Here is a 568638-nt window from a genome sequence, read left to right as displayed (position 1 = left end):
GGGAATCCAGAGAGCGCTTGGTGGATCGTGGTGGAGTTCGCCTGCAGGATTCTTGGTGTTTCTACAGCAACAGGTAAGAAATAAACACAAACAGAGAAACAAAACTAGATTAACGTGTGTATTGTTTCAGCGTGGGTGGGATTTAGCTCTTTGGACACACAGGCACATGCACAACAGACTCCAGATGCTTTCTCTGCAGTCAAAGCGAACAAATTATTGTAACAAATATTAACAAGGACTTAAAATTCAACTTAATTGGTCTGGAAGTGTATTATTTATGCACTTAATCTTCTGCAAAGTGTTGCAACCTGTTGTTTAAAGCTGATTATTGTCTCTTTGTCTGTGATGAATTAGCTTTTGTCCCACTAAATCTCCAACTTTTTTAAGCCTTCATGCAGGAGAAGCGTTTTCCAGCTGGGCTTTTTAAGGATTTCACAAACCCACAATGTTAGAAGGTCAGACTGTGATGTTAGTCGAGTGTATTCTTGACTTCTAAGAACAAAAAAGCACCTTTTGGCTGATATATAGCGCATATAAAAACATACATGATCATGCATAACCTCTCCAGTGTCGTCCCTCTTCCTGTGTTCCCCTCCTGCACACAGGGACAGATTGCACGCAGCTCTCTTAGCCACATTAAATCAAAACTGGGGGGAATAGCTCTCTCGTTGCTGCCTGTTTCTTAAAATATGGGACCCCCCCCTCCTTCACTTTAAATTCAAACAGCTGCAGACGCTGAACATTTACCGAGAGACATGTGCCTTACATCGCACCACAACCAAGTCTCTGCCTCCAGCTGGGTTACTGAGCTGATGTGTGCACAAGCTGTGATATGTTTACACCTACAGGAGCCTTCAGTGCATTGTTTCTATACGTGTGTGTGTGTTTGTGTGTGTGTATGTTTATGGGATTTCTACGTGTGCTACTGTCTCGCTGTCTGTCTGCCTCTGTGTGGGTTCTCGTCACAGACAAACATGCTGCGGGGTGGTAGCACACGTATATGTTAACATCCAGCTGGCCTATATGCAGCGTTAATTCCTCTCACACTCTATAAACTACCAGAAACCTTTGAGCGACTTTCCCCTTGATTTCCCTCCGGTGCAGATTCTATCTTTGAGTTTCTGGGTAGCATGACAGAAAAATAGCTTCCATGTGTGTGGTGGCGATTACCACCTAACCATGCTAGCCTCTTTTATACCTCACAGGGAAATGATTGGTTAATAAAACAGGCTTCTCTTTATTTGTTGAGACTTTGTTTCACATTGTTCCATTTGTGTACAATTGTGTTTTGCTGTCAGCACTTAGATTTGGCGACTACTCTCCTTCCTTTCCATCCATTAGGCCTATACAGCCAACAGCTGGTTAGCTTAGCTTAGAAACTGGAAACAGAAAGGAACAGCTACCCTGGTCCAGCGCAAATGTAACCGACCCAACGGCACTTGTTGTGGTTTGGAGGGCCAGTAACTTCCTGATGTCTCAAACTTTTACAACCGATCTTGCAATATCAACAAAATAATGGGAATTTACTGTTTCTGTTACTCTACATTGCCAAGAAATGCTCTGGCACCCAACCCTTCATAAAGTGGCAGCTTGTTGTTGACAAGGTAAAGTCAAGCTAGCAGATGTAAGGTGTGAATAGGCAAGCTTTAGATTAGCTAATAGGTAGATTCTGTTACCTTTAGACAGACCTAGACTAGCTGTATGCCTGGTTTCCAGTCTTTGTGCTAAGCTAAGCTAACTGGCTGCTGGCGGTAGCTTCATATTTACTGCACAGGAGAGTGGTAGAAATCTTCTCATCTAACTCTTAGGATGACAGCAGATACGAGCCCTGAATGTTGACTCTTCCTTCTAATATTGGGAATTACAGAAGTATCGATTAAAAGTGGTGTGGGCAAATTTGGAGACGCTAGCAAGAGTAAGCTACATATTGAAAATATCCAACCCAGAAATGACAAAACCAATTCTACCTAACACATGAAGATCGACTGTCGTCTCACTACTGGTGCAGGACACATCTACGTTGTCATCTTTAACCATATCCATCTTCCTTCTCTGCTATTCTTGTGCAACTAGCTTGCTAGCTTTAACTTGAGCCTTTTGTGTAACGAGCGCATCAACAGAGTCGGTAGGTAGGTAGCAGAAAGGTAAACAAATCAGTGGTTGGACTTATTACAGGCCTGGACAGCCACAGATACTGGATTTGATTGCATTTGATAGACCGTTTGCTGTCGGGATGTGAAGAGCATTTAAACAAATATAGCAAAGAAATGGAATCTAAAATTCAGTGTATAAGACGCACTTTTAATAGCTTACATCATTTTTCATCTAAAAAGAGGGCTGCGTCCTTAATACAGGTGCGACCACTTTAGTAACATAAAAAGCTTCGTCATGATCGTCAGTGCAGCCGCCACCTTCTCAACAAGCGACGTTACTGTAAGCTGAGCTCAACTACTGCACCGCTAGCCAACAGGATTGCAAACTCGACATGACGAACAGATGGGAGGCTAACGTGTGTGTTTGTGTGTGTTTCAAATGAAAATAAATTGAAATACTGTTGAAATAACGTATTCAAGCTTTTATTTATGAATAGCTATAGAAAACATTTTTCTCTCAGGGGTACCCCAAAAAAAACGACTGCATCTTATATTCCTGATTTTACGGTAAATGTGACGCCTACCCTAGCTTAAATCAGATTAAATCACTTTATTGATGTCTTGAGGAGAGTTTTTATTGACTTTTCCGACAGAAGTAAGGTCAGAGGTTAAGGGCAGCTGTAGAAGAGAATTAGTGCTCTGCTCAAGGGCACTGCAGAAAGACTGATCGTGCAGACAAAGAGAAATAAATCTGCATTCTTCCAGCTGTGCAAGTGTGTGCTTTCATTAACATGGAGTAAATATAGATGTAAACAAATAATTAATACAGTTCTGTATCTTTTATTCCCATAATTAATTTCCTATAAGTCAAAATATGTAGCAGAACGACTATCAACAAACCTTGAAGTCTTGTGATCACTTCAAACACACGTAGTTTAACTGTCGTGATCCTGCTCTGTGAGGGTCTGCTGTGTTTTAAGTGTCCACTCAAATAATTTAACCGGCCTGCCAGCAGTGATACGGTGATTACACGCATGAGTTAGCTATTAGCAACATTTTGTAAACATCACGGAAACAATTACAGCAATTACTTTAATAAAGTGTTCTTTAGACATCTTAATGTAGTGCGTGTCATCGGTTCAGTTCTGTCCCCTTAAGTTTGGGAGAGCTCAGGTCAACTCCAATCAGTCTGTGCTGCATGATGAGAGGAGAGATGGTTTTAAAGCCAGGACTCACAACTACAAGTACAGCTACAAGTAAGATTGAAATTACCCTAAAAGAATCAGACCATGATTTACACTTACACACCAGAGTTTACACAAGCTTACCTTCTACTGCGACCCTGCCTGCAGCTAACTTTAGAACCATGAAGTAAGTCTGACATCTGGTGGACAAAATCTGCTCACCAGAAACTCCCAGAATAAATCAGAGTCATGGTTAATGGCCAAGTAGGTTCACACATACAGGTAATGTGTCTTTGTGTTTTTGGTGCATCACAGCAAACAAGAACAGAAGCTAGGAAACAAAGTAAACAGAAGTACTCTTACTGTCAGTACACTTAAATAGAATAAAACAATATACTTTTAAGGGCTGCACTGTGGTGCAGAGATTAGCGCTGTCCCCTCACAGCCAGAAGGTTCCTAGTTCAAATCCCAGTTTGGACATAGTGGGCCTTTCTGTGTGCAGTTTGCATGTTCTCCTCGTGCATGTGTGGGTTCCTTTCAGGTACTCCGGCTTCCTCCCACAGTCCAAAGACATGCTCGTTAGGTTCATCGGTGGCTCTAAAATTGCATGTAGGTGTGAGTGTGCGTGTGAAAGGTTGTCTGTCTCTATGTGTCAGACCTGTGATTGACTGGCGATCAGTCCAGGGTGTACCCCTCCTCTCGCCCACTGACAGCTGGGATAGGCTCCAGCCCCCCGCGCAACCCCGAACAGCAAAAGCATTATAGATAATGGATGGATGGATGGATATACAATTAAAAGAAAATAAAAGAGTCTTACATGAAATATGTGGAGTTGTATAGTTTGTAAATAAAAGAGAATTATGTTTGTGTTTCCTTTCCAGTGTTGTGTGCTGTTGGAGTGGAGACTCTGCAACAAGGAGAATTCAACAGCCTCGGCATCTACTTACTGTAAGTTCTAAATTACTGCTTGTTTTAAATCTGGCTTTTATTTTGGAGTAATGTTACAGGCTGATGTTTTATTACATTGTTTTTAACCTCTGTGTTTATTTTGTCTTATTTTACTGATTTTTTTAAAGATTTTGTTGCTTTTATTGTTGTAATTTTTTAGCCTTGCAAAATTGAATCGATGGTTGTCAATTTTAGTTCAGATGCTCCGTCTGTTTGTTCCTATATGAAGCACTTAGGGTTACATGTTTGTATGAAAGGTGCTGTATAGATGTAGATGAGTTGAGTATGTAGTCGACCTGCGCTGTTTGGTTTTAATACCTACTAAAGCATCTTGACTCCGGCCTACTTCACAGTAAATTGCTGACATTCCTGAGTTACTTTTAATATGGTTAAGAATGTGTTGCCTTAGGGCTTTTAAAAATAATCACTATATTATACCAGCCGTCATAATCACTCATGCATTTTATACACACACTTGTAAGGAGCTTTAGGGAAGGACTCAGAGGGATGAAGCGAGGTGCAGAGGGCAGAGAGGAGATGAGTCCTTCAGTGCTACTTCTTATCATCTCTGAGGCTCGAAGCCAAACTCCCACAGAGCGACAGGAAAACATCTCCCAGAGGAGATCAGAAATGCACAAATGTTTATTTTGTCAGTTCACACAAATTCAGATAAAAGCTACACTCACACGCAAAGAGAAACAGGCAACTCAGCGATAACTCTTCAAAGAGGGCAGAGTATGATGAAGGTTACTCTATTTTTCTGGTCCACTGCATCAGATGGTTATCAGATTATTTTTATAGAAAACAGAGAAGGGGACATCAACTGATCAAAGATAAACTTCACCACATGAAGGCGATACAGCTTGTTTTTGTTTATGACTGGAAAAATCCTCTCACTACCCACATTTTCCACATTAGAAATTGCAACCTTCACCCACAGCGCTAGATTAAAATACACAGAAGCTGACATACTTAGCTGTAGTTTACATAGTTTGCAACCAGACTGTATTGGATTCATAAACTTATTTCTCCCTCCAGCGTGTCATCTGTTGGCATCATGTTGTTCGAGCTGGCCTATTTCCTGGACGCTCTTCTGTTCATGTGTTTGCCGTAAGTACACAACACTCTGCTGAATCCTCTGCAGCATGAATGCACATATAAAGAAACACAGACGGTAGCTTCAAGTCTCACTAACTGTGAGCTTCGTCAGGTGCAAAGCAGGTCCAGAAACCAAAATCTAAAGATGGATCATATTAGTCTATACTTTATAAAAGAAGGGGACGTAGTGCCTTAAACCTGCGTTCTCTCTAATGACCAGCAGGGGGGCAGCTCCACAGGTTTCAAAAATAAGCCAAATCATATGATGAGAATTGATCTTCATCTCAGTAAACATTTTCCAAATGAGTTTAGCTTCTCAGTCACTAGTTTCAAGCTTAGCATAATTAACATTTAAAAAACTCATCATTTTTCTCACACTGGTGCTCTGTGCAGGCCTCTGTCTGAAACGACTCAGTCAGCTCTGTCCCTTTAAGAAACCCCACCCCTACAAGCACACTTTCTTCTGATTGGCCAGCTCTCCGAAGCCTGCTGAGGCTGCACTTTGTGATGGCACAAAGTGCAGTGTGTAGTAAAAACTGTGTGAAACCTGGCGTTCACAGCAGCCTGCAGACTGAGCTGAGAAGCCTGGGGATTACTTCGACATTCTTTTACCTTACAGATTTGAAACTTCACCCACGTTTAGTCTGAGCATCCAACATTGTAACATCATATATATGTCTTAAATTGTGACACAGCATAATACCCCCTCTTTAAGGCATGGCTGGTGATTGAGAAATTACTTCTATGCCCTCCTGTGAGCCAGTATAGGTCACTTCTGGCTCCCCAACAATAAAAAAAGAAAAGAAATGGAGGCGGCTAAAATACCAAATATGGAGCTTCTAAAGTGTTCACAAACCAATGGGCAAAGAAACAGTGGCTACACCCTCTTCTGTTATACAGTCCACGTGTCTGCACCATCAGAATCCACATATTTGGCTGTCTTTACTTCTAAATAGAATCCAGGATTTTCAGAGCATGACTTTCACTCTTTGTTTGTATAAAGGATTTGGTAGAATCAGCTTTAAATTGAACCAGGCTGGCTGTTTGCATGGGAGAAAGTTTTTTCTTCTGCTTCCTATTTGTCTCCACAGCTGCCCCCCAGACTGGCAGATCTTTGTGCTGTGGGGGAAGATGGCTCACGTCGGAGGCTTTCACAAGTTCCTCTACTACTCCATCATGTCAGTGGTCTGCTTCCTGCACCCTGTGTTGGTGTGGCATGCAGTTATCCCAGGTAAAACAGTGCCAGCAGATACAATTATACGACAATAAGTTCAGACCAAGTAATCTTAGTGGACAAGAGACATTCCATAAGGGCTGATATAGAGTACAACTGCACTTTTTAGGATGTGTATCGCTCTGACTACCGCTAATTAACATTGAGGCTAACCGTCTTAAGCTGGTACATCAGAATCACACAGGCCACCAACGCAACTGTCAACAGACTCTTATTTCACTGGTTTATAATCAATGAAAACAGAAATACTTGTACATAAAACAAAGTAGCTGGTCTGCTGAAATCTGTAAACACACACAAAGTAGCCAGAATGCTGATAATGTTTATGTGTTGTTTGGTACCAGTCCAGTTCCAGTAAAGATGTGTTTGCCACTTGTGTAGGCTAAGCTACATGGGGGATTAAATAAACAAAAAAATAATAATCTGTTGTTACTTATTACTTTTGACTACTATATGCCACTTCTTGAACTGTTGCATAAAAGCAGTATCACACTGGAGGTTGTGCTGTTGTACTGAATATCAGCACGCTGTGTTTGTCTTTAACACTTGGCGTACGGCCTCACTCCTATGACCGATAAAGTATTTCCCTCTCAATTTCATTAATCGAAAGTATAAAGTAGAAGAAAATATTTAAGTAAACATACTTAAAATGTATTAAAGCACAGTACATGACTGTTACATAACACCTATGAGAATAAGTATGTTGCTATTAAAGCAATATCACACTTGAGGTTGTGCTGTTATACTGAATATCAGCACGGCTTTGACACAGCCGTACTGATATTCAGTATAACAGCACGACCTTGAGTGTGATATTGCCTAATTGAAGTAGCATTGCCTTTTTTTAGCAGCAGACATTTTGACTATCAGGAAAGTCTCAGGTGTAGATGATAACATTAATGATGGCTCTGGTCTATTCAGCAGCCCTAATAAGCCATGACATGCTGACAGTGACCCAGCATGCACAATACCAGGACCTTAACACCAAAGCCGCCATTAATGTCTGCACCTGTACTTTTCCCAATCTAACATGCTATAACGCATTTTGTGTAAAAGAAGTGCAGAATGAGAATATATGTTCTGATTGCAGGGATGATGCTCCTAGTGACGGCCTCTTTCAACTTCATACTGAGCAAGAAAACAAAGAAGAGTCCCAAAAGGCCTCAGGAGAGCCGCAGCGACCAAAGCCCGACCACCGTGTGTGTGACGGAAGGGGCTGCCTCGGACAACACCTCTATCTCGTTCCTCCACGTGCTGATAGGACGGAGAGGAGCGGGACCGGCTCTCATGACCAGAGACCGCTGCCTCGGCCCGGCTGAGAGAGGAGAGAGCGAGCAGGCGATGCTGGAGCTGCAGCAGACGACGGCACCTAAAGACACAGACAGAGAGAGGAGGAGGTGGAGAGAGAGGGGACTGATGTGCTTCAGAGGGAGGGAGGAGCCGGTGGAGAGAGAGATGGAGGAGATGGACGGGTACTGTGAGCCGGAGCCAGACACAAGCTCAGACACTGCTCCTATGATTACAGACTAGAGCTCCTTAAAGATACGACACAAAGGAAAGTAATGTATTCATACTGACTGCAACTCGCTGGTGCTACATTCTGCAGGACTGCAGGACACAATTTTAGAATGTCTGACCCGCCAAAATAAGAGTTTTAAGCCTTTTCGAGTGTTCAGTGATAGGGTAATGTCTATTTTATATAATAACACCACTTAAATATGAAGATTATTAGATTTTTTTAATGAAATCTTCGACTTATTTCTATATCTTGCACTTAAAAAAGATCTTTTTGTACATTACGATTCAGAAAAATTAAGCATTTGTCTACATGTGCACGTTATTGGCGGTTTTAAGACAGATTGCCTATTTTTTTTGCAGATCCAGCGCTGATTGACAAGCCGACATTAATGCAGAACAATCCAATCCACTTACTGCAGCATGCATTATTCATGAGGTCATAAATTAGATCAACTGTTTCACTCATTCAGCGTCAGAGGAAATAAAATGTGGCTCAGAGAGGGGCAGGCATTGTGCAGGTGCGTGTGCTCGTCTCATTCAGGTCTCGTCTTTGTGTGTTTGTCGTGTGTGAGCGGTGACCATGGAGACGGAGCTCGGGGAGGAGTGGTCATGTATTATGGTGATGAGAAATAGATCAGATTAACCACGAGAGCACCACCATAGGCTTACAGTTCAGACATTTTTCAGACAAGAAACAGAACGTATGTGTTCATTTTGCAGGACTACACGATTCAAATTGTGTTTTTATGCATTATGCATATTAAAAAGGTTTGTGGATAAGACAAAAACTCTATAAATACCCTTTAAATTAGCATGTTTGTGATATAAAAGTGAGCATGAGAAGACTGCATTAATGTTTTTCCTTTTGTTTTATCACACTATCAAGAATTCAGTTCTGCATACACACATTCTTTTTTCAGCGTCATAAATCAATGCAGTTTTGTTCTGTCAACAAACGCACACACATTTACACGCATTGCATACACTGTATTCCTCATCCCTTTGTTCCCTAGTCTGTGGATACATAACCGTACATAGCCTTAAGAGGCAATCTCTGTGCAGCATCAAAGCTAAAGAGAGAATCAATAAAAGCAGAGAGCCTCATTCATCAGTGAGAGCTGGGGTCAGACTGCAGACACACACGTGGTAACACACTCACACATAAATAGCCTGTAGGTTAAACAACCAGTCTGTTCATGACACACATTACAACCCCAGCAGCTACGCGGTGTCGTATATTCTTTCAGTACAGACATGTGGATCCTCTGAAGATGTTTCATGGGGAGAACAGGGAGTCTTTGTCCTCGCTGGCCCACAGTCGGAGCCGTATTATCCTCGTTACAATGATTTCTGCTCAATTAGCAGCACAGTGACCTGTTATAAACAAAAGAGGGGAAAAGAGCGTCAGAGTTTCCAGTCCGCTTCCTTAAATGTTCCTGCAGCTTTGTCACATCCACATCCTTTAGCATGAGCTGTTCTCAGAGGGGGAAGTTATTCAGCTGCTGGAACAACTTACTTCCTCTTTGCAGGTTAGAAATCATAAATCCTATTCAGAGAGACAGACAGAGAGAGAGAGAGGGAGAGAGAGAGGGACTTCCTACAGTTACAATAGTTTCCTAGACGGCAGGTCCAGGCTCAACAACAGGATGGTGAAATAAATCTTATCAGCTCACATGTGCTTCTTCCTTTACCGCTGAGCTGGAAAAAACAGGCTTCAGTGGAGGCTCTGCTGAAGGAATTTCTGATCACCTAATAAGACAGACACAAATGTAGATGATTATTCTTTGTATAGTTTTTTTGTGCCGTTTGATTTTATTTGCTCAAATGACAGCTACATAAGACAAAGCATAAGCAAAAACAGGAAGAGGTTAAATGCAAGAAACACAACAAAATATAAAAAGCATCGCAGTGGTTAGCGCTGTCGCCTCACAGCTACAAGGTTCAAATGCTGGTTCAGACGAAATGGGCCTTCCTGTGTGGAGTTTGCACGCGTGGGTTCCCTCCTCGTACTCCGACTTCCTCCCACAGTCCAAAGACATGCTCGTTAGGTTCATTGGTGACTCTAAAACTGGCCGTAGGTGTGATAGTGAGTGTGAAAGGTTGTCTGTCTCTATGTCTCAAGGGTGTACCCCGCCTCTCGCCCAATGACAGCTGAGATTGGCTCCACCCTGGACAGGATAAGCAGTATAGATAATGGATCGATGGATCTTAGACGAACAGTGATATTCATAAAAGGATAAAACACTCTAAATCAGAATTTTTACTAAATTAGACCACAAAGGTCAGTAAAATCCTTCAATCATCTGTCCATAGAAAAACAGAAAAATAATCTTATTTTAAAATATAACCTTTTGTACTAAGAGTGTGCAACAATTTGTGGTCACTGTACAGGATACATATGTAAAGGAAAATGCAAAATGTTGAGAAGTGGTTCTTTGTACTGTTTCACAGAAACTAATCAAAGCAGCTGCATGAACATACAACTCATTACATTACAATACATCTCCAAATATTCACAATAAAAGTCAAAACAAGGGGATTTTAAATTAAATAAAACACAACAAAATATAAAAAGCAAAGAAGTAAACACTAAAACACAACCAAATTATACTAACTATGACCAGAAAGGTCCATCAGGTCCTTCATCTTTTTGTCTACAATAAAAATAAAACAAAATGTAATAACTAGAATTATGTTTTAAAACATAACATCTGGTTGATTATTTAAAATGTTTTACTCAGAGTTTGCAGCTGTATGTGAGCAACAGTTTTTCTTTCTTTCTTTTCTCTTTTTTGCATTTTTGTCTGTTTGTTTGTTTTATTTCTGCATTTATGTCTGAATATTCTGTAACTCCACCAACTCCATCATGTTTTTCATGTATTGTGAAGCACTTGTGTTGTCATCCCATTTTAACACAATAAAAGAAGAAAAAATAATGTATTTCCTACATCCAAAATAAACATGTCAATATTTGTATATTTGCATGAAACACATATATGTACACATTTCATGTGACCTCTAACCTGAGTGTCCTGGAGATCAAAGGTCAAACTCACAAATTCTTTGGATTTTCCGGCTGATTTTGTTCTGTTTTTGTGCAGTGAGGACCAGATTTAAAGACACTTGTGTGACAGATGAGACTGAGGCACACACGGGCACCTTGATCAGGAGGAGAGAGGTATGCAACCCTGACTCTGTTCGTCCCGCCCCCGCTCGACGCTGATTGGCTGAGCTGTATCAGCGCGTCCTTCTATTGGATCATCGTGTTGTCAGTTATTATCTTTCAGCTCTGAATACCGCACAGCCGGGGAGGCATGAAGACTGAAAGATAAGCGGGATACATCGCTGCTGGATACACGGAAGAGGACGGAGGACGCACTCTGATATGGTAAGACCCGAAAACAAACATTTACTGAAGGATGTTTAATTTAAGATCAACAAGCGGTGGATTTAGCGAACATTAATGTGGTTTCACTGAAATCAACACAAAGCCCGCGTGACAAGTGGTGTTTTAGAAGTTGGATGCAGGTTATTAACTGTGTAAACTGAGTTTTTTGCATTTATTGATATTGATCTGGTTTAAAACTTTCCTTTTCGTCCGCTTCAATCCGCATTACTCCTTCAAAACAACATTACAGTAGTAGCTGCAATAGAAAACGGTAATTCTTCAGCAAATTATGTCCTGTTAAACGCCTTTCTGCCGATAGCGCTTCCCTTTAAATCTTAACAAAGCTTCGTGGCAAAATAAGCATCGTGTGCGTCATTTGGAGCTCTCCTGCAAATTTTTACGCATGGGAATGGGTTGTCTTTGGGCGCAGCTGCCACAGAAGGTGCGATAATTGGATACGAATCTCGCGATGATCAAACCAATTAGCAGACCTGCAATGAAGCTTCTTTGTCCACCGAGGGAGCTAACACTCAGAGGAAATGTGCAGTTTAGAAACAAGAAAGGAGGAAGGAAGAGAGGAGACAGATTATGTAAATGAACCTAAATCTGAGTGACCCCATCTTCTCTAAGCCTTTGGTCCATCTCCTGTGCAGCATGTGCAGGGCTGAATAATTCATAATGATGGTGACAGACTGGAATCCTTTAAGCAATGGAATATTTATACAGCCATTATTGTGTATGAATATGTATTAGAGATGGACTGACCATCACATTATGGAGCTACAATGTCAGCAGTTTCCTTGAATGAAAGTGGAGGAGGGCAGAGATCAATAAAAGATAGAGAGGGCGGCTGATAGGTAATGTAATTGCCCCAGTTATTCAATACCAACTGAAGGAAGTTGAATCTAGTTAAATAACGAGTGAAGATAGTGTGAGAAGTAACTATTGGACAGAAATGTTAAAGCTCACTTCCCAGTCAGACGGCTGTGCGGTCAGTACTGGGCAGCCTGTTTCCTGGTTTTTGTGGCGACCGTCTGCTCATGCAAGCATTTCTTTTCTTCCTTAAGTAACTTTGGTTTCAGCTGCAGGAAATGCAAAAGAATCACTTCCTGTGTAGCAGAGCTTATTCTCTGGGATATATCTGCCTCATTTGGCTTTAAGAATAGCAACTAGCAAGGGTTTGATGAACCAGGTTAAGTTAATCATGGACGTGTCTGTAGATAGATTAAAATAGAGGGATTTAAAGGGGAACTGCATGTGCAAAGTCAGACATTATTCCTTTAACTGATTCAGATTATTTTGTCATCCTCATCCTTTTGGTTTTTGTTATGCTTGGGCTGAACCCAAATTGCTCCCAAAGGCACACCAAGCACATCAGGTATGAATGTGCATTGATCCTGATTGGAGACTGGGCATTCTTCCATCAGTGTGTGAATTAGTGTGAAAGAGTGATATGACATATAGTGTAAAAGCGCTCTGTAAACGCAAACTGTTCCAGAAGGTGTATCATGTTGGGATGTGCATGAATGTTGATTGGAAATTTGCACTTGTTATAGCCGTGTATGAATGTGCGTGTGAAAAGGTGAATGTGACATGTAGTGTAAAAGCACTTTGAGTGGTCTGAAGACTAGAGAAGCATTATATAAGTGCAGTCCATTTACATTTGATCATGTGACCAAAAGATTCCCTGCTGCTAAATGGATCATCTCAGAAGTATTTCAAGTTTAAACCATCAAAGCGAACTTGTCCTCGATCCTGCGGTGTCCCTGCAGGTGGTGTCAGAGATCATATTACTGTGGAACAGAGTCAAACAGAGGCTCTTACCACTGAGTCAGACGGAGCTCTGCTGCTCGACTTTACAGATGAGGTTGAAGTTCAGTGTAAATATCGATTTAGTCAGCAGATGGCAGCGTTATTGCACAAACACCGTCTGATGGATCATTGATAGAACTCAAGTGTAAACATTCAGTGTGTTCAAGGCAAAGAGTAGAACGGATAGAAGATCAGATGTTCAGTTTAATGAGACTTTATTTTCGCTCTCTATTCCTCTGAACTGCTGCTGACTCGTTACGTAGGTTTTAATCAGAAAACAGGCCGGCCGCAGAGAAGTGCAAAGAAATGATTGTAAACCCTGATGGACAGTCATTGGTCGTTGAAGAGTTTTAGAGCATGTGATTAATGCAAACTCTATTTTCATTGGTGTTTTCGTGAAAAATGATAACATAAGTAACCCCTTGTTATTAATGATCGTGTAAATAGTATTTTACAGAAATGGCTGTATCTTAAAAAGTACAAGGATTTTAATCAAATGCTTGGTATCATTGGATGTGAAACTACTTACATGTCAATAAGTGCTTTGATCGAGTGTAAATCGGATATTCAGCTTGTCAGATAAGTCTTATATTTGTGAAGTTGTTTGCATTTTATTGTAACGTGTAGCCAAATGTCTGTAAAGATCATTTTGTACTTCCACCTCTGAAAATTGTGCGACTTTTACTTAACATACTAACTATAGTAGACAGTCTTTAAAGGGTTAATTACTGTAGTAACTAACTGCTGACATAGACATATTCAGACAGATGACAAAAGTGGCTAATAATGTAAATATAAATAATCTGAATCATATTTCCTCGTAAGCATTAAACTTTTATCTTAGTTACCACAAACATCAGAGTTCCCTACAGATCACAGGACACTTACACAGAGATAAGAGGATTTAAAGATACACCTCTATACATAAGGTTTAGTTAATCATTTACCTCTGCAGATCAATGATTAGTACTCTTTATTCTGTGGATACATTTGGAGAGTGGAAAGATGTGTGTGTCGTGCAGTTTAAACAGAACAAATGCATAAACAGGAAATGAAATAACAAAGATTTAAGTAACAAGAAGAAACAGACACATTCATTCAGAAAAATTCAGTTTCTTTGCAGACAAAGCCTCGCACACCCCCGGTAAACTTTGGCGCCCCCATAAGTGGGGTCCGGACCCCACCACTGCTTTAAAGGACCAGTTCGCCGATTTTTAACCTCAGTCCTATCATGCTATTATGAGGAGCTAATGTCGTTATGGCAGAAATAAAATGCAATTTCCCTCTGTGCCTTTGGAGGACGCTATCCGCTTCTCCAATGGGCCCTGGAAAACTTCCGCCAGACTACGTATAACGTGTTATCTGGCGGAGGCCAGGGAGCTCGCTAAACTACACTTCCTCAATGTAGGACGCCCCCATGTCTCGTTCAAAATCGTCAGGTTTGAAATGTAGGCTGCAGACCTGAAGGGTTTTTAGACGATCCACCGGTATGAAGATGGAGCTACACCTGCACCATAAGAGCAAGTTCTGCAGTGTGCAAGTACATTGTTCAGTAGTGTGATAATGATATGAGTGTGATAGCAGTCTGTCTGCTGTTCTGCATGTTTTACACAATGCCTGTGTTTGCAACATGTCCTTTAATCCGTTATTAACCCAAAAAGCTGTTTTTATGCACCACTGAACTGACACCAATTGATCTGGGGGTCGCTGAGCTAGCTTGGGCTTCATCTGATGGCATCAAATGGTGTGAAAGCACGGCCATTATACCCAGGGCTCCAACTAAGGAGGTTCCTGTTGGTCAGATGTCTGTAACAAGAGTTTCTAAAGCTGCATCGTGATACTAGCATTAATTATTGACTCGGATGTCAGCCTGCTGCTCTGATTGTATTCAACCGATAACATTCCTGGTATGGAAAAATCCCAGCCTCTGACAAAGGCCACCTTGTTCAGCAGTTTACTTTCACTTTCCATCTTACCACAGTGCAGTCAAACATTAAGTGATGATGGGATCACATATCAGTTTAGCAAGAGTCCATATCTCAGGGAGGGTGTTTTAGGTGAAAAGCAGGACAGGTTAGCACACGCCTCTGTTATTACCTTTCCATTACACAGATCGAGGGTGGCCAGCAAAGTGTTTTTCTTTGCCTCTTTTTTTCTCTCGATCTGATCACATGATTTACAAGAAACCTCTGTGAGTGTCGCCATCATAAAACACTCCCTTTCTCTCCGTCCGCTCCTTTTATGTTGATAGTACAACAACAAAAGTCCATAAAAGTATGAAGCTATAAACTGAGATGTGCACCATTAAAATCCAGCAGATGCTCTCACACTGATGAGGATGTTTCTTCCATTTAAAGAGATATTCGTACATCCACATTATAATAAACCACACAGTTAGTTTCTGTTCTACTTCTGAGATATTTGTACAGATGTTTTGAGTGTTTGCTGTGTGCCTGCCACTGACTCACATCCTGTAGTTTATTAACTAAAGCTGAGGATGTTGGTTAGGTGACCTCTCATATCCTGCCAAGGAAGTGGTCCTGTTTCCCATCCTTCGGTTTAAAGATAATCAGGAGTCTTAACAAAAGAACAGCGCACACACGACACGCTCACACTCTTTTTGTGATATATTTATTTAGAAAAGGTTCTTACATCCATACAAAAATAAATAACATACTTGCTAGCTTAGCACAGAGCTACATATAAACAACACATTGACCATTTAACAGAAATCTGAAACAAGCCCCCAGGGCTTTAACATCACATCAGTCATTTGCACTGAAACGTTAAACCCCCTCCTGTTCCTCGCCTGGAAGGAGAGTTTGATTTAAAGCCCAGAAAACAGTTGAGAGGAGCCCGGTGGAGGGAAAGTGGTAGAGTGCTGTTTTTGAACTGTCTCTGGTAGGGCAAAGTGAGGCATGCACACACTTCTCCCCTCGCAGTAGCTACGGATCAGGTGTCAGTTTGTTCGACTACTGGGACTTATGAGAGGACGAGGCTCTCCTCATCAGGCCCCGGCTCCTCTGTTGACTCCTCAGGCTCCGCTGACCTCCTCCTCCTCTGCCTCTCCTCTTCCTCTTCAGGCACAGCTTTGCATCACGACCCTTATTATGAGCTCTGGAAAACACAGAAGAACAGACATTTAGCCCGGTAGTTGATTGAGATAAGTTAATATGGTTAGATATTTGGAGAAAATATGTTTGCAGAGGCTCAGATAGCTTCTATGGAGGAGTCCTTTAAATACACTGAGAGAGGAAAGCATGAAAAAACTAAAATATGTAGTAATAATACAAAATCAGTTGATTTCCAACATGTCTAAGGCACGATCTGAGATTGTTTTCTGTTTCTAAAGTAGCAAAACATGTAGCGGAAAGATCACGAGACAGCTCAGCCAGGTTCTATGTTGGGACATGACCTGGCTTGGCACCAAGCAAGATACTGATGGTTGTGATTTCCAGGAAATAGGAACCTATTATGACTCGCTGCTTAAATATTCTGCAGTATTTCGCGTAATAAGAAGATTTGTCACTGTTTTGCTGTTGGTAATCTCAACATAAAGATGACAAGATAACCTGAGTGACTTCTCTTAAACCCTCTTAAAGACGAGGTTTTCAGGACGCAGTCTCTATAAAAGATATTAGTTCTGTCTCCTCGTTCACTGATAGCTGAACTGGTCGTAGCTCTTACCTGTTCCAGCAGCGGACCAGCTGACTGCCCATCGGACCCTCTGGATTCACACACCTCGTCTCGCTGTTCTTCAGTGTCACTCTGAAAAACACGTGATGACACACATTAACTCACACTCATCCCTGCACGTGAGTGCATGAAAGTGTTAGTGCAGGATGTGGCACTCACATCACTGTGATTTTATTGCAGCTGCCGCTCTTTGGGATGACTGTGAGATCTTTCAGTTGACCTCTGACCCTGTCCTGCGTCTCCGGGCACAAACATCTCCCTGGGACGAACGTGCCGTTTGACTGTCTCACTGCACAAACACAGAGACAGACACGGTAACAGGATTAACAGGTTGATTCAATACAATGCAACACGAGCAGAACGTATTGCAGGGTCACATGCTCAGACAGCTTTCCTGGATAGAAACAAATATACTCTCACTCATTCAAACCAGTATCAGGTTTTTCCTTCATAAACCGCTTCCTTTTTATTGTCTCTTTTTTACTTTCCATTTCCTTTATCTGATTATCTAACAGCACTTTTTACTTTTACAACTTTTATTGGCTTGTATCAGTCACATTTGAGTCCAATATTCTTTCTCTGCTTACCCTATCTTTGAAAATACTCTTAACAGGTATAAAACAGAGGAAAACATAGACTCTTACCTGTGACGAGCACACAGCAGAGACTCAGGAAGGCGAGCTGACACGCTGACAGAGGACAAAGCTTCATTCTGGAGACGAGCTGAGCGTTCACTGTGAGCCCCTCTCTCTCTCTGCCATTGATTTATACCCCAAAGCTCCGCCCCCTTTCTCCTCGCTCTCCTCGCTCACTCTCACTCAGGCTTGGGCTTTCCACAGGAATTCCCCACGGCTTTTCCTTTTTAAATATAAGGACACAGGAATTAGGATGCAGGGATCAGGGTGACCATTCCTCTTGTTGCCCTTTTGTTTTCTGCGCAGTAAAAAGACACAGACGAGGCAGGCTGGTTGTTTTCTTCAGAAACCCTGAGTCATGTTTCTTATCATTAGGATGATGCTAGTTGTTCAGAAGAAGCCCTCCACAGCGGCATGCAATGACACAGAAGTGTTTCTGTCACCAATCTTTTTTTATCTTTTCATTTGAAGGAGCTTTATAACCTGAGTCTGAGCCGATTTTATAAGATAAGATAAGATAATCCTTTATTGATCCACTGATTTTTATTGTTTTATTTCGACCATTTATTGTTTATTTTTCAGTCTTGCAAACTTATTGTATATAGTTGGCAGGTTTTGTTCTTATTTCCATCTGTGAAAGCGTGTTTGTCAGAAAAGTGGGTTGTAAATAAAGTTGAGTTGAACATGTGGAGCTTTGCCGCTACCTGCTCTGTTGGCTCTGTGTCAACAGCGGCATGTGATCTCTCCTCATTCCTCGTCCCTGATTTTCCCACAGGGGACATTTATTTAACAGAATTCGATTTAAAGAAACATTTAAATCCTTAAATTGAATCAGACACAAACTACACAAGCTAACGTGCACATTTTAAACAATCGTTGCTTTTGTTGTGTGTTTTTAAAGTTCAAATGAATCTTCTCTCTTGGAATAATCTGTACATGCACATCCACATGTTATACTCTCATAAATAAGCAGTATCTTGACATAATTTAAATGTTTGTGTCATGTTTTTCTACCAAAGCTGTTCTCTGGTCAGAATGGATGAGCATCAGACCCACGTGAAGCTCAGCGAAGAGAAACTTATACCAAAGTGAGTCATTTTACTTCCCTCACTGCACAATAAAGTAAAACCAAAGTGGTTATTACGCGTATTAAATTTCATCTTTGTTTGGTGTGTGTCTGAGCTATCAGGGCTAATCTTTCCTTTGTGGTTTGTGTTCACATCCAGGTCTGACATCCTGTCGCTGCTGCGGACGTACAACTGTTACCACGAAGGGAAAAACTTCCAGCTGAGGACTCGAGAGGTAAGAAAAGCTCGGCCGCAGACGTTATCAGCCGACACGAGGCCGAGCTGGTGGAAATCAACAGGGAGGGATGTTTGTAATTGCTTCCCTGGTGTTTGTGTGTGTGTTTTGTGTGTGGGTGTGTTGGATTGCAGGACAGGCGGCGTTGTAAAATGGGTCACACTCACATACCAATACTGGAACCAGTTAAACCAGCACTTTGACCAAACAAGCTGTGCGGCTGCAGACCTGCAACGTCTGGGCTCTTTTCCAACACAGACCACAAAAAAACCCTTTTCCCTCAAAATGAAACTAGAAATGTTGGGAGGGAGGGGTTCCAGGGTTTTGTCACACATACTGTGGCCACTTAGCAAAGTATTTCCACAGCAAGCATTTTGCTGTCTGCAGGAGTTTGGAGATTTGTTTGAAAATCATCCTATGGCTTTTATGGTTTGGAGTTCCCCTTTGTGTTCACCAGCACGGTTTTACATTGTCTGTGTGAGTGTGTGTGTGTGTGGGTGAGGATATGTTTGTGTGTGTCAGTGAGTGCAGGGCAGGGTGGGTATGATATGTCCTTCATTTCTGTCCCCCCTAGCAAAACCAACTACATTGTCTCACATCGGGAAAATCCACCCCAGCCACAGACATGATACGAGTACATGCGACGGACACAGCGTACATGTGATGTCACTATATTGGCAGAATATTCCCAAGAAATAAGTATGAAGAGGTTTCGCTTTTACTGAACATTCATATGTATTAGGAAGATATGAAACAGTTTATTATAAACCACAATGACTCCACACATTGCATCACAACAGATCTGTTCAATTCCTGTTTTGCCAAGGACCCAGATTTGTCATTTCCTATGTCTGACCTTGAAAGCCAAGAATATAAATGCGTCACCACTGCAACTTTTTAATCCTAAAACAAAACTGGTTTGCTGTTTTAATTCACACGCATTCAACACCTTAACATGTCTCCTAAGTCTCTCTGCTTAAACAAAAGGGGGTTAATAATCACGTCCCTCTTTTTAGTAGTAGTAGTACGTAGTTCGAGTTGTGGGTTTTCCACCTGGTTCTGAATGTTCTCTCTCCACGCTGACACACCGTGTTCGGGCTGTTTTTAATGCGTGTGTGGCAGTGTTAAGTTTGGCAGCTATTTTAGATCTAGTCTTAGTCTTCAGATAAAAATGCGTCTTAGTTTTAGTCACATTTTAGTCATTTTAGTTTTAGTCTAGTTTTAGTCAATAAAAAGTCATCACATTGTAGTCATTACTTTTGGTCAGAAGTGTCCCCCTTCTCGTTTTTGCCTGTTTACTTCAGGTAAAATTAAGACTGATTTTCAGCAGATCATCAATGCAGTAAATGAAGGATGTAGACACCACATCTGAAGATTACTTTTCATCATCGCTTCTCAGTCAAACAGTCTGACTGAAGCGGGCAGCAGATGATCGCTCCTTTTTGTGCGGAAGAAGCATCAAAAAGCCTGGGTGACACAGAACGTTCATAACCACCTTTGTGACACCTGTTACCCAGTTACAGGAATGAATTGCTTGTATTTTGACAGACAGGTCAGATGCACAGTAGGGGAAAACATGCATTTTGAATGTCCGACAGTCCACCCCGAACACTTTAGTTCTGTCTCGTCTTTTTAACGAAAACGAAACATACGTGCTAAGTTTTATTATTAACAACCTATTTTTAAGCTTCTCAACGTCTCGTGTTCGTCATGGAAAGTAGATCGTTGAGGAACATTTGTCATCATTATTTCCGTCGAAACCGGTGTGTGGCTGAGCGAGAGAGAGACTGATGGTGAGTCGAGCAGAGCAGAGAGTCAGAAAGTCGCAGTTTATATTTAACTTTAAATACTGTCTAATGGTCTGTCTAAAAACAGTCTAACGGTCACTACCAAGGGAAGCGAAAGTGCAGTTACACAACTGCCGTAACCTAGCAACAGTAAGCGCTGGTGAGAAGCGCTCTGAAAATTAGGTTGTGGGCGCTGCCAGCGCGTAAAAAGCCGTCAGTGGACACAGGCCCTACGTCCTGATGAATAAACATTCTGTTTAGCCAAGATGTTGCGCTAACCAAAACACACATTTAACTTGTGGACAAAACACATTGGAGGTCTCAGGTGGGCTCAGCCGGCAGCAGAACAGCTTCTTGTACTGGTCTGAAGCAGATCGTCACGGTTATGGAAAGTTCAATGACTATATGATCTTGTTTTAGTTATGTCTCCTCTAGCTGTTCCTCCTCTACTCAGCTACTCAGGAACAGAACGCTGCAGGAGCCGGATTTGTCCACAGAGCTGTCAATCATGAAGTTACACCCCCTTTTTACAGCATCAAATAACTAATTAAAACTAAACTAAAAATTGGACTTAAATCAACATGAGAGGAACTAACTATGATGACAGAAACCATCTTGTTGCACTGTTAAACTTATGACTAGTTTACTTGTTAGTAGTTTGTAGTTTAAAAATGTCACTAGTAGCTGGCTTTAAAGAACAACAGTGTTGATGTCTTATCTCTGTGTCTAATTAATGATCTGCAGGTTAGTGTGTTATCTCAGCATGTGTAGTTTTATTGTCTTGTTTGGCGCCTTTGTTCATCTCTTCCAACTCGGTCCTGTTGCACTTCATTGCAACATCATGGTGATGTAAGTACAGTCGAGCAGAGACAGGAACTACACTTTTGGCAAAAGTCCAAGAATAATCATCTTCTGACATAGGGAAACATGAAAGTTGGAAGCACACTGTGAAGTGTCAGGAACTTATTTTAAATTGAGAGTTTGTTGTTGACCTTGGACACAGAAGCTGACAAATAAACTCCCAGCAGAGTTCATTCAGGAGCTGCTCCCCAAACAAAACCCAGCCATTGTACGGTATCAAGGTGGTTTGTTTGGCTTGGCAGGAGGGTTTAGAAAGGGTTGGATGAGGATGGTGTACGTGGGAGACCAGAGTTGAGCAAAGATGGGATGAAGGGGGTTCTGTGCAAGGATTGGCTCAACTACTGGTTTCTTTATTGGGATTTTAGGGGGTCAAGAGAAAAGGTTAGACACCCATAAATATTTATAAAAGATGATGAAGTAAGTGCAAGAGAGGTGAGTGGTCCTTTTTCCTGAACCCTTCTCATAATTTTGTTTGTGGAGCGTTTGAATGTCAGAGTTCAACATTCAATTTCAGGATTCTGCCTTTTCACAAACTAAAGAATGAACTTAAGGGTCAGTTATAAAAACCAACATGGATGAGGTGTCTTAAAATGCTCAGATACATGTTGATTGAACATCAGCTGATGCCTGACAACAGTGGGATATCACCTGCTGGGGAAGATCATGTGACTTGATCGAAGCTTTGAAAACCAAATGAGCTTCATAGTTACAGTGTTATTAGTGGAGGAAAAGCTTTCCAACAAAACACGAGTGGGCAGGATGACAACTGTAACAGTGAATGTAGGTCACACTATGACACATTACGGGGCTGTAATGGATGAAGAACTTGTTGACTTCTTTAAGACTGACTCAGTAGATATCTTGTGGGTTTGAGGGTCAAAGCAGCGACAGTCTTTGGATGTAAGCTGGCCTGAGATCAACAACTGGAAACTCCTAATGTAAATTTTAGATTAAAAACAGTGACTTTGTGATTTAGTTTAAATGAAAACAAGCTGCAGACGAGCACCATCATTTCCAGACAGAGCTTTACTGTGGTCATGTCATAGTAAGTGTAAATAATGGATACAGCCACAGAGACGTCACTCAATCGTTTGTTGACCTTTCTGAAGCTTTGAAGCCTCGAGGTATGCATTTTGGCCGTCGCATTGTTTGTTTTTTGGTGCCAGAGGTGACCATATTGGGATGAAAGGTGTTAGAAATGTCAAGTTATAACAGCTGCACAGTCTGTGTCCGTGGCTAATTCATTAGCTGCTAATGAGCCAGCTGACCATCCTATTTCCCACAGAATTAGATTCTATTATTGGTTTCAGCTGACCAAAGTTGCCTATTCATCAGAATAAAAAAGCTAAAAGGGCTAGTGGAACATAGCATTGCTGTTTGCTTGCCCATACCACAGTAGAGAGAGAGAGTGACAAATGAACGACACAAAAAACAGGTTATTTAAAACAATTGGCCTTCTCATCACAACGGCACTCCTCAGGGAAAAGCCAAAAAGGATCTTGACTCCCATGAACGGTCCGCCCCAAATAAATCAATGCATGAAAGACACTGAAGGAGCTAACGTGCTAAAATTTCTATAAAATAACACTTGAATTTCACTCACCAAAACAAATGGAGCACAGACTTTTAGGACCATCATTAACCACAATTAACAACACAGTAAGCTGTATTATTTTCCAATATTATTATCCAATATTTGCCTGAAAAAAACCCCCAAAAAGCACCAATAACCGAAAAAATGTACTGTTAATAAAAAAGACAGTGACACCTAGCAGACTGCGAGCAGCACCTGTTACTCGCAGCAACCGTTCCCCTCATTATTCATAACTTTAAGTAAAGGCTTAAACAGGTGAAACAGGTAAAATTCACCCACATTAAAAATGTCATTTAAAGAGAAATGGCAGTTAAACATGGGGCCTAATGGGCATTGACTCACGTTTGGAGTGGTCACTCTTGGAACTGCAATTTTTGGGACTCCAATGTTGGCTTCATTTTGTCTGTCTCAGAGGTTGGCTCTTGGGTTGAACCATGCTAACTGTTACCCATTGTTTCATGTCCTTGTGCTAAGCTAAGCTAACCAGCCACAAGACATATAGGATAAGAAACTGCAGTATTGGCTTTACTTTTCAGCCGCAGTCGTTGGTGAAGAAATAATTTTTCCACAATTCTCTGTTGTCTTGCTCTAATAAGTTAAACTTAACATGACACTGATTTTCTTGCTGAGTCCAGAGGTTACTGCGGACTGACTCATTAAATATTTGTGGCTTTGAGGGACAAAGCATTACTCAGCAGTGGGAAGCTAACCTGAGACAAAAATCTTGAGACTCCTGATGTAAGAAAAACAAGCTTTAGCCAAACGCCATCATTTCCAGACAGAGCTTTACCGTGGTCGTATATCCCCGACATGTCTGAGTATTTGTTTGTATGGGTGGATTATTGTTCTGTGTAAATATAGAAGTTTGAAGGTGCGGTTGCATTGAGTTTGGGGACCTGTATGTGTTTTTTATGATGACATCATGGGTCATGTTCTGCAGGTGTAGTCAGGTGAGGTGTGTTAGTCATCATGTGGGAGGACACATCAGGTGTTTTGTAGTTCAGCACCATCCCCGGCTAACTAACTCTAAATATTTGAGGAGAAGACATGCTCTCACATGTACGCCCACTGAGAACAACTGTATAAGGTGTAATCATGTTTCTACTTTCACTTCTTTGAGCTTTGTTGGAGCCGTTGGGGCCTTGCTGAAGAGCACTGCAGCTCTGTCAGAAAGGGCTGTCAAGCTGATTAAACAAAAACATTTGAACCTCTAATCATTTTAACCACCTCCTGCTTCAAAGCAATCTGTTCAGATTATAATGTGATAAAGTCAGAAGGTTTAAAGCTGATCTAAGCTCATTGAAACACAGGAGTGGCTGACGGAATTTGCCCGTGCTTGTCTGTTATAACCTCAAATATCAATCTATAAGCAGGCAGCTCCCTCTAGTGGCTGTTTCAGGTACTTTTTAGTTTTTAAAACACTGCTGTAGCACCGTTTATTACCACTAGATGGCAGTGTGATGCTGGGATTTCTTTTAGACGTAGGCTCTGCTGTGGTTGTTTTTTTAGCGGTGGTAGGAGAAGTATTCAGATTAGAAATACTCCATTTACAGGTCCTGCAGTCCTTACCCTTACTTAAAGTAAAAGTATAGATATATAATTAGCCAAATGTACCATTATGAACTAAGAATACTTATTAAAATGGCCCCTTTCCTGAGTGTAGCTTTTATGCCATAGCAAGTTAAAGGAGGTGATTTTGACTACTTTATATTGTTGTGGGAATGATCAGTAAAGGAGCATAACGTTAGTCTAGGACAACATGTTACATTGCTAATTTTACTTTACAAAAATACAACAGTATTAGCATAGAAATAAACTATGTTTCAGCACAATACTTTTAGGACTTTAATTTCTATAGCTAATATACATACACCTTCATTAAATATTGCAGCTGGTGAAAGTGGAACTAATTTCACTTACTTTATGAAGTGCTGTGTTTTTTTGTTTGTTTGTTTGTTTGTTTATGAATGTGTGTGTGCAGGCTGCACGGTGGTGCAGTGGTTAGCGTGTCGCCTCACAGCTAGAGGGTTTGTAGTTCGAATCCTGGTTCAGACGTAGTGGGCCTTTCCGTGTGGAGTTTGCGTGTTCTCCCCGTGCATTTGTGGGTTCCCTCCTGGTACTCCGGCTTCCTCCCACAGTCCAAAGACATGCTCGTTAGGTTCATTGGGGACTCTAATATTGCCTGAAGGTGTAAGTGTGAGCGTGAAAGGTTATCTGTCTCTGTGTGTCAGCGCTGTGATTGACTGGCGATCAGTCCAACGTGTGCCCCGATATCATTTCTTATTATGTACTTACTTATTTATTCATGTACTTTATTGGATGGGCGTAACAAGTAGCCACAGTTATCAAGTACAAGTAGTGAAGTTAACAGTGCAGCACCTCCCTCTGGTGTTCATGTAAAGTAGCTCAATTGTGCTTAAACGTGAGTAAAAGAGCATATTTACCGTCCAAACAATGGCTCATACAATGGTTTGTATGTAAAATATGGTCTAAGAAATAAACAGTAATACAACTGTAGTGGAGTATAATGTGAAATGTTTGCCTCTGAAATGTAGTAAAGTTGAACTATAGTGGCATAAAATGAGAAGTACTCAGATACAGCAACATTTAGTATCTACAGTATTTGAGTAACTATGTACCACCTCCCAGTCTGTCAGTAGATGCAGCCTGAGCAGTAGCATCAACTACAGCTGCATCTTTTTGTCTTATTATCAGTTCATCTTATTGATTGTCTTTTAAGTTTAATTTTTAATATTTAAGAAAATAGTTAAAATGTCCATCACAAGTTCCCAGATCCTTTGATGATGTGTTTAAATGTCTCAGAGAGTAAAAAGATCTTAAACAAAATCTGTAAAGCAGAAAATGTTTTGCTTTTTTTGCTTGATAAATGACCCGGAGGATTAAAAGTTCTCTGGATTTGAGTCGCTGATCTGTTTAGTTGAGTAACTATAGAAACAGTAAATAAAAAACATGTTCGTGATTATTTTAGTATTTTATTAAAAACAACATAATTTACATCTTTACAAAATAAACTATGTAAACATGTAGACGTCCTCAGTGCAAATACAAAAAATAAATAGATCTTCACTTTTCTCTCCAACATAAAAAAGTCCCATCATGCATTGCGTTGTATTAATCTTCATAAACAGAGCCGGTCCTTCCATCCGTGTTTGGTTATAACAAACTCCTCCACGCTGCCTTCAGGGCTCTTCAAAAACAACGTCTCGCTTTAAGTCCTCATCTGCCCAAACAGCCAGTCCACGGGGTCCTTGCCCCTGCAGTCTCTCTCCCTGCTCATCCTCTGGGAGAAGTCCTCGGAGCTGTTCAGACTCAAACCGTAAAGTCTGGAAGTCCTTAATGAGCGAGGAGAGCCGCGAGGCAGCGCGTTAGACACGGAGAGCTTCATCTGAGCCTTTGAGAAGTTCCTCAGCCTGGGGGACCTCTGGAGCCGAACGGGGCCGCAGCTGGGGGGCTCGACGGGCAGGGCGAGGGCCTGGATGCTGCTCATGTAGTCCTCCAGAGACTGGGAGCTCTGGGTGGACTGGGAGGAGGAGGAGGAGGAGGGATGAGCGGGCAGGTCCTCGAGTGTCTCGGTAATAGTCGGTAAGAGAGGCAGCGAGAGCAGCAGCCGTCTGTGTTTCATGCTGCAGGGAGAGGAAAAATAACACAGTTAGAGTTGTGTTTACATGTAAACATAAAATAAATAAAGCTGTTCGATTGTTTTTGTCTACAAATGTAACTGAAACAACTTAATTAGAATGTTACTAGAAAAAATCTGGATCTTTATTTTAGTTTCTTATTTTAATTTAACGTCTTTCTTTTTAGATACACTGATTAATTATACACACACATAATTGATAGCGTAATTCAATGTTAAAACCTGTCAAAACTTCTATAATTTTAAACTTTTATGTTTGATTTTTAACTAGAACAATCTGGGTTGTTGCTACAGTTCCTTTAAGATGAACCTCTATTAAGCTAAAGAAGAAGAAAAGAGTAGAAGAAGAAGAAGTGCTCTCACCTTTGATGCTGCAGTTTTAGGATCGACACGCAGAGTGAAAGAGAGTGATGTCTCGTCTGCTCAGCTGAGTATGAGTGAACCCGAGTGTGACTGGAGGCTTTATAGAGGCACGCTGAAGCACAGCGATTAGCCGCTACGTCCAAAAATAACTCTGCTGACCTTACTCACATCTAAGTGAATGTGTACGTGCTCGTGTGTGTGCATGTGTGTGTGTTTGAGGGTGTGTTCCTGCCTGCTCAGGAAGCTGAGGAGTGGCGGGTTGGAAAAGTTCAGCGCTGCAGCTGCTCCCAATGTTTATATTTCCAGAAACAATGAAGCCCTGGGAGCGATGTCAACTGTAAAAATTTCCATGTTCTGCTTCTGTTTCTTCATTCCTCTGATGTTATACTTATAAAACACTTGTTTCTAATAATAGTGTATTGACAATATTCAGCCATTTGTACTTTTCTCACTGACAAACTCCGTGTTTGATCGCACCGCTTTACAACTGTGACATTACCATTAAAAACATCAAGATGAAACTTGTCAGTGCAAATCAGACCTTTCACAGACTATAAACATGAAAGGCCTACATTTACTGTAAAGGTCAATATCGACCAATAATCTAACATAAGTCTCCTCTTTCTCCCAACTTCTTCCATGCAGAGTGTGTGAGAGTTTTCAGTGATCACATGCTCCAACAAACAGGATGATATGAATACTTGGCCGTATTTCAGCCTTAATCTCAATTTGTACAGTTTTTACCCGCAATTAAATCCAGTCAGTTTTCCACATTTTCTAGATGCTAGTGATTATTTGAGTTCCTTTGGGGTCGTTTCTCTGTGAGACAAATTGTTCAGAATGTCACTTTTCATGACATGTTTTTGAACAATTTTGTTGTGCGGATGTGTTCAATATCTTGTGCCAGAAGCTGAATGAGGCCAAATGTTTTTATTCTATGAAGAACTCTCACTTCCTAATGGAAATCTACCTGTTTATAATGAAGGCGTGGTGAAAGAGCCGCTATAAAATTTGATTTAATCCGATTTATAAACTTTTTTTGGAAACACAAAGTGCAGAAAACAATGCTTGGGGTGATAAACAAATGTGTTCATCCTGCAAAAGCCTGCTCCTTCATTCACAATACTCTCAGCACCGTCTGCTGCACATGTAGCAGACGTTCATTCCAGCTCGGAAATTCCTGATTTCAGCTGCTTTATTTGTCCAATATCCCCGAACAAAGTACTCTATCAAATTTGTAAATTTGTAATAATGTAATACATCCTAAAAATATATCTAATTTCCTACAGGAGCAAAATGAAAATGATCACAATCTACTTGCCAATTAATTTGTATTTGTTTCCATTGATGTCTCTCTGATGTGTATCCCATGAGGTGTATTTCCATGTATTCATGTGTTCACAGGGGAAGATTTTTCCATTAAATTACTTAACCAAAGATGCTACAGGGTGACCACTGTCGCTCCGCTCGAAGCGTGTCAGCTGATCAGTCTGACCACTGGGACTTAGATTATTGTAATGATACTTTTCCTCCTCTGAAGTGAATTACTTTGCTTTGAAAACCTCTGTGACATATTGCATTTAAGAGTTTCCATCCAGCCTCAAAGATCTGCATTGTTTTCTGCGGCCTCACATTAGATACAGAGGTGATATAACAAGATGTTTTCGATGGAGGGAACCTGCTGTTTAGCCAGATTTTGATTTGCTACTGTTTTTGTTTGTTTGTTTGGAGACTTTAATGTGTTTGTTTTTTACATTTAAAAACCAGCGTTAACGATCTAACAAGGTGACACAGCTTCTTCTCTGTACTCAGAACCGAAGCTTTTGTACATTATCTTCTAAAATTTAGAGTTTCAGTTTTGTGAAATCAAAACTTTTCCCTCTGCGTGTACGTGACCCAAAGCAGGTATTCTTTGTTCTCATTATTGCTGACTTCTCAGACGTGACTTCACCCGTGCTACTGGGTGAAAAAGGGGGGGTCAAACCTGACGGGGTCTCTCCAAGATGGGGAGGGTTCGCCCTGTAGCTGTTAGCGACTGCGTTTCTGCACGTACACCTGATATTGAGCCACCTTGGCGGGCGGCCAGCAGGATATCCCCTCTGACCATGAGTTCTTACAATTATTGTTATCCGTGTGTGTTTGTGTCTGTAGGAGGATGACGAGCTTATCCTGGAGGGGTTGCTGAACATCTACTGGGGTCTACGCCGACCAATCAGACTTCAGATGCACGACGACAATGAGAGATTTCGTCTCAACAGGTACGAAAAACCAAAACGAAACTGACACAGACATTAAAAATGTATGTGCTGATGCACTGTGTAATACTGTCAACTTGTTAAACATATCCCGTTCAAGTTAAAAAGTTGTGATTGGCCCGATCTGAGTCATCACTAGGGATATATTTGTTTGAATCCCAGGTGACAACCACAGGCGGATTACCGCATGGGCAAAGTGGGCACATGCCCAGGGCCCTTGGCCTTAAGAATAAATATCTACTTTTTATTGATAAAATATTTATGTTTTGAAAATAAATGTTATTTTGACAAACACAAAAGTGCAAAAGATTTTTAGATGACAAAAATGATGTCCGATTTGACCTGATGCTTTTCTCTGCCGATCGTGTACACTGTGTTAAGACTGTATCTGAAGCTTCCTGTCAGCAAGGAAGAACCGTCCTTTTCACAAATGGCCAGGATTAAAAATGACCTAAGGCCAAAGATGACACAGGGACGCCTGAACATGCTGTCACTCATGAATCTGAACTTGATTCAACGACCACGAGAGTCTGTCTGTAGGACTTATTGGTATTTGGCTGAGATGTGGGGGGTGATGGTGGTGAAAGGGATGATATGGATAGTGCGACATGTCAGGGAGAGAGCAAGTCAACAATATAACATGTCAAAATAACAAATATAATATCTGCTGCTGTGTGGTTGTGGGTTGCTCCATGCTATTGTGCAACCAAAAACTATTGTGCTTGATGAGGGTACACGCGGTGCGTTTGTACTTGCTGTATTTGCGTTTTTATGTATTTGTGCCAAGGGTCCGTTGTCATGATAATCTGTCCATAGTAACAACACATCTCCCAGGGCAAAAAAACCCCAAACAAATAAAAATGATCTCGCTGATAAGTCTCCTTCCGGTCCAGATTTTAAGATTTTAATTCACATTCAACAAACAAAATGAATTTATAAGATTCACTGTGATTTATCATCAAAATAATTAACATATCACCAGTAAAAGTATTGTAGAGGGCAGACTTTATATTATATTAAAATTATCTGCTTGAAGAAAATGAGTCTTGTTCCGGACATAAAATAGGCCACACTTTGATCTAAAGGACAGTTTATTAAAGCAAATAAAGTGTGTCTAATAGTTTGAAATATACCAGTGTAGAGCAGCGATAAACCACATTGAACAAGCGGTCCATTATCTGTAAGTACATTCAAAATGTTTAGCTTCAAGGCTTAATTAGCTTAGCCTTGAATAAAGAACATTAGCAGCAGGGGAACAGCTAGTTGTACTCTGTCCAAAAGTAAATAAAAACTTCCAACAAGCAAGAAAGAAATAATATATTATTTTGCAAACTAGCTTGTTCCAATCTTCGAGCTAAGCTAAGCTAACTGTCTTGTAGCTGTAGCTTCATATTAAATGGACAGACGTGTAGATCATATGGTCTAACCTTTGGCAAGAGAGGGAATAAGCTAATTTCCCAAACTATCACACTATGCTTTTAACCCCGTCCACCCACCAGCTCTTCTACAACTGCATCAGGATAAAGACTTCTATGTGGTTGGAGGCTCTCATAAAAAGCTTGCAAATCGACCTTGAGCTAAAATCTGCAAAATGTTATTTTTTGCAAAACACCTGGTTGAATTTAAAGAAGTTTAAACTATAAAGAGTGTTAACAAAATAACATTTCTCCTCCTGCTTTCCACAGAAACGACAGGTCTTCTTTGTCAAAGCCGTTATCAGAGGAGTCCAACAATAATTCAGTTGGCAGTGAAACTGGACCACCTGGTGAGTCGCTTACACGTGGCATCATTCTCCTGCACAGCACACCTGCTGGATTAATACAGATTACTGCACACACACATGCTGAAACAGATTAGAGCTCCACAAGTGCTTCGTTCAGCATTTCCAATGGAAAGGTGTGCGCACGTGTCGAGCACAGATTACCATGAGAGGCCTTCTAGATCAGATCACTCTATAAATAACTCGTGTTAGAAAGGCATTAGCTTTTTAAGCAGTTTTTGTGAAATGCTGACATTTCACCGAGGTGTTTCCTCGACCACAGACGAACAGCTGCAGAAATGTGACTTTTCTTTTGCAGACAAACGTGATCCCCCCTTCTAACCAAATCATGGGGTCTGAGTTTCACTGTAAAGTTTAGTCACGTGTCGATGTCAATGCTCTCAAAGAGGATTTAAAAGTTCAGTGGAAATGCTGAGCAATTGCAGCTATATTTTAATTTAATGCACACACTCCAGATCTCAATTTGAGTGCAAAATCCTCTGGTAATATGTCTGTAAATATTACAATATAACAGTTAAAAATATAGTCATTTTATTGGCATCTGGGCTAAAACAGGCACACAGTATAAGAAAAAATATATAAACATGATTTTTAGGTTTTTGAAACTCTAGAAACCGTTGAACCATTATCAAACCTCTGTTGTGATCCGCTTTTGATACTCATATAATGTCTAAATATATGTGATGGAGGATGGTAAATATTTTTGTTCGATGCAGACACATATATACACATTTATGCACAAAAAGGAATCTTCAAGAATGTTTTAACAACATAAAATATGTTGACTGTTGTAGTATCTAGTCAATATATATGTGTTTTTTTTGTTTGTTTTTTTTTACAAAGAAACTATAAAATAGCCCCAAAAAACTAATCATTTCCAAATAAACTAATTTGAAGAAATTGATTCAATTACTTCAAATAGTATGGACTCATTTAATCATCTTTTTTTAAATTCTATGTTTCATTTTGTTAACTTGACGTGTTCTCTAAACTACGGTGGCCCTGAAGTGCAAATCACAACGGCAAATCAGAAAACATGACGGCAAAAGACAAAACACACTCCAGTTTGGTTAATGCCGTTGTGTTTTCTGTTTTGCCGTTGTGATTTGCACTTCAGGGCCACCGTACTAAACACATGATTACCCAAATTATAGGTCAAAAGCTTAAGGCATTATAAAAGAAGTGGACTTAGCTTTTTGTTTTATAAAAGTGAAGCCCATTTGGAAGTGCCTTAAACATGCATTCTTTCTAATGGCCTGCAGGGGGCGACTGCACTAGTTGAAAAAAAGTCTAATTGTAAAGAAGCAGATGACCAAATGACCCCACTTTATAGTTCCACTTAGAGTACAACTGACAATAAAACAGGCTAAGTTTTAGTTGCTACCACTGCGGCATGCATATCCAATGCGTATCTAACCCTGTCGTAAAAACATGATCACTTCTTGTTCCGGAAAAAAAACAAATGACGGCGGCCAAAATGCCACACTTAGGGCTTAGAATAGCAAGGCACAAACCAATGGGTGACATCATGATGGCTGCTTTAGCCTATACCACAAAATCAGCCCAGAAAATGCTGATGTTTATTAAAAACATGTGCTAAGTGATGCAAACCGTAAAAGAGGTGTGTATTTGTTCACGTGTATCCCTCAGGTGATGACCTCGGTGGCTCAGAGGAAGAGGATTCTCCACAGCTGCTGAGGACCAGGAGTGATGCGTCCTTCATGAGGGTTCAGAGGCGGTCAAACACACGCACTGCCAAAGACCTGCATCGCCTGCGCACACACAGATTCTCCATCAACGGACACTTTTACAACCACAAGGTACAATGAACAGATGTACAAGCACACATGAGGGCATCCCGTCGTTGAGTTATGGTGGCATGTGCAGAGGGGCAGAGGTTTCCTGTGAGGGTGTGCCTGTCATTTCGTAATAGCCTTTTGTGAGCTGATTTCATTACTGCGCCTGAGCACAGGGTTACACTCAGTCTGTTTACAGTGTGTGTGTGTGTGTGTGTGTGTGTGTTATTGAACTGATTCCAGCTGCAGATTGAAGGATTTCCTTTGCGTTTGAGTTTTCCGGTTCAAAATGTCCAAGGTGTTCAAGTACAGGAATCCCTCCTCAATGTTGCAATTGATGTTGAAGTAAAGTACTTTGTGTCCACTCAAGTTTTCTGCCTGTTTTTTTCCCCTCTAGACTTCTGTATTTACCCCCGCCTATGGTTCAGTCACTAATGTACGAGTAAACAGCTCGATGACGACCATACAAGTACTGAACCTGCTGCTACACAAGTTTAGGGTAAGCAAAAAGACACTGGTAACACCTAAAGTGTCATTGTAGTAAAATCTAAGACTAGAATTAATCTGTATTTATAAGATAAGATAATATAAGATAGAACTTTATTAATGCTGAAGGAGAAAAACTTCTAGAGCACAAGTTTATGAATTATTAAGAAAAAGATTATATTGCCCCTGATACTGCACATAGTACTAATAAATAGGCATAATTATTGCACATGGTTATGCATTCTATAAGTATATAAGAAGAATACAAATATAAATATGGCCAGAAAAGTATTGCACATAATGAACATAATATAGCCTTATTTGTGTATTTGTGTTTTTTAAGGTGGAGAATAAAGCTGAAGAGTTTGTGCTTTATATGGTCCACGAGTCTGGGGGTAAGTTATGTGTTATAGCACAAATTCATAGCCCAAACTCAGTTATACAGTAGCCTAAGTCATAAAGCTGTCTTCCAGTTTACAAGTAATGGCAAATTAATATCATTTCAACACTTGCTGATTGATCAACAAGTAAAAAGACAATTTTAAGTTAAAACAACATATACTATCAGACAACAACTATCATTAAACCACTTCTAAGCTAACACCATAGTTAGCTTAACTGTTAACAGTTAAGCTAACTATGGTGTTACAGTGTGTACAGTAGCTCTAACGCTACAGTTAGATAGTGTTACATGAATTGAGCGGAAAGTCTTCATGCCTTGCTAACGTTACTGTTAGCTAGAAACATAAGCTTTTTCTATTGTGTATTTTTTGGCAAGCGAAATTGTTAGCATAGCCTACTTAGGTGGCAAGCTAATGCACTATTACTGTACTAGCTAACAGTGATGTTAGCAAGTTAGCATGCCTTTCCTGTTGTTTTTTGTAACACTAACAAACAGTCATGTTAGCTAGGAAGTGTTGATGCTAACGTTAGCTTATTTCTAACTGTATCTTATGATCAAATTAATTGTTTTTATTTGAAATATGTCCCCCTGTCCCTTCAGATTTATCCTGTCCGTCGTCTTTTCAGTTCCAGGATTCATCTAGAAGCAATGAAAGGATAATGATTTGTCAGATTTACGACGTTTACACAACTTGTAACCTGGAACCACAATAGTCTTTTAGCTTCCCACCCTTAGCCTGACATCACAGGAAAATTGGCACCGTGTGAATGTGGTGAATTGTATTTTTGTCACTCGTGATGTTTTGTGTGTGTGCTTTTTTGGTCAGTAGTGCTCTTTGTTTTTGACCTTGCAGAGAGGACCCGACTGAGGGACGGCGAATACCCGCTGGTGGCCCGCGTGCTTTACGGACCCTGTGAGAAAATCTCAAAGATCCTAATCACAGAGGCCGACCTGGGAGAGGAAGTCACATATGATGTGAGTCTCCTGCCACGCCTCTCTCTGTTCTCTCTTTTATTTCCACAATAACTGACCTCTTTTTTTATGTTTTGTCCACAAAGACACACAATGATACAATGGTTGGTTGGGTTAAATTTAGCAGGCTGAGGAAAGCTGTTCTGTTTTGGGACTGATGTAACAATAGGCTGAGATGAACGACTGTTTGTTGTGACTGAGCTCAGTGATATAAATAAACCAGACTGTTGCAGGAGGACTTTTATGGATGGTCTATGATTGGACTCTCAGAAATAAATAAATAACTCCATTATACAAGCTAAGGTCAGTTCAATCACATAACAACAAAAACAAAATACTGATTTACCGTTATTTGTATCCAGACATGATCTTGTTCTTGTTTCTGACTCAACTCCAAAATAATGGAGGTGAATAAACTGTGTTTGTGTTCTCCCGAGCATTAAAAGATTACAGTTGAACTAATCTACAGTAATGTGTCCTTCCAGGACTAAACTTAGGGTTACCCTGGATTAAACACAGAACTCGCTTCAGGCTGTTTTTGTTGGAACTGCTACACTGTCGTACTTTATGATCAGTGCATCTATGGATTATTAACAATAACAGAAAAGATGTTTTTGAAAGCAGAATGTCCTTTTAGTATTTGAATATCTAATTTACTAGATGCATTTTTCTTGTTTTATTTTGTGTTTTTGTTTTTAGTCAATGTAGAGAACTGACCCTTTAATTATTAGGGTTTAAATCTCTACTGGAACAGTATCATCATGTTCTGAAGAAATTAAACATACTTCATCCCTGAATATTTTATGTAAATAATGGCATTTTTATTGCTTTATTTTTTTAGTTGGACATAGAAAAGAAGCTTTTTGGATGTATCTACTTGAGAGGTCCAGGTAGCATCATAAAATCCAGTATGTGTCGCCTGCTCGTGCTGATATGTCTGAATCTTTTTCCCCCAGGTTGCCCAATACATAAAGTTTGAGATTCCTGTTTTAGACAGCTTTGTGGAGAAACTAAAAGAGGAAGAGGAGCGTGAGATTAACAAACTAACCAAGAAGTAAGTCAAGAGTCTCTCTACTCAGCAAACAGAGAAACAAAACCAGTGACAAAGCGTTCTTTAAATGACGTATCTATTTCGTTATGTGAGGCAAATATGTGCGTGTCCTGTTGGCATTACGGGATCAAAAGAAGGAAGTCAGTGAGGACAGAGTCTGTGTGAAACATTCCTCTCTCACGGTTTACAAGATCGTTGATCATATAAATTTAGAAATGGCTGAGATTTAATCCCGAGAGAACTGAAATTGGGTTTGCATGTGGGTGTGTGTGTGTGCTCGTGTGAGTTTGTTTATGTCAAGGTGATCGTTCACTTTCAACATGTGGGCGCAAACGTGAGGTTTTCTGGAGACATATTTAACATTAATCACAAAATTTTTGTAGTTGATAAGCGAGGTGATTGTTTTATGTCATTCTTTTTCCCAAGAAAGTCCTTCTAAAAGTGTAAAATCTTGCATGCTTCTTTATAACACTGAACATGGGAACTGTCCGACAAAGCCAAAAATATTCACTAATAAGTAGGAAATAGCACTTAACATATTAACTGTTTATTCTTGTTTGAGTAACATTAATTTAAGACCTCAGTACCCTGCTGTGTGAATGTATCACAAACCTAAAATGTCAGCCATTTAAAGACAAGTGCTTTGGGCTGAGAGCCACAAACGGAGTCAGGAAGTGGACAAAGTAACAAATCAATATATAAGTATTTTTGACAATAAGAAAAACAAATACTTTAAAGCAGCCGTATCAAAGTCAAAAGGCAGGACCCAACCTTTAAACACACTAATAATTTGTGGGCCTATGGTAATGCAGTGCAAATAAATAACCCATCCACACATACCTAACAATTTGTTAAGCACAATCATTTTTTTTTTTTACTAAATTTAATTGTAATTGTTAAACTGAGAAATAAATTTGTTTTATTTATTCTACACGACCTCTTGTGGCCTACTTGCAGTACGTTCAAGGACCACAAGGGGGCCACATCACAAACTTTGGGAATCAAAAATAGATGTAGCTGATGTTTGTAAAAGCTTTGTTCGTTGTGCTCTTATTATTTCATTAATTTGTGATATTTTTATATTAATATTACTTCAATGTAATTAACTGTGATGAGTGTCTGTCAGTGTAAGAGTCAATCATGTGTTTTTTTCCCACCTCTGCAGGTACAGTGCTCTGAAGTCTATGATACAACATCAGCTGGAAGGAAAAACTCACACCAGTGACAGAGCATGAGTGTGTCTGTATGCATGTCTGTTTATGTTTGTGTGTGTGTGTGTGTGTGTGTGTGTGTGTGTGTGTGTGTGTGTGTGTGTGTGTGTGAGAAACACTAATGATTGTTGCATTATGTAGTGAATGTATAGGTTAAAGGATAAAGTAAAGGCTGCAATAGAACCATATCATACACCAACGTGCTTCTACTTTACAAATCTCAACAGTTTGTATGATCTGTTTTTTAATGTTATTACTAAGATTTGTATCACTGCTTTGATATCTCTGCTTTTAATATATTCACATTTCATATGAAAATTCTTACAGCAAATAAGGATATTTATACAAGCTGTTTTTAACAATGTTTTGACTTGGACCTTTTTCTGTAATAAATCAGTTTTGGTGTGGCCTTTATAAATGCTGTTTAATCTCTGCTGTCACCGAACATAATACCCAGCTCCGACTTCCCACAAAGAAAACAGCCATTTTTATTATTTCCTGTACTTCCACCGAGACTGGAGCACAGATTAGCATTGTTTTACTGAGAGACCCTCGCTGCCAACCAGTTCCCATGAGCTTTGTGTGTGTTTATTCTTGTGTGTGTGTGTGTGTGTGTGTGTGTGTGTGTGTGTGATCAACATTTCACAATGGTGTTATCATGAGAGGAGGGCAGTTTCTTTTTCCCACAGTCTGACAAACAGAAAGACTGTTGTATCAGCCTTGACCTTTAAACATTGACTCACAGTCAGTTTACCATTATGATGGATATTTGATTAATCGGATAATAATAAAAATAATAAAGCCGCCCTCTTAAACACACACACACACACATGCATGCACACATATCTCTTGTGCACAGGCTCTCACAGCCAAATACAAAGAAAACTGCAAATGTAAAAAGCTATAACCTCTTTAGAGATGTGTTTTGCAATATTTGTGACTGCAGCAGAAAGTTGGGCAGCAAGAAGGGCATTTGAAGTCTGAGTTGTTGATGCATCTATGTATCTAAAAATGTCATAATGTGCATTTTAATTAACCTGCTTTTGTAGCTTCCTTTGTAACTGTGACCTTCAGTTGTTGCTTTTGCATCAGTCACAAGTTGTGCAAAACGTCTCTTTTTGTTTGGTTCCTACCTGCTTTTAGAATAAACACTCATAATTCCCCCGAAAAGGTAAGATGTCTAATGACAGTAGGCCGGTCACTTTGACCTCATTGACAATAAAATGCTCTAAAGGTTAAAACCTAAATAGTTTATGTAAAACCTCACCTGGCAGAACCAGGGTTGGAAATTAGCATCCACCACCAGCCAAAAGCCGGTAAAATATATGAAAGATTCTGGCTTCTTTACTGTCAAGTTTTGTGTGTTTTTGTGACCACAACTCTGCCCAAACTTGAAAACTGCTTGATCAACTGTTGAAGGATGCAAAGGACAACTCAATTCTTCTTATTCTTTGATTTTATTTTCTTAAAGATGGTTCGGGGTTTGATGGTTTCATTGGACATAAACAGAATGATGGAATAGAATAGGTTGATAACCAGTTGCGTCTTCTGATTGATCAGGAGCTGTGGTCCTGCCTTGTTTTCAGGAGCAGGTGAAAGGGCTAACTGAGCTACATCCAAACATTTCATGCCATGCCTATCCAGTAAGTGCGCAGGTGAAAATGGTCCCTCTGAGCACTTGCAGAGAGTTTTGGTTCCACCAACCTCTTTTGTGTGTGTGGTCGCCCTCTGCAGGTTTGGAGTGCATCAGAGTGTATCTTGTGAATGTGCTCTTGTGAATGAATTGGGATCTGACACAACATTTACCATTGATTAGCTTGTGAATAGAATTTTTTTTCTTTCAGTGACTGGTAGATGTCAACATTGTAATAAGCTTATACCCTTTTCAACTGAACGCAGATGTTGCTTCTTCTGTCCTCCACTACGTCCTAGAACATCCTGAAGGTTTAAAAAACCCGTAAGATTTCTGTACATTGACACAGTTTAGACATTCACCACTGTGGCAGTAAAACAGGAGGCTAAACATAACCAACTAGATCTGTGTGAAGCAATCTGTGTGTACATGATTTGCAGGCTAATGATGATTTCTAATATAACAGAAGCCAAAAACAGTGTGTGAAATAATTATTCATCAGTTACTGTAATAAACAAAGGTGTTTTACAGCCTGTTTATACTGTATATGACTGCATTAATAAATGTGACAAAAACAGATTATTACATATGTAAATGACAAAACCATGCTTTCCCACACTCCCTGTGGAAAACAACCTCTCTCAGCCAGCTACAAAACACATGGAGTAATTGTCAGGGTAGTGGAAGTTTTAAATATCTTGCCATACAGACTTAAAAGTCAAAACAAAGGCTCTTTTTCTTAAATTATTACAGTAGATCTAAAAATACTTATGCCAAGATAATAATAATACATTTTATTTATATAGCGCTTTAAAAGGTACTCAAAGGCACTTTACATCAATGAAAGAACAGAAGCAACAATAGCAAAGACATTAAGAACATATACAATGAAAAAACAGTCAAAGCACAAGACCTACAGTTAAATAAAATATATATTTAAATAAAATATGTATATAAAGTATAGTATATAAGTAAAGTATATAAAGTGTACCGCAAGCATCAGGTGAGCAATTTAGTATTAAGGCTCTTACCACTCGTTTTTATTTATTTATTTAGGGGGTTTTTTTGGTGGAGAATTTTAACTTTCAACAATGCACTAAGTTATGTCTCTTTAGACTTGTTTCAACAAGCGGAGCTTAATCTCTTATTCATACATTCTGTACTGGTACTGGGCATGGGGGCAGGTTGCAAAAGGCCTAAAAGAGACGCTAAAAGCGTGTTGTTTGTACTGTTAAACCAGCAAAGAAATCCAGTCAAAGAACAGACAAAAAACAAGAAACAAGGCAAAGTCAAAAACCGTAGAATCAACGCAAACAAATTGCCCGAAAGTGCCAAAGAAAGAACAAATAGACAATCTGTCAGGGAAGCTGATAAAACAGCGGTGCATATTAACAGGGCTCACAGGTCACAAATTCACGGGCTGTTGAGTGAAAACAACAGGTGCACATTACATTCAAGTTCCCAGGAGACACGAGGAAAGGAACTGATATGACGGAGATTGCGGTCTTTCAAAATAAAACAGGAACAGCATTGCGTAAGCGTTTGACTTTGTTGAAATGAACACTTGGAAGTTAAAAGATCAGTTGATTTCACATACATTTGTTCTGATATTCAACAGAGAAGATTAGTATAAGAACCATTTAAAATTACAAGCGGAAAAACAATCTGTTACAAAAGTTGATAAGGGAAGCAAATAAACAGCAGTTGAGAAGTTGGATAATTGTTTTTCTCTTGATATGTGATAATTATCTAGTAAAATTATACACCCTTGAGCAGAATGGGGGAACCTGGTTCATGAAAACTGCCATAGGGCCACAACCAACTGGGTACACCCCCTTTTGAGCAGCCATATAAGCTGACCTATATTGGCACTGTTACTGTAACAGTGGTAGATCATTAACGAACCATCATTAAAGACTTTGCAATTATGTAATAAAAGTTGGCACATGACCCAATAGCCTGTATTTGCTCATGAGTGTACCAATAAATGTTGAAGTAGTTTAACTGTAAGTTTGCCTACTTCACAGACCAAGTTAAAAGCATTGTGGAACATTGTGTCCTTATTTTTAAACTTATATAAACGTGTCGTTTTTTGCTGACGTATTCTGGATAATTTTGGATTTTGAGAAACACAGGAAAAACCTCAATTTGTCTTGTGCTTTTTGTCCGTTCCAGGCACCGATACCATAACAGCTCAAGTAGGCACACCTCATATTGGCACGCATTAGTGTTGGGAATTTCGGCTCTTTGAAGGGAGCTGGATCTTATGGCCAAAACATCCAAGGTGAGAGAGTGGGCGGACTTGCGTTCTCCTGTGTCAACACACACACACAATATTTAATATTCTGCACTTTTAAAGTGTAAAGGGAAACAGCAGAATAATGTAGGGACAATTAATCAACGTCATTGACTTGCCAATAATCTATGATACAACTCTGTATGACTACAGAGATGTCAACAGAAAAACAACAAACTTGGCAGAGGACTATAATGTTGCTCACCGTTGGCACTATGTTGTGGCGACAGGATTCCGCTGCACGTGACCTATAGTGGAGATACGGTTGAGAAAAGCTGTCTGTGGTAATTCGGCATAAAGGGGAGTGGATATAGGGCAGGCACAACTTTAAAAAGGACGCCTCTCACCCATCGTTCGCACCAAAGAGCCGTTCAAAAGAATCGGATCGTTCGCGAACGTTATAACACCAGCAAGCATCCAAGAGATCCAAATCTAAACGACGGTTAGCCTAACCGCAGTTAATACCATGTAGGGCTAGGTAAATGTGATGTTCGATGTTGAAAGATATTTTTAGAAGTCCTTTACTCAAAAATGTTCTCAATTCAAACAGTAATGCTGTGGTTCTATTGAGAAAATTATAAACGCACCACACCCAAGCATTACGGGCTAAAGAGCGTGCTATAGGAAATAGCCTACATTGTTCTTATCCGTGTTCATTTGTTAGGTTCAGTACTTTGAATGTTAGAGTCCGGGGGCAGTTGACAACAGAACACAGCAATATCAAGAGGTTATGCAATCGTTTACGTAAGCTCTGTGTTGACCTGTAGACTAGTCGCGATAAACTGTGTCAGTCGTTGCATTCAGAGTGAATATGGCTGCGAGAGCGGACGCAAAGATTGTTATTATAGGTTGTGGAATTTCGGGTATATCAGCTGCACACAAGCTCGTTAATGCTGGTTTCCAAAATGTGCGGATACTCGAAGCGACTTCAAGAGCCGGAGGACGAATTAAGACTGCGAAACTGGGTAAGAGACTCTGCTCGTTTCTACTTTCATTTTACTGTACTGAAGGGAGTAAAACATTTTGGTTATATTCATTTCTTTGTTTCTCTTCCTGTTTTATTCCTCGGCAGGTAATAACATTGCAGAGATAGGTGCGAGTTATATCCACGGTCCGTCTGAAGAGAATCCCTTATTTTGCCTGGCTCGAGATTATGGTCTCTTGGATTCGAAGGCTGCCAGCCCAGAGAACCAGGCCATGGACATCGATGAACGTCCTCCATGGGTCCCCAACTTTTTCAGCAGCTCAGGTAACCCACACTTTTATCATCATCATTCATTTCTTTAAATCGTTGAAAACACATTACGATAGTCCTGAGATACAAACAACAAAGGAGCAGACACAAATAACATAAACAAAGGAGGCTAGGCTAGCACAAAGGCAGAAAACATGAATAATAAAGAAGAATTCTAAATATAAATGGGTAGAGATAAAGGAATTTGCAACAAGACATATAAAATACTCAAAAAAAGCAATAAGAACAACTAAAAGATTTAAAGCCATAATTACTGTATTTTCTAAAACAAAACGCAAGGGTATAATGGTAAGTATACAAGTATTATCATAAATTTTTATCATAAATTAAGTACTTTATGAACGAGAACTAACAGTAGTTCATGCATGACATGATTTACAAGATGTACACGACTTCTTCTTTGAAAAGTCCACAGTTACAGGGCTGTGACTGAAACTAACAGCAGTTCACACGTAAACTTGATTAGTCAAGCAGAACTTCTTGAAGACTCCCTCGTTTTTCTGGTTAAAGAGATAAAGTGGTGACTGGGAAATACCAAATGACTAATGGTGTTGCTTATGCATACATGATTAATCTGTTTTTATTTCTTTTCCTAGCTTCATGTGATGGTTGAAATGTTGCCCAAAATATCTAATTTGTTGGTTTTCCAGATAAACAGAAGGCTTTATTTGAAGGATAACAAATATGAAGAAGAAATGTTTAGTCCATTGCGAACTATTACCCTTACTATAAAGTGTTACCCTGTTATACTATATAACGCTCTAATGTGTGTTTCTGGGTGATATGCAGGTCAGAGGCTGAGTGCTGAAGAAATGAATCCTGCTCTGGAGTTGTTTAATGAGTTAATGGAGGACACTTCACAATTTGGGAACCTCAAAGAAAAACCCTGGCACAGCGTAGGACACTTCTTACAGTCAGAGGTAGGTCATCTTTGAGCGACAAATTATTTTCCTGAAAGTCTGGGAAGTTCTTGAAGGCGAAGTGGAACCAGTTTAAAATGTTTAATTCATGTCTGTGGCTGTGTCTTACTGTGTGCAGGCTCGACAGAGAGCAGCAGTAAGGTGGAAAGATAAGGATAAAACCACCCAAGAACAGCGGCTGTGTGCGGTCAGTGCCATGCTGAAGGGGGAGTGCTGCAGCAGTGCAACTCACACCATGGACAACATAGACCTGGTGGGATTTTGTATGTACAAGAATCTATCTGGACTGGACTGCACATTTCCAGGGTTTGTACTCCACCTTCTCTTGAACTTATTCAAACAAAACAAAAAAAGGTACCTGCCCTGTTTTTCCTCTTGCTTTGTTTGGAGAAGCAGGCAGAGTGTTTTTGTCTCACCAAATACTCTCTTTGCTAGAGCTTGAGGGATATACTGGTCGGCCAATAACATCAGGCTGATATGGGCCTGCTACAGATATATCAGTATCTGTGTATATGTTTCCTAAAATGTGCTGATATCGAAACCTTTTTCATAGAACAATTAATGCAGAAAACGGGGGAGATTTAGCAATTTTAGCAGTAGAGCGTGCTTAAACACCATAGTTTACTTAGACTTAGACTTAGACTTAGACTCAACTTTATTGATCCCTTTGGGATGACTCCCTCTGGGAAATTCAGTCTCCAGCAGCTTATACAGTACAATACAATAGGAAAGAATCAGCACACAGAGGGTAAAAAATAAAGATCAAAATATATATATCTATCTATATAGATAGATATATATATATATATATAAAAAGTACAAAATTAGATAACAAAATATATAAAATATACACTCTTAGAAAATATACAAGTAAACAGTGGGTAATTGACCTGGTATTTAGTTCGATTAAACTAAATTAGGTTATTGCACTGTGGTTGAGAGATTATTGCACATTGACAGATTTTTATTGCACATATGACCCTTTGAGAAATAAATAAATATTACTATTGAATAAAAGAAGATAACTACTATTAACTTACTATTAACAAGACTGTCTGCAGCACATGTAGCAGAGCATCACAGCTGGTCCGCACTAGAATTACTTCTCTGAAAAGAAATCTGAATTTTACCCCTTAAATTGCTGTAGTTATCGGCTCAAAAACCTTATATTACTCAGGCTCTAGTCTCTACACCACTGTGGCTAAGTGTTGCAAGCAGAAGCTCCAGACTATACCAGAAAAAACACTCTTATTTTTTTGTAAAGATCCTTTCATCAGGTTCAAGAAGAGACATTTCTTTGACAGAATATCACTCTCCTTTTCTCAGAAATCACGCCTGTGTTTACTCATTAGCGACTCCCTGTGTCTTAGTCGATGCTCAATGGATTACTCAGAAGTGAGCAGGAACTCGAGGTTTCAGGCACCTACTCATCACCATCGTTTGCCGTCATCACTGACAGCTGTAGAGTATCGTAGCATATTGTAATGAGGGATTGTGAAAAGAAAGTAGGACTGGTACTTATGTTTTGTCCCTTGTGGTTTATGTGACGTCATAATATAGCACAGACGTCTGCACACTCAGAGTCTGCACTCCAGACAGTAAATGAAGCACTATAGTTGGTGACAGACGTATGCAGCCATATGAAGCTTTCAGGCTGACCTTTGCTACCACCACATCTCACTTATATTAATAGTTTTAGTTTTAGTATGTGAGCAATAACAGTCAAAGAAAAGCCTTCATGTTTAAAATGATCTGTATAGATTTTTACAGAAGTTTAGCACTGAATAGCAGATGGATATTTATGTAAGCTTAAAATAGTTTTGCACTCTTGAGTAACAGTCTAGATAATATAAAATAATTTTGCTCAAATGAAAAATAAATTTACATTTCAATGTTAAACTTTGTACAAGTAACATAAACATAGATAGTTACTGGAAGTGAGCAGGAAATTGCTTAATCTACAGGGTTGTAATTTGAATTTAGTAATTTTAAGGCTGAGTGATAAAATAATTTCTCATCCTGTTGGACTCTTGGTCTTTCCATACGTCCCCATATTTGTTACTTACTCTTTTCACTTCTTATTCCACATATGTGCCCAGATTAGCTGTTAAACTATTTAAACCGCAAATAAAGTTCTTTCCAAAGCATCAGTTACTTTTGAAGCTTCAGACATCATCGTCACGTGATATTATTCCTTCATTTTTACACGACTGTGTAAAACACTTGATTCTGATTGGTTGGCTACGGCATTCCGAGGTCTGCTATTTCTCGATAGCAGACGGTTGCTAAGAAGAACAGACCGTTGCTAGGGAAGAGGATCTAATCTCATAATCTGGAGGACTAGCTTGTAAACATATCAATCCGCCGAAAGAAGTCCGGTAAATTTGACGTCCATCTGTTTACAGAGGGAAAAACAGAAAAGAGACGAAAACAGTGGAGAGAAAGCAATAAAGGTTAAATACTCAAAAACTGTAGGAACCCATGCAAGGTTATAAGAGGCCTTGATAACAACCTGCGCAGTAGACATTATCCCTTACATATAAGGAGTGAAACCAGCCTTGGAGCTTCAGTATCATCCTCCCTTCTCTAACTGTGGGTAATAGGGATGACACAGCCTCTGTTTCATTTACTTCAGTTGCAATGTTCCCTGTGAACTGGTCCTCCTCCAGGTGTTGAGTCAGAAAATTACAGAGATAGACCAAATACCAAAGTCCAGTAGAGGACTATAAATGTACATGCAGGTAACTTTTCTGTATTCCTTTCTTGCAGTGGTTTTGAAGGCCTGGTGAAGAACTTGATGGTGGAGCTGCCTGCGGGTCTGGTCTCATACAATCATCCTGTGCGATCTGTTCACTGGAACAAAACAAAGAGCAGAGAAAACACCGTGACGGTCGAGTGTGATGACGGGGAGAGGATCGCTGCTGATCATGTCATCGTCACAGTGCCTCTAGGTAGACTTCTGCACACATACTGTACCAGAACGATGACCTCAAATGATACTGAAACTTGTGTGAAACTTAACGAAACATATTAGTTCTGAGACTTTGTTAATTTTGGCTATACTAAAGGAGTTGTCAATATAAATACAATCCTGACTTGCAGTATATGTATTTTAACATCAGGATATAAATATACATTGTGACATAATTTACAGATTTTTGGTCAACAGATTGTTAATTTTATTTTTATTTAACTTTTATTGAGATAGATAATCTCTTTGAAGCACAGGGTCTCATTCTCAAGAGAGACCCGGTCAAGAAAATAGCAGCATATAAACACAAAACTACAGAGAGGACAATAAATACACTGACAAATTAGATTACAAATCATACAAAGAGAAGTACAAAATTGGCAAGTTCAAGTCTAATTTTGTTGGGAATAAACCCCAGCATTTCTTGGTGTAATAACCAGATCACAACCACTGTTTTTGTCCATGTAAGCCAATTCCATTTCTGACAAATCGAGGTGATGTAAAATGCCATAAAACAGTTCTTCTTGTTGATTAATTTGAACTCTTAATGGCCTGATATTACCAGATATAATAAAAGGAGTTACCTCAGTATAAATGGCCAAATCTCTGGAAGTTTATATCGTCTCATCTGTCAGCCCTCTTACACAGCATATAAACACAAAAAGTGTTTTTTATTCTCAGGTTATCTTAAGAAGCATCATTCAACGCTGTTCAGTCCTCCTCTCCCGGCACACAAGCTGCGCTCCGTCCACAAACTAGGATTTGGAACCTGCAACAAAATATATGTAGAGTTTGAATCGCCATGGTGGGATGAAGACTGTGAGGTCATCTACCTGGTGTGGAACGATGAGGTGTGTAGCTCAGGCATAAATCACAAATACATTTACAGGCATGCACCGAAACAGTGTCTAAATGTTAGTTAGCAAGAAACTAACTTTGATTTACTTTTTCATGTGTTTCTCTCCAAACTTCATAAATAACTTCCTCTGATAACTTTATTCTTTAAATTGCCAGTAAGCATATTGTCCTGCCTATTTTTTTTATCTACAAATAACCTTATAATCAATAATTAATAACTAGAATTACTCTAAAATGACGAAGCCAGACTTTAAATAAACTTCTGCTCACATTAATTCTGTGTTTTCCTCCTTTGTGTCTCCAGGAGGACGTCGTGGACCAGGTGTCAGACATAAAAACATGCTGGATTAGAAAGATGTCAACGTTCACTGTGCTCAAACCGTCAGAGAGGTCAGCAGCATATAAGACACATGGCCACGTTCTGTGTGGCTGGATCGCTGGGCATGAGGCAGAACATATGGAGACACTGAGTGAACTGGAGCTCAGGCAATCCGTCACTGAGCTTTTCCGCGCATTCACAGGTGAGTCTGAAGGTATTAACCTGTAGCTGCTCCGAGTGAATGGAAAAATATTATTACCTTATTATTATTTAATATTTTTTAAAGATTGAATTAAAATCTCCTCTACAATACTGAACATTACATTGTCGACATGAAAGGTATAAGAAAGGAACTTTGATATAATTAAACTTATATGTACATCTTAATGAAATTAATCAGGTGTTTGGACGAGCACCACAACAGATCCATATATTCTGTAAATACTCTTCATAGACACTGAGTCAACTATTAAATAGGAGGACCACAAAAAGTGTTAATTGGTTAATAAATCTATAAAACACCAAATTATAACCCTGTGAAATTAGAAGAAATATAAAATAAGTGTTACTATTATTAATACTAGAACCACTAATGCTAAATAATAAAGCTCACTGAGTGAGTTCCCAACTAGCATGCAGCTACCACTGTATAATAGACAGTTTGTTGCGTGCAGCTTTCATATAGGGGGCATTAGATAAATAAACATTTAATTAGAGGGTAAGTATAACCTTCATTTCTTTACAGTTCACGATCCCTCGCTGTAATTACCACAAGGTTATATGACATATATGTTTGCATCATAACAATTTACAGCTTATAGTAATGACATTATAAGTCTACCGGTTAAGGGATCCGCCCGACAGGCGGACTCTGAGGTGTCCTTAAGTGGCCACTGTAAAGAGGATAACACCTTTGGATTCAAGACCAAACAGAGATTTATTTTCTTTGGCGCCATCTTCTGGTCACACTGTTTATGTGTTGAGTCACTACTTTGAAGAATAGCAGAGCTGTTTCTTCTTTAATAACTAATATATACAGTGATTATTCAGCCGTTGAGGGCCACATGTATAGCTCTAGAGTTTTAGTGTAATGTTGACAATGTAGGGACACTAATTAAAGTGATGTCAGCTACTGTATAAGATTTATTTTTCTGTGTGTTAGAGGATCTCAAGATGTTGTACATAAGGAAAGTTATTCATGCACTCAACTGTTAATTAAAGGAATGCTAAATAACTCTCTAATAGCTCTTTGAAGAGAGGGAGCAAATAGCAGTGGGTGGCTGTTCTAGCTTCAATCTCTAAAACTTTATCCATTAAGAACAAGCTGTACCGTATAATAACCTTTTTGGCTTGCTGTTTCTTAGCTTATTATGATAAGGTAAGGTAAGGTAAATCTGCTACTCTTTTATTGTGAGCACTTTACTTTTTGTGTTATTTGAGAAAATGTGTCTGCGCTTTGGTCATTAGCAAAAAGTATTTGATAGACAGACAGACGTCTAACACTAAACATGTAGGCACAAACGAACTACACATAAAAATACTAAAAGAAGTTTCTAAACCAGACTGAAACTTACAAATAAGACACTAAAACATACATGGTTAACAACATACATAGCAAACATGCTACTAAGACATGGTGCATGTCACCCCCCACTCTCTCCTCCCCATAATGCCTGTCTGTCTTCAGCTATACTATATAATAAAGACAAAACCCCCAAAAAATCATCCAAAAAAATCCAGTGTAAAAAGCTAAATATGAATATATACATACAGTGCATAAACACAAATATATACTGTGTAAAAATAAAAATATGTACAGTGCATAAATAAAAATATGAAATAAAAATATGTACAGTGCAGTGCATAAACACAAATATATACAGTTCAAAAATAAAAATATGTACAGTTCATAAATATAAATATATACTGTGCATAAATATATACTGTGCATAAACACAAATATATACAGTGCAAAAAAAAAATATGTACAGTGCATAAATATAAATATATACAGTTCATAAATATAAATGTATACAGTGCATAAATATATACTGTGCATAAATATATACTGTGCACAAACCCAAATATATACAGCGCAAAAATAAAAATATTTACAGTGCATAAATATAAATATATACTCTGCATAAACACAAATATATACAGTGCATAAACACATATAAACAGTACATAAACACAAATATGTACAGTGCATAAATACACAAATGCATGTATAATATAAGCATATGCAACTGTTTCCTACACGAGTCTACATTGTTGGTTTATAACTGCTCTTTAAACAGTCTGATGGCAGCTAACAGAAAAGACTTCCTGTAGCGTTCAGTCCTGCACCTGGGTGGAATCAGCATACCTGATTATAGCTTAACTGTGTTTTCAGGAGACCCGTCTGTAACACCAAAGAGAATCCTGCGCACACAGTGGTTCAGTGACTCCTGGACATGCGGATCATACTGTCACCCAGCGATAGGCTGCTCAACAAAGGACCTGGAGAACATGATGGAGCCTTTACCTACGAGGGGATCACATTCAAAGGTACACCCGTTAGCATGGTTTATTCACACATAAACACACAAGTGCACACAAATCTCTGTTCTTACCGCTTGCGTCTGTTTCAGCCCCTGCAGGTGTTGTTTGCAGGAGAGGCCACTCATCCTCACTTCTACTCCACCGTCCATGGAGCTCTCCTCACAGGCTGGAGGGAAGCTGATCGACTCATCACGCACTACTCCACGTTCAGCTCGCGTAGCCATCCACATAAAAGAGAGACAAACAAACATAGATAAGCACATGTCATAATGATGATGAAAGCACTTTACAAGATGGCTCATGATTTATTTTGCACATTTTTGAAATGAACTGTAGTTTTCTTGTCGATCCTCTTTGTTCTTTCGTTCTTTTCTTATTCTTTACCTCCTTGGATGAAGATGTTGATCAGGAAGAGGACAAGGAAGAAACTGACTCCTCATTTCTTCCTGCTTTTAAACAACAAAGGAACGTTTTTTGATGTGATTTTTCAGTACTTTTTCAAACACAAACACTACTTAAAGACTTTATTATAATCTTCTGCAGAATTACTTGTGGTAAAGCATTTAAAAAGATACTTCACTCAAGATGTTCTGATTATTAAATAATCACAAAGTGGAAGCTAAAGGGTTTGTGTAAAATATTTCAGTTTTCCACTTGTGATCAGTTTGTGTGTACATTTCACAATGACAATTAACTACATGAGTTTTATTTACCAAAATTAGGATTCATTATGTACAGTAGTTACATGTATACACGTTAATTCAGACCTATAAAAGTATGAAAGTTCACCAGTTTAAGAAGTTTGTTTTGTGGTTAGTCATTGTAGTAGAGAGGGAATACTTTGTTATTTTAAAGAGCAACCGGTGGTTTTACATGATACCAAAAAGATGTTGGGGAGATATTCTTCTGTCAAGATGGTATTACAAGTTTTAGCCACACACAGTGTCCCTCTTTTTGGAAATTGTTTTTATATTTCAGAGTAAGCTACCTTGTTTTATGAGCGTGATAATAAATACTTATAACAGAAACTCCTAGGCCACAGACAGCTTTAAAGCAGCAGCTGCTGAACCACAGTAATGAACATTATCCAATTCATAAATCTAAGACGGCATGCTGCTCAATCAAAGTGATCTTTACATTTATACCATAAAGTTTAACCATGTAACTCCACAACAACGTTCTTTTTAATCACAGTAATCTAATGGATTTTTTTGCAGTAAATTCCAACTTCAATACCTTAACTATAACATCATTAAGTCTGACCAGCATAAAACCTTTCAAAGTTTGTGTAAGATTTCAGCGCTGCCTTAGATTCTTACTTTAACAAAAGCAGCCCAACAAGACTTTAACAGCATTAAAGCTAAAACTTCTCTTTTACAAAGTGCAATATATATGTAAGAAACAATTCTAATTGAATACTAATGCCTCTAAATGATCATCAAGAGCAAACCAGACCATCAGCCAGAAGATTGACAGTTTCAATATAGTTATTTTTAATGCCTGTCATCACTACCACCAACAAAGCAATTTACATTATTCAGACCAGAAGGGCCTTTGTTTACATTTTCTTCAACTAAGTTTCACAGTGAGTCGTACTTCAGACACTTCAAAGGAAGCAGGGTGAGATTAGTCATCCGTCCTTCTCATCCAGTCTCCTCTGTCATCATAGAATTCCTGAAAGCCGTCTCATTCTTCAGTTACTTTTCTTTCTGTCGGGGTGGCTCATGTAGTGAGCATAATCCTGAATCCTGGGAGAGAACAGTTGCCTCTGTTGGATGCAGCAGACCCGTTAAAATTCTCAAGCTTCCAACTGTTACAACAGCTACACACCTGCAGACATGTTTTAGAAGGTAAAAATACAATTTGCAGGAGACCTTATTATAAGTATTGCCTTTCCTTTTGTTAGATTTACCTACAACTATCCAGAAAACACGAGAGAGTGAGTAAAATAAACAATGTTTCATGATCAAGACTTTTCTTTAACTAATTACGTAACCTTTTTTAATATGGAAATATACAGAACAGTTTAACAGACTGATTAAGTCATAACCACAGAGCTCAAAGTTCAAGCTTAAAGAACATTGCTAACGTTGTTTGCTCGCTGCCATCAGTGTGTGTAAAAGAGAGGCACATCAGAGAGTGCATTTAATAAAAGCACCACATAAGTGCAATTAATTGAAGTGTCCTATATACATTACCATTCAAGGGAAGTGTTGTTGAAATGGAAAGTCAATATAAAAAGGCCCTGGTGAAGAATGCAGACTAAGCAAGCTAACCTTCCCCAACAGACGTGTAATTTATACGGCTTTATAATCCTGTGGAAAACAGGGCTGTCAATCAGACAGAGTTGGTGACTTTAATCCTTCTTGAGTACTCAAAAGGACCCGGACAGTATGTCCTGTTTGTGACACGTCGAGGTCTTCAGGTGAAGGAGCCGACACCCTACTGTACCACATGAATCCTTAAGCCACCACTCCACAACAGGCCTTTTTAGCAGTAATATTTATTATTTGCAGTTCTGCCTGTTATTTTATTTTGAAAAGAATGAGAATAATTTCATGCCCCATTTATGGGACAGTTAATGGTAACCACTGTTACTTTGTTTATCATTGGTAAATTGATTGGTAACAGGTGTTTAAAAGTTGTTTTACCTGCACGGTTATTACCCAACTAAAAGGCAACACTCTTCAGCAGGTGTCTACTGAAGTCCATTTTTCAACTCTTCAGTTTTCCACAATGGTTAAGTAATCTAAAAGTTTTGTTTTTCAATCACATCTGTTTAACAATAGATTATTTTCAACGCTACAAATCTCCAAGAGAATTGATCTGTAATTGATCGAGCGTCAAAGTTCAAGTGCTAAGAGAGGGAGTGCCAGTACATTAGTCTGCAGTCCTTAAATTACCTTGTTTGTGGGGTCATTATTTTGTTTCCATGTCATTCAAGTTTGCACACAAAAAGAAAAACATCACGCTGTACAACTTACCAGATTTGGCAATAATCATGCAAATATCTCAAATCTTAATTTGAAATTGAAAAAACAAGTGAAAGTCAGAAAGAGAGTGCACGGAGACTAACAAATGAGATCAGTTGTCATACTTTTTTGTCTACAATATGTCAATGTGTAACTGTGGTTTTCCACTCCCTCTAATGACTTTCAGAGAAGACAATGTTTTTCACCACCTGGAGCGTCAGTAATGATAAAACACACGACATGGTTAATATAAACCTCCTGTCAGTCAGTCATTGACATAAGTTTAAGAACACATTGGTGCATTTGCTGTTTGACTTGAAGTAAGCCGACTTTTGTTGCTTAGATAGTTTGGAGTACAAACAACTTTAAAAACATTCTGTATGTCAACAAAGAAATTATGTTTGTTATACACAAGCAATTGTGTAAATTTCACATTCACTTTTCATATGCGTACATCTCCATCTAGGGCAAGCAGGCCAAGCATAATTTAAAGAGTACATCCATAATAAAAAGCAGACATTGTCTCCAAACTTTTCCAGCTTTGGTTAAGCAAATCAAGTAATTTACTATTAATATAGTGTTATAAACCCATGGTGGAGTAAGGGTCACACAGTAATCTTTTGTTTATTTAATACATTCACAATTAGAGGTCATGTGTGTTTGCGTCACATCACTGAAACTACCCAGATAGAGTGTAAAGAAGAGAACCAGCCATGTTGCCACCATGTTGAAGGAGGATTGCACATTGCCCTAATTAATTCTCCTGCAGCCCACATTTATAAGCCCAGTAACCACTTTCATTGTTTGGGCAGGTCATATTAGAGCATTTCAGTTATGTAAGTAAAAGCATTTCACTTGTATGTGTGTGTGTTTGGCTTTCAATATAGTAGGCCTGTTTGAATAAGTTTTGTTTTATATGTGTACATGAGGAGGAAAACAGTTCAGTGGTTCAGCCAAACCCTGGGCCTATATGGGGCTGGGGGAATGCTTCCATGGAGGCACGGCAATAAGGCTTATATGCATTATTTTTCGAGCCATTTTAATCCATACATAATATAATTTCTTTTTTTAAAAGTTATTTTTCATTATGTTAGGCCATTAGCTTTCTGGATTTTTGACTGAATTAAACGACACACACAGGACAGCAGATGGCGACATTTTCCCTGCAATAAAACTTTTGCTCCATTGATGTGTTGCTTGAGTAACACATTTATAATATAATATTTTAAGAAAACATAAGGAGATGGAGTCCCCGTCACACCGATGCTCACAACTTCTCCTCTGATCATTTACTAACTTGTAAATATGAACCGTTACTGACCGTTACTGTTACTCGACCTTTATTTTGAAACACCCAACCGGAAATATTTATTCCTCGTCGCCTATCTTTATAACAGAGGAAGTCCAAGCCAGTTGACCACCCTAGCAGTGTCTGCTATTGGCGTAGTAAACCGCGTGAGCGCGGTACCAGCCAGCTATGGCCAGGAATATGGACCGTATAGTCAGTGGTGTTGACGCTAAAGTCGTTATAATAGGATGCGGGATATCTGGTCTGTCAGCTGCTCACAGGCTCAGTAAGTCTGGATTTCAGCATGTGCGGATACTTGAATCGACTTCAAGAAGCGGAGGACGTATCAAAACCGGAAGATTAGGTAAGAGACTGTGTAACGTAAGAAACTAGTTCCAACTTCTCCACAGTTTCTGTCTATGACGTTGCAACTAGGAAGTCTGTTTTAGTGTGGGATATAAGATGTTGTAGATCTCGTGTCTTACCAACTGCTTTTTTTTGTATCATACCAACGCAGCTGTGAGTAAATGTGGTAATAGAGAGTGACTTAAACAAGACAAGATAAAGGAAATTATAGTGCCAGATGGCTCCAAAAAATACAGTATAAATAGGAGAAATACAAAAAACAACTCAAATATCAGTAAAAATATAAGATGTAGGCTATGTACAAATAAGAGAATCTCAAATATCAGTTCCTACACCTTTTATTTTTATTATAAGGATTATTCCATTATAATATCACAGAAATAAGCAACAGCAGTAGCCAAACATGCCATGAAAAGAAAAACTACTCATGTTAAATCCTTTTCTGTTTTCATCTGCAGGTGATAAAGTTGTTGAGATAGGTGCAAACTGGATCCATGGACCATCCGAGGACAACCCAGTGTTTTGCCTGGCCCGTCAGTATGGGCTCCTGGATCCAGAGGCCCTCACCCCAGAGAATCAGGCCATTGATGTCGGGGCTAATCCCCCCTGGATCCACAATGTCTTCAGCAGTTCAGGTGCACAAATGTAAAAAACAAACAAACCCCATAACCTTTCTGACACACTGAGCGAATGGTGTGAGTTGTTTCATTAATTTGCAATTGTAAATTGTAATTTGATGATGAAAGGTGCTAAATGGGAATTAACTTAAATATTAAAGCATCTGCGAGACAGTATTCAGTACAACAACACAACCTTGAGTGTGATATTGCTTTTATACAACAGTTATTTAATCGGCTTATCATAGATTATGTAATAACAAGGTTGATGATAATAATGCTTGGGCATGGAGAGGTCGAAGGTCTTGCGGTTAGCGTTTTTGGGAAGCTTTACTGGGAATCCGCTGTAGCACCCGGGCACGACGAACCCCTTCAGGGCCCTACGTAAGAGGACAAAAAGAAACAGAAAGAGAAAATGGGAGGGGTGCAGGATACGAGAGCAAAAGAGGAGGAGAGGGTTACGTGTGAATTTATGGGAATGCTGGAAAGGCGCAGTGTTATCCTGCTCCTGAAACTTTGCTCTTTAGCATCAATTGGCTCCACCAACACAACTGGTTATTTGCTGTAAGGTTAATCAAAGTTGCAGACAACACGTCTAATGAAACCATGAATGCTTTTTAAAGTAGGACAGTTTGAAACCAGTATTTATTATAAACTAGTAAACCTGATGATATTTCCCTAAATGATTTACTCTGGGTTTTGTAACGTGTGCAGGTCGGAAGCTTACCTCTGAGGAATTTGATCCTGCTAAAGAGATGTTTTGTACACTGCTGGAGGAAAGTTCAGAGTTTCACAGTGGCGGAGGAGAGCCCCGGGCCAGTGTGGGAGACTTCATACGCTCCGAGGTACATCTCTTCCAGTGACTTAATAATACAGGCAGTTTCTTTGTTAGCTACTAAAGCCTGCTTCTTACCAGAGTAAAACGTGTGTTTGGTTCTGTTTAGGCGAAACAACAAGCAGCAGAGAAGTGGAAAGATGTTGATGAAAACACCAGATCTCTGCGAATGTGTGTGATCAGTAACATGATGAAGGAGCACTGCTGTGTGAACGGGACTCACAGCATGGATGAGGTCGGCCTGGGGGCTTATGGTTTATACAAAACTCTACCTGGACTGGACTGTACCTTCCCAAAGTAAGTATTCCAACAACACCTACATACAGTGCTGCAACTAACAGTTATTTCAATAGTTGATATTAAAGCAAATTAGTGTTCGCGAATGATCTGATTCTTCTGAACGGATTTTTGGTGCAAACGACTTGAACCGAGTCGTAGGTGAGAGCCGTTCCTTTTATAGTTGAGCCCAAATTTCCCTGCCTGTCCTAGATCCACTCTCCTTCATACCGAATTACCACAGGCAGCTTTTTTCAACTGCAACTCCGCTTTACTAGGTCATGTGCAGCGGAATCATGTCACCGCAACATATTGCAGACAGTGAGCAACATTATAACCCTCTGCCGAGTTTGTTGTTTTTTTGTTGACATCTGCAGTCATACAAAGTTGTATCCTAAATTATTGGCAAATCAAGATTAATTGTTTCTACATTATTCTGCTGTTTCCTTTTAAAATTTTAAACTTGACACGGGAGAATAGAGTGCAGGCACGTTTGGGAGTCTGACCACTCTCTACCTCGTAGTGTTGTGACGCTCACAGATGGAGCCAAAAGCTCCGGCTCCCTTCAAAGAGCCCAAACTTCCAACATGACAGCAAAAATCCTAAAATTACATGTTATATATTTTATATGTTAAAGTGCTTGTCTAAACAGCAACCAAAGGGCACACAGAGGATTAAAGGACAAACATTCATATCTCAGTTTGTGTTGTAGCTGCTCTTGACTAAAGAATTACTTCAGAGCACAAAGCTACTAGTCTCACCTTGTTTATGATCTTGATTAATTTATGTAAACATACATACACAACATGGTTTGAGTTCAGAGCGTGTTAGAAGTAATAAGTCTGCTACATTACTGAGAAATCCGGCATTAATGAGTTTTTAAAATATCTATTGAACCCTGGCTAGCATAAAAAATGGCTAACATGCTAATCCTAATACTTAGCCCTCGGTTAACTTTCCAGCTTCTGTCCTCCAAACCATACTAGGGTTTATTTGGGTTGATACAGTTAGCTTGAGTCAGGCTCCTCGCTGCTGTCTCGCTGTTGCAGTCTGACCAAACTCTACTAAGAAGATGGAAATGAAAAGTTGTGATTTAATTAGTACGGAGCTTTTGCTTCCCTCTTCTGGCAGTGAGAGTAATTACACTGTTGACGCATACTTGTAATGAAGCCCACAACTGAGCTTGCTGTCTTCTTTCCCATCCACAAGAACGCTCTCTACAAATATTCCCGTCCAAGTATGGGAGGACTCTGCGACTAACCAGCCGATGATAGCCTGACGAACAATTTCGTCAACTATTTAGGGCAGCCCTAGTGTAATCGTCTGATTTTATTTTCCCTCTCGTGCAGGGGCTATGAAGGTCTAATTGAAAACCTGATGGCGGAGCTCCCCAGTGGTTTGGTGACCTACAATCGGCCTGTGCGCTGCGTGCGCTGGAACAACAAAGACAAGAGGGAAAACACTTTGACGGTCGAGTGTGATGATGGAGAGAGGATCACTGCTGATCACGTTATCATCACAGTACCTCTAGGTAGGGCATGAAATATTGAGGTCACGCTACAACTTTGAACAGTTTGAATCGTGACAACAAAAGTTCTTACTCTTCAGTTATCTTCAGCTTTTAATTTGGTTTATGACAGTCTGAAGACCATGCACATGTAGAGATTTAAAGAACAACATAGACATAGACAGGGGATTACATAAGATCAAGAAACTTTATTATGCAATATGTCATAAAAGGTGTAATCTCTTCCACTCACTGTAAAAGTTATCGTGTCCCGGAGCACAGTTCAAAGGACGCGAAAACGATTTCTGTATTGATTCTTAAAGTAATAATCTTGAAGATTTTCATGTAAATAAATGTCCGTTAAGTCTAATCTATCACCGAATGAGGTAACACAACGGTGGTTCAGCCTATGGCCCACTGATGAAAGCCTTTGCATTTGCAGAATATAGTAGAATTACAGACTGGGTGTCTGTGGTGACTTAAGCAGAAAAAATCACAAGCGGCGCCCAGTTAGTGACGCGTTTTCCATCACCCAGCAGTGGTTGGTCTGCCAGAGAGGGTAGGCGGAACTAAGCGGCTGCTTTTCTGGTCTCTGCAAGTGTTGCGAGTAAACAGTAATCTACTATGGCTGAACAAACAAAGAAAAGAAGGATGACTACAGATACAACTTCAAAAATAAGTGACAATCCAAAGAAAAAGAAACAAATTCGACGCTCAGATGAAGCAACAAAAATTGACGTTACTTTGTACTGACCGTAAACTTACCTGTGTGTTTTGTTGCATCAGGGTACCTGAAGAAGCACTGTTCGGCCCTGTTCAGTCCTCCTCTTCCTCTGCACAAGCTGCACTCCATCCAGAGACTCGGATTTGGGACAAACAACAAGATATTTGTGGAGTTTGATTCACCGTGGTGGGATGCTGAATGTGAGGTCATTCATCTTGTATGGGAGGATGAGGTGAGCAAATCAATGAAAAAGCTTGTGCAGTCACAGTGGAGGAACGAAAAAATAGTAATAAGTATATGAGCCAGTGTTTCTTGCACACTCCTCCTCATCATAATCCAGCATGAGGCAGTCTCATCTAGCATCAAGCCACAGCGTTGAATCACAGGTTCGAGATGATTATCCATGACTACAGCAGAGTAACCATTTTGTCTTATCCGTTGCAAAAAATCGAACGCATACAAAGACTTGAACTGTGTGTTTTATCTGTTTTCATGATTCAGGATGACGTCGTGGATCAGGTTCCTGATTTACAGAGATCCTGGATAAAGAAGTTGTTTGGCTTTACTGTCCTCAAACCCACTGAAAGGTCAGTAAACACGTCAGCCACACAAGCGCAAGCTTGTTTATGTTTTATTAAATAGAAAATAATATATTCAGTAATTTGAGATGCAATCCTGCTTGTGGGCCAACTTTCAGGTATGGCCATGTTCTGTGTGGCTGGATAGCCGGCCATGAGTCAGAGTATATGGAGACACTGTCTGAACAGGAAGTCACACAGAGCATCACACAACTCGTCCGCAGGTTTACAGGTCAGTCTAAATACGAAACATTGGACAACATTGCCTCCATTGAGAGGACAGAACTTTCTGAGCAGGGTCTTTGTATTTTCTAAAAATGTTTTTAAGCCTGATTTGGCTGGACTGTTCAAATCACTGTTTGGGAAAAGAAGGGTTGGACTTGCATTTTGTCCGTCGGATCTCAAACAGCTTCATTGTATGCAGAGCAATGCAGGAGCAACCACGTGTCACCAGTGATTAAAACCAGTAAAATCCTCAATAAGGAAGTTTTACATAAGAAAAAATGTGTTTCAGTTCTCTGCTTTGAAATTTAGATAACTTACAGAGCTATCTTCCAACGTGTTAATGTACATCTCTGTTATATACATCACTCTTTTCAGAATATATACAAAGTAAACATTTAATAAGATGTATATTATGAAGGAAAAGGTTTAAAGACACAAGTGTATCTCCTGCAAAAGCATTCTTTACTGTTGACCCTGAATGCTCCAAGTAACTGCACAGCTTTTTTCTTTGTAATTAGTGTTCTCCACAATCCTTTGAAAAAGGAATTACAAAACATCTTCAGCTCACTAGCTTGCTGAAAACTGTCCTCTGCTTAAATGATATAGTGACCTCAAACTCATAGAAAGAAGTCGGGTTGAAATGTTTTAGTCTGGCCTACAGGCCAACACTTCTGGAGAACTCTTACTCCATGCTACCACCACTACTACTATAAAATATACTATAAATGAGTTAGGTGTGGCACTGAGCAAAAAAAAAAAAAGAACAGACAGTTGGATACAGCCCTAGAGCCTGATTATTTTATAATAACCTTCTTTGGCACTAACTGTGTGTGTTCAGGAAACCCCACCCTCACCCCGAAGAGAATCCTGCGCTCCCAGTGGTTTCATGACCCCTGGACAGGCGGATCGTACACTTTCCCCGGTAAAGGCTGTTCAGCACAGGACCTGGAAAACATGATGGAGCCCCTGCCTACGAAAGGATCACAGGCACAGGTACCTACATGTTCATTATCAAACATAAATGTGTGCAACAAGAATACATACCAGTTCACACAAAATTAACTAAAATTGTACTCTTTGTTGTAACTATCTGGTGTATTTCAGCCCCTACAGGTGTTATTTGCTGGGGAGGCGACTCATCCCTGCTACTACTCCACCGTCCATGGAGCTCTTCTCACCGGTTGGAGAGAAGCTGATCGGCTCATCTCTCACTACTCTTCCATCAGTCCATCTCTGCCAAAGTCAAACCTTTAAAAGAACAATGTTGCCTTCAAATCAAAATAAATCTCAAGGCAGTCTCCTTTTAAAACTTTAAATGCAATTTTTTTTACCATGTTCATGTTGACCTTAAAAAAAATAGTCTTGACACATCTGGGCTTGATGCTGAAACATATTGGAGTTTGTTTTAAGGTCTAGTTGACAATACCTTGACAAAAAAGAAATTGTAACAGTTCAAAAAGAGAGTGCCTTTAAGTGGAAGAGTATTAGATCTGTACCTAAGATCTGACACTTTTTTAAACTCTGATCTCAGGGTTTATTTGCAGGATTGTCAGGGCAGCAGCTGTTTGGATCCTCTTCAATGCATCAAAAAACAAACTGGGATCCTTTGTAAATATTATGTAATAAAGATTAATGAATAAAGTATGACATAACAAATGTTATCATTTTTAAAAATCAGCGCAATAATGCAAGAATTAGCTGTGATTTTGTAACATTATTCCCTTTATTTACACAAATTAAATTCCATACTGTTTTCAACTTTACTTTTCAGCTCAATCGTCCAGTTGCCTTTGGATTGAGCTTAAAATGACCATGACCTGGATGACTGAGAACCTTCAATTATTTCAACTTTACTCTTTTGCTGTTATATAATTTTTCATGCACTGATTGTGATTACCATCACATAAGTTTAATAAAAAAGAAATGTAGGTATTAATTATTTAACATTTTTATTTGAAGTCAGTGTGTAAATTATTTCTTCATCCATGTGCAAACCATTTTTTTAATTTTGATTTCTTCTAAATGGTCACTTTTGTTAGATCTGGAGGTCTGTAGTTTTTCTGTTAAATTTTTCTATGTCCAATAACATCAGATTACGACAGTAGATTCAGTTCCTATACGATGTATGTCCAAGAGAAAGTGTTTAAATCATAGGCTTAAATCAATTCCGAGTGTTTTGTCAGCAAAAAACATAAAACGCAGAAAAAGAGGGACGTTTTTTATTTTGTTTTTGACCGCGGAACCCTTTTAACGGTCGGACTGCAGTTTCTAGTCGGCATGTAAACAGTGTAGCACAGCATCAACACGTCTAGTGCAGAGAAGCTAGTTGTTAGGCGGTCAGAAAAACTCTTCCATTAACAGAAATGAATCTCAATTCAAGTCTATTTTAAAATAACGGCAGCCATGAAACTGTACCAGGCTCTCCGTAATGTCGCCAAGTTCAGAACCATTTTCGATTTCGGTGAACGGGAAGTGGCTCACTGGTTCCCTGGACACATGGCTAAAGGTGACATTTTGGCTTAAAGTTATCAACAGAATATTTAAATGTGTGTAATTCGTATATACATGTTTGTGTTTTATGTAAAACACGCAGTCATATATGTAATAAAACTTAATCGTCGTATAGATGGTGCAACAGTTCATGTGTCTGTTACAGGTCTAAAGCAGATGAGAGCCAGTCTGAAGAGTGTGGACTGCATCATAGAGGTCCATGATGCCAGAATATCCTTTTTTAGAATGTAGAAGAAACAGTGCATTCTTTTTTAAAATAACATATTTAACATAATTATATATATTACCTCATCAAATATTAGTATAATCTCCTGGTAGTGCCTGCCAGTTGATGCCTGCTGTTATAATAACAATATATATTTAGCACCTTTCCCAAAACAGGTTGAAAAAGTCATGGTTTAGTAGAATAACTAATCACAAATTGAAAGAAATCAGTTTATCATAGTAGAGAGAAAGCATAAAAGAGTTGTCAGATATCTGTGAGCCTTTCCGGAGTTTACCTGAATTGTTTTTTTTTTTTAGAATTCTTTTAAAATAGTTCTTTTAAATTAATTTGATTTATTATTCTATTTATTTATTTATATTATTATTACTTATTTATAATATCTGCCTGTGATCATGATTTTATGACATGTCTGTTCTGCTTTGCTGCCTTTTAAAGCACTTTGTTACTTGGATTTTGAAGAGTGCTCTTGAAATAAAGGTTAATATTATTATTCATATAACTTTTTTTTGTAGACCAAGTGTGCCATTGTTCAAATATGTTCCTTTAATTATTTTCCTAAAAGTAGTCAGAAGCTATATGAAGAACTCACTTATTTCACAGAGAGCACTTTAAAATATTTTTTAAATTTCATTATTATTTTAGTTTTGTGCTTGTATGCTTGTTATTCCTAAAAAATGTTTTAAAGCATTTTACGACTGAAATGAAAAACTGCTTCTTCTTTAACATTGAGCACATCCCCTTATCTGGGAGAAACCCTGTGTTTCGGGAGAGTCTCGATGTCAAACCACATGTGCTCATTCTCAACAAGATGGACCTTGCTGATCTGTCCAAAAAACAGGTAAAACATCTGGCTGCAGTTTTAGCAGTTTCCCATCGTCAAAATCTTAAAATCTTTCATGAAATTATGACTTTACGTTTATGTTGCAGCGAATCCTGAAGAAGCTAGAGAAACATGGGATTAGGAATGTTCTGTTTACAGACTCTTTAAAGCAGAGGGACGACAATGTCAAAAAGGTAAAGGTCATCTTCACTTAAAACTGTAGTTTGACTGTTTGCATCAGGTGATGTAGAATAAAGATTATGAGCATGAATGTGTAATTTGCTTTCTTTGTAGTTGGTGCCAATGGTTGTGGAAATAATTGAGAGCCAGCCACGCTTTAACAGAGAGGAGGTATGCTTTCACGTTGGTCTCTATAATTTCTGTTACATAAAGCTCAATATATAAACCAATAACAACAATTCCCTACATGTGGTACAGGACAAATTCCATATTAAATCTTTTGTTTTCACCTTTATATGTGTTGTATTACTTGCACCATTTAGATTTTTGAGTTGATTGAGTATAAAAGCTAAAATATTAGCCGTGCTCTAATGTTGCTATTTTATCTTTCAGAACACAAATTTGTGCCTGATGGTGATCGGAGTGCCCAATGTGGGGAAGTCGTCTCTTATTAACTCTTTAAGAAGAACAAACTTGAAAAAAGGTATGTGTAAAATAAAGTAGTTGACAGATTTTTACACTGACATTAAAATAAATTAAAATTTAACATGTTAATTTCACACCAATCTCAGGTCGTGCATCTCGAGTAGGAGGGGAACCAGGTATAACTAAAGCAGTCCTGACTAAAATTCAGGTGAGCATGCTTGTGTGAGTGTGTTTATTAGTTCATTTTGTGTGTTTATCTCTACAGTACACGTAGCTGTCTTTGTCCTCAGGTGTGTGAGCGACCCATAATGCACCTGCTGGACACGCCCGGAGTCTTGCCTCCTAAGATTGAGAGTGTAGAAACTGGCATGAAGCTAGCTTTATGTGGTGAGCAGAACTGATGTGTTCCAACATATCAATTACTGTTATTCAGGAAACACCATGTAGAAACCTCGTCGTACTCTTTAAGAGGTGTGTTAGATATTTTTTCTTTCCCTCTCCAGGAACTATCCTGGACCATTTAGTGGGTGAAGACATTATCGCTGATTACTTACTTTATTCGCTGAACAGGCTTGAGAAGTTCAGGTGCGATTTTTTTCCCCCTACATTATGATGATGAATTAACTTTAACATGAGCAGTGTCCTCCTTTTGCTTTACCTTACTGTGATTGATTACTGTATGTGTGTGTTTTTGTGCAGTTATGTAGAGAGGTATGACCTCCAAGAGCCAAGTGACAACATCCAGCATGTCCTTAAACGCATCGCTGTAAAACTTGGAAAGACTCAAAGGGTCAAAGCCATTACTGGAGTGGGTAAGGAAGTTCTTCACGTATGGAGAGTCCTGCTACATACATTATTACTGACTAGCTGGTTATTAGTTTAACTGATTTAAAGGAACAGACTGACATTTTGGGAAACACACTTACTTGCTGCATACTTAATCTACGTCAGTGAACCTATTCACCTATTTTTAACATCTTTTCACTGATTTGACTCAGGTTTTACTTCGCTCTCTATGTACAAGCATTAAACATTAGATATTGAACTAAAAACTACAAGCCTACATTAAACACTAAACAAGCTACGAGAGACAATAGTGCAATGATGAAGAGTGAAAAGGATGCTGAAATAATATGAAAAATATATATATAACTATGCTACGGATGACATGAGGTAGATAATGATCCTGATCTGTACATGTTTGTGTAATACTTTCTAACGAAAAATCTTATATTCTGCCTTTTAACTGTCTAACGTACAACTTTGCTAATGAAGAAGTAAACAAGGGGTCTACGGTCCTTGGCTGTGAATCATGTAACAGAATCTGACCTGGTGACAGCAGTGAGAGGCATTAAAAATATCCTTAGGAGCGCTGGTTCAGTTTAATGAATAGAGCAGGCGCCCCATGTACAGAGGCTACAGTCCTCGACGCACTGATCGCAGGCTCGACTCCCGGTCTGCCGATCATTTGGTGCATGTCATCCCCCACTCTCTACTCCCCATATTTCCTGTCCATCTTCAATTGTCCTATCAAATAAAGGCCAAAAGTCAAAAAAATAAACATATATATATACAAGTCAATCTTCAGGCTGATGGTCTGGTTTGCTTTTTGAAGTCATCAGTCATTACCAAATCTCCTTACTCCTATTCCTTAAACATCAAGAAAGACCTTTAAACATATTGCTTTGTCTTAATATGCACCATATTAACATATCTAACTAGTGCTAATGTAGGAACCAGACCTGCTTGTAAACATTTGGGCACTCTTAATTCAGTTTGTTTTTTTCTCCCTCAGGTAACATCACTGTCACCGTGCCAAACTACACAGCAGCTGCTTACGATTTTATACGAGCCTTCAGGAAAGGAGAGCTGGGGCAAGTAATGCTGGACTGAGGCGGAGACTTTCTAAGGAAAGTAATCGAATAATCCATGACTGTTTCTGGCTTTGGACTAACCCTGGAAGAATTTATTTTCAACCACATAAGTGTCATGCCTTTGAAATTTTGGGACAAGATTAAACGTGTTTTCTAAATGAATGACGTAAAAGTCACCAAAGCTCTGTATCCACTGTAAATAAAATAAATTAATTTAATCCGTGAAAGACATTTTGTTCTCAGCTTTACTTTTTTGATACATGAGGCAAAAATCAAATAACACATGGTGTAAACAGGATATTTATTAGCATAAAGACAGTGATAACAAACTCTTTAAATATTATGTACATAAGTTTTGTAGAATATAACAGAGTGCACTTGTAGATGTGGAACAGTCTGTTGCTCCTGAGTGTCTTCTGCATGTAAAAATCTCCTCTGGGATGATGGACAGACTTTGGAAACCTTAAGAAACATGAATAACAGTGAGAGCAGCAGTTTGTTTGCTAGTGTCCCTCTCGGCCCTGACAGGGTTTGTACACAGGTCGGAGAACTGAGTAAGCTAAATTTCAAGTGTTATAAAAGGGTATGAATTGCACCAAATTTGAAGATGATTGTGAAAAATGCAGTTAAGCTTTCCAAATACTCTTATTTTCCTTCTTCTTATATTCAGTGTTGATATAAGTTTTGTTAAAAAAGAAAAGAGGTGGGGGAATACAAATATAATTTTCTAAAAGAAGAGAGTCCAATTAAATATATATTTTAAAAAATAATGTGGCAGTTTTAATCCCGTGGGAAGAATAATGCTGGTGCCAACTAGTACTTTCTTTTACTCTTAATCATAGAAACTTTAAGGAATGACCGATCACCTGACAAGTAAAATAATTTATCTCAGCTGTTCTGAGCAGTCATTCACTTCACATTTTTTTCTATAAAAAAATAAATATTTTGGCACACTATTGAGTTTGGCAGTAGAATTAAATTGGCAACCAGTAGAACAATATCGCTCTTTTTAAAGGCTATTTAATATATTCAAACGGCGGCCATTTTCCTATGATGTCACGTTTACGGTGGTGGGCTCATATGCTTTTGTACTGCTGTCTGTTAAGTTATCTGACAACTGTTACTGTCAGGAACTGAAAATCAGTTTGGACATGGAGCTACATTTCAAGTTAAAACAACATTTTAAATGACTCATTGGCTAACTGGCATTCAACCACTACTTCGCTAACATTGTCACCTCAGCTTTAGCTACACCATAGGATGGGAAAGGCGTAACTTCATAAGCTTAGGGTAGAGCCCCCTTACTGTTAGCTCGCTAACAAGATATGTAGGAATTTGTGGAATGCTAACATTGGCTGTTTTTGACTTAGCTGTCGTATGTGGTTTTACCTTGAAATATGGCCCAATTTTAATCTGGATTTTCACTATGTAATGTCTTTTGTAACTGATCTATTGTGAATTTGAGTTTTTTACTGTTAAAAGATTTTTCCACAGTGTTAGCTCCACACAATACGATAGGAAAGGTGTGAATTTCTAGCTAACGGTAGAGTTAGCTGGGTAAGGTCAGGGTGCTATAGCTGTTGTGACCTATCTGTCTGTACCAATGACTGTATATATAGATCTACACTACCAGTCAAAAGGTTGGACACACTTTCCCATTCACTTGTATGAGAAAATGTGTCCAAACTTTTGACTGGTAGTGTATATCTGTAGATATCTTTTTATACAGTCCATGGTCTGCATAAATACGTGGTTTTTGACTATAAGCTTTGCAAACTGTAACATTATAACAGCATTTTAGCTTCCCACCCCGAGCGTGAGGTCTGGGAAAAATGGCCGCCGTGTGAATATGGTGAATTTGATTTTTTTTCTGGTAAAGACATTTTCCGCTGTTAGACGTGGGAAAAAGCTATAGGCAAGGAGACTAATATACTTGTTGAGTTCACTCCAAGTTTTCTGTCACATTACGACTGACGTAGGTTTGAAAAAGGCGCATTCGCTGAGAAGTGAAAAGTCACATTGAACACTGTGCTGGTAATGTACATGTTTGTTTGTTGGTTTAGATGATTATATGTGTAAAAACATACAGTACAGTGATGGTTTTCTGTTATTGTTTTGTCTTCACACCACTGTGTTGCACCTCTAACTGGTCTTCTCAGTGCAGATTTCAGCCAGTCCCACACGTTATAGTCAAATCCAGGGTAGGCTTAGACTGAATCAGGGATTTATTCCCAAAATAACCTGAACTTCTACAGTAAACTGTCCAGAAAGAGTCCATACTTTTGGGTAAATGTTGCAATAATGATAGAAACCAGCTGGGAGAGAGACGATCCATTTTGAGTGGAGCCTGACATCAGTGCATCAAAGTAATTGGTCCTGTTGTAGTAATCAAGCTCTTCGTCTGAGTTGTCGGCGTTGCTGCGGCGGTAGGCAGAGGCGTACCATTTATCTGCTGATAATGCCACTGCTGCCCCTGCTGCTGCTGCAGCAGCCACCCTCACCGGGGATGACCGCCCTGCTGCCCTGAAGCGGGAGCGGGTCCCACCGTAGGCACCCCCTCCCCGGTAAGTCCCCGCGTTGGAGCTGCGGGAGGAGGTGCCTCGGGAGGAGCCCCTGGAGCCTCCACGACCGCCCTTGGACAGGACGGGCTCACACAGGAAAGCAGAGAGCAGGAGAAAAGTCCAGCATGTTGCAACCACCTGGTTCATTCCTGGCATCTGTGCATGAAGGAGACATAATGGAGGATGACATTTTAGGCTGACCTTTGCTGGATAACCTGCACCTTTAATTGGTGAAATGAAGAAACCATCAATCAAGCTTTTAAACACAAAGAATTTTCATTTGTTTTCAGGTGGCAGGACACTACAGAAAACAGCTTCAGCTTTCTACTTGCTGGTCAATACCGTATAAAATCCCTCTCAGCCATTGTGACATAACATGGTCTCCCCACATAGAAGAGCTCAGGTTGTTCTCCTGATCAACAAATGTGAGATGTCCGTGTGATGTTCAGTGTTGTTTTTTAATATGGACTTCAGAAAGACATCTTCATCTCTGTGTTGCAGATTGTTGCTCGGCATTAAAGTGGGTCATGTAAAAATAAATATGCTCACCAGTGAAAAATGCAGTTGGCTCTTAGCCTTAAATGTATGAAAAAATGTCCATGTATGAACGATTACAAAGAAAAGGCAAAACATGGCATTTTGTCAGTAGTAACAGGCCATCATTTGACAGCATCGTTGAGATCTCACAGGCCATCAAGAAGAAATATACATCATATTTTCATTAGTACGATGTAGATAAATGTTTTGCAAATGCATCTACAATTTAAATGCATGCAGGCAAAATATACATCTCACATTACTCTCATAAATTAGCCTGTGTGCTACTTTAATGAATCCAGAAGGAATCGTCATTTAGAATCCAAATGAAATGTATGCATATACAACAATGATCGTGTTATTCAATATTTCCGAATGGCTTATTCTTACCGTATTTCCGTGTGTTTTTATCCTTGCTTGTATTTTTTGAGGAGGAAAGATGAAAGGAGATTGTCACAGACGATGGAGGCTCGTGCACAGACAGGACTGCGAGAACGCGCAGCGCGGTCAGGAAGAGTCTCATAGGAGGAACATTTCTGTCAGTCACGAGCTTATTAAAATCTATTCTTGGATTTTATAGCCTACCTTTAATATTATTTTTTTGAGATGTTCTGGTTGATTTATTTCTTCATCTCCTTAACGCAAAAGGTGCTGAGGTTACCTTGACGATAAAATGTTGCTAACGCTAAGGCTTCGTGATGATTAATAAAATAAAGATGTAACAAAATAAAGGAATTTGATATAAATATACATGGACCTTTTATGTTATAATTTTGTGAGTAATCTTACCTTGGTATTTTTTGGACAATACCCACTTTACCAAATCTGCGTATTTCCTCATACTTTCACAAAAACCTTAAAAATGTGTAGCTTTTTACATTATCGATTTTTACGGTGCACGGAACATGTTATAAAGTACCACATTATCTAGATAATCTTGATAATAATTTATTTTTAGTTATTCATTTTGTCAATTTTACAGGAATGTATGTTTGACAAATATTACGAATTTGAATCGTGCTTCATGGTAGCTTTAATACAATCTCTATAATATAGCCGACAATGTCTTATAGTCGTTATGGATTTATATATCTATAATATCTATTAATAATGAGCACTGAAGAGTACAATAAAGGAAGAAATCGATAATAATATTAACTGCTTTCCTTAACTCAGTTCTTATTCAAATAAAGATTCGATTTCATTTTATTTAAAGTAAAATTGTTCAATAAGCCTAGCAGGTAATTCCACACTGCTCTGCACGTCGCGGACACCAGATGGCGCTAATGCGACTTCCTTAAACATTCCTCCTCATAAAACCACCAACGAAGAAGACGCAACAGGAAAAGAGCTGCCAGCGATCTTGGAGCAAGTTCACTCACTCACTGTAAACAGACTGCCTTCGTCGCTATCATGGCTTTCCTCTGCAGAAATGCTGCTTTGCTCCTGAAGTCCTCCAGAGCAGCACCTGCCGCCCTGTCTGCTGCACGTCTCTACAGCTCAGGTGTGTTTAAAAACGAGTGCAGGGTCAGTTTATTGTCGATTAGATTAAATAGCCCTGCCACAATGTCAAGAAACCTGCGTCACTAAATGTGCGACGCACGTGAAACAGGTAGACTGCAAGCGCACTAAGTTTGCTGTAACATTTTTACATGTGTGTATATTGTTATGCACCACAAAACGTTTAAATGCTGAAATTAAAGGAAGATATTTTCATGACGTGTTGTTGACATGAGGGACGGTACTGTGTACAGGGAAATTCCACCCTAAAATGGAATTCACAGGTGTTCATTATAGTACAGTTCAGATATAAGATTTGGATTTGAAGCTGTTCAATTTGATGTATGATTTATTTATGGATTGCATAAGTAAAATAATCAAAGTTATAAGTAAACGGGTAAACACTTATTGACAGTATGGTCCCAAGATGTTAGAATACAAAACAACAGACATACAACTTAAAACAGTAGTTAGAATATAACTCAGTCAAATGTTAACAACTATATGTGACAGCGTTGATTGCCCATTTTCAATTAATCAGCTCCCAAACGTGTCACCAAGTAAGTCTTGATTGATTTCCATTTCTTTGACAGACTTGTATGGTTGCCTTCAAGGCCATACATACATAAATAAGAGTCTTGATTCTGTATCTTTTCTCCTCAAGACCTGTCAGGGGCCTCAAAGGTCTCTGTAAGGCCTTGACACACGGCTGTTACAGTTGATCTTGCACCTTTTCTTGAATGATTAACCTGGAATTGACTGTGCAATGAGGATTAGACAGCTTAGCTCAGACCACTTTCGTGACCTTTCACCTGGTTGAGGCATAATTTTCATATGCTTCTTTCAAGTGCTTAAAAAAAGTTATATTTTTATGATAACAATAAATCTAGATCATACTGTCCATACTGGTTTTCAATCATACTTTGATACTTTTGTCGGTATTAGAATGAAAAAGGTATAAAATGTATGGTATTTAAAAGGTCCAAAAAACCTTCAAAACCTTGGTACCTTATTACCTTTATATATGCCATCATGTTTGTTCTCTCTCCATGTAGGGGGTCAGTATGAGTACATTTTGGTGGAAAAGCGAGGTGAGAAGAGTAACGTGGGTTTCATCCAGCTGAACCGACCCAAGGCTCTGAACGCTCTGTGTGACGGGCTGATGAGGGAGGTGGGACAGGCTCTGGATGCCTTTGAAGCTGATGGTGAAGTTGGAGCGATCGTCATCACAGGCAGTGACCGAGCCTTTGCAGGTAGTGGAACAGAGTGTGTTTTCGGTGCTTTGTATAAAGTTTTAGTTCTATGAGAGTGTAAAATAATGTGTTTATTTTGATTCTATAAGCTTTTTTTGTGTTTTCCAGCGGGGGCAGACATTAAAGAGATGCAGAACCGAACCTTCCAAGAGTGTTACGGTGGAAACTTCCTGGCTCACTGGAACAGAGTGTCCACCGTCAGGAAGCCTGTGATCGCAGCTGTCAATGGGTTCGCTGTGAGTGTCCTATTTTATTTAGTTTTTCTCATTTCTTTTTTTAACTGAGGAGAGTTACTTTGTCCGATTAAAGATAGATAACATAATTACGAAAATTGTTTTTGTACATTAGGCCACAAAATGTAGCTCAAACACTATGTATGAATTATTTGATCAGATCAGGATGAACAAAATGTAAATAATCTATTTCTCTCTCATACAGATACTCTGTATTTAATACTGTGTTTTTTGCTGTTGCAGCTGGGCGGAGGCTGTGAGCTGGCGATGATGTGTGATATCATCTATGCCGGAGAGAAGGCACAGTTTGGCCAACCAGAGATCCTGCTGGGGACTATTCCTGGTAAGAAGATTAATTTACTTTTCCACTATTCTCCTCTACAGACTTCACATCCTTGTAAAAATGTCACGGGTTGTTGATTTAGAATCAGCTGGTCATGATGTCTGTCTCCTTGCAGGAGCGGGTGGCACCCAACGGCTGACACGTGCTGTGGGAAAGTCTCTGGCTATGGAGCTGGTTCTTACAGGGGACAAAATTAATGCACAAGATGCCAAGCAGTCAGGTAACAGCAGTGATGGAGGCTGTTGGTGCTGAAAGTCTCGAAGATTTTCATTTAAATAAATGTCTGTTTAGTCACTATCTATCACCAAATGAGGTAACACAATGGTGATTGAGCCTATGGCCCTCTGATGAAAGCCTTTGCATTTGCAGTATTACAGACTGGGTGTCTGTGGCGACTTTCGTGGAAAAAATCACAAGCGGCGCCCAGTTAGTGACGCGTTTACCATCAGCCAGCAGTGGTTGGTCTGTCAGAGAGGGTAGGCGGAGCTAAGCGGCTGCTTTTCCGCTCTCTGCAAGTGTTGCGAGTAAACAGTAATCTACTATGGCTGAACAAAGAAAGAAAAGATCGATGACTACAGATACAACTTCAAAAATAAGTGAAAATCCACGTTCCACGCTCAGATGAAGGAAAACAGTCTGAAAAGGAAAGTGACCGTCAGCGAGGAAAATCAAGAGTTACAACCGGAGCCATCTGGTTATATTGGGAAGTGTCCTCCCGCAATTAATGTATATTGCCATTAGGGGGCGCCCAAGAGAACGAAACAGAAATCAGTTTAAATGAAAATCTTGGAGATTATTACTTTGACTCAAGTAAGGGATTTGAATACTCTCTCCACCTCTAACAGAGATGCTAGACTTTTAGCTGCGTACATTTAACCAAAGATGAGACATGTGCTTAGTTGATTCCGTGTTTCTGTGTGTTTCCCAGGTTTGGTGAGTAGAATTTTTCCTGTGGACCAGTTGGTGTCTGAAGCTGTAAAATGTGGAGAGAAAATTGCTTCCAACTCCAAGCTGGTCTCTGCTATGGCTAAAGAGGCTGTAAATGCAGGTGTGTAAACTGATTACAAAAAGTATAATATCTTTAAACCTGCAAATTTGATAAGTTTCAGTTTTATTTGACCTGTTCCTCTGTGTGGTTTCAGCTTTTGAGCTGACATTGGCTGAAGGAAACCGTTTGGAAAAGCGTTTGTTCCACTCCACCTTTGCCACAGTGAGTTTAAGAGCCCATTTGTGAGCGGGTGAGGGGGGGATGACTCTGATTTCTACAGTCCAGTCATGATGCTTCTGTCTGTGTTTTTTCCTGCAGGATGATCGTAAAGAAGGCATGACAGCGTTTGTGGAGAAGAGAAAGGCCAGTTTCCAGGACAAATAGAAAAAAACATCAAGTTTCTGCCAAAAACACTAAGATGCTGAGATCAGTGGGTCACTGCTTATCTGCAATAAGTCGAATGATGCAAAAATCCTGATTGTAGTGAAACATGCAAGCTGTTTAGGATTTGGCACTGAGTGAGTGCACAAGAGTGTCTTATCACAGCAAAGCCCCGCCCATAACAGAAAAGAAATGCAGTGTGGGTGCTGGAGTGCTGGGGTTTGTATGTGAAAACCTTTGATAACTGTGTTATAGTCGGTGTGTAATCAGAGTAATCGGTCATGATGCCTTTTTAATTTCACTTTACAACATTTGTCTGCACTTTGTTGGCAAATCATTTCTGTGTACATTTTACTAATAAAGCTCCAGAGTGGTTTTCAGTTGTGTAACTGAGACATGAGGTTTAAAAATCGGAAGATTTGTCGGCTGTATTTATTAACATGCTGCGAAATCAATCAATCCATTTTTATACTTAGCATCAAATCACAACAAAACTGACTTCATGATACTTTACATAAAGATCAATTCTAGATGGTACTCTTTGTCCCTTTGCTTGCAGAGAGCCAACCAGCAATGAGCAAACATGGAAAGGCAAGAAAAAATGTCTTTAAACAGGCAGAAACATCGAGCAGAACCAGGCTCATGGGTGGACAGCCATCTGCCGAGCAAGTGGGCAGAAAGAGAGAGATGGAAAAGGAAAAGACAAATAGACCAAGAGTGCAAAGTACACACTGCAACAAAAATAACTATATATATATATATATATATATATATATATATATATAGAGACTAATGAAAGCAATTCCAGTAATAGTATTAGAAATATGACGTTAGCAGCAGGCGGTCTTCAACAACGATTCACGGGAACCTGCAAGACATGGGGGAACAACAACTCCAGGTAAGATATAAAGTCAGTAACATGCATTAATGGGACATTAAGCTTAAGATAGAGTGTTCCTTAACTGCGTTTATAATATAAGATGATATAGAGTGATGTAATATATTCCCATGTGTCTTTTTGAAACTTTGATTTCAAAGGCAAGTTTCTAACATCTCTCTGAAATCCATTAAGTAGCTACAAACCTTAAACTTAAAGACCTAACTCAAAGAACAAGTCGATTCAGTTGCGTTCACCTTGCGTGTACCCAGTGTTCTTACCTCACACCACTAGATGGCGCCATTGCGCTGTTCCACAAACAAAGGTGCAGAAACTGGACGGGAACAATAAATAATACGAGCCTGTTGCGTTGACATGCGCCGGGTTTTATGCAAAAGAAAAGAGTGTAAAGTGACACGTGTTGAAATACTGTTAAAAAATAAATAAGGAAAACAACACAATTACCAGTAAGTATTTTGTTTTATAGCTAAATAAGAAACTTTATGTATAACAAAGAAAATCTGATTCTTAAATGTTTAATCAATACGATATTATGACCAACAATTTCTGCAAGTTGTATCTTTTACATACCAGTGAAGATGATTAATTGGGAAAGACTGCACCCTTCTCTAACGGGGGGATTATTTAGAGGAAATTATAACTATCTCAAAAAGTTACTGAAAAAACGTGTTTGGTAAATGAAAATAAAAGCCTTGGTGATCTGTAGCCTCTGTTAAATCTCGCTCATATTGGCTGAAAACCATAATTCTGACTTCAAAGAAAACACCAGAACAAATTTGGTTAGTGTGCGGCTTTCTTCCGCCGCTCCAATCATCACGAGGCACCTTTTTTCTCTCTGATCTTCACACGGCGGCGCCCCATATCTTCACAAGGCCATGGCCTAATTGATTTTTATTTTCATTCAATATTCCCCCTGGAGCTTGCTTTCTTGTCAGACCCCTGGAACAAAACTTTAAAAAGGAGGAGAGAAAAAAACTCGTCTTCTCTCTCCGCGGGGAAGCACAAAAGTCTGCAGAGAGAGGCCGAAAAGAAGCTCCTCTTTGAGGCTACCGAAAGGTCAAAATAATAAATGTAGACTCAATTGAGGCTCTCCACACGCACAAAGGGGGCAAAACGTTACATTTTGGCAGCGCAGACCCTCATAGCGTGATAAACTCATTTAAAAAAGCTGAAATAAAGAGAGAGCAGCATGGGTCCACAGAGGGAGAAAGGGGCTTTCAGCCCGGCAGACAGGCCTGGCTCCGGCGAGGGCCTTTTCTCCTGCCCAGCAGACTCCCGTCACTCTCCCGAAATCCCTCACATTGCCTTTTCCTGAACTACACCGCCTCTTTGCTTTTCCGTGCTGCTGAATTTGTCTCTGTTTTTACATCCAATTCACTTGTATTTTTAAAAGTTCACAATTTCCTACAAAGAAGGCCAAAAAGTGATGTACGGGAAAAATAAGCTATAAAACAGCCTACTGTAATGTTAAAAATAAAAAATACAAAAAATATAAAATTGTTACTGTAATTTGATGTTGGCTTATTTTTTCATGCACATAGCAGAAGGACGTAATATATTTTGGGTGGCATTAGGTGAAGAAGTGAATGTTAAAGAGATAAACAACAGTGTAGGTCTGGAGAGCAGAACTGTTATAAAAAATATGTTATACATTTTTGCAGATTAAAAACATGCAATAAAGTACCAACATATTTCTGCTGTTCATTATTGACTGCAGCTGTGTGAGGATTGTAAATCCAGTAGGGCCACTAGCCCGCTCTGCTAAACAGTGACTTGACTCCTATAAAAGCCTTTTTATAAGCAGATCTCCTGCTATTTTTTACAGGACCAGGATCTGCGGTCATGGAAAGGATTCCTCAGCATTTTTCTGCCATCCAGCTGAGAGTTTCTCTGGCTCAGATGGGGTGGTTTTCATCTGACAAATATTTTCATTATCTCACATTCTTGGCACCAGAGACTGTGTCGGAATAACACATTCACCGGTGTCTGCTTTGAATTATGCCCACCCAAGGGTGTCAGAAACAACACAGACTGAGGATTAACAGACTTTGCAGCCTATTAGACAAATGACACTATAGACTTTTTTAATAGCTACAAATAGGCCACTTCAAAGTTATTAAATAGGGGGGGGGGGAAGCCACTGCACATTTTGGGCATTAATTGAACCCAAAACATAAATATTTCCCAATTTTTAAGGCACATCATACAGCACACATCACCTGTCCTTTTACTATGCTTTTTAAAAAAAACATATTTTCAATTAAATAGCAATATATAATAATATATCTGTTTATTTGTGTTAGAAACAGGGCCTACATATAGAACATTTAATGTGTTTAAAATAAGGTTTGGGGTCTACAATATATTTTTTTTTTATTTATGTTTTTTGACAAATAGAATGGCACACTCATAGAAATAAAGAGTGATGTAAAGTCTGATAATATTAAGAAATTACAGGGAAAAAAGCTAACATTAACGGAGTCTCGTTCGTAGTCCTTCTAACCAATCAAATTAGGGTTCCTGATCACATGACGGATGTCCGCGCGTCTACAAAGATGATGACGTTTATTTCAAGTGGACTAAAATCCTTCGTCCGACCGACCGAAACATTAAACAGTCTGAAATTTTGTTTAAGGAAAACATAATATACCAATCGTACACGGTGTAAGACTTGTAACTCTAAAAATGACGCTGTTCTCTTATAAAGTTAGGCTTATCGGCGAGCATAGTTGGTCAAGGCGAAGACGGAAGTACGCTGCAGTAGTACTCTTGCTTCGCTTCAATGCTCTGCACTACTTTCTTCTCTGAAGCTGTCAGTATGGTCGTGCTGAAAGGAATCCCCTCTATTTTGTCACCTGAACTGCTGTATGCTCTCGCTAAAATGGGCCATGGAGATGAACTGGGTATGATGTTTAATTAAGTACACAAAGCTTGCGTGTTCTGTTGGATGTGCTGGCAGTGCTAGCTTAAAATGTTTGTAGTCACTGTAGGGCAGTAGGCTAATGCAAGTTCATGTTAGCACTAGTGTAAACAATAACCGAGCAGGACTTGTCTTACTGGATCATTAACCTGTATCTACAATGGAAAATCACTTTTTTTTTCAGTCCTTGCTGATGCAAACTTTCCAACATCTTCCATTTGTGCTTGTGGTCCAAAAGAGATAAGAGCTGATGGTATGTAAACACATCTATCTGTAAATAAAAGTGTTGGGTAAGTGTGTGGTTTGGAGTGAATTTATACAAGATTGTTCAAACTGTGTCTAATATTTATGTATAGGTTTGGGAATCCCACAGCTTTTGGAGGCAATTTTGAAGCTGTTGCCTCTGGATACTTACAAATCATCTCAGGTAAGAAATCATTTTCAGTGTCCCTAAGGGTACTTTGTTTTTTTCTTTTATTTAATTCTGTTCTAAAATGTTACCACAGGCTACAGTCATGGATCTGGTAGACAGTGACAAGCAGAGGGGTTTAGCTGTCCCCCTTTGGCTCACCTACGGTCAACTCATAGCTATGTCTGGATCTCCGGTAAAACACACCAGCCACCCAATGTTTAAAGAATTAAATAAGTGAATATGTGAATATTTTGACACTTTGTGTGTTAATTTGTGTTTACATGCAGGCTAATATTGAAACAATGGAAAGGTTTGCTTTCTACGAACGAGCCAAGAAAGCCTTCGCTGTTGTGGCAACAGGGTGTGTGTATTTTCTTGGCCTTTTAAAAAAATCATTTGTTAAATGTTTAATTCTATGTGTGCAGGAAGTGAAACAAAGCATGTGTCACTTAGGAAGACAAGGGAAACATTCTTTACCAAAGACGCCTCAAGATTTCATTTGATAGCCTTTTTACTGTCAGACAAGATACGAAGAAACATGCATCTGACATAACAATCACAGAACACAGCTTTCAAGGCCCTTCAACATACTTTTGATCTGGGTTAAGGCTCCGTATTAAATTTTAGGTGTGACTGGTGTACAAAAGAGTTTTTCAGTCTACAATCTTTTCAGCAGATTTTCATTGGGGTGTGCGGTTTTGACTTTATATTAGTGGGCATGCACTTACACCATTTGTTTTATTAATGTAGGACATTTTATAATCACCAAAGTAAAAAACAAGAGACAAAATTGTTTACTCGACAGAGGAGGAAATTTGTTTTGTCCAGGATAACAAACGGTCGATCATTACACACAAGTGTTTCTAATACAAAACCTGCTTGATTTTACATTATGGAATACAACAGGAGCTTTATTAGAGTCAGTTGGTGACCAAATACAATTTCCTCTGTGTTTTTGCATTATCACTCAACTCAAACACTTTGTTTCCGGCAAGTTTGTGCCTTGAAATTATTCAGAAATAATCTTCCCCGGTCACAGAATGTGAAATGTGTTGATAGTAGGACTTAAATGCTATTTTTATTTCACTTGATTTACTACATCATTTTCTGAAAATGTATAAAACGTGTGTGTTGATTCAGAGGTCTGGATCTAGCCTTATTTTACATACTATAATAACTTGTGTCTTTAATAATGCAGCTGATAAATATAAATACTGCCCTCTGCTCCATCTACAGGACAACAGCTCTGTATGGTAACCTGATCCTGAAGAAGGGGGTCATTCCTCCTGAGCTGCTGGAGACGTACAACAGATTTTAAAGTGATGATCTGTCAATATTGATTTTAATCACAGCTTTAATTCCTTCTAATGCAAATCAGGGAAAGGTGAAGATTTTTACAGAAAGGTAATTTATATTTTTGTTTAATTTCTGGCTGAAGATTTGAATTTAAAACATTTTCTTTTTTTATTTATTATAATTGTGATGTAAGTATGATCTAAGATTCTTAATTTCCTGTTTACTTGAAGCAGAAACACTTTTGTATTTTTGTATAAAACCTCTAAGTTGTATGTTTAAATAAATAAAGCACATGAAGTCTTTGATAAGTGTGTTTGAGTATCTTTATCATCAAATGACACTTGTGATTGTTTACCTGTTGCAGCGACACTGTGTTATAAAATCAGATTTTAAATAAGATCTGCACAGGCTGAGTTGTTGTTGAAGGATCACTGGTGGTAAAGATCATCCAGGTCTTCCTCTGGCTCGCTGTACTTCATCTGAGACGGCAGATCGACAGCAGCAGCAGCAGCTTTATCATCATCCTGATATGGGACCGGCTGCAGGAGGTCTTTGTGGTACAGCTCGTCCATGTCCTCTTCTGGTTCTGAGTATGAAACATGGACCTCTGCACCAGCTTGGTATTCAGCAACAAGTGGGGCCAGATACCCACCCAGCTGCTCCATCGCTTTGTGGTAGACTTCATCCCAGTCCTGCTCTGGCTCTTGGGCCACCTCAAAAACAGGATGGTCCACGTCGTCCTTATCCTCCTCTGCTTGCACAAACTTTGCCGGGACGTCTGCAGCAGGGAAGGCATCAAGGTTTTGGATTTGAACTTTAAGGAGATCAGCCATTGAAGGGTGGTACAGCTCATCCAAGTCTTCCTCCGCCTTCAGGTGCTGTTTGTCTCCTCCTCTGCCCATCATACTCTTCCAGATCTTCATGCTTGGGTCAACATCAAACTGAATATCATCCATGTCCTCTGGAGGCTCCACTTCCACTCCCCAGGACATTTTTCCATCCTCACCTATGGACCTGAAATAAAAACAATGTCAGGAATCTTAGTCTGCATTTCCTCCAGTCCCAGAGAAAAATATCCACTTTCATTTTAGTTAACGGAAATGACAACTTACATAACGGTGTCCAGGAATGCTTCATTTGTAAATTTATTCTGAGAAAAGAGGACAAATATTATGTGACCGCTGTTCAAGTACAAGTTAGTGACCAAGCAAACGTTCATCAGGAATAACTCCAGATTACATCAGGACTCTTTATTTAATTTAGTAGAATAAAATACTGAATATATAATGTGATTTTTATTATTTTCACACATCCAAAAGCTGTTTTATTTGTATTTTTTCCTCACATTTTAACCCCTGTAGCATCCAAAGTCAAAAATTCCCCTGGTTGTTTGTAATTTATTTATTTTAAACATTTAACTCCAGTTTATTTTCACTTTTGAGACTTTTTATTTTATAGCTTGTTTACATTTTTTTATTGAACAGACCGACAAACATTGCAGATGTCATACATCATAATGTATACAGATGAAATGATGATATGACTCTATGTTAGTATTTTAACATATTACAATATGAAATAAAGACAAAAATATTTTTTTATTTGTAAATAATTCAAGTTAATGCATTAAATAAGCCTATAGGAGAGCAAAAGTGTCAAATAGATAAAATTGTAACAATTGTAATTTTTAATCCTATTTTCTTTACATTTCTATTCTTTTTTTAAACCATTTGAATCAGTTGAAGTTAAAGTGATACTATGTTTTATGATAAAAGCAAAATCTACACATTTCCTGAAAAACAAATGTAAGTCTACAACGTTGAGTCTACAGAGATTATAGATCATCTCAGTACGTACCCCAGCTTTGTACGGCTTTGCTGTGATGCCGATAATCAAAGAAACACCGACTATGAGAGAAAACCTGCAAGAAAAAGACTTTTAGCAACATAACCTGATCCAGTCAAAGAACCAAACAGGATTTATACTCTGTAAAACTTAAAAACCTGGTTAAATAATCTGTTGTTTTCTTACCTGAACATGGTGTCTGCTTTCAGATTTTGTATCTGAACGATAAGAAATCTTTCACTTCAGTTCACCTGCTGTGGATATAAAGGGCCAAAGTCCCGGCAATAAAGCAGTCACATTATCTCGACCTTTGAATCCTCTGAATACAGAAACGTCAGCTGTAAGTTGTTCTGTCTGGTCAGATAATTCAGCTGCCTTTAGAAACATTTTGGTAACATATTAATGTCTTGACTGTTGGATTACAGTTAAATTCCTCTTTATGTCTATTAATGTTCTGTTTTTTTACTGTGTATATCTAGCCAGGAAATATCTGACAACTGCTTTTGTTGTGATTAATCCCCTTCTTCTGCAATCAGCGATCACGTGGTTAAAATGACCTTTGACCTCAGAGCTGAGCTTTGATATTTAATCCTGAGTCAAACATTATCATGCAGTTAGAGTTTGTCTTATCTCCTAAAGGGATTGTCCCTATCACCTGTGCAATCTAAATAAGGTCTATATTTATTTTAAAAATCCATTTAGCAGAACAAGGATCGTTGAGTCAGTACGTTTAGTTTTATCATATTTAAATTACATGTTTTTGCCAGCTGGAACTCAGATTTATGACCCTGTGATGAGTGGAGAGTTAGCTGGCTCATTTGTGCCGAAAACACGAAAAGAAAACTGAAATTTCAATACGCTACTACCTGTATACAGGGGATCACATTATCTCTACAGTCGATTTTTACAGTTTGAGATAATACTTTATCTTAAATCATCTTTTAGTATTTATAAGCCTTATGTAGTCACATATAAACACTGCGATATAAAAGTATGTTGGTGTGGAATCACTGGATTTAACTTCGTCACATTGCTGTTATATTGCATTATGTTTCAGTAGAATTTATTTAAATATCTATTTTAATTATTTATAACTGCACTTATTCTTTTATTTTAAAACTCTTATTATATTCTGTTTTAGCCGTTAATATTTAATCTTCACTTTGCTTTTTAATGTCTTGTTTTATAATGTGTGTCTTTGCTTTTGTTGTGTAAAGAACTTGTTGCTGAAATGTGCTAATAAACTTGCCTTGCTTGACTGCTGTATGGACTGTAAAAGAAGTGGAACTTGGAACCAACAACAGAACCAAGCAATTTATTGGAAATGTACACTTAAAATACGATTTTAAAATACTGTAAATGTGATTTTTTTTAGGTTTAACCATTACAAACCTACAGCACTGTAAGAAAGGTGGAATACAAATAAATACAGAAACATTTTACACATTTTTTTGGACTGAGCACAGTGAATAGTACTGTGTACTGTGTATTAAGTACTGTGCATAAGACCAAATACAAGGTACTTCTACTTTGAGTTTGCATGCAACTTTACATTTATCCTCCAAAAAGACTCGGACCTTTTACTCCACTTCTGCTCAAAACCTTTTTTCTCCAAATTGTTTTTTAATGGGCATTTTTCCAACAAACTGAAGGGTTAAGTGTTTCAATAAGACCTGAGAAAAGTTAAATCTTTTCCTGAAGAATATGATGCAAAGAATAAACTACCCAACTGTATATAAGTCCACAACAGCAACATACAACTTACTACACATTTAAAAAATGGATTTGGAATGTGTTTATATGCCAATTATTTATTTGTACAAGTGACAATGTGTGCATAAAATGTAATTTATTTAAAGCTACAGTGAGAAATGTATCTTGGCAATCTTGGCGACATCTGTAGACAAAGCAGTTTGTCTTAATGGTAGCGGTAACGGGCATTAAAAACAACTCGATAAATATCTTGTGTCTGATGGTCTCGTTTGCTTTTGTAGCTCCTATAGAGGAATCAGTATTAATTCCAGTCTGTTTAATCACAAATCAAGTCTTGTATATGTATATTATTACCATGACCCAACAGTAACTCAACATGCTTGGCTTACTGTCACAGGAACTTTCTCAGACGCAGACAGACTCCTCACTGTGTACAGCTTCAATCATTTAAAGTGACTAATTACCCTCCACGTACACACTCGCTGTACGAGGACAGATTGGAGGCAGATGATCGGCCTGTGATGTTAGTGCCAGGCACCACACTTACTGAAGACACTGTTAAATATGTCAGCTCTAATCTATGTTCATGCATAGATTATATTTCACTGTAACAATCAGTATTTCAAAATAAAAGAGCTTTTTGGAGCTTTAAGTACAGAATAACTCACTTTGCATGCAGCCCAGACAGAAAACATTTGTAAGATGCAATACACAACCATGCACTAATTTAAACAAATGTAAAATAAAATAGAAAACTTTAAAGAATGTGATTACAGCTCAGTGTTTCAGGGCGTCCCCTCAATCAAGCTGCTGTGATGCAGCTCAGCTCCTCCTCTCCACCTCTTTCTGTTCATACAACAGTAGGAGAGTCATTATGTCGACATATGTCTCATGACAACAGGATTCAGCACACGTAGACACATAACATACAGTAGGACAGGAGCAGACAGACACGCCACACACTTCCTGCTCTGTTTCGGGGATGGCTCCAGCGTGTCTGCTGGTTATCTGTCATCTCTATCAGATCCATATGTACGAGTCCAGTGTTACCCCTCGACCAGCCCCACTCCCAGGTCACTGAGTCATCTACTGTCTTCCACCCACAAAGGCTCTCCCTTAGCAGACGTCTTTAAGAGAGAAATGAAATATCGACACGGAAACCACTACTGTTTGATTTGGATTGAAACTACTGTATTCAGTAGAGATGTTCTGCACCGAAACCCACATGTAGACTTTAGATTTGGCCTATGCTAAGTACCTATCCAATACAAGTGCGATTAAAAAAAAAATAGCTATGTGAAATAATAGCGATCATTTTTGTATGGCCGGGCTCAGAACACAGGGAAAGCAAGCAGGCGGAGCAACTGCAAAAAAGCTGAGCTAACGTTAGCACTAGCTAGGCCTCGCAGCCTCTCCTGATGTCCTGTGTCTTGTAGGAGAAACCCCTGCTTTTTAAAACAAAACTTTTACATTTTGTTTTCACCAATTTTATCCTTATTTTGAATAAAAAAAGACAGCCTTTAAATGTGTAATTTGAAAACACTGATTGTGGAGTGTTTGCTAGCTTAACTAATGTTACATTTTGCGCTAGCAGAACATTGCTCTTCTTTGCCACGCTTAAATAGTTGCTAGTAGCAGCCATAATGTATTTTAGTGCTGAAAAGCTTGACATTTAAGGAAATTCTTGTATGCTCTTTCTGTGTGTAAGAGATAGACGAGACGATTGATAGCACTTTCATGTTTGTGTGCTCCATATGAAGCCACAGTTAACACCCGGTTAGCTTAGTTTAGCATAAAGACTGAAAGCAAGGAGTCTGTTTCAGTCCAAAAGTATCCGCCATTAAACCCCAAATTTGTTTTTTACAGCTTTAAAAAATTAAATATGTGTTTTTAAGAAAGATTAAGAGGTGCTTGTTAGCTATTTTCGTTACTTTTGGACCGAGTCTGGCTACCTGTTTCCTGTCCTTATGCCAAGCTCAGCTAATCAGCAGCTGACTCAAGTCTGTATTTAGTGTACAGACTTAAGAGTGGTATCAATCTTCACATTTCTCAGCATGAAAGTGAATAAGCACAGTTCAGGAAATATCCATATCTAATACTTTAAATACGATTGTCTTCATTGCTTCATTGCTGTTACGAACATGGCTGTAAAACTGACATTGAGGCCTGTAGCAGTCAGCCATTATTGAACTGCTCTGTCCGTCTCCCAGAAACCACAACCCTGGGAGAGGTCGTACCGCTCCTCCAGGCCTTGAAAGTGAGGTTTGATAGATAAAGTGAGCCGATACTTCTACCAATCCACCCCCTTGTGTCCTGAACGGAGGGGGCTTTCATGTAAAGCTCAGAGGCCCAGCTGCTACCAGCACAGATTAACCACAGGACTCTCCTACCTGATCTTCTGATGGTCCCACACACTAACAGGAAAACACGATTCTCTGTGGTTCAGCCAGCAAACGAGTCAATCTCCACTGGACTGAATTGTGTCCCGGTCACTCCACTAAGGTGATGAAGTGTTGGAAAGTTTCAAGGCAGTAGAGCTATAAGTAGATTTTAAAACGAGAATTAAGAGGCATTTTGAAATATGCCCTGTTTTCCGGTATTAAAACTTTTTCAAGTAATAATATTAAGTCATGTTAATATTTTAGAAAAATGGGTAACAAAAAAATAGCTCATACATATAAAACCCCACAAACAGATAATTGTCATTTCTAATCATTAATGTTTTTGCACATAAAAAAAAGCGCTCCAGAGGGTCGTCAACACGGCCCAGAACATCATCGGCTTCCCTCTTCCCTCCCTGGATGAGCTGTACAGCTCTCGCAACCTCCACAAAGCCCACAACATCCTCAGAGACCCCTCACACCCGGGTCACCACCTGTTTGAACTGCTGCCTTCGGGCAGAAGATACAGGACAATTAAAACAAGGACAAACAGGTTAAAAAACAGTTTTTATCCAAAAGCAATAACGGCACTTAACTGCAATAAATAACGGCACTTAACTGCATTACTGCACTTTATTATTTATTTATTAGGACTGGAACATGCCCTGTATGTGTGTGTGTGTGTTTTTATGTGATATATATATATTTTTATATTTTTTTTTTTATATACTGTTTTTACTGTTTTATGTGTTCTGTCTGCACAAATAAGGTTTGCACTCAATTTCGTTGTACATGTACAATGACAATAAAGATATTCTATTCTATTCTATATTCTAAATTTAGTTTTTGTACTTTTTGCCAAAGTCGTGCTCTTGATTCCTGGAGTTTCCTGTCTTGACGTTAAACCAATCTCAACAAAGCTAAGCTAAGCTAACTGGCCTCTTGCAGAGCAGAATTCTAACCGCACAGGTAGAACAGTGGTCTTAATGTTCTCATCTAACTCTTGCTGAGAAACAAGTTGGTGTTTCCTTAAATGTCAAATCCATGTTTCATTATAGCTACATACACTTTTGTCTCGAGGGTTAAAAACAGTAAAGTATAAAGTGGAAAACATAACCCTCATTAAAACAGAGTAATAAAAATGTATAATCAACTTGAACATTTATTGCTTGCATGCATTTAATACCCCACACACATTTAAATGATGTGGTTTCTCCCTGGGATGATATATGGCCCATGTGAGTTTACCTATCTGTGGTGGTGAAGAAGTTTATGTAGTGTAATTATGAAGCCTCGAAGCAAAACAAGCATTAGAGACAGAGGGATATTTCTTAATGAGCTTCTAACACCCCTTCGGCTTCAAACCGCCTGCAGGTGATGTGAGGATAATTGAATCATTAAATGTGGCGAGTACAGATTGTGCTATCAGAGGACTGGTTTGATCTGCCAAGTGCGTCAGCAAATATGTTTTCCTCTTCCCGTCACACTGCATCCCTCTGCTTGTATCCTGCCATTTGGCTGGTGTGTGTGTTAACGTGCATTGCTCGTGTGAATGCGGAGCCTTTTAGAAAGTGTAAGGGCAACAATAAAGACCAGAACGCATGTGAGTTGTCAGCAAGTAATGAGTGCTGCCAATAAACTCTAAAACACGCACAGTCACACAGTGTTATTGCACAAAGTGCAGCGAGTGAGCCAAGAATAAATTGCCTGTCTGTAACTATTTAAATGCAGCATTTAGTCGTGATTTATGGGCATAAATCTGTGGTTGAAAACATGCTCCAAATGTTGCAGCCTGCAGCCATTTATGAAGGAAACCACAAAAGTGAATATTTCATAAATTTCCCATTTTGAAAAAAACAAAACAATCTTAGCTTTATTTTGCTTAATTTTTGTGCATGTGTTCGAGCAGTCTGGATTACCACTGACGCACACACGCGCAAATTGTGCAGCCAGATACAGCAGATTAATATGTCATTTAAACTGATGACAGCACTTTCTTCAAATTTTAAGTGCAAGATTTGATGTCCTGGCTTTGCCCCAAAACCAATAACTGCTCATTACGGTTAAGACTTTGAGGAATGCAGCCGTCATGTTTCTACTTGACTTAAAGTAGCATCTTTATCAGGACTTTCTCCTGGCAACGAAACAAGTAGAAAACAGAATATTTAACAGGCGACAACCAGCTGGAGACATCAGACTCCACGCTAAACCTCTACACATACTGTTTTTCTGTTTGAAACGTGATAATGAACATATTGTACGCCTCATATGAAAGCATCTAAAACAATCATCAGCACCAAAACCTCCTCATCACCGTCATTACTATCAGTAAATCCCATAAAGGTCGTCCCGGAGCGCAGGCCTGTATTTGAGGCTAACCACCGCTCTGTCTTCACTCACAGTCTTCCGTCATATCCCCCACACTCACAACATTTAGGAAAGCTGGGGTTTTCTTAATAACTAAAATTAACTCAATGATGTACAATTAACTTAATTGTTGCCTCACCAGCACCCATTAAACACACATTAGACAGCTCACAGAGGAGTTTAACCGCGTGAATTACAGGGCTGAGGGGAAGGACCTCCATGGAAGAGCGGAGGCGAACATGAAATGTTGTGACGATGGTCTGGTGAACGGGGGAGCTGTCAGACTTATGAAGCAGCCGCAGAGAGAATTAGCGAGCCAGCTGCTCGACAGTGACATACAGGAACTAGTGCTGTTGACACCGACTTTAACATGTTCCAGAGGTGTAACAATACTTGTTTTTCCTCCCCCATATTGATTCAGATAACTAAATAATTGGCGGATATCAAGTACCGTTCCAATACCACTGTAATTAAAAAAATGTCCACATTATAATTATCTTTTGACAACTGTATATCTATCTGTATAACTATCCCTGAACGGATGTGCTATATTGCTGTCATTGTTGTATGGCCTGGCTCAGTACAATGAAGGAATCCTAACCTGAAAACAAACCAAACACCTGTAAAACACGCTGAGCTAACATTAGCAGCAGTGCCATTCTCTTCGTGACGCACTATGTCCATCGACAAGTATCATAGAAACAATGATTTTTGAAGGCCGTATTTGAAGGCCGATTGCGTCACAGGAGTGCATCGAAGGCTGTCCCATTTCGAAGGCTCCTTCAGATGCGTCCTCATTTTTCTTGGGCCACAAAGGACCAATTCAAACAAGATGGCGGACTCTCAAGCGGCCGAGGAATACACTTTAAATGTAAACGTTTTTGGTTTCGACTCAGTGGAATAGCTAGCGATACAAATGGCCCTTAAAACAAATTATCTTTATCCTACCTAGTTAGCCCGCTAGCTACCTGTTGCTAGGCGACAGGAGTGGCATTTGGTGACGCAAGAGTATGGGCGGGAATAGCTGGTGACACAAACAGGAATCCTCTGTATCCTCATTTCAGTTCAACTTTGGCGATCTACACAGGCTATGAATGGAGCATTCTCTATAGACCGCCTCCTTCGAAGGCTGCAGCCCCTGAATTGTGTTAGCAGCGCACTGTTGTTGTTTGCTAACGTCAAATGATAATTTACTTGAAATCGGTTTGTCTTTGTTGCTTCAGAAATACTGATTTAAAACATGCAACAGCTTTATTTTGTTTTCACTGCTTTTTATTATCTCAAATTTGAATTGAAAAATAAAGATTTAAAATATATGATGGGAAAACATTGCTATAACTGTGCTAGCTTCGGGTAACATCACACTCTCAGCTAGCACCACACTGTTGTTGTTTGCTAAGGTCATGTGATAATTGACCTGAAATCAGTTCTTCTTTCCTGTTCAAAAAGTGAAGTTGCTAGTGGCAACCATAATACACATTACTGCTTCTTAGGCTACTGTTTTGGAGAAGAAACAGCAAGCAGAATTTTTAGGGGGCTAAAAAGTATGGCATCGCCAATACTTTACCACAACCACTTTTGTGCTAATGCTTCATAAAAGTCACCTCAATGAACAGGTGGGATTTTAGGGGAGTGATGAGCCAGTCAGTCTGGGGCCTGGACCCACCTCACTATCTGGCTCCACAGGGTTATAATGCCTGAGATAGCTTTTCGGCAACAATGGCTCTGATGACAGCAGAGGCAGACGAGAGGAGACAGACAGAAAGAGGAACTTTCCCCTCTGTCTGTTATGTAAGTGATGACAGATAACTGGGGAGCTCTTTGTCTGTTTGAGAGGAGACACAGAGGAATATGGTTGACCTTTTTGTCCAGGGCAGCTAATCTGAAAGGCTCATCTGAGTCAGCCATTAGCTGCTCTAGCTGCCTGAGCAAACGCAGAGCCATCAGTTTGCTTTAACTGTGTAGCTTCAATAGAAATATTTCATTGTGGACACAAAAATGAGAAGGAATGCTCAGGTGGTCCCTCTTCCTTTCTCTTCACACACAAACACACAAACTGTACACCCTCATCCTCCCTCCATCACACCCCTCATAAACCCAGTAAACATGTGGGAGCTGTTAAAGTAAGTTTAATGGCTATTTACTGTGTTTTGGACGCTTCTCATTAAACACATTTTCCACTCAAGGAGAACTAATGTTTTGGAAAACTCTGCTAAACGAAACACACTTCATGCCAAGCCTTGGCACATGTGGCTCATTAATTAAGAGAACCGCCCTCTACAGGATGAACTAGGGAACTGCAAATTTGACTACTTGCACTCACAGCAGTTACACACGTACAGCTGTATCAGTTGATAATCATTCAGGCCCTGCATCTCCTGGGGGCAGCAGAAAAAAGCAGACAGATCACCAACTTTTAATTTGACACTAGAGAGCAAACTATCAACAATCCTACTAATACCAATATAAGCTATTAGCTGAAGTGTATGTTTCTGGACACCTGATCAATGCAAGCACTATATCCACTCTGTTTTCCACTCTGTTAGCTACTTTCTAACTTTTCGTTTAGCTGGTGTACAGTGGTGATTAAAAGCTCTTCCACTGAAAACAGGTGCCTTTCAAGGTCAGAATCAACACTATGATAGCAATGAAAGTGAACCAAAACAGCAAAGCTGCTGGCTGGAGAAGGAAAATCTATGAGCCCAAAACAATTGGCTCTCTCTGGGGCTAAAAAAATAAGCATGTGCAGAAGTGCCAAAAAACGCAGTTCCTCCAGTAATAAAATGTCCAACTTTATAGGAGAAATAAAAATGTGTAAAACCTGGTACAAAAATGGGTTCTCAAATATGGCCTCTTTTGGATTAAAAAATGGACACAACGCTTAGGTGAGTCTTGAAAACAGCAGTCCATAAACCAATTATTGGTGTCATGATGGCTCGTCCATTTTTTATACAGTCTGTGGCTTCAACTCGCCATAAAGCTCAGTGTGCGGAACCCACACAAGTGGGCAAGGGCTCCGTTGTTCATGTAAAACATTTGATAAGAGCCACGTTTACGTAAAGAAAGAAAGAGTTTTGACAATGTTTTTTCTAACATCTGAAAACAGTGATATGCCAGTCGGAAAAAAGAAGGCCTCAGGGGGCGGAGTACATCAAACAAGACAAAAAGACCAACAACTCCTCCCCTCCCCTGCCTCTCACTCTCCCCCTCCTGCTCCAGCCACTGAATGCCTCTTCACTGGAGTCCACTGCGGCCCTGGATGCCAGCTGTAGTACCCCTAACCTTTAACCTCTGACCCTCAGCACCACAGAATTCATCCCAGACCCTTCAGCTCAAAGGACTCAGCAGGGAGCGCATCCTCTGAAACACCGTCCAAGACGACACAGAGTACAGGTGTTGTCAGTGAGTACAGGTGTCACAGATGTCCTTTACACCACCCTTTCCTCTGATATTCACATCACACTGATCACATAAGATCCCAGAAATCCTCTGAGTGTTCGTCACGCTCTGATTTGTGTCTGTGTGTGTTTGCATGTCACGGCCCCATCAGTCCTGATGCTCCCGGGTTCAAGAGAAGATCCTGCTGTTCCTTGATGGAAAGCTGCCTGCTACAAAGAGATCCGGTTACAAGAGCGCAGAGCTTTCATCCTTATTAAAGAAACATGTTTTCCCTCTGTGCAGTTATGGCTACATTAAAAGTTTTAACTCTTTTTTATGCTTTTAATATTTCAAAAGAAATAGGGGTGTAAAAAAATATACAAGTTAATGTGATTCTCGTTTTTGTGCACCATCATACTTCAAATAACAATAGTTTCTTTGTTACAAAGTCAAAAGACACTTACAGACTCCCTGGTGACAAAAAATGTCAAACCCAGCTGGTTTAATTAAAATAACTACTTAAAGGGGCCATATCTTTTAAATGGATATTCTCATATTTTGATGGGTTTCACATGTTTGTGTGTTTATTGTTCACAGTGAAAAAGTGAAAACTGCTCAATTCGGTGTTTTTCCAGAATGACAAGTTTAAAAAGGTCGCCTCTGAAACGGGCCGTCACTCCAAATACTGTCAGCCAATCGTGGCTAAGGTCTGACCTTTGAATAGCAAAACAGCTTGTTCGTTTCAGGAGGAAGGAAAGGCTCCGAAAAATAATTACATTAAAATATTTTATACAACTTTAAAAACGAAACAAACTTTACCGACATGATTCAAAAACACATTAGAATAATAGTAAATTGATTGCATAGCTGAAATATGTCCCCTTTAATCTTTGGGCCTCTTTATTTATCCACAACAAATTGGAGCGCTGCTACTAGGGTTGTTCTTATGTGCAGGTTAGGCATCCAACATGCAGGGTAAGTTTGTCCTAAACCTTAATTTCCCCAAAATCTAAGAATTGAATATAAGTTTTAGCAGCCATGAGAAAGAAATTAGCATCAACACACTCTCCCTGATGTTAAGGTTATGGCAGAGAGGACAATGATTAAGTGGCAGGTTTTACTGCAAATGTTTTACATCTTTCTTCAGAAAAGAAGAATCACTTTATAATTCTTAGTCAAAATCTGTTTTAAAAGAAAATTCCCCAAAATAAGAAAATAATGCTAATCTAATAACAAATGATCTTTAATTTAAATATACATGATGTTGTATATAACTCAATTTAAGTATTCCTAAATGCTTCTGAAGTGTCAATGTAAGGCAAATGTTGGAACATAAGGGGCTAATTTTGATCTTTTTTTAAACAATAAAAACCAAAAATAAACATAAAAAGACTCAAAATGTTTTTTATATAAAACAAGCATATAATCCAGTACGTACAAAATGTCTTCATCATCTAAATCGCCTCTTTTCTTCAAGCTGTTAACCGTGACAATATCTACTTGCCATTTTGTTTAATTGAAAGAGTTGTTTGTGATTTGTGTGCTTTGATGTTTTATAACCGGACCACGTCCAAAGGACAATTTATTCGGATTAGAGGAATCTTGTTACATGTAACGCATCGTTCATCAGCTGAAGCTGCAATTATGATTCATTCAATCATGTCAAATTTGCAAAGTGGTTCACTACACATCATTCAACACCACAAGAACTATCCTTTGCACAGTCAGATGGTGTGAGTCAGACCTTTGAAACGACGGTACTTACAGAATCTGTTTTGGTCAAGATGACTGTCCCTAAATGTCTGCCTCTCTGAAGCTTTAGCCGGCATACAGCCACTGTTCTCGCTGACCTTCTCGACCTGCTTTGTTCCCACGTTGTGCCCTGTAGAAAGTCTGGCTCTGACCTTTTCAAACCATAATTACATACCTGCAGACAACAGCAGAGAAAAGAGGGACATGACGATGAAAAGGGTCGACATTACTGATACATAACTTCCTGCCACTTGTTCGCTGCTGGACCGAATTTGTGTAAAGTGCTAAAAATATGTTTTTTGAATGCATTGCTTATTTGCTAAAATAAACTTTTATTAAGTAATGTGTTTTACTGAGCTCAGGGGTAAATGTTGAAGCTCAAAGCAGCAAAGTTACAACTGAAAACTCAAAAAAGCAAAGATATTATTAAGTATTTTTTGCAATATATGAAACACTTTCCAAAGTATTAAATAAGTATTTTTACCTCAGTAGAAAGCGCTTGGTGAACACGTATATTTCAGGAAGTATTCATATGTCAACAAAGAGAATAACATGTTGTACAAGCAGAGGTTAACCTCAAAAGCACTCTTTGCAAATTAAACTTACACAATATTGATGCCCACTGTGTCGTCTCCAAACAAACCAACGCAGGATGAATCTCACTAAAGACTTTAACATTCCTGCTTCACGTAGCTCTATGAACTTATCCCCGTGGAAAGACGCATGCCAGAATGGGATTTTACTAATGTCCCTAAATCACTCCCAGCTGGTCTGGCTGCAGGAAATGCTTCTTTCTTCCCAAAACCTCAGAGCAAATAGTACATGAAGCGTGGTGCATTCATGAGCATGTCTGTCTTAACTTATGTTGAACTGTCTGTCCCGGATTTCAGAGCGTTTAATGTCCTCCAGAGCTGCGGTCACAGCCTGATCTGCTGCCATGAGAGCCCCTATTCACCACTTAACCTTTTAAAAGTGGTCGACTAACTTCAGAAGGAAAAACGCTTCCTGGTTTAAGAAGGTGTGAGGGATGCCAGATCAGCGAGCGTTGAGTCCATAATGATGGCAACAACCGCCGAAAGGTCAGCCGCACAGTGACTGCAGGCCTGAACGGGGGTTTAAAGGGTCTGAGAGACATTTGAGCAGGTTCGGTCTCATGCTTGTGAAAGCAGTTTAGCAAAGAGGTAAACAGCCCGGGGCCAGCAATAACAGAGTGGAACTGATTAGAGGAGGAGGAGGAAGAAAGGAGGGAGAAAGAAAAGAGAGGAAAAATGAGACAGGGACTGATAGCATCTTCATACCCAACTTAATTATATAAGACCGCTAAAGACGCCAAAATCTCTCAGACGAGCGTGTGTTTAAAATCTCATGTGAAATGCAAACAATAACAAGAGAAATGTTTCTGTATTTTAGAGCAGGGACAGGAAATATGAACAAAAATATAAATTACTCTCACTGTGATTCATTTTGATTGTAATTTTGCAAAAGTATACATTTTAAGATTATTTTACGAAACATATACTTTTTAGAAACATAAAGAGACAATTTAAACGATTTTGTGGTTTTGAGCACCTCCCACTGGGGATAATCGGTAATTACGAGAGCACTCTTCCCAAATTAACCAGACGTCTTCAGCTGGCTCTTGATTTTCCTCGCTTTCGTTTGTAGACTGTTTGCCTTCATCTGAGCGTCGAATTTGTTTCTTTTTCTTTGAATTTTCACTTATTTACGAAGTTGTATCTGTAGTTATCGATCTTTTCTTTGTTTGTTCAGCCATAGTAGATTACTGTTTACTCATTCTTACAGAAACCGGAAGCGCAGCCACTTAGCTCCGCCTACCCTCTCTGGCAGACCAACCACTGCTGGCTGATGGAAAATGTGTGTTACTAACTGGGCGCCGCTTGTGATTTTTTCCGCGAATGTTGCCACAGACACCCGGTCCATAAAAATACGATATACCGCAAATCCAAAGGCTTTCATCAGTGGGCCATAGCCTCAATCACCATTGTGTTAACTCATTCGGTGACTTGAAAGACATTTCTTTAAATGAAAAAGTTTGAGATTGTTCTTTTAAATAATTCAAACTAATAACTACCCAGCCCATGTAGCCTATACAGAAAAAACACTTTGGCCACATTAGATTACACTCACCATCATTTCTGTGAGGAATCTGGCGAGACAAAACTCACTACAGCAAAATAAAAAAGGGTTTGATAAGGAGCTGTATCAGTTTAAACTCACAGCCCAACAGCCATACTAGCTTTCGCCTCTTTATGCTAGCCACCCTGCCCACCCTTGCCCCTTTCGAGACCTCAACCCGTGACTCGCTTACATTGGATTCTCAGAACAAGCCTTTCCACTAGCTGTTTGCATGTGCCAAGGTTATTTTCTGATTGCACGGGGGTTTTACTGTCTGCCCAGGATGACAACCTCATTGCCTGGGGAGAAACAAAATGCTAAATCCAGCATTTCCACAAACTGGACCCTGCTTTACAAAAACAGAACAAACATTGCCCCTCTTTTCTGTTCTTCACAATATGTCACAGCCCATGCCCATGCCTTTAAGAAACACTGGTATCTTTGATTAAGATGGATAACACTCAATGGCAGCTACATTTTGCAGTTTACCCCTAATGCTTGTGTCAGGAATGTAAAGTGACAACATAGGGAACATACTACTATGCTCTCAAATGACCCAAAGGAACAAGAAGAAACAATGATTATATTATGACAGAAGAATTCACGTACAATATAATTAGTTAGACAATAAACAATACTGGTCCATTAGTGCAAAGTCATAATTTATAGGCAGAGATTCAGGCTGTCAGACTGTATTTTTGTTTCTGTCCCTGGTTGACAGGATGAGGACAAGCTGCAATTACCAACAAAGAGAGAGGATAACCCTCTTCCCCTTTCCTTCATCGCTCCTCTATATCCTCACACTTCTAAACCCTCCTTCTCCATCTCTCATCCCCTCCCGCACTCTATCTCTCCGCTGCCAAGTCTTCATATGTCAGTGAAAGCTGTTGCTAATAAAAGTTAAAAAGGCAAACTATGAAAAGGAGGTGAGAGGGAGCAGAGGGAGGTGCATTCTTTCCTGGCTGCATGGGAAGAGTTTTGTCGGAGCGAAAGGGAGATCCAGCGGTCTGGGATAAGGAAGGGTGGGGGAGGAGAGAGGGGAGGTGTGTTTAGGATCTCCATCACCCCAGGACATGGAAAAAACATTTTGTTTCGTCAGGTTTCAAAAGCAAAGCAATTACATCGGAGACGCAGGATGACGGGACATCCCTAAACCGCTGAGGGTAAAAAGCCACGCCTTCGAAAACTTAACAGGGGGAACTCATCCTCTCCTCTCTTCTCTCATCACCTCTCCTCGACATGGCTATAAGAAACACTAAAGCAGCACCCCAAAAGCTCATCTCCATCTTCTCTGTGTCCAGAGAAGGCGGCCATTGTGTGTCCATTCCTCTCTCCCCGAGTCAGTTTCCTATTGAGGCTCTGAAAGGGCCTTTGAGGGGCCCTGTTTTTGGCTGTGCAGCTCACCTGCAGAGGGGAAACTATGGGTCTATTCTGAAGCCCAGCAGCTGCCAGGGCAGAGAGGCTGGCACCCAGTGGGAGAGAGAATAGTGGCTGCGGAGCCTTTCAATATGAAGCCACTTAGTAACAGAAGGCATGTGCCAAGCCTGCAAAGCCAGAATGAGGAGTCACCCTTTGGAGTTCACTAAATATCAGAAAAGTATGAGACCCATCTTTCTCGCTCGCTTATCCACTTTTTTTCTGTCTGCTTTTACGGCCTCTCTTTTCATGGAGTAAAAATCAACAGGTAACAGGACAGAGAAAGAGATGAGTGCAAAATAAAAGAGCATTAACCCACATTATCTGGATTATTATCTCTGTTCACTGCACATTATGTCTGTATTTCATACAGTTAACTTTTACACACTACCATGGCACCATCTTGCACATTTCTGTATGAAATATAGGTCTCTTTTTATACACAATACACTTATACATATTTTATATAATAATCTATAATATTTACGTTGGTAACTTTATTCTGATTTATTACGTTTTCTCGACAGGAGTACTGCTGTTCACTTTGTTTTCTATTCTATTACTATTATGATAATGTGATTCACAAAAAACACCAAGACAAATCCTTTGTATTTGTAAACCTATACTTGGCATTAAACCAAATTAATTTATTCTGAAAACAGCCTTAGATGGATTGGATGGAGTTTAAATAGTTTAAAAGGTGTTTTGATAAACACAAATTAACAGGGAAGATGGCAGAATTGGAGGCATAAGAATTACTTTCGTACATGAAAATGCTGCCGATAAAACCCTTCCTCCATGTTCAAGAAAAAACCCCAGATCTTCTTGTCGTGTGACACATCGAGCTCTGACACCGCTGTGAAGATCTCAGTGTCTGCAGGCCTGTGAAGAAGCCTTTATCGCACAAAAGCCCCCTTTTCTGTCAGCAGGCTAGCTCCCACACTGGCGCTAATTTACGATGCCCTCACAGCGATTTCCACAGTCAGAGAAGTTCAATTGTGTTTTCCAGCTCATTAAGCATCAGCACAACAAAGCTTTCATCTTCTCCTTCATCTACTTCATCCCCCTCTTCTGTCCCTCCACACATCTTCCTCGCTTTATCTGCCTGTCTGCTAATGTGCCCTTTCCAATGTAAAAAGCAGTGAAGGTAAAATGAGCCTCCTTATTCGAACAATTTTCTCCTCTCCCTACTTTTAATTCTGTCTTTTTTGTGTGTGTTGGTTTGTTTAAAGCATGGCCCGAGTCTGAAGCTTCTCTTATAGAGGCGTAGGGAGAATTTAATGGTTGTTTATTCAGGGGCCTCCGCTGTGCCCTCCCATCTCTTTCAGAGCTTCAGGAGACGACGTGGAACCTTTTGTAATCTCAGAGGAATCAACTCAGCATATTTGTTCAGGTTGTCACTGTGCTGAGATCACAGGCCCGCACTCACATTCTCACACAAACGAAAGTTAGCACCCTAAATTTATTTTAATTAAACAACATTTTTATGTGGAATCTGTATTCACGCGACATCTGAGGAAGATGATTTGCCTAAAGTTGGAGATGTATGTGTGTGACCAGAACATCAAACTGGCTAAAATCAACTAATGGCTGGAGAAATCTGCATGAATGCAAAGGGCAATTCCCACCATTACAAGCTAAGGCAAAATGCCCCTAAGCGAAGTATGTAACCCCCATTTGTTCCAGTTTTGGCTCTTTCATAGTTCGAGTACACAATGATACTATAATTTATTGACACTATTAAATTGCCCAGAACATCTTTTGAAGTCAGCGAGTCACAAGCTCATTTGATGAGATATGCGTCTAAAATATGGACCAGTCTTTTATGAAACTTGTGTGATATTGCTTCAGATAGGTCTTCAAACGCACCGCAAGTACTTTTATAATGACAAATGCTCCTGTGGATAATAAGATCAGTGTCCTCTGACTGAATATCTTGTGTTTTCAACAAGAGAGCTAAACAAAACTAAAACAATAGGGGCTTTATTGGTCAGATCAAGCAGAAAATTAGATTTCCAACAACATATCAAACATGAAAAGATCGTACTTTTAGCTGTCCTTAAATAAAGGAGTAGCTTGGAATTGAAATAAATATGCTTATTTGCTTTTTTGCTGATATTAAACTTAGATGAATACCACCTTTATTTATTTTTTTCATGTAGCTACAGCCAGCACAAAGACTGGAAACAGGACGTAAAACTATGGCCAAAACAAAATCCATCATCTAGCACCACTGAAATTCACTTTCATACTATGGAATGTATCTTTACTATGAACAAAAATTACATTTAGCCTACCCCTTTTCGACCAATGCGAACCTGGTTCTAGTTCTGGGCTGGTGCTTGTTCGGAGGTGGTTAAACTTGCGAACCAACTCGGAAACAGTTTGTTTTTCCACCTGCTAGAGCCCGTGTAAGAGCCACGTCATGACGACACACTATACGTGACTCTATACTTTTCCCAGCAGCACTAGCTCGAACTTTCCCTCACAATAACAACGACGACGGACTACATGGCATGTTTGCTGGTGTTGGAAGGAGGCAGCTTGTCTCCTCGGCCGACCACTGCTTCGCCTTTGTATCCATAACCTTCCCTGTTTTGTTTCGCTGAATGTATAAAAATGGCGGACACTCTCGTTTGGTTTGTCTTTTTGGTCACGGCAACCCCGCCCCTCGCCCCTGACGTAAACGGTTTATGGTTCTAGATCAGCAAAGAGTTGGTGCCACTCTGGAACCTGTTTTCCTAGCTGAGAGCAGGTTCTTTCAATGTCGAAAACACAAAAACATGGTTCTCAATTGAGCACCGGCTCCAAACCGGCCCTGAAACTGCCTTGTCGAAAAGGGGTAACTGTGAGAGCAGATTTTGTTATCTTTACCTACAAAATGCAAGGCTAGCTGCCCCCCTTCCAGTCTCTACGCTAAGCTAGCTAAGCTAAACAGTTTACTCCTAGCAACAAGGAAATAAGCTTTTTTCAGTTATGTCAAATTTAATTTAGTCAGTCATTTAATCAGTTTAAATTGTCTCAGCATCATGCAGTGCAGCTGCCATCACTTGAATGCTTTTAGAGAAGCAAATTCTAATAGGCTAATGTTGGAAAATGTTTAACCTAATTTACAAATAATTGCCAACAGCTGTTTGACTGCACAATTTTCAGCTGCACCAAACTGCGTTCAAAACCGTGTCCCACTGTGATGCGGCCTGACTACAGTATGAAATTCATTGAGAGTCAAAGTATTAAACTGTTGCTGTTCGAAACAATTGGGTGATTTAATTCACTGTAAATTCAACAAGTGATTTAAGATATATTAAAACACCGAAAACACACAAAACTACAACTAGCTATAGTATGTTAATTAAAGACTAGCTTACTTAATTGAACTGCCAGTTAGCAGGAGTTACTTTAGTTCAAAATGTATTTAAAACACAAATTATATCAAAACATTTCAGCAGAAACTAACCGTGTGCCTCTTCGGGGGTGTTACTCCGTGACCTTTCATTTTACCGTTTCTTGCGGTTTCTAGTCACTAACGGTTCTGTGGCGATCGGCAGGAAGTCTTTCTTCAACCGCTGTCGTTTCAAAATAAAAGCACATTTCGTCAAAACAGGAAGTAAGAAGACAGGAGGCTTAAGGCAGTAAAAAAAAGGCAAGATTAAGCATCTTAAATTGAATATTTATGAGACTATCTTTTCCAAAGAACTTAAACATGAATTGGGGGTTTTTACACTTTATTTATTCAATGTTTTGGTAACATTCTCCAATCTTTTAATCGACCACAATATTGCCACAAATACTGCAAGGTCATACCAGTCTTTTGTTTCCCACCTTCAACAGATGAAGAGATTTTCTCATTAGACTGTTTCAGTAGTTTGTAATTGAGCTTCTCTATATTTTAAGACTCAGACCCTGCATGGGGAGAGCTGCACCTCTGAGTGTGTTTCTGTGAGTGTGTGTCAGGTTTCTCTTACGTTACTCCTGTGGTGTCCCCTACTCCTCTGCTGTCATCACCCTCATACTAACACCGACTACATCTGCTATCATGGCCCGACAATAAAGAGCCTATGATAATTTGACATCCTTAGCCTCTGTTAGTGGGTCAACATCATCATCGTCACTATCATCACTGAGTGCAGGCTACCATCTGAGTTCCCCCCCTGCTGTCAGCGCCGTCAACTGAGCTCACCCTCACCACTGGCTCGCTCCGGGTCCAGAGAGGGTGTCCGGTTGCCTTTATGTCCCTCTGTTCCTCTCAGATCACAACAAAGCAGCAACAATATCGCTGTGTTCACCTGTTAGCACCTGGCACCGTGGGGAAAGACTCACAGGCGAGCGCCCATCAGCCAACCACTCTGCTCGGCTCTGTCAGGCGCCATGTGGAACGCGCCTTCCTGTCACCAAACCCAATATCCTACATACAAAACACACAGAGGCATAAGAACCCGCTCGCTGCAGGCCTGTCAACACTTTCCCCCAGCAGCCGAGTCATGCTAACATACAGAGGATAAATGAAAAGCACTTAACCAATCAACAAGCCATCAGGTAATTACAAAGGATTCAAGCATCATCTGCCATATGAGTCCTCAGTATTTCGTCCTAGAGAAGTAAATTATTATTTTCAATTGCATGAATTTACAAGATCCTGTTATCAGATGTTACTTTTTCTCAAGCTTGAAACAAAGGCTGTATGTTGTGACTTTTTAGCATTCGCTGTAGTCATTCAGTAGGTATTCATAGGTGCGCTAAGTAGAGTCAGTATGTTCAGTCAAAGTATTTTTGGATGCTTAAACACATTCTAAAACTCCGCTCCACACATTTTTTGTGAAGCTGGAATTGGAGAGACCGCGTCTGACAATTTAAGTATTTTTCTAAAACCAACAATTTTTCAGCCACCTCCAATTCACGCGATGATTAGCTTAGTCTGTGGATGTGAGTTTGAACTTCTCTTGAAAGATTGCTTTATTTATTCTGCACAGAAGTCTCCCATTGCCATACAAACAAGTGCAACACCATGAATTCCTTTGAGGTTACACTTTATCCAAGTATAACGTGCAGCTCCCTTGTGTTAATGGTAACACATGGTAATTATGCCTCCCCCTATACGACGGCAAGCCTTATGCCCTGCCTACGAGTAGGGCACTTTGAAACAACTATAAACATTTTCTTTTCCTCAAACTTGGTTGTATTTATTTTTAGCACACCTCAGACTTGGTTCTTCAGTGGCCGCACAAGGGCAATTACCCTGCACAAGCCTAGAAGTAGAAACAGGCTGCAAATTCAGAAACTAAAGGCAAATTCAAAAATGCAGACAAAAGTCTAAAACAACAACAACAACAACAACTTGGCGGACAAAGCGTTCTGCCCAAGGTCTATTTTGTTTGGGAATTGTGGGCCGATATTGTGTAGTTTGACTGTGCCTTAAAGCAACCTCGGATGTTCGTGTTTGCTGTAATGGGTAAATGTGAGGTTAGGTCACAAAGAGAGTTGGCGTGATGTTTTACTCAAATCGGGATAAAATCGCACACTTTTTCCCAAAAGGCATTATTGCATTTGTCAAAATAACAAGGGACATAATTCATTGTGTAAAGGAAGAAAGCTTGGGAGATGAGTCCAAACACACACAGGGTTAGAAAGGTGTGGGTTGAGGGGGTTACAGACACTGTTCAACCATCTGACAAGCACTTCAGTTAAAGCTTACTGATTCCTTAAGTGGCCTTTACTCACTCTAGCAAAGCCTTGTGTCAAGTTTTACTCTGTGACACCTGAGGCAGTTTGGAAAATGAGAAAATTTAAAGTTAAATAGACAGCAGGACAAAACTGACCTTTTTGGACAGGTGAGACCTTACCTGGAGTGGGCGGAGAGAACAGCAGCTCACATGACATATGGTGCTGACGGTGGGAAACATGAAAGAACAAATCAAAGCTGACGTGTTGTTGCAGTTCCCTACCAGCTCAGATCAGATAAGGAGAAAACATCAGTGTGACGACCTCAGGCCCTCAACATCCTCTCTGACATGATTGGCATGACTGGGCCTGAGTGAAAGTGAGCCAGAGCCAAGTCAGTGCGCTTGACTTTATTATTTCAGTAATTAATGTTACACCTACATCAATCATGCCAACTTGCAGAGTGAGTGCTGTAAGCCTGGTGCTATAAATGATAATGGTGGATTATAAGTAAGATTGACTAAATAGTCAGCATTAAGAGCTTTCAGGGAAGCTATAGGGTAGATTGTGTTAACTGTGTCTCCTTGATTCTGCCTTGTTGCAACCATCAACTGAACAATCTCTTTTAACAGATATCACTATTATTGCTAGTGTGTGAAGCCCTCTGGTCCATTGGTCTGAGTATTGTTGTCCTCTAGTGTTTCAGAAAACTGTTCACTATAACGAGTCTTTCTTCCCCAGCAAAAAGGAAGTCTTTCTCCTGACTTTGATGTGTTCCTAAACTTTAACAACATGGACGGAACAAAGATAATATGTTTGTATTTTTCTTTTTAGGGATTTTTTGGCCTTTTGCCTTTATTAGATAGGACAGTGAAGAGCGACATAAAACATGGGGAAGAGAGAGTAGGGAGGACACACCGAAGGACCTTAGTTGGAATCGAACCTGTGGCCGATGCGTCGAGGACTTTGTCTCTGCACACGGGGCACCTGCCCCACCGACAGAGCTAAAACGGCGCCCCATTATACTGTACAAAAAACTAAAATTAATATGCGACAGATGAATAGATAATAAAAGTTTCTTCCCATGAACACAATATTTAATTTCATCCAAAAAGTTTTGACTTGGATTTGATGTGAGTAAAATAAGGATGTGACAGGGTAGCTTTGATTCTAATAAGAACAATATATGCTATTAAAATGTCTGAAAGATATGTTTTATTTCCTACATGTTAATGGTAATAATAAACTGTAATATCTAAAATTAAGACTTCAGTTGTGACTGGAATAATAATGGCATTTGGATGGGAATATGAGAGTGGACTTGTTTCTTGTGTTTCAAGGCAAAAGACTAATTTAAAGCAACCATGAGGAACTTTATTTTAGGTCGATTTTGGCGACCCCTGTTGACAAAGCGACAAAGCAAAGACGTCTTATCTCTTTGATAATCCTGTCCTGTACATGCATGTTATTATTCTCTACAAATAAATCTTGTCTTGCGTTCTTTTAACAAACTACTTACTGTTAAACTTCGCTGGGGGAAATGTAAACAAAGGCTCTTTCGGACTGCAGGATGTAAAACACATCACAGGAGTGCGACCTGGTGGCATCAGTGAAATGCTTAAAAAAACAACTGTATAGGAAATCAGCACTCATCTTGCTGACTTGACTGTATTTCTGCATGAAACAGGCTGAATCATAAATATGATACTTTAGCGTGTGACAATCAACACCTCATTTTGTGGGTGAAAATAAACAGAATTCATATAGGGGGGTGATTTATTGTAAATGTCGGCATGGAAAAGAGGGTTTGAGATCTTACATCCACTGACATTTTGACATACGAATGTTGGCAGGTCCACTCAGACACAGGATAATGTTCTGTTATGCTTCACCAGGCAGGCCTCTCGTCTCTTTTTAAGACGATACACTTTGACCGCAGAGTTCCCCGCTGTGCGTTTCATAAATGTTTATCCCACATGACTCCAGCCCCCTCCCCACAGTTTGCTTAGGATAACTGCAGGCCCTGCCAACTCTCATGAAAGAGGAAGATTTTAAAAATGAAATATAAAGAGCCTGCCTCGACATGTTTGGTTGGAAAGGAGAACTCTTTTGGAAACCACAATCAGCTCCTTAAACATTTCTCCACTTTGGCAAGCCAGCGGGTTCACAGAGGTGTGTGTAAATGTGTGTGTGTGCGTGGTAGTGGGCTGGTTGAAGGCAGTTGAAGCTTCTCAGTTTAAGTCCTGAGGGAAACAAAAATAACTTTATAAATATAAGAATAAGGTATGGATGTTCTCAAAGAAACTTGTAGATCTTTCTATGACAAACTGAGTGTTCCTCGAGAGCCTACAGCAGGTCTTAATTAATTAATTTATTGTCCACTATTGACTCATATATACAAGGTGCTGAAATATTTAAACTAAGGGCGTAATATACATTGATAAGGATCGATACATTCAATGACATTATTCGTTATCCTTAAGATATGACGACTGATACAACGTACGGTGTATACATTAAATTTATTTATTTTTCTGTTAAAAGAAACAGATTGTTTTCATTTAAACGTCTGAAAGAGTTTTCTTATATTATTGTCACTTAATCTTTTAGAGTTTTTGGGGACTTCACTTAAATGTAAGTTATTCTATTATAGGTGCCTTTGATCTGGTTTCATATCTATCACAGGCTCCTGAACTGATTTGAATCAAAATTGTGTCTTTCTGATATCATAAAATATCATATTGTTGTCCATAGAATTGATAAATTATCACATCAAACTTGTGATTTGCAACCTTTGTTACAACCTCATGACTTTGGTGACTTTCTATCTTTTGCAACTTTATCTCAACATTAAAATGTTGAAAAGGCATAAAAATGTGAAAAAAACACAAAAACATTTGACGTTTCCAGACGATGAATATAACTATGATCCCTTTACTTTTCATCTATTGATATCACCAGGTCAAAGTTCAAACCTTTCAAATACTTTGTTTTATGAACGAATACCTTCTCAGCTAATGGCATTACTCTGTTTACATCATATTATAAAATGTTAGCATGCTAACAATTCGATAAAACTATAAAGGTAAGGGTTTGGAATCCCACATAAGAAAAAAAAAAAGTTGTAAAAAAAAATCAAACATGTTTCAGAATTAAACGTTGCTGCTGCAACCATCACAGCCACATTATTGTTTGTTGGTAGTTAAAAAAAATAAGTAAATAAAAAACCGAAACCGAAACCGAAATCAAAAGAATACATCCGACTCTAATCCAGTGCCAAATAAAACTGTAACAGTTAAACAAGCGGTAAACACCCGTAAACAGTAATAATCAACAACAGATTATTTTTTGCTTCACCAACTGAACTAGTTCCACAACTTAACTGAAGCTGCACTTTGTTGCTAAGCAACCCAAACATTCTCCTGCACTCTGTGTCTACAGGTTACCACAGGTCAGCTGTTTTTAATCATGTACATTTATCTGTAGGTTTTAATTGATCATCAGCCAGTGAAAGAAGAGTCTGCTGTGTGATTCAGAGGTCCCAGCTTGATCAATGTAGACATACACGGTCTGCTGTGATGTTAATTAACAGTACTCAGAAAAACCTGGCTAAGGCGGAGTGATACACAGAGTGAAAAGTCCCAGTGATGTTGATGTATCAGCACTCATAGAATGCCTCTTATCCAATCAGATTACTTGGTTGAAACTAACTGTTGTGTAACTATTTATAAAAGTACATTAAAATGAAATACATACAAAAGAGGGAGATGCACTGTTCTATATGAAAACTGTGGTGCAGCTACTGCAATATAAATAGATGTCTATTTCTCATACTAAAATACTCATTGTTCACCCTTCTAGTTTGAGCATGCTCAGAGAGAAGCAGGAAACATCATGTACTCATTCATTAAAAACAATGGGAGTGAAACAAAACATTACAGACAAACGTACATCCCTTTTCAAACAGGAGGAGAGTGAGAGTGGTGATAATCACAGAGACTAGCGTAGAATGAAATGTTGTTGGGCACTAAATTACAGTCATTGAAAGCTCGTACTGCTTCCCAGCGATCCATCACTGTCACACAGAGCGCGAGAGGGGGAGAGAGAGCAGACAGGCGCCAGGCGCAGCAGGATCAAAGCAGAAATGTACCTCGGGGAGAGAAACAGTTAACTCCATTTAAACAATTGTCCTACAGAGAGACAGTCAGTGAGCTGCTGCAGGCCAAACAACAGTTCTCATAAGAGAGAAAATACTCTCACATATTGAGTTTCACTGAAAATGATTTGATTTGAAGAGCTACAAAACAAAAGCAATTTGGACGGGCCTCTTCAATGAGCCTCTGTGACATTAGTTGTGGTTTTACTGTCTCTCCAAGGGATTACAGACAATGAACACAATAGGGTGAATTATAGGCAGTACACAGCCGTAGATAATTTGATTACAGACCACAAGATAGAAATCTTTAGCGATAATAACTCTGAGGAGTATAAAAAGAATGGTAAATCACAGCCTGGATTGCCTTACTGCTTTAATGAAAGTGATAAACTACTGTCAAAGAATTCTCAGGCACGACTTTTCAGACGAGAAGCGACGACTAACTGCAGTATGGTTTTAGCAACCTAATGAAAACAATTCTTACAATGACATTTTCTAAACTGAATCCCCTGTGAAACCGCTCTGGTTATGGTTTTAGTCATTTTTGTAAAATCTGCATACTTTGATTTGCTTGTTTTAGGCCACTGTGAGGCATTAGAACAAGTTGTAAACACATGAAAACACTGACATATCGGCTCAGGAGGAAGAGATTGGCGGTTTCATCGCTGTGTCTTTGGGCAAGAAAATGAACCCCCAAATTGCAGAGTGTGTGTATGAATGTGTGTGTGAATGCTGACATGTTGTGTAAAGCAATTTAAGCGGTCAAAAGAAGAAAGGCTTCATAGAACTCTTCCAGATTACAAAAAGCAACATTCGCTCCACTTTTAGACAGTTTTGGTCTCCACCAACTCCTGGGGGTAATAGCTGTCTCTTTAGTTGCTTAATTATACAATATGTTCAGCAGCTAGTCGCGAACTTTGGGTGTCGAGCATTTGTTGGTTAAACAGCTACCTGTTGCTGCTAACAACAAGGTAAATGGTAGTGGTGAAAGTGAATCTCAACAGTGATGTTGGGGCAGTAAGGGCAAACAAATGAGTTAAAGGATGCTAAAATTTGATGTACAGTTCATCTAATAATATTGATTATAGCAACAGTCTCTAATTTAGACTGATATACTTATATATACTTATAGTAATATAAAGTTTTGAGAAAGTGCAGCTCAGTGTTAATTTGTAAATGTCATAACTTATAGCAGAAGCCCCTATTAGCAAAACAATGAGCAACATTTGTGAAAATATAATAACAAATGGGTCCATTCAAACATTTAGATTATTAACTTTATCAACATAAATTTATGTCTCAGGCAATATTGAGACCTTGCAAAGAAGTTTGCGATTGAAATGTATGAAAGCTGTCACAAGTGATATCTTACAAAGTTTAAGTTTGCATAAATTAAACCCACTGACTGCTGTGTATCAATACCTTGAAGGAAGATGGTGCTGATGTAGGAGCCCGCAGCTGGAAAAGGCCAACACAAATTCCTGAGTGGAGGAAGAGGGCGACAAGGGAGTCCAAAGGGGGCATATTTTGGGGGTGGGGAGAATGAAAGTGTTGTGCTTGTCACTGCACCACAGGCGCGTGAAGAAGACCAAAACACTGTCGTTAAAGCCTGGCCTATAGGAACTCTTCAAGACGAGTCACGTGGAAACATCGACACACTGATAGGCAGGCGGCAAGATGAGAGAGAAACTTCAGGCACTTCACTGGAGGAGAGGCAAGTCCGTGCGTAAAAGTGAAGTTCACCACGCAGCTGCGCTACAGCAGAGGAGCCCAGGCGATAACACAGATTTCCTCGAGTAAAAAAACACAACAACAAAAACAGACACGGAGAGAGCGGCAGGAAAATTGATTGTATGGCACCTCAGTCGTGCGAAATGAATCCTGCGCAAGGATCACCGCCCTCGGCTGCTCCGGGGGAGACCTCTCCAGAGGACCGAGTCTCCGGTGGCATGGGAACAGACGAGCTGGACCTGTCATCTGTCAGGAGATGTAAAACCAAAAGTTTAGATCTGCCTTTCAGCGTAGAGTCCCTCATATCAGACAGGACGCCGGACAGAAGTCTCCACTCCCCCGAGCCTGGCTCAGGGTGCGTCCGAACAGAAGAGACCGAGTGTGAGTCACCGAGGGGACTTTATCGTACCAAACCGGAGGCGGTGGAGCTCAGTGACAGGGAGACGAGCTCATGGTTCCAGGCTCCTTACGCATCCCCTCCAAGTGAGTAAAGGATATTGTTCTCTACTACTGAGAAATATGGGCTATTTTTTAATATTTCAACGGTCTAAAAGATGAGGGAATTCGATGCAAAAACAAAAACAAAAGGAATGTGATCATGGCGAGGGATCTGAAAACTTTGAGATGTGGCTCCCGTAGCTTCAATATTCTGTTTGATATTTACTTGATTTGACATTACTTTTATGCAGAGATATGATAGAATATATGTTTTTCATTTGTATTGCTTTATTGCTAACGGAATTTACTTGTATCGAGTAAAACAAAAATAACACGCACTCAAAAGAAAACAAGTACATTCAGTGCAGGAATGTTTTAGATCTTATAGCACATAACAGATATTTTTGCAAATGAAATATTTTAAACAAAGAATATTATTGCACATTAAATATTATTGCCCATTATTGCATGTTACTACACTTCAACTGCAAGTCCTGTTATGTGAAGAGTTGTGAAGATGTTGGGGGTGGTGGGGCAGTGTAAATTCAACCAGTACATTGAGTAGGCCTTTATATTTTGTTATGCAATGAGGTGACTTTCTTAATGTACTTCCAGGACTCCCCAGCCCGATCCCGTGCAATCTACGAAAACACAAGAACAACAGGAAACCCAGGACTCCCTTTACAACCTCTCAGCTGCTCTCTCTGGAGAGGAAGTTCCGGCAGAAACAGTACCTCTCCATCGCGGAGAGAGCAGAGTTCTCCAACTCTCTCGGCCTCACAGAGACGCAGGTCAAGATCTGGTTTCAGAACCGCAGGGCCAAGGCCAAAAGACTGCAGGAGGCCGAGCTGGAGAAGTTCAAACTGGCCGCGAAGCCGCTGCTGCCGGCCTTCGCTTTTCCGTTACCCCTGAACGCACCGATGGGCGCACCGTCCCTGTACGGGGCCCTGAACGGACCGCGGCCTGCCTTACACGTCCCGGGACTTTTCAGTGGACCCTATGGGATGTACTACCTGTCTTAACCCGCGCTAACTTTGAACTGCAACACCGGGAAAGCTGCCTTAAAAATGCCTTCATATACAGAAAATATCGACACTGCAAAGATGTCCATTTTAAGAGCAAATCTGCGTTTATTAAATGTTGTGTAAAATATTTTGCGTTTTAGTCAACAAATTAATGACGTGAGAAAAAAGAATTTGGTAATGGGGACACGGAACAAAAAAAGTGAAATATTTCCACTGATTATGATCCATTTTATACGTTTATTTTATATGAATAAAAACCTGATTTATTTTACAGTAACTTATTTACGCATGGTCTTTGCAGTGTTAACGGTTAAATCATTTCTGTTATGACGAACTCGTTCATCATTTCAGAGGTCATTTCCTGAACTTTTCATTCTGTAAATACTTGAATCAAAGTATTTTAAAGTTGTAAAAAAAAAAAAAAAAAAGATGAGATCATTATTTAAATGCTTGTCGCTTCGGGTTTAAAGCAATAACTCGTGATGACTGAAGTGTCTTTTTCCATTCCAGAGGCCTTTAAAACGTTTGATCTTACAAGGACAGCGCTGTAATTTTGGGGTTTAAAGAACACATAAAAGCACCATCAATAACTCATCAGCATGTTTCAGCTGTTTAACTCAGAACTGATAATATTGCTTTAAGTCAGACTTTCTTTGTGTACACTGAAGTTGGAGGAAAAGTCTGATTGTTATATGGTACCTAAAATTAAGAGCAAGAGTTATAAAGGGCATTTCACAAATAAACACAATAAGTGCAACAGAATATTCATATTTATCATCATAATAAGTGTCATCTGTAATAGCATAATCACTAACAAGAACCATCAAGAAACATACTATAATTTACATGTGTTTTTGTTGCTGTTGTAATGAAAACAAGTCTGGAAAACAAATTAAGAGTTCGTCTTCAAAAAGTGTTTTCTTTTGGCATTTCTACACGGCGCTTTTATATTGCAATGTGACTTATTTTTAACGTAAACTATGAGCAAATAGATATGTCAAAATGAATTTACTATTACAGTAACATCTAAACCACATACGTCATGTTTGTTTCTAACTTCTTAATTTTCCTGGTTTCAAAAATACAAACATTTACTTTAAAATGTTTTACTTTTTTTTTTCTTCTCCAATACCTCAAAAGGAGATTTTTTTTGCACATATGTTCAAAGAGCTCTTAAAAACCCAAGACCACCAGTTTCATCATTTAATGTAAATAAAAGTCATCACCTATTTTTGCAAACGCCCAAAATGCTCAGCATGTCTGATGGACTCAGATCAGTCATTGATGTACAGAGTATTTTATATGTGATGTGTGAAAAGCTGTTTTGTACATTATTAAAATCTATTATGTAAATTGTTTGTTTTTTTTCTTCATAAAATCTTCCAGTGGACCAGAAACCTTCCACATCAAGTGTAAATTAAACTTTACACTGAGCTTCACGGCATCATTCTTTTCAAAGTGCAACACATTTAATTTTTTAGTCAACCTTTTTTCACGGGTAAAACAAAGTTAATTCTTTTAAGTGAACTTATTTTCAGATAAACTGATATAAAAGTAAAGTTTCATGTAAAGAAAGACAACATTGAGGCTGAGATGTGAGTAGGGGAGTCTGGTTGCAGAAAAACAACTACTTAACCAAAATCATTCTTAATGGTCTGAACAAATACCTTCACACAACACATTTATTTGTACAAAATAAACTTTATTTAAAATTAAGGACACATATGACAGTAAATATATTTTGTTACACGACAAGGGTATAACTTAACACATCTTAAAGGACAGAAAATTTGATTTTTGTGTTTCATTTCCTCCTTCCTCGCCGCCCTCTGAAGCCTCGGACGGAGCCGTGACCGAAGCACACGGTTGGAGGGACCCTGTGAGACGAGAACACGGATGTTGATTTGAATCTCAGAACACAGTGGTAAATGTTATGAAGCTGTCAACTTACATATAATTTAAACATGTAAAATTGAGCTTAAGTGATAGAAATAAACAATTTTATATTTTCCTTAACCCAGACTTAACTAGAAATTGCAAAGTTTTACCTAAAAAACTTGCCCTTGATTCCCAGAGTTACCTTTGAGTCTTCTTAAAATGGCTTATCTTTTAATAGGGCTAAAACAGCCTAAGAGAACCCAATGTTTAGCAGCAGACTTGACTCACCTGTAGGAGTATCGTGGTTTTAGTTGATCACACTCTGTATTCCCGGTGCTGTGAGCAGCTGCAGAGAGATCTGTGTGCTCCTCAGCAGAAACAGAGGCTGTCGTGCGAGCGGCTTCTTCCTCAGACACATGTGTCTCCATGGATTCCCCGTGCTCGGGTTGGTCAGACAGCACATCACACATTACCTCACACACACCCTCAGACTCACACACATTGTCCGCTACCTCCATGGATGTGTCTTTCTGCTGCTGTCTCTTCAAATCTCTGTTTCTATTAACAAAAATATGATATAAGTATGATATAGGAAATACACATACTTTTATTTAAGGATATATAGTGGTATTTTTATGTTACGTTTACGTTACGTTGTTATCGTTAAGTTACACCAAAGTTACACCACAGTTACACACTGTTTCCAATATGGCAGAAAAGAGAATCTTACTCTATTACTTGCCTTAGAATAACAAATAAATCAAATTAATATAAACATGGCACCAACTTTGCAAGAAATTATCAAAAATATTAAATTCAGAGGCAAACATCCTGTTTACATTAACAAACATGGGCTCTGCTAGACTGAGACATTGCATAGAGCAATATTCCTACTGACGTTTTGCTGCCATCTAGTGGACAAAATGTTGTAAGTGCAGTCTTACCCTTTGTCCTTTTTGGGTTTGTCAAATCTGAAGTCTGGAGGATACTTGTGCATCGTAATTAGATGGTTCTTCCTGTGTTGACAAGTCCTGAACTTCAGTCCACAGCCCTCCACCAAACACTGGTACTAAAATATAAAGGAATAATGAGGAAAACGTTAAAGCCATACTGTTCATCTTTAAAGTATGTACAAATTGAGAGAGGTTTTTTTTCATTTGACTTACCATATCTTGCCTCTGGGCGAGAATAGTGAAGAGAGAGTCGTGCCACTCCTGAATGTGAATGTCAAGGAGCCGGGCACTCGGGAGGGAGCGCCGGCAGGAGCAGCACACGTGTCTGTGCAGGGAGTTGTAGTGGTGCTCATACTCCTCTAAAGTGCTGAAGACTGCACTGCAGCCAGAAATGTGACAGGCAAACTCTGACACACTGAGAAAAGACAAAAAAAACAATATTGACATCACAATGAGCTACAGTCGAACAGGATATAATTCACAGCTGTTGCTAAGCAGGAGCCACTTTGTTGTTAGGTAGTTTATTTTCCTATTTCAGGAAATAAGTGGACAAATATATATGAAATGCCACACATGTATACATTTGCATTGTACCGTAGTTTGATGTAAGAAATCAAAATAAAAGCCTATCTGATGGCTTCTTTAGACTAACCATTTTCCACTTGGTTTAAATAAACCAACATGACTATGTTGTTGTTGTTGTTGTTGTTGTTGTTGTTGTTGTTGTAGTATGAATGTGTGAAGTTAATGCTTTCCGCTTTTCCAACAGGTCATTATCTTCAATGACATGAAGTGAGATACATATAAATAAAGTTTGGTCTGCTTGTTAGCTAGCTTTATGCAGCCCACAGTAACACACTAGCAACTACATAAGGTGAGGCTTAATTAAAGTTCAAATATAACTGGGTTGTCATACCTGACAGTTGGCTTGTCGTCTGCCTCTGAGATGTAGAGGTCTTGCAGGTACATGTGTCTCTGAATGTCCCCATCCTGTAAAAGCATTCACATACAGTGTTAATTTACGTTATTCAAGTACTTCAGCACGAGTAACGGTCAGTAGGTTCAGTTTATTGTTAACTGTCAGAACGTTTAGTTTGTTGTTGCTAAGTTACCTCAAAGAGCTCGTGGTCCTTGTGCAGGCGAATGAGCTGTGGAGTGAAGCCGAACGGGTTTTCCTCCTCTGCCTCACTATGCCTCGGCTCCTGTGTGCTTCCTGTCGGACAGCTTTTTACTAACACATGTCCCTCTGTCACAAGTTGGACCAAATCTGGTTGCAGCATCGTTTTAAGATTTCATACTATTCTAATTATATCTTAAACAAAGTACTGTCGCGAAGATGCTTATGTTTTGGTGGTAGTAGTAGTTGTCGCAGAATAGTGACGTCATTAGCTTTTTGGCGGTTATACAAAAATGTCGTCGTTGTCGCCACCAAATGGTGTGATTCGACATGAACACTTAGAATCGTTATATACTGTACCTTTAATTTATCTATTACTATTATTATAATACTATTATTTATTTGTCTTTTAATTGTATTCCGTTTGGTTAATTATTTGGGGGTTTTTTTGTTATTATTACTTTTAATTCTGTTTTCTTTTACATTTGATTATGAATTATACAATTATCTTTTCTTTTATTGTGCCTTATGTAAAAAAAAAAAAAAAAGGATTTTCACTTTTGTATTTCCATGCCATGACGTTTATAAATGATAATTTTGAAAAAATAAAAAAAATAAAAGAAGAAGAAGAAGAAGAAGAAGAAGAAGAAGAAAGATTCGACATGGAAAAAAAGTTCCGTTTTATTCACCTACCAGAGCCCAAGTTATGAATAAAGTATCTTTGACGTGAAGCCCCCAGGAGGAGCAACACGGTCATGAATCTACGCTGCTACCAACTGGACAACTGCCGCGGAGCAGGCCTACGATGGCCCCTGCAATGGCAATTAATGTGATGTATTTTCATTATTGATTGCAACCCTAACGAACATTACTAATTACACTGTACTTTACTTAACTTCTTACCCTATATAAAAATCTTATTGACATTATTTAGTTAATTTTTTGGCTTACAATTAAAATATTTAATATTCCAAAACACACGCAGCATTTTCAACGCAACATAACAACTGAGCGACTGTGATTACTCCCCCATTTTGCCGGTAGGTGGCGACAACGGCCATTAAGGAGGTTTTCTGGGTCAGAGGGTGGGCTACTTTAATATATATATTTTTTTGTATAACTTTATCTAAAGTCATTTCTGTTAATCTGCAAAGTCAAGTGTTTCTATGTGTAGCTACTTCAGCTAATTAAGCCTACATTTGTCATAGAAATATGACCTATGAGTCAACTAGTCACAAATGGTGAAATAGGCCGTCCCCGTGTGTTAGTCAAAAATAACACAATGTCCCTCGGTTAATCATTTCAGTTAATTAATTTGACTCACTCAGCACTTCATTGTCTTTTTGTTAAGAGCAGCCTTTAACTTTTTTTACAGGCTCGGGTTGTGACTCATGTGGTCAGCCTCAAATGGTGATTTTCAGGATATTACACAGCAGAGAGGGGCGGAGAGCTCAACATCCTCCTCGGTTTTCTCCCTCAGACTGCCAAGCAAGCACACAATGATAGAGAGCGTCCGGTAGAGCAACATGCCATATACTGGATTTTTTATATGGATTATCTTCTCCTCATGGGGTATGATTTTCTTTTTCTTTATTATTCTGGGGTTTCTTTTTTCTTCATTTCTTTCTTTCTATCTTTCTTTGTTGTTCTTCCTGCCCGTGTTTCTGTCTTTCTTTCTTTTTGTCTCATCAACAATCCTGATATCTTTGCAGGAATACTTGCCGGCAGTGTGAGGACTCTTCCTCATGTGATGAAGTACCAAACAGCGATACCTCAGAGGCTGAAGGATTCATCTCACATTAATGATGCTGCTACACATCAGGTAACACTCTCTACTGCTCTGTTTTATCAGATAATTTAAAATATCCCTTAAAGAATACATTAACGTGTCCTCTGCTGTTTGTGTGTAGACATACCCTGATGTGCTCCAGTACTCTTTGACGATTGCAGGACAAAACTACACTCTTCACCTGGAAAAGAACAAGTGAGAAACTTAAAATGTCCCTTCGATTTTTAGTGTGTGCTATATATTTTTACACACACTGTGCTTTCTTTCTCAATCTGTTAATACTATTGACATTGAAAAACTGTCTTCTTTTCAGATATCTTGTCGGGAAAAACTTTTCTGTGACACACTATTCTGATGAGGGCGACCAAATCACAACGACTCCAGATCTTGGGGTATGTAGCTTTGTATTCTTTCATTGCTTAAATCAACATAACCTCTGCATTCATTGTCATCTGCTATTATAATTCGGTATATCTTTTATTATTAAATTTGAAATGATAAGATTTAAATGGATGCTTAATTTTCTTGTGAAAAATGTGATTCTTTACTTGTGTACTTGTTGATAATCAGCCTGAATCGCTGTGTTGTTCCACTTCATTCATACGGTTTGAATAGCTAGAGACGGGGGCGATTCAGGTGTCTGAAACCAGGCTGGCATATACCACATTTGCCTGTTGACATTTGCAGTCTAAAATCAAAGCCACAGCTCTTAACTGTTAAATGGAACAAACAGGATGCAGATCCAACATTGAGAAGTTTGACCTACTTATGTGTCAATTATTTCCAAGTGTTTTATTCTTATTAGTCAAGTTTTTTAAGGGCTGTATAACACACTCTTACAAGTAAGTAAATAATTCATAGTTTAAGATCAGATGTCAAATACCAAAGTTTCTCAATTACCACAAGTTCCTCATTTTGAGAGCTGACACCATTCACTTGATTCATGAGTAAATGTGGAACAGGAACTGACATATGTGGTTAAACTGTTGTCTTAGTTTGCGGTGACTCATCCTGTGCAATGTCTTCTTCCTTTAATAAGACCAGATTTTAAACTAGGTTTAAGATAAGTTTAATTTACACTCTCTAATCTGTGAGAAATAATGTGTGTGTTCAGGTTCACTGTTACTATCATGGACACGTCGTTGGCATGGAGGACTCATCTGCCAGTGTGGGACTTTGCTCAGGGATAAAGTGAGTAATGTTGGATGCAATTTCCTTTAATTTAGTATCTAATTACAAAAACATGATCATTAATTTCCTATATAGAGTTTATATTTAATCAAGGATTTATTCCCTTGATCACAAAGACCATTAGAACTGCACATAGATCTGTGTCTAAAACCTGTAACCCAATAGATGAAGACCATGCAACCTCTGTGCTGCTGCTTCTGTCGGCTATAAAAGACATTTCTGTTGGTGTAAAAAGCTGTGAAACTTTAAAGTCACACAAAACAAAAGAAAGTGTTATAATAAGTTAAATGTTTAAGTGTTGCTGAAGTTCTTGTTCTGGTCTGCAGGGGCTTCGTGCGTCTCCAGGACCAAATGTACCTCATCGAACCTCTCCCTGCTGCTGAGGCGGGACAGCAGGACGACTCACAGAGCCCCGAACCTCACAGTGACGAGGGTCTCCATGCTGTTTACAACTACAGACACCTGAGGAAGAAGAGGAGCTCTTGTTCCCATGGAAACACGACCATTTTCTACGATCATGGAGCTCAAGCGTCTGGACTGTTCAAGCTCGGCAGCCTGGTGAGGACACACAGCGATGACAGATATACAACAAGGTTTAAAGCCTTCAGCTGATATCAGAGAGTTTTGTGCTGCAGCCTTATAAGAAAACAAGAGCAGTAAAGTACTACTGTTAACTGTTATCTGTAAATGGCATGTACCTACTATAGTTCTGTATCATAATAAGTCTGTAATGATATAAAGATATTTAAAATACAAGAGCCAAAGAATTAGTTTAACTAGTTTTTGCTGCACTTAACATTGCGATTAAGTTAAATTGGACAAATAAAGGGAATGAACTAGGAGGAACATGATGGTGAAAAGAAATAGGAGAAAACTATTACTGGCTGGGACTTTTAGCTTCAATGTACTAACATGACATGAGCATATTTATAGTTAAAATCATTCTTGAGCATCAAAATAATTCTGCAGGATGAGCATCATGTCCACATTGTTATTACAGCCCACCCCTGCTCTGAGTCCATTTTAACTATAAATTACTAAAACAACATTAAAACAATATTGATTACTGGGCTCTAACCAGCATCCTTCAACCAAGGTTTTATTCTTCCAAACGTACTTTGTTTTTTATTTGGTTTTATTTTTTTATAAGTCAAGTTTATTTATAAAGCACATTTAAAAACAAGTCATGTTGACCAAAGTGCTGTACAACCAAGAGAATCCAAGAGAATCCAGAAATACTAAAATAAATAAAATCAAAGAATAAAGCAGATAACAGCAGAGATAAAACAGAAAATAAAGAAATGCTGGACGGTAAAACAGGAAGAGTCGAGCTCAAGAGGAATTGAAGGCCATTGAGGAAAGATGGGTCTTTAGCAGGGACTTAAAAACTTAAAGCGACTGCATGGTTCTCATGTGGATAGGTCGGCTGTTCCACAGCTTACGAGCAGCTACCCAGCTACACGATCCCCTCTGTTTTTGAGTTTGAGTTTTTGAGTTTGCTAGTGGGAAAGGCTACAATTGGCATTCAGACCCGGGTCAAATTACTCTGCAGTACACCGGGGGAATTATCCCTTCCGCGCCGCCCCCTTTCCGGCGTGATGCACTTCTGCGACTCCTTGTCATCTCAGCTACAAATTCTGCCCATCTCCATCCAAGCAGCACTCGAGCATTGTTCCAAATTTTTCTGCGCCGAGTTAGATAAACAGACTGAATGATTATAAAGTGTATTATTCTTATAAAACTCATGTCCAACCATAACAAACACATCTGCTTGAGAATACAGTTTCACCATTGTTAATATTTTCTCTTCTTGTGTCATTCAGAAAAGCAGAGCTCAGTCCAAAGACCGTTCAGCGAAACCCAGGACAGTGGAGCTGGTTGTTGTGGTCGATAACGCCGAGGTTTGACTCCATGTTTTTCTCTCTGACTAAGTTTCTTTGTGCAGATGAAAGTGATCTTATATGTGACACACTTTTCCCCTTAAATCTTCTTATATCTGAAATGTTGTTAAATGTATTACTAATTTAGATAATTTTTCCTTTCAGTATAAGAAGTTTGGCAGTAGGAAGACAATAGAGGCCAGAGTGCTGGAAATAACCAACCATGTGGACAAGGTATGATTGCTTCTCTGTGGTCTCTCAGTAAAAACAATAATCTCTAAACATCCGCTGATGTTGGAAGGAGAGCCAGAGCTGTAAATAAGAGCATTATAAAGTTAAAATCGCTGTTAAATGTTAATTTTGTTCAATTTTAGGCAATTTCCCCTCTGAGCTTTTTAGTATTCCATCTATTTTTGCAGGTAATTTAGTGATTAAGTGTATTTTCACTGGCAGCAGATGAGACTTACATTTTTTCTACAGCGCAGCACAACCACGAGTAACAAATCTGTCCTGATACTATTTGTTCTTTTCTGACTGGAATCTGACCAGTAAAAGGAAGCAAAAGTTCTCTCGCTGTGAAAATCTAACTTTAACTGTGAATCTTCACACCCAAGCTGAAGATTTTCACACGTATCACACTATCCTCTTTGCATACTCTCATAGAGCAGAGCCAACATGGCTGCATCCTCAGACAGCACTAGACCCAACAGTGGTTTCCTGTAGTAGCAGAAGCCTTGGTTCTGTGATTGTAGCCGTACTTCTCTGACTGATTTGAACCGTTTACCTTTTTACGTTTTATTCAGTTTTAGCGTCGTGTTTTGTTTCAGCTGTATCGGCCCTTGAACATTCGCGTGATGCTGGTCGGTGTGGAAATCTGGACGTACAAAGATCAGGTAGAGGTCAGCACCACCCCCGAATTCACCCTCAAACGCTTCCTCGAGTGGCGCCAGCGATACCTTCTGCCCAGGAACCCACACGACAACGCACAGTTCATCACGTAAGACACAGCCGTTTTTACCCAAAAACAATGCCAATGATGTTTTGAACTGTCAAAGCTGATGTCTAAACATTGCTTCTCTTCTTTATTCAGAGGTGTAGATTTTGATGGCTCCACTGTCGGTCTTGCAAACACCAACGCAATGTGTACCTCTAACTCTGGAGCTGTCAATGAGGTAACTTTTTTGGTCAAATAAGTGTAAAATTTATCTTTGAAAATGTAGAAAATTAACTCACAAGATCAATGGAAAAAGAGCCACAAAAATATTAAAGTCAACACATTTTGTTACCACTTGATCTTCATCAGGTGAATAATAGAAAAGATCCAAGAGTAATCCAAAGAGTTCGAGCTTGTCTTTTTTCATCGATGCTGTCGTTCCAGTGCACCTACATGATGTGTAAAACTACCCTTCTTCTTCTGTTCCCACAGGACCACAACTCTAACTCAATAGGAGTGGCCTCTACTATTGCACACGAGATGGGTCACAACCTGGGCTTGTCCCATGACAGTGAAAACTGCGTCTGCGGCTCCTCAATATCCAAGAGAGGCTGCATCATGGCCGAGAGTGTTGGGTAAGTTCTGTTTCTCACCTGCACAAACGACTCTTCGTAAAGCCGCTTTTACACTGGTCAAAAAACCCGCTAACATCCGGCTTTTTTGCTTAGTGGGAAAGGTTACATTACTGATGACTCTGCAGTAGGCCCGGGTAATTATCGCCTCGGCTCCAACCGGCAATGATGGGAACACAAAACCTGGGTCAACACGCTAATCTCTGCTATCATATCAGCTACAAATTCTGCCCGTCTCCGTCTGAGCAGCGCTCGAACATCGTTCAAAATTTGTCGGCTCCGAGTTTGATACACAGACTGAATGAGGAATAGATTCAATAAAGACCAAACCACCGTAACATCTTCACTGGCCTCCATGCTGCTTACCAAAGCGTATAATGTAAGTTATATTATAAGATGAGTAATATTATCCTTCTCTTTTTCCTGTGAACCTCCTCCTTCAGCTTTGTGTATCCAGAGCTGTTCAGCAGCTGCAGTCAGCAGCAGCTCAGCAGGTTCCTGGACGAGGTCAACCCTGCCTGCCTGTTGGACTCTCCGTCTACTGATCGCATCTACGGAGGGCCGGTGTGTGGAAACGCCTTCCTGGAGCCTGGAGAGGAGTGCGACTGCGGCACTGCTGAGGTATGTGCATGTTGTGCTCACACGGGTTGCTTATACGCAATCACATAGCCAGAGGTTGCAAATACGCACACATTCTTTATTGAAGTAGAAGAAAGGATACTGTAGAAGTAAAAAAGACTGAAAGTAGAATTGAATGAACTTTTTTGCTGAAATAAATGTAACAAACTCAACTAAAGTACAGTAGCAAGTATTTGTACTTCCCACCTCTGCACATACAACAAAAGGGAAGCTGGGTTTTGATATTCTGCACCCCTCCGTGTGTCTCATAGGAATGCAAGAATACCTGCTGTAATGCCACAACCTGCAAACTGAATGCAGGAGCCGCGTGTGCAGAGGGAGAGTGCTGCCACAACTGCCAAGTGAGTAACACTATGTCCTCACTAGATGCACGAAATCACACTGCTTCTAATTGTGTTACCATAAAGCTAGACGCTGTCTGCTGTGCCGTCTGGCCGGTTATCTGTGAGAGTATATATTTCAGTAGTTGGTACATCCCCATCTGTGTTTCTCTCCGCTCTGCAGCTCAAACTAACAGGCAGCGTCTGCCGGCCAAAGACAGGAGACTGTGACCTGACAGAATACTGCACCGGATTCTCCGCCTCCTGCCCGACTGACGCCTACACCCAAAATGGCCTGTCTTGCAACCGTGGAAAGGGATACTGCTACAATGGACAGTGTCCATCCCGGCAGGAACACTGCAAGAGACTTTGGGGACCAGGTAAAACACCTGAGAAGTACATCTTGGTTTAGGCTTGCTTTGAGTTTTATATATCAAGACTTTTACATCTGCAGCCATCTTGTCTGTTATGATCCTGTTTAGATGCCGATGTAGCGGCAGATGCTTGTTTCTACCAGCGCGGAAACTGCAGAAGGACTGTGTTTGGCCAGAAATGCTCAAGGTATGTAATCAAGGAGAAAAGAGCGTTATAAAGCTGAAGTGTTAATAGCTTTATGTGTGAACATTGATTTGTTTTGTGGTCACAGAGATCAATCCTGTGGGACACTCTATTGCACCGGGGGCTGGGAGTTTCCTGTGACATCCAGGAAGTCCATCATCGAGTTAGGCAATGGAATCTCATGCAATGAGGCCACTCTGAAACCTGAAGATAACTACCCGGCAGATCTCGCCAAGGTGCCTACTGGTACCAAGTGTGGCAACAGCATGGTAAGAAAACTGTCGATGTTGCTAAGCCTTCAAATCTGTGAACCGTGCCAATGTCCTAACTTTGTGTTGATCTGTCTTCAGGTTTGTTACAACCAGCGCTGTCAAGACATCAGAAGCATCAAATCGTACGGCACAGACGACTGTTCAGCCAAATGCAACAACAACGGGGTACGAGACTTCTTAATCCTAAAACACTTAAGAGAGCAGAGACAATAACGAGAATAATTTGAGACTGACTGTGAGTGTGATACGTTTCAGGTTTGTAACCATGAGCGGAACTGTCACTGCGACCCCGGCTGGGCCCCGCCTTTCTGTGACGTGCAGCACTCAGAGCTGCCTGAAGGTACTGTAGTCATCATCTCTTCCTGTGTGTCTGCCTCTTTATCTGTTTGGCCTCTTAACGGCCACGCTTTGCTTATGACTGTGTCTCTGTCTTTCACCAAGATTTAATACTTGAAGGAGACGTCTCATGGACTGTCTAACAATAAAGCTCTGTTCAGATGAGCACAAACAGACACTGATTTAATGGAATTCCCCTGTTAGTCAAATGAAGTAATGGCGTTACGGTGCATTTTGTTTCCTGAGCAGGTGACGTCTGTTAGTACAAGCTCACAAATAAAGCTGGCAAAAGTACCCACATTCTTTACTCGAGAAGAAGGATAGATACTTGTGTAAAAAATACTTTGGTGAAAGTAGAAGTTCTGATTAAACCTCTTTACTGAAGTAAAAGTGGAAAGAGTACAGGCTCTGAAATGTACTTGCTAACTGAACCTCCAATTATATTTGTAGGACAAATAAAATTAAATTATTTTAACTCAATGCACTAAAAGAATGAACATTAAATTTAATCAGTTGGATGGGGAATGTCATGCTGCTCTCACTCTTCTCATAAGTCATCTGCAACGTTAGCTGGTTCTTTTTCATCCATGAAGCTGCTTGTAAGGTTGAGTTTCCCTCTGGTGCTTTTTGTCTTCATACATCTTTGACGTTGTTTTTGTCATGTTATGTCCTTCATGCAGGATATTGTTTGTGTTATTGTCCATTTATGTTGAAATCTGAACATGAAAAATACTCAATAATTTCCCACATAAAAGCTAAAGACACAATCCTGTTTTCAAAATGTTCAGAGTAGAAATTACAGATATTTGTGTTAAAATGTAAATGATCAAGTAAGTAATCAAAAACAGAACCTGTTTCGTTCTATTGGGCGCCCCCTAATGACAATATTAACTAATAGCTGGAGGACACTTCCCAATTTAACTACACGTACACGGTTAGCATCCTTTGTCACATTTGTATCTCTTGATTTTCCTCGCTGACGGTCGCTTTCCTTTTTCCTTTTGCCTTCATCTGAGCGTCGAATTTGTTTCTTTTTCTTTGGATTTTCACTTATTTTTGAAGTTGTATCTGTAGTCATCGATCTTTTCTTTGTTTGTTCAGCCATAGTAGATTACTGTTTACTCGCAACACTTGCAGAGAGCAGAAAAACAGCCGCTTAGTTCCGCCTACCCTCTCTGGCAGACCAACCACTGCTGGCTGATGGAAGACGCGTCACTAACTGGGCGTCGCTTGTGATTTTTTCCGTGAATTTTGCCACAGACACCCAGCTCATAATAATACTATATACTGCAAATGCAAAGGCTTTAATCAGTGGGCCATAGGCTCAATCACCATTGTGTTACCTCATTCGGCGATAGTGACTTAACAGACATTTATTTAATGTTTTTTCTTTTTTTTTAACTTTCTGTTTGTGTTGATTTTGGCGCCCCCTGTGGACAAAGCTGTATCTCTTATCTCTCTGCTGATTTTGTCCTGTCCAAAATCTCATCTTGCTTTTCTTCAACAGTCATATGTATCTCTCACTTTAAATGTTTGTCCTGGAAAATGTAAACAAAGGCAGCGTGCAGTGAATTGCTTCGTCTGACACCTACCCCTCCCCAGCAGTTTCAAGCATCAAAAATAACTATATAGAAATAATCAATCTTGTCGCTGATGGTCTGGTTTGCTTTTGTAGGTCATATTGAGTCATCAGAATTAATTTCAGTCTGTTTCATAACCAGCTAAAAAATTCCTCACCAAAGCTTTAAGTACGGTAATGAACTGTTTGTACTAACTTCCATCCTCTGGCTATAAAAGAATGTTGTCATGATCAATGTGTGTATTTGTGTGTGTGCAGAGGCACGTGCGGTGGTGTTTGCTGTGTCCCTGACGGTTGGCTGTCTCCTGCTCTTGGTCCTGGTTATCGCGAGTCTGATGTGCTGCGTGAAAAAAAGACGACCTGCAAAGAGGTACAGAAAGAAGTAATCGAACATTACACAGCAAATATAATTATCTTTATCTCCTCCATCTTTAACTGAAGCTTCTGCGTGTTTCTCTACAGATGCAATCAATCTACCTCAGGACAATTCAACCCGTTGTTTCGGTCCAGCAGTACGCGAGGCAGCCCTCGGGTCGGGTCCTCGCAGATCAGTAAGCCCATATTTGTGGGGTCTTCAGCCACTCAAGCCTGTAAACCTCTGACCTCTGCTACCGCCAGATCACACACTGGAGCAGTGAAGCCCAGCAGAGTGGCTCCAGAGGTGAGCGACATTCAAGCATCAGAGTTTGTTACATTATCACTGTATGCATTTATTGCTTTCTGTATATATAAGATGTGATATTTAGAGTGTCTCTAATCCACACACCGACAACAATTAGCAGTTGGGTGCTATTTTCATATTTAATTTACATTTTACCCAGGGTTTTACTTTTTTATCTTTGTTTTTCTTATGTCTTCCTTTTCTATTTATTAATTACAGTGTGTTTTATTGTTGAGTTTTTACTTTTTTAATAAGAGCTTTACAAATAACCAATTATTTTAAATCACAAACAGGCCATTATTCCAATTAACCTGCAAAAAACAGTAGTATCAAGCTTTTGAAACACTGTTTTTGTCTCTTACAGCCTCCTAGGAAAGCTGTAGCTGATCATCAGCCATCAAGGACGCAACAGGTAATTAGGGCTACTGTTTTTTCTTAATTTAAATGTGGCATTATTTGTATGTTAAGTTGCAGTCCGATTTGTCCGTAAATTTAATCAGTAAATGTATGTTTTCTTTAGGTTTTAAGGCCCTTCATGCAGTCACCAACCATTCCAAGCAAGCCAATCTACACAGAGGTAAACTACACATTTAATTCACGGTATTTCTTTTTTATTTTCTTATTTTTTGCTGTTAAATTGTGTATTAAATGTTTGGTCTCTTTTTTTTTTTATCAGAAGAAGCCACTACCTCCCTCCAGACCTCTGCCACCACTCACAGCAAAACCAGTGAGTCCCCTTACAACTCATTTAACCTTCAGTTCTCATGTTTGCTTTAACATGTTTGACTGTTACTGCTCTGTGTCTGTAACTTGCACATCTGCCCTCTACAGATCTCGAAGCCAAAGCCTCCGATGCCCCCAATGAAGCCGAAGCCGTCTGGCGCCTCGTCTCCGCTGCCGCACACTCTGCTGGTATGTATTCAGACAGCAGTCTCCTAAAAAGTCCTCCAAATCCCGGCATTCAGACATTCCTGATGTTATTCCAGGCAGTCACGTTTCTAAGGAGGTCTGTGGTTGTGGACATTGTTCCAACATAGCAGTGAAATGAACAAGCTGTGGCTCAGTGTTAGTGAGTCAGTGAGCTCATAAAGTTCTCCTCGCTGAAGAAGTAAAACACAGACAGACAGAAGTGGGACACGACAGATCACAAAAACTTAGTTTACTTATGTAGGGTTTACAAGTATCTACACTTTACTTAAGTTCATTTATTATTTATTTTTACTTCTACGCCCAAAATTGATCACAAATATCTGTACTTTCTATTGCTTACGTTTTGAAACAGGCTTGCTACTTTGACTTTAATGCCTTTTAGGGAATTATTCATCATTTTGCATCATTGAACGCCATCTTCTTAACATCAAGTCTGGTGGTTACAAACTGATGAGACAATAACACATTGAAAAGATGATTACTTGGTGTATCCATCAATGTATATCACACATTACAAATATAACATGATGAAAACAAAGTAAAGGGAATTTAAATATGAAAGAGAAATCATGCCAAATCACAACAAAAGTTATCTCATAGGCCTTTATCTATAGAGCAGGACTTCACTCTTTGTAATATTATTTAGTAGAAAGTACATACATTAGTTAAGTACAGATATCTGCCAGCCCTAACGTTTTACGCCTGCTCCTAAAGTAGAGAAGGTGTCTGCCTTCAAGACCCGAACTGGTAGATGATCCCACCGGAGAGGGACCTGATAATTAAAGGCTTAAAAATAACTTTATTTGTATAGAACCTTTAAAACAAGAGTTTACAAAAGTACAAAAGGGAAAAAAAACAGACAATATGACCTTAAACCAAGAGGACAAAAGATGGAAAAGCGCAGCAGAGAGGAAACAGAGTAAAAGCAATAAAGAGCAATAAAATGAAATAAATGAAATAGGAAGAGATAAAAGCAAGACAACATTGCAGATGTCTTCTGAGAAGATCCAGAGCAGCAAGATATTCCCCATCCGACTGATTTGCACATTGTTGTTTCTTTTTTTAATTTTGAAGTTAAGGTTTAAAGATTTAAGTTTAATAGTCTCCAAAATATTACGTGAGATCTGGTAAGCTATGAGAGTAGAAATTTCCTTCAGGGGGCTACTTTTATACTGTGACTACATTTCAGTCTTTTTTAGGCGAGTGTCTGTACTTCCACTTGAGTAAAGAATGTGTGTACCTTTGCCACCTCTGCAGACAGATAAGCATGTTTGTTAACAGTACTTGTTTTTTTTAGCTTGCAGGCAGAGCTGCCCTGATGCCCCCCAGCAGGCCCAGATGACAGAGGGAATAATTTAGCCTGGTGTGAGCACCCTGATCCTCTTTCAGCAAACACTGCTGTTGTCCCACCGAGAAGGACCTAAAAATCCTCTCCGGAGACGCTCGTCTGTTTTTTAAGTGGAGACAAGATCCTCTGAAGGACCAGCAACAATAAGTGACAGAGCTTTTCTGTCAATTATCTTCTCCCTGAAGATCACCGCCGTCTGTGTCTTGCTTATGTAAGCCTTCAGTATGTTGACGAAAACCTGAAGCCATGATTGACAGACTCAACGTCTGTGCTTTATAAATGACAAATGGCTATGCTGCCATAATGATGTTTTTTTCTTTAAGGGAAATGTCTCTCTGCCTTGATCCTTATATGTGAATTATTTATGAGGCAATTGCACTATCAATGCTGTTACTGTTTTACTAACTGTTAGTATTCCAGCACAGGTACTGCTTTTATAAGAAATAATGTTAAGGGATTTTGAAATGTTGCACCAACGTAGGCACTTTAAAGATTTTCTTTTTAAGGACAGAGAACAAATGTTGTGACTTCTTATTGAACTTGTTTGTACTAACTTGAGTATGCTTGACTTTGTTGGGCTGAATTATTACATGTTTTGTGTTTACTTGATACATGTTAATGTCTTCAAGGGATTTTATATTGTATTTTCTATGCAGCAGACGTGATCACACAGTTCTCTCCTTATAATGCCAATGAATGTGGCCTTTCCTGCAAACTTTGAACTGAAAATGTATTCAAAATGTTTTAGTTTCTATTTATTGAGATCCTCTTTATGTCTGTAAAATACAGCTCACAATAAAAGCCAATCACAAAAAGTTATGTTTTTGCATTTTTGTACGTCTTTATTATCTGGACGCCATTACCTGCGTTAGTGGTCGCCTAGCAACGCCTCAAACAACCAGCTGCTGGGGGGAGTTAACAAGCTAGCTAGCTCTGTAAAACAGTTTGGATCTTTACAAAAATACAGATGTTGCTTTAAGAAAAATGGAAAGAGAACTGAATGAAGAGGAACTGCAGGACTTGTACGCATGGATAGACAAAATCCCGCTGTCCCGACCCAAAAGACACATCACACGAGACTTCAGCGACGGAGGTAGTAAAGTTAGCATTTTGGTTTTGCTAGCATCACACAGGGAGGTTGTTATTAGCTAAACAAGTAACAGAGTAAAATTACCTCGTTACCTCACGTGTCTACTTTCTCCAGCTTCAATCCTCTTGTTTGGTTGTTTACTGTGTGTGTGTGTGTGTGTGTGTGTGTGTGTGTGTGTTTATTTACTTACTTGTGGCCTGACTGTGCCTCTCATTGACCCCCCTGTAGTGTTGGCTGCAGAGGTTGTGAAATGTTTCTTCCCAAAGCTTGTTGACCTGCACAACTATGTTCCTGCAAACTCCACACCGCAGAAGATCAGTAACTGGAACCTCCTCAACAGGTAAGACGGATTATTTATTTTTTTAACTTAAATTGCATGCGAGAATCTAATAAAGGGGGCTGCACATAAAGACTGGAACCTTCATTAAGAAGACACAGCCACAGAAAATATTTCATCTTATAGACGGGATTTCTTTTTTTTTACCCTTGATTGTATGTCTGCACATATATCACTCAAGTTATTTGATATAATTAAAACTAAGCTTTAAAATTTCCAGAACACCAAACTCTGGACCAAGTGGGTTAAACATGCAAGGCCCCTGTGGACAGATTTGGTTTTGGTAACTAACAAAGCACACTGTGATGCTGTCTTATGGGAGCAAACCTTATTCACTCTTGTTTTATTTTCTACTCAACATGTTTTTCATTACTCTTGTATACACACTTTATCGCTCCCAAGATCTATTTAGTTCTTAAATCTTAAAAACCTGAGGACTGCAGAGGAAATCAAACTGTTTTTGTCTCAATTTTTAGTAGTGTAAACCGTTGTCCAAAAACAAAAAACAAATCCAGAACACCATTATTCTACATTATGTTTGGTATAAAAACCTTGAATAACAATATCAAACAGCATAACATAGCCTATGTGTTATGTAGATGCAATAAATAAATAAATATGCAAGATTCTTCATACTTAATACATGTAATATCCAGTGGTTAAAGAGTGGAATGTGTCAGGAAAAGCTTTCCTAGTTGTCTGGCAAAAAATAAAAGACTACTAATTATTGAATTGTATATAATTAAATTAACCTGTATGAATCAGTGCGAACTAAAATATTTAAGGAGCCAGCACAACATACAAAAGTCTCCCCATGCTTGGCTCTTAATTTCAAGTTAGCATTGTAACTAAAAGTGAAGGCCGAATAGCAGACATTAAGAACAGAAACAAAGGGCAAAAAAAAAAAGGCTTACTGAAATTGTCGATGTAAAGGCAAGGAATAACATGTGGAATAGTCCACACTGGAAACAAGGTTAGAAGACAACAACAAACGGGTAAAGAAACATGGAAAGACAAAGACTAAATATACTGGGAAGCTGAGGGCAATCAGAAACAGGTGAGACAATCAAAGACCAAGTGAAAACGATAAGGGCGGGCGGGGCGCACAATCAAACAAGTGGGAGAGATACAAAGGCAGGAAGTAGAGCAACATACACAAGAGGGAAGGTTGAATGACAAAATAAAATAGGAAGTGAAAACTGAACATTGAAATAAAGATCCAGAACTTAACAGGGATAATGCATGCATATCTAATATGCATATTTAACAAGTACGCTATAGGATCACCCTTTTAAAATGGAGTTGGCTACGCTTGTTCTCTTAAAGGAGCCGGACGCCAATTCCAACAACCGACACATCATTATTCCCCCTCAGCTGGACAGATTTAAAATTCACAATCTGATTATGTTAATATGTCCACATTTCCCGAGTGTTCTTACACAATCACAGGCTCAACAAAAAGTTACAAACCCATTTGATAAATAGTTGCTTTTCAGTACCATTTTTCTTCAAACCCTTGAGGCAGAGTTTTGTTGAGGGTTGCGATGGGGCCTCTGCATCTGGCCGTGAGAACCAGTCCAACACACACCCACTCATCCTCTCCCTTGATAAAGATATGGCTCACTGCCAGCTGCAGATTTATGGCTCATCACTGTAAACGCATTGGCCTCTGTGGTGTTTGTCATCACCAGTTAAATCACTTTCAATCTGCTTCTCCTATTGTGTCTAGCTTTGTCAATTAGAAACATATGTGTTTATTATTAATTTATTTGTTTCGTGCACAGGAAGGTGTTTTCCAAGCTGAACTTTCTGGTGCCGGAGGAGACAGTGAGGAGGATTGTACTGAGCACCGCAGGAGTGATGGAGCCTGTGCTGAGCGCCCTCAGGGAGAAGATAGAGAAGAAACTGGAGCACTCTACAGAGAATATACTCATTTGTAATGTATGTTAATGCTAAGAATCACTGTTTTGTCTGCCTGAAAGACACTTATAAAACCTCACTGGTTATCCGTCTCCAATGTGGATCATAAAACGTTCTACAGTATTTGTGGGAAAAAATGCTCAAATATGGTCACATTTTCTTTTAATCTCAGGATTTGGAATACTACGACCACAAGAACCAAGAGAAACATCATCCAGGTAGAGAAGCTGCTCCCTGTCATACATTTCATGATCTCACCCATGACCCAATTTTTTTCATTGGGTAAACTTGTATCCTCTGACTGGCATGACTGTTGTCATATTTGACCTCACACCACCTCCCAGGAAATTGATGAACATTTCTTCCGGAGTTACAACAAGAAGCGATTGAGTCAGAGAAATAAGGAACTTAACGAGAATAAAGAAACAAATAGCGCTCAATTAACAGGAATATGATGACTGTGTTTTGACTTCATGCCTCCTGCAGGATAAAACCTGATGTTGATGTCATCTGTGGAGTGAATTAGCTGACACAGTCGCTCTGTAACCGAGACTGAAGCTGCACAATCCAACATTTAAGGGTTTTTTTTAGAACAGGGAGGGAAGTAGGTGTAATTTTAGACAGTTTTTAAAGTTTCTTTATCTGCTGGTCAGCTGATGAAGACAAAATCAGCATGTTTAAGACAAACAGGAGTGTTTTTTGTGTCAGAGAGGTTATTTGATGACTGCTTATTCTGCTTCTAAAATGATATTTTTCCAAGATCTTATCTGCTTCTCTTGTCTGCCCTGATATTGTTTGTGCCCTGTTAACAGTTCTCAGTGAATGCTAATCTGTCTCAGAGATAGCGGTGACCACACAGAGACACAAACATACCTACATCAACTCACCACCACGCAGGACTGATTAGAGAATACCAAGACCTTTAGGGTGTGCCTCTCTTCCGTTTCCCACACCTCATCTGTCCCTGAAACCACCCTGTAAAGCTGACCTCAGGCCTGCACCCCCTCCCTCTGCTCTTTCCTCTTCTATCTACACCCTATCCGCTCAGACGCATAGCTAAGGTCGCTCATATCAGCCCCACACATCACCAGATGGCCTTTATCTGTGCCCTGAGCTCAGCACTGCTGGACTTAAAGGCCTCCTCATTTTTCTCTTTCTCAATCTAATCTTACCTCCCGGTTTCTCCCTCGATCTGGATCCTATCCTCCTCCCTTTACCCCAGTTGTGTCCATTAGATTTATTGGATGAATCCCTGCATGTTCCGAGTTTTTAGTCATTATTTTAATATAATATTAAAGTTGTAGAAATATTACAGCTTCCTTTTATTGCCTGCAGAAATTCGTCAGAATGAAGCAAAACTTCTAGTTCAGCAAGCAGGAGAAGAGATGAAAAAAGATGAAAAGACCAAAGTAAAAAACTGGTATGACCAAATTGTTGCTTTAAATTTTGATTAAATTAGTTATTTGCAGCTTTTATAATAATAATGTGTCTCTGTTTTCTTTTATTGCACAGTAAAGTGCAGCAAACAGCACAGTTTTACCCAGACATGGATCCTGCTTTACGGCTAATCCTGCGGGAAAAAGAGAAAGCTGTCATGGCTTTGCAGGAGACCGTGGAGGTACACACACAAGCACAGACACACTAACACACACAGTGAGTTGAAGTCCGGGAAACACTCGGCTGACTGCTTGAACATCTGCATACAAAATCGTTTTTCCGTTTTGATGTCCTGCAGGGGAAGAGCTTTGTCACACACACACACACACACACACACCACCTGTAATATCATTATACATGTGTGTGCGTGTCTGTGTGAGGGAGAGAGAGAGAGAGAGATGTGTGCGATACATGCGTCATGAGCTCTGTCAGCAGTGGTCAGTGAGTCAGTACCACCTCACAGGATATAACTGTTTTTCCTTCTCTCTCTGCCTTTTGCCACATCGGCACATTAAGAAAGAGGCAGAAAAAAAAAATGACACAAATGTGCGACAAAATTCTTTAAAATTTTCTTTCAACAGTGAGATAATTCACAGCCCTAGAAATAAACTTTCTCTAGCTTCACCACGTCCGTTTTTTGTGTCCTCGTATGCAGATCCTGCAGATGAAAGTGGGCCGGTTGGAGCACCTGGTTCACCTGAAGGACATGCGGATAGACGATCTGATGCGGCACTTGGAGACGTACAAAGCAAAAGGCAACAAACACTGACACAAACATGTGCAACAGCAATTGTAGCTGCAAGATGTAACTCCAGTAAACTCTAAATCTGTTACAAAAAACATTTAGTCTAGGTAAAGGATCAGATTATGAAATTCTAAGATTATTGTCCTTGCAGCTCAAATGTGTCACACCTGTTGAAATGCATCAGCAGGATTACACATGTGCTGTTTCAATACTCTCCTGTTCTCAAAGGAAAGGTACTAACTACATTCATGTTAATATTATCATAATTTAACTACAACTTTTTCCTCTATAATAGAAATATTTTTGCATACCTGTGGATATCGCATAGCGTGTTCAAATTTCTTCCAAGGAGATGCTACAGATGTAAATGTTTTATCAGCCTATTTTATGTAAATTTGCGTTGTTTTATATATAAAAGTTTTTGTTGTGTTTGTGTATCTACAGTCTTCTCTACAAGCAGAATGCAGAGATTAAACTAGGTCAAATTATTAAGAAATTAAACTTCTGCATAACATGACGTGCAGCTTAAGGTTTGAACAGTCACTTCCTTTGAAGTCTAAAATTGCACCATTCATGTTCTACTAAACTGCTGTTCCTCTTTATGTGTGAAGATTGGTTAAATATGAAATGCAACACCTAACTTTCCACTATTTAAAGCACTGACAGATGACTAAATATGGTAAAGCACAGCTGACACCAAAACCACAAATTACTGCCTGTGTTCTGCCTGTCCATATATATAGTTTACATCACTTCCTGTGGAATCAGGTCATGCCAGAGGGACGGGGTTTGGCCTCCATCAATCACCATTATCTAGAGTTAAGCAGTACAACACTCAGGTACAAGCCTTATATGTTGTAGCAATGATAAAGGCTTGGTGTTATGCCTTATTAGGGGCATGCTCATAATTAGTTTGTGTTACAGATTGCTGCTGCTAGCTGTCTGCTAAATGTTGTTGGTGCTTTTGGGAGATTTTTTCCTGTAAATATTGGACAAATAATCTGTCTTTCTGAGCAGTTTTTTATTCTAACAGGGCGTCCAAGAAGACTAATTTTGTGGTACTGAAAATGACGTATTATACTGTTAATATACAGTATATGTTAGCATTGATTAGCAGGTATCGGAGGGAACAATCCCTAGCTTGTTAGCTGTTAGTGTTTGGTGGTGGCAATAAATCAGGGTTGTTGTTGTTTTTTCCTGTAGATTAGACAGTGGGCCATTGTGATGAGAAGAGCTGTTATTTTATGTTACCCGGCATGTGATGTTCACCAAACGCTCTCTCAAAGGAGATGTGGTAGAGCGAGCACTGAGTCAGCTGCGTTTCACAACCTCTCTTAACTTCTTAAATCTTTTAAATTAACAACTGCGGTCCGCAACCACCACAAATAGATTCTCTAGTTAACAGATTAACTATCTAATTTGCAGCTAATGCAGCTAATGAATTAGCCACAGGGATAGACTGTATAGCTTGGCAAACTTGATGTCTGAGGACCCCTTGCTGCTCTCTTGCCCTACCCTGTTGTCCAAATATGGTCACTTCCGGCTCCAGAAAACCAACATGGCCGCTGCCAAAATGCTTGAGGCAGTCGACACAAGCAATAACTGACTTCACTGTGGCTATATCCATAATTTATACAGTCTATGGATGACACATAGCTAATAAGCTTTGATGAGCTTCCTCTATAATTAACTCTTCGACTCTCTGGTCCTTCAAGTGACTGTCAAGTACTGTCAACACGGCTTGCTGTTTCTTCAACAGCACAAATTCACAAGTCAGAAGGTAAAAAATTTAAATTTTATGGACTTAATTAACCGGGCCGTAACTCAAAGTACCTTTCATGACATCACCAGGGTTACTTTGAATAAACTGACCTTTGGGTGTAACATTGGCGGAGTAGCCCTTTAAAATCTGACTGATTTACAACAGGAACAAAGTATGAGTAAGTTCAAGTTCCAACAAGACAAAAAAAAGCTCAATCCAGAGAAGAAGTGCAGAGAAGTTAAGCTGATACTCTTTCTGTGAGTGTGTTTTGCACCAACACACACAGGATAGGAATGTGTGAGAAACAGAGCTGCTATTGATGAATCATATTCAGTATCACGCTGCTGTTTGGGGAGCAGATTTTTACACCCAGAGAGGAGGAACCACACCCTCGAATCTCTGGGGAGGGACAGATCCAGGGAGGAGTCGAGGATAGAGGGATCATGATCATGCAGGATCTGTCTGATGATTGAAGACTAAAGGAAGGAAGGAGAAGCGCTGGCTCATCCAGGAAGAAGCAAACCCTGACCTTGACCCACTTCCTGAGAGGGGAGGGCTTTAAACTTGATGACTGTGTACCCCGAATCAGACCACCCATTAAAAGGAGCCCAGACATCCACAGAAAACTCCCCCGGTTAAGAAAACAAAACGAGGATGAGTGAAGTTTATTTTCTCTCACAAACATGCTTTATGATCCTATTTCTCACAAATCCTGACTCCAGATTAAAACAAGATCAGACTTAAACTGAACCCCCTCCCTTAGGAAGACTGCTCATTTAGCTGTGGATGGACACCAGAGATCCCTGCCAGGACTCAGAGGTCATAAGAGGAAGTCATCCCTCATCTGGTCATTCAGGCAGCGGTCACACGCACTCACACGCACTCTGAATGCTTCCTGAAAATCCTCTGTGAGCAGCTGACCGGCCCGGCTGAGGGCACGGCTCGACGTTTAGACTCAGTCTCTTGGGACAAACATTGTACAAACCCAAGACAAACACATTGCTGTTTTTCTAATGTTTACAACACAATATGTGGGTTAGAACAACAGGGACTGTGTGATGGATTGTGTTTGTATTTTCTGTAGCTGTTCACTGAATCATCCTCGTGTTTCTTGCACCACCCAGACATCCAAATAAGTGATGAGCCAACACGTGCAAACTGAATCAAGTCTCACTCTTTCCAACAAAAATACTGAGTTTAATGGAGACTATAATGCATTTGTGAACTGAGAAAAGCGTCTACATAAGAAATGTTTGTTTGTGAATTAATACAAAAGTTTGTAGTTGCTTAAAAAATGTCTGCATGAATTGTCGGCACACATTATATCAAAGCTTTGTCAGAGTTTTAACTTTTTTAACGTTCAAAATGAGGCCCTAAAACTTGTGTGTGCGTGTGTAGTTCAAGGGTCCCAAAGAGTGTGGGAACTTTGATATTCATATACTTTGCTTCTTGAAATCTGTACTCTGACATTAACAATGTGCTTTTTCCCCCCTCAATCTTTGTGTAGCTCGCAATGTATTTAAATAGTTTTATTTCAACATCCTGAATATTTCTACTAAAAGTCTCTTTTCAAAACATTCACAAACTTTCTAAGAGAATCGTCAATCACACCTGCTCACTATCATTTTCATGCATATTTGAGCTTGTAATTTTGTCTTTATTCTTTTATTTTCCCACTGTTCAACCTCTTTGTCTTTCAATCACCAGCATATTTTTTTGGCTGAACCAGAATTCAGTATTTTACATGGTGTTAGCTCTCCTCCTGTTGGCATCAAAGTGAACTACACACAGTTTCCAAAAACAAAGCAGCACGTGAAGAAGAGAGTTACCAAAATAGGTTTTATTTTACATAAGAACATTGTCAAAACTTGAAAACATTTCTTTTTTTGCATATAAACCTTTTAAAACAAGGAGACAATGTTTGAATTTCACAGATTGTACAAAATATTGACAGAAACAAAATCATCGTATTGAGTGATTCATGCCCCTCTGTTGCATCTTTATTTGAACCCACCACCAAAGCAAATGCAGAGTGCAGCCATTCAGAGGTCAAGTAAACATCACGACATCTTCCAAAACTAGTATTGTCCACTGAAAGTTCTGTCCTTCTCAGTTAGAGTCTTCGATGAGGCTGCAGTGTACAGTCATACAAGCTCTCAAGATGCCTCACAGTTAAGTTTAAGTGGAGCTTTTTATTTGTAATTATTATTTAAGGCTTCAATTCTCAATAGTGGAAGTATTTCAATGTTTCTCAAACTGAACTGAACAAAATCCAAAAGCTTAAACACACAAAGATAAAAACTAGCACCTACTTGCATCTTGTTTAAGCCCAAGCTTTACCGACATTCATCGTTAAATAGATCAAAGCATGTTTCTCATGTCGTCACACTAAACTGATCAGAGGTGAAAGTAATTCTCGTTTAATTAGGAGCCGTGTGTCGCTTGTGTTTCCATTTACATCCTTTAAAAGATCTCGTTTCGGACAGATGAAAAACTCTGCCGTCAGAGAAATGTAAACATCGACAGTGGAAAGGAGCTTTTGTTTATATTATTTCTACTTGGACAGACCAACGTCCTCGTGTTATTCAATGTCCTAAGCGTCTACTGTAAATAGATGGTGCAATAAAAATGTCACTTTAAGGAGACGCAGATTGATTCTAGTTGTAAATGGTGTTATTTTAAGACAATGGACTTTAATATGAACTTAAATCATCGCTTTCCTCATACTTAAAATAAAAACCAATGACTGTATATATAGATGGACGACGCGTCTCCGTCTGCTCTCATTGTTCCAAATTGAAGCCAAAATAGCCCCCGTGCAGGCGCTGCCTTCTTGTGATGGTGACATCATTTGGAGCTAACCAAAGGACACACTTAAATAACCGGGAAAAAACCATCAAAGATCGCTCACGTCGGCGTCTTTGACAGCTTCTTGTGTTGGTCTGAAGCAGACGTTCACAATTATGTAAACTTTAATGACTGTCGTGATTGTTTTAGTTACATCTCCTCTCGCTGTTTCTCCTCTACTCCGCTAATCCGGAACAGATCGGCTGCAGGAGCCGGATTTGTCAACAGAGCTGTCAATCATCTTTTTTACAGCATCAAATAACTAATTAAAAATAAACTTGTCAGAAAAACACTTAGAAATATAGAACTAACTATAATGACAGAAACCATGTTTGAGAAAAATTTATTTGACGTATTTTTAATTTTATAGTTTGACTGTTAACATGGAGGAGGCGGGCTTTATGACCTATACCGCAGCTAGTCAGCAGGGGGCGCTTGAAACGTTTTGGCTTCACTTTTAGGGAGCTTTCACGTAGTCCATCTTTTTATACAGTCTATGATAAAACCAAATATTTTCTGGTTGTTCCAACTTAACTTTCAACCCCTTAAAGGTTTCATCAGTCAGAAAACATCAAAATTGTGGATTTGGACTTTGACAGAGTGCACGCTCTGTCGGTCATTGAGCAGCTGTTTCATTAAAATAAAAGTCCATTTCCTGAGAATTTACATTGAATCTAAATAAGCTGTATGAAAACAGAATTGGCAGACAATCGCAGGCACTACTAATCATCTGAATCAAGCCTTAACACACATGCATGGCCCTGATCATCAAAATAAAGTGGAAGAAAAAGTTCTCGACAAGGAAGACAAACCACGACTTCCTCCTGTGGCACAATTATTCAACCGCTTTACTTTTACGCTCCAAAATGTACGACCTTGAATAACTTGAAAACGCTTCGAAAAGCAGAAGAGGTTTCCTCAGCGCTGCAGCAGGTCTTAAAGCAACACCTCAAGTCTTTCTGTTGTAGCTGCACGCTCAACTAAAAACAGCAAACTATCACCAAGCTAACAGGAAATAAAGTACATTACTACCAAACTGACACCACTGTATAATAACTATAGAAACTGAACAAACGCTGACAGCCCTCCAACTGTTAAGACTTGAGGATCCGTAGAAAAGTTTTAAACTTCATGCAGGCTCTGGTGAAAATTAACAAAGTCAGGCCACTTATTTCTCAAGCTAAAAAACCTTTCACAGCTCAGTTTGAATGCAGGAATGACTCTGCTGAAATAACCGCGTGTAATGCTCAAACCGATTTCATCCACAAGCAGCATTTTCTATGGAGGTGTAATAAACAGCCCTCATACTGACTCGCATTGAGAGAGAAGAGCCAACCAGTGACTTAGTGTAAAAGAAGATGGCACAGAGATGACCTACCCACGTCACACACCTTACAGAAACCATCACGCTTTTAATTAGTGTCACCTGTCGAAAATTCCAGTTCAAATAAACCAGAAAGAAATTCTCAAAAATCATTTTCACCACAAATCACTCCTCTTGCATACAACAAAGAAAATTAATGCAGATCCAACAGCAAAGTTAAACACTGCACTGATTGCAAGCACGTGTAAATTAGGGCGACTACTTGCTGTCGCCTTCCCAGGCATAAGCATTCATTATGCTTCTGATTTTAAACTATGGCATCATTCCTAGCGCTCACTTCTGCTTGTCCTTAAATTTCCACACTCCATCTTTGCCATTTAGATTAAGACTGAAGTGTGTTGTTCAGCACACTAGCTGCAAAGCTGTCCCGCCCGACATCTTCAGTTCAGTGCTCTCCGCCTCACAGACAAAACGGGTCCTCAGCAGCTTCTCCTGTCCTGTGCAGAGGCAGAGCTGAGGACTCACTTCTGCTTCGTTTTCAGTATGTCTGCTTGATCATTGGGCAGGTTAGAGCGTGAGGACTTCGGGGGGCTGTTGTTCCCCTCTACAAACATGTTTGGGATGTCCTGGCCAAAGTAGATCTTACTGTTACCGGCTATGGCCTGGTACTTCATCAGCTGCAGGTACTCTGGGGTTAACTTCAACTGTAAAGATTCAGGAGAAAGACAACAGTATGAGAGGATTAGATAACTCAATAAAACAATCCTGGAATGAATCTTAATATGACAAGAAAATGTTTAAGACCCCCTCCAGTGAAAATCAAGTGTTTAACATCTTAAACATCTCCATGTGGTGTTTCTCATGTGGCACAAAACATATCAGGGACAACATCAGTCATCTCCACGGCTGGGCCTGTCTGCTTTTAAACTGCAGTGTACCAAGAACAGGCTGAACAACACGTTTTCAGATTGGCAGGTTTGAGACGTCACAAATCTAAGGAGCCAATCCCGTTAATGGACGGGGGGATGCTATGCATATCATTATGTGCAACCCATGGCAACCACTTCGGTCATTGTAATTTTTGCAAACTCACTACTGACTACTAACGTTACTACTGCTAATTACTAAATTTCAAGCTGGCTAAGTTTCAACAAGTTGCCACTAAACGATGGCAGAGACGTGTTTGGTTTTCGCGGCAGAGGGGGCGATTGGAAATTTGCATAATGGGGGAAGACTATGCAGATTCAGGAATTTTTAATGAGGCAGAAGGAGGAGATGCCTTGGGAGGATATTTACAAGTTAATTAAACGTATTTTGCAGGAAAAAAACACATCAGACACAATTTATTATTTCAAGCAGAGCATTTTATATGTCTGAAAACATGACTGGAGCTGCTCTTTAAAAAGATAACATTTCTGCAGTCTTGGCTTTGGGGAATTTGGCTCCAAGAGATGAGGAAAGTAATGTCGACGCTGTTATTTACATTAAGGCTGTGTGTCCACCCGAGCGTTTTTCCAGCTGATTTGTTAAGTTTTGAAATGTTTTTGTTGCATATAAACACTTTGCCTAAAGGCCAGCAGTGTGACATGGTTCTCAGTGTCTATTCTGCGCTCAGAGTTCCACATTCACTCACTTCTTCAACATTGGGTCAAACACTTGTTCCCTTTTAACCCGCAGTCAAATCACAGCAGAGACCTAATCCCAATCTCCACCACGAGGCTTAAGCACTCAACCCTAACCGGCTAAGCACATGTCAGGTGTGCACAGGATGGGTTCATGGGGGCTTTTAATTGTATAAAAAGTAAAAATGCCTGGAAAGACATGAGAATTAATAAAGCCCAAAGATTTTTACGTGACTCAGCAGAGATGTATTAAATCATTGCCCTGGATATAGAGAGTAGGCGGCCCCTTAAAACTAGCCCAAGACACGTACGCGTTCATACTGCCAAATGAATGTGGATAAATGCGTCCCGATCCACCTACAAATGTGGCCTGATTGACCGGATTTCAATGCCTCCCGGATTCGTCCACACCTGTACTTAAGGCACTCTGCTTTTGATCAGATCCCTTAGGAAGCATTTTAATACCAGGTGTAAACATGGACATTTCAGAGAGCTCTGTCCCTGCCGCATCTTCCTGTGAATCCACCTCAGGCAGAATAGATTGGCTGGCTGTTTATACTATTATATTACAATCATATCGTGACAGCTTGCAACTTTAGGATATTACATTCAGGCCATTAGATAGTATGTTGTATGTTTATGTATGAGACTGTGTCAAAATCATGTTTTACCTGATTCGCTTCTGCAAACTTGGCAGCGGTGTAAAACTCTGCATCAGCTCTAGCCTTCTCCCTCGCCACGAAAGCAGCATCTGAAACAAAGAGACAGTGTTGAATGGGACAGACACGAGACGGTGCCAGTTGCCACCACGTTCAGGAGACGCACAAATGCATCTCACAGGAGAGAACTGACCCTCGATTTCAGAGATCCTCTTCTCCGTCTCCTTCTCCATCACCTTCTGCTGGAACTGGATCTCTGCGACCTGGGCCACTTTCTGAGCCTCTGTGGGGGGGAGACACATGTTAGCATGAACAACTTTAAAGAGGGCAGAGGTTGATAGTCAGGTTACACATGAGTGACTGAAAGAGGGAACTGCTAAAATTGAAGTAATGGTTTTAAATGCAAATGCAAACACTGGCTGATTTACAGTAAAACACCACCACATTTACCAATGATGGCCTTCTTCCTCTCAGTCTCTGCTTCCTTTTCCACCACCTTCTGAGTCTGAGCTGTGATCAACAGACGAGTCTTCTCTGCTTCCCTGCACACAAACATCGAAATAGAAAAAAATAAGTTCTTGCAAATATTTCCCTTTCTGTGTGGTCTTGCATGAACTGAGTGGGCGGGTTGCAGGAGAGATTTTAAAACATGCACCGAGGCTGCGCACGCCAGTATAAAATTTACAAACTTACATGAGTTCAAAGTTCCTCCTGATAGACTCGGGGATCTTTGGCTTGGTAACACGGACTGCCTTCATCCCGGAAACGGTGCAGAGGACAAAGAAAACAAAGAAAGGGACCCTTTGTTCACAAGAAATAATATTTACAGAGCGGAGACTTTACAACAAGTTACAACTGCTCTATTGGCATCCACAGTGAATTAGAGTGAATGATTGACAGGACAGATGTATTTTGGATGTAGTTGTATCGTGCTTATGCCATTTTCCCTACAGTAGTATTCTTAACTACACATTTTAATACAGTATAACTGGACCCAGGTAACTTCATTAGGAGTCTGCTGCAAACAACATAATGTGCAGTCGCTGTTAAATGTTCCTTCGTTTACTGTGACAAATTGGAGGTTTGCAGTGTAAAAGGCTTTGCTAGACATTTGTTGATGAAATAGAGATGCTGAGTCTTAATGCCAGATAAGCATCAGAGACTTGTAGGAAAATGGCAGAAGCCCAGGCTGACCAATCACAGTTGTTGCAGTTTTAAAATAGAATCTTTGTGGTCAATTTGGGCCTCATCTTTAATCAGAGTTTTGAAGCACAGTCTACAAAAATGTTCAATATGTCAATTTATTTGCTGCAGTCCATCACAACATCAACATTGACTGCAACATTTTCTAACACTTAAAACAACACCTTAAACTCTTTGTTAGGTCTGTACTTTTAAAACTCCCTCCTCAATTTGCTCCAGTTGAGAGATGTGTGTAAGCAGCAAGTTTATAATTAAATTTTTGTTAACGGTCTAATCTCGAAGATTTTCATTTACTTAAATGTCTGTTAGTCACTATCTATCGCCGAATGAGGTAACACAATGGTGATTGAGGCTATGGCCCACTAATGAAACCTTTCACGGACAAAAACACAAGCGGTTTCCATCATGGTTGGTCTGCCAGAGAGGGTAGGCGGAGCTAAGCGGCTGCTTTTCCGCTCTCTGCAAGTGTTGCGAGTAAACAGTAATCTACTATGGCTGAACAAACAAAGAAAAGATCGATGACTACAGATACAACTTCAACAAGAAGTGAAAATCCAAAGAAAAAGAAGCAAATTTGACGCTCAGATGAAGCAAACAGTCTAAAAAGGAAAACGACCGTCAGCCAGGAAAATCAAGAGTTACAACCGTTACAACCGGAGCCAAGCGCAGACGTCTGGTTATCGGACATATGCGCCCTCAATTGCCTTTTATCACCATAAGGTGCCGCCAAATAGAACGAAACTGAGAACTTCGAGATTATCACAGTAATAAAATATTCCATAAAATGCAACAGTCATATAAACATAAACAGAGTAGCATTCATAAACGTGCCTCCACCACCACGAAAATAATCTAATTCTGTAGGAAACACTGCCCCACTACGCACAACCAGAAATCTAGCTTCAGTCTTTTCTTATTTTGCAGCCTTGAGCAAACCAGACTCTTTAAGTTGTCACTGTGACTTAACCACCGGCCTTCCTACTTACTAAGCCCCTTCACTGCTCTTGTTGTGTGTGTATGTGTTTACATACCTGTATTGTAAGTCCAGGTGCCATACAATTTAGATCTTTCTGCAATGCTGTCTTCAGGTTCTCGTCAATAATGTCTGCAAGACACAAAACAGAAGCTGTTTGAATACACAACATGGCCGTTGTCACATTGTAGGAATTTCAGGCATGAACACACGGAACAAGTTGCCCACTGTGTATTGTATTTAAACAAAGTGTGCTCACCAAACAGCTCAATGTAGACCTCCTGTAGTGTGTGCACACTGCAGAACTGGTTAAGCTCATGGTGAATCTTGTTGAAAATTAGAGTTTTGTCATAATCAGCAGTGTAGTTCCTCACAATGTCCACCACTGCAAATGAATGAACAAAAGCAGTTATTGTACCGGCAGGCAGCTGGCAGGGTCAGTCAGTAAACAAAATAAGGAAGTGGTGGAAAACATTTTGTACCTGCCAACGGGACAAGCATGTTGACAACTTCTATCCTGTCAAAGTAGATCATCACACCACCGCTGTGATGAAAGGAAATATGTTAAATACATAATTATTACCATGAAAGGAAACATTTTTTAACAGCTACATCAATACGTTCAGTCTTACCTCGTTCCACAAGGCACATTCTTGATCTCATCAGTTTGGAGCGTCGTCTGAAACACAAAATTCAAACAAGATTATTCTCATGCTACACAGACCTTTCATAACCATATTGATTCAACACGAGAAACGGTTACGAGTTCCTAATGAACAAAAGTGTGCAGCATTAGATAAAGCAGTGCATGCTAGTTAACATGTTTCAATAATACCTACAAAATAAATATGTCTTAACTTTATTGTGCATCATCAAAGTCAATTTTTTACCTTAGAAATTATAAGTTTGACAAAATAGTTAAAGTTCCCATCTTAACTAATGACGACTAAACCTTAGCTTCAACTGTGAGCTGTAGTAGAGAGCTCAGAAAAAAGATATGAGTGAAGCTATATTCAAATTATTATATTAACCCTTATATATCACACACAGGTTGTGGTCACTAGTTTAAAAACATATTTGTAATCCACATTTATGATCGATTAGATATACATTTCATTTGAATTTATAGTCTGGGACTAAAGGTGAACTTGTTTTAGTTGTTTTCTTCATTAGGTTCAGGTTCAGGTTCAGGTTAGGTTAGCTAATGGGGATGCAAAAAAAGAACACATGTAGGTTAAGAAAACTTATAGCTGAATGATTTATCTAAACAAAAAAATAAGCAGAGTATTTTAATTATTGACTTTAATAGAGAAAACTGTTTGTGTTTAAGATACATTCATACGATGGCATTATGGGCACATGAGCAGGGCATAATATAGATCTAAAGTAAAGCCACTGCAGCCCTGGTTGGTCGGCAGCTGTTTATGCTGCAGCGGATTTATTTATAGAAGATCTTATTCTGGTTTTCATGTGCAGCGCCTTCAACATGCCTCTGCTCAAAGGCATCGTTTCAGGGCTGACAGGTCACTTTACCTGCACTGATCTGTAGGTGGTGATGAAAGGCAGCATAATGTGATATCCGGGACCGTTGGGAGTGGTCAGCAACGCCCCACCCCTGAAACAAATACAAACAAATAATTTGGTCTGACTTCTCAGCATGAAACCAGCTACTGATAACATTAGAAAGATAGCTGACAAAAGAAATAAAACGGAGATGCATTTATTCAGGTGTAGGAGTGAGTCATGAGGGTGTAGTTATGTTTTTGATTAATATTGTTGTATTATATTACAGGGTGTTTCTATTATATTTTCCTTCTCATGAACATTGTCAACATTTTAGGATGAATATCCAAGTTGTGTCCCATATTTCATACTGTCTAACTATAGTTTAATATCCCATACAGTCTTTCCTGCAGGGACCAGGAAAGTGTAATCTTAATTACTGTTGTGAATCAGCGGTTGTTTTCTCAGGTCAAACAGGTTTGAGGCATAAACACCTTGTTTACATTTTCATATTCAGGCAGAATTCATTATCAGGAAAAAGGTCTCTTGCAAATAACAATATGCTCTGCATTTGTTTATCAGACAGAGAAAAGGTCAGTGTGTGTTGAGATACCTGTAGTAAACAGCAAGGTGTCCTTCTTCTATCTTGTGAATGGAGGAGTGCAACATGATGGCCATCACTCCTGCTATTGCAGCAAATACTGCACCTACATGCGGCATCGTCATCCTCACAAGCACTCACCTACAGGCAGAGAAACAAGCATTTGCATACCGTTTTGTAAACTCATTGGCATATTTATACAATATGATGAATAAGTCTACCATCAGAGCTCAACTGTAACTGTCAGCTTCAGTGCATCAAATCAGTTTTCTTGTTTATTCGCTAAGCCTAGCAGAACTAGTCCAACAATACAGCCCTTCAAAAAATCCCACATTCAAAATGATTTTAATGTTCAGCTCTGTTTAAACTGAATGAGAGATTTAAATAATCATACATTTTAAGATTCAAACTTAATAGGTTTAAAGGCAGAAGTGTTTGAGGCTGCAGAACTGTACTATTAGTCTACTGTCAATTGGAGTGGATAGAATGAAAACAATGCTTGTTCCTTTTTGCTTGGTTTTATGTAGATTCTTTGTTTCTTTTTTTAAATTGCAGTTAAAAAAGTCTAAATAATTTACCCATTACGCCATCATTAGGTGGCATTGTCAGTTACCTTTACCAGAATGATAGGAAGGTGCTAAATAATGTATCCTGACCCAAACATAGGTGAACCCAGGTCAAAAAAATGTAAATTCAAGGCAACTCATAGTCATTCAAAGTGCTTCTCTTTAACATTTAGAACTCCTACATTATATATACATTTATTGTGTAAATTACAACCCTTAAGTGTCCGTCTTAACGATTACCATGTAAGGCACATAGTCATAAGTATGACACTGAGCAGTTCCTCTATTGGTGCACTTCACAGGTGGCCAAATGTTAACGTAAAACAGCTAAAGCTAACATGCACGATTAGCTCGCAGAATGACTTGTAAGGAGACAACTGGTTAGTAGTTCCTATTTCAGTGCAGGAAGCAACGTGTGTCTACTACAGCCATGTCCCCTTCAATATAACAATCACAGTCTGAATTATTTCTCATCAGAAATAGCAAAGGCTGACACATCAATCCATTGGAAACGTTAACCTAGCTAGTCCGGCTAGCTGGCTAGCTTTCGCTACAGGGTGGGTTCGGAGGACAGCAACTCCGTCAGTTTCTTGTAGCTTAATGCTAACATTAGCATGCTATGCTGCTAGCTTAGCTAAATGTAAGGTAACTCACCTGGCACTGCGCTTAATGAAATTATGTTTATGTAGGCGATAAAATAAATAGCTTGTTTATGATGAATAAAATTACCACAGTAACGAACCGTCTTCCCTTCTGCTCTTATCATTCAACGACCCATCCCCCTCACCCCGCCTCCCACAGGTTTCGCTCTCGCTTTTTCTAGTTACACTATGGTGCCTTCAGGTGCAGTGGGAAATAATAGCAATTCTGGAATTAATAGGGCAAATATTTAAACTATTTGGTCAAATGAGCATGGCACAACAAAATGTCTTCATAAAAAGTAAATAACATTCATTATACTTAAAAAGAATAAAGAAAAAGTCCTTGAATCACTGTAATTGCACATTTACAACTGTGAAGACTAACACCTAGATTAACCCAGATTAAAACCTCTACCTCCATGTAATGTTTGTTTACATTTATGATATATCTTAGTTTTATATTTTAGATTAACATGAGTCGGTTTACTTTTCAGATATGTTGAGAAATGGGATAAAATAAAATCTTTTTGATGAGTGCCGGTTGCAAATCTAATTAATAGTTATATTGATACAAATTCCCTGTTTGATAGATGAAATTCTAGTGTTATAAATAAATTATGTTATTAGATGAAATATATGTGTATATGTTATAAAATGAAGTATAAAATAGTATAATTACATGACAGTGATTATATTGTTCGATAAAAATATAATTTAAAATATTTATAAAATGTACGTATTATTGGTTACGGTAATGTTACTTACTATATTATTCAGACCTCCAACTGAAAATAACAGTGAAACTCAATTTTTAATGAAAAAGGAAGGCAGACTGCCACGTGCAGCGCCGCATTTGGATGTGTCTGAAGCTTGGAGCTTGACTTCCCTACGTTTCTCCTACAAATGGGCCTTGAGCTTGTTTGGAGGTTCTAGCAGGGGAGCGCAGCTACTGGTATACCGATGGATGGTCGTCCGCCGGGGGGACGTCGTCCTCTTCCACCGAGCGCGGAGCTTCGGGAGGGACACACATGGAGCGGTGAGGGAGGAAGGGGACACCCGCCTAGCCAGCCAGATCAGCCGAATCAACCCTAGCGATCAATGGGGTGACAGATGTCGCAGCCAGATCGCCCTCACATCCAACTCTTCACTGTTAAGTCACGCCGTTATATATCACAGCGCACAAGAGGCGTTAGTTACCATGGTGTCGAACTTCAGCATGTTCTCTAGAACGTTTATTGTCCGCTTGCTTCATTTATATGCGCGAGAGACGCTAACGTTTTTTGTCGACCGGGGTTGTAGTGTTCTTCGTATGCGAGCAATTTGTAGGTTTCCCATGATGTTTAGCGGCAGTATGTTTATGAGCCTAGTTTCTATTGGTCGTACTCTACCAATCACAGCATCAGCACGTATTTCACGAGCTCTCTTTCTCTCTTACATTTTACGTTCTCGGTTATGGTTGCGTTTCACGAAGGTAAATAGTACTTTATGAAACGGTTTACTTATAAAACGTGTCACAGAAGTGTCCTCAATGCCATATATTTCCCCTCACCGATAGTTCACTAGTATTGTTTTGTAAAGCAATGATCAGCGGAGTCATTTCCACCCACGACAAAAATGCACCCAAGTAAAAGAGCGAAGAAATAAAGGTTTTGACTCAACATTTTAGGAATCTTGCTGTTCGCTTCTTGCAGCTGTTCGGACTGTAAGCATGTAGCCTACTATATACGGGTTAATTAAGTGTGTCTAATTGTAATTGGAAATGAGTGAAAATGCTATATCTAAGGTTATAATCGTTGCTGTATTTTATCCACCAAACAAACAAATTAAATGAAAATTATTTTATAATTATTATTTCATAGGACATGTTTCTATTATGTTTTAAAGACAGCAAACTACTAAAGTAGTTTTGACAAAGAACATACGTAGGAATACAATGCATTTATACGACATATTTTATACAAATGTACCAATAAACTAATCTACAAATACAACTACTTCTGATAATCTATTAGCTATTTATTTATAACCAACAATATACTGTATATTACCTAAGATCTTATTACATACACCCAAATATTAATGAAATAAACATTAATTTCAGGCTGGTTAACACCTTGGGATTTAAGTATAATAGTGTGCTGTTATTTCAGTGTCCCCTCAACATGAAATTGCTGATGCTCTGCTTTGTATTACATTGATTTTAGTATCAAAATGTTTGCGTGGTTTGCCTACACAATGGTTTAAAAATGAAAACCTTGAACTATAATGTGGGTATAATAAAATAAAACAACAGCTGAAGATAAAGTATTGCTCTGTACAGGTTGAATTTAGCTTAACAGATCTTCCACAGGACAGGATACTTACTCCTTTAGAGACTCATTTAAAAAAAGCACTGCCTTCAACAATGCCCGACACTTGATTTTTACTCATTTCTATTATTTTGTTATTGTTACTCGTTATATCTTCCTGCTGTCTGGATTTCAGCAGCTCCTGAGAGAATCTTGAACCCAGGGTCCTATAAACAAGTAATTTCCTGTATGTGTGCAGACAGTTGTCTGGTCCACTGAATGTAAATAACCAGATAACTACTTTCTTCAACAGTTTATCTCTTGCAGAAAAAGACAAATTGATTACAACAGAATCCACAGCTCAAACAAAGACAAAGCATGTTATTTGTGCAGTACAGTTAAAAAAAAAATTCACATTCCTTCATGCATACTAGTGTGAGCAGCAGCTTTGTTTTCCTCTAATCTATAATAGTAATTAAATAAATAAGTCCTGGTTACAGCTTGTAATAGCTTTTAAACTTCAATAATACACATTTAAGTTAAACACGAATAGCTTACCAAATCTTGCTGTTTCACACATTGTCTTGCAGCTTTACATGTAAAAGACACAGAATGGAATCACAAAGCTCTCAGATAGTGTAGCTCTGATAAGGCACTTGTTTACAGCATTTGTCCTTGACTGATAACACTTTGAGTCTTTGGTCGTTTTCTACAGCTTCTGAGGTTGAGCTTCCACTGCTTCGTACTGAATCCAGCTCCAGTCCTGATCCTACAGAGAAAACAAACACATCACATTTATACTAATAAATGTACAGCTCTGCATCAACCATCTACTTTAACATTTTCCTGCCACGTTAAAATATAACCTTGATGTTGAACAGGTGAACCTGCATGATCACATCATTCTGCTTTATCTGCTTATAAAAATAATTGCTATTCAAAATCATTCATCCTCTCTATAATCAGATAACTAAATGTAGGTTTGCTTGACAGACTTATTTCAACCTTTTATAAAGAATAAGTTTAGATCTTATTCTGTACTTTAAGTCTTACTTATAATTTATTGCTGTCTGTACGTTGTTGTTCTTTTATATGTTTTTTTATGTACAAGCTGCTCTAGTAAAGGCTGAGTGCAAGAAGGGAAAGATGCACAATAAACTGCATAGACACTAATATTTGCAACAACCAATCAACAATTTTCAGCATTGAAATCACATACAAGCTGTTAATCTAGGAGTCTCTTTATATGCACAATTTTTCTCCCTCACACCTGTACACCGTACCTTGATACTGTGCTCCATCTCCTGGGTGGCGTTTTGCAGCAGGGAAGTAAGCAGACTCTGATAGTGCTGATTCTCATCCAGTAGCTGATGAACAGTTTCACTGAAAGAAGGCAAATATTCTGAATGGACTTGAGAAATGATTGTCAATTCATGTTAGGATTATACATATTATAGAGAAATATATTATCTTCCAGACTTCTGAGACTTCAATACTGTTTAATTCAATAGTAATTGATTAGATTGTGAGTGCTGCTTCTATAAGCTACAAGACTTCAAAGTGCATGCGGTGACATCTTGTGGCAGCTTTGTGTTTTGCAGCAGCTGGCTATTCAACCATTCAACTCATTATACACAGTGAACATTAACACATATTATATAGTATAGTACATACACCTGAAATACATACTAATCTCTATGAAACTTTTGGCAAGGAATTAGGACTTGCACAGATTGTACCTGTCAGTGGGTCGTTGCAGAAGTGATGGTGCTGGAGAATTGTTCTGGGCCTAAACACACACACACATACAGTGCATTATTTAGCATATACATTTAGTATTACATTACTTTAATCACCATCAATATCACTGAATGCTAAGGATAGTTTTCAGTGATGCTATTTGTATTTTACTCACACAGGCAATCTTGAGAAGGTACCAGAACTCTTTCTGTCTTTTCATTTGCATCTGCATCACAGCTGCCTCTGCAGTTTTTATGTTCTCTACTGCCCTCTCCAACTTTGGGAACAAACCAACGATGCGTTGCTTACACACCAAAATTGTACTACGGAGAGAAAAACAATAGAAGGAAACCGCAAATGTCACACAGAGAACTGTAAAATGATACTTCAGCCGGTTTGGAATACACCTGTTAAAAGGTTACCTGAGGTGGGTGTACAGATCTTTGAGCACTCTGTCCTGGTTTTGAACCATTTGGAGGATGGTCTTCACCATGTCTGAGCTGTCACTGTAGCCATGTGGAGGGTCAGGACCTGTAAAAACACACACTCCTATTATCATCCGTGTGCTATCATCAGACTGCATCCCGCCTCGTTATTCCCATTCACAGCCATGCTAAAATAAACAATGGGGACCTCTGTGTCACATTTGTTATGCAAATTTCATCCATAGCAACAAGCGTCATTAAATTCCTGACTGATGTAATGGCTAAATACAAAATTACAATTACTACCTTGCTCTTCAATGACTCAGAAAACAATCAAGTTGCAGTTTAGATCCACCCATGTGTTAACCCCCAGTGTTACTGAGGTTAGGACGAAGAACGTATTTATGTGAAAATATTTCAAGAAAACTTTACCCTAAATACAACACAATGCCATTAAGCCTACTTTAAACACAATATTTTACAAGAGGGAGCGAACAGGTTTGCAAAGGGTAGAGTGAGGGGAGATTTTCCCATAATTGATCACTAACGGCAAAGATAAAAAACAAAAAATATACCAGATGTAATAAAATTCTCTCAAAGTGTTGCACAGTTGTTGCTTTCACAAAAATGAACCGACTGATTGATGTAAAAAAAAACCAGAAAACACAAGTAGCTTAAATAAGCAGGAGCTCCTATCACACATTTCTATCATTTAAAATGCAACGATTGTACTTACTTTTGCATTTAGCTTTCAGCTGCTTGTAGAGTTCAATAGCCTTTGCCTCACTGAAAAAAACAAGAGAGAGTTAAAGGAGCAATTCGCCCCTGGAAAAAGCCCGTCAGTCAAAGCTGGTGCTCTCTGTAATCGATTGAGGCAATAATATTTGAAATTGATGCCATAGCTGTGGAGAAAGTTGTACAACCAGCTCGTAGTTTCGCCCATTCTACATTCCTACAACACCCAGCTTGCATTGTGCCCCACCCTTGCGGCCCAGTGAGAGACACTGGAGTGCTATACTACCATTTTCCAGTCAAGGACATTGATCGCTGCAGGCAATGGCTCAGAACGGTACAGAATCCAAAATACGACGAGAATATACCGGTGGATCGTCTAAAAAATCTGCGGGTCTGCAGTCTACATTTCAAACCTGACGATTTTGAACGAGACATGACAGCGGAGGTGGGCGTCCTAGATTGAGGAAGTGTAGTTTAGCGAGCTCCCTGGCCTCCGCCAGATGACACGCTTTACTTTGTCTGGCGGAGGTTTTCCAGGATTCATTGGAGAAGCAGGTAGCATCCTCCAAAGGCACATAGCAAAATTGGATTTTCTTCTACCATAATGGCATTAACTCCCCATAATAGCATGATAGGACTGAGGTTGAAAATTGTCGAACTGGCCCTTTAACGTATGTATGGCACAGTTAAGGTTCAAGTATATGTTTAAGTTGCATTAAAACATGTCAGGTGCTCATAGGTTGCTGTGACCTTCCTTCTGTTCACAAGTACCATAAAGAGGTCCCTTTTTAAACGCTTTACAGAAAGGCTACAGGCCTGGTTCTATTTACAAAGATAGTCTGAAGTTTATATGCTGTAAATATAAAGCTTCAACAGTCTGACTTATTCACATCAAGTGGATAGCTTCTTAAATCAAAGTATGTTCAGTTCCAAATTCTTGTACTTCCGTAGACAGAGTTTCCTTGCTGAGCTGTAGCAAGACAGTAATGCCAAGAGTTCCTTATAACTTATATCAAACACTGTTTCACGTATATCGGCACCTGGCTGTTGTTTTAAGACCAACCTGCAATCACAAAAAGGTGAAACTGAATTAATTATATTGTAAATGTAACGAGATACTTACAGCTGCTCCATTACATCCCCCTGTTTTCTGGCAATTGGGCTTCTCTGCAACTCCACGATCTCAGAATGTAGAGCTACTATCTCTTCATCCAGATACCCCACATCTGCAACCTACAGCGGAAAACACTCTGAGCACTTACTGTGTATACTACAAGCAAGTTTATGAATTAAATAACTGTCCTACCTTCATAAACTCGTCGGCTTTCTCTTCGTTTTCCTGCCAGGTTTTCAGCAGTTTTTCAGAAGCTTCACAAAAACACACAGCAGAGTCAGTACAAGGCTCCAGTTATGACTTTAAAAAATGTTTCCCAGCAGGAGATTAACATCCACTCACAGATGCCGTTGTGTGTCTGCTTGGTGTATTGCTCGAGGTCGTGCTGGATGCTCGTCTTAAAAAAAGCCAGTTTGGCTTTAAGCTGCTGCGACTGGGAGAACAGCAGGTTCTTGAACCGTGTTAGGTTGGTGTTGTATCGCAGCAGGCTCAGCCTACACATGCACAAACACAAGGTGAGAGGTAAAGATATTTCAGAGTGTGTGGGTGTATGTATACGAGTGTGTTTGTGCACTTACATGGCAGCCCGCTGTCCCTGGTACAGGCGAAGGTAGTCCTCTTTCAGTCCGCAGACGTAGTGGACTGCTTCCCCCCACACTTTTCTTAGTGCAGACAATGGGAGCTGCGTCTTTGTCTCCCTGACTGAGATAACACACAGTTCACAAAGACACAGGATCCTCACATTAACTGTGATAACAGAATTCAGAAGTAGAGATGTTACAATACCAGTATCAGAAATGCCCCACAAAAAAAATGGGGACTTTTTATTTTGTATTACTCCCAAACAGTAGCCTACACAGCAACAAAATATTTACTGTGGGTGCCACTAGCAACTACTGCTTTAGAGCAGCAAAGATGATCACTTGATGATAGTAAGGAACAGTACATTTCTAGTTGAGCATGTAACATTAGCAAAAGCTAGCAAAATGCCAGCAGTGTTTTCCCATAACATATTCTTAAACTGAATGAAAGTTAAGATTAGTTAAGAAAAAAACTAAACAAGAATGCAGGTCAGTGTTAAAAATTTCTTTGATGCTCTTTGTTAGTCTGAATGTCATGAGGTACCACGAGCCGAGCTACCGCTAATGTTAGCTCAGTAGGGTTTTTACATTAGAATTCAGAACACTAAGCCAGGCCATTCAACAATGATAGTAATCATATCACATTCATACACTGTTTGTTGTATATAGCTGTTAATAATATGTATATTTTTTTTTATTGCAGTGGTGTTGGAGGGGTGTTCAGTATCTGCCAACACTCCAGTTTAGTTACTGGAATCGGCGCTGGGAAGGAAAAATATGGTATAGAAAGATCTCAATTTCAAAATACTTGCGGTTTCAAAAAATATCAACAAAGAACCACATTTTTCTGACCCAGAACTCCCTGTAAAGAAGGAACTATAAATCTCAGTGTTGATCCCCCTTTTCCACTTAATTTTCATATTCCAGAATATTTGTCTATAGACCTTATAAAATAACAATTGGAAGATCTACTAATTGTTGTTGGATCATTTTACAGCTTGGTATACATTAATATAACTCACCTATAAAGTTGACACTGTCTGGCAGAGGTCTGGCAGTCAGCGGTCCAGAGTATTTGGTCAGGCTCTTATCAAACAGGAAGACTATGCTGCTGTCCCAACCACGCTGCAAAGCAGAGAACCTAACAATTATAATGTTTTCAAACATGGATATAGAAAACAACAGGCCTCTGCTGCGTTTGCACTTGTGGCTGGGCTTGTTGACATTTGATTTATTGTGTGTGAGTCACATACCAATCCATCCGGCAGACAGTGTGAGGGTGGCCAACGTGGGTCGAGGGAGATTCCCGTCTCCAGCAGCAGCTCTTGACTCAGCGGGGGGATGTGCGTTTGAGTGTTTTTCTCCAGGCGAAGCTGCAGGGAGTGTAAGCTCTCCTCAGCACCCAAAACAAGCGAGTGCAGCTGTGCTGATGTCATGTCCAACACATGAATAACCTGCAGAAATAAAGGCACAAAGTGAGGAGGTTTGCTTCCTAACCTGGGATAGATTAAACCTTAAATATCAAAATAACATCTGTTTTAAGTGAGTTTAAACACAGGATAGATTGAGGTTATTAACCTTCATGTTGAGAATATTCTGTAGAGCTGTGTAGAAGCACGGCTTGTTTGTGTCAGGATCCAGCCCTCCACCTCGTGCACTTGGGTCCCACAGTAAGAGCATCTGCAGAAGAGACTCAACTGGTTCCAGCAGCGGTCTATAAACACACACACAGGTTAGGTGCGAGTCAGAATAAGCAATGCTTGGCTTGCAGGTTAAGAAAAAGGGTATTTTCTGTCTCTACCTGCTGAGATTGTTGGGATAAGGGAGACGTGTGGAGAATCTGACTTCTCCATTCATGTCCTCAACTGCCATGATGTCTTTGGGACCTTTGTTCTTGACTTTACTCGTCCTACAAAAGCCAGTAAACATGCACTCAGACGGAGCAGGGGATAAAGCCAAGAACAACAGCACTGGATCCAAGTGTACCAAACATAAAAAAAACGGTATAAATTCTTGTTACTTTTGTCTCCATCTCCAACACACAGATATTATACAGATAAATAAAGCGTGCAGTCGCCGAGTTTGTTTACTGTTCATTCATTATCTGAATTTAGTCTGTAGTGCATTATAGATTTCATATATGAAGTAATAAGAGAATGTAAAAACTGCAGAAAAGAAATGCATTGCCGCCATGTTGACTCACCACTGTACAGGCTGCATGTTGTGTAAAAAGGGGCGAAAGCCGCAAGTGCATTCAAAGATCACCGTCCCAAAGCTCCAGTAGTCCACAGTTACAGTGTAGGCTTTACTCTCAAACAGCTCTGGAGCCTGAAACACATTCAGATTGATTCATAAAGCGTTGAAATATATTTTAAAAACATTGCTTCCAGAGAAATGGGTTACTAATTCAACACTCACCAAATACTGCAGAGTCCCGACAAAGGATGTACAAAGACTTGCCTGATCTAAGTCTTTTGCATAACCCAGATCTATGATTTTATGGACGAGCTGGAGGAAAGTTTCATAATGAGAGAGAGGCACAGAAAACCACAGAACATGAAATTACAGATAACACAGGCTGTATGTATGTACAAAGGAAATGAGTTACCTTCCCACCAACTTCCTGCAGAACGATGTTCCCTGGTTTGAGGTCTCTGTGAATGATCTTATTCTCATGAAGATACTGGATAGCAGAACCTGTGTATGTAGAATAAAAAATATTCCTTAGACATTACGCATCAATATTTTACTTATTGTAATAAAAAATAAGATGAGGAAAATACTACCTATGTCACTGAGCAGCGAGAGGACTTCACTTTCCTTTAGCCCACAACAGTTTTCTGGTTTACTCAACACCTAAAGAAAGATGCATAAGACGTTAACAGGGCAATGTTTGATGAGACAACAAATGGTCTGCGGTCCGTAGAAAATACCCACTTTGTACCTTGCGTAGGTCTCCTCTTGAGCAGTACTCCATGGCCAGTGGAGGTAAGTCATTTATAGCGATGGAGCTCAACTCCTCTGGCACTTCTCTGGCCTGAACTACGTTAAAATGGTTCAGCCTTTAACAGAAAGAGAGCCAAACTTAATATGCAGAAAATGTGCAGTGAAGTTTGTTCTTGGGTTTGTTAACACAAGTGGATCATTTACACTCACTTCTTCATGATCTGAATCTCTCTGCTCCAGCGGTCTTTATTTTTGGCGTTCAGCTCCTGGCGGCAAAGTTTCACAGCAATCTTCTCTCCCAACTCCTGCTCCGAACACATACAGTGAATAAAACCAAGCTGAACACACACTGGGGTCTGGGCTTTATATATTGTGTTTTAGCAGAACTTACAAGATGCTGGCAAAGGTAGACATGCCCAAAGCTTCCCATGCCAAGTTTCTCCTTTATCTCCCAGGAGCCGCACAGCTGGCTCTGTCTGAGGGCAGCCCGCTCCATGGTGTGACTGGTGGAGCAGCTGGGCGAGAAGGTAGTTTGCTACAGACCTGAGACAAAAAGACACAAAATAAAAAAAGATGTCACTGTCCAGAAACATTATGTGAATCTTTAACAAGGCCTATGAACCACAAGTCGTTTTATAGAAGCACGTACACATCTGTCCTCTGTGCATCTGTAAGGAAAACAGGGTTACAATTGACAGGAAATGTTCTCTAGTACATATTATAATGGTTTTCTTGCTGGGAGGATATCACAATGTTAGTAAACCAGTTCACACTCTAGTTAAAATAGTTATATTTATACCAAACACCTTTTAAATCCCAGTGTTTACTTCCCACACGGATGAACAGTTCAGTCGTTATATAGCTTTGGCCTTAGCTGTCCAAGTGAACCCAAGTTTAAGAGCCATTTTTTACCATTAAATTATTTATTCATTACCAATGTAAGGTTCAATGAAGTCAAATAACTCAAATACTGAACAGTCTACTAAAAGCAACACCTCACTCAAAACACCTAATAAACTTACCTGTCAAGAAGGTCCACAGTTGACTTACTTTAGATGTCAGAACATTGTTGCTTTCAGTTAGCTAACCGTGTTGTTTACGGTTCTTTTCGTATTTATTGTGTATAAAGAAGGTTAAATCGGCGATATAATTCCTTCAACCTTTACGGGTAATAAAATGTTGCTTTTAATTCAAAGTTTATGACGTGTTTTCGTTATATTTTCGGTTAGAAAGGCACAGCGAGAGACGTACAATCGACTTCTCTGCTCAAAGTGAAACCCCGCATTCACGTGGTGTCAGAATAATCGGAAAAATCAGTTACCCACTCGGAAAATTCACGCGAAGGCTCCCTCAAGGCTGAACACCAACTCGGAAAGTCGGAGAAATTGTTGATACACGACTTGATATGTTGACAGACGTGACGTCATAATACGCATGAATACGGCGTAGCAAAATAAATGTTTGATTGATGGTCAAAATGATTTGCATATCAATTTTGGCGTAATTGTAATTTTGTATATAGTATTAGGTTGTAACCATTTGTTGATGTCTACTTGGAGTGATCTAGTTTAGTACTGAACAATAAAATACAATTGTTTTTGTATCACTACTTTAAATTCATGGACACACCTTAATCGAAAGAACGAGTTGCCAACACGGGAAATGGGACCCTCCGAGGAACACGTGAAAGCAGCAAAGTGTAGGTTGACAAGCAAGACGTTGTGTCTGCGCATGCGCGTTTCCTTCAGCAAGCCTTTCTGCAGGACTACTCCCTCTGTGGGGGGATTTCCCATCCCAGCAACACATCAAGTAGCTGAAAACATTGTTTATTTAAAATCAGCGGGAATTTAAGCATTAAATGTAACTTTTTTTTCCATTTTGTCCTATCATTCCACCGCTGCTGCTGAGAATATTTCCAAAACCTTGATAATGTCTTAATATTTTTCACTAGATGGTGCCATATGCACAGCTTCAGTCATGATCCAACTTCAAATACAGTACTGCACAGCATACAGACTGAATGGGTCAAATATGAAAGGCTGTGTAGTAGTTAGAAAATGTACACAGATATTCACATGAAGATCAAAATGTTCTTCTTAAGAGAGGCAAATGCAAACACACAAAATAAAACCATAAAACATAAATAAACAGCAAATAATCTTCATATACACAATAGACATGAGTTCACCTGTTCAAAACAACAACTTGCCTATCAAGTGTTTTTTTCTTTCATTTTTTGCGATCTATTTTTTTGTGTGTCTGTAATAATTTATGGTCACAATAGTGTGACTCATCAGGGATAACTCATAATTTCTCAATCTATTTAACTAAAGATGACATCACAGTTGGCCATGAGAAATTAGTCAAAAAGTGTGACAACATATTTAAAACCTTAGTGTCTTAGTGCTGATGCAATGAGGGCCAGTGTTGTTGTTGGTAACTTGGTAACAAAATACTCTAGAACTGTCTTCTGTGGCTTTTGTTGTGTTTGTGAAGCAAGACGGGCTTCGGGGCGATATGCAAAAGTATAAACATACAATTATAAAACCTCAATTCAGTTTGTTGTTGTCTGTTGCAGACTTTTAACATGTCCAGCTGAATCTGAAAGTAATTGAAGGTTATAATAAACAGAGTTGGGAAGTAACAAAGTAAAAATCCGCTTTACTGTACTTTTTTTTTTCAGGTATCTGTACTTTACTAGAGTATTAATTTTTCTGACAACTTTTTACTTTTACTCCCTACATTTGAACATAAAAAATCTGTACTTTCGACTGCTTACATTTTCAAAACAGGCTCGTTACTTTAGTTTTAATGCATGTTAGGAGAATTATTATTATTTTTGGTCTCTGCACGCTGCCCTCCCAACATCAAGACTGATTTCAAAGCTGTAAAAAATGATCCAGGAGCTCATTTGGGACCTCAGTTCAGTTCAGTCTTTATTATTCTGTCTGAAATTCAGCTTGCAGCAAAACCAGACAATGTCCAGTATTAAAAAACAAAGAAAACTATCATAGTGTGCCGAGGACATTTTTCGTTTTGTCCAGTTATCAAAAGAGGTATCGTGTATTGCTGACGTTCAAAATTCTGGTGTTGTTACAACTCTAGAACAAAGTTAATGTTCATTATTCGCAGTTTATAGTTTTATTTTATTATAAGTTTAAGTTTAACCATCTTTGAATTATTATTATTATTATTATTGTGAGGTTTAGTTAGCTTTGCACAGAAGTGGTCGGTAAAATGTCCTTCAGAGGAATACTTTTTACTTTTGTACTAAAGTACATTCAGAGCCTGTTCTTTCTTACTTTTACTCGAGTAAAGGAGTTGAATCAGTACTTCTACTTTTACCAAAGTCTTTTTTTTGCACAAGTATCTATACTTCTACTTAAGTATAGAATGTGTGTACCTTTGCCACCTCTGATACTAAATAACATGTTACTGAAACCAATAAAAGGTGTATGCATGCACACCAGCACTAATCGCAGCTTCTCTAAACCGCTTTCACAACTTTACAGCTTTATTTGAAGGAATTCCACTTTTTCTCAGTTCACTGGAAAGGAGAAGCAGTCAGGTATCTTGTGATTAAAAAGAGAAGTTGAAAACGTGTGATTTTAAATTCCCATAACTTGATTGCAGCCCTTGAGGCGTGTGAAAATAAAAGATCTCAGTGGTTCTCTGTCTGTTTTACCTCCACTGGTTTTGTGTTTGTCCCTTTAGGACCAGGAGCCAGAGGACGGCTCAAACGGCCATCAGGGTTTGAGTTGAAGACTTTACTTTCTAATGATAAGAAGAAGAGAACATAAGAATCAACTTAACTACTTTCAGTTTCAAGGTTCAGTTTCACAGAAGATGAAATAACCACACTTAAATGAAGAGAGCAGGCACTTTAAGGAAGTTTGTTCATATCTGTCAAGGTAAATTGTGTCATATGATGCTTAAAGATTGAATGTGACTCATAATCTGTAGCTTCTATTTCTCATCTTTACTTCCTCATTTTCTCTGCAGTGATGTCATCCTGTTGTGTGCAGACTCTCTAGAAGCTCCTACATGTTATAACTGTGCACTGACCTGTCACAGGAAATCACACTTAAAAGCCGTGGTAACGCACACGTACTTTTAACTTGTGTGTTTCAAGCCATGCAGAAGTGCAGCTACAAATTCTTATCCATACCTTTGTGCAATCTCTTTTAATCTTTTCTTCAGTGAAATAAACCTGTAGTAATTTTTGTTGGTGTGATATCTACAAATGCATCATTACATTGGGTTGTGTGTTTTTTTGTGTGTATTTTTATGTGGGAAAAAAAAAGATTTAATCATACTTTTTGTGTTTTTAAGCTCCATTTCCATCAGATTTGTTCCGTCAAAGATTATTTTGAACAAGATGCGAGAAAAGTTTGGATAAAAAAGACAAAAAGGAGTTAATTATGTTCATTAAAGACAGAGAACAGTCAGCTGATAATGTAATAATTAAGACAATGAGTTTTCTCTTTAACTTAAAGGAGCAACCTTTTCCAAGAAATTACTATTATTATCTATTTATTACTGTGGTTCTGTGAAAATATTTGTTGTAGTTTTTAACTTTATCATGTGTTTTGGTTGCTTCACTGACACTTCTTTGTACATTTGTGCAATGAAGTCATTTTTCTAACTGGGAGAAATTGACTGCTTTTGCTGTAAAAGAGGATGACGCTACCTTCTAGGGACTCTCTTTGGACGATAATGGGATTTTTTAGAAAAAGATAATTTATTGCCCTTTTGTCTTTATTAGATTGGATAGTGAAGATGGACAGGAAATGTGGGGAGGAGAGAGAGGGGTTGGACGTGCTTTCAAGAAGACTTACTGGGAAGACATGCAGAGGTGACTGTCAGAGGCTACAAAGATTTAGTACCAAGTTATATAAGAGAGCGCTGCAGTTAATGATTTTTAATGCAAGATGGAATCATGGCTAAAATCAACCCAATGTACCCATCACACATAAACGCAAACAGCTGTTGTGTTTGTATTGTGTTTCCTGCCCTTGGATAACAAATGCAAATGAGCTTAGAGCTAACTCTGGTACAGTTAAGAAGCTGTGCATTGTCCCTGTAAGATAAACAAATAAGTTTAAAAAAAAAGGGGCCATAAGTAGGAGTCAAACCTCGGCCGATGCTTCAAGGACTGTAGCCTCAGAACATGGGGCGCCTGTTCTACCAACCTGAGCTAAACCAGCCCCTATTAGTGGACGTTTGACATGATATATGAGGATTGTTCTTAAGCAAGGTGCCTCAACAGGGGCTTCTTTTTATTCTCTCTGCTTGCCCGGTAGATCATGTTTGAGGCCTCTAGCACGGCACTTCCTTATACAGAATGATCATCACTCCTCTTTGGTAGCTGTAGAGATTAAACAGAGTTTATAGACTTTGTTCATGAAGATAGCAGGAACTCAAAGAGGTGAGTTTGGAGTCTAAGAGAGGAGAATAAGGAGGGTGAATTGTGCAAAGACTGTAAGAGTCAAAATGACTGAATCAGACACTCCAGGTTGCAGCTGTCTTCAGACACAGACGTCTCGGGTTTCCCCGAGTTGGCTAATTTCTGTGCAATACGAACTTCTTTTAATAAAACACCTGTGTGAGTTGAACATTAATCTATGAGATCAGACTACCAGACTCAATATATTAATGAAGATGTTTGTTCAGTCGTTTCATGCTTCCTGACTTGACATCATGCATGATTTACTTATCTCTTCCTTTAAAGATTTCCTGTCCACACAGCCTGGCACATATCTGGCTATTGTCAGAGCCATAGAGGCGGAAACATGAGTAACACAGGCGTCAGAGATTTTTGTCTAGAAATCCCCGTGTATAGTCGAGTGTCTATTGTTTTGGGGGAAGTTTTGTTGCTGGCATAAGATGTGCAAAGAATGCGGTTTTATTAAAAGGCAGCTGCTCTGTTATCCCATCCAGATTTAGGAATGAAGAAGTTGTTTGCGCTCATTCATCTGTTTAAAATTCACATTTCTTTAAATGTCAGGAAAACATGCTTTTAAGTGGTTGTGATTAAGGATGCAGCTGGTTGCACGTTGTGACTGGCAGGTGATTCAAGAGGATGTATACGTCACTGATGATGCAGTGCATGGCCTTTTTATGGATTCAGGGATTTCACCGAATCCTTTCCTGCGTAGATTTAATAATCACATCCATCGCTTTTGTTATTTTGTTTGTGTGTTAAGATTTTCTGGTCTTTGTGCTATAAAACAAGCTGTAAGGGTTGGGCGTCTTAAGTATTTTTTTGTAGTGCCTTTATTAACAAGGTCAATAAGTGTTGCAAAAGCGAGAGGAACAAATCAATAAAAACAACAACTGAGTAAAAGCATGAAAAAATAAAAGAAAGACGGGCATCATTAATAAGACTGAAATAAAAGTAAACTGTTGATTTAACTTGTTCTGGCCAAAAGCTTTGCAGCTTCATTTTCTCTTTAAATCTGCAGTGTAGTTTTTATCTGAGTTTTTATCATTGTTTTGGTTTTGTTATTGTCTTATTTAACTTTTTCTCATTTTTATTCAATGAGTTCACTTTATTCCCCACATTTTGTTGCTTTTATTAGTCTTGTATAATTGAATAGTTTGTTGTTAACTTGTGTTTTTCTTTTCTGTCCGTTTCAGATACATAAATTGATTGATTGATGTGCAGCTCTTACAGCTGCATGTTTGTACGACAGCTGCAACATAAATAAAGTTGAGTTGTAGCGGCTGTAAAAGGAAGACATTGCACTAAAATTTTCCAGACAATGAAAATTTGGGAATTTACTAATGCTTCATGATCATTTGTCTTTGTGATTAATTATCAGTGAGCCGAGTCATTGTGATGATTTAAAATGAAACTACCTGCACAGGAAGTCCCATCATGGAGCGTTAATGATGAAAACCTCAGGACAGTTCCCTTACTATGAAGATGCATCTATACAAAAAGGTATAACAGAACAACTTTAATGTAAGTGTTTGACTGGAGCATTGGACCAAGCAAATACAGAAAAGAATCATAACACGTATTGTACGTTTAAAACACGCTCTCACAGCTTGTTGATGGGACATTTATATGGAACATGAAGGATCGAGGAATCAAAAACCAGTTTGAGTGAGTTTAACTCGAGTGTGCTAAACATTAAAATAAACTAAGGGTAGATTTTAGTGTCTGAATTCACGTCATGGGAAACATGTTCAACTTAACTTCGTGGAAAAGTTGAATTTAGTCATCTTAAAACCTGTAATTCTTCCTGTGAATAGGGCGTGCTCTTGTGTACCGACAGTTGACCGCTTCACACATGACCAATTATGGATGCATGTATTTATTCTAACATGTATTACTGTGGTTTCAGGGGGGAGGAGGGGGCGTAACATGTGACTGTATCAGAGGAAGTGATGAATTCTTTGGTCAAGACTTCCTCCATCAGTAACAGAGATCCAGTGATGTTTTCATATCTGCTCCTAAACCCCTCCCACTGGAGTCTGTGTGAGTTTAAATGAGAGGATCAGCACTGCAGGCACCAGAGTCCTCCTGACACAACACAGGTACAAAGCAGAGGATACAGAGAGTCAGCTCAGCGGGAAGAAGAGCTTCATCAGGAGATCAGAAAGGTAAATACATCTCTCATAAAGCTTCTTACACTTAAGTCAAATATAAGTCTTTTTTATTTAAAGTGCTAAATATCACAAGTTGCATTAAGGAGTTTTCAATCTGTACAGCATCCGAATCGTCTGTCCTTAGTCCCTCATTTCAGGTGAGGTAAAATATACTAATACTTTGTCAGGGGGAAAACTGAATACATTTCAGCAGGAGCAACAAAAGATCCCTCTTCCAGGACGGACAGACCTGCTATAGATGTGCACAGACAAGTTACTGTACAGACAATAAGGATGACAAAATAATAGATCGATTTCAAGCTAATCGTTTGCAAAAATTGGAGAAAGGAGATGCACACATAGAGGGACTAATATTTGATTGGAGAAAAATGTAATTAAATTAGATTCAATGGGGGTTAAAGTAAATAAACGAAGCATAAGTCTGTGTTGATGCAGGGCATGGTCTTCTCATAGAACAACTGGGATCTCTTTATCTTGAACAGATAGATTCAATTCTTTTATATTTTGTTTGCATGTTTAGGTTTTGGGGTCTAACTGACATTTAACGAGCTTCAGTGTTGAGCTTCCGGCTGTTTAAGAATGATGATTATTTATTACACTGTGGTCATAGGGTGGTCTTTCTGGACAGATAGGCATGCATGAGATGTGTGCAGAATAGAACAAAGACGTACAAACTTAAAAAGTGCAATATGGATGACATTATATAAATTTAAATCATGTCATCCAGACAGGAAGGACAAAAGGGACTTATATTTCAATGTAGCAAACTATATAGAGGCGCAGACATTTTTTGTTAGAAATTTTGCGTTAAAAGTAAAGTGTAAACCATTTCCTTTTGTCATTATCAAGTTGATTCTGTGTCCTAGTTTTATCTCCACATTTTATGTTTGAACTGTACGCTCTGCAAGATTAATGTGGAATAACGGCCTTCACACGCCGTGCAGCAATCCACTATGCTTAAGTGATACAGATGATGTTTACAGTACAGAGTGCACAAAGTTGGCATGGTCTATCTGGAGCTCTCACTTTAAAGACCTCCAAAGCTCTGTTTTTTCCTCTGCAGTAAATGTACAAGTGTAATCAGCAGACATGTAACTGTGTGTGAAACATTTAAACCCAGACAAAGACTCCACGTGTCCGTTCAGTACTCACATTGTTTCTCTCCTGTCATGTGCTTAAAGATGAAGTCCATATAAGGGCATTGGGGATTTCGATTCAGGCGTCCAGCTGATGTTTTGTCCCATTTCTGTATTTTTTTTAGATCATCTTCGGACAAAAATATCCCAAATAAGCAGAAGCAAAACAAGAAGTGAAGATGAACCTGTTCGTCATCCTCACCATACTTGCAGTATTCAGTCTTGATGTGGTAAGCAAAAATTAAAGGAAGTAACTTGATGTCTAATAGTCCTGGGACTCTGAAAGGTTCAAAAAGGTGTCTAAACCGTGTTTCTCTGTGCTCTCTTTTCTCAGGCTTTTTCACGAAGATCGTCCAAAAGGAGATGGTCACCTGAACCCCGGGGCAATAACAACCGTAAGCTAACTTTCAAGGCAGCACATATTCTTAATTCTTCTGTATGACAGACATTAAATGTTCCCGTCTCTTTCTGGAATGTGATCTTCAGAGTGTCGGTCTGGGGATGGGAGCAGCTACAGGGGATCTGTGTCACAGTCGGCGAAGGGCCGCAAATGTCTCAACTGGAACTGGTTTACATCTCCTAGAGGAGCATCAAAGGGGCTCGGCGACCATAATTACTGCAGGTATACTTTCAGTCACCATCACATATTTTAGTGCACAGCATTCAAATCCAACAGATTTACCCACAGGGACATTATATTGTATCTTATTTTGTCTAATCTTACAGTATTGCATTATGTCATGATGTATCGTATTGTATCGTAACTTATCGTTTCGCATCATATCTTATTCTATCTTACAGCAACGCGTTGGCCTGTATGGCATCTTATCATGTCATATGGTATCTTATCGTATAACACAGTATATCGTATGTTATCAGATCGTATCCCATTGTATTGTTTCTTATCTTGTCTTATCATGTCGTATTGTATCGCATCATATTGTATCCATCGTGTCCTTTTGATCATATCATATCATATTATATTGTATCGTTTCTTATGTCGTATCATATCGTTTCTTTTCCCATCTTATGTTAGAGTATCGTATTTTATTGTATTGTTACGCTTTGTATCATCGTATCACATCCAATCATTTCTTAACGTTTCTTATCGTGTCTTATCTTATCTTATCTTATCTTATCTTATCTTATTGTCTCGTATCTTATCTTATCATATTGTATCGTATCTTGTCTCATCTTGTCGTGTCGTGTCGTGTTGTATCGTATCATATCGTGTCGTGTCGTATCTTGTATCGTCTCGTCGTGTCGTGTTGAAACTGGAACATTTTAAACAGGGACAGGTATCATTTGTTTCATATGATTTCACTTGAATTTTAGGAATCCTGACCAGAGCTTGATGCCGTGGTGCCGTGTCCGAAGAGAAGGGAGGATTGTGAGAGACTTCTGCGATATTCCCAGATGTAAGTTAACAATTGGGAATTTATTAAGCAGAGAAATACTGTACGTTTTGTTTGGATCTTTTAAATGATCTCTTGTTTCTGCAACCAAACAGGTTCCACAACAACAGTGAAACCTCCACCTGCAGTGGATACAGGTAGATTGTTGTTTGAATACACGTTTATATGTTATAATGTGGATTTCCTCATCAGCAGCACTCACCGACTCTTCCTGTGTTTCCCTGCAGAGCTGACATGTGGTGAGAGGTCTGAGCGGAGGGAGAATAAAATTGTAGGTGGTTCTTTCACACCTATAGAGTCACACCCATGGGTGGCTGCTCTCTTTCACCAGCGTAGCGGTTTCCTGTGTGGTGGCTCTCTCATCGCGCCTTGCTGGGTCGTCACGGCTGCACATTGCTTCTCTGATGGGTGAGAACGCAACACACACTATCATTTCCTCTATCAAGGCAACATGACTCATAGGGGTATGTAATATGTTTACACTCATGTGGGACTGTGTTAACCATTTGTGTTTGGTTATTGTTCAGCACTGAGACCAACATCAATCGTCTGTCTGTGTACCTGGGGAAATCTGCCATCAATGAAACACATGCTGACAGGGAACAGAGCTTCACCGTGGAAAAACTGATCATCCACCAAAAATACAATGAGTCTGAGGGCTTCAACCATGACATAGGTAAGCACAATCACAGGAACTTTCCCAGAGACTAGGACGTACTCGGTGTGTTTCCAGGTTCTAAATAAGGTCCCAGGGACTCTATTTTATCCCCGAAATCTGTCCCAGCTAGGGGGTAGTACAGTCTGAAAGTACAGGGACTTCGGGCCTGGAATTTGCACAGTCCAACGTTTCTGATTGGTCGAGTACTTGAGTACAAGTTGACTCACAGCTGTGTTTGTCTTTGCATTTCAGCACTGCTGAAGATCAAAAGCAGAAGAGGAGGATGTGCGGTGAGGTCAGCGTCTGCTCGGACCGTCTGTCTTCCTCCTTTTCACACCCAACTTCCTGCAGGACTTCAGTGCAGCATCGCCGGTTTTGGGTTGGAGAAATCCTGTATGTACTGCAGAACCTCTAACCTATACATTCATGAATAATCTGTCAGCTGTTTCAGTGATTCTTACATCTCTAAAATGTGTGTTTCTGCAGCGGCGTGGCATTACTCCCAGTACCTGAAACAAGCTAAGGTGAAACTGATCTCTCGGGCTGAATGTAGAAGTGAATCGTCCTATGGAGAGCTCATCACGAACAACATGTTCTGTGCTGGGAGCCCTGACTGGAGCACTGACGCCTGCAAGGTGAGCAATGAGAAGGAAATACACATAAACAGTTTGAATCATAGACGGCTCACAGACAATTTACAGAGAGAAGAACAAGAATGAAAGAAATTTGTAATCTAACATACAAGTATAAAACATGTTTAAAGCTGTGACTGACTCTAACATCCTCTCCCTACAGGGTGACTCCGGCGGTCCGCTGGTGTGTGAGGTGTCCGGTCGGATGTTCCTGTTCGGGGTGGTGAGCTGGGGTGAGGGCTGTGCCAAGAAGAACAAACCAGGTGTTTATACGCAGGTCTCCAACTACAACACATGGATCGCGGCAAATACAGGCCTAGACAAATTCACAAAAGGACTCGTGTATCCACAAAAATGAGGCTGTGGCAGGAAGTTACTTGTTGGGCATTTAAATTCTTGAAGGAAAATTTGGCAGCAGTTTTGTCTCTCTTTGTATGCAGGCAGTTTGCTGGTTCACTGATATGTGTTGCTGTAAATGTACAGAGGATGTTTAGATTTGCACAGTGAAAATGTACCGTAACACCTCAGAGCGAATGTTTGTTGTAAATAGTTGTGTAAATTATACTTTTCATAACTTGTGCACGAAGCTTTCATACTTAAACTGTGGATTTATTTTAAAACAAGCTATAAGTTTATTTTCTTATTTAATTTAATAACTATTTCCTCTTATGGAAGGCTGGCCCTGCTGTTGAGCACTTTTTAATAATAAATAAAGAATTTGTATTACATTTTTGTCATGGTCATTAATCTTTGTGTTTCTGTCTCTCCTCTGCATGTGCAAAGTCTTGCTAGCTTTTACATGTATAAATACCGAAGGACGGGGCGCTGGTTTAGCTCAGTCGGTCGAGCAGGCGCCCCATATACAGAGGCTACGGTCCTTGACGCACGTATGGTCTCTCCTCCCCACATTTCCTGTCTCTCTTCAGCTATTTTATCTAATAAAGGCAAAAAGCCTAAAAAATAATGTTTAAAAATAAAATCAACAACAAAGGAGACAACCAGGTGAAATATGACATATGATATTAACGGCAGACATGACCACTGGAGGGCGCTGTTGTTTTAAAAATACATACAGGCAGTTTAATGACATCGAACATAATGAAGATCATATTAGGACATTAGAGCAGAATCGGTATCTTCCAATCCGGATGTAGTTGGACTTTTAATCCTCACATATGGAATTTATCAAAGACTGAATTAAATTAGATATCTCCTTGTGTGGAGACCCAATTTTACAGAGCAGGACCTTTCGATCTTAAAAACTGTAATTGGAATCAAACTAGAAATCCTTCCATTCATCTATTACCTATAACGCTTATCCTGCTCAGGGTCGCAGGGGGGGCTGGAGCCTATCTCAGCTGTCACTGGGCGAGAGGCGGGCTACCAAACTAGAAATGCGAAATCTAAAAGTAATGAAGTGATTTCAAACTTTTAAAAAATAATTTTCAAGCAGATTATTATAAGTCACAATCTTTATTTAGTTCTGCTGTCACAAATAAAGCATTTTGTAGTGCTACATTAGTAGCTAGGCCCATATAACCAGTAGGAAAAACATCCTATTTTAGGTGTGCAAAAACCAGTCACAGACTCACCCGGACAAGTAATTATTTTGCTTCTATGCAGCAAAAAAATGTATTATGTGACTCAGCAAGAAGCTTCTGTTTCATCCATATGCAGCAAAGTACTACACATGGTTTTGCTGCAGTGTAGACGAGGCCGAGCGTATAGACGGACGACTTATGATTCCCAGGAAAGTCTCAGCGTGAGGGAGCGAGTGTTTACGTGTTCAGTTGTCCACTGACTCGCACCTCTCTGTATGAAACCCTCAACACCCACACCCCAACCCACCCACAAAAGACAGCATGTCAGAGGAACACTCAGTCCATCAATAGAAAAATAAACCAAGACAGAGACTGTATAAATAATGACGTAGTCACCGTGACGTCCCCTATTGGTTTGACCGCCATGTTGATGTATTAGAAAAAAAATTACTTGCTTACCCAAGTCTCCGGTGAGAAAGTGGCAGACGAACGAAATAAACCAGGTGACTTATAATAACCAATCCTCTTGTCATTACTTCTCTACGGGTAAAAGCCATAGATTGTATAAAAGATGTCCGACATAACAGCTCCCTAAAAGTGAAGCCGAACCCTCTCTATCACCCCCTGCTGACGGGCTGCAGTATAGGTCATAAAGCCCGCCTCCTCCATGTTAACAGATGGGACATGAGTCAAACTATAAAATCAAAACACACGTCAAATAAAATTTTCTCAAACATGGTTTTTGTCATTATATTTAGTTTTTATCATGCTGATTTAAAGTGTTGACAAATACGGCTCCTGCAGTTGATCTGTTGCAGATTAGCAGAGTAGAGGAGGAACAACGAGAGGAGACGTAACTAAAACAATCACTACAGTCATTGAAGTTTCTGTGAACATGTGCTTCAGACCAACACAAGAAGCTGTTCTGCTGTTAAAGACGCCGAAGGGCGGTTTCTTTGATGGGGGGGTTTTGGTAGGTTTGTGTTTTGGTTAGCGGAAGTGGACAGAAATAACTAAAAGTTTGAGAAAGAAAAAGCAAGCTAAGAAAAAAGGTACAGTGAGGGCAGATGCCAATAGCTGCTAATTATTGCTAAAATAACACCAGATTTTCTCTCACCAAAAAAACTTCTTGGCCGACTTGTTGATAAAATAAACCAAAGAACAAGATATATTATTCTTCGGATATTTGCATGAAAAAATCCCCAAAAGTTACCAACAACACAAACTAGCAGACAGCTAACGGCACCAACCTTTCACTCAAAGCGCCCACGGCCCTTATTATGCATAAATTTAAGCCTTTACTTAAACAGGTGAGTTATAGTAAAATTCACACATGTACAGTTGTCATGAATAGACGAATGAGCTATAAAGAACAAAACTGTTCAATTCGGCTGTACAGTTTGGCATTCTAACATGGGGCCTAATGAGGGTCGACTCGCTTCTGTAGCCAGCCTCATGTGGCCACTCGAGGAACTGCAGTTTTTGGCCTCTCTGCATTAGCTTCATTACTCCGTCCTGAAGGTTGCCGCTTGATTAATAATGCCTCTAAACCTCTAAGCAACCTCCTGCAATGTTTTCTATCACAGTCTGTTTGGACAAGTCCACATATACAGATAGTTTGCAGCAGTGCTTCTGAGGCCAAACACTGTTCATCCTACCCCCCCTCGATTACTCACACAGACCAGTTTACTTTACTGCCCCTCCACTCTGCCTCGATCCATATATGGATTTGAGATGCTGCGAGTTTGAGTCTTACTCCTCTTTAAGGACAACTTCTGAGGAAGAGGAGAGGAGAAACGAGGAGAGGGCAGTAAATGTTCTTACTAAGATGACCAGAGAGTCCAGTCTTGCCTGTTTGCAGCCTCTTGCCTACACCCACATTAAGGACACACAAACACACAGGAGGGTCTCTTGGCTGCACACTCTTTGGTCAACACCCGTTCTCCGGGGTATAAATACCTCTATTTTAGCTGCGGGGTCTCCGGTTTCCCCAAAACAGATTCAGATCTAACAAGCAGGAACAGAATCTGATTTGTTAGGATACATCAGATAAGATAATTCCCCCTGAATTACAACAGGAAAGAGATAACGCACAGATGACTTCAAGTACAACCTGTCAGGTGGGTGTTAAACCAGCTAATAGAAGGAAGTAGTTGTAGAAACCGCGTGGTGTGGGTGCAGTGCAGGATCTGTTAGTCTTCCTCCTGCTGGAGGGACTCCTCCAGCCAGCACAAGCAGCAGCAAGCTGAATCCTCGGTCTTTATTTAGACCTGGACATTTAGGTCTGGAGACATGAACTCCTGACCCACCTTTTAATGAACACAGATCATATGTCAGATGCAGGTTGGAAGCCTCGGAAAAAAGCAACACACCAACACTTTTGTTCAACATTTCAGGCCCTGGTGCAACACCTTACTGCACCAAAACAAAACAGTATATGAGCTTGTACTACACCGCCAATATTTTGATATCTTATAGGGCATTATTTTTATATATATTTGCTTTGTGTTTCTTTTATCGACCTCTTCGAGTGCCTTCATGTTCAGAGTATTTCTGTCAAACCTGCTGGGATTAATAAAGTCCTCTATCCAACCATTATCTCCAGGCTTTATGACCAGAGTGAGTAAGTGAATGTATAATACATTTTAAACTTACAAGTAGTTTATCTTCTCATTCTCATCCCTGGTGTAGGATGCAGACTTTAGGCTTCATTTACTCAATGTCCTGCTTCTATAGGCACAAAGCTGTAGGCCGAGTGCTGAACATTATCATGGCCGTGCTGATATTCAGTACAACAGCATGACCTTGAGCGTGATATTGCTTTCATACAACAGTTTCACAAGTGGCATATAGTGTTAAAAATAAATATGCAACAACAGACTATAATTTGTGGTAATTTAATCATTCAGTTGACTACAACGACACAACTAGTTCCCCAACTTGACTGGAACTGGAGTGTTGCAGCAACCCATTATGCGTACATATTAACGCATGAACTACTTTGTATTATATATATCTGTGTTTCCATTTATCATGCCCATTGACCTTACTTATGGTGGCATGTGTGATTAATTAATCTAGATAAAGACTGTCTGCTGTAAAGTTAATTAACAGTGTTCAGAACATCTTGTTCAGGTGGAGCGATACAAAAAGTGAAAAGTCTCAGTGGTGTTATACTCTATATCAGCACTCTTGGAATGCCTCTTGTCCAATCAGATTACTCGGTCGGAGCTAACTGTTGTATAAAAGGACAACAGCAGTCCACCTGTTTTTTTACATTTCAGGTACCTGTGCAGCACCTCGTCCTCTCTCCAGTGTCCTCTGTGGTTTCACAGATGTGAAGATGACCTTCATCATCAGGCTGCATCCAAAACATAATTATGTTCGCTACCTTTCCTTGTTGTAGATAAGACCCCTCTCCCTCCTCTGATTGCACCTATCTCTGAATCACAATCTCTTCCCATTAAGTTGCCCCAACACTTGCCTTTTTGGGGCTACTGGCATGTATGACGTCATTTGGGAAGAGCTCTCACTTGCAGAATGTGTGTGTGCATGATGTGTGCGGTGCGTGCGTGTGCGTGGGGGGCGTCAGTGTGCACCAACACCAACCCGCTTGGCAGCTGTATTCCTCGGCTGTGATTGGGCGGAGGGCGGTGATTCCGTCTGTCACGATTTGGGTCGCTCCCACCGGAGGACACCGACCGTCTGAGTCCAGCTTTTACCGAGGAGCTCACCGGGAGGAGAGGCGCGTAAGGGATCCGTCCCTGGGGCTGGACTGACAACTCGGGATTTGTCCTCCTGCCGGTGTCGGAGAAGAGAGAAGGAGGAAGGAGAGAGGAGAGGAGAGAGGGGGATCTTCAGTGCTGGATCTGGAGCGACCAGCCGCCTTTTCTTCAATCAGGGCTGCGGTAAAAGTCGTTCACGATGCCGGTGTTTCACACCAAGACCATCGAGAGTATCCTGGAGCCGGTGGCCCAGCAGATCTCCCACCTGGTCATCATGCACGAGGAGGGGGAGGTGGACGGTAAAGCCATCCCGGATCTGACGGTCCCGGTGGCCGCGGTGCAGGCGGCTGTCAGCAACCTTGTGCGGGTGAGTCCCAGGGCGTCACTTCACTCAAATCTCAAAGTGCACGTGACATTTATCATCCAAACTTCAAAAAACCCGCTTAAACCTTCTGCAATCACTGTTTTAATATAATTAATTGCCCAGTACAGCAGGTCATCACACTGCACATGGAGCGGCTAATTATTTCTCAATGTGGTTTCCAGGTAGATTTATGCCAATCCCATCATGATCCTTGCTCGCCATTAAAACGATATAAAACTGTCACACACCCAGCTGAGGCTCGTGCGTGTTTCACGAGCTCCTGCAGCAGTTTTTTTCCCCCTCACAGCAACACAGCAAACATGTCAAACTTTGCTAAGATTGATGATGTGATTGCCTCTGAGCTTTATGAAGTTTGTGGGGCGGAAGAAAGTAGTGCAGATTTAATTAACAGGATGCAGATCAGTTGGTGGGAAATGTCACTTGAGGGGTACTGTAGGTCTCTGTGCATTGGACTTGGAATATTGCAGAATGTGCAGTTTATGCTACAATGGACTCTGGTCATTTATCAGACTCCTACCTGCTTCCTACTTCTTGTCACTTCCCTCCTCTTTCCCCTTTTCCAACTTCTTTACCCCCTCACTCACCCTGTCCCACCTCCTCTGCCTCCTCTCTTCTCCGTCATATTGTCTCTTCATGCTCACTTTATATAGAAAGACCCTTATGTCTCCTCTGTGTGCACTGACCGGAAAAATCAATACGAGTCACATCATTAATGGCAATTCAGGTCGTTGTAATTGATGCAGAAGTGACCAGGCTACACTCAGTCAGGAGAAATCAGCAGCAGATAAAACACTCTTTCATTTGCTCTTCAATAATGGAGTGAGAGAGGGAGAAAAGAAGCGCTTGGCTTGTTAATTTGAGCCGAAATGGATCTGAAAGTGTGGGAGTTCACACTTTGTGAAGCTACGCCATGAAAACTGTTGATACAGGTTGTGTGGCGGACCGAGGAGCTGTCTGTGCTCTGATTTAAACAGGTTTAGTCTGCATCTCTGTTTTATTATACTCTGTCTTTATGCAATTTTCTGTTCTTTTTAGCCTTTGTGCACATCACTTTGATGCTTTTCCAGCTTTGCTTTACTTCAAAAACAAGATTCATGTGTTCTCTAGCAGGACGGACCATTTGAAATATAAACATAGTTGTTATTTTGATGTCATTATGGGATGTACTAAACTGCTGTCTTAATCCAGAAAATGTTATGTAAGGGCTAAATGCATTTTCTAATATTACTAAGCATGTTTTAGGGTACGTCAGTTGGATTTGGAAGTAAGACAAGTACATTAGGATTGTGCAAATCCATATATGGAGGGTCGTTCATATTTTGCACAGTCAAAAAACATCAAATCAAGTAATTTAACTTTTATAACATGAAAGATAGTCCACACTCTGACAGAGGAAAGGGGGAAGTTTTTAGTGTGAATTGTCCCTTTAAAATAACTTCTCAAAAAGTTGTCTCATAAACTTTCCCATCTAAAACTGCTTCTTTCTTGTACAAGGACACTCAAGATCATTTTGATAACTATCTCATTAACTGATAACGAAAAAGGGCCACTCAGAAAAATCCCCCTTTTCTCCGATACAATCCAGCTGCACCGCGTCCCTGAGATCCCATCACTGCCCGGCGCTCCTCTCCGTCTTTCTGTCTCTGCTCCTCCTCGCTGATCCGCTCAGACAGAGAGCAGAAGGAGGCTAACAGCGGCCTGGGGCGTGTCGCTCGGGTCACAGATGATGGAGATGCGAGGAGAGATACGGGCCCGAGGACACTGCGACAATGGATGGTGTTGGACGGAGGAAGTGTTTCTAGGATTGTAGGGAAGACAGAGGAGGGAAAGGAGGATGCACTAAAGAGTTTAAAAAGGCGCTTTATCTCTCCTCCGCCTGTGCTCGTTGCATTTACTGTTATATGAGGCTAATTGTTCTTCCAGATAACACAGCTCATAGTCAACACACACTCAGAGGTGGGAAGTAACAAAGTACAAGTACTTCTTACTGAACATAAGTAGCGTTTTAAGGTATCAGATGTGGTTGATGTGAGAAAGATTTAAAGCTACTGTGAGGAACTTTCGTTTTGTGTCGACCCCTGTGATCTTTTCTCTTTGCTGATCCTGTCCTGTGCAGGTGTAAGTGTCTCAGATAGAAAAATGTTATCCTGCTTTCTTTGCATTTTTTGGGTGTTTTTATTTATAGGACAGCTGAAGAGAGACAGGAAATATGGGGAGTCAAACCTGTGGCCGCTGCGTCGAGGACTGTAGCCTCTGTACATGGGGGGCCTGCTCTACCCACTGAGCTAAACCAGTGCCCCATCCTGCTGTCTTTAATCTCTATTAACAGATTCTACGTAGAAATGTAGAATCTGTAGAATCTGTAGGCAGGTACGTGGATATTTATTACGGGAAGTGTAAGTGTTAGGGTAGTTCTGTTTTCGGTTTGTAGTACGCTCGTAGTCTGAGTAGTATTGACCAATCATGTATCAGCAGATTTCAGTGTATGCAGGAAAAACCGTGTGGAGAGCAAAAGCAGGCGAAGCGTAATCCACTGTAATGACATCCCGGCCCACATCAGCGGTCATCTGATGATGATTTAGCGTCTTATTAATCTCTATAGACAAACATCTGCATGCTAACAGCTAACAATCCGTTCTAGATCAAAAATTCAACTTGAGATAAATTCCCTTGACGTTGTGTCACGAAAGCCGTTCAGCGTTCAGATTTCCCGACTTCCTCGAATGCATCAGAAATGATCGCTCCGACCTCCTTTCAAGGAACGAGCATTTTAAAAGTAGTTTTCTTCTCCTCTTGAGGACAGACCTGACAAAGCTTCATTTTGACTTGTTCCTAATCTGCATCATGATGTTGTTATTTCAGCAAAATTAAGACCCGTTAATTAAAGTCAATCACAAGAAAATCTGTTTCTAAGTAAGCCAGAGTGCAGCCTCTGTGTAACTTAGTATTTACCGTGAAACTGAGACTCTCCAGAAACAGATGAACGGGCGCTCCACCGAGGGACTTAAGGCCAAGAAATGACGCCCTTTATCTTGATGACCTATCTGGAGGGGTGAACTTTGCTTCACTTTTGATCTGAACACACGGTCGCTTATCAAGTTGCTGGCTGGACTGTAAACATGCAGCGCAGGGAAAAGGAAGTCTTGGTCTGGAAGTCCTTATCGCTTAACGTTGGCTAAACCGGAATGCTTGCAAAATTCAGCGTCACTCCCAGAGGTTACATCTTCGTCAGACGATGGCCGATGGATTCTGAGATTGTGCTTTCTTTTAACCGTGAAACGTATCACTCACCGTAAAGCTGTGGAAAATGTTAAAGGAAAAGGAAGTTGGGCAGCGTGCTGTTAATCGCCTCATCTGACACCAACCTGGTAGCGGCTTTACAGGCCTTACAATTTCCTATATAGAAAAAGTGTGCCTCCTCGCTGATGGTCTTTGATGGTGCTTTTGTAGGTCATAGAGAGGCATCAGTATTAAACCAGTACTTCTACCTTCTACAGTCTATTTTTAGCACATGTGTACTTCTACATGAGTTAAGATTGTGTTCTTTTGCCACCGCTGCATATGAAGGTGAAGAAGAAATGATGAGTAGTTGAAGAGCGCGAGTTAAGAAGTGGTTTCTAAGGAGGTGTTGAGAGCGAGCACAAAGGGTGCTTGAGAACAGAGCTTGTAAAATCAGCAGCGGTTTGTTGCCGGGTAGATAAACGTAATTGGATGTAAAGTACACCTAAAGCTCGAGTGCACACACTTCTGAGGACACATGCTTTAATTTAGAAAGCTGATTCATTTCTACACTTGAGCTGAGATGTAACATACAGCCACAAGAGTCTAACTGCACGCTGATACAATTACACAGTTAACCCCGTCCAGGGTGGGCTGTGTGGGGGGCACTTTAAAATCTAGGTCACCGAGACACTTAGACACTCGCACAAGATGGTGTCAGTCTCAGTCTGTCAGAGGTTGTGCGTGGGTTGGCGCTGATTCGACTAAAGATCTGAACGATGCTGCTGCTGTAGTTGTTTAAAAGTGTGTGTTGCTGGAGTTGTGCTGATGAAGGAGCTGTTTGTGAGGAATCTGCTCCTCAAGGAGTCAACATAGATCCTGAGTATGTCTGAGGGGGAGGGGGAGGGAGGAATAAATAGATTTACCGTTGAGTGAAGTAACTACACCCTGACGGAACGAGACGAGAGGGAGAGGGAGTCGAAAACATTGTGATGCAGGATGAGGAAAGGAGCGATGGAGGAAACACTTTGGGTCTCGAGGGAGGGAAAGTGTCTCTGTCGTCTTTAGACCAGACTCTGCCAAGTCCCAGTCCACTCTCACACCTCCGTCTCTCTGTACACACACACAAAAACACACACACACACACACACACACACACCAACTGTTCTCAGCCTGCTCCTCATGTAAATATGCTCCATCTCTTCTTATTCAGCGGCAGACTGAGGATGAGTCTCCGGCTGTGTGTCCACTCGGCCCCTCTGCTTCTCAGTCTGTCATCAATCTACTCCTGGCTTATATTAGAATTATAATTTATTATATTTTAGATTTTTTTTTATTGTGTTTTCAAGGCTGAAATGGTTAGCCAGAAAAAAGACCAGTTGATTGGCAATACTCTATGCAACTGATGTCTTTATAATCTCTACAAGCAGGTTCTGCATATGAATAAATAACCAATTGTTAAAGGGGGGTATTGTGCTAATTTCAAGCTCCATATTTCACTCTGTGATACCTGTGGAGTAGCTCAGCGTGATCTACAGTTAAAAAAATCATTTTCTCACACCGGTGCTCTGTGCAGGCCCTCATACATCCTCTGCCTGAAACGTCCCCTAAAGAAACCCCGCCCCTACAAGCCCGCTTTCTTCTGATTGGCCAGCTCTCTGAAGCCTGCTGAGGCTGCACTTTGTGATGTCACAAAGTGCAGCATGTAGAAAAAACTGTGTGAAACCTGGCGTTCACAGCAGCCTGCAGACTGAGCTGAGAAGCTTGGGGATTACTCCAGCATACTTTTAACTACAGATTTGAAGCTTTACCCATGTTAAGTCTGGACATCCAACATTGTAACATTATATATATGTCTTAAATTGTGAAACAGCATAATACCCCCTCTTTAAGAGTTCTTTCTGGTTTACGTTTGTAGTCTGAGTAATATTGCCCAGTGGTGTATCATGGAGCCCATCGTGGGTCATCTGACATCCATTTAGCTTCTGGTTAATCTCTATAAACAGACAGACATCTGCAGGTAAGTGCAGCTCACCGTCTGGTCGTAGACCTCTTCTGTCCAGTCCAACTCAGTTCTTGCATCCCAAGTTGCGAGAAGTCACATCAACTTTGTTTTTCGCATAAAAAGCCCTCAGGAGGTGGTGGAGACCAAAACAGAGCTAAAAGAGAGAAAATGTTGACCTACGTTTGAACCCTACCATTAATCAAATGAATGCCAATGTTGCTCTGTGTCTTCTGTATGATTTAATGTGCAATTTTATGCTTACAGAAAAAAAAAAAAACTTTATAAAGCCGTAATGTTTTTGATATTTAGTTCATTCTGGCCCAAGTGTTAAAAGTAAGTGCAGCTTTATGATACCACACATTATCTTTGAGTACTGTTTCACATAACTGAAGATTCTTTACATGGTTTCTCTGGAGCCTGTCCTGCACGTTATTAATGATTCATCGATTAATATTAAAAAATCATCAAAGGGATTCTTTATATGGGGCCATTTTTCATTGGATGGATAGCAGACAGCAGGAAGGTGACAGGAAACAAAGGTTAGATGGAGGAGGGGCAGCATGCTACAGCTAACCTTGAGCTACAAATATGTCCATGTTGGGGTCAATGTCCTTGAACCATAGACCTTGAATTACCTGAATTTCTCTCTTATATAAAATCCAAAAGGAGTATAAAAGCTGTACCCTGTTTAGAGCTGTCTAATTGTGCTGCGTCAGCTTTGATTGACAGCTGTCAGTTTCCTGCTGAAGCAGTCACTCCTCTCAGGCTGTAAAACCACACACACATCACTCCGTCACTGTGTCCAAAAACCACTTAATGTATCATCAAATATTTATAGAATAATCGATGCAGAGTGTTGCTGCTTACAGGAAACTCTCTCACAGCTCTTTGATCCGTCACCTGATGTGACTCTGAGAGCTCGTCGGCAGGGTTGCATCAGGTGCGTTTTACCTGCAGAGCTGCTTTCCTCACATTTTACAGCCGGACATCTTCCTGCGTTTTTAAACAAGGAAACTAACCTGGACACATCAAAGCCCTCAGATAGTTTTATTATATCTCTTAAGACACTTTTACAGTGTTTGTCAAAAGTCCTGAAAAAGTTGAAGCTTAAATCTGTATTCAAAAAGATACGAAATGTGTCTTTAGCAGTTGAATGGTTGAATGCATCTTATATTTGTGTTAGAGCATTTTTTAAATACTATTTTTGCATGTTGTCACTGTATTTGCTGCAAATGGATTAAAGGGTTTGTTTATGCATTAAAGGAGCCATACCTTTTGAATGGATATTCTCATATTTTCATGAGTTTCACATTTTTGCGTGTTTATTGTTCACAGTGAAAAAGTGAAAACTGCATAATTCCGTGTTTTTCCAGAATGACGTGTTTAATAAGGTCGCCTCTGAAATGGGCCGTTCAGAACAGCTGCAGGTTTCTACATAGAACCTTGCTGTCGCTGAAATCGACCAATCATCATTCACCTCAGGCTGCCTTCTTACACAAGCTTGTAGTCAAGTCTTTGTCCAGATTTCAGCTTACCATTCCGATACCTCCTGGCGAGTCTGGCTCGTACATTAAAGGCAGAATAACTGATCCTAGAGAGGCCATGTTTTCTACAGCTTTGGAGTGACAGTGCAGTGTGGCAGCTGGTGTGCGATCCCACGTGGGGGAGCGGCTACGCGTTTACTCCAAATACTGTCAGCCAATCGTGGCTAAGGTCTGACCTTTGAAAAGCAAAACGGCTTTGTTTCAGGAAGAAGGAGAGGCTCCGAAAAATAAATTAAAATGTGTATACAATTATTAAAACGAAACAAACTTTACCAACGTGATTGAAAAACAAGTTAGAGTAGTAGAAGATTGGTTGTATAGCTAAAATATGTCCCCTTTAAGACTGAAGATGGTTTGGTCCCTTCAAAATAAGAGTTTTTTCTTGCTTGCATTAGTTGCACAAAGATAAAACGAGATGTCCTGTTTCCATGGTTCATAAAATACAACCATTGATAAAGACATTGATGTATTATTTGCACAAAATAGACAAACGTAACATTGACTGGGATTGGTTTTCCTGCTAAATGTTACCTGTGACCTCTAAGAAAAAGAAAAGTCTTCAGGAGCGTCCATCATTTTTAAACAGTCATAAAAATCTTAAACCTCATGTGAAGACCGGTGTGTTTAGATCTCAGTGTTTTTGTTTGAAGGCGCCGTGTGACGGCGGCCTCCTCCGTCTCTGGAGCCAGAAAGTCTATTAACCGACATCCATTGACGCAGCCGCAAGAGACTGATGACATCAACTCGCTGTAATTGCATCTCAAAGTGTGTGCGTGTTTATTGTATGATGTGATTTGTGTGTGAGGGATGTTGTTCTTACACCAGCTGCATCACTACATGAACTCCTGCAAAAGACGAGAGCGCCGTCACCCTGCTGTGTATGTGTGTGTTTGGAGAGGAGCGTGTGTGTTTGTGCAGATGTGTTATGCAACGGGACTTTCTGTCTGCTTGTGTGTGATTTGATTTCTTTGACGAAACAGAAGCGATAAATTAGCCTCTATTATTTAGCAAAATAAGATATTTGTAGTGCTGGAGGTTTTAAATGAATCACCTGTATGGAAAGAAAACCAAAACGACAGAGGATAAAAAATAAAGTGGCTCTAATAGGAAAATCAATTCTCGCATTCATGACTGTCGAGTTCAGTTTGTTCAGTATAAAGAAAACATACAATCAGCAGGTCCAGCATTTTATTTTGTGCAAGCAAACACTTCCTGCTTCGTTGTCATTGTGCTGAAGATGACGACATGAAATCAGCTCTACACACCTGTTTCCAAACCTTCATCAAAGCACCTCAACTCTCAAAACACAGACTCAAGGTGCAGATAAAACAAGGACAAGACAAAGCACTGATCATTTATTCATAAGAGCACAATAATTAATTCATGATCATGGTTTAAAATGTCAAATATATAAACGTTCATCTCTTATAAGGAGGCAGCTGTATCAGAGCTGGGATAGGTATCGCGTAGCTTCATCTGCATGTTTGACACAAACAAGTTAATTTTTTCTCTGCAAATTAATTTTTACATAAAAATTTCTTCAAACAGCTTGAAAAGTTTTGACAGTCAGAAACATTTCACTCGCACTGCACCATCAAAGGTCGCAAGGCATCAAGCTTCTTGTACACTCTGTAAGCGTGCTTTCTCTTTGTTGGTTAGCAGGTGTGCAGTATTCAGAGTTCTGAACAGAGACCCTCATTTACTGCAACAGCCTTTTTACTTTATGAATTTAAAATCTATTGATCGTTGAGTCCAGACCATAGACTGTATAAAAAGACATATATATGCAGTCATTGGTCCAGATGGTACAGAACTTTTGTACCAGCTGTTGACCACAACCAAAAAACACAATCACATCGCTCCTGTTTCCGCCTCCTTACACTGGCATCTGTATGTTTTAGTGGTCTTTCTCACAGCTATTTCTCTGACCTCTAATTACAAACAGGTATACGTACATTGAAATCCTCAGGCAGACGTCTTTTGTCCGCTGAAAGAAAAGAGGACAGACTTTCCTGATTTTAACTGTAATTCATCGGTTTTAAAGTATTTTTCATTTCCTTGACTGCTTTAAGAGGCTTTTTAAAACTCATCTTTCTAGACAAGCCTTCTTGTAGATCTCCATCCCTGTCTTGTGTTTTGGTTTGTCTTGGTTTGGTCTGACTCTTATTATTATGCTTTAATAATGTTATAATATATGGGTTGCTGGTTTAGCTCAGTTGGTAGAGCGGGCGCCCCACATACAGAGGCCTCAGTCTTCGACACACTGATCGCAGGCTCGACTCTGCTGGTCTGCTGATCCTTTTGTGCATGTCTTCCCCCACTCTCTGCTCCCCACATTTCCTGTCTCACCTCAGCTGTCCTATCAAATAAAGGCAATAGCCCAAAAAAGTAAACAAAAAAATAATGTTGTAATTTATTTATTTGTTTGCCTATTCCTGTGTTTGAGAAGCACTTTGAAAACGTGTGTTAATAAAGTACTCGGCCTATATAATTATAGCTTCACTTCCTATTTTTTTGCTCACACTGTCTTTTTTTATATTAAAACCTGATGATTTTAAGCTTTGTCTGTTTTGTTTTGCTGCCTTTGTGAAGCACTTTGAACCTCTTGATCTCAAGTCTCCATAAATAAATAAATAATAATTAAATAAAGGTTCTGGGTGCCTGGTCGGCAGCGCTGGGTCAAATTAGAGCAGCGTGTCTCCCCTGACCTGCCCTCATGCTGAATACCAGACGACCAAGTCAATCGAAGCTCGGGCTGCTTCCCCCGAAAGATATGACATGCACGCACGGTTGAAATAGGTGTGAATTGATGCACACCCGTTCACCCTTCAGTCTATTAATAGAGCTCTCTCTTGAATGCTATTTCCTGTCTCGCTGCAGCTAATGATAATGTGAAGTAAATGATGGATCTGTGTGTGTTTGCAGGTGGGGAAGGAGACGGTGCAAACCACCGAGGATCAGGTGATGAAGAGAGACATGCCTCCTGCGTTTATTAAGTAAGTCTGTCACAGAAGAGCAGCTCTTGTTTACTTCCACAGCTCCCTCTGTCACACCCAGAGGAGGAAAAAAAAAATGTAAATGATGCACTTTATCTGGGCAGACAGAGAACTTGTTAAAAAGAGGATTCCAGGCGGTTTAATGTTTGGAAATGTGGCGGCGTTCCCAGCTGCAACAAAGAGCCGCTTCTGATGTCCAGCTCCAGCATCCGGACCGCTGAGAGGCTGCTTGTTGTTTTCCAGCTTGCATCCAAAGAGCTGACATGAACTCTGAGAGCTGCTTCTGTGAAATCACGGGACTCAGACATCAGCTTTGAATCCATGCTTGTGTGTTTTCACACTTTCTCTGTGCACTTTTCCCTCCTTAATTCCCCTTTTATGTCATTTTTTTAAATCCCAATTAGATTTAAAATGTTAAGTACAAGGGTCCAGACCACAAGCACATCCACACAGAGCTCCAGCAGCACATACACGGGCCATTACACCATAAATCTCACTCACGGGGCTTAGGAGGGGGCGTGTGGGAATGTGAACCAGCCTAAATATAGATGAACCAGCAGCCATCGATACCATGACCAATGGGGGTCAGAAAGAGGAGTTACTTGGGTTTATTGAAGTGCTCTTAAAAATCCATCACCTTCTTCAGGTTAAATCATTGAGCCTTCAAAATAAAAGCCTCACCGTTGGAGCATTCTAGTATCGTGCAGGAGAAAGTGGCAGATTTTGAGCTTTGTCATTATTATGTTTATGTAGGAGATGACTTTTTTAAATGCAGGATTTAAGAGAAAAATCTGTGGAATTAAAAAGCCTTTATTTCACACAGCCGTACGTATGTAAAGAGACAAACTTCTATCTTCATCAGGGCCTCGTTAGAGATAAAAACGTTAAAGGGAGTAGCTTCTCAGAATGAGCTGCAGATCTTTCTGGACGTGAGATCCGATCTATTTGTTTACAAGGTGATAAATTCCTGTTCCTGCTGAATGCATGTGCTGAGTTTGATCTTGACTCTTTGTCTTAAGCCGTCTGTGTGTTTCAGGGTGGAGAACTCGAGCTCCAAACTCGTCCAGGCGGCGCAGATGCTAAAAGCAGATCCATACTCTGTCCCCGCACGAGATTACCTGATCGATGGATCCAGAGGGATCCTGTCGGGGACGTCCGACCTGCTCCTTACCTTTGATGAAGCCGAGGTTTGTGTGTGTGCGTGCGAGTGTCCTGAGAATCCCTCTTACTTTAGAGGTGTGGCATCTTTCAGGGAAATAAAGCTTTATTTAGCTGAGCAGAGGAAGGAGGATCTCTGTAATGGAGTCTCAGATGCAGCCAGATCTAATCACTGAGATCAAATGACCTCCCTCTGTCGTAACGCAGGGTGTGTGTTTGTGTGTGAGGCCTGCTCCGTGTGTATATGTGTGTGTATGTGTGAGGATATGGTATGTACTATTCTGCATGGTGTGTGTGTTTGTTGATCGTTTGAAGCCAGCTCAATAAGTGGAGTCACATTGGGCACGTGATTAAGCGCTCACCACGTCTCATCAGTAGCTTCATTTTTTAAAAGAGCAGCCCTCACAGTCACAAGACACACATCACAAGACTGTACACACACATAAAACACACACACACACACTAAACAAGATAAAAGCCTAACTTTAACTCTGTCTAAAAAAAAACTCACACATTAAATTTTGTTGTCATAATAAATAAAAACAAGCGTGTATACATCATCTTATTCTTGCAATTAGACTTAGACTTAGACTTAGACTCAACTTTATTGATCCCTTTGGGATGACTCCCTCTGGGAAATTCAGTCTCCAGCAGCTTATACAGTACAATACAATAGGAAAGAATCAGCACACAGAGGGTAAAAAATAAAGATCAAAATATATATATCTATCTATATAGATATATATATAAAAAGTACAAAATTAGATAACAAAATATATAAAATATACACTCTTAGAAAATATACAAGTAAACAGTGGGTAATTGACCTGGTATTTAGTTCGATTAAACTAAATTAGGTTATTGCACTGTGGTTGAGAGATTATTGCACATTGACAGATTTTTATTGCACATATGACCCTTTGAGAAATAAATAAATATTACTATTGAATAAAAGAAGATAACTACTATTAACTTTGTGAGGTGAATTAGTGGCTACCGCTTGTGAGAGAGTCTGTCCCTGTTACCTCCTCCCCCTAAGTGAGGAGTTGTACAGCCTGATGGCATGAGGGACAAAGGAGTTCTTCAGTCGGTTAGTCCTGCACTTTGGAAGGAGCAGTCTCTCACTGAACAGGCTCCTCTGGTTGCTGATGACGGTGTGCAGAGGGTGGCTGGCATTGTCCATAATGTCCAACAGTTTGTTCGGTGTCCTTGTCTCTGCCACTGTCACCAGAGGGTCCAGCTTCATGCCGATCACAGAGCCGGCTCGCCTGATCAGTTTATCCAGTCTGGATGTGTCCTTCTTGGATGTGCTGCCTCCCCAGCACACTACAGTGTACAAAATTGTGTGTGTGTCTGTGTTGTGTCCCAGGTACGGAAGATAATCCGCGTGTGTAAAGGTATCCTCGAGTATCTGGCGGTCGCTGAGGTGGTGGAGACCATGGAGGACCTCATCACCTACACCAAGAACCTGGGACCAGGTCAGCAGCAGCGTCCTCTTTCAAAACCTCCATCTTTAAAGCTGCTTTATCAGTGCAGTCGACTCCATCCAAGACGAATTTTCATGTCGTTATTTTTATCAATAAAAGAAGAAAGCTTTGAAAACTTTCATCGATTAAATAGTTAATAAAAGGAAAAGTGTGGAAATGGGGAGGAAAGAGAGAGCAGCAAATGTCCTCAGCCAGGCTCATACTAGAGATGGTGAAAGGGACCCTTTATTAAACACAAAAAAGACGTTTGACATCTTCAATTTAAAGTAAAGAGGCACCATTTTAGCTCAGCGGTTACATAGCGTGTCCCATATACAGAGGCTACAGTCCTCGATGTGGCGGCCCCGGGTTCGACTCCCACCCTCTGGCCTTTGCCGCGTGCCATCCCCACTCTCTCCTCCCCTGTTTCCAACACTACCCACTGTCCTCTCTCTCTAGATACCCAGCTAGCGGGGAACATTCCCATAACATTGTCTAACATTACCTACAGGTTCTAATTACATTTGAAAGAAAACGTTTTAATCTAATATTAAAAGAATGTTTTAAATGTTTATCATTTCAAATAATGTTCTTGTAACGTTAAAACTTACTAAGGCCAGGTCTACACATACACAGGTATTATTGTCACCTTGGTTTCCAAAAAAAAATCCCGTCCACACAAGCACGGTTATAAAAAATCCCCATCCAAACGTAAAAACACAACAGAAACGCTGTCATGAGAATGCCACACCAACAGGCAGCGATATAACCCGGTCATGCAAAAAAGAAGAAGAAGAATCGCAGCCAATCAAGCGTTTAAAAAAATCTATCCCGACGCCTCTGTTCCTCAATATAGTAGACGAGTAACGAGTATGTGTAAACATGTAAAAAGTCCCGTTAAGCATCACTGTTTATGTCACGTCTGTAATTTTGCAAGGAATGTCGCCTCATTTGTGACGCTTCACAAAGGAGATAACGGTGCACAGCCTGACGCCACGAGCCAAAAATGCCGAAATGTATTTGAAAACCTCCTCCATACTACATACTGCAGCCAAACGCAGTATGCAGTATATAGCATGTAGTATATAGTATACAGTATGTAGTATGTAGTATCTAGTATGTAGTATATAGTGCGGCATTTCGAACACAGCCCCCGTCTACACGTCTCCACGGAAACAGAGTTTCCAAAAGTCTTCACCCTGGCCGGAGTTTTACAAATGATCCGTTTTCAGTGACCTAAAACAGCGTTTGAGGAAAGGCCGAAACGTAGAGAAAAACTACGTTTTGAATAATACCCGTATACGTGTGGACATGGCCAGAGACAAAACGTTTTAACTGCAACACTCTGAGGATATTTTCAGGATGTTATTGAGGCCTGGGATGTCAGAACGTCATTTATAAAACATTTGCTCGATGTCATTTATAAAACATTCCTGAAATGTGATTTGCTAACAAAAGAACATTCTCACTGCAACTTTCTGAAAATGTTTTCGGAGAACGTTCTCCTAAGGAACATTCTGGGAACAAAGAAAAACTTCCCGCTCAAAACATCACCAGAACATTGCCCGTAACATTCTCAGAGCGTTCTTAGAGCAAAGAATTTCCAGCTGGGTAAAGGCATAAAAAAAATCTTTTTAAAAGTAACTCAGTAAACAGATACGTCATGTTTTGGAAGAACAGAATTTACTTCTGAGTCATGTTTTAAAACCACGAGCTTTTACAGGAAATCAGTAAAACAACTATTTTAGGAGGCTCAGCAGATCTGCAGAGTTTCAGCGATGGCACAGTTCTCCACTTATGAATCAAACATGAAAAAACATTGGCTAGTGTTTTTAAAATAGTTCAATCCTCAGAGCAAAAATGCCCCCAAGTTTCAGCCTCTAAGTTGTGAGAATTACCGTCTCCTCTTTGTTTTGTGTGATAATATACTTTGAAACTGTTGATCAAACAAAACAAGCATTTAGAAAATTTGACCATGTACATTTTGGTGTGTATATTTATTAAATAAATAGTGTATTAAAAGGCCAAGAAAATCAACTGCAGATGAATTAATAATGAAAATAATAGTTTGGTTTCACTGATGCTTCGGTAGCACATAGTATTTGTTTAAATCAATAACAAATGCACCAAATCCACGAGTTACAGTCCTAAGAGCAACCGAGTCTTTTAATTTAATAATCAGTTTAAATATGCGGATGTTCTTTCTAAAACATGAACCTTACAGTCAACCTGTGTGTTTAATATTCTCCGGGTCAAACATCCATCCATATAATGAAAAACTAAATGACCTACTGACTGATGAACTCCTCTGAAGATGCTGTGGTGAAGTCTTTTTATTGGGACAGACTATAAACTGGCCATTTATCATCAGAGGTGAAAGGTCAATTGTGTGGTCAGCGCACTTTATTATAATGAACTGGAGGAAACACGATGCCAAGGTCTTCTTACACCCGACGGATGCTTTCATGGTACAAAATCAGTGGATCCTGAAGTGATCTGTTTTTGTACCTGCTTTTTAGTTCTAATTTTGGTGACCTTTGACCTTAACAGCACAATAAATTACCTCTATTTCTCTCCCTTTTCCTCAGGCATGACCAAGATGTCAAAGATGATTGAGGAGCGGCAGCAGGAGCTCACACACCAGGAGCACAGACAGATGCTGGTCAACTCCATGAACACGGTCAAAGAGCTGCTGCCTGTTCTCATATCAGGTGTGTGTGTGTGTGTGTGTGTGTGCGTGTGTGGGAAAACCACAGTGCAGGTCACTGAGCGGGCCTACTGTTGTTATAGCAACATTCATAATTACAGTCATTAGTTGGTGGGGATGTCAGACTGACTACACACATCGCCCCCACAAGCTGCTCTCTTACACTGTACTGCAGAGGCCAAAAAAGAAAAACACTGTCGCAGCTTTTGCAAGAGTACAATGAGTTTGGACCAACAGAATCATGAAGCATTTTATAAATTAAAGCTGAAATAGTCTATATTTTTATGGTCCTGTTACACACTGTAGGCTGTATTAGAATTGGACGTAGTTTTTAGTATCAAAAGTGAAGCCATGGGGCGCTGGTTTAGCTCAGTCGGTAGAGCAGGCGCCCCATATACAGAGGCTACAGTCCTCGTCGCACTGATCGCAGGCTTTTTTTCTCAGCTGACACCAGGAGGGCTCCGTAGATTTATCACCTAATGAAACATTTTCATAATGAGTTTATGGTGACTAGTTTCAAGTCTTCTTTAATACAGCCTGGTGTTCATTTAGTAGATAAGGCCACAGTAAAAGTTAAATTGCTTCCTGTGATTGAAGAGTTACTACCTCAGGAACCCATTAACCAGGACACAGATGTAACAATTTCTATCCATTCGGTTTTAAAAATATGGTCACGTCTGGTTCCAAAAAGCAAGATGGCGACAGCCAAAAATGCCAACTTGGGGCTTTAACAGAAGGTCCTCAAACCAATGGTGACATCACGGTGGCTACGATCACTTTCTCTATACAGTCTGGAAGTCGCTGGTAGTGATGAACCCATATAAAATTAGCTCTCCAGTTCCCCTCAGCTCTACAGAGCACTTTAGCGTCTTTAAACTCTTTGCTTTTGTTTTCCATTTTGGTTTACTTACCCTTACCCCTTATCGGGGTAGTTTTAGGCCAGTTCTTTTTCAGTCAAAAACCTCAAATGGCCATCTTTACAAAGTCCAAGTTAGTAACTAAATGATTGACAGGGCAGAGAATTTAACAGCGAAACTTCATCCAGTAGCTTTAGGAAACCAAAGCAGACATAAAAGGAGTGTGAAGATGGATTAGTGGCCATGAGTGTTATTTTGGCTTTGTATATGTTGGATTTGAAATAAGCAACTGTTGGCTAATAAGTTTGCTGAGACCCCTGAGACCCTGCGCCCTCATACGGGGACATTACATTTTGGCTTCACAGCACCATACTATTTAATTCTGCAAAACTTAGACCCGTTGGTCTCATTCATGGACACTTTGTCCACCAACCTGTGATCACAAAAGCAAATTACACTGATCAGTTTACATTCAAGATGGCCGTGATCCCGACCAAAATGTGTTACAGTCGGTCTCTACAGAAAACTCAACCAGGTACAAAACCTCTTCAGATTTTACGATTGAAACTTGTTTATTTAATGCGTATTAACAGTTGTAGCTTGATATGGCCGACAAATTTGACTAATTTTATCAATAGCAACAAGCTACAACACCGTTACGACAAGGTACTCACATGAGGACATGGGGACTTCAATGTAACACAAAGACAGTTCTTAGGTTTTATACTTATTAGGTCCTATTAATCCCCAAAAGGTAGGAGAAATTAAAAATGCATACCAAACAAAAGCTCGGGTCTCAGGAGGTGAAAGAGTGAGATTATGTTGTTTTCTGCTGCCCCCAAGTGGGAAATAAAGCTTCAGAAAGAATTTAAGTGTTTATCACAAGTTTGGCGTTACTTTGAGTGCAGATTATTTATTATTATTATTATTATTTGTTTTGTAGGTTTGCCACAGCTTTGTCGATACTAAGGGGGAGAGCATTTCAAATTAAAAGTCAATTTAAAAACTGTTTTAATACATTTTAAAATGAAAATGCTTCTGTTTGATTGTAATCATCAATATGCGTGTTTCTTAATTTAGCTATAAAGATTTTTGTCGCAACAAAGAGCAGTCGAGGTGCCGGCGTGGAGGAGGCGGAGAGGAACAGAAGGTTCACCTTTGAAAAGATGAGCGCCGAAATCAACGAAATCATCAGAGTCTTACAGCTCACCACGTGGGACGAAGACGCCTGGGCCAATAAGGTACGACCTGCTGCACTTATACCCCAACCCCCACAAAAACCACTAAACACCCCCACATACCTGAATCAGATGATCACTTTTGCTTTGTTTACACACAAATATCCACACACTCTGTCCACACATCCCTCTGAAGTATTCACTCTTTACTTTCTGTTTCCACTTTTCTTTTTGGTCACTAGTATAACTCCTGGTTTTTCTTTTTCTTTTCTTTCTTTACCTTTCTCCTCCATTCTTTTCCTCCCTGTAGAAGGTAAGCCTGTTTCTCTCCCCCTCTGCAGTTCCCAGCATGCACCTGTGTATGTGTGGTTGAGAGAGAGAGAAGGAGATAATGTCCTTGTGCCCAGATGTGTATCTGTCATGCTGGTATTTAACAGCATAAGTGTGTCGTGTGTTTTTAAATCCACTGACTGTTGACCGAAGTGATGATGCTCAGTGCAGATACGTCATCCTTATGTTGTCATATGTGCATCTGTTTGTCTGTAGATGTCCATTTGAGTCAAATGGTTTGAAACAGATGAAGGTTTGTTGGAAGTTTTAAAGGCATAGTTCAGATTTTTGTGTGGGGTTGTATGAAAGACTTATCAGGAGTTTGTTAGTTACAGTAGATAGCAGTCTGCATGGCCATGTTTGGAGATGTACGACACAGAAGCTGGACGGGCTTCAGAGCAGATTGTTTTCAAACCACTTCAAAAGAAGTCCCACCTAACAAATCGATATAAGCTGAAGAGTTTAGGAGTATTTTCACCTTCACCTTGTCCTCAAACAGCCCTCTACTTTGGCGGTATGTTTTTCTCAACCGTACAAGTTTCGTGTTCACACGGACATCGTGAGCTGTATTAAATCAGTTATGTGGGTAAGAAGCTCAAACTGAAATCAAACTTCACTTTTCTACAGATTTCAAAGATGGTACATGCTTGTGTTTTTACTAGATGTTCAAACAAACTGTGTCCTGGTCACCTCATCATTAGGATTTTACTGTGTGTTCTTTGAAGTGAAATTGGTGTTGGACGGCTGTGAGTAGCTGCACTAAATATAAACATCAACACTCAACAAGCAACACTGAGTCAACTCTGTGTTTGCTGGGTTCATTTTCCAAGTGAAGACTTTGTGTTTGTATGTATTTATTGCTGAACGTAGCTGAATGTAACTTAACGTAACGTGACTTAACATAATGTAACTTAACGTAACTTAACTTAATGTTACTTAACATAATGTAACTTAACGTAACTTAAGTTAATGTTACTTAACATAATGTAACTAAGCGTAACTTAATGTAGCTGAACGTAACTTAACGTAACTTAACGCAACGTAACTTAACGTAACTTAACGTAGCTCAACGTAACTTAACGTAACTTAACGCAACGTAACTTAACGTAACGTGACTTAACGCAATGTAGCGTAACATAGCTGAACGTAAAGTAACTTAATGTTACTTAACATAATGTAATTTAACGTAACTTAACTTAGCGTAACTAAACGTAACTTAACATATGAACGTATTGCAGAATTAGCAAGCTGGACACTTGCTGTAGAGCATGCTGTATCCATCAGTCAGGAAAGAAAGCACGAAACAAACAAATAAAAAAAACAACCACAGAAGTGTCCTTCTCGCTCTGTTGGACTGTTTCCCTCTGCAAATTCTATAAACCGCAGACCGAACAGCTGATACAGTGTGCAACATGTGCAGGAATACAGACATATGGTTAAAACATAGTGCCGAAGGAAAGAGCTGTCTGACGTCAAGGTGAAGCGCTGAAAATATTCTAAAATAAAGCTTACACTTAAAGTTAAATACATTTTTGTAGGCTGGACTTTTTGAGTGGCTAAAGTACATTTTAAAGCAAACTCTGTGAGCAGCGGCACACAGCTTAGCTTCTGTCTCGGTACTCTCAGCTTCAACAAACAGGGTCCATGCTGAATGCCATCTTCTGTAGGGAATAAACTGTGTATTCACGTACCTCATACAACCCCACTTCAAGAAATAAGAATTGTCCCTTTAAGCTTGATTACATATTTTTTAACAATAAGTGCTTCAGAGAATAAAACCATCTTCAGTCATGGTGTTTTCCCTCTCGTGCTGCTAATGCTAACGCTAACTGTGTGTTAGAGACGTCACAAGCACAATAAGATGCTGTTCTGGGCAGATTATTTACTAAGTTTGAAATATTTTGGGCACATAATTTGGAGAATGTGCTATGATGTTCTTTCCTGGTAACGATCTGTTTCACTAGTCTAACCTGTAACCCTGCATGTTTCTCTGCACACAGCTGCCTCAGACAATGACCTGTCTGTTTGTGTTTGAGTGTGTGTGTGTAAGCGTGTGTGTGTGTGTGTGTGTGTGTTTGCTGTGGACATACTGCGCACCTTATGTGTGAGCTGTGATAAGCACTTACTGTCAGTGTGTGGGGGAACCGCTGGCATGTGATGACTGTCCTCTCGGGTCATGAATTATAGCAATAAGCTGGTTGGTGTCCGGTCTCATCCATAATAGATGGGTTGTATTGAACAGTTTCACTAAAGTGGTTCAGTCTCCAGTCAGCTGGAAAAAGTCTGTTTCCCCTTTAACCTGTTATAAACCAATGAAAGAGAATGCAAGATGTCTGTATCCTCCTTTAAATGTCTAAAGTCTAATTTCCTCCTTTATGATTAGTGTGTTATTATTTTAACATTTGATAAGGGGACTTCCCATAAAAAACTTTTAAATAAGTAAAATAATATATAATAATAAAATGCTTCTTTTGTTACCAAGGACTTAAATAAATAACGTATCACTGCTTTACATAATTATAAATGGTAAGGGACTTTCGGGTTGCCAGGTTGAGAGCGCAAAATTAAGTAAATATTACGTGCTGACTAAATTATACATTTTTGAAATCTTTCACTTTATAGGAAGAATTTGGTGATGTATATTACTTTTTTTAGATTATTTTTTTGGCCTTTTATGACGTCGCCTAAGAGAGAGAGGACGGTGGATAGTGCCGGAAGCAGGGGAAGAGAGGGTGGGGATGACCCGCGGCAAACGGCAGAAGGTTGGAGACGAACCGGGGACCGCCGCTGCATCGCGGACTGTTTCGGGATGCATGATTTAACCACTGTGCTAAACAGACAAACAAAAAAACAATACATAAATTCTATGTTCTAACAAGTATTACTTTTGTTACTAAAGATATAGAGTTAACATACAAGCATGATGATCAATCAAATCTACGTCTTCCTGCAGCTGTATATGTACCATGACTTGTACTGCAAATCTATATCATTCCGCCACTGAAAGTAGTCCACAACCGAAACACCATTTATGCCTTTTTAAGGGAACAAAAATAAACCTACAGCTTGTGTTTGTGACTCATTTTTAAAGATATCGATCATTGGTATTGAACTATTTGGCAGAGTGCGACCGGCAAGACAGGGTAGTTTGAACTTATTAAGAGGAAGGTTGTTGAATGTTGTCTTTTGGCTTCGCTTATAGTAAGAAAAACTAGAAAATTAAGTCAACTACCTCCCTAAATGTGTGCTTAAAATCTAGCATACTTATGAATAAGTCACTAAAACCTACAAAAGCAATTACTAAAACCTGTATTAGTATGCCAAAGTAAATCAATATCCCACTGCTGTTTGGGCAAAGCTACATAAAGCTGTGTTTTCTCTTCACCTCAGGATATGGAGGCTTTGAAGAGATCTCTGGCTCTGATTGAGTCAAAGATGGCACTCGCCAAAAGCTGGCTCAAAGACCCCCACGGACAGCCAGGTAACCGGATCTTTAACAAACACTCAATCAGCTTTAAAGATGTTATCCAACAAGCTCATGCTGTGGTGTGTCGTCATCCCCAGGAGACCCCGGTGAGGTCGCCCTGCGTGTGATTCTGGATGAAGCTGGAAAGGTGGGAGAGCTGTGTGCCGGGAAGGAGAGGAAAGATATTCTGGCAACCACGAAAGCTCTGGGACAGATGACTGACCAGGTCGCAGATCTACGAATCAGGTAGAAACGTGGACTGTACAAAAGAAGTGGACGTGGCCATTCTGACAACACCTTTTAGTTTGTGAGCACTCCTTTTATAGCCGGGAGTTTGGCAATTTGGTTGGTGCCATCTTGTTTTTTGTTTCTTTTTAACCAGAAGTGACCATATTTGGACGACAGGATTGCTACACATTATTACGTCCTTATCCTGATTGTAAGGTCGCCTTTGACGCAACTTGTCAATCACAGTTAGCCGCACCCCCACGAATACCCTCGCTTTATCATTGATCTTATTCCACATTTACTAAATTAACATCATGCTGGAATAAAGAAGACTTTAAACTAGCAGTTAAGAACATAAACTCATTAAGAAAATGTTTGCTAAGATATTAAATCAACTGAAAAGAAGCCTAATTTTCCAATCTGGCATCATACAATCAGATTGTTCCTACAACCATTACAGTCGCCCCCTGCTGGCCGTTATTAATAATGTAGGTTTAAGGCACTTTCACATTGACTTTTGAAACCAGTAGGCTACGCATACTTCTTATATACAGTCTATGGTTTAAAATAACGTGAGTCAAACAGTTTTCTTCTCTTTCTATATGTTTAGACTTTTGTTACCATGTGTCAGCTCCGTGTGTTTCTCTCTTCCCTGACAGAGGCCAGGGTCCGACCCCGGGGTGTGTGCAGCGTGCAGCCCAGTGCTCACAGGGCTTAGACTTGTTATTTGGCAAAGTGGACAGTGCAGCTCGCAGACTGGAGGCTTTAATCAATGCCAAGCAGGCCATTGCCAGGAGGCTGGATGCTGCACAGGTCAGATAAAGCAACAACAACACAGTAATCCATGTAAACCCAGGAGACCTCCTCGCTGCATTACATTTACCCTGTGTCTGATTCTTTTGGTCTATTATGCTTATATGTTTACATGTATTTATATAGTTTCTATATTTATTTATAATGAGATTTTTAGACACTACAAGTCACTTTTGCACACTGGGTATTTTATTATGTATCACAAATATCTTTTATTGTCTTATTTGTAAGTTTTAACTCGTTTTACAGACTAACTGTTATATTTTTGTGTCTTATTTTGTTCCTAGATGTTTTTATGTTGTGTTTTTACTTGACTGAGATTATAGCTGCTATAACAAAGTTATCTCCTGTAAAGGATTAATAAAGTAACATATCTATTTATCTTTTTATTTCGAGTTGTTTCAATGTCCTGTAAATAATTGAAAGCTTCTGTGGATAACAACAACAGCTTTTCCCGGTCTTGCAGCTCTCTTCTTCTTCTTCTTCTTCTTTTTATTCAGATTTTGTTGCCTTTTAAATCAGATTAGAACAAAACCATCCATGTTTATTTTCAAGGCCTGGCTTGCTGATCCTAACGGTGGTCCTGAGGGCGAGGAGATCATCAGAGCGCTGCTTGCGGAGGCCAAACGTATCGCCGACCTATGTGAAGACCCCAAAGAGAGAGACGACATCCTGCGCTCCATCAGTGAGATCGCAGGCCTCACAGCCAGACTGGTGGACCTGCGCAGACAGTACGCTCTCTCCTTCCTCTCTGACACATGCATGATGATGTTTTTTAATGCATAATGTAATTCTTAGACCCTCTTTTTGTAGGCTCAAACTGCAACCTCATGCCAATAGGTGGCATATTTTACCTGCATGGAAAATATGTTGTTGCCTGTCAACCCTGGGCATCAGTCTGACAATAAGGTTTCTAACTGTTTGAATATGGTGTGATGGGGTTTTGGTAGTTAAGCGGAGGCTCTGTGAGAGTTTGAGGATCATCCTAAAGGAAAATACCACTAAATTCAAGGCATATGCCACTGAATTGTCATATTTGATGCCGTCTTGTGGGAGTTTGTTGGGTTTAGAAACAGTTAATTCACTAAATGGTGCTTTAGTTCAGTGAATCACTGCCAGATGAGTCACCGTTAGGCACATAAATCTTCTCCTCTTTAACTACATGTACTGACCATAAAAGGACACCAGAGATAAACACGACAAAGCAAAATGAATGACCCAGTCATTTCCAAATACGCAAAAATACTCTGAACTTTTAAAGGACAAAAATGTGATTCAACTGAGAAAACTATTTTATATAAGCAGCATCAGCCTGACAGTGGTATTTCCCTTTTAATGTGGTGTTCTTGGTATTACTTTAGACACTGGTTCTTGGGTCTATACATAAAGACTAATCTCTACACCATGTGGTATTAACACATTATTTCCCCCCCTCGAATCACCTCTCTCTGTTCCTGTCTCAGGGGTAAAGGTGACACCCCAGAAGCCCGTGCGTTGGCGAAGCAGATCGGCGCAGCGCTGCTGACCCTGCAGTCCAAAACCAACCGGGCCGTAGCCAACATGAGACCGGCCAAACCTGCTGTAACTCTGGAGGGCAAGATGGAGCAGGCTCTCCGCTGGGCGAACAACCCCGGAGTGGACGACAGAGGAGTAGGTGAGCGGGGTTGGATGACGGCTCCGGGGACGGATGATGTAGGAGTTTGGTTTAAAAATACACGCTGTGACCTTCCATGACTTTAGTCAGACTATGTGTGGGTGGATGGAGAGAGAGTGAAAGTGGTTAAATCACAGACTCTTTTATGAACAGCCTGCAGTTCCTGAAAGATGTGAGGTGTTTGTGGTCAGTGGGTCATTTTCTACATCTCTGATGGTGCGGGCCAACAAAGGGGTCAATGTATATAACATATAATATCTGCCTTGCCCTGCTGGTCGTTTGTAGCCTTGTTAGAGTGTTTTATTTATGAAAAATCATCATTACAAAACTGTTTTCTGAAACATGTGGTTATGACATAAATAAATAAGAGGGCAACATCTAAAGTTCTGTCTCCTGTTTTGAACTCAGCTGCTAATAACTGCATGAAAGATACTCTTCATGTAACTAAGAAATTTGCTCAAAAAAACATTATTTTATACGGCTGGATAATTAAATTACGATACAATTATCTTTAGTCTTTCTTTGGCATTTCCTGGTTGCCCTCACAGCTGTTCAGAAGGCACCGTTGCTGCAATTCGATCGGCTATCTTGACATGAGAAACATCTGAATTTGTCCATATTTCATGCCCATTTGTTGCACCCAAAGCTTGCCCGGTATCCCAGCATGCTTTGTGCAGCGATACAGCCACCTGAAATAGACACTGAGTAGTGACTAATCGTGCCAGTCGGTGCACATGCAGTGGGCATGCACCATGGATGTGGCACAAAAATGACCCTGCTGTTGTCGGTGCCATTTCCTTAAACACCCACAGAGAGATGTCTCACGCCTGAATCACTGAATGACTAACCTGTCTCACTTAATCATCCTTTGTATTGTTTTTAACGCTTTGTTTGATGCCTGTCGCTGTATTCCTGTTGTGTCATTTGATTGTTTCCTATTTTCTCGCATGCTTCCTTATGGGAGCAGAGTGTGAGATACTACAGTGGAATGAAGGTACCTGTCATCTTTATGCATTCTTAGAGGATGTAACCAAACAGTTTATATATATATTAGAAACGTTGAGGTCACCATGTACGACAAAACGCAGCATCTTCTTCTCTAAGTTACAAGAACAGATAAATAACCCACAGTCAGTTGTTACTGCTTGTGTTCCTTGTGCTTTTTGTCACTAATAAATCAATAGCTGGATTGCAAATTAGAGTTGATTCATGTCTCAATGAAGATCTGTAATTGTTGTACCTGGGTAATAATGTTGGATTGACTTCCTCCCTGTGTCTCCTCCCAGGCCAGGCAGCAATCAGAGGGATGGTTGGAGAAGGGAGGAGGCTGGCAGGAGGCCTGCTGGGCCCGTACAGACAGGATATGATTGGACGCAGCGACCGAACAGAGGGTCTAATGAACGCTTTGGCGGACATGGCCGGCAGGGGCGAGGCCGAGGCGCCTCATGCACGAGCCACAGCGGCACAACTGCAGGACAGCCTCAAGGTAGCTCAACAGGCTCACAAAAGCACACATTGGTTATGAATGAATCAAGGTACTCTCATTACAACTTGTGTTGTGCAGACAAACAATGCTCAAACGGATGGGTTACCATGGGTCCCGAATTAGGACCAACCAACAGAGCTGCATCAACTGAACGCCGATGCACATAGGGGGTCAAAAGATCTCTTATATATTAGGACAAGGCCATTTACAGCTTAAAAAAAAATCTTAAACTCAATTAAGAGAGGTAAACTATATTGGTATTGGTATAAAGTGTTGGTGCAGGGCTCCCCCTAGTGGACTGATTGCAACATTCTCTGTTTCTTTCAGGACCTGAGGCAGCACATGCAGGAGGTCATGACCCAGGAAGTATCAGACGTTTTCAGTGACACCACCACCCCTGTCAAACTGCTCGCTGTGGCTGCAACTGCCCCCCCTGATGCCCCCAACAGAGCGGAGGTCAGTGTCATAGAAAAAGTCTGAGATGGTTATAAAAAGGTTCCCAATGTTCTGCACCATTAAGATGTTCTGTCTATAGTCGGACTGTACATGTATAAATGTTTGTTGTAGGTGTTTGAAGAGCGTGCAGGGAACTTCGAGGCCCACGCAGGTCGACTCGGGGCGACCGCGGAGAAAGCTGCTGCAGTGGGAACAGCCAATAAGAGCACAGTAGAGGGCATACATGCTGCTGTGAAACATGCTCGGGAGCTCACACCACAGGTGCGGGTGTTTGCTTTGGTCCCTGATTTGCATGATTGCATACATTGATAAAACACGCAGCTGTCAGAGTGTGTAAAACATAGTGTGACTGTCTGTTAATGTTTAGGTGACCTCTGCTGCTCGGATCCTGTTGAAGAATCCAGGAAATAAAGCGGCGTACGAGCACTTTGACACCATGAAGAACCAGTGGATTGACAATGTGGAGAGACTCACAGGTGAGGATTTTCTCAGCAAATTGTCTGCTACCTAAGTTATTGATTTTGCAACAAAGAGATGATTTAAAGATAAATCTGTGTATGTGTGTGTGTCTGCATCTTCAGGTCTGGTCGATGAGGCCATCGATACAAAATCTCTGCTCGATGCATCCGAGGAGGCGATAAAGAAAGACATCGACAAGTGCCGAGTGGCGATGGCGAATGTTCAGCCCCAAATGCTTGTTGCCGGGGCAACGAGCATAGCGAGGCGAGCTAATCGGGTCCTGTTGGTGGCGAAGAGGGAGGTGGAGAACTCTGAAGATCCTCGGTTCAGAGACACAGTGAAACACGCGTCAGACATCCTCTCACACACCATCTCGCCCATGGTGATGGATGCTAAGGCTGTGGCTGGAAACATACAGGATAAAGGTGCAGAACTACACAATGCAAACACATGTTAAAGATGCTATTAGATACAGAATGACACAGTTTATTCTTTTTTATCTTCTCTTACTTTCCTCTGCAGCTCTACAAAAAGCCTATTTGGACTCGTGTTTGAGGATTTTGGCTGCTGTCGGAAAAGTCAGAGAGGCCTTCCAACCTCAAGAGCCCGACTTCCCTCCTCCACCCCCAGACCTGGACCAGCTCCATGTAAGCTCATTCAACAGGACAGTCTTTTGAGTCTAAAACTACGATAGAATATTTAATTTGATTGACTGATTTAAACTGATTTAAAACAACTGAAGCCTAGAGGTTTGTGTATAGCAGTCGTTAGTGTCACATACTGTCAGTCTGAAAATAGTTCTATTTGAGTAATCATATGTATTGTTAAAAAAAAAAGCCAGAATAGAACAATAGAACAAACTAGTTCTGGCTGCAGTTCTGCAGGAGGGCTGTCAGTGTGTCCAAAAATCAAGTTTCAATCATGTGCTAACTTCCTTAATAGCTGTATTAACTCTTATTAAACATACCTCAAATCCTTGATTATAGATCTTGCTGTTTTATCAGTAAAGATATTTATATGAGCGGGTTAGGCTGAGTGTGCAAAATAGTCAGGAGTCAGACAACGTCTACGCTTGCCTCTGCTGCCTCCCTTGGTTGACAAGCTAGCAGGTAAAGTTGTGAAATCCAAAAACAGCCTTATCTTTTTTAGTTACTCTACCGTCCGCGATGTAGAAACCAAAATACTTCCACACACTGTTTCTTAGAAGCTTTAGTGTCGCAGCTGTCTGCTCAGGAAGAAGAGATCGGCCTCCGCTGGATCACACAGCTTCTTCAAACCGTCAAACCATTAGTGCTCATAGAGAGTAGTTTTGAATTCCGGTCATTAAAGCTCGAACATCAACCTTAAATCTATTGCTGACATACAGTTTGTATCTATATGTGTGTATTTTCCAGGTTACTGATGAGCAGGCGCCACCCAAGCCTCCCCTGCCAGAGGGTGAGGTGCCCCCACCTCGGCCGCCTCCCCCAGAGGAGAAAGATGAAGAGTTCCCGGAGCAGAAGGTTGGAGAGGTGGTCAGTGAGCCCATGATGGTGGCCGCCAGGCAGCTGCACGACGAAGCACGCAAGTGGTCCAGCAAGGTCAGTTGAATGTGTCAGTGTGTAAATATAAGAGAGTCATTTATGGAGAGAAAATCCAGCCTCTAATACAGAAGACGAGCACTGTAGTTGCAGTAAACTTTTGTATTCTTTGCACCTGTTGTTTTCTGTGTCTTGTATCTGTGTGTCTAAGTGTATTTTGTGTGGAGGAACTGCGTATAAGAACTACTTTTCTGGGGGTAAATAATGTTATCCAGATATAATGCCCTCTTGCTCTCTTTGTGAAGCACATGAACATTTCCAGTCTATAGCTTTTTCCACATCTGTTTGATGATCTTTGCATCAGACATGTCTTTGGAAACCAGGCACAGATGTGTTTTAATGGCTTCACTATGGACCCACTCGGTTTCCCAGCACACTGCTAGACTCTGAAATACACTTGCAAGATGCGAACCACTGGCTTTAGTTAAAGCTAGTTGACTGCGCAAAAGCTTTACAAACTGTCAACCCAGCAAGGCACATCATCCACCTGCTACCTGCCCAAACCAGCACCCCTTTCCCTTCTTTTGTTCCCATTTTTGCTTGTGCGTGCAGTTTCACCTCCCCTCTCCCTGCTCCTTCTCAGTGCTTGTATTTGCTCCTTCTCCCTCCTGTAAATCTCCTGTCCTTTTTTCTTTCATACTGTACTAAATGCGTCCTTTTCCCATGCTTCCCTGGCTTTCTTCTTCCCCTCCTTCCCCACATTCCTCCTTTTTTTCTCCTCCTCCTCCTCCTCCCATCCCCTTTGCCTCCTCCCTCCCTACCCTTCCCATCCCAATTGCTCCCACTCCTCCAACCACCACCGCCAATCCCCCTGCTCCCTCGCCCTACCCAGCCTGAGGATGAGGAGGCAGTAGAGGAGAGGGAGGTAGATGAGGAAGATGAGTTTACTGATGGTGAGGATGACTATGAGCCAGAACTGCTGATGATGCCCTCCAACCAGCCTGTCAATCAACCCATTCTGGCAGCTGCCCAGGCTCTCCACCAGGAGGCGCGCAAGTGGTCCAGCAAGGTCTGCGCACGCACATGCACATGAGTGCACACACAACGTGGGTCAGAAAGTGTTTCTGAAGGGCTCCCACACACACACACACAAACTTCCACGCATGCAAACAGATAAATCATCATACAAGGAAAAGCCCTGCAGGACAAAGAAACAAAGCAACGCTCTGCATCTGCAGCTATCATGATGGAAAACTACAACCAGCTGTGGCCGTTTTACTGCTGCTGCATCACAACATGACATGATTTACACACAGTAATGCTGACACCATTCACCATAATGACACAGCGGCCATTTTCCTATGATGTAAAAGGCAGAGGAAGTTCAAAGGTGTTTATTTTAAATTTTTTATAAAGAATAATGTCCTTTTGCCGTGTTTTTATGGTTGCAAATCGTTTAAACAGAGGGAGTCTGACTAAATGTTATTAGTTAGCGAACTCCAAGCCAACAATTACCCTTTAAAAGTTTTACATGATAGAATTGAAATGGAGTATATTTCTAACTAGCTAACGTAACCAACTGTAACATCATGTTACGTTAATATTAGCTACTCACAGGTGTTATTAACATTGATGTTAGCTAGCAAAATTAATATAGCTAACTAATATTAACATTAGCCAGCTAAGGTTAACGTAAATGTTAGCTAGCAAAATTAATATAAGCTAGCTAACATTAACCTTAGCCAGCTAAGGTTAATGTTAATGTTTGCTAGCTACCATTAACTTAAGCTAGCTCACAATACCATTATCCAGCTAAGGTTTACATCAATATAAGCTAGCTCACCTTGACATTAGCCAGCTATGGTTAAAATTAATGTTAGCTAACAAAATTAATATAGCTAACTAATATTAACATTAGCCAGCTAAGGTTAACGTTAACGTTAATGTTAGCTAGCAAAATTAATATAAGCTAGCTAACATTAACATTAGCCAGCTAAGGTTAACGTTAATGTTAGCTAGCAAAATTAATATAAGCTAGCTAACATTAACATTAGCCAGCTAAGGCTCACGTTAATGTTAGCTAGCTACCGTTAACTTAAGCTAGCTCACAATACCATTATCCAGCTAAGGTTTACATCAATATAAGCTAGCTCACCTTGACATTAGCCAGCTATGGTTAAAATTAATGTTAGCTAACAAAATTAATATAGCTAACTAATATTAACATTAGCTAGCTAAGGTTTACATTAATGTTAGCTAGCTTATGTTAATGTTAGCTCGCACAAGCTATTGTCCAATGGTACTAGGTTATCGATTATGTTGTTTTACCTTAAAATATGGGTAAATGTCCTTCCAGATTTTCACTAACTATTATCTTTCAGTTGCTGATCAATCTGCGAGTGTTGAAATGATAGTGAAATGATAATGATTATATGATTTACAAACATGGAACACAGACTGTATGACTTTATAACAGCATTTGAGTTTCCCAAACTGAGCATGACGTCAGAGAAAAATGGCTGCCGTGTAAAAGGATGAATGCTAAAGTTGTACTTAAGGGCAAATTTGTTTGTTGCACCACACGGATAAAGTAGTACCGACTTCACATGTGCCTCCTTTATATCCATGATCAGGTAAAGTGGTTTAAAGAAAGCACAAGGCACTCAATCTCGCTACTGTTGATCACTTTTTGCCTGACCAACCTGTGAAGCAAAGGAATTCCCTAAAGACTTCTGGGTTATGTAGTGTAATGCTAGACTGCCTACTTGCCTGGAATGATTACCCACTTCTGCTTGTTAGTGTCAGGATGTGAAGTGATCGCTCCAACACTGGGAAAATCATCTCATGGGCTCTAACCTCTAGGTGACTGTGATGTGAGGGAGATTGTGAAGGCTTCTAACACTGTTTTCCTCCAAAACTACAGAGATACATCCCTGAATTATTTTGGTTTAGGTTTGTAGAGCTTGCAATGACACTGCATGCAGCTCTCAGCTTTACATGTATTGGCTTTTTTGCTTTTTTCATTCAAATACATTCAAATAAAGCATTAGCATATGTTTACACTATTTCCAGTATCTTAATCTTTGATAATTAAAATGAATGAAAATGAAAAACCTCTTATCCAAAGCAATGCTCCTCTTCAGCATCCTGCTCACAGCTCTCCCACCCCCTCCTCCTCCCTCTTCACAGGGTAACGACATCATAGCAGCAGCCAAGCGGATGGCTCTGCTGATGGCAGAAATGTCTCGGCTTGTGCGCGGTGGAAGTGGAAACAAACGAGCGCTGATTCAGTGTGCTAAAGACATCGCCAAGGCCTCAGATGAGGTGACGAGACTGGCTAAAGAAGTGGCTAAGCAGTGCACCGACAGACGCATCAGAACTAATCTGCTACAGGTAAACTGAAACACACACAACATTCAGAAAAGTCCTTTTTGGTATATAATCTATATGTTTTTCTCCTTTGAAAGGTGTGTGAGCGGATCCCCACCATCAGCACTCAGCTGAAGATCCTCTCTACGGTCAAAGCCACCATGCTGGGACGAACAAACATAAGTGAAGAGGAGTCGGAGCAGGTAAACTTACAAAACTGCATAAAAACCTATTGGGACTTGATCCTACTATTACTCCTCCAATACAAATACTTCACCTCAGAGTACCTGCCCATACCAAGAATTTAATACCAGTGGTCTCCAGTGGTACCTGTGGTAAATACTCTGATGTTTTTCTTAAGACAAGTATGCACAAGTTACAAATTTAAGTACTGCATTTAAATTTTTTTAAAATTTAAGTTGTTAAAGTACAAGAGTAATAGCATTAAAGTATACTTAAAGCACCAAAATAAAAGTAGTCACTATTCAGCACCCTTGAGGGCCCATTTCAGAATTAAATTAGGAATCAATTACATTTAGTGGAATAAAAAGCGTCCTCTAAACGGCCTTCATTTGTCTTCATTTTATCCCATCTCTCTTGTAATTTAACCCCTAACTGCTTCAATTTTAAATGTTTCCCTGCCCAGGCCACAGAGATGTTGGTCCATAACGCCCAGAATCTGATGCAGTCAGTGAAGGAGACGGTCAGAGAAGCAGAAGCCGCCTCCATCAAGATCCGCACAGATGCAGGATTCACTCTTCGTTGGGTTCGCAAGACCCCCTGGTACCAATAAGCAAACCTGTTCACTGAAGCTAGCAACACTCTTAACGAGGCACTGATAGCACACATCGTGAGTAAAAGTAGCAAACGTGCACTTCTTCAAAGAGGAAACTGCAGGTGATTTTAGTCCATCCTTCACTGTAGTTATAAGACAGGAACCATTAAATTTGGTACCAAGCAGGTTTTATTTGTTGGAGTGAGTTCAGCTTTGCTCTCCAGTTCCCTTTATCTGTAACTGTGGACTCCCGCAGGCCCATCAGAGACAGTTTTTAATATATATTTTTGGTATGTTGTGTTACAAGAGTTTATCCAAATCCCAGGTATATATATTTTTTGCATGGAAAGTTTTTCTATTTTCTAAAGGCAAATAATGACATAAGATACTTGGCTCTTAAAGGACATTTACTTTAATTCATTTTGTTTCTTTTTGTCTATTGTATATACAGCAGTTATTTGTTTTATGGACAACACTCAGCTATGAGCTTTGTACACTGAGTTTGACACTAAAGTGTGGAGTCTTGTATGGGCTGATGAGCCTCTTCATGTTTACGTTTAGAAATATCGCTGTTCTTAACTGAAGATCTATGAATTCAAAGGCAACACATCATCACTGCAGTCCACAGTGATGTTTATACTTGAAGAACTAAAAAGTCTTCTGGATTAAAAGTGCTATGACTTAAAGGCAAATGGTACAGCTTCGAGGGTGATTGAAGAAATATACTGTTGTCAATAAAGTTTTTTTGTTGATTGCAGGAAGGTCTTGCAGGAAGCTGAGATGTTTAAAATGTGAGTTTTGTGTTCTTTGTTTTAACTTTATTTAACTTTCACAGTGAACAATGCCAAAGGTTTTGTTTAACATTACTGTAAGCTTCATGAAGTTCTCTGAAGATTTAAAATCCAGGTTATTGCAAATAACAACAATGACAATTTTCTTTGGAGAGCCTGCAGTAGGCCTACTTTTAAGGTTGTATTTTTTATTTAAACAAAAAAGAGAGTATGTTTTCTGCATTTTTTTAATGAATTGTTGTGCTTTGTTTCTGCACTCTCTCTGTAACAGTTGAACTGTTTGGATTTATTTATAAAAATGTATCAAAACCAACGATTATTGACAGCCATCTACATCCTGTTTTTAGACTTTTCTCCATGTGTGAGCTCAGTACTTACACTCCCAGATGACCCAGGTGGTTTGAGAACAAAAACAACCTTTTTCATGTGATTTTAGGCACGGATCCCTTATTTTAAGTTTCATATAAAACAGTTTAAAAGGGGTGTTCTTATCTGGAATCATTACACAGCATTTGAATGATTCATAATTGGTAATAAATATTATATGGAATCAGCATATTTTCATTCCCCAACAAGAAGTTCATCAAATTTTGTTACATTTCTCTTAATAATATCTGGGCAAATTCAATTGTTCAATGGAGAATCCTTACGTCTGTGTGTATGTATGAAGCCTGTTCACTTAAACAGTATTAATGAGCTGTCCCCCATGAATGTTAGGGACAGCAGCACAGAATGTTATCTGCATTTTCATATTTATTTGGGCCTACTGAGCATGTAGCAATCTCTGACCCTCCCTAAGAGGGACAGGGTGTATACTGTGTGTATTTGATGTGTTCATCCACACCTTGAATGTATTCTGATAGCTTCTAGCCCTGCCAACACATCTGCTGTGCCTTGGAAGAATAAAAGATTATAATGATGAGTTGATTCCACTTCTTCTTTTACCTTTACAAGTCACGTGTACCACAAATAAGTCTATAGCTACATGCTAGCAGCTGTGAGGCGATACTAAAGCACACTTTAAGCTAAATTCTTTCATCAGTATGCTAACAAGCCCCCATGACAATGCTAGCGAGCTGAAATTCAATATATATTATGTTTACCATGTTTATCATTTTTAATGTTAATCATCTTTATTATTTTTATGCTAATACCTTTGTGAGGCCGTAAAGTACAGTTCAAACAAAATGCTAATGTCAGTATGCTTACAAGCTCCCAATGACAAAGCTAACATGCTAAAGTTTGGCCTATTAATGTTTGTCATGGTTGTCATCCTTAGTGTTCACAACTTTACCATGTTTTTTATGCTAGCATCTTTAAACCAAACACTAATGTCAGCATGCCAAGCTCCCAGTGACAGTGCTAGCAAGCTACAGTTTGGTATATATTATGTTTACCATATTTATCATTTTTATTTTTTATCCTCTTTATAATTTTTTATGCTAGCAACTCTGTTAGGCCATGAGTACAGTTCAAACCATAACTGTATGCTTGGGTATGCTTACAGGCTCCCACTGACAATGCTAGCATGTTAAACAACTTTACCCTGTTTTTCATGCTAGCATCTTTAAACTAAACACTAATGTCACCATGCTAAGAAGCTCCCAATGACAATGCTAGCTGCTAAAGTTTAGATGCACTAGCTAATAAGGTGCACTATGGTTATATTTTGTTGAGTCTGTTAGCATTCTAGCCTTTTCTATTAGCCCTAAAGAGTCTGAAGAGAATTTAGTTAGTTTAGTAAACCAAAGTATTGGACAAAATAAGTTTATGACCTGCAGATGGCGCTAGATCTGTAGTTAAGGGATCAGCAAAGGTTATCATAATTATCCCTTAGGGGATTATAAAGGTCAAAATTGAAGGCATTCCTACCAATTTACAGTAAGATTGTGCCAATGCTAATGTCAGTATGCCTACAAGCTCCCAATAACAATGCTAGCATGCTAAAGTTTGGTCTAATAGTGGTTACTGTTATATCATGTAGTTTTTTGTGTGTAGCATGCTAACATTTGCTATTGGCCCTCATGTTTATCATCATAGTTTAGTGTGTTAGCATGCTAGCATTTACTATTTAGCCCTAAAAGACCAATTATTCTGAAGCTGTTCATAATATCACAAGTCTAATAAACCAGAGTCTTGACAAAATTAAAATATGACCTTGCGTTGACGTTACATTGGAATTTAAGGGATTGGCATGTTTTAAAATTGCAGTTTATACTGAGGGAATATGAATGCCAACATTTCATGGCAATTGATCCAATTTATTAGGCCAGCTGTTCAACCCTTAGAGCCATGATTCTAGCATTAATAAAAAAAATGACCACACATTATCTCAGTTTTAGGGCTTTTATAAGACATCTTACACGCTGACATACAAACTCAACTTCATACATGTGCTTTAAGTAGTATTTTCCTGTGGACAAATGATTGTGCAAATCTTCTGCTGAGTGAAGAGGTTGCATTCAAGATTATGTGAGATTTCTGTGCTTTTTACACTGCTCCCCCCCAAAAAATATATTCGCTTGAATCTCGGCCCTTGCAGAGAGTTGTACAACCCCTCTAAGTCAAACTATGTACCTTAGTTATAAGACTTACACGAAAGTATCTTCCCTCTGGGCTCCAAAGCGTGCGGTTTGTGCGGTGATATGCAAAGCATTTAAAGGCCACATTAAAGAGTGATTGTGTGCAAAAATACATGCACTAAAGACAGTGCCTCAAGACACTCTGCAGCTACTCAGAAGTAGACAGGATGTAAGATTTTTCAAAAAATAAACATTTATATAAGTATGTATAAAACTTGCTACCTTACTTGTTTTAAAAATGTTTCAAAGGCTGCTTGTTCTCAGGAAACATGCAAATACGATTGTACAGGTGTGCTAAAGTAGTGAGGAGCAAGGCAGTGAGCTGAGAGTGTCCCTTTCAACCCAATATATTCCCCTTAGGCAACACTCAGAAGGTGTTAGATGAAAAAGGAAGTCCAAAAAGAAAGAGGAATGGTCCATACAATGCAGTACAATTAAACTGAATAGAAAGTAATAGCACTTCAACAAGGTCACATTGGTTATTAAGGCTTCCCTTTACAGGCTACAAATACCATCGAGGCGTTTATACATAATGCCAAACACATAATAAATAACTGTTAGAAAGCAAAAGAGCCAGAGGAAAAGAAAGACTTATTGGAGGGCTGACTCAGTGAGGTGGTAACCTTGCCCCCTATTTGGCACATTGGATTGTTGACCTTTGGCTTTGTCATCACTCAGGTCCGCACTTGGAATTTCCCAGCTTTAGTCAAATATTTGACCCCTTTAAACGGCTTGTACTTCTCTCCGTACATGTCAAGACGACTCACCTTAAGACCTGTACAGAAGGGAGAGAAGTAAAGTTTTAAAAGGAACACGTTTACTACGCCACTACCATAACTATTCACAACCTCGACAACTAAGGTAGAGAGAAAGAATGGGGCTAAAATGACCAGTTACCAGTTTTGGACTTTAAACATGACTTGGTTAAAAGATTAAAAAGTCATGCAGAGAAGATTACCTGATATGGCCAGCTGCTGTATCTTCAGGTCAATGTTGAGTGAAGGGTTATCTTCAGGTTTGGGTGCCCCGACCTGCGTACTTAGACTGCCCCGCAAGTTAGGAAGCTTCTGAGGGTTAAGTTTCCCAATGTCCCAAACCAGCACCTTCCAAATACAGACATAAAAAGTGATGACAATAAAAATATTGTTCTGACATCTCATTTAACACAGACACTGGTGGTAGACATTTCTACTTTGCTTGCACCCTTGCATGGAGGGTTCAGCATATTGAGTGCAATCCAAAACCACTAAGCGGGGAGTGAGAGTGTTATAAAACCTTCCAGCAGAGAGTCTAAGCTGATGTTGACTTACTGACCATGTGAAACGCTGAGTTTTTTCTGTCTGTGCAAATAAGTTCAGTGCTACTCCTGGTAAAAATGTAATGCTCAAACTAAGATAAACATTAAATATTATCATGCAGATGTTAACTTAAATGTTACATAATATATAGAATCAAATATTTGATTGAAAAGTGTTATAGTCTATATTTACGGGGACTTTTGCAAAAGCCAGCAGTCTATAAACTTCAAATCGTAAAACTACATGATTTTTACAGAATAATTTAGACAACAAATAACCTTTTTGCCCTCCTTCTATGGAGTGAGTGTGTCGGTCTGCCACCTCTCTCTTCACACTGTGACTTATGGAGACAGTAGCCCTTTTTACACTGCGGTTCCGCCTCAGCGCCATAGCGAAGCTCCACCGTCATGCAGCCTTTGCCTTTTAAAATTGGAAAACAACGGCGGTGTAAAGCCACCCCAATGTGTGTTTTTACATATCGCTCCAGAAGAAAAATGTGCGTGAAGTGTAAACATACACGCGTGTTTCAAATACACACACACATGGCGCTGTCCCGCCCTGCCGGCTCCACTGTTTACACAGACACTGTTATGTCTCTGTTACTACCTCCGATGCCGGCTCAGAGGCGGAACAACTTCGCCCCACCATTCTGCCTCCGTACGTTTTACATCGAAGACGGAACGTAACAGAGGCATAATAATCCCGCCTTGAACTGGCAGTGTATAAGGGGCTGGTGTGTGAGTAAAGGGGGAGGGTCAAGTTTTAGAGAGGACCCTAATGTATTACTACAAAGAACTAAGAACAGCATTGTAAACAGTAGTTTACCTTGGTAGTGATGTCGTATGTATAGTTTCCCTGTGTGGCTGTGAGGTTGGCACTCAGCACAGTTTTAGGCATGTGAATGGTGACCAGCAGGCTCTCCACCGTCTTCCCCATGGTCTGCTTTGGTCCGATGGTGATGTCCAGGCGACCACAAGGTCCTGTCTCAAAGAAACTGATGCTCTGCTTCACATACACTGGGATGGCCACGAGACTGAGGACAGAGGAAACAATAAACAGTGAGATTCAGCAGACAGACGGTGTTTGTGTTTACAAGGTAACAAGGCAAGAAGAGGAGATTGTGAATCCTTATTGCAGAAATTAAGGCAGAATTCCTCCTCCACACTAAAACCCAATAACAGAACAAAGATTTTATTGTTGCTCATCAAATTAATATATAGGTCATGCCTGCTGAATATACCAACATATGTAACAAATATATTTCTTCAACATGTTAAGGGAGTTCAGTCCAATCAAGCTCAGCATCACGAAAGAGGAGGATTGGCTATAGTGTATATTATTTCACATATTTAAAAATTAGACAGACAGACGGTTGTGCCTGTGCTTACTTTTGAGAGCTGACATGATAGTTCATGAGTGTGAAGTTTCCGTCTGGTGGGATGAAAGAGAGGACACGCTCTGACTCCCAGCGCTTAAACCGAACACACGGGTGGAAACTCACGTCATCGAGAAGACGAGGATTCTGTCATCAAAAAACAACAACGATAGTGAAACTAAAAGCATACAAGGAAACCACAAAAGCAAAAAGTTAAGAGGAAATGAACTCACCATAAAGGACAGAGTGAGGTCAGGCATCCCAGTGAGTCTCACACAGGCTTCAATTACACCCTGGATCTCTGCAAATACTGGCGAACCTGAATAACAAAGATTGAAGAAGATGCAAGCATGTTTGAAGGTGACTCTGATCCAATTATATTATATTACAGAAAAAAGAAAACACTTATAACTACCATGGAAACACTCGTATTTCAGCTGTGGTGATCAAACATGTGGTTGTTTGTACCTGATTTGTCCAAGATGGCATCTATTTCCTCTATCACATCAAAATAAGCCTCATTATTGGTGTATTTCACACCGGCCCGCCTCCATGGGATGTTGGACAATTGACCTGTTGGCAGCGTGTCTCCAACGTTACTACCTCCTGGAAAACATGAAAACAGAAGCAAAAACATAAATTTACACATCAACCTTACAGATTTGGTTTTGTTAGGCGAAAAAGTAGACGGAGGGGTGGTACAGTTCCGACTGACCTTTAACCCCAGAGTCAGGGAGACCTCTGTTTACCTGTGAGCGTGTTGACAACTGTTCGCAGGATGGTGGGAGGCCTGATCATCTCTTTGAGGACGTTGGACTCCGTTGCCAGTGGGAAGCCGTTGTCCAGCATCTCCTCCAGCAGCTCGTACACCGTGACCACATTGTCTTTGATGACACCTTCTGAGCACTCTCCAAAGTAGTCCTGTCAACAGAAAGACACCTGTTACACTACAGCAAACACTAAACTTACAGTAAGTTGCTGCATACATTTGGAGAGACATTATAAGGTATCTTTAGAATATTTTATAAAATGTGTAAGAAAATGTTTCTGCAGTGAGTACTCAAAAAAATCTACATATTTTATTGATGTACCTAATGGAAAGTATATCTGCACCAACAGGTGCTAATTAAAGTTTAACTTTGGGCGGCCACTTCAACTTCACAGAGTAACACCATCTGCTATTTGTGTTAACAAGTTGTGGTTGTGAGCAGTGCCTGCATTTCCTTTGTGAATTACATTGTGGGTTCTGTGCAATGACAGCAAACTCAAAAATCAACCAACTAACATTTGCCTTCTCTTTTCCAGAGTGAACACACCTCAGTGCTGGGTTGGAGTATGAAATTAAGGCTGCAGTTCCTGTTTACACTGGACAATAAAAAGCATCCTGGGTTATAAAAAAAAAGAGTACATATAAAAACACATATAGTTACACTGCAGATAATCAGCGTAGCCAAGGTTTATTGAGGACACACTGGGATCAGTTCCTGCATTTTAAGTAACTTGTAAAACTCCGTAGTGTGTATAACTCAACAAACATTGCAAATGATGAGATACAACTTTAAAAAAGAACAACAATTTCCTCTCTAGTTGTATGACCAAAAACAAATTTGAGTTTTCTCCCAAATACATTCTATTAGTACTGAGGCTCACGGAACAATTATACATTGTATCTGTGAGTGTGAAAAAGTTAAGTAATTCTGGAGGGAGGTGATCAATAAAATCAGGACCATCTTGTCTATGAATCTTCCACTAGACTGCAAGATGATATTGCTACACATGTATCCAGGAGATCTCGACTTGAGAACCAAAGAATATAAACTTATCGACTATGCTATACTGCAGGCAAAAAGAATAATAGCTTTTAACTGGAAGACAATGGTTGCACCTACAATTGGTGCTTGGATCAAGAACATGGCACAATGTATGGCAATGGAAATTGAAAAATAAATTGGGTGTTTATGAAGGAATCTAAAAACCATTCAGTGATTTAAAAAAAAAAAGTGGAAATATTGGAAAAGAACCAGACTCTTAAAATATTAATATAGTGGTAGACCCCAGAAGGGGGTGATGGCATGTTTTGGAATTTTCTTTTTGCATTGGTGTAATTTTTTGAATCTTCATATGTATTCATATATATATATATTTATTAGAGGTATCACCGAATGTACAATCGTTAATGTGACAAATGCTTTTGCTTTCGTTTTCAAAAGATACTGTCGCGGGCCTGGTCACGCTGATTAAACCTACTTAAACACTTTTAGAATTGATAGATGGTATACCATAAAAGTAACGCAACTGCAGCCCAGAAGTCTGGTTGTATTTATTTTAAGAAATGTGTCACTCCACCTTCATGCGGGTGTCAGAGTCCCTGAACAAAGTGTGGTAAAGTGGGAGGGGGTTTTGTTTTGTTAGAGGAAAATAGACTTAAAAGTCCTAATGAATAAAAAACTCTGTTAATTCTTTATATGGACATGAAAACACACTGTGTTTATCTGGTATCATTTCCTGAATTTTTTGAAAGCGCAATAAATATCACATCAATATCACAGAACAAAAAGATATTGCAATGTCAGTTTTTTCCAACATTGTGCAGCCCTGGTTTGCACCCTTGCATGGAGGGTCCGTCATACTGAGTACCATCCAAAACCACAAGGCAGGAAGGGGGAGTGTGTTATAAACCCTCCAGCCGAGTCTACACTGATGTTGATCATATCTTATATTGATTTTGGCTGCAAATGTAAGGGTGATGTTAAGAGAGAGAATAAGTGGGTATATGGGGGAGGGTGGGTGTGCCGAGGGGGGTATTACTGTCTGGCAAATTAAAACTCTCAAAGATATATAAATATAAATGCATTCTATTACACATTGATTTTAATCCCACCTGAATTGTGTCTGCCACTCTGTGCAGGAACTCAATGACAAACAGCGGGGGGACTTCAGTCTGGATGACAGACAGGAAGAAAAGCTTGCCCCTGTATATGGTGATCAGATAGTGGTGTGGGGTCTGCAGGACAGGGGGCACATTCTCCGGGTCCGCTGCCTTCTCCTTCGCCTCGAAAAAGTAGTCACACACACTGCGGCCGATGACACTCTTCCAGTGTTTCTCCAGGAAGATGTCTCCCGAGTGATTAATCAGGAACAGACTGTGGATCATCTCAGCTGCAACAATGAAGAGGTTGTTTTTGTCAGTACTGCTCTGTCATACTGAGAGACAGAAACTGACAGGGAAATAAAATCAGTTCCGTATCAATTATTTGATTCCCCTCAATTAAAATAACGCAAGATGTACGTAAAGCAATGCTACTTGTTAACAACATTAACCAACTGTCTATATGTTAAACTAACTTCAGCCTCAGCAGGTAAATGAACCGTCTGGCTAGAAAGATTGTCAACTTTACACGTTTAACATCTGCTTCTTAATGCAAAGAAACACATTCACTTGAAAGTGAGATGCGTAAAAGCGACATTAAATCTCTAAAAAGAAGATAATTCATACAAAGTTTTACTGATGATTAAAAGTTTTACCTGCTTACTCCAGTTGACTGTGCCAAGAATATAACTTGATGCCAATATGGCAGGATTGCCTGCTGAAGAGACGCCTGCAGATCTATGCACACGTAAACACAACGAAGTCACGAGAACATATCGACAAATAAAAAAAGTAAGGCCTAAATACTATTCATAGAGTACTGAAATATTTTGTGGACGGTTAAAATGTCCAGTGGCTCAAGTCTCAACCTGATCGATACTCTAAGAGCAAAGTTTTAGACTTTTTAATCAGGCAACATTTGCGGGCAGCTAAGACCCCGCTCTATGATCTACTCTTTGGAATTTGGTTGCCCTGAGTGTAAACTTTCAGGTGCTAGTGCAGCTAGAATACCACAGATTTGATCGGGGGCTTAGATAAAGCACACCCCAAAACTTTTAGACTCATGACAAGTTTCAGATTTTTTTTAAGTAAGCCCAAACTATACCTCTCTCGTGTTCTACAGGTTAAGACTTTTAAATATATAATAAAAAATTACAATAAGCAATATGTAGGCTTAATATGAGTCTGGTGGTGATGTTCACACAAATGTACGTTTCCTACTCAATTACAGTAAAAATTGTTTTTTAAAGATGCCTGTATGAACCTTTGCATTTACTGAAGGTGGAAAAGGGGGAACCCTCACAAATAGTAATGTGAGCCATTACTCATATAATAATGTTGATTACTGCAGCTAGTATTCGTACAAGAAGTTTGCCGTTTCATTGGTAGATATGTTAGGGTGTCGCACACAGCCAGGGGGAGGCAACGGGTTCCTGCGAGGTTGTACTTAGGGAACAGCCTATCTGATCACTGTTAGCCTAGTACGACCGCGTTTTCACACCGGCTAAGGTGAAGCAACGTGCCCTGTCGGCAATGGCTTCTGAAGAACCTAAAGCTAAGAAACAAAAGCTTTCAGAAGAGGGGAAGACAGAGGAGTCCCCGACCAAAAAGACTCCTGCAAAACTAAGGTGACCCAAAAAGAGCTAACAAAAATGCATCTCTGGTGCGCGAGGAGACACGACCCTCCTCTATGTTTGAATGTTTGTCTGTCATACCTACAGTTTACAGTGTAAACCTCTATTACGTAACATTATGAATGTGTGCATGAAAGTAAGATAAAATAAGTAAAATAAGGTTGGAAAAAATTGGGGTTTCTTGTGAGCATTAAATGGTTTTACTCGGAATCACCACGGGGGGAGAAGAGGTCACTGTTTACAACGGCCAATGTAAAGTCCTTTGATATGGTTATAGGTTAACTTACAGCTACATACATTTGCTAACGTTATCTTATAGCTAGTTACAACTAAGTCAGGTGCGTTCGTGCACTGCTGTTGTCTTAACGCATGTTTGCAAACATGTTAATAGAATGCTGCATTCGAGTGCTGCTCGGAGTTCCCAGTTTTCGTGCTCATGTGCTTTCACACAGTCTATGGCTTTAGGTCATGGAAACAGTCATTCAGAAATAAACCACCTACCTCTACGAAGACGAACTAACGCGTACAGTCTTATACCATATGACAATTGACAAATTAGCTAATAAGTCCATTTTCAATACATAAAGCAATAAAAAAGTTTTTAACTGCTGAGCTAACGTTAACGTTTTTCCGCAATGTTTCTGTGCAATTTAACTCTGCAAGTCCTGTACCAACATTTTCGCCAACTTTCCAAAATCAGAATCGGGGATTTATTGCCAAGTAGGTTTAGACATACAAGGAATGCGTTTGGGTGCAGAACATTTTAACTAGAATAAATATTATGAAGTTAAATAGAACAGGTTGAAAAAAGGCAATAAGAATAAATTTATATATATAACATTGCGTATTATACAACATATGTATTCCTAGTTGTGTTTTCGACTTGAGGCAGCATTCACGTGAACTTTTCCTGTAGGAAACAATTCCGACACAACTTGAATGCATTGTAAATTCGGCATGTCCACCACCTGCTGCCCCTGTGTGTTCAAAAAGAAATACTTGTCTGATCGGGACACTCAGTTCATTCGGTGCCAACTACAGAGAAAGCTTGCCTGCTTACTAGCTCTCAAAGCAGTGAATTGTAACTGAATTGTTGTCGTGAAAATGCAATGTTTTTGCAATGATGCTTTTTTTCTGCGACTTAAATATGCATCAATCGGCGACATCCCTTAAAACATGCTTTGGTACATCGTGGTATCTCAGCTGCAGATTCGATCATCAGTACGCTTCTCACGGTGTTATCTAGCTTCAAACGAGTGAGTGGATTAAGGCTGTAGTCTGCAAAGCAAGCCAATCACCAGACGGAGACAGACCTTGGCCCTTCCTCCGTCAGATCAGTCAGCCCCGAGTAGGAGGAGCTGTGGTTGCAGGGGAAAATCGATCTACCCGCACACTGGGCTGAAAATATGAAGTTTTTGGATGCTTAGCTCTTTCTGAGCCGGTTTAGGTTACTCAACAGGTCTGTCAGTTTCTAGCTGGTGTACACAGAGAGAGGAACACCATGTCTTCTGCAAGGTAAGAGCACATTGACATAAAGAGAGAGGCTGGCATGGGCTCTGGTGTAGTGTAATTGGCTGCATACTGGCAGATGTATGCACTGTAGCAAATGATATTTAGGGTGTGGCATCTGCTAGGTTCTTTAGTCACAAAATACTATCTGTGTAGCCTAAGTCACCAGGCATGTCTCACTACTCTTTGCTTTATCAAAGCTGTTTTTCCGCATTTCTTATTCTTGCTGCATAAAATTCTGTTCGAGTGTTGAAAGGAGGGAAAGAGGGGAAAACATGTTCGCTCATGTTCATGTGGAGAGGTGGCATCTGTCAGGGAGACAACACTGGCTCAATCTGTGGCTTTCCCAGAAAACACAGAGAAGAGTGTGCTGACATTTAAGAATGGCATGAAGGAAGGAAGATGACACGTCAACAGACCTGGGTGCACGTGTTTTAACATGCTACCACCATCTCATTGCAAAGCAAACATTGCAGAATAAACAAAAAGCAGAAGTGTCCTGTTAGTGTTTTCTAATTTTTTTTATTTTTAAAATGTGTTTGGGCATCACAAGACTATGATTTGTGATTTTAATCCACTCCTGCACTTATTGTTTTTGCCCCAGGAAAGAACAGATTGCACACAAAGAGACAGACACATCCTGCTGCTGCCCTGATGTTGCCCTGCTGTTAATGCCATAACACGGTTACACGCATGAGCGACTGGGTGTTCCCCTCAGACGGAGCATATTCATATTCTTCTGTAATGTTTCTTGAAGAGTCATGTAGGTTTCCAAACTATGACTTTTTCTACTTCTGCATTTCATTGTGTGAATTGAAGCTTTTAAGTCATGTGGTTGAAGTCACATGGGAAGAGACTCAGTGGAGTGAGCAAACATGAAGTCTATGAAGTGTGCATATTAAGATTTTTGCAGGGCTGGAGGGCTGTCTGCTCTTTAAATGAATCAACCAAATTCAATTGCAAGAGAGGACAACAAAGACTCGGCAAAATGGTCGTCTTTTTACTGTCATGCAAGTTGAGTTAATGTAAATGTTTCTTATTTTAACACTTTTCATCTTTTTGTTTCAGCCCTAATTTACTCTTTGGGATGGGAAATCCGCTACTGGACATCTGTGCTGTAGTGGACAAAGACTTATTGGACAAGTAAGTTAGAGGATTTACATGATTGTATTAAATCTTATCACCTAAGTGAACACTGCTATCAGTTTCTGTACTTCTCTCTGCAGCTGAAATGCTTAGAAAATCTTAAAGTGGTTGTAAACTATCACCTTCTAGTTGCACATGTGATTCTGACATAAATGTACATATTGTGACATTTATATTGACCACAGAAGAACCATAAGAGAAAGAGGTTCTATGATGTAATTTAATCAATGCAGGTTACGAGATAAAGGTGATAGAAGAGAGCAGAGCTGACAGATCAGTGCCAGCAGATTTCTTGCTTTAATATATTCTGAAATGAGACAGTGTATGATTAAATCACAGTGAAAGATGCAGTCTAGCTGAGAAAAACATCTTTTTTGTCATCATGTTAACTTTATTAACAATCGTTCATTAATGTACTTTTACCGAATCGGCAGCAGAGCATAAGAAATCCCTGCATGACTCAACGTTTCACCTTAATTTGAAGTTAATGAAGTTCCTGTAAAAGCAATGAGCCGTAGTAAATAAGCAATTATAAGGATATTTCTTTATCTTTCTACCTATTTATTTATTCACTTTGTATTCATTGAAACAATTGGAGCCATTAATGGAAACCAACACAGTCATAGTCGCAGTTTTCTGGTCTGTCCATATTCTGTGACACTGAGTTGACCAGGGCAAAGGGATCCAGCTCAGAGTCCACTCTCAAACCCCTTGCGTAAACTCCTGGATTAGTGCAAAACCAGCCAGCCAGTTCTAATTCTGTCTCTCATTGATTAAAGCAGGACAAAGCGTGCACCTTAATCCTTAACCTATCCTTGCTTTCAAAGAAGCTAGACTCTAATTAGCAACACTGACCAACATATTGATCAGGAATGAATGTTAGAAGCTCACAAAGGCACTTCTGCAAAGATTCGCAAAACATCTGGCTTTAATTTAATGGTTTAATGATTTAATCACATTTTCCATAGAAGAGAAGAACCAATTTTAAAGCCACAGCATTGTGAATGTTTCCACATAAAAATAAACCAGATTCTTGTCTGTTTTGTATGCACTATTTTTGAAAAGTAGTGTTTTTTTAAGATTATAATAACAGCAATTTGATGTAGAAGATGTTTCCAATAACTTGATAAAACTAATGTCTTTTTTTTCTTTAATTATTTGCAGATACAATCTGAAACCCAATGACCAGATCCTGGCAGAGGACAAACACAAAGCACTGTTAGTATCTCCTACTTCGCAACATTTTCTGTCTATATAGGTTGCTGTACAGCTGTAACATATCTACTAACAGGGTTTTTAGTCTGTACATTGAGAACTTAATATGTCTCAATTCGTACCAAGTTTGGTCCTCTCTGTTCTGGAGTGGGCCAGTCAAAACAGGCGCACACCAGAAATCAACACGAATGACCTCCGTTCCTATATAGACAACCAATGGCAGCGCAGCAGATCCAGCACAGAGAGCCAGTCTCAGCCAATAGCAAACCAGGACACTTCACCTCCCAGTCCCTCTGAGACCAGAGCCAGAAAGTAAACATTTCACAGCAGGAGATAAGAAAGTCGTGTGTGACTGTGTATGTGTGAGAGAGGATGAATTCGGACTTCCACAATTAGAGAGCCACATGTTTAAATTAAAAAAAGAGAGCAAACTTTTATGTAAATCCTCAAAACAGTTAAGCTCTATAAATATTACCTTTTTCTCCCTCCTTCCCCTATGGAACTCCGGTCTTTCTTGTTTTACTGCACTGTGGTTTGAGTGCCACTATGTTGGGAAATTTCCAACTGCTGAAAACACAACAGAGGCTGTAAGCAATACTTAGAAGTGAGATTCCTACAGTTGACAGTTTCCCCACTCCACTCTACTTGTTTCTCTCCTCCCAGATGTCTCCCCCCTCTGCAACCCCTGACTTAGTCTCAGGACCTTTAACAGCAGTCAGCCTGTTACACTTTCCAATGAAATATTGGAACATGCCGTCTCCGACACTCACATAAATCACACACAACACATGTTGTGTAGGATGATTAGACTATATTTAGACTGCACTACATGACAAATTGGGGCTGCTTTAGCCTTGAGCAGAATATGTAAGCGCTGCTTCTGCCATATGTTGTGTAATGGGCATAAATGGTTCATATATTCAGGGAAATCAGTCATCTGTGTGGTGTTTGTTTTACCTGGAAGGAATACAGCTTCTCTAGATAGTACAATGCAACACCAGATGACGTTACAATCCATTAAACCACACCCATCATTATACACACGACAGATGTGGATACAATAACAGCAACTATTATGCAATGTTATACAAACAAATACGCGAGACATGTGATAAACATATCATCCATGAGGATTTTAATGTGAAACTTGTTTGCATGCAATTATTTATTTAAATTTTAAAGTATTCTTTAAGCTGAACGCCTTCTTTAAAAAAGGTCAAATGAGAAGATTTGTACTGCACTTGTTGTCCAAAGTTTAAAACATCGCCCTCTAGCACCACTAAAGCTAACATTAACATGTTCTGTCTTGTTTGTTTATTTTGGACAGAGCGTGAGCATCTCTGCCATTTTCAGATTTGGCTAGTTTCATGTTTATCTTCTCATTTAATTTGCTGCAAAAAAAAACCAAGTACTGACAAAGACAAACAGCCACAGTTCGGTAATCTCTCAACATGTTTTATGTTAAAGTATTAATTCATGACTGAGACAGCTTTGCTTTTGTCTTGCACCAATCACCAATCACCCCCAAGAAAGATGCTGTTGGTCTCAATCTTGCAGAAGTGAATTAACTTCGGGGTGACCCGAATGCTTCGAAGCCTCAATTGTTGCCATGGTTAACAACGGCAAAAATCAGTATTCAAATTTCTTTCCTTTTTAGCCACAGACGTTAGGAGATGAGCAGATATAATTCAGATCTGTGCGTTTCTCAGGCTCTGTACCTGGCTCAATAAGGTCCCAATCTGTTCCGTGCACAGTTCCATAAAGTATGAAGTACGTCTCCACATGCTGTGAATGACAGGAGCAGGAGCTGTAACCTGCAATCAGTTCATCATAGTTTATAATAACGCAGGATCTGTGTTAGTCACGCGAATCGTTCTGTCTGCTGTCGTTCATATGTTTCACTGATAAACCACAGAGCTGTATAGGAGCATCAGGCTTCATGATCAAACATTGTTTTATATCACATCATCACTTCAGTCCGTGATCACCCGCTCCCTCCCACCTTCCCTCCCTCTGTGCTCGTGAATCTTCTTTTGGAATAATGAATGATTTCAGTTGCATGTTTTTGTCTGTGTAGATTTGAGGAGATTGTGAAGAAGTTCAAAGTTGAGTACCACGCTGGAGGCGCCACACAGAACTCCATAAAGGTTGCACAGGTCAGTCACGTACAACGCCTTACTTCCTGTTTTGTCACATACATCACTCCTCTAAATTTTAACTGTAAATGTTGGCATCAGTGAGTAGCAATAATCAATTAATCAGAGCTGTTGTCACCATCTGTAGTGGATGATCCAAGAACCCCACAATGTGGGCACGTTCTTTGGCTGCATTGGCAAAGACAAGTTCGGAGATATCCTGAAGACGAAGGCACAGGAGGCTCACATTGATGCCCACTACTATGAGCAAGACGAAGAGCCCACAGGGACATGTGCAGCATGCATCACCGGAGATAACAGGTGAGTTATTAATATTATAATAATATGCATATATTTACTCATTATTATCTCATCCATCCACAAGTCATTTATCTCTTAACTGCTTCCTCCTCACAGGTCTCTGGTAGCTAACCTAGCAGCCGCTAACTGTTATAAGAAGGATAAGCATCTAGACCTGGAAGAAAACTGGGAGCTAGTGAAAAAAGCTAAGGTCTACTACATTGCTGTAAGTAGAAGTTACCAAATTACTAAATGCTTTGTTGTGCCATCTAATATTTAAGTCAGCACACGTTCTCGCTTTTCTTTTGTACTGCGTGTGATTCATTAGAGCCCATCAAGATATAAAAAGCAGATCAGTGTTGACCCAATGTCGCTGTTTGCTTCCAGGGTTTCTTCCTGACTGTCTCTTTGGAGTCCATCCTGAAAGTGGCGAAGCATGCGTCTGAAAATAACAAGCTGTTTTGCCTGAACCTCTCTGCGCCCTTCATCTCCCAGTTTTTCAAGGATAACCTCATGCAGGTTATGCCCTACGTCGACGTGCTGTTCGGAAATGAGACAGTAAGCCAGACTTTCACAGTTCATCCTTTGGATTCTCTACATTATGGCTTTACATGTTTTATGTTTTGGGGATTATTGCATGTTTGTGTTAAACGTTCTTTATTTGTTCCTCAGGAGGCTGCTACATTTGCTAAAGAGCAAGACTTTGAGGTGAGTAACAGTCACATTTAGCATTTAGCATTTGCACATGATAAGAGTTGATTTGTTCATGTATTTTGTGCATTATTAACTGGTTGTATTCATGTGTATTTTATCTGTAGACTGAGGACATAAAGGAAATTGCAAAGAAAGCCCAGGCTTTGCCCAAAGTAAACAAGAAGAGACAGAGGGTTGTAGTGTTGACCCAGGGGAAGGATGAAACCGTTATGGCCCAAGGTAAGATTATATTCTTCTTTTCTTTCCTTAAGTTAAAGTGATCATCTTGAAGATTTCCATGTAAATAAATGTCTGTTCAGTCACTATTTATCGCCGAATGAGGTAACACAATGGCGATTGAGCCTATGGCCCACTGATGAAAGCCTTTGCATTTGCAGTATTACAGACTGGGTGTCTGGTGCGACTTTCGCGGAAAACATCACAAGCGGCGCCCAGTTAGTGACGCGTTTTCCATCAGCCAGCAGTGGTTGGTCTGCCAGAGAGGGTAGGCGGAGCTAAGCGGCTGCTTTTCCGGTCTCTGCAAGTGTTGCGAGTAAACAGTAATCTACTATGGCTGAACAAACAAAGAAAAGATGGATGACTACAGATACAACTTCAACAATAAGTGAAAATCCAAAGAAAAAGAAACAAATTCGACGCTCAGATGAAGGCAAACAGTCTAAAAAGGAAAGCGACCGTCAGCGAGGAAAATCAAGAGTCACAATTGGAGCCAACCGTGGATATCACACATGCGACACTGTTTTGATATCTGGGAAGTGTGCTCCTGCAGTTACCGTTTATCGCCATAGGTGCTGCCAAAGAAAACGAAACTGAGATATTCAAGATTACCACTTTAATCTTTTATGTCCTTTGTCCTTTGTCAGAGGTGTATTTTAAAATGTTTTTTTTTCTTCTCGTGTTTAGGTGACAAGGTTGATGCATTCCCCGTACAGAAGATTGACCCCAAGGACATTGTTGACACAAACGGTGCAGGTGATGCCTTTGTAGGAGGTAAGAGTTTACTGTGTTTTCGTTACCTACATTTCTTAGTTGCTTTTTTTTCTTTCTTTTGTTTAGTGTCGATTTTGTGTTAAAGCTTTCTCTCTGTGGTGCAGGTTTCCTGTCTGAGCTGGTCCAGGAGAAACCTCTGGATCAGTGCGTGAAGGCAGCACACTACTCGGCTAATGTCATCATCAGACAAGCAGGTTGCACCTTCCCAGAAAAGCCTGACTTCAAATGAGAATTCCAGGACAGCTTTTCCTTCAACCTGAAACCTCATTATGACCCTGCCATACTAAATTCAGACCCATGAATTTTTATTCTACATTCTCAAAGCCCCCTTTTTTCTTTCAATCAGACAACCGTCCATGTTCTCTTTCAATTCATCCATCCATAATTTGTCACCAATTATTAGCTGGGTGCCTCCTGACATGTGTGCCTTTCTCTGTGTTCTCCACTTGGGGCCGCTAGAGGATCATGTAGCCCAGAGCCGAGGGAGCTTTAAATGACCATAAAGGAATCATGAAAACACTACAGGATTTGATCATTGTGATTTACATGAAGGATCGAAATGGGAAATCTTATTTCATGGACTTTTTTGGGGATTTGTTCCAATTGAATTTTGGCTCTGAGACTGCCAGCGTCCGGCTGACATAAAGCCCATCAGACTCTGCTGCAAGTAGTCAGGTTGAAATCTTAACAGTCTGTAATTTCTAAGAATTTAATTCTTCAATGGGAGGACTCATTATACACAAACAAAGGACTAAAGAGAACATAAAACACTGTAAAAGAAGGTTTTTGATACTGCATTTAAATGATTTGTTTTGTTTTTTGATTAATTATTCCTGATTATGACTTTGTGACTGTTTTGATTTTAACAGGCCAGTTTCGAAACCAAATGGTTTTCATTTAAACGCACAATTTGTATTGTCAAAGTCTCAGCCCACTACGTCACCTGTGTCAACGACATTCAGGAGTTACCTTCAGTCACCATTTGCGTTTTTTTTCCTCATGCTGTTTCGGGGAAGGTGCTTCTAGTACTGAGTGCCTTTTTTCCTTATCTTTCTCTGCACGTGTTTCAAAGTGTGCAGAGGCCGACAGATGTGAACCTACACTTGTTGATTTTGGGAAACTTGCAAGCTAGATCAGTGTGTGCAACTGGTGGCTTGTGGGGAGGAAAATGGACACACTACACCTCTAAATGCATGTAAGGTAGCTGTTATTATGATATAAGATCATATTTTAATGTTCTTTCTTAGAGTAATGCAGTGGGCTTTCTGTGATGAGAGTATGTTGATCTCTTCCAATATCAAAGAATATGTAACCCAACTTCAAGACTGTCCGCCTTGCTAAATCAGATGTGATTTTCAGTCATATTTTAATACAACACAAGCTAAATTATGGCTCAGGCCACACTTGTGATATGGGGCCAAACATTTAAAATCATCAGTATTTACCTAACAGCGTGTTATGTTGTGGTCTAAGCAACAATAAATACTTGAACATAAATGTCAACTGTGCAACTCCAAACATTTCAAAATGCAGTGTGTGCATATTTCTGAATACTACCAGTGCTGTATTTGTATTAACAATTATGGTGCATGTTGTCCCTCCGTTAAATATGTGTCCAGATACACCAAAAAAGCCTTATGTAACATTTTGTTCCTTGTTTCAATGCAACTCACGTTGCCCATGTCTGTGCTAGACTGGGATGACTAATAAAACATACCAGGTTGATCATATTGCTCATTCATTCTTCTGTTTTGAGTATATTTATCAAATATTTACCAGATTTTTCCAGATATAGTTCTTAAATCCCCCAAAGAATTTCTTCAAATCATTGTTTTCAATCCAAGATAAGAAAATGACTAAAGTCATGAAATTGTGATCAGGGGGTAGACTGAGGGGGAATTCAGCTAAAAGTAATCGTTGAAGTGTTAAAATGGTTACGTTTTAAAATGTAGTCTGTAACCGTTAAACTGTTGAATTAGTTAGCTAAACTAACAAAAGACGACCTAATTAGCTTAAACAGCTGAAATAGTATGCTGAAGTAACCGATAAACGGTTGAAATAGATATGTGACGGTTTAAGCAAGTAATGGATGAAAGGTTGTAATCGTTAACTGAAGTGGTGGATAAACAGTAAGTCAGCTATTATATTGGAATAGTTAGCATATTGATAAACGTTCGACATTTTTAGCTAATGTTGACAGTTAGCTTAGGTAATGGATAATAAACGGATGGTAAACTTAAGTACTGGATAAACGGTTGGGACATTCAGCATCACTGACTTAATCATAAATACTGACACTTTATTTGTCACTTTTATAGCCTACAGTCAGTTGCGTTATACATTTAGGACACAATTCGTCCATAAGAACTGTGAGGGAATCACTGGCCTAAATGAAAAACTAAAATAAGCCCTTAGGAAACCCCCATTCTTCTTTAAATTTTTCACATTGACATGATACAGTTGATAAAAAACGCAAAGTAGAGTTTAATGATAGTTAAAGAGTTACAGAAACATAAACAACAATTTTGTATTCCTGAGATGAATTCAGAAGAAAACTTAACTATTAAAACAGGCATATTATCTATTGATTGTGCATTATTGGTCTTGCATTTCTCTTTTTAGTCTCAGCCTCTCCTCTTGTAATGTGATGTCCAGGGCTCTGAGCTGTTTCAGGAAGCCATGATTGGGCAGGATGCAGCGGCGCTGTCGCACATGTTCAATAGCATCCACCACTGTTAAACTCTGTTTCATCATCAGGTATGCCAAGACCAGAGACGCTGACCTGCTCCGACCCATCACACAGTGCACTAGCACCTTGTCTACAACAAAATGAAGTAAAAAAAGATGTCTTAGAAACAGTGAAGCTTAATCTACTAAGAATAATTTCAATTAAAGGTTTTTATTTGCTTCAGGACTTACTCTCTGGTTGACTGAGGGCCTCATCAATGAATTGGGTTGCAGGGCGGAAGAACTGGGAAATGTTGAAGGTAGGTTTGTCATCAGCCTCGACACCGAAGTACTGAATGTCCATGCCACTGTAGTATTCAGCACCAGTCAGCACATTGTTCCACTTTCCCTCTGCAGCATTAAGGACATGTGTAACACCCAGATCCCTCAGGCCAGACCGTTCCAGAGCTGTTTTCCTGTTTATTTATCAACAGACAGACTCAATATGAAGCTGCAATCTTTAATCAGACCTCTTGTACCATCTCTGTTTGCGCTTACTCACTCATCCCCGATGTAGATACTGGGCCAGACCTGGTTAACATGCGCATACTGCGCCCCGGTGCCAGACCAGAACAGCTGCTCCAGGTCTAATGTACCTGGTGTGATGTAATCACTGTCTGGGTCCACCTGCACTGCGGCGTATGGGTTCCTGCTTCTGGACTTCACCACACAGGACGACATAGCTCACCTCTGCAGCCCAAAAACACACACACAAACACTTAATCACAAGCTGTAGAGATGTTATTTTAACACCTATACACCAGTGATAATTTGCTAGGCTTGAATCTTAGAGCTGCAATGATAAGCGAATTAATGTATTAGTCAATTAATCAATGAATTGACGATCAGAAAATTATCCTGCAACTATATTCTTGAATCTTTTAGTCAAATGTGAATACCTGTGTTTAATATCTTCCTATTTCCTTGACAAAACCTTAAATTATTTGATCTGCGGATAAATTAATATTAATGTATTATTGGTTGTAACCCTGTACAGTTTGCTGGTTACCTATGGAGGGCGCTAAATGCAAATGGTTATATTACATTTCATTGATTCATATGTAGTTTTAAGATAATCATAAATTACTTTGTTTATACATAAAATCATTTATTTACATTATTGTTGCCTAATGAAAATTTTAAATATTGAACTTGTGAGACAGAGAAAATCAATTAACTGAATTTAAGCTAAACTTTAGGGAACTATTTTGATTGCCGAATCAGTATTGAACATGCATTTCTCCTAAACAACTTTAATGTGACTCATTTGGTTCTCTGAGGTTTTTTCTTGGGTGCAAAACTTCACATATCAGCTGTCTGATGTAACTAGAGCTCTCCATGACTAGCAGGTGTCCCTTCTTTGTAGACACCACAGACAAGTTTAAGTGACAGGCAGGGAGAGTAATGGTGAATTGTCATGTCAGGTCAGAACAACAAAAAGTGTATTTTTATTTTAATAATAATAATAATTATATTTATATACACATTTATTATAGAAATTATGTATGAAATATTCCATGTGGAGCAATGACCAGGTGATAAAACACGTACAAAAAGAGAAATCCTGTCAGACGCTTTATGAAAACTAAAAACATTTTACATTTATTTAAAATCTATAGTGAAATCTTTCAACAGAATACAGTTAAATAGTATTCGTTAATCACTTTGAATTATCAATATAAATATATATAAATGATCTCATGCATTAACTTCGGTTAGATTAACTTAACTTGTATTAATCTCTCTGCTCTTTTCTCATTTATCACTAATAAAATTCTTACTATTTTGCACAATGGCAAGGACATTTTGGTCCTCCAGTCTTTATTTCATTATTAAACCTCTTTGTATCTGCTCCACTTTCATGCTTGTTTTTATACCAAATCTTATTCTGAGGTTTGGTGGTTTGGAGTCACACAGTGTCCCAGGATAAACTGAAGCCTGACATTGTCGCTTCCGTTTTTTTACTCATGACTGTTTAACTATGAGGCCAAAAAATTACTTTGTTGGTTATTTGTTATGATAAAGAAATATTGTAGAAATAATAACTCACCTCTTTCCTGTAACTGTTTAAAGCTTTAAATCCGCGAGCAGGATGGCAGACCAGCATCTGAACTTTTCCACAGCGGACATGTGTGAACTGTGTGTATGTGTATGTGCGTGTATCAACAGAGACCTCCCTCCACAGTAAGCATGGAGACAGAAATACAGATCTGGAATAGTGACTGCTCTCTCAGGCTCTGTGTTTAAGATGATATTTTTAGGCGGCTGGGCTACAACACCTGACCTCAACAACGTGACACACTCACACAAACACACACAGATGCTTTCCCACAGCCTTCCTAATGTGATCAGAGTCCTCTAATGTGGCAGAGATTACGTTCTTTCAGACCGTAGGGTAAAGAAACAAGCTGAATCATGGGAAATAATACCAGATAACAAAAAGAGGTGTAGTTAAAGTGTTTTGTTGCATCATTGCTGTTGTAAGAATGTCACTCATGTGTGGACAGGTGTGGGGATCAGGTCACATTTGTCAGTGCAGTTATTTCTGGAGACATAAAACTTAAAGCATTTCGTTTATATGTTTGACAGATTGTTGCTGGAGCAGAGATAATCTAAGAGACTGTTTGTCAGTTTGAATAAGTTCTGTTAAAAATTAGCTCTAGAATTAAACAGGAGATGTTTCAATGTGTCCATCATTATCGTATCAGTCGTCCTCCTCTGTCATCTCTCTGCTCTGTGGTCTGAGGCTCAGCTCGAGCTGCCTCAGCTGCTCCAGAAAACCAGAGTTGGGTCCAATGTCTCGGTTCAGACGCACAGCGATGATGGCGTCCACTAACGACAGGCCGTGGCAGAACATCAGATACGCAAGAACCAGCGCTCCAGAGCGACTCAGGCCCATGGCGCAGTGCACCAGCACCTTCCCTGGAAGATACAGTGATTAATACAGTTGATAACACTAACATCATGTAATGACTGTATTGTGTTAAATTGATATTAATCTAATTTACAATTAGATCTGATCTTTGAATTTAATTCAATCCTTTTGATTTTGTCACATTCAGTAACACAAACTGGAATAGTCTCTGTCTGCTGCATGGCTTTAGTGCGACGTAAGCTAATTGAATATAATGTAATCTCATTACAGTAATCTATTATCGTTGATGCAATCTGTGATGTATTGAAATTGAATGTTATTTATAGATTGATGTTCTTTTATTCCAATATGGTATTATAGTGTCTTTAATGTAATATAATCTACTTTATTGTAATATTATCCTATTAAAGTAATGTATCTGCTTTGTTGTAATCTAACCTAACTGAATGATATGCCCCTGATGTGATGTAGTCTTCATTTATGTGATATAATCTCTTTAAAGTAATGTAATTGGTTTAATGTAATGTTTTGTCATTTAATTAAATTAATAGATTTAATGCAATGTTCTGTCTTAAACCTGATGCTGTTATTTTTTTAAAGTAGTGTTTTGCTTTAGAACTTACTTGTACATTTTTACTAAATTCTTTAATCTAATTGATTTTTAGTTTTTTTCTTTTTGCTTATTGTCACATTAATGTTCTTAATGCTCTGCTTTTGATTGTGTAAAGCACTTTGAATTGCTCTGTGTATGAATGGTGCTCTATAAATAAATGTGCCTTGCCTTGCCTCAGATGTAATTTACATTACTTTAATGTAATGCATTTGATGTAATTCATTCCTTATAAATGAAAAGCAATCTCTTATTTTTTTTAAGCGTTAATAGATGCAAACCTTCAGCTGCTTCAGGTTTCATTTGTAATTCAAAACTACCTCTGTATTACACACTCACATACATATAGAAACACGCCAACACTTATACTGAAAGACACACACACATACTTAGTCCCAATTATGTAACAGGCGCTCACGGGAGGCCTATGTTGGTGCTGCAACTTTGAATTGCACTTCTGCAGGAATTGCATTTTATGTCACTTTATTTCTCCTGTACTTTTCCTACAGTGGTATGTCAAACCTGTAAAGGGATTTTTGTGCAAAAAACTTGATTACCAAATAATCAAAATGATACACGTCTTTATTCGAAGCCTTCAAACTATAAATATGCTTAAGATTGCCAAACACTTTTCAAACAAGGAGTTAAAGATGATATTTCGCTGGTTTTAATTTTTAATTCGTATTTTTTTCATCTGCGTACGTTTTATTTTGTTTACAAGACAAGTGACAAAATTAACAAACCAAGTTGGCAGAAAATGTGTTGCATTAAGAATACATGAGGAAGGAAAATCTAATGCCTCTGTCAACATTAATAATGAATGAGCTCCTCTGCAATCCCCTACATGTTTAAATAATTAAGTATACACAGAAATAAAACCAAAATAAGCTTGTAATATCTATGTCAACACTGTCTGTGCTCTCAAAAAGGGCCTTTATGCTACGCTTAACATTATGAATCCGCTGCTGTCATATTTGCAAACTGACCGTTTTGTTCCAGAGCGTTGTTTATGAACAGTGCAGAAGAGTTGAAGAAAGGTCGGAGGTCAAACTCTGGATGGTCTGCAGCTTCAACACCATAGTATTCCACTTCAAGGTCACTGTAGAACTGCTGACCTGTATTGATCCTGTGTCGTCCAGCTGCAGCGTTCAATATGTGAGTCACACCCAAAGACGACAGCAAGGTTTTATCTCTCGCCACAGACCTGCAGACACACACCACATACAAACTGATTTAATGCAACATGTTCTGATGACATTTCAAGCTATTGGTTGTGACGTTTCCACTCACTCATCCCCGATGTACAGGTTGGGCCAGACTTGATTGACAGGTGCCACTGGCTTCCTGTTAGTCCAGAGGATTTGCCTCAGCTCTAACAGAGGTGGTGTTTCCTCCTCCAGGGCTGAGTGACATCTATAGCAATAAAAATGTGCATGTGTATGTGTGCATATGTCGATGTTTATGGCTCTGTGTGTGTCAGTGCATGTCTTTACAGAGTTTGGGCCTTTCGTCGCCTCCTCCTCTCCCTCTCCAGGCCTCTGTCAAGGCTGCGGAGCTGCTGCAGGAAGCCAGGGTTAGGGCAGATATCTCTGTGAGGCCTGACAGCAGCCACCGCCTCCTGCAGCCTCAGGCCCTCAACTATCATCAGGTAGGCCAGCACCAATGTTGAAGAGCGGCTCACACCCATCAGGCAGTGGACAAACACCCGTCCTGAGACAGAGACATATCCTATTATTCACACCAAATTGTGACGTCATGCTCAGGGCGGAAAGCTCGGATGTTGTCATAATGTTGTAATTATGTATTCCAGTTTGAAAGGCCAATAAATGTGGGGCAGATCATTATCATTTCACTACTTTACAACAAAAAGCTGAACAGACAATCGATATTGAAAATCCAGTGTTGTCAATTAACCCCAGCACAAGATATGCAGCAAAATATATGGTACATCCAATTACACACACTAAGATATCTTTAAATGTGGCTAACTTGCCTCCCATTGCCAGTGCAGCTCGGATGTATCTTGCTGTTGGGTAGAAGAAAGGACTAAGGATAAACCCTATTGCATCATCAGCCTCCACCCCATAATAATCCACTTTCATGTCTCTGTAGAAACGTGGGCCAGTTTTGACGTAGAAACAAAGTCCTGGGCTGGGGTTGATTGGTCCATGAGCAGCATTTACTATGTGAGTTATGCCTAGACTGTGGAGCGTGCTCTTATCACGAGCTGCCACCCTGAAACACAAGGGTCTGTGTAAGTGAAGGAGTGTTCATTTTTAGTATATGTTGTTGTGTATAAATTTGGGTGGCCCTGAAGGTCAAAACACTACAAAATTTCAGAGACCATTACAACATTGACAATGTTTCACAAATTGTGACATTTCAGAAAATGCAACATTTCACAAATAGTCATTTCTTTTTACTTTAGATTATAGGTAAGGTAGGACAGCACTTTTTTTTGTGAAGTGTTGTGTTCTGTGGAATGTTCTTGTATCTTGTATTTCAAAATCTTGTATTTCAAAATCTTGTATTTTCTGAAATGTTGTTGTGTTTTGTGAAATGATTTTGTGTTGTGAAATTTCATCGTGTTTTGTGACATGTTGTTATGTTTTGACCTTCAGGGCCACTGTAGAAAACTCACTCGTTGCCTATGAAAACGTTCGGCCAGACTTGATTGACGTGTCCAGTAGGTCGTCTGTCTCTCAGCAGGAACTCCTGCAGCTCTGACACAGACGGAGGTTCATATGGTGGATCTCTAAGAGACATACTGACACACACACAGACACATACACAAAAGACACACACTGGGCTTTCACTTTATCTTAAGTATGTTATTATGTTATATGTTAAGTTATTTACTGCTGCTTTTCTTTACTAACAATGACCTAATATGCATAAAATCATCTTCATTCCTATAGTAAGAGATGACACACTGTGCAAACCAACCTTCTGACTCTGAATCATATAAACTTACCTCACTTTACAGCAGTGCAAACTCCTCTCCTTCCATGCTCGCTCTTATTTCCCTGCGAATACTCACACCCACATATGACTGTTCCCTTTTTAACTCTGTAATCATACACTCGTAGGTGACAAAACATCCTGTAGAGAGTACTTATCAGCAGTTCAGCCACTTCAAACTCATTTAATGCATTTATCCTGTTTCATTTTAATGGGCATAATGTGGCATCACCCTGTGAACTTTAACATGAGCTCACTGGCTTACTTTCCATGATCCCAGACTGTTATGTAACACACCACTAGACTGCCTGACTCTGTTGCCACCCGCCTGCTGCTCTGCTCCTTTAAGAAATATGATCTGTTAGTAACATTCACCAGCGACATGTCTTAAGCCTCATTTGTTGTGAATTAATTTTGCATAAATCAAACATGTAGGTTTTGATCGGTTTGTTACAAGAAGAAAACAATGGCCTGGACACAATACTTAAAGATAAGTAGGAGGAGGTTCAGTTCTGTTTTTATTCTCCTTTAAATGACAACGGTGATGGCCAACAAGTTGGAATAAATCTTCAAGCCAAATGTCTTTTGTTATGAGTTTATATACAGTGTATTAGATAATAAAATAAGCAATTAAATATTGAAAATAAATACTATATTTATACCCTATATGTTATTATTCACAATGGTAAATAGTTCTTCAGACTCTGGTTTATAAGGCAAACAATTTGTGTTAAAGTGTAATGTGCATCGTCTTGAACAATATAGTTTACTACTCATTTACAGTATCAATCCAGGTCAAAATATTTCAACAAAGTAACATAAATGTTTTTAATGAATATTCACACAAGGATGTATTTACAAAGCTCGTGGACATGCTTGACAATACTGGATTTTTGAATATGAAACAAAGAGAAATATGACACAGTACTTTGATATTTACAATATTGCACAACTATATTGCTGCTGTACCCAAAAGTAAAACCATAAAATACAAATATGGAATTTAAAGATTCACCAACATCAAACACATTCTGACAGCAAGTCATTTTATACAGGAGTTCTCTATACTGATAAGAGTGGAGTGTAAAGCAAGGAAAGAGAGAGATGGAGCTTGAGGGAGATAATAAAGAGACAGAGGCATGTCAGAGAAGAGGACACAACCTCCGTTTGAGTGTCAGCTGCTCATCAAGCCTGAGCAGGAATGACAGGAAATTACGGTTGGGGTAAATAGCTCGTTTTTGGACGACTCGCCTCAGAGCATCTCTCAGAGAGAGTCGCTGCCGCAGCATCAAGTAGACCAAGACCAGAGTGGCCGATCGACTCACACCCATGATGCAATGCACCAGCACTTTACCTGGGGGGCAAGATGGAGGAAAAAATGAGAAAATGTAAGGTCAAAAGCATAAATGTTGGACAGGACATGACCATATTCACACGGCAGCTATTTTCATCTGACGTCGCGCTGAAATGTTATTATAATGTTGTACTGCTGTATTCTAGGTCGCAAGATATCGGCCTATAGACGTGGAGAATCTGACAAATGGATGGTGAAAATCAGGGGGGGCATAAGGCCATATTTAAAGTTAAAACAACATATTAAGTATAACTTATTTTGTGTATTGTCTTGTCTTTCTATCTGGACCTCGAGTCTGTAATAACGTTTGAATTGAATGACTCATTAGTAAACAGCTAGCATTAGCAATCAACCATCTCCTAGCTAACATTATCATTTGATAGTATTATATTACCTGTGAGGAAAGGCCTACTTTTTTTGCTAATGGTAATGTTTTCTAGGAATTAACACCTCTCCATTTACCTGGCTTTTTGAAAAGCTTACATGTTAGCTTAGCCTACCTAGTTAGCAAGCTTACCTAACAGAAGCTAACGGTATTGTTAGCTAGGAATAACTGTCTCTGCTTATCTAACTGTTAAGAAAGCTTTCATGTTAGCATAGTCTACCTAGTTAGCAGTCTTACACCATTAAAGCTGAGGGTAATGATAGCTAGAAATTGTATTGGAATTGTATTCTTGTATCGTGTCACACTATCAAATGGTAATGTTAGCTAGGAAGTGTTTTTTTGCTAATGGTAATGTTAGCTAGGAAGTAGCCTAGTTAGCAAGCTTTCAAGAGATGGTAATCTTAGCTAGTAATTTATTCCTTTCCTACTGTATTGTGTCACACTTTCAAAATGGTAATGTTAGCTAGGAAGTAACGCTGAGGAAGTGGTTGAATGCTAACATTATCGTTGTCTGGCGGTAAAAATGTTGTTTTAACTTGAAATATGGCACAACGTTCCTCCACATTTTTAATATCAAATGCTTTTTGAGTGAGTTGAATGAGTTTTCAGATACCCTACATTAAAAAAGTTTGCAACCTGGAACACATCAGTACCACACTATAACAGCAGTTGAGCTTCCCACCCTGTGACATCAGAGGAAAATGGCTGCCGTGTGTGTCTCATTCAAATACTCTACCGTCTTTGTTCCTCAGGGCTTTGTGTATGAAGTCAGCTGCAGGTTTGAAGTACTGACTGAGGTCAAAGTGGTCTGAATCCTCTGCTGGGATGCCAAAGTAAACGCAGGTGTTCCCGTAAAAACTTTGATCCCCGATGCTGCCTTGCTTTGAGTGCGCTGCGTTCAGGACATGATTGATGCCAAGCTTATGTAATGTCTTTCTATTCTGTGCTACAGCCCTGGAAAACACACAAGAAGAGACAGTAAATGAAGAAGAAACGGGTGAGACAGTTGCACGATGCACTTATGCAGGTTTTGTACCTAAACAGGCTGATCAATTCATTGTCCATAAAGCTTATGAAGGTGCAACAAACATGAGAAACTCACACATTTCCTATGTACAGGTTGGGCCAGACTTCATCCACTGGTGTGAGCTCCAGTGTGCAAGAATCCAAGATGAGCTCTAGTTCTTTGATGAGCACCAGGTTCAGTGGCTGCTTGCTTCCTGACATTCTGCTGGACACAGAGCTTCTCATACACTGCTCCTGTCCACCGTCCCCTCACCACCACAGCTCACTGATGGACATGAGCAGGTGGTTGTTTGAATGCCGTTTGGCTCCCAAATTAGCTCTCTGTGTTCAGTGAGTCCTCTGTGACTGGATGTGGAGTTATTTAATATTGTTGTTGTATTGATTGGTTTGTTTAATGATGACAAAGGTCCCGGGGGGTATGAGACGGGGACGAGTGTCTGTCCCCACTGAGGTCACATGAGGAGAGAGCGAGGGAGGGGAGGGGTGGACACAGTTCAACTTTGTACATACAGTGAAATGGTGCTAATGGTGACAGCCTTGCTCTGGGGTAATGAGGACAGTGACTTCTGCAGACTAAGGGAGAGTTTTATTGCTTTTCCCACTGCAGGAACTTTCCCCAGAGACCATGTTTGAAGGTATTCTGTGAGTCTCACTTGCAGGTGCCAGGGTCTAAATAAGGGATTTTATTTTACCTCTTCTCTTTAGGGGAGTGCTTTCCAAAAATACAGGGACTTTCAGGGGGAATCTTGCAGCGTTAAACATCCTTGAATAGTCCTGCAGTATTTAGAAGACCAGCTAGGCAGCAAGTGTTTTGATCATCTGGATGTGTTGCAGAGCTACTGTCCGACTTTCCTTCGAACACAGACAAAAAACACATTTATATCTGTGTAGATAAATAACTAGTTTCAGACAAAATGTGTTCAAAGTGGCTGTTCTTGTAAATTTGCAAACACTATAAGAACTCCCTCCCAATATTTCTTAAATTACAACAAAGATCGGACAAACAGAAATGTTGCTTTATTAATTCACTTGTAATGTTGAAAGTATGTTGGAGTTCTAAGTACTTAAGTGTCAGCTTTCTTGATGTAAAATAGACCTAGCTAGCTTGTTATGTAATCAGGTTAGTAATATCAGTCATCAAACACAGGTCAGATGAAGCACACACTTTACTTTAAAGAAATAATCTCAAAGATTTTCATTTAAATCTCTGTTGAGTCTCTATCGATCCCAGAATGAGGTAACACAATGGTGATTGAGCCTATGGCCCACTGATGAAAGCCTTTGCATTTGCAGTATTACAGACTGGGTGTCTGGCGACTTTCGCAGAAACAAATCACAAGCGGCGCCCAGTTAGTGACGCGTTTTCCATCAGCCAGCAGTGGTTGGTCTGCCAGAGAGGGTAGGCGGAGCTAAGCGGCTGCTTTTCCGGTCTCTGCAAGTGTTGCGAGTAAACAGTAATCTACTATGGCTGAACAAACAAAGAAAAGGTCGATGACTACAGATACAACTTCATAAATAAGTGAAAATCCAAAGAAAAAAAAAACGTATTTGACGCTCAGATGAAGGCAAACAGACTTGTAATGCTGGTGGTACTAAGGAGTTAAAAAATAGAGTTCTGCAGCTGTGGCTATTTTTACTCCTTCAAATAGATAGCATGGGGGGTATAGCCTGTGTGTAGACTTGAGTAAAACAATATGGCTTTTTCACACCTCAACATACTAATTGGCCTAATCTTCACCTGTCTTTAGACCTCAGTAAAAAAATAGCAGACAACAACAGCTTGAAGGAACCTTGTAGTAGCTAATGGGACTAAAAGTTCTTGCTATTTTTGGTGCAAACACAGCTTTAGCATTTACTAGAGTTGTTGCTTGAGTTATTTTATTTTGTCTCATTTGACCGATCATCTTGCAATTTTTTGTCCAGGGCTATAAGCTGTCGCTGGAAGCCTCTGTTTGGGAAAATCCAGCGTTTCTGCTGCACACAGCGTGCAGACGACAGAAGACTGAGGTGGTGATGGATCATCAGATAGGCTAGGACCAACGCAGCCGAGCGACTCACACCCACAGCACAGTGCACAAACACCTTTCCTGGAAATCACAACAAAGACACTGAAAATAAAATGTGTTTCTATTTTTAGTGATATGTGTGGCAGCTGATGGTACCTCCTGATGTCAGAGCCTGGTGAATGAACTCAGCAGCAGGGTAGAAAAAAGGTGAAAGGTCAAATGTTGGCAGGTCGTTGGCTGGGACTCCGAGGTATTTCACTGTGGTTCCATAAAAATCGTCGCTGCCCTTGCAGCACAGTTTCCCATGAGCTGCATTCAGCACATGAGTGATGCCCAGCTGCCAGAGCCCCAGCTTATCATGAGACATGAACCTGACACAAATACAATGTATTATTTATGTATTTCAGACACATACAAACAAGGCACAGGGTACGTACTCACATGTCTCCCAGATACAGGTTCTGCCACACCTCATCTGCGTGGCGACAGGAGCGTGGGGCTGAATATAAAACCTCCTCCAGCTCCTGCAGAGACGGGGTCTTCCCTTTTGAATCCTCTGCAGCACATTTGCACTTTTCCTCCTCTTCTGGGTCTGTTTTGCTGGCATTTCTCGACTCAGATTCTTGTTCATCACACCTTTCCTCAGAGGCAGCACCTTGGATTGGTTTTCTGTCAGTCATTTGAAAGTTTAGAAGTTGTAAATGATTCTGTTTATTCCCTAAAACTGTATCATGCTGCTGTCCGTCGCCTTTGGCTTCTGACTGTTTTTGACTGTCATCAACAGGTGGTGCGGTTTGGCTTCAGACTCTGAGCCAAACTCTAACTCATGGAAATGTGTTTACAACAACATGTCTGTTCTTGTTTTGTCAAATTACAACCAAAAAGTCCATGAAATCGACCTTTCTTGGGGAGATATACAGAAACAAAAACCGTGTTTCAACCAAAAGTACCTGGAACTTTTTGTCCAAGGTGTTCCTTTTCAAGGAACTTTTGTCTGTTTTTCCTCCTAGGTCTATAACCCGTGAAGATTAGTCTGTTGACATGTGAAAAAGCCATAACTGCTTTAAATGTTCAGTTCTTAAAGGCGCACACAAAAGTCCATGTACTAGAGCAGGGCCCTTTTATGGGGTAACATAAATATTAGTCTGGGGGTGGCAGTTTAGCTCAGCTGTTAAAGTGTGCCCCCCGTGTTTTGAGGCACAGTCCTGCCGTCCTGGGTTCAACTCCAACCTTCATCCCTTTGCTGCAGGCCATCCCCACTCTCTCCTCCCTCATTTTCGAGTCTATCCACTGTTGGCAAAGGCCAAAAAAAACAAGATATATTAGTCTGCCGACAGGTGAAAAAAAGACCCAAAAAAGACTTAGTGCTAAAAGACCCACCCAAAAGTCTCTGTACTAACCGTAAACCGCTAGGAGTTCCCAAAGTTCCTAGGACTTTATTTAGACCCTGGTCCCTGCAGTGGAAACCCATTGAATTCCTCCAAAAGTCCCTGTGCAAAGTTTCTGCAGTGGAAACGCAGCTATAACCTTTACAGATTCCAGTTTGTCCCTTATGTGGCCAGCAGATGTCAGTGTGTTTAAACTAGCAGCCCTGAATGAGTCCAGCAGCTCCTCTTTACTGCTGTTGTTCAGTATTGTCTCTTCCTGTTTGGTTGCCTAGTTTTCAGAAACATGTTGGTCAAGAAATACTCCTACGAGACTGCTCACCCACTCCCTCTGACAGCTCAGTGACAGGGGATTTCTGGTAAGAGACATCAACTGTTTTCTATCATCTTTTGAAGATAGTTTGAAACCACTAAATGTACTTCCTGTGACTTTGTTTGGCCTTATTTGAACATGAACTCTTCAACTTTGTGTTTATGTCAAGAAATAACTGTTTCAACTCTTTCAAAACGTCACGAAAACTCAATTTAACCCCTCAGAGTTTATCTCAGGCTAAAATGTGACGTTTCATTGTTTGTGGTGGACAGACTATGAGCCCTTTGTTAAACAGTATCTCTCACACACACTGCAGGTCTTTCTCTCACACACACTGTGTGTCAGAGCTCACTGTGACTCACTGTAAGCCGGCCAACCAAGCTGACCGAGCACTTATGAATCCCCAAGTAAAGCTACTGCACGATGATGCCAGTAAAATCTAGAGGCTAGTTAAAAATAACTTATTTCTCTCTGAGGGGACGCAGCAGCAGGTGAGTAACTTTAACTTTCAGACATGAAATATTGACGAGCTGAATGTTAAACTTATTGGTCTTTATGGATCCTTCACTGGCTGCTAGGCACGAAAGTGTTATTGATGTTATTAAACAAACTTTAGTTGGTAAGATGTTTTCACTTTTCACTTCCTTCCTTAGCTCTCACTGGGATACATTCAAGCAACATCACTAATGCTACCTTTAGGATCAGAATGTTGTGTTTAGGTTATATTATACTGTAGTTTTACATCAATTGTCAGCACTTGAGTCCCTTATAGAAACACACTTTAATGAACAGGCTTTTAAATGAATCTCCTTCGTCTTTCTTCTATTATCCTTTCCCTTATTTTTTAAAGTGTTCTATCCCACACCTGTATTTATAGTTTAGCTCTGTTCCTTATTTGTATGTCTGACTTTTAATTGCACTTGCTCACCTCATACATTAGCCATCGTTTCATCCTTGCAAATCAGTAAATCATTTATATATCAAGCTTAATCCAAGAGGCAGAAAGTTGTAGACGTTTCACCTCTCATCCGAAAGACTTATTAAGGATTAAACTTCATATTACCATGATCTGAATGTCTGAAGACCTTCACAGACATTCATTTATTTAGAATTTAAAGAGTAAATTAATTCAATTTTTTTTAAATTAATCAATGTTGGTCCTTTCTTAACTTATCAGTGAAATCTCATCTAATTTTCTGCTCCAGGTTATTTTGTTGGACCAACAGTCCAACGTAGAAAAATACACAGTTTACTTTATTACAAGATGACAAATAGAAACATTGGAAATGCTGAAACAATCAGATGTTTAGATTTCTTTGCAGAATCAATTAAGAAAGTACTTGCAGATTATCATTTCGTCCATTTACAAACTGATTAATCAACTTGTTATTTCTGCTCTAGAGAGGATGCACTGATTTTCTTGTTCATAACAATAATCATGTCATTGATTTAATAGTGGCAGATTAGTTTATGTTTAAATACAAACTAGTTGCAACCCTTTAATTATAGTTGTAGTTCCCAGATTCCATTAAGTAATCACAGAGATTTAATACCAGTGCTAAATACTAACCTGCTCCTAAAATACTGTCTCCTTTATGTTTAAGAATTTATCGTTTTCACATCACTTAATACGTCTCGTTCCTCCCTGAAAACCTGCTGCTGTGCTGTCATTACTGATAACCGAAAAACCGCCGACGTGTAATTTTCAGTCTGTATCTGCCGTCCAATCAGCTTCTATCGCTCACGTTCAGCAGTTTACAGTCTTACAAGTGCGTTTGAGGGTTACAGACCTTTGGAGCAGCGAGGAGCACAGGGCGAGCTGCCCCGTGGTGAGCTTATCTGAGGGTCAAAGGTCAAAGATGAGACAAAAAACAACAGAGTGAGGAAATGAGTGCCATCAGTAGCTGAGTCTGTCTGTGGGAGAGGAGCTTACTGCTTGTGTTGTGTAAACCTGGGAGAGTTGGTGACTCACTATTTCTGTGTTGTTTTTTAAATTATGAAATGACGCAAATGCAGCAGAGAGGACGGTCCCACTCCTTCAGGTTAAACTCTTGTTTGTTTGACACAAGAACAGAGGCCTGGTTCACATGGATCAGCGATGAGTCAGTGCTTACTTACACTATAATCCACTGCTCTGCTGTTCCGTCACAGACATGAACACAGTTAATGTAATAGCACTAAGTATCCTGCAGTGTGTAGTGTTGGCTCATGTTTGATAACAGCAGATTACCTCCACATTGGCCTGCATCCTTGTGAGTGTAACATTTCTGCTATACGCCTGCCTTCCGAGTACATATGTGACAGTTTTTGTTTTTGTCATTCAAAAAGGTGCATTTTGTTGTGGCGTCACCTCCTGAAAAAGGAGGATTTACTTTGAGTTGTGTTGTATCATTTAGGACAGAAAGAAATCATTATTTTCATTATTTATTTTGAAAAATTCAGTCACAGTCACAGAATCTCAGGTGATGTCTTGAAAAAAAAAAAAAAAAAAAAAAAAAAAATATATATATATATATATATATTTTTTTTTTTTAAACATTATTTTTTTGGCTTCTGCCTTTATTTCACAGGACAGCTGAAGATAGACAGGAAATGTAGGGAATAGAGAGTGGGGGGATGACATGCACCAAATGATCGGCAGACCAGGAGTCGAATCTGCGATCAGTGTGATGTGGACTGTGGCCTCTGTACATGGGGCGCCCGCTCTACCAACTGAGCTAAACCAGTGCCCTGAAAATAAACATTTTGTTTGACTGTCCAAGCCCAAAGAAATTCACTTTACATTGATATAAAGTAGCTTAGCATAATTTACAGATTAAAAAACACAAAGAAAAAACTGTGTGAAACCTGGTGTTTACAGCAGCCTGCAGACTGAGATGAGAAGCCTGGGGGATTACTCCAACATGCTTTTACCTACAGATCTGAAACCTCACCCACATTTAGTCTGGACATACAACATTGTAACATTATATATATGTCTTAAAATGTGAAACAGCATCAAGTCTTGAAGTCTTGAAAAATGACTTAAAAGTCCTGTGAGGAGAGAACTCTGATTACTCTTTATGACCTACAAAAGCAAAGCAGAACATCAGCGACAAGATTGGTTATTTCTATGTAGTTATTTTTAATTCCTTAAACTGCTGACGGGGGGATAGGTGTCAGACGAAGCGATTAACTGCACGCTGCCTTTGTTTGCGTTTTCCAGGGCAAAAATTTACTGTTAAAGGAAGCAGGATGAGATTTTTAAACCACCACTGAAGCATGTACTGTCTTATCGAATAAAGGCAAAAGGCCCAAAAAAATCGTCTTAGTTGGGTAGTTGATTTCTTGATCACTTGACTGACAATTATTTGCCAAAGATTTTTCTAATCTTTAATCGTTTGAGTCTTTTTTTTTGCTAGAAAAGTTGTTGTTCCTGCTCCTCCATTGTGATGCTTTTCTGTTTTTCTCCTTATATATCACTGTAATCAGAATCTTTAGGTCTTTAGCCCGTCGATCAAGTTAATCCAGTACATTGAAAAAGTCACCTTGAACTCTTGTAATGGACATGTTTTGCTATTTTCTCACATTTTTCTCTGACATTTAAAGTTAAAAAACAAATAAATGAATTAAGAGAAAATCATCGGCAAATACATAATATAATTGCTTTCCGTTGCCTTTGTCCATATTTTTAAGTGGTTGTGATCAATGGCATGAAAATTAATCAGCCATCAGTGATTGAGTTTCAGGCAGTTTTGTATTCAAACAAAAGGACTGAGAGTGACAAAGACAGTGATGGCATTAAGAAGTAAAAACACAAAAGATAAGCAGTTCTCAATGATCAAAACTTAGTTCTCAGTTATATTCAGCCAACATGACCTAACCTTGTGTGTACCTGTGTGTGTCTGCAGTGGCATGGCCCCGTCAGAGGACAGTGTGAGCACCTGGAGCTGTAAGCAGGTGGCCCGCTGGCTGCAGGAGGAAGGATTCGGGGAGTATGTGGAGTTATTGTGCACGCAGCACCGCCTGGACGGCCTCTCCCTGCTGGCTCTGACTGAGCCCGACCTGCGCGGACCCCCTCTGGGCCTCACCGTGCTGGGAGACATCAAGAGGCTGAACATCGCCCTCAGACGGCTCCAGAGACAGAACCACAACCAGCTAGAGGAGCTCGGTCTCCGGCCTGCAGACACTCTCCCTCCTCGGCTCTTGTTGGAGGCCGCGGGGGTCGAGTGGAGCTGTGACAGAGCTGAGAGGAGGTACAATGGAGGGGATCGAACATGTAACGGGACTGAGCTTCGGTTGAGGAACGGTGACAGATCTGGATACAATTCAGGAGCAGCGATTTGTCACACACACTCCAACGGAAGGTGTAGACAGCACCTGGCAGGTAGATTGGACCCAGAGGTGTGGAAGACGGTCATGAGTGCCTTTTATGTCTTTTTAGTGTTTGGATTCACATCTTTCGTCATGGTCATCGTACACGAGCGAGTCCCGGACACGAGGACTTACCCACCACTGCCTGACATATTCCTTGACAGGTATAAGTCCATAGTTCATGTACACCTTCTCCTGTGCTCATATCTAATCTACATGCTGACACACGTGTTCTTGTTCTCTCTGACAGTGTTCCCAGAATCCCCTGGGCCTTTGCCATGGCTGAAGCCTGTGGTCTCATCCTGTGTTACATGTTTCTGTTGATTCTGCTCCTTCACAAACACAGGTAGCCCACAGATCCAGCTATTCAAATCACTATATTATAATTAAATGTGCAAATAGACGTCATCTTCTCTAAGGTAAAGTGCTTTGCATATACAGTACCAGTCAAACGTTTGGACACTTTTTCTGTGACACAAAAGTGTGTCCAAACTTTTGACTGGTAGTGTAAGTTTCACGCCCACTTTTCCACATTTTCCAGCGTCACTACATGGAATTTACATAGACTTATATAAACGTATTATCGTTTGATAAACAAACGAGAGCAATCCAAGATGCTTGTGCCAAAAATACAGCGCTCAGTGAGGAAACCCCTCCCATTGTGCCCTCATCCTCAGACTTATAATAAACATGACCTACCACATGGCCCCTAATGGCCCCCACAAGCCAGACGTGTAAATAATAACCCCCTTGATGTGCCTGCTCTCGTTGCCCATCAAGGGGGTTATTATATTACTTAATTATCGGTTATTATTTTATATATTTATCAAGTGGGCATCTCCCTTCGCCGGTGTTTCATTAAGGTAGGCCCACAACACCTCATCAGTTAGCTCCCCCTCCACGCTGGCTCTCACCACCCTTCACACCCACACGCAAAGCTTCTTTGTGCTGTCGTGTCCTTAGGTTTGTGCTGTCGTGTCCTTAGGTAGAAAACGCAGCAAATTTTTCCTTAGCTTTGGCCCCCAACAATTATTTCTCCTCATTCAAATCCTTGTTTTTAACTGCTTCGTCTGACATGTCCCTTAATGCTATACATTCCCAGTTCTCCCAGTAATGAGACAGTAGATTTGATGTACAAGTTCACCTAAAGACAACTTACATAGTTTACGGTTGCATCAGACCTCGGTGAAGAGTTTTACATCATAACACTCAAAGCTTTTCATATTTTTGTTTATAAATTGAGCTATTATGTGTTGGTCTATTACACACAACCCGCATTAAATCCATTTTAATCTGAAGTTGTAAACACAGAGACATTCAGGAGGGGGTGAATTCTTATACAATTGTGTCTGTTTGTGTCTGTTCCAGGTCAATTCTCTTCAGACGGTTGTGTTCTTTAATGGGGACTGTGTTTTTGCTCCGTTGTTGCACCATGTTTGTCACCTCTCTCTCTGTACCGGGGCAGCACCTCAAGTGTGCCAGCAAGGTGAGAAACACCCATATGAAAATGTGCACATTAAACCCCATAAAATGTTTTTTTTTCAGGCATGGAGTGGCTAGTTTTTATTGTTTCTTCGGCAGAGTCACAGTTTATTCTTGACTCAGTATTCACGCTGTGATAAATGCTGAACAGCTGGTATTCACAGCGTGACTGATAACGGTGTCTTATGTTCCCCAGACATACGGCGACACGTTGGGAAAGATTCAGAGGGCGCTCACAATCTGGAGCGGGTTTGGGATGACTCTGACAGGTGTCCAAACGTGTGGAGACTACATGTTCAGTGGACACACCGTCGTCATCACATTGCTCAACTTCTTTGTGACTGAGTGTAAGTATTTATTGTTTTGTTCGCCTTGAATCACACAATATATTAATTTTCCACTGTGTCCACAAGATTTATCCATGTCAAATATAAAAGTTTATTATCAATATACATTTTAAAAAGGATCCTGGAACAAGTTTTATTGCCCAACCCTACTCATGATTATCTATTGAAGCAGGACATCTCAGGCTTTGACTGCAAAACTTATTCTTGCTAGAAGCATCATCCACAGTTGGTTTTAGTATTTTCTACTTATTTATTGAGAATATAAAAAGTACAGACAATCTCTAGATTTATCCTGTAATGATTCCAGACACTCCACGGACCTGGAACATGATTCACACCATCTCCTGGGTGTTAAACCTCTTTGGGATATTCTTCATTCTGGCGGCTCACGAGCACTACTCCATCGACGTGTTCATCGCCTTCTACATCACCACCCGCCTTTTCCTCTACTACCACACCTTAGCCAACACTCGTGCCTACCAGCACAGTCGAAGGGCACGCATTTGGTTCCCCATGTTCTCTTTCTTTGAGTGTAATGTGAACGGGCCGGTCCCCAACCAGTATCACTGGCCCTTCAGCAAACCTGCCTTCATGAAAACTCTCATTGGATAGGAAAAGATCCGCAGCTGCAGTATGCATGGACTGTTAGATTAAAGCCCTTTTTACTTGAAATGCTGCCTTTTATCTTTGGTGGTTGTACGTTTATTATGTGGAGTTTCTCCTTGAATTATCTGTATTTTGTCAAGTATTTTTATGTTCAAAGGAATATTTTTACCATTCGGGAATTATCCAAAAGTTCCACTCTCATTTCTGTCTGTTGATTCTGACACGTTAGCTTAGCTTAGCCTAGCTGAGCTTAGCTGAGACTGAGGAAAGCTTGAAACAGCTTGCCTGGTTCAACCTTAAAGAAAAAAAATCCACCGACAACTACACGCACCTTTAAATGCTCATTAACCTAAGTGTAAAAACAACAATTTGTGATGATGACAAAAATACTACATAAACTCTGCCCCCGGCCAGCAACAGCCCAACAAATAACTATTACACTTCAGTATTTGTACAACTTACATTTTTACCAGCGAGTATACCTCAGAGGTGCAGATTGTTTTGCTTCCAGACAGCCAGGCTAGCTGTTTCCAGTCTTTATGCTAAGCTAAGCCAAGTAGCTGCAGGCGGTGGGGTAATATTTACTGTATATACATAACAGTGGTATAAATCATATGATCTAACTTTCTGCAAGAAAGCAAATGAGTGTATTTCTAAAGATGTTGAACAATTCCCGCCAAGTGAAACAAAGAAATGCGGTTTATTTTGAGGCCTTAGAGCTGCAGGTACACTGAATTTTCTAGGTGATTTATTTACCTTTTTAAAGAATTAATTTCTTCATTTATGTTCCACTTTAGGGATGTTTAAGTTTAATTATTGTTTTGGTTGTTAGCCACACTCATTTAATGTATTACAGCTGGTTAATGTTGCCTGGTTCTTTGGTGACTGTTCACATGTTGTTTTGCTGCAAAGAGATTGAACACGTTTGTTAACTGCTGCCGAAGCAGGATCTTTTTTTTTTTTTTTTATGCGCAACAGGAAAAGTACTTCCTGTTCTCTAATGAAAGAGCTCTGTTTCAGACGCTTGCTCTTTTTCCTTTTATTGGCACATCAGTTGATGTCTACAGCTTTGTTGTAAAGTTAAAAAAAAGTATTGTTTGATTATGTCTGTCTGTATTGTCGAAGTGTCTAGACTAAACCAAATATTTGAACATTTATTATAATGTTCAGCTTCGGCAATCAGCCTATGATTATTTCTTGATCCAAACTGATACTGTGTTATGTTTTTTATTTTATATAGATTTTTAATTATATTATAGTAATGACTGTAGAAATATATGAGGTTTGATTTTGTCTGTTGCACAGTAAAAAGGCTGCCTTTTTTTGTCATTACAGATGTAGAAAAATTGTTTAAAAAGTCAATTGTTTACGATGTTGATCCCAAACATATCTTTATTAATAATTGTTTACAATTTGTAGCTTTATTTGCAATGCAAGTAATCTATTTCTGCCTTTTGGCTCAGCAATAAAAGTTTACAGATAAGAAAACTGTTTGTATTTTTCAGTCTGTAATATTATTATATAAAATAAATGTATTACAGATTCTAAATTGTATTTTAAATCCAGCTTCCTTGCGTGACTCATTAAGAAGAACATACAGCATCCCGGATAGGTGAAAATATGATGTGTACTTCTAATATCCAATATCAACATAATCTACATAACTGCTGCTCTTCTCCACCTTAAAACAAATACCGGAAAATAACAGTTACATGACTGTTCAAATATGATCAATAATGTTAAGCAGGATGCACACCTTTATATAAAGTCTCCATCAGTGCGTTTTCACACATCATCTCGCTTTTGAACCGATCACATCACAGCATCACACCTGAAGATGGTACGTACTTTAAACTTTACAAATGCCTGTAACATTATTTTTTACAGTTTAGAAATGAATTATTATTATATTTCTTTTTTGTCTGTTTAGGTTTTTAAATGTTTGAGCTTCTTTTAACATACAAAAGATCCTAAACACAATAACTTGATTTAATTAGACTTGAAGTTTGTGCACTTCTGTCAGAGTGAACTATAATTTACGACAAACATTTTTTGCTTTATTCAATCTTAGAACTCGTGCATCAATTACACATTATCATTAAAACTGTATTCTTTAAATTTAAAGAAGTGGTGGTGATAATTCAGCTATTAAAAGAAGACGTGATTCATCAGTTAATAATGTCAATGTTGATTCTTTCACATAATGAATGAGATTGAAATACGAGTAATAAGTTGTGTATATATCTCTATAACTCTAAATAATACACATATATAGACATTTCATAATAAATGAACACATTTAAACTGTGTTTTTAACTTAAATGATTGCATTTTACAAAAGATGGATTAAAATATTTTGACATAAAAGCTGTATTAATCCAGGAGATAATTCTAGTGCCAGATTGTTACAGTACAAAATAACTCAAATATAAGTGAAATACAAAGTGTACTTTACACGGAGACAGTGCCTAACCTAATAACAATAGTACAACAATAGCTTCGTAAAAAAAAAAGGAATAGTGTGCTGGACAAAATGTATTTTGCATTGAATACATTTCTATCTTTAGTTTAATTCTTGATCATTTACAATAATGACAAACACCGATACATGCAAATAGCTTCACTGCTTAAACATATTGACACACAGTCTGTCATTTGTTCCTCCTTTAATTGTTTTGAAGTCCGTCTCACGGAAAAGAATCGGCCGTTGTTTATGTTGCCATTATGAGACAATAAAAAAATGTGCAAATTCAGGGGATTAAAGTTTTGTATTAGACTGCAGAGAGAATAAAAACAAGCGTTCTGTGTCTATTTCATCTTTCAGGCTTCTCTGCACGTGTTTGTTTTTCTGATGGGGCTGGTCGCCCTGGCTCACTCCGCCTGTGTGCACCAGATGTTGGCCCTCGATTTTGACCCTGAAACAATGCAGCTTGTGCCAGGTGAGTCGACATTCGTACAATTAGAAAAGAAGTACAGTAAAGAGCAGTGAGCGGCTGAGCTGCTGGAGTGGAAACTTTTCTCTGTTATGTTTGACAAAGTCTGACAAATTAGCATTCATCCATCTTAATTTGTCCATCAGTCATCATCCAGCTGTTTACTTTACACCTGCCAGCTGGCTCTTTAAAACCACACCTATGCACACATTAGGAGACAGCCACAGATGTATCTAAGCTTGATTAGAGGCTCCTCTGAACTCTGGTTTTCTTCTCCCAGAGGTAGAATGTAAGGATAAAGATGAAAAGTATCCAATTGGCTGCACATGGTGGAGGGACAACGCGCGGACAAGGTGCTCCTGCGACAAGCAAGGCCTGGAATGCTGTACCCAGTAAGATTTTCATGCTTTCATTTTTTACATTGCATCTTTTATTTTCACACAATCTTCTCTGAGGGACCGTATGAAAATTATTGAAGAAGGAAGGGGGGGACTGTTGTACATCACCTTTTTTATTATCAATTATAAGCATTATAATTATTTTCTTTTGACTTAGAAAGGAAACAGAGGCCCAGATATCTTAAAAATTACATCTCGTGTCGGTTTAAAGCTCCTGTGAGGAACTTTGTATTGATTTTGGCACCAGCAGTGGACAAAGCCGTATCTCTTATCTCTTTGCTGATTTTGTCCTGTACATGCTAGGGTGGTTTTGAACAAAAGAAACTCATCCTGCTTTCTTTAACAGTGATATGTATCTCTCACTTTACATTTTTGCCCTGGAAAATGTACACAAAGGCAGCATGCAGTTAATCACTTCGTCTGACACCTACCCCCCGCCAGCAGTTTCAAACATTAAAAATAACTTTATAGAAATAATCAATCTTGTCTCTGATGATCTGGTTAGCTTTTGTTGGTCATACAGAGTAATATATTCCAATTCCCCCGCTGCATCACCCACCATTATCAGAAGTGGTGCATAACTGCGAGCTAGCTCAGACAGTCAACTCGAGCTGTCACACACTCTTGACATGTCTCACCTCCACAATACCATTACAAACGCACCCTGCCGATTGGGCGGTCTATTTAAGCTGCAAAATTTCCCATCTCTCCCTCTACTCTGTCAATGCCACGACTGCCCTGCACCGGTGCTGCGATCAGTCTTTCAGCTCAGCATCCACCTCAGGGGCGTGTCCAGACTTTCTTGACTGGGGTGGCCCATCTGGGAGTGTTTAACTTTATAAATGCTCCATTCTTAAATCTTTAAGGACTAAAATAGGAGATGTATTTCCAAAGTCAGCTTTAAGAACCGACAAAAGAAAAAGTACTTCACAAAAGCTACAAAAAGTTGGTTTGAACATAAGTCTTGCATCTGACAGGGCAAATAGTGAATCATAGTTTAGGAATTAGGGGGTGGCACCTGGGGTGGCCAATCAAATTTCGGGGGGGCCCATGCCACCCTAGGCCATCCCCCTGGACACGCCCCTGCTCCACCTGTGGGCTCCGACTAGGGGGTTTAAGATACTAATCACTAATCATCACTCCCCAAATTTCTGCGTGTAAAACAAATCTCCGGGGAGTGATGACGTCGGAGTCTAGACGCCAAACTAACAACGTTGCAATAAACATTTCAAACGTGAGTTGTCCGACTGAACTGTCAAACTGCTCACAGTCGTACGTGTCTCTTGCGCATCTGAACAAACTCTCCTTTGTTATTTAAATGACATTTAAATCAAATAATCCGAGAACAAGGATCTAAATTGAACAAAATAATTACCAAACACTCACTGTAACATTTATCTTTGTTGTAATATTTATCTATGGGGTCTAATTTTATAATCAAACAGACTGAAAACAAACACTGTTAATGTAAGGAAACATGACCTATATATCCATGATAATTAAAGAAACACCTGACCGGCAGGTATCGTTTGAAGCTGCAGCTATAGAGACTCAGGGTGGAGTGTTACCTGTCAACAGCTGCATCATTAATCATTCTGATGATTATGCAAACACCAAGTTTTATTGCTGTGAGGAAATGTCTTAATCATCCATAATAGATTGAGACTGTGTGGAGTGGTGTGATACATACTAACAAGCTTTGGTTTTATGTACCGCTAATTAAAATATCTTGGTTATAATTGGATTAACTCTGAAAGAGCAGGACTATGTTCTATAAGTGAATTAAAACATTGTTTTCTCTCTGTAATCATCCAGGGAGCAACAAGCAAGTGAGAATATGAGAAGCAGTCTGTAACACATAAATATAAAATCAATGTACGTTAGGGATGCACGATATTATCGGCACGTTATCGATATCTGCAGATAATGGCTTGAAACATATCGGCATCTGCAGATATGTCATTGCTCTGCCGATATTTTTCCGCTGATAAAACAACGCTTTAATTAATTCTGCCTAAATGCTCGATGATTCACTAAAAAAGCTTGACGCTACGACATTAACTCGGTGCGAGTGTGCGTGCGCACTGTCTGCACGACGCCTCTTGCGTCACGGGTGAAGCAGGGTGCAAGATGTCTGCCGTGTGGCAGTTTTTTAAAGTTTCCCAAATGGACAGCAAGGTTGATTTCATTTTATGTATTTGTTCTGTGCAAGAGGTAAAATTTGCCATAGTTGTGGCTGTTGTCAGGATTGTCTCAGGGAGAGCATCGTCCAAGCCCGTCTAAGTTGTGAGAATATTACAGTTTTGTTTGAAACAAAATGTTAGATTTAAATAACCAAAATTAAAGTAGTTTTATATTATTTATGTATTTTGTTATTTCTGCATCTGCCAGTGGGCCACTACAATAAGAGTAGGCATGATATCAGTTCCACTGCAGGGGAGACTTGATGTTCTCTGCAATTAGGTGGGAAGAAAAACATGTGCCTAATATATATCAGTATTGAAATCGGCAATCGGCAAAAAGGGTTGGAAAATATCAGGTACCGGATATCCGCAAAAAATCCAATATTGTGCATCCCAAATGTACATCAGTTTTTCACCAAACTGACAAAGTAGGCCTCTTCGCCGAAAGTTGACGATCAGGAAAATAACTAAGTAACTTTTTAATTTAAATAAATGTCTGTTAAGTCACTATCTATCACTGAATGAGGTTCGCGTTTTCCATCAGCCAGCAGTGGTTGGTCTGCCAGAGAGGGTAGGCGGAGCTAAGCGGCTGCTTTTCCGGTCTCTGCGAGTTTTGCGAGTAAACAGTAATCTACTATGGCTGAACAAACAAAGAAAAGATCGATGACTACAGATACAACTTCAAAAATAAGTGAAAATCCAAAGAAAAAGAAACAAATTCAACGCTCAGATGGAGCAAACAGTCTAAAAAGGAAAGTGACCGTCAGCGAGGAAAATCAAGAGTTACAACCGTGACTAAGGGAGCCAGCTATTGACGTCTGGTTTGAATTAAAGACGTGTTCCTTTTAATTCTGATTATTGTCTGTGTGTGGTGTTCAAGAGCATGAAAACTGAATTGTTTGAGATTGTTACTTAAATGTGCAATTGCTCTCTTTCAAAATAAAAGCCTACCCTTCTCTTTTCTGACCCCCTCTCAACCCTCATCATTTCTATTGACCCTAATTTGTGCAAAACTGTTTGAGAATATTATTTTAGTTTTCATCTAATAGTGATATTCCTTGTCTTTGTCTCTCAGTCAAGAGAGCATCAAGGAAATTCCTGAGGGCTGCGAGATGAAACACGGCAATTTCGTGGATGCGAATGACCACACCAAAAAGTGTGTCAAGTGCACTTAAAGCGACGCCTACATGTTGGGGATAACTGCACTCAGAACTAGCAATACGTCTTTTTGATGTTGATATTTTATCAGCCAGTTTGTTGTCTATGCTGTACCTAACAAATAATAAAAACTAATTCATCAATCTCTTTGTCTTGTTTGTCATGTTTTAAATTTTACTGACAATAAAGTTCAAACTTGCTGTTTCTTTTTTCTCTCCTCAGCTGCAATTAACTCTGAGAAAACCACCTTACACCTGACAAAAAAGTGCTTCTATCTATTATTTGTTTTATAACCCTTCATTAATAGAGAAATTATGTTATAAGAGTTTAATCAGAAGACACAAAAATGAGGGAATATAAGACAGTGGGCCCCAAGTCAAAGCACCCTGCACCATTACAGAGGACAGAAACACCCAGACTCTCTGCTTGTGGAGAAATACTTTCAGACTCCTACCCAAAGCTTCCTGCATCCCCTCCAGTTCCCACCCAATTTCCTCCCCCCAAATACAAAAGACAAGTATAAAAAAACAAAGCACAACAATTACAAAGTTATACAATACGAGTCAGAAGTGTGGCACCGGTTGTGTACAATCCCTCCATCCCTTAATCTGTACCGCTTATCCTGTTCCGGGTCGCAGGGGGGCTGGAGCCTATCCCGGCTGTCATTGGGCGAGAGGCGTTGTTACACCCTGGACTAATTGCCAGTCAATCACAAGGCTGACACATAAAGACAGACAACCTTTCACACTTACATGCCACGTTAGAGTCACTTACCTAACCTAAGCATGTGTTTGGACTGTGGGAGGATCTGGAGTACCCGGAGGGACCGCACACATGCACGGGGAGAACTTGCAAACTCCACACAGCACGGCCCCCGTGGCAAAGTCGTAAATTGAGTGTCAAAGTTATGTTTACTGTTTTAACCAAAAAGTGCTGACCAGGATTTGTAGAGATTATAAAATCATTCACGAGGAATCTAAATGGATTTTTGACTCAGTGTGTGAAGCAACGTTTGTCCTATCATCGAGCAGAGAGAAAGAAGTGTGAAGTAGAGGGAATAAAAGAGAGAGAGAGATTACTACAGAAACTACAACCCAGTCCTGCTTTACACAAACTGTGGTGACATCACTAACAGCAGGCGTAATTTTCAGGATGTAATTGATTTAAACCACCACTGTGTGACAGCAGAGCTCAGTGCTCAGAGGGTCTCCGGCACCCAAAGGGCTCTTACAACCCAACATCAGCGCTGCTCCCCTCGCTGCTGACAGAGACACTCTGCTTGTAGTGATGAGCAGCTCCTTCTCCAACTCTCATCGCGGTGGATTCGCACCTGTCCGGAGTCATTTCCTCTGTCATCTTGCCTTCAAAGAGATGCTCCACACAGCCTAACACCCACGTGAGTGTTTCTTATTCATGCACTATGATCTGTTACACAAAATAATGATCTTTGTCAAGGAAAGTCGTCGTATACCTGCTTTTTTGTTTCTTCATCAGTTATAAAATGTATTCTGCGTTGTTTCCTGACAGTGCTGTGGCTCAGTTTGCAGGTGTGCTGCAATTGAATATATACGTTTAAACAATAGGACTCATCCAATTTGTGCATGAAAAAACATCTGCTGACAGTGCTGCCGGAGATAATGTCTCGTTAGGTATCACCCACACACTCCCTGTCAGCCCCAGCAGCGAATAATGAGGCTCGGGTCATCATCTCAGGTTGTGCACATCGCTCTGCCTGCAGCCTGTTAGTCTGCTGCTCCACATGCAGGAGGCAGGATGAAGAAGTTGTTGCTGAATGTCCAACCAACTGAGCGTGAAGGAACTGCAAGACACCGTCTTTGTGTTGTGGATAAATGTGCAAATGAATTCACAGTATTGGATTGTAGTAAGTGGAATTATTGACTAGTAGTTCTGGCGGTGTGTGATGAATGAAAAGGGGAGAAGCAGCTCTATCAATACAGTGAGCATAAATCTGTGTCGGGCACATCCTTCTCCGTCTATGAGCCCTGTATTTTTTAACAGTTAAATGGTTCGATTCATCACAAGCTAAGAGCCACTTAAGATCTGATATTCCTGCAGGATTACTCACACCTCAATTCTAGTTTTAAAGCATAAAAGAAAACTTGAAATGTAGCAGTGCAGTAAGAAACAAAGCAATAATAATGCAGAGAATCCACTGCAGATCAAGGATGTGTGAAACTCCAGTTAAGTGTGAAAAAATGTGTGTTGCAAGGTGGATAATGGAAATGAATTGTATCATGTAACAACGATAGAAAAAGAAAGAAGTTAAGGTGAATCTGGTTCAAGGAAACTGACACACGTTTTTCTCGGCGATGGAGGAAACTTCAGAGAGGCAGAGAAGAAGATTATGATGCACCAGGTCACAATGATCCTGGATCCTTCAGCGTCGAGTCTTTGTGACACGACAGCTTCAAGTTTGCCCACTAATTAGCCGTATCTCCTTTTGTCCCCCTGCTTGTGTTTGTGGTTCCTCTGCTCTCCTGCAGCTGTTTTTCTACATCTGGTTTGTGGTGACATTACACTTTCTCCTCCATGAACAAAAGCATGATCAATGCTGTGCCACCCTGCCCGCAGCACACTCAACACACTGACAGAGTAGGTTAGAAATGATGCAGTGTGAAGTGACTGAAAGCAAAGTGTGTGTGCGGTTAATGGGAAATGACAGGCTCGTTTGCTACACGGCAGAGGTTTCAGGAAGGAGGGAGAATCCATTTTTAGGACCCTGACAATGTCGCGCCCCTTCACTTTGACATAATACGATCTTTATTGTGCTCTTGAAATACAGAAGATGTATGCTTAGTAATTTTATTGTCATTAAGCTTTTATGTTCAGTTTTGAAACCTGACTGTTGTATTCATTTGTGGGAGGAGAACTGACAAGTCTGAGATCCTAACATGGAGACAAGAAGAAGACAAAGACCAAGGACTGAGACGACTCCTTATCACCATTCTAGTTTAGTGTGTTCGAACATTTGCTCAAAGAAAACAAAGTAGAGCTAAAGGAAATATCATTAGGTTTGTAGGTTTATGATTATAAAAGATTGAACACCCAGATGTTTTCCTCTGGCGCTAGATTAAAGGTTACAGGATCACAGAGTTATTACAAAATATCCTGAGGGGAACATGAATGTCTGAGCCAAATTCCAGGCGATCCTTCTCATGCTTGCCTCATAAATATTTGGCCGTGCGATGGCACAAAAGGAGAAGTCAGCGGATCACCAAGATGATAAGAAATGCTTCTGGGGGAAAATTTCATTGCAATCAACCCAAGATATTTCACTGAAACACGGAAACCTCATGGTGGTGCAAGAGTCTCCTAACCTCCTAACCCTAAGTCAGGGGAATTCATTCTCTGGGTCCCAGTCCACCAGATTTAATTGTTTTCCCTCAAATACTTTTGGAGATATAGAGGACAGAAGGACAGACTGTTTGAATGGCAATACTTTCTTGAACCTACAGACTGTATCGAGAAGTGGACGTAGCCAACCATTGGTTTGTGATCCCCCCCATTTGAAGCCTCCAGTTTGACAGTTTGGCAGTCGCCGTCTTGTGTTGTGTTTTTTTAACAAGAAGTGACCATTTTTGGGCGACAAGTTATGACTCTATCCTGGTTGACGCGCTGTGGTGTCAATTTCAGGTAGCTATGCCCTAAAGCATGCTCTGCTTTATCATCTCATTTACTCTAAATGGGACCATAATTTACAAAACATCCAGCGCTATTAGGGAAGACATGAAACTGGTGATTGAGACTGTAAACTCACGAGGGAAATGTTTATCAAAGTAATAAAACAACTGAGACGAAGCATCTCCCTTTTTTGGCCGTTTGAAAGAATGCAGGTTTAAGGCACCTGTGCATTGGCTTCACTTCTGAAACCTGAAGCTATACATTGATTTGTTTGTCTGTTCTTAAACCCTTTTGTCACAGTAGCCTAAAGTTGGGGTAGGTACATTTGAAGAGAAAACAGCAAGAGGAAGCTTGATTTCAAACAGTTTTCAGGCAGAGAAATTTCAAAGCCCCTCCTCCAAAGAACACAAACATGCTCGGCCTTGCTTACAGTGCAGCACGAGTCCATGATAGAGGAGTTGCACATAGTTGTTATCGCTCGCCGTATCTACCTAGGGTGTCGGAGAGCTGTAAACTGGTTTTAATCTCTGGGACCGTTTGTGTCGAACAGGAGCGGACCTCTACTGAGCTTTTGGGTGCTGTTGAATACCTTTGGGGGCAGCTGTGGCTCAGTGGTAGAGCTGGTCGTCTTTCATTCGGAAGGTTTGAGGTTCAATCCCCAGCTCCCTCAGTCTACATGTCTCCTTGGGCAAGACACTGAACCCCAAATTGCTCCTGTTGGCATAGCCACCTGTGTGTGAATGACAGTTGGGCACCTTAGGTAGCAGCCTCTGCCATCTGTGAGTGAATGGGTGAATGTGACATGTAGTTTAAAAGCAGCACTGAGTGGTTGCAAGACTAGAAAAGTGCTATATAAGTACAGTCCATTTACTATTTACCATTTTTACCTTGTAAGAGATAAACACTAAAAGCATCCTCCTGGAGCAAGCTAATATTGTTCAGCAGCTAGCCTTCACTTGCCATTTTTGTGCAACTGCCTTGCTAGTTTTGGCTTTTTGTACACTCCGTTCAAGTGAGCAGTAAGTGTACAGCCAGACTGGTAAAGGTAGGCAGGTATGGGAGTGGACAAACAGATGAGTCAACCAATCATTTAATTCAATCCAAATTAAATGATTGGTTTGATGTGTGATGTGAAGACTCTAGTTTTATTCTTCCTCTGCTTCAGGATCCACTTCCTGTCTTTCCTTCACTCTGTGCCTTTTTCAGAATTACTGTATCAGTTCACAAACATATTCTCTGACCTTTAAGAGCACCTGATCTGCAAGTGAACCATATTTATTTTCTCTCTCTCTCTTTGTCTCAGATGCATGTTTTCAGAGGGCTGCTATGGACAGTTTGATCCTGGGGGCTGGTGACACTGAAGTCCTGGTGACATGTCCTTGAGTGGCAACGGGAGCCGGTCTTCTCCGTTGACGACAGCTCCGCCTCTGCCCTTCAACAGCTCCTCCACGCCACACTGGCTGCCCTGGGAGGAGGGAAGAGCCAGCGATGAGTCTGTGCAGGAGTGGTTGGAGAATGAGACCCAGCTCCTCTCAGACCTGGCTGTTCTCGGGCATGAGGAGCTGTGCCACACATCTCTTCTCCTCACAGTGTGTCTGGTGGTGTGGTACAGCGTTACAATGGTGCTGGGGCTGGTGGGAAACATCGGCCTTATTTGCATCATTGCGCGTCGCAGAGAGAAAGTCAATGTCACAAGCATTTTCATCTGCAACCTGTCATTCTCTGACATCCTGGTGTGCGTCTTCTGCCTCCCCTTCACTGTCATATACACTCTCATGGACCACTGGGTGTTTGGGTCGCTGCTGTGCCGACTGGTGCCGTTCATCCAGTGTGTGTCTGTGACTGTGTCGGTGCTATCTCTGGTGTTCATCGCTCTGGAGAGACATCAGCTCATCATTAACCCCTCTGGGTGGAAGCCGAGCATCCCTCAGGCCTATATCGTGCTCGTTCTGATTTGGATTCTGGCCTGTCTCACCTCCTCGCCTTTCTTGGCCTTCCAGCTCCTCACAAATGAGCCCTACGCCCATGTAGTCCTTCCTCAGTCTCCTCCTCATCATCAAGCCTCTCCTCCAGCTTATATTAACGCATCTCCACCTCCACCTGTTTCATTCAAAAACTCATCCATGCTTCCAAATTCACACCGCACCTTCTTATCTTATGTCGCCACCTCTCCGCACATGGAGGCATGTCTGGAGCACTGGCCGTCCCAGCACCACAGGCTTGCTTACACCACATGGCTGCTTCTCTTCCAGTACTGCGGTCCACTCTTGTTGGTCCTGCTCTGTTATGTTAGAGTTTTTGTGCGGCTACGCCACCGCAAAGACATGCTGGACCGTGCAAGGACCCCAGAGAACCAGCGCATGACCCACAGCCGCAGAATTAACATCATGCTGGTCGCCCTCATCACAGCCTTCGCTCTTTGTTGGCTGCCGCTCACCGTCTTCAACGCGGTGTCAGACTGGAACCAGGAGGCTCTGCCTGTCTGCCACCACAACCTGCTGTTCTCTCTCTGCCACCTGCTGGCCATGTCCTCCACCTGCATCAACCCCATCATCTATGGCTTCCTCAACTCCAACTTTCGGCAGGAGGTCAGAGAGGTGCTGCTTCACTGCCGTTGCAGACCCCTGGAGGAAGAGTGTGAGCGCTTCCCCATGTCGACTGTGCACATGGAAATGTCTCGAACATCTGTGCCTCTCAGCTGCAGGAGCAACTCTGTTTGACTTGGTTACAACCTAAAGTAAACTGCTGTAGTTGGATGTAGTTGTTGTAGATGGACTTAAATCAGCTGTTTGTTTTACCTGTAAGGACTGTAAAACATTTTGTCATTGCTATGAAGTGAAGGGTGCAGTACAATGTTTATTTTGTTCTTAAGTAGCTCCAAATTATTTAACAAGTGTGTAGATCATAGAGTGTGGATATATCAACTAACAGGAAATGATAAAGTTTCAGTCAAACTGTGACTTTAGAGAGCATCCGCCATTTACATTAAAATCAATGCATTATCTACAGGATATCACTTATGCTGTCGCGAGGGGTTGGAGCTTATCCCAGCTGCCATTGGGCAAGAGGTGGGGTACATCCTTGACTGGTCGCCACTGGTCACGCTCAAACTCACACCTGTCTTTGGGCCAGTTAACCTAACGACCATGTCTTTGGACTTTGGGAGGAAGCCAGAAAGGCCCCCCTTGAACCAGGATTCAAACCAGGAACATTCTGGCTGTGAGACGAGAGCATTAACCACTGCTCCCTCGTGCAGCCCTCAAATTAAGACATTCTTCAAAATATTTTGTACAATATTACTCACATTGCAAGCTGCATATTGTTGTGCTTTAAACATCAAGAGGAGTGACATGTTCAGAAAAAATCAAATGAAGAAACATTTGCAGATTTATGCAAAGTGCATTTTTCAAAGCAGACATTTCCACCTGTCAGTGTAGGAAAATGAAAAATGTGACTGAAAGCATAAATGATGGCTTCGCTCTGTGCCCTGAAACTGAAGCAGCAAAATGGAAATCAGTCATTGTTACACTTATTATTCACAGCGTTGCTTTTCCCAGGTGACATGTCAAAGCATTTTTAGAATATATAACTATACTGTGGCCCTCATGGTAGATTTAAGACTGTAAGTGTAAGTCAGTACTCCCCACCACGATAATCAAAACACAAAAATGAGGGAATATGTTGATAAAGTCTTAATTATATTGTAATAAAGGTGTAAATCCCTGAAGTAAAGTTTCAGAGAGTTAAAGGGGAAACTAAAGTTGTTTGTGAGGCTTGTTGTGAACCAAGAAACTACTAAGAGAAGTCTTATAACGTTGATTTTTCATTTAATTTGTATCATAGAAATATTGTGGGATGTTGAAAATGATTTATTTTATGATTGTAGTGTTGTTGTTGTATTTCTCATTAATTTGACTTCATTTTATAATTTTAAATTGGTATAATAAATATAGAAATAGTGTTTACACATACCATTGTCTATGTTGCCTATTTAATGCAAAAGCCTGTTTATGTAAATGTTTTGAGCTGTCCACTTGTTATGAGATCATCCATTACTCATGTTAATGTCAGGTGTAAACAAGGCCTTAGTGTGAGACCGTAGGTCAGTGTAGTCGTGTATATGAGCCTGGTTTGATAATCAAAGTTGTGCAAATACTTTGTTTTAATTGTTTTATCACTATCTCAAATGCCTTATTCTCTAATTGTGTTAAATAATATAAGATACAAATCTTTGTCTATGTTGCGTGCCAAAAAACAAAGCTAAACCCATCAGAAATAATGAAAGCTAAGATTGGAAAAAGATTAACGGCCAAAATCATTTTGCTTTCCAGTTATTGCATTTTGAATATTGTTGACTCGTCTCACACGATGCGTCTAGAAAGTCAATGGGGTGTCTGGAAATAGATAAAGACAGACAGTTTCAAAAAAATTGTGAGGTTAGGTAATGAATATTAATAAAGAACAGGCTTTTTGATGGTTCACATAAACGTCATAACTTATAGTTTGACTGCATGCATTCCACCTGGACACACAAATCCGAATATGCCACCTTAAACTGTCTGCCTTGTATGATTATCATATTCAACAAGTTTAATTTCAACAAGTTCATCAGCTGAAATGCATTTCCATGGGTTTGACCTTTAAATACGTGACAGAATTAAAAAAAAAAGGTTGTTGAATTTGTGAGTTTGGTCAGAATCCAAACTATGGTAAACAGGTCATTAATTTAGCCCGATAGTGATGATTTCCAACTCTCTTTTACTGTTGATTTATTTTTTTATATAGTAATGTTATTTTCTGTCAAGAGAGATAGAAAAAGGTCAAATAATAATACTTCTATCTAAAAGGATCAGTCGAGGTTTGAAATAGACTTCTTAGGGCCCTTCTAAGTGAACTGCACAGTCCCTTTGCCATCGCTTCTGGTTCGGAAGTGACGTTTGTTTCCTCTCAGCCAATCACTGCCATTTGTCCCAGAATGCATTGCATCACAAACTGCAAGCGCGAACTATGTGCACTGTAATCAGGTACTTTTGGAAATTGCACAATTTAAACCTCTCTGCCGCTTAAAGTAAGTTCACTGAAATCACTAAAAGATACTAAATGATGTCCGAATTCGTGTCTTCGTACTGCCAATTGTCAAAAACGTATCTAATGCGTGTGTCAGCACACCACGGAAGCATTTACCAAAGTTAGCAACACCAGCAATAATGCTAACAAACTCAAAGTTAGTTAGCTTGCTAAATTAGCAACAAAACGCTGCGTCAACTAGCAAAAATAGCAATGATAGCTTTATTAGCTAGGTAACAGACATTTATGTATGTAGGTTGGCTTAATTTATGTACATTAAACAGTAACTTACATAACCTGTCATAGAACACTATAAGGTTGTCTAGCTATATATTTTATAACGTCGTTGATTCACAAGTAACCTTGCCTTTACTAATATTAACCCTATTTTTCGCATTGTAGTCATTGACAACAACACAAAAGTAACGAGTTGTGACAATTGATCCCCACAGAAAAAAAAAGTTCATAATGTTATATTTTTGTTGTAAGACAGGTTTAAACATGTAGCTGCGCTCTTCAGATTAGAAACCTGTGTTTTCACTGCTTTGGATTTGACTAATGAATAAGTGTAGTTGATTGACAGGAGTTATGTTCTTCCTCCTGCTTGTTATCCTCCGTCTTGTCTCTTCAGGGTATGATAAGCTGATTGGTTTAGTTCAGAATCAGAATCGGGGTTTAATGCCAAGTAGGTTTACACATACAAGGAATTTGTTATGGTGTTTTGGTGCAGAACAATTAACACAGAACTGGAATAAAAATAAATAAAGATAAAAATAAGTAAAAGGCTCAAATAGAACAACATAAAAAAAAATACAATATGTATGCAAAATATCTACAACAGGTGTAATTAAAAACTGTACACATGTGCAGGATATTGGAGAGTGCAAAAAGCTTACAGTATCAAATTAAAAATATTGCAGTGTACAGACAATATAAAAGTCCAGTCCAGTGTGTGTTAAGCATGTGATGTCAGTCTTAAAAACAGTTCCTGTGGATTGTGAAAGCTGTTCTCCATCTAAATATTGCCATAATTGATTTTGTTTAGGTGAATCTTGGAGCCAGTAATGACCACAAGTCCCATTCTTAAAGGTATTGTACATCATCTTAGTCTTACTGCAGTTATAAAGGCGCAACTTTATGGTTTATTGTTTAATTTTATGACTCTTCGTTCTTTTCAATTTGTGTGCAGATGTTGTCGCCTATGTTGATGTGTGGTCATCAGACAAAACTGCAAACTATTCAAAACCATTCATTCAGCAGCTGCAGGAAATGGGAGCTCAGGTGAGACTGCAGGGCATAAAATGCACACTTACACCATACTGTATTACACTACATGCATTTAAAGACAAACTATGATTACTTTGCAAAAACCTCTACACATTTTCTACTACAGGTATCAAAAACATTCAATAAACAAGTCACACATGTAATCTTCAAGAACGGTCATCCGGCTACATGGAGGAAAGCCAAGAAAAGTAATGTGAGGCTCGTTTCTGTTCTCTGGGTCGGCAGGTAAGAAGAACACCAAGAGCTGTGTACTTTAAATGATATTCTCTAGATTGTACTGTTATGAGTTTTATGAGATTTTCCACTCTGCTGATGTGGCTTATTTTTGGTGAAATGATTTTCAGGTGTTATGAAGATGCTGTGCGTGTGGATGAGGAGTTGTTTCCGGCCTTGAATGATGAAAGCAATCCTGTGTTGAAAAACAAGAAAGTAAGATGAGTCAGTCTTACGTAGGATGTTTCAGTTGGTGTCACAGGTTAAGCTGTCGTAAATCAGTGTTGGACCATTATTTGTTCAGCCATGCATTATGCTGATTGTGGGTCACTGACCAAAGTCTGTAAACGAGGTGTCAAGTGGTAATCTGTACTTGTATTGCGCTTTTCTAGTCTTCCGAGTCTGACCACTTAAAGCGCTTTTACACTACATGTCTCATTCACCCATTCACACACTGATTGCAATGACCTAAGTGCCACTTTCCAATCAGGATCTATGCAGTCATACACATAGAGAGCAATTTGGGGTTCAGTGTCTTGCCCAAGGACAAGGACAAGGACACTTCAACATGGCACTGTAGCAGTCAGGGATCGAACCCCCAACCTTCCGATTGAGAGATGACAGACTCTACCACTGAGCCACAGCCGCCCTGGTTACAGTGGTCCTACTGAAATGTTGATACTTCTTGAATAAAAACAACACACCTCAACCTCAAAATGTGTTTAACAAGGCTTTTAGGTTAACGTGAACATTGTGTGGCACCAGAAGCTTTCAACTAGTGCTGTACAAACATGTTTTTTGCCTTAAATAAACTAGTAATATTGCTAAGTTATTTATCAAGTTAATTTAGTGTAACAAGTATGTGTGTAGAGTAGACAATGAGAGCTTGTAAACGTTACCCATTATTTTGGATCCTCATCTCTAATTATAACCTACGTTGCATAGACAAAATAGTTTGTTCAGTTTTTCTAAGCAGTGTGTGCAACCTTTGAAATCAATCACTTCCTTTTACTTCCTGTTCAAGACAGTTTTTGTGTTTGATTTACGTAGCATCGTTGCATGCAGCCAAAAGATTCTCCAGAGAAGACACCTGAAAACAACAGACGGATGAGGAAGAAACTAGACAAGATGATGAAAGGCCTACCTCAAAAACAACCTCTAGGTAAGAAATTATTACACCTTTAAACTGACAATCTCGAAGATTTCAGTTTCGTTCTCTAATGGCAAAATATGGTAATTGCTGTTAGACAGTTCCCAATTTAACCGGACATCTACGGCTGCCTCCCTCCGTCACAGTTGTAACTCTTGATTTTCCTGGCTGACGGCCGCTTTCCTTTTTAGACTGTTTGCCTTCATCTGAGCGTCGAAATCCTTTTTCTTTGGATTTTCACTTATTGTTGAAGTTGTATCTGTAGTCATCGATCTTTTCTTTGTTTGTTCAGCCATAGTAGATTACTGTTCACTCGCAGCACTTGCAGAGACCGGAAAAGCAGCCACTTAGCTCCGCCTACCCTCTCTGGCAGACCAACCACTGCTGGGTGATGGAAGACATGTCACTAACTGGGCGCCGTTTGTGATTTGTTCTGCGAAAGTCGCCACAGACACCCAATCCGTAGTTCTACTATGTACTGCAAATGCAAAGGCTTTCATCAGTGGGCCATAGGCTCAATCACCATTGTGTTACCTCATTCGGCGACAGATAGAGACTTAACAGATATTTGTTTAAATTAAAATCTTCAAGGCGATTACTTTAAGAAACTTTCAAAACAAAAGTATGTAGTTTGATGTTTTATGTTTTTATCCACAGTTACAGATGTGTCGCCCATCATTATTGATGAGGAGAATGGAATCGTCTACAGCCCTGGGTTGAAAAGATCAGCTTATATGGCACAGCGTTTGAAAGACATGAAAGAGAAAAGGGAAAACCTGTCACCCACAGGTATGTGCAGCAGCATTTGTGGAGGCTGATGAACTGAAAAGGAAAATATTTCAGCATGTTAAAAATTCACCAGAAATTTAAATATTTGTCACTGTCTTTCAGCTTCACAGATGGTTGAATCCTGCTCACCCACTGGATTGAAACCTTCTCTCGGGAGCACACCAACTGTCTTCAAATTAAAGTGTAAGAAAATTGGATGTGATTCTGTTTTTACTCAACTGAAAATTCTGTGTAGTTTTTATCTTTCCCAGCACGTAGGAGGTGTTTATGAGGAAGGAAAATGGCGAGGACTAACAACACAATTCTCAAAATCCTAACTAAGCGTATTGGTTATTGAGTCATCGTTATGAAAACCTACAAACTGATCAATATAGTAATCAATAAGTAACATAGGCAAGACTTGGTCTGCAAAAATCCTACCGCAGACTGTTTGTTATTTTCCTCAGATGTTTTTTTTGTGTGCATCTGTGGATCTTTTGTCCTTTGCATCCCACTGTTTTTAAGCTGCATTAAATTCTTTGGTCAGGTATTTACAGTGCTTTGCTCTGACAGACAGATGGGAACTTACATGCATTTGACACATTCTTTTATGCAAAGTGACTTACCAGCACTGCATTCAAATGATGTAAGAGCAAGAGAGATTTGGAGTGTATCACCTTTAAACAAATAACCTGCCTTTAGTTATTTATATTCAGTTCGGGGCTAAAGAATATATTTTCCAAGTTGGTGCCGAGTTTCCTTTCCAGGGATTTAAGTGGTAGGAGAAGCAATAAAAGTTTTATTTGGTTTATGTAACTTGCAATATGAGCTGCTGTTTTTTCAGTCACTTTTTAACTCAAGGTATTTCATTTAATGAAGTGAAACAAACTTAAAGTGCTAGCAGCTGCCTGTATTTTATATATATTTCATCAGTCATAGAGATCTATTGGAAAGGCAGTGAATCGCACAAGAAAGCAGAAAACAGAAGGTGGCTAAAAGATTCATCGAAAGTTTTAATTGTTATTATTTTTTTCATTTATTTAGATGACCAGTCGGATGATGACTCCAGTGCTTCTGCTGCTGAACCTGGTTACTCACCTGATAAGGAAGAAGGGAGGAAACAAGTTGATGCTACTGACCATGACCATGTTAGACGGCGCCACAGGAAAGGCTCTGACAAGCCCTGGCTATCGCCCTGCCGAGATGTGCCAAAACGGTTTCCAAGTCCTTTGAAATGTCCCGACTTTATGGACAAAGAGGTCGAAGAAGGGAATAAACAAAAGAACTCAAGAAGGACCTCAGTCAGAAAAAAGGCAACAGATAAAAAACAATCTGTAGGTTTGTTAGAAAGTTCTCCACAGGATCAGAGATCGAACAACAAGATCAAGCATAAAGAAAAAAGACAATCGCAGATAAAACCACCCAGCCCATCGCCTAACAAATCTGAAAAGGGAAAGGGGAAAGGCAAAGCAGCTAAATCCTCTACAGATACTAAGACTCATTTTCCTCCTAAAGCTGTGAACTCTCCTAGTTGCCTCTCACCACCAGCAACATTCGGTGATGCTGCATTTAAACTGTCAAAAGAAACTTCTACTCCTTTACAGAAAGTACCCAAACGAGCCAGACAATCTTTTTCTGCCCTGGTACAATCTTTCACCGTGCCTAGTGACTCTAAAAGTGTTGCTTCTTGCTCCACTGACGGAGGTGATAGTGTGTTTGAGGACTATTTCTCCCCTGCTAACCACCGGCGATCAAAAACACCTGTGTTGCCTGATCTACCTGCGAAGAGAGACGCCTCCTTTCAGATTCCTTTTGAGTTGGGCTCGGTCCCAAACAAGAGGAAACAAAGAAGAAGTGAAAGTATTGGATCTGAATCGAACAGTAAAAAGAAGAGGAAACTGGAAGGAGGTCAGAGTGGCAAACATCAACAACAGCAGGTTGATGCAAGCAGCAGGCCTCAGAGTGATCCACAACAGGATGCTAAGGAATCTCTGCCCACTCCGGATAGCTCAAGTGCCAGTGCCAAACCTCAGGCTAAACGGCGAAGACAAAGCACCTTGCCATTTACTAGCACTGGTTCAACTACAAGTGCTGCAGTAAAAACGAGAAGAGCGTCAATATCGGTGCCTACAAAGCTATCAGAGGCTAACCTTGAGTTAAAGCTGCAGAAAACCTCTGGTGTCAGTGACCTTTCTCATAGCTTGAAAAGTGAGTAGTAAACCGCCAGTATTAAGAAAGTGAAAGCAGAACAGTGAACCCAATAAACAGATTTCTTCTACTTTCTCTATAATTATGAACTGAACAACATGTTACTTAAGGTGTTTGAACTTTCATAACCGTTGAGGTTTGTAACTTTGCCTTTAACCCCTGATAAATGTGCTTCCAAAGTTTTGGAACATTATATTTTCTATTTACTTGAAACTCCAGCTAGTTTTCTGAAGGTGGATTTTTTTGTGTGAATGTAACATTTTAAGGGAAAAATAAAGAATTCAACGTTAATCAATGAGGCCTTTTAATTTGAATATTCTCGTAATATTCTGTTATGTGTTTTTTGTTTGTCTTTTAAAGGCCCAATTCCTTATTTTTGACGTAGCATTTGTTTGACAATATGTGTCAGAGCCAGGCTGCACGCTGAGGCCTGAATCCCCAAAGGCCCTGAAGAGGTCGTAGTTTCAAACCTAGATAAAGTTCTGGGTGGAAAATCCACATTTTATATGTTTTTTGACTTTAAGCCTTTTTTATTGCTGTTGAAAAAGTGTCAGAAAACAATTGTAATTTAGATGTAATGTTAGTTTATGTATTAAAAGACCTGCTAAATTAAGCAAAGTAGCAGTATTCAATACTGTGTTTTAGATTTTGTTGGTGATGTGGCTGTTTTAAAGACGTTTAGATCAAAGATTGCTCCATTAATTCAGCTGCTGATAAAAAGGGATTCTAAATCTCAACATATTTAACATTTTATTAAAAGGAGTTTATTTTTAACAATATATGAGACTTGAAAAAATGTGATTCGTTAATCTAGTTAAGTTAATTCTTAAATATTATGATTAATTTCAATGTATGCAACTTATTTGTTATTTTTCTGGTAGCAGTGAGGTTGAGCTTGGTTTTAAAATAACTTACTATTTAATGTTAGTGTTCAGCTCAGGGAAAGTTTATCACAGCAGAGATGAACATACATGAATGCACACACAAACACACACACACACACACAAACACTGCCTGCTGTGAAGGAGGTCGAGTGACATCCCCCCACACTGTTTTCAATTATTTTTCTTGTTTGCATCGTAGGTAGAGGAAATGAATGTACAGTTGCAGCTGGTTTGACAGAGATACCCTCTGAAGGCGAAGATAATCCCACGAAGCAAATCAGCTTGAGTCCTCAGAAAATGGTCAACAAAACAACGGTAAGGAAGCATCTCTATTGTTTCGAGCTAGATTGAATTGTAAAGTGTAAAATTTAATGACAGTTAATAATGAATTAGATTCTTTAATGGCACTGAATAGAACGTTTTCCTACAAATCTATGTTAGTGTTACATTTTGTACAGTGTCAGGGAAATATTTTGGAAATGGATACAAAAACAGGAAGTTAAGAGTATTAAGTAACCAGTGGGGAACTACCTGATTCATTAAAGATACTGCTGTGACATTACATCACATTGTCTTTTAATTACAAATATCATATGTGCTGATTTATATACTTTCTTAACAGTTGTGCTTTTGTTTTAGCTAATTTGCATGTAGTTGACTTTGAGTTTATCACATTTTTATCAAATAATTTCAAGCTTGTGCGTTTTTTTTACCGTGCATTGTCTTGAACTACTTTAAAAAATCTATAAATATAGATTTCTTTACCTTTTCTTCATTAAGCTTTTTATCTTCCAAAGCTGTTGCAGGTGCAGCCTTTGACAAAACCCTGTGACATTCATAGTTTTCTGTAATATAGGAAGTTTACACAGTGAGCTAAACATCAAGTACGTGTGTGTGTTATTCCCTTTTAAGTATTTCCTCCATAAGGTCACACACTTCCATAGCCGTCGGCGTTTGACGCATCTAGACAAGAGGTTGTGTCTGGTCCTGAGTGTTTCCTGTGTTTTCAGCTCTGTGATGGTAGCGTATGACTTCCTCGCCTGTGAAATGCACCTGGGCTGTGTTTTCGTTACGCTGGTAACCTCAACAAGCTGTATCTGAAAAAAAAAAGGCAAACATGACGTCATCTCCCCCAGGGATCTGTTATGGGTTGACACCATTGTAGGCTGAGTACAGAGATGTCGTAGTTGTTCTCTTAGTTCTGATAAAAGATGAATGTCCAAATATGAGGCAGGATGTGTGAACACAGTCATCCACGATAAGTTCTCTGAGGTCACACCTGCATAGCTCCCCAAGCTTGTGCAGATAGTCGAGAGTGATGCCGCTCATGTCGCGTTTCTTTGGGTGAAAATGGGGCAAATGTGCCGTTGCCATCGAGACAATATGGCTTTTAAAAGTTTATTCTGGTATTCTTAAAATGGAATCAGATTACATGTATTGAATACAAAAATTAGCAGAATTATTTATGTTCTATTTGCTTATTTTTAGCAGGATACAAATGCTCAAGTATACATGTAGATGATGTTGGCTGGACCCTGCTGGCGTCTGCTTTCTGTTGCCTTTTTTTATCCTCTGTGGCCTGAATCATAATGGTATGGTTCTATGTTGTACTGTATTCATATTATTGTTAGAGGCTGCTTGTTCATGTACGCCTGCAAAATGTGTGGGGAATTAATATAGATAAAAACATGGTGAAAAAAGCCCTGATAAATGTAGATGTGTCCCAGAGTGGCTTTGTGGTACTGAAACATTCTACTCAAGTAGAAGTTTTGTTACAGAAGTACTGTTACTGGACAGAAATTGTACTCAAGGAAAAGTAAAAATACTTGTGTAAAAAATTACTCAAGTAAAAGTTAAAAGTAGCTCACTTACAGAGTACTATGTTTACATGTTTTGGTGTCAAAATGACGAGAGATGGACCTTTTGCCAAAGAGTAAGATCCTTTGGTTAACCAGAAACAGCAGTTATATAGCTCTCTTCAGAGGTACCAGACTCCATTGACAAAAACAGTAATTTTACCTCACAGAACACAGGAGCTGCTGATGGTCAACCGCCGCCTCGATCGGACAGTTTGTTTCTGTTATTGTGTGGTGTTTTAAAGGGTTAGTTGGAAACATGCTTTAACATGTGTTACGGTGTGTATCGAGGCAGCGGTAGACCAGCTAGTCCCATGCTCTGCGAGGTAGAATGACTGTTTTTCTTAATGGAGTCTGGTGGCTTTGAAGAGAGCGATCTGACGGCTGTTTCTGGTTAAACCAAAAACTTACTTCAGTCTGTGTCAAAGGTGGTGTTTCATCCAGACTCTCTTCTGTCCCATTCATAGTTCACTAACGTTATGCGTTGGGCTAGCAGTTGCAGCCCAGTTCTCCTTCGCTGTTTTCGCACGATGCATGAAACTTTGATCTGATTGGCCTGTTTTTGATGCGATGCATTTGATTGGCATCTGGTCCAAGTCAGTTCTTCTTTCTAGCTCGCAATATCCGTAGATAAATATTTTACTTAGTGACGGATGCATGCACAAATGTAGCGAATTACTTTACTTCATTTTAAACACACTTAAGTAGGCTATAAGTGAAATTACTGACTTTAAAAAATAGTGTAAAAAGTACAAGTACATGAAACTTTTTGGCAAATCAATCACCTTTTTCTACCCCTAATCTTCTCTTACCTCACTTGTGTCCATTTAAGAAAGATGTCATCAAACCAAGAACAACACCCCCCACTGTCTCTCTGTTTGAGCTGGGGGTCTTTGTTGCAGGTCATTCTCCGTCACTCTTTTCCTGCCATCCTTCTACTGTCATTTCTATAACAACAAAAACATGCCCTGTAAATGCTTTAAAAGAATATCCAACCAATCTGTCAATAACATTATCATTTCTATAAATGAATCATGTCGTTGTTGGATAGTGGATGAACTTTGGTTTGAAGGTGAACTGGTGTATTCTGATCTTTCAATGATTAGAGTCGGGTAAGGTGCTTTGACTGTTTTCACATGTAAGCTGATAAGAGCAGCTATTTTTCATACCGTGTTTATGTGAGATGCTCTTTAGGCATGAGTAGGAAAGTGATATTTGTACCCTCATAACTGTGATTTTTAATTGGCTTTTGACTTTTGTAGGAACCCAGGGATCCTCACCTATCTGAAAAACGTAATTTTCAGTCAGCTCTGAGCAGCAGCCATCAAGGAGACGCAGTCAAACACTGAAGAATTTCCTTCATTTGTGCTCAGAGGCCGTGCTGCAGTTCACACCAGCTCTTTGTCACAGGCTCATTATGTGCGTCTCATTCTTCAGTGCCTGTTTTCTTGTGCTGCTGCCAGAACATGTTTGCTGCAAAAAGCCCCCTTTGAGGAACCTTCAGAGAAGCTGCCCATGTTTTGAGTTGTTTGACTTCGTTTGAAAGACTTCAAAATGAGCAGGTTTTCTTGTCACCTCTTGGCACTCCTGTTGCTGTGTAGCAGAGAATAAAGCTGCTGTGGATCATTAAGAAACTTGAATATCAAACATTTTCCTTTGAGGGAAACATCATCGGCAGTCTGTGTTTGAAGGTAACAAGCTCAATGACATCATAGTGTACTTATCAGCCATGGGATGTTTTACAACTGTGGGCAGGGCTTGGCAATTCATTTGGCACAACTGCTCAGCAGGCCTTAACCTCTGACTTTCAGCTGGGGGACCAGATATCAGATGTGTGACAGGAAAGGGCCCGGTGGTCCTGTTTGTAACTGCTGCTCAGGTGTTTGTGTCGATGATAGCTCGCTGCATTGGAGCCAAAGTACGAGGCTGTATGAACCACAGTCGTCAGCTTTCAAAATGACAGTTCTGTTTCAGCGGCTCTGAATATGTTTTTCTCCCCTCATGGCCTTGATGTTTGATTTCCTTTTTGGTCTCTGTGCAGCCATACAACCGGTGGGGTTATTGAAGGTGCACGGCCTGTCTGGATGTTGAATAATGATCCTTTCACCTGTTCAGTGCTGTATTATTCAGCAAACCAGCTCACAGCAGTTACAAAAGAAATGCATCACATTTATAAGAGTCATTTTTTATTTAAACATACTGTATAAACTTGGCTTCTTCAAAGTGTAGCTATATTGATTTCACAGATTTACATCCTGTTGTCTTTGGCCGAGTAGCTGCTTCACTTATATTTAATTGGACGCCAAATGTGTGGTTATTGTGACACAACACAATGTGAAGCTTACAGCGACCATCCAGAAATAGAAGAGGTGTGAAAGCGCTGAACACAGACCTTAATTAAATCAGCCTTAAGAATAAATTGCTGTATTTAATGCTTTAAAGAATTCCATCCTTTGTTTTCTATTTCATAGCTTTTGGCAAACTTCTAACTCTTCGTGATTTTTTTAGTGGATGGCCCTGAAGGAAAATTGGTTAAAAAGATATTTTATGCTTCTCATAAGTTTGTATTTTGTTTGTTTCAGGGTATGAGAACATTGGTCATGACAAGCATGCCCACCGAGTAAGTATTTAAAGCTGTTTGATAGGTTGCTCACACTTTTAATTACTTGGTGGTAAAAAAAAAAGGATTGTCTTATTGATTGTTTTAATTCTTTCTATTCTGTTCTCCTCTTGTAGGAAGCAGCAAACAGTTTGTCAGGTGGTGAAAACACTGGGTGGTTATTCGATCGTTGACCGGGTGTGTGAGAGCACGACTCATGTGGTGTCGGGGGGTCACCGGCGGACTCTCAATATTCTGTTGGGCATAGCTCGAGGCTGCTGGATCCTCTCCTTTGAATGGGTACGTACTTTATACATTACATTGTGTTATTTCACAAGATGATGATGATGTGTTATACTGTCTTTTGTTTTTCCCCAAATAGATTCTCTGGTGTTTGGAGCAAAGACAATGGATTCCAGAGGAGCCCTATGAACTCTCAGACCAATTCCCTGCCGCACAGGTCAGTACCAATACCAGAACCGATACTAGCACTAGTGTAGTAGCACAACAGTAATGATACCAGCATTAAACTTAGCTCTAAACCTCGTTTTTAATTAGTTAAAACCATAGACTGTTTAAAAAGCCAAACCCTCTCTATCGCCCCCTGCTGACTGGCTGCAGTATAGGTCATAAAGCCCGCCTCCTCCATGTTAACAGATGGGACATGAGTCAAACTATAAAATCAAAATACACACCAAATAAATTTTTCTCAAACATGGTTTCTGTCATTATAGTTCGTTCTTATCATGCTGATTTACGTCCAAGTATTCAATTAGTTATTTGATGCTGTTTAAAGGATGATTGACAGCTCTGTTGACAAATACGGCTCCTGCAGCCGATCTGTTCCGGATTAGCAGAGTAGAGAAGGAACGTCTAGAGGAAATGTAACTAAAACAATCATGACAGTCATTGATGTTTACTTATCTGTGAACGTTAACCTCAGACCAACACAAAGAAGCTGTTCTGCTGTTAAAAAAGCCGACATAAGGGACCTTTGCCGGCGGTAAGTTAAGTGTGTGTTTTGGTTTTGTGGAAGTGGCTACAGCAGCTCCACCTGCCATTCTCGACTGCGCTATCTCTGGCTCCAAAAGACATCACCAGTGCAAGATGGCAGCACCCGTCACAGGGGTGTTTTGGCTTAAATTTTGTACGATGAGAGAGATGGAGGTGCGTCGTCTATCTTTTTATACAGTCATTGGTTAAAACCTTAAAGCTGAAACGGCATTTCGGGAGTATATAGCTTCCGTATCGTATTTCCGGGTGAAACAGGACGTGCAGGCGGGACATATCATTAGAGGGATTTGATTTGATCGTTGAGAAGTGGGCGTAGACAGACGTTCTCCACAGCGCAGTAGCTAGCTAACTGACCAAGCGTTCTTGGTGCTCTGCGGCTAAATGTTGCAGATTGATTGGTTGAACTTGTTTGCTGCTAAGTTGCATAAGCACGCGTGAAATTTAGTTTTACCGGAAGAAAAAATTATCGGATTTTGATATAAGAATACGAAGAAATTGATTTTCTGTATTTTTGTTGGCCTATATTGTCAAATAGATGCACAATATTACAGAGGGTGTGATCTAAAAGGATTAAAATGACATTTTCCATTTCACCTCGACTTTAAGCTATATTGACTAGAATGGCACCATCAGTTGTAAGACTGTTTTAGGTAGTTCATGTCTCAGCCAATATATAATCTTATTGTGTCACAAAAAAAGCAGCCTGTAGATTAAATATGGCCATTTTTTGCACTTTATTCCTGTACAGGTGTCAATTTTATCCTCATAAATCTTATGTACTTTGCATTAAGACAAAAAGATTATGCATTAAGATTTAAATTCCTTTAATTGAATCGTTCTTTTCCTGTATATAAATCCTCTTTACAAAACTCCCTTTTGTCACTCAAAACTAATAAACCCTCGTCAAACCAAAGCTGAGGAAGTCGGTCGGAAACCTGCTAATTTTTATTGCCGGTCATCCATTTTCAGTCCGCTTGTTTTTCCTGAGGCATCCTGTGTGAGTTGTGAACGTTGCCTCTTCCTGAACTCGTCATTCATGAATCACTGTCCTCTCTCGCCGCTGCGAGGGAAGACACGCGGTCTTGATGCAGACAAATGTCAACACATTTCCTCTTGAAATTACATGATGTCTTTTGTTGTGACAGACTCGTGACAGAGAGTATTTTAATGTCCCCACTGGCATTGATCATTCCTTCATTTCATCATCGCATTTAGCGATTGGTAAACCACATGCTTCCCTGTTTTCTTCTATAGTTCCTGTGCCCTTTTTGAGCCTAGTGAGTCAGTTAGTATTAAAGGTAGACGCTGATTTAAGAAGCATTGAAGTACGACAAAATACTCCAGCCTACGTGTCACATGAGGCCGGTTTGTGAGCAGTTTGAACTCTAACTCAACTCTTTGTCGGCTGTCACTTTCCATTAAAAACTCTGCGTTAGATCATTATGTGAAATGTTACAAATCACTGCTTCTTTATTGCTTGATTGGAGTGAGAGGATCTTTATGTACAGATGATTTATTACTGGACCTTGACTTGTCATGTATTTAATCCATTAATTTAGCCAAAACGAGGCATTCCCGTTTAGTTAATTCATCCATAAACACTGTCTCAACTAATTTGCCCAATCAAAAGAAATACATATAAAATAACTTACAATGGAATACAGGATATGATCCATGTTGCCCATTATTAGTCGAGCCTGTATCGCTCTCGTGAAGGTTTACAAATTAAGTTTCAATTGCGTAGTTTAATTGTTGTGAGTGTCCTTAACAACAACAAAAAATATACAAATTTGGAGCTTGTAGAATTTTTATTTTTTTCTAGAAATGATAAAAAGATTGCTGGTAAATTGTGAAGATCTTGCATTTGTGCGTTCACCAGGCTGTTCATGGTTCTGCTGTGGAACAGAGATATTGTGGAAAGGGGCTTAAGAGTTAAGTCTGGGGTCTTAAGCCCCTCTGCCTTGTGGTCGTGTTTAATATTCAACTTCAGGTGTATAACAGCTGGTAGAGCATTGCATTCAAACAGTCTAAAAAATGTAAATCCAGTGTTTCCTGGTGAGAAATCCATCTTCTTTAGGGATTCTGTTTGCTGTTGCCTTAAAGGAACATTACAAAAATATAAATACAACATGTATGAGCATACGGGAACTGCAGAATTAGAGCCTGTGTCCACTAACGTGTTTTGCACTGGCAGCGACCTTGACTATAATTTTGGAGCACTTCTCACTAGCGCTTAGTGTTGCTAGGTTACAAACGTTTTCCGACGGCACTTCTGCTTCCCTCGGTAGTGACCGTTAAACTGTTTAAATTGCTCTGTATGCCTGAAATTTGCTCTTTTACAAAGAAAACATAAGAACGATGGAAAGGAATCGTGTCCTGGCGTCAGCAGCAGCTCTAGACCTGGAAATTGTACCCTCGAACGTCCCGCCCTTTTTTTCATTTTGTTTGGTGAGGGAGAAGTAACATTGACGAGCGTGGCGGTGTTCCAAAAGTTGAACTGAACTTGAAAGTTTCAACTGATGTGGACACACTGAACGTGAACTCAAGGGGCCCCCATTCATTGTGTATCGCAAGCAGCCAATTCGCTGTGCAAAGCATGCTGGGATACCTAGCGACTCGCACCAGGCAAGCGGCGCCACTTTTAAACAGCTTTACTTACTCATTATGTCATAATCATGCATTTAAATAAAACGGTGAATTACTCTTTAGTAGATAAATCTTGTGGGTTGTTAATTTTATTGAAGACTCCTCAGTTCACCGCAATAAGTGACCAGCGAGGCCGGGCTGAAGCAAGTGTCACCGAACTGGTCGCGTGCAGTGTGTCTGCACTGTGAGAGCGCTGTGAGCGCATTTTACAAAAACAGCAGATATCGAGGGCGTTTCGGCGCTTAGGATGCTGAGCATTGAAAATGCTTAACTGAATTGATGTTGTACAGAAAACAGGCGCTGCCAGCACCAAAAACGCAGTTTGTGGACCTTAAACAGGCCCTTATCTTAAAAAAAAATGTATGTGCAATGAACTAGATCTGTAACAAATCTCCGTCATTATAATAATGTTAAATATCTGACTTAAAATCTACATATAAATTAAACAACAAATACATACATTCTCTAAAAAGAAACATTTTCTCTGGCATTTTTACATTTTGCATTTACATTTTCCAGAACAGATATAATAACATCTTTTAGTCAGTTTTTATCTGCATGTTGTACCATAGTCTCTTTTTTAAATGACATTGGCAGCTATTATAACTGTTAAACTGTTTCGTAAACTATATTAAAACATTCAATCAATGTCACATTTTACTATGGCCTCATGACTGATTAGCTAGCTGTTATTACTTAACTCACTATACCTATTTTTATCTATTCACAACACAGTCATGGGTATTTTCAGTAGATACATTTTTGTGATAGTTCATATTTCACAATTCCTGCAACATCCACTCGATTTAATCTTTCACAGACACAAATAAACATGCACAAAATCTTCTTTCCAGAGTTATGTAAAAATATGTGAAGTGCTTTGGCTCCCTTGAGAATTTTATTTTTGGTTTTGTTGTTTGTTGCTGTTTGTCGGGCACAATTTCCTTCAGACTTTGTTTGATTTGAGAGCGACAGTTCAGAGGGAACCCGAGAAGTCTGCTGGTCTGATCATCATCGTCGTGGACTTCAGCGAGTAGCCCGAGCCTTTCCAGTAGTACCATTTGATTCCATTGAAGCGATTTGTGTTCTGGCCTTGTTGGTAGTACATCCCGTTCAAATTGGACGGACCACAGGCATCGAACCACCAACCTACAACAGCAAAACAAACATCAATTTAAATGTTTCTCAAAGGGATAATGCAAACAAGGCTCACACAAGGGATGGTGATGGCTTTCTTTTCTGTAGGTATAATCTGTATACACTGTAGGTAGTATTTATATCGAACCCACACCTATAAAACCTAAACAGTTGAGGTTAATAAACTGTGGCATATGCTCCATATGAATAGCGTTTATGCACCTTTAGGTCGTGTTGCAGCCGTAGCTCTAGCTCTGAAGATGCCATTGAATCTCACCACAGGCTGTGTGATGGTGTCATGGCAGTTATTTCAAATTTGGCAGCATGAAAATGGATGTGAAAGTCAAGATGCTCTTGCTCACAATGATTTCTTTTCACCTATCAGGGACACACACACCCTTTTTGTTATGCTGTTTCACTTTTTTAGAGTCTGCTGGGAAGATGCAGGCTGGTAACTTGGTTTATGAACTCTTAAAGACTTCTGTTTTTGTGCTGCAGGGCAGTCATGCATAGTTGATAGGAATAACATGCTTTTTTGTATATCTGTAAACAGCGTTAAAAAATAACTGAAATTAAATGATTATGACTCCTAGGAGTAGAGTTTTTAAATATTTATTTTGTCTTTAAATGTTGTTATTTTACACAGCTTTCTAATGTGGGTTCCACTGAGTTATAAGTTTAAGGTTTTGTAGGAAGACCTGAACAACTGAATAAGATTAAATATGGCCCAATGAACAAACTTTGCTTATTATTGAACCTTAGTCGGAGAGAAATTGATTTAGCTCTAATTAGGGAGAGTAATGCACTGATTTACCATTGCACTCCATTCTCATTAAGTTTACATGAGTTTGAAAAATAGGGATCCAAATGAAAAGTAATGCAGCAGAACTAAAGACTACATTTCTTTAAAACCTGGCAACTACATTTCCCACAATGCAAATCGACCATCTACAGTTTGGACTGATAGCCTCAAGCAGAAATGAGGACCAGGCTACAAAAGCCTCTTAAGCTCACTTCTCTATGAGTCCCACTGGATGCTGACTCGGGTGACATCACTTGAGGAAACTTTGAACTTCTTGCAGCTCTCTCTGGGGCAACAAAAGGCTTGAGAGGCAATATGACATGAGAGGGAGTGATGTACTGAATATCAGCAGTGATTCTGCTGTGATTCGGTCGTAGGCACAAGGCTGCTGGCCGAGTGCCGGAGATAACTGTTATACAACAGTTACACAAGCGCCAAACAGTAGTAAACAGTAACAATCAACAACAGATTCTTTTTTGCTCCACCAGCTCAACTAGTTCCACAGCTTAACTGAAACTGGACTGTTGTTGCTAAGCAACCCAAACATTCTCCTGCACTCTGTGTCTGCAGGTGACCACAGATCAGCTCTTTTCTTATTATGTGCATTCATCTGTTAGTTTAGTATCATCAGCCAGTGAAATAAGAGTCAGCTGTGTGATTCAGAGTAGGGATAGACCGATTATCGGGCGGGCCGATTATCTGCGCCGATATTCGGCATTTTGACGCATATCGGCATCGGCCTTTATTTTAATTTTAATTTTTTTTTTTTTTTTTAATCCGACGGCCGATAAGAGATCAATTTAAAACTGGGTTATTTTGGCTCTGATGCATATGCTTAAAGGCATTTAAACAAAGTTAAGTGTTGGAGTTTGTATTATTCAGAATTGATGCCAATATTTTCACTTTTACTGCAAATGAATATGAGCTTCAAATATCGGTTATCGGCCTCCTTGACTACTAATAATCTGTATCAGTATCGGCCATGAAAAAACCATATCGGTCCATCTCTAATTCAGAGGTAGATTAATGTACACGTACACGGTCTACTGTAATGTAAATTAACAGTATTTAGAACATCTGGCTGAGACGGAGTGATACACAAGTCCCTGTGATGTTGTATATGCTCTATATCCGCACTCATGGAATGCCTCTTGTCCAATTAGATCACTTGGTCGAAACTAACTGTTGTATAATATATTTAATCCATATATGTAATTGTACTCCCCACAAGCTGTAAACCAACATTGATTTTGAAAGTAGGTGAAATTGTCCTATAAAGCCATAGTAAGCATCAATTCAATCATATTTAAAGATACATCTAATAATTCCTCATTTACTATATATAGATTCACAAATAGTTGTTCATTCAAAAACATTTGGTTTCATATTCCTAATAGCAGATCCTGCTTTACTCTGTTTACTGGGTCAGTGCCACTTAGTCACGATTGTGCATAATGTGCACATGAAGTCCCCTGTGGGAGACCCCTCATGGGAAAAAAGGGATAGGGTAAGGGTTTTCATGCTTTCCTGCTCACTTGGCAGACCCTAATACAGAGGGAGACAAACTTCTGGCAGCGGAGTCACTTTCTGCGGACTGGAGGAGGACTTTTAAACAACAAGAGGAGAGAGGGAAAAGCTCTGTTCCCAGGCTATTAATGTCAGCCATTGTAGGGGCTGAATTCCCCAATGAGTTTATCAGTGATTAACTCAGACCTAATTGTGCTCTTTGACCTGGCCACAAAAGCACGGGAGCGCTTAAAATGCCCTTGAAGATATTTGGGGGAAGTGCCAAGAATTGTGCGGGTGGGAATTTGCTCCACGACAAGTGCCACGACAAGTTGACGTGACAAATACAAATATTAAAAAGCCAGTCACAAGAACTGCGTTTCTTACCCCCTGTTGTCAGCTGTGAACATTTGCAAACACATTTGTCGTTGTCTGCATCCTTTGTACTGAAATCACTTCCTGGCTGCCCGATGCTGCTTATTTTGCCTGCTGTTCCACTGAAGCCTTTAAGGTGTATCCTGTGAAGTGGAAAAAGGAAAAATGAAGGAAGAGGAGGAGGAAGTTGGTGATTGCTGTTCCTCAAAAGGCAGCGTCATACACATGTATACAGCTCTTTGGCCATAGCTTCACTACGACTGGATCTAAAACGGGGTCTGGTAGAAGGAAGTGAGAGCTACTTGAGTTACAGATTTGCGCTCTTACTTTGTATTAGTTATTTTTCTGCTGTTTGTGATGTTCACGAGCAGCCTGGATACACATTTTTCTTCCTCATTTAAAGGTTTCCTGTTATGCTTTTTCTGCAGTGTCTTTATTGGTCTTATCTGGAATTACTGAGGCAACTAGCTGAAGACCAAATGGGTCATAGTTAAGTAGACTTAAGACATGAATAGAAGTGTGTTGAATCGGAGCGTTTCAAGGTCTGTTTGAGAAATTCAAAGGGAGTATCCACTCCACTCCTGAAATCAGCTCAGCTTTGGGAAAGAAAATAACCCTGAATGTTGTCTTATTGCCAACAAGGGCCGGCTTTACATTTCACGTATTTCCTATTTTTCAAACGCTGACCAGTTTTATTACATTATTTTTGGGCTGATGCCAGCACATCCATGTCAGGAAGTTTATGGAGTTTTACAGCAAAGAAGGAATTTATATAGAATAGAAGTAGGCGGTCAGCGTTTACAATCATGAGCTACTTTTTCCAGGAGAGCAATGCGTCTGATGCGGGGACAGAATCAATCCTTCTTACACATTATCCGACCAAATTCAGCGGAAAATCAAGAAGGAGTTTCTCTATAATTAGACTGAATTATTTCACTAAATTATTCCCTCTAATTGAGCTACTTATAAAACAGGCGTGGGTTACAATTCAGACGCATGTATCCAGAAAATGTGGTGATTGCTACCTGACTCCTCTACATGCGGCTTCTTTTAAAGATGGTGCTTCAGAGATGCTTTGTATGTGTTTGAGAATGCATCCTATTTCAAGGACTATTGATTTTACAGTTGTTAATTCTTCATAATTGCAAGGGTTTAAGCTTTGAGGCTTTAGTTAAGCTCCTCGGCTTAAAATTAACAGTTTTAAGTAACTGATCAGGAGAGCAGATACCTAAAGCACTGTCAGGTTATGGAGAATCATTATTCTCTGATTGGCGTCTTTGTGCTCATTAACTTGAGCTTCACGAGCTGTAAATGGGGAAGACGATAACTCAGTCCGTAGAGACTTGGCTTGGGAACCGGAGGGTGGCTGCTTCAAGTCCCGGTACGGACCAAGCGTGGAAATTGGGACTGGTAGCTGGAGAGGTGCCATGTCATTTCCTGAGCACTGTCGAGGTGTCCTTGAGCAAGGCTGCTTGGGGTGCATGTCCATGTGCAGCCCCCTCGCTCCGACACCTCTCCATTAATGCATGTCCACAGAATCCTGTTTGTGCGCGTGTGTATTTCAGGCCTTCGTATATGTAGCATGTTTGTAATAAAAACAGGGAAAACATTGAAATTCCCCTCAGGGATTAATAAAATATACCTTCTTCTAAATCCTTAGCTTCTCTGTTCAGTAATTACCACCAAGCATTGAACTCATCTGCTTCTTTGATGTTTTCAGTGCAGCGTACCTGTAATTCTGCGCTTCACTGTCCAGAGTGAACTGGTCATATTGTGAGAATCCAGAGTTTCCCTCCCAGTCACCCAGCTGGATCCGTAGTTTGTACGACCGTTGAGATGTCAGTCTGGAGACAAATTCATTTCCTAACCAGAGTTCACCTGAAGGATCGCCAAACCCCTGAACAAACACACAAAAGAAATGTATTTAAAAATAATAGTTGAGCTCCTGCCAAAGGTTGTAGGTTGCAAACAAAAAGAGGAACAACATGTTCAGTTCATTTCTTTGCTTTTACACTGAAAGATATTTCATCAGACTACTCCCCTTCAGCAGTTACACAAAACTATCATCACAATAAGACATTGATAACAACGAATGGTTTAAACTGAGCTTGCACTGTGGTTGGAATAAGGAAAGTTCATGAATGCTTTCCTCCTGACTGATTGCTCTGCAGGAACTTGAGTTTCTTGTTGGCCTGGTCTTGGACCTTTGGGACCTTTTGATGTTGAACTTGGCATTGGCAATTCTGGTCACTTTTCCAGGGATCGTGTTACCCCTTTTTGATTGTAGATTATAGTTTAAGATGCAATCTTGTGTGGCAAATGGCTAAAATTACCGTACATTCCAAATGGTGCAAGTGCCTTGCTGGCATAATTTCATGAAAAGCAGATGGCAGTCACTTTGGCTCTCTGTTTTTTGTTGTTGTTGTTTGCCTTTTTTTCTTTGATCTTTGGATTTCTTCTAAGATTCGCCCCTAACCGAGAAGAATTACTGGGCCAACTCTCAGTCGTTTGCCAAAACCAAAACTGGCGAGTGTCCTGTGTAGTCGGAAAGAAAGCTGTAGCCTGGGTTTTATTTTTCAAAGGGAAGAATTTCTTCTTGATAGCTTTTACCTTTTTGTACTCCTGCCACGTACGGTGAAAGTCAACACGCCCGTCAAAGCGTTTTTGTAGCACTGTCCAACCTCCTCCTTCTGTCTCCATGTCACAGAAAGCCTTCAAACACAACAAACATGAGTCACTGTTATTGATAATCCTTAATTATTTCTCTTTGAAAAACATCTTCTGATTTATAGTTTGACAACGGCGTCTTATGTGAGTTTGGATAAAACAAATGTTAAGTTACAGGGAAAGGGTAAAAGTCCATCCATTGAAAAGTATCTAAGGAGATCACAGTTTAAACACAAGCATGCACATCATTAATGGAGTCTGAGAACATTTTAATTTATCATCCCCGCCCTAAAGCACAAAACTGTTTGCTGAGCACTTCCAGAAGTGTGCAGGTTGTGTGAGATGTTTAGATTTAACAACCAGATTATGTAACAAGAGGAGCTTTTTACTGATTCGAATTTATACGGTCTGAGTCGATTAAACAAGCGTGCTTTACCTTCACCTCTGTCGTAGTGTTGGGTAATGTCAGTGTGTAGGCTCCGCTCTGCCTGTTTCCTGACTTGAACACAGCAGCACAGTCCATGAATGTGGTAGGAGTGTCCTGCATCATGACTTGTTTTGTCTCTGTAGAAGAAATAAGCCGTGTTAATTAGACTCCACACATTTGTTCTGCATTGATCCGCCCGTCTTTGATAAGTTCACATCCTGCATGTCCACTGCTTTATGCTTTGACAGTGAGGCATGTGGTAATTAAAGCTACGTGGCTGCCCTTTGTGCAATGCAAAACAACAGCACAATCACACACAATGGCCTCAATAATTAAATATTGATAGGGTTTGTTTGAATGGAGGAATTAGTGCAGTTTTTCATTTGTGTCCACTATCTAAATTTCCAGCTGCCTCTGCCTACATGTTTGGACTCTGTCTATACATGCGTCTCATCATGCTACAGAGTAAAGACGTTACCTCGAGGGGAGCCCGCAGAGATGGTGTGAATGAGGTTGTTCACGGTGTCCAGGAGCTCCTGCTGCTGATGCTGCAGTACTGTGTTGTTGGACGAGACTTTGAGTAGCTGCTGCTCCAACTGACCAATGATGGCCGTCTGTTTCACAATAAGGATCTGAAGCTGCTCCTTTTCCTCTCGAAGCATCTTCAGCTCCACCTGCCGCTGCTCCTCCATGTCCCCCACCTTTTTCTCCAGGAAGCTGAGGCGAAGCGGACAGACAGTTTAGCAGCGAGCTTCCTCTTTGCTTTGCACATAAGCCAAATGCTGTACTGAAAATTGTCTTTATTTTGATGTCCTCACCTGTTTTTGTCGTTCAGCTTGTTGATTTCATTTGTTTGGACGATTAGCTGTTTTTCCAACTTGTTGGTCGACAAGGAGTTTTCAAGAAGTCTACGCTCAAGTCGAGTTGTGTGATGAATTACCTAAAAAGTGAAGAATAAGCAGTTCAGTCACGCTATGTCCCAGATATACGAGGGATGGGTCATGATTCTCAAATATTCGAATTGTTATTCATTTAAAAATATATTTTTTCCATTGTTTTTCCAGCGCCTGGTTGTAATGCGATACTACCGCCAGACGGTGGCTGTAGGGCATCTGAGAGCTCTTTGCTAACCGCCATTAAATAATCAAAGAAGAAGAAAGCATTAGGGCCAGGTGCCAATTAAACAGGTGTGGAGCTGTGAGATTTGCAACCGAAGAAAAAATATAGAGACTTCTGCAGCTGTCGAAGTGCTCTGTGTGGAAAATGAGGTCAAACTTTCAAAGGTAAAACTAGCAATATCAAAACTGCACAACAACTATGCACAGTCATTTAATGGTCGACTAGTTCCCAGTGAATGTCTATGTCTTTTGAAATAATCTATTTGTTTATTTATAAATGCTCCAGATAATGATGTTATCAAGATCCTCTTATAATGCCACTTGTTTCTCAACACATCTTAAGAGTTTGCAATGAAACACTGAGCAGCTTTTGGCAGAGGGATTTGGGGTTATGCAGTTGTATTCAACATTTCTCCATTTTCATTCATTTAAAGTTTGCAAATAACACCGTTAAGGGATTTAGGAAATGATGGAACTTAGAAGAAGGCATGACAAAACAACAATAAACAACATGTTTCTAAAACTCCTAATTGACATAACAGCACCAACATTTTGTCTGGTCAACAGTCAGCTTGTTTGGATATTATGTTCTGTTTTCCATTAGTGGATCAAGTTCAACAAAAGCCCAGTTTGCACTCCTGGAGTGAACAAACAGCCATTAGCGAAATGGAAAATCGTGGCAGGAAAGAACAACCAAATTCCAATACAGCAGACGTACTGTACCTGAACAAGGGAAACATTCAAAATTAACCTACTTTCACAGACCGACATATTGAACAAAACTCCGGGGTTGGGGACCTTGCCTCGAATTTCCCATTTTGGAGGAACTGAACTCAGCAAAAAGCAGGTTGTTTACATGGATCCTGGCTGTGTCTCTCCAATGGAGCTGTTGATGTCTTTGAACAGACGGATGTGTGATTGTGACAAACTGATAGACCCTTTCTGTGGGAATACGAGTGTGCTAATAACAGGAAATGCTGTACAGTTGGCTCACATAAGGTCATTGACGTGTAGCCACAATAATAAACTGACGCAGTCATGCCTGTTTTTCTCCCCGCTTATTTTTCTGACACTCTGAAGCTAAATTTTTTAATGCAGTGTATTACCGAGCACACCTAGGCTTCCATTTATGAATGCCAAAAAGTCAGGTCGAACATATTCATGCAGTATTACTCGGTGTTCCTCTGCAGAGCATGTGTGCTGTCTGTAATTGTTTCCTTCTGCGTGTTTAAAGTAGTGTGCAGTGCAGCCTCACCTGTGCCTCCACATTGGTCAGTTTCCTTGTTTGCTCTGCAGTTTGACTCAGCAGGTTGGTTCCAATTTCAATCATTGTCGCTGTGTGATTGTGTACAGCGGTCTGTTGCATTTGGACCATGTCCTGCTTCATGCTGTCCTGTATGTAGTTCTCCAGCTGCCGCAAAGAGGAACGAGAGTTTTAGTGTTACATATACACAATCCTGTATTACATTCATAAAGTAGATCACAGACTGACAGTCTGCCTCTGTACTGTTGGACACAGAGCAGCTCTTTTTATTGCTTTATTTCTTCAGCAACCTTGTTCGTAGTTGATTAGACAGAGAAATCTTTTTCACATGTATTCTTCTCTTCAGATGTTCCCTGTTGGTTTAGGGACTCAGTCCAGGGACTGGAGTGCATTAACACCACTGTTATAAAGAGGGATGAATCAAGAGTTACCCTACTGTATGATAACAGAAATAAAGCTGTTATCAATACCTGTTAACAAATTGAAAACTCTGTATTAGGCATGGGAAGATATGAGAATTGGGTGTCGCAATTATACACGAGTATACCTCATCAATCATAAAGTCTGCCTGCATTTTTAACTTATAAATTAAATATAAATAAATAAACATGTTAGGATGTTAAAAATAATTATCCTTATCCTTAAAGGAGGGGTATTATGATCATTTCAAGCTTTGTATTTCACTCTGTGAAGTGGAGTAGCTTAACATAATTTACAGCTAATTCATTTTTCTCACACTGGTGCTCTGTGCAGGCCCTCATGCAGCCTCTGTCCCTTTAAGAAACCCCGCCCCTACAAGCCCGCTTTCTTCTGATTGGCCAGCTCTCCAAAGCCTGCTGAGGCTACACTTTGTGACATCACAAAGTGCAGCTTGTAGAAAAAACTGTGTGAAACCTGGCGTTCACTGCAGACTGAGCTGAGAAACCTGGGGATTACTCCAACATACTTTTACCCACAGATTTGAAACCTCACCCACGTTTAGTCTGAACATCCAACATTGTAACATTATATATATATATGTCTTAAAATGTGAAACAGCATCATACTCCCTCTTTAAAATCCTCTTTCTTCCCATACTTTGACATCATATCTCCTATAAGTGCACAGGAATATGCCTTTGTCAACCCCTGGAAACACACCAGTCTTGCTTTATCAGACTATTATGAAGGACTGTAAAGAACTGTTGTTACCATTTTTTACGTTGACATTTAAACACCAATAGAAGCAGTTGCTTGTAGAACTACTGCTTCCTTTGTTGTTTGTCTAAATGTGACTCAAGATGACAAACAGCATTTACAGTTCTCATGTAACCTTCCCCATATCAAACCTCTTAATCATAGGCATAGTACAATGGCTCCGAGCATGCAGTATGTCTCCTCTAGGTGGGGAGAAGGTCAGTGTTTCATCTTTACCATATTTGTTCCTATCTACCTTACAGTATTTCCATATTTAGCCCGAGACCAATCATTAAGTTATTTCCTGCATGGTGTTCCTGAGCGGCAATCAGGTCACACGACTCGTAAACAGGATGGATGTGTTGAGTGAGGAGTTACATCCTTCACGACGGTGTGACATCTGTGTACAACCGGAGATGTTTGTCATAATCCTTTTTGTTATTTACTAATCAGTCAGTAGTGCAACCTCAAAATAGCCACTTTTATTATTATTGTTAGTCTGTTGCAAATGCAATCAGCGCTGATTTTGTTTGTCTTCCTTTCATGACTCGTGTGTGTGTGTTTCTGTTCTTGGATACACACATGGATGTGTGCTAGGTGGAAGCTTTTCATTTGGATTGCTGGCAGGATTTCCTATTGACAGTCAATGATCTAATCAGTTGTTTACTCCGTGTGCCTCAAAGGCGTCAGTAAGGGATGACTGTGTTCCTCATTCACACGAGAGCCGGACGACAAATTGTTTTCCTCAGGTGTCATCAGCAAAGAAATCTGTACTGTAAACTGACTTTGATCACTTTAACAACTTTTTAAATCACAGCACAGACAAAGTATTTTTCTGGATCGTAGGGAGGACCCTCTGCGGGTAAAAATGTCTTCGTGACAGCAGTGTGAAGTTATTTAAAGCTCCTGTGAGGAATTTATCGCTGGTGATGAAACAGACTGAAATTATTACTCTACATGAACGTGAGTGATACATATGACTTAAAGAAAGTAGGATGAGATTTTTTGTACCACTTAAGCATGTACAGAACAACATCAGCAAAGAGATAAGAGGTATGGCTTTGTCTACAGGGGGCGCCAAAATCAACACAAACTAAAAGTTCCTCACAGGAGCTTTAAGTTTTTACGATTTAGTCCGATTCCTCCTTATGAAGCAGCAATTACTTGTTTCCTTACAGTTACTTACTCTCCATCTAGACCCTTTAATCTATCAAACTGTGAACTCTTGTAAAAGAGAACTATCTTAGACCTGGAACTAAAGGAACTCGTCTCATTGGATGCTTTAATGTGAAAAACTTGGAGGCAGACACATCCCGCTGTAGATGCTCTGCTTGATATATTTATGATTGTGGTTTTAATTGTTATTTCATGTCTTTTATTGTATTATAGTCACGTATTCTGTGTTATGTTTGTCTGTATGGCTGCAGATTGTTTGTCAGAGACTTTGTTAATGTGCTGCTGACTCGCTCTTGAGCGCCACCCACTGGCGATAATCGCTAGTCATGGGAGCACACTTCCCAATTTAACCAAGCGTCTAAGGCTGGCTGTCTTTGTCGTGGTTGTAACTCTTGATTTTCCTCACTTTCGTTTATAGAGTGTTTGACTTAATCCGAGAGTCAAATTTGTTTCTTTTTCTCTAAGTTGTATCTGTAGTCACCGATCTTTTCTTTGTTTGTTCAGCCATAGTAGATTACTGTTTACTCGCAACACTTGCAGAGAGCGGAAATGCAGCCGCTCCACCCAGTCCATAAAAATACGATATACTGCAAATGCAAAGGCTAAAAAAAACAACTATATCCTCTGTATTAAAGTTTAGTTATATATATAATCCATCAATTATTCAATTTGTCAATTTCCTCAACCTGTTTATTCCCATCAGGATTCAGGGGGAGCTGAAACCTGTCGAAAACTGGAGTGCATCTTCTCATCAAAAGATCTAATTTAGTATTCAAACACTCCTAGATTATTTTTTTGGCTTCTTCTTCTTTATTATATCGGACAGATGAAGAGAGACAGGACATGTGGGGAGTAGAGAGTGGGGGATGACATGCACCAAAAGATCGGCAGACAGGGTGTCAAACCTGCGATCAGTGCAACAAGGACTGAAGCCTCTGTATATGGGGCGCCTGCTCTACCAGCTAAACCAGCGCCCCATATACTTCAATTTTAATCAATTGAAGTCGCATGCAAGCGTAAAGCTTACAGCTAACACAGTTGTACAACTTGTTCTAATTTTTCTGCTCTTTAGCTGCAGGAGAAATGTGGCTTTCTTGTTTTATCATATAGGTCAATAGTTTTGGCAAATGTTAGTTCTCTGCCACGATGATTTTTCTGGGTCACTTAGAAATTAATGGCATTTGCACATTTGCTTCCTGATAGACTAAAGCAATGTCTGTTTATTTAGCTTTGTTAATGCAGAGCCGAAGTCAAGTATAAAATAGTGAGAATATGTGTCAATCTTTGGTGCAGTTCTTACAGATTCAGGAGTGTTGTAAATTGTGCTGCGTTCTTACGCATCAGTTTTGTCCTTTATGGGAAGATATCAAGTTAATTTTAGAAAATATATTTTATTTATTGGCCTTTTTTATGCCTTTATTTAAAGAGAGGACAGAGGATAGTGTTGGAAACAGGGGAAGAGAGAATGAGGGATGACGCACAGCGAAGGGCCGAAGGCGGGAGTCGGACCTGCAGGGGCCGCTGCATGGAAGACTGTAGTCTCAGTACATGGGACGCCAATTTAACCGCTGAGGTAAACTTTTATGATATGAAATTTAACAATAACACTTTAGTTGTAGTTTCTTCTCATGTGTTTATCTCCTTGTGTGCAAATTAATTTAGCTGGGTCGCACGACAGAGGAAGGTGCTGGAGTCCTCTTTCATTCACATGGACAGGCGAAGTGTGTTGATGCAGGTAGAGCTAAAACTCTGGTGACACCTCATTAATCATCAACACCTCTTTGTATGTCAGAAATATGTAACCACGTGCTCTGTTGTTCTGTGAAACGTTCGGTTGTGTTGCTAAAAGGCTTTGATGAAGCACTTGAGCTGCTGGTGAGCGCAGCGAGTTACTGAGTAGCGGCGACTAAATCCTGAAGAACTTCAAAGCGGTGTGCCCTCTGAGCTCTCCTGTGGAACATCAGAGCTTGTTTTATGTTATGAGGCAGGCATTGTGTGATCAAGCTGTGAGATGTTACTGTGCTGTCTGGCTCGACTTGGATAGTTCTGATCGTTAATCACTCTGAAGAGGAGGAAGAAGAAAGAGGCAGTTCACTTCTTTCACTCGCACGAGTAATGGCTCAGTAAACTGAAAGGGAAGTCTGCATCCGTCGTGTGGACACCTGTGTGGAGTCTTTGTCAGTCCTCAAGCTCGTTATCCAATGAATGGAGACGTATTTCACACATTTTCTTTCTGAAACGGATTCTCAAAGAATTTGTTTTTAAAGAAAACATGGCTTTTTCTGTGTTACAGCTCAGATAACTTTACCTCTAGGCAACTCTGATATGATTACACCTTTAAGCGAATTTGTTATTTTTTACGTAGAGCTTTGCTTAATTTAGAGCTTTGTCTTAATTTGGGTGGAAACATGTCAGGCCTAATTCATGATTCACAAGGAAGTAGTGGTTAAGTATGAGCCTGAAAATAATCTGCACATTACATGAAAACAATAATCAACAGCTATCCTCGAATTTTTGTGAGTCAGAACGTTTAAATTTCATGGTTCCTCAAGTTAGAAGTTGTTATTTCAGTAAAACAGAACATGTGGATTCATATTTGTGTCGGATAATTTTGCAAAAGTTCAGCCAAATTATCCTCGTTTTCCAGACTGGGTGTTTAAAGCTGCTGCCTTCCTTAGTTTAGGAAATTGGAAAGGAAGTAGAAATGTCTCCACTCACACCTGTTTTTTTTCCTTCTCTTGATCACATTTCATCCTCTTACAAATCCTCATGACATGTCTCAGATACCTGGTTAAACTTTTTCCCCTTTCGCACTCAAACCTCTCTAATAGAAACAGTCCAGTCTCTCTCATGGGTGTGACAGACGCTTACCTTCAGCAGCCACTGTGTGTTGTTCTCCATGGTCATCTCCAGTTGCTCCAGCCTCTGAGCCGACTCGTCGTTGTCCGCCGGTCCGTCCTCTTGAACGGGATAGTTGTAGCTGCTGCTCTGGGTTTGGCAGTTTTCCTGCTCGGGCAGCAGAAAGGTGTAGCTGCACGGCCCGTTCTGGATCTGATACTGTCTCTTAGCCGCAGCGCTGTATCCCGTCCCCAGACCAAGGCAGAAACTTAAAACTAATAAGTCCACTTTCAGCATCTTCATAATAAAGGTTTTTACTTTGAAATAAAGTTACAACTCCTTGGATTTTCTCTCAGTGACAGGACGTCTCTCCCCAGCAGCATCCGAGTGTAAACAGTCCTCTTGAGATTCCTTTTATTACCTCTCAGTGGTAGGAGGAGAAAAAGCCATCAGGAATTAGAGCTGGTGTGTCATTCCCTCAGGTTACCGGTGCCAGACTGCATGTGCTCGCTTTTCATCAAGCCCCCGACCACTTGTTTGAGCTTCTCATGGTCCCCTCTGATTAGCTAACTGTGAGTTTAAAACCACTCCCCCCCCTCGCTGAGGCCAGTCACTGTGAAGAGCAGTGAAGTGGAGATTCCTTTCAGTACACACTCTCGAAACAACACAGGGGAGCAGATGCACAAACTACACACGTTCCACTATATCCTCTACAAAAGCCACGTGTTTTTTTTTCTGCTCTGGTTGAACGGCGACTCAGGATGCAGCTGTCCACCTTCAGCACACTCTGTGATAGTAGCAGCGTCCATCCCATTCATTCAAGAATGTTTCCCGGCCTCTGACAAAGCATCTTTGAATGGGACACTCAGAGGAAGAAGCCTTCATTTATAATACATTATTTACTCTTTCCACGTATTTTTCTACTTTCCTCCTACAAGATACTAAATCTACATTAAAACCCAAATTGATTTAAATTAAAACATCCTTTTCCTGAGCCTTTTTCTCTTCTTTTTCTAAGTCCAAGATGTTTTAAAACAATCCCCAGAGGTTTCTCCAGATGTCAGAGTCTAAAATATTCTGTTATTGTTACATACTAAAGTTACCACTTATTGACCTCTGACCACAAGATAGACATGGCATCTGCTTCTGGGTAGATTTATGCAACGTCAGCCTAAATGCACTTGGCCCGTCTCTGTCTGAGTCATAAGAATAATCAAGCATTATTTGTTCTTATCCTTAAAGAGCACAAAAAGTCGTGGGAAAGTTGTTTTGCGTCTTTGTTTTCTCTCACAACAAAATGCAGCTTTGTAATTGTAGGCTACCTTGTTTGATTTTGTTAACTTGTGAGTATGTGGGCACGCTGTGGGTGTTTTCTGTATCCGGCCCCAGAGTTTCATGTCTACACAAGCTTGAAATAGCACGGCTGAAAGTGATACCACGCCTGTGAACTTTTTTACTTTTAATTTAAAGTGTGAATGCTCGTTCGAGCAACTGTTAATCCTGAAAATGAGACATTATACTAAAACGGTTGAATGTTTTCCGGGCATAAAAAAGGCTGTGTGACATTTTTAGGCATGTTCTGATGTTATTAAAGTCTGCTTTGTAAACAACATGCCTGAAATGCTTGCGTTAGTAGCTTGTTATCTGCGGCTTAACGAACAGTTCTGAGAAAGAATCACCCTGTGAGCGGACTGACTCCCCCAAACATGCAACAATCCAGCCTTAAACGACCTTTACCTGTTATAATGACCATCCTGCATGAGACAAAGGGAATGTTTAGGGTCTCTTCCCTTATTTGCAGCATTATGCTATGTAACATAAGTCAGTCTGAGGGCTCTCGTGTCACAGTGGGGAACAGAGTGCAGGTGCATTGTGCAGGAAGGGCATTGACATAAGAGGATGTTTTGTCCCATACTGCAGGAATGTGCCTCCATCATAGACACTCTTTACTTCCCCTTGCAGTTAAATCAAAATTGAACACACCTTGTCCATCTCCAGCCTGCAAATGTGAGATAAATCAAGCTTTATATTGTGCAGTGAACCTTCATTTTACCCCAGCATGACCGCATTTTAGTCTGAACTGCACCACATTTCATTTTTTGACAGGAAAGCCTCAGATTTGCCCTCCGCGGTCGGATAGAAATGCCGAAACAGAATAGCAGGAAGTGGGCTGATGTAAGAGTTACTGTATGAGGGAAATGCAACATATTTAAGGCACATTACCGAAGAGGAAGGACTTGTCGTCATTCCAAAAACATTGACTCTTTCAGGTGTTCCGGCTGAATCACTCAAACAGTAAATTTAATGGCAACAGCTTATGGTTACTGAAAGCACAGGGGAAGGGAAAGGTATTGCTGAGCCACATCCCATGTACGTCAATACTCCAAACACTAAAGGTACAGCTCCAGTCATGTTTTAAGACATTTAAAATATTCTGCTTGAAATAATAAATTGTGTCTGATATGACAAAATACGTTTAATTACCTTGTAAAAATCCTCCCAAGGCATCTCCTCCTTTTCCCTCATTGCAAATTTCCAACCGCTCCCTCTGTCCCGAAAACAAAACACATCTCTGCCATCATTCAGTGGCAACTTGTTGAAACTTAGCTAGCTTGAAATGTAGTAATTAGTAGTAGTAACGTTTGCAAAAATTACGATGACGGTTACAGCTGGCTCGCGCATCGCCGAAGTGGTTGCCATAGGTTACACATAATGATATGCATAGCGTCACCCCGTCCGTTAACGGGATTGGCTCCTTAGGTTTGTGACGTCTCAAACCTGCCAACCTGAAAACGTGTTGTTCAGCCTGTCCTTGGTACACTGCAGTTTAAAAGCAGACCGGCCCAGCCATGGAGATGACTGCTGATGTTGTCCCTGATTTGTCTTGTAGCACATGAAGAACGCCACATGGAGATGTTTACAAGGTTAAACACTGGATTTTCGCTGGAGGGGTCTTTAAATTATGAGTAAACAAAGTCACTTCACCTTTGAGGCATTATCATCTTGTGTTGTTTGTTACAGAGCTCCACAAGTTGTCCGCCTGTCTGTCCAGCTTCTCTGCAGAAAACTGTTACTGTTACTGCTAATATTGACAGGGTTGTTAGAGGACAGCACTGGAATTTCCCATGTGAGGTATAAATAAGTTGTAGCTGGGGCTATACAGTGCAACATCCAATTTCAAGAGTGTTTATCAGAGAAAACGGGCTCGTTACCATTGGCATCTCTGTGACCCCTCCTCTAGAGAGTTGAAAAATTCAGCTCTGTGATACCAACAGACGACACGAGCAGGCTTCAGCTTGCAGTGAGTTTACAAATGAATATTTTGGTGTTATTAAGTTTTATTTCTTGTTTTGTGTTGTTTTGTTTGAGATGCAGGCAGAGATGTAGGTCATAATAAATGTTGCTTTGATGCAGCAGTTGAACACAGCACAGCATGTGAAGAGGTCAACGAGACATTTTGTTTCATGCAACTCTTTTAACTTAAATCTCCAGGACACTAATTCTGTGTACTATACTGTCAAGTTGATCCGGCCAGTCTTGCTATCAAAAGCTGATGGTTTCACAAATAAGCCACCTGAAGACCTCATTTTGGGCTCTGAGAAACTGCAATGAGCATTTATCCACAACTTTCTGACATTTTATAGACTCAACAATTAATCAATTAATAGTAAAAATTAATCAGTAGATGAATCGATATGAAGAAATCTTTGTTACAACCTTACTTTGTATGATATAACTCAGGGTAATAAACAGGTATAATGAGGCTTTGCCTGACCAAACACTCGGGGTGGGTTAGGGTAACTCACGATGCGATACGTGGCCCACGATAATATAACGATTCTGTGATTCTGCGATAATTGAAACATTGCAAAAATATGATTTAACGATACATCACGATATCTGATTAACTAAAGAATACAAAATGCCCCTAAAAAGTGCATTAGTAATGTATTTATTTACTGCAATTTGGGAAACAATGAATGTGTTTTCAGTCTGAATTTACAGAGCTATAGAACAACTGTAGAAACAAATTAGACTTAGTATTTAAAAAGTTGCTGGCTCATCTCTTAACTTCTTCTCACGGGTGTCGGTCATCATCCCCCTGTCTTCTTCTTCTTTAATCCTGCTGTCAACTTCTTCTTTGGCCACTTTGTTTCTGGTCACGTTACCCTCCTTCATGTCATAAGCACCACTACGAGGAGTTATGAAGTAGAGAAGGGGTGAGTCAAAATTGCAGGGAAATTTGTTTAGAGCGCCGTATATTTGAAAATTTAGATATTGATATTTGGAGCCAGCCTATCCATAATTGCGTTGCACGAGTCAGTACGACGATATATTGCCGATATTCTGTCCCACCCCAATAAACACTGTACACTATTATTTATATTGATTATTTAAAGCCAAGTTTTCATGAGCTCAATAATGTATTCTTAAGATAAGAATATATTTGTAGTTTTTGTGTGAGCACTCTTTAATGTTGCCCTTTTCTGTTGGGCTGCTCGTCCTACTCTTTAAAGCCTCCTTTCTCACATAGCAGACGCTGCATATAGTCTTCAATCATTCTCTTTAAAGTGCACAATGGGGGTTAATGTTAACCTGACCCCGACTCTGAACCCTCTGACCAATCCTCGATTACTTCATGTGAACTGAAACCTGTGTGAACATTGACAAAAGACTGAAAGCCTCGCAGCTTATTTCCTGGCATTCAATTTAGAATAGAGCAGATTGTCCCCTTCAGTTTAACAACTGACCCCTGCTGAAGACAGAGCGGGGCTTTAGTGAGAGCTCAGAGCATCACTCACCAAAACCCAAAGAGAAACAGAAACATGCTCTCATTTAGTCATACTTTATGGACAATGGTGGCTGCTGAAAAGAATCCAAGCACATAGCATGGCACTGTAGCTCAGCTTTGTTCCACTCAGCAAAGTTTCAGAGGTACGTTAGACAGTTTGAAGGAGGTAGGGTCCAAAGGCACAGAGCCAAATTGCATTTTCTTTCCTACCATAATGGCATTAGCTCCCCATAATAGCACGATAGGACTGAGGTTGAAAATCGAACTGGCCATTTAAGGAACTTTAATTTTGTGTCAATCTTGGTGACCCTGGAGGACAAAGCAGTACCTCTTTTTCATTCTTTCTGCAGTCTTGTAACTGTCAAGCATCTCACTCACTGTAAATCTTTTCCATGGAAAATGTAAACACAGGCTGTAAAGATCACTTATAACAACTATAATATTAAAAATCAGAGGCAGAGAAATATTATGGAGTAGCAAAAGCAAGAGGAAATCATGAGGACACATTAGAGGTAAAAGCGACAGAGAACAGGTGAGTCTTCAAAATTTGTTTTAGTGGTAGAACAGGATTTCCGAGCAAGAACTCAAATGTGTTTTGCCCAAAAAGTCAAACTAATCCTTTATCATTTCTGGAAACTGTGACTCTGCAAACGTTGAAAGCTCTTAATGCAGAAACACATTTGCCAAGACTTTTTTTTCTAAAATTATCACTAAAGAAACAAGTCTGTTTTTTTTCTTGAACAGCTGAACAGGAGCAACTTCTGCATCCTGATTCCTAAAAACATTACATTTGTGCGATATTTTAACTCGGTCCGCTTCTCTCCCCAGATCTGTCGTCTCCAGAGGCACCTGTCTGCCGGGGAGCACCAGCAGGACCTGTTCCAAGACCGGCCAGCCATGTTTGTGTCCCAGCACTCCCAGCCGCCCACGCAGAGTCTGGTGGAGCTGATCCAGCTCTGTGGAGGAACCGTCTGCAAAACTGTGCGTCAGGCGGGAATCTGCATTGGGAAGTACAGTGGGAGGAGACCAAAGGGAAGCAGGATCCTGTCTGAGCAGTGGGTGTTGGGTAAGATATCTCCTGCTTTACTTTCTGAGTAAAAATCATAAATGATGTCATCGTTTCACTAATAGGTTTTTACCTTATTTCAGACAGTATCACAAATTTGAAGCGGCTGTCTTATGATAACTACGACTTGGAGTGAAAGCTGAATATTTTCTTGGCTGTGAAGATTTCTTGGTTTCCTGCTGGACAGCGACTGGTTACATAACCTCCGTCTCTACCTTTATAGTATTTCTCTTGTGCCGGTTTATCATTGTGCTTTGCAAATGTGTTCAGAGGCTTTACATAAATCCTCTTGCATATTCCCCATTCAAAGACCTTATTGCCTGGCTACCATGGAAACCTGTAACTTCAGAGGACCATCAATCAGCAATGACATAAGTTACTGTGAAATATTGGAGCTTTGACATAGTATTACATGTTTACCACTACTGCATAACCGTGTGTTTTTCACATGGTTGTGCCAGATCGTTTGTCATTTCTATTAATGCGATTTTAAACATACGTGCCGAGCCAGTTCAACACTCTAAAGGAGATAACACTGTGTACTTATAGAAATGTTTTGTGATGTCATTGTCAATAAATACTTTTTTAAATGTTGATTTTGATCCGTGGTTTCTCTTACTGACTATTTGTTCTCTTTTTCAGTTTTTCAGCTTTTATAGGAATTCAATTTTGATAAGATTTATTCACTTGAAATGTTTTGACAGTCATGTTAGAATGAATAACCACTTGATTTTTAAAAAGGACAAAACACAGTTGTGTGATGGATCAGCCTGTCATAGTGTTGTCAGACTCCACTCAGCAGTGTCACTGGGGGACAGACAACAAATCAACAGGCCGTTTTATCCCCGCTTGCACTCACACTTATCAGTCTGTTTAAGCAGCAGGGATGAAAAATAACAAATGTACTTAAACACCATGTGGTAGCCTCGTGAAGTAAAATGCAGAACAATAAGTTATTTGCCTTTAGCGCTTACATAAACTAGCCTCTTTGTCTCAGCACAACCGCACACTAAAACAAACTATTACTCCAAAGTTTAACCCCCAAAAAGTGAATTTAAAAACCCCTTTCAGCACACACAGAAATGGCACCTTCCTGCACACAATGTGTGATTGTCCATCATAGGTTAGTGGAATTGTATCAATATTTTTCCTCTGTCAGCCGGCTGATAGCACACTGAGCTTCATCCTTTGTGCAAACATTGCATAACCATATCTCACTGTGTCAGATTGAATTCCTCTCCATACAATTACAGAAAATTTGAATAAATGTGGTCTGAATCTTTTTGAGGGTTTAATCCTCCATACTTATGTTTTATGTACCTTTTTGGGTGAGGATATACTGTCTGTTCTACAGCCCACTTTGCATTTTTAAATGTGTTTGCATTCTCTAATGCAGTGGTTCTCAAATTGTCTACAGATGAGGAAAATTTGCGCCAATGAAACAAGCATTTTGTGTCTATTACTCCCACCCACGTTAGCTTTGGACCAATAGAAACTAATATGATTGTGACACATGAAGTCAATCCTTCATGACTCACTCAACTCACTCAGGTCACAATGAACCGTCCCTGCAGCTGTCTTACTACTGTAAATTCTCTGAAAGCTTTTAAGATCAATTACTTGTAAAGTATAAATGCTGTCAAGTTGAGTCCACAAGCAATTTGAATAAAGGACCCTCTGTTTTTAAGTATATAAGTGGTATTAAGATGATTCAATTTAAAATGTTTTTCTTTTTATTACAATGAAACAGGTCTGAAGTATTCAGGTTGATAAGTTTTACAATACAAATATTTCCAATGGCATCTAAGGGTGCAAATGCTTGTAAGCATATGCTTAATCAGTGTTATGATTATGAGGGGGTCCTAGGGAAATGTTCTCGCCCGTAAGGGGTCCCTGGCCCCAAAAAGTTTGAGAACCCCTGCTCAAATGTTTGCATTTGTAATGATGCGCAATAGAATAAGGAGAGAAAATAGTGCAGCTTATATAAGGTTGTGTTTTTATTCTCTAGTAGTTAAAAAAAATCTAATAATTTAAGGTCCACTTAGTTCTTTTTTTCGAGCCTTTCAATTAACTACATTTTCTTGTTATCCAAAAGTGACATAGGATAGGCTCACCAGTATTAATATTCAAAATTCTAAATGTGCTTATACTTTAGGAAAGTGCAGTTGAACCTTCAGAAAAGTAGAGGAAACAGTGTCCTCTCTTTTTTGACATTAATATTTTTGTACATTGTTACAAACAAATCAATGTAGAATCAATTAAGCACAATTAAAAGAATTAGAAAATATTGAGAAGCCAAAGAATATCTATATTTGTTGTATAATGAGTACTAAATTAGGGGGGGGAAGGTAAAACTTGCAGAAATAAGTGTAATGGTCCTTTAAACGATGGATCATACGGAGCTCATTGTGCGCTCTCTCCTATTGGTTGGCCGCTGCTACGTAATTTGACCAATCAGCTTTGTCGTTGTTAGACGGTGTCGTTACGTAGGGAGGCGTGTGTGACATTTGCTGCAAGGAGCTAGTTTATGAACAGCTAGCCGGATAAAGATGAAGAACTTAGGAAGGAAATACAAATAATTTAACTTTTAACTTTGAATCTGACGTTTGGGTTGCACTTTGCTATCGCACCCATATTAGAGAAGATAGTTTATATTAAATGTAGCGTTAGGTAAAACTTATGTCCGGTTTCACACGTTAAATAGTATGCTAACGCTTCCTCTTAACTTGTACAGTAAATGTACGGAGTTCGACTTCAGGTAGTGTTCTGGTTAACTCTTCTGAGATGTTAATACTAGTCAGATAACCGCAGTTAATTTTTTTTTTTTGTTTATCAGTATGGGTGGACGTTAGCGCTTAAGCCGAATCGGCTAACTGCGTTTTGCACACAAGGTTAAAATTAGCTTTAGCCAGCTAGCTCCTCACTCTCCTCTTGCTGCAGCTTTCTCACTTTCTTATGCTGACTTGTCGGGCCAGGTGTGCAGAAAGTAGGCCAGGTGTGGTTTGTGATAGATAGGGTCCAGTGTGTGACTTCATCACATTGATTAGTACTAAGTCCGCCTGTCTACTTCAGGGATTTTTCTTACTTTAGTGGAACCAGAGGTGGGAACATGCTGCTCTCTTTGGTTGTACACACTTACTCGCTGCGGTACTGGTTTCCAGCCACGATCATGCTGGGAACAGCCCCGGCTTATTTGCTGTCATGGGGGGCTTGGCGCTTACTTTCAACTGTCTTACCAGCCAGAGTGTATCACAAGTTAGACGACCGGTTGTACTGCATCTACCAGAGTATGGTCCTCTTCTTCTTTGAAAACTATACAGGAGTTGAGGTGAGTGACTCTAAACTAACTGCATGTAAACTTGACTTTTAAATGCAAAACTGAAGGTGATCACCATGTGTTGAACTGTGTTCAGTAAGAGTGGGGGCACTTGCATGTAGTCTAATATTAGAAACACAATGACACAGGCATAAGTGAAAGTGATGGCAGCTCGCCTCTTACTAATTTACATGCACACACCATTCTGATTATTGGATAGTTGCAGGTTTACTGTGTTTGTTTTAACTTGTAAACAAAGATAATTTGAAGTGGAGTCAGGCAAAGCAAAGAAAGATCTTGAGGAATCAGAGGCACAGCAAGAAAGTCTTCATTCTTTTGCAACCTTTTGTGCAGTTGGAATTTTTGTACATTGAGGTGGTCACAAAAGCAACAATGAATTTTAGCCTAGAAACGGGTTGTCTGATACAGAATGATTTGTGTAAAAAACTGGTGCACTGGAGGGAACATGAGTAGATTGGAAAGGACCTTTTTATTAAATCCTCTTGGGTTTATTGTTAAGCTGTCGTCTATTTTTGTTGAGCTTTTGTAAAAATGGACAAATCTGTCTGAAATGGAACAAATCCCAGATGCACTTCAAATGTTTAACAAAGCAAAATACATCCATGTAGAATAAAATTGCCGATTTTGTAACATCTTAAACCTGTTTTCTCTGTAGATTATTATATATGGAGATATACCAAAGACCAAAGAGAACGTGATCTACCTGTCTAATCACCAATGTACAGGTAATGCATTTGCATATCCTGTTCTTAAAAAAATAAGTCCAGTGGAAGCAGAGATTAAAGTAAATTCATGAATGGTTCTCCTTTCAGCTGACTGGATCATTGCCGACATGCTCGCCATCAGGCAGAGAGCTCTCGGTCACGTCAGATACGTCCTTAAAGATGGACTCAAGTGGCTCCCACTGTACGGATGGTACTTCTCTCAGGTAATGCAACTCTGTGAGTATTTGAAAGTCATTTTGTAAATTCTAGCTAAAGAGGAAAATTCCATTTACATTAAATTCCCCACAGCTGTTCTCATCCGATCGTCTTTGTCTTTCAGCATGGAGGAGCCTACGTGAAACGGAGTGCAAAGTTTAGTGAAAGGGCGATGCAGAAGAAGCTCCAAACTCAGACTAAATCTGGAGTTCCAGTAAGTAACTTATAAAAGTTCTAAATTAAACTATTATTCTAGTTGGAAATGGAAAGTTGGAAAGTTAAATAAAAAAAAAAATCTTCTTAGTCTGACTGAAGTGTTTCTGATCACTTCCAAAATTCTGCAGTTAAAAAATTCCATGTTGCTCTACTTGAAATTAGGATGTTGATGCAAATAGTTTTCTTAAAGTTTGTTTTAAATTTTTTTTTTTTTAAATCTGATGACACATGCACCAATGAAATGACAGATAATTAGACACTGGATTCGGTCAGGTTCAATTGCATTCTGTGTTAATCTCTCTGTATGTATTCTTTTGTGTGTTTGTGTTCATGTGTGTTTGTCAGAAGCTCTGTTATGTAGTGCAATGGTAAAAGCTCAAGTACATATAATCAGTTTTTACAATGAACAAAATATTGGGTGTTAATAATATGAATAAAATGTAAAACCAGTGTTTTCAGGATGGCTATAATTTATAAATATCAGTGCTTTTTCAAAAAATAAGCTATGAAGACAACTGCTGCTAAAATATATCATGATTTGTATGTGTAAGGAAGTTTCTATTTGTCAAAAAGCCTTTACACTTTCTGGTAACTTTTGATCTTAGATAAAATATCAGTTAAATCTGTGAAAGACGAAAGGATCAAAATTGACGTTATTGCCCATGTTGAGTCTACTGTAGGAAAAACTGAGTTTTAGTCCTCCTGTGACCCAAACTGATTTAATAGAACAGTCTTTTGAAAACTTTGTACCAAGTTTTCTTCTGATCATTATAAGTTCAGCACACTGTTTGGTGGCTGTGTTTCTAGTTCAACAAATCCTATAAATGGTAGAAATTCCAGTTTGTACAACATGAACCAACTCTGAAGACGATTTGATTCAATGTGTTTTTCTCCTACAGATGTACCTTGTCATCTTCCCAGAAGGAACTCGGTACAATCCAGAGCTGAAGAATGTTATCGCTGACAGTCAGGCTTTTGCGACGAAAGAAGGTACTGGCAATTATCTAATTCTGTCTACTAATTCAGCACAACCCCCTCAGTATGTGAAACAGCTGACTCAGTTTTGACGTGTGACCTGTGGTAACCCTTTGTAGCATTTTGTAACATTTCCCCAATGAGCATCACATGAATGCAGGTTTGGCAGGTTGGTTTTAAAATTAGGTGATTCCAGTTTAAATTGTGCATGATTAGAAACATGTATCATAAAGAACTTTAAAGGATTACTGGTGCTGCTTCCACCAATACTGCTTTCTATATATTACAGCTGGTTTTAGTTTTAGTTTTGAGGCCTAAATTAATTTTCTCCTGGTAGATAAGAGAGAATTAATTATTCAATAACAGTACTAAAGATAATCTCTTTGACGGAGATGTCTCCTGGTTATTTTTGTAGCATAAATAAGTGAAATTAACCGATTTTTACCTGTGATTATAATGATTATAATGCCGATGTACAGTTAAATATACTTTTAACATTTCAAGGCTAAATACATTTGTTGCATCAACATTATTACCAAGCCGTTGTGGGCCTGTGTGGTGTTTAGGTCGGCTTACAAACAGCATCCATCCTGCAGAGATTAAGCCTATCTCTGGCCCACAGCTCTGAATATCACCTTCCCCCATTAATCCACATAAATCGCTCTGGATAGCCGACATGTGCAGACGACATTATCTGCTATTAGTGAGGTATTAGTGGGCAGACTGTGTTGCCACATTGGCAGAGGAAAAGTGCAGTAGTCGAATCAAATACGACCATCCACACAGTGTTATTGTGTTTTTAAATAATGTGTTTACATTTTTTTTATTATAGAATTAGGGGGTGATTTTAGACATTGTCTTAATCTAGATAGAGGAGAGAAAATTAGGACATGGGGAGATGACATATGATGGAACCTTTGATATAACCTTAACCTCAATATAACCTTTTTGCAATCACGTATTCTGATTAAATATAGAATTACTTTTGTCATGTCTTTTCACAGGACTGGCTATTCTGAGGCACACACTTACACCCAGAATGAGGGCCTCTCACATAGCCATGGAGACCATGAAGGACCACCTGGATGCTGTGTATGACGTCACAGTGGCCTACGAGGGAACGCTGGACGCCTCAGGTCGAAGAAAACCTGCCCCATCAATGCCAGGTGGGTTTGCCAAGTTAAGCATTTCATAAAGATTAAGACTGACAGTTTTCTTACTTTAACATGCTTACAATGTAATCTATTCCTTTTATAGATAGATAGATAGAAAGAAAGAAAGAAAGAAAGAAAGAAAGAAAGAAAGAAACCTTATTGATCCCGAGGGAAATTTAGGCATCCAGTAGCTTACAAGACATTTGAAATCACACTTCTGTCAACCCAACCCCCCGACCCCCCCTTAAGCCCGTAAGAAAATAATAAAATTAAAGACAAAAATAAAAATGAAGGCTATGAAAATTACAACTATACACTGCAACATTGAGTAGTGGCAGTATTGAGGTGGTGCAAATTTTAACTTGATGATTAGTGCAAAAACAGCACGGTGCAGATGTGCATAAAAATGTCTAACCATAAATAAGAAGGCATTAACGTGACGAGCTGTAGGAATTTTTAGGAATGTTACAAATGACAAACCCAACTCAGGATTTGATACAATTCAGAAAGCGTAAAGACAAATTAGTAAGAGTAAATAAAAAATCACCGTTTCCATTCAAAATACTCAAAAAAGTTTTCTTATCTTTTTGTTTGTTTTTAATTTCTGAGGTTGTGTATTACTTGCTAAACAGAGCATATTTGTTTTTGTAGAAGTGACACTAAAAATATATATTTTTAAATAAGAAAACTAAAATGAATTGGGAATATAAAACGCATCCTAAATAAAATAAATAAATAACTACTTACGCCAAAGAATAAACTTAAAAATATTGACCTGTTCCCATCAGGCACATAATGATATCAAACAAGCTAAGTAAAAAGTAGACAGTGCCCTCATATGGGCCTAATGCAACTGGAATACATTTGGAAATTCAAGCCCACCTTAAAATGCATGTTTGGAAACATGAATGGGCACAGAGTAGAAGACGAGTAGAGGAAAGTCTGTTTCAAGTTTTTACACACACATCAGTCCACTCTAGATGTTTTATGTTCAGTCCTAGTGCTGTTCCTGTTTTTATATATTCACAGTAGCAGACAGTAATGTTCTGAATCCATGATGTCATTTCAGTTGCTGCCTTAGAACCTGTATGCAATCGAATTGGCCAGAACACATTTGGATGTGTTGGATCTCTGTGAAATGCAAATAAAATCTGCACTGTTAAATTCTCCCCTCACAGAAGCGTACAAAAAGTATTGACACCTGTCCATGGATTGTTTCCCTTTTCTTTCAAACTGCCATGTTTGTTGACAAATCCACCAGACTGGCCACACTAATTTGTATATATAGATATGATCACAGTGCTAGCAGAATCAACCTTAAGAACAGCATATAAATAGGTGAACGGACACACAGATACAGTATATACAGACGATGCATATACACAGATTGACAGAAAGAAGAGGCGGATTACAGCTGCTGTTAGATGACAGACACACAGGCGTCATATAATCAATCCGGTAACATTGTGTACACCCCCTCAATGCTTAATCACACAGCAAACATTACCTATTAACAGTCGTGTCTTCCTGTAAACAGCATGACTCTGTGTTTTGGAGTTTTGATTATTCTCTGTGTACCCCGTTGTTCCACAAGCATAGTTTGAATGTTAAACAAACATCCCGTTTCAGTCAGGAATAAACATCGATGTGTTTCGAGAAAACAGAACAGAGAGAATAGAAAAGCTTTCCTCTCATCACGCACTTCCTGGTCTCATGTGGACAAGGTGACTTTAGTGGTTTCACAAGGAGGAGGAAGTGACTGGAGCTACAAAACCCTGATTGTTTTTGTTATTGACATGCTTTCTGTTTTTATATCTGAAGAATGTTTTTCATCAGTATGAAAAGTTTAAATCATTTCAAACTGTTGTGAGTGTAAAAAACAGACCCCGAGGCTGTCTGTGTGTCACTTGTATTTACAAAGGAGGCTGAGAATAGACTTCATATGTATAAATGTATTCTCACTCATAATTGTAAAGTCATAACAGGAAATTCAGGTAATTCTCTTAATTAGTTATTGGACATCTTTTTCAATAAAAAAAGCACATTGTAATTGATGACAAATTATAACAAAATTATGACAAAAAGCAAAAACTTTTGAAGTGTAGAAACATATTTCCTAAAACCTTTTTTCTTGACTGATAATTGATACTCCCTAACTGTGACTCACACTGAATTAAAAGGCCACACAGTATATTTTAAACTATAATTTTAAACACTACCAAATGCATACTCTTCATGCCTTTGGGGGAGAATCAAATTCCCTTTGTGAATTCTCTTTGCAGAGTTCCTCATTTGAAACCTAAAACAGTTTTTTATGTAGTTATAGTTTAAAACAGTGTGTACGCAGTTGCTTATTATTGTAAGAAATGTTTTATTTAAATCAGAATGGAATATTAATCATAATTTTATTCAAATAGCAGCTTTTAAAAGCAGAGTTAACAAAGTGCTTTGACAGAAAAGGCAGGAAACTCTGACGTCCAAATAATAATAATACAAAGGCCAAAGATAAGCAAGACAAAATTTAATTATAAAGTAAAACCATTAAATGATGAAATCGCATAAAAACAGGTCTGTAAAAATGTTGTAGTTATCTCCTCTGGGTGGTTGTTCCAAAGTTGTTCACCTTTTAGATCTAGCCCTGACCTTGGAGTGCCCAGAAGGGCCACACCTGAGGATCTATTGCTGCAAGGGGCTCATATTTGATTGTGATTTCCCCCATAAAGCTTGGAGCCAATCAGTCAAAGTGTTGTAAAAGTGATCAGTAAAATCTTCAGTTCCAAGTCGTTCAGGGAGCTAGTGGAGAAAAGCCAGGATATTTAAAAAGCAGTTAGTAGCTTTGAACGCTGCTCTCTGAACATGCTGGTGGCAAAACTAAAGAGTGATTTTTGTTTTTAGTTAATGCCAGAAAGAGTGGGAATACACTTGTCAAGTTTCGAGAAGATTGGTGCATGAATTATTTTTCTAGATCCAAGCGTAGGAGCGTTGGTTTAACTCTGAAGATGGTTTGAATTTGAAGGAAGCAGGACTAGACTACTTTTTTGATCTGCTATCAAAGCTTGGATCTGAATCAAAATGCACTCCCAACATTTACGGCAGCTGGCACCATATTAGCAAAAATAGGACTTCAGGCACTCTCAACGAAACTTGACAAAGTTGGGTGGAACTGAAAAGTTTTTGAGTTATTGAGGTGAAGAAAGTTTTTACGACACACTATCACTGACACAATCTACAACAGCAGCAGGGTTTATATGGTCACCACATCATGTGTAGCAGGAAAGAAAAAAGACCTGACCTTGGATGATTTAACCAATTGGAAGCATGTTAATAGAAAATAAAACAGGACCTAACATTGAACCTTGCGGTACACCACTAGTATTGTCTGTTTTTAGAGGATAAGTAAATTACCTATGGGCTATGTTCTTTTGAAAGATTAAAATAATACCAACTAGCCGCACTCTCCTGGATGCCATCCAAGGTTCTAAGACACTTAATTATAATACCATGATTTGCTGTGTGGGCTGTGCATGTTAATGTGTGTTTAGCCCGTCTCTCGTTGCTGCTTTTATTACTCTTGTGAGATCAGTACCGTACTAATCCTGCAGGTAGGCTCAGGTTCTAAACTCTTTTTTCTAAGGCTTTTCTATGGTCAAGCTCATAACTTGTGGTGGGGCTGTACTGAGCTGCATTATATTCACAGGTTTTTAATACTCTGGCCCCCTCATGCATGTAAATAGGGAGGACAAACAATTAGAGACACATCTCAATATAATTTAGTTCAGTACAACACAACCTTTAACTACGGCCTCAGTAATAACCATAATTGAATTTACACACTTCCCACTCTCAACAAAAACTAAACTTCATAAAAGCAGAATCCATGGCAGTGCTGTTGTATTGAAGTGTATTAGATTGTGCAGGTGTACCTAATGAAGTCAGTGTATTATCTCAAAAGTGTATATTAGTGTTGGAGCTTCTCCTCATTGAAACGTATCATGTTGAACATCAAATTAGGTTTGATGAATATAAATAGAGGAAGAACGCGACTCTTAATTTTGGCTCACAGTTTGGTTAGTCACAGGAAAGAACTGATTTAGTTAGTCGACAGGCTTCTGTGTATCCATTTTAATATTGAACTATGTCACATTCAGTGATAACGAATAATTTTTCCATCAAGTACACAACAATGTTTGCTCCCTGCTCTAATAACTTTGGGTCTCAGTGTGAAATTAAAGATATTAAGGATTCTTTCTGGTGGATTTTCAGCTTAACTGGAGTTCATTTAGAGGGATTTTGTTTGCTGCTACAGAGCGAAGAGTTTATTTCCTTCATAAACACTCATGACCTGCACTGGAAGCTTAGCTTTGTTTGTTGGTTAAGGATTGGTTTATGAAAAGCTTTAAGAGTGTTTTTATTTCTCAGTGCCACCTGTTTGGCACTTAAACGTCTCCATGTATGAGGAAGGAAGATAGTTTTTTTCTTCTCAGATTGATTTTGGCCTCTTCATGTGTGTTATTGTGCATCTCTCTCCCCCCCGAGCCTCCGTCCACACTAACTGTCAATGTTTATTGAAGTGGCACAGATTTTTTCTGAAGGTCAGTTTAAGTCTGTGCAGCAGCTGATTGAAGCGCTCTCTCCACCAGTGAAGCAATCTTTCGCCGCTGACTTCGATCAAGTTTCCTCTTTCTGCCGCAGTGCCAGGTTTCCTGATAATATTGCATGTTGTGGAAACAGGAACTTGAAGGTCTCTGGGGATACACGTGTAGCCTTGAGCGTTCACACTTGGTAACATTTTTATGTCTGACCTTCTCAGACACTTTGGTTTTCTTTCTGCTCTGAGACTTGACACTGAAAATATCTTGTGATTTATTTTAGGAACATTTATCTGCCAAAACTGATCTAATCTCATTTAGATATGTTTAAACTTTTATTTTAACTTGATTAACTGGTGACTTCTCTCGACATTTATAGTTGACTTTCATTATCAGTTCTCCAATTATTCTGATTCTGTCCTTGTTTGATAAAAGAGTGACTTAGACGCTGCAGTTTCACCGACAAACCCGTTGTTACTCGCTTGAATCAAAGGGACTTGGCATCAGTGTCATCTACTCCGTCAGCGTCACCTCATGTTGATTTGAAGTGCTCAATCTACGTGCCGCTTTGCTGAAAGGCTTTTCCTGTTTTTGTTTAGTCTATTTATTTTTTGTGTTTGACAGAATTCCTGTGCAAAGAATGTCCCAGAGTCCACATACACTTTGACCGCGTGGACATAAAGGAAATTCCTTCAGAGCCACTGTTTTTCCGCAGGTGGCTGCACGAGCGTTTTGAAATCAAGGACCGGTAAGTGTGTGGGCGGAACAATTCATCATGTTCAATATGTAAAATGAAGTGAGGTTTTTTAAAAGGTTTGCTTTTGCACGCGATCAGTTCAAGCCCAGATATGTGACCTAAGCTTCTGTGTGAATCCTCATAAAGCTGAACACAGTAGTTTTCTGTCTTATTCTGAAAATGAGATCATGTGCAGTTCCCAGTGTTTCTAAAACTGTGGAAAGTTTTTTAAAGGAATTAATCCGATTCATGTTGGAATCTGAATTCAGGCAAAGTTTAACTTTCTTTTTGTTTCACTTTATGTTCATTGGGCAAAGTTAAACAAACACATGTTGTAGTCATTACAACATTTTTCTTTAAATTATACAGAGTAAACTTCGAACACACATCCCTACGTAAACACCTCTTGAATTCTCTACCCTCATCCCATCCTCCAAGTTTAAAAAAAAACCCAAAACAAAACATTAAATTTGCCAAATTATCCTCAGACTGCAGATTTTTAACTGAATATTTTCTCTTTAAACTTTAAAGTTATAATCTCGAAGATTTTCATGTAAATAAATGTCTGTTATAAGTCTCTATCTATCACCGAATGAGGTAACACAATGGTGATTGAGCCTTTGGCCCGCTGATGAAAGCCTTTGCATTTGCAGTATCAAAGACTGGGCGTCTGTGGCAACATTCGTGGAAAAAATCACAAGCGGCGCCCAGTAAGTGACGCGGTTTCCATCAGCCAGCAGTGGTTGATCTGCCAGAGAGGGTAGGCGGAGCTAAGCGGCTGCCTTTCCAGTCTCTGCAAGTGTTGCGAGTAAACAGTAATCTACTATGGCTGAACAAACAAACAAAGAAAAGATGGATGACTACAGATACAACTTCAAAAATAAGTGAAAATCCAAAGAAAAAGAAGCAAATTCGACACTCAGATGAAGCAAACAGTCTAAAGAGGAAAGCGACCGTCAGCCAGGAAAATCAAGAGTTACAACCGGAGCCAACCGTAGACGTTTAGTTATCTGGGAAGTGTGCTCCCAATTGCAGCTTATCTCCATAAGGTGCCGCCAAATAGAACGAATCTGAGATCTTTGAGATTATATCTTTAATGACAGTAAACTGAATATTTTTTTGTTTTTGACTGGATGAAACAAGACGTTTGATATTCTCATTAAAGTTGACGTATTCACTCTATTCTAGCATTTTATCAACAAACAATTAGTTGACTTATCAACTACATAATTGGTGGGTTAGAAGATAATGAAAATAATAATTAGATGAGGTTTACATGGGAGATACAGCAGGAAAAGTCTGGTGCTGCTTTTATATACTGTGAGTAACAGAAGAGTTTTGGAACAACACTTGCCATCTTAAATATATTCATGATGGGAAGTGTTGATCTATGGAGCTCGTTCAAAGGTTTAATCCAAAAGGAAACTGTACTTGGTGGTTGGTGAACCACAAAGTCCAGTTTCCTTTTGGATTAAACCTTTGAATCATAATGACCTGGATGACTGACAACATTAGCAAAGTATTGAGCCCATTATTGACCCACCAGCTTAGCCACAAAAAGCTCTGATGTGTTTCTGGTGCTGTTTTTCTGCTGCAACTGCTGTTTTGACTGCTGACTTTCCTCAGACAGATTCTTCCAATGTGTCGTTAGTAGACTTTGTGCTTTTCTAAGACGGGCTGAATCCCTAAGAGAGCAATCTGTCTTTTTAAAGGTTGCTGACGGACTTCTACGAGTCGGAGGATGCCGACAAAATATGCAAGTTCCCTGGGGAAGGCAAACCCTCTCCTCTGAACCTCTCTAGAACCCTCCCATCAGTGATGATCTTGGGGGGACTGACACTGCCATTACTGCTGACAGAGAACGGCAGGAAACTGTACGTCAGGACCTGGGTGTACGGGACGCTGCTCGGCTGGCTCTGGGTGAACTTTTTTCCTTAACGAACGGGGCAGAGGCTGCCACGGTGAGACGCACAACAGACATGGAGAGACGGCGCCATTTTTTCCTGCATCACAGCAACACAGGTGTGTTCATGGTGCAGAGCAGCAGCGTCTGATAAGAGGCTCAGAGTTTTATCCAACATGTCTGGCTCAATGTTGACCTCGAGCTGAAAGGAGAGGCGGAGAAATGTTAAGCTTTTTGTGCAGCGCGTTCCCTCGCGTTATTTGAATTCGCAGCCTGAAATGAAGTGAAAACATGAGGGTTTGTTGAAAAGTATTAGATTTCTCTTAAATACCCAATATGATCTATGATAAAAATATATATAGTTATACTAGTTATCTTAAATTATTCCCCCCTTCATCAGATTTAGCCAAATTAGTGCTCTTGCATGCTCACTTCTCCATCAAACATTGGCCACATTTAAAGCTCTTATATGACATTTATTTTGACAAAGTTCAGAGTAAAAACCGGTTCAATGATCACAATCAGCTGCTGTGTGTAACTGACACAGTGTAATAGATCATTAATTATTAAGTGCTCTGACTCATTTACATTGGTTGTAATGCTCTCTCTTATTTATGCCAAGTCCCGCGTCAGGACGATTAAGCACTTTGCTCATTTAAAGTTTTTTTTTACATTAGTAGAACAAAATAAACGGCATTATGTCTTCTATAGGGGCTCATTAACATGACACCAGCTGCATTGTTTACCATACATTTTTATAATGGCATCTCTTTGTTTTTATACTGATAATGAATGTAGTCACAAAAACATGAATGCAAACAAGAGAGTAAATGTTTTATTTAATTTTGAACATCTAATATTTTGATTTCACTTCTATGAACATTTAACAAAGTCTTTGTCATTGTTGTTTCCGCCGTGAGCTCGTGTAGAGGATGTGTGTTAAAACAAATAATGTTCTACTATTGTAAAATATTCCTTTCAACCAATTGTTGCCAAAACCCGGTGTATGTACCCTGATGTGTATGTACCCTGATGTTCGACGAGTGTTTTAAGTTGAGCAAAACTTCTTTTAATGCCAGCAAAGAAACGTGTCTACGTTTGTTTTGTTTTTGGTCTAAATACATTATAATTTGATTTTTTTTTTTTATGGTTTATTTGTGAGTCCATAACCTTTAAATTCAGTTGTTACTGTGATGTTGCAGCTCACATGAAAGTATCTACCAAGCAAAAAAGCTGATAAAGCCATGTTAACAGTTTATTACAGGTTCCTGTGCACTCAAAGCCATTTGTATTATAATTATCACTGTATTGTGTAATGCACCGTTTGTCCATTATTGTTGTTGTTTACTGTAATGAAACCATTGCATTTTCCACAAGTCACTTTACATATTTGCCGTCTCGTCTTCCTCTGAAGTTAGTCTTTGATATGTTCTCCTCATGCTGATGGTTCAGTAAGTCTCATGGTTTTTACGTGTCGCTCCAATACCTCACTTGAATAATCCTTCCTCGTTCTTAAATGACCCTTGTCAGCCATTTTATAATCATTTTTATCCTGACAAGATCAGACTGTAACTCATCAGGAAACTCTATGTAGACAGTATTTAAATGCCAACGGATTTTGGAAATGTGTGCCTTCTCTTTGGAGGAGTCGGTCCTCAGCCCTCACAGAGGGTCACAGTAGCTCTTTTCCACCAGGTGACTGCATGGAGGCGCTCTGCTGCTCCTGGCAGCATGTGGTCACATTGTCTACAGTTCATAGTGGCTTATTTTGCTCTAAGAATGCATTTATTTACACTTTTTGAGGACTATTATAAAATGATGAAACCTTTAATGTGTGTAAGTTCTGGAAATGGGGATCAGAGTGAAATAAAGGGGTTTTCTTTTGGGACGAGTCAAGTCTTTCTTTTGTCATCCTGTCCCATACAGAAAGCTCACTAAAAGACGTGTACTTGTAATCAAACCTTTCTGCATTGTTTGTGAGGTGGATCTGACCATCATTACAGATAGAATTATAAAACATTGTAGTTTGAGACATATCAGAGTTTTGGTAGAGAGCTGAAGATTAATTGAAGAGTCGTTCGACCACCATTTTCAGCAGAACTGCCCAGATGACAATTACCCAAAAATCCTTAATTCACACAGTTAATGAAGTTTATTCTGCATCAGCAGGGTCATGAAAATAGGAACTTACGAACTTTCCCACCAATAGAACGAGCTGATCAAGTTGACCTACCCTGAGAAAAGGGGAGGAAAGTCAGGGGTGGTTTCACTTTAATACATCACCAGACTGCAGGTTGTGAAATCAGCTGTCTGTGCATTTAAAGGCAGATTTCAAACTAGTGTCAAATATTAAGTTATCAAAACAAAATCATTCATTTAGACATCTTGGAGATGTCTTACTAATTTTTACGAAGATTGATTGGTCCGTAATTGACAATTAATTATTAAAGATTCTTTTTCCATTGTGTTACAAGTTTGATGTAAATTGCCCCCCCACCCCCAAAAAATGAGTTGTACTAGTTTAACAGTTGTGATTTAAACAGGGTGATGGATTTAATAATTTCCTGGTAGGAAGAAGACAAAACATAATTGGAAAAAACAAGACGGACCAGAGGCTGAGCTGCCCTGCTCTTGGCTCTATTGTTGAATTGCTTTTTCTTCTTGTATTTATTGTTCGATTTTTTTTTAGAAAAATTATAGAAGGTGAAATGTTCTTTATCAAATGCACTGTACTTTCCTGGAACATTTTTTTTAATCAGAAATTTACAAATTGTATGTTAATACATTTATTAAAGAATTGGATGTTTCCGGAATTGAATTTGGAACAATAAGTATCTAGTCGGCTACACCCTCTGGTACTGAGTTAAATGTACCGAAATACTACTTTCCCACTTTATCAAAAGCCGCGAACTCAGCACGAACCAAACAGCGCATGCGTATTACGGTTTGTGGGCAGTAACAAGGAAGTGCAGTCGCAGATTGTAGTTAACATTTTTAAGAGCTGCGTTTCATTTGTTTGGACTCCAGGTATGTTGAACACCAACACAAATCAAATAACTATACGATAATAAGAAGACATAAAACTTTCTAAACATGTATCGAATCAATTGCTTGGAAATAGATGTGTTTATCTGCGTGCTTTCTGTGTTTTATATCGTAATCACTGATGGTCTCACAGCGACACCTAGAGACCTGTCAGCCCTCTTGCTGGAAAATACACTGACAACACGGGTCAGAGTACTCAAGTAGAAGTATTATTGTGCTGAAAAGAAGAACATTTGGTTTTCATATCTAATTAGCCTATATCCTAGCTTACATCGAGATTAACAGACATTATGGGGAGGCGTTTCATGATAGTTTAATGATGAAAGAAGCTTCTCTTTTCTTTTCTACCATTCGAAATGTGGCAGTTTGTACTATTTAAGGCAACATGACACACCGGTTAATTGCTTCAATATATTATGTTATTACACTGTTATTAGGTGGCCAGTTTTAACAGGCTCAGCATGAATACCGAATAAATCAGTACTGTATTTCTGTTCACAGGTTTATAATGGCAGTGGACTGGATTGGGTTTGGCTATGCTGCAGCCCTCGCCTTTGGAGGTTTTATGGGATACAAGAGAAAAGGTCGAAAGCTCACTCTGGATGATCTTTGCCAGCCAGGTCGCTCACACTCATAATAAACATAATAAACCCTGATAATTATTAAAAGTATCTGTTTCATTGCAGGCAGTGTGATGTCTCTGATGGCTGGTTTAGTTTTTGGTGGACTTTCTGCTGTTGGTGCCTACAACATCTCTCAAGACTCAAAGGACATCAAGATCTCATTGTGTGAGTGTTGTTAAAGCTCATTCAAAGAGGCTGAAATACAGAGAAGTCATTGTGAAGTCATTATGCTTTCTATCATCCGTCATCTGGCACAAATCTATGTACACTTTTTTTTGTAAATACTGGAAACTTTCTACCTCATGTAAATTAACCCATCTGTTACATGATTACATATTTTTTCTAAATCATATTATATATTTTAGCATCATTGCACTCCTCATATTTGCACTATTGTCTTTCGCAGGCTTGTAGATACTAGATTAATATTTAATGTTGAATGTAGGCGTGTACATAGTCAAATTCCTTTAATGTGTACATACCTGGCCAATAAAGCTGATTCTGATTCTTCCAGTGTCTGCAGGAGTGCTGTCCCTCGTGATGGGAATGAGATATAAAAAATCTGGAAAGCTAATGCCAGCTGGCATCATGTCAGGACTGAGGTCAGAGTCAAACTTACTCAACATGCACTGAGTAAATCAAGAATTGGGAAATGATGTAGTTACACATTTGCTTTTTTAATGATTTTTGATATGGTCTCTTTCCAACAGTTTGTTGATGGTGTTTCGGCTGTTGCTTCTCATCATGATGTAACCGTTGGAGCAACACTGACCAGGCGGAGGGCTTCTGTCTCTCAACGAACAAGCCTTGATTTAAAGGAAACATCAGTTCATGTTTTCATATGAACAAGTTATACAAGTCTTCTGTTTAGTGTGGAAACTTTACTTTTATGTGACCAAAAACCTTACAAAAGCCACTAATGGGGGTTCAACAGACTTAAGCTTAACTACTGATCATATTGCAGTATATGTACACACATACAAATATAACAGGATTATTTTCATGATGTATCATGACCACAGCTTTGCAGCACAGCAGATGTATGTGAGCTTTGTCGGTACTATTGTTGTCTTGTCTTGGTTACTACTGTACACTACAACATCAGTTTAAAGAGTAGAAGCTGTATTATTAATGTGTCAGTATATCGTTAAAATTTGACTTTAAAAGAATTATAATTGTGTGATTTTTTGTAATAATTGCAAACTAAATAAACTAAAAAAGATGCTCTTTTTATGAACAAGTTTGGTAATAATTTGACAGAGAAAAAAAACACCGGCTTCTTAAATGTTCCTCAAAAATAGACTTTTTATTAGTAGAATCTTCACATTAAATCGTCCACATTATGTTAATAAAGGTTACAGTCATTCCTTTGATGCTAAATAGATTTGTTCTTTTGGGAAAGTTAGTGCAGTATTTATCTCAATTCAAACCAAAAAGTATAATTATCAACATGGCATACAGGCTATGCTTTGATTATGATTCCTTCACAGCCTATGAGAGGAATGTAGCAGATCCTTTCAGGAGTTTATAGGAATGGTAGTTTGATCTGGAACACCTCCATGACGGTCTTTACATAGTTTTCATCTGGTTGCGGCTTTCTCTTGCTGCCTGGTTTCAGGAACCTGTCAATGGCGGGAACGATCGTCATCCTTCCCTGGAAAGACTTGAGAGAAACAGAAAACCAGAAGTGGATTTGTATTTTTATACGCCGCCTTGATTGTTACCAATAAACTGGGATTTCATAGGTGCACATTTACCTTGATGCATGGAAAGTCAGCAAGGATTCCAGGAAATTTCTCCTCCAACATCAGGGTGCATTCAAGCAGCTGCACATCTGCACAGCTTAGCCTACCTCCCACCAGATAAATGGGCCCTGTCAGCGCCTGAAAAACGCGTACAAAATCTCATTGAGCAATCTTAAACATCTTATGTTATGTTCAATAGTTTAATTTTAACAAAGATAAATCAGCGCCATTTAATATCACGTTGACAGGAAGCAAAGTGGCACCTTTTCAAACACAGGAAGGTAGCGCTCTTTTGCTTTAGTCAGAATGTTCTCCAGTTTTGGTTTGGGATCTTGGGTGAAGGGCAACACCATGATCATTTCCATCAGGTCCATCAGTCCCTCTGAGTACATGTTGACCCTGAGGGGAAGCATCACCAAATACTGTCACACATTCAATGCTCTAAAAGCACATGATACATTGATCGCTAAAGAAATGCTCCATACTTGACACGGTCGGCCAGATCTTTCCCATTAAGATTGTACTTCTCTGCAATGTAATTCAGGATTGCCTTTGTCTGAATAAGCTTCATGCCATCAATTTCCACCAAGGGAACTTGTTGAAACATGAGATCTCCATCTGGAAGCACAACAGTAGGTTAGTCAGCTGGGCACTCCCAGAGTTAGCGCATTTCTTTACATTGTTAACTATGTCTCAATACAAAGGTCAAAAGATACGTGAGGTTTTCATTCCCAACTTCTGGTTTTATTCAAGGTTGCGTCACATTTGGGTTAAAGTGGACAGATACACAATAGGGAAAACCAAAGTTCATGTGACTTGGGAACAGGCCAAAGAGCACAGAGACATGTTTTCAGCTTTAAACCAACTTACCACTTAGGAGTTTTTCATATTGCGCACGAGTTGTCAGATGCACCTCATCAAACTGTGAATATGAAATTACATAGCAAATTAAATGCACACTCAAGAGGTTTAAAATAAAATTAAAACAGCTTAAAACAGCAAAGTTTCTGTTGCATAATCACACTTCACTCACTTCAACTTCTGCAACAGTCAGAAGCCAGCGGATTGACTCCATTTTCCCCCTCCCGTTGAAGTAGTACAGCACAACTTTTCCAGCCATGGCTACAGTATTTTGGAAATCTGCAAAACTAAAAAGAGACAGAGGATCAATATCACAGACTACCGAATACAAATGCACGCACCTTAAAACTGAGTTAACTTGTTTTTGGTACATACCTGCACACTGTACCCGCTACCGTGGGAAATGAAGGTGGAGTGGGGACGTCAAAGTAAAGTTGAAGTCGTTATATAACTTCGTGCTGTGAAAAAAAACAGAAAGAAAGAAAAGAAAAATGGGATTAAGAGGTGGGAAAAACATCTAAAGACTATGATTGGTTGGTTTTAGCCAATGGACACATGGCTCATTAACATTTTACCGCTAAACATCATGGGAAATTAGACTAAGGGCGTGTGCTCGCGCGACCATTTTCCGGCTTGTTCGGCGTTTCTACGTATTGTCCGTTAATTAACATATCAGGCGAAGTGTGCGAATTTCGCGGCGAAAATGTTCAATTTCCAACACCTTGATAGAAAATGGTAGTTTTAATGTCTCAGTTATAACGTCCGCCTCCTACTAGTGTTTCTTGGATGTGAGGGCGATCTGGCTGCGACATCTGTCACCCCATTGATCGCTAGGGTTGATTCGGCTGATCTGGCTGGCTAGGCGGGTGTCCCCTTCCTCCCTCACCGCTCCATGTGTGTCCCTCCCGAAGCTCCGCGCTCGGTGGAAGAGGACGACGTCCCCCACGGCGGACGACCATCCATCGGTATACCAGTAGCTGCGCTCCCCTGCTAGAACCTCCAAACAAGCTCAAGGCCCATAGGAGAAACGTAGGGAAGTTAAGCTCCAAGCGTCAGACACATCCAAATGCGGCGCTGCACGTGGCAGTCTGCCTTGCTTTTTCAATTTGAATGTGAATTACAGAACATATACTATAATATATAAAATGTATACCTCTCTTTTCCCTCTTTATTTGATGTTATTTTATTGTTAATGCACCATGTTTCAACTGTCTCCAGATGTTGCCTTCTTTCATATTAGCTCACATTGCTTTAAATGAGGAAAAAATAAATGACATTACGTTAAGGAGTCAGTGCAAATAATAATTTATGATACATCAAGCTGTGTGGCTCAATCTGATGAAGAGGGACATTTTAGTTTTTTTTTTTCTTTTAATAAAATTAAGAATAAGAATTTGAAGGTATCATGCTGAGCAGCTTAGAGAAATTGAATACCTTTTACCAAATCTATCTGCTTTCTATCAGGCACACACTTCGTGAAAGATGAAACTGCAACACTCCAGTAAAGTGAATCTGACCATCACATCACTAGATGCCCTGTATTCATGTTTGTAAAGTATTAACAGAGAGCTACTACTGACGGATTAATCTCTAGCAGATTAAATTTCCAGGCTCGCCCTGCTGCGGCTGTCGGTCACACATGGAAAATGTATCTTAACAAGGTCTACTGTAAGTGTTATGTGGAAAAAAAAGACACAAGTTCAACATATTTGTACCCAGTTATAAGTTTTATTATACTCAATAACTGGCAATTCAACAACCACACTCAGTTCGGCCAAGTAGAATATATTAACTTGGGTCATTTTGCTTGCAAAAAAAATGTATGCAATGTGGCAACCACTTGCATTTTAATAATTTTACTGAAATTAAAACTGCCTTAAATCCAGACAGCAGTCATGTTACAGAAATACAAAATAAAAACACTGTGGAGCAACTCTAGGCTCAAATTTTGGCCACTTGCATTTAGCTTACACATATTTTAATATTTTATACAACTCACAACATCCATAATACACATAATGAAAAAGAAATTTTATTGCTGTGTAAGATGTATGTACAGGTTTGATTATAAAACAACTAGGCCTACTCTTTGGAGGTGAAAGAGTCATAAGGAGCGCAGCTCACGGCTCCGGGCAGGGCACTAGCGGTGTCCGTATTTGGCAGACCAGTCTGTTCGCCCGTGGATGGTTTGTACGGGAGGGCGAGGCAGCAGACCGGGGGTGCTCTTGTTGACCATCGTTGTGCTGGCAGAGGTGTTCATGTGACTCCGACCAGACTGCCACGTTGCATAATCTGAAGTGGCAGCAATATAGCAATAAATATACATTGCATATGGTACATGTGGGGTGTGCAGAGTAAGTAACCATTGCAATCTAGCCGGGTCAAAGGAGCCAGCTTTTTAACACTGAAAACTCATCCTACCTCTCTTACCCATTAATCTCACATCATGGTACAACCCTCTGGATTTTTTAAAAATAGGTATTGTTAGATGTATGCGCACTATAAGAAGCTAATTTAATATAAAGTAAAGACAGCTGACTAGCACAGAAATCTCAAAGCTCTGAAATGTATCCTCACTTGATGCTGTTGATTCCATTGAAGGACCCTGATGCCCTCTGTGACCGGCAGAGCCGAGCTCTTTCTTGTAAAACGACGGCATGTATCCCCCCGGGATTGTGTTTGTGCCTGATGTTTCACACAAACAAGAACAGATCCATTTATTTAAACAAAGCAGGAACACAAAGCTGAAGTTTATAAAGTGAAAGATGTCTCTGTAAGATTACCGTGAGCGCCTCGGCTCGGCAGAGTCCCTCCGAAGGGGATGCTGCTGTTGCCCCAAAGATGGCTGCCACCGAAGTCTTTACTGGCATTTATGGCCATGTTCTTCTTTGTGCTAATGCCTGATGGAGACAGAGAGATTATCTGATACATTCTTAAAATACTTTATAAGATGATGAGAAACAACAAAAGAGGAACTGCTACCTGGATGGGCGGAGCTTCAGAGTTTGTAAAGGTTGCTTTAATAGTTTAATCTGTGTGTATGATTTGTTTTACTTTTGTTTAAAATGCATAAATTGTAATAATTTATTACGTTTTTTTTAAGATCTAATACTAGATTTACACAGTATTTGTTTACAAAGCTGCGTCCACACAATCCTGTAGTTGTTCTGATGAACCATCACGACACAAACTGGAAACCAAACCAGAGTTAAATGCACGTGCGAACACTTGTAGATGCCCTAGGCTTACTCTACACTACCCCGTTCCTGCTAAGATCTACTTCACTAAAGGTAAGTCCTTGAATACATCTTACCTGGTAAATATCTCGACTGCCTCAAGTAATGCTGTTTAGCAGAAGCGGTTCTTGATGGCTCTTGGTAAGCTGAAGCCTTGTTCAGGTTCAAAGGTGCATCTTCCTTTACTTTCGGTCGACTGAAATCCAGAGCGTTTCCATACCTGAAACACAAGCGAGCATTCAAAGAGACAAAGGTGGGTTTTAATTACCTGCTTGTCGTAATACTCATATGTGGTTTGTGTTCTATCACTACAGTCGTGCTTTTTTGCGTATCTTCTCATCGAACCTTGTGATGGCAGATCGCAGCCTCACCTGCTCAGTGAGTCCTCCTGCTGCCTCAACTTCTCTGCGGAAAAGTTACTTTTCCCGAGAACACTTATGGATGTCAGATGAGTATCTTCGTAGTCGTCCCAGTCTTCGCCTTTTAGGTGCCCTGTGCCGTGGCCCCAGCGCCGCCGCCCTCCTTTAGGTTTCAACTGATAGCTCAGCAGGTTTGCATTTTCCGACTCCTGTCTCGTTTGCTAAAATTAAAACAAACATGAGAGATACATAAAAAAGTATAAATGAACATGAAGTGAAATATAGTGTTAAAGCCTTTCTATTCAGACACTTTAAAGGATGTAAGCATGGGTAAGTAAAGTTCATTATGGTGCATACGGTGCAAAACATTTAGCAGCTGATACTTGCATTTTCAGGATTACTAATAATAGTCACAGAGGAAAACAACAAAGCACTTCCCAGCCTCACCTTGCTCTGGAGACTCTTGTCAACGATGTAAGGGAGATGGCTCTGTGGCGCTCCTTCAGTCTGCTCCTGCTTCAGCATGTGCTTCGGTTGCTGCTCTCGCACCAGCTCCGTGTGCCGTTGGTACGCCGCCGCCTGGGCAGCGGCTGATACAGGGGAGGGCTGGATCTGCTGGAGAGGCCTGGACGGGGGGCAGTGTTGGTTGGGAGGCTGTGGCTGGGAGAGAGGCAGCAAGGGTTTAAGCAGCAGGGGCTGGTGCTGCATCGTCTGTGGTGGCTGTAGAGGAACCTGCAGTGGCACGAGGCCTGGCTGAGGTCTGCCCTGCTCCAGGATCTGCTGAGGAGTGCCCAAAGCCTGGCCCACGTGGAAGTACGAGTACCTGAGAGCCTAAAAAGATGTAACAGACAACATCAGCTTTCATCCTCAGCTGTGAGGGATGTGGAGATACTCTTAGAGTAGGTGAAAACTACCTGTGCAGAAGCTGGTCTCTTCTTGGGGTCCCACTGGAGCAGGTCTGTCATCAGGTGGATGGCTTCAGGACTGGCATTGGGGATGAGTGTCTTCAGGTTACTGGGAACACACTGAGGCCAACGGAAGTTCATCGCACTGGCCAGCTGGTATCCCTCCGGCCAATCATTCTAGAGGGAGGAGACAGTGCATCTTAGACAGCACAATTACATCATATGTGCATCATATTTAGATACAGCAGTTTCTGTAGCTTTCCAAAAGTTTATCTAACTCTTGTTCCTTCTTACACAAGTCAGATGAAGCGATAACTCCCCTTTTTGGGGACTGTACATTTAGCCCGACCTTTATCTATTTTAACAGTTTATTAGCTGTTCAAAATGTATCAGGAATTTATCTTATTCTGGGTTTTTTTGGTGTTAAAAAACATAAAAATCTACTTTGTGATGGACTTATTTTGGGTCTGTATTGTCTGGTCTGTACATGTAGAAACGTTACCTTCTTTGGCGTCCCCAAAACTTGGCATATCTTGAATATGGTGTCAACTTCACTGGATCCCGGGAAAAGAGGCCTGAGGGTATAAAGCTCTGCCATGATGCAGCCGACCGCCCACTGGTCTATGGGTGAACTGTAGGATGTGGATCTGAGGAGCACCTCTGGGGCTCTGTACCTGGATCACAGATTAAGGATACGAGGACTTTAGCGCACTGGACTATCAAACATGCTTTAGAGTGCGAGTACATTATGTTTACTCACCATCTAGTGGAGACATAATCTGTGTACGGCGGTCGAGATCTAATTTCTCGGGCGAGCCCAAAGTCAGCTATTTTCACCAGCTCCGGGCCCATGCACAGGAGATTCTCAGGTTTCATGTCCCTGTGAAAAAAGCCTAAAAAAAAGACACACGGCATGACTTTCATGACTCAACAAATCAGATGAGCCACACAGCAGAGCTGTAAAACAGACGTACCGTGTTTATGAATGAACGTGAGGCCCTGTAGTATCTGAAACATGATATTTCTTACAGCAGATTCCGGGAACAACCCGCTCCTGCAGAGAGAAGAAAACACTAAAAGTATTAAGGAAATATATCTTCAAATGTGGATTTAATAATGCAACAAGAAACAACTTTACGCACCTGTCTTTCATTAGCTGATATAAGTTTTCCTTCATGTATTCAAATATGAAGTACAAGTGATCATTTTCTCGGATCACCTCCTTAAGTTTGATCACGTTCGCATGGTTGAGTTTCTTTAAGGACTGGAAGAAAAAGATCACTTCAGAATATGCTGAACGCACAAACAAAATAGCAGTAGTGTGCATAAAAAGTTAATTTATCCATGCAGGAAAATACACACAGCACATTCAAAAGCACAACCGACAACTATTAAACAAACCTTCATGTTGGCTAGTGTTAGAAAACGATGTAGTTTGGGGGTAAATGCTGCAAATTTGTTTTTTTTTGCTTATTATGTTAAAGGGGAAACAAATATAGAGTCAAAAAGCAGGATGGAATCATCTACAGTTATCCCATGCACTGGGATGACTAAGGTTTAACCATGCTAATTTTTAGTAAAGGGGGTTGAAGCTGTAATGGGATTTTATGGTGTGACATGCCTAATTAGCAGGACTCTAAGGATCAGCATGATCACATGTTTCGCTGTGTTAAGGTAAAGCTCTAGGAAAGGGAGGCTCGGGACGGGAACCAGAGCTCAGAACCAACAGCACACAGTCAGAGTCACCTGCTATATTAGAGCTGGTGCTTGGCTTTGAGCTGTGAGGAAATCTAGACCGTAACACACTAAATTGAATGTAAAAAGAAACAACAGAAGAGTTTCAGTATTTGACACAAATGTAGAGTGTAATTTAAAGATATAATCTCGAAGATCGCAGTTTCGTTCTATTTGGCGGCACCTACGTCCCAGATAACCAGACGTCTACGGTTGGCTCCGGCTGTAACTCTTGATTTTCCTGGCTGACGGTCGCTTTCCTTTTTAGACTGTTTGCTTCATCTGAGCGTCGAATTTGTTTCTTTTTCTTTGGATTTTCACTTATGAAGTTGTATCTGTAGTCATCCATCTTTTCTTTGTTTGTTCAGCCATAGTAGATTACTGTTTACTCGCAACACTTGCAGAGACAGGAGAAGCAGCCGCTTAGCTCCGCCTACCCTCTCTGGCAGACCAACCACTGCTGGGTGATGGAAAACGCGTCACTAACTGGGCGCCGCTTGTGATTATTACCAAGAAAGTCGCCACAGACACCCAGTCTGTATTACTGCAAATGCAAAGGCTTTCATCAGTGGGCCATAGGCTCAAACACCATTGTGTTACCTCATTGGGTGATAGATAGTGACTTAACAGACATTTATTGAAATGAAAATCTTCGAGATTATCACTTTAATTTGCATTGCCCAAAAAGCATCAAGTTGTCATGATCTTACTTTTCTTATCTACATAAAAAAATGTAAATAAAAATCACCCCAAACAAAGATATGTTTGTCAGTGTTTATTGATCCATTCATCTGAGCTTATACTGGTCTGCAATAGATCACATCACTCAGGTGCATGTGAGAGAAATAAAACAGCTCTATGTCACAACCAGAGGTCAATAACTCCACATGCTACCTTTCACTTAAGCTGCCTTCACATCATATTGTTCTTTACGTTACATCTGCAAATCTTAAAAGCCTATTATATCAAGGTGTGATAAGTTTATTCATGTTGTAGTGGCTTAAGATAGCCATGTGAGCAGCAGAGCTTTTTTGATACAGCAGAAAGACAGGGGGTCACATGACATCCAGAAATAGCCAAACTAGCACTTTTGATAATGCTATTTGCTTTGTCTGTCAGCAACCTGACTCTACACAAATCTGTCCCTGAAATGTCTCTTCTCATAGTCATATATGTCTGCTTATTAAAGATAGAGCAGTGAACACCTAGAGTCAGCATTTAGCTGATGCAAATTGTTCCACTTCCCTTTAATCCTTCAACATAAGCGAGCAACACAGCAAAGGGTGCTTATGTTCTATGATAGGAGAATGGAAACTTCAAAGAATGTTTGTGGCACTTTGATAACAGTGAGCGCAAGTTATCTAGGTCAGGTATACAGAACATTATTTTCAGTAAATGTGGAGCATTCTCTCCCAAAGCAAGGATGCACAAGCGCCTCTGAATGTTAAATAAAAAAAGGGTAATTAGGGTTGATTTTTCCATAACTCCGCTGATCTTTTCAAGTGCAAAACGAATAAAAAAGATAACTCACTTTGACTTCCCGGAGGTTCATGCATTCTTCCCAGGAGTAGAATTTTCTTTTCATTCTGAAAAAACAAAAAACATTTTCAACATTCAACTTATTTGTTTGAAGTGACATCAAATGCAGAACAGTGTTTGAAGCTGCTGTGAAGTCTAAATATAAAACCCTTGCATGTGCCCTGCACTATTCTTGTAATAAGGCTTTTACAATACTGATCACTGGTTTTCAGAGGATGCAGTACATACTAATGGGCAGATCATACAGAAAAAAAAGTTACACTGCAGATTGCATTGATACACACACATCATTTCCTGATACTCACTTCTTTATGGCAACTAGCTCCCCTGACTCCAGACTGCGGCCGAGGATGACGGAGCCGTAGGTGCCATCCCCGAGCTGTCTGATGGTGGTGTATCTATTCATTATGCTCGTCCTTCCATAGCATCAAGCGGAGGCAGATAATTATTGGGTAAAAATAGAGATGCGCTTGCGTCCTGCTGGTGAATGCAGCCAGATTTTCCTGTGACAACAGCAAAGGACCACGGGTCGAGTAGGAGGACTCATGGTGTCATGGACTTGCCTCCCTCTAGCTGAGAGGATAAGGAATTGACTAATGTTAGTAACTGTGTGAATTACAATAACACAAACATGACTCTGCAAACTGACCACAAACACACTTCATTGTCGAAAACTTGAGCGGTGGAAAATCTCTTTTTTTTTCTTCTAAATGACCTCAGAGGAAGCGGTAAATGGACCACCTTATTGTGTTTCAATCAGAGCTCTAAGCTAGCTTTCATTCCCACAGTTCTATGTACCTGTGACATCAAATCAAAAGGTTTCAGAGGAGACACATAAAAGCTTTTTTCAAATTAATCAGCTGAGGAGAAGTCAAAGCAGACGTGCACATGCAAGAGGATTTTGTAGCATGTATTTCGTAGTGTTGTAGAAACATCTTGTCAAGCACTTAAACATTCGAAGTGACCAATATTTCCATGTACATAAACTCTACGTTATATAATGAGGGAAGGGGACTAGCTAGGTGCAATTCGAAACGAGGTAATCCAACCTTGAGGAAAGAAAACACATCAGCCTTTATACGTCCTTTATATGTAAACATAATTGATTACAGGTGTATGACATCTTTACAGAGACACTGATGAAAATGGCCGACATGGTTCTTTGCATAATTTAAAGGGGGGGTATTATGTTCATTTCAATGCTTCATATTTCACTCTGTGATACCTGCGGAGTAGCTTAGCATAATTTACTGTTAAAAATGATCTGATGATCTGTGCAGGCCCTCATACAGCCTCTGCCTGAAACGACTCAGTCGGCTCTGTCCCTTTAAGAAACCCTGCCCCAACAAGCTCACTTTGCTCCGATTGGCCAGCTCTCAGTTGTCAACATCACAAACTGCAGCATGTAGAAAAAATTGTCTGAAACCTGGCTTTCACAGCAGCCTGCAGACTGAGCTGAGAAGCCTTATTCAACATACACGATATTGGAGTTTTTGCTGATGGCCGATACCGATATATATTAGGCACATGTTATTTTGCACCTAATTGCAGAGAACATCATGTCTCCCCTGTCCACTACAATTGATTTGATATCATGCCTACTCTTATAATAGTGGCCCACTGGCAGATGCAGAAATAACATAATATAGGGCTTTTTAAAATGTACACATTCACTGGGCAATATAAGAACTGTAATATTAGTCAGGCTTTTTTAGGCAATCATCGAGCATTTAGGCATAATTAAAGGTTTGTTTTATCGGTGGAAAATATCAGCAGAAAAATGACATCTGCCGATGCTGATATGTCATTTTCAAGCCATAATCGGCAGATAATATCGTGCATCCCTACTTTTACCTACAGATTTGAAACTTCACCCACGTTTAGTATGGACAGCCAACATTGTAAAATTATATGTCTTAAAATGTGAAACAGCACAATACCCCTTCTTTAAGAACAAATGTAACAATGATTATGTATAATTAAGCTTGTTCGAGCAAGTAAGCAAGCAAAGCAAAAAGGAGACTGCAGCTGTTTCCTTTATCAGCATGTTAACATAATGACATTACTTCCATGTTGTTGTTGTTTTCCTGTTTGGTTCTTTACACAAATAACGTTAATGGTCCTGATAAATTGCGTAGAGCAAAAGCTCGCAACGTAACGGCAATTTGCTCTAGAGGATTAATTATTCAGACATAATTCACAATGTATTCAGCTCCAGTTGATTTGGCTTAATACTATAACCTGGTTCATATGTTTTGGTTAATTTTCAACCGGTACCTTTCACAGTTTATGGTAACAAATTGATGCAATTAACGCTAGCTTAATTGTGTTGTAGAGCCGCTGGTGGTGGCCCAGCTTCTCAGAATCATTACAGCTCTTAAAAACGGTCTGGTTTGACTGATAAATTTAAGGTTACCTTAAAATAAACGATTAATAGCAGACAACACTTACCCTCCTCACGTCAAATCGAAAGCGACACATAGCCGAGCATTCGTGTCGATATTCTACGAATTGCACAAAGGAGTTAGCAGTTAACTGACAGCGTTTGAGGACGGAAAACCGCATCCAGTGTGTCCAACAGATAACATAAATACCATTTCACCGAGGCCCGTTTTTTTCAGCGCTCATCATAATCTCGCGTTGCTGTAAAAACAACTAGTTACAACAAATCAAAGCTCTCCTCCGTCGGCAAAGATACAACACGCGATGAGATAAGTCACTGTAACCCAGCTGCGAAAGTCGAAACTGATATTTAAATTAAATAAAAACATTATTTGACAAATAAAAAAACAGTTCAAATTAATAGTATGAAAACAAACTTTAAGCAAGCTACTCTAGACGAAACTCGGAAATGAAAAAGAGAACGATATACAAAACACAACAATTTCTAGCAAAGGCGGAAAGGAATGACTATGAATACTCTCGCTTCATGTTTTTCATCTTTGGTCAAAGCTCCGCTCTACGGTGAAGCAGATGGTCCATAAAGGTTTAAGTTATTCAAAATAAAAGCACGATGAGGAAGAATGGTCGATTAAATGATTTATTATTTTCATATGTTATGTTTATTTTTATGCTGGAAAATGCGTTCAGAAATTCAAATTGTATTAATTTTATCCTTTTAAATCACAAAAACTATTGCCAAATGGCCACTATTACAACGTAATAACTGTCAATACATTTGTCAATATAACTTCCACCATTACTTCCTACCTACTTCTGTAAATAACTATGGTAAAATTGTTTTTCTATCAGGCACTGTCTCTTATGTATTAACACATACACCTTATATTGTATATTTTCCGCGTAATTTGAGTTGTTTTTTGCATTTCTCTAATTTGTACTGTATTTTTGGAGCTATCTTACACTATAATTTTCTTCGGGATTAATAAAGTTCTATCTTATCTTATCTTATCTTATCTTAAATTTCCAAAATTGCATGTTTTCTGACCAAAACAAGATTTTTTCTAACTTCCTAAAGTTGATACAGGTTTTCAAGTAGACTGAAATCTCTTGAATGCACAAGTCATTTCCAAAAAATCTATTTGATTTTAGTGTAACACAGCATTCTTTGAACTGATCTTCCAATCTTTTTCCAAAGCATATTCACCCATATATAATCAGGGACATAGAGGGATCTCCAGAGCTCAGCAGGGCGCTCCTCTCGCCCCCTGCATTCACGTGCTCCTTGGACGCTCGGAGTTCCGAAGTTCACGAGTTTTAAGTCCTGATATGGACACAACATTTCCGCAAAAATGAGCATGTATTATATTTTATTGTTCAGAAATAATAAACTAGGTAACTCTACTAAGTGGGCAGCAACGGACATTATAAGGTTACAACGTTATACAATATTACAACTGACAGGTCAATGCCTTAATTTGAATACGTAAATTGTTAAAAGGTCAAGCTTGAGGTTACTTTGGTCTGACATCTTTCTGCTTCATATGACGTCAATTATATCAACTCGACAGCCGGGTACCAAAACTTTCTCTGATTTTCGCAGTTATTGTTGTCGACTGTGGGCCTTCACGCAAATGTTCCTTCAGAAACTTATTTTTCCGATTATTCCGACGGCACGTGAATGCAGGGTCTCTTTCCAACTTGGCCATACTTCTGTCTTCCTGTGTCACTGAGGCTCCAGGCTACTCAGCAAGATGGCTGCGTTCCTGCGAGCTCGTAAATATGTTCGTTGTGTTGTCCGTTTCTCCGACCGTGAACTGTAAACGCTTGTGTTTTGCGCTTGTGACGATAAAAACAGAGATCTACCAGCCAGGCTGTCATGGTAAGTCCCGTTGTTTTTTCCAGAATATTTTGCAGAACGTGTTAGCCAGTTGGTTGTCTAGCTAGGTAGCTAGCTAACGTAGCTAACGTCACCTGTCTTGTTTTACCTGTAGATCAGTTGGTCCAGCTATTGACGTGTCTCTTCAGGTTTAAGCTTGTTGGTTACCAAAACTGAAATTGTTTTGCAGATAAGCGTTTTTGACACATAAAATATATTGACAAGCTGGTTGTAATCTTATTTCCCTACAAGTAGCCTATACCACATGTTTTAGACAGAAGTGACAGCACAGTAACAGTGTTTACAGTATATATGATCAATAAAGTGAGAATAAGGATTCAATGATTTATATTCACCACATGCACACAACAGAGGATGTCCAATATAACGTGATAAGAATAAAAAAGTGGAAAAGGCCAAAAGATTAAATGGCACTTTGTTGACTTGAATTCTACTAGTGTTATACAATCTGCAAGAGGAGGGGTTAAAAATAAACATTGAATTATCATATTTAGTTTTGGTCAGGACGGTTTTGCCTACGGCACAATGGTGTTACTGCAACAAATTAATTCCACTATATTGTATTGGTTAAATTGCTGAATTTTATCCCATTCATTTTCTTAAGGCGTGTGTTAGAAAGTGTTTGAAATGTTCAAAATGTTCAAAATGTCAAATATTTATTATATGCTTCTCTGCAATTTTAACAACAGGCCACAACCTGTTTTACTGTATCCACTGCATTTTTGGAAGTTCCTGACTGACCTGTTTGAAGTAAACTGACATCTGTTGTAGAAGGAGTGGTATAAAAATAAGACACATAACCCGAGAGCGGTGGTGCCTATAATTATTCATTGCTGAAATTAAAATACAAGATGTTCAGTTTAAGAGGTGAGAACAAAACAATTTTGTCTGTCAAACTTAAACATGGACCTTGGAAAAACCTGTGTTTACTGTTGTTGTGAATGGGTGAGCACATTTTCAATGCTGGCTTTATGACCCTGCTCAACCTGTGTTGTGTTTATCAGTATTTAAAGCTCCTGTGAGGAGTTTTTCACTGGTTATGAAACAGACTGAAATGAATTCTGATTACTCTATAAGACCTACAAAAGCAAACCAGACCATCAGCGACAAGATTGATTATTTCTATGTAGTTATTTTTAATTCCTGACACTGCTGGGTAGGGTCAGACAAAGCGATTAACTGCATGCTGACTTTGTTTACGTGTTCCAGGGCAAAAATGTAAAGTGATTGATACTTATGACTGTTAAAGACAGCGGGATGATTTTTTTTTGTTAAAAACCACCACCACCACCACCAACAGCAAAGAGACAGGAGGTACGGCTTTGTCCACAGGGGGCGCCAAAATCAACACAAACCGAAATAACTGTTTCTCGAACTATTTTAACTCCAACATTACTAGATTAAAAACTGCAACCTTGCAAATGTAGCTGGCATAAATATTAGTCCTTGAATATTAGATATGAGATATAAGATGCTGAATGAACTTTTCACTAGGTAACATAAATAATTCCTGTAAGGCCATATGTGCCATGTGAAGTCTTTAATTTGAAAACAACACAGCATTGAGCACTTCTTAGTTGTATAACAAAAACTGAAATTATTTCATATACACACACAAGTTTAAGTGATGCACAAAAACATTGGTATTTGTGTAATCAGTCATCATACAGACTTTCCACAGCATGTTGAATTAAAGTAGAGTTACGCTTAGTTAATCAATCTAAGACCGCCAATATCTGAATATTATCCCTTTTATTTTACTGAGGCTCCTTGTTCTCCTCTGCTGAAATAAGTGGGGTGTTAAAAAATGTCAGATATTTATTCTATGCCTCTCTGCAGTTTCAAGTTTCAGACTGACACGTTTGAAGGAAACTTACGTCTGTGATAAAAGGTGTGGTTTATAAATATAAAGACATGGCCTGAAGGCAGTGATGACTAAAGTCCGGGAAGCCAAAGCACAACAGGAAAGGTTCTAGGGAAGACATTTATTATGCACTTTATAGTTTATTAATCCGTCCATTGTGTTTACAGTTTATGAAGTAGGGGAAATGCCTATAACCATTCCACAAAGCACAAAGAGATGTCTTTTCATTTATTGATTTGTCCAACTAGAGTTGTGAAAATGTCAGCAAGTCATCAGAGTGCATCTAAGAACTATACAAATCTATAGCCACAGTAGTTACAAAGAGACAACCAGCTCCTGTGTTAAATCTAAGTAAGCTTTGTCTTCTGTTTTCGTACAGGCTGAAGAAAATTTAGATATTGCAGGTACGATCGACGATGAAGATGAAGGTTCAGACGACCCAAACCTTCAGGTGAGAAATCTTATATGGACACAAGTGTCGACTAACATGTATTTTCTGATTTCTAAATTTCTGACCGTATTTTATAACGCATGTAAATGAATGACTTCATACTTGTTGCTGTTGCTCAACTAAACTGTTACAAGGCAGCTGCCTTAAAAGAGCATGCAAGCTCATCCAACTGAACCCTTAGTAAATAAATAAAGGTTAAACAAATATTTGGCTCGTGAAGACTCCGTGATCATACCACTTAACCTGAAAAGAACCCTTTGGTTATGTGTGTAGTCCCAACAGGAGTTACAACTTTTCAGCTCGACACAGCAATGCACCTCTTGTTGTAAAATTACTAGTTTATTTGAAGTAGTCACTTGGCATGATTTAAGAGGGTTTCCAGACAGCAGGGGTTTTTTTTGTAAATGTGGAAGCAATATGATCACAATGAGTTTTTATATTTCCTTTGTAAAAGTTAGATGTGGGTAAATTTACATAAAGTCAGAAAAAGGGTTTTGATTCATGCTGCTGTTAAATTAAGTTAGTCTGAGAGCAATTCAGTAACGTTTTGATTGACCTGCAGCTGCAGCTCAACGTGTTCAGAGCTCAGTGGATGTCAGAACTCAAACCGAGCTCTGGGGAGAGTGAGCGACTGATGCGAGCCAGAGGTCTGAAGAGGACACAAGAGAGAGCACGGGAGGAAAAAGTGAGTAGTGAGACGATTGCTCAGGATCATTTTAGCATATTAGCATTTCTTGCTGAAAAAGATTCCTGAGCTGTCGGATGTGTGACGTGACTCATCTTCATTCAGGCAGCAGAGCTGTTCTTGAGAGCTGTTGAGGAGGAACAAAATGGAGCTGTCTATGAAGGTGTGTATGCAGATAAATATTGATTTATAGATATTATATAGATTTTACAGGAGACAACTTGCATATTACCAATTTGGGGGGTTATGTAGAGAATGTATGTAATGAAATGCAAACCGTTGCTATGTAGTTTGTTCACCAATTGGGATTATTTAAACGCACTCAAAATGCCGCTTTCTTAAGCAAATAACTTTGTAATAACTTTTATTAAACATTAACTTACATTGTTAACCAAGTTGGCCACTGTTGGCTCAGCTATGATGCTTTACATTTGCAGCAGACAAACTACGTGATGACACCATTTTTTAATCACCCCAAGCTTTGTTTTCTGCATTACGTGTTCCTTAACAAGACTAGGTCAAAATGTAGGTGAGGACAGCGGACGAGCAGCCGAGGAGCAGCCCCGCCTACTCCTCAAACAAAGTATCCAGAGCCGTATAGACAGAGAGTCGCGTCAGTGGGGGTCAGGAATGCTCCATGATCCGCCATTGCGATGTCGCAACTCTCTCTCTCTAGGTCTCTGAAAGTACCGTCACTCAGTCAGTCAGTCAGTCAGTCAGTCAGTCAGTCACATACAGACCCATGTGTAGTTTGCATATTGGTGCATATAGAAAAAGCCATCAGTCCGTCTCTGAAATACTGGGTTGAATATGAAAAACAAGGTCTTTCAGAGTTAAAAGAAATGCTATAGTCGATGTACAGTGTAAGCTTGTGGAAACCGATACATTTCTTCAATAATACAGGCATTTATACCAATATATCAATAACTGTCTTCATGTTCTCTACGTTTTTTCTTGTAGCTATTAAGTTCTATCGCATGGCTATGCAGCTCGTGCCTGACATCGAGTTTAAAATCAACTACAACCGTCCTCCTGACGCTGACCGAGTCGGAGGAAAACGGTAAGCTGCTTTTTATTTCAGGATATTTACAATCTTAGATTGAATAACTAAATGTAACATGTTTAAAGTCTGTGTGATGTCTGACAAGTCAAATACCAATGTTTTTATGTTTTTTAAGGAGTGATATTTTTTGCATCATATTAAGTCAACTGCAACTTTTTAAACTAGTAATATTTAAGGAATAAAATAAAAGAAACTGTTATTCGCCTTTAAATATTAATGCTAAACACTCACACAGGTTGTGAGCAGGGTCATAATGCCAGGATTGATGATGTGCTCATCCATTCACACATACAGCAAACACAGTTTTACCCGCTCTCGGGTTATGTGTCTTTTATTTTTATACCACTCCTTCTACCACAGACGTCAGTTTACTTCAAACAGGTCAGTCAGAAACTTAAAAAATGCAGTGGATACAGAAAAACAGGTTGTGGCCATTTTTAACATTTCAAACACTTTGAAATGCCAGGATTGATAATGTGCTCATCCATTCACACATTCAGCAAACACAGTTTTTCACAGGTCCTTGTTATAGTTTGAAAGACAACATTGTGATGTTTTCACCTCTTGAACTGAACATTTGTTTTAACTTCAGCATGGAGGACAGTGTTGATGGTGAGATCGAGGACCTTCTTTCCTACTTTGAGGAGCAGCTCACTCTGGAAAGCGCCTTTCCAAAGATCTGCACTCCTGAGCTGGAAATGACTCGGATGCACATTTCAGGTAAATCGGTCACTTTATTAGATTATAAACACGTTTATTATTTGCTCACACTTTACATAACTAATTCATTTCCTGTTTTATTTGACTGCAGCCTTGCCGAGGGAAATCCTGATGTACATCTTCCGTTGGGTTGTGTCGAGCGATCTGGACATGCGAGCCCTGGAGCAGCTCTCTTTGGTGTGCCGTGGGTTTTACATTTGTGCGAGGTCAGCCCCTCTGATGTGAAAAATCAGCTACTGTTAGCTTTGCTTGTTAACAGGGGTTTTGCATCTCAAAATTGCTGACTTGAGTTGTTAGATTTGCTCAGTCTCTTTTTAAGTTCTTATGATTAGAGATGGGTGAAAGTAGACGAGAAATATAAGTTAGAAATAGGACTTTAAGCATACACCAGGGTTGACTCGATCTTAAATCTTTCTTTCAGGGACCCTGAGATTTGGCACTCAGCCTGTATAAGAGTGTGGGGACGCAACTGCACCAAAGTTGTCCCCTTCAATTCCTGGAGGGAGATGTTTCTGCAAAGGCCTCGAGTCCGGTTTGACGGTAATTATGCATGTTAGAAAATCAGAATTTCGTATTCCCTGTCATAGTTTATAAGACCAGTAAGTTCCCATCCCATATCGACCCAGATAAATGTATAGTAAAGTCGTAAATTCATGTGCAAAACATTTGAGCACACACCTGCTCCTAACATAAAGCACATGGCTGCCCCTGCAGTGGGAGACGTATGTACATTCTGGTGTCTCATCCAGTGAAGATGCTTTAAAGATTATTGATCTTTTCATTCGTATGTGTTCTTACAGGCGTCTATATCAGCAAGACATCCTACATTCGTCAAGGAGAGGAGTCGCTAGATGGATTTTACAGGGCTTGGCACCATGTTGAGTACTACAGGTAGATGTTCCACATGAATCTGTGTTTTTTGACTGTTTGTACAGATTTCACAGCCGTGTTCACACGACTGGGATTTTATTTTAAAACAGTGTGTTAAGAGAAAACTGTCTTAGTCCAGCTGAGTGTTTTTAGTATCCAAAACTCTGTTACACTGATCTTTATTTATGCAGAATTCAACTGCACAACTGCAGCTAGCAAATGTCAGCAGTGCCTGTAATTAGTCATTCATATTGAGTGTTAATTATTACTTAAAATTCCCCTTGGTTATTACCACAGGGACAACTATTCTGCCTGTTCACACAAAACAAAACTAGAACTCCTCTAGTGATGGAGGCGTGATGAATCAGGGAAGCACATGTCGTGACTGATAAGACCTAATCAGCAAGTGAATTTTTCCAAAAGTCTCCATATTACCCGGCACAATTTAAATGACATTTAATAATAAAATACTGTCAGAAGTGTCTCCAAAGGTTTCAGTTGTTGAGTAGTAGTGTGATAGCTCTGTGAAAATGTAGCAGAAGTTTGTCATTTGAAAGTAAAAACCTGTCAGTGTGGATGTAGCCTAAGTGTTGACGTTTTCATCACAGGTACCTGCGGTTCTTCCCGGATGGCTACGTCATCATGCTGACCAGCCCAGAGGAACCTCCGTCCATTGTTCCTCGCTTGCGTACCAGGAACACCAGGTACACCCTGGTCACTGTTCTCTCAGCTGGAATGGACTCTTTAAAATCAAAAACAATTTCACATGTTGAGTTTTAGCACTTTCATGATCGTTGAATTTTGTTTCCTTTTTACAGAATGGATTCTGTTCTGCTCGGTCATTTCCGTCTGTCGCAGGAGACAGACAATCAAACCAAAGTTTTTGCTGTTGTTTGCAAGAAAAAGGAGGCGGTGAGAATAAAAACGTTTGGTGTGGTGAGATAAAGAAATGTAGAGAATGAAGTAACCTCGTTAGAGTCTTTGAAGCAGCGCAGGTAATGTTTTATATCTTTACTCAAAAGAGACATTTGAACGCCAGCTGACATTCGAGTCAACTGCAACGTATTTAATGGTTTGGTTTGAGAGGACTCTAACAAATATGAACAATATGGTTACTTGCAAAATTATTGAATCCAAGTTTCCCCAGGAAAAGAGATAATAAAGATAAAACAAAGATAATAATAAGCCCGAAAAACTGTTTCAGTTCCACGTAGAGAAACTGCAAAATGTGGGAAAGTGCGGCACTGCATATTCATTACTGTTACAACACAACAAAGATTAATCAATCTAGTTCCTCTGCTTCTGTATAAATGATCAAGAAACTTTTAATTGGCAGTATCATCTTATGTTGCATTGTGGATGTTAGAATTGATAATAGGCAACATAAAAATGTTTTTTTTAAGGTTAGTGTGTAAGTTTATGTAAAGGTGATAATGAAGGAACAACTGATAGCACTGAAATTATATGAATTGAAACTAGTTTTCGTCAAAGTAAAATGTTCAGTGACACCTGAGCCTGCATTGTTGATAATAATTAACAGTAAAACAGTGAAACCAGTTAGTTTGTAGCTCATCTTGTAAACTGTATTATTTGTTAACAGAAAGCGGCCGAGTTTCAAAGGAATCGGTTCTGCAGGCAGAACCCACCTCCGGAGGCTGAGCACAGCTTCCATGTGGGACTGCATCTGTCCTCTGGGGGGCGCCAGAGCTTCAGTAAGCTGGTGTGGATCCACCACTCCTGCCACATCACTTACAAGTAAGAAACATGAGCGCTAATCGTCCTGGAAAAGAAAAATAATTTCTCTATTTGTTTGAGGATTAACTCAAATGATGTTTTGTTTTTTTAAGGCTGACTGGAGAAACGGTTGTCACGTCGTTTGACCTGGACAGGATGTACGCGCCCTTCTCCTTTGCACGTGTGAAGAGCTACACTGCTTTCTCCGAGCAGCCTCTGTAAGGAGACCCGCACATGAGCCCACAAAGACCACAGAGAAAGTCTAATCACCATGTTAACAAGATACATACTCCTCAGCCTTTTTAATTTGTGCTGCAGCTGGATCACGGTGTTAATAGCATGTTACGTTTACATAATAGAATACTACTTATTTTCTGATTTCAGAAATTATGCTAATGTGCTGAGAGCTAAATGATTAGCAACGGTTCCCACATGTTCAAAGTAATGAATCTTTATGCTGGTTTTGTTTCATGGTGCACTCTCTCCTCCAAATAAACTGGTGAACTGAAACGTGCTCTTACACTTGTGTTGAAGTTTTTCTAGATTTCTCCGTTAATCCTTTAGTTCAGTCGGGCCTATGGGAAACATGATAAATCAAAGTAACATTATAAAGATCCTGTTACACAACCTCAGAGAAAAAGTCATTGCTGATGTGATTTTAGACTTCTACATCATTTGTCTTTCTGAGGATATAATCCACATATTACATTTTCCGGGACGCAAGTAGGACAGATAAACAGGATTTGCTGCGGGAAAATAATATTATATAAAAGTTGTTTTGGATTCAGATAAAATGATTTGTAGCCGTTTGACTTAACAATACTTAGCTCTAAAAATACTCTGACCTACAGACTGTGGTAAACTCAATGGAAATAAGCAAACGCTGACCTAATTTGTTTCTGAACCACAAATGCTACTTTTATATGAGAAAAAGGAAACCACACATGAGGTTAAAAACTGTTTGCATACAGACACTATTTCTAAAAGCAAAAGTACGATTACAACTCCAATTTGACATTAAGATTAAGCCAGTTTAACATGATCCCCCTTTGATGCTGTCGTACTCGTTTGTTTAGTTTAACAGAAGCTATGAAAAGCAGTTCAGTTCACTTTATATACTTAAAGCTTCTTAAACTTTGGGACAAGATCATTTCTTAAAGGAGCAACTCTCCCCTGGAAAAAGCCACTGTCAGTCAAAGCTGGTGTTCTCTGCGATCAATAGAAGCAATAATATTTGAAATCGGCGCCATAGCTGTGGAGAAAGTTGCACAAACAGCTCGTGGTTTCGCCCATTCTACATTCCTACAACACCCAGCGTGCACTGCGCCCCTCCCTCTGAAAGAACTGGATTGAGGAAGTGTAGTTTAGCGAGCTCCCTGGCCTCCACCAGATGACGCGTTTGACGTAGTCTGGTGGAGGTTTTCCAGGGCCCATTGGAGAAGTGGATAGCGTCCTCCAAAGGCACATAGCGAAATTGCATTTTATTATTCTACCATAATGGCATTAGCTCCTCATAATAGCACGATAGGACTGAGGTCCCTGGCCCTTGAATTAAACCATTATTTCTCAATAAGCAGTGTGTTGTTTACCTTGTCAATCTGGATTGGATTAGCCAGTTAACTCTTTAAATATTCTAATTTATTATCACATCACAGAACATACAACCATAATAATATGACCACCTGTCTAATATTGTATACAACCCCCTTTTGCCGCCAAAACAGCCCTGACCTGTCGGGGCATTGACCCCACTAAAGGTGTGCTGTGGTATCTGGCACCAAGACGTTAGCAGCAGATCCTTTAAGTCCTGTAAATTGCCAGGTGGGGCCTCCATGGATCGGACTTGTTTGTCCAGCACATCCCACAGATGCTCGCTTGGATTGGGATCTGGGGAATTTGGAGGCCAAGTCAACACATTTTAACACATGGTTTTCCTATAATCATACTTTTTTGTTGCTTTACATGTAAAGCCTGTTAGCCTGACATATTTGCTAAAGGCCATCCATACCTATCAAGACAGTACATATGCACAAGAAGATCTCAGAACAACAGCACATCAGACAGGAAACTGGATCGACACATGGATTGGGGGGGAAAAAATAGGAGGCCTGCTTAAGATGCACACTCATACTAAGGACACATTAGTAGCTGTCCGGCACATCATTTGTGTAGAATTGAGTAAACAGACAGATGCTAATGGTGCTGCTTTTTTAGGGAGAACCCTCGACACCATCACCCCGCCCTCTGTGACTCCCTCGGGCCATTGCCTCTGAAAATCAGTGAGTAAGGCATTGTTAGCCGGCAGACACGCCACCAAAGCTCACAAATAGTTGCTCTGTCTGTCCGCCAAATGCGAGCTCTGTGTGACACACAGCATGCACACAGTTCTGATGAGGAAGAGGAGGAGGAGGAACAACTAAGGGTGATAACACTTGAGTGGAAAGGACGTGGAGGGGTAAAGGTGGGCTGCTGTCTCAAACATACATCCCTGGCTAGATATTAAGACTGAGGGAAAGAGCGTAAAAAGGCCCTTAATCAGAGCAGCAGTCAGATTTTTATAAGCATATTCCCACTCTTCTTCTGTTTCTTGCTCCTTTCTTGGACGTGGTATCTTGTTTTGTGTCATCCAGTATGCTAAGCATCATTTCCCTGATCCTATACCCTTACTATATCAGACTATACCAGGTGTACTTATTTCAGTTTACACTCAGATTGACCCATTACTCACATGACTGGCAATAATTCTTCAGGCATGAGCCATATCCTATCTCTGAAGTCAAACATGTTTGCTCACATCACCTTTACTCAGAGACTCAGAGCAAGCACCTGCCAAGTATGAATTTGATCTGTCAGGAAAACATTACCAAACCAGTAGCTACATGAACCAGACATTGTAGTACAAACAATTATAGGAACAAGCCTCTGGAAGTTAATTACTATATTTAATATTAAATGTAACTGGCTTGACTGGCTGAAAATCAAATGATTACATTTGAGAAGCATCTGTCCAGTAATTACTTTTACCTTATATACATATTTATATATCTTATCTGGTTAGTTTATCGCTACAACATGAAGAAACAGAATACAACAACTTTTCTACTGAATTTTATTAGATCATAAATAGCTAACTTTAAAGTAACACCAGTAGGAATGGGCTCTACAATATTTTCGTTAACATTCACATACCATAATTTTAATTTATGTACATAACTAGCAGTCAAAAAGTAGCCTATGCACAATGAAGTGTAGTTAAATAGATTTTTTTTTAAATCAAATAAAGTGATTAATCACCTAAAAGTATTTAAGGTGGAATTTCTGCATTGCTTAATAACTTCTTACAAAATATCTGTCCACACTGTCGTTCAAAAACCTTCTATACTTACTTAATAAAAACATAGGCTGCTTGTTATTGTAGTATTTTTCGTTTAGTAGTTCCAGTTTTAACTTAAAAACAACCATGCTTCACTTTGAGCTAAACGCTAATGTTAGCATGCTAACAAGCTCATGTTTAGTAGGTATGTTTGTCATGTTAGCTTAGTGTGTTAGCATGCTAACGTGTGCTAATTAGCGCTAAACCAACCGACAAATTAACCACCAATGGAGCAGCTAGCATGGCTAAAAATGTTTTCACAGGCAATTAAATAGAGTAAAGTTTAAAATAGCAATAAGGCTCAATGAAGTGTTACTTTACAAATATTTTCTTTAAGAAACATGTGTAGCATTTAGCTTATATCGTTTTTGTGGAAGGAAAACATCTGTAATTGAAACAAGCAAGTTTGCAAGTTTGTCTTTATTGTGTTACAGCGAGTAAAGCATGAGTCACAACATGTTAACCCAGACTTACCCCAGATTTCTGAAAATATATCTCTTTTAACAGTTTATAAAATGTATGTTATTACATACATGTATTCTTCCTTGGCCTATATTTAATAGGGCGCAATATAATACTTATCCTGCCCTAAAATATATAAACCCTGTTATCTTCAGCGCCTTACACACACCTTACACACATGAGGAACCATAACAAGGACGGCATAAATAAGTTGAAAAACAACGAGCCTATAATTGTATATCTGAGTAGATATGCTTCATGCATGTGTTATCAGCAAATATCTGGACCGAATTCATCATGCAGAGAAAATGTGACCTTTGCATGTATTATTCAGATTTTAACAACATTTTCTAATGCAGTGGATGTGAATCTAGGTCACCTATACATCTGAGCAACATGGCATGCTCATTCAGTGGTTAAGGCCACACAGTCCCTCATTAAAATGAATCAGCGTGGTGGAGAAGCACAGCGGTGCTTCACAGCGAGAGTTCATAAGTCAAACGTTGTACCTTTGCTTTATCAGCTACTGTGTACACCCCTGACAACAGTGTAAAGAAAATAACAAAGGTGTAAACTAAGGAACAAATCGTTCACTACAACCTTCTTTTTCGACCAAATAAAGTCTTAATTAAACATGTTCATGTGTCCAGGAACAACATTTTTGGGAAATGCTTAAAGACTATAATTGAATGTTTTTAGAAGTATCCTTATTTGCTGTCTTGCAAACAGATGAGAAAACGTACACCACTTTAACATCCACACGCTAAATATGACCCCACAGCCAGCACCTGACTAGCGTACCTTAGCATAAAGACTGGAAACAAGGGGTAAAAGCTAGCTTCACTCCAATCCAATAGGATCTAAAATAGGTGTTAGGGTTAAACAGCAAGCCTGGCTCTAACACCAGTTTCACCCTGTTTCCAGTCGTCATGCTAATGTTAGCTAGCTAGCTGTAGCCGTATATTAAGCGCACATATAAGAGAATGGTATCGATCTTCTCGTCTAACTCTCCGCAAAAAAGCAAATAAAAATGTTTCCCAAGTATTCCTTCATTATAAATAAACATCACTATTTTGTTTAGTAGGCTCCATGTCAATTGTGAAACTCCAAAAACAGAAACATAAAGCAGGCACAAGGTTTGAACAGGAAGGTATACACATACAGTATTAGCCCACATGAATCTGCATATTGTACAAAAAAAAACAACTGGTCCAGAAGGCACCCTGTTTATGTAAAGACTCACTATTAAATAATAACTACTGTATATATTACTGGACAAAGTAAACTACCACAAGGTCAATTTAGTAGTGGTTCTTGAGATTTGGATGGTTTGACATGATCTTACAGGAATTTTAGATGTCTACAGTTGCATCAACTAGAAACAAATCTAGATGTAAAGGAAGGTCATGAGACAATTAAAAGCTCCAGAGCATTTACTCAATGGACCTTGCGGCGAGATTATTTTCTTATCTGCTGTTTAACTCTAATTCTCAACTATATAGTCAACTTTGAATGAATATAGCATTTTACCACTAAAATATATATATATTCACATAATATTAATACCTAAATATTACCAATATTTGGTATTCAATAATTTAATTTATTCAAGTCATTGTTGCATTTACTGGACTAAGCTACAGTAGATATACCAGTGTGAAAGGAAAAACATATTTTTTTTAACATGAGGGATGTTAAGAGGAAATGAGTTTATATTGTGCTCATAAAACACAACTGCCCTTTAGCCTGGTGTCTTAACCTGGATTTAATATAAATATAGTGCGCTAAGCTTTGGTTAGATGGCTACATATTCCAAATTGGAGACCCTGCTCTGCAAAAACACAGCAAAATGCAACTTCAGCTGTAACAACCTGCCAATAAATATGCATAACAGTACTAGATAGGGCAGAATTTAGGATTATGCAACAGCAGAGGCAGGAGTAAGATCAGTCAGGTGCAAGATGCATGCTCTAGTTACACATTAAGGATCATAGTAAGCACTGAGTTATTGTAATTGTCCCTTAGCTTGGTAGGTGTGATGAAACCTTCAGCTGCCACACACACACACACACACACACACACACACACGCACAGCTTTCATCCTGGACCTTCCGAGTCTAAAGCATCAATGAATGATTCAAAATGTGTGTTTTTTTGCTGGTAGCGAGAAAAAGTTTTTAGCTTTGGGAGGGAGTTTCCTCCAGAGGGCGCGGAATATTGTGCAGTGTCAACCATACTACAATACTCTTCTTTTGTAACTATATTAATTCACTCATTCAACACCATAAGGAGGAACGTGTGCAAAAACATGGAAAGTCTCTGGATACATGTGGCTATGGCTTATTTCATCTCCAGTGAGTGCAAGACTAATCTAGATAAGAAGATACATACTCCTCCTAGCAGCATTAGCTAACACGCTACAGTGTGAACAGGGCGACGGTCTCTCAGATGTCAATCCATCCTCAGTTTCTTGTACGCAGAGTGCTCCGAAGACAGCGTCCCGTTTGCATGTCCGTTTGTTGATGCAGGAGAGCCGTTCTCGTGCTCCTTCTTTAGAGAAACAGTGTGCTTCCTGTAAGTCTGTGTGAGAGAAAGGGAGGCAGGTGATTACACATAAAGTTAAAACAATAATGTTTATATGGTTTTAATGTTACTGAATGTCTATTTAAAAGGCAATAAGGAAATATACTCGGACTTGTCCTCAAACCGACCTGAATGTAGAAGTTTGAGAAAAGGAAAATGAGCGTGACCATGTAGCTTATTTGGAAGTACAGCCATCCCCTAGGGAAGTCACACGGCCACACGACTGCACACAACGTCTGGGACATGGTTAGAAAGAACTGGATCTGTGGAGGAAACATGACACACATGCAGACGTATACACAGTGAGAAGGTGACACAGAGAGCCTATAGAAGGCCAATACTGATCCAGAGCTGAAAATATCTCAGATTGACGGTAAACATCTACCCTGTCTTAAAGCTACAGAGACTGCTGAGGGAGATAGTCCAAGAACATGCACTAAAGAGCAACATTAGTTCCTGTATGTAAAAGGTCAAATACATTTTAATTCAAATAATATTTACACATCTTAAATTTAAAAAAGGAAAATATGTGAAATAAGAGACGAAAAAGAGAAGAAACATGTAAATTACATTTACTTAAAGCTCCTGTGAGGAATTTTTGGTTTGGGATGATTTTGGCGCCCCCTGTGGACAAAGCCGTAACTCTTATCTCTTTGCTGCTTTTGTAGTAGTAGTGCTGCTGCTTTCTTTAACAGTCATGTGTATCACTCACTTTAAATTTTTGCCCTGGAAAATGTAAACAAAGGCAGCGTGCAGTTAATCACTTCATCTGACACCTACCCCCCGCCAGTGGTTTCAGGCATTTAAAAATAACTATACAGAAATAATCAATCTTGTCCCTGATGGTCTGGTTTGCTTTTGTAGGTCAAATACGGTAATCAGAATGAATTTCGGTTGGTTTTATAACCAGCGAAAAACTCCTCACAGGGGCTTTAAGTACTGTACTTCAGTGCAGTTTTGAGTTATTTGCACCAATTTTCCAGGTTATTGGCTGACCGTCGGGGGCAGCCCGACACATGGGTCTGTAGTCTGCAATCTGACTGAGTGACTGACTGAACTTTCAGAGCCGTAGAGAGAGAGTCGCGACATCCCATTTGCAGATCATGGAGCATATTGGACCTCCACTGACGCGACTCTCTGTCTATACGGCTCTGGATACTTTGTTCAGGGAGTAGGCGGGGCTGCTCCTCCGCTGTTCATCCGCTGTCCTAACCTACGTTTGCAGCACACACCTGCTTTCAAACAGGTTGACATCAGCCTCATAAGGACAGTCCTTGTAACACACTGCCCATAAAAGCGCACACTGACCTGATGCGGTCAGCCACCTACTAGGCTTTGACCTACTCGTTATTATTTTGTTACTTCATATTTACTTCAGATAAATATGACGTAGCACAGTGGAGTAAAAGGTTGTAATGTTTTATTCCACTACTACTATTTATTTGATTTAGTTTTCATACAGAACAATTGCTTCTAAAATATACATAGTTCGGTGCACAAGATCTCCTTCTTGTCAAGTCATTTGAGTCTGCAATTAGGTCGTTGATTTGATGACATGCAAGTGAAAAAACCTGATGGTGCCAAGAGAATACTCCACCTATTTTCAATGCATTTGCAAGTACTGTATTTTCTAAAACAATGTCACCTTAAATTTTTCTTGCAAAGTAAAACTTTCCCACACTGACACATTTTTTTTAACAGTGTATTATTGCTACTTCTACTTAAGTAAATGATCTGAATGCTTCCTCCACCACTGGAAATAAACAGGATGAACCCACCAGCTGCAACTGCGTGATGTACTTCTTCCACCAGAGGTACGGCCGCATGGCTGGGATGGCTGAGAGGCCGTAGTAAGAATACATCACCACATGGATGAAGCTGTTTAGAGAGGCACCAAAGTACGCTGACGAGAGACAGAACAGAGGAACAGGAAGTGATTCATCTATGGCGAGCATGAATAGTCAGAGTGGAAAGTGAGTCGCATTCAGGAGTGCAGCAGACGTTTCATTAGTCTGCTCTGCTTGGAGAAGCAGCCAAAGTAAAAATCTATAGAAGCCATTAACTGTATTGAATTATCTCATAAATTATAAAACGTTAATAGATCAGTATTGTTTAGCAGTTTGAGGAGCTAATAAAAGTGGCACCTTCGTTTCAATAATAGAAAACAACAAGTTACAAAGTTCGGCCAAGCTCAGGTCTAAGTGTCACTTGTGTCCTTTAAGGCTTTGAAGGGAAACAGGCTGTTTTTAGAGCTAATGGGTTTAACATTAGAGCCCTTGAATTATTAAGCTCACTTTGAGGCCGAACAGTAAATGTGGTAACTGGAAAGATTTGAGTCACTGGAGGGCAAAGTCGCGTTAAAACACTCACAGTGGCCGCAGGGTACCCAGTTCATAACGAACCACCAGATGTTCAGCATAGTGGCGTGGTGGTAGATGTGAAGAAAGGTGATCTGGTGGTTATTCTTTCGTAGAATGAAGAAAAAGGTGTCCATGAACTCGATGAGCTTGGAGAAGTAGTACCACCACAGGACATTTATGATCTGAGAGGAGACGCAGGAAAACAACAATGGTTATAGATGTAAATAAAACAAATCCTATTTATTTATCACACATGGTAATAAGCAGTTTGTCCCTGAAAGTTCAGCGTGAAGCATAAAGCAGTTTATCTCCAGCAGTGACACATGGATAAAACATTTCATTTAATCAGTGCAGAACTGCAGAGCTGTGCAGATTTCACTGTGAGCCTTGTTTTCACCTTCGCTGCACAGCTGAAGAGAGTCATCGTGATGACATGAGTCGGATTAAATTGACTCTGTCTCTGCAGCTTATCGGCTGGGATTTATAGGTACTCTCGCAGAAATCAGAATAGTAGATTTGAGAGGAAAAACAAACATTTTGCACAATGTTATATATATGTTCTAGCCTGCTATTCCCCCTGCTTTATCATACCCAGAATGGGAATTGTGACGAAACAACTTCAGTAAATGGGATCAAATGAAAATGAACTCCCATAAAATAAAGATTAAAAGGTTGCAGGTTGTAAATCCGACTCACCTTCTGATCCGCCTCCTGTGCACTGCGAGTGTCCTGGCAGTAGAAGTTGTATCCACCGTGCCACACAGCTACAACGAGCTGCGGAAAAAGACATTAAGATAAATAATTAATAGCTTTTTTTTTTTTAAATCCCTGGATACACAAGCATCACTCACTGTAATGTGACACTACAATGCACGAATGGAAAAGTGAAACCGACATGAAGTGTCACTACAAGTGATAACCACAGATGCAAACAGATGCACAGACAGATAGCACATCAGATAACGAGGTTTTTGACCCATATCCGTTTGCTGCCAGGTTGAGGTGACCGATCTATAGCTGCTGACGGTGGTGGCAAACATTTGATCTACGCGATGAGCTCCCCCTGCCACTGAAATATAATGTTTGATCTGATGTTCAAAGGTAATCTTAGAAGATGATGTTATCACAGAGTGTAATGGAAGCTGATTCATCCAATGCTTTTAAAGTACTTTAAACACAGATGAATTAAGACAAGTGCAAGTACGGGAATGACTGTTTAAACTTAGGGCTGTGCGCGGCAAGAATCTGGCAATATGAATCGAGTTATAGGTTATGATTCAATATACAACAGTTAGTTGTATCCGATTGGATAAGAGGCATTCTAGTGCTAATATAGAGGACGACATCACCGGGACTTTTCACTGTGTCTCTGCCTCAGCTTTGTGTTCTGTTCAGATCATCTAATATGAAAAACACAAATCTGAGCAAAGGAGTTAACATTTGCCTCCAACAATAAAAAACAAAAAAAATCTTTGCATGTAAACTATTAGTTAAGAATTGTGTTCTTTTAGAATTGATACTGAATACAGTACGTGTGTGTTTTCTATATAACCTGTAAGAGACAAATTTGTAAATAATTTCTTAAATTTATGCAGTAAACTTTGAGATATCCTAATTTTTATGTTCAATATCAAACTGCTTGTTATGTGATGTATGTGATAAAGGCACAAAAGGCCAAAAGAATAGGAAGAAGTGTATATTGGATAAATTTAAAGTAAGGATAGCATCCATACTTAGACCATCCCTGCTTCTCTTACGCCTACATTTAACTACATTTTAAAACAGTCTTCCTGTTTTAAAATTCATATAGTACAAAAGTCCAAGTTGAGAAGATCATGGGTAAAATTTCAGACTTGACAAAAGCTACTAAAGACACAGAACAACTCACTGAGAGAAATACAGAAATTTGTTTCCCCTTTGTAAAATAAATATTCAAATGCACGCCGATAGCCTGTTTTAATGCTGATTCAGCAAATCAATATAGATCTCCAGTCTTATCTGCTGCTGTATAAGGCTTTACTAACAAACAGAGCCAAGAAACTGCCACCAGTTAAGAACCAGGGACAGAATGAATTGAGGTTTTTTAGCATTGAGTGATTAAACCTTACAGACATTAACGGCCCCATAACTTGATGCGTCTCCGGTCTTCAAACCTACAGCAGCATTATTCAGCCTCTAAACAAACAAAATTTATCACAATCATTATGTGATGAGCCTCTGTGCCCTGGAAAGTTGACAAGAACTGAACTGCCCTGTACTTTAATCACGTCAAAGTACAGGGCAGTTTTGGTGACATTGATTTTGGACTGCCAAAAGTTCACCGCACAGCCGACCGTCCACGGGGGCCTTACGCAATGCAGACAGACAGACAGACAAGAAGCTTATTCTGCCAGCTGGATGGAGAGCAGAGTGCAGATAATTCAGACACAAAAAGCTTACTACCTACTCACAGGTACACAAAAACAGCATCAATCACTGTAATGGCACTAATGGTTGGAAATTCAGCCCGGACTCAGCAACCATGCCAAAGAAGAATGATATTCCAGGTTTGTTTTACATCTGCGCCTCTATCAATTACATTTTGTTAGCTAGCTGTTTATTAAAAGAAGTTTTCCAGCAAACAATTGAGGGCTGTGCGGATGTCTTGGAAGGATTTGTTAGCTGAAACAATGAGCCTGTCAGCGTCCAGCTGTGTCCCTCTCACTCCCTGATAGCATTGTGTCTTGCCAGTATCCACAAGCCCCCCTCTGATCCGAGTCAACAGTTTCGGGAAGCACACTTATCCAGTCTTTGCTGAGTGTTAGATGAGAAGACTCGCATGCATGTCTGCTTAATATGACAGCTATGTTAGCTAAGCATAGCATAGCATAGACAGACAGACGATCTAGATAAGCCAGATATCTGAGAAAGATATTTTACCTGTGGACAGGGCCAGGCTAGCTGTTTCCCCTTGGTTCCTGTCTTTAAGCAAAGCTAAGCTAAGCTAACTGCTGGACTTTAGCTTGATATTTAAAAAGGAACAGTCTGACAATTTGAGGAATACACTCGTTTTTTTGTTTTGCCAGAAATCGATACCACTCTCATGTTCTGTATGGTAAATATAAGGCTTGAACAAGAAGCCAGTTAGCTTAGCTTAGCACAAAGACTGAAACCGTCAAAACAAGTTCTGGTTTTATTTTTTGGTGTCTTCTTCTTTATGCTAAGATAACTGAAAGTGATAATCTTGAAGATTTTCATTTAAATAAATGTCTGTTAAGTCAATATTTATCGCCGAATGAGCTAACACAATGATGATTGAGCCTATGGCCCACTGATGAAAGCCTTTGCATTTGAAGTTACACAGACTGGGTGTTTGTGGCGGCATAGAAAGCACAAGCAGCGCCCAGTTAGTGACGCGTTTTCCATCACCCAGCAGTGGTTGGTCTGCCAGAGAGGGTAGGCGGAGCTAAGCGGCTGCTTTTCCGCTCTCTGCAAGTGTTGCGAGTAAACAGTAATCTACTATGGCTGAACAAACAAAGAAAAGATGGATGACTACAGATACAACTTCAAAAAGAAGTGAAAATGCAAAGAAAAAGAAACAAACTTGACGCTCAGATGAAGCAAACAGTCTAAAAAGGAAAGCGCCCGTCAGCGAGGAAAATCAAGAGTGAAAGTTGTATCGATCTTACCTAATTTAAGTCGAGCCAAGAACAAATGTGGCACATAACCCCACCCCTCCCAAAAAAACAAACAGATTTAAGCCTTGCAAACTGGCCAGCTTTAGAGGTGATGGCATTGGGATTTTGTTACTTTAGACACAACCAGGCTAGCCGTTTCCCACTGCTTCAAGTCTTAATGCTAAGCTATGCTAACAGGCTGTGGCTCCATCTATAACATATATGCATGAGAGTGGTATCACTCATTCAGCAGTTCAGCATACCTTTCATTCAGCAAGCATACATACATCTTTTCATATTCTCATATTAGTGTTTACGTGCCTGTGCAGCTCTGGTTTCTTTAAAGTCTCTCCTTGACCTACTTCAACACATCTCTAAGTCTGCAGTCTGTTTACCTCATAGAACATGTAGAAGGACAAGAGTGTGAGGCCCAGATTGTAGAGCACCAGGAGGCCTCTGCAGGAGTACGGCTGCCTGTGTTTCATGTACTTGGGCCCCATCCACACGATCAGAAGGTACATGACTGTGAGTGCAAAAGTAGGAGGGTAGTTGTCGAGCAGCAGCCATCCCTGCACACGCTGATCTGAAATATGAAGAAATACAGGATAGTTTTACAGAGGCAGGTTACAACATATAGATCAAGGGGAGGACCGTGAGGAGGCTTTGTTGAATGGTGAAATAGAGCAGCAGTGCACTCTGAGGAATGTTTGCTCACCACCTACAACGGTTACCAACATGAAGGTGGAAAACCTCTTGCAGAATCATTGTGCAAGTCCATGCAAGAGTACAGCATGTAATGAAACACTTGGGTGAAAGGTCTTAAGTAATGTTTACCTTCACCATCACTTCAGTGCTCTGCTGTGCTTTTGCAAGAGTTTATCGTTTTTTGCAACATTTTGGCAGCAGAACACATTTAACACAAGAGCAGCATCTTGTTTATCACCTACTAAAATGACAATATAAACTTACCTCTTGGACCCATCCATGACTCTATGTAAGTGTTCAGTTTATGATTGAAGGTCTCCATTTGTCACCTAAAAACAAAACACAAAATGAAAGCTTTTCCCAACAATGTACACCAGCATGAATCTGTTTTTGGCCTCGGGGAGAAAAAACAAAATCAGAGTTATCGCTCAGCTTCACGTCACAAGTCAGTGCAATGAAAAAAAAAAAAGGGTCTGTTGTTAAGCCGGTTTCTCCTCCTCCTGCAAACACACCATATCATCAAACTGCAGGAAGTACTCTGAACATGTTAAACTGCAAAGTCCTGTTTTGTTTTTTTCACATCAAGCATTAAGCTGTGACAAACATTGCTCGCTCCGCAGAGTTAAAGCTGTGCAATTCCCTGCAGTAGATTTTCTTACTGTAAACCTCAAAGTTCTCAGGCACACAGCCTTTATTCTTTATCACCTTAGGGATGTTTGCACAGTCCTGCAGGTCTTTATATTGGTTGCAAGCTCCTGATGCATCACTTCAGGTCACACAAGTTTTGCACAAACTGCCCCCTCACGCCACAGAAGTAACAGTATGACTGCGTTCCTTATTTCCCCTGACGTGTTTACGAGCTATACATTCAATTTAGTCCAATTACGTCACAGACTTCTGCACCACTGGACAGCCTCTACACCTGCGTCTACAGCTGCAGACATAACATGAGCACTCTAATCTGGTCTGTGTAGACCTGCTTACGTAACGCCTCCTTTAGATGTGATACAATATTTGATGAAGGGCCATGTACACCTCCAACAAAGAGACACATTCCTGAACAAAACCAGAGATCTTATCATAATAGTTCTGATTTTGGGTTACAGTCTTTAGGCTCTGGTCACATTAGAGCATGAATAAGGGAAATAAAAACACAGTTTAACAAGAATAAACTTTGGTTACTTATTTCCCAGTTTCATTGTAAACACATTCATCCCATTAAACAAAGAATTTTCTGCACAGATAATCAATACTCTGAACTGCTGCCCAGGCAACAAAAAGCTAATTACTGATTACTGCATCTGCCCATAATCACTTTCACTCTGCGGGAACAAAATAAGGCTTATTCTGATCAACATTAGCGAGGTAATATCCACGCTCTGATTATCAGAGATGCATTAGGCTGCATCAGAACATGATAATCTGTGAGGCCTAAACCAGAGCCTGGTGAGCCTAAACAGGACAGCGTGTTAGCAGCCAGTCAGAGAGTCATTGTTAGCTTAATGCTGCAGAATACGTCTAAACAATCAATCTCTCTAAAAAGAGTAGTGCATCATTCTAGACTTACACAATGACTCAGATTTATTCAAGCAGGCTAGTAAACTGGAAGGATCAGGTTAGGGCCATGTGACAGTAAACAACATAAATATATCCTCCATTAGAGATTTAGTTTTTACCAAAGTAGCTCTTTATTTAAACTCTGATTATATGTATGAGGCAAATGTGGGTTAGCATTGCTAATAAATTGGCAGGACTTCTTTCAGCCATATTGGATTTTTACATGCTGTTTGTACCAACGTGAGGATGCACCTGTATTATAATTCCGCCAGATTAGCCAAAAACGAGATATATATCTATTTTGCATTATAAATCTCTGTGGTAGAGGATTTTATTTGCCAGTCAATACCCAGCCCTCATATGAGTATAGATAGATAGATAGATAGATAGATACTAAAGGCTATTTTACAATAGTCCAAAGCTTTATATTCATTGTGGCTTTCCAGAAGTTTCCTATAACAACATTTTGTGCAGCTTTGAGCAGCAAAAGTAGCATCATCTAAAGTTCCCACCATAAAAACACCAGTCAAAATACCGTCAGCTACCAGTCATACAAAGAAAACTTGCTATGTTTCAAGTCATATTTCAGCGGTAAGATGACGCATTATCGTCAATGAATGACACATGCATGGGAATATTGTCATAAATCTGCAGCCTATGGCTCTTTTACACCACCTTTTACACCTTGTAAAAGTAGTTTTCCCATCGCGGTCACACATGTGAACTAAACTGCACTTTCCGGTCAGTCCTGCTCGGTACAAAAACAGCAGCCCGGTGTCCTGATAAGACTAAAATATGTGCGCTGAGCTGATGACGCTGAAGCATCATTACATCATCAACTAATTTCATAGCCGAAACTTCTAGAGAGCAATTAATCACATTATTTTGAAAAACTTATCGCATCCTGTCGATCGCATCCAGGCTACAGTAACAGTAGAGGTCACCGCTTCAGCATCACCAAAACTCAGCGCTCGTGCAGACGCCATGCGCGCGGCAACATTTTAGATAAAATGAGGAAAAAGCCTCACCGTTAAGTCAACCAGACGTCCTGTGGCGGTTTATTAAGAGTAATATGTTGAGTGTGTGTGATGAGGTGCAGCTGTGTGTGCAGAGGAGAGGACTGCCTACCTTTCGCGGAGAGAAACGTCAGTGTAACCTTGGCTGGCTGGCCGGTCTGAGCACAATGTGCAGCCTTGTCGCTCAGTGGAAAAAATAGTGGGAGGAACACGCAGACTGGCTTATTGCCCTGCAGGAGGGTAACAGCCAGGAGGTGACCCGGTGTGTTGCAACCACATACTGAGTCAGGAAGATGACGGGAAGGTTTGTCTCCACCTCACTGTAATTGCAGTTTAATAAGGTTTTCCGCTAATTGTTAACCCGAAGCATGTGGAGCCTGAAGGTATGCGGGGAGCATGGGGGAAGTTACTTTCCTTTTACTTTTCCGTGTTTAATTTTTTTTAAGAAAAAACAAAACGTTTTTATGTAGAAATTAAATCTACATGTGTTCAGTGCAAAAAACATGCACTTCCTGGTGCAAGACTTGACTTTTATGGACTACGGTGGCCCAATTGGGGCACTTAATATGCAAAGGTGATAGAATGGCATTAATTAACAATTTCTCCTCTACGCATATCTACTAACAACTATTAACATGCATTACCTTATATTTTCTTTCATTCCAGTGCTTAAAATTGTTTAAAGGGGACCTAACAATCACAACACAATGAAAGAAAACTACCTAACATGTAAAAACAAACAAACAAAAATACTCTCTGAGCATAAAGTAACACAATATATATTGTTTTAACAAAATTTTGCTTCAAATCTACTGTACAACAATAATATGATCTATAAGGTCCCACCCTTAATTGGTCAGAGTCACGGTAAAGACATATGGCCAATCATATTTGAGGATAATGGGGTGGGACCAGGGATGGCCAATTAGATTTTAGGGATGGTACATGCCCCTCCCTCGAGTCACCCCTGATATGGTGGAGGAAGTACTCAATTCCACATTGTAAAAAAAAAAGGAATTAAAAAAATGTTTCTTCAATAAAAAAAAAAGTTAAAATACTCACAAGGAAAAATTTTGCCTGATATTGTTAAACTATTTTAAAATTAGACTAGCTTTACTGATGCCTTAATGTAACCTTTGACAATAGATGGCAGAAATAGAGGTAATTTTATGAATAATTAAATTAGAATCTTTTAAGCACCGTAATTGTATTATATTGTTTCATATTTAATGAGATCAAATGTGTTGTATTTATGTCCTACAAAAACACAAGCACAATATAATCCATTTTTTGTTTTGCCCCCTTTTTCAAGAGTTGAAATAGAAGAAGACTTAAGACTTTTCCTTTGCACACAAAAGGAAATCTGTGTTACTGAGCACTTCTTCTTTGCTGAGATTATCCTTCTACCTAACAGGTGTTGCATAACCAGATGCTGATTAAACAGGATGATTGTTACACAGGTGTTATTTGGGCTGCTCAGAATAAAGGGCCACTCTAAAATGTGCTGTTTTATCACACAAAGCAATGCCGCAGATGTGCATTTGGAGGAAGTGTTCAGTTGTCATGCATTCCCATTAACTGTCGCTAATATTGTTTTAGAGAATTTGGCAGTGCATCCATGAAACATGAATAACGTGTAACCTTCCCATCCGACTTCTCCTACTGCAGGATTGTCTCAGACCTGACATTCAGACATGTGATGGCTTGAAGCTCTGTGATCAACCTGCAAAACCAGAAGGTTGGGTAAAGACATACATTAAAGTTGGTATAAGAAACTCCTCCTGCTTAATTAAAAGTATTATCTTGTCTTCATTTATGTTTAGATTAAGAAAAGATTATAGTTAGGTTTTTCTTTCTAAGCTGTACGTTTACTCAACAGCTATTGGATAGATCAGTGGTTCCCAACCTTTTTTCCTTGGAGCCCCTGTGCTTGTATCTAAGTACGTACACCAAAACAATAAAGTAATTTATTTCCAAATCTTTATTGTCAAAAATTAATAACCAATCAGCCTTTAGTTCTTTGTCTGTTTAGTTTATCAAAGTTATCTATAGTTATTATAATAAACACCCCTTTTAATTCAATTCAAATATGTGGATGAAGGCATTTCTGTAGGCATGTATGAATGTTTGTCAAAAAATATATCTGTGCATACATGTGTGTATGTATGGATGCATTTTTTAATAGTTCATGTGCAAATCTAATCTTGACAATCTCAGTGCAGACACCCCCCCAGCAATCTTTGGCGCCCCCTAAGGGGGGCCCGGACCCCAGGTTGGGAACCACTGGGATAGATCACCATGAAACTTGGTATAGTTATTCATGCTCCCCAGAGAATTAATTGTTTTAACTTTGGCGATCCCATGACTTTTCTTATAGCGCCATCTTCTGTGCTTTTGTAGTACTTTCATTTATGACTAAATACCTGAAACACTAACAACATTCAACTGTACTTGTTGTGTTAAAGCTACAAAGCTAATAAGCATGCTAACACATCAAACTATGTGATCGTGGTAGACATACCTGAGCATCATGTCTTACCCTGCCTTAATGAGAAGTTTAGGGGCTCCAAACCAAAAAAGGTGGTATCACTTATTCAAGTGATGAGTTGAGCAAAATGGGTTGGTGACTTAATGACCAGTAAACAAAAGGACAATCCCAGAAATAATCTCCATGATCAGTTAAATAAATCAGCACGTTTAGGAATAAAGCTTGAACACAGAAGTTGTCAGACACCTGGATGGCATACAATACTGCATGATTGATTGGTATTATACTGGCTTATAATGATTAGTGCACGCATGGTCTTTCTCATTGATCTCTTTGGTATTTAAAAAAAAAACTGCTCCATGTTTGTTTTGCTTATTGATTTTCTAAATTCATCCGTCACATGCAAGGTCTATGGCTCAGACAGGACAGTCTGGACAGCTTGGATGTTACACATCATAAACTGAATGTTCGTACTTTGAAGTTCAATATTTATTCATCCAGGGAAAAAGAAATTCTCTGTGTTTCAGGAACACCCTCTTCAAGCCAACCTGGAAGCTCCCAGTACAACCACAGGCTGGTGTTGTGGCCTCTGGGCGGCTTCAGTGGAGAGGTTCTTCACCAGGCCTGTGTGTCATCCACCACCTGTCTCTGAAGTGAGTTAAGCCACACAGACCAATTTAGATTTTAAATAGTCATTTGTGAGATTTAAACCTGCATTAAAGGGATAGTTCGGATTTTTGGACACCAAGTTGTATGAAATACTTGCTTGTAGTGTAGTGGATGCAAAGCTATTCGCTCACTCACCGAGTCCCATAGTCGAAGTTCTGGCCGGTTCGGAACAAAGAATAAGTAGTTCCGGTGAGATGCCAGGGTCATGAAACCAAAAAGTTTTACCCTACAAAAACAACACGCAGACAACACACAACACACAAGCTTTTTTTGGCACTATTTTCTATCAACAAATCGAGTATCACTACGCCTGCGGCAGGCTAGTTTCTCAGGTAAGTCGATCTTTGTTTCATGTTGATTCTGACTGATTCGTGTCATCGCTGAAGTAAACATGTCGGACTATGAAAGTGATGAGAAAGAAGATTTACCTTTTATCCAACGGGATATCTGTATGAACCTGATGCTGAACTTCCTCAGATGGAGATAGAACGGACAGAGAGAGAAAGGAGAGAGAGAGAAGCTCACACCACGTACACATGTATTTTCCTCTGTGACAACAAACGCTGTCTCCCAATTTACCAATTCCAGCATGTTCTCTTAGAAAACAGCTGATGGATCACGTCATCTGAGAAACCGGCCTGCAGCAGGCGTAGTGATACTGGATTTTTCAAGTGAGCTGATAGCTTTGCATCCACTACACTACAAGCAAGTATTTCTTACAACTTGGTGTCCAAAAATCTGTGATTCAAATCTGATTAATTTGGTGCTACATGTTTTTGTCGCCACCAACTAACGGGGGAAATATTTAGCTCTTTAGCTGCTGAAGGCTACACTATGTTCGCAGGCTTGTCACCTCGTTTCATGGCTGTTTATTGCGGAGTATCAAGTTATCACAGCTTCAGAAATGTTTTAGGTTGTAGTACCACGAACGGCTACTAGATGCTGTCCTATTGGAAACATTTAAAAAGCATTAACTTCCCTACAGTTTTTCCTTCAGCAAGCACAATCTCATGTGTTAATTTAATCTCTTTTTAAAAGAGTTATATTGAATTTGAAAGTGATAGCTCCATTAATAAGATGTAAGGGGACGACTTCACCACTCCATGCCATCGCCCTCCTTTAACCCTGTCACACTAATGGTGAACAGTTCGGGGGGAAAAAGAGGATAAAAGGAGATATTATCCTCATTATTCCAGACACTCGTCCTGCTTTTGAGAACCGGCTGCCTACATTACCCACAATGCAACTTAAGCGCCAACAGTTTGGTTAGAGGTCTCGTTTGTGTTATGCTGTTATAGCATAGTTTGTGTTATGTGATCAGTTTATAATGGATTCAAATTAAATAAACATCTATAATTTTTTAATTTGAAAATGTGAGTGCTCGTTTTTTTCTCTTGGTGTTCCTGCAGGGTTTATTTGCATGTCATATTGTAATTTTCACAGTGTTAACCTCTTAACACTACAGCTTATATAACTTTTTTTCACAGAAGGTATTTTGATTTCTCACAGGAGCAAAAGCACTGGTGTAAATAATACAATTAATTGGCTGTAGTCCAATGAGCTGCTTTGGCTTCAGGTCCCGTATATTGTGCATGCTGGCTCACTGTCATGGCTTACTGGGACAAATTAACATAACAGATCCATTAGTGATATTAGTAACACCTGTGCTTTCTATTCGAGTCAAATGTCAGCTGTGAAAAAAGCCTTTTTCTCCTCTGGATTAGTGAGGACAGATGGCTGTACTAACATGTACTCACCTGCTACATATTTACTCCTCTAATCGAATAACTAAGAACTAAAACTCAAACCTCTCTGAAGTGCTCATTTTTAATTTTACAGTGAACTATTTCATGGTTAGACATCATTTTATTCTCTGACATTTCAACTCCAGAGTCCCAGGGTTTTGTTTGCTTTAACGTCTTCTGCAGAACAAAACTATAGGTCATCTCTCCACAGGGGCGGCCTGTACCTGTCTATCATTATCTGCTCCTGGAGGTCAAACTGAGGCAATGAGCTTGTACTGTGTGTCACTGCAGCTTTACACAAGGTAAAGCTGTGGTCCAATAGCGCCATCGTGTGGATGAAAAAGTATTTGCTCTTATTTATTAAAATGTATATTTTTTTATTACAGGCAAAATAAGTATAAATGTAAGGGTTTATTTTTGTAATTAACTAGAACCATATTTATTTAAAAGCCTTTTTATGCTCGACATCCTACTTGAGGGCCTGAAATAAGACTGTGGATAGATTAAATCATTTTTTTGCTTCTTTTGAATTGACGTTTTGCCATTGGACTTTTCGTTAACCGTTGCCATAGTAGCGGCCCGGCTTTTCAGGATATTAAAGTTGGTCTGTATGTTATTTGAACTATTTTGGTTCAGACTGAAATAACAAAACAATATTGAACAATTATCAGATGACTTGCTCTGAAATTGGGCATTGCCAATCCTGATCCCCAGAGGATCATTTGTAAATAATCTTGATCCTCTGACTTGACATCTAGCGCTGTTATTAGGTCAAAATATTTTGGTTTATGACCAAATACCTACAAACTAATGTAAGTTGACTTTAGTGCAAATTAGCACATATATAAACATGTAAAAAACTAAGCTGGTGATCCTGGATAACCATTGAATTGGGGCTGGTAGCTGGAGGGGTGCCAGTTCCTTTCCTGAGCTCTGTCAAGGTGGCCTCGAGCAAGGCACCGAATCCCCCACTGCTCGGGGCGCATGTGCGGCCCCCTCACTCTGACATCTCTACATTAATTAATGCATGTCCATAGGATTCTGTCTCATAGGAGTGAGTCTCTGCCTCAAGCGAAGGAGTTTATGTATCTTCACAAGTGAGGGTAAAATGGATCGTGAGATGGACAGGCGGATCGGTGCAGCATCAGCAGGAATGCGGGCGTTGTACCAGACCGTCGTGGTGAAGAGGGAGCCGAGCCTGAAGGCAAAGCTTTTGATTTACCAGTCGATCTACGTTCCAACCCTCACCTGTGATCATGCGCTTTGGGTAGTGACCGAAAGAATGAGATCGCGGATACAAGCAGCCGAAATGAGTTTCTTCTGAAGGGTGTCTGGGCTCAGCCTTAGAGATAGAGTAAGGAGCTCGGACATCCGGAGGGAGCTCGGAGTATCGCCGCTACTCCTTCGCACCGAAAGGAGCCAGTTGAGGTGGTTCAGGCATCTGATTACGATGCCTCCTGGGTGCCTCCCTTTTGAGGTTTTCCGGACATGTCCAACTGGGAGGAGACCCCAGGGCAGACCCAGAGCTCGCTGGAGGGATTATATATCTCGTCAGGCCTGGGAACGCCTCTCCCCCAGGAGGAACTGGAAAATGTTGCTGGGGAGAGGGGCACATGGGTCACCTTGCTTAGCCTGATAATATTTTTGATAGTGTATTTTAGATAATGAAAGGGTTAAAAAGTGGTTAGACTTTTAACAGAGACAAGCTATACCAGCTTCAGCTGTCTTTGATCTTTGACCTCTTTGGGGGTAATTTAAGGAGCGAAGTCTGCCACAGGATCCTAAGTGTCTCCACATCCTACAGCACTCGTATGTACTTTTTCCAGGAACATGAAGTGGCTTATTTATAACACATTGGAAAGTGGAACATGAGTCTCAGCCGTTGAGGCATGAGTTTCTGCAACTCCAGCTGCTATTCAACATTCAGATGATCGATGTGCTGACTGCAGGCATTCCTGTAGACGTGTCAATCAAAATGCTTCCAATGTGGCGCGTTGGAAGGATTTTAAGACCGTTAATAAATGCATATCTTCAAGTTAAATCGCTTTGCTTCAACTCAGTAAAGTAAAAAGCATTCTGTAAAACATTTGATGTGGTTGTTACTGTTTTACAGATTTATTGTTAAGCAGCATCAAATTGCAAACAATGGTTCACTCTTTCCAATTGAATGCAACACTATCCTCAAGGTCCCACTACAATGTAATGCAAACATTTCTCTTAAAATGCAGATGAAAAAAAAAAAAAAGATCTACAGAAAGCAAAGAAAAGCTCATAACCAGCAGGAAAAAAACAAATCCCCATGTTAATGTTTAAAAGAGCAGAAGTACAGTATTTACAGAACACACGATTAAAAGCAGACTACTGTACATCTCTTTGCTACATTTACATTCTCACACAGAGCCGTAATTTCCAGAGAAAAATAAATACACATCTGATTTCTATTACACAACCTTTTGCATGTCTTAACCCTATTAAAATAACTTTGTAATCATAAAAATCTCATACAGTATATATACATACATTTGATGCAGGTGCGTTTCTTACAACACACACGTGCCGTTTAGCATTCTCTTTTAATTGGACCGCTTCGTTCTGAGCCATTTGGTCTTTCTTTACATGCGAGTTTGTATAGTGTTGATGCATTCCTGCAGTGCTTCTCATTTGAACCTGTTGACTGGGTTTCCAATGAGCTCGGGGCACTGCTCTTCGCCTTTTGCGATCTTGTCGCACTTTCTGAAGAGGTCGTAGTTGATCTTGTCAGTGAGGACGCTGTCCTGCTTGTACTGCGGATGCTTTGCCACAAACTCCCTCATCCACTTGGCCATGGTCATCAGCTCGCCTGGTTCAGATAAAAAAAAAAAAGTAAGAGTCACGGTTGAAGATGAATGAAGAGAAAATCTTTTTGATTATGTGAACGTAAACTTGAATAAGAATTTACCTGAGGCACGCTTCTTGATGAGCTTCAGATAATTCAAAATGGTGCACCTGGTGTCCACGTCAACCTCCATGTTTTCCAGGTAGCAGTTTAGGATCGGGATTAAACCTTGAAATACTCCCTCCTGGTGATTAAAAAAAGAACAGCAGTATTTAATAGACACCTTGATCAAAACAGTCACTAGAATGGCTACAGATGATGCGCTGAGACGGCTGTAATTTGAGCTAAACACTGACAAAGTGCATTTATGTTATGTCGGCAGAACTGGAAGAAATGGAAAGCTCCCATTATTCCAACGTGGGAGTGTTCAAGCTCATACAAACACTGATGTAGGCACATCATTTGAAGCCTAAATGAGCTACCTTTGTTTAAAGTATTTTTTAGTGGTTCATGAAAAATGTAAACCACATGGTACAGGTAAAAAGGTCTAGGATCAAAAGAGGTAAAGAAAAGAGTTGCTTTTCAATTTACAACAAAACACCAACCACTCTCTTATTGACTAATTAAAGATATAATCTCTAAGATCTCAGTTTTGTCCTATTTGGCGGCACCTAATGGAGATAAAAGGAAATTGCGGGCGCATTTGTCCTAGATAACCAGACATCCACAGTTGGTACGGTTGTAACTGTTGATTTTCCTGGCTGACGGTCGCTTTCCTTTTCAGACTGTTTGCTTCATCTGAGCGTCGAGTTTGTTTCTTTTTCTTTGGATTTTCACTTCTTGTTGAAGTTGTATCTGTAGTCATCCATCTTTTCTTTGTTTGTTCAGACATAGTAGATTACTGTTTACTCGCAACACTTGCAAAGACCAGAAAAGCAGCCGCTTAGCTCCGCCTACCCTCTCTGGCAGACCAACCACTGCTGGGTGATGGAAAACGCGTCACTAACTGGGCGCAGCTGGTGATTTTTTCCACGAAAGTCACCACAGACACCCACTCTGTAATTCTACTAAATACTGCAAATGCAAAGGCTTTCATCAGTCAATATTATGTTACCTCTTTCGGTGATAGATAGAGACTTAACAGACATTTATTTAATGGAAATCTTGGAGATTATATCTTTAAAGAGGCTCAACATGGTACGGTCATCTAGACCTAAAAAATTAAGCCTTTGTTAGGGAGTCAAAAGAGGGTGTAGGCTAATTTTAACTGAATCACATCTATTAGTTTTAATTAAGATAAGACTGACGGCAAATGTTGCCTCACCACCTTTTTGCCAACATTTTTCTGTAGCTCTTTTCACAAATTGGACTTATTGTAACTATAAGAAATTCCAAATATGTCAGACTGAGAAAAAAGAACCTGGTGGGGAACAGTTTTTGCAATTTGGTAACCTGTAAAAAAGCATGAATCATGTAAGAGTGCTGGCATGTGTTAAGCACTACAGAAAAAATAGAGTTTAGGCCACGTGAAATGTCAGGGTGTCACCAAAATAATTACATTTAATCCTGAAGTGAACCAGATGTTCAACGCAAATTTCAACCTCTTGGTAGTGATAGAAAAAAAGTCAGGGGATCACCAAATTCAGCAGGATTCATCCTCTTGGAACCATAAACGACTCTCCATGGTAATCCATTTTACGGTTGTTGAGCGATTATAATCTGCACAATTGTTGGACCAACCGGCTGATAAACATTGCCATCCATTGAGCCACAACTGCAGCATCAAGAGTCATCAAATGAAAGACAATAATCACCTTTCCATTGATGATGGTGTCAATGCTCATCAGTGTGTAGTCCTCATTAGTGCCGTCAGTCTCCAAGCCGTTCTGAGCAGAAGCAGTGCCATCGAGGCCCGGGTTGCAGCCTGTCGGTGGACAATAAAAGTTTATCAGCTAATCTTATCTGAGGCATTCATCATTAGGATAGACGTGAAGTTAAACCTTTAGTTTCACCGACCTTTGAAGATATCCTTCCTGAAGTAAAACATGCCCTCCTGGACAGCGTTTCTCTTCTGTGCCACCTTCATGTTTTCATCAACCTAAAAAAGAGATATGAGTTTTGCCTGTAAGTTCCTCATCAGGACCCAAATGTCCAGCTTCATGAAAATCATTTCTCCTGAGCTGTAATGCTGTTTGTACCTTCGACAAAGGGATCAGGAAGTCCAGTTTATAGGACAAGATCACTCTGGTGAGCAGGACGACAAAGACGACGTATGCAGCGTTTTCAAAGTCCGTCAGCTGCACCTGAAAAATAAAACCAAAAATAAAACTTTACGATCATGTTTTGTCTGTTTTAGAAATAAAAGTCATGTCATGGTGCGGATGGTTTTACCTCCATGGGGCGGAACTCAACTCTCCAGCCGATATCAGAGTTTGGAGGAGGAGGTTTGAACCTCATCGTCTGCCAGTTAGTCGATTGCAGGTTCTGCAAGAAGACATGTTTGAATGAAATATTTGTCTACATTCGAGTGAAACCTGTTTGTGTTTTTAAACGTCTTATAAGAAGTCGCTGGAGGAGAACAGGAAGCCTCACCTCAAAGTGATCAGACTCGTTCTCATCATCCAAGTGAATCTTCTCCTCAAAGACAGACAGTGGATCCCGGATGAAGAGGTGTGCTATGTGTTGGGCCAGCGGCTTGTCAATTCCTACACACAGAAAGCTGATTATTAATTTACTTACTGTCCAATAATCTACCTCTGTCTATTGATGACGGCATTGTTAATATATTTGTTTTTAAAGGTGGCATTTTAGCTATGCCATCAATTTTCTACTACTGTAGAAACTACTAACATGTTTTTAAATCACATTGGTTACGTCTGTTTTGTTTTCAAAATTGTATACATATTTTAATTTTAACTATTTTTCGGAGCCTCTCCTTCGTCCTGAAACGAACAAGCCACTCTGCCATTCAAAGGTTAGACACGCCGCACTGTCACTCCAAAGTTGTAGAAAACATGGCTGCTCTAGGATCGGTTTTTCTGCCTAATATGTACGGGCACCTTTTTAAACATGTCATTCTGGGAAAAACACAGAATTATGCAGTTTTCACTTTTTCACTGTGAACATGAAACACACAAAAATGTGAAACCCATGAAAATATGAGAATATCCATTTAAAAAGATGTGGCCCCTTTAAGACAAATCAGAACCCCCATTTTCCTAATCTCCGTACCTGCATCGAGCAGCTGCTTGTAGATCTCCTCGTCTATCGTCAAATCGATGTCGTTGTACTTCTCGCTGCAGCTGGACAGGTAGCTGTCGATTGAATCATATCTGGACTTGAAGATCCTGTATTTGTTGTTTTTCAACGGCTGCAAAGTAAAAGTCATTTTAATAGATTGAATTCAAAATAAAAACATTTTTACTTTGATATCTGGGTGGTGCTTTTGCTTTTTTGCTTTAGATGAATTTATGTGAAATCAAACTGCATGATTTTGCTTTATGATGCAAACAAGCAATTTAGAGGTCACAGTAGTATTATCCATAAAAAATGAATAACTTAAAATCAAATGTATAAAAAAATACACCCAAAAAAACCCCACCCAAAAACAATAAAAGCTTAAAGCACATTCCACCTCCAAAAAAACTAATTCGACAGCATCCGAAGGACCTGATGTTCCGGCTCTTCCTGCTCACCTTGAGCCCACGTTCCTCCTGTGTCCTGTCATCCACCGAGGCAGAAATAACACCCCAGCGACAATCAATATCTGACACGAAGCCTCTGTAGAAGGGTGAGGCTGCACTCAACGCCATCTGTAAAGAGCAAACAGTGTTCTGATGCGTTTTATGAAATAATAACAAAGATATTTAATCTTAGTTCTCTGTATTTGGATTACAGGAAGTTTGTTATATTCAATCTGTTTTCAGCTTAATCATATCCTCAATGTACTAATATATGATGGAGTTAATTAATAATTACTTATACAACAGTCCAGCAGGGGGAGAGGTCAGGTAAATGATCAAAACACACATAGTTTATTGATCTACTCACCACTATAGGGCAGAATGTTGCTAGTTGGTCATAAAGGTACCTTGCCTCATCAATGCTACAAGCCTGGAATGTCACCTGAAGAAGCATCATAAAAAAGACTGAAGTACATTTATAAATCACTTATTGGGGCTGTAAAGCTGCAGTCACACAGAAGTCTACATAGTCCAGGTTAAACTAACCTTATTACATCATGTCTGAAAACAAAGGGATTGTCAGGCACTGAAAGGCTGCGGATTCACTCAGTTTGTTCAGTACCTGCAGACAGCAGTTGCCCATGCCGAAGCCCATGGCGTCCATGTAGATGTGATCAGGCAGAGCCGCCCTCGCTGCTTCACCGTCATCCTCAGGAAACTCCTCCACAAACGGAGATGGAGTGCACTTGTCTTTGAAAACTGAAACGTAAAAGGGAAAGTAGGAGTCATTATTTTTCCGTGAAGTCTGACATACAAAAATACCCTAAAAATAATGTTGGCATGTTTTTTAAAGCCTTGTTAATACCTTAATGAACTACAGGTAAAAGTGTATTATGTTGTACATCATCCGATAGCTGTTATGCCACTGTCGTGTGATCTGTAGGTTTGTTTACATGCTAATTACTGCATAGCTGCATGTACTGCAGCTAGGCAGCTAATCGGCTTTTGTGCTTCCCCCTGTGAATTTGTTGTTTGCTTAATTGCAAACTCCAGTCCAGGACAAAGTGTGTGTTCATGTTGGTAAGGCAGATAAGAGGGCGACTTTAGCAGGAGAGCTAATGTGATCGATGTCTCTCTGTCCATTGTTTTGACGCAGGCTGCTGTGTGACCGTTAAGCAGCTGACCAGCTCTGCTTACTTTTCAAATTAAAGCCCAAATTGCAGCAACTACTGCGGAGGAATAATATGTTTCAAGGAATGACACATCACAATTAAAGACCCCCTCCAGTGAACATCAAGTGTTTAACCTTGTAAACATCTCCATGTGGTGTTCTTCATGTGCTATAAGGGACAACATCAGCAGTCATCTCCATGGCTGGGCCTGGGGACAGGCTGAACAACACGTTTTCAGATTGGCAGGTTTGATATGTCACAAACCTAAGGAGCCAATCCCGTTAATGAACGGGATGACGCTATGTTATTATGTGCAACCTATGGCAACCACTTCGGTGTATTTTGCAGAAGAATCATATCAGATTTTATTATGTCAAGCTGAGCATTTCATATGTCTGAAAACATGACTGGAGCTGGTGTTTAATTTAAATATGACATATTTTTAATTTAAAAAAAGTTCTAGTGAAGAATAATTACAAGTTAATTAAACAGTTAAAGCCTTTCATTACACTCAAACTTACTTGGCACATTAATGGCGACTTTCTCTCCTCTTCTGTGACGTATGTTTCTGGTAAGGGTGCTGAAAAAGACAAACACACACAGATGAATGCACGCACACACCAAAAGATGGTTTTGATTTTAACACTGATTTAATTAAAGCCTCTTTAATCACTTATTTCTGTATTCACAGTTTTTGCTCGAAAGTCAATAATCCAGTAATTTAATAGTAAACTAAGATCATTTTCTTATTTAAAATCTGTTAACCAGCTGCATGCTTCGACACAGTTAAAACAATGAAGTTTACCTGAATCTCGGGTGTCTGTTGATTGCTTCATCTGGGAAAAACAGTGACTTTGACACTCCCTTTTCAACAGGGGTCGGCGGGTGCTCTGGTTTGGTGAAACCAGGGCAACCTAACCTACAAAGAGGAGGCAAAACATACAAAACTATTAGATGGCTGCTACTAACAAATACTACTTACAATTGTTATGCCATTTTTTGTTTAAAAGATGTGTAAAAATAGAGAAAATGCAAATAACTTTCAGAAATCTAACATATTCAAATGTTTTTACACCACCAGTCCCTAACTCAAATACATTTACTTTATATACTAGATACGTTTTTATTCATATATTACAGATAAAAACATCAAATCCTCAAATTGCGCAAGATAGAATTATAATTTCTGCAAAAAAATGAAGGAAAAAATCAGTCATTTTCAATTCTTTACTGTCCTTTGGATGATCAGTTAATCGACCAATTGCTGCAGCTCTAATTATTTATTGAAATGTACAATGTTGATGCTCAAGCTGGACCCAGTTTGTTTTGTTTTGCTTCCTCTGAACTAAAATCAAAGTACCTTGGGAATGAGGTGATGGTGCAGAGCGTTTCATTCTGGTTCAGGACCGATGAGGCCTCTCGTCGTCTCTTCCCCATGTTTCCCTCCACAGTGTTAAACTCTGACATGGTCCCACCGTACGGCTGCCCTGGAGTCCCTTCGATCATGTAGCTGCCATACTCTGGTCTCCAAAGCGTGGGGTGGCTGCAGAAATAAGGAAGAAGTGTTTTGTAAACATTCTGCTTTCATAAGTCAGGATGGAAGAAGGCGATCAAGACAACACTGTGGTTTCAGTTTCACCTTTCTGATTAAATCAGCTAACCACTGTGGCTTTATCGCATGTCGGGGCGAACCGACGCAACATATTTGTGCTCCAGAGAGGCTCTTTGCTGTGTGCGACAGAGGGGCAGTAATGCGGAATGCATCAGCTCTACTATTCCCACTGCCGCTGGTATTTCCCCTGGGTGAAGTCGGCTTCACAGATTTAGACCGACGTCATGGGCAGCGAGCAAGCATAACACTCGGGAGCTTGTACAAACACATTTACACCGCCTGCAGAGAATTCCTCTTTTTAGTGAAATGCTACGACAGTTCAGGCATTCCCAGAGAGAGCTGATTGTTATCACTGACAGAAGTCCTGAGGCGAAATATAATCCAATCACCTTAAACTTCTCAGATCTTTAGAGGTCTTTATTTTGATCTATCTCAACAGACGACTTTCCGTTGAATCTACAAGTTATCCAGATATATGAGCAGTGTAAGGCAAACAGAGAACATTGTTTGACCCATCTCATGTTTTACACTCTGAGTATGAGCTCTTACCTCTGGCAGATGATGAACGCCAGTTTAAAGTGTTTTAAAAACTCATTTGTGCATACTGCAGTCAAAATTTAAATGATGTGCCTTAAGGCTGTAAGAGTTGTGCAGGAGCGTCAGTGTTCTTACCTTTGTTTACATTTTGAACAATGCTTGTTTTTATTGCTTTCTTATTTACTGACACTATTGTCATGTCAGCTGAATGGGTGCAGCATTAGAGTTGAAGATATAATACACAGTGTTTCTTGTTGTTATAGTCAAACCAAGACAGTAGCTGCACATTTATAATAGTTTAAGTGCAGTACAGGGCTGTCTGACGCTAAGGTGAGGCGGTAACTAAAGCATTAAATACAGCGTGCACTTTAACTGAAATGTCTGTTTATATGTGGGACTCTTAAGTGGCTGAAGTGCCTGGTACTCGTGGCCCCGTCTGCAGCGGTGCTTAGCTTAGCTTCCATGTAGGACTCCGACCAGCTTCTCCAAACAGGGGCCGTGCTGACTGTTATCTACTGTACGTAGTACATCTGCTATTGATTAGGACCTCATACAACCCCATTAAAAAAAAAAATATCCCTTTAAGCTACCCCAGATTTTGGTTCAGCTAGGACTATGTCTGAGGAAGAAGAGAAGACACCTTGTGGTGTGGAATTATTTTAGTTTAAGATGAGCTGCTGTATTACAAGCACAGGTACCGTGTGAAACATGACCAGCAGAAAGTTGCACGCATCAATATCTGTTTTTTTCCTGCAAGCATGGCATTGATATCGCAATACTGAACAATGTTAGCACAGATCTTAAATATGTTCCTTTTATCCTGCAGGCCAAAGTGCAGTTATACCTTATTTTTGTGTTTTATGATGCTTCTGTATGAGATGTTGCTTAAATCAGAGAGGACAGAGCTGTGTTGAGGTATAAACGGAGGAGAGGGTACAACAGGCCAAAGCTGCACTGAAACCCCTTCGGGGAGACAGCGGGCACTATCACTGGAAGACAAATAAAAGTCTGGAAAACAGCGCTCAATAACTGACTGTGTGAATGAGAGAACAGACTCCGAATACCATCAGCTGAGGAAGATCACGTCCCATTACTTTGATCAAATCTCTACAGGGAAGCAGTGTCACGATACGGGCAGACTCCTTAGTAGCAGGAACAGGGGGAGTAGTCAGGAAGGACCACTTTCAACTCTTAGAAAAATTCCCAGATCTGTAAATTTCAGTAGACTGACATTCCCATCTGAGCTTTCAGAGCCAGAGGGAGCTGTCACAGGTTAAAATCCAGGTGTCTAAAGCGGTCAAAGACACACCCATAAAAATTCTTACGCTGCAATGACTAGTTCGGGCCTGATATGTGATTAACGAGTGGGTATAAATTACATTAGGACAGAAAAGTTGTCTTTAAAGGCACCAACTTGTGAGAAAAAAATGGTGTTTAATTAAAAACTGGTTTGACTGGTGGTCGTTGTGCATGTGAGCCAAAAGCACAAACAGCTTCGTCAATCGTCCGCTGTCATATGACAGAATTTGACTTTCAAAGCAGAATATAAGCTTGTAGGCAAATTCAGTGTAGCACAGTGATACGGGGGTGACTGACAGCGGGGGGATGCTGCCTGCCTATGCTGTAATCTTCACCAGGATATCATGAAAGTTTTCACTTGTGAGAGCTTAAAATTAAGCTATCGGTGAGCCCTCATCACTCGTTATAACAAGAGATGTTTCGATATAATTTTTTCCCTTCCTGCTTCCTGGACTTGAATACTTGCTGATAACAACTACGCCTCCACTATCAGTGCTTTAAATCAATATACATATTATTAAAGGAAAAACACAGATTGTGGACATTTTTCTAACTTTGACTGATGTTTTAATATCTGCTTGTTTTGTATCGCTGCAAGGTAATTTACCTGACACTAGTTGTTCTTTTCCACTGTAAAACAGTAGTTGCTGGTGGCAGCCATAATACATATTAGAGCAGAGTAGGTTAATGTTTTGTGGAGAAAAGACAAGTACATTTTTTGCAGGGCTTATGTATTGGATTCATGCATATTAGGCTGTATCTCGAGCTGTTCCAATACTGATCCTGCATAAAATACGGTATACTTATCAATGCATGGATCCAATCACATATTAATCCCCCCAAAAAGCAACTTGTGACAATAACAAGCAATAACAGTGTAGTGCTACGGAGATTGTAATGTTAGTAAAAGCTAGTAAAATGTCAGCAATCAGTTGTTTTTCCAACAATATACTTGTATAGCATTTATCTGAGGTGTAGCCAAATACCTGAGTCTAAGCCCCTTTTACACTGCCAGATCAAGGTGGGATTATTACGCCTCCGTTACATTTCGCCTTCTATGTAAAACACACGGAGGTAGAATGGTCGGGCAAAGTCGTTTTGCCTCTGAGCAGGCATCAGAGGTAGTAACAGAGGCAAAACGGCGTCTGTGTAAACAGCGGAGCCGGCAGGGCGGAACAGCGCCATGTGTGTATTTGAAGCTCACTCTGTTTGTTTACACCTCGAGCACGTTTTGCTTCCGCAACGCTGGAACACTATGTAAAAACACACACTGAGGCGGCTTTACGTCAGCAGGGCTTGGTCCAATGTAAAATGGCGAAGGCGGCATGATGGCGGAGCTTCGTTACGGTGCTGTGGCGGAACCGCAATGTTAAAAGAGCTTAAGTATAGGAATCATTTTGGTAAGGTAAAAGTGGTATCTGGACATCTCCAGAAATAATGGATTCATTTCAGTTCTGGTATCTGTATCAAATGAACTCTAACCCGAGTGTGAACATCTGATTTTATCATCTAAATTGGTTCCTTGGTGTTTTTTTGATGCCTGATAAGGTGACATGATGACAAAAAAAAAAGCTAATATGAGAAAAAGCAAAAAATCAGGTACAGATCAAACAAATATATCCCATTTTGTAGTGGATTTGTCCTTTAACAACTTGTGTAAAGGCCACATTAAAGTTTTTCTAGTAGGCTCTTGTTAGCGTTCCTACTGAAGTCGAGTAGAGCTTATACATGTCATGATCCTGGACTTAGCCACTGAAATAAATTGCCAGAAGTAACCAACTACTGGACCAAATGCTCCAAAACATCCAGAACAAAGCAGAAATGTCAACATGGTCAAGAATGATTATGCAGCAGCAGAGGAACGTGGGCTTAACATTTTGCAGAAACAAGCCTGAACTGATCCGAAATAGTTCGTGCAGCTCATCTGAGATCATATTCACGAATCTGATACTTCATGTTTGAATTCTTGTAGCACTGAGATGCCAGTCAAACAAGATTATCAAGACCTAAGAAGAGGTGTTATCAGTGTAAGTCTAGTCTTGCCTCTCTTAAGATTTTATTCTACCAGAATGTATTGAAATCACTTCCAGCCACACAGCAGCTCGATGTGATCTACAACAAACCACAAACTAACCACAGCACTGACACAACTGTTGGTGTCTGAGGTGTGGCATTAATTAAATGTCTTTCAGATAAGGAATCTTTCTGTGGTCAAGTTCAACAGAATATTTGTAAGCCATGATCACCTGCAGATAGAAAACTTTGACCTGAACCAAGAATGTCCTTACACAATAAAAACATGTGTTTGGAAACAAAGCCTAATTAAAACAAAGATGGCCGTGTGTTTGTGACATATCCAGCTGTTGTTTTGTTATTCCGTGGAGAGTGCACTTACTTGGGGTTTATATTTTCTCCTTGTTCCTGGAGAGTCTCCAAAACATCTCCACCGTTTAGCACAAGCCGAACCTTTTCATCTTTGTCGTCCAACTCCACCAACATGTACTCAACCTTAAAGTAAATGATTAAAAACACACAGGACACATTGTCAATATAAATACACTGCTGTTTCTTTCAATGTACTCTTCTTAGGTTGTTTCAAACCACGCTAGACTACGGTTCAAAGTGTACGTTTTCAAGATCACACTGGGACGCCATCAATTCCAATTCATCAGTTATGTTTCCTTGACTTTGACTCTGCAACCCTGTAATCCCCTGTCTGAAAGAGGGATTAATCTATAACAACAGCATTCCACATTGTTGGAAATGAAAACACTTTGAACAAGCTGTAGCACACTGAAGTTTCGTGGACCTGGGGGTGACAAAAAACTAGAAGTGCAAACTGTGTGGGAAGTTCTGAATAAAAGACAAATGTCTCAACATGCAACAACCAGGTCCACATATTTTAATCTACAGCCAGCTTTAGCCTCTGTGTATTTAACAAGGAGTTTCTTGTCGCACCGCATGGATTATTGCTATTTGTATTTAGTTGCTAAGATACTGAACAGTTGTTATTACTTAAAATAAACATTTATAAGCAGCTGTTTAAATTCCAGATTGTGAATAATTATGCAGATTTTCCTTAAGTGCAGTGATACAGTGCATTAGTTTCCTATATCTTACAAAAGGCCATTATTGCACTTTATTTACTCAGCACGGACTATTCTATTGTAGCTCTTCCTGGATTATTAATTGTGGACAGTAACAAGGAAAGTGGATGGTTGATAATATTTAAAATGAACATCTATATGCAGCTGTGTAATATTTAAGCAACTGAATATCTATATTTTTTCCTGCAGTAAAGTATTTGTATTTCATTATATTACTGTTGAGTTTATTGTGTATTAATTTTTCCTATGCTATGTCCTATCACCTGCTGCAGCTGTAGCGTCACAGTTTCTCAGTTTGGGATGATTAAAGGAAATTTCCATATCTATATCTAATAAAAGGCCATTATTGCATCATGCACCACCATCATGAGTGACGGATCAAATACCGCAGAACAGTACTTCCCACATGTTGGTCCATTTTAACTCAATGAAACTCATTTCTTACCTCATCTCCCCATTTGAGTACATCTCTCTGCCGTTCCTTCACCTTGTTGTAGATGTTGAGAAACTGGATGATGCCGTGTTTTCTGATGTGGTCGGCATACTTCTTGGTTTCTTCCCAGTTCAGTGGAGACCCCTGTGACAGTAAACCCATCGCACACACAGGCTGGAAGTGTAAACTAACGGCTGGTGGCTTGTTGGCTGCTGCTTATATAAACTTGCACGCCGACCGTTAGCTAGCTAGCTAGTTTGTCCAACTCGCGCAGAGCTAGCATGAAGTCTCGTTACACACTAACGGTGGAGTCTGGATCCTTAGGGTGCTGTCAGAGAGGTTCACTGGCTGATGAAAGGTCTCGTGGTTTTGTTAAGCAGCGTGCCCTGTCGGTAACCTTAGCTGGGCATCCACAAGACGCAGGCCCCTGCTCATCACCTGCTAATGTGTTGTTAGCTCTGTAAAGCACACGCGAGAGATGATAAGGCTGGTCCCCGAAAAAACGGGTTGATCGGTTCCCACTAGCCTCGTCTCCGTCAACGACCACAGACTGAGCCTGTTTAATGTGCAGCTCTGTGATGGAATGACAGCTGAGTGAACCAGTAGGTCGGCCGGTTGATGGCAAGTAAGTCTGCTTCCCAGAGTAGGGCTGTGTGTTGTACATATAAACGCCCTCCTCCTGGCTTCACACACGTGATGCCGTCAGGCGGAGCAGAGAGCGGGGTGACGTCACTATGACTCAGCATTCTTCGCTGCTCCGCTCCTCCCTCTAGACTGTCAATCACAACAGGTAGTGATTCCGCGTTCATGCCATCGAAAACGACAAAGTCATTTTAGCAGGTATTTCAAGTTTACTTATATAAAGTCGAGTATTAAAGGGCAAAGGTGAAAGTTATTTCACTTTTCAATCTAAGCTTATGCATTTAACTTTTCTAAATTATAATTTTGATTTTAGCTTTCAGGAGTTGAAGTTTTCTTTTTCAGTGTAGCTACTAATTATCTGTCAATGGACAATTAAAGTAATAAACTTATTGTTTTAGCACCAGCTGTAAGTGTCCACTCTATGGATCAGACATGAAAAAGTAATCCTCTTACACATGATTGAAATATGGAAAGAAGGGATGCGAATAAGTCCACCTAATGTTAAGTATATGAATGAAACAAAAAAAACGTCAAATACTAAATAAAAATAAAGATAAGCTTTAATGGGGAATTGAGTCTGGTTGTAGACCCAGCACACTAAATAAATGTGTGAATAAGAAAACAGTTGTTAATACAAGATATGACAATAAAATCAATTCTGGAAACAACACGTAGTTCAATTTGTTTAAAGCTGCTTCTGTTTTTGTTTTTGTTTCACATATTGTTTTTTCTAAAAGGCCAAATTTCAAGAAAAAGAACGCATAAAAAAGCAATCTGCTGTTTTATTTTCTCCAAATCACAACATTAGAATGAGTCATGAGTCATTTTTACAATTCAAGTGTGGGAGGTACCAGCGTAGGAGTAGCACTTGAATGCACCATCGTAAAAGTAAAAAGGTGAATGTAAGAATGACACAGCATTCGAATTTTCTATTCTCTCTTTCTTGGGTGTGTGCACTGAATATGTTGCGTAAAACTGGTTTACAGGTCAATGAACTGCACTGACATCTGAGAATGTGGTTGAATGTGGTTTAACTTCCAAGCAGCAACAGTTCACGAGCTCTGTTTAGTTCAGGGGCGCAGAGGCACATAAAGCCCCTGTTAATTTGATATATGCATCTAAATATTTACTTTAACATGTCAGAATTAGTGAAATGAAATTTCACTAATTCTGACACATAACACATGACACATAACACATGAAATTAGTCAGGTGTTTAGACCAATTCAATCATTTAGATTCCTCAGACTTGGGAAAGATGTAATTTAATGGCACCCCGACAGATTTCCAGAGTGTACAAGAGCCTGACTGCTGTGTTTTTGTTTTTCTTTGTTTAAGCAGCTACGATACTGAATAAAAGGGTGAAAAATTCAGCTATCCGAGATATTGAGGTAGATATAGACTATTTCTGAGCTGGAATGGAGAAAATAGATGTTTTCTATGTGGTGTATTCACTTCTTTTGCACCAATGAGTCAAAAGTACTCAGTGTTTTTCTCCTTTCCCACCAGAATGCCAGAGTGGTGCCAAAGATGCACAAAGACAGACACACCCAGCAGGGCAACACCTTGCATTGGCAAATTCAGGTATACCACAAAAATCAGAAACACCTCAAAACAAATGACAAAAATGGTCACCAAGTACTGTCGCCGAGTATTGATTATGTGTCTATTTTTTTATTCTAGTGTACCTTACCCTGATTATATCATAATAATAGTCTGATGCATTTAGCAGCATCCAAGAGGGCACTTGGGCTCAATCTGTGCATGTGCCAGCTCAGTATGTGACACTCGTTTTCCTCCTAAGCTGCACCCACTTCAGATCCATGGAGACAAAAGCATAAAACAAAAAACCTATGGTGAAATCAGGCGAAATAATCAAATCAGACTCAGCTGACAGAATAATCTTGACAATTGCGTGTGATACAAGTTCAAACTAGTGTTGAATAGATAGGATGCCTTATTTTTTGTGACTGTAAATGTGCACCTAGAAAGATGTTTTGTGCATCATGTAGTAACCCTTAAGGTATTCTTTTGGCTCATGTTGCATGCCTGAAGCCCTGTTTCCTTGTAGTCAGTGTAAAGTATGTTAACAGTGTACATGAGTGGACTCTGTTCTCTTAGAGCTGAAGTCTTTGTGGTTTTGTAGTTATGTTTCATAACAAATTAGAGGCTAAAAGCTACAAGTAGCAGAAGGGTTACTTTGTTAATGTCAGTGAACTTCAGGGTAGATCCATATTTAGTCGTGCACACAAACACTAACCTGCTTTCTCCTAAGATTTATGTAGTTGAACTTAAAGATGTGGGAAAATATGTGAAAAATACACACTTTTAAGAGTCTCTTGGCTTCACATATACAGATTATATGACCTTTGACCCCACTGATGTAAGACTGAAGACAGGAAGTCAAAAGTGCATATTTAGGGATATTGGGAAACAGAAACGACACATGGCAGCCATTATCCTCTGATGGCACAGTCACGGTAGGATGTTTAAAAGCTGTTTAATGTCTTGTGTTTGAGGTTTGGAAATGGTATAAACATAGGTTATCTGACAAACCGCTGTTGGTTCACTGCTTTTTGATTGATCAGCATCTAAAAAGACAATAGATAGCCGAGTGAAAATACAAGGGTCATCGGGCTATACCTCAAATTATATTACATATTTTATACATCATTCTCTACGTTTAACAGCTAGCTAAGTTTAGCATTCAACAGTTTCCTAGCTAACAATAACATTTGATAGTGTTACACTTTACAGTAGGAAAGTTGTCAATTAGTAGCTATCAGTAATGTTAGCTAGCTAATGGTAATGTTAGCTAGTGTAAGATGAGATTTGTTTTGTAAAGGTTTGTTGATTTCCTTTTCTTAGGTAATTAAGATAGTTTACATTATTTAATTTAAGGGTAAACATTTATATTTACATGGTATTCTGTTCCTCTTATTCTGAAATGTAACTATTTGACATGGTGCACTCTGCCTGTAAGGGTTACTGATAATAAAGATTGGCGGAGTGATATTTCTTCACAGTTGTGCTGAGTGTTCTGTTTTCCTACGGTCTGGGCGGTCATTAAAGGTACACCGTGAAGCACAGCAGGAGTCTCCCCATGCTCTTACGTTACCCACATCCCGAAGGTATCTTTTATTAACTATATAAAGTTCTAGTTAACGCTGAGAAACCCAGTGTGATGATAAAAGTTATCAACGTTACACTAGGAATTGTTTTGATCCTAACATAAGCTGTTGTGACTCAGCTGTTAGCAGCTAATATGTGACAAAATACGTTGTTCAACCCTTAAATATGGCGATATTCATTATCCATTGTCCTTTAATTCAAACAGGGAAATAAAAATTGGTCGGATACCCGATGTAAATATGACTTTGATACCTTGAATTCAAGAGAACAACAATATAAAAGCATTTGGGCTTCCATCCACAGGAGGAAAATGGCCACTGTGTGAATATGGTGAATGGCCTCACGTTAATAAATGTGCAAGTATTAACTGTACCATGACTATTTCAATAATTTCCCAAAGAATAAAAGAGACCACTAAAAATAGATAAGTGATGTTAAGCAAAATAATTCCTTACACATGAAGATTTTATTCTTAATGGTGGTTAAAAACCAGAACCTAATTTTAAATATGTTTACGACTTAGAGAGACACAAAGTGATTTTAAATAAAGGACCACGGCTCGGAGTAGCTCTCACTTCATTTCTTTAATTTAAAAACAAACAAAAAAATTAAAAGACATGAGCATTCAGGGAATTCATGTTCTGACCTCCAGGAAAGCTCAGGCTGACAGCGTCCATCCCAAGTTATATTTTTCTTTTTCTTTTTTACAAAATAGTTTATTACTGTCACATCTGAACCCATTCAACCCTCAACATCATTCCAACATTTTCCCAACAGAATTCCTGATTGTGTTTACACACATCATACAACACAAGGCCGCTGAGTACTGTCCATGAGGCACATGTAGAGACACTGCAGCCTCTCTGTGTGTTCGAACACTAATCATGAGCACCCACTCCCGGCAGGTGATGCCAACTCTTTTTTTCCAACTCCAGTTTTTCCCCGTTTATTATTCTGTTCAAGTATCTGAGAATCACAGTAGCTACAGTCACCATGAACAAGACTGTCACAAAATCAATATTCACAACCTTGTTTGTAGTATATATATCTTTGTATTGGGTGGTTTTGTTGCAGAATAATCTCAATAGCAGTGCTGATTTTGCCTTTTTGAACTTATTATTTGAGTTTTAAATAACATTAGACTTGCAGAAGGAAATGGTGAATGAAGTTTTCACAACTGAATTGGCCCCAAGAGTAAATTTCTGTCTTAAAATGCTAAAATTGGTTATTGCTATGTCCAGTTTGTATCTATTATAAACATCATCCGACCGTTATGATATCAAATGTTCTAATTTTTATATTATAAATACTAAAAATAAATTTAAAGGCTTCTGAATTCTTATTTAAAATGTTGGCACTGGCTTCAAATACTCTAATGAAAGCTGTGCTTTTTAAATCTATTTGTTCCCAAATGTGTAATTCTTGCATTTTCTTTCTTTATTTTTAGTAAAGGAACACTAAAGCCCAGAAAAAGAGACAATTGGTAGATATAAGATTTTGCGACAGAAGAGCTGGAGACCTTTCAACATGTAAACTACACCATTACTATTATCTTACACTTCATATACTGACTGGTGCAGAGGACGCTGAACTGGCTCTGGACTCTCGTGTTTTCCGTGTGGGGATGGTGACGATGCAGCATGAGATGCCGACTGTAGCTTCAGGCAGCTCGTCATCCTCAGTCCATTCATTGAGGTCGGGGTTGTAAGCCTGAATGCATTTCTTGTACTTCTTCTCGCCCTCGTTCCAGCCCCCGAGGAGATACACCTTGTTGTTCAAAATGGAAATACCCGCCGTGCTCACTCCTGTGTGAAGAGGCGTGCAGTAGCTCCACTGCCCGTTGTGAGGGTTGTAAGACTCGACGGCGAGGACATCCACCCTCTCACCACGACCTCCCAACTGGCTGCCACCGATGACGTAGGCTCGGTCTCCCACTGTGGCGCCGCAATGCCAGCCTCGAGGTGTGCTCAGGCTGTTCTTATCCTGCCAGGTGTCAGTGGACGGGTCGTACGAGCACACAGCCCTGGAGTAGGCGTTGTTGATGTAACCTCCTGATACAAGGATCTTGCCGTCGATGAGGGAGCTGGCATGACAGCAGCGAGGAATCTCCATGGGTGCCTTCATCTGCCACTGGTTGGAGGAGGGCACATAGCACTCTACCGAGGCCTGAACACCATCACCGTTTCGCCCTCCGATGGCGAACAAGAGGCCATTGAAGGTGTTGAGACTGAAGTGGGTACGCCTCTGGATCATGTTGTTCAAGTGGTTCCAACAGTTGAATCGAGGGTCGTACCTATAGAAGGGGAGAGTCATGGTTATATTCAAATTCTACAAGAATAAATGTGACAAATTCCTTGCAAAGAATACAAAGAGACAATTAGTTCTTACCTGCAGAAGTTGCTAACGGCATGTTTAGCCTGGTTCCTTGCATCGTTCTGGTCCTCACCACCTGCCACATACAGGAAGCCGTCCAAGACTGCCACACACTGATTGAAGCTCTTTGCCGGCATTTCTGTCAACTTATTCCACACGTTGTCTGAATCTCTGTAGAGGACATCTTTGCTGAGAGATTTCTCCGTCAAGGCGGGGCGTCCACCGACCGTGAGAATCACCTTGAGGCCGCCGCGCACCTTTGTTCTGCGTGACTGGAGGATGTTCTGTTGGAACGGCAGCAGGTGGTAATTCATGGCGTCGACAAGAAGACGGTGGCACTCGGGGTCTTGCATCATTCTGGGCACACTCTGGACGTGATTCACAAGGTCTTGGGCGGAGATGGTGCCAAAGCGGATGTGGGTCAGGAGATCAGCGGCGTACTTCAACCTCTTCTCGTCGAAGTCCAACCACTTCATGGCGATCTGGAAAGCTGTGATTTCAGAGGGAAGCTGCAGAGAATCATCGGAAAGGAAGTCGCTGATCTGCTCGTAGGTGAGCTTCAGGAACTGCTCCATCTCGGAGAACTCGATGAAGTTCTCCCGCATGAACTTCTGAGATGCCTCCTTGGTTTCTTTGAGGTCATATGCATCAGCAATATTGGCCACATACATGCAGTTCTCCACGCTGAGCTCCTGCATGAGGAAATCACTGCACATCTTCACCAAGGTGCCGATCTGAAGCAGCATGGCCGCAGCGATGGTGCTGCCGATGCTGTACAGCGACAGGGTCAGCTTTCCAGAGTAAGCATATGTGATCGCTGTGGCAAGGCCGACCGGCGAGAGGTCGTTCAGGTCGATCTTCTGGAGGGACGAATCCTTCTTCAAGATGTTACGAATGTACTCGCTGCAGGAGGCCATGACCACCTTGTGGACATCGAATGACTTTGACTTGGTGGTGACGGTCAGATCACAGAGGAAGCTCTCCTGCCTCATGTTGCTCAAACCCTCCAAGAGGTTTGGGGCGTACACAGAGTCGTTGACTTCAGTTGAAATGCAGCTGAAGCCATTTCCTCCTTCCAGCAGAGTGTTTAACCCGTTGATCTTGTTGATGGGGCTATCCTCAACCATGATGGTCATTTCATTGATGTCTCCTTTGCTCTTTTTGGTTGTCTTGTTCTTTTTGGGTGCCATGGCTGTAGCAGCAGTACACAGCCCAAACCTTCTGCAAATATGAATAAAACATGTCAGAAAACCGTTCAATATTAACAACTGTGCTGATTGTATTTTCAATTTCATGCCACTGGTTAAAAAAAGACACTAGTGTTATAAATATATCTTAATAGCAGCACTGATTTAGTCTTTAATGCTTCATTTGAACTTTAAATGATATTTTCTGTAGAAAAGGGGTGAATGATGTTATCGCAACTAAATTTGCACCCTAGTTTGTTTCTATTAAAAACACAGATTGTATTCGTCAGATAGATAAAGTCATGTGCTACAGTTCTGGAAAGCTCATCAAATTATCAGTGACTTGTCTGGAAAGTAGTTAAAGGTATGCCATATTCCAAATATTGTGGTCCTGTTGTCCTCATATCATCTCTATGCACTGTTCTTTCCCCCAAACTGGGCAATAATACAAATCCCTGTCCATTTAACATTTTGGATCTAAGGAAAAAAGTTTTCTAACAATTTGAATTTTTCAGGCACAACCGGAAACCGACACCTCAGAAAACGTGTGTGCTGCCAGGTGATGCCGGGGACGAGAGAGTTCGTCAACATGCCCCCTCTTTGCATCTGTCACATTTTATCAGCAGCACGTCCAGGAATAGCATCGCTGGACGGCTCTCCCATGACGTTCCTTTTATAGACTTTGGGACATGAGCAGCAGGCCTCATGTCCTCTGGATGTTTAAGTTCAAATCAGGGCAATTACACGTTTTGTCTCTTATTTGAAAAATGGTATTTAGTTGTTTTAGGCCAGGCCTGATCAACACAATCTACAAGACGAAAAAGGTTGTTCAAAAGCCACTCCTGACATAATTCACTCACAAGCCTAGAAAACTCAACACTCACTGTCACTGTGGCCATGTGTGACAACTGATTTTACAATAAGGTCTGCAGCTTTAGACTGTTAATTTGCCTTTTCAAGCCAAAGCATGTGAGTAATTAGCAAATAATCCTTTCTAAAATGACTGACTTTAGCAATGAAAAGTGATTAAATTGCCTTTTCATTTCTAAAATGTCGATCAAACAAGCATCAGAAAGCTGAACTTACCTGAGAATTGAAGTTTTAAGGCTGGTGAAGAAGGATCTTGTGCCTCCAGTTACTGGAGCAGGAGAGAGAGAGCAGCAGTCACCCCCGCTGAAAGAGACATGCGGTTAACTCCTCCTCTCTGTGGGTGAGTGCCAATCAAGTATTGTGCAATGCATGTGGCAGAGGGTCGGGGCCTAAAGACCCCCCTTCAACATATGTCCCACAATAGCCTCCAATCGTTTGATGTCAACATACTGAGGGGCTCGACCCATGTCCTGGGATGTCATGGGAAGAGTTCAATTTCAACATTGTTTAGAAAAATGTGATTCACTCCCAGCTCCCAGTGATGCACAGAGCATCTTTTTAAATATCCAGCATGAAATACTTTAATTTCAACATTTTAGGTAAACGCCTTAAATAGAAAGGAACCATTATTTCTTGCTGGCCGTGATCTTGTAGACAATACAAAACTAAATTGGAGATAGAATAAGTTACGCCTCACTCCACTGTCAGTACATCTAATGATGTGTTTGCTAAAATGCTCTGGTAGCCGTACGTGTGGTAGATATCGAAACATCCAAAGGAGACAAAGAAAAAAAGGGGAATACTACTCAACTCAAAGTTTGGAAAAGCTTTAGCTTTTGACTTCCCCACTAATATCCAGCTCATATCATATGGTAATGGCTGACCTGTTGGCTGAAAGAAAGAGGAAGTTTTTTTTGAGAGAAAATCATTATGACATCCTCAAATGCTCATGCTCTCTTTAAGTCACCCAACAGGTTTATTTAAAGGGCAAATAGTTCCCATTTAATCTGCAGGTAAAACGGGGCCTGGAGGTAATGAAGTGAATCACTTCTTTTAACAGCAACAATGTGTTCATAATTAACAATATATGTTTTCTGTCATATTCACAACAACTCAATACGAATTTTTCTAATCATTAACATAATCTATGCACTCCGCATAACTTCTGCCACCGGTTCCGCCCATTATAATAGTGTCATCAATGGGCGCGCGCTGCCCGGTGTGTGTGGACGGTTGCACGTGAGGCACCGTGATGGCCAGCAGCTCTGATGTGGTGAAGAAAGTCATGCGGTTCAAACTTCAGCTCTCAGACACAGCAGAGTCTGCGACGGTAGATATGACGTTTAATTTAATCTAAGTTTGCACAAAAAACGAGAACTGAGGGAGAAATGATGCCTTCAGGGGACCTTTTTTTTTAGCAATATAATTTGACGTTTCTCGATATATAAAACAATATAGTCAATAATTGCTCCAAGCTGTTGTGGAAGTTCGACAGATTTTATTGTCTTAACAAACTCCGCCATCTTTCTTTCATGGCGTTGTCCCCAGTCCTATTAATTTATCGTAGGCCTACTTTTATTTTAAAACTCCACTCATGAAATATTTGCCACATTTGACGCCATAAAACCGTCAGCTTAATCACGATGAATTCACATTTTCTTGTGTTTTGAAACTGTCTCCACAGCATTATTCTCGCTTTGATGATGCGTGAGCAGACGGCTGATTGAGGGCTGTCTCAGGCATTGACATGTGCTCTGTAGCCACACATTTGCAGCACTTCGCTGCGGGGGTCAGGCTGCGTAAATGGGAGGTGCCTTGATGCTAAATTTGGCACCTCCTCCAGTTGTTCAACTTATGGCTGCTGTCCGTCAACAGTGGAGGTTGGGAGGCTCTGCAGGCAGTTTAACACCTAGTTTGACTTGTATGTTGGCCAGTGCTTAACTTTATTTAAAAAATAAATACATTAAAGTTGAATTTAATGTCAGATGCACAACATTGAAACACCCAGTGCAGTCACATAGTGTGGCTTTCCAACAGCCAGTAGTTGCATTATCCATTTATAGTTTGCAGTAAAAGGAGCAGCCTGGGTGGGTGTGTGCGGTTCCCATACATAGCTCCTGCTCTGAATGCAAAATCAGCAACTGTGGGGCTCCGAAGCCAGGACTGCCATATATGGCATGTCAGGTTTTCTTCAGTTTCATGCACCTTTTTTAATTGCTTTTTCTCCTGTTTATGTTCAATCAAACAAACAGACATGTGTTGTTCATTCCTCTCTTTTTCAGGTTGTAAAGATTTTGCAGAAACTCAAGGATCTGGATATCACATTAGACATTCTTGCAGTGAGTTTTTGCTTCTAAGAATCTGTTTAGTGTTGATGTATTTGCCTTCTAATTATGGAAAAGTTTTCTTTGACTGTGTAAATAAATTAGGAAACTGGAATTGGGAAAACAGTGAACTCGTTACGCAGACATGAAAAGGCCGGAGAATTTGCAAAGTTGCTTGTTCGGGGCTGGAAAAGATTGGTCCCTAAGGAATCCACAAGGTGAACTTTAATTAATTTGAAGTTGTATTGAGCTATATGAATGATTGTGCTAAATCGTTATGTTTTTGACATGCAGCCACACAGAAGACGGTGAGGCTTCAGAGAGTTTGTCCATAAAAGACAAACTGGATGATAAATTATGTCAGAATAATGAAAGTTTGACAGTGGAGGATTTAAACAATAACTGCTTAACATCGCTCGACAAGAGTAAATATCCTTCAGATGAGGCCGTCTTTAAAAAGGAGGACAGGAAAGCTGATTCAGAGAAACAATGTCATGAACAGAAAACGCACAAGCATCAACTCCAAAATCAAGAAAAAGGTCAAAAAGAAAACGAGAGTATCTCTCAGAGAGAAGAGCTGGAAAAGAAAGGTGAAATCCAAGAGGAGCAAAAGGACAAGTCTGTGATTTCCACGAAGAAGAAAATCAAAAATCAAGAAAAAGATCGACAAGAAAACAAAAGTATATCTAAGAATGACGTTTCAGAAAAGAGAATTGAATTCCCAGAGGATAAAATGGACGATTCAGCAGTTTCAAAGAAGAGAAAAATTGATCAGAGTTACAGAAAATCAGGAGGTGACGATACTGGAAACGAGAGCTCAGAGGACACTCATCAGAAATCAAAGTCTTATTCCAGGGAAAGAATAAAAAGCAGCTCTGAAAGTGGAAGATTTGGGTCAGAGAAGGAGTCAAATAAGACATCAAATGAACCCTCAAACAAAAGCAAAGACTCTTTATCATTTGAGACGGTTGACAAATACTCAAAAAGGTTACAGCTGGACGATGTCAAAAATGAGAAATCCTCCGGAATATCAATGGATTCAGACAAACAAAACAATAAAAGGAAAAAAGGTAAAGAAAAACACTCAACTCGAGAGTCTGAAAATACAGGACTCAAACACAAGAAGGCCAAAATGAAGCACAAGGACAAAGAGCGTGAGGAGCCGTCCATGTCTTTTGAATCATTCTTGAACTACGACGTGAACGTTTCCAAGAGGAAGGAAAAATCTGCCGTGAAGAAACCTCCGAGAAAAATCAAGACTGTAGTGAAAGAGGAAGCAACAAAAGATGCTGGCAGGAAGTCTGCAGTCATGGATGTAAATGTTGCCTCTCCAAAGCGGGTATACTTGACAATGATCTTAAGTTGAGCATTTAATGTGCATGCTTTGATTTATTGATACTGACGAATAAGCTGTTGTATTTTAGAAGTTTAAGGAGTCTGTGTTGGACCTGATGAACATTCCTTTACCTGCTGTTCTGCTCGACTTTGAGAAACCTTCCTGTTTTGAGTACTTTGAGAGAAAAGGTACAATATTCAAAATAATCACGCTATACTTCCACCTTGGATTTATCTCATTGTTGACTTCCTCTCTGGTGTCTTAAAGTCGAGAAGGAGCCTGACCTCTGTGACGTCTCTGAGGAGTCTGCAGGCTTCACTGGTCAGCGACTCAACAAGAAGATGCAGGTTTACTCTGGTGCAAAGACCGTCTTCCTCCCAGCCATGATGAGCTTGCACCAGCAGTGTATCCGCACGCTGCAGAATAACATAAACTGTGAGTAAAGCCTAGAGAACTTTCATTGCTGCCAGTTTGTGTGATTTATATTCAGGGGCAGGGGTCTCTCCTCAGTGCTTTATGAAACCGGAGGAGTCCCGTTTGAAATCCTGGAGCCGGTGCTGGAGAGGTGCACACCAGAGCAGCTGCTGCGCATTGAAGAATGCAACCCAGTAAGAATGTGAATATGAATACATTTAGTGCACACACACACTCAGTGGCCACTTTAATAGGTACACCTGCTTGTCTCTAGAGCAGCTAATATGAGTAGATTCAACAAAGTGCTCAGATTCATGTTTTACTTTATCAGTTACACTTTTAGAATGGATTTCACTGTTATCATGCTTATTTTTCAGTCTTTAAAACGGGTGAGACTGTGGCCGTCAAATAATCATAATAAAGGATAACATTGAATTAGAGTATTAACCCCAAATCATAATAGAATTGGGGCCTTTGGGTTCTAAGTAATGGACCAACATTATCATCACATCATTTTGAAGTGGGAGGTGGGAATATTACATGGCAATCAATGTTTTTTCCAAATGATAATTTTTCAGTGCTTTGCTGTGAAACCTCTAACTAAGGTCGAGTCCAGCAAATTGCTTATAGGTTAACTTGTGCATCCAAGGTATCGCTGCTTTTTGGACTGCTCTTGTTTGTTAATCAAACGGTAATAGTTGGACCCAAAAAGTTCCATGTGTTAAGACTGTAAACTGTGGGAAAGCCCGAGGGAGGAGTCATTATATTCCCCTAGAGCGTGAACTGCATTGTTGAGAAAATCCCTGATTGTGATTTAGGAGAAATGTATCGTCATTCAGAGGGAAAAAGCTGAATAAATCTAAATGGTATAGTCCCTTTGAAGTAGAAATATAATCATCAAATCCTCCTTTTAGATATGGTTCATGAATCTTCCTTGCTCAACATCACACGACACGTAATCACAAAGCAGTCTGCTGGTAAAATTATATTTATTGTCTAGTCTTAGTTGTGTGCTACAGCTGATTTAAAATGGTGTCATGAATTATCACAGCTGTTAAAGCTGCATAAAAGTATTACTGTGTCAGTCATTCCATGCCCTGGGTAGTTCACCTTCTGCCTCTCAACAGACAGGAGTGAAAGCCATTTTTGTGCTGCTGAATCTCATCAAAGAAAGTTTCAAACATGATGTTGTCGTGAAGTGCATGTCAGTTTATTCTGAAAGTACTTATTTATGTTTAACACACCTAAACTTTGGGGTGCTGGTTTAGCTCAGTGGGTAGAGCAGGCGCTACACATACAGAGGATATAGACCGTGTAGCAGTGGCTGCAGGTTTGACTCCCGCCCTTTGCTGCATGGCATCCCCTGCCCTCTTCTCCCAATATTTCCTGTCTCTCTTCAGCTGTCCTAACAATAAATAAGTTTAAAATAATTATCAATATCAATAATTAAAAACAAACAAACTTGTAGAACTTTTACAGATTACAAAAGTTACAAGAGATCACAAAAGTTACTGTCAAAGTTTGATAAAAAGAGAAAGTTGTCTGAGCATTTTGAGGGGGGTTTATTTGCTGTAAGGCCTGATATTGTTCGTGTCCACAGATCTACGTTGGAGAGACGGACCACTTGTGGGGGAAACATTGTCAGAGGGACTTCAAACACTCCAAACTTCAGGAGTATGAATCATGGAAAGAGATGTACATCAGGCTGTCTGAGGAGAGAGAGAGGAAACTCCAAAGACTGACAAAGAGCATCGTCTCTGCTCATTCCAGCAAACCTAAAGGTGAGTGCTGTTAAATGATCAAATCATAGTTGAGGGTAAGAAAATACTGTTTAGTACTTAAAACATTTTTCACACGGTTTTCAGGCCGGCAGGTGAAGATGGCTTTTATTCACACTGTTGCAAAGCCCCCGAGAGATGTGCGAATTCAGCAGGAGATTCATGGAACTGCTGCTCAGCAGCCTCAGCCGCCCAAGTGCAGGCGAGTTTCAGCATCCTGAATATACAGACATATCTACACAGGGTTTAGTTTCAGCTTGTGATTGTTTATTTGATTAATTAGATAATTTATATTTATTTGTGCTGTTGTTTTTTTTTAAATTGTTAATAAGACAAAGACTACCTGACTACATTATTTATTTAATTTTGAGTATGATGCGATATTTTTTTTTAACTTTATTTACACAATGGAGCTGAACACAGGTTCCCAACAACAGTAACAAGGCGCAGAGAGCTCGAGGTAGTCGACAGATCATAATACAGGAAAAATAAGACATTATAAGAAGGAATTTCAAAAAGACAACAATCAAAATTCACTTAAAATAATTATAAATACAAGTAACCACAAAAGGCTCTAGTTTTTACAGCTTTAAATAGGATATGAAGACTGTAAGGATGGGCTTCTGTTTTGCAAGTAATTTTGCTAGTAAAGTCTTAAGAAATTCCCCCAAAAAATGTAACAAAAAAAAGAGAAACAGAACAATTTGATTTAAAGATTAGTTGAATATCTAAGTTTCTGTTAAAGATTAAGGCCGTATCAAAAGGTTTGAGCAAGTACACTCCCTAAAAGATGAGTGGGTTAACATTTAGCCAGGATATTACAATAACTGAATAAACAGGATAACTTTTTACTTTTTAACATTATTTGACACAAAAAAATCATGGGCAATAACCAAGTCTTTTTCCAGACTATCAAACTACTAGTATAGAAATGATAGAAATACAGATTTGATTATGTTTATACATTTATTATTAGTTTTTATACTAAAAAAGAATCTGAATTACATGCGTATGATTTTAGCAAATGACTTTGATATATAATATCTCTTCTTGCAGATGACAGTAAGGAAATTAATACCTGACTGAACTGTATAAAACTCGATATCAAATTCAGTAAACAAATTACTCTTCTTGTTGGCGGCATTATCACCCATTTCTTAAAAACAGTAATTCACATTTGAAACACACAGTTTATCCTGGCACACACAGGCCTCATTGTGTATCTCTGAACACCTGCTAAGCCTTGTGCTTCCTCTGCTCCTCGTCCACACAAAAGCTCTTAACTTTAAAGTGATCACTCAACAACAGCAGCTAGCGGAGTCATAATCTGACTCGTGTGAACAGCGGGTGACGTGCTTTTTGGGTGAGCTTAGCCAAACACAGGAATTGGAGCAATGTGCTGGATAAACTGGTTTTATTCTGGTCGGAGACGGCCTTGGGGCCTTTTGTTGTCAACATGGGATGTTATGCTCACCGGCTGTATTGTCACGCTGACTTTCAGAGGTAGATGGAGATTATTTTGTCATTATATGTGCATTGTTTTTGTCTCGTAAACATAAATATTCTGTTATTTCTTTACCTAAGTGTGAAGGTACAGGAGAACAGACCGAGGCCCAGCTGTGACGAGCCCAGCAGGTCCAGTAGCAGCAGTTCAGGTGCCGGAAATACACAAGACCTTCGCAAAAAAACAAGTGAGGAGATGCAACTACAGACAACTACAAGTTTTTAAGCCTATTCATATATTTTTAATTTATTTTCTCCTTAAGCTTTTAATTCAGATATTAGAATGACTGCTATAAATATTAATCTTTATCATGTAATCTTACTTGTTCCTGTTGTGCACACAGGGGTGGCTCCAATGATGGCAAAGTCCTTAAAGGCCTTTAAGAAGCAGCTGGGACGCAGATAAACACTCTTATATGATCTTGGTATTTACAATGTGTGGACGTGGTGAAAGTGCACTCTATCATTCATTAACTTTGGACACGAGAAGGCCTGTTGTGCTCGCCTTCGATTATTCTGTGTTGTTTGTCTAAGACGTAGAGTTAAATGTTTTTTTCTCTATTACTGTGAAATGTCTTCACTATTAAACAGACGATGAAATGAGCAGATGTGGTTTGATGTTTTTGTCTTTCAGTCCGTTGAGCTAAAGAGCGTCAGTCAGGAGGTTACTTTATAGGGTTTGGCTCCCTCTAGAGGATCTATAGGGAAGTGTTGTATTTCTGTATATCCACAAATATCAGCATTTTCCTACACAACAAAGTCAGATAATCTTGGTGTTTTAATTTCTGTTTATTACCTCTCAACCTTTCCAACACTAAGAAATGTAACTGCAACCATTATATTTAATACACAAATACTTTTTACACAAGGATCACTGCTGGCCATATATTTGTCTTTTTGTATCAACTGGTTTAATGACAGGAAAATAAACTGTACCTTAAAATTTGAAGTTATAAAACATATTGACATGTTAACAGTAGTTCCTGGTTTGATCTTGTTTTGTAGTTTCTTCAGGTCTGAATTGCGTTAGCCACCTGGTTTTAGGCCAAACAGATTGTTCTTCATAATAAAAAGAAAGCACTTCTTTGTCAGCTCACTGTAAACCCACCATGTTGTCTTTTGTGTGGGAAGGCATCTGCTGTTTACCACTTCTCAAGGACCCTTCCTGTCTATTTTCGTTTTTCAGATACGTTTCAACAACTGTTTGAGATATAAAAAGGGAAGAATCTGAGGCTGCTGCAGCCTGCAGCACCACCTGTGGAGGCCTGCTAAGAATGCATCATTAATCCATCTTCATGTTTAATTCATTGGCTTGAGGTGAGCTGCTCTTTCCCACAAGACTTATAAATGAGTCTGACTGCTCATAGCTTTAATGTGATGTAATGGAGGGTAGAAAAGCAGCTGAAGGTTGTGAGTAAGCAAGTATGTAATCTTGTTTATACAGGGAAACAAAGACATTCATGTCTGAAAAATAGATTTAAAAAAACACATTTATAAACTTCTAATAATACTGTTGTACACTTTTTAAATAAAAGGGAACAGAGTAGTTTGACCAGAAAAACCTTGTGTATGGTTATATTTGTTTAATGTAGGACGGGAGACATGCAGCAATCATTCAAAAAAACTCAACAAAATGCAACTTTTATTGTAAATGAAGTGTACCATGGTAAACATTTGTTTAATTAAATTAAAAGAGAGCTAGCTAACCTTGGCGGGTTTGGTAAAATGACCTGATGGTCAATGATGCTGACCTACCACAAGGGGGCCTCAGACAGAAGACTATAGCTGACCTTGACCTTTGACTTGGTGGGAGCAAATGGACAAAATGAAGGAAACAACGGACACATTTATCATATTTCGAGTCTAGAAAAAGTAATGCAGGATGTCACTTGACTGAAAGAATATTTTACTCGCCATGCGTTAGTTTAAAAAAACCCAAAAAAACTACATTATACAGTATCAGAAATTCACTGACTTTAAAACAGACAGTAAAGGTGGAGATACACGTATCACCTTTTACATCAACATCAACAGACGACGTCACTGTTCAATGTTGACTGTACACTTTTGTACTAAAATAGGCTAACCTTCTCTGATCTAGAAATGTCAGATCAGCAGCGACTTCTTGTGGTCAACATACAGAATTACATCAGAAATGCTCCAATCACAGCCCAGATTTTGGGTCATGTGCTCCCTCTGGCCTGGAAAAAATTCTGAACAAAGCCAGCCATCCAAGCGACCGAGGAGAAGGAACTTACCCTACACTGATAAAATATTATCACTCTAGTGGTAAAATAATTTAATATAAAGTAAAAACACATTTGAGATGGTTTATTGCCGTGAAATTTGTCAGTGAGCAGATTTGTGTAGATCGTTTCAGCTAGCGTACATTGCGGTCAAACTTGGAGTTGCTATGGTAACGCCTTAGTTGGGACTGGAAAGGAGGAGTACAGAGAGCCTTGTTGCCCTGTGTCTCCATCATGTTGCTTGTTGATGTTTACATTGTCTTTTGATGTTCCTGTAAAATGTAATATGTGTTTCACCACCTTTAAGGTTAGGCTTATTTGGGAATGTATCAACCTACTGATTACAGCTACTCACTGAACAGGTCTACAATAAAAATAGGTTGCACATGTGGTCTCTAGTAGTGGAAAGGATATTTAGATGTTTTACTCAACTCTTAAAAGTTGTAGATAATAGTGTTTTCCAGTTTTTAACATGCTAAATAAATACAGATCTCACAGTGTGTTTCCCTTTTTTTCAAATATTTTAAATTAACACATTAGTTTTGTTAGTTTTTAATTGTGAGTGTCCTTCAGCATGGGGTGGCCACCGGGCTGTGTTGAGTCTTCCGTTCCCAATCATGGCGGCCCTGTGCGGGATGGGACGAGTAATGTGTGAGTTGTGAACGATTCGGCTCAATGAGCTGGCTCCTTTTGGTGAACGATGTGAGCCTATTTCTTTTATTTCTGTACTTGTTTTGCACATTAAAAAAAGACAGAATTTAAGGATTGGCTTATGAAGAACATGTAAGTACTGGACGCCAACATACAAGAATTAGTTTACTATAAATGCATAAATAAAGCTGTTATATGTTTTTATATTTCTTTATATTTTTTTGTACGAAACATGATAATAATAACAATAACAATAATAGGTTTTATTAGGCTATAGCTACATTTTTGGGATATTTGCACACATATTAATGATGGGTCAAATCAATGTTAAAATTGTCTGAATTACTTAAAAAAAGCTTAAAAGGTTTGGGAGCCGAAAGAGCCGACTATTACCGCTGAGCTGTGCCAAATGATCAGGCTCACTGAAAAGAACCGAAATTCCCATCACTAAACGGGACTATCCAGAGGAGGGACAAGGGGGCGGAGCCGCCTGGAATGATGACGTAGGATTGGAATGAGGGAGTGAGTGTTCCGGGTCAGAAACTGGACGGGAGAGGAAATTAACTCCGGGACGAGACGAAAAAAACGAGAATGCTACCCTGTTCCACACGGAGATGTAGCCTGGGTCTTTGACGCTGAAAAGACGGGGTTTCAAAGCGGCTGAAGTCGACGTGCGACGAGGAACCAAGTGCAGAAAAAAACAGGTGCCTACAAACTAACCAAAGTGAGCAAACGACGGAGAAATATTCCCATGTTCGTCGCGAGCTCACGAACGTTAGCTCCGTAACGTCAACGCGACTCACTCACAGTTGGAGTTTCGGTGTTTACTTGCACGCGAGTTTCGCCTCGCTTGCGCTTGACGGTAAATTTAGTACAGAACTGTCCCGCCGTAGCAATCTGTTGCATCCCCCTCCTCCCTGCTGTTTGTTTATCGCACGGGTACGAGATTTATTCCCACCTCCCCCGTGATGTTTCACTGCATACCCCTGTGGCGGTGCAACCGTCATGTTGAGATGATCGATAAACGCCACTGCTCCCTGCTGTATGTGCCCGATGAGATCTATCGATACGGACGGAGTTTGGAGGAGCTGCTGCTGGATGCCAACCAACTTCGAGACTTGCCCAAGGTAAGCAGGAAACCTCTTTGAATTCAGTTCACCCCCTCTCAAGTCAATAAGCGATATTGCCATTGAATGTAACTGACAATATTGCCAAAAGCTTCAAGTGATTATAAGATTCAGAAGAAAAGAAAGCCTTTAAAATAGTGTGTATGTTTATGTTTGTGTGTTAAAAAAACGGTTAAAGGTCTAACTTAGGGATGTACGATGTTATTGGCACGTTATCAGTACCTGCTCATTATGACTTGAAAATGACATATCGGCATGGGCAGATCATTTTTCTGCCAATATTTTCCGCTCATAAAACATTGCTTTAATTATGCCCAAATGCTCAATGATCTGCAAAAAGGGTTGGAAAACACATATCGGATATCGGCAAAAAATCCAATATCGTGCCTCCCGATTCTTACTGTGTGTGTGATTAAAGTAAGTGATGTGTATGTTTGTGCATCTGTGTGCAGGCCTTTAAATTGGTATTGCTTCCCTGTATGTTTGACTGTCTGTTGTGTTTTTTTTAGTGTGTGTATGTGTGTTACTTTTTCAGGTTCTAGGCTATCCTAAGATCTGCTATAATCTTTGTGTATTTGTCCTAGTAAATATAGAAGTTCCATTACGTCTGTAATGTTTTCAAATACAGGGAGTATTTTAAGTATTTTGGAAGAATTCACTTGGTAGAGAAGATTTCCTCTCACTGAGTTTGATGGCAGTTTCCGAGGCAGGTGGCCAAAGCTTATTTTTGGTAACATTAAATGCGTCCCTCCAGTTAAAGTGCTTCTGACACAGAGCTGCTAACTGAGCTGATCAGGAATCCCGTGAGAGTCTGGTGGGACCTGGGGACAATAATTACGCAAGATCAGCAAGGCATGCACCCTGTGTAGGTGGAAACTTCCCCTGAACCACACCTCCCACCGCAGGTTCCCTTTAAATGTGTGTCAGAGAGTTGGTTTTGATCATAAATCATTTTGAGACCCAGGTGTCTCTACTGCAAAGCCCTGATACCGTGTCTGATAAGTCAGACCTGTTTGGTAGGTGATCCTGTGCTGAGGTCAGATATACCCATGACCTTTTGTCCCCACACTCAACAGCTTTTTGCATGACAAGGAGTCAGGAGTGTATGCAGAGAACATTAAATAACTCATTCTTTCAGGGAATAGAGTTTAAAAATATTGACACAATCCCAGATCGTAACCCTTATGACTCAGTACCTTTTATAAGGGTGTATGAGTAATGGTTCTTCAAAGCAGTATTTGTTCTGTGGTGGAGGAGAGTGATGTTGTAGTGATAAAGTAATATTGATATGAGCAGGTAGAGTTTGGTTGTATTGTTTTCATCAAATGTAAAGAAAACATTGGTCGTTTCATTATTGACCTTGGAATTAACAGTAACCACTAAAGGCAAACTCCATCCACTGTTGAAGGCCGTGACATGTGGCTGAAAGCTCTGGGGAAATTCCATTAAGTGGATCTTCTACAGCTTTGCTTGTGATACAACCAGGAAAATACATCAGATTGATCATCCTGGTAATCATGTTCAATTAATCTGTTTATAATTTTTTTTTTTTCAAAATCATTAAAAGAGAATTGAGATTTTTCCCTCCAGATACTGAGCCCTATAACATCTCCCAATGCCAAATACAGATCCAATCATTTCAAATCTGTTTCCCTCGTTCAACTGAACTCAGCAAAAACCTTTTAGAAAAGGTAAAATAGGCCAGGCATTGCTGTTAGTAACAAATGAGACAACTGCCTGCTGTTTGATTGAAATAAACTATAAAAATAAGAAAACAAATAATACAAATTTAATTGGCTTTAATGACCTATAATGGCCAATGCCTAATCTGTTTAATATGGGAAGTAGATAAATCACAAGTTTAAGCACAATATATTTTAGTAATTATTTTGACAACAACATTTTCTATAATCACAAAGTCTGCCACTTCACTGTGTTCTTTCTCAATACTAAGGAAAAAAGTAGGCCTGCTCATGTTTAGGAACACGGATGTGCTTTGGGTATTTCATGTGTACTTTATTTTTATTTAGCCTAAAGTCAGAAAATAACAGTTTCCCACAGACCAGAGCTTGTTTTGTCCCACCAACAGTCCAAACCCAACAATATTCAGTGAATTATTCTAAGAAAAGTAGCTCACATTTGAGAAGCTTTAACCAGTAAATAATTGGTATTTTTGCTGGATTAAAGTCTTAAACGATTTGTAAATTTATGTCAAGTTTAATGAGATAATCAACCCAACATTGTCTATGCACTGCAGAGCCACATTCATAGGCACATGATGTCACCTCTCGAGTTAATCACAACTAGAATGTCTTGAATATTGAAGAGTACCAAGGTAAAACTTGACTGTCACCTTTTGCATTGCTTAGTATTTCCTTATGTTTAAGATTGAAACTGAAGTCCGACCTGTTTCTTTAACATATAGCCCAGAGCGGCTACAGTGAGTGAAAGGGTGACTGACTGTGTTTGTTTGCAGCATAAGCCCTTTAACTTTTGCAGCCAAACCTGTTTTATTGTTAAGGTCCAACTCTTGAGGGTGTATTTTACGCCCGAGAAAATTGAGCAAGGTATTTTCGGTGTAACCTTGAGCAGGGAGAACATTTTGTAATAAATTGGGTTTACAGCTGGACAGATTATGAAATAAGGTTTAGTTCACTTGAGAAACTGATGTCATGGTGAGTCAGATGTTAAGCTGATTAGATTGAAGGACTATTTTTGTGGCTTTGTGACATTTCTTACAAGTCTTAAACCTTTGGAGTAAATGTAGAAGCACTGAAGATTCACTTTTAGTGCAGTGATTTTGTCTGTGTACCGTCCATGGAGGAAAGAAAAGAGAGCTGACGGAGTATTTTTGTGCTTGGCATGTCCATAGAAATGTGATGGAACAGAGATAATGTGAGCAACCTCCCATGGCTGTGTCACACTGCTTACTTTGTCCGGTCGAAGAAAAGCCCGTGCAGGAACAGGTATTTGGACTGAAAACAAAGACAGCATTATGTGTTTTGTCGTTGCCTCCATGTGCTAGTGTTTTCGAATGAAATCATAATGAATCACTGACCTGAATTGTAAAGAACAGACCCATTAAAACATGAGCTAACACACATAGCAGACATGACACCTGGTACTGACAAAGTAAGCACTCTTTCCATCGCCTCATGGACTCTTATTCTGAAAAATTGTGACAATTCAGTAACAACAATACTCAGTTCAGAAATAGTTTAGCGGCTAGAGTGGTGGATTATTTGCATGCCGACAAGAGAAACAGTTTATAGTGCTCTTTGGCATGTAAATAATATCATCAATGCTGAATGAGCCCAAGAAACGTCCAACCGGATAAAACCTTTGTATAACTCAAGCTCAGTGCTCGCTGCGTGGCTTTATCCCATTTGCCTCCGAGGTGGCTAACTGAATAAACACTGACCATTTAATGCATCATTGTATTGACAGCGATGTAAGAAGGCCAGGCAGACACGGTTACATATCTGAAGTCAATCATTTAAACCAGCAGGCAGATAAAGACATGCACAGGGCAGCTTTAACAGCAGGATGAAACAGAAAAGGTGTGTTTTTACTGTAACAAGATGAGGCAAGTTGAACCTGAGAAGAAGGTTTCAATAGTTTTACAAGGAAAAATCTGATGAGGAAGTCTTGGAGATAAAAAACACTAAGATCTATTTCTTTAGGTTCTTGTTTATTAGTTTAATTTTTTTATGTAATATTTGTGCCGAGACACCGGACCAAAAAAGCATACAGTTGCTTGCTGATTCAAAGTTTCCCCTCCACATACAGAACATACCACCAGCCTGGTTTGTAAATAGCAGCTAGCTTACCGAACAGCAGACAAACTAAGAAACCAACAGGATAAGAGGAGTAGGAATGTAAGACCTGCCGCCTGAAATTCTCCTGCCTGTTTGTCCAGTTTAAGAATGGATGCAGTTTCCGAGTGCCCAGCTGAAGTGAAACTGTCAGAGCTGTTGCTGGTCTGTTTCAACAGTGGTGTTAATGACTAGTACGCTGAAAACACTCAATTTTACTTAAAATAAAGTTGTTTCAGACTCCAACAGGAAGTGAATCATTTGATATGTAAATTGATAATTATCAAGCAGCTGTTTTCAAATGGTTCATTGGTTTCGGTCATTTCTCAAGCAAAAATGCTAAATGTTCTCTGGTTGCAGCTTCTTCAGTGGGATGATTTGATGCTTTTCTTTGTCATATAACAGTGAACTAAATACATTCTGGTTTTGGCTGTTTGATGAATAAAATAAGCAATCACACCTCCTAGACTTAAGAATTAAAAGTTGATGAATCATTAATCTTAATAATAATATAAAATTAACACATTTCAATCTTCCATCACTAAACTGACGAGATATACTCTTTATTTACATTAATTCAATATGCAAATCAATCATGACTTTCATGCATTTATGAATTGAAATGTTACGTTAATTAACAGACAATTACCTGGCAACAATTTGGATAATTGCTAAATTGTTTACGCCATTTTTTTTGCCACTGCTTTATTTCACGATCAAGGTTCGACGTTAAATGTCAACAAGAAACTTCTGTCTGTCATAACATACAGCTGTACCATTGACATACAGAAGAGCAACGTAAAGTAAAATTAAAGCTGGGGCCTTGGGAAATTTGAATCCACAAAATAATCTGCAGATGAATGGATGAAGAAAACAAGTTTTAGCTTGGGGTCTTGTTAAGGCACGAGTTCTGCAGGAGGTCTGCTGTCATTATCTCCATTCAGACCTTTGACAAATGACACACACAGTGATGAGAGGAAACAATGTCCCCTGTGTGACAGGAAGCTGCAGAGTTTATGACACGGTGAAGTGGTAAAGAAAGCACTGCTATGAATCCCAGAACAGGAAGCTGGTGGTTGAAGTTACTTACAGTCATGTGACCTACAAGAAGGTGTTCTCGCTAAGTGACAGGTAGTGCAGTCGTCGAGTGTCAGACCAGTGCTTGTGGTTCAGACTGTTTTTACTGGAGCCTCTGCTGTGATGTCTCATCCTGTTTGCATACGAAGATGTAACCTACATGTAACCTTAGACTGCACTGAGCATCTGACACTGACGTCTTTTACTTTGGCTGTAGGGTTATCGCCTGCCAAGTGTAATCGACATGTGGTTATGTTGTTTGTGTACAGACGTTTTATGTGCGACAGATTAAAAACACGGATGCTTCTTTAGTCAAATACATCCATTGAGGGCCTTTGTTGAGAACTTGCAGTGCTATAATTCATGCAAAGCACCTCCAGGCTTCCTCTTGTGTTCTATCAAACGGGGCTGAAGGTGAAACTTAAGATTCAAACATTGACTCAGGTTGAGCGAGTGGTTAATGAATTCTTGACTCTCAGACTGTTTTGGTTTTTGTGTGTCACACATGGGTGACTGTTTGGGGCGTGTTGTGCAGGACACTAACAGGAAGAACAGGTTTACTGTCAATATGCTAATGCACGGCTCACAAAGCTTGTTGAAAATGTGGGACTAGACTGATAATACAGAATCAATTATGCTCTTTGTTACTCTTTTGATTTGTCTTTGTTATCGAGAGGATCAGAGGAGGAGAAAAGCCAGACAAAAGCAGAAAGAATGAAACTGTCTTTGCTTTCTCTTCACACTGAAGGTCTCAGTGTACCTAGAGTCTTTTCTTCCTGCTGTGTTCGCTGTGTCATAAAGGAGTGGCAGAGTTCAAGTAGGAAGTCTGAGAGCGATAAACAAGTCGGTAAAATCCAACTGAACTTGCAATATTTTCCCAATCTGTCACGGTTCAGGTTAGGTTTCTGGAAACGGACACGTCTACACAAGCCGAGACTCCCTTGATGATATCATCAGGAGATAAATCTTTGGGATGTCTACTTGTGATTTGGAGAGAGAGTCAGAGACTGCCCACACAGTTTGTTTGTTAGTAAGAGAAATGTGAAAGTGAAATGAAGGTAGTTAGAATGAAAAGCTCTGTCATTTGTCATTGAGTGAGAGCACAGGTTTGTTTGCATGGTGAAATGATGGATTAGAGATTATTTGAGCTGTTTTAAGACCTCGGATTAACATGTGCTTTAGTGACAGGGTGGAGTTTGCCTTTTGGACTCTTGGTCTTACTTATTGTGCACACATTAATAAAAGTATCTGGACATGGTCCACGTGTGTGCAGCCTGGTCATGAGTTCTTCCATTCAAAAATGCAAACACATTTAACAGATGGCATGCACACCTACCTGCTGAGACCAGATGTGCAGGTGATGTTGCATTTCCAGTAACCTTCTCATTGCATCATGTTCTGCCTACAGGTATAGCTTTTATGACTTTCCTTCGTCTTTACCGATATTTAAGATCCTGAAACAAAACACATACTCCAGGTTCGTTGGTGTTTAAGGCTGTAGTGCTGTAGTGGCAACATCATGCAGCACAAATCAGATATCATTAGGTCTGTAAAGTTTTTATCAATCATAGTCTTGCTGAGATCACGCAACCTTAAGACAAAACATACTGCATTCACCTGAGCATGAAGCTCCAGGACAGTCAGGTCACATAAAGTCTAGTTTCATCGCAAAAATAGACACATTCAGTCTATTTGTACTCGTGTATGATTGTTTTTTAAAGCCATAAAACACCCAAAGCATTTTGATGATTATACAAGTGGTTGTAAAATGCTTTATCAGCTGGGCCGAGGTCAGTTACAATAGATTCAAATGGTGACACGATTTTACGGCATGAAAATAACATAAAGGAATTGTTCGCTTTGCAAAAGGCTCTAAAGTACTTCCTAATTTCAATTCCAATTGGCCTTGGTTGCCAGTCACAGCACATCCCCCTTGTGCTGTGACTTGCAACCAAGGCCAATTGGTCAAACACAGCACTTTAACCAATTGGCCTTTCTGCTGTTTGAGCCCCTTGTGAAACAATCTGAATTTACTATAACTGTAATCATAATCTTTATAATCTCTCAAATGGTGTTTGGGCCTCAAATGAACCAATTAAATGATTAAACTTGTAAAATTGTCGCTGTTGGTTAGATACCAACACTACCTGGTTAAGCCCTGGAAAGCACTGAGATTTGGGTTAAAACAATAAGTCAATGTTGACTTTTTCACGGGACGCGAACAGAAGTTTCCTGTTCTCCTGGGTGAAAAGCTTCCTGTAAGGACGCCCTGCAGGAAAACCTTGAGGCAACGACGACCAGCCAATCACAGCACGGACGGATGAAATAGGTGGTGCTATATTGGTGGGGGAAAAAGGAACTTGCAACAGGATTGTGCATCAACAAAACAAATGTCTTTGCAGGATATTGGACATACACATGAAAAGAGTAAGAGTAAACTTCATGATTGACTAATAGGAAGATTTCAGCAGCTGCATCCATGGATGAGCCCTCATGGTCTGTTGTGATGTAGCTGTAGCACAAAAAACACCAGAGGGGGGAAATTCATGAGGCTGGTTTCGCTGTTCATGCCAAAACATTAAATGAACCATCCACAGCATAGGTAGCTACCTGCTTTACTACCACGCAGACAAGCTTCTGCCCGCTCTTGTTCTGGGCGTCAAGTATGTGCTCGTGATAATGGCTTTTGCCTTTTTAAATGCCAACTGGATCTTTCTCTCTTTAGAAATTGACAACAAAGACAGATCTCTGTGCTGCTCCTAATCAGCGACTTGTGACCACGGCCTCTGTAAACAATTTTATGAGTTATGGATGACCGTCTGAGGCCTGGTATCCAATCATCTGAGACATTTACTGTCCAGTAGTTAGCTGATGGATCAAAAATAAAATGTAAAGTGCTGAATAGAAATAAAAGATGCTTGACTCTATTCTAATGTCCTACTAAGCCATAAAAGTGCATCAGCATTAACAATACTCGGACCTGAAGCAGCTCCATGAATTCAGCAGTCATGCAGTTATCATGACAGAGCTGATATAATGTCTTACAATATTTCTAGACACACAGAGGAGTGATGGAGGTTTCTAACAAGGATGTATGAGAACCCTGTCACTAATGGCTCAACTCCACAGGTGTTATCAATCATGTTGCCTGATTAGACCTCCTGTCAGACTGTGTGGGCGTGCACAGCCTGGACTCGATTGGCATTTTCCTCTCGCTCCAGTCAGTTCTGTCGCTCCTGTTTGAGCAGGAAACAATTTAAACCTTTTATCCTCTCTCACAACCTCACAACATGTCATTTCCATATTCCCAATTGCCCCACCCGACTTCAACCATAGCAGAGGTCTAATTAGCCAAATCAAACAAGAAATGCTTGTTTGACTGTCATGTGAAAATGCTAAAATAGAAAAGATGTGATTATAATTAAACTCCACATGTAGCATCCTTAACAAAGTCCCAACAAACAGGAACTGAGAGGTGTTTTTGTTGTGTTTTATCAATTTCTATTTACTAATATCGTACAAAGGAGTGATCCAAGAAGGAAAAGTATGACTAGTTGATCAGAAACTGCAGAAATGATATTGATGCATCAGGTAATCTTCATTTGCCAGGCATTGTTTAGGTTGTTCTTGCACAGAGACACAAGAAAATTCTGACTCTGTCAGTCCAGGACACCCCTGTGGTATCAAAGAGCATTGCTAAAATGTGAACCCCTTAAACCCCTTTAAAGCTGTTTTACTTAATATGCTTTTCTTTTTACCTTTCAGCCATTTTTCCAGCTGGTGAAACTAAGAAAACTCGGCCTAAGTGACAATGAGATCCAGAGACTCCCACCAGAAATAGCCAACTTCATGCAGCTGGTAGAACTGGATGTCTCTCGAAATGGTAAGAAGAGAAAACTCAGATAAAGCAAACTGGCACAAAAGTTAACTAGAGTATTACAACACATTCACATTTGTTGAATGTCACATTCCATAACCGTGTTTCTGTGCATTTTCTCTTGCGAGAGCGTTGAGCAAGAGAGAGCACTGAGCGCAGCGAATGAATCACATTGACAGCTTTGACTCCTCAAGTGAAGTTGCTGCAACCAACAAGCATGAAAATGAAGCATGGTTTGCATTAGTTTGAATCTTCAGGGTTGGCTTTATAGACCAGAACACATCGCTTTAGAGACAGTGGTGAGGTTCCTCCTGCAGCAGAGCAGGCTGCTCACACTGGTGTGGCTGTAGAGAGAAACAAAACACAAACAGACATGCAACGCACAGTGCTGTTAATGTCTAGTCATAATTAAAGGGGGTGTTTAAAACAAAGGGGCCATATCTTATGGTTTTGGTCAAAACTCTATCAAAGACATAACTAATTCAAAAAGGCTTTCATCTGTTATATATACCACAAAATGCCATATTTGCATTCAGTTCCATGCCACAGTTGATGAGCCTTTACAGAAACTGTCTGTAATATTTAGCTACCTTTGTTATTTACCTACTACTGACTGTTTTGTGTATTTAATGGTCATTAATTCGTGAAGTTAGACCGTGTTTTGAGACCTGAGAATAGTGATTTAAGAAGTATTGTAACATGTCTTTTCTCTTTATTCAGATATTATGGAAATTCCAGAGAGCATTTCATACTGCAAAGCCCTCCAGGTGGCAGATTTCAGTGGAAATCCATTAACAAGGTATTTATACAGTTTATGGTGGTTTACTTTTGCAAATCATCCATCCATCATATTTATTCTTTTAATAATGTTTTCTTCTTAAAAAACAAGCTGTCAAGCCTCGCTGAAAACATAAATTTCTCTTTTATAAACACTGAATTAATCTTATTCATCTTCATGTAAGCAGCAGGCCGATTTTTCCCACTTAAAATATAATAGGATGACAAAAACATGGAAGTACATCTTTGTAATGTGTAATTTTTAGGTGAGGAATTTCCATGGCATTACTCATTTTTAAGATCTCCTGCTGTTATGAACAGTCAAACGCTCCTCGACAGACTGCAGATTGAGCATATTCTGCTTCTCATTGTGTGGGTGAGACGAAGTCTAATTTGCACCTCAGCAGGGACAAAACCACAGTGCTTTGCAGTATTTAGCTCAGGAGGCAACAATGAATAGTAGTACAATGTCAGAGGTTCAATACTGTTAAAGTGCACACACACACACAACACACACAGCACTCTTTTTTCCACAGTAGTAACCTCATTTCACTCCCACTATTTAACTGTTAAAATGGTGCAGTTCAAAGGAAGTCTAGTTACACTGTTGGTTAGCAGAAATGTGATGTCATTCTGCTGTCAATCATCAGGCTAATTTGAGTTTTTCACTTTATAAATTACACTTAAATTCACATATGACATTTATAGAGAGACTAAGCATTCTTTTTCCACTCATCATATTAAAAACTAAATGAATTATTTTGTCTTTTTTAAGCCAGTCCTAATATTGTTACAACAATGACTGAGTTTCTGTATTAGCTCTTTTATTTAAGTACATGTCACTTTGGGATCAGGAGCAGGTTCCAGTAATAATTTAAGCTGTAGAAATAATGTTTGTGTTAGCAAGTCTTGGTTTACATGTAGCTACAGTGCACTCGGGTCCAAATACCAGGAGCAGGTGCTGGTTGTTTATGAAGTCCTGTTGATAGCTCGCTGCATGAATATAAAAAAACAGTCTGATTTCAAGGCTTTGTAAATGAGCTCAACTTTAATCATTCCAAATAATGTGTTTGTATAGACACACTGTGCGCTGGAGCATATTTTGTCAGACCACTCCACATTTATTTTGGTAACTTAAGAGATGCAAGAAGAATTATTTTATATTTGCTGCTGTGGGTGAAAGTGTGACCACGACTAGCATACAGTCTCACCTGACGTGCTTTATTAAACAGGAAATGGTTTTAAGTGAAAACTTTGGGGATTTTTGCTGCTATGTTCTAGATAACTTTAATCTCAATACATAGAAGTGTAGACTCTGTAGGCAGGGACGTGGATTTTAGGGACGGCAAGTTTTCTGGTTTCCGTTTGTTCTTCGCTTGTAGTCCGAGTAATATCGACCAATCACATATCAGCAGGCTGCAGCGTATGCAGGAAGAACAGTCCGTGTAGAGAGCAAAAGCAGGCGGAAAGTAATCTGCCGTAATGACATCCCGGTTCCCATCAGCGGTCATCTGATGATTAATCTCTGTAAACAGACATCTGCATGCTAACAGCTAGATCTAAAATTCAGTTAAAAAAATGTTCTTCTTCTCCTCTTGAGGACAGACCTGACCTTACTTTTTACAAATCTGCATCATGATGTTGAAATTCCAGCAAAGGCAAGACCCATTAACTAAAGTAATCACAAGAAAAGCGGTTTCTTTTTCTGTAAATGATGCAGCACGCGGAAAAGGAAGTCTTGACTGGAAGTTGTTTATCGCTAACTGCTGGCTACACGCCCCGCATGTTCACCGCGGTCCCCAGAGTATTTATCGTCATTAGACGATGGCAGATGGGGTCCGAGATTGAGATAACTTTGACTGGTTGTGTGGCAGCAGGTGCCTTTTGTCTAACTAAACCATTGAATCCAATTTTTCTTTGTAATTGCAATCATTATCTTGGAGTTGAACAGGAATATTTTGACCCTGAGTTAGTTAAGATCAATAGTTTGATGTTTATATACATGTTGAAACATTGAATTTTAAGGTTGCAATAGGCAATAGAAGGGGCAGGACAGGAGGCAAAGATGAAGAACTAGAGGCACCGATTTATTATACCAACTTATCACAAGTTTATGGCTTAAGTCTGGTGAACTCTTGCTTAACACTACTTACTGTAGCAACACAGCAACCTTGTCATCTGATTAAAATCTCTGTTTGCTCGCTAACTATAAAAATGCTGGTCCAACATTCACTCACAGTTTCAGGTCCAATGTATTTGCTTAAGTGTTTAAAAGCATTTGAATTATTCTCTGCGTGCTCCTTTTCAGCTGGCGTCTCACATTGTGGCTTCTCTTAATTTTTTTCAGATTACCTGAAAGCTTTCCAGAGCTGCGAAATCTCACATGCCTTTCCATCAATGATATTTCATTGCAAGTTCTTCCAGAAAACATTGGAAAGTAAGTAGAATCACTGCCTCATCATACATACTTTAAAATATTAAGTGCATGTAGCCTTTACAAGTAAAACGTCTTCAGAGGAGAACGTTTATCTGACCCTGAAATGACTAATATTTGTGTTACTTTGATTAAATGGTTGACAAATGGTGGTTGGAACGCCTGTAACCTTTAGAAAGTCTTGTTTTGGAGCATCTTGATGCACCAGCAGTCTGAGATGTGTATAATTTTATGATGACATCAGGGTCAAATAACATCCCACATGTCTGTCTCTGTGCTTCATAGTCTCACACTTTGCTTTATTCTTCGCTGTCAACATTTTCCTTTTAAATGCTTTGAATTCAAAACATTTCTTCAGAGTGGCACTTCTCTGTCTGAGTGACTCCTCATCTAGAGGCAAGGTTGATCATTTCTGCTGTATTTTTAGCCAAAGAGCACTTCCTCCCACACAGCCAATTAACAAATGGCACATAAGTGTTTCTTCTTAGCTAAAATGGGTTTTCCCTTCTGCAAAAACCACCAAAGGTTATGCACTTTAAGCTTTTAGCAACAGAAAAACACATCGCGTATGAAAGTGCTCGCATTTCTGTTGTCTGTCTTCCCCCTTCTTCCAAAGTGTCCTCCATCTCACCACATTGGGGTTGACATACCAGCCACATTACTCTGCACAGACACATCCGTCTGTGTCGTCTGCTTGGCTGCATTGTCTTTGTTCATAAAAGGCAAGAGGCTTGTTGTTAGATGGCATATAATCTGCTGCAGTGAGGAGACCTGTCTGCCAGCATTCTTATTCCCACGAGGTCTCCGTTATTGTTGAGTTCAGGTACAATTGGATTTAATAACAGAAATATGTGCTTTAAGGTCAAAGTGCCACAAGGGTTGTTTTTTGAGTTGAAGTTTGGGATTCAAGGAAAGCTGATTTTAAACGCTTTGAGGGATGGATTTAAAGGGATCAAATTACTCGATTACTAGACTAGACTCACTTTCCCATCAGCTACTATGGTTGTTGCAACGTCCTTTCTTTTTTAAACATGTTAAGTTAGTGTATTTTATGTATGTCAATAAAGACATGCTCTTTAAAGGCCCCTCTTTGACAGTGATCTCCACATTGAACCTCAAACTGATGTCGTCCAGTAGCACATTTTAAATTACCTCTGGCACGAGTCTGGATGGCATATTTTAACCATTAGATAACTGCTGAAACTGCTGGAGCTAAACTAAACAGAGATTTGTCTTGGCTTGCCACGCTACCATAAATTAAGCATTAGTGCTGAAGCTCTGGGGGATAACACATGGATGGCAGACAAAAACATGACGATATGATTCAAGGAAGACTCATTTTGCTTCTTTAGGCATCTTTGGTCAGGACTGCAGATGTTGAAATAACAGTGACTTATAGACGGGGTGTGGGCTTAATGTAAATTTGATGTGACAGATACAGTATTTATCCTAATGATGGATCTAAATAAGAGGCAGAAAGCACTAGATAGATTTTCTGATGAAGATCTACTGTTGTGGATTATAGAAGCTCTGAACAATGAAGATGTTCCTGCATGTGCTGAAACAATTGTTTTTGTCTGGTGTGGTTTTTCGGCAGTTAAATAGTCTGCGACATGTTAAGTCTTGTTGTCAAAGACTCCCAAAACCGTAAATTTCAATGAAAGTCAAATAAGATTTAAATATTTACCTGCTAGAACCTAATTTTGTATTTTAGATGGCATGTGTTGTGTGTTTTCTTCGGGTTTTCGGCTGTAAAATATTCTGCAACATGTTAAAGATATAATCTGTGAGTCTATCCTCGAATGAGGTAACACAATGGTGATGGAGCCTGTGGCCCACTGATGAAAGCCTTTGCATTTGCAGTATTACAGACTGGGTGTCTGTGGCGACTTTTGCAGAAAAAATCACAAGCGGCGCCCAGTTAGTGACGCGTTTTCCATCAGCCAGCAGTGGTTGGTCTGCCAGAGAGGGTGGGCGGAGCTAAGCGGCTGCTTTTCCACTCTCTGCAAATCTACTATGGCTGAACAAACAAAGAAAAGATGGATGACTACAGATACAACTTCAAAAATAAGTGAAAATCCAAAGAAAAAGCAAACTTGACGCTCAGATGAAGCAAACAGTCTAAAAATGAAAGCGACCGTCAGCGAGGAAAATCAAGAGTTACAATCGGCGTCACCTTGCCACGGTGGAGAGCAATTACCGTTTATCACCACAGGTGTCGCCAAAGAGAACGAAACTGAGATCTTCGAGATTACCATTTTAAACCTTGTTGTAAAAGATTTCCAACATGCACCAAAATCCCACACCTAAAGAATAAAAGAGGATTCAAATATTTACTTACTTTAGAACCTAATTTACATTGAAGATTAAATTTATAATTGGCTACTTCTAAATTACAGTCCGCCCTCTTGCATATCATGTCTTCCCTTGCAACACAGTATTTTCATACCCTATTCTTTCAGTCTTTTAGTCTCTTTGTTTCCCTTCCTGAAATCTTCGTTCTCTTCCAGAAATCTACAGTTTGTCTTTTTCTCATATGGTTCGTGTTAGCCATAGTAACGGCTACGCACTGAACATATACGAGGGCTGGAACTGCATCGATATGAAACCGTATATATAACTGATTCAATTTATTTAGATTTTGCGCACAGTCTCCTAGGGTTACTTAAACATATACATCAACTATTTTCCTACCAACACAAAGTCAGCTGAAGTTCAAGACATCTCCTGTAACATCTCCCTCCGTTTCCTCATGGTACGGCATGTGCCCCACATATGTCCCATATCTGTCTTACATAATGCAGTGACTTCAGGCCTGCTCTCTGTCAAGAAGAAGGTTAATGAAAACCATAACAGTGGAAAAACATGGTGCGGGTTCTTTAGAGGTGGATAAGATAGATGTTCAGGAGGTTAATGACAGCAGAGGGTTATCTCCTGGTATTTCATGGAAACCTGAGAGACTTGATGCAGTGAGGTGGTTGGTGGCTCCTTGCTCCATCTCTAATACCAAATGAAGGCTGAATTATTTGTCACAGACGTGGACTTTATGCTGCGCTGTCATAAAGTCCTCTATTAATTGGGTACGTGCTCCAAGCTCCAAGAAGATAAACCCTGTACTTTGGTCTATGACGGCCCTTTAGACATTTTGTCCTACATGTAAAGTATGCAGAGGTTGTTTATGTTGTCTCGATTTAACAGCCTTGATAAGACTGGCCCGCCTCCAAAGTCCTTCCTGTTGGCGGATATCTGATTGCAAAGAGACATTTTCCAACCTTTTTAAGCTCTTATCATCATCGTATGAAAAATGTATCCATGCTGTGGAGGTAGGAGTGAGTGTTTTATGTTTTCATAGCATTTTAATAAACATATTAAATCTTTCTTTTTGTTTTTTGCAGCCTTTCCAATTTGGCATCACTAGAACTCAGAGAAAATCTGCTCACATTCCTACCAGAGTAAGTTTTCAGTCAGCTGCACTGTACACAAATATACGTATATAATTATGTCTCCTATGTGTCTAAGAATAAAGGAGTACCTGTGTATTTTCTTTTTCAGAGGTTAACAAGTGATAGATTTAACATCCTTTGCATGTCTCATCCACAGGTCACTATCTATGCTTCATAGACTTGAAGAACTCGACCTCGGGAATAATGAACTTTACAGTTTGGTAAGTGATTTTCTTCTGGATGCTGTGAAACTTGTTTCTCTGTATCAATCATAGAACCAAACTTTTCCCATTTCCTTGTCCTTGCCGTGTAGAAGTAGATTAGCATCCCTCGAGAACAGCTTTCACCTCTTATCACCCAGATGGGCGGATGACCATCTGCTTTGAGCTTTGGTTTTAAGTTGTAATCTTGTGCGAGCGGCCGATCTCTGATGGTGAATGATTCACTGACACGTCAAGCAAAGTCGGCCTGAGACACGGCTCTTTGGGTTTTACTTGTAATCAATTCTTCAGCCATGTGTACATTTAACTGGATCATTTATATTGTAAAATCCTGCATGAATTAGTCTACTATAACACTTCCTGTCTTGAAACTCAGTTGACATTTATTACACATTAGGGCTTTAACATTAAATCAGTTACTTAATTCATTTTGATAAAAGAATAATGATTTTAAACATAAATGTCAAACATTTGTTCTTTTCCAGCTTCTATAAGTGACGATTCGCTGCTCTCCTTTATCATGTATGACAGTAAATGCAGCGTATTCGGCTTTGGGACTGTTGGTCTGACTAAAGGAGCAATTTGAAGTTGTCACTTTGGGCTCTGCGATAGATTTTACAGACTAAATAATCAATAATGAAATGTACCACTAGTTAAAGCCCTAAAACATATACTGGAGAAATGCTGGATGTATTTTAGTGCTCAGTAAAATATAAAGACCAGGAGTAAAATTCTTTTATCTTTAAATTGACAAATTAAAAGATCCTCGATGCCCAAAAGCAGCTCAGTGGGTATAATATCCTTTTTGGCCTGTGCCTCCAGGAGTGTTCACATTTCTGCATTTGAAGTAAAGAATAAAGAAGCACATTATGAGAAACAAGTCACTAATATTGTGTTTTTTCTGCTCTGTTTTTCTGTCTCCCTCTTCTATCTCTCCTCTCCCCCACTCTTTCAATCCCTACATTTCTTCCTCCCACACAGCCGGAGTCAATAGGCGGTCTTGTCAGCTTGAAGGACCTGTGGCTGGATGGAAACCAGTTGTCCCAAATACCTGCAGTAAGCTAATCAATCAGCTCATTTCTTGTATTTATAAATCTGTTACTCTCTCTTTGTCTTGTCTCTCGTCTTAATTCTACGCTGCTTTCCTAGATTGTATTTGCTTCGATATTATTACATGTTTGCTCACCACACATCTCTGCCCTGAACTTTAGGAGATGGGCAGCATGAGAAGCCTGCTGTGTCTGGATGTATCAGAAAACAAAATCGAGCGACTTCCAGAGGAGTTAGGGGGCCTGGTGATGCTCACGGACCTGCACGTGTCTCAGAACCTCATTGATGCTATACCAGAAAGCATCGGTAAGCATGTCAATTATCGTCACTGCTCTTTGATAGTGGCATGTAGGCATATTAAACCCATGGAACATATGATGCTGCATGGGATGTATGTGTCAGGCCAATGTGCTTTGGCGCTTACATTTTCTATGAAAAGTAACGTAGTAATAATAAGTCACTAATTAAGTTTGACAAAAACATTTTTCATAGTATCACAGCTTCATTAACCTGCTAATCAGTTTTTGATTAATTCATATTTTTTCTTTCTCTGCAGGGAAACTACGGAAACTTTCGATATTGAAAGCGGATCAGAATAGACTAACGTATCTTCCAGAGAGCATCGGCCACTGTGAAAGCCTTACTGAGCTTGTGCTCACAGAGAACCAGCTACAGGTGAGCTTGCATCTGCATTAAATTGTGTACAATTGTTTTAGTGCATCTTTTTATCAAGCTGCATCATCACTACACAAATGAGTAGACGATAATCTGCCTTCTTTGCTATGCTAAGCTATGCTTGTGATCCAGAGACATTAGCAAAGCTTCATTGTTAAACTGACAATGTTTTTAGTTTCGTTGTCTTGGGTGCCACCTAAACACAATATACAGGTATGACGGGTGCATTCGTCATAGATAACCAGAAGTCAACGGCTGGCTCCCTTAGTCATGGTTGTAACTCTTGATTTCCTCGCTGACGGTTGCTTTCCGTTTCAGACTGTTTGCTTCATCTGAGCGTCGAGTTTGTTTCTTTTTCTTTGGATTTTCACTTCTTGTTGAAGTTGTATCTGTAGTCATCCATCTTTTCTTTGTCTGTTCAGCCATAGTAGATTACTGTTTACCCGCAACACTTGCAGAGAGCGGAAAAGCAGCCGCTTAGCTCCGCCTACCCTCTCTGGCAGACCAACCACTGCTGGGTGATGGAAAACGCGTCACTAACTGGGCGCCATAGGCCCACTGATGAAAGCCTTAACATTTAACGGACATTTATTTAAATTAAAATCTTTAATATTGTTATTTTAAACACTCAAACGTAAAACATCTAAAAGGTGTCTGAGGATTTGTCTTTTGCTAAACTAGGATTCTTGAAATCTAAATGTAACTGTTGTTTCTTACATATTAGAGTCAAATTTAGAAACGTATAGATCCTGTCATCTCAAAAACACTCCCTCTATTACAAATGTAGAACTTGTGACAGAGGTTTAACCTGTCTAGTAGATCCCTAGTCAGGTTAAACTGCTCAGGACCGGTTATTATGGTTGCACAGCGGTGACGCACAGAGTGCAAACATGGCCGCCCTCACCACAAGTCTGTCTGTTTCTCTGTTTATGTGTTAATAAATGAAGCGACTGTGTTAGCAACACGTCTTCCTTTGTCTGTGTGCATAAGAGCGCTTCGCTATACTGATGACACAGGAATAATTTAGCTGTCTGTGTGGTTTCATAGTCAAATTAACTACTTGGAATATTTCTTTGAAACAAAAAGGGGACGAATTCTTGTCTGCCTCTTCTAAAGTTTTAAGCATGTGTTCTTTCTTCATGTTGTTTGATTTCAGAGTTTGCCGAGGAGTATCGGGAAATTAAAGCGACTTTCCAACTTCAACTGTGACAGAAATCAGCTATCGTCATTACCTAAGGAGGTAAGAGTTTCATGTGTCAGCCAACTAAATTAAACTTAAACGGTTGCAACTGAAGAAGCTGCATGAAACATTGTATGTACCACAACTAAATGAACACACACAAGTTTATAGTTGAAATATTCTGCACTAAAAAAGAATGAGACACACTGAAGGTCCTTTCCTCACAAAAGACACCAGAAAGATAAATACGATGATGAGACTTGGAGCAAAGTGAAGCCAATTCTTTCCAGGAATCAACTTAATATGTTTACTTAAAAAATATACTGCTACTATAAGTATTTAAAAAGTTAAAGCTATACTATTTTAGCCTGCAGGTGGCAAATGTGAAAAAAATGTATTACGTTCTTTGCTTCTAGTCGGCGAACATCGACATGCTTCACATCTTCAGGTCTGCTGCTGCTTTTACTTTTAGATTAAAAGATGGCACAGTTGGGACTGAAACTACAGTTAAATTCCATCCATCCATCCATCCATTATCTATACCACTTGTCCTGTTCAGGGTTGTGGGGGAGCTGGAGCCTATCCCAGCTGTCATTGGGTCAGAGGCGGGATTACACCAGGACTGATCGCCAGTCAATCACAGGGCTGACACACAGAGACAGACAACCTTTCACACTTACACTCACACCTACGGGAAATTTAGAGTCACCAATGAACCTGACAAGCATGTCTTTGGACTGTGGGAGGAAGCCGGAGTACCCGGAGGGAACCCACGCATGCACGAGGAGAACATGCAAACTCCCCACAGAAAGCCCCCCTACGTTTGAACCAGGATTCGAACCAGGAACTTTCTAGCTGTGATGCAACAGCGCTTACCACTGCACCACCGTGCAGCCCCAGTAAAATTCCAATTTCATTAAAATTATGAAATTATAATAAACCTGTGATTTATGCCTTCAATAAAATAGATTCTGGTCAGAATACACTGATGTTATGCTGTTAGTTTAGACTGTTATTAATGTTATGTAATTGTTTAATGCATCTGCGTCTCATCGGCTCAAACTGCCTAAAGTTCATCACGTTTGGATCGACAAAGCTCGCACTTGTTCAGCTCTCTCATTTCACGTTTACTGCTCAGTGTTCTGGTTGGCTCAGCTCCGTCTGAGTGTCTCCATTGTGTCCGTACGTGACATTCTTCTCCAACCTCTTGTCTGTTTAAGTGAACGCTCGCCCGGTTTAAAGCTTCGTCTGAAAGGCTCCTTCAGACGTCGCACAATGGCCCTGTGTCTTAATGATGCAAAGCCTGCAGTGTGTGGAGAAAAATAACAGTTGGCCTAGATAATGAATCGATGGTGTCACCGTTTTTCTCAAACCAGCATTGCATGATGTCTCTAACAATCACAGGGTAACCACGGTCTGAGTATTGATTTGTGCCACACTGAGCTACTTGACCATTGGCCCAGTTTTATGGATTCTATTGATTGCTGATTAGTCGTTCCTAACACTCTTTTCCTGGCTGCATTTTGTCCGTGCTTACATGGATGCAGACATGATGATGGGTTTTATTATTTTGATTGTTGTGCTTTGTATATTCTCTTTTGTCAATGCAGCTATCATGTTTACTAGTGTACAAAATGAGCTTAACCTGCTTCTTTTAACATCCTGCAGCAGCACCGGTATCCTGCTCAGGTCTGCGTCTGAGCAGATTAATAGATTACAACTGCAATTTAATTACCCCTATCAAGTCTAACTACTGAACCTATTACGTCCTTATTTTAGGTCACTCTGCCACATCCCATTGACTTTTGACTTCCCTGCTATTGAGATCAGCAATTCTGGAACAAAGTGCCCAAATACTGTTGTCCTGGCTTCGACAAAAATACAGATATATGCATTTATTTGACTTTTTTTACAGCCTCTTATCTAGTAAGGAAAGAAAGTTCAATTAAATCCTTTATCTGTGTCTCGGCTATAGTCCGATGACGATATAGCTTCTGGGGACAGTGGTGAACATGCAGGGCGTGTAGCCAGCGGTTAGTGATAAACGACTTCCAGTCCAGACTTGATTTTAATGAACAGGTCTCACCTTTGTCGAAATGTCAACATCATGATGCAGATTAGTAAAAAGTCCAAATGAAGCTTTGTCAGGTGTGTACTCAAGTGGAGAAGAAATCTACTTTCAAAATGCTCGTTTGTCGAACAGAGGTCGGATCGATCGTTTCTGATGCATTCAAAGAAGTCGGGAAATCTAAATGCTGAACGGCTTTCATAACACAGCATCTAGGGAATTTATCTCAAGTTGAATTTTAGATCTAGAACGGCTTGTTAGCTGTTAGCTGTCATTACAGCGCATTACGTTCCGCCTGCTTTTGCTCTCTATTTTTCCTGCATACACCGAAGCCTGCTGATACGTGATTGGTCAATATTACTCGGACTACTAGCGTACTACAAACGGAAACCAGAACACTTGCTGTCCCTATAATCCATGTCCCTGCCAACAGATCTTACATTTCTATGTAGACTCTGTAAATGGAGATTAGCCAATATTCAACTTTATTTCTGCAGCACTCTTCATACAAACATGCAGCCATGAGTGCTTCATATAGGACGGAAAATAAGAACAGAAATTGACAACAAGAGATAAAGCTTAAATACAGATAAACAGTAGAAACAATAAAATGTTAGAAATAAATAAATAAATATCCGTAAAGTTCAATAAGACAATTAAAAGCCATATTAAATATATACTATGTTTTATCCTCCACACGACACCTGCGCAGTGACTGACATGCAGCCTAATCATGTGCTCTCCTCTCTTTTCCAGATCGGGGGCTGCAGCGGGCTGAACGTCTTCTGTGTGCGAGAGAACAAACTGATGAGGATACCGTCAGAGCTGTCACAGGCCACAGAGCTGCATGTGCTCGACGTGTCTGGAAATAGGTACGTTTTAAATCTCTCAGATCCTCTTTTCACACACCTCTTATTGCTATCACCTTATCAGTAAAAACACATTTTGTCTAAGTGATTTCAAGACTTTGTGGTTAAATAATGTAAATTAAGTATAAACTTTTAGATATATAATCTTAGATATAATCCTGATGTTTTGACTATACCACTCAGCGTCAGTCGGAGGTTGTTTTGCCTTCATTTCTCTGCCAGTACCTGTTTTAATCCAAGCTTGGCCTTCAGACGAAGCTGCAGCTGCTTCAGTAACACGTAAACACGTTCACCTCAGTGTCTGGAGAGTGTCTCCCTCCTTGTCAAAACAACAGCCAAGTTTCTTATCCCAACGTGACACAAGCACTCATCGAAAATGTTCTCACAGCAGCGTGTGTATCTTCAAAACAAGAGCCGGCTTGTGGTTTCTAATAACCCGTGTGATACAAGCCAGTTAACGGTTCATTTCCTGTCTGTTTTCAGGCTCATCCACTTACCGATGACTCTGACCACACTACGGCTGAAAGCCTTATGGTTGTCAGAAAACCAGTCGCAGCCTCTCCTCACCTTCCAGACGGACGAGGATCCGGACTCGGGGGAGAAGGTGCTCACCTGCGTGCTGCTGCCTCAACAGCCGTATGAGTCGGACAGTAAAGGTAATGTTTTCATCTAGGGGAAGAATATCCTCTCGAGATCATATGTAAAGCAATTAAAACCAAAGGCAGGATAGCCCTCTAACTATGCATTACATGTCTTACATCCATTTTGCTCAGAATCTACAAAGTATTAGAAATTAATCCAAATTCAAAATATTGTAATTTAAGTTTCCGTTAACTTTCTTGATATTGGGTTTGAATTTGGTGTGATTATACTTTGATATCCATCCATTATCTATACTGCCTATCCTGTTCAAGGTCGTGGGGGGACTGGAGCCTATCCCAGCTTTCATTGGGCAAGAAGCAGGGTTACAGCCTGGACTGATTACCAGTCAATCACAGGGCTGGCACATACCCTCTGACATTAGAACGTTGATGCAGGTTTTTCAGACCCGGGAAGACCTGCTTATAGATGCCGATTGTCTGTTTTCCCATTGTCAGTGAAGTATACTCCTGTCGGTCTCTTTTCTGCTGCGTCACCGTCTGACGTCACAAACGCGCCGGAGACAGGGTTAGTAAACAGTGAAGATGTTACAGTGGTTAGGTCTTTATTGTATCTATTACTCATTCAGTCTGTTTATTAAACTCAACAAATTTGGAACGATGTTCGAGTGCTGCTCGGACAGAGAAAGGCGGAATTTGTAGCTGAGATGGAAAGGAGTCGCAGAAGTTAACAACGAGCATAGCATCGCGCTGGAGAGGGGGTGGAGATCAGCGTGTCGACACGGGTTTTGTGTTCCCATCATTGCCGATCAGAGCCGAGGTGATAATTATCTGGGGCTGCAGAGTCATTTGACCCGGGTCTGAATGCAGATTGTAACCTTTCCCATTAAGCAAAAAAGCGAGTGTTAGAAACACTGTGTTTAATGTGTTTAATTGAACACATGGGAAAAGGGCTATAGAGACAGACAACCTTTCACGCTCACACTCACGGGAAATTTAAAGTCACCAATAAACCTAACGAGCATGTCTGTGGGAAGAAGCCAGAGTAGGTAGGAAACCCATGCATGCACACTTCGTCCGAAAACCGGGATTTGAACAAGGAACCTTCTAGCTGTGAGGCAACAACGCCGTGCAGCCCTATACTCTGATATTTATTATGTAATTAATTCTGCAATCCAATCATAGGAGGAGTAACATGGCACCTCTTCAGCAGTTTGTACCAATCCTTGACATCTGCAGGTGTTGAGCGTTTGTTTAGGGCTGCACTACGTCACATAATGCATTGTTGTGCAGATGAGGCAGGCAGAGGTCAATCATGATGTGATCAACCATGTCTCTGCAGTCTTGAGAAATGGTTTAAACAGCAAAATTTGCTGTTTTGTAGTTATGAAGGTTTATTTTCAGATTTTAGTGCATGCTTTATGAGACTCCCAACTTTGATATATCTGCCTTTTTACTATTTCAGGCCAAATTTCCTGAGGCTTTAAGTGGATCAGTGTCTCTGTGTTTCTGAAGTGTCAGCTTCTTTTAGAGTAAAATAACTTGGAGCCAGCTCTGTGCCGTTGTAATATTCCTCATCAATTCCTACGTCGTCTCCGAGTATTTAGTCCCCGGCGGTTTTTCATGACATTATCACATGATCCGCTCGGAGAAGCACACTGTGTTCTGTGCCCTCTCATCCTTCCGCTGTCGATTACGAGGTCCTGTAAGAGATCACATCCTCTATATCAGATCAGAGACTCTCCTGTCCCTTGAGGCCCTCCTTGGTTATGTTTTTCAGAAATGCGTCGGATTGGACAGCTAAAGAGGCTTAGCAGCGGCTGGCCTGCTGCCATTAAAAGCTCACCCGCTGGGTATAAAGATGCTGCTGAGGGCCGGCTCGATCTCTGAGTGATACAACCGTTTATTGTGATTATTTTTCTTAGCTGTCATCAGCAGCCTTGAGCACTTAAATCTGTGGAGTATTTGTGATTCTCTGCAAAATGTTTGTTTGTTGCTTGTATTTTGCATTTATAAATATGTTTGTTTCTCCATTTAAAAAAATGTGACGGCGCCTTCATTCATTCATATTTATGACTTGCTTTCACTCTCTTGTGTGAGGAGAGATGCGGATATTGAAGGCCACATGAGGGAGGCTGAGGCTAAGGTTGGGGGCAGGGAAGATTGTGTTGCTGTAAGCCTGTGACTAAGCCGGGATTTGAAACTGTGATCTGGCAGTTTCAGGCTCTGGGTTGTGTGACAGCTTTCATTTCTTGAGTTGGCGGGCCGCAGGGAAGCAATCATAACAACTATATTGATTTTAATCTGCTGAAATATTCTCTTCTGATTGCACTCTGTGACTCTAACAGGCATTTTGATGTGTGCATGAATTCCAGTAACAAAAAGGGTGTTTCCACAGGCTCTGATAATCTGGCCCGCTGTGGAGCCCTGGAAAGTCTGGTGAATGACATGACAGACGACTCGTGGGACAACAAAGCCATGAACCGGATCAGTGCCATTCACTTCCTGGATGATGATGAGGAGGAGGATGATGAAAAGGTGAGCCAGGGAAGCTTTCAATGCAACCGTCCTTTAGTTGGTGAAACGTGTGATATTTGACACTGAAACACAAATATCATCCTGTTAGAGGAAATGTCAGGGGGAAAGGTCAGCAGGCTTCATTCTGTAGGGACTGTTAATGTCTGGACAAGATGTAATGGCACGGCATGGTGATATTTCAGTGTGGACCAGAGAGGTGAAGCCAACATCAGACTGGTATTTCAGTCCACACAGACTGTATCTTAACTGTACCTAGATCAACAGCAACATTCTTCCAACTTGTTGCAAACAAGCTTATAATAATAATAATAATAACTTTATTTGTATAGTTATAAGTACTTACTGCAACGATAAAAGAAAATAAAACAAATTTAATAAATTGTGAGATATATGTGAGGTGGCAGGTAAAACAAAAACACATCAATGGTCTCAGATACAAACAGGTGTTGGCTAAAATATTACATAAGATCCTGGTAAAGGATACAAAGAGATTGTTTACATAAAGCCTGTTTATAAACGTTTGTTTTTAGAAGTAAACACAAACAAGGAATCTGACTCAGGTTTTACATCACCCCTAATGTACAGAGCAGTGACTATATATAGATGGACGACATCTGCTCCCATTGTACGAAATTGTTGTCAAAATAGCCCCCTTGATAGGCGCTGCCATGTTGCGATGGTGACGTCATTTGGAGCCAGGGTTGTGCAGTAGAGATCAGCGGGTGGAGCCGCCGTAGCCACTTCTGCTAACCAAAACACACAATTAACTTACAGAAAAAAACAGCAAAGATCCCGCACGTCGTGTATTTAACAGCAGAACAGCTTCTGGTGTTGGTCTGAAGCAGACGTTCACAGATATGGAAACTTCAAAGACTGTAGTGATTGTTTTAGTTGCGTCCTCCTCTGTTCTGCTAATCATGAACAGATCGGCTCAGCAGAGCTGTCAATCAACCTTTTTACAGCATCAAATAACTAATTAAAAATAAACTTGTCAGAGAAGTGAACAGTTGAACATAAATCAGCATGATAAGAACCAACTATAATGACAGAAATCATGTTTGAGAAAAATGTATTTGATGTGTATTTTGATTTTATAGTTCGACTCATGTCCTATCTGTTAATATGGAGGAGGCGGGCTTTATGAGCTTTACTGCAGCCAGTCAGCAGGGGGCGATAGAGAGGGTTTGGCTTCACTTTTAGGGAGCTGTCATGTCGTCCATCGTTTTATACAGTCTATGGTACAGACGCACTTACACTTACAACAAGGACATCAAGCTTGAGGAACGCAAATTACATTAAACTACTTTATACAGAGAGCAAAGTACTGAGGCTTCTGTCTGCGGTGCCATCTTGGTTACTTCTATTTGTATAGAGGCTCAATTAAATCTGTTTTCTTCCCACTTCACAGGGAACTCTACTCCGACGGGCCACGCCTCACCCCGGCGAGCTGAAAACGATGAAGAAAGCTGCCGAGAACCTCCGCAACGACCTGAACGCTGCCAAAGGCCTGGACTCCAACAAAAACGAGGTCAATAACGCTGCAGACAGAGTGACCACGTCTGTGTGACCTTTTACCTCAGAAATGTGTTTTACCTCCTGTGTCTCGCCGTGTCGTCCTGCACAAACCCCCCTGCAGCCCCCCTTTCTTTCTCTTACCTACGAACCCCGGTGTGGCCTACCCTCCCTATGATTAAACCCTGGGACGCCTGTAACCGTGCTCCATCTCCAGTGCTGCGTGAAAACGTGTTCGACTCAGTCTATCAGGGCCGCCGTGCCTTCCTCTTTTTAATTAATGTCCAGCGCAATAATCTGCACAGAGATGCTCCTTTTTAAAGATATTTTAAAGATTTATTACTTTTTTAAATGCCTCTTTTTAAAACCATACATTAGATAGTTGCACTATTCTAAGTCTTTATAATGTGGTCAAACCTTCATAAATGTATTATATATATTTGTTCTATTTTTAAAACACTGGGTGAATACTTCTTTTTACATTTTGGGCAAACATACACGCAGGAGTTTTTGGACCTACTGATTAAGGATTATTGTATAGTCTCTTGTGAATATTGATACTTTTATACTTTTTGGCAGCTCAGATGTAAATAAAAATGTATAGCAAATTTCTTAATCAGTTGCAGATTTTTAAACTTTTTTTTTGACTTGGTACTTTTTTCTTTTCTGTTTTCTTTTTTTTTTTAAATCAAAGTAACGAACAAAACAGTCACTAATGTCTTATCAATCCATATAATTGTCATTAGGTGAGTGGATGGCCTTCAAACCTGTCAAACATCTAGAGCTATTTTTGGATAATAAGTAGATTTGATCAGTAAATTAAGTGTGGATTTAAGTGCTGCACATCAAACTCTTAATCATGCGTCTGCAATGTAATTATGCAGAAGTAACGATGCTGTCTTATTTATATGAGCTGTGCTTCACTGCTTTGCTATGTTTTTTCAAATAGATGCCAAAAACCGCTGAAAACAAGGTTTCTTTCCCTCTAAACAAAGAGTACTGTAAAGAACAACCACCGGAGGTTTGGGGAGAGCGAGGTTCGTACCACGAGGACGGCATCCTGTAAAAATTGCAGTTGTCAGAAGTTCCACTTTAATGCACTTCTCAGCGTTTCTCAAATTCTTTAAGTGGTACATGATAAACTGTTTTATTTTGTTTTTAAATTGATTGCAAAAAAGTGGACCAGAGAAATTGGTTCAAGTGTTGGTTTTTATGTTTTTAATTATTTTCTGATCAAGCTGCACAAACCAGATCTCGAATGGACGCTGCGCCCTGAGATTTGATGACTTTTAACCACTGATCAATAAAAAGAGTGCAACACTAAACAACATGTTTGTTATTGCTTTGATTTGTTTAAGCCAGCCTGAGGACTTTAGTGAGTTTAACTGAATAACATCAAGACAACTTTAAGCTCTCTGAACAATTTTGTGTCAAAACACGATACAGTAGGTGGTTTTTCCTTTTATCTATCAAAAATGATACATGGTCAGACTAAAACTGCCTTTATGTGAGGCAATCAACCAGGTATTCCACGTCCTGACCCCTCCATCGCTTGTTTGTCTGTCCAGCAGTGCACAATGTTCCTGCAACGCTCTGCTAGCATGTGCCGTATTTGACTTGTCCACCCTGCACGTGCTGCATGTTGTAGTGACGCAGGCATGCTTCCAGTATATCAGAGAATGAATGTACGTAACATTTATTTTGTGCTGTTCACATGATCTAGACAAATCAAAGGAACACCTTTTTATGATGTTTAATCACCATATGTAGATGTTATGCTCCTATTTATGGCAAGTGCGTGTTTATTTTAATGTCATAAATCTTTATCAACACTGTTTTTCATCACGTAGGTATAGGTATAATTCACCAGGGAGCTTCTATTGTTATGCATAACATCATGAAGGCCTTGGTATTTTTATTTTAAAGCTTTTAACTGTTTCATTGTGATAAATAATTGCTAATTGCAAAAAGAGTGATACTTTATTGGCCATTATTTTTAAGTGGGAGTCTCTTCAGTGAGACAACAACGCATTTTAAGCATGACACCATCCTTCACTCTCTTTGTTTGCCTCCCAAAGATGTATCTGACGACACATTTCGGCCTAAAGGCAGAGAAAGAGACAAACACAAACAAAGCTTTGGAGGTCCAGCATCTATCTATGTTTCTTTTTAGTTCTTCAACAAAAAGATACCAGTGAGAGTGCTGCTATTACACTCTGCAGCGATGGCTGTTTTGGTGCCCCCTGGTGCACAAAAGGATTTTCTGCACTTGTTATCAGCAGCTCTACTAGAAAGCAGGAGATTCTTCCCACTATCAGCGCAAAGAAATGCTGCTCCTACTTCAAAGCTGTTCACACCTGATTCTAAGATGAGGATGTGGTTTTATAAAATGTATTCACCTCTGAATACAATATTTCCTTCCTACAAGATTATACACTCTTCAATTTTCAGCAACAGGTGGTGTCTTCTGACTATCTCCAGGAGTGTAGAAACCCTCATACTAACCCGTCCCTCAGGACCAGTAGCCATAACTGGTCCATCCCAGGCCTCAGCTGGGGGGCAAATAAAGAGAGTCAGCAGGCTGGGCCTCGACTGCTCCCAGGAGGGGACGGTGTGTGTGGTCGTTTCTCCAGCGCAGAGAAGGAAGCAGAGGAAATTGAGCAACCCAAGGAGGTCTGTTTTCCAATTTAGGTATCTTAGCCAGTTCGTGTTTTTCATCTGGGTTTGTTTTGATGTGGGGATAAACTTTTCATGAGCCACCTCCACTGCAGGTGGGGAAGTCCTGCTGTAGGTTTACACTTAATCTACATAGAAAATAATATGGAATGAAACCCTGAGAAGATGTTTAACTGAATGTTTTATAATTTTACAATTTGTCTGTTGGTTTTGCCTTGATTAAAGTGAAATATCAGGCCTGGTGCCAGATGGATACGGTGGCCCATTTCAGAGAAAACAACATTTACAACGCAAAACAGTTCACAGCCCACGACAACATCTAACAACATTTAACAAAACAAGCAATTCACAAAACACGTTTTACAAAACACAAAAACATTTTACAAAACACCAACATTTTACAAAACAAAAATTTGACAAAACACAACATTTTACAAAACACCAACATTTTACAAAACAAAAATTTTACAAAACACAACATTTTACAAAACACCAACATTTACAAAACAAAAATTTTACAAAACATTTAACATAACACATTTTACAAAACAAAGACATTTTACAAAACAAAGACATTTTACAAAACACATCAACATTTTACAAAACACAACATTTTACAAAACTAAAATTTTACAAAACATTTAACATAACACAACATTTTACAAAACAAAACATTACACAAAACAACATTTTATAAAACATTTAAAACAACACATTTTACAGAACACATTTTTTTTTACAAAAAACTAACATTTTGCAAAACACATTTCACAAAATTTTACAAAATACATCAACATTTTACAAAACACAAGATTTAACAACATTTCACACATTTAACAAAACACAAAAAACATTTTATAAAACATGAATGTGAATGTGACATGTAGTGTAAAAGCAGCTTTGAGTGGTCGCAAAGACTAGAAAAGTGCTCTATAAGTACAGTCCATTTAACATAACATTTTATAAAACACAATGTTTAACAAACACAAGCTTTAACAAAAGACAACATTTCATGAAACACAACATTTTAGAAACCACAATGTTTTGTGAGGTGTTTTTTTTTTGTCGTCAAGCTTTGTGTCATTTTTTATGAAATGTGTTTTGTGATATGTGTTTTGGTTTTTTTGTAAATTTTTTGTGTGTGAAATGTTTGTTGTGTTTTTCTGAGATGTCGTTGTGTTGTGACCTTCAGGGCCACCGTAGGTAGACAATAAAAGTATTGACTCATGTCTTACCATCAGGATGTTTTGGGCCAGCTGTCAGAGAGCGACGCCTCATCTCGATGGTTTCCCCATCAGAGATCTGAAACCAGAGAGGGCAGCAGAGCTCAGCATCACAGAGGCCTTCAGAAAGGGTCGGGCCTTCATGGAGACCCTGTCCACAACGTAAAGATCTCCTCCATCACAGCAAGTCTGAGGTCGTCTTCTGGGGCAGAGAGGACGCTTCCCCAGGAGCCATTCATCTCCCAAGTGCCATTAAGAGTAACTGCACACTGTGGCTCTTTCCTCAATGTGAAATTATCTCTGCAGGGTTTCACAATAATTGCTTTTCTGTTTTTTCCCCACCCAGGCCTTAAGTGCTTATAAATTCTTGCTTTTTAATTGTACTTAAACCATTTCCTCTTAGTTACAGATCAAAGTGTCTGGCCAGAGGGGGAGCTTGGGATTCAGCATTGCTGGTGGGAAGGGCTCTCTGTCTTACAAAGAGAATGATGAGGTGAGTGCTGCTGCAAAGCATCCTGCGTTTACAGTCTGCAAAATATTTCCTTGTTCCGCTCTCTGAAAGTTTTTCTGTGCTCATCATTATCCCGGTTGGAGCCGTACCTTGGTTTTGATCTTATTCTAGGTATGATGTTTACCTGGAGGATGACAAACCTGGTTATTTATATTCTTGTTTACATGATCGTGACAGAATCCAGGTGTCTGATCATCTGTGTGCCGTTGTGTCTTGATTTGTCACAGTTGCAGGCGTGTTTATTCTGTGGCATTTCAGTACTCCAGGTAGCATATGAAGGCTTCTCAAAACCAGGATAAGAGTGTATGCAGATTTCTCAAAACAAGATGTAATGTTTACATAAAACTTCGATCATATACAGGATACTACTGAGCATGTAAATACACTCATAGATAACGACCAGCAGCCGCCTTAAACGACTGTTACCTTTATTTTCCTGAAACTACTTTACTCACAGCAAAAAAATCCTTCAGTCATTTGCATTAAAACTCGTGCTTGTTTTGATTTGTTTACTTCTTCCAGGGCATCTTTATCTCCAGAGTAACTAAAGGGGGGGCGTCAGAAAAGGCAGGCGTCCATGTTGGAGACAGATTGCTGGAGGTAAGCGGGGAATCATTTGTGCTCATAATTTCTTTTCTCTATACTTTTTATTTTGAATGAACATACAGCTGGGACATTACAGTATAATCAGGAAACATTTTCAGAGGTATATAGAGGTATTTAAGAGTCTTTGTGCTCGTAATTTATTTATTTTTATGCTTTTATTTTTGTTATATGAACATAGAAGAAATTAAGGTAGTGGGACAGTATATTCAGTAAAAAAAGTGTACACACACTCAGGCATTCATGCATAAATCACATACATGTACCATACTGTACATCTGTAAGAACATGATTATACTTCATGCTGGTGTTCCTCTTGTGACCAATAGAGGGCATCGTAAGACTAGCGGAGGGCACCAAGCTCAGTTATCTATTTATTTGGATTCCCATTAGCTACTACTAAGGTGGCAGCTACTAATGGGGTCCATACATGTAAACATGAAATTATACGGTAATTATATTAAACAAAACAAAGGCAAAATGAAAAAAAAAGCAATAAAAATAATGATAAATTATTAAGAATAATTACAACAAACAGGAAAAATACGAAAACCAGAAAGACAATACGTTTAATTTCAATCAACATTAATTAAAGTTTTAATAACTGTAATAACAATGACTACAAGTACCTATAATATGTCTTTTCAGTCTGTATTACATGTAATAATAGTTAGTACAGTGATTAGAGAGAGAGCCAAGAAGGAAAAATAGAAAGAATCAAATAAAGCTTTAAAATTAATCTTTTAATTCACACTGTTGTAGGTTTAAGCTCATTAGTATTCCTTATAATGGGAATATGAAGTGGGACAAGCTATTTTCAGAGACAGATGCCGCTTCCTGACCCCTGACCCCTGCTCCTACTTTCACTGGCCCCTAAATCTCTGATGTGACCGCCATCCATCCAGGTCAACGGCCTCGACATGCAGGGAGTGACCCACCACGAGGCCGTCAGCGCCCTCAGGAATGCCGGGAGCTGCATCAAGATGAAAGTGATCAGAGAGAGGCTGCTAACCCGGGAGGTGTGCGACCCGGATCAGCCCCCGGATCTTCGGGATGTGACGGGACGACAGCTGCTCGGCCGGGCCGGAGGGGGCCGAAGTAGCAGACAGGAGGAGAGGAGAGAAGGCTCGTCCAAGAAGATGGACGCTGTTTTCTGCAACGGAAACGGCATTGTGGGTGGTTTGCTTAGATCAGAGCACAAACAAATACATGTTTTATTCTTTTAGCATTGTTCTACAGTGTGACTAAACTCTCCAGGGGATTAAAGCGCCTCTCTTCTTTTTGTTTCAGTCTGATTTGGAGAGGGACCTGAAGAGAACCTTGTCTGAACTGGAGGCAGCATCCATGGCGAGAAATGATTTACTTCAAGGGGGCAAACAGACAATGACAGTAAGCAGATTTCCCATCCCACAGTAGGATAAACCATCGTCTTTATAATCTCCCCCTGGAATCAGCTCATTCCAGCCTTTCTTTCACAAAAAGAAAAACATGTCTGACAATGGTATGACCTGATTTTCTGAGCATGTAGACATCATATCACATGACGACTTGCTTATTTTCCTTCCCAATCCTGTTTCCTTCTGTGGCAATCATCTGACAGATCCCGCGGATCATCCTCACTCATCCCTCTACCTCAGATGAAGACGTGGAGCTCTTGACACAGAGCCCCAGCAGAGAGCTGCTACAAGACTTTGACACACCTGACAGACGCTGTTTCGACAGTGCCTTCCACCCACCTTGACCACAGCCTGGGGGAACATAGATAAAGGACGCCGACTGTTATCTCCCGCCTCTGTCTTTTGTTGAAGCATTTTTTGTGATGTTTCCGTGGAGGAACGGGGTAAAAACAAGCTGTTGGAATGTGTTTTTTACTGTCTGCAAAGCTTTTATGTCTGTCATATTCAAGTGCTGCTAAGTGTATTTCTAGATATTAAAGTTATTTACAAGAACTTTATTTTTATTACTAAAACCACAGAGCTTTGCCTCTGCCAGGAGCCAGGAGCAAAGACTGAGAAGCAAAAGCTCCTCTCTATTAAATGCAGTCAATTAAACACTGAATGCTGCTGGCCACCTCTGCTTCATGCCACTGTGCTGCAGGTCCTGGATGTGCTGGTAAACAGTGTGCACCCGTGATAATGTGAAGCCCTCAGATGTTTCAAAGTCTGTACTGAGATAAAAGGCCACACAGCTGAACAGAGCGCACAGCAGGGAGCCCGACTTCTGCCGAGACCTGAATCAGACTGAAGTTTGCATATTCACACACCTCTTGTATAAGCTAAATTCAGACCCGTGAGATTATTCACTCTGCTTTATGAGAAGAAAGAGACGAGACATCACGCTGGAGGAATTTATAATCGCTTCCAAAAGCCTGCAGACTATAGATGTCAATGCCTGCCTTGTACTATTTCACACCTTTAGATTCCAAGTTTGCTCAGTGTTTAACTCTGTCAATAAAGTGCAAATATATTGTTGCCAGAGGCTTTTACTTTCTTAGATCGCAATGTACAGCAATTCAGCAGTGTTGGGGAAGCTGCTTTACAAGCTACCAATACATCACACTGAAAGAAGTTAAGCTACAGCAAAGCCACAAGAACCAAAGCTAAATCCATCCATCCATCATCTATACCGCTTGTCCTGTTCAAGGTCACGGGGGCTGGACCCTACCTAAGCTGTCATTAGGTGAGAGGTGGGGTTACATCCTGGACTGATCGCCAGTCAATCACAGGGCTGACACATAGAGACAGAAAACCTTTCACGCTCACATTCACGAGTCACCAATGAACCTAACGAGCATGTCTTTGGACTGTGGGAGGAAGCCGGAGTACCCGGAGGAAAGCAATGCAGACACGGGGAAAACATGCAGACTCCACACAGAAAGGAGCCCTACGTCCGAACCGGGATTCAAACCAGGAAGCTCCCAGCTGTGAGGCGACAGCGAGACAGGAACAAACCCCCTAAAAAGGCCTTGAGACCCGAGGTAGAACAAAGCAAAACCATGTTTTGTCATAACTTTGATATGGGTGGTTGTATGAAAATATTTTACTGCAAGATTATTTTTTTGGTTGTTTATTGGTTCTTACCAAAAACCGAGAATAGTGAAAATTACGGCCTCTTGAAAAGGGACGCCATCAGCCTTATCACATGTATCTCTGGTAAGCAAACATCGGAATGACATCAAATTTAGACTGGATGTTCACAGCGACTTCCTTCTTACAATAAAACCAAGGTATCTTTATGAATACCTTTCACACTCTTTACACCCTAAACACACAGGAATTATAGGCGGAAATTATATAGGAAAATCAAAAATGTAAAAGGTCTATATATAAGTCTATCATTTTTTATCAATCATCAAAAGAAGACTGTTAACTTAACTAAAAGTTGGCTATTTGACTTTTCAGTTCACTCTCTGATGTCACCAGCCCCTAACAGTGGAGCCAGCACTTCAAAAACGACTCTAACAATGGGGCCCCTGTTGATGTAAATGTGTGAAGAGAAGGACACAAACAATAGATTAAGTAAATAAAACAACATTTAATAAAACTATATATTATGCTATATATAATAAAACACTCTAAATACATCCTGTCTTTACAACCACTGCACGCCCATGCAGCCCATCAAAGCTGTGATACAAAATTATGACAACAGAAAAAAAGTCAGATGCCAGAACAATTGCCACTCAATTGATTAAAAAGTGCCCACTTGTTCAAGGGTCAAACATTATATTAAAGAGGATTAAAGAAAACAGGTCAAAGGTCAATTACCAAAGAGAAGCAATAGTAAAATAAAAATTGTCAGTAGTTTCAGTAGTTAACTGGAACAAAAATGCCCTACTTGAATCACTCTGCAAATATGAAAGTAGCTGAACTACAAGAAAGCATATGACTCCCCAATACTGCATTCTCTCACAGAGCCCTGCTTCAATCATTTTCTGTTGACACAGTGAGTCAGAGGGTGTTTGGTTAATACTTTGAGGTTGTAGTTGGTGGTGGTGATGAACTGGATTGGACTTTATAGCACCAGGGTTCATGTTACTTTGTCCACACCTTGTGCTTTTGCCACCGACCACACAAAACCTGGCAGGACTTCTTGTTTTATCAGCCATGCCGCGCAATGGGGACTGCCTGCTGGGTGATAATAATCAGGGGACACAACTTGTGGGAAAGCACATCCAGTGTGCAAGATCCAATTCAGAGTCAATTACTGTTCTCATATCACAACTCGAGTCTCCGCCTTTCTCAAGAGGCGTTCATGTACAGACAGTAGGAGGTGGGAGAGCTCGGATAAAGAGGACAGAGTAATACAAGTGGGACTCGGGGAACATTGGTTATGTATGTTTTGTTGTGTGCAATTATGTGGTGAATAATATTTCCATGTCTCACACATGCATGTACACAAATTTATTACACTATTAGATATAAATACTACCACTTCTACTGGTACTAGTCCCATATCTTCTGCTACAACTACAGCTAATAATAATAATAATAATAATAATAATAGATTTCATTTATAGACAACTTGATAACTTAAAGGAACATTATGTTACCTCAGAGGAAGAATAACTTTTTCAGTGTTAATGAAATGAAAATTTGAATATGTAAGCAAAACTAAACTTCATGATAACAGCTTTTGAGCAAACTATAGCGGATGACATTTTTTTCATGTGTGTTGCTTGTGATTTCTCCCTCTTTAAATGAAATGCAAGTGCACAATACTTTGCATGAAAAGAACTAGGGACCCATCGCTTAGCCTGTTAGCTAACACACACACGGAGCAGGAAATCTGTATTGAGAAAAACAATAACGATCTAATGTTCGCTCCGTGTGTTCCCGGCTGGTTTGCTTTGTTTCAGGTTTAGTTTATAGCCTGTTTAAAACCAAAACACAACAGAGAAAGTGTTAGATACAACTGTGTGTTTATCTGCTCCATCTTGCGCAGCAGAGGTTAGCTAATTAGCTAACTACCTACAGTAAAAGCCTAACCTATCATTATTAACATGGCCAAGAAGCAAATCTTAACCTAACAACATTACTTTGTTCGTTTTCAGGTTCCTAGTAGGACCAGTCAACACCAACTGAATTCTCTTCTGTGTACAATATAACCCTGGAGGCTATCAGCTAACACCAGTGGCTCTGGTAAACTCTTTATTAGATTTCAGTGCTGCAACCAAGCCAGTGTTACCTGAGATCGTGTTTGTGTTTGATTGTAAACACTCTGGTTGGTCCTCATCCTAAAAACCTTTTCTCTGATGTTGTTAAAACTAAAAATATCCACAAGAAGTCATGTTGCATGTTAGCTAATTAGCGAACTACAGACAGTAAAAGCCTAACCAATCATTATTTACATTGCCTAGGAGTAAATCTCAAACTAAGTAACATAAGTTAATCAGTTCTGGGGTTCCTTTAAAAAAACATTAGGACTTGGACGTCAACTGAACTCTCTTTTGTGTACAAGATGATCCTGGAGGCTATCAGAGTTTAAGCTAATGCTATTAGCCGTGGCTAACTCTTTATTAGATTTGAGGAAGTTTAAAATTAAACTGAAGCAACCTCACGTTAGTGGGTATAATATTATGATTCCAAACTAATGTATTAGTCCTTATCTTAAAAACCTTTCTACTTACATGTTTGAAACTGAAAAAAATAAATGAGACAGTTTTTCCAACTCAAGAAGCAAATGTTAGCTTAATAAGCTAGCTAGCTATGCTGGAAAGTTGTGGTCGGCTTAAAATATAAAGCCTGTTTTTGTCTTCCTCTGACTGAAACCAAGTTAAACTTTTTACTAATAATAAGTACATTCATACTACGCCAAAACACTGAACAACTTAAAGCTTAAAGATTACATAAATTCAAGTATATAGCATTTAAGTAGGTTAACTGTTGGCTTCAGTCTATTTGTCTGAGGATGCAGGTGTCTTATAGAATGTGTTTTTTTCCGTAATTTATTTTAATAACTGACAAATATTAATTTATAATGATAGATAATTAACTTTTTGAACTTACCTTTGAACAGTCACAGTGTATGCATGATTCATTAAGTGGATTAACTTAATTAGAGTCACATCTCTGCTGGTGTTCGCTAATGGGTTGACAACAGACTAAATTTAATCAGTATTAGGGGATTTCCCAGAGGCTGAAGGCTAATAGCAAGCGTCAGATGTTTTGTGCCAGAAATCAAATAGGATTAAAAGGAAGTCATGTAGGTAACGGTTTAAAACGATAATTTAACTGCTTAAAATGTAATACCTAGAGGCGTTTACATAGGCTATTTAAAGTTCAGGCACTTGTCAGATATCTCTCTTAATGAATACAAATGCACTGAACTCCTGAGAGTATAAACAGCAGCAGTAAAATAGAGAGGAACTCGCAGCGCTGGTGGGTCATGCTTTGCCTTGTGATTTTGTATGTGCTGCTGTCACAGAGAAACAGGGGGAGGGAGGCAGCAGAGTGGAAATAGACAAGAACAGCTGTGACAGAATGAAGAATGTAGTGTACTTAAAGGATTAGCATCCACTCCAGAGGTCTGCTTTCACTCACTGAGAGGGGAACGGAGAGGCTGATGTGGCGGCAAACAAGCAAGTAGATGAATTTGTCTCAGGCCACCTGATAACTCACTATGAGAAACATGCTGGGATGAGTGCTGGCTGACAGCTGTTTACTTTACCAAGAGGCTACACGAGCATCTTATGTGATTTATAGAATTTTAATAGTTTGATTATTTTCAATTTTCAAGTCATGTACAAGTGGCAATAATGGCTGTATAAAGATGGATGACGCGTCTCCACATCCCCTCATTGTACAAAAGCGGAGCCAAAATATCCCCCGTGGAGCAGGTGCATTTGGAGTCTGCGCAGAACAGATCGGCTGGTTGAAACGCAGTGTTAACGTCCCGCCCCTTCAGACCAAAACAAATAGAGATATTACATTTTAACGCATATGGAAAGTTCAATAACTGTAGTGTTAGTGTTAGTTACGTCTCCTCTCACTGTTCCTCCTCTACTCTGCTACTCGGAAACAGAACGCTACAGGATTTGTCAACAGAGCTGTCAATCATGATGCCACACCCCCTTTTTTACAGCATCAAATAACTAATTAAAACTAAACTAGTCAGAGAAATAAACACTTGGACATAAATCAGCATGATAAGAACTAACGATAATGACAGAAACCATGTTTGAGAAAAATGTATTTGACGTGTATCTTGATTTTATAGTTCGACTCATGTCCCATCTGTTAACATGGAGGAGGCGGGCTTTATGACCTATACTGCAGCCAGTCACCAGGGGGCGATAGAGAGGGTTTGGCTTCACTTTTTGGGGAGCTGTTGTGTCATACAGTTTATGGTTTACAAGTACGGTGGCTGACGAGGGCTAACACGCTGCTACAGCCCAAACGTTTTTAATTAGGAGAAGGTTTGCATCGTTTATGTATATACATCGCTTTCGCTGTTAATGCATTTATTTCGTATTTTTGGAAGCATGTTTTACATTTGTAGCACATTTCTTTTGTTCTCTTTGTTTTGGATAATTGTATGCATTTCATTTCTCCTTCTTCTTGCAGGGGCCGTTGCAGCATGTTTGCCCTCGTCAGCCACCGTACAAAAACACCTAATACGGTTGCAGTTGTACAACATTTTACTGAAAGTCATTTCTCTTATCATCATATCTCTTTTTATGTAAGAGCTGCTGCCTTCCCTTTCAAGACTGGAGAATCAATTCTTCTACACAAAAGGTCCCCTCACTGAACACAACACCATTACACACGGTGCCTTTTTTTATGTTGGTCAGAGCAAACGCAGCTGATCAGCATAAAAACAGGTCATTTAAAGGAACAATGCATCCCTTATGTCATCACAGACTGGACAACGACACGAACAATGTACCTCCCTCTCAATATCACCTATTTTACACAACATACAAAGCCTGTGATTCCACATAAGCTTGAACAATGTCACTTTTCATTATGAGTCAGTAAGTTCAAAATCTCTTAATGCCATATATCGCAGACCATTGATCTCCATGGACGAGGAACATCATGATCCAAATCTCCTTGTACCACAAAGCAAACTAATTCTGGTAAATGACAAACAAGTCATTGAAGTGACTTATAGATTCTTGCCCAGTTGCCCAGGGAGGATCATGGGAAATTAAATATCTTTTTCATAAGACTCTGATAAGGAATCTTTAAAATAACTGTTTTGGTAAAGTGACAATAAAGATTGAGAGCAGGGACATTCAGTGCCTCAGATGTGTGTTCTCGTAGCTCCCAGCGTGAACATTGTTCTTGGTGCCCGGCAGGCTGAGTGCCGTCTGCAAGCTATTTGTGGCTATTATGTGTCTATAAAAGGAAATCAGCAGGGCGATACACACTGACACGCCGACGGTTACACACTTTGAACTTCACAAGACAGGCGGAAAAGTGAGCATCTTGACTTCTACGTCTGCTTTCATCAATTTTTGAAGTCTTGAGAGAATTTTTTACTGAAGTTTGGACTCGAGGAGCAGCGTCTGGATGGAGAGTCGTTTAAAGCAGACATGGACAATTTGAATAAGAGTCCGAGGGAGGTAAGAGGTTTTTTATTTACAACAAGATTGAAGTGAAATATCACTGACCTTTGTGGTTACTTTGATTCCGGCTTTAAACTCTATTTTGAGATTCAAATGTGAACCTGAAAGCTAAATCATGCTGGAACATGCATATAAGCATTTGGTCTTAATCTTTTAACACTATTAACCTCCTTATTGTGCCCTCTACCTCCTGCTAGCCATCTTTCAGGCTTTCACACATAAACACATTGACACAGGACACACTAACATGCAGCTACCTGATACTTGTCCGGTAGTTTCCTGTCACTCTAGCCTTCAAAATAACAGCTAACAAACTGCTTGTAGATGACGTTGAATGCACTGATAAACCAAGAGTGCCGTGAATGAATGTAAATGCATCTTATTAATGTTGAAATGTTATGAAATCTACATGTTTTTAATTATAAATCTCACTTCTATAACATTTTTGTAACTTCTAATCCATGCAAAAAGTATTAGATACTTTTATGATGCATCACATTCCCACAGAAAATATGACACAAACCTATAACAGACTCTGTAAAGCAAATTACAATTGACCCATGCTGCCATTTACTCCCTGAATATGCCGCTACAGACAACGACAGGCCTTGTTTGTGCTTCTTTTTAATGTTTCTGTCCTTGCGTTGGAGACATTTGTTTATTATCAGGAGAGATACCTCGTGCTCGGTAGCAGCTGGCACTGGGCTATATTTGCACACCCTATCTGCTCTGGAGGGAGGGGCTGTGTTTGTGCCTGTAATTAAACCCTTAACTCAGCGGCACGCCCAAGTGTTTATGCTTTTACTGTGGCACAGCGTGAACCACTCAGATGTACATTTAAACATCTGTGGAGCACAGGGGTTTGAGATTTACAGCAGTGATTGTGCTCTTATGGGCTCAATGTGGCGCTGAAATACGCATCAGGCACAAATGAGTGAATATGGGATAATTAATGTGGAGATTCTGCAAAGTAAAAGGTCCTGCTTGGTGTTTAAGTTATCTTTTATAGAGCTGCAAGCATAACAGCATGAATAAATGCACCAGTTAGAGGCCACAACTTAGATCTTTGGGGGGTTTGATCACTTAAAATTGCATAAAAATGGACATATTTTATAACCTTGTAATGTGTTTGTTAAAGTATATCTGTCACTTTCCGGTAGGTCAGTGTTTACAAGCGTCCCGTTAAAAAGCCCCTCTCAGGGTGGTCTGCTTCAGGAAATGATTTAGTGCTGCTTGTATTCGTTCTTTGGGACGAGTCCGACATGCCTGAAGAAATAACTGAGTGAGCGCACGCACACGGAGAGGCGACATGCAGCACAGTGAACCATCGCTGGCTGGGAAATGTGATCTATGAGGACGGCATGACCTCGGGGGTTCTGACGGGCGAGTGGGAAACGCTGGCTTTAACATTTCACAGTGTAAACTTACTCTGCTTTGACTACAGACGACATGCAAACAAGGAGGTTGCATAAAAACGTAAACACAAACAGGTTTATAAGACGGCACATGATTACTTTCGGTCTGTTTCTTAAAATATAAGCGATTACAGATACGTGTTTATCTCTCGTATAAATAACTTGGCCTTCAGAAGTGTAGTCGAGCCTCTATAGGCTCTGGAACAAGGTGTCGTGTCACAAAGACCAGAGGTGACAGGGGTTTAATCCAGACAGTGTTAGAAGAAGTGCTCAGATCTTTCACTTAAGTTACACGACAATGTAAAAATACTCTGTTGCAAGCAAAGATCCTGCAAATGTGTATTAAGAATAAGTATTGTCAGCAAAATGAAGTTGAAGTAGTAAAAGTATAAAACAATGTCATTGTCAGAGGTGGGAAGTAACCGAGTACGAATACTTAAGATCTGTGCTTAAAGATAGAATCTCAGTTTCGTTCTATTTGGAGGCAACGTCCACGGTTGGCTCCGGTTGTAACTCTTGACTTTTAAGACTGTTTTTGAAGTTGTATCTGTAGTCATCCATCTTTTCTTTGTTTGTTCAGCCATAGTAGATTACTGTTTACTCACAACACTTGCAGAGACCAGAAAAGCAGCCGCTTAGCTCCGCCTACCCCCTCTGGCAGACCAATCACTGCTGGCTGATGGAAAACGCGTCACTAACTGGGCGCCGCTTGAGATTTTTTTCTGCAAAAGTCGCCACAGACACCCAGTCTGTGATACTGAAAATGCAAAGGCTTAGATTTAAGGCTTAGGCTCAGGTATGTCTATTCTTACTCGTATTTATCTTTTTGGACAGTTATGTACTTAATCCCCGGCCATTTTTACACAAACGTCTGTACTTTCTCCTCCTTACATTTTCAAAACAGGCTCGTTACTTCAGCTTTAATTCATTTGAGAGGAATTATCGTGCTGCCTTTTAACCTAAACTGATGGGACAATAACACATAAAGAAGATGATTCCTGAGAGTATACATCAGTGCATATCACACACGACAGACATAGCATGTTAACGACAAAAGACAAAAAAAGACGACATATTTGATCATCCGAGCAGATTCAGAGCAGCAGACGTCCCCCTACCAAACGATTTCAGATTGAAGTTTCTTTTGACACGAGGTTCAGTCTGTAAGAAATGTCCTTCTTTCATAGCTTGGCGTCATATTTGGAAACTCATCATCAAAGGGACTAAATGGTAAATGGACTGTACCTATATAGTGCTTTTATATTCTCCTGCGCACTCAAAGTGCTTTTACACTACATGTCACATTCACACACGGATGTCAAAGGCTTAAGAAATGTAACACGGAGCATAAATCTTTTCCTTCCAGCTGTTTGAGAGACTAAATCTGTCTGCAGAGTCTCTTGCATAACTTCCTGTCGGCGTCTCCTCCTCTTTGGAAAAGATAATGAACCAAAAAGGTCAAAGAAACAAGCCTAGAAACGATGTCAAAGGCAGTTCTTTCATTCAATCAATCAAATTCAATCAAATTTAGTTTATAGCGCCAAATCATAATTAAAGTTATCTCAAGACACTTTACAAAAAGAGCAGGTCTAGACCGACTCTTTGTTATGTTATTTAAAGAGAGGCCCAACATGAATCACCATGAGGAGCAACATTCGGCACATTGGCAACGAAAAACTTTTTAACAAGCAGAAACCTCGAGCAGAACCAGACTCATGTTGAACAGACGTCTGCCTCGACTGGATGGGCCGAGAAGTGGGATAGAAGGAGATGCAGGATAGAGACATGCAGAGAGAGCAACAACAACATGTGTCCTCCGTTCATTCAAACCTTCATTTAAGCCTCCAAAATCATTGAGGTTTCCCTCATTTGCAATGATGTCGAGATACAGAAAACGACACAATTAAAGCAATCAAAACACAGTAATTAATAAAAACACTCACAAGCTGAGGTGAAGTGCTTTGAGATCAGCGCCTTCATTTATCCGAGAGTGTGTCGTAAGTGATTCCACATGTTTGGAGCACAAAAACTAAAGGCGGATTTTCAGAGTTCAGAGTAAAACAAGGCACTTGGAGCATGAGGGGTGGCTGTGGCTGTGGCTCAGTGGTAGAGTCGGTCGTCTTTCAATCGGAAGGTTGGAGGTTCGACCCCCAGCTCCCTCAGGCTACATGTCGAAGTGTCCTTGGGCAAGACACTGAACCCCAATTTGCTCCCCTTGGCATATTAATGTGATAACTGGTTGACAGTTGGGCACCTTACGTAGCACAGTATATAAATGTGTGTGTGAATGTGACATGTAGTGTGAAAGCAGCTTTGAGTGGCCATTTACCATTTACCATGAGACGGTTAGTAGAGCAAGTTTCCAGGTTCCAGTATTCCAGTTCAGCATTAACGATATGTGGGGTGCTGAATAAGGGATTTATAGATAAAAAGATACAAATGTTAGAGAAGACCAGCCAACTTTGTCATACAGACGATGGGTGTTGTAGGGATCTCCAGTAATAAATCTAAGAGCAGAGTAATAAACTGAGTGCAGGGGTTTGCTTTCCTCTGCTCTCTGTGGACTCTTATGTACATGCTGATTTTCCTCTGAACTGACACCTCTTCTAAACACTGTTGTGTTCTGTGTACGGCTGCCCTCATGACCCCGAGCTTTTATTCTGACAAGAAGGACAAGATGTGCCAAGACCTTCTTCCTGAGAATTTCAAGAGAAAGATTGCGTCACGATGAGTCTTGACATGCGAGCCAGCCTCAGAATACATGTGATTTTCTTCGTCGGCTTTGTAGCAGACATGATCAGAGCGCGGTTCGTACGCCCGCCCCCACCCTTATTTATACATCAAGGTCTGCCCGTTCTGTGCAGCAGCTCCTCCGTTAAAGCTCAAAGATTCAGACACTCAGTGGTTTCACCTTCAAACATGAGCTGTTATAATGACCCGGACACGCGGTGCAGCGGTGCTGTTTTCCCTGAAATCTCCAGTCATAATCTTTATGCAGTATTTAATTATTTGTCATGGGCTGTATTCTTTTATGCTGTGTGAATACTCGCATGCACTTATTAGAATGAGATGGATTCCTCACATGAACAGCTGTCTTTCAGCAGACATCAATGCAACTTGTTTTGAATCTTCATGTCCTTATTAAAGACACGCGTGTGATTATCTTTCACGATGCACAAAGCAGGAAATGATTACAATGAGCTGCTCAAAACACCTAATTAAAAGCCACATGTGTCGTTTAGATTACGAGCACAGTGTTAATGAAGTTGTGAGATGTCCTTATCTTTAAAAATCTTGGTACTCAGTTTGTTTTGGAGCTGCTTTTTCTTCTCTTCTTCCTATAATCAACCTGCTGCACATTATTATAACAGTCATGCCGGCTGTTTGAGCGCGTGTGTGTGCGTGCAGTGAAACTGAGTGATAAAAAGTGAAAAAAAACCTGATGTGATAAACGTAAGAGCGTCTACATCCACGGGGGGAAGGCCGCGGGGAAGGATCCATTTTTAATAGAGTCTCAAGTGCGCGCTGCGAAAGCCACTGATTAGTGGAAGACATTTCGGCGCCCTTATCGTCCGGTTTGCCTTTTACACTGACCTCACAACACAGCAGAGAGAAGAGCAGGGGTGATTAGTACGCAGCAGAGGTCCTTTCAGTGAGTGTGTGCTGTGATTGCTGCAGTGGGAATAAATAGGTAGTTACGCCACACTGACACTTTGAAAGGCCATTGAACCCCGAAGCGTTATGGGGAGTGTGTCACCACCTTTAATAAGTTGAAGCCCTTGTACAGACAACATATGGAGTGGGTGAACACACTTCTCCAGAGTGCATTAGTAATTGGAAACACGACGACGTTCCCCCTGAATGCGTAATGCTGCCGCTGTCCTTCAGTCAACATCACAATAACAGAGGTGTTTCTATCTTTCATATATTGAACCACATCTTGCAGCTCCACCCCCTCATGCATTTCCAGCCCCCGATGCAAATCAACACGTCTGATAGTGTGATAGCCTGATAGTGTGAATGCACCGAGCTACACAGGCTCAGAGAAAGGATGAGAGAGATGTTCTAGGTCACCTCGCCCTGCAGAACAGAGGTTTCACAGTGTGGACCTGCCTCTCCCCGGGGCTGTTTTATGATGTCAGCATCAAAGTGGTTTCATACAAGCAGCTTTTCAGTGTTTTCATAGAGCACACGTCATGTCTGCTTGGCCATGAAGGATTAAAGAATAGAAACCATTTGATAAACAAAAACACAAGAGGTGCTAAAAGCTGCTCATCAGTTCGGCTGAAGAATGAATGTTTCCCAGAAAATGTGGAAAACATGTTTACACACGTCAAAACACGCCTGCTCTGTGGTCCTCAGTAGGCCTGCAGGATCTGACAAAACTGGGCGATGTTGTGAAAACGAGATGAAGAAACAGATATTGAACTCTTTCTGTCTATCTGCTGTTCTGCATGTTTAACACCTGTTTCCAACAGTCCCTCCTAAATCCCAAATACCCACACAAACAAAAAACAAATACATCCAAAAATCTTTTTTTTCACCACTAAATCAACACCAATTAATCTGAGTGCAGCTGACAGCAGCTTGGGCTTCATTTTTAATGCATTTAAATGGTGTGAAAGCACGGCCATTATGCTCAGCGCTTTACCTAACAGGTAGAATTTATACAGGAAACAACACCACCGAGTGATAGAACATCTGCAGCATGGTTCTGCAGACGTTGAAAGATCTGAGTCTCCTGAGGAAATACAGGCGCCTCTGACCTTTCGTGTAAATGTTAGTGTCTATGTGGACGCCCAGGTGCTTGTTCTCATCCACAGTGTCCACGTCTGCTCCGCTGACGGTGACTGGATTTGGACTGGTCCTTCGTCTCCTAAAGTCCTCCTAAAGTTGTCTTTGTGATGTTGAGTTGAAGAAGATTCAATTCCATCAGTGTTCATTTTCATAGAGCCAAACTACAACAAGTAACCTCACGACCTGTTGCATACAGAGCAGGTCTAATCTGTTCTCTTTACAATGTTATTGATCGAGAACAACATAATCCACCAATGAGCAAGCACATGGCAACAGAGGCAAAGAAAAATTTTAACAAGCTTTATCTTTGAGCAGAGCCAGACTCATTGGTGGATGACATCTGCCCTGACCAGTTAAATGGATTGTTAGTAAATTTAGACAAAGAGTAGCGATAACTATCTATTCTAACAGATGACATGTGATGAGTAAAATCTGAAAGTCTTTGGTATTTAGACTATCTGGGGAGGTTTAATTGATGGACGTGTGCCTTGTGCAGCAGCAGCAGCAGCAGGTTAAATCCCCTCATGGAGTCAGGATGTGGTGGTGAGGTTGGCTAATGACTTCTCGGGTTGGAGAGAGGAGGATAAAAGGATGCAGGAGATTCTGTCAGTGGACGTTTCCCCTGACCTGAGGTAGATTCCCACTGCTCGACGATTCAAAGAGGCCAATGATCTGTTTTTAAATGACTGGAAACAGTTTTGAGTGACGTCTCTGTCTGGGCATTTAAAATAATGGATTGTTGGAAATGGCTTTGTGTAGCAGTTTTAGAGTCGCCAATGAACCTAACGATGCGTGTCTTTGGACTGTGAGGAAGCCAGAGTACCTGGAGGGAAACCACGCATGCACGGGGAGAACATGCAAACTCCACACAGAAAGGCCCCCTACGTCCGAACAGGGATTTGAATAGGAACCTTCTCGCTGTGAGGCAATTGCGCTAACCACTGCACCACCGTGCAGCCCATATATAGATCATTTGAACCACTTTTCTTTCTGTACTTGGCCTCCATTACTCTTCTTCTTTCTCTCCAATCATGATTTACAGCGCTGCCAGCAAAGCAGCGAGAGAACCTGGCACTCGCATTCAGCATGACTTCCTACTTTCTCTGGAGTTTGGGAAAGCGACACTGATGATAATGTCTACATGTTAAACCCCTTATTTAGTTTCTGCAGTGGAAAAGACCAAAGATTACAAGCTGCTCAAAGGTGTTAGCAGGCTTTAGTTTAACCTTTTTACTTTACACAAAGAAGCTTTTTTTTTGGTGCTTTTTGTCTGATTTTTAATATGTTAAGAAAAAAACTAATCACCTGATTTTCATGAAACTTGGTGGAAAGCTGAAGCGTGGGCCAAGGAAGAACTATTGGCCTTGGCGGAGGTCTGCGCTCTCAGGTCGTCCTTCCAGTTTGAGACACATAACTTATGGACAGTACAAGTAACACATGAAGTGGCAGACACAGACGAGAACCTGAGCTGATTTAATAGCATCTCATTACTCGTCCTCATTGAGTGTGTGTTTGTCGAGGCTTTGAGCTACAGGGTGCTAAATTGTCTAATCTGTGTGTGTGTGTGTGTGTGTGTGTGTGTGTGTGTGTGTGTGTGTGTGTGTGTGTTTGTGTGTGTCTCATTAGTGGCGGTGTGTTATTTCAAAACCCTGTGAAGTAGAGAGAAATTAGATATTCTGAACGTGGTATTTAGCTGTGAAAAGAAGTTATGTTGAAGGTGTTTTGTAAAAGAGAGGAGGTCCCATCTGATTCTGGTTCTCATTATGTTTGACCCAAGTGTTTGTTCTTGGCAGGAACACCACAGAAAAAATAATAATGAAGAGCTCGTAACACGTCCTCGTTTCTGTTTTACAGGCTCCAATAGGAGAACAAACCAAGCGACCTGTTTTCACATTCGTGCCACTCGTGTGGGAATTACCAATCAGCAGCACTGAGGAGGAGTTACCTGCAGCTCTGACGGGAAATCCTAATAAGGTAAAGCAGCAGAGGAATACAGAAGGATATCATCACTAACTGCTTTTACTGTGTTTGACATTGCTTTTAACTCAAGGTGTTTATTAAAATACACTTGCTGTAAGGTGAAGTTGTTTATTTAGCTACGTGACACATCCTTGAAAAAAACTTAAAGCATTAAACTATGGCACAGGGAAAAGGACAAAATTAAGACAATTGAAAGGCTGAAGGAGGCTACGTCCTTGCTGAAGCCAGCTACTGATCTGGCCAATGATAAGCCAGCGATGGTAACTGGGAGGCCGGCGGTGGTAAATGAGAAGCCTTCACTTAACTGAAGTAAAAAGTAGCGACGAATGAAAAGTCACATATGAACACACAACACAGACTGCATTAACATTAGGTCACAATACTGTTCTACTTTTAGAAGATGTTCGTTACTTTTTCATGTCTTTGACTTTGGGCCAAACTTTGTTAAAGAGCTACTTCAATCCAACCAAACATGTAGCCCGGGGGCTGATGTGGACTCCTGGTGGGTTTGACTTCTGAAGGGGTGAATGAACTGTTGAGTTGTTCATCCAGCATGAACGTCGCAGCAGCACCGGCTCCTCACGCCTCCGGACAGCTGACTGCTCCTGCCGCCTGCAGTCGGCTCTCTCTGGCTCCCTGCTTGAGACTTCAAAGGTTTCCTCACTGGGGGGCTGGCACCGTTGCTTTCCCAACTGCTGGGGCCTTAAGGTGTATAACATAGGACGTATAATATACGACTACTCTGCTCAGAGGCGAGAACAACCCATGTTTTAGCATACAGGGAAGATCATCTTTTCATGAATGTATAAGACTGAAGTTTTTGTTTGAATACACCCTCACAGCTCGGCTTTAGTCAATCAGACTCAGAAACACAGGAGGAATTGCAATAGAAATGTTGCACCAAGTAAAACTTACACATATAAAGGTCAGCATCAAAGTGTGACACAGTCTGGGTTAGAATATGTTAATAATGGAGGGTCTGTGTGCAGCTATCCAAGATACTTACTACCCAACAAAACACTTTTGCAGATGATATCCTGTTGTCTAATTGGGTTACTTTACAACATACAATTCACCTCCTTCACATTAGTCTTATAAATTCACTCACACATTCACACACCGCGCTGTGAAGCAATTCAAGATTCAGTCTCTTGTCCAAGGACACTCGGGCCTCAGGAAAGGAGGAGCTCATTTCCAGATAGGAGGACAAACGCACGCTACCCACAGACTATAAAAGAAGTGGACGTAGTCACCATGGCCTCACCCATTTGTTTGTGCGCTGCAGTTAAGCAATAATAGCCTAATATTTTAACCAAGCAACTGTTCATTTGCTCACAAATCTCATCATCTTTGTTATAGAACAGAATTAACAATTAAAGTGTGAAAAAAAATGTGGTAACTGACGAAGAATCACGTAGACAACCAGTTGGATTTTGGCTCCACAACATGGAGCTACTAGTCAAAAAACGCACTAACACCCGGCTTTTTTGCTTAGTGGGAAAGGTTACAATCGGCATTCAGACCCGGGTCAAATGACTCTGCAGGTAATTATCGCCTCGGCTCCGATCGGCATTGATGGGAGCTCAAAATCCGAGTCGACACGCCAATTTCCGCCCCCTCTCCGGCACAATGCTATGCTCCGTCTGTAACTTCTGCAACTCCTCAGCTACTAATTCCGCCCATCTCCGTCCCAGCAGCGCTCGAACATCGTTCCAAATTTGTTGCCGCCGAGTTGTTAATTGGACTGAATGAGTAATAGATACAATAAGGACCTAACCACCGTAACATCTTCACTGTTTACTAACCCTGTTTCGGCCGTGTTTGTGATGTCAGACGGTGACGCAGCAGGAAAGAGACTGAAAGGAGTATACTTCACTGGCAATGGGAATGGAGACAATCGCCATCTATAAGTGGGTTTTCCTGGGTCTGAAAAAGCTGCTTTAAACACGCTAAATTTAGGTGGGAAAGGTGTATTAGGGCCCTGTTGAGATGGGAGTAACAGGCACCTTTCATTGGCAGAGCGTAGTGGGCAGAAGGGAGTGTAGACCTGGATGAGGGCGTTCAGGTAGGCAGGAGCTGGTTTTGTTGCTGTTTTGTAAGCGAGCAATAGGGTTTGGAGTTTGATGCCAGTGCCAGCTGGGAGTCAGTGGAGGGATGTGTGCTGTTTTGGGTTGACTGAAGACCAGTCACAGGAGGTCCTATGGAGGATGAGTCATTGATAGCCTGTGTAGACCGTTAAAGCCGAACTGAAATGAGACGGTCTGGTCCATGGAGGATTTCCTGTTTGCGTCAGCAGCTGTTCCCGCTCTCCAGAATGTAAAGGATTACCTGAGAGACTCTGCAGCTCATTAGCATAACACTTTGAGTTAGAGCAGCCCACACTTCTCAAGATTCAAAGGAAAGGAGTTACATATGTGTCCATTTGGAATATTTTAAATAAGTAGCCACAAGTGGTCATTAGTTTACATTCTGAGAGGCCACCATTGAAACGTGAGGAACGTCCGGCCTAATTATGTTTTCATTTCAAACCAGCACGTGTTTTCTCTTCCTACTTGGCCCATTGTGTGTCACAGATCATCAAAGGGACTCAATTAGCAGATACCTCCTCTCTGAAACATCCAGGACGACTAGTCTGAGGCGTTTTGTTCAGTTTTGTACCAGAAGAAGAAGCTCTTTGTTCGACTAATGAGAAGCAACCGGAATAAATGAAGCGAATCTTAAATGTGTCAATAGCTCTGCCTGAAGCCAAAAGCAAACAAACGTCATCAAACCACGTAAAAATATTTAGTTAAAACCAAAATAGCTTGACTTATCAGTCCTGCATGAGCTGTTTCTGCAACGCAAGATTTCATTTCAAGTTTTTATGTCAACAGATTTTCAGTTTATAGTTTTTTTGAGTCCAGCTGGTCTGCAGAGTTGTTACCATCATATGTTCTGTCCAGAGACATGTCAGACGGCACACACATGAAAAGCTCCCACTATCCAATTTATGTCTATATATAGATGCTTTCGACACATGGCGTGACGATATTATTGACGTGTAAGTCACTGGAATAAGAGCCATTCTGGCAGCTGTCAGCTCTGCTTATCAGCGAGGTAAAAGAACGGCTCTGAGATTTAATTAATTCTAGAAAACTGAAAAGCTGTCATTATCAAATGTCATATATATATATTTTGGTATCATAATTATCATAAATGTGGGAGTCAGTAATGATGCTTGTCATTAGCAGTTTCCTGTTTTAGCTCCACTTAAATGTCACACAAATGATCCTGGAATATTTATTATCTTAAGGATTCAGACAAACTGCAACCACAAGAGTCGAGATAAAACGTGGAACACATTTTATAGTGAATATTGTATTAAATCGAAATTATGTTAATCTGGCAAAATCCAGTTTATCCCGTCCTTCTTTAGCACATTATGTTGTTTACACACCAGATTAGAACACCAGCAGGCAATTATCTTAACTTAGCATACAGAGAGAAGCAGAAATCTTTAAGTTAAAGCATCTGTAGATCAAATGTGAGGTAACGTGGCATTTAGAGAAGACTCTTCACATTTAGAGCCGTGCTGCCGTTTCCAGCCTTAACGCCTCTTATCATAGAGAGTTGTGCTGTTAAAGGAGGAGTTTGGTATTTTTAAACCTGGGCCCTATTTTTACAAACTTGGGAGTAGAAATGACTCACAGGAACAAAATCTTTTGGAATCAGTCCAGTAGATGGACTCCGCCGTAGCTGCAATACGGCCGCAATGGCTGCAACATAATCCCCATGGGGAAACTGTCCCTGATCAAAGTGCATCCACTAAAAAGCGTTTTTGCCTCCGACAGGCTCAGATTGTTACTCCAGGTGTCCGACAACATTACGGAAATGATCCCTACAATGATCGTCCTTTTTTTAAACAGTAAGGGCCCGCTCACGTTTTTGAGGAAATGCTCCGAGCGACTCGAGGTGAAAAAACTCAAAGCAGGAAAGCGCCCGACGTCATGGCCGTTTTTTCTCATTGTCCAACTGGATGAAAGGAGAGTCGGGCCTTCTGTCAGTAGACAATGTCACGGTTAGGTTAATGATAGCTAATGATTCAGTGGTTGCCTTAACAACAGTAGAGAAGAAAAAGGTGCAGCGAGATCCTCTGTTTTTAACTGTAGGCTTACAGCGTTACACACTCCGTCTGATCGGGCCCTGAGATCCTTTTTGTGTAACCAGAAACGGAAGTCTCGCTCGAGGAGAAATCTTGCTGGGTTTATCCTGCCCGTCGTCCGCCATGTTTGTTTACTCTGAAGTCTCGTTTGACCGCGAGAGTTTTGCGAGATTTCGAGTTGTGAGAGTCGGACTCTGGTTGCTGGTGAATGGAATCTGTTTGTGTCTGAATCTGTGCTGTTTTGGCGTAATCGTTGCTCTCCACACACAATAGGAGCAAAACTGTTAAATCTATGATTATATATCGTCACGTGTGGGCTCTCTCACATTTTCAACAGTGTGTCAGTGTTGTTCTCTTTTATGACCACTTAACACTTACCAATATGTTTTTGTTACCCAAACTAAACCTTGTATTTAAGAAGTTGGACTTTTATTGTGTTAACAAGGTAGTTTATTTATCAGTTTTCATTTTATTCCATATTTAAGCTCTTTTGGAGCATTCATTCAAGCTGCTCCAAACCAACTGAGCGGGATATTTAAAGTATCTTGATGGATTGATTGATTTACAACCTGCTGATTCTAGCACAACATAACCCCAGTGTGAAGTTTTGAAGAAGTTAGAAACTTCTCCTGCTCGTGTAAAAGCAAACAGTGTGGGAGACATGAATACATAAACAAAGACTGCAAATAGACGGATAGATTAGCAGCTTCCTACCACTTTGGATTTATCGCTGAACAAACTCATTAGAGAAAACATCTTGCTTATTACTTCCCTTCATGTTTGTGTACTCAGGCCTCTCCTCAGTGTCCATGAGACATGCCCCGCAGCAGCGTCAGCAGGACATGTGCTGCGTACATGTGAATTATATGTGTGGGGCATGTGCTGAAACCGAGCACACCCCCGAGCTCAGACGGGCTCTCCGGAGTTCACCTCGGGCTTTCTCAGGTTTCACTCGCTCAGTTCCTCCTAAACATTCATGCTTCATGTTCTCCTGTCAGAACGTCGCCGCGTCCCGGGAGGAGACGACCGGGGAGACCATGTCGGACGAGGAGATCTTCAAAGCGGAGAAAGTTTTTATCAGAGGCTGTGAGGAGGGAGGAGCAGGAAACACAATCCAAGCGGGGACAAAAGCACAAGTAAGTACAACACGGGCGCTCTCAGGGTCAAGTGGAAACTATGACAGGAAGCTTTGACGTATTACAACATACAGTGCCGTATATAAGAATCACCTGCTTGGACTTTTCCACATTTAACATTGTTACAACCTGGAACTCAAATAGACCTGTTTGGGCTTTTCACCACTCAAAAAGCAGACATCTGCTGGAAGCAAAAGCTCAGCTAAAGGCAGCTTGATGCACCTGATCAGAGTTTGTGGTTTCACAGCGAAGCACTAAAAGCTTTGCCTAATTTTTTGGATGAAATAATCAAAATATTATGGACTATTTTGTGTTGTACTGTTACATGCAACTCTAATAAAACCTGTTTTGATTTGCTGTGGTTACATGACAACAGGTGAAAGGTTCAAGGTGTCGTCCGTGCGTCATAACGAAACAAGGAGATAGATGGGAGAAGAAATGGCTCTTCATTGTGAATCGCAAACTTTATATGCAAATAGATGAAAAAGTTATTCTCCTCTATAATTGGTTTATTTGAGTTCTGCCAGTTCTGCAGCGAGTGTCGGACAGCGGCTTCATCACCTCCTTCTTGTCTTTACAAATGAGATTTTTCTCTGACGGAGCCTTGTTAAAAACCTCATTTGCAGGTCCCACCATTTTGTCAGTGTGGCCTTTAAGAATCTGAAGTCAAGTCTGATTAATCACAGAGAAATTATCTCACTCTCGTAGCCAGTTAATGAATTAACTTTGTTTTGTTTTGCAGTTTCACATGAGCCTTCAGTCTCCTTCAGCCGCTGCTCAGTCTGAAAATACGCCCCGCCACGCCTCTGCCGGGACCTCCTCCATGGAAACAGCTGCTTATAAACACAGGGGCGTTTCCCAGCCGCCGTGCCACGATACCTCTGGACTTTTTGAGGTTAGCTCGGGTTGCTTTGTAAATAGAGTTTCAGAGGACAGAACGAGCCCCACAGACTCCGCAGACCTGTTCCCCACCCCGGCTTCCTCCAGAGAGTCCATCCTCTCAGAGGGCTCGGACAGAGACAGGGGCTGGTCGGCCGTGCAGCTCTCCTCTGTGACCTCTCCTTCCTCCTTCAGCCGCACTGTTTCCCCCTGCTCCTCTGTCCTCTCCGGCATCTTCTCCCCCGCTGTCGTCCAAATCAAGAGGCACTTTCTGGCCCCCGGCTCCAGCCTGCTTCAGACCCCTTTCTCTTCCTGCGAGAGCCTGTCCTCCTCTGTCTGTCCCCAGTCCCCTCCTCCTCCTCCCCGTCACCGGCCTCCTCTCACCCGACTCTCCCTCCTCACTGCCATCCTGAGAAAAGGCCGACTTCCTGTTCTGTCCCCGGCTCTGCAGAGGCCTTACACCCCCTGCTGGCCTATTAACCCCGTGACCCTGTCCTTCTGTAACGCCTGCTCTGCAGCCTCCAGCGTGGCCTCCATTCCCCTGGAGTTCTCCTCTCGCTTCTCCTCATCAGCGTCTATAGATAGTCAGAGCCATGTTCACAGGGAGCCTAATAGATGCTTCACTTCTCCTCCACCTGTGCAGTCAAATGAGCTCAGCAGAACGCCAAACTCTCGTGCAAAGAAATACTCCGAGCAAAATTGCTCGAGCAGTGCGCCTACATGGGAGCAGATTGTTTCCACACCCGCAGAGACGAGCAGCGCACGACTACGAGCTCAGCTGCCTGCATTTTGCTCCAACTTTAAATCTATTCCTCCACCAAAGCGTGAAGAAACAGACAGCGCAGCTTCCAAAAATCTGCCCCACACACACATCTCTATTTCCCCCGAGCTGAAGCCCAGCAATAGCCACGTGTACCTCAAGGGCAGAGAGAATAATGACCTTAAAAAACTCATCTCCCCGTCCACTAAACTAATTAACGAGCCAGAGACCTCTGCGCCCCAGAAATGGACTCCCCCGCCAAATGCATCTCTCTCAAGGCTTCACTCTATCTCCCAGCAGCTGAGATCTCCGCCTGTCTGCCTCTCTCCACCTCCGCTTCAGCCTTCTCACTGGCGCTCACCCGCTGTCACCTGCACCGACACGGCGTCACCTCTCCCCCCCTCACAAAACACTGCAGGGAGGTGTGAGCCCCGGAGAAGCAGCCCCGTTTCCAAAAGTGCCAAAGCAAACACAGCTCACTGTCTTCTGTCGCCCTCACGCTACACGCCCATCGTTTTCCCCGGATGGCCGTCGCCCACCTGCTCCCCCACGCCTACGCCCTCTCCTGCTCCACCAGTCAAAAGCCTCACCCCTTCCCCGTCTGTCTCCCAGAGCTCCACACCCTCCCCGAGGCCGGGGAGTGGAATATCAGACTGCAGTGACAGGGAGGGTAAAAAAAGAAAGGTAGCCGCTCTGCCTGCCACATGCATGACTTGTTTAGGATGTTGCTCAATATGTTCGCACGGTTTGTCGTTAAAAACAGATTTCATGGAACGATATCAAGTGGTTTCTCCAGTGTGGAGCTGTTTTTAGATGTTTGCCACAACACTCACTGATGTTGTTATAGATCTCTGCCTCCCAGAGACTTCAAACCTGCTGTAACCCGCCGGATTTTAATGATTGACAGATCTGAAATGTCACATGTTGAAGCAGGAGGGAACCCATCACTGTAAAATCAATGCAGCAGCTTTCTAAAACTCTGGTTTCCAGGACACTCAGCTTCCTGTTATGTAACGCTGCATGAAGTTCTCTGCATCACCAGGAGGAATTCAATTTATTTAGTGCGAGTGGAGAAATATAAGTCGTGGGACACATGTCTATTTTTACTGCCTGTCAGAGGGGAAAGTTGGTTGTAAATATAGACTTTATAAAAGAAGTCGATGTAGCAACCTAATGGTTAGTGAACCTCATTTTTAAAGCTCGAATTTGGCAGTTTCCATCTTTTGTTTTGGAACCAGAAGTGACGGGTATACATATTCTTACGTCTGTATCCTGGCTGACAGGCCGCTGCGGTAGCAACATAGACTGTATAAAAAGACAGACGACATGACAGCTCCCTAAAAGTGAAGCCAAACCCTCTCTATCGCCCCCTGCTGACTGGCTGCAGTATAGGTCATAAAGCCCGCCTCCTCCATGTTAACAGATGGGACATGAGTCAAACTATAAAATCAAAATACACGTCAAATACATTTTTCTCAAACATGGTTTCTGTCACTATAGTTAGTTCTTATCATGCTGATTTATTTCCAAGTGTTCATTTTTCTGACAAGTTTATTTTTAATTAGTTATTTGATGCTGTCAAAAGGATGATTGACAGCTCTGTTGACAAATACGGCTCCTGCAGCCGATCTGTTCTGGATTAGCAGAGTAGAGGAGGAACGGTGAGAGGAGACGTAACTAAAACAATCACTTCAGTCATTGAAGTTTACACATCTGTGAACGTCTGCTTCAGACCAACACAAGAAGCTGTTCTGCTGTTAAATATGCCGGCGTGCGGGATCTTTGCAGTTAAGTGTGTGTTTTGGTTAGTGGAAGTGGCTACGGCAGCGCCACCCGCCGATCTCTACCGCACAGCTCTGGCTCCAAATGACATCACCATCCCAAGATGGCAGTGCCTATCACAGGGACTATTTTGGCAATTTCGTACAATGAGAGCAGATGGAGGTGTGTCGTCCATCTATACAGTCATTGGGTGGCAATCAGCGGTAGCCACGCTCTGAGGCATATCCTTGATTTTACTCTAAATAGGAGCTAAATGAACTAAATGAACATCACGCTGTGTTGAAGAAGACCTAAAGCTAGTGATGAAGGCAATAAACATGTTAACTGTGATAATAAATCAAATGAGAAGTTGGGTCTTTTTCCCTTCTGGTTTCATACTTTTTGCAACTAATGGAGCCGCCCCCTGCTGGCCATTAGAAAGAATGCAGATTTCACTTCTTATATACAGTCGATAGTTGTTACTGAACTTTTAGGGGTCATTTACAGCCAGTTAAATGAGCCATCTGAGCAGCAACAAGGTCATGTGGTTCTCGAACAAACTTCATTACTGTTCTCTGTCGCGGGCCTCAAGTGTGGCCGGCTGCTTTGCAAGATTTAGTAGCCTGCCGCAGCGTGAGATAAAGCATGCCTGGAGGAATGTTACAAACATGATGAATTTCCTGAAGACAAAATCTCGCAGGAAATTTAAATTGCAAATGCATCCGTGTTAATTTCCTGCTCCTGTCTCTCTGTGATCTGTAGACACACAAGATTAAGCTGAGTTACAAATCGCTCGCTGCAATTCCCACCAACACCCTCCTGTTGGATCAGCAGGTGAGTTCATTCACACGACTCTAATCCCATCATATAAAGCTGTTATGGGAGTTTCATGCAGGGACTGCTCATATGTGCAGCACAATGTGAGGGATGTGAAATGGGATTTAGCACATGAAATTTGCATAAATATTTATCTCAAAGGACAAATCTTTAGTCTGTACCCATCAGCCTTTACAGAGATTTCCTTTTTAGGTCATTGTAAAAACTTGTCAGGCAAGTAATGACAAAAAAGTCATTTCATAAAGGATTTACAGGCGATAATAATGCGGCAGAAAGAGCTTCAAAGCCGGCGGATGAGACAAGAAAACAAACTGCAGTATGATACATGAGCGCGGCAGAGGAGGGGGCTCTGCTTGTGAAGAATACATAGTGGATGAATGTGTGTAGGAGATGTTGCCGCATCATCACAGGAGACTGAGCTCCACGTGTCCTCTCTGCTTTACGCTCACAGGTGATAGACGAGCAGGTGGAGCGAGGACAGAGTCCCTATGACACGCTGGACGGGGGCGTAACGGACACACACGCTGAGGTATCGCCGCCTCTGTCTCGGCGCCGTCTCTGCACAATGTTTAACACCTGATCAGGTGGCAGGAATGATTGTGTGCTTCTCCCTGCAGATGTGTTCACCCTCTCAGCTCCGGCAGCAGTCAGAGGAACTTTATGCAGTTATTGATGAGATACTGGCCGACTCCATGCCCCCAGTGAGTTTCGTGATTATATCAAACACAGTTGCTCAAGTAGAAATTTGTCATTTTAAACTTGATTTAATGTTTTCTGTTTTTTAAAACCTTTAAGAGCCCATCAAGGTCAGCGCAGCCCTCCAGGTCATCGACTCCCAACATTGGTCAGCAGGTAAAGTTTCCCTCAACAGCATGAGACACGAATGGAAGCTCATATCTGACTTTCAACTTGGGTTACATTGGTGTGAAAGTTAGACTTAACTCGATACAGTCCAGTGCATGACAGTAAATATGAATCTGGAGGAGGAGGCAATTCACAAAGCGAGCGGTGCGTGAAGGCTACCACTGCTGTATTGCTGTGGCTCGAGCAGACAGCGTGTCGCCTGCAATGCTGCTTCATAAATACTAAATACACCTTTAAAAAAGGGTTTCTTTCTGCTGTCTGTGACATATTTAAAAAAAACACAGACATTGAAACGTAAGCCCCTTTCACACGTTTACTCCTGAACATTTCCTCACATTGTCTGGGTGGGCTGCATGTGTGTAAGCGAACAGCTGAATTTTTCACCCCGACTTTAATCAGACTTTTTCCTGCCAGCCGCAGAGTAAAAGGTCCGCAAGAAGTTGGGGTGAGAGAATGGGTGGGGTGATGATGTTTATATCATGTGACCAATGCGAAAGCAGATAAGCGGCACATAAGAGGATAATTGAACACCTGAGGTTGAAGACAAAAGTTATTTACGACAACAAGAAAGATGTCTGAAAATTGGAGAGATGAAGACATTCGGGAGCTTCTGGCTGTGAGGGCCGACGCCGAAATTGTTCGCCAGCATACTTTTTACATCATGTGCCTCATGGTCCGACAGGGAAAATCTCCTGCTGTGAGGGACGTGTTTGAAAGGGCAACTTCAGGGGAAGGCTGTCATGAAAGTTTCTGGAAGCTGTCAGGACTGCACGTGTGAAAAGGGCTGTAGTGAGAGATGAAGCCACTCCTGAGCCGCGCTGCTCGAGCAGGCCGATTAACACGGGTGCCCAAATATAAAGAATGTGAACGACTGAGCATCGACCACGTTTTGTGTTTACAGGGAATCATAGATGTGATGTTATCAAACACCACGTTGGTTTTTGGACAGAAACGAGAGTGGTTTCAATCTTCTCATCCAACTGGGAAAAGAGTTCTTTTCAAATTAGGAAGAGAAACTGTCTCATCTTGTTTTTACATTTCTAAAATATTTTTTATGAAACTTTTTTCAGTATCCTAAGAAGTTTTATAGATTAACTTAAATATGATCAAATAAAAATAAAAAAATCACCAAACTCTTTATCAAATATATGTTTAATATAGTTTTGTATTTATATTAAAATTAAAAACATATAAAAACTATTTTAAAGCTAAAAATATACATTTAAAAAATGTATATATTAAACATTATGGGTGCTGAGTGAAGCTGTAACACACATCATTCACATCAGAGCATTTGCACACACAATGTATGCAACATTTCATCATCTCAGTCTCTACTGTGTAAGTTTGTAGCTTCAGAGAAGAACAAATAAACTACATAAATAAATTACAACAAAGTAAAACAATCATGTTAAATAGAAAATACAGGAAATTAAAAATAACCTTCCGGCTGCAGGAACATGGATTCATGTTCGACTGCGACACAAACTGGAAGAGATAAAAGTGAATTCTGTTTAATCACGACACAAGAAATACAAAGACATCTGTTCATTATACATCAAAGGACTCGAGGTTTCCACGGAAACCAACGTATGTGTGTGTGTGTAAGTGTGCTCACGCTGCCATCGGTGTAAATTTAAAGCTTGTTCATAATAAAGAGTAGAGTGACTTCATCGCTCACTATCACCAATAATCCGATATTCAGTATTAAATTTGTGAGGCTTTGCACCAACAGTTTCTGTTCTTTCAGTCCTTTCTGTCACATATTTGAATAAGTGGATGTGTCATTTTTCCATTTTCCAACCAGATGAGTCTTTTGTAAAATAAATGTTTTATTAAACTTCTTTCTTTCTTTTCTTTCTTTCTTCACTTTTAACAGAACAATTCATCTTTACTGAAATCGTTGGGACGAGAAACCAAATATGTGAGTAAGACTCGAGTCTGTTAAATTAAAGAAACATTTTCTGATGATTTCACACCCACAGAGACAAAACACAAACTGACAGGATGTTTTTTATGTATTCATTTTGAGCCAAGTCAACATTTTAACTCCCGTAAACTTGAACTTGCATTGTGAGTTAAAGGAGGAATTGAATTCATTGAAAGATCTGGACACAGAGTTGATGAAGCCCGCATGAACAAAGATTTGATCTGATTAAGGCTTTTGCCTTTATTGGATATGATAGCTGAAGGAGAGAGTCGGAGATGACATGCAAATGATCGGCAGACCGAGAGTCGAGCCTGCGATCAGCATCAAGGACTATAGTCTGTGTACACGGGGCGCCTGCTCCACCAGCTGAACTAAACCAGCGGCTAACTTTCTCAACATTAAAGAAGAAGTTCAACTTTTTCAAAAGTCTGATAAAAAGGTCGATATCAATCTTAGGTGGTCAGTTGCATAAAAGCTGCTTGCCTGGCGCTGTCCCAAAACAATGCAAGAACATGGCGTCTTTTGTATTTATTTTGAGAGTCGCGTCAGTGGAGGTCCAATATGCTCCATGATCCACCATTGCCATTGCAACTCTCTCCCTCTACGGCTCTGAAAGTACGGTCACTGACTCACTCATCAGTCAGTTACTCAGTCAGTCACGTACGGACCCATGGGGAGGGCTGAGCTGAGAGATTTAAGGTGGAGTTGTGTGGAACTATTTTATGTCATATAACAGTTTATCCAACCACCTTCTGTGCAGCGTTTCTGGCCAAAGTTTGAAAAATACAGTCACAGGATCTCTGTGAAGGTTCAGTTGTATCAAATGCTGATGACATGAGTGGCCATTTGGAATAAAATTGTTGAACCGTTCCCAAACTGATCCCACATATGAATAAATTCACTCCTCTTGTTCCACTCCGGTCCAGCTGGTGGAAGTGATGCACCTCTAAGCTGGTTTGCCAACAGTCAATAAACACTAGAAGAAGACCTCCACTCCACCTGATCGTTTACCGTGAGAACTATCAAGTCGTAAGGCTTAGATGTGTACGGGGAAAAATGAGCCACGTTTTTAGCTACACAATGTTAACCCCAACGCCCTTATAAATACAGAACCATGAGTCTTATTTTGAAAGTCTCTCAGAAAGGAACAGAGCCATAAAATCCTGCTCCATTCACAGACCCTCCGCTCCTGCCACCATCACAACACACACCAAACTAACTGTGATGGAAAGACTGCAGGAAGTCAAACTGCAGCTGTGAATAAAACACACAGACACAAGCTCTGAACTGTTTAACTATTCTTTTAATAGAGCGTCTTCTTTCAACCTAGCACCAATAACAAATTAATCCTACATAATAAAACAGCCAATTAGAATTTAAAACCATCAGTGCACAACATCACAGGATAAGGTAATTAAATGTTACATTAGGAGCAGGGAGCAGATGATTATGCACATCTGGCACATGAAAAGTCTCAATTCACAGGATTTCGAGATTATATCCTACTTTTGCTTGGCTTTACATTAAACCTGCAGCACTTCAAGCGCTCTCTTTTATCAGTATTTCAGACACTAATAACTGTGTTAATGTTTTCTTTCAGGCATCTTTATCCAGCCTGCACCCGTCCAACGGCGTGGAGAGAAAGGATCTTAAAAAGGTAAAGCTTCACTTATCGTTTGATCAGGTTTTGGCCCCTGCTGTCACTTTTATAACACCGATCATGTAAAGTGTCGTGGAAAGCAAAATGTTTGCCCAGCATGTTTCAGTGCAAAAATAAATAGAGAGATTAAAAGGAGTTTGTGCAGTGACATATATGCAGTTCAGTTCCCTGGTTTTATAAAGTCAGAGATCAGTTTAATACATACACAACTCAGGCTCGTAAGAAGTAATTTGGTTCTGATGTCAAACTCTGAATCTCCTGCCAGACGAAGCCCGGGGTTATCCGCCCGATGACGGCCATTCCAAGACTGACAGTGGAGGACGACGACGAGTTTCGTCCAAACCCCTTCAGGCAGTTTAACGTCAAGCAGACCCTATCCGACAGCAAAAAGGTATGCATGTGGAATTAGCTCATATTATAGCACATAAACTCAGAAGAAACTCACGCTGACCCGGGCAAAAACTGTTTGCTTCAATTCACACTCCTGGCTGCAATCAGCTGGAGCTCCCCCCTCTGTTCAGAGTCTGAATTGCATACATACACACAGCCTGTTACCTGTTGTCTAAAACAAAGAGAAAATAAAACCAGATTAAAACCACATTTTGGCTCCAACAGTGCATGGTTTAGGGCAGGAAGGTTGGAACTATTTTCTGGGAGGGGGTGCTGTGTCAAAGATTTGTGCACGCATCAAAAATGCAGCCACAAATGTCATAGCAACGGCCCTGACAACGACACATTGATTGATTGACACACAGACAAATACGTGGTGTTTTTTGATCGGGTTAGGTAATAATGAGTGGGACAGCACATGATCAACGCCAATGTAAGCGGACAAACAGGTGATGTCGATAGTTGCACCACCCGCACCCCTACTTCCAATGTGCCTGGTTAAGAGTGGATGACACAAGTGCATTCAAGGCCAACTCCTCATTAAAACGCACATGATAAGGAAGCAAAGTAAGGTTCAGGGTGAATCAGGGTTGCATTAAGTCTTTCAATTTAATCATAGATGTGTTTCGGGAGTTACATAATTCAAACCAATCAGAGTGTCATATCACATTCCCTTTTAAAGCCAGGTCAGCTGCACCCGGCGCAACTGTAATTGAAAGTGAGCAGAGCATGTGCGGGAGTAGAGGTGACGCGAGCGTGAGGGGTGGCAGCGGTGTGCCTTTCCTTATCTTTTGGCATCACCAGAACAGCTGTGCAACGGTGATATAATGATGTCTGGGGAGCAGGAGGAGGAGGAGGAGGAGGAAAGAGAGGTGCTCCCTTTACATAGCAGGAGAAAACTGCAATTTCCTTGAAACCAGGTTTTCATTGGTCAAAGGCTGAATACATTTCTGCTGCTTTGAGATAACAATGACCTGACCACATCTCATTTTCAGACCAACATACCGATGGATGCACTTCTTATACAATGTTTGCATGGGTTACAATGATAACCGCCTTGGTTTGAAAACTATCCAACCAACTGTCAGACTCATAGGTTCTGCAATCCAATCAAGTGTAAACCAGGTGTATTGTTCAGTGATGGTGTTGGCAAAATATTATTTTACTAAAACTATTCTAACTTAAAGCGAAAGCTTGAGGAAGTTTCTTCTGCTCAGCTTGCTGGAAGTCAAGAAGCAAAGTATTTAATACAGGAAAAGTTGGTCAGAGAGAATCCAGTTCTTTTAAGACGGAAACTTAAGGCTGCCCACTGCCGACGCCGACCAACTCCAACCAACTCCAACTGTTGGGTCAGTGTGCGCCCATAGTCAGAGTTTGTCAGATGGAGTTGCTCGAGTTTGACATGTACAGTCGGGTTTGGTGGAGTTGTGAAAAGTCGGACCACAGTCTCCTTCTGGCTCGTCTTGAGCCGTCTCTCCTGTACACGCCAAACAGCCTTTAAGGCCATGTGAAATAAAGCAACTGCCAACTTTAGAATGTTGAGGTGAGTTGGGCATCGTCTGGGCAGTGTGCAGTCACCTTTAAGTCATGCGTACTGATGTTCTACACGCAAGTATAGGCTAGATAGTTGGGAAAATCCGCACATTGGTCTGACTTTCCCTGACTCCACCAAACCCGACTGGTCATGTCAGAACAACTCCACCCGACAAACACCAATAAACACTGACTGTTGTGTCTCAATCCACAGCTGCAGCCTTCGAAGGAGGCGGTCCACGGAGGATGCTCCATTCATAGCCTGCGTAGACCGTTAAAGCCGAACTGAAATGATACGGTCTGGTCTACCCTTGTGTCACCAAACACCGCTCCTTTTGCCTAGCAACAGGTAGCTAGCGGGTAAACTAGCTAGCATAACTAACGTCGAGTAAGTTAACCCATTATTTCAAAGATAATTTGTTTCCCTTTCGTTTTCTTAAACATGTGAAACGCTAGTTATTTGATTGAGATGAAACCAAAAACTTTTACATTTTAAAGTGTACTCCTCGGCCGATTAGAAGTCGGCCATTTTGTTTGAATTGGCACGCAATGCATCTCGGAAAACTGAGGACGCATTTGTCGGACACATCTGAAGGAGCCTTTGAATTGGGACAGCCTTCGACACACCGCTGTGACTCAATCGGCCTTCAAATATGGCCTTCGAAGGCTGCAGCCCCTGGATTGGGACACAGCTATAATGATGTAAGTGATGACGTCATCGGCCCGACGTCATTCTCTCTTATTTGTGTTATTTTTAAGTTTACATGAAGATCATTGTTCCACATCAATAATACACTTCCATATCTTACGGGTTTTACTTCCCTAGCTCCTTTTAACACGTTTACATTAGAAAAGCATTCAAAAATATCAGTGTTGAAATTGTTGAATGAAGGTGCTATCAAATATTTACTAAAGGCCACTTCAGGGTAAATAGTCCCAATCTAAGGTCCCTTGTAACGCTCGGCTGTAAACACAATTATAGTCTGAATCCTGCACATTTGTCGAGTGTGTGACGCACTTAATGTCAAGGTCAATATGACGGCGGGTCCAGAGAAAGATTTCTGAGGAACTAATGAGACTCAGGGTCGGCGAGTGCACGCTTTCAACGATCTTCTGCAGCGAGACGTATTAAACTCGTCTGTGCTCCTGACACATTTGATGCTTAAATCACTGTTTTCTCTCTGCAGGCAACAATTTAACTACAGGAGCACACGCCATCACAACGTTTCTGCGGCAGAGAAGCTTTTTTTCCGAGAACGTTTCAGTGGAATATTAAGCTTTCGAAATGGGCTGTTGTGATGTGGATGATATTAGTATGCAGAGTGTTGGCACATTCACAGTCAGGGTGTGATGCAATCTGCGTCTTACCTTCTCTCAGGCGACCGTGCGTGTGTGTGTTATCCTGCTATCATCATTACCTCAGATCTTTGACTCACTGCAGTCCACATTCTGCAGTCATTCATTACCAGCTCATGTTAATAACATTTAAGGGGCTGAAATCTGCATGCTGCTGATGCTGAGGCCGACAAACTGATGCAAACAAACTTTTTGTCTGCTCTGAGGATAAATTCTGTGCATATGCATATTTTCTAATAAATGTATGTGCATCATTGATTAACACCCATCTGAATATTATGATGGTACACGCTCATGTTTGTAAGATAATAAGACAATTGGCTGGCAGGCACATGGTTCCTTTGTTGGTGCTGCCTATCAGAGACGGGGACTCGAGATTCAGACTTGAACTCGAGTCGTTCTCAAGTCCCACACAAATGTAACTTGACTGACTCGAGATCTGGGACTCCTGCACAATCTTTTGACTCTGTAGTTTTGGTGCATTAACATTACGTGCTCCACAGATGACACCATGGCGAGCACATCGCCTGCAGCTGCTACAGAGCCACTGCCATTTGTCTTATCTTTTGGCTTTAATAACTTCACGCGAAACCTAAACAAAAGAATCGCCAAAGGCAACGTCTGCGGTATTAAAACAAAGGTGTACTTTTTTGTCTTTGAATTTTCCTTTTAGAAACAGGAATCAAAAAACAAATGGTTATTTTACTTTATTTAACTGTGTTCAGTCTGTGTTCGTGTGAGCTGCTTTTGTTGCCAAAGTTGGAGGTCAATCTGAGTTATTTCAACGTCATCAACATTTTCCTTTATAACTCTATTTTCCTGGAATGACATCCCAAGTCTTACAAAGCTATGAGTGGTTCCTCTGATTTTTTAAAACTGCAAACATATGTCAATGAGCACAACAACAGACTCACTAAAAGTTACTAATGTGGACAGAAAACCAGAGGTCATCAGCTGATGAAAGTTTATAGAAAGAGGTGTAATCTCAAGCTGTATCATTACATGTGTTTCATGTTCCTTTATCACAGTCTTTAGTATCATTACAGGCATCACACTGTCTGATTACTGACTGGCTCATTTATATTCTTGTAGTGGTCATAAAGTAACGTCCCCTTTTGTACTCTGTAAGTGTTTTATCACAAGTTATTTGAAATCACCCAGCTGTAAAATGATTTCTTTTTACTTTACTGTGTCTTTTCTAAGGCTGTTTAATTCTTGTTTTAGAATTAAATAAGAAGGTAATGAAACACACGACCGGCATGAAAATAATAATTTTTGGATATAATTAGGAATTCTCAGGGGCCTGTGAGCACTATTTAATTCCTAATTAGGTTAATAACTGGCGTCATGGACATTTAGCAGTGTAGCAGTGTGTGATAAATCTGAGAAATCTGAGATCAGTTAATTAGCAGAAAAGTTAAAAGATTTACTTTTTTATCAGAACATGAAAACTGGTTTGTGTTGTTCACGGCCTTCAGAACTCTTAATGACACGTTTCACGGCAGAATAAAAACTCTCCTTTAATCTTCCACTAATTGAATTCTGTCCAGTAGAGAACAAAAATCTGTTGTTTACATGAAGTCTCTTTATTTAATTACCTTCCCTTTTCAGTGTTGTTCCATCTGCTCGACCTTCACATATGCACACATCTGGATTGTGATCTCATATGTATGATGGAAATAACTGCTGTTATATAATTATAAGAAATTGAATCATATTAGGGTCAATAGTTGTAATTCTGACACCTTGTTTCTGTTCATGGTTGTGTAAATCATCTGGTGTTACATCCAGACCACAGTCTGTAAGCCCAGGTGAATGATTACTCTGACGTTTACAGCTTGATGTAAGAAGACATCTGCATAATGTTTTTCCCTGCTGGCTTTTTATGGAAATGTAAGAACACGTAAGATGTCAAGCACACACACGCTGCATTTTAGTGATTTACACTGAATTTAAACAAAGCTTTTATTCAATTACATTAAAATCTGGTCCAATAAAGTCAGGTTCTGCGGGCCTGTTCAGGGTGACGTGTGTGCGTCCAAATCCTTTATGTCTTTAATACATCTTGAAACACAGTCTGAATGCTGACTGGCTGATTTCACTTTGCAATCTTTATTGATCCTAAAGAAATGTCCTCTTTACAGAGTTTTATCTTGGATCACAGATGAATTTGAAATGACCCAGCTGTAAATGGAGTTTATTTGTTTCACTACTGATCGTCTTTCTTTATTTTGTTTCTTATAGAATTAAATAAGGTGGCAGCGATGCTTAACGATGCTTGTTAAGCATGAAAATAATAATTCATGGATGTAACTGTGAATTACGCGGTGCTTGTGAGCACAATGTCAGCAATGATTCAGATTACTGTAGAGCAACACATGTATAGCTGGCGTGTGCAGTGTGACAAATCTAAATGTCTGCTTCTTTCAGATTTCAAACTAAGTTGAAGGACTTTTACTGAAAAGAGTCCAAACCTTTTATTTCATCTGCAGATATGCTGTTTCCTGATTGGCTGAAGTGAAATAGCTACATCATTCAGTTCTAAAACTGCATTTGGAGATTTTACAAGTCAAATCTTCTGCAGCTCCAGGCAACGGCTTCAGACGCTCTGCAACTAACCAGTTCACACCGCTGCAACTTTCTCTGCAACATTATAAAACTGTTTTGTTGCGTTGCGAATCATTGATCTGAACTGGGCTTAACAAGTCATCTGCATAAAGTGACCACACGCTCGCTCTGCTCCTCATTCTCTATCTGCTTGATTTTTCACTCTGAAAACTTCAGAATTAATTTGTTTTCCCTTCTGGAGGTTTTGTCAGACAAAATGGAGGCGTCAGGCGCCGCCACAGTTAGAATGAAGGATTCTGCCAGCAGCATGCAGGCCTCTGTTTTTCAGTGTTTCTTATTCGTGGTTAAGAGTTTCCTGTGGAGCGTCTTTATCACGCTTCCATCAAACTTTTTACAAAAATACAACCTTTTTTTTTTTACAAAGAAAGGTCAAATATAAACGCTTCCATCTGATTCATTTTGACATTTCTGGAGATCAATTATAAATAAAATCATCTCTGTTCACATAACAGAAACAAGAAGGAACGCAGCGCCTCAGACTTTGATCAATGCCATCACAAGTTGCAGATTACAAAAAATAAAAAAATGAAAACAATGTTATATAATTATTCTTTGTATTGCTAAAGACATCTATGAGAATGTGTTTTAATCAGAAACTATGAGTCACTGTGAATATTATTTGTTGAATGAAGGAAAAGAAAGTCGATGATGACAAATTAGATTCAAAGAGACGGAAAATGAAAGCTCCTGTCAGCTGAAACTTTATTCACCAGTAAGTTACGACCAAGTGATGTGATTACAAAAGAGGATGCAATTAGTGCTGATATAGAGGACAACATCACTTAACTATGTGAAGCACTCCCCCTCAAGTGTCTACATTTTAGCTCCTACCTCAGAATCAACAAAACTCTCATCAGAGCGTGGTCTGAGGGTAATGCTGCTTGTGCATTTCAGGCACAACAAAACCCCCTTGATAGTTAAAAAGCACATTACCTGAGGGCAAAGTAAGGTGCAAGGCACAAGTCTCTTCATTCATCAGAGTTTTGTTTTTGTTTTGCGTGATTCAAAGTCATCCCCATTCCCACCGTGGACTCCCTCTATTACGCCCATGAAACAATGTGATGTGTGGATTGCAGTTCAATCCACTGCAGCGATCCCACAGCAGCAGAAATGAAAAGTGTGTGTCCACAGTAAGAGAGACGCTGTGTGCATTTACACACAAGGCAGAGCAGCACAGCCCGAGTGGTTCTTTATATCTCCAGACAAACCGCACAATGCCAAAAGTGGTCTAACTGTGTCAGGAGACGTGTGTAACAATAGATCGCTGTCTCCCCGTCGTCCCATCAACGATTCAGTTTGACTGTAAATGAGGTAACACAATAAAATTTATCTGAGGAGGTGGATGCTGCTGATTGTCCCTATGAGTATAATCTCTTTTTACAGGCTCCCATCAGCGTCATCTGACAATGATTTGGCTTCTTATTAATCTCTATAAACAGACATCTGCTCAGTTCAGCTAACAATCTGTTCTAGATCTAAAATTAAAACTTGAGATAAATTCCCTTGACGCTGTGTCACGAAAGGCGTTCAGATTTCCTGACTTCCTGTAACGCATCAGAAATGATCGATCCGACCCCCGTTCAACAATGGTGCTAATATCTGTCTTTGATGCTGCTACAGCAAATATTTGGATGTGCAATTGAGTCCCTTTGCTAAGTGGTCTCCCCTCCCCTCCCCTTTTTTTATTGTTGTATATTTCTACTTTCCTTTTCACTAGAACTGAGTACCTACTTTTGTTCCCTTTCATGCACAACCTTGTTCTGATATAGCAGAATCATTGAACTCAGTCGGAAACAGTGGTAGTTTTCTGGGTTAAGGTTTGCTGTCTTTGAATCCTTTGTCTAACTTGGAGAACACTGTGTCCTTTTCTGTTTCAGGCAGAAAACAAGAGCCTTCAAAGGCCAGGGAGAGATTTCTACACAAGAGCAGCAATGCCTGAAAGAAGAACTCCTTTCTCCGTGTGTGACCTGCAGATCACAGAGCCTGAAGACCCCATCAGTCACCCCGTCAAAGATGTTTCTACGTCTTTCAGCGCGTCTGAGGGGCGGATCAACGCTTTTGAGACTCATATTTAAAGCTTGAACTCTAAAGCAGTCACCTTTAACCTTTGCCTTACATGTTAACAATCAGTATTAAGGATGATTACACAACATTGCACAGTTCAGGGGACGTGACGGTTATATTGCACCTTACATGAATAAGTTGACAAAGGTTTCATTTGCCTTACAGAGATGAATAAAATGCATGTCTAAACACAAATGTGCACTAAGCTCCCTCAGTTACAATAATGAGTGGTAACAGACAAGTAATTAATCTCTGTACTTTTTGAAACTTCAGATTGTGCTTGGATGATGTATTTTTTGGTTGGGCTTCCCAGCGGACAGTCTCTCAGAGCTCTGTGTCAGAGACAAAGAAAAACAAGAGCAGGCTTCTCAACTCTCGTGACTGACCGTGAATTTAGTCTTGAGTGACAGCAGTCAGTGGTAAATTATATCAGCGGGAGCTAGCTCGCTTGTCAAGCGAGTTAGCTCAGTGAGCTAGCTGAAAATTATGTCTCTGACTGACTTCATTTTTTATATTTTCAAATCAGATTCCTGCAAAGGGCTTTTTAAATAAGCACTTAATGGATGCATACATAACATCACGCAAAAAGAACTCTACACCGACACTGTAGCGTCAGATGAATGTGTGCGACACGTAAGCACAATGGCAGCATCCATTTTGCAATCAACACCGGCTCCGACTACAACAAAGATGATTCTCAAAGTTGGCCGATGGTAGTTGCGATTCCTGGCCATCGTCAAAAAGTGTGCAGTCTGCTGGAAACTAAATGAATAGGCTTGGTATACCCAGATGTTGAGGAAATGTATTTGTACGTACATCAATAACTTCAATTGGAAACTAAAATCGAAGTTGGCCAAAATGAAGAGATCACATCGTTTAACGCGGATTCCTTGGTTGTGGGCATGTATTTACAGAGCGGCTTTCTACGCTTCACTGTCACGCAGCAGCGGGGAAATATAGACGCGTAAAACAAACAGAGCAGCAGAATATTACTCGCGATTTATGCCCGACACCCACACAGCGTACATGGCTGGTGGAGACCGCTTTAGATCTGTTGCCTGTGGAGATTCCCCGAGCTACAAAACTATAAAGGCACCAGGAGACACTGCAGGGGAAGGTTAATTAAAGCTCATGCTTGAGCCCAGTGACACAATGGGACTGACATTGTCACTCATTGTAACGCCTGCATTAACAGAAGCACAGAGCTGTTTAACTCCTCACCAGCGCACATACAACAATGCCAATCAGTGTCGCCGGCGTGGGCATCATTGATGTGTTAAAAGAATTCAAACACCTCACATTGTGACCAACAGTCACAGTGCTGCAGCTGCTGAAAGGTGACAGAATTCTTGTTAAGATTTAGAAAGGAGAGCTTGAAAGAGCAGCTGACTCTCTCACCTCCACATCACAGGTCTGCTTCGGTTAAAGATGCGTTCCAGACAACTCGGCGGTCGAGTATTTCCGACCTCCGACTAGAAAAATTGCTCTGGAACACCATTCAAAGTTGGAGTTCCAACTTGTGACCAGATTCATGTACCGAGACTTCATGAGCATCAGAAGTCTGACGTCACACAACAATGGCCGCACCCATAGAGAGGCACATTGTTAATGGTAAACTATCAACTGAAAAGCGACGTAATATATATTTGGCTGCATTTAATTGACATAACTACTACTATCACACAGTAACACATGTTCTGCATGAAAATGTTTATAAGAAATGACGCTAATGTGATAAGGTAGCTGGATACTATAAATAATCTCTGGAAGGAAGAAACACTTTGTCACGGTCGGCCATGTTTTTTATTTACGTTTGGCACCATGCACCTGGAACGCTCTGAGGTCGGACATCGGAAATTTCTACTGGGAAGTTCTCACGCAGCATAAGACCATACGTCTAAATCCTGACATTGAGATAGCCGATATTCTACATTGACGGTGTGCTGGTCGTGCATGTTTTCTTTTTTTTAATGGAAGCGACACATGATCCAAATCCTTCAGGTGTCAACAGCATCAGCATCATGCACGCACCGCAGAGCCGTGTGGAGCAATCAGACACTTGAAGTCCAAGTTGCTAAGCAATGATTGGGCAATTGTTTGGCGAACAAGTTCAACAAACATTCAGTTGGTGCAGACCTTCCCATAATAAAGAGAGAAAATTAAACTGTGATGTGTCTCTGAGCTTTTTAAAGAAAGTTCTTGAAATGGAAAAAATTGCAAAAACCTTTTAGCCTTTTTTTTGCCTTAAAGGCTTAAAATAATGTGGGGGAAAAAGTGTGAGAATAAAGCACTTCATATCTTCCCCGCTGAGTTTGACATTTTATGTTGCATTATTTAAATTTCCACATCTACACTGAAAGTCACAGGCTAATGACATGAGAGCATGCACGCTGTTCAGACAGCATATAAGACGTTCTTTTCATTTGCAGAACAGGAGCGCTAAAGGCTGATCATTTGATCTCTCATGTTCCTACACCTCCTGTTTCTTCTCTGGGATCATCCGGGGTAACGCTGAGCAGTTACAGCTAATGGATGGATGTTCCGACACTGATTAGAAAAGCGTACTCAAACTAAAACAGACTGTTGGAGAAACCGTGGTTATAAACAGCGCAGGTGATTAAGGCACTCAGAGCGTCCACTACCTGATTTGGACCTCACAAAAATACAATAGTTCAGCAGCAATCTTGTGCTACAATCAAAGTCAAGAACATTGAAGCAGTGTTATAAAAATATCTTGAACTGTGGCTGATGACATGACCTTGTTGTGCCATCAACAGCAACTTCAGACTGACTCAGAACTGATGGACGAGTATTTGGGATGGATTTGAGGCTGAGGTGTAAAAATAGTGGATAATTGACTTGAGATCAAACAGTAATAATAATCATCATTTACACAAGCCTGTCATAAACTCTAGTTCTCCTCGTTTGTGTCCTGAAAGCAAACATCTGTGTGGACTTAAGAAAACAACCACAACATGCATTTTGGTTTCCTCTACAGCCGATACTCGTGTATACTTCTGTATTACGTGTGCTTAAATATTATGCATGTGTTTATCATATTAAGCAGCTGATATGAATTGAGAATGAAGCATCACTGCACTATCACGGTTACATTAAGTACCTCCTGTGCAGCTGATCTGAAGATGGCTGTAGCTGTATCTGTGCTTTTCTGTGGACAATATTTATATGATCAGCACCTTAGCAGAGGACTGTGCAAAGAAGACTAAGAATACAAGGACAGTTATGGCATGTTAACATTAAAGAAAATCACGACCAGGGCCATGTCTCATGAGCTGTTTCAATTCAGGGGGATGCGTCATTCATATTCTGTGTAGACGCTGAGGCCGAACTGAAATGAGACGTTCTACAGAGGATTTCCTGTTTGCGTCACAGGCTGTTCCTGCTCTTACCCTTGCGTCACCAAACGTTGCTCCTGTCGCCAAGCAACAGGTAGCTAGCTGGCTAACTAGCTATCATAACAAACATCACTTAACCTATTATTTTTTTAAATAATTCATTTCAAGGCCCCTTTCGTTATTTTTTAACATTTGTATTTCTAGCTATTCAAGTTGAAACCGAAAACTTTTACATCAAAAGTGTATTCCTCGGCCGCTTGAGAGTCCGCAGTCTCGTTCATGTCGTTCCTTCATGGCCCGGAGAAGGAGGAAGCATTTATCGGCAGCATCTGAAGGAGACTTTGAAACGGGACAGCCTTCGACGCGCTGCTGTGACGCATTCGGCCTTGAAAAACATCCTCCAAAGGATGCAGCCGCTGCATTGGGACACAGCTACCTGTCTCCAATCACGCGCTCCTCAGATGCCTCCAATTCTCCCGTTGGAAATTCGACTGTGGCGTGTTCCCAAGCACACTGAGAAGATGTGTTTCAATTTGTTGCTTGGAACTAATCCAGGTCACTCTCTATGGACTCTCTATTGTACCATCTTCAAACTTTCCAAGCCTCTACGTTAATTTTCCCAGCAGGAAACTAATTTTTCCGATTATTCCGACGCCACATGAATGTAGGGTCAGTCTGCAGTGTTGGCATGGCAGCTCCTCTCTGTCTCTCCATGCCTCTGGATCCCTGCTAATTATGCACAGCTGCAGAACCTTCCCACCTGCTCTCCATGTTCTCATCAACCCAGCAGTGTTTCTGCCCGGGGTCTCCGCCCACTCTGTACCTGCTTGGCTGATCCTCCTCATGCCGTGCCAGCCTGCCATAACCTGTGAAGACCTCTCATACCTCGCCTCAGCTCCTGTGTCTGCGTTTTGGGTCCACCTTGCATTATGTTTACTTTTTGCACTTGTTGCTAGATAATACAAAAGGTCTTGTCGGGTCAGTTTGAGTTCAACAAAGGGATGAGTATTAGGATCAGAACTCACTAAAGACAATTGTGTACCAAATAAATCTAAAATGACAAATAATATGTGAAGCTTGATGTGTGATTCGGGACGTTTTCATAGTGGTTGCAGATCCTGTGATATTTGATCATAGTCTCATCTGTCACCACAGGACTTTGTGAGCAGGAGAGCGACAGAGACTCAGGAGGGTTATAAAAAAAAAAGATGACTGCAGGCTCCCAACACTATGGCCTATTGTTGCTCTGCTCTGATGGATTTTACGACCTGCCAAAACCCTCAGCGAGGAGCTGAGCAAGAGATGGGGAAGAGAAAGAAAAAGAAAGTTTTTTGTGAGTGCACTTTCCAGCTGAAGCCAGACTGAAAAACCAAAGTAGCTCTGTCGTTACTGATGTTCGGCGAAGATTATCTGGTAATGTGATGGTTTTACAGATCCAATCTGGATTCTGTAGCTGTGTCCCAATCCAGGGGCTGCAGCCTTCGAATGCCGTATTTTAAGGCCGATTGTGTCACAGTGATGCGTCGAAGGCTGTCCTAATTCGAAGGCTCCTTCAGATGCGGCCGACAAATGCGTCCTCCGTTTCCCCGGCCGCAAAGGATCCATCGGGTGCATCTTTCGCTGCCCACCGTATCCCGAGATGCATTGCGTGCCAATTCAAACGAAATGACAGACTTTTAAACGGAAATACATTTTAAAATGTAAAAGTTTTTGGTTTTAACTCAATCAAATAACTAGCGTTACACGATTAAGAAAATGAAAGGGCCCTTGAAACAAATTATCTTTAAAATAATAGGTTAACTTACTCGACGTTAGTTATGCTAGCTAGTTAGCCCGCTAGCTACTTGTTGCTAGGCGACAGGAGCGGCGTTTGGTGATGCAAGGGTAGCCCAGACCGTCTCATTTCAGTTCGACTTTAACGGTCTACACAGGCTATGAAAGGAGCATCTTCCGTGGACCGCCTCCTTCGAAGGCTGCAGCCCCTGGATCGGGACACAGCTTGTGTCTCCAACATTTTGTCATCAAGGTTTGTTTTCTTCTGCTTTTGAAATGTCTTGCCTACATGGGATTGTAGTCATCAGTCTTTGTGTTGTTTACATCTCTCCCTGTGAGATGATATGAGATCATGTCAGGTGGTAAGTTGCTCACTCTAGCATACACAATAATGTTAATTAGATCCTAAGGGGAGTTTTGTGACACTATTTTCATATCTTGTAGCATGCTCATGTTAGAGAGAAGAATATCGGCATTCGCATCACATGCAAATTCACTAACAGGCATCTCAAACTTCCTTCTACAGCTGAGATCATCCAGCTGTGCAGCCAGCTGCTCTCACAATCATGCATGATGAGCCACAGTCAACAACCTGCTCCTCCAACATGTGAGGAAATCTATGGAAGCATGCAAAAAACATCCTGCGAGATCCTGCTGCAGAATCCGTCTCAGAATAGTGGCTTGTTAGTGTGGAGTGTTTTCTGATTAGTCCCTTTATCATTGAAAGTTTTTTAAAAGGACGACCAATTCCATTGTTTGTTAAAACTACAATAGATCTGTGTGTCATTCTGCAGAACCTTGCATCCCACATAGCATTAAAGTCAACCTTCCTTTTGTTATTTGTTTATTTGTCTGTACGTGGATGGAAGAATGTTTCTGTGCTGGCAGTGTTTGAACAGAAAATTATCTTCTCAGACACACATTGGTTAATCTGGTGCTCGTAGTCTTTGTGTAGGCGCTGCAGAAGGCTGTATTTATTTCAAATAAAGAACCTTAGTACAGCACATACAGTATAGAACTTATTATGCATTTAAAACTTGTTTATGATGCTTAATTGAAGTAACAGTTCAAGGCATCAAATACAGTCTGCACCCTTACCCTACAGACTTTCTACTAACTGTTATAAAATCCCTTTTGCTGCACTTTTAGAAGCTCAGAGAAACAGCTGATTGTGACGCAGAACTTTGTGTGAAAACTTTGTGTTATTGTTTAAACCTGTGACACACACAAGGATAGCTGGTGTGAGTGAGATGCTCAAGGGCCGGGAAAAAGAGTGGGTATATTACAACTTGAGGTAAGAATGCGTTGGAAGAAATGGTTAAATAAAATTCCGAAAGACCGGATTCAATTTAAGTCACAGAAGGGATTTAGTCTGGCAGCAAGAAGGGTGACAAAGAGCAAGAGACTGACTCTTGAAGGTTTATACTTTCATAGGTTGTATTGCTGTAAATAAAAAGGCTGCTAGTGAGAATGCATTGTATTGCATTTTCCATGATATACCATTCACCACAACTTCACCAACAGAGCCCTGCAGACAGGGAAAGTAAGAGTAAGAGCCTTTGAAATTAACAGGGACTCAGTGAGTGTTCTGTGCATGAGTACATTCTGTCCTAAGAGAATACAGACAGTGTTTGACATTGGGCAAAACATCTGTAATGAAAGAGTATTCAGTTCAGCTCATCTTTATTGTCAGACTCAAGGTACATGAGTGATTGTCTCCAGCAGAACGTGGATCGGACAGAATGTGCTCATCTCAATTCTTCACACTATCTCGTCCTATAAGTGTTTCTCTGGAGTGCTGCCCAGCTCTTCTCTGTTCTGAACTTGATGAGAGGAATTGTCCGTTTGCACATATTCTTTATGTGATAAAACTCGCAAAGACAAACTTCTTCCTTGTCACGTTCTTTATTAGATATTCTGGTTTTCACCACAGTATCTTTATGCCTAAAGAAGGCTGCAGGCATATAAATGCTTTGTCTGCCTGATCTGAATCAGAAGTAAGTCGAGTAGATTCTTGTCTGTTCACTCGTTTGAAAAAATATTACATTTAATAAATGTTGCACAAGCCAAACGTAACATTAATAAGCATGTTGATTCTTTTCTCTGTAGTTTTTGGCAGCTTTTAAAACATATCTGACTTTTTTTTTTCTCACTGTGTGTGGTCGATTACTCCAGAGCTTAAATTATCAGTCTAGAGGTGCAGTAGTATAAGATTCAGACACATCGGAAAATACTGTGTTACTGTCATTTTTATATTAAACATAAAGCATAATTGTAACAGTTAAGGCCTGACTGGATTAGATTAAACTTGACTGTCATTGCACAGAGTAAAATTGGTAATAATGATTGCTTTAAATCAATGCTGGTGCTGAAATGATACAGTGCTCCATTAAAGACAGCATAATCCTTGGAAGTAAAACGTTTTATTCCACCAATGTGTTAAAGGAACCAGTTTCCTTGGCAAGCATCTTCTGTGCATTACAATCTTCATGTTATGTTATTTCACCAATATAATGACAGGCTGCATGAATGGGGCTGTTGCGTAAGAATAGGCAATTTCAATGACAAGGACACTTGTCCCGTCAGTGTCAACCCCAGGGAGGCTTGCTGTATGCATTAGTGCTGTGAATTTGCATTAAGAGTATAATAGCAATAATTCAGTGAAATTTGTATCTCTTTATGGTTCATGCAGACTTCACCATCATAATGATTTCATCTTATTTTATTGTCAAGGACTCTTATCACTCTCTGGGGGGGCTGTTCTCTGAGCACACAAGTAAAATTTGGCACCAAATGTAATCAGCAAACGCAGCAGAGGTCTCCGTGTGGCACTGTGTCAGTCCACTAATGTGTTTGGCTCTGTGCCACTGGACCTGCTGTGAGATGCAGGAGCTCCATCCGTCCACTAAGAATCTGGTGTTGACACAATATCATCATCATTCAGATATCATTCACAACTGGTACCAAGGCATCTGGCTGTCACTCCATAGTGGAGTGTGAGGAAACATAATTATTTTGCGTTTATAATTCACTCTGGATTACTAACTCTAGTATCAATCCAGAGAAAGAATAATATGGGTAATCTGTCTGTTTACATGGTCTCTTATTACTGAGACACCATACACCAAATGTATGCTGTAAGCTCTCCTTATCATGCCTTCCCTCCTCAACCACCTACTCAAAGATTTCTTGAAGGACATGAAGAGCACCTCCAAGAGAGAGACCAATAGAACTAAGTCCAGAGAGCTTACAGACGCAGACTCTATCCTTCATGATCCCTGTGTGAAAGCATGAAACATGAGCATTTATTTCCATTTCTATTTTTCTTTCATTATCATTGTGTGATTTAGCATATGTTATGTAAGTGTGCTGGCGCTTTCTGAGCTTGGACTCTGACCAAGGTGAACACGTTCCACATTTAGATGGACAGTAACAATGTTAAATTCTTTGTTACATAAATGAGGTGTGTACTTTTGTGCAATTTTCTGATAGCTTTAGCCTTTCTTACATGTTTATCTATCTAAGCATTGATTATATTTTAAATAGACTCAAGATATTTCTGTAGTCAGTCATACTCTCTCTTTTTAACCTCTTAAATGCTTTGTGTGTTTATTTCATGAATTCTAAGTCTGTATGGAAAATGTTCAATACAGCTAAGAGCACATGGACAATAACATGGCTATTGTTCTTGATCTAGAACTCTGTTTTAAAAGGCACATTTCTACCAACACCAATGGTTTTTACCAATATAAATGCTTTACCAATACCAATGGCTTCTACCAACATCAGTAGTTTCTACCAACACCACTGGTTTCTACCAATATCAATGGATTCCACCAGTATCAATGGTTTCTACCAATACCAATGGTTTCTGCCAATATCAATGGATTCCACCAGTATCAATGGTTTCTACCAATACCAATGGTTTCTGCCAATATCAATGGATTCCACCAGTATCAATGGTTTCTACCAATACCAATGGTTTCTGCCAATATCAATGGATTCCACCAGTATCAATGGTTTCTACCAATACCAATGGTTTCTGCCAATATCAATGGATTCCACCAGTATCAATGGTTTCTACCAACACCACTGGTTTCTACCAATATCAATGGATTCCACCAATATCAATGGTTTCCACCAATGTCAATGGATTCCACGAGTATCAATGGTTTCTACCAACACCAATGGTTTCCACCAATATCAATGGATTCCACCAGTATCAATGGTGTCTACCAATACCAATGGTTTCTGCCAATATCAATGGATTCTACCAATATCAATGGTGTCTACCAACACCAATGGTTTCTACCAATATCAATGGATTCTACCAATATCAATGGTTTCTACCAACACCAATGGTTTCCACCAATATCAATGGATTCCACCAGTATCAATGGTGTCTACCAATACCAATGGTTTCTGCCAATATCAATGGATTCTACCAATATCAATGGTGTCTACCAACACCAATGGTTTCTACCAATATCAATGGATTCTACCAATATCAATGGTGTCTACCAACACCAATGGTTTCCACCAATATCAATGGATTCCACCAGTATCAATGGTTTCTACCAACACCAATGGTTTCTACCAATATCAATGGATTCTACCAATATCAATGGTTTCTACCAACACCAGTGGTTTCTACCTATATCAATGGTTTCTACGATTACCAATGGTTACTAATATCAATGGTTTCTATCAATACCAAATTCAAAGCAGCTCTACATTGCTTCCTATAAAGTGCACAGTCTCAGCCAGCCACTTTCCAACCTGCAGTCTGCTTCTTTTTCGCCCTCTTAGCCACACAAAGCCCAAATAAGGCAGGCCAATTGTGTGCCCAGGAGGTATTGCCATTAGTAGAGGCCAATCACAGCTTTTGTTCACATAAAACTCCACTTAACTAAAGCAAGGTAAGGTTGTTTCAATGCCCACTAACATTCCAGCCTCAGCTTTAGTGCTTTGAAACCAAACTGAATCGGTTTCAGGAGCTGACCCACACCTCCACTGCTCCTTTGCCATTCCTACAATTACTCACCTAACCCTCTCCTTTCACTATAGCTCTCTGCGCCCCTCCCTCCCTGCCTCCCAACCCTTTTCTCTCTTCCTCTTACACTCGTTCCTCCTCTCTGTAGGGTCCTCAGGGTGGTCTGTCATGCCTGGGGCTACAGCAGCTCCCCTACAGAGGCTTCCTCACAATGCAGACTTCAAGCAGTAGATGTACAAGTAAGTTTCAAGCCTCAAAAATCGATCATTTTCTCATTAATAAATCATCGTAGCTCATCTTGTTGATGGTGTGTTCTTGCTAGTAAATAATGAAAGCAACTTGAAACATGTTAGGAAAGCTCAGTTTATCCGTTGTCGAGCATCACAACTGCCTCAAACTTCACACTGAGGTCAAATACACAAGATATGCACTGCAGCTATATTACATGTGGTTGAAATGTGCAACATTTCCATATAAATGCAAAGCGTGAACAATCAGCAATTTAATCAAATTAATTACTATCAGATCCAGATATAAATGGAGGACATAGTGATGTATATTCTTATGAAGCATACTGAATATCCCATGATAGTCGAGCAGTTTCATTGACAGTGAATAAATACATTTATCAGCTTGTTCTTATAGGAGAGGCTGAAGGCTGAGAAAACGGACAAAGGCACCACTGTTACATCCTGTAGCTTTTGGATGCCTGATGTATTGTGCATCATACGTCTCCTACAGAAAACCTTGAACAGCTGCTTGCTGCAAATAAGGCAAGATTAAAAGTTCGGCATCAGTGAAGCTCATAAGAGAAGAATTAAGACGAGCAGAGCAGGCGTACACCGTGTGATAGTATCTGATTATGAAGTTACTTGCATTGGGAAGGAGTTTTGAACTATTCTTTCACAGGTAAGATATTATTTGAATGTATGCTTACAAAGTCAAGCCAGGTCACGTTATTTGTCTTCAGCTCACACAAATATCTCAGAGGAGAGAGCTGTAGTAGTGGAGGATGTAAGTTGAAGTTCAATGTTATGTATCTAAGACCTTTATTCCCTGGGAGGCAGAGCCATCGAAGTGTTTTCTGGACCACTGTGGCTTAACGCATCCATCCTGGAGACAAGGACTTGGAATATTGCTCTTAGATGGACGAGCTGTGGCCTTCTACAGTTAGGTTTGCAACTGGGCTGAAAGTGGCAGAAGGACATACTGTATCATACCAAGAAACACAGCAGTAAGAGAATTCTTTCACAAGCACAGCCACCACACAGTCCCCACATGGTTTCCCACATGTCACCAGGTAATCAATGTTGGCTTCCACTTCTAACTGCTGGAAGGACAACAGTCAATGTATATTTTCCAATAATCCTCAGGTAAGGCAGCAGGACTGAAAAGCTGCCTTCACGTGTTAAACAAAAACTATGCATAGGAAAAAGATTTCTTACTAGACTGAACTGGGATGTTGAGGTTGGTAGAGAACTGATCGGGGGTTAAAAAACAGAACGTATAATTTAACAAAAGAAATGAGAGAAGTCCATTTACTAATCTTAGCCAGGCACTTTTACGCAGAACATTTCTGTGTTAAATATATCCACTGAATAATTAAACTACAGTAAGTGCAATTTTAAAGTAATAATGAATAGCCCTCAAGCTTTTATTACAGTGGGATTTAATTCCTTCTATATGTGCAATTTAAATGAGTTTTAATGAAATTGTTCAGAAGCAGAGAAACCTCAGGTAAGTGCTCTCTTATGAGTAGTATGCACGTGGGCTTTTGTATCTCTTGGTTATTTTAATAGGCCTAAAGCTGCAGTCAGAAATCAAAGTTGAGAACATTGTGTCTGAGTTTGAATGGCATTTAACATAAATGTGTGCACTTGAGCAAGCCAAAAACTTAAAGTAAGTAAGTAAAGTAAATGAAAAGGAATGGAACTGCACATATAAGAAATTATAATGGGCCTAGTATGGATCCTTGAGGTACACCATATTGGATTATATTTCTTTTTAACTCATGACCAGTAATGACCATAAGATTTAAGTGATTGCTGTCTGATACCTGCATGAAAACAGAAAGCTTTTACAAGACTAGTGCATGGCTATTGTATTGAATTTCTGTACACTTTATTAGGTGTTATAGGTGTGATTTTAAAGATCAAGAGCAGCAACAACCCACAAATCAGCTCCCACAACTTAGAGAGACAGATATTGTGTACTGCAATTATGTTCAGTCTGTTTAGCGCCCACTCCTCACCCCGTTTTAGGAACGTTTCACCTCCTGTGTCCAGCAGATTGAACCAACATTGCTGAAATCCAACATGCAAATATTTCCTCCAGTATCATAGTATCAAAGTCTAATATTGTGTCATGTTTGTTGAAAGTGAGTAACACCACCAGCGTTGGGAAGGCTACTTATGACAGAGGCTACAGATTACTGGTTGCCCTGTTAACTGTACTACTTAATTTGATTATGGGTGTTTTAATTACTTCTTCAGAGTGATGTGACTTATTAAATTTGAGTAACATTTATTCCTTTGCTATTAATGTTTTTATAACTGAGCAATAGAGCTGAAAAGTCATAAAAAATATATAGAGAGACAAGCTGTGCTAGTGTGCAGAGTTTTAATGTAAATGTATAATGTGAGGTGATGTGTCAAATATGGACTGTGACCTCAACTGACTTCTATTGCACACTCGGAAATGCGTTTTGAATTTTGATTTCCTCGCACAGCTGTTCCACGTGTCCGGAGCCCCCACAGATCGTCTTCATGGGAGGGAGGCAGTGCGACACATAAGGACCACAACCGTCCTGCCAGCGCAGCCAGCAGGGGACAGGACTGCACTGCATTAATCCTGACCTTCACCAATCCTGCATTCGATCACAGGCTTTTACTGGATTACTACACAGCACTTTATCAAACCACATGTCCACCGCATCGATAGTATTTCACTTGGTCCAGAGAAACGGCAGCCAAAGGTTTGTAATATTCCCTTCAAACACAAACACCACTCAAATTTAACCCTTACTAAGTGCTGTCTCAATAAAAGAGGACGATGGCTACAATTACATTTTCTATTGTTTTAAAAGTGTTTTATCTCAACTGGTCAGCATCAAAGGCCCTGATATAAACAGTGGCAAATAATTGCAGAGAGGCAGAAAAGCAATTACTGCAAATATCGCTGTGTCCTTGAACGTAGCGTTAGTATTAAATGGTAACTTTTATCAGCATTTTCACATCACATTCGTGAAACATTTTCTCGCTCCTCTAATCAAAGGGACAGTTTTGTTTTTCGTGCTGTCTGGAAATGAAAATAAGATAATGATATAGTGGCATTCGCAGTGTTATAAACAGGGTAATTGGTTGTGGGGTAATTCCTGGAAAAAATAGCAATTAGCGCACATTTGTCTGTCTTCATCTAGGATCGTTTGTGAAGCTGTTATCAGCCTCTGCTAGCGCTGTAAACAGTTCAGCGAGGTCCAAAAAAACCCCTTAAATTGCAGCTTGTTACTAGGTGCTGCAAAAGACAAGGCCATGAGATCGTCCACATTCAACATAGGAAATATAAAAAGCGGTAAAAACTGAAATAATGCTACAAGTGATGATTAACAGAGCATTATAAAATGTATGCGAGTGTATTTTGCGGAGCTGCTGTGGCTCAGAGATACAGTGAGTCTACATGCCGAGGTGTCCTTGGGGAAGCTACTGAACCCAATTGCTCCCGGAGACACAGCCTGCTGCGAATGTGGATGAATGCTTAGCAGTTTAGTAACCTTGCATGGCACTGAGTGTGTGACAAAGTGAATGTGACATGTAATGTAAAAGTGCCCTACACTGGTGGTCGGAAGACCAGAAGGGCCTTTTGATACCCAGCTGTGGATGCAGCATTGATTCCTTGATGTTGGTTAAGGTTAATCAAGGCAAAATGCTCTGTGGGTTCAGTTTTCAGCGCTGTGGGAATAAAAAAGCCTCTCATTTAAATAAATCAACTGAGCGTGTTGCCTTGGTTATCACAATGTCGATACAGGACTCTGAGTATTTTACTCTTTCATACGAGACACGATCCCTTTTCAAACAAGGAAATTAAAATGGATTAATGAAAGAAAATTGTGATTAAATGATTAATTAGTCATTTTAACTGCACTGCTTTAATGAATCATGGAAGTTGGCAGTGGTTTTAAGCAGTAGGTGTAGGCCTGTAGCCTGCATGTTTCAGTATTGGAAAATTGGGATATCCTACGCAAATGCTCAAAGTTTGCATGAATCAGTGCACGCATGGCAAGATGACACCCCTCCAATTTTTACAGTGAAAAATTAGCATGATAATAAATACTGAACAAGGCCAAGGAAGCTGCGCACGCTCAAGCTCCCCTCCAACTCTCCCTCCCATCTCTGAGCTCTCATTCACGCCGACTCGAGCAGCCGGCCAGAAGCTCAACCGAAATGTAAGATATGTCAAAATCACCCAAATTACCTGACGAATAAACACAGCGAGAACATGTTGGAATAATGATAAGGCTTGGCAAATGTTTTCAAGTTAGCCTGTCAAACAAGATGAGAAATGTGTGCCTGTGCCTTCTCACCCAACCATTCATGAGTCATTCATAAGTGTTGTTACTTTTTGAAAATAGTAACTCACTATTTGTTGTGTCAAGGACTGCAAGTGAAGTGGAGACTAAATATACAGTAGAATGAAGCAATAAGGTATGAGAGGTATATGTGGCTGTTGTACCACGGCTTTAGTCCAATCATCATCAACATGACGAAAAACATGGTCGCTCTGGGGTTTGTAAAAGACGAAAGATCTTTTGAGCATTTGTGTCTGTTCCGACTTTACAAAACTGCCAGTCGAATGAAATCAAAGATACATACATTTTCAGAACATCATTAAGAGTATAACTTTTGACTTGTGAGCTGTTTGATATAACTGAGCTGTAGCTTCAGCACCATCAGAAAGATATGAAGTTAATCTTAATAAGCAGAAGCTTTTCAGGAGTTCAGATTTTGACATTAACGCAGTCGTCATCACAAATTTTTGCTCTTTTTTAAAAATGTCTGACTTTTAAGCCCCCCAGTGATTCAACAGCTCGATGTCTGATTCAGATTCAGACGCTGTTCGCAAAAGTTTGAATTAATATGAATTATTAAAAACTTTTTTTGGCCCTTCAGGATCTTCCCCTCTTGAGTCTTCAGACTTTTAACATGCACTTTTTATTTTAAGCAACAGATTTGCATACTTGGAAAAATACTTGAGTCAATGAAATGAAAGTACTTTTTAAAATAAATTTACCCAGTGAGCACCAACCGAGATTTCAACATCGAAATTTGGTCGAACACAAGATGAAATCAGGCTGAACGCCTAAGACATCATTTCAACTATTTTCAACCGGGTAAAAGACGGTTACGACATCAACGTGTCAGAAACACCTTTTTGTGTCATCATTTTGTTAATTTTTTCGTCTTAGCTATGAAAGGGTGACGAAAGTGATGATTGTAGCGGCAATTCTCCAAAAAACATTTTGCAGCGGTCTTCACAAAGCTTTATGGGCTGTGATGTTAACAAGGGAGCGGTTTGAAACATTCCCCACAGAAGAAGAACTGACTCTGAAGGCAGAACGGCCCCTGGATGCTGATGCAGTTCATTAATACCTGACTGACGAATGTGCCTCAGGAGATGCTGGTGGCACGACGGTTATGAGTGCTTGTCCTGAATGCAGCCCCAGCAAGCAATTTTGCGGCTAATAGACGACTAATGGACGTCTAGGCTAAAACACGACTAAATTCGGGCTGTCAGTGAAAGTTTAGCAGACGTCTATCCATAGATCAAATATAGCCTAGACAGCTATTGGACGGCTAATAGACGACTACATATAAATGTCTACCCAGCTAGATTCACATTCACACACATTAACAGTAATTTTCAAGTCTCATACAAGCTAAATTTATCGTTTAAGTTAGAAGTGCATCACAGTCACCAACAGTTTTTTTGGTGCAAAAATGGGTCGCACTCCAGCCGAGAACCCACCCTGTCTGCAAGTTCTCTTCTCAGTCATGTGTCCGTAAGTATTAATGATCTACGCCAACATCCAGGGGTGTTCTGCCTTCACAGAACCTGGGCAGGCGCAGTCTTCTTTTTTCTTCTTCTGTGGGGAATGTTTAAAACTGCTCCGCCACTGCGATGCCTCTGAACCTTCTTGTTAACATCACGCAGCCCAGAAAGCGCCGGGCGTTTGATTTTTGTGTGAAAAATAAAATGTGTTGTAATTACGTCTTTGTGTGGAACAGATTTCACCAACTGCTGCAAAATGATTTTGGGAGAAATGCTGCTACAATCATCACTTTCGTCACCCTTTCATTGCTAAAATGAACAAATTTAGAAAAAAACGTTGATGTCGTAACCGTATTTTACCCGGTTAAAAAAAGGTTGAAATTATGTCTTAGCCGTTCAGACCTGGTCTCACCCTGTTTTCATCCAAGTTTCAGTGTAGAAATCCGGGCTGTATCGAGCCAATGACGGCTTTTGCTTGCTGGGGCTATTGTAGGATCGAGTCCAATTCCACACATGTATGCGATATTTTATTCATTGCTGACTGTGATGCACTGCTCACTTATACAATAATTTTAGCTTCTATGAGACTTGAAAATTGCTGTTAATATGTGTGTGAATGTGTGATGATCTTGTGACAGAAGCAGGTGAAATCTGGTCTAAAAGTTTAATCCACGTTTTCAAATATTCGGTGAGAAGACCAGTTTGAACCAGTTTTGTCACTCTTGCGTTCTTGCCCACTACAATGTTTCTCTCCCTCTATCCCTACAGATAAAATGGTGATAGAGTTTCAGTGAGGTGATTGTGCAATTAGTTTTATTTAATCCCATTTACTTATGATGCCTCTATAGAACATACAGAAAAAGCCAGACCATTATGCAGCTTTCACACATGCACCGCAGTCCTGAAAACTTCCTGACATCGTCCTGGAGGTGCGCAGAACACAAATGTCTGAATCTGTTCGACCCAACTTTAAGCCAGCCTTTTCCTGCCAGCCCCCTGATAAGTATTAAAAAGTGTGCTAAATTTCACCACATCACACTTATCAATCAAACTGCAAACAGCTTCAAAGTCGCTTCAAAAACAGACACACACTAGACGGTTCAAGATCTTTACATCACCAGGCAACAGCTGTTTTCCACAAGGGGGCGCTAAAAACAAAACAAAATGAAAGTTCCTCTTTGCTGCTTTGTTAAAATGAACCTCTGCTCTCTGTGTCAAGGCCAATAAAGCGTTAAGTGAAAGAGAGCTACAGCAGAGTTATTCAATATTTGTTTAGCACCTTATGATGATAGATGGTTGTTTGCATGTGTCAACAGTAGGCTTGTACCACTTTCATCATGCCAGATGCACTGCAGGACAGGACGACGCAAACACAGCCTGTGAACTAGTCTACTTCAACACGTACATTTCTTAAAGTAAGGTTTCCAAAAAGATATTTCTTTTAAATGATGGTTATCATACTCGCTGATATAACGGTGATGTTTTAACTCCGACTCTATATTCACTCCCTCAGGTCAGATATGCCAAACTTGCTGTCTGTTCCAGTAATGATGATGAAGTGGCTTTTGAGGCCATGGCACTTAAATGCTTTGCCCATATCCATAAGGTCTGCTCACTCCTTCAAAAATCAGTTAAAACACACCAGTAGACACAGGCTTTAAAGGATAACTTTAAAGGATATTTTTAAACCTGGGCCCTGTTTTTTTCTTTTTTTTTTTATACAAATTTGGGTGTCGAAATGACTCATAGGAACAAAAACTTTTGAAATCGGTCCAGTAGATGTCCTCCGCCGTAGCCGCGATACGGTCGCAATGGCTGCAACATAATCCCCATGGGTCAATTGCGCCCGATCAAAGTACGTCCACTTACCGGAACAGGACGGTGGAGTTTTAGTTGGAGAGAGGATTTGTTCACGTAGAGGAGTACCAGCAAGAATATATTTCAAGTGTTTATTTTCAGTGTTTACCTGATTTCAACGATGAAGAGGAGGCATCTGAATTGCATGGCCTTCCCTATTTGTTTGAGCCAGAGTATACAGGTGAAGAGCTCACAGAAATTGAAGAGAGAACGAGGAGAGAGAGAGAGAGAGAGAGAGAGAGGGGCAGCAGGCAGAGGAGGGTGAACCGGCTGCCGGTGGAGGCCATCTACTGGACCTTCCTGCATGCTGTGAAATGTTCTCATCAGGTACTTTGTGACTTACGTCTGTGAAACGTGATGTATAAATTCTCACTCACTCACTTTGTCACTCCTGACTTCAACACATCAGCTTGATGGTTTGAGAGAAGCATGTTTGAAAGTCCATTTTGTGTCATTGATGCACTCAAGCTGTCATGGTCACACATTTCAAAGAGCTTTCTATTCTCAGTGTTAGTGGGACATCATCGACCGTTCATGTCCTTGTCCCTGTTGTGTCTTCTCCTTCTGGCTGCTCAAAGCGCCTGCATGGAAGCGGTGGGGATCTTGGGGCATAATAGACGGTGTGACAACACAAGCACTTTGAAGCCTACTGAGTCTTACAGCGTTTGACCTTTTCTTTTTCAGCTCCTCTTACATGTTCGACCATGCCCGACATCGTGACGGACCCAGAGTGAGTTTTCTTAGCTTGTTTTTGAAACACAAACACTGCTGCATTAAAAAAAGCAATGGGCTGCACTGGAGAGGTCGCGTCGCTTCATCTACGATACAATCAATGAAATCCAGTCAGAGTAACAGATCCAAGAGTTCGAGGGCAGATTATAAGAAGCTGCACACTGCTTTGAATTATAGAGGAAGATAGAGATTTTACCGCTTTGGAAAGTGATCACAGCAGGAATTTTGTCAGCTTTTGTCACAACAATTGCGAGCTAACGATTAGACATACTATTCTCGGGCTGCAAAATAAACAACCAGCACTGTGCCCTGCATGTTTATGCTAGATGACGCCGCATTGCAGTGAAGAGGGTCGACCTATTCTGCAAAATGACCATGTGGCAGTGATCTTGTAAGTCTGAACACGGCCATATTCACTGTTCACGGAGGACTTGGACAGATATGGGAGGAACTGTGATGCAACAGGAGAAGGATAGATATAAGTGTGGCCACATGAAGAGATAATTCACCTTTACAAGGGGTCAACATCATGCATAGACTTTTTATATCTATAGGAACCTGAACCCTTTGGAAGAAGTGAGGTGCAGATAGGAATAAGCAGGAGATGTGAGTAGAACTGTGGGCGTGTCTGAGCTGTAGAAAGATGGACGAGTGTCTCTGTGGAGCTTTGAGGTTCTGCTCTCTAACAAGTGATCCCAGCTGGGGAACCTGAATGCTAATTGAAAGCACTTTTCTGGCTGAGGGGAAACATAATATGACGTTTAAACTGGAGCTACAACTAGTGATCTACTGCTGGAGAGGCTGGAGGAGGTCTGACACCTGCCACAGTGACACAGAGCAAAAGAAGATGATGCACTGAATACAAATAACTAAGTAACACCAACACTAAAACTTCTGACTAATATCATAAATCTGTGTAAAATAACAACAACTCGATTTCTCTCTTTTCCGCTCAGCTTTAAACTTGAAGTTTAAATTGAGCATCCTGTAAAATGTGGCACAACATGTCCGCAGCACTGTAGATGGTTCAAACAACAAGACACTAAAGCCTGGTTCAGACTTTATCTAACTCTATCTGATCGTCACAGTCCAACTGCAGAAAATAGAGTTTCAAATACAGACAGAGGGAAAGGCAGTAAAAGTAAAGGAACGTTTTTTTTACTTACAAGTTGTGGATCACTTTGAATCCTGTTCAAGAATCTGATTTGAGAATGACATCCGGAGCTGTGACTGAAGAACTTTCAGGAGACCCAGTCGTCTGAGGCAGAAGATTTTTCTGAAGCTCCTACGAGGAGAAATAAGATGATCAGAGCAGGTGTACACTGTCATGCCTGCACTACCCATAGAGATACTATATGTGTCTGAATAACATTATTCTGCAGGCTAAAGATGTGTGAAGATTTGAGTGGATACTAGATTCTAAAACAAGACCATACAAGGCAAGTCAAGTCACAATGAATGTTCTAATTTCGAGACAGTTTTAGTCTAATGTTATGTCTTAGTGTTATCAGGACAGCTGTGGATAACTGCAACCATCCTGGAGACAGTGAACTGAGACAGGCTGTGACCTTCTTCTCTTCGGTTTGGCAGATGGTATCAGACTGTATGTGCAGAGGTCACTTTGAGGCCAAGACAAACCAAACCTCAACGGTTTTCCTCCACTTCCTGCGTAGTCAGGCTGTTTTTTTAATACTAAATGTGCTTGAGCGAAAGGCGGCTGCATGAAGCATTCAGTGAAATTGTCATGCAATTTGTCTTTGCCAGCTTCTCTGTTGTTTGCTGCAGTTTTTTAAATAGAAACAAACTCTACTGTGTAAACCCCAGAGTTCTAGCAGGGGAGCTTCACAGACAAGGCCTTACCTGTCAGAGTAACTTTGTGAGCAAACACTCATTTTAATGAAAACAATGTTTTAAAGTTGTTTATCTTCTGTGCTTTGATCTAGTTTCCTTTCTTTTGACTTTGTGTCTGACAGTCTGAGTGCAGATCTGATGACATTTGTCTCTTCTTCTTCTCCTTTTGTTTTTTTGAATCCGTCAAAAACATCATCCACTGAACCCCAGCGTTTTTTTTAATATTGCTTTTGACTTTTTTGGCTTTGCATTTGACACTCTCACAGCTCCATCATTATTAGCACATCAACTGTCATCACAAAGCTATAAATAAGCACATTATTTATTTAGGTGTTGTGTTTGTGCAGAGACAAAAATGAAATAAAAACTTAAAAGATACCAACTTTCTACATTTCTATGTGAAAGAAATTGTTGTTAGATTAGTGTTAATGATGAATTTATGTATTTTGATTGCATACACCGCCATAGATAGAAACATGTGATTTGCATTATTGTTTTTAACATCGATCATATAAACAGACGTTTGATTGGTGGAAGGTGGTAGACTGAATTTACACATCGTTTTGGACTTTGGACTTTATTCCTGATAATTCTGTATAAAATGTGATAATTATGGATGGATGTGTATTGTGTATTATATAGTGCATTACCCTAACCAACTAACTTAAATACAATTATCCATCCATCCATCCCAGCTGTCGTTGGCGAGAGGCGAGGTAAAACTGGACTGGTCGCCAGTCAATCACAGGGCTGACACATAGAGACAGACAACCTTCCACACTCACACCCACACCTACGTGCAATTTAGAGTCAACAATTAACCTAACAAGCATGTCTTTGGACTGTGGGAGGAAGCCGGAGACCCGGCGAGAACCCACGCATGCACAGATAGGCCAACTTTGTTCAAACCAGGGTTTTGAACCAGTGACCTTCTAGCTGTGAGGCAACAGCGATAACCAGTGCACCACCGTGCAGCCCAAATACAATTATAACACTTGAATTTATAACTCATTTAATACATAAGATCATTTTTTATTGATCGCCAGAGGGGAAGTTGGCGATATTTTCACTACGGTTTGTGGTAAATGTGAGATCTCTTTGACTTTCATTTAATAATCCTATTTTTTGCAAAAAGACTTGAAGTGTTATTTAACAAAATTCCTGAACCATGTTTTTTTTGCACTCCAGGGAATATCAGAGACACTGGTGTCGGTTTGTTTATTTTCAGACAAGCTTTTGTTTCTACAAACAACTTTTTCAGTTTCCTTTTCTTTAACTTACAAACACTGATCTCTGCACCCAGACTTCTGGAGCTAGTGCTTCTGGGCCGGATCCATTCACACAGGGTACTAAACATTTACACCAACATTTTATGGAAGTCATTTATCAGAATCAGAAATACTTTATTTATCCCCGGGGGGAAATCTGTGCATCGGAGTTGCACAATGCAGCCTAGAAGTATGAATACATTTGAGAGTTTGATGGCCACAGGCAGGAATGACTTCCTGTGGTGCAGCTCACGGGAATGAGTCTGTCACTGAACGTACTCCTGTGCTTAACCAGCACATCATGGAGTGGGTGGGAGACATTGTCCAAGATGACTCGTAACTTGGACAGCATCCTCCTCTCTGACACCGCCGTCAGAGAGTCCAGCTCCACCCCTACAACGTCAATGGCCTTGCGGATCAGTTTGTTCGGGCGTCAGCTCCCCTCAGCCTGCTGCCAAAGTACACAACAGCAAACAGGATAGCACTAGCCACCGCAGACTCATAACACATCCACAGCTTCGTCCTGCAGATGTTGAAGGACCTCAGTCTGCTCAGCCTCCTCGTTAGCCAGGCAACATCACATCCACCACATCTTGAATATCTTCAGAGCAAAGTGATGTTCTGTGTTAACCAGCTTATGACCAGCTCAACTGTGTTGCAGCAGCAGCTCCACGTTGCCATGGTGAAAAATAACAAGAGCTCTGATGCTTTACTTATCAGCATGATGATGGGGGGTTATTAAGCTGTTAACATTGTTTGCATACCAAATAATAAACCTGTCATACATTTGATCAAATGCTTGTAAAGTCAGCAGATGTCATTCTACACAACGGGACACGTTCCCACTAACAGTGTAGACAGAAAGATACGAGACTAAATAACAGAGGAAACTTCCTTGTTGCTGCAACTAATAAAATCAGCCTCATTTCAAAAGTTATATTTGATTTCAAACACAGGAAATGCAAACAATTGTACATCCTAACAGTGACTTTAAACCTCAGGAGGTAATGACAGAGGACATTGGCAGTATAATGGCAGAGTCGGGTCCTACAGAGCAGGTGAATGAGACATGATCAGTTCTGAATCAGTGCTGACAGTTTGCAGCTCATTTAGATCGACAAAAACACTGCACACTGTGATCTGAGGAGTGTGTGTGGTTGGTGTGCAACTAACAATTCATTTTTATGAAGCAAACAATAATAGTTCATAAGAATAGTTTGCAGAAAGCCTGATTATCAGACAGACCTTTGTTTCACTAGAAGCACTACAAGGCACCAGGATGAAGATGCAGGCAAAGATGCCGCAATATCAATATACTATGCTACAATATATGGAATACAATTTGAAATGCAATGATTACATAACAGTCCCATTTATTTGTATATTTGACCATTAAAACAAGAAAATAAAACACACAACATATAAAAAACAGAACAGGAAGACCCAGTAACAATCCTTTACTTTGACTGACTCAGACCAGACCATCATCATGGCTGCGCCTGTCCCGAGATAATACAGATACAATTCATCGTTATATCCTTTTTGAACAGGTTATATAAATTGGCCAATAATATCATTATTAGACGGGCTACTAACACCTTGTCTTTTCTCTTTATAAAGACTACAGGTAAGGGTGCTGTATGGGTGGAAAAAAGTGACTTGACTTGCCATAACTAAGGACTCCACTTGACTTGCACAAGAAAAAATGACTGAATGAGACTTGCTTGAGACTTGGACCAAATGACTTGAGACTAACTTGGGACTTGAGCAAAGATGACTTGGTCACAACACTGCTTTACAATACTATTTATTTTTCTAACAACTCTTACCCCTTACATTTTAACATTTTAACATAATTGAAGTTAGAATGCATTAAAGTTCTAATCTCGAGGATTTCAGTTTCGTTCTCTTTGGCGGCACCTGTGGCGATAAACGGTAATTGCGGGAGCCCACTTGCCAGATATCCAGACAGTGTTGCATGTGTGACGTCCACGGTTGGCTCCGGTTGTAACTCTTGATTTTCCTCGCTGTCGGTCACTTTCCTTTTTAGACTGTTTGCCTTCATCTGAGTGGAAGTTGTATCTGTAGTCATCGATCTTTTCTTTGTTTGTTCAGCCATAGTAGATTACTGTTTACTCGTATCACTTGCAGAGACCTGAAAAGCAGCCGCTTAGCTCCGCCTACCCTCTCTGGCAGACCAACCACTGCTGGCTGATGGAAAACGCGTCACTAAGTGGGCGCCATGAAAGTGGCACCAGACACCCAGTACGTAAAACTGCAAATGCAAAGGCTTTCATCAGTGGGCCATAGGTTCAATCACCAGTGTGTTACCTCTTTTGGAGATAGATTGTGAACTTACAGACATTTATTTAAATGAAAATCTTTGAGATTATCACTTTAAGTCGAATAGTCTCTTAAATATGACGTAAAGTTCAATGAACTTTGCACAGAAACAGCTGCTAGAAATGTCCGTCAGAGAGCAACTTCTTACTTTATACTGTGGGTACATTACAGAGCCTGTACCTTTTCCACCGTTACTACTATAAAGACGTTTATCAGTACTTCTACTTTCATTTAACACACAAGTATCTGCGCTTGGAAGAATGTGTGGACTTTCTCCACCTCTGGCAGTGAGTGGTTACATATTAAGCTAGCTGTTGTTAGTCAGTAAATGCCCCAGAACAGATAAATAAAGACAGTAAATGTCATGATTTATTAATCACAACATTATAAATGATAAAGGTGCACAGTAGAGTTCAGATCTCCACCAGGTGTGTTTGGAAGTTGCCGCTGTGGCATCAATAAGAAAGATATGTAAACAAAATAGTAAATTAAGTGCTGACCTGAAGATGAAAGACACCTGCATACCTGACCTCTTTCTGCCCCGACGTATTTTGGGAAGTAGCAAGTGTCATGACAGCTGCAATTTGCAAGGCAGTATTATGTGATTGCTGCTGCCTCACCGCATTGATTGCTTCCTTGTTCCAGCCACAAAAATCTTTCTCATAATACAAACCACACAAGCTGCTATCAAGCATCAGTAATAAACAGGCCAACGGCTCTCAGATCCAGACTCAGATCAAACCTGTAATTTAAATCAGCCGACACCTTTCATGTCCCCTTTAATGTGAACGTGCTCTGTCGCTTACATTTTAGACTATCATCATGGTGTGATATAATAAAGATTATAATTAAGTGTCCTCTGTTTGAATGGAAAACGATGCATGTTATTTGTTTTTCACACTCAGACACAAGCCCCTCCTCTGAGACAGATCGCTCCCTGAGTATTTGGTGTTTACTTAACGATCAGAGACGGGCTGATGTTTATCTCGTCCTGCGCTTTGCTGATTTGCAGCTTCTCATGACGACGAAACAGTCTGTCACCTGCTCAGACTTGCCAGCAGGAGCCAAGAACAGCCTGAGGAACTGATCATGATGACTGCAGCGAGGCACAGATTGGGTGTCACAAAAGGTGACTCAGAGGGAGTTCACTGCAGGAGGAGAAACTCCCCGACACTTGGAAACATAACTTACTTTATCTTCACACGCCCAGATTCAAGACGCAGCTCAACAAAGGTGCAGATATCTTGTTCTTTATGGCTCTTTTAAGCGGAGCAATGTGGAACTACCAGACAAGTTCCTGTCTGTCTTAGTAAAGGAATAGAGAGTTTACACATGTTACATTCTGCAAATTGAATGATTGACAGTTTCCTGGTCAAAAAAAAAGATTAATTTGGAATTTATCTTTTTATAGTATTTAGCCTGATCATCATTAATAACATGAAGACAATGGGAACAGATTTAATTTCCTGACTCAGCGATACACGTACGATACAAAAGAACTGCAAAGAGAAAAATAAATGACGTTTCACATATGGCCGACATTCGTTAAATTAAGTTACTAAGATTTAATTATCGATAAAAGGGGGAAAAAACAGCTTCAAGTGAGTTCATAAATGTATTAATCATCTTCCAACTGGTGATTGACAGAGTTCAGTAATATTTGTCTCATCTGCTCAGAGTCAAATGAGTTCAACAAAACGGGAGGCTAATTATAACATGATAGCTTGTTGGAGCCTTGAAGGATTAGTCTGACATTTTGGGGGAAATACTTACATGAGAAGATTCATAGCACTATCATGGACTGTATATACTGTTAGCTTGGCTTAGTTTCACGTTAAGACTGTAAAAGGTGGGAACCAGCTAGCTTAAAGTGGAAATTAATGTCTGTCACTATCTTTCGCCGAATGAGGTAACACAATGGTGATTGAGCCTCTGGCCCACTGATGAAAGCCTTTGCATTTGCAGAATTACAGACTGGGTGTCTGTGGCGACATTCGCAGAAAAAATCACAAGCGGCGCCCAGTTAGTGACGCATTTTCCATCAGCCAGCAGTGGTTGGTCTGCCAGAGAGGGTAGGCGGAGCTAAGTGGCTGCTTTTCCGCTCTCTGCAAGTGTTGCGAGTAAACAGTAATCTACTCTGGCTGAACAAACAAAGAAAAGATGGATGACTACAGATACAACTTCAACAATAAGTGAAAATCCAAAGAAAAAGAAACAAACTCGACGCTCAGATGAAGCAAACAGTCTGAAAAGGAAAGCGACCGTCAGCCAGGAAAATCAAGAGTTACAACTGGAGCCAACTGTGGACGTCACACATGCAGCACTGTCTGGATATCTGGGAAGTTTGCTCCCGCAATTACCGTTTATCGCCACAGGTGCCGCCAAAGAGAAAGAAACTGAAATCTTCAAGATTGCGACTTAAAATTTTACAAAATTGGTGATGATTGTTTTTACACTTTGTTCTTTTCTTCAGATTAAACAAAAGAGATATTAAGTGTTAATAAATAACTTTCAGAGGTTTTAGTTGATGGATTTTTTTTTTACCCTTACTTTACTGTCTGTATGCCAAGACAAGCTTGCTTAACAAGCTAGCTGTACCTTCATATTTAGCTTGCAGAAATTAGAAATATTGATCTTTCCATGTAATTTCAGGCCCAAAATCAAATTTCCATATTTTCCCTATTAAGTAAACTAAATGAAAAAGGTTCTCATTAAAAACATAACCACCTGCGCAGTGTGTATTTGCATGTCCAGGCATTTGGCGGTGAGGTCAGTGTATGTGTGTATGTGTGTGTGTCTGTATGCTTTAATGCTACAGCCAGTGGGAGGACTGGTGTCGTATAACGAAATGTTATGTAGAGCCTCTGGACTGAAACCTGGGCTGACCTGAGAAACGCTTCAGGGCTGATAGAGGAGATCTACTGAAGCTGGCCCACTCCCAAACGAGACATTTCTTCTTCACTGGGAGGTTAGAACATTCTCTCTGTCACAGTGATGCCTCACGGGGAGCTACGGTGTCTGATTAACGCTCAGCAGTTAGCAGTTAGAAAAACACTCACGCACATGCACTACATAAGAAAAAAATGTCTGCTAATAGAAAATCTCTGGTAGTTATTACTTGCTGCACTTGTTGCGAATAATTTATCACATGCTGTAGGGACTGCTCTCTATTCTATATTCTCTGCACGTAAAAATTAGTTTTCAACCTAAACTCCCACATTGTGCCTCTGTAGGAAGGTCAACAGTGAAATAATACATTCAGTGCATTTTCTTATTAAACCTGCGTGATGTCTTTATTATGTTAAACAATTAACTAAACGTATGCATGTGACTCTGCAGAGATGTTATGCTCTCAGTTTAAGGTGAAAAACTAACATTAAAGATTAATTTGCTCAGTAAATCTTATTCAAAGACCCCCTCCCAAGTGTTTAACCTTGTAAACATCTCCATGTGGTGTTCTTCATGTGCAACATAACATATCAGGGACAACATCAGCAGTCATCTCCATGGTTGGGCCTGTCTGCTTTTAAACTGCAGTGTACCAAGGACAGGCTGAACAACATGTTTTCAGATTGGCAGGTTTGAGACGTCACAAAGCTAAGGAGCCAATCCCGTTAATGAACTCACTACTGACTGAGAACATTAACATTATGACTACTAATTACTAGATTTCAAGTCGGCTAAGTTTCAACAAGTTGCCGCTAAATGATGGCAGAGAGGTGTTTTGTTTTCAGCTGCGGGACTATGCATATTCAGGAATGAGGATTTTTACAAGGTAATTAAATGGATTTAGCAGAAAAAATATATCAAACACAATTTATTATTTCAAGCAGAGCATTTTATGTCTTAAAACATGACTGGAGCTGGTCTTTAATCACTGCTTGATTTTGACGGAAATGCAACATTTACAGGGCAGGGTGCTTATTCAAAATGTTATATGTGTTTCCTGCAGGGAAAAGGACTAAAACTCCAATGATTAAATGTTGATTGTACTTTGGTAGAAAGGTTTGCTGAGGGGCGGCAGTGTTTACAAAAGAAAACTTGATTGCATCACACAGGGCTGTGAATGTATCAGTGTAGTCTCGCATGTCAGCAGCGGATAAGAACAAGTGATTTTGAACACAATTAAAGACACGAAAATATATTTAAAAAAATGTTATTAAGCCAAAAAATGAGTCCACCTGAAATGCATGACACTTGACATTAAATGCATGAAACACAAGTATTAATTTAGAAAAATTTGATTTTTTTTTATCAATGTATTAAAATCTAAATGTATAGCAGCCATATAACAAACTCAAACTGACCCTGTCTGTGCCTTTTGCCCTCAAGGGAATACCTGTTATGGTCAACTCAAATGACCGCAGACTGCACCCTTTCACCTGTTAAAATGCAGAGATGTGACATAATGAGCCAGTTTCCCAAGATGCTCGATGAAAGCTGACCAGACAGGGTTTTAAAATGCCAAATGTCACCGGCATGCAGTTAAATCCTCCTGGAAGAATTTGAGAAAGAAGGAATGAAAGTAAAAGCTCTTAATCTCTAATATGACTTCATGCTTGCTGCTGCTGAAATCAGAAGTGCTTGTTGGCTCCCTACAGATGCAACAACAGCTGTGTTCCACAGTTTGGATAGTGCCACCCTGATAGTTCAGCCACTTCTGAAGATGAAAGGGAGTAATGATCCCTGGTTTATTGACTTCAATGAGGTCCAGGCTTTCTAACACTGCACCACTCATCAGCTTTCTTTACATCCGACATTATCTTGATTCTCTTCTGACTGAACTTTGTCCCTCAGAAAGAAGGGGCGTGGCTAAACATCTCAAACAGGTTTATGGCTGCCTGTGAGCAAGTTTCGAGCCCGACTGTTTTGCATGTCAAAACTGGAATCCACACCCTCCTTCTGCAGACTGCTTGTCGTGTTGAGACACCTCCTTGTCTTTGTTCCCTCAGCCGGTAGACAGTAGCTCCACCAAATATTGACCATAAGCTGAACATACATACATCTGAGAGGGATATTCTGGGAGCAGTCAAGAGGACTTTCACAAAACTCACAATCTAAATGTAAGTCACATTTGCTGAGTGTCAGATAATGGTGTTTGCAGTAGCTCACTGTGCTGTTAAAGCTTCTAGGAGCGTTTAAGACAAGAAGCAACGTCTCTGTTAGAATATAAAGTGCTTCAGATTTAGTTTGAACTCTCTGAGCAGTGAGCATAAAATCTGTAAATATAAATATGCTGTTGAAGTGTTGGTTAGGGTTAAATATATTGCAACAGGTGCTTACGTTTTCTATTACAGTTTGACGTATCTATTCAAATGATACACAAGTGGACCTCTCAGGATCTTTGATATCCAAAACTTTTGTGAGCATATCCGCCCATAAAATAACCACATAATGTTATCTGCAAACAGAGAACACAGTCTGTCTTCAGGGTTATTCATTCGTTTGCTTTTACCAGCAGTGAATCATACCTGAGAGTGAAATGTTTACTCAAACTTTTCCCATGAAGAAGCTGTAAAACACTTTAAAATCACAGAGTAAACTTGTTCCTCTTCTCTGCTCTCCAGACATAACAGGTGTGTCAAAAATGACGGACAGCACATCCTCTCCACTATAATGACAAGCTTGAGCGTTGAAATGTCACCCGTTTCTGTCGGACTGCAACAGATCTTTGCTTTCAGACGGTGAGTCTACTCTCAAGGAATCTGTGTTTACCGCCTAGCTTTTAAACTGAACATATTTTAGTTAAGGTGTTTTAGAATTTTGTTTTAAAATAGTTTTAAAATTGATTGAATTTTGGATGAAAAATATGTCTGTATGCAGCCTTCCTTAAATACTGGCAACAAAGGTTTTACTTTGTCAGTGAATAATAGTTTAAAAGTCATCTTTGTAGCCATGAAGTCCCCAAAAACAAATTATTTTGCAGAATGATGAATTTTATTTTGAAACAAAACTTTTTTCTTCACAGCAATGCATTTATTGAAAATACTGAGCTGACACTCGAGCTGTTTACTTGCTCACAAACACGACTGGTTTTATTTCACCCCACCTTAACTTACAGGTGCAGCGGTGACATTTGCCCCATGGCCATGCGCTGATAGTCATGCTTTAAATCCCGCATGTGAACAGGTTCAGTGTCTATTAATGATGAGTCAGTTTACATGATGTGGCTTGTTGGGATCTCATTTTAACCTTTCAAATAACAGACATATGATAATGTTAAAGACTTATAGAGTATAAGTGTTGCAGGCCTCCTATAGAAAAACCTACCTGTGTGTGTAGGTGTGATTGTGTGTAACTACTGTGGTACATGCGATCCCAATGTAAACACACACTGGAAATCATGTGCAGCTACTTAGAAACAACCCTGTAACTGATCTTCTTACTGCAGCAGGTTGTTTATTAAGATTGCTGATTTAGTGTTAATTCCAAGCAATAGAAAAAGAACCTGCAGATTGGCAGATAATTAAACAGGACATACAGGTTCATTAATAAGAGTATTTATCTGTCTGTTCTTAAGTAACTCATTTTCTAAGTCTGTTATTCAGACAAGGAACTGCAGGTTAATTATTCATGAATAAGAACTTAGTTCCTGTTATGATTCCCAGGAAAGTGTTCATCTTATTATAACATCAACAGCCTCTTACTATTTCCATATTGATAGCTTTGTTAACAGTGTAACCTTACCGTGTATTGCGTTGTGGTTGTGTAAAGAGTTGTGGTTTACTTTGCCTCATTAGGCTTAACAGGAGCCAGTTTTACAGCATTCTCCACCCTATTATACTGTTTGTCTCCGGATCCTCTAACATCGTGTTATTGATTTCCATTATCTATGCCAGGTCCTACTGAAACGACCTGGAGAGATGGAGTCTCCAGACTTTTCCCTGTTTTCATCCTTAAGAGGAGAAATTAAATCTGAGGATTTTATCCAACCGCACTATAAGGAGGTCTATCGGCTGGCCATCGATCGCCTGGTCAGCGGAGGCAGAGACAATTACCTGGAGTTCCTCAAGGGCGAACGTACCGGGAACTTCCTGTCAGAGGATGAGATTCTCTTTATCACTGAAAACGCAGAACAGCTTCCCCCGCAAAACAATGAAGAAGAAATCGATGGGTCACCTGACAAGCAATCATCCTCAGGGACGTACTGGCCCGTCCACTCGGATGTGGAAACGCCGGATCTGGACTTAGGGTGGCCGGAAGTCCTGCATGAAAATCTACAGACGAATATAGATCTGCTCTTTCATCCAGCGAGACTAAACAACCCCACCATCAAAGAGGTGATCCGGAAGCGAATTCAGGAAGCGAGACAGGTAAACGAAACTAGCTGGGACCAGGACGTTTGGAGCAGAAAATTGGCTCAAACTGTTTTTCTGCCGTGTTTCGTCAGTGCTCTTCTCTTTAATTGGTGAGCCACGGCACAAACACGTCACAAGCATTTTCCCCATCCAGACAGTTCCATAGACTTTTGTTCCACTTCATTTCCAGTTGTAAGGAGTGTCTAATGGGGTTGTTAAGGTCAAATCTGGTTTTGCAACTACCCATCATGAGACAGAGTGTGGGAACCGGTGCTTGAGAGTCACATCTCTCACACAATGATTCAGTTAGTTCTGAATTTATGAGTCATATAGGAGTTTTGAAGTTTAAAATTATTGTGCTCGGTCGAAGGTTAGTATTCTGATGCAGCGTTACAACCTTTCTACTGCTCCACCGGCTTTTAATTAAATCCAATTACACAGCTAAAGACTGACAGAAAGGTCTGCAGACAAACACAGATACAGGGCTCTGTCTCTTTTTACAGCTCTCACAGAGCTCACAAACCCTTTTCTTCCTTCCCCATAATTACAACCAGTGCAGTGTGAAGATATTTAAATGAAACACAGATAAATGCGTCACGGTTCCAAGAGCTGTAATGCCTCATGTCTATCAAAAAGAAAAACTGAAAGGCTTAATCATTTTTTTTAAATAAACACATACACTGGACGCTGCATTCATGATTTAAAGTGACTAACATTTCTCATGTTTCATCAGAGGAACAAACATCTCAACATGAGCCTCCTACACAGGAAATTATGAGGGAGGAAATTGGTCTGAACAAAATGCAGCATTATCAATTGTGATTTCATCAAAGAGCCCACAGTATGAGCACAGTGTGAATGTTCAGCAGCATCCGTCAGTTTAATGAGACAAACGCCTCTAACCTGGAACACAAACACAGGAAAAACATTTCAGGAGGGGGATCAATAAATGTTACGGATGCTAAAATGATCCCCGTATCTCCTTTCACTTTATATCGATCCAGTACAAATCATATTGGCTATTTTCACCGCTCAGTCTGTTTCCTGTTTACTATCACTCTCAGGTTTCAGGTCTGTTTGTGGCCGTGAGGCTCGCAGCGAGTAATCATATTCAGTAATGATATCAGTGTGTTCTTAAAGTGGGCATTTACACGCCGACCTGATCATGATTTATGTTGTCCTTGCAGGTCATCGCCATTGTGATGGACATGTTCACAGATGTGGATATATTCAAAGAAGTTGTCGATGCATCAGTGCGAGGAGTTCCGGTCTATATTCTTTTGGACGATTTCCACTTAAAACATTTCCTCAGTATGGCTGAAAATCAAGACGTTAAAATTCAACAACTCAGAGTAAGTATGTGATTTAAAACACCCATTTGTGTTTTCTTCTGCATTTTAATAACTTTTATTGACTCTAATGTGCTTTAATGTTACACATTATCAGGCTACAATCTGAAACCACACCTAAACAACGTATTCACTTATCACTAAAACTCCCCGTTAAATCCAGACAGGTCATTATTATAGTTTGTTTGTTGTGCAGACTAAACAGAAAAGACATGATTAGTAATTAAGTGAGCTTTAAAAGATGCTGATTGTCAGATATCTGTTACCCTTTGACAGAGTCTGGCCACCTGTTTGCATACCTAATGTCTATTAGTCTTTTTAATCCTGTGGCAAAAGTCTTAAGCGAAATCAAAACCTGGTTCTTCCTGTTTCGGGTGGAGTCGTAACTATTTATCTGGGCAAGAGATGTAATAGGTTCAAACACACCCTGTCTATAAGATGCACATCACATGCCAGCAACAACTACTCAACAAACACTCACATTTCGAATCCTAGAATGATGTAATCTGCACAGTAAATCTCTTCTTCTTGGGTGTTTATGTGATGACTGACACACCTATTAAATTCTGCTGTGATATGTTTTCTGACATTTACCTGTCACTGCTCTGACTACAGAACATGAGGGTGCGCACCGTGAAGGGTCTGGATTACCTCTGTCGTTCAGGAGCTAAATTTCATGGGGCAATGGAGCAGAGGTTTCTTTTAGTCGACTGCCACACAGCCATTTATGGCTCATACAGGTAAATGAAACTGCCGTACAAGAAGAGCTGTGGTTGAGACCAGTGAGGTGTAAACTGAATGCATTTATAAAGCAAAGCTTAACTGTCACTTTCAACAAGTTCAATCATTTTCCTATTGATGGCTTTTGCCTTTTAAACTTTGCTTACGAATGTGGAAAAAGTATGTGTCTAGAAAATGGGGACAACAGTTATAGAAACATTATTACTTCTGAACAAAAGTAAACAGAAAAAAAACAGAATTGGATAACAATTTGAATTTAACGAAAACATTAAACAGCATTTTCAAACGTTTACATCACATATTAGTCTGTTTTCTGTACATTAAATGTTTTGTTTTTTTGTTCGCAGCTTCTGTTGGTCATTTGAGAAGATCAATCTGAGCATGGTGCAGGTCATCACAGGACATCTGGTGAAGTCCTACGATGAGGAGTTTCGAACTCTCTTCGCCCGCTCAAAGGTTCCAGCTGAACTTTGCCCTCCTGAGGGTTTGTTCCAACGCAATGGATCATTCGGATTTGCCAAATCTCATTCTGTTCAAAAAATTGAACGCAGGGACCAGTTGAGGCATACACTGGACACCGTCTATAGGAAGACCTGTGAGAGGAAGCTGGGCACGAGAGACTTTGAAGAGAGGCCCTTTGAAGAGGACGCCAACAAGTTTGGGCCTTTGATCGAGAACGGGATCAGTGGTCAGAACCAGATGCCCCAATTTCTGTCCACTGAGGCGATGGACTTCTTGAAAAGGCACAGCTATGCTGGGGAGAGGCAAGATGGATACGTGCCACAGAACATCAGGCCCAGAGCAAGCAATTGGAATATCTCCAGGGAAGCAGGAAATGGATCAAACAACTACCCCATGGACAATTACATGCCACAGATATACAGAGGTCAAAACATACGTCAGTCTTACAATGGAAACGACAAACAGGTTGTGTCAGTGCAGCAGAACATGCCGTCACTGGAGAATACATCCAGGTCGTTCATGCGCACATTGAGGATTGAGTCCTACCTCAAGAACCCAGACGTCCCATACGGAGAGTCTAGTGACTATTTAGACCAGTTTGAACCATCGGACAAAGCTAGCTCCTTCATGCAGGGAAGAATGAGGTCTTCCCTTGCTTTTAGGACTGCCATACCAGAGCACACTGAGCCAAACAGACATATTAACAACTCCTCCACTCATATTAATACCTCAGCCACACCAAACACTCCTTTGCACTACTCATCGATGCATTGGCATCAAACATCAGCTGCTGAAAACAGAATGAATCACGATGAGTTCATGTTAAAGAGGCAAAGTTTTGCGGGTTTGGAGGACAACCGGAGTAACCTAAGCTACGGACAAGGTAGAAACAACTCTTACCAGTCGGTATACTCTAGCCTTGGAAGGCCTAAGGGTGGGCACATGATCACAAACCCTGATATCATGACAGACAGTTGGAACAAGAGGCACAGTGTGGCAGATCCCAGATCAAACACTGAGAACAAACATGAATCCTCCGCTAACATGTACGGAGCTTATGCAAGGATACAAGCTAACAGAAGCACAGCAGGGATCAATGCACAGAATGGTGGATATGTTTCAAATCTAAAAGAGGATCAGAGGTCTGTCTCTCATTATGATGTCAAGAGTATTACAAGCACTAAAAGCCCTAGTACTACAGATTGGCAGGAGGGGCCATTAAGGACTGTGTCTGCAGCAGCTCTTGAAGTGAATGACAAGGATTTGACAGGCAAGTCCCAATCTCATCATTTCCTGAAGAAGAGTACCAATAAAATAAAATCATTACTGAACATACCGGAAAGAAAAGAGGGTTCGATCGGAAACTTTGAAACACAGAGTTGGAAGTCAGGTACCAGTACAGACACCATAACGGGTGAGGACGAGGAGATGTCACATGGACGAGGAAAGCTTCACCACAGCACAACCAGCTCTGTCAAGCCCTCCTCAGAGCAGCAGAGAACCCGGCTAGTGGACGACGTAAAACCTTCAAAACCTCGATTTGGTACTGAGGAGCAACGAAATCCACTGCAGAACTCCCTCTCAAAAACAACCACAGAGAGAAATCCCACCATTCTTGATAAAAGCACAAGGCCTGGCCTTGACCCAGGAAGCTGGAGCAAAGATCGAGGTGCAGACAGGCCGTACAGCAGATTTGAGCCTTTCTGCTCGTTTGAAAAGAAACAACCTCTACCTTTGACACACAGCTTTGGAAGCACACACGCTCAGGAGAAGGCTAAAGGACTTCCTAAAGTTGGGTTAGCTACTGAACACAATCTCACTCGTGGTGTTCGAGGGCACCCTGAAAATAAGCTGGAGAAATTCTTCCATAGAGTGGGGAACTTCATACACAAGAAGTAGTAGTGACAACTGCTTTGGCAAAAGACTTACTCCACACAGGTTACCTATTACTAATGCACATTCGATTCCTAATGTTTATGTTTGTATAGCTGGTCTGTATTTCTGTGTCTACTTTGGAGCTGTTTACATTTCACCCTTTGCTTTTTGTATCGTGTACAGATGCACTATTGAATAGAACTACAAGGAGAATATTTTATGTGAATACATGCTGCAGGGCTTTGTACACTAGAGACTTGAAAAAGCACTTTCAAGCTGTCTTTACATCTGTCCTTCGCTGGCGTCAAGGTGAAGTGATACATTTAAACGCTGTTAACGAAAGTTGCGGATGCATTAAGTGGCAGTTGTGTCATTATGTCAAAGATATATGCATTTATTTCTGCATCTGTATGTGCGTGCATACCAAAGTGATGATGTTACTGTATTCAAAGGATCACTCTGCAATGTCTTGCACGTCAAGGTGAATATGTTGCAAGCTAACCACCACTCCACATATAGAAAAACACTCCATATACGTGCTCATGTTTCATGCAGAGGTTTTATGAATGTCATGGGGGTTGCAATATTTTGAAAAAATACACGTTGTTTTTGCATAATAAATTTTTACAGCTTTTTTCACTTATTTTCAGTAGAAGCTAAGCACACTTCTTTTGTTAAATCTTTTATAAAACTATGTGATTGCATAAGAAAACATTTGTGACTTGTGAAAGGTGTCATCCATACAATTTCTTTGTTTAAACGGCGTGCCTTAAGGCGAAATTCCATGTGCCTATAAGCACAATGAAAAACACAGTACATATTGTATCCCTGGGGGGGGCATTCAGGGATGATTGCAAGTACTTCATCATTCATTCTAAAGGTGACAGACTTTGTTAAAGCAGAAGGAAACATAGCCTCCAGTGTTAAATATGCATGCAATGGAAGAATCCATCTCTCTGATTTACATCTTGTCAATATTCACTCTTTATGATTATGTATTAGTATTACGTATGAGTATTTAGAGGTTTACATCATAATTTCAGCTTGCTTGCCAGCAAGTCCCACATTGGTAAATTGGTAAACACAACAAATCCAGCAGAGAAAATGATGAGTGATCATTAATGTTATTCATCCATCGACAGAATAAAAATTACAATTAAGTGCTTATTTTCTAGTCGATTTTAACCTACATGGTCTGTCAAATTATGAAAAATCAAAGTGACTAAAAGAACATTTTTTGCTAATTTAGAAACTGTTTAGCTACAGGAGAAATCCCAGTTTAACTGCAATGTTTAAAATGTGTAAATCTTTCAAAGAGTAACCTTAAATAAGCCAACAAATGTCTCCAATGCTATAGTTTATCTATCGAACATTAAACAATGGTAAAAGGAAGAAGCCGAAACTAATTAAATGAACAGTAACACTAAAGGTAAATTACATAAACAAGCATTGCTTTTATTAATAGACCACGGGGAATTATTTAGTGGCAACGTTCATGTGTAACATAATGTACCTAGTAACATCATAGTACTCAAAAATTGTGTAATAATTGTTTGAGGCTTTTTAGACATTATATATTACATTTTTGCCTTCTAGGTCCGAGCTTGTCCTTAAAAACAGCTTTACACTTTATTAACCTCAATCATAATAACTTAGGCTTCTTTGAAGCTCAATATACTAAAGTCTTTCAAAAATAATGATCCTGCCATCTGTGAGGCTGAATGTGGTCACAGTAAAATTACAGTGATTTGAGTTCATTAGTTTCCTTTGAAGTACGTATATTTAATTCAAAACATCTATTGAAGCAATGCCCCCCCTTTAACATGTACTGTATAAGTGAAAGGAAAAAATATTGAAAGGTACTTGTGTAAAAATTAAGCACTGGACAAATTAAAAATACATAGCTATTTAGGATCACTTAAAATTCCCCCAAATTTTTGTTTTTATAAGAAACCGTTTGGATCGAGGAGGGAGTCAAATAAGGACAACTAAATTCTTATCGTCTTATTTTTCCCAGGCAACACTAAAAACAGTACCCTGCTGTTCTTCCTGTCCTGTATGGATGTTGCATTGTTAGGAGATTTGTCATTTATAGGATATTGAGCCTGAAAAGGGGGTAATTGTCAATATTTTCTTATTTCTTTGGATAAATGGTCAAATACTGTGCGTCAGACTGTCCAGCCATAATGGACTTTCAATAAAAGGCTTTTTATGTCCATCTCTTACCATGAAAACTTTTAAGAATATTTTTGCCACTAATTTGAGGGGTTGTTTTTTTATAGAGCATTCTTTAAAAAGGGGACAACGCAGGGATTTATCTGGATGTCTTAAGCACTGTCAAAAAAAATCACTGCCAAATGATTATGAAATGTCATTTTAAGCAGAACAATGTCTGTTTCAAACATTTCAGTTGTTTTCCTCCTTCCACACCCTGCTGCACATCACCTGCAGTCCAAAATTACTGCTGTAGCTGATAGCACCTGCATCTGTATGCATTTCTGTACTGAACACATCTTGTTTATTCCTTATCAATATTTGATATGCGTCTCATTTCTGCGTGCAACCAAAATGCCTTGGGGATAAATAAAGCATAATTCATACCATCCTATCAATCACTCTATGTCAGAGATATGACTTTAATCTCTTCCAACTTTGGAAACTGACAACCGTGAATAAAGCAAAAATAGTATCTGACTATATTTTCAGATAAACATAATCTTTGCTTTCATTAAAAACCTAATGACAGGCACGCGCAGGAGGTTTTATGTTATGTGTAAACATCAGCTCCCAGCAGCAAGTGAACAATGCACTCACTGTGACAAAGCTGCTTGAGTGGCAGGATTACTGATGGCAAATAGTGATAACGGAGGTTTAATTATGCACTGGAGATTGCTGTGATGCCGAAATCTCCGCTGCAGTAGGCTTCTGCAGCTGAGCGAGAAGAGGACGAAGAAAAAGCTTCATTTTGATGGCACTTTTTCGAAAAAACAGAAGTGCTTCACGTGCAAACAGAAAAAAGAGATTGTGTCACAGTGGACTTAAAAACACAACAATGAATAAAGCAAACAAATAAATAAGTAGCAGCAAAGATAAAAGCGTTGGGTTTAAGAATTAAAAGCAGCTTTATTCGACTGTGACGTCTTGGGGCTCGAACAGCAAATGCACAATCCCCATCCTTTTTTAAGCTGTGACTTTTTAACAGATCACAGAGGTTTTTTTTGGCCTGGAGGAGCTCAGACACTGCGTTTGATCTTGGTCTTGGACATAGGGAGGTATCAAGCCAGGCAGGGCCTAAAAAGTGATTTAAAATATTTTTAAATTGATTGTAAAAGACACAGGAAGTCAATGTACAGAAACAACATAGGTGTGATATGATCAGAATTTTTTGTACGCTGTTAAAAGCCGAGCTGCAGCACTCTGTAAGTTGGAGGCAATTGAGGGACTTTTGGGAGACACGTGTACAGAGTTGCAATAGTCTAGACATGACAAGATATAGTTGCATGAATAACCTCGACTAGCTGATGCCCCGTTTACGTGTTCCATCCCCATAATATTAAATATGTATCTACCTTTTAAAACCTATCCCAGCCTCTCTTCTCCCTCGTAGAGAAAGACAAACCTTCACCCACAGCCTCAATATCAGGTGATGCAACGCAGCCACAAGACATCCCTCTTCGCCTCTGATCTGTTTGCTACAGATGCTCTCGCTTTGATGGAGTTCAGTACAAAATGTGAACTTTGGATGCACAGCTTCTACCTCCTAGTACTGAGCTAAACTCTGAGGCTTGCATTCTGATAAGCCAGATGGAATTACGGCTCTCTTACAGCGTTTCAATTCACCTCCTGGCTGCATAGATGTGACATAACATGATCTCTGTCGTCCCCAAGTAAGAGAAGGGAGGGACGGGCCTGCACAGTTCCTCAGCAGGCTCATGTCTCCTCAGAAGAAAATGAAGAAGATTTGCTTACAGCTATACAAAGTTGAATGATATTCGGTGAATCCGTTTGGTAATTTTTATGATTTTATTGGGGGATAGTGTGTAATCCCTTAATTAACATGAATATGTAGTATATATCACCCATATACATTTTATGTATTTTTTGGCCTTTTAAGCCTTTATAGAGAGAGAGAGAGGACAGTGGACAGTGTCGGAAACAGGGGAGGAGAGAGTGGGGATGACACCCGGCAAAGGGTTAGTACTGTCGCCTCTGCATATGGGACGCCTGATGTAACCGCTGAGCTGAACCGGCATCGGAGCTGTTATTCTTGTATGAATCTTATTTTGTATTACAATTCTGGAGCAATCTGCCACTAGAATTTTCTTTGGGATTAATTAAGTTCTACAATATCTTATTTTAATGTATTGCACAAATATACTCCAATGCCAACTTGCAGAAGTGAAAGTTGAGTTGAGGGTTGAGCCGGCCCCTTTTACATTTTGCACACAGAGTATTTGGAAGCCAACGTTACAGTTAAAACCTCACAGAGCTTTTAGGAATTCACAGCAGAACATAAAAGAAACCATCAAAGTTCTGATGTTTTTGAGGTTTGAAAATGTTCTTTTAAGAGCCATGTAACATGTAACAAAGTGTGTGTCAGACAGACCACATGGGTCTGCTCTCTATAGCTCCACCTCCTGGTTAAGAGGGGGATAACTAACTGAAACCTAACCTTAACCTCACTGTTTATGATAAATATATGGGCACAAACCAATGACTAAGGCCTGAAGTAATCGCTGCATATATGACTGCATATTACTATCAGTATAGACGTTAATATTATCATTATCCAACCAAGGATAAATCATACAGATCAATCAGTATGAGTGACTAACACGAACGTAATGGAAAAAAAGTCCTGCAGGCACCAGTTGAGCCAGAGATCAGCGAGATATATACAGATGTGTCAGAGCCTGCAGTGTGATGAAGTGCCTGAGATTGCACTGCCATGAGCCTCGAAGCAGATAATGCTGAACAATCAATGGTGAATAATTTACACAGAGCTTAGAGTTGTACCAGACAGACAGACGGGTTTAATCAGGGCCAAATACTGAAAGACAGCAGAGATAATATAACACTGACATCCGTCCAGACAGAAGTCTGAAATTGAACTTATATGCTTTTTCTTATTTTCTGTTATATAAGAGGTGACGTTGTTTTAATGGTCATATTAAACATGGCCTTTTTTTAATAATAATGTATCTTCAAATACGCGGTTCTTAACAAAGTCAGTACGGACAGTGAAGTACAGATACACAGTTGTTTACTGTCAGCACTAACCTGAGCTGCATCCAGTAATTTAGCTAGTAACTTTACCATTGTTACGCCCAGACAACAGATGTATTTCACTTTAGTTGACAATTTCGGTGATTTACTACACAGGCACTTCTAAACAGAGGCACACCTGTATATAGAAACATATGGCTTGTGTATGATTCAGGCTTGAACATGTACGGATATTTTTCCGAGGTTGCTATTTCCAATCAAGAGCAATAAATTATGTCACTCAGTAGGTGCAACTTTACAGTTTGCGTTTACAACCAGCAACTTATAAAGCAGTGCCTACAGGGTTCTGAAATCTTGCCAAACAGAACAGAGGATGAACTGAGGAGACATAAATAGCAAGTTTAAGATCATTTATATTTATGGACCTGTGACTCATGTAAAGCTACTCTAGTTGAGACACAGAATGAAAACAAAGCTGCAAATAACCATAATAGGTTGCTAATAAACTTCATAATCACTCCTCTACGTTATTTGTGGGAGGCAGATGGAGGCCAGATGACAAAACATGCTTTAACATGCAGCCAAGGTGTATTCAGGAAAGATGAAAGAAATTAAGTCATATTATGCAAATCATGCAGAAGAATTAAAAACCTGTTAAACCAGAGGACTGAGGGGACTTCCCAATTTTCACAAGGAAACTTTCAGCAACTTTCACCAGGTCCAGGGTCAGGAAAGGGGCAGGTAACCCTCCAGACCCATCACACCCCCGACACAAACTGTTCAAACTTCTCCCCTCTGGCAGGCGTTACAGAACACTGTACGCCAAAACAACCAGACATAGAACCAGTTTCTTTCCCCAGGCTGTCTCTCTGATGAACAGTTAAATCAGTCAAAGTGTCAATTCACATTCTCTGTATGTATAATATTTATCTCTGCACCTTTGCACTGTTCATTGCACTAATGTCTATTGTCTCCTGTCTATAAGTGTTGTTGTGTTTTTTTAATAATGTATATATATATATATATATATATATATATATATTAATACTTTTTTAAAACTTCACTTAAAATGTAATGTTTTGATGGAATATATTATTGTTTATAGTGAGTGTTTGCCAAACTGTACAGAGTTACATGTCTTCAATTTATGCTGATGTTTTAGATTATGCTTTTCTAACTAGAAATCAGATATAAACTGCTGCTTATTTATTTTCTAATGCTAGAATTCATCTGATTATTGGGAAAGAGCCATAAAGGCATGCACACATCAGAGCGGGCCAGGAGCCAGGGAATTGTGATTGGAGGAGCTTTGGGGGACTGGATTGTTTTTACATCAGGCGTTATGTGTCTGATGCAGGCCTTACAACAATAACAAATAATATTACTACAAAAAACGAGATTCAATCATGACTGTTATATAATTGATAAGCACGGTAGTAAATGTGCAACCCAATCACAGTGGATTCCATGCAATACTGTTGAACTAAAGAAATGCATACAAAAATATACACCATCCAAAAGAAATTGAAATTGATTGTCATCACAAAAGGCATCTGTAGAATTACAAAATCCTAGTAAAGCGGCGTAGTCTTACATTACTAAGGAAACATTAACTCCAACTTCTGCTAACTAACAGCTGCCAGCTAGCTGTAGCTAACGTTAGCCTGACGCTCACAGCACAGGACAGAAGTAGCCTACTTTCAGCTCATGACGCTTACCTACAGTTTTAATGCAGCTCGTTAAGACAGTCCTCTTGTTTATTCTCTCCATCCTCCTCATAGTCGTCATTATCTTCTATATTTGGCATCACGATGTCCTCCACGTCCACCATAATAGCATCCTTGTTGCTGGAATTAGCAGTCTGGTCCCTCGTTTCTTAAACATCTCAAAAGTAAAGCGGTCCATAATCAACCCGTTAGTTTTAGACCACACCAAAAAGCACGAACGTGTTGTGTTTCACTGAATCGATCCGACACTTGACTTGTAGTAATTTCAGGGCAGAAACTGTTAGAATAATGTATATTAATGTTATCCCACACATTTAACCACACTTGAACTCACCATTTAAATTGCACAAGCAGCAACGGTCAACGGTCATCATTACTCATACTCGCGTGACGTCACTGGAACGTCTTTTAATAATATATTATAATTATTTAAAAAGAATCCATAAATATAATCCAGATCGATGTCTCAATATTTCTATTACATTTTTAGCCAATAAATATTTTTTATCACACAATTACTAGGGGGAGGGGCTTAGGAAGAGCTCAGATTTTTTTAAAGGGGAGCTTAAAACCCTCATTTTACAGTACTTATGCTGGACATACTAGTCAATATGAAACAAAGAGAAAAAGTCTAAAGAGCATGAATCATTGGTGTTATACTAAGTTTCATGGCCGTCTATGAGGAGCTTATGTTACAGATAATTATAGTGAACACAGCAAACTCAAATGCCCCTGAAAGCACCAGCAGGAAATTAATTAGCTGGGTTCCCAGAAAGGTCGAACAGGAGATAAACCTGGAAAATGAGAACTGCTTCACGATAAGAGGTGAAGCATTTTTGGTATTCAAACTATAAGGACGATGTTTTTTTATTTTTAATAAAAAATGCTACAATTACCATGAAAGAGGCAGTACAAATAACCCTTTACGGTGCAAACAGCTTTTCACATTCCCTTTTAGCTGTGTCTTATTGACAGTAATGTTTATGAATGGTAAAATGGCAATTGGATTGCTTTTATATAGTGCTTTTCTAGGCTTCCAACTATTCAAAGCGCTGTTCACTAGATGCCACATTCACCCTTTCACACACTGGTGGCAGAGGCTGCTACACAAAGTGCCAGGCTGCCCAGCAGTACTGATTTAACATTCATACACTTTCATATGCCAATGGCAAGACGCCTTCAGTAGCAATTTTTGGTTCAGTGTCTTGCCCAAGGAAACTTCGACATGTAGCAGGACCTGGGGATTGAACTGGCAACATTCAGAATAGAAGACAACCTTATTATAAATACTTAAAGATTTTGTTTCATGTCAGGCATAAAAAAATAACAATAATAGACTATTGAAAGTAAAGTTTATGAAAACAGCTCAATCTTGTCAGGAGCTCAAATGAAGATGAAAACCTCGATGAAGAAATCAATACAGACAAAAGATTGGATCTAGTTTTCTCATGGAGAAAATCCTGACTGTGATGTCATAGTCACCATGTACCATAAATAAGTTTAATAAATGGACTTGTCATTTTGAGAGCAGGTGTTCCTTAGTGTTCCGAAGTGCCTTTTGTTCAGTTTTATGCTTGCAAAGAATCTTCAGATATTTGATGATTTTACTCCAGTCTCTGTGTAAGCTCTCTGAAGAGAAGATTATCAATCTTGAAAAAAAAACTACAGGAAAAAGGACCAAACTTGAGCATCAACAATGCCAGTTATTATGTTAAGCATGAAAATGGCTGTGCAAAACAAAAAGCTGTCAGAGCAATCCCCATTCAATCTAAGATGAATGCAATTGTAATAATTTCCGCTGCAATTTTGCAGAAAGCTCCTCTTTTATATAATCGATATTGTGAAGTATCATCCAGTTTCAGGTGGGATGTTGGGGGAGGTCAGACAAAAAATGTTGAAAATCAAAGATCTTGTATTACAGTGTTTGCACAGGTGCAACATAATATGACCTCCAGGAGGTGTGCAGGTAAGATTGAGTCCGACCCCTCTCACCCTGGACACAGTCTCTTTGAGACCCTCCCCTCTGGCAAGAGGCTGCGGTCCATCAGGGCCTCAAAACCTCCCATCACAAGAACAGTTTCTTCCCCTTTGCTGCCAGCCTCATCAACAAGGCCCCGAATGAAGTGCACACTTGTTTTAACAGCTCATTCAATTTTATCATGCAGGTTCACTGGGAGTGTGAAATGGTCTGGAGTGGTCCCTGGATTCTTCATGCATGAATGAATCTGCACTGATTCAGATATAAATAAAGAGTCTACAGCTAATATCTCGTCAGGCTGATGTGATTCATTTATATTAACCTGTTCGCCACATAAATGGCCTCAAGGATTGAAAACGTAATCAACTTAATGAAAAAAAAAAAAGACCTTTAATTTAATGTCAACATTTAATATCTCTAAGATGCAGGCAGTTGGAGACGGGGTGGGCAAGCAGGGTCTTAAGACGCCCCTGAAAAAGTCTGAGCCCCCCTCCAAAGCCCCCCAACCCCCCAACATGATAGATATTTTATAGTGAACAATAAATATTTATGATATAAAAATGCAATAAATACATAGGCCTTTATGCATACATATGGTATGGTAATATTGTACTTTTTTTAATTTACGTAATGACGTTTCAGCGACGCGACGCCCGTGATGATGACCGTTGAACTTTGCTGTTCTTGTGCAATTAGAGCGCTGGGTTTCTATTCTTTCAAGTCTGACTGAATAACGGGGACATCATGTTTCACTCCAGCAGTTTCTTATGTAGAAGTTACAACAACACGTGGTTCGTTGAAACACAAGACGTTCGTGCTTATCACGGACCTTTACTTTTGTTATCACTAAGAAATGGGAGAGTGGATCACGTTGCTGGCGACCATTGCGGACTGCTTGTTTTACCGATGAGGATGCTAACGCGGTGGAGACATGGATAAAAATGGAGGCTAATGACGACAGTGAGGAGTACGGTGAAGAAGAGGACTGTCCGAAAGAGCTGCATTAATACTGTAAGTTAGCGTCTAGAGCATTGAGTTTGCTACTTCTGTCCTGTGCTGTGTGAGTCGGGCTAACATTAGCTACAGCTAGCAGGTAGCCGCTAGCTAGCAGGGGTTGTGTGTTGACGTTTGCATACTGAAGTCAATCTGCTTCTAAATCTACTCGGTGCAACAGTAGTTTTGTTCACAGCTGAAGTGTTTATTCCACAGAGGATTTTTGTGATACATTTTTCATGAATGTTGTTTTTTGCTTGTCACGTGCATTTGATTAGTTCATTCATAAAGTACAAAATTAATTTTGCTTGCGTTGTAGTGATGTTCATTTTAATTCCATATTAGGGATAATCGAATCTAGTTTTCAGTATTATTTTCATATTATTTGTTGTTTGATGACAATTACCAGGCAGTGCTACAAGATATAAACCTAAAATTATGATCATGCACCCAGTAAAAGTCCAAATCCTTGTTAATTGGGCAAATATTAATGCTCATATCAGAAAATATCAAATATTAGCAGGTTTTAAATGAATTTGGCACACACAACCCGGACCAGGACAATGAATTTTAATTCCCTCTGCCTCACCCAGGTTTCGCCCCACATTAATCCCCCCTTTTTCTTTGAGGAGTGCGGGTAGTTGAAGTAGCTCCCAGCTCATGTTGCGGCAGGCAGCTGTGTTGCTGCTGGTGCGTGTGACCCTGCTATGGTCCCGCATTGAGGGCTGAGGAGGGATCAGCGTCACACTGACGAGGTCCGTGAAGCGCGTTACTTTCAGTGCCACGTCTTAATTGACAGTCTGCTCAACAACCTGAGGACACTGCAGACACGATTATCAGCAGAAATACTAGAGACACATTTATAACATCTTTGAAGGATGTCGGAGATCACCGGGGATGGGGATTGCGACGATCAGCACTCCCCTGTGGATGATGACGATGAACTTCTGAGATACATCTGGAGGGAGTACTTACACCCCAAACAGTATGAATGGGTTCTCATCGTGGCTTACATTATTGTGTTCTTCGTTTCTCTTATTGGAAACTCGCTAGGTAAGTTGTATTTTTTTATAAGTCTTTTCTATTCGTGCGTAATCATCCGTGCGCAAAACGTGCAGTAGAAAAACACTTCAACAACTTCTTTGAGAATATTAATAAGTATATTTCCTACAAGGGAAATATAACTAAGTACAAAAGTAATGTTAAATTTGTAATGGTGCATTTTTAATGCTCAAATCGCAGCGGTGCATCTTCTGGAGAAGGATAGAGGCTGAGAATTCAGATTCCATCTCTCTGTGTGCAGCTCGAAATGATCTCAATTGGACCTCCACAGATAGGCTATATTTGAAGATACAAATTATATCACTTGTATCACACTGTGAGCGCGTGCTTATATGGGAGTAGGAGGAAAAAAATTATTGCATGATTGACATGGTGAATTAACTTATTCATTTTTTGACATTTACCCTCAATTTTGTCTAAACTGCAGCTCATCATTCATTCATTCATTCATTATTTGACTGTTTCATTGCTGTGAACAGTTTTTTGATTAGAAGCCCACTGACCTCGAGGTCAGTCAGATATGAGGAAAATGAGGAAAAGAAGGAATTAAAACATTTAATTTAAAGGTGACATTAATTGACCATTCAGCTGCCTCTCTTGAAATGTAACGCTGCCATCAATCTATTGGCATTCTACTGTTAAGTATTTGACTTTCTTTCAAAAGTTGGAATGTAAACCTGCTCAGTTCCCATCTGCAGTTTGATCCATCTCAACCTCATCTGTTTTTTTCTGCAAACTTGTGTTTACCTCACTGCAGGATTCCTCCTTCATTTATCATCTGAAGCGATTTTTCTTCACAGAAACCATTTTTCACCTTCAATAACCTCACATTTTGGGGCATAAATGCTACTGCATCAGCCCACCCATGCAGATATAATTTACCTCTTTACACTTAAGATAAATGACCCTTGACTAGAGCTGTGCAGAGGGTGCCAGTTTTTTATTATCAATTAGTTTGCAACTAGCTGTACTGCAGCTTGTGAGACTTAGAAGGTGTAATACATTTGAAGTAAACAAAAACTTGATTGGACAATCAATCAGTCTCTCAATCTAATTAACAGATAGACTAACGAGACTAGGTCAAAACCTAGTAGGTGGCTGACCGCATCAGGTCAGTGTGCACTTTTGTGGGCAGTTTGTTACAAGGACTGTCCTTATGAGGCCGATGACAACGTGTTTGAAAGCAGGTGCGCGCTGCGAATGTAGGTAAGGACAGCGGACGAGCAGCTGAGGAGCAGCCCCACCTACTCCCCGAACAAAGTATCCAGAGCCATATAGACAGAGGGTCGCAACAGTGGAGGTCCAATATGCTCGATGATCTACCATTGCAATGTGGCAACTCTCTCTCTCTATGGCTGTGAAAGTACCATCAGTCAGTCAGTCAGTCACATACAGACCCATGTGTAGGGTTGACCCCTGCGGTCAGCCAAAAATACAGTAGAAATACACAAGCTGTGTTTCACCCAGACATTTCAAAAGTAACCAAACACTTTACTATCACCTCTGTGAAGTCAGCAGGTGAGGCAGTGTTGTCCTTTAAACTAAAAACATCCCACAAATATGCAGAAAACACAGAGTTTGTGTTCTCTCTCCCACAGAGAAAACAAACAGTGTTCACCTAATAAGGTGCTTACTCACGAGGCCTGTGGTCTGATGATGTGTGGCGTACCTGCTGCTTCAATTATAACTTTGTGAACTATACAGTTTTTTCCAGCAGACTTGATTGATATTCCAAAACAGTGTCAATGTAGTTTGTGAAATATGGCCAATGTCTTTTCAATTTTTCATCTCAAATTTCAAACAAATGCCTGCAACACAAAAGCCTATTTATGTCATACAGTGCAGCATGGTGTGGTGGTGACACGAACTACATGCCTAAGCATCCCTAAGCGCTTTCTGCCAGAAAGTTCTGTCTCTTTCTTTGAGGAAATTGATTGATCTTTTCCTTCAGGGGACCATACTTTTGTTTTCTCGATCCAACCAAGTAATTTTGGCTCCTTAACCTAACAAAACATGATCAGTTTTGGTTACGTGAGGGCACTGAAAGTACTTGGTTAGGTTTTGAAAAAGGTTTGAGTTAAGTGTTTGGTTAACATACTGTACTGAAAGGAATGGATAAAAAAGTGAGTTAAGTACTGTTATTTACTTGACGTCACATATGGCAGCTAAGAAAAAAAAATCCTTTTTATTCTTAATGGGGCACAAATCCTTTTTTCACAGATGAATTCCTGAGTTTCTCTGCTTCATCAATCACCATTGACTGCCTACCCAGTAGACTGTGGCTGAATACACTCATTACGTCACTCGCTAAGAGCTTTTTAGGCAGGAAATATATTTACAATTCAAATACATGACTCTGAAATTTAGGCACAAAAAAAGGGAAATTCAAATACACATGTCCATATGTTATTATTACATGCTGTGAGACCAGGTTGCATATTTCGGGTATATGGGGAGCCCTGGCACATTTCATCAGGAGGGAAGGCTATCAAACAGCTGACTGTTTACGATAATGGTGTGTTCCATTTGTACTCTGAAGTTGGAATTTCCAAGTTCCAAGTTGGAAATTTCAACTGGAACGCCACCTGAAGTCAGATTTTCTGACTAGGAAAGTCGGAGGAACCTCCCCAACCTCATATCTCTGTGCATCAACAGTAAATGAAAGTTGTAGTATTAACTATTTATTATCACTTCTGTCTTATTTGTGTGTCAATTAAATCAGCCGTACTCACATGGCTGTACACTTCTATCTGTGGATATGTTGTTACGTTGTTTGTATATGCAAAATACCGCATAATGCGTTGTTATCAACTGGTATTGCTAACAATGGCTAGAGCTAGAGCGCAACTTGGGTGTGACGTCATTCCCAAGTACGACTTCCAAGGTAAATGGAACGCACCATATGGCCATTAAGCATGTAAGTCAAGTACCTGTCACCAAATGGTTAACTAACAACCTAAATAACCACATAATCCTCTTTTCATCTTAGGGCAGTTGTTGAACCCTGGTACTCCAAAGACTAGCACTTTGTGTGAAGCATTGGCAGACACGTTCAGTGAAACAACAGACACAATTAGATCACATTCATGTCAGTGTCAGTCTCTGAATCTAATAGCCCAAACCCTCAAAGAAACACTGGACAACTTAGTCTTTTTGGGAAAAAGATTTATATAACATTGTAAACTACTCTCTTCAGGTTGGGTGTTTCCCTGATGTTCTTATGACCTCTGTAGTTAAACCGCTTCTAGAAAACAAATCAATTTAGATTCTTTCCTTCTTGATAACTACATTACGACGGCACATTTAAGAGAGGTTTGTTTATAATTATGGATTGATGAACTTCTAAAGTATTGAATGAATCTGGTCTGTAGGCCAATCATAGCACTGAGACAACACAAGTCAGGGTTGTAAACAACCACAGGTCCAATGTAGATATGAAATAACTTTCAGTAATATACTTCTTGACTTCAGCCTTTGATACATTAGACCGATTGCTTTTGGGGATAAAAACAGACCCCCAACTTATTGTTGTCATAGAAACCAAACCCGCGTGCAGCATTCTCTCACTGGGTGCATTATTTTTTCTCTCGCAGCACAAGTGCTTTCATTCCAGCTCTCTCCAGCCGCCCTGCACCGCCTGGCTAATGTTAGCTAATGCTATTATATTATTATTGTTAGTATTTATGTTAGCGCTAGATGGCTAACCCTAGCATGCTCGCTAACGTTATGACGAATGAAAAACTATCTGAGTGTGTATTAGGGATAGACCGATTATCGGCGCCGATATTTTATTTTATTTTATTTTTTAATCTGACGGCCGATAAGAGATCAATTTAAAACTGGGTTCTTTTGGCTCTGATGCGTATGCTTAAAGGCATTTAAACAAAGTTAAGTGTTGGAGTTTGTATTATTCAAAAAGTTTGTATTATGGCTAAAGTTAGCCAGCCAACTGTGAGCTGTTAGCAATTTGCCAGTTAGTCAGCGTAGCAAAACACCGTCCAGTAGATAACATTGGCTAAGCTTACGAAGCACAATACCAGATCCATGCAGTGTAGTTATGTTAGAGCTAGTTGGTTGACCTTAGCATGCTCGCTAGCGTTATGACAACCAAAATACTTTCCGAGTGTGTATGTCAGTGTTGCCAGTCTAGCTTGACAAATAACTTCGCCACCTAACATGATCTTAACTTAGGTATTATGACAAACAGTGTTGATTTTGGACAACATGATGCCGGTCAATGAACACGTCTCGTCAGTGAACAGTAAACAGAGCGTGTCGCTAGGAATGAGGATTTTTAGAAAGTTACATATAGCACCTTTAAAGCCTTATATAATTTACACCAGGGACTTATGTAAAATGTCATCCCCTTATACAGTTGTGAAATGAGCCATAGAGAGAACTTGTTCCAGGCTGTAAAAATGTTTATTTCTGCTGTACAGTTGGGCAGTTTAATTTGGGCCCTAATGGGGATTGAGTAACTTTTAGAGGCAGCCACAAGCCGCCACTCCAGGGGATCATTTGGCTGTGTTTGCTTCATTTCTCAGCCCCAGAGGTTGCTGTTTGGTGAAAATAGCCTATGTCCACCATGAACACTTGTATCTACTTCTGTCAAGTTGTATCTACTTCCCCCAAGTGGTCAAAAATAATTTTATTCACGTTTGAAAATGAGAAGCTAATTAACTATTTTGGAAATGTGGGCACCAGAGGCGGCCGATCAGATGTCAGTGTACTCTGTCTATAACCTCCAGTGTCTTGGCTGAGATTGTAGCAAAGGCTCCAACTGGCATCTAATTGGCCTCCTCTGGTGAGCCCCTACCACACTCTTTGCATGACACTGTAGTTAATGGGTAATCTGTTTTGCAAGGTTGTAGCACGGGCCAAGGATTTTGGATTTGATCTGTATTTACTAATGAACATGGCCTGGTAGGGGATCTCTGCATGCCCTCTCGTTTATTATTTTTTCTCATTTTAAAGTGAAGCCACCTAAATGTCCTTTTGCTACAGGTTGATAATCATTTGTCGCGCTTTAGAGGCGAACATCACAGCGTTCAGTCAGCGGCAAAGGTCAGTAATAAATACATGGCTTTGGGTTTAGAACTAAATATTAATTACCACAGTGACAGACGATCAAAGAGGGGCTATGTCTTTGAAGTAGTCGTACATAACTGTTAGCCACCCACACCTCTTTAGTGGATATAATGCAATCATTTCCTGGACTGTTTTTAGTTTAGTGCTTAGACTTTAGGACTCATTTTTGTGTATTGGAATGTGCCAACATCAAAGATCTGGCTTGACATCAAACTGCATTTCTAAATAATTACTGATTCCCAACAGACCCACCTGCAAAACATGCTCATTAGTACCAGTAAACATAAACTAATAATTCATATTCTTCAGCTGGTTGGAATGACGAAGTGTTATAAATGGTTCTAAGTTTAATCCATAAGGCAACTGGACTTGGTTGAAGTTCTTGAAGATGTCTCACTTCTCATCATAAAAGCTTTCTTCAGTTCCAAACTGTTTGGTGGACGGAGCTAGATTAAACTAGAATTACTGGATGACTGAGAACCTTCACAGACATGTAATAAAAGGTGCTAAAACATTTTTAAAAAATCCCCGTACAACCACTTTTAGCGTTTTCCATTTGCAGATTGTGAACTTAACCTGGAATATTGAACGTTAATTTTAAGTCACTCCCCTGTCCTTAACCGCCCCCTTTTGACCACTCGAGTGTGGAAAGACTACTACAACCACGTACGCATAATATCAGCTTATTAGAGAGCCCATTAAAACAGCCAATTATATCCATCCAGTGCGGAGAGAGCAGAACATAAAGAATATGTGGAACTGCGAATTTGTGAGGGGAATATTTAGTATGGTATAATATAGCAGTACATAATAAGAATAGTAAAAGAATTAGCATAACTAATACTACTCAATAAATGGTATTAACATTTTCAAAACACACACACGGACAGAGGATCGAACACATGATCCCTGCAGGCTTATGTCCAGCAGAAATAACAAATACATAACAGGCCGTGTTAACAGACAATAAAAATGCTTATTCAGTACAGATTGAATAATAAACATCATAAAATCGTATAGGTGGTGCCTGTTAATAACAGCCATAGAAAGTAGTAGAAACATAAGTAAATAAGTTTTAACAGTAATGTCTGCTGCTGTATTGTGAGTACTGAAGGATCAGTGCAAGAACATGAAGAATGTGAACATAAAAAAGGTTGATTGATGAAGATCTGCTGTATTAAAACGTTTTTTATTCACAAAGTGGGCCCCTGTTCCCCACAGATGCATTGATGGAATATGAAACTAACTTCTCGGTGCCAGAGTTTTACTAAGTGCTGATACTGAAAACTACCTGCTGTTGCCCTGATTTATAGCCTCAGGGGTCTAAGCATTGATTATATTTTCAGTACAACAAATGTCATGGAAACCACCGCTAATTAGCACTAAATCCATTTTAACTGAGCAGTGTTTGAATTTAAAAAGAGTTCACTTCAAACTATCATTTCATTAAAGTTAGAGATTCACCTATCATTAAAATAGTGATACATCTTAAAATACACTCTAGCTGCAAGAAGAATCCATTGCAAAGCTAACTGTGCATCGCTACGTGTTGAATTGTTGATCTGAGCCTCCTTATCTAAACCCTTGTGATGTCCATAAAGCCAGCCAGGGAAATTAAGGGTGAAAGACTTTATTAAGAAATGTCTGCTCTTAGAGAAAGTTCACATGCAGTGTGGACTGATGATTTGGGTTTGACTTTAGATAAAGTTGATCAGACGCTAAACTTTAACTTGGACTTGCTAATGTCTGTGTGTTTCATTAAGGGGGATTTGTTCTCCCACTAGAAATCTTTTCAGACTCTTCGAGCAGTCCCTCACAGAGCAGAACGGCCTGTACAACCAGCAGCAACGAATTAATCACTTCTAGACGTGTCTTGAAGAGCTGTTTTAGCGGGTTGCTAAACATAGCGGGCTACATTTTTGATCTATGTGACATCCTAACTTATCCTAATGCCATGCGGGTGTGTTAACTTTACCTAGCATGGCATTCAACCTAACCTTTCTCATGGTAGACATTTAAGTCTGTTTTCAGCAGGTAAAGCAGGTATCATTAACATTTCTTACTGGATGCAAAGTTGCATCCACACCAAGGAGCCAACAATATGTCAGGCAGCATATTTACAAACCTAAATGGAATGCAGCTGTTGGTTACACCTTGGTTTGACAAGTCTTAATTCTTTTGCTCTGTTGACTATAAAGCTTAATGTCATTGGCACATTACAATGAGACTTCATGCGTGGTGAAACAAACTGTAATTTCTGGCTGTTAACCCCAGGGAGCATCTTCTTTAGGCCCATTTCTATCTAGGAACTTTCAAATGTTTCGTCTTATTTAAAGCAAAAATGTTTTAATCCCGTTTTTTGAGTGCAAACCACATATAGGCCTACATTATACAAAACCATTCAAATAAATATAGAAGCGGGGAAGGGGAGCAACGAACTGACAATTCACCAGCTGGAATCAGTCTCACTCTTACTTATGATTGAATGGTGAATATGGGTGTCCTCGCCCCCTTTTCCTTGCATTAATTCGAATCCAACATCCCACAGGGATTTATTGTCGTCTTTCATGTGCGTTTTTTAAAGATGAGACGTTTTCTACTGAGTCTGTATTTTTGTGATAGTGCCTGCAGCGCTGTGAGGAGCTGTAAGAAAGACACTGGGGAGGGAAAGCGTCTTTATGCCAGCAGAAAAAATAACATGTGTCCAACAGCAGACGCTTACTATAACCGCTGATGTGCAAGAGAAAGTGTGTACAGAAATGTTTGATTATATAGCAGTTTGTTCTTATTGAAGATCAATTTTCTGTGGGTAAAGTGATCAAAAAATTGACCTATTATTCAAAGAACTTGTTAACCTAAGAAGTGACAGAAACTTTTCAAAGCAAAAAAATAAACATTTAAAAAGGATATAACAAGTATAAAAATAGTTATGAATATAAATCAAAATGTCAAAAGTTTCTTTCTCTAAATTGTAAACACATGCAAATTGTGCAGAGTAATAAATATTAAATTGATAATGTAAAAGGTTACTTTTTGTAAATGAAGTGCTGCTCAGATATGCACAAAGGGATCTTGTCAAATGTCTGCGTCCTGTCTTTGATGTTGTGCGTAGCGGCAGTGACAGTCTAGACTTTTCATCCTGTTTGTGTAATCCACTGCAGCTTTACAGCAACGCAGTTTTATTTTGAAGTCGGGACACCGCCCCACGGGGTTTGAAGGGTTGATAAAAGAAATGTACAATTTAGTCTGACAGCAGTCACTAAACGACAGCTCTGAGTATGCAGAGAGGGAATCTTAGGCGGCATTAAAAAAAAATTAAATCCAACCGACTGAAAAAGTTCCTTGTGAACCACAACGTCACCTGCACAGATATTTCACCCGTGTTACCTGGTTAGACCTGTTCACAGGACTGTGTTGGCATGTACAGACAGATTTTGATTGATGCTTTTACAGCCGTCAAACTTTCATATACATCAATCTTATTGATTTGTGGTCCATTCAGACTGGGTTTGTCTGATATGTAACGTCAGTGAGGGATAGAGCCAAACCAAATATGTTTGCCTCACAAAAATGTCAGAATGACATGAACATTTTTTTAAGGCTCTTCAACAGTATGGTGGTTTTCAGAAGCTGTCTTACAAGGCTGAAAATGCTTCTGCTGCTGTCAGAAGCAGGGATAATCTTCTGTGTTGGCTGAATATGAAGGTCTTCAGAAGCCGTGCCCCAGTTGCAGACTACATTTACTGCTTACAAGCCAGAAAAGCTCTGGTATAATTAATAAAATTATAATGGCCGACTTCCATTTTGCAGCTTCAGTATTAGGGTCTTGCATAGACCTCAGCAATTGTTCATATTATTGGTACCTTGTGTGCTTTTCCTGCTATAACAGGTCATATTATCTCTGCTGTGTAAAAGGCTCATGTTTTACAGAGCGGAGGAAGCTGCTCAGGTGCAATGAGTTCAAGGACAGTGATTGAGGTTATTGTGTGACAGCAGAGACACAGCATAATATAAACGTTTTGGAACGCTGTTGTTCACATGCTAGCCAAGCGTGTGAAAGATTCCTTTGTGTTTCTGCCAACACTGAAAGACTAACTTCCCCATTAATCTGGCTTGCACTTCCTGCTTGGTGACGGATGCAGAGCTTAGACCTTTCATTAGTGGTGCAACGGATCATAGTTGATGCACACAATTAATGTCATGATTTGAAATATAGCTTTGCTGTCGCTAAATTCCAATGCAGTGTTGCAGTGACTCTTAATTGTAATGCTTAAAGGGGTCATGTGGGCGTGAATGACGCTGCATAGATGCTGTGGAAGAACCTTTTCAGGAGGTTGGGGGCAAAAATAACAAAGATTCGCAGATCTGGGTTGGGAAGTTAGTTTAAGGTTGGATATTCGACTGACGTTTGTCGAATATCCAGCCTTAAATGTGTTTCATCATGATGCTAAACCTAGGTGCTGACCCAAGGTGCTGACTCTATGTGGGTCACATAGATACTGGTATTGAATAGATTAGAGATGGACCGATATGGTTTTTACAGGGCCGATACCGATACCGATTATTAGTAGTCAAGGAGGCCGATAACCGATATTTGGAGCCGATATTCATTCGCAGTAAAAATTAAAATATTGGCGTCAACATTTAGAATAATACAAACTCCAACACTTAACTTTGTTTAAACGCCTTTAAGCATATGTTTATTAAACAAACAAACAAAAAGCGCAGGGAGTTCCCAGGGTCAGCAGCATCTCTTATAAAGTTAACTGAAAATTTAAATACATAAATAACTTCCTGAAGTTTTATAATGTAAATAAATCAATCAAATTTGCAAAGAAATGAACTCTTATTGGCCGTCAGATAAAAAAATAAAAAAGTAAAGGCCGATGCCGACGCCGACATGCGTCAAAATGCCGAATATCGGCGCCGATAATCGGCTAATCGGATAATCCCTAGAATAGATGCCGCTTTCATCAGTTGAGACTGCCATAGTCAGAGCATCAAGAATTGTTAAGATGTTTGTTTTTTTTGCTAATCTGAAAAATGACCCGATTCCATGACTCAAAATCACGATACGATCTGACTTAAGTGATCTGCTGCACCCCGACCTTCCACTCCTGAAGGCAGCTGCAGCATATTTTTTGAAAAAGTAGTGTGGACTTGGGTTAAAAGGTGAAATTGCCCTTCACAGCAGCATCTCAAATACCAGCTGCTGTTTGATCATCAGCTTAAAGAGATCCACCTTCCAAGCCCCTGCATCAAATTTCGCCATCACTCCACTGCCACTGCTGCTTCATAACCAGCATACAGGCAGAAAAATGGTGGTGAGATATTTGAAGTAAGGATAGAATTTTTTTTTCTTTGGCTCCTCCATATGGATCACCTGGGACCTTACTGGTCTCTGTCCTGTGACATGTTTCAACCCTCAGGCAGGGAGAATATCCAGCGACAGCTGAGGTTCTCAGCTCTGCTGCTGCATCTGCTACAGCCGCTATTCTTCAAAGAACACCAACCCTTTATAGAAAAGCCGGCTAAAATACTGAGGAAATACTATGTAAAACAAGTTGTTGTAGCAAATGGACTGACGTGACATATGGAGCATTGACAAGTTGCTTCTAACAGGATCGGAAAGAAAATGTGTAGCACACACAATCCTCTTTGAAGCACTTAGCTTCCACAGTGATGTCTGCACACATCCTGTACTTATTCTGCAAAAATGTCTGTTAGGGCTGGCAAATGCACTTCTGCTTCTTCCGTGTAGTCTGCTTATGATACTCTTCAGAGGCTTGGCCCAGCTGCACACTACATTTACTAAGATTATCTGTTATGCACTGAATGTAGCCTTAAAGAAGGATTGCACTTTACTGCCTTCAGGAATGACAAAAGATTGTGCCCGTGTCATCTTTGAGTCCATCATGGGAACCATCATCTTGGTTCTCATGGTACTCACCGAGTTTGTCAAACTGCTGAGAATTGGGCGAGCAACAGAACAGACATTTATACATAAATTAGACACAACTTTTCACTTCTAATGCACTAATAGTTATTTTTAAGTAAAACTAACAAATAAAGCACCATTCAGCTGTTTCACTGTGTACATTTAGATCTACTTTTCTGGCCATAAAAGCCATTTAAAGTTCAAGTACTTATGAAACCTTTCATGACTGGTAATGTCCCTTTGCTTCACCAGGCAAAGCAATGATTTACATTTTATCATTTTCAAACTAGAAGCTGAACTTCTTTCACTTGAAAGTTTTAACAGACAAAGTAAAGTTCTATGAATAACTCAGTCTCAAGGTCTGATTCACAAAGCAAATTGCGCTGATGATATTCAAGCGCAGACACGGCCATGAAGTTTTGCAGATCCGTGCAGTTTGCTCTTGTTTCTGTGGATAGAAGCTGTCTGCACCTCCACTCTCTGCTCTCAGGCAGGAGTTGAGCGCACACTGATGAGCAGGGAGGGGGGGCAGCTCTTTTAACAGTTTATTGTTATGTCCAGACTCAACAGGTGTTTACTAGTTTAACTCTCTGTAACGCAGCTTCATTTCTTTTTGAACGAGCAACAGCAGCTCGCCCATACGATTATCCCTGTCATGTGTACGGCTCTAGACCGTCTTCCCGTGTCTGTGCCCGTTTGCCTGGGTTGAACCTCGCACAGTCCTGGACTAATGGGTCTCCTGATTGTTTTAATAATGACAATATATTATTAACAGACTGTATTTACAGGCAAATACATCTTTTGATCACACAAAAGGTGTAATTGTCACTGGAAACTCAGAGCGCGACAGCCCTCGTAATAAGTGCATTGCAGTTACCACCAGCTCTCTACAGTCTAATATTTTCACTCTAGCGCTGGCATTTGTGAATTAGGTTCATTTGCATAGAAAGGGGCCAAATTTTCCCCCAATGTTTGCACAATGACTCATTTAAATAAGCGCAAACGGCCCCGGAGACGCTGTTTGCTCTGCAGCGCACTTTGGGGTGCATTTAACACTCTGTGTGTGTGCTTGGAGAGTGAGTCTTTTTGTGGTTTTAGCGGGCACAATCCTTTAAGCCGTGCAATGCTTTAGTGAATTCAGCCCTTATTGTTTTCTAATTCTAAAAAGACTTTTATATCATTACATTGCATTACATACACATGTCTGCCTATTTGTTACACTTGATCAGATGGAGTTGTCCTCAGATGCAGCTGCAATTTGCAACTGGAGATTTACCATGAACTCTTCTTTATTTCTGTTTTTATGTTTTGTTGAAATCCATTCAGGCTGATTTTCCTTCAGTACCAAAAGATGAAACTCGGATCTTCAGACCTTCAATTTTAGCTGATTGCAGAGGCTGTCAAGGCGGGGAATTTTGTCAACCATGAAGAAGAATTGTGCTACAATATGAGTGATCAGTGTGCCAAAAGATTGCTGAGAGAAACTGCAAATAATCAGAAGGGCTGTTAGTGCTGCGGAACTCCAAACCGTTGATAATCGCCATTATAAACGAGAACACACTGTGACAGTCTCAGCATGTAATGTCACACTCCTGCTTTAAAATAAAACTGTCTGTGTGTAACCCTGAGCAATGGATAATTTGCCAACAGCAACAAAGACCATTTTAATTCAAACAATTTGATTGACAGCATGCCTCTGAGGCAGCGGTGATTATAATTTAACACCCTGCACTAATGAGATAAAAATTTGCCGTTATAAAATCCTCGGGTGCTCATTGATCGTTCATCTGTTTCAGTTTGTTTTGCAGTGTGGAAAAACCGTCACATGCGCACCGTGACCAACTACTTCATAGTGAATCTCTCCTTTGCTGATGTGTTGGTCACCATCATCTGCCTGCCTGCGAGTCTTGTGGTAGACATCACAGAGACGTGGTTCTTTGGGGAAACTCTCTGCAAAGTTGTGCCTTATCTGCAGGTAAGAGATCAACTTTTGCTTTTCAAATGAGATACTGAAACTGATAAAATATTTGGGTCTTTAAAAGGTTTATGATTGCAAACCAAGACACGTTCTGTTTCTGTTCTTACATTTTTCTCTCTCTATGCATGAGGGTAAAAACATACTTCATATCCCATGAGATGTGCACTGTGTGAGACTTTCGATGTCCTTGGGCAGGTGGTTTGCTTTCTCCATTTTTAAAATTCCACAGACACATCATCCTTATGATGCCAGCGCATGTGCGAAAAGAAAGTCATACATTTTTTATCACATTTCAGGCCACCTTGTTGTAGTGAACCAAAATCCTACACTATCCTTCAAAATCATAGACACCAATCCTGCTGCATATGACGGGGAAATAAGGTCGAACACATCCAAAGCTACAAACCCAAGGTGTAACTTTGATACTCCAAACGTGAACAAATCAGTGTGGGGTTCTTCTGCTGGGCTGGCTGCTAGCTCACATCAAACCTCATGGCACTGCATTAAACAGCTGTTTGACGGCCTCCATGGTCACATTCACCCTGCTTCCTGCTGTGCTTTGCTGAAACGGCATTTCGAGAGTATCTAGCTTCCGTATCGTGACGTATTTCCGAGTGAAACAGGACGTGCAGGCGGGACATATCACTCACGCTCCCTCAGGTCAGCAGATCAGTTATCGTCAGTCGTCCCAAAGACGAAGAGGAAGTCGAGAGGGGACCGAGCTTTTTCAGTTGCCCCAAAACTCTGGAATGAGTTGCCCTTGCACATTAGGCAGGTCGACTCACTTCCTGTTTTTAAATACTCTCTTAAAACAATTTTTTTCTCTTTGGCTTTGAACTCAGTTTGAGATGCTGGCTTTTATTGTCTTCTATTGTTTTAACTGTTTTGTGTTTTTATGTGTGTGTACAGCACTTTGGCCAACTGTTGTTTTAAAGTGCTCTATAAAAAAAGTTGAGTTGAGTTGAATTAGAGGGATTTGATTTGATCGTTGAGAAGTGACAGACGTTCTCCACAGCGCAGTAGCTAGCTAACTGACCGAGCATTCTTGGTGCTCTGCGGCTAAATGTTGCAGATTGACTGGTTGAAATTGGTTGGTCCTAGCTTACGTAGGCACACGTGATATTTTGTTTTACCGGAAGAAAAAATGATCAGATTTTGATTTAAGAATACGAAGAAATGGATTTTCTGTATCTTTTTCGGCCTGTATTGTCAAATAGATGCACAATATTACCGGGGATGTGATCTAAAAGGGTTAAAATCACATTTTTCATTTCACCTTGATTTTAAAGAGCAGCTCCAGTCGTGTTTTAAGACATATATAAAATAAAAATCATGCCAAGGCATCTCCTCCTTCTCACTCATTAAAAAAATCCTTAATCTGCATAGTCCCCGCCCACTATGCAAATTTCCAACCGCCCCCTCCGTGGTGAAAACAAAACACGTCTCTGCCATCGTTTAGTGGCAACTTAAAACTTAGCTAGCTTGAAATGTAGTAATCAGCCGTAGTAACGTTAACATTAGTAGTCAGTAGTGAGTCTGCAAACATGATGACGACGGTTACAGCTGGCTCGTGCACCACTGAAGTGGTTGCCATAGGTTACAAATAATGATATGCATAGTGTCACCCCGTCCATTAACGGGATTGGCTCCTTAGGTTTGTGACGTCACAAACCTGCCAATGTGAAAACGTGTTGCTCAGCCTGTCCTTGGTACACTGCAGTTTAAAAGCAGACAGGCCCAGCCATGGAGATGACTGATGATGTTGTCCCTGATATGTCTTGTAGCACATGAAAAACACCACATGGAGATGTTTACAAGGTTAAACACTTGATTTTCACTGGAGGGGGTCTTTAACTCCGACTGCTACAGTATGTGCAATGACAGCCTCCAGCTGCCTCTACAAACCCTGTAGGATCTTTTTACTCCCAAACCAATCCCCACTCGGGAATCACTCCACTTCTTCCTGTATTTTATGTGACATATTGTTAGATTTTACATGCTGCAGTGCTGTGCAGCCTCAGGAGGAAACACCCCCGAGAGAAGAACTAGGCATGAGAAACTGTCTCCATCTCTGTTGTTAATGCAGCATGTTGCTAGAGACGATGACACAATTTATTCCTGTAAGAAATGATGAAACGGTTGAGAAGAACTGTAATGAATGAATGATTAGTTATTAGCAGCACAGACTCCGGGTCCGGGTTTGTAGTTTTAGATGAATTAGCTGTTGCAGAGAAGATTTTGCGAAGCCCTGAAAGAAGCTTAACTCTCATATATTTTTACATGAAAGTATGATAACATCAGGGGTATATATTCAATCATACTGAAGGACGGAATTACATTTCAGAAGTTATAATCCCCTGACATCCAATGACTTAACATTTAAATGTCATAAAATGTTAATGTTAAAGAAAAAGTAATTCCCTCCGCTACATGTTTCTGGAAGGCAATATACACTTACACATATGCTGGTTGAAAGAGGAAATGTCTTGACATGATCTTTACAGAGCTCATATAAAAACATTGACACTATGACAGTTAAAGGCGAAAGGAACCCAAGAGGCAGAACATGAAGTAAAGAAGCTTTAGTTGACAATATGAAGGAAACCAGGCGTGCTAACAAAGTCCAAAACAGAGTCTGCGAAGGTGAAGCAAAATACCACAGCCAGCGTCAAAACCAGGATATAACATAAAACAAAAACCCAGGGCTAGAAAATATACTGTGGAGCTAATTAGGGAATGGGATCAGGTGAGAGGGAGGGATGAGCAGGTGAGGTGATTCATCTGACAGAAAGGGCACACAGGTGGGAGTAACTGAGTCTGAATGACAGAATAAGAACATTTATAAAATAACCAAACTGAATAAATGAATGTAGAATTCTGAAGAGCGTGACAGGCAGGTACAAACCACATTATACAACACGACATACTCCAAGAAAGGCATCAGGCATCCATATTTATACAAACATACCCAAACAGGCAGCTGTGGCTTACAGATGGAGTGGGTTGTCTTCCGATAAGTAGATCGGTGGTTTGATCCCCCGGGTCTTTGTAGTAATTGCATACACATGTTCTTTGGATGCTTTGGGTTTGATGTGGTTAAATCATCTTGTTAAGGGGTCACTGCATGGGGGGAAAATTATTAATCAAGTGTGAAATGCAACTGTCCTTCAAAAACAATCCAAGGCACTTGAAATTGAAAAGCCTTTATTTCAAATGGCAAAAATATACATTGTGATCATCTTCATGTAACATCATCAGGGCACATATCAGCAGTGGTTTGGCAAACTACTGTTGCTCAGCGCCCAAATACATCTCTGATATTCTTGTGACATATGAACCATCTAGCACTCTGAGAACATCTGGGGCTGGCTTACCGGGGTCATCCCAAGAGTTAGAACAAAACACGGTGAAGCAGCGTTTTGTTATTATGCAGCACAAACCTGGAATAATCTCCGAGGTGATGGTAGACGAGCCCCGACTCTGACCACCTTCAAGTCAAAGCTAAAAACGTTCCCTTTTCACACTGCCTACTTTACTCTCTAATGGATGGATTGATGAGCACTCAAAGCACTCTTTTATACTACATGTCCGTTCACCCATTCATACACTGATGGCAAAGGCTGCTACGTAAAGTGCCCAACTGTCAGTCAGTCATCACATTCGCACACCGATGACTGCCACCGGGAGCAATTTGGGGTTCAGTGTCTTGCACAAGGACACTTTGACATTTAGACCGAGGGAGCTGGGGATCGAACCACCTACCTTCCGATTGAAAGACGGCCGACGATTTCTGACTGTGGCTGCACCTCTTACCTGTAGCATTTACATGTGCATTTGTTTTTTCTGCACTATTGAGTACAAAGTGTGACTCAAAATACACGACAGTGTCGAGTTGATACAGAGGTAATGTCACCTACGCAGTGGCATGACTTTTGGACAACAGTGGCACACATGAATCAGCTACATCGGATTGCGTCAACACAGATACTGATTCTTCTTTCAGCTTGAACTCCTGCTGGGTTTTGCGGACTTCATTTGTTTCATTTGTGGACTGTAAGAACATAAAGAGAATCAGCAGACCTGGGCCTGAAATTACTCTGCAAACAATGACACAGACAATGACGACAGACCGGCTGCTCTACATTGTCATGTCTCATATTGCTCCTGCTGGCCTGCTGTTTATGTACAGACTGCTCCACTCTCTACAAAAGGCTTACCTTGTTTCTGTGTTTGCATTGCACACTCAGCCTCTAACGCTATTATCACTCAAAATACCTCCCACTGTCCTGTTGATTTCCTGTCAGGAAGTAGACAGTTATGTGAGGATTTGTTGTGTTCTTCCTACAGGGCAATGTTCTCTCCCTTTTTTATACCATTAAAATGAAGGAAAATAGTCTGCAGAGTAGATGTGGCGTACCACTTACTGTACACATTTCCATTAGCTGTACGTTTCAGAGTGATGGAGTGTTTATTTGCCACAGGAAATGAACCCACCAGAACTCAGTGTCGCTGCTGCGAAGCAAAAAGACTCATTGACATTCCTGCATCCGATGAGAGAATCTCCAATGTGCATCAGCATGCCTTACATCTAACCTTGCTCCAATTTCACAGAAGCATAATTGAAAAGACGCCTTATCTAGTTTAGCTTCTGCAAAGTCTGTTTGAAAGCAATGCAGGTGTGAAGCTCAGATAGTGCGAGCACACTGTGATCTATCAAAGGAGACAGAGGAAGAAGATTGTCTACGACCCCTCTGCCCTGTCGGTTTAATCAGACTCTCACAAATCTGCACACTGGATCATTCTCTTATTGAGCGCTGGTGTATAATAGTTCGATTTCTATTGTCAATGCCTAACAGTAACTAGACTTCCTCAATGTGTGCTTGACCCTCACAGAGGCCAATGCTGAATTGTGAAAGCAGACATTGTGTAGTTTAGGAGAATAGGAGTGATTATTATTCTGATTCAGCTCAGAAATAAAGAAAACGTGGATGACATCAGCGGTGCTACGTTCATCATTTCAATCTCCACCTTAAAGCCACCAGTCAAGGCCTGATCATGTTTTATTATTGAGGGCTTTGAAATCATGCAGACCTTTTGTCTGTTCAGTCTCGTTGTTGGAGGTAAAATGTATAATGATTCTTTTTATCTTCAAAGACACAGTAACAAGAAAAAAGACACAATACATTTATTCAATATCTTTTTGTCTCTCCTGCATTCTACTGTGACAGCTTGTGAAAAGAGCTGACATGTCTGCTGTTTGCTTTAGACATGATGTACAGGAACAGAAAGTCTCAAGGATTTAACACAAATTCCCAGCAGCTACACATTTATTCTATTGCTCATAACTTCTCAAAACAATGTCAGCTAATATTCAGGTGAATGTCTCAAGTGTCAGTGTTAAGAAACAATAAGCTATGGGATTCATTTGTCTTATTTCTGACATCAAAGTGCTAAAAAATCATTCTGTTCTCTAACTAATGTGTCTCCTTTTTTTTACCAGACAATCTCAGTGTCCGTATCAGTCCTGACACTTAGCTGCATCGCCCAGGACCGTTGGTATGCTATCTGCCACCCGCTGATGTTCAAGAGCACCGCCAAGAGGGCTCGCAAGAGCATTGTTGTCATCTGGGTGGTATCATGCATCATCATGATCCCTCAGGCTGTTGTGATGGAGTGCAGCAGCCTGCTGCCTGAACTAACAAACAAGACCAGCCTGTTCACAGTGTGCGATGAACACTGGGGAGGTTAGTGATCACAACATTCTCCTATAACATATGAAAGACTCGCTGACACACGCACAGGTTAAACTCAGGCTGAATGACTAACTGAAGGATTAAAGGGGCAATTTGATGTGTCAGAGGGATACCACCTTCAAAAGATAACTGGCTCTCTGAAATCCAACATGTCAGACACAGTTTCACTGGCAAGAATAGAGTCACATTAAAAGGACCATAAAGTAGGATGGATTAGCCATTTAAAGGTGTAATTGGCCCCTGGAAAAAGCCACCGTCAGTCACAGCTGGTGTTCTCTGTAATCGAAAGAAGCAACAATATTTGAAATTGGCGCCATAGCTGTGGAGAAAGTTGTACAAACAGCTTGTGGTTTCTCCCATTCTACATTCCCACAACACCCAGCATGCATTGCGCCCCTTCCTCTGAAAGGAACGATAACACACTGATTTGATTCCTGTTATAGTTTGATTTGAGGCGTCCTGATTGAGCCTTTAATTGATTGCTGCTGCAGAGAATTGCATCCCGTCTTTCTCAGACCAGGTAAATGTGTGAAATTCACATTGTCAAACCAAAAAGAACAAAAAAAAGCACTGAAAAATGATTTTGATTATTTTAAAGTGTGTTTTAAAGGAACATAAGAGAAGGATATATTTTTGGCAGAACTGATTTTACAGCTGCAAAGATATCGCTTTAAAGCAGGACGACTTTTACGTATCGAATTCAAACTTTCGAGCCAAAACAGCCCAAAAAACATGTCAGTGTAACCACAGAGAGACGTTCAGCAGAGGTGGCTTTGCTTTTCATTGTGCATCCCGCTTCCTGGTTCTCTCTGCTTTTGAGCCTCAAAAGAGTCGACAGATTTTTACCTTTGTGCCCGAGAGGACCAGTCCTATGATCATCGCTCTGTTTGCTGCCTAAAATCTGTTTTCCTGTGCTGATTTTGCGTTTCCTGTATGCCAGCAACCTGGGAGACTTCCCGTCCTGCTGTCTGTCTGATTAACACGATTTACTGCATTAGTGCTGTTTGATATTTTGCCTGAGTTATTGACTTTTGTATCAGGTAAATGCTCTTAACTCAACCGCTCAACAGCCAAATAAGCCACTGACAGCTGGAGAAAAATGAATTCCCTTTAATCTGTGGCCAGGGGAACATTCATCAAATCCACACTGCCAAGGTGTCATCGTTTGATTTATGAGGATTGGCTGAGATGGGGAGGACACGTGTTTGCATTGCAAGTGTACATTTTATGAGCAGTTAACATCAGAGAAACAAGCAACAACGGCTGGTTGTGTCGAGGTTGTGAAAAAGAAGTGTACAAAAACTGCAGGTTGAAGACAGGAGGCATGAGCAGAGAGAACCAGGAAGGAAGGAAGAGACGCCTGAGGATCAAATGATTGTTCTCATTTTGAATAGAGAGTGTGAATCCCTTACATGCGACGCTCATCTGGTCCGAGAAAGGAGGTTATTAAAATCATCTCAAGCAAACAATGGGTGCCCACTCGGACGTTATATCTGGACATCTATCATTCAAAGGGTTCAATCAGCACATAATTTGGGCAATTTTGACTGACGGTGTGAACTGAATACATGTTATAATGACCAAGACTGAAATAAGAGGAGAGATATTACCCTGCAACTACAATCAGTTGTACTGAAGGGATCAATCAGAAGGTTGCCGATTTCTGGTGAAGAGCTACTTGTTGTGGTTTTTTTTTATGAAGTTGCAGGCAACCTTCAAACCACCTGTCATTAAAAAACTCAGTCTCAAGTGCCAAACTTTTTTGCCTGCATCCTGCTGTGTTCGTTCAAATGGTAACTACGGTTGGTTAAAATCATTGCACTCCAAGTATCCAGCAACAGGCCATGCTTGTTTGTCCTTCGTGATTGTTGTTTACAAGCAACAGCACACTTTAAGTCATCACTTGAAAATGCTCAGTGCATTATTCATCCGATTCAACAATGAGAAATAATAACCTGAGGACTTTGGGCGCTTTTCTGCTCTGAGTTCAACTTTTTTTTTAACACAAGGTTCTCAGGAAACTTTAAAGCTTCCAGAACAAAGAACTGAGCGCACAGCGATAACTGTCTTTAGAAAAGCACTTTAAAAAGATGTTTCTTACTGCAAAAAACTCTCTGATTGAGGCCTAATGCATCCTCCAACAACACTTAGGCCCCGTGTCTACAGAGCGCATGAGCGCCAGCATCTTTTTTCAATCGTTCCCAACGAGGACAGAGCGTATGCTGCCGCCTAGAGAAAAAGCACTCTGCCTATTTTGTGCAGCCGCTCTGAACGCTTTGAGTTAAAAATCTCTGAACTTTTCAGAAAGGCGCTGGTGTCGTCACCGCTGCTTTTTTCAGGCAACCAGTCAGATGGGGCGCCACTTGTCACCCTGGTTACCACCAAACATGGAAGAGCAACTTGGTTTGGCCGTTTCTGTCTACCTGGAGCTGTACCATATGACAAACACACAGCATCACAATACAGCCCGAAAAAAGCCCATTTGTGGGAGCAGATCGGCCGGACACTAAATGTTGCTGGCGAGTGTTGTGCTTTTATCGGCCTACGCGTGGTAAGCTTGTTGTCAGCTGTGTAGTAAGTTAAACTTATTGTCATAGATACAAAAGTTGCGTGCAGCATTTTTTTTTCCACACGACACAAGCGCTTCATCCCAGCGCCTTTTCTGCCAGAAGAAGGGCAGTATGTGGACACGGGGCGCACTTAACACCAAATGAGAGTGTCTAATGGTTTTATCAGCGCAGTAAGAGCCCGATCAGACGGGGGCCGTAGCGGAAACTCTGATCTCTAACCAAACAGAAAACTACATTTGCCAAACTCATCATCTTATGCTGTGTTCACATGGACTCAGGCAGACGGTAGACGGCAGACGTACAACACCTTTTGCACAGCGCGGGAAAAGTAAACAAACACGAACGAGATGTTGCTATGGTGATGATAAATAAACTATAATCGATACATTTATTTCGAGTCATCATTTGATCTAATAGACCTTATTATTATTGATATTTTATTGCAAACATTAAATGATTGTTAGATGTCCCTTAAAACGTCAGTTAATTCTTTCATTCATAATATGCATCGCGAAAGGAACTTTGTGCATCCCTTGTTTATCTGCGTCTGAAAAAAGAAGCCGCAAAAACAAAAGCTCATGTGGTCATAAAGTTCGGGGTTCTGGTGAACCAAAAATGATCAGCCTCTCATCGTCAAGGTCGCCCATGTTTTCTTGTGATAGGGAGGTACGTCACATCCGGTGGTAATCGATCTCTGCCGACCTCACCACATTTTACCATCCTGCTCTCATCCACTAAAATAAGTGAACACAGCGTTATCCTCGTATCTCTTAATATCTCTTGAAAAATTCCTCAAATCTCTTGAAAAAGCATAAGAATATAATCACTGAGTTCCCAAGCCTTCTGTGTTTTTCTGTAATAAGCTTTAAAACATCCAACAGTTGAGTTATAACAACGTTTAATTTACTGCCTTATTTATAATACTGCACTTTAATACGAGTACTAACCAGTTCTACCCTGCAGTTAATAAACAATGCCTAGTGAGGATGGTTTTTGTTGAGCATGCAGCTTTAGTCTCAGTGTTCGATCACATATTTAGTCACCTATTTAACAGGGTTATTGTTTGAAAACACATCAGCATAAATAACAGATCAACACTCGGCTACAGCTGATGAAAACCACGGTCCTGTGCTTGCAATGCAGAGCCTGCTCATTTCTATGTTAATTTGAATTACTGTGTATTTTGTGATATCATTGTTGATGTGCTGCATGAGAACACAGAGGCTGACAGGCATATTAATGTTTGTCTTAGCTATCAGTCACTATTCAGAAAGTTTTCAATCTATTATTTATTCTTTCAACAGCTGAGATCTACCCCAAGGTGTATCACACCTGTTTCTTCATCGTCACGTACTTTGCGCCATTATGTCTCATGATCCTGGCGTACATCCAGATATGTCACAAGCTGTGGTGTCAGCAGGTTTGTATTCCAGCTCTTTGTTTTTACAAGTGATGTGTTAGCAAGCCGTGTTTAAAGCCTCTGGAAAAGTAGCTTGAAACTTTAAAAACACATGCAGTGAAAGTAGATATTTATAACTATTAAAAAAACTGGATCAAAGACAGCTTGTTTTGCTGTTTGGACCCTTTCTTAGGACTGTTGGGGGGGAAGATCATATTTTGATTGACATCTGCCTGCCTCTGCCCACAACAATGGTCTGTGTGACATTCAGAGTAGTGCAGCCCTTAGCGGGATGTTTGAGTCGTCTGAGTCAGAATCAGAGGAGGAAATTTCAGCAGGTCAAGACCGTACTCTTTTCTTTATCTTATTCAGAGACTCAACATGAATCACACATGAGCAGCACTTAGCAACATTTGGCAGCAGTGTCAAGGAAAAACTTTTAACCTAAACCTCGAGCAGAACCAGGCTCATGTTGAACAGCCCCGTCTGCCTCGACTGGAGGGGCTGAAAGGTGGGATAGAGGGAGATGCAGGATTGAGACGGGCAAAGAGAAGCAGTATTAGCTGAGATGCTGTCAAAGCTATGAATGCTAAATGAGAGCTCTGTAGTGTTAGCTCATTAACGCCATTTGTCTATTTTCAGCTGCGTTTTTTAAGGACTTACAGACAATGCTTGAGCTGTGCATACATGCTCCAAGCTTGACCATCCAAAAGTCAAACCTTATATCGTTAAGTCTTTTAGAAACTAAAATGACGATAAATTTTTTTATATTTTTGGATGCTTTCTCATAATCAATATGACATGGTTTGAAGGCTTTTGTGGATCTGGATTTCCAGAGGCAGTAAACAGTGAACTCATATTCCTTCTTGAGTTTTCAGCATTTGATGTATGCACATATTTAACCAACAGATTCCAGGGAGCACTTCAGTGCTGCAGAGAAAGTGGAGGTCAATGCAATGCTCAGCTTCCACTCCAGCGCTGGGCGAGCCTGTGAGGGTCCGGACCAGCACGGTCTGCGCTGAGATCAAACAGGTCCGCGCACGACGCAAGACAGCCAGCATGCTGATGGCCGTGCTCTTTGTTTTCGCGCTGTGCTACCTGCCAATCAGCGTGCTCAATGTCATGAAAAGGTAATAATGTCTTGAGGTCGGCTGCTTCTAGGATCAAAAGCCATTCAAACAGAGAGAATTGTGCTGTGAGGAACACAACATAAGACGCTCACCTTGGAGTTTTTAGTTAAATTATGACTCATTCATAATATTTAGTAGTAGTAAGTAGTAGTAGTAAGTGTTGAATGTTTGCGTCTTTTCTGCAGTCTGGATTTAGAACATTCTAATTTATATTATGACATTAAAAGCTTGAAATATTGAATGAATGTTTGACTAATACCGTGTAATTTCTTTTACCGGCAGAGTCTTTGGGACGTTCAAGAAGACAAATGACAGAGAGAAGGTCTATGCATGGTTCACCTTCTCACACTGGCTCATTTATGCCAACAGTGCAGCAAATCCCATCATCTACAACTTCCTCAGCGGTAAGTTTGTAACCTGCCTCAACACTTAGAGGGGTTGTTTGGGTTCACTGCTGACCTCTAGTGGACGAAGAAGGAACAACAACACAAGTCACTGCTTGTGTGTGCTTGTCTGGTAGTCTGCTGACAAATATTCATCAAAGACTTCATTTGTATTTTTCACAAAAGTGCACATAGTATACACATAGTAGATACCATCATAGGTTCTTCACCCTTATAATGACATCTTGCTATTATCTCTGATATTCTAAACATGAATAACTAATAAATGTCATTTAGAAGACGCTTTTGTCCAAAGCAACGTACATATGAGAGTTAATACAACTCAAGCAAAGATCAAGGCAGGAAGGAACAAAGTCAGTAAGAGCCAACAAACCGCTTCAAGTGCGATCGGACACTGGTGCTGACAGGCAGTGCACAGGGCACTATCATCATCATCATCATGAATATCCTACTCAACATCCTCAATGTCATCAACATCAACAACAGCATCATTATCATTAAGTGCAGAGGTGTTCATAAAGAGCTGGGTCTTTAGCTTCTTCTTAAAGGTGAAAGGGTCTCTGCAGACCGAATGGAGTTTGGTAGCTCATTCCACCACCTGGGGACTACAGAGGAGTCTAGTTAGCGACTTAGGGCCCTGTTGTGATGGGAGCACCAGGCGCATTTCATTGGCAGAGCGTAGTGGGCGGGAGGGAGTGTAGACCTGGATGAGGGCGTTCAGGTAGGCAGGAGCCGTTTTTGTTGCTGTTTTGTAAGCGAGCAACAGGGTTTGAATTTGATGCGAGCGGTCTCTGCGAGTCAGTTGAGAGACATGAGCAGTGGAGTGACATGTGCTGTTTTGGGTTGATTGAAGACCAGCTGAGCTGCTGTGTTCTGGATCATCTGCAGAGGTTTGAATGTGCATGCAGGAAGGCCTGCCAGTAGGGAGTTGCAGCAGTCACTGCGTGAGTTTGATTGATTTGATATTTGGAACATGTAAATAAAAGTAGACTAGATTAAAAACAAAATATTGATAATTTTCATGTGTCAAACCATCACTTTAATTTACTAATTTCTGTATTGATCACCTCAAAAAACTTCTGTAGATACTAGTGGGGGGAAAAAATATCAGTATAATAAATAAGTATAAATGAAACAAATTTAAAAAATTTGTATGTACTTTCAGTTATAAAATGAACGATTTCGGGCCTAATATTGAACCCTGAGGAACTCCACAATTAATATTTATAATGGAATGTTGATTTTTTTTGTATGAATTATTGCCTGTTTGTTAAATAAACATACTAAACCAATTCATAACAACTCCTCTGATACCATAACCCTCAATTTGAATGTGTAAAATGTTATGATCAATGGTGTCAAACACTTTCTTCATATCCATAAATACTCATACTTTTCTGTTTTCTTTTAAATTCTATGATTTATTAAATTAGTGCCCTAGATGTTGATCTGTTCGTTCTGAATCCACACTGACAGACGGCAATTTGTGCTTCTCAATGAAGTTGTCTAGTGTTCGTTATACTTTTAAAGTTCATTATACTTTTTAAAAATACAAGAAAATGAGTTGTTTTGGATGCAAGACATATAAACTGGACAGTTTTTAAATCAGTGAAATCATTTCTTTTTTAAATTTTGTAATGAGATTTATTTCTCTTTTTCTCCAGGAAAGTTCCGCAAGGAGTTCAAAGCAGCTTTTTCCTGCCATTGTTACCACAAAGACCAAAATCGAACAAAGAGGATACGGGCCAGAACGAGCACAGAGAGCCGAAAGTCCCTGTCAACTCAAGTCAACAACATGGACAACGTGTCGCGCATATCGGATCAGATGGTGTAGTTATAGAATCTGAGTTCTTCTGCCGGATTCGAGCAGGAAAGGACACACCTTCATTGTTTCCTAAACCATTGAAACGTCTCAATCAGATTATAAAAAACAAACCTTCACACGGACACTTTGTGGAAATGAAGTACTTTAGAAAGCGGACCTTTGTTCTCTGAGGACCTTCTCGCTTCTTCTACACAGTCACAAACACAATAAGACATGACCTCTTGTACATCACAGAAAATATATATTTATTATGAAAGGACACCATTTGAATGTTAAGTATTTGATAACTCATGTGTATTTTATGATGTACGGTTAAGTGACATGGTTTGCACATATTTATTGTAATGTAAAAGTACTATTTTGACTGTATATCTGTTTTCAGTTCAGTATTGCAGAATCTGTTTGATTGTATTACTGTTAAAAGAATGTTTACTGATTTATTGTTTGTACAATAACTGCAGAGCAGGTGCTATAAAGAATAAGTCTGATAATGCTCAGATTTGTAATTTTCCTTCTTAATTAACTGATGTCAATCTTAGGTCTTCAGTGTAAACGGTCACAGATGCATGGTGACTTTCATTATCAGAATGTAATGATGCTGGATTTAACGTCATTAACTTCCATCAAACTGGTGAATATTCAACATGTTTCCTTTCTGTCGGAACACACCGAGTCATCCTGTGATTTGGGGAAACGCAGGGCAACTTTTTGGTCAACGTGACACAGCAATCGGGCTTTACTACAGGAATTTATAAACACTGAATACCTGTAAATGTATCACAAAATCACATAGTAAAAGAAGGTTTCTAATTTTTAGAGGTCTTTCTCCAACTCCAAGCAAAGGCGTGGACCACTGACTGTATATAAAGATGGACGACACGTCTACACCACCTCTCATTGTACAAAAGTGAAGTCAAAACTAACCCTGAGGCGGGCGCTGCCATCTTGCTCTGGTGACGTCTTTTAGAGTCTGTGCAGTAAAGATCAGCGGGTGGAGCCGCGATTGCAATGTCCCGCCCCTTCCGCTAACCAAAACACACACATGTAACTTACCAAAAAAGCCGTGAAGATCCTGCACGTCGGCATGTTTAACAGCAGAACAGCTTCTTTGTGTTGGTCTGAAGCAGACGTTCACAGATATGTAAACCTCAATGACTGAAGTGATTGTTTTAGTTACGTCTCCTCTCGCCGTTCCTCCTCTACTCTGCTAATCTAGAACAGATCGGCTGCAGGAGCCGTATTGGTCAACAGAGCTGTCAGTCATGACGTAAGACCCTTTTTACAGCATCAAATAACTAATTAAAACTAAACTTCTCAAAACATGCTAATAGCATGATAACAACTAACTATAATGACAGAAACCATGTTTGAGGAAAATGTATTTGACGTGTATTTTGATTTTATAGTTTGACTCATGTCCCATCTGTTAACATGGAGGAGGCGGGCTTTATGAGCTATACTGCAGCCAGTCAGCAGGGGGCGATAGAGAGGGTTTGGCTTCCCTTTTAGGGAGCTGTTATGTCGTTCATCTTTTTATACAGTCTTTGGCGTGGACATTCTGCCATAAAACTCAGAAAAGTGGAGAGTTGCAGGAATATTTCTGGAAGTTTCCCCCATTTTTAACTTTTAACATATTAGGACTGTAAACCAATTTTGTCTTAATAACTGATGTCACAAAAATGTTGTGTTGGCTGCATGGGGGTCATAAAAACAAAGTATTTTTTTATTGCTGCTTGATTTATTTTGAAAGGCTAATAAACCTGTAAAGACGCTCTGACACACAAACAGACGTGTATCTGGAACACTTGTTTTGACCTCAGCAGCGTGTGATTTATAGCGTACATATTGGAGGTATGGCTTCAGGGTGAGACTTGTTTTACTGCTTTTAAATGCCATAAACTTATATTTGGCATCTAGCTAACCCCAGTGAGGAATTTATTGACGTGCGATACGCTGTCCAGTACAACTACAGTCTGATCCAACACTGAGCAGCTCGACTGGAGCAGTCCGAGTTTAAGGCCGTGCTCAAGGGTACCTCCTTGGTGGAAATGAGGTTGAGACATGCAATGTTCTTTCCCTTTGCCTTCAAAAAATTCAACCTCCTTTTCTTGTGGACTGAAAGACCGTCTTCTGCTTTCAAAACTCTCAAGCCTGATTCTGTTTTCAAATATTTATTACTTGTGGAAGGACGATAAAAGTATTCCCTGCTGTCTGAGGAACACTGAATGTATTCAGAAAACAGGAAACTATAGTTCCCTCGGAGCGTCTAAAGAACAACATTCCTGTGAAGATATTGTTCATGATTTATCTCATGAATTTACCACATATTTGTAAAATGTAAATGCAGCTAATGAGCCTCCGAACGGGTGGAAGTTTGAAGTTTGAGTGAACCCCATGTTGGTAAAAACTTTCCCACATGAATCTGAATCAAAAACATCCGTAACAATTTCTCAGTAACTCTGCATGGAGCGCATTGTTTATTTTTTCCAGCGGTAATTAGATCCCCAAACAACGACAGCAAGAATACGAAAGCAGCTTCTGCACACTGTTCCCTGCAAAATTCATTTTCAAAAGCAAGCTTAGACGTCTTCTCATAACCACAAACCACATAATAAGAAAAAATATGGTGGTTGGACTTTTTCATGTGGTGAATATCAGAAATTATATTAACAACTTTTAGTCTTATATAGATCCACAAACAGTCACTATCTGTCGCTGAATGAGGTAACACAATGGTGATTGAGCCTATGGCCCACTGATGAAAGCCTTTGCATTTGCAGTGTATAGTATTGTTATGGACATTCACAGAAAAAATCACAAGCGGCGCCCAGTTAATGATGTGTTTTCCATCAGCCAGCAGTGGTTGGTCTGCCAGAGAGGGTAGGCGGAGCTAAGCGGCCGCTTTTCCAGTCTCTGCAAGTGTTGTGAGTAAACAGTAATCTACTATGGCTGAACAAACAAAGAAAAGATGGATGACTACAGATACAACTTCAACAATAAGTGAAAATCCAAAGAAAAAGAAACAAACTCGACGCTCAGATGAAGCAAACAGTCTGAAAAGGAAAGCGACCGTCAGTGAGGAAAATCAAGAGTTACAATCAGAGCCAACCGTGGACGTCACACATGCAACACTGTCTGGATATCTGTGAATCTGTTTCCTGCTTCAAAACTAATTAAATTAATTGTGAAACTTTTCTTCATTGTGGATCTCAAAAGACATTTGCACCTCTTTGTCAGCGTCTGTGCCTCTTTCGTAAATTTGAGAATCGTGTGTGCTTTCTTGTTTTTCCGTCTCTAGACGCCACTTAGTGAATGTGCTAAAGTTTGTTTATTGATGCACGGCTGCTAATTAAAGACACCATGATATAACCGGCTTTGGAAATTTAAATAAGTGTCTGTGTTGTTTTTTCATTACTGTTGGGTCACTGGATGAAAACATCCTTCCTGTTGGCTGATCTTCTACCCATGGGTTCAGGGTAAAATTAACACCAGAACACCAACCATGAGCAGAAATCCAGATTTATTAATGTATTCATATTGTGTCTGCTTAATGAAGTGTCGCTCTGTCAGATCATTCTGTTTCTCTGATAAGGCTCATGCTGCTTAAAATCATTACCAGCAGGTTGTTTTCCGTTTCATAATTGGATTTCAACTTTCTAAAACAACAAAGTGTGCAGAACTTTTATCAGCCAGAGAAGCAGCAAAGAGACTTTTAATTTACTTTCTACACCTGACGTTTGTGTTCCTATGCACCAATTAGTTTATTCCTCACAGTCCTTGTATTCATTCACATACTTTTCTTCTATATTATTTGTCTTCTGCTCTCTCTTCTGTATTTTTGGCTGGATCTATTTTTCTGCAAAAAAAATACATTAAGTAGAAATTCACCGCCAGGAAATTAAATGCTTAAATACGGAAGATAAATAGATGTTGGACGAGAGAGGATGTTGCTCCACTAGCTGAGAAACAAAGACTTTCACACTGCAACCTAAAGGGTGTACTACAGAGCAAGATTAATGCACAAGGAATAAACGTTTGTTGAGCCTAAAGTCTAAAGAGTTTCAGATTAGATTCGGATGTAAAGCGTTGTCCCTTTCACGACTTCTACTGATAACGAGTGATAAAGATACTCAGCTGAGAAGTGTTAGGTTTGGAAAGTTGTTGAACAGTAACGGTGTGTTGTAAGTTTGGTGTTTCTGGCTACCCAGCAAATGTTTAATGTCTGCACTCCTTTGTGCCTGCTTTAGGTTTCTACTGACTCTACCTGATTGCCTAATGCTCCCTGAGATTGTCTACGTTCTGCTTGTGGCATTTATCGTTATCGGACCATTGGTTTATTGAAGCTTTATCATAGAAAAAGGTGCTTGTGTCTGTAAAAAGAGCAACAAGAGCGGTGAGAGTGAACCAAAACAGTAAAATAGTGGGTCGGAACACCAAAGCTCTGAGCTGAAAGACACTAAAACGCTTTGAGGAACTGCAGAGTTAAGTTTTTTGCGCTGGCAGTGCCTGTTCTTTATTAAAAAACCAATGCAGTCCAAAGTTTTCAGCGCTCAGTGTCCTCAGCGCAAAAATACCCTCGGCCTCATCTGTTTTTTGTCGTTGCACTCTCAGTTGAAAATAGTTCAACTCTTGGAACACCGTCATGCTCCTCGATGTCACTTCTCCCTCACCGATCAATCAAAATCAAGAGGGGGCGGGACTTACAACAACTTACTAACAACAATGGCGGAGGAGAAGCTAATCCTTTTGTTTTTTCGAGGGTACAACTTCCAGGTGTAGAGCTGCTGCTGATGCCAGGGCACGATGTCTTTACATTGTTTTTATGTTTTCTATGTCAAACTTCTGCAAATAAAAGCAAATATTAAGCACACAGAGCGATTTACAACAGACTTGACGGTCACTACCAAGGGGAGCAAAAGTGCTGCGATACAACTTTCGTATCCTAGCAACAGTCAGCGCCGGTGAGAAGCGCTCTGAAACTGAGGTCATGGGCGTTCCCAGCCTTAAAAAAACAGGCCCTTACTACCAGCAGTGGTGGATAAAGTACCTGAAAGCCATGCTTGAGTAAAGGTATCAAACCAGAAAATGACTTTGGGAGAAGTAAAAGTCAGCTTTACCTGAGAATCTGATCTTTTTTGTACTTAAGTATCAAAAGTATATTTCTCATATTATTTGTGCTTAAGTATTGAAAGTGCAAGTAAATGATGTTAATAAAAAAGTGCAGGCGAAGTGACGCTGTATCGGCGGAGCAGAAGAAAAGGAGCAGGGAAGCAAACAATCTTCTTCTTCTTCTTCTTCTTCTTCTTCTTCTTCTTCTTCTTCTGGTTTTTACACCAGTTGGCGTCCATGATGTTGCACTGTTGCCACCGTCAGTGTTTAACCCTCTCGTTTTCTGTTCATTAAAAGCCGTATTGTCAGTTAAAAATCTACACTCATTAGCCCAATAAATGTCGATTGACAAAGTTACGAGTAACGGAGATTGTTCGGGGAAATGTATCGGAGTAAAAGTAGAGATACTCCGAGAAAACACTTAAGTATTGTAACAAAGTACTATTACTTCTTTACATTACACCACTGACTACCAGTGACGCATGTTACACACAAATAGTCCCATACTTTATTGTTAGTATAAAACAATATTGATCATAGCCACTTTTAATTAGTGATAAGAAAATACTAATAACAAACTTTATTTTAGGATTCTAAATCAGCAGCTAAGACATCATACAATGCCTTCCATGTACTGTTTATTATCCCCATCACATCTTAATTATGTCAAAATGTTACAATTGTTGTGTCTGCAGAATTATTGTGACCTCATATCTCCAGTCATTACCGTCCAAATGTGTTCATTCATACCTGTAAAAGAAAAGAAGACTCTTGGATACATTCTCACAAACGTCACACACACACCGTGTTTTTTATAAGACCAAAATATATGATGTTGTTGTTCTTTCAGGTCCGTTGCATCTGCGAATTACGTGTTATTTCATTACATTGTGCTCGGTCCAGCCCCCAGCAAACGTTCCAGTAAATGTGTTACTTCCTGTTGTTCCCCGGGTCGTGTTTACCAGCTTCAGAGTTGGCACCGGTGTGAGGGACGGATCAGCTGCAGGAGAGCCTCACTCGTCCTCTGACAGCTTTACATCAGCCATCATGCACCTGACACGCCTGGAAACTGGGGTTATATTTGGTGAGTGTTGCCATAGTATTATTTCATTTTTGAAAGTTGCTGAATTTATCTTAACGTTGGTCTGCATGTTTTGTAGTCTATGATAAATGTGCACTCTGAAATCAGTGACGTTAAACTTAATCAAAAACTGGATTTAACCTTGATTTTGTATAAAACAAAAATGCTAAAAGTACATGAATGATATCCAAATTAAAACTCAGGATAAATACGTTTATTTTTGCACTTTTCTTGTTTTCCAGGGATTGTTTTTCCTCACATATTCAGCCTCAGCATGTCGCCTCCTCCTCCTGCAGACTGTTCAGCTGCTGTGTATACCTGCATGTCAGATTTATGCAAGAAGGAACAGGCATTTTACGCCGACACCTGTGATGGTAAATATGAAATATCACTATTTCTGCCACGGCAGGGATCGGAACATTGCGTAAGCCTTATTTTTTCCTGCGGCATTATAAAATAAATGATGATGTCCTCAGGAGGCCCAGAACAATTGAATTGCCCCTCTTGGCTTAAATGTAATAACTGAGGCAATAGCCTGGAGCAAAGTTTATATAACTACACAACAGGATAATAATAAATGGAACATCAACTTCCCTTAAAAATATATCTGTACTGATATTACAGCCTTGTATTTTTGTGGTCAATTTGATGTTATCCTGTGTAATAGCAGCCTTCTCATAGAAACACTCAGAGCAGCAGACACAAAGAAAACACCTGTGCACACACCTCGCTCGCTCATGAAAATCCTGTTTCTCTGCCTCTTTCTCCTGTTTGTGTTATTCAAGATGAAGCGTGCCAAATAAAAGGCTCAGAGCTGTGTAACATGACCATCCACACCGTGCTGGACCAGTATCCCTCTCTGCAGGGGTGTGTGTGCGTCTGGGAGGAGGAGCTCTGCGACTCTATACGAGCTCTGGCAGCACAATGCCGTCCAAACACAGGTGCAGTGTTCTCAGTGACTCATGACACAAAGATTTAAAAGGTGGAATTGTTTGTTGTTGACCAAACGTGATCAGGCGTTCTGTTTGAAAGAACACTATTGTGATGCAGAATGAGCCTCATGAACAGACTGGTTTTAATGAGCATTTGGTGCGGTGGCCCTGAAGGTCAAAATAACCACGTCTCACTAATACCAATAACATTTTACAAAACACAACAATATATCACGAAACTTTTGTGATCGGTTGTGTTGTCTAATGTTGTTCTGTTTTATTTAGTGGTTTTTAGTGTTATGTTTCTGAAATGTTTTGTAAAATGTTTTTGTGTTTTGTGAAATGTGTTGTTTTGTCTAATATATGTTTGTGTTGTGCGTTTTGTTAAATGTTTTGCTAAATGTGTTTTGTGAAATCTCCATGTGTTTTGTTGTAATGCTGTTTTGAGTAATGTTGTAATATTTTGTCAAATGTTTTCTTTTTTGTGATGTTTTGTTTGAAATGTGTTGCTTCCTGAAATGTCCTTGTGTTTTGTAAAATGTTTGTGAAAAGTTGTGTTGCAGTGTATTGTGAAATGTGTAGTTTTGTAAAATGTGTAGTTTTGTGTGATGTAATGTTTAGTGAAATGTTATCTTAGGAAAAATTGTTTTATAAATGTTGTGTTGTGCGTTTTGTGAAATGTCTTTGTTTTTTAAAATGTGTTGTTTTGTTTAATGTTGTGTTTTGTAAAATGTGTTTTGTAAAATGTTTTCTTTTAAATGTGTTTTGTAAAATCTTTGTATTTTGTTGAAATGTTTAGTTGTATGTTGTTAAGTTTGAAATGTGTTTTTTCTGAAATCTTGTTCTGTGTTCTGAAATGTGTTCGTCTTTAGTCAAACATTTTGTATTCAGTGAAATGTGTTTTTTCAAGTGTTCTTGTGTTTATAGTGTTGTTTTTGTTTTCTGAAATATTCTTGCATTTTGACCTTCAGGGCCGTGGTGTTTAAAATGAATGACTTCTCTCTTCTTGTTTTTACAGCAGCTCAGCAGACGAGGAGCTCAGTGACGGACTGGCAGTCAAGCAGTTTAATCGGCCAGGGTGATTATTTTATTATGTTTAACCTCGACTGAAAGATACATTCAATCAGTATGAATGGGATGTTTCTGCAGTCTTTAAACTGACTATCAACGTAACTTTTTACAGTGTACGACGGTGCTGGTTCCTGCCTGGACAGAATGAAAACATGTGTGAGCGATGCAGTTTGTAACAGGTACCTGGCACCTGTTCTGCAGGCGTGTACGGCCGAGCAGTGCGACCACGGCCGCTGTCAGCAGGTCACTCAGCAGTTCTACAGCGGCATGCCGCACAGTGTCGCAGAGACGCTGGTCCTGTGTGAGTGTGAAGCTTCTGATCAGAGCTGCATGCACATGAAAGCTGCTCTGCACAGTGGAACATGTGGAGACTCCACCTGGGTCTGCCAGGAGACAGCTACCCAGTGTGTTGAGGACCAAAACTGCAGGTATGGGTAAAGGTTATGTTTTTACGATTAATGATTGTGAAAAAGTGCCCATCACTACTTCCACAGCCCAAAGTGACTTCTGCAAACTCTTCGTCTTTTTCAAACCAGCAGTCAAAAGACTTTTCATTCATGAAAGAAAAAAAGCAGCAAATCCTTAAATGAAAGAAGCTTGAACCAGCAAATATTTCGTATTTTTGCTTGAAAAGTCTCCATTCTTAAATATTTTCCTCTCATTTTTCCATTCACACACTGATAGCAGCGAGCTAACATGCAGGGTGATGAACTAACCATGTGGAGCTGTTCGTTGTTTACAAGTGAGCTCATGAATTCGTGGCTTAGGGCGCATTACCGCACGCTTCCACCCCGGCCTGTCACAGTGAACATGGTTTTAGGGCACATTTCCAATTTGCATGTAATGAAGCTGAAATGTCCACAGGCTGTTATTCAGAACAAAATCTCATGTTGTTACGCTGGAAAAGCTGGAGAGCTTCTTTGTTCATCAGTTTTCCCATTATTCAAGTTTAATGACTGAATGTATGTGGGAGTAGCAGAGGATCCAGAGAGCGACCAGTACTCTATGATATGTCAGTATGCAAGAGAAATCACTACAGCTGTGTCTGAATTCAGGGGCTGCATCCTTCGAAGGACGCGGCCTACGATGGATGAGTCATTCGTAGCCTGTGTAGACCACGAAGGCCGAACTGAAATGAGACGGTCTGATCTGGTCCACGGAGGATTTCCTGTTTGCGTCACCAGTTGTTCCCGCCCTTATCCTTGCATCACCAAATACCGCTCCTGTCGCCTAGCAACAGGTAGCTAGCGGGCTAACTAGCTATCATAACTAACGTTACGTAACTTAACCTATTATTTTAAAGATAATTTGTTTCAAGGCCCCTTTTGTTTATTTTAACGTTTGTATCACTATTCGATTAAGTAAAAATCATAGACTGTATAAAAAGATGGACGACATGACGGCTCCCTAAAAGTGAAGCCAAAACATGTCTAGCGCCCCCTGCTGACTGGCTGCAGTATAGGTCATAAAGCCCGCCTCCTCCATGTTAACAGATGGGACATGAGTCAAACTATAAATTCAAAATACATGTCAAATACATTTTTCTCTAACATGGTTTCTGTCATTATAGTTAGTTTTTATCATGCTGATTTGTGTCCTTTGTTCTGCAAGTTTCATTTTAATTTGATGCTGTAAAAAGGATGATTGACAGCTCTGTTAACAAATCCGTCCCCTGCAGCCAATCTGTTCCGGATTAGCAGAGTAGAGGAGGAACAGCGAGAGGAGACGTAACTAAAACAATCACAACAGTCATTGAAGTTTCCATACCTGTGAACTTTAACCTCAGACCAACACAAAGAAGCTGTTCTGCTGTTAAATTTGCTGACTGTTTTTTTCAGTAATTGCATGTTTTGGTTAGCGGAAGTGGCTGCAGCGGCTCCATCCACTGATCTCTACTGCACAACCACCTTGAGGGCTATTTTGGCACAATAAGAGCAGATAGAGACGCGTCGTCCATCTAAATACAGTCATTGGTTAAAACCAAAATCTTACATATAAAAGTGTATTCCTCGGCTGCCTAAGAGTCCTCCATCTCATTTAAACTGGTGCGCAATGAATCTCGGGAAACATTGGGCCATGAAGGATGCACCCGATGGATCCTTTGTGGACCGGGAAAAGGAGGATACATTTGTCAGCCACATCTGAAGGAGCCTTTGAAATGGGACAGCCTTCGCCCCCGCTGTGAAGAACTGGCCTTCAAATACGTCCTTTGAAGGATGCAGCCCCTAAATTGGGACACAGCTTATATAGTATGTTTGTATATATTTACAAATCAATAATATTTATGTCACAGTATGGTTGGGCCTGGCTAAAAAGTCATGAACTCAGCTGTGCATTTATTTTGAGCATATTTTACATACTTACATACATTTGGGAAAAAAACCTGAAAGCACTTTATTATCATGAACATATGAACAGATATTATATGCTTAGATTGAATAACACCATGGACACGGCAGCTTTGTATAAGAAATAATTGTTCTGTTAAACAAAATGATTTACAGGAAGTTTCTTTATTTGTGAGTTAAATCCACTTTTATTGCTTCTTCTGGCCCAAAATTAAATTGGCTCTCCGAAGGCCGATGCTACAACAAATTAGTTTTCCCCCAAAACATACAAAATCACTATCCTTGAAAAACATGAAGCTGCTGTGTGTATTTTTCCTCAGCACACACAAACCAACCTCAGCGACTGAATTAAAATGTTTTTTCTGATTCACCAGGAACTTGTTAAAAACTTTCCGAGCGAAATGCTGGAGCTCTGAGGAATGCAGCGACACTGACCTGCGAGATGACGAATGTCTCACCTGGATGGATTCATCTCTCATGCTCGGTGCAGACTCAGAGTGCAAAGCAGCCTTTTTAGCTACTTTGGGCACCGTACTTCACTATCCTTGTACTTGCAAAGGAATGCACAGTGATGATCTGCAGACGTGCAACATGATTCATGACGCTCTTCACAATAGATCACGCTTCAGTGAGTAGGAACGGTTTAAGAAGCTGCAATTTTTAAAGTGAAATGTGTTCATTGGAAAGACTAAATCTTTTTTAAATGTGTTTCAGTGACATCTTGGCAGAGCAGCAGTGGTCCTTCTAAACCTCCTGAAGTCAACGAATCAGAGGAAGGTCACAGATGGTCACAAGGTAAATTTCCATGCAGGTTTCTGAATTACAGGCACATTTGAAGATTTGTGTGACTTAAAATCTGTACCATTTTTTAATGGTCAATGTTGATATTTTGACTTTCAGATTTTCTTCTTTATGCTTTTGCAACTGTGCTACTCGTCGGAGTTGTCCTATTAATGCCTCTTGCTGTTGTCTGTAAAATATGGTAAGTATATCAACATTAAGTCAAAGCAAAATATGTTAAAGAGGGGGTATTATGCTGCTTCACATTTTAAGACATGTATATAATGTTACTTTGTTGGATGTCCAGACTAAACGTGGGTGAAGTTTCAGATCTGTAGGTAAAAGTATGTTGGAGTAATCCCCAGGCTTCTCAGCTCAGTCAGCAGGCTGCTATGAGCACCAGGTTTCACACAGTTTTCTCAAGTGCAGCCTCAGCAGGCTTCCGAAAGCTGGCACATCAGAAGAAAGTAGGCGGGGTTTCTTAAAGGGACAGAGCTGACTGAGGTGTTTGAGGCAGTGGCTGCATGAGGGCCTGCACAGAGCACCTGTGTGAGAAAAAGTAGGAGTTTTTTTGACTGTAAATTATGCTAAGCTACTCCACAGGTATCACAGAGTGAATATGAATCTTGAAATAAGCATAATACCCCCCCTTTAAGTGTCTCTGGAATTAATGCTAATACTTCTATTTTGTCTTGTAGGACGTCGAGAAGAAGAGATAAAACTAAATTTCACCACCCGCAGAAACAAAACTTTGTTGTTATTCTCTGATATTTATTCAAGACATTTAAGATTATTACATTTAAATTGATTTTTCTTATTACGATATTAAAAAGATCATACATAATAAAATCTTCATGCACAGATAAAACATGATGGCAGCTTTGTGAGGTATAACATGATAGTTATTAAATGTATTTTGATCGTGTTGTGATGTAAAGAAAATGTTTTCTCTGCAGCGTCTCAGAATCGATCAAAGATCTGCTGTTATTAATCTTGTCTTCTGTTTCATGCTGACGTAAGCCATCAATTATTATAGCTTCTGAGGTCGCTGTTATGTCATCAGTTGTTTTATTGTGATGATTTATCGGTGCTGTAGGCTTCACCTGTGTCTGATAATAAAATCCTGAACAACAAGAAGTTCAAATTGATGTTATTGATGCATGGACACAATGCAGCTCTTAAGGGGAAATAGGTGGGTGCTTGATAGAGTGAATGCTGCTGTTACATCATCTTTGAATCTGTTACTTTTAATTCAGTGATGGAAACAATTGTGCTTGAACGAGTCGTATCCTCACTCAGCTAAATTCAGGACCACTACAAGACTAATATTAAGTGAGTGCGGTAAGTTAAGTACATTAGACAACGGTTGGTTCTAACTAAGTAATCTGATTGGACAAGAGGCGCTCCATGAGTGCTGATATAGAGAACAACATCACAGGGACTTTTCACTCTGTGTATCACTCCGCCTCAGCCAGCTGTTCTGAATACTGTTACTTAACATTACAGCAGACCGTGTGTGTTTACATTAATCAGACTGGTACCTCTGAATCACACAGCAGACTCTTATTTCACTGGTTGATGATGAATTAAAACAAACAGATAAATGTACATGATAAAAAAACAGCTGATCTGTGGTAACCTGCAGACACAGAGTGCAGGAGAATGTTTGGGTTGCTTAGCAACAAAAGTCCAGTTCATGCCTCATGCCTACGACGAATCACACCAAATATTTTGGTTAACTCAAGTTAATACAATTCATTCTACATTGTGCAGGACTTCAGGAGCTCCACTCTAATTTAAGACATATTCTCTGCTTGAAATAATACATTGTGTCTCCTTCTCCCTCTTTAAAAATTCATGAATCTGCACAGACCCTGCCCGCAAATTTCCAACCACCTGTCCTTGGTACACTGCAGTTTAAAAGCAGACAGGCCCAGCCATGGAGATGGCTGCTCATGTTGTCCCCGATATGTCTTGAAGCACATGAAGAACACCGCATGGAGGTTAAACACTTGATTTTCACTGGAGGATGTGTTTAAATTCTGCAGCTTCAGGGAGCAGGCAGGGAAGGATGAGAGTAACACATCCCTCCTCTAAACCTGCAGCTCCTGCTGTGTCAGGAGGACGTCCTGAAGAGTTGAAATAATGAAATACAGAGAATTTTTTAACATTTAGGAAGCAAAGGAGAGGCTGCAATGAATCAAAGATTTGTAATTAAACTTGTTAAATGCGGACAAAATATTAAGATGAGAAGTAAGCGGGGGGGATTAATGCTGTGATTACGTTTGTTCTAATTCAGCAGGAGGGAGAGATATGATCTGTTTACAGTAATATGTAGACTGCAGTGATACATAGGAAGACCTGGGTGTTGGTAGCTTAACAATCAACAACTGCCTTTCCTGTCTAAAACGTTCTTAACAATATTCGACACAGACTTAGATGATCCAGGTGTGACGCTCGGGTCTTTTGAGCCCCTGAAGCCCTGAAAGATGATCTGCGTCTTATCTTGTGCTCACATATTTCCTTGTGTGCACAAGATATTCTGCTGTGCACACAAGATAGGAAGTATATTATCTTTGGGACTTTTGGGGCTCTGCTTCGGTGTGTGCCAGCCAGAGGCATAAATACACACAAGAAAGGACAGAATCAGAGGCTGAAATCACACAAGTAAACAGTATTGGATATTATATACTGTTGCCTGTGTAAACAAAACCTGACAATTATGATAGTGTTGGTATTTTTATGCCAATGAACTGATAATATTTAGGAGAGGAGAAGTGAAGCCCCTCAGGATATTTGGACTCAATCTCTCATCTGACCGACATGTCTGCACTGTGGGAGGAAGCTCGACCCACACAGAGTGGAAGTAAACACACAGCCACATGCAAACACTTCATACGTCCACACAGAAGGACCCCCGCTGGGTCAAAGCCAGAGAACTCCTGCTGTGCAGATGTGGGATGGAAATATAGAAGAGGAAGAGTTGGATGGGTACTAAAGGTTTTGCTTTTCACTGAATGTTCTATTCAGTCTTTTTTGGGTTGTTTCCGACATATTTTTTCAGCATCAAAAGCGTAGATTGGTTCTCGACAGCTTCCTTAAGCTTTTTGATGCCCGGTGATCGATGAACAATCTTCTTTCTAAGCTTTTATTTCTCTCACATCTTCTGCTCCGCTCTCAGGACTTCTTGTCACCTTCAAAGTCACTCAGACTTTGTGCTTCCTCTCACGCTGAAGCTTTCCCCTCGAGGGGTTCAGAGGTGTCGAGGTCTTTGCTGGTTTACTTCGCAATTTTCCTCCCACATGAGGGTGTTTTGAGAGGTCAGGTTATTGTTTGCAGCTTCTGTTTGTGTCAGAGCCCGCAGGACTTACCTGGAGGCCTGAGTGTGACTTCATCCTCAAAATGATCCTGCCTCACTTAGTGAAGTGTGATAGCTGCTGCTGGCAGAACCAGGGCAGTTTGCGTTCCTGCTTTTATTTCTGGCCTTTTGGCTGGAAGGAAGAAATATACTCAGACTTTTAAAGAACAACAAGACAAAGTTTTTATCAAATTCTATTGGATGGTTTGGTAGACAAATTTATGAACCCCTCAGAACGATTTATGACCAAGTATCCGCAAACATAATATAATTTCCCTAAAGCTTATTTGTCCTTTGTGCTACTTATGTTAGCATGCTAACACACTAAACTCTGGATTGGTTCAGACTGCAGGCAAATGAGATCTGTTTCTCAAAGCAGATCTTTGCAGCAGATCCTCAACACTGTTGTTAGTTTGATCAGATTTGTGTGTCCGATGTCAACATGATATTTGTTGCTAACGACGAAGGCATCAGTGACTATGTTCTCTGGATGTGCTGCTTTCCGACGCATAAGGCCGATAAATGGAGATCGGTCATCCTCCTCCACCCACAAACAATTGCTCTGATAGGTTGCGATGCAGATCCTTTTACTCACCAGACAAACGTAAAGATAGAGAAGCCTAGATTAGTGACGCTACAATATGAACACGTGCTTTGTCTCTTTCACTAATAAGAATGCTGATGGTGTCCTGTGTCAAATCTAAATAACAAAAACTTGCACAGAAGAAGGTCCCAAATCGCCAAGATGTAGATTTGCAACAGAGCAATATTATCACATAAGCTCTGGATTTGGTGAAATATGTGCAGGTACTCTGCAGTGGAATTTTACATTACAAATTACACACATGATAGATTTGCAAGGGATGAGGAAACAAGAGACCTGTGCTGCTGAAGAGATGACCAGAGGTCCCAGGAAAAACTAGTCCCTTTTGAAAAGTGCTCCAGCTCCAGTTATGTTTTAAGAAAATGCTCTGCTTGAAATAATAAATTGTGTCTGATATGATTTTTTTCTGCAAAATAAGTTTAATTACCTTGTAAAAATCCTCCCAAGGCAGCTCCTCCTTCTCCCTCATTAAAATTCCTGGATCTGCATAGGCCCCGCCCACTATGCAAATGTACAACCGCTCCGTCACGACAACAAAACACATCTCTGCCATCGTTTAGTGGCAACTTGTTGAAACTTAGCTGCTTGAAATGTAGTAATTAGTAGTAGTAACGTTAACGTTAGTAGTCAGTAGTGAGTTGACGGTTACAGCTGGCGCATCGCCAAAGTGGTTGCCATAGGTTACACATAATGATACACATAGCGCCACCCCGTCCATTAACGGGATTGGCTCCTTAGGTTTGTGACGTCTCAAACCTGCCAATCTGAAGACGTGTTGTTCAGCCTGTCCTTGGTACACTGCAGTTTAAAAGCAGACAGGCCCAGCCATGGAGATGACTGCTGATGTTGTCCCTGATATGTCTTGTAGCTCATGAAGAACACCACATGGAGATGTTTACAAGGTTAAACACTTGATTTTCACTGGAGGGGGTCTTTAAGGGAAACTACAAGGTGTCGTCGCCTAACGTCCAGGGTCACATAGATAGACCTTCTTGTTCGCTCGCATTTTGCATAGTTTCATCAACTTTTTGGAAAAGCTAGCAAAACAATAACCCTAAAAAATTGTGCATTAAGCTAAACCCCATGAGCAGGACACCTCACTTAATTGTGACCTCAAAAAGAATGCTTTTGTATGTTTGTGATGATTGATTCATGAAGACATTTTCCCCTAAGAACTACACTTCTGCCTCATCGTTACAACTTGAGTCATTTGTTTAATGATCTTGAGATGAAAAAGTCTCCTTATCTCCATGAAAGTCTTCATCAAACATCCACTGTGAAAAACATTGTGTCAAAGCGAATCCCCCGACACTAAGAGATAAAAGAGCTTCTGCAGAAAGAAAAGAGACTTTGATAAAGAAACACCACATTGAATTATTATTTCATTACACGACAGCAATCAGAAAACTGAGACGACACTTGACTGCCTAATTGTTTGACGGGTAATTGTTTGCATGCACGATGAAGGAGGACCGTTGTGGGTGTGAAATTAGCATTTTTTAATACATTTATGCAAATGTTATTCAAAATGTTCTCCTTTTATCTATTCACCAGAGTCAAGTTTATTCTCACCCAGAGTCCAGCTGGATTTTAAACTGTCATTCTTATTAGACTGATTCATTGCTGGGATATAAGGTGATGGCAATTACGGCAACGACAATTAACAGGTTGAGAGAAAACCTGGAGCTTCCTGAGCTCTGAGGACGAGGACGGAGACGCCACAGTGAGGATTAGCTTCATTCTGCATATTCAAACATCATAACCTGGTGGCTTAATTTTCTCAGGCACAATATGTCATTTATTCTTTGTTCTCCAAGGATAAAAACTGACACATTCCCTTTTAGCGTTTCTTTTTAATCACGTTTCACAGAGAGCACAGTATGATGTAATCAGACACAAGAATGATTTCACACTCACACAGACGATCCAAACAGTAGCTTATAACATGGTAAAAGTTTCACATGGCGACAGAACGATCGGTGGGCACTTCTTTAACGATCTTTGGCAAACCTGAGATCAAAAACTCCTCAGAGACGGTTTTAATCATTACCTTTGTGATATTTTAAAATGCAGGATCTGAGCGGGTATAAAAAGTCTGCAGACAGTAAAGTGCATCATGAGACATTCAGATGAAAAGAGAATGAAGGGCCGTTTGTGTACGTCTCTCTTCTGCATCATTATCAGAGTTCACAAAGTGGCCAAAGGAGTCTGGATCGTGATTCTTTGACATCTAAATAAAGGAAATGTCCGTCACTTTGATTACTTTAAACAGCTCAGAGGCGTCATGGAATAAAATCAGAGACTAAAGAATATGAGCAGGTTTTAAAACAGTATAATGCAACATTTAAATTATAGTGTTGTGACGTTCGCGAGTCGTAGGCGAGATCCACTCCCCTTTATGCCGGATTACCACAGGCAGCTTTTTTCAACTGCAACTCCGCTATACGAGGTCGGGTGCAGCAGAATCCTGTAGCCACAACATAGTGCTGACGGTGAGCAACATTATCACCCTCCAAGATTTATCCAAAAGGCAACTGGACCTCGTTGAAGTTCTTGAAGACGTTTCACCTCTCATCCGAAAGACTTCAGTTCTAAACTGAATAATAAACGGATGACACGTCTTCAAGAACTTCGTCCAGTTGCCTTTTGGATGAAGCTTCGAATTACCATGAGCTGGACGACTGAGAACCTTCACAGACAATATAACCCTCCGCCATGTTTGTTGTTTTTTTGTTGACATCTCTGCAGTCATACATATATGATTGGCAAATCAATGACGTTGATTAATTGTTCCAACATTAAGGTGGTGAGACACGTATCAACTTTTACATGAACATCAACAGACAACGTGAACATCTCTGTACTCCTCCGTTCCAGTCACAACTACGGCGTTACCATAGCAACTCCTAGTACTACCACAATTTAAGCTAGCGGAAACTTTTCACGACAAATTTCACGGCAATAAACCATCTCAAATGTGTTTCTACTGTATATTAAATTATTTTTACCTGACAGATGTTCTCCACACACTCACTCACCAGAGTGATAATGTTTAATCAGTATACAATAAGTTCCTTCTCCTCGGTCGCTTGGTTGGCTGCCATTGTTCAGAAAATGTTTCAGGCCAGAGGGAGCACATGACCCAAAATCTGGGCTGTGATTGGAGCATGTCTGATGTAATTCTGTATGTTGACCACAAGAGGTCGCTGCTGATCTGACATTTCTAGATCAGAGGAGGTTGACCTTTTTCAGTATAAAAGTGTACAGTCAACATTGAACATTGACGTCGTCTGTTGATGTTGATGTAAAAGTTGATACGTGTATCTCCACCTTTATTCTGCTGTTTCCTTTCAAATTTTAAAAGCGTGGAATTTTAAATATGCGTGTGTGTTGACACGGGAGAATATAGTGCTCTTCAAAGAGCCTTAGTTCCCAACACTATTAAATAAAAATAAGCTTTATTTATAGACTTTTCAAAATCCAAGTGATTCACGAAGGCAGCAAAATAAGACGGGCAGGTCATAAAATCATAAGCAAAAGCAAGAGGTTGAAGCATCACTCATCAATTAGGACAATTACCCCAAATAAAGACTAAATTGTTACTTGTGTGATATTTAACCACACATCAGATGGTCTGTCGTACTCCTAACCAACTTTAAAATCATGGAAATGAGTGGTAAGGAGGGGAGCCGAACTGCCAAAATACGGTTCTTGAGATTATCTGGAAGAACATACTTCAAACACAGTAGCATAGGCAACGAATCTGAATGCAGCAACATCAGGGGGAAGCACTTTAGAGGGAAGAAGAGTCAAACCTATGTCTTTACAGTAACACATCACAGTGTCCTGCTTCTTGCCTGGGAAACCTTGGAGTTTGTCTTGCGGCGTAAGTGGTTGCAGATGAAGTCGCCGGCTTCTACAACTTTAGGAAGATTCACACCCTGCAGGAAAAAAGAAAATAATGTAGTATCAGTTAAAATGAAAAGCCACAAGGGGAATTTATCTTGTAAAAAAACACAGTAGCTTGAACGCAAGCTGCTGCTGATGTTAAATGGATGTGTGCAACAGGTGATAGGAAACTAAACTGTAGTGCACACATTCGTCCAGCAGGGGTAGGGATTGTTAAATAAATTGTTCCTGAGACGAGCCATGCAGCTCTGCTGGCTTGTGCAAGTTGTGTAAAACCACTGATATTATAAAATAAACATTTACAGAGCCGTATGTTTGCACAGCGATCTGTTTATGTAAATGAGCTCTGAGGGTTTGCATGGGTTTGTTGATCTGTTGGGATTACAGGGACATGAAATACTGCAGGTCCGACAAAGACACACTTACAGTCTCGATGCCCATGCCATGGAGCATGTAGAGAACATCCTCTGTTGAAACGTTGCCAGATGAACCCCGAGCGTACGGGCAACCTCCCAGGCCAGCCACTGCAGAGTCCACCACGCAGACCCCCATCTGCAAGGACACACAACAGAGACATTCAGGCCTCCGCGCGGGGCTTCACGTCAGGTAAAGGCAGGAACAAAGATCCTTGTCCTGTGAGATTGTTGAGAGCGCCCTGCCAGCGCTGCGGTCGTGTTTTACAGCTGTTGAAGAGAACTGTGTGCTTATGTCCTGAAGATGAGTGGGCACAGAATGTCCCGTAATATGGCTTAGTCATCCTCTTTGTCAGCTCAAACCAGCAGCACCACATAATTACGGCCTTGTTCATGTGAGAGGAATATTATAAATGCTGAACAGAAGGTTTCATGTGTTTCTGATTCTTCAGGTTACTCATGTTTTTACAGCACCACTCTGCCCTTAAACCATGGGGATTCACTTTCTTGCCACATTGAGGACTTTTCTTTCCTCAGCTGGAGGTGTTCTCTTACAGCACGCAACAATGAAGGAATTGTAGTATTATTAGACTAATGTGCAGTCGCTACAAATAATCATTAATGTCTAAATAAATTCTTTCCCTGATGACCTCGTCCTGCGGTGGTCTTTGTGCGCAGAGATGTAAGAATCATTACATCTGCCATATGTTTGTTTCCTTTGTTAGTCGTTTGGCTGCTTACAATCAACATAATTGTTATATTTTGTGGGAAACTTTTCCACTATTTTTTTTAATCTCTACAATTTCAAGGGTCTGGCCTCCACATGAAAATATGTGTTTTGAATGTCAGCTTTTGTTGGGCAGCTTTCCAGACATCTTTAAATGCTGCTTCGGAAATATGAGTTTACAGTGTTTGTTCTGATGTTGAAAGAAGAGTCGTTTTTTAAACACATCAGCTCAGAGACAAAGGTGCAGTTCTTGTCGTGGCTGTGTGTAACCTAACCACGAGTATAAACTTTGTTTTCACACCAAAATTATAAAGCCAGGCCTTCAGTTTTTCAGTCATTACAGACGAAGGTCTCGGGATGTTTTCCACATGTCCCTGGGATCGCCATGAGAATATTAAAGATGTTTTCCAGCTTCCGTGGCAGAGCCAGATGTCGGAGGATCCCACAGTGAGACAAAATTAACACGCTGATCCTCTCAGTGGCACCGGGTCACGAAGGCCTTTAACCCCCGTGGAGCAGAACCAAGGAAGCTTAATTAAAAGAATCTCTGTTGCCTTTTTTACGAACAATGCTGCTAATTGGTGGCTTTTCCTCCAGACAAGAACCGACTTCTTTCAGTGGCCGTCTGAGCCAGCCGTAATTGCTGTTTGTGTTGGCAAAGGAAGACGAGGAGGTGGGGTAGAAGGAGGAGGAGATCTACTCCGGTGTGCGCACTGCACGAGATTTCCAGACCTTGGTTTAAGCCAGAGCAGGATATTGTACGAGGCAGGCTTTTTTTGTAGAATAAACACAGAGTTGTAATCTACCATGCCAATCCTCTCGCTTTCAGCCGCTAAGCGTGTAAGGCCGGGGGTCTTCGGCGTACTGTTTCCGAGAGGAACAAAACAGAGCCTTCAGCGGCGTGCGCTGCTCCTCTGGACACTAATCGTGCAGGAATTGGTGGTCAGCAGCTCGAGCTTGCCAATGCTCAGTTAACTTCACACTGCCCAGAAACCAGATGTGCTCTCAGTGTTAAACAGCCTCATTCAGAGAGCTGTGGCCGTATAAAAACAATACATTCCAGCGTACAGACACAGTGCATTGTTTAAACTCGCATGATTCGGGATAAGCTTGTTGACATTCTATACTCTGAGTGGACGAGGCTGAAGATGGACACGCTCCCATTTTGGTTTTATAACTGCGTCAGAGAGAAGGAGAGAGAGGGTGTATTCACTGAAGGATGTGGAGCAGTGATGCTTCACCTGCGGCTACATAAACTAGGAAGCTGAAAGAAACTGTCACAGATCTGCTGCTGACACGTACATAACCTCCTCCTAGGACACATAAATAAGCTCCACACTGGAGAGCAGAGCCCAGGTACCGGAGGGCAGATCAGACAGAGACAAAATAAACCTATAAAGAATAAATAAATGATAGATGATTTATTTGAGTGTTAAAATTCTAAGCTAAATATTCACCTTCAATATGAACCTCATCATGGATTACCAGACATTAATGCAAAACAAGCAATGAGCATGAGAGTGAGCTCACTTCATGTCTTTATGTTACGGTGAAAGCTGTGAAGAACAATTTAACTTAACTTCATCACATTTATTTTATTGGCGGCAGCTTCCAAAAATACAAAAAATAAAGCTTCAGAGAAAACGATATAAAAACGACAGATAGCTAACGATTACGCTGAACGCACCTGTTCATAGTCTCATTGCTCTCGTCTTTGTCGTATCTAAAGTTTAATTTAGAAGAGGGCAAATCTGTTCTGTTCAACCATTTGTGGGTTTATGTTCCATGTGTCCTTAGATATAGTTTGAAAGATACTTTCACGTTTCTATTTGTGTTCTCGTTCTGAGTGTTTGTACATGTTTGTACATGTTCTGTGAAGGGGTCACTGTGTATCACTCCTCTTCTGCTGTTTTTTGACCTTCTTTATGTCCTGATGTCCTTTTTATTTCAGTGTAAAACATCATCCTACTTGTTCATCAATTTGTGTCTTTGATAACATAATCAACTAAGTGAAGGTGAGTAAAGCATAACCATGAACTGCGATGCACAGCCTTGATGATATGATTACATACAACATAATGTACATGTCTGAATGTACCAATCTCTCTAAAACTACTTGTCCTCTCAAACTATAATATTATGCATGTGTATTATGTTGTTTGGACATAGTTTGTCTTGTTAAACATCTATTAGTTTGTTAAAAAGGATCGTTAATATTTATTATCAATACTTTTTGATTGAATACAAAAGGTATAATCTCAAACTTTTTCATGTAAATAAATGTCTGTTAAGTCTCTATCTATCACCGAATGAGGTAACACAATGGTGACTGAGCCTATGGCTCACTGATGAAAGCCTTTGCATTTGCAGTATATAGTATTATTATGGACTGGGTGTCTGTGGCGACTTTCACAGAAAAAATCACAAGCGGCGCCCAGTTAGTGATGCGTTTTCCATCACCCAGCAGTGGTCGGTCTGCCAGAGAGGGTAGGCGGAGCTAAGCGGCTGCTTTTCCGCTCTCTGCAAGTGTTGCCAGTAAACAGTAATCTATTATGGCTGAACAAACAAAGAAAAGATGGATGACTACAGATACAACTTCAACAATAAGTGAAAATCCAAAGAAGAAGAAACAAACTCGACGCTCAGATGAAGGCAAACGAAAGGCCAAAAGGAAAGTGAAGAAAATCAAGAGTTAAAACCAGGCAAAGGGAGCCAGCCGTAGATGTCTGGTTAAATTCGGAAGTGTGCTTCTATAATCACTGATTATCGCCAGCGGGAGACACTCAGGAGCACCAAATTGAAGTTTTGAGTGTATAATAAATTGGTTTTGTGTTAACCTTTGAAAAGAGCACTTCACCTTAGTGACTTGTGACATTAGGGATGATGAAAAGCTTAATATGATGACTATGACATCATCTTTTCATCCTGTGCCAATCATAAGCCGAGGAAATACAAGCCATCAGTCACAATGAATTTATATTAAAGTTATCAATAGACTTAAAGTAGATCTTTGAGTGTTAGTACAACAAACTTATTGACCTTTCACAGCCCGTCACGGTTGAACGGGGCCTCGTGGACCGAGACAAAACAAAATCCTGAAGATGGATGTTTTTGTTACCGGAGAGCTCGAGTGAGAGCACAAACAGGTTAGACTGTATTCCCCCGCTGCAGCCGTACACAATACACCAGAATTGCGGGTAAGGATAAATAATTTTCCTTGCCAAGCCTGTGAAATCTAAGTACATACGTTGTCATTGTGTGACCTGCCAGGAGTAGGTCTGTAACAAAGCCCCCCCAGACCTCCTGAAAAAAAAGAAAAGGTACAAAGACTGAGGAATGTCTTTATCAGGAACAAAAGAGGTGACTCAGGGCTGACAGCGCTGGGGGAATTCATTTCTCTCCCAGTTGGTGGTGTGGACTTCTGGCACACAGTAATGAAAAGCTATGATAAAATCTTTCATTTCCATCTTGTTTATGGGTGAGCAAATGGTAGGATAAATAATCCCGGCTGCTATCATGCTCTGTGGCCACGGGGGCAGCTGCGATGAATCATCCTGAATATGATCCACCGTCCCTCTGCGCCTTTTCACTCCGTCATCCAAAATCAAAGCTAACGTTAAAAATATTGTCTTCTTTATGCACGAAGATCGTTGAGCTCTGATTCAGATCAATGTTCAAGCGTTACAGAAGAATAACACCGTGGATAATCAAGAGACAAGCATCAATATTTGAGTAAATAGGAAACATAGTTTGCATCAAATAAATGATGTAAAAAAAATGTACAATGTTTTTAAATCTGAGTCAACTTTGTTGTTCAGGTTCAGTAAATATTTGTTTGACATCTAAAAACAGAGTTAATCTGCTTTTTAACAGTGCAGTCAGCTGGAAAGTATCTGCTATCCTAAGTTACTAACTTTGTAAGTTAATGTTTATTCATTAATACTATGTCCGCAGTAAGGGTATTAATTAATAATAGATGGATGACTACAGATACAACTTCAAAAATAAGTGAAAATCCAAAGGAAAAGAAACAAACTCGACGCTCAGATGAAGCAAACAGTCTGAAATTGAAAGCGCCCGTCAGCCAGGAAAATCAAGAGTTACAACCGGAGCCAACCGTGGACGTCACACATGCAGCACTGTCTGGATATCTGGGAAGTTTGCTCCTGCAGTTACCGTTTATCACCACAGGTGCCGCCAAAGAGAACAAAACTGAGATATTCCAGATTACCACTTTAAATAAAAAAAAGCTGCACATTGTGTTTTGTGTTTGTATATTTGTATTTTCGTGTTTCTATTTATATAACCTGCCTCAGGCCTGCAGATTAAAATTAGCATGTTTTTTTCTTGTATTTTTGCACAGATTTTCATGAACGTGTCCCTGTCAAATAAACAACTCAAAACAAACAAAAAAAGATTTATGTTACTGATAATTAATGACACGGCCTCGGTTAGAATAAAAACTATAGCCACTGTGAAAGCATATTTATCTTCAGCCCACCAGATATTCACAAGTGCTACCACAGAGCTTTGTGTCTGCAGCTGCAACGGCATTCATCACATGTTGAGCAGCCAGCTAATGAAAAGATCGTTTTCCAGCGGCCTTTAAGCACAGCATTGTCAGAGAGTTCAACAGCCAAGCGACAGATGAGTTAGGAGCCCCCCAGGGCCCTCCGATCCACCTAGCTCTCAGATGCTTTGTCCAACAGACACTGAATAGGTGAGCCTTTGTGCTGACCCCCTCACATCTGCTGACCCGCCCAGCCCCCAATGAGCTTCCTCTTCTGCGATGACAATGTGAGAACTGATACAGCCATATCTGCGTTACCTCTGTCTTATGTCTGGATTTATGTCGCTTTAACACTCGCTGTGGGCAAAGTGGTGAAAAGCACCCGGACGAGAGCTCTTCCACAGGGGTTTACAACCTAATTACATGTTTGTGAGCTGTGTAGAAACAGAGCGCATTACTGTAAGACTCTATGACAGTTTGTTTCTTCTTCTAAACAATGCACGTGTTCTGTGATGGACGGCCCCATTGGAAATATCTAGTGCTCATTAAGATTCTGGGATTTTTTTCAGCGGGCAGTTCGAGAATCATCTTGCTTTGTGGGGAGGCTTAGATCATGTTTCTTAATGCCCCTCTTCCTCGCTGACTGATGGTTCCTGCTTTTCTGTGTGTCCCATTGTAACCTACACATTTGTTTTGTGCATTCTCAACAGTCCCAAAACAGAGGACACATTCATGATGTCCAAAAGTGACACATTGTCATTAAAGCTACGCAGGCGGATTCGGGTTAACAAAGACTTTCATGAACATTTGTAAAGATTACTTTGTTTTAAGAGGAGTTTTTTAAGAGAATGCAGATTTATATTAGATGAAAACGTATGTATCAGACTGGCATTTGTAAAGACGATTTAGTCTGGAACAACTTTTCATTTAAAGGAGTAACTCACCCCTGGAAAAAGCCACTGTCAGTCAGAGCTGGTGTTCTCTGTAATCGATAGAAGCAATAATATTTGAAATTGGCGCCACAGCTGTGAAGAAAGTTGTACAAACAGATCGTGGTTTTGCCCATTCTACATTCCTACAACACCCAGCGTGCATTGCGCCTCCCCTCTGAAAGGAACGGCCCAGCGAGAGACGCTAGAGTGAAATACTACCGTTTTCGCTGCAGGCAATGGGTCAGAGCGGGACAGAATCCGAAATACGACGAGAATATACCGATGGATCGACTAAAAAATCTTCAGGTCTGCAGTCTACATTTCAAACCTGACGATTTTGAACGAGACATGACATCGGAGGCCGGCGTCCTAGATTGAGGAAGTGTAGTTTAGCGAGCTCCCTGGCCTCCGCCAGATGAAGCGTTTTACGTAGTCTGGCGGAGGTTTTCCAGGGCCCACTGGTGAAGCAGATAGTGTCCTCCAAAGGCACAGAGCGAAATTGCATTTTCACACCATAATGGCATTAGCTCCCTATAATAGCATGATAGGACTGAGGTTGAAAATTGGCGAACTGGCCCCTTTTTTTTCCTTTCCAAGGGTCACTATCAAAGGCGATAGATCACAATGCCTCTTGACACTACAACCACTCAGAGCAACAAAACGTGTCACATAGCAGTGGGCTGCTAGCAGGGTAGCTAGTTCAAACATCTAAGGCTTCTTGTTTAATACAATACACAGCCATTTGCCATGACACAATTACCGTAAAATTTGGACGCGCCAGAGCAGAATAAAACATGGGCTCACAGATCAGTTCGGTTATAAGGCTGATAATATATATGTTATTCCATATGGTTATATTCTTTTATGTGTTAAAATACTTTAATTTGATTGGAATTCAAACAACCTCAAATGGCCAAAATAAGTGGCAATCAGCTCCAATTGAGATTTTGATGAGATTTTAACGTCCTTCTGCTTGATTCCAGAGGAAAATAAACACGACTAATCTTTTGTTTTTTGTAATAATGAAGAAAATATGCTGTCTTTGAATGTTCTGTCATGTACGCCTTCGAAAATTGTCAAAAAAAGATGGATGTGGAGCAGCTCAGCATACGATTATCCCCTGCAGAAATGATGATTTAAAGCCTTCAGCAAACACTTGTGATCTCTACAGTGTTGGCAGTTACTGAAGGAAGCTGAAAGATATCCTGGAACAAGAGTCTCCACCTCAACTGTGCTTTCACATCTGCTTGCTCCTCTTCATGTTGTCGTGAGTAACAACATTGATTTATGCAAAGGCCGGGCATTTATCCATAATCGGCCTGCGGTTCCCCACAACAGTGTTCATATTCATCATAAGGAGAAGGATGTGCATGAGAAGGGAAGGTGCCCAAATGTCACTGCCAAGGCAAAGCAGAAAGGAAAGCTGCCGAACTATTTAACCTGAGAGGTGGATCAAGAGGATGATGCATCGCTGTCTTGTGTGTGAAAAGAGGAAAATCTACACTTCCAACTGTGAGCTGAATGGGATTACTCTCTTCACCATGCCTGTATCTGTGAGCCCTCCACAGACTTCTGCAGGAGAAAGTTTAAACACCTCTTAGAAACATGTTTCATACTATTCTTCACAAAGGACAGGTATAAGTCGCGTCTCTCCTCCCAGAGCAATCAGACATCATGTCTTTGTTTACTTTAGTCATGAGGGATGTTTCCTCTTAGTGATCCCAGAGTTCCAGAGTTTGCTCTACTTTCAAAGCTGTTTGATGTCTGCCAGGTTTTGAGAGATTTCAACACCTTCTGCTGTCATTTCAAAGCATTTACACGTCCCTCTGATAATATTTTGGAGCAGTCTTACAGCCTTTTGTTTTAAAAGCTTTCAGAAATACCAGGTACATTGAGACATAAAAAGTAAAAAGTTTTACCACAGTTAATGTCAGAGAGATCTGTAGGTAGTTATGAATCTGCATTTGGGATTGGGCACCGGTTATTTGTGTGTTTTTATTGATCTTCTTTAGCCTTTTTTTCCTCCTTTGTGCTCATTGTTAATTACAGCTTGACTGATATATAAGTGTGGATATTATTGGGCCAATCAGGTCCTAAAACAGACATGTCAATAGCAGCATATATTAGCTTATCTGCCTATACATAAATATATAGTGTTTGCAGACTTCCCTATTTTAATCCATTACAGTTAATGTTAGGGGCGCCTCTTATAGATAGTACTATATGACAGCTGCGCAGCTTGAATCCCTCTTCGGGAGTTCTAACTTTTGTGAGACTTTTCTTGTTTTTTTGCTGGTACACATGACATGCACACCTGTCTTTTTGTAGGGTAGCATGCTATGTGTACAAACAGAACTACAATTAGATCATCATGTAAATAGTTGTAGATTTCTTTGTACATGTTTGTACGTATACTTTGTCTACATATCTTGGTACACTGGTATTTGTCACAGTTGTGTTTATGAAAATATCTACATTATCTGTGTACAGGTATGACATGTACACTTTTGTGGTATAGTGTTCTACTTATCGGTTTTTCTCAGGGTAGATTTTTTGTGTGCAATATTTTTGTATGATATTTAAAAAATAATCTCATCTGTTACCTAATTAATTATGGATGTCAGCTGTATCTTATTAAGTGGATGTCTGTATGTATTTAAGATGGCAACTCAATGAATTTACAACACTCTCAACACTGTCTGCAGAAGCAAAGCATCACATCTGAGAAGACGGTGCTCGGCTCTACAAATGCACCAAAATGTTTAATTAAACACAAGATACTTGTGCCCTGATGATAAGGATAAGTGCTCAGTGACGAAAATCCTCCCCTTGTGCCCTCATTTCAATACTTACTACGACCACAACCCAAGCAGCGTTGCCAACTTCTACACACCCAGACTCCGTTCATGCAAGCTCCAGGTATCGACAACGCTGATACTACCTACCCTACCACATAGCTTCTACTGGCCCCCCCGTTTGAATTAAACACACAAGAGAAAAATATAGAGAGAGGAGTTTGAAGAAAGAGGTGTGTTCAAAAGAAGACGGGGAAGGCAGAGCCAGGGTGAGGAGCCCTGTCTGGGGCAAGCACTCACCCCTGCTGGGCTACGATGTACAAATGCATCGTAACACAAGATATTCTTCAAAAGAAAGCAGCCTTCTGAGGTCCTTTGCATAGTCGAAGGTAGCACAATCAGTGCACAATGCATATAAAGATATCTTTTTATTAAAGCTCAAAACTTCACTATACCGACCAACACACCTCATATGGGTCTTACTTTAATATCAGTGTTTATGTCTTTTATGTCTGGTCAAAGTCTTGTGCATGAGATTGTGCATCTCAGGGGGTTTACCCTTGAAGCATGAAATACATCTATTTTTGGTTAATGTTAATCTTAATATTAGATCATTAGATCACATTAATGTCACGGGGCCATAGTTTAACATGATTAACGTTGATTGAATTATGCAAAATGAGGTTAATATTTCTGATACATAGTTTTTTTATGTCCTATTTTTGTTGTTAAAACAAATCCTTGTTTGCAAGTAACAAACAGAAATATTAAAAGCCCTCTCAACCAATACTTCTGCTACTACATCAAACACATCACTTCTGCGACTGATGGTAATACTTACAGTACAGTAAGTATTTATAAAATGACTCATCTTAGTTCTTACCTGAAGTGCAATAAGGATGTTGGCCAGTGCTTGCCCGTAGGTGTCATGGCAGTGAACTGCTAGAGCGCTGGTGGGCACCTCCTTCATCACACTCTGCAGCATCTTGAACATGGAACCCGGAGTACCGACTCCGATGGTATCCCCCAAAGAAATCTCATAACAGCCCATTTCATATAACCTCTTTGCCACCTAAAGATAAAAGGAAACATTGACTCTTTGATTTTTATGTTTCATCGTTTATCTGTGGGTACAGAATATGAGGATTGTGCTCAGGCATTGAAATCAACAACCAAGCCCGATGATTCACATGACATTGAACTGACAATAAACAAGGGAAGGGATTTCTGATGTTATACATATTTATCCAAAGCATTTGCATCCAATTTAAAATGTATAAATGCTGCAGGAAACAAAAAAAAAACACCCCATCCCCAGATAATTACAGATGGTAAAATACGAGCCTGCTCAGTTTAATAACATGATAACCATCTCCACAATTCACTGTGTGTGAAAAGTGAGTGAAAAAAGGTTTTCCAAGGAGACACATGATAAGAGGCATAATTAAAATTTCTGAAAAGCCGGTATTTTGTAACCTTTCCCGTCTGCGACATGTGATAGCACTCCAAATCGTCAATTCATTAATAGTTTCTCTTCTGAATATTTAATTAAAAATGAAAGTATAATAAAAATGTAGACGATTTCTCTCACCTCAGCCACTTTGGTAGGTTCGATGTGTCCCTCGTGGGGGCATCCAAGAGCACAGGAAACATATCTGAAAATGGACAATCATCAAAGTTAAATATCTTTATGGAACATTTGATGTTATTTACAAGACAGCGGCTGTAAATGTAGTAATTCAATGTAACAGTGACAACTTCAAACTGCTTTTTCTATATGTCTGATAAGTACGTTATATGTAGGGCACCTTCAACATTTTGAAACGTGGAATATTTCACCATTGTCTGTTTTTGTTATCAGATGGAGTCGCTCTGTTTAAATGAGGATAAGATGATTCTGATGTATTTTAGCATTTGCTATTTTGGCTCTTCATCTGTTTGTCAGCGAGAAAGCTCTTGAAGCCATAAAAGAGGATTTACATGCGATCTGGATTCAGTTGGTGATTAGATATTGGTGCTCATCCAGATCATGATTCTGGGCCATTTGTGAATCAAAAAACAGCACTTGGCACTTACGAAGAGAGACACAGTTACACCAATCAACTACTGTTCTGGTGCGTTTATCCGTCTTGGACAGAGATCTTAATATAATCTGAGAAAACATTACACTGCGGGAGTTTGCTATTTCCATGTATGACAAAAGGCCAAACTATATTCAGCGACTTTCCCGGTTTGGTTTGCTTTAATGTCCTTCTGGACTTGTGGTTTACTGATGTATAGATATAACCTGGCGAACATCTGGAAGTTTGCTATAAAGGTATCATTACGGAATTGTGTGTTTTCTCCTGCATATAGAAAGCGCAGTATTTTTAACAGTTTAAATTTAGAGATTATCAGGATACAATCAGAGTGAGTCAAACCTTAGATATGTGTTTTCACTCATTGTAAGTGACAATTAACATCAAGAGTACTAACCCTCGGACTGGAATTTGTTGCTCTTTGGCAGTGTTAATGACTTCCTGAAACCTCAGCATGCTTTCATCAATAGAGCAGTTAATGTTTTTTTTACTGAAGGTTTCAGACGCTGACCCGAACACCGCCACCTCAGTAGCACCAGCTGCAACCTTAACACAGGAGAGAAAAACAAACTTGTAAAACCGTTTTGAGCGCTGCGTTGGAGTCACACTTACGTAAGTGCAAGAATCATCTGTCAAAAAGGACTGCGGTGCCAAGAATTAATTCCAATTGACAAGCATAAGCAAACAGTTATGTTTTATAGCAGAGATCATTGTGCTGAATTAAAAATGTAGGCTTACGGCATCCTGAAAGCCTTGCATGTTAGGTGTCAGAACAGGGTACCGAGCATGAGGAGCTCTCTGGATCCCTTTGAGTACCTCAGTGTGGTCTGCCATCTGAATGAAGGGTGAAAACATATGATGTAGACGCATAAACCTTTAACATCACCTGAACATCATGTTCCTGAGAATTCATTATCCTGCACAAATGTTTTCACATGCCTCAGGACTGTAGAGATTTTGTAACGGACAAAATGGCCTTTTCATTTTCTCTTTTTCAGAAAGTAAATCGAGGTACAATTTACGACAAAGAGGGTGGCCTGGATATCTTAAAATATAGTCTCTTAAAGCATGTGTATTCAACAAGGATTCTAGAGGAGCAGATTTTCCTCAGCTCTTATGCAGACAAGTAAGAGAGCCTCATAAATCACTCAGCACTCCCTTTCTGTTCACAAAGAAGAGTTATTACCTGCGGTACCCACTTTGAAGAGACAAAGCTGGTGGCCTCGATCACAGGCAGGCCTGTTCCTGAGAGCATGTCTATCAGCTGGATTTTCACCCCTGTCGGAACAATTTCCTGGGGAACAATGAAACTGAAACAGCTCTTTCTGGATTTGATTCCTCTCAGCATGGGAGGTACAACAAGCAGATATCTTACAGGTTTTGTTTTTACTCTTTCCTGCCTGCCTGCCAAACACATTGATATTTACATTCACTTGCTGAATCTGGTACTTGAATATTTTGAGATCTTTCAAAATAAACAATATTTCTTATAATAACACATTTTGGTAAATGGAATAATCTCTGCATCCCGTGCAATCTGTGAAGCTACAGGCGTGCAATAAGGAAATAATAAAGCAGTGACATGCTAAGCAGAGTAAACTAAGCCAGAAGCCATGTCATCTTTCCTATTCAATTTCAAAGAAAATGTGAAACATATGCCCCTGGCAATTATGGCACACCACCCATATGTTCTGGATTGTATTTTTTATGAAAGATACAGAAAAAGGGGATTTCCAGGGATGCTGGTGTATAGTAATACCAAACAAGGCTACGTATAAATATAAATAACATTCGAGACTGAAATGACAGTGATTACCTTTTCATTTTGAAGTCCATCTCTGGGCCCAACTTCAACTATTTTAACAAACTCTGGGTACTCGTGTCCTGTTAAGTTCTGGGAAAAATGAAAGAGAGACATAAAACAGAGTAAAGACAGGAATACCACTCAGTAAGACACTGAACACAAGCAGTAAGTCATTCATTTGGCGTGGGATTCTCCAGGACATGTTATTTCTAACATGAACTGTCTGCTTGAAAGCCAGAGGAAACATGAGAACCAAAACATAAGCCTGTCATGCCATTAGGATGCAAAACTCAAGAGATATGTCAAAAAGACTGGGGAAGAAGGTAAGGGTAACTCCAAGCAAACCACAAGAGATAATCTGAGGATCAGGGTATTTCCTGGTTTGAACCTTATAATTGGAGAGAAAAAGGCCTTGCTGAGTTTAAATGTAAAACTTCAGCAGGGATTGAAGACCAAGTTACATGATTTATGTACAAGTAGCTAATCTCTTGAACGGACTGACCGAGACTGTAAGAAAAAACGTCATCACGCTAACCGGAACTGCTATTTAACCGATTTTACGTTGTTTAACAGCGAACGTTACATCACGGTTAACGGCTAACGTGTCAGCAAACAGTACCTTCATGGCGCAGCACAAGCCTTCATTTACCTGCGTTTTTCCGTGTACCTGACAAACGTAGGTCCAACAATCACTTTGTTCTTTTGCATCTGTTTTAATTCCCACCGACGCCTGAGAGAAATATCCGTCTTTAGCTAGCTCGACATTAAACGGTCTTCATCAGCAAGCAAACTTCAGTCACCAACGTTTTATGCTGTTCAGTTGACTAAACTAGCTTAAAGTAACGGTTAGCATAGCAACGGTTTAAGGCAACAGGGCTAACTACATTTACTCAACCAGCTTCTGTACTTCTGTACCAATTTGTTGAGGTTATTCTGTTTTTTTCCTATACTTCACTACATTATACATGGAAATATCGTAATTACAGCATTGTTTAAAAAAAAAAAGATAGATTGTGAAATCTGTGGATTAAACTAACAAGAGTACATAAATAGGTTCAATGAACTCCCCCATGTACAACAACAATGACATATTTGCATCAGTAATACATAACATTTACTTTTGATACATTAATATACATTTTATCTATGATATCTATGTGCTTTTGAGTAAGAATCAGACCCTTTTTAGAAATGCAAATGTAATGTTAAGTATTTCAAATTGTGGTGTAAGCTCTTTCTGATGCCTGACGTTTAAAAGGAAGCACACCAAAGTTGATGAGAACAGTTCAGACTAAACTGTCAATAAATATGTTGGCTGTAAAAACTGAAACAAAACTAAAAGAGGTCAAATCTTACATAGCACAGTAGACTCATCTTGAGTGATCTTATTCTATTTAAAAAAAAAAAAAAAGTCTATGCATAGTAGTATATTAACTGAGTAGTATTTGAAAGCAGCACATGGGGAAGCAACAGTTGTCCACTTGGAGTAGGTGAAACGAATCTGGTCAAATTATTATGAAATACTCTTGCTGGAGTTACATAACATAGAGGAAACAGGAGCATCTTGTCTTATTCGTTTTTCACACACAGCTAATTAGGAAGTATAAAAACAATTTACTATCCCTATAAGATTGAAACTCATGCAGGCTTTAAAACACAGTCATATTTTAAAAGTAGAGCAGGATTTTAATAGAAGAGAACCATTATATAAGCAGTATGCAGCATCCACGCTGTCATCAGTGGCTGGCTGCAGTGCAGCCTCTCTGTCATGAGAGAGTCATGTGGCAGAGCATGTGCAGCAGATTAGAAACAAGGAAAACAACGCCCACCTTCTCCTCCTGCAGCCAGCGTCTTAGCCATGGGTAGTCCTGGATGAGTTGCTCATAGCTCAGACAGTGCTTCACCGTAGTGGGTACGTTACCCATCCGAATGGCTGCTGTTCAGCCCGCTGCACCTCTGTGTCCTCGGAGACTGTCCTGCACTCACTGTTGCAACTAATCTAGCAAATTGAAGCATCAGATCAATATGCTAATGCAGGCCACGAGGATGGAGGGCCTAGCTGCGTGAGTGGATGGCATCAGAGGATGGCTGCATGCGGTGGAGGATGATTCAGCAGTTGCCATGGCAGCCACATCCTGAGAGGGAGGGGATAAAAACAGAGAGGGATGGGGGGATGGATACTGAGAGAGAGGAAATGGTCTGAAGCAAAGTGACAAACCAAGTGATGAGGATCTACTGTGTGCATCTACAAAGGGCATGCAGAAGCTGAGCAGAAAAAAAAGAAAGAGTTTGTTCAAATGCAAGTTGGCTTCAAATTACCTATAAAGGGCTGCTTTCTTCCCAGTGGAAGGACATTAACAAGTATTCACAAAAAAGTCCTCAAGCTTATGTTTTATATCTTGATTAACAATAAGACTGGATAAACATTCAGCTCCCTGTTCTAGTGAGAATTGAGGGCTTCGGGGAAACAGGCTGCTTTGATTGATCTCCTGTGACCTTAACATTTGAGGGGTTTCCATTGCCAGACGTGACACTGCTGCCAATGTCAACTGCATGGTGTAATAAAATCCCTTGTTAAGCCGGGGCAACATTTACCAGAGAAAGAGCCATTCTTCTGAACCCAGATGTTAACAATAGAGGGGCTTAATGAAGTCCTAGCATTCAACCATCTCACCACGCTAAACTGCTCTGTGATGAGAGACCTCTACCTCTCTCAGGGGAGGAGGGCGACTCATATGATCAGCCCTGAAAAAGGCTTTTTTGTAGCAGACTTCAAGGTTGATTTCTATCAGTTGCCACCCCCTAAAACTTGAAATGCCTTTTGGGCGTACTGCCTCTGATCACATATTCATGGCTTTCTTAGGCACTTAAAAAACGCAAGGCCTGCAGCATCAACAGTTGAATTTAGAAGTTCAAATTCAACTTTTTAACTTTTAACAGATTTTTTTTCCATTAAACCAAATTTGGGCGTGTCATTAAAAATAATGTCGTGGTTTTGGTGTTTTATTTAGCTTTAAATTGTTTTCTGAGTCTGTAAAGCTTTGCATTAAAAGCATGACAGGCTGGAAATAATGATAACTTCATTTTGAATAACCAATGAATTAGTGCATATAATTTATACATGCTGTCTGTGCACAGTGTTATTTATGTAGTCTTATATGGCCACAATTTCTTAAATCTCAAAGTTGTAAATATAATGCGAATTTGCTGTCTATTACCAGAAAATGGCAAAAATAGAAATTTCTTTGACTGGAAACGTTTCTTCCTCAATGTCTCTGTTTTGATCCATGATAACTGCATCAGCCAATCAACCCTAACTGGCCTTTTACCATTTCTTCTTTCAAGGAAACTCGGCTGCTATGGTTTGTCTTGACAAATACCAGCTGCAGAGGGTTACTTTAAAGAACTGGCCTTCAGGGGCTTTGCTGCTTTTAGGAATCAATGTCTTGCAGGTGAGTGGAACTTCAAACTTTAAGGTGGTATGTCAGCAAAAGAAGAGTTGACACTTTACTAGAAGATAAAAGTTTGGTAGTTTCAAGCTAACACTAATATGTTTAACATTGATTATAACCTGTTTCTATTGTACATGCATACACGTCTTTAACAAGGCATAAGAAGAGCACAAATTGTCAAAATGAAATGTAAATGTAAATTCAGTTGAATTGTAAGGCTTAAACTATATGAAGGGACAAAACCCAACTTTGTGTAGATGAAGCAAGCAGACATGCCCTGACAGGAGAAAGGATGTCTCTGCACCAGATTCTAACATGCCTCCTGAGAACAATATATTTTACACATGATGCTTTTGGAGACCTAGCAGATGATGAATGCCTTAAAATATTAAATAAAATTCAAACAGTACATATGTCACAACGTATTGTTGAACTGGAAAAAGGAGCATATAAAAGAAAGAGACCATTCTCTTTTTTTGTACTAAGAAAGAAACAGATGTGAAGAACGGCGCTTTATGGAGTACAGGTTTCGGCATGGCATGAAAGAGGTTTTAAGCTCTCAGATATACACTGAAAACA

At 40.1% G+C, this 568638-nt stretch overlaps 42 protein-coding genes across 50 annotated transcripts in view; 25 read left to right on the top strand and 17 right to left on the bottom strand.

Annotated features, from left to right (window-relative positions):
* The window catches only part of tmem72 (transmembrane protein 72), an 8090-nt gene extending 3 nt beyond the window's left edge, over positions 1 to 8087 (top strand). The window contains exons 1-5 of the mRNA XM_069659339.1: positions 1 to 73; positions 4159 to 4225; positions 5264 to 5335; positions 6415 to 6554; positions 7648 to 8087. The exon at positions 1 to 73 is cut by the window's left edge and continues 3 nt beyond it. Coding sequence (XP_069515440.1) covers positions 1 to 73; positions 4159 to 4225; positions 5264 to 5335; positions 6415 to 6554; positions 7648 to 8087 — 792 coding nt within the window. The remainder of the gene's footprint in view (positions 74 to 4158; positions 4226 to 5263; positions 5336 to 6414; positions 6555 to 7647) is intronic.
* Positions 8088 to 11421: 3334 nt separating this feature from the next.
* On the top strand, positions 11422 to 37218 carry rassf4a (Ras association domain family member 4a). Its single transcript, XM_069658857.1, has 11 exons — positions 11422 to 11463; positions 18626 to 18694; positions 18833 to 18908; positions 29323 to 29429; positions 31112 to 31191; positions 32857 to 33026; positions 33400 to 33501; positions 33832 to 33883; positions 34745 to 34866; positions 35820 to 35917; positions 37080 to 37218. The coding sequence occupies exons 2-11, from the start codon at positions 18642 to 18644 to the stop codon at positions 37147 to 37149; spliced, it is 930 nt and encodes a 309-aa protein (XP_069514958.1). The 5' UTR covers positions 11422 to 11463; positions 18626 to 18641; the 3' UTR covers positions 37150 to 37218.
* On the bottom strand, positions 15898 to 17694 carry LOC138588632 (C-X-C motif chemokine 10-like). The gene is made up of 4 exons (XM_069658858.1): positions 17616 to 17694; positions 17131 to 17260; positions 16963 to 17043; positions 15898 to 16392 (listed from the first exon to the last, which is right to left on the bottom strand). Exons 1-4 carry the CDS (start codon positions 17680 to 17682, stop codon positions 16248 to 16250), a joined length of 423 nt encoding a protein of 140 aa, XP_069514959.1. The 5' UTR covers positions 17683 to 17694; the 3' UTR covers positions 15898 to 16247.
* Positions 37219 to 41537: 4319 nt separating the features above from the next.
* Positions 41538 to 51099, top strand: LOC138589026 (peroxisomal N(1)-acetyl-spermine/spermidine oxidase-like). The gene is made up of 9 exons (XM_069659301.1): positions 41538 to 42019; positions 42127 to 42303; positions 43099 to 43229; positions 43348 to 43535; positions 45999 to 46180; positions 46882 to 47051; positions 47363 to 47579; positions 49773 to 49927; positions 50011 to 51099. Exons 1-9 carry the CDS (start codon positions 41866 to 41868, stop codon positions 50176 to 50178), a joined length of 1542 nt encoding a protein of 513 aa, XP_069515402.1. The 5' UTR covers positions 41538 to 41865; the 3' UTR covers positions 50179 to 51099.
* Positions 51100 to 54316: 3217 nt separating this feature from the next.
* LOC138588421 (peroxisomal N(1)-acetyl-spermine/spermidine oxidase-like) lies at positions 54317 to 61232 on the top strand. Its single transcript, XM_069658541.1, has 10 exons — positions 54317 to 54545; positions 55006 to 55182; positions 55879 to 56009; positions 56109 to 56296; positions 57625 to 57806; positions 58569 to 58738; positions 59008 to 59093; positions 59204 to 59316; positions 60148 to 60302; positions 60414 to 61232. Exons 1-10 carry the CDS (start codon positions 54371 to 54373, stop codon positions 60561 to 60563), a joined length of 1527 nt encoding a protein of 508 aa, XP_069514642.1. The 5' UTR covers positions 54317 to 54370; the 3' UTR covers positions 60564 to 61232.
* An 84-nt stretch (positions 61233 to 61316) lies between these two features.
* Positions 61317 to 65568, top strand: mtg1 (mitochondrial ribosome-associated GTPase 1). Of its 2 annotated transcripts, XM_069658802.1 has the most exons (11): positions 61317 to 61815; positions 61966 to 62032; positions 62782 to 62884; positions 62974 to 63060; positions 63161 to 63217; positions 63440 to 63530; positions 63619 to 63680; positions 63763 to 63859; positions 63976 to 64057; positions 64172 to 64284; positions 65268 to 65568. In XM_069658802.1, exons 1-11 carry the CDS (start codon positions 61713 to 61715, stop codon positions 65363 to 65365), a joined length of 960 nt encoding a protein of 319 aa, XP_069514903.1. In that variant the 5' UTR covers positions 61317 to 61712; the 3' UTR covers positions 65366 to 65568. The 2 variants fall into 2 exon arrangements, with proteins under 2 accessions (XP_069514903.1, XP_069514902.1); XM_069658801.1 differs by having other exon boundaries at positions 61724 to 62032.
* A 70-nt stretch (positions 65569 to 65638) lies between these two features.
* Positions 65639 to 68882, bottom strand: sprn (shadow of prion protein). The gene is made up of 2 exons (XM_069658975.1): positions 68835 to 68882; positions 65639 to 68063 (listed from the first exon to the last, which is right to left on the bottom strand). Exon 2 carries the CDS (start codon positions 68061 to 68063, stop codon positions 67596 to 67598), a length of 468 nt encoding a protein of 155 aa, XP_069515076.1. The 5' UTR covers positions 68835 to 68882; the 3' UTR covers positions 65639 to 67595.
* Positions 68883 to 69798: 916 nt separating this feature from the next.
* echs1 (enoyl CoA hydratase, short chain, 1, mitochondrial) lies at positions 69799 to 73550 on the top strand. Its single transcript, XM_069658861.1, has 8 exons — positions 69799 to 69948; positions 71000 to 71197; positions 71306 to 71433; positions 71674 to 71773; positions 71889 to 71993; positions 72702 to 72821; positions 72916 to 72983; positions 73080 to 73550. Exons 1-8 carry the CDS (start codon positions 69858 to 69860, stop codon positions 73143 to 73145), a joined length of 876 nt encoding a protein of 291 aa, XP_069514962.1. The 5' UTR covers positions 69799 to 69857; the 3' UTR covers positions 73146 to 73550.
* A 3308-nt stretch (positions 73551 to 76858) lies between these two features.
* On the top strand, positions 76859 to 78892 carry fuom (fucose mutarotase). The gene is made up of 6 exons (XM_069659069.1): positions 76859 to 76943; positions 77145 to 77213; positions 77317 to 77387; positions 77467 to 77565; positions 77660 to 77733; positions 78609 to 78892. The coding sequence occupies exons 1-6, from the start codon at positions 76859 to 76861 to the stop codon at positions 78688 to 78690; spliced, it is 480 nt and encodes a 159-aa protein (XP_069515170.1). The 3' UTR covers positions 78691 to 78892.
* A 28419-nt stretch (positions 78893 to 107311) lies between these two features.
* msx3 (muscle segment homeobox 3) lies at positions 107312 to 108661 on the top strand. The gene is made up of 2 exons (XM_069659139.1): positions 107312 to 107684; positions 108255 to 108661. The coding sequence occupies exons 1-2, from the start codon at positions 107324 to 107326 to the stop codon at positions 108659 to 108661; spliced, it is 768 nt and encodes a 255-aa protein (XP_069515240.1). The 5' UTR covers positions 107312 to 107323.
* A 1725-nt stretch (positions 108662 to 110386) lies between these two features.
* znf511 (zinc finger protein 511) lies at positions 110387 to 112850 on the bottom strand. 2 transcript variants are annotated; one of them, XM_069659172.1, is made up of 6 exons: positions 112608 to 112850; positions 112412 to 112485; positions 111709 to 111910; positions 111487 to 111611; positions 110831 to 111100; positions 110387 to 110541 (listed from the first exon to the last, which is right to left on the bottom strand). In XM_069659172.1, the coding sequence occupies exons 1-6, from the start codon at positions 112773 to 112775 to the stop codon at positions 110469 to 110471; spliced, it is 912 nt and encodes a 303-aa protein (XP_069515273.1). In that variant the 5' UTR covers positions 112776 to 112850; the 3' UTR covers positions 110387 to 110468. The 2 variants fall into 2 exon arrangements, with proteins under 2 accessions (XP_069515273.1, XP_069515274.1); XM_069659173.1 differs by having other exon boundaries at positions 110831 to 111094.
* A 1260-nt stretch (positions 112851 to 114110) lies between these two features.
* Positions 114111 to 126487, top strand: adam8a (ADAM metallopeptidase domain 8a). Its single transcript, XM_069658588.1, has 25 exons — positions 114111 to 114184; positions 114325 to 114434; positions 114523 to 114596; positions 114715 to 114793; positions 115516 to 115592; positions 115919 to 116150; positions 117416 to 117493; positions 117638 to 117706; positions 118300 to 118469; positions 118563 to 118644; positions 118899 to 119041; positions 119482 to 119659; positions 119929 to 120018; positions 120182 to 120377; positions 120480 to 120558; positions 120644 to 120824; positions 120906 to 120992; positions 121083 to 121167; positions 123001 to 123112; positions 123205 to 123403; positions 123768 to 123815; positions 123924 to 123980; positions 124080 to 124130; positions 124235 to 124315; positions 125631 to 126487. The coding sequence occupies exons 1-25, from the start codon at positions 114139 to 114141 to the stop codon at positions 125673 to 125675; spliced, it is 2649 nt and encodes an 882-aa protein (XP_069514689.1). The 5' UTR covers positions 114111 to 114138; the 3' UTR covers positions 125676 to 126487.
* A 178-nt stretch (positions 126488 to 126665) lies between these two features.
* Positions 126666 to 131234, top strand: spef1 (sperm flagellar 1). The gene is made up of 7 exons (XM_069659299.1): positions 126666 to 126774; positions 127000 to 127111; positions 128893 to 129049; positions 129201 to 129246; positions 130364 to 130448; positions 130541 to 130646; positions 131121 to 131234. Exons 1-7 carry the CDS (start codon positions 126666 to 126668, stop codon positions 131232 to 131234), a joined length of 729 nt encoding a protein of 242 aa, XP_069515400.1.
* A 3606-nt stretch (positions 131235 to 134840) lies between these two features.
* erlin1 (ER lipid raft associated 1) lies at positions 134841 to 145075 on the bottom strand. The gene is made up of 12 exons (XM_069659085.1): positions 145000 to 145075; positions 143717 to 143845; positions 143134 to 143215; positions 142233 to 142279; positions 142083 to 142144; positions 141860 to 141985; positions 141659 to 141732; positions 140118 to 140176; positions 139875 to 139966; positions 139618 to 139707; positions 139437 to 139516; positions 134841 to 137847 (listed from the first exon to the last, which is right to left on the bottom strand). Exons 2-12 carry the CDS (start codon positions 143827 to 143829, stop codon positions 137665 to 137667), a joined length of 1008 nt encoding a protein of 335 aa, XP_069515186.1. The 5' UTR covers positions 143830 to 143845; positions 145000 to 145075; the 3' UTR covers positions 134841 to 137664.
* Positions 145076 to 147525: 2450 nt separating this feature from the next.
* Positions 147526 to 156008, bottom strand: LOC138588305 (inhibitor of nuclear factor kappa-B kinase subunit alpha-like). Of its 2 annotated transcripts, XM_069658337.1 has the most exons (22): positions 155763 to 156008; positions 155132 to 155283; positions 154951 to 155045; positions 154739 to 154856; positions 154581 to 154650; positions 154403 to 154491; positions 154213 to 154302; positions 153998 to 154122; positions 153596 to 153703; positions 153373 to 153508; positions 153048 to 153248; positions 152817 to 152919; positions 151792 to 151915; positions 151556 to 151707; positions 151406 to 151467; positions 151223 to 151332; positions 150101 to 150150; positions 149362 to 149470; positions 149115 to 149262; positions 148939 to 148988; positions 148483 to 148582; positions 147526 to 147968 (listed from the first exon to the last, which is right to left on the bottom strand). In XM_069658337.1, the coding sequence occupies exons 2-22, from the start codon at positions 155234 to 155236 to the stop codon at positions 147909 to 147911; spliced, it is 2205 nt and encodes a 734-aa protein (XP_069514438.1). In that variant the 5' UTR covers positions 155237 to 155283; positions 155763 to 156008; the 3' UTR covers positions 147526 to 147908. The 2 variants fall into 2 exon arrangements, with proteins under 2 accessions (XP_069514438.1, XP_069514439.1); XM_069658338.1 differs by lacking the exons at positions 155132 to 155283; positions 155763 to 156008 and having other exon boundaries at positions 154732 to 154856; positions 154951 to 155036.
* Positions 156009 to 162272: 6264 nt separating this feature from the next.
* On the top strand, positions 162273 to 166924 carry plaua (plasminogen activator, urokinase a). Its single transcript, XM_069658992.1, has 11 exons — positions 162273 to 162351; positions 163619 to 163723; positions 163828 to 163888; positions 163980 to 164115; positions 164829 to 164911; positions 165004 to 165045; positions 165136 to 165316; positions 165436 to 165584; positions 165819 to 165959; positions 166053 to 166201; positions 166362 to 166924. Exons 2-11 carry the CDS (start codon positions 163673 to 163675, stop codon positions 166554 to 166556), a joined length of 1188 nt encoding a protein of 395 aa, XP_069515093.1. The 5' UTR covers positions 162273 to 162351; positions 163619 to 163672; the 3' UTR covers positions 166557 to 166924.
* A 4553-nt stretch (positions 166925 to 171477) lies between these two features.
* Positions 171478 to 205236, top strand: LOC138588697 (vinculin-like). 2 transcript variants are annotated; one of them, XM_069658932.1, is made up of 23 exons: positions 171478 to 171831; positions 181543 to 181613; positions 182650 to 182800; positions 184141 to 184249; positions 186826 to 186948; positions 188882 to 189042; positions 189290 to 189292; positions 192700 to 192790; positions 192874 to 193021; positions 193663 to 193816; positions 194372 to 194547; positions 195280 to 195470; positions 196757 to 196956; positions 197284 to 197412; positions 197524 to 197673; positions 197780 to 197888; positions 197994 to 198296; positions 198394 to 198518; positions 199266 to 199451; positions 200284 to 200460; positions 202581 to 202784; positions 202859 to 202963; positions 203407 to 205236. In XM_069658932.1, the coding sequence occupies exons 1-23, from the start codon at positions 171664 to 171666 to the stop codon at positions 203551 to 203553; spliced, it is 3381 nt and encodes a 1126-aa protein (XP_069515033.1). In that variant the 5' UTR covers positions 171478 to 171663; the 3' UTR covers positions 203554 to 205236. The 2 variants fall into 2 exon arrangements, with proteins under 2 accessions (XP_069515033.1, XP_069515035.1); XM_069658934.1 differs by lacking the exon at positions 200284 to 200460.
* A 1437-nt stretch (positions 205237 to 206673) lies between these two features.
* On the bottom strand, positions 206674 to 213152 carry ap3m1 (adaptor related protein complex 3 subunit mu 1). Its single transcript, XM_069658648.1, has 9 exons — positions 213107 to 213152; positions 212463 to 212740; positions 210331 to 210502; positions 210050 to 210187; positions 209815 to 209900; positions 209595 to 209728; positions 209032 to 209239; positions 207867 to 208011; positions 206674 to 207683 (listed from the first exon to the last, which is right to left on the bottom strand). Exons 2-9 carry the CDS (start codon positions 212733 to 212735, stop codon positions 207583 to 207585), a joined length of 1257 nt encoding a protein of 418 aa, XP_069514749.1. The 5' UTR covers positions 212736 to 212740; positions 213107 to 213152; the 3' UTR covers positions 206674 to 207582.
* Positions 213153 to 213939: 787 nt separating this feature from the next.
* adka (adenosine kinase a) lies at positions 213940 to 223818 on the top strand. Of its 4 annotated transcripts, none has more exons than XM_069658423.1 (11): positions 213940 to 214078; positions 216662 to 216736; positions 217904 to 217957; positions 220032 to 220110; positions 220238 to 220410; positions 220507 to 220615; positions 220777 to 220947; positions 221065 to 221097; positions 221208 to 221322; positions 222007 to 222093; positions 222198 to 223818. In XM_069658423.1, the coding sequence occupies exons 1-11, from the start codon at positions 213984 to 213986 to the stop codon at positions 222320 to 222322; spliced, it is 1116 nt and encodes a 371-aa protein (XP_069514524.1). In that variant the 5' UTR covers positions 213940 to 213983; the 3' UTR covers positions 222323 to 223818. The 4 variants fall into 4 exon arrangements, with proteins under 4 accessions (XP_069514524.1, XP_069514523.1, XP_069514525.1 ...); XM_069658422.1 differs by having other exon boundaries at positions 221062 to 221097; XM_069658424.1 differs by lacking the exon at positions 213940 to 214078 and adding an exon at positions 215454 to 215599 and having other exon boundaries at positions 221062 to 221097.
* An 850-nt stretch (positions 223819 to 224668) lies between these two features.
* On the bottom strand, positions 224669 to 226953 carry LOC138588298 (dual specificity phosphatase 29). The gene is made up of 4 exons (XM_069658331.1): positions 226871 to 226953; positions 225323 to 225510; positions 225013 to 225236; positions 224669 to 224912 (listed from the first exon to the last, which is right to left on the bottom strand). The coding sequence occupies exons 2-4, from the start codon at positions 225499 to 225501 to the stop codon at positions 224689 to 224691; spliced, it is 627 nt and encodes a 208-aa protein (XP_069514432.1). The 5' UTR covers positions 225502 to 225510; positions 226871 to 226953; the 3' UTR covers positions 224669 to 224688.
* A 571-nt stretch (positions 226954 to 227524) lies between these two features.
* LOC138588297 (dual specificity protein phosphatase 13B-like) lies at positions 227525 to 231035 on the bottom strand. The gene is made up of 5 exons (XM_069658330.1): positions 230947 to 231035; positions 229799 to 230015; positions 229596 to 229718; positions 229292 to 229509; positions 227525 to 227742 (listed from the first exon to the last, which is right to left on the bottom strand). Exons 2-5 carry the CDS (start codon positions 229990 to 229992, stop codon positions 227525 to 227527), a joined length of 753 nt encoding a protein of 250 aa, XP_069514431.1. The 5' UTR covers positions 229993 to 230015; positions 230947 to 231035.
* Positions 231036 to 232247: 1212 nt separating this feature from the next.
* On the bottom strand, positions 232248 to 234272 carry LOC138588299 (dual specificity protein phosphatase 13A). The gene is made up of 3 exons (XM_069658332.1): positions 234108 to 234272; positions 233742 to 233959; positions 232248 to 232620 (listed from the first exon to the last, which is right to left on the bottom strand). The coding sequence occupies exons 1-3, from the start codon at positions 234254 to 234256 to the stop codon at positions 232409 to 232411; spliced, it is 579 nt and encodes a 192-aa protein (XP_069514433.1). The 5' UTR covers positions 234257 to 234272; the 3' UTR covers positions 232248 to 232408.
* Positions 234273 to 235909: 1637 nt separating this feature from the next.
* Positions 235910 to 236717, bottom strand: LOC138588782 (dual specificity protein phosphatase 13A-like). Its single transcript, XM_069659034.1, has 3 exons — positions 236479 to 236717; positions 236194 to 236408; positions 235910 to 236118 (listed from the first exon to the last, which is right to left on the bottom strand). Exons 1-3 carry the CDS (start codon positions 236715 to 236717, stop codon positions 235910 to 235912), a joined length of 663 nt encoding a protein of 220 aa, XP_069515135.1.
* A 985-nt stretch (positions 236718 to 237702) lies between these two features.
* Positions 237703 to 245212, top strand: LOC138588708 (sphingomyelin synthase-related protein 1-like). The gene is made up of 6 exons (XM_069658945.1): positions 237703 to 237781; positions 241626 to 242252; positions 242339 to 242434; positions 243457 to 243574; positions 243767 to 243917; positions 244225 to 245212. The coding sequence occupies exons 2-6, from the start codon at positions 241630 to 241632 to the stop codon at positions 244527 to 244529; spliced, it is 1293 nt and encodes a 430-aa protein (XP_069515046.1). The 5' UTR covers positions 237703 to 237781; positions 241626 to 241629; the 3' UTR covers positions 244530 to 245212.
* Positions 245213 to 256210: 10998 nt separating this feature from the next.
* On the top strand, positions 256211 to 258806 carry LOC138588362 (neuropeptide Y receptor type 4-2-like). The gene has a single exon (XM_069658436.1). It carries the CDS (start codon positions 256211 to 256213, stop codon positions 257555 to 257557), a length of 1347 nt encoding a protein of 448 aa, XP_069514537.1. The 3' UTR covers positions 257558 to 258806.
* A 1037-nt stretch (positions 258807 to 259843) lies between these two features.
* On the top strand, positions 259844 to 295440 carry mcph1 (microcephalin 1). Its single transcript, XM_069658434.1, has 15 exons — positions 259844 to 259905; positions 260950 to 260993; positions 261094 to 261185; positions 261298 to 261416; positions 261536 to 261620; positions 262455 to 262566; positions 263212 to 263343; positions 263446 to 263526; positions 264367 to 265530; positions 266614 to 266729; positions 270853 to 270890; positions 271007 to 271169; positions 271252 to 271329; positions 294635 to 294872; positions 294956 to 295440. Exons 2-15 carry the CDS (start codon positions 260969 to 260971, stop codon positions 295006 to 295008), a joined length of 2496 nt encoding a protein of 831 aa, XP_069514535.1. The 5' UTR covers positions 259844 to 259905; positions 260950 to 260968; the 3' UTR covers positions 295009 to 295440.
* Positions 275017 to 289317, bottom strand: angpt2a (angiopoietin 2a). The gene is made up of 9 exons (XM_069658435.1): positions 289048 to 289317; positions 283817 to 283972; positions 282262 to 282383; positions 281922 to 282160; positions 281453 to 281580; positions 280960 to 281061; positions 280080 to 280246; positions 278362 to 278492; positions 275017 to 275678 (listed from the first exon to the last, which is right to left on the bottom strand). Exons 1-9 carry the CDS (start codon positions 289315 to 289317, stop codon positions 275506 to 275508), a joined length of 1488 nt encoding a protein of 495 aa, XP_069514536.1. The 3' UTR covers positions 275017 to 275505.
* Positions 295441 to 297394: 1954 nt separating the features above from the next.
* Positions 297395 to 310642, top strand: agpat5 (1-acylglycerol-3-phosphate O-acyltransferase 5 (lysophosphatidic acid acyltransferase, epsilon)). Its single transcript, XM_069658289.1, has 8 exons — positions 297395 to 298200; positions 298865 to 298934; positions 299022 to 299137; positions 299254 to 299343; positions 300245 to 300335; positions 301325 to 301486; positions 306688 to 306811; positions 308512 to 310642. The coding sequence occupies exons 1-8, from the start codon at positions 297982 to 297984 to the stop codon at positions 308735 to 308737; spliced, it is 1098 nt and encodes a 365-aa protein (XP_069514390.1). The 5' UTR covers positions 297395 to 297981; the 3' UTR covers positions 308738 to 310642.
* Positions 310643 to 311647: 1005 nt separating this feature from the next.
* On the top strand, positions 311648 to 313590 carry tmem14a (transmembrane protein 14A). Its single transcript, XM_069658291.1, has 5 exons — positions 311648 to 311729; positions 312249 to 312331; positions 312434 to 312535; positions 312885 to 312972; positions 313081 to 313590. The coding sequence occupies exons 2-5, from the start codon at positions 312256 to 312258 to the stop codon at positions 313121 to 313123; spliced, it is 309 nt and encodes a 102-aa protein (XP_069514392.1). The 5' UTR covers positions 311648 to 311729; positions 312249 to 312255; the 3' UTR covers positions 313124 to 313590.
* A 65-nt stretch (positions 313591 to 313655) lies between these two features.
* LOC138588278 (glutathione S-transferase A4-like) lies at positions 313656 to 315435 on the bottom strand. Its single transcript, XM_069658290.1, has 7 exons — positions 315352 to 315435; positions 315149 to 315263; positions 314986 to 315037; positions 314601 to 314733; positions 314379 to 314514; positions 314128 to 314253; positions 313656 to 314033 (listed from the first exon to the last, which is right to left on the bottom strand). Exons 2-7 carry the CDS (start codon positions 315233 to 315235, stop codon positions 313896 to 313898), a joined length of 672 nt encoding a protein of 223 aa, XP_069514391.1. The 5' UTR covers positions 315236 to 315263; positions 315352 to 315435; the 3' UTR covers positions 313656 to 313895.
* A 1247-nt stretch (positions 315436 to 316682) lies between these two features.
* On the bottom strand, positions 316683 to 325335 carry LOC138588429 (serine/threonine-protein kinase ICK-like). Its single transcript, XM_069658551.1, has 14 exons — positions 325201 to 325335; positions 323055 to 323322; positions 322742 to 322796; positions 320619 to 320740; positions 320451 to 320530; positions 320237 to 320369; positions 319979 to 320150; positions 319486 to 319653; positions 319019 to 319402; positions 318584 to 318792; positions 318290 to 318432; positions 317760 to 317876; positions 317554 to 317661; positions 316683 to 317268 (listed from the first exon to the last, which is right to left on the bottom strand). The coding sequence occupies exons 2-14, from the start codon at positions 323153 to 323155 to the stop codon at positions 317117 to 317119; spliced, it is 1944 nt and encodes a 647-aa protein (XP_069514652.1). The 5' UTR covers positions 323156 to 323322; positions 325201 to 325335; the 3' UTR covers positions 316683 to 317116.
* Positions 325336 to 326892: 1557 nt separating this feature from the next.
* fbxo9 (F-box protein 9) lies at positions 326893 to 334950 on the top strand. The gene is made up of 13 exons (XM_069658488.1): positions 326893 to 327031; positions 329293 to 329364; positions 329927 to 330049; positions 330155 to 330212; positions 331010 to 331109; positions 331705 to 331832; positions 331924 to 332038; positions 332254 to 332372; positions 332633 to 332723; positions 333311 to 333406; positions 333521 to 333614; positions 334303 to 334457; positions 334550 to 334950. Exons 1-13 carry the CDS (start codon positions 327029 to 327031, stop codon positions 334656 to 334658), a joined length of 1263 nt encoding a protein of 420 aa, XP_069514589.1. The 5' UTR covers positions 326893 to 327028; the 3' UTR covers positions 334659 to 334950.
* A 3261-nt stretch (positions 334951 to 338211) lies between these two features.
* On the bottom strand, positions 338212 to 350356 carry elovl5 (ELOVL fatty acid elongase 5). Its single transcript, XM_069658126.1, has 8 exons — positions 350261 to 350356; positions 347840 to 347904; positions 347266 to 347453; positions 343911 to 343988; positions 343225 to 343396; positions 342633 to 342757; positions 340983 to 341117; positions 338212 to 340851 (listed from the first exon to the last, which is right to left on the bottom strand). Exons 2-8 carry the CDS (start codon positions 347895 to 347897, stop codon positions 340723 to 340725), a joined length of 885 nt encoding a protein of 294 aa, XP_069514227.1. The 5' UTR covers positions 347898 to 347904; positions 350261 to 350356; the 3' UTR covers positions 338212 to 340722.
* Positions 350357 to 357142: 6786 nt separating this feature from the next.
* gclc (glutamate-cysteine ligase, catalytic subunit) lies at positions 357143 to 370323 on the bottom strand. Its single transcript, XM_069658460.1, has 16 exons — positions 369721 to 370323; positions 368564 to 368676; positions 364081 to 364263; positions 363526 to 363639; positions 363242 to 363300; positions 362171 to 362307; positions 361916 to 361990; positions 361561 to 361677; positions 361097 to 361235; positions 360458 to 360570; positions 360257 to 360349; positions 360064 to 360168; positions 359882 to 359963; positions 359680 to 359789; positions 357989 to 358109; positions 357143 to 357889 (listed from the first exon to the last, which is right to left on the bottom strand). Exons 1-16 carry the CDS (start codon positions 369868 to 369870, stop codon positions 357708 to 357710), a joined length of 1893 nt encoding a protein of 630 aa, XP_069514561.1. The 5' UTR covers positions 369871 to 370323; the 3' UTR covers positions 357143 to 357707.
* Positions 370324 to 374165: 3842 nt separating this feature from the next.
* Positions 374166 to 378177, bottom strand: klhl31 (kelch-like family member 31). The gene is made up of 3 exons (XM_069659314.1): positions 378129 to 378177; positions 375871 to 377076; positions 374166 to 375775 (listed from the first exon to the last, which is right to left on the bottom strand). Exons 2-3 carry the CDS (start codon positions 377043 to 377045, stop codon positions 375043 to 375045), a joined length of 1908 nt encoding a protein of 635 aa, XP_069515415.1. The 5' UTR covers positions 377046 to 377076; positions 378129 to 378177; the 3' UTR covers positions 374166 to 375042.
* Positions 378178 to 379164: 987 nt separating this feature from the next.
* On the top strand, positions 379165 to 385673 carry eloal (elongin A, like). The gene is made up of 12 exons (XM_069659261.1): positions 379165 to 379242; positions 380195 to 380251; positions 380342 to 380454; positions 380531 to 380793; positions 380908 to 381575; positions 381661 to 381760; positions 381840 to 382007; positions 382083 to 382180; positions 383587 to 383767; positions 383852 to 383966; positions 385349 to 385455; positions 385612 to 385673. The coding sequence occupies exons 1-12, from the start codon at positions 379165 to 379167 to the stop codon at positions 385671 to 385673; spliced, it is 2010 nt and encodes a 669-aa protein (XP_069515362.1).
* A 3015-nt stretch (positions 385674 to 388688) lies between these two features.
* On the top strand, positions 388689 to 416754 carry lrrc1 (leucine rich repeat containing 1). Its single transcript, XM_069659257.1, has 14 exons — positions 388689 to 389291; positions 397949 to 398066; positions 398781 to 398859; positions 401185 to 401274; positions 404667 to 404723; positions 404872 to 404935; positions 405917 to 405991; positions 406147 to 406291; positions 406542 to 406660; positions 407817 to 407900; positions 410665 to 410780; positions 411261 to 411433; positions 413775 to 413914; positions 415323 to 416754. The coding sequence occupies exons 1-14, from the start codon at positions 389133 to 389135 to the stop codon at positions 415479 to 415481; spliced, it is 1578 nt and encodes a 525-aa protein (XP_069515358.1). The 5' UTR covers positions 388689 to 389132; the 3' UTR covers positions 415482 to 416754.
* A 12042-nt stretch (positions 416755 to 428796) lies between these two features.
* Positions 428797 to 459153, top strand: mlip (muscular LMNA-interacting protein). Its single transcript, XM_069659033.1, has 12 exons — positions 428797 to 429008; positions 437078 to 437197; positions 442343 to 442480; positions 443223 to 444803; positions 446643 to 446714; positions 447169 to 447246; positions 447335 to 447418; positions 447513 to 447569; positions 449461 to 449505; positions 451112 to 451168; positions 451437 to 451562; positions 458956 to 459153. The coding sequence occupies exons 1-12, from the start codon at positions 428979 to 428981 to the stop codon at positions 459151 to 459153; spliced, it is 2586 nt and encodes an 861-aa protein (XP_069515134.1). The 5' UTR covers positions 428797 to 428978.
* A 29167-nt stretch (positions 459154 to 488320) lies between these two features.
* fam83b (family with sequence similarity 83 member B) lies at positions 488321 to 495964 on the top strand. Of its 2 annotated transcripts, XM_069658779.1 has the most exons (6): positions 488321 to 488423; positions 488928 to 489044; positions 490200 to 490673; positions 491846 to 492010; positions 492623 to 492747; positions 493096 to 495964. In XM_069658779.1, exons 3-6 carry the CDS (start codon positions 490224 to 490226, stop codon positions 495107 to 495109), a joined length of 2754 nt encoding a protein of 917 aa, XP_069514880.1. In that variant the 5' UTR covers positions 488321 to 488423; positions 488928 to 489044; positions 490200 to 490223; the 3' UTR covers positions 495110 to 495964. The 2 variants fall into 2 exon arrangements, with proteins under 2 accessions (XP_069514880.1, XP_069514881.1); XM_069658780.1 differs by lacking the exons at positions 488321 to 488423; positions 488928 to 489044; positions 490200 to 490673 and adding an exon at positions 490698 to 490768.
* Positions 495965 to 505887: 9923 nt separating this feature from the next.
* hcrtr2 (hypocretin (orexin) receptor 2) lies at positions 505888 to 532408 on the top strand. The gene is made up of 7 exons (XM_069659230.1): positions 505888 to 506062; positions 518894 to 519072; positions 524576 to 524819; positions 528703 to 528818; positions 529707 to 529927; positions 530210 to 530331; positions 531996 to 532408. Exons 1-7 carry the CDS (start codon positions 505888 to 505890, stop codon positions 532163 to 532165), a joined length of 1227 nt encoding a protein of 408 aa, XP_069515331.1. The 3' UTR covers positions 532166 to 532408.
* Positions 532409 to 538312: 5904 nt separating this feature from the next.
* gfral (GDNF family receptor alpha like) lies at positions 538313 to 544245 on the top strand. The gene is made up of 9 exons (XM_069658045.1): positions 538313 to 538349; positions 538589 to 538720; positions 539132 to 539287; positions 540297 to 540356; positions 540462 to 540777; positions 543072 to 543325; positions 543412 to 543492; positions 543598 to 543679; positions 544176 to 544245. Exons 1-9 carry the CDS (start codon positions 538313 to 538315, stop codon positions 544243 to 544245), a joined length of 1188 nt encoding a protein of 395 aa, XP_069514146.1.
* A 5023-nt stretch (positions 544246 to 549268) lies between these two features.
* On the bottom strand, positions 549269 to 566646 carry hmgcll1 (3-hydroxymethyl-3-methylglutaryl-CoA lyase like 1). Its single transcript, XM_069658621.1, has 9 exons — positions 566437 to 566646; positions 564620 to 564697; positions 563990 to 564097; positions 563542 to 563637; positions 563201 to 563349; positions 562317 to 562380; positions 561609 to 561797; positions 551775 to 551900; positions 549269 to 551380 (listed from the first exon to the last, which is right to left on the bottom strand). The coding sequence occupies exons 1-9, from the start codon at positions 566530 to 566532 to the stop codon at positions 551276 to 551278; spliced, it is 1011 nt and encodes a 336-aa protein (XP_069514722.1). The 5' UTR covers positions 566533 to 566646; the 3' UTR covers positions 549269 to 551275.
* Between the last annotated feature and the right edge of the window lie 1992 nt (positions 566647 to 568638).

This window comes from Semicossyphus pulcher, unplaced genomic scaffold, assembly GCF_022749685.1.
Source record: "Semicossyphus pulcher isolate SPU_LCO1_2020_fin unplaced genomic scaffold, fSemPul1.0.p SCAF_12, whole genome shotgun sequence".
Classification (NCBI taxonomy): domain Eukaryota; kingdom Metazoa; phylum Chordata; class Actinopteri; order Labriformes; family Labridae; genus Semicossyphus; species Semicossyphus pulcher.
The sequence above is the reverse complement of the archived record's forward strand: the minus strand, read 5'-3'. Positions and strand labels throughout refer to the sequence as shown.

What these genes read in the sequence shown, in the direction of transcription:
- LOC138588632 (XM_069658858.1), bottom strand. Translation starts at nt 17,682, where the DNA reads ATGAAGCTTTGTCCTCTGTCAGCGTGTCAGCTCGCCTTCCTGAGTCTC. An exon ending in CTGCTGTGTGCTCGTCACAG is followed by an intron (nt 17,261 to 17,615) that starts GTAAGAGTCTAT and finishes GTGTTTGTGCAG; the next exon opens with TGAGACAGTCAAACGGCACG. An exon ending in TGCAATAAAATCACAGTGAT is followed by an intron (nt 17,044 to 17,130) that starts GTGAGTGCCACA and finishes CGTGTTTTTCAG; the next exon opens with AGTGACACTGAAGAACAGCG.
- rassf4a (XM_069658857.1), top strand. Translation starts at nt 18,642, where the DNA reads ATGGATGAGCATCAGACCCACGTGAAGCTCAGCGAAGAGAAACTTATA. An exon ending in TCCAGCTGAGGACTCGAGAG is followed by an intron (nt 18,909 to 29,322) that starts GTAAGAAAAGCT and finishes TTGTGTCTGTAG; the next exon opens with GAGGATGACGAGCTTATCCT. An exon ending in TATGGTCCACGAGTCTGGGG is followed by an intron (nt 33,884 to 34,744) that starts GTAAGTTATGTG and finishes TTGACCTTGCAG; the next exon opens with AGAGGACCCGACTGAGGGAC.
- LOC138589026 (XM_069659301.1), top strand. Translation starts at nt 41,866, where the DNA reads ATGGCTGCGAGAGCGGACGCAAAGATTGTTATTATAGGTTGTGGAATT. An exon ending in CAACTTTTTCAGCAGCTCAG is followed by an intron (nt 42,304 to 43,098) that starts GTAACCCACACT and finishes GGTGATATGCAG; the next exon opens with GTCAGAGGCTGAGTGCTGAA. An exon ending in GACACTTCTTACAGTCAGAG is followed by an intron (nt 43,230 to 43,347) that starts GTAGGTCATCTT and finishes TACTGTGTGCAG; the next exon opens with GCTCGACAGAGAGCAGCAGT.
- LOC138588421 (XM_069658541.1), top strand. Translation starts at nt 54,371, where the DNA reads ATGGCCAGGAATATGGACCGTATAGTCAGTGGTGTTGACGCTAAAGTC. An exon ending in GAGACTTCATACGCTCCGAG is followed by an intron (nt 56,010 to 56,108) that starts GTACATCTCTTC and finishes GGTTCTGTTTAG; the next exon opens with GCGAAACAACAAGCAGCAGA. An exon ending in ATCTTGTATGGGAGGATGAG is followed by an intron (nt 58,739 to 59,007) that starts GTGAGCAAATCA and finishes TTCATGATTCAG; the next exon opens with GATGACGTCGTGGATCAGGT.
- mtg1 (XM_069658801.1), top strand. Translation starts at nt 61,854, where the DNA reads ATGTGTGTAATTCGTATATACATGTTTGTGTTTTATGTAAAACACGCA. An exon ending in GAGGTCCATGATGCCAGAAT is followed by an intron (nt 62,033 to 62,781) that starts ATCCTTTTTTAG and finishes CATTGAGCACAT; the next exon opens with CCCCTTATCTGGGAGAAACC. An exon ending in CAGTCCTGACTAAAATTCAG is followed by an intron (nt 63,681 to 63,762) that starts GTGAGCATGCTT and finishes CTTTGTCCTCAG; the next exon opens with GTGTGTGAGCGACCCATAAT.
- sprn (XM_069658975.1), bottom strand. Translation starts at nt 68,063, where the DNA reads ATGCCAGGAATGAACCAGGTGGTTGCAACATGCTGGACTTTTCTCCTG.
- echs1 (XM_069658861.1), top strand. Translation starts at nt 69,858, where the DNA reads ATGGCTTTCCTCTGCAGAAATGCTGCTTTGCTCCTGAAGTCCTCCAGA. An exon ending in CAGTGACCGAGCCTTTGCAG is followed by an intron (nt 71,198 to 71,305) that starts GTAGTGGAACAG and finishes TGTGTTTTCCAG; the next exon opens with CGGGGGCAGACATTAAAGAG. An exon ending in CCTGCTGGGGACTATTCCTG is followed by an intron (nt 71,774 to 71,888) that starts GTAAGAAGATTA and finishes GTCTCCTTGCAG; the next exon opens with GAGCGGGTGGCACCCAACGG.
- fuom (XM_069659069.1), top strand. Translation starts at nt 76,859, where the DNA reads ATGGTCGTGCTGAAAGGAATCCCCTCTATTTTGTCACCTGAACTGCTG. An exon ending in GGGCCATGGAGATGAACTGG is followed by an intron (nt 76,944 to 77,144) that starts GTATGATGTTTA and finishes TTTTTTTTTCAG; the next exon opens with TCCTTGCTGATGCAAACTTT. An exon ending in TAGCTATGTCTGGATCTCCG is followed by an intron (nt 77,566 to 77,659) that starts GTAAAACACACC and finishes GTTTACATGCAG; the next exon opens with GCTAATATTGAAACAATGGA.
- msx3 (XM_069659139.1), top strand. Translation starts at nt 107,324, where the DNA reads ATGGCACCTCAGTCGTGCGAAATGAATCCTGCGCAAGGATCACCGCCC. An exon ending in TCCTTACGCATCCCCTCCAA is followed by an intron (nt 107,685 to 108,254) that starts GTGAGTAAAGGA and finishes ATGTACTTCCAG; the next exon opens with GACTCCCCAGCCCGATCCCG.
- znf511 (XM_069659172.1), bottom strand. Translation starts at nt 112,775, where the DNA reads ATGCTGCAACCAGATTTGGTCCAACTTGTGACAGAGGGACATGTGTTA. An exon ending in AGGACCACGAGCTCTTTGAG is followed by an intron (nt 112,486 to 112,607) that starts GTAACTTAGCAA and finishes ATGCTTTTACAG; the next exon opens with GATGGGGACATTCAGAGACA. An exon ending in GACGACAAGCCAACTGTCAG is followed by an intron (nt 111,911 to 112,411) that starts GTATGACAACCC and finishes GTCTTTTCTCAG; the next exon opens with TGTGTCAGAGTTTGCCTGTC.
- adam8a (XM_069658588.1), top strand. Translation starts at nt 114,139, where the DNA reads ATGCCATATACTGGATTTTTTATATGGATTATCTTCTCCTCATGGG. An exon ending in CAACGACTCCAGATCTTGGG is followed by an intron (nt 114,794 to 115,515) that starts GTATGTAGCTTT and finishes GTGTGTGTTCAG; the next exon opens with GTTCACTGTTACTATCATGG. An exon ending in CCAAGTGTGGCAACAGCATG is followed by an intron (nt 120,825 to 120,905) that starts GTAAGAAAACTG and finishes ATCTGTCTTCAG; the next exon opens with GTTTGTTACAACCAGCGCTG.
- spef1 (XM_069659299.1), top strand. Translation starts at nt 126,666, where the DNA reads ATGGAAAGAGAACTGAATGAAGAGGAACTGCAGGACTTGTACGCATGG. An exon ending in AACTGGAACCTCCTCAACAG is followed by an intron (nt 127,112 to 128,892) that starts GTAAGACGGATT and finishes TTTCGTGCACAG; the next exon opens with GAAGGTGTTTTCCAAGCTGA. An exon ending in CCAAGAGAAACATCATCCAG is followed by an intron (nt 129,247 to 130,363) that starts GTAGAGAAGCTG and finishes TATTGCCTGCAG; the next exon opens with AAATTCGTCAGAATGAAGCA.
- erlin1 (XM_069659085.1), bottom strand. Translation starts at nt 143,829, where the DNA reads ATGACGATGCCGCATGTAGGTGCAGTATTTGCTGCAATAGCAGGAGTG. An exon ending in CCACCTACAGATCAGTGCAG is followed by an intron (nt 142,280 to 143,133) that starts GTAAAGTGACCT and finishes TTTGTGTTTCAG; the next exon opens with ACGACGCTCCAAACTGATGA. An exon ending in GAGGAAGAAGGCCATCATTG is followed by an intron (nt 139,708 to 139,874) that starts GTAAATGTGGTG and finishes TCCCCCCCACAG; the next exon opens with AGGCTCAGAAAGTGGCCCAG.
- LOC138588305 (XM_069658337.1), bottom strand. Translation starts at nt 155,236, where the DNA reads ATGGAGCGGGCTGCCCTCAGACAGAGCCAGCTGTGCGGCTCCTGGGAG. An exon ending in CAAGAGGAGACCTACGCAAG is followed by an intron (nt 154,651 to 154,738) that starts GTACAAAGTGGG and finishes ATCTTTCTTTAG; the next exon opens with GTGTTGAGTAAACCAGAAAA. An exon ending in GCAGACACACAACGGCATCT is followed by an intron (nt 151,468 to 151,555) that starts GTGAGTGGATGT and finishes GTTTTTGTGAAG; the next exon opens with CTTCTGAAAAACTGCTGAAA.
- plaua (XM_069658992.1), top strand. Translation starts at nt 163,673, where the DNA reads ATGAACCTGTTCGTCATCCTCACCATACTTGCAGTATTCAGTCTTGAT. An exon ending in GGGCTTCAACCATGACATAG is followed by an intron (nt 165,585 to 165,818) that starts GTAAGCACAATC and finishes TTTGCATTTCAG; the next exon opens with CACTGCTGAAGATCAAAAGC. An exon ending in TTTTGGGTTGGAGAAATCCT is followed by an intron (nt 165,960 to 166,052) that starts GTATGTACTGCA and finishes GTGTTTCTGCAG; the next exon opens with CGGCGTGGCATTACTCCCAG.
- LOC138588697 (XM_069658932.1), top strand. Translation starts at nt 171,664, where the DNA reads ATGCCGGTGTTTCACACCAAGACCATCGAGAGTATCCTGGAGCCGGTG. An exon ending in TGGAAACATACAGGATAAAG is followed by an intron (nt 198,297 to 198,393) that starts GTGCAGAACTAC and finishes TTTCCTCTGCAG; the next exon opens with CTCTACAAAAAGCCTATTTG. An exon ending in CAGACCTGGACCAGCTCCAT is followed by an intron (nt 198,519 to 199,265) that starts GTAAGCTCATTC and finishes TGTATTTTCCAG; the next exon opens with GTTACTGATGAGCAGGCGCC.
- ap3m1 (XM_069658648.1), bottom strand. Translation starts at nt 212,735, where the DNA reads ATGATCCACAGTCTGTTCCTGATTAATCACTCGGGAGACATCTTCCTG. An exon ending in TGCCATCTTGGACAAATCAG is followed by an intron (nt 209,901 to 210,049) that starts GTACAAACAACC and finishes TTTGTTATTCAG; the next exon opens with GTTCGCCAGTATTTGCAGAG. An exon ending in ACAGCAGCTGGCCATATCAG is followed by an intron (nt 207,684 to 207,866) that starts GTAATCTTCTCT and finishes CCTTCTGTACAG; the next exon opens with GTCTTAAGGTGAGTCGTCTT.
- adka (XM_069658422.1), top strand. Translation starts at nt 213,984, where the DNA reads ATGGCTTCTGAAGAACCTAAAGCTAAGAAACAAAAGCTTTCAGAAGAG. An exon ending in TGCATCACCGGAGATAACAG is followed by an intron (nt 220,411 to 220,506) that starts GTGAGTTATTAA and finishes TCCTCCTCACAG; the next exon opens with GTCTCTGGTAGCTAACCTAG. An exon ending in CTAAAGAGCAAGACTTTGAG is followed by an intron (nt 221,098 to 221,207) that starts GTGAGTAACAGT and finishes TTTTATCTGTAG; the next exon opens with ACTGAGGACATAAAGGAAAT.
- LOC138588298 (XM_069658331.1), bottom strand. Translation starts at nt 225,501, where the DNA reads ATGTCGTCCTGTGTGGTGAAGTCCAGAAGCAGGAACCCATACGCCGCA. An exon ending in AGTATCTACATCGGGGATGA is followed by an intron (nt 225,237 to 225,322) that starts GTGAGTAAGCGC and finishes ATAAATAAACAG; the next exon opens with GAAAACAGCTCTGGAACGGT. An exon ending in GGCCCTCAGTCAACCAGAGA is followed by an intron (nt 224,913 to 225,012) that starts GTAAGTCCTGAA and finishes ATTTTGTTGTAG; the next exon opens with ACAAGGTGCTAGTGCACTGT.
- LOC138588297 (XM_069658330.1), bottom strand. Translation starts at nt 229,992, where the DNA reads ATGGGTGTGAGCCGCTCTTCAACATTGGTGCTGGCCTACCTGATGATA. An exon ending in CGACGAAAGGCCCAAACTCT is followed by an intron (nt 229,719 to 229,798) that starts GTAAAGACATGC and finishes TTATTGCTATAG; the next exon opens with ATGTCACTCAGCCCTGGAGG. An exon ending in AACCTGTACATCGGGGATGA is followed by an intron (nt 229,510 to 229,595) that starts GTGAGTGGAAAC and finishes GTGTGTCTGCAG; the next exon opens with GTCTGTGGCGAGAGATAAAA.
- LOC138588299 (XM_069658332.1), bottom strand. Translation starts at nt 234,256, where the DNA reads ATGAGAAGCTCTGTGTCCAGCAGAATGTCAGGAAGCAAGCAGCCACTG. An exon ending in AACCTGTACATAGGAAATGT is followed by an intron (nt 233,960 to 234,107) that starts GTGAGTTTCTCA and finishes TGTGTTTTCCAG; the next exon opens with GGCTGTAGCACAGAATAGAA. An exon ending in AGCCCTGAGGAACAAAGACG is followed by an intron (nt 232,621 to 233,741) that starts GTAGAGTATTTG and finishes CTTGCCCCCCAG; the next exon opens with GTAAAGTGCTGGTGCATTGC.
- LOC138588782 (XM_069659034.1), bottom strand. Translation starts at nt 236,717, where the DNA reads ATGACTGACAGAAAACCAATCCAAGGTGCTGCCTCTGAGGAAAGGTGT. An exon ending in AACCTGTATCTGGGAGACAT is followed by an intron (nt 236,409 to 236,478) that starts GTGAGTACGTAC and finishes TATTTGTGTCAG; the next exon opens with GTTCATGTCTCATGATAAGC. An exon ending in CCAGGCTCTGACATCAGGAG is followed by an intron (nt 236,119 to 236,193) that starts GTACCATCAGCT and finishes TGTGATTTCCAG; the next exon opens with GAAAGGTGTTTGTGCACTGT.
- LOC138588708 (XM_069658945.1), top strand. Translation starts at nt 241,630, where the DNA reads ATGGCCCCGTCAGAGGACAGTGTGAGCACCTGGAGCTGTAAGCAGGTG. An exon ending in CTGCTCCTTCACAAACACAG is followed by an intron (nt 242,435 to 243,456) that starts GTAGCCCACAGA and finishes TGTCTGTTCCAG; the next exon opens with GTCAATTCTCTTCAGACGGT. An exon ending in ACCTCAAGTGTGCCAGCAAG is followed by an intron (nt 243,575 to 243,766) that starts GTGAGAAACACC and finishes TATGTTCCCCAG; the next exon opens with ACATACGGCGACACGTTGGG.
- LOC138588362 (XM_069658436.1), top strand. Translation starts at nt 256,211, where the DNA reads ATGTCCTTGAGTGGCAACGGGAGCCGGTCTTCTCCGTTGACGACAGCT.
- mcph1 (XM_069658434.1), top strand. Translation starts at nt 260,969, where the DNA reads ATGACCACAAGTCCCATTCTTAAAG. An exon ending in ACCTCAAAAACAACCTCTAG is followed by an intron (nt 262,567 to 263,211) that starts GTAAGAAATTAT and finishes TTTTATCCACAG; the next exon opens with TTACAGATGTGTCGCCCATC. An exon ending in ACCAATTCCCTGCCGCACAG is followed by an intron (nt 271,330 to 294,634) that starts GTCAGTACCAAT and finishes TTCTCTCCCCAG; the next exon opens with ATCTGTCGTCTCCAGAGGCA.
- angpt2a (XM_069658435.1), bottom strand. Translation starts at nt 289,317, where the DNA reads ATGAAGATGCTGAAAGTGGACTTATTAGTTTTAAGTTTCTGCCTTGGT. An exon ending in CTCTGCGGGCTCCCCTCGAG is followed by an intron (nt 281,581 to 281,921) that starts GTAACGTCTTTA and finishes TTTCTTCTACAG; the next exon opens with AGACAAAACAAGTCATGATG. An exon ending in CGTGGCAGGAGTACAAAAAG is followed by an intron (nt 280,247 to 280,959) that starts GTAAAAGCTATC and finishes GTGTTTGTTCAG; the next exon opens with GGGTTTGGCGATCCTTCAGG.
- agpat5 (XM_069658289.1), top strand. Translation starts at nt 297,982, where the DNA reads ATGCTGCTCTCTTTGGTTGTACACACTTACTCGCTGCGGTACTGGTTT. An exon ending in AAAACTATACAGGAGTTGAG is followed by an intron (nt 298,201 to 298,864) that starts GTGAGTGACTCT and finishes TTTTCTCTGTAG; the next exon opens with ATTATTATATATGGAGATAT. An exon ending in ACCTGCCCCATCAATGCCAG is followed by an intron (nt 301,487 to 306,687) that starts GTGGGTTTGCCA and finishes TGTGTTTGACAG; the next exon opens with AATTCCTGTGCAAAGAATGT.
- tmem14a (XM_069658291.1), top strand. Translation starts at nt 312,256, where the DNA reads ATGGCAGTGGACTGGATTGGGTTTGGCTATGCTGCAGCCCTCGCCTTT. An exon ending in TATGGGATACAAGAGAAAAG is followed by an intron (nt 312,332 to 312,433) that starts GTCGAAAGCTCA and finishes GTTTCATTGCAG; the next exon opens with GCAGTGTGATGTCTCTGATG. An exon ending in GGACATCAAGATCTCATTGT is followed by an intron (nt 312,536 to 312,884) that starts GTGAGTGTTGTT and finishes TGATTCTTCCAG; the next exon opens with TGTCTGCAGGAGTGCTGTCC.
- LOC138588278 (XM_069658290.1), bottom strand. Translation starts at nt 315,235, where the DNA reads ATGGCTGGAAAAGTTGTGCTGTACTACTTCAACGGGAGGGGGAAAATG. An exon ending in ATATGAAAAACTCCTAAGTG is followed by an intron (nt 314,734 to 314,985) that starts GTAAGTTGGTTT and finishes TTGTGCTTCCAG; the next exon opens with ATGGAGATCTCATGTTTCAA. An exon ending in ACCTTCCTGTGTTTGAAAAG is followed by an intron (nt 314,254 to 314,378) that starts GTGCCACTTTGC and finishes CGCGTTTTTCAG; the next exon opens with GCGCTGACAGGGCCCATTTA.
- LOC138588429 (XM_069658551.1), bottom strand. Translation starts at nt 323,155, where the DNA reads ATGAATAGATACACCACCATCAGACAGCTCGGGGATGGCACCTACGGC. An exon ending in CACGTTCATTCATAAACACG is followed by an intron (nt 320,370 to 320,450) that starts GTACGTCTGTTT and finishes TCTTTTTTTTAG; the next exon opens with GCTTTTTTCACAGGGACATG. An exon ending in ACAAGAGTCTCCAGAGCAAG is followed by an intron (nt 318,793 to 319,018) that starts GTGAGGCTGGGA and finishes TTTTAATTTTAG; the next exon opens with CAAACGAGACAGGAGTCGGA.
- fbxo9 (XM_069658488.1), top strand. An exon ending in CAGACGACCCAAACCTTCAG is followed by an intron (nt 329,365 to 329,926) that starts GTGAGAAATCTT and finishes ATTGACCTGCAG; the next exon opens with CTGCAGCTCAACGTGTTCAG. An exon ending in GACCGAGTCGGAGGAAAACG is followed by an intron (nt 331,110 to 331,704) that starts GTAAGCTGCTTT and finishes TTTTAACTTCAG; the next exon opens with CATGGAGGACAGTGTTGATG.
- elovl5 (XM_069658126.1), bottom strand. Translation starts at nt 347,897, where the DNA reads ATGGAGACCTTCAATCATAAACTGAACACTTACATAGAGTCATGGATG. An exon ending in CCTTCTACATGTTCTATGAG is followed by an intron (nt 343,989 to 347,265) that starts GTAAACAGACTG and finishes CTTTTTCCGCAG; the next exon opens with CTCGTTGTAGCTGTGTGGCA. An exon ending in CACAGGAGGCGGATCAGAAG is followed by an intron (nt 343,397 to 343,910) that starts GTGAGTCGGATT and finishes GTCTCCTCTCAG; the next exon opens with ATCATAAATGTCCTGTGGTG.
- gclc (XM_069658460.1), bottom strand. Translation starts at nt 369,870, where the DNA reads ATGGGTTTACTGTCACAGGGGTCTCCACTGAACTGGGAAGAAACCAAG. An exon ending in GGAGAAAATATAAACCCCAA is followed by an intron (nt 364,264 to 368,563) that starts GTAAGTGCACTC and finishes TTATTTCTGCAG; the next exon opens with CCACCCCACGCTTTGGAGAC. An exon ending in CAGGAAGGATATCTTCAAAG is followed by an intron (nt 359,790 to 359,881) that starts GTCGGTGAAACT and finishes GTCCACCGACAG; the next exon opens with GCTGCAACCCGGGCCTCGAT.
- klhl31 (XM_069659314.1), bottom strand. Translation starts at nt 377,045, where the DNA reads ATGGCACCCAAAAAGAACAAGACAACCAAAAAGAGCAAAGGAGACATC. An exon ending in GCCGTTAGCAACTTCTGCAG is followed by an intron (nt 375,776 to 375,870) that starts GTAAGAACTAAT and finishes CCCCTTCTATAG; the next exon opens with GTACGACCCTCGATTCAACT.
- eloal (XM_069659261.1), top strand. Translation starts at nt 379,165, where the DNA reads ATGGCCAGCAGCTCTGATGTGGTGAAGAAAGTCATGCGGTTCAAACTT. An exon ending in TGAGTACTTTGAGAGAAAAG is followed by an intron (nt 381,761 to 381,839) that starts GTACAATATTCA and finishes GGTGTCTTAAAG; the next exon opens with TCGAGAAGGAGCCTGACCTC. An exon ending in AGACCTTCGCAAAAAAACAA is followed by an intron (nt 385,456 to 385,611) that starts GTGAGGAGATGC and finishes TTGTGCACACAG; the next exon opens with GGGTGGCTCCAATGATGGCA.
- lrrc1 (XM_069659257.1), top strand. Translation starts at nt 389,133, where the DNA reads ATGTTTCACTGCATACCCCTGTGGCGGTGCAACCGTCATGTTGAGATG. An exon ending in TATCGTCATTACCTAAGGAG is followed by an intron (nt 407,901 to 410,664) that starts GTAAGAGTTTCA and finishes TCTCTTTTCCAG; the next exon opens with ATCGGGGGCTGCAGCGGGCT. An exon ending in AGGAGGAGGATGATGAAAAG is followed by an intron (nt 413,915 to 415,322) that starts GTGAGCCAGGGA and finishes CCCACTTCACAG; the next exon opens with GGAACTCTACTCCGACGGGC.
- mlip (XM_069659033.1), top strand. Translation starts at nt 428,979, where the DNA reads ATGGACAATTTGAATAAGAGTCCGAGGGAG. An exon ending in TGAATAAGAGTCCGAGGGAG is followed by an intron (nt 429,009 to 437,077) that starts GTAAGAGGTTTT and finishes TCTGTTTTACAG; the next exon opens with GCTCCAATAGGAGAACAAAC. An exon ending in TGACGGGAAATCCTAATAAG is followed by an intron (nt 437,198 to 442,342) that starts GTAAAGCAGCAG and finishes TTCTCCTGTCAG; the next exon opens with AACGTCGCCGCGTCCCGGGA.
- fam83b (XM_069658779.1), top strand. Translation starts at nt 490,224, where the DNA reads ATGGAGTCTCCAGACTTTTCCCTGTTTTCATCCTTAAGAGGAGAAATT. An exon ending in TTAAAATTCAACAACTCAGA is followed by an intron (nt 492,011 to 492,622) that starts GTAAGTATGTGA and finishes CTCTGACTACAG; the next exon opens with AACATGAGGGTGCGCACCGT. An exon ending in GCCATTTATGGCTCATACAG is followed by an intron (nt 492,748 to 493,095) that starts GTAAATGAAACT and finishes TTTTGTTCGCAG; the next exon opens with CTTCTGTTGGTCATTTGAGA.
- hcrtr2 (XM_069659230.1), top strand. Translation starts at nt 505,888, where the DNA reads ATGTCGGAGATCACCGGGGATGGGGATTGCGACGATCAGCACTCCCCT. An exon ending in GTGCGATGAACACTGGGGAG is followed by an intron (nt 524,820 to 528,702) that starts GTTAGTGATCAC and finishes TTCTTTCAACAG; the next exon opens with CTGAGATCTACCCCAAGGTG. An exon ending in CATCTACAACTTCCTCAGCG is followed by an intron (nt 530,332 to 531,995) that starts GTAAGTTTGTAA and finishes CTTTTTCTCCAG; the next exon opens with GAAAGTTCCGCAAGGAGTTC.
- gfral (XM_069658045.1), top strand. Translation starts at nt 538,313, where the DNA reads ATGCACCTGACACGCCTGGAAACTGGGGTTATATTTG. An exon ending in TTACGCCGACACCTGTGATG is followed by an intron (nt 538,721 to 539,131) that starts GTAAATATGAAA and finishes GTGTTATTCAAG; the next exon opens with ATGAAGCGTGCCAAATAAAA. An exon ending in AGGTCACAGATGGTCACAAG is followed by an intron (nt 543,493 to 543,597) that starts GTAAATTTCCAT and finishes TTTGACTTTCAG; the next exon opens with ATTTTCTTCTTTATGCTTTT.
- hmgcll1 (XM_069658621.1), bottom strand. Translation starts at nt 566,532, where the DNA reads ATGGGTAACGTACCCACTACGGTGAAGCACTGTCTGAGCTATGAGCAA. An exon ending in CTTCAAAGTGGGTACCGCAG is followed by an intron (nt 563,638 to 563,989) that starts GTAATAACTCTT and finishes CCCTTCATTCAG; the next exon opens with ATGGCAGACCACACTGAGGT. An exon ending in ACATCCTTATTGCACTTCAG is followed by an intron (nt 551,901 to 561,608) that starts GTAAGAACTAAG and finishes GTGTCCTTGCAG; the next exon opens with ATGGGGGTCTGCGTGGTGGA.